The sequence below is a fragment of the Botryllus schlosseri genome, chromosome 9 (assembly GCF_051294905.1).
Source record: "Botryllus schlosseri isolate E-star chromosome 9, Bs_hap1, whole genome shotgun sequence".
In the NCBI taxonomy this organism is placed as follows: Eukaryota; Metazoa; Chordata; class Ascidiacea; order Stolidobranchia; family Styelidae; genus Botryllus; species Botryllus schlosseri.
Window position 1 is genome coordinate 5,728,593 of NC_137244.1, and position 522,665 is coordinate 6,251,257.

The window sequence follows — 522,665 nt, forward strand, 5'->3', positions numbered from 1 at the left end:
ACAAATTGTTGGTTTTCGAATCACCGCCTGCGACGGTTCTGGGACAAACTAATTACCGAAATATTACCTTGTGAGCGGGCATGAGGGATTGCTAGCATTATCCGGTGAGTGGTCGTCGGATTTTAAAATTATATCACACCCTTTTGAATAAGCGTTCACTTCACAGAGGATTAGGGTTAGAGCGGAAATAAGTGACAATTTGTCGCTATTCAAGTTACCGACACTGGCGGTCTGTTATTCGTTACTTGTTAAATCTTACGAGTGAAATCAAGTTCCGTGCCAAACTATCAAAATATTACCTTGTGAGCGATTGGTATGTATGTAACATCAAGTCACGAATGATGGCTATGTCTGGGACATTATCTTGTGAGTGATCGTAGCATTTTACAAATATTTCACACCTTTTTTGAAGTGTTAGTTTGTGTGCACGGTTATTGTTGGTGTTGAAGTCGCCGTCTACGTCGGCTCTGTGACAAAATAATTACCAAAATATAATTCTGCGAGTGATGCTTACGAATATTTCACCGCGTGAGCGATCGATATGTCTGTAACACCAAGTCGCGAAAGATGGTTATGTCCGAGATATTATCTTGTCAGCGATCGCGGGGTTTTGCAAACTATTTCACACATTTTTGAAGTGTTAGTTTGTGAACGCGGTTATTGTTGATGTTCGAAACGCCGTCTACGCCGGCTCTGCGGTAAACTAATTACCAAAATATTACCTTGGAAGTGATTCCTTGTCAGCGATTGCGGGGTTTTGCAAACTATTTCACACCTTTTTTGCTGAAAGTACGACATACCGCCCGCAGTCTATACCGAAAGTACGAATCACGACCGCATCCATAAGACGCAATAGCCGCATGCGACCCCCGCCGTAAGAAATAAGAGCCGCATGCCAACACGAGTTTCCAATACGACATGCGAGAGATGCCTATACCCGAAAGTACGAATCACGACAGCGTCCATAAGAATCCATTACGAATCACGGGAAAGTACGAATCACGACCACGAGTTTTCATTACGATTCAGGAATAGTGTAATAATCGATAGTAGCGGCTGGACGGAAACAATTCAGCGCGCAGGTCATTCGAAATATAGGTCGCACTGCTTAATCCTCACAACAAGCCACGTTTCCGTTGTGCGGTTATTGTTGGTGACTCGTGCATATTCAACACCACGCGAGAGATGCCTGAAAGTGCGAATCACCGCCACGCCCGTAAGAATGCATGGTAAATCACCACAGAACCCGTAAGAATACACGACAGGCGAATCACCGCCACCGCCTATAGCAAAAAAGGTGAGTCACGACCACGAGTTTTCACGGCGAATCACGACCACACCCTATACCCAAAAGTGCGAATCACGACCGCATCCATAAGAACACATGGCGCATCACCGCCGAGAGGGGGGTCTAAAAAGGCGCATCACCACCACGAGTTTCCAGGCGCATCACCGCCGCACCCATAAGAACCCCATAGCCCGTCACGACCGATGTACTATACTACTAACGTGAGCAGAGAGGACTAGAAATTGATAGCAATATATATGCAATTCCCGATTATATTGACCAATTCAATCATGAATTATATACATTTTTCGCGCTGGTGCGATTATGCGACAAAAGCTGACTAAACGAACACCAATGTAGATGATAAATAGCGGTAAACAACGTCTAGCCTGAGGGGGATCTGGGAAAAAAGCCATATGGGGGCCTAAGACCAACGTTTTGGCGGGGGGGGGGGGCTGACGAAGTGCTGGTATGGCCCTGGGCATCAGCATATGTTATTTGCACTCTTTTTTTACACGCAACTGAGCTTGTGGTCAAGGAAAAACGCGTCTGGTCGACTATTTTGACTTGGGATTAATAAGGAAAACGTAGGCATCGATAGATACAAAATAGAAGACATACGCCTGGGTGCGACTGTAACACTATATTCGACGGCATCGCATAGTCTTCAGCATTACGCCATCTTGTCGGCATAGAGGGTTGAATCTCATTCTCAGCCCCTGTTTTCAGGTTATCATCCTACTATTTCTTATATAACAGATAAACCGTTAACGAAAGACGGTAAAGTGTTGCTGGATACCTCAAAACCACTTGGGACAGGCTACAGAGTTTATGAAGGATACGTGAAATCTGCCGGACAAAGTTTTGATAAAGTGGCGGTGAAATTGATAGCCAATCTTGATGATAGCGATATTAATAACTTGAAAGAATTGGCTGAAAACGGTCATCAACACATTGTGTACTACAAAATGTCAGGTGACGTGCAGGATGCGATCGAAAAGACTACATTCTTCGTTATGGAACTATGCCACAGAGTTACTCTCCGGGTAATAGCACATAATTTTTTTTTCAAAAACGAATTGAAGAAAACTGCATTGCTACACATGATGCTGGGTTTGGATCATATCCACAAGAAAGGTTTTGTACATGGTAACCTAAAATTGGAGACCATCCATATAACATTGGATGGGAGATACTTCAAAATAGCTGATATCGGAATGAGCAAAAAAATTAGCGAAATGCAATTACAAACGGCTGGACCCAATCATGAAAGTTGGACAGACTACTGGGGTTATATTCAAAGTGGAGAGATACGGAAGGAGTTCGACATATTGTCAGCAGGATTGATATTTTGTTACGTCTTGTCTGGCGCTAATGCAGACGATATTTCATTGGATATGTGGAAAATTGTAAATACAGCTGGAAAACCTGTTGCGCTACCAACACTGGCATGTGAAGAGAAGGAGCTTGCCTCTAATCTGATCCTCAAAATGATGAAGTATGACACTGCGAATTCGAAGCAAGTCCTGACGCACCCATTTTTCTGGGATAATCTGAGAAAATTAGCATTCATAAGTCGAGTGAAAGAATTCCTAAAAACGAAAAGTAAAATTTCCGAAAAGCTCAATAAACAAATCAACATACAGGATTGGAGGACAACGATCGAACAATCAAAAAAGATAAGTGCTGATGTTGTGGACAAAATAGCAAAGGGTGATAAAAAAAATAATGTCAAACCAGGACTAAAGGTGGCGAACTACAATTTCGATCGAACTACGCATCTTCTTCGATTCATACGAAATACAGGAGAGCATTACCACGACTACGAGGAGCTGAGGAAACTTTTCAAGGGCTGCCGCGATAACGTCTGGCCCTGTTTTGCTAAAATATTTCCGTCACTTTTGCCGGAGCTCTACGATTTTATTCAACAACTAGATAATGATGATTTCTCAAATTTGAATGATTATTTTGAAACACCAGCTTCATCCAAACCAGTGGATCCGCCTATATCGTTCGACACCTACTATTATTATTATTATTATTGATGAAAAGACGAGTGACGCTTTTCGCCTGTGAGGTCAGGTGCGTCACGGACTAGACACCAACTAAACGGATTATATATGTATATAAACCTGTCCCCAGAGTATTACACAATAGCATGTCCGGCTTCTATACCTTCGTCATTCCATTCAATATTTATCTTGCTTCACAATTATCTCTGAGGCGTTTTTTTGACACGTCAAAAAATGCTAAAAATTTTTGCCAAGTCAACTTTTTTCTGCAACCTGCATTTCGTTTGTATCGTAGATTTTGCACTATTGGTGAACTCATCATTTGACATTTTACTGCTTGTAGCCTACTTTATAGGCCTACCGCTGTAGACGGTACATTGTCTGCTCATTATGAAACATAAACATTTAAATGAAACAAATAGGTTGACATAATATTCACCGCAATATCCTAACTGTAGCAAGACTCCGTGAGTATTGCATGGTTCTTATATCAAGAAGCGCAAGATGAAAAATTATGATGTAGACACCATTGTCAGAATGAAGCAGCACAGTGTGTCACCAGCAGTGTACGCACAACTTCATTGTTGTCAGCCAACAATTGCTGCTGTTGAACGTTCTTTCTCCACTATTGACAAGCTACTTAGTAAAGACAGACACTTTCTACCCGAGAATGTAGGAAAGTATCTTTCGTTCTGCTACAACAAATTTTAATTATTTCGTACCATAATACGTGATGTAAGTACTGGAATTCTTCATATGGCCAGATTCCGTAAAAATAAACTTTTTCATCTAAATATTTGTCAGTTTTTGAGTCAAAAAAGTTTTTCCAGGCCAAACAACTTCGTAAGAATAGACAGTTCCAACAAGAAAGGAAGATAAGTAGTACAATTGTAACTTTATGTGGGAAAATACCTAACATGCATACCTTAGGTCAAAATTCGGTCAAAATATAGTTTTTAGTTGGTCAAAAATGTCAAAATTTTCCTTTTTTTTAAGTAAAAAAACGCCCTACTAATCTGTCGTCTCAGAATGTGACTCATTATTAATACCTATTGCGCTTGCAACTTATCTCACCAATATATTAGAAATAGGCACAGACGTACTGGTGTTACCTTCGTGCGACGGTCAGGCTGTCGGGACTTAACGCCGGCATTGTTACATATCATCACGTAAAGTATACCCGGGAATATATAGAAGTATACAAGTATGAGTTCTCTGTATCCTGAGTATACCATATAAGTCTACCACCAAGAAAGAGCTCAGGCTCCTACTAATATCACAAGCAACCAGGTAATTTACGTTTATCCCTTCGGCCTATATTTTGACAGCCGTTTTGCAACTGCTCGAGATCACCACAATGTGCCTTTTCACATATATGTATTACATATATGTACATATGTATGTATTTGGTTGAGTAATATGCGGTCAGGGGAGGCGAGAGAGGCAGTGTCATGATGTGTAAAAGTAAATTGTGAAACCTCCAATGATTAAAACACCCATATTTATGGGTATTTTCTGTCGATGCTCTTGAATATCTAACTTTCAAACAACTTTACACCCAAAATCACACAATTTCTATATTTATTGATAAAAAATATAGCGCAAAACGAGAGGGGAGGCGAAGACGGACGAGGCCTCAACTGTCACAGCGAAATTCCTCATAAGTAGGACAAGTTCTGTTGCACTAATATCGCGAAAAAGTTGCACTTAATTTAAACAAAAGTTGCAGTAAAAAGTTGCATTTATAGTTTTTGTTGAATTATTAGGGTATGAGATACTCGAAAGTTTACGTTATATAACCTAGTTCCTGCAAAGCTGACAAATGTGTTACTTTGTCATTTCACGCCAAAAATTATATTTTTTCCCGGTTCACAGCAAGAAAATTACACAATGCGGAAATAATTTCCCCCAAAAAAGCCAAACAGCATAGCGATAACCTCCTTCCACTAAATCAAGTCAAATAACACACCCCAAACCCCCTAGGTCTGCAAACCTGACCCAAAGCATTGCAGGAAAAGCTCACTCTCGGCGACTTGATAACAAAATCAGTCGCCGGAAAAAGGTGACCCAGTGAAAATGTAATTTTGGGCGGTCGCGCCTAGGCGTTCGTTAAATGGGAAACTATCACAAATTTAAACGACAGAATTAATAAAGCTATCTATTTACATATTGTTCGGGCACGGTCGTGCTTGACAGAGGTAGTTGAACTTCTTGCTTGCGGCCAGACTTGTGGCATAGATAACAGTCAGATGCAGCTAACCCATCATAGTATATATAGCTCTTTGTCATGCAAATCAAAGAGAATAGAACCATACTAGAAATAGTTTATAGCATGTTTTTAAATCACTCCTTTACATTTTTACGCAATATTTGATAAAAGTTGAAATAAAAATTAGCATGAAAAACAGAGAAAAGTTGGAAAAAGCTGCACTATAAAATTCATCCAAACAGCTTAAAACATCATAGTACACAGATTCTGAGTATCTAGGAAGCTGTAGAAATAACAGTTGCAAAACTTGCCAAAACTTGCCTTAATCATAACTCATTCATTGCTGGCTCATGATCCGCAAATCGCAGCGCAGTGAAAATGATGCAAAGCTCTATCGACTTCGCAAACCGACAATGCAGTATGATTCGTGTAATTGTCGCGCCAAACATGTAGTACAGAGCAAAAACCACTCAGTTGCTATGTATTTTTCATCCACACCTACTTTCAAATGTGGATATATATATAAAATCTTCGGACGTAGCCAGCTTGTGAAAAGTTCTAACGCGATAAGAAACAATTATCCAATTGGATCATGTACCATTATGAGTGTGACTCTTTTCGAAAAGAGTGTGTATTCGCACCCAAAGGGCCGAAAGGGTGGTACACAAAAACAGAAGCTAACTCATAATTATATCGCGGTCAAATGTTGTACTCGATTTATACCGCGTTTTAAGTCTGAGATAGGTTCTTGTTGCGTTTGCCATGGGTGTATAATGTATATTCACACGCGTATATCAGGGGTAGTACAGGGGTGGAAAGACGCACTCATTTCGCAAAGAGTGTATTTATAAATCTGACTCGAAAGGGGTCGATGCCTCGTCACCAACCGATAAGCTCACCGCACACCACTAATTTGATTAGGCACCCCAACTATAGGGTTGCATTTAAAACAAAAATCAATTTAGAACAGACATGCTTAAAACCCGGTACTTGTTTAAAACATGTTTTTTGTTTGCTTGTTTTTTAGCCATGACGGCACGAATCTTTGAACTGTAACGTCACAGTGGATTGAAATTGACATGTCAAAATATAGGGTAAAATGTCTCCTTTCACGAAAGAGGCGTCCGACCCCTGTCATAAACGGACCAAAAATAACTTTAACCAAATCTACATCGATATGCATCATTCCGTACTATTGATCTATAATCCATATCTACTTGCAATAACTGTTGAACCGACGACTCTTTCGAGGGTTCCAACCATTCCATATCGTATAGATAAGCCTACGCCGATTATATCGAGTGCAAATCGTCCATAGGCTCATACTATACATGTTTTTTCGAAAGTATTTACAGATTTGTGGCATAATTATACAACATAAAAAAAACGAACCGAAGAATTGCTATGTCTTGATTAAAACAACCTTTACATTGGAAGATGATATATTAGTTATTTTTAACTTTATTAAAATTAACATATTTATTATCTCACAACTTGACGCTAGAGAAACAAAATAACGCCAGATTCTGTTTCAGCGATCCTAAATTAGGCAAAAATAACCCAAACGCAATCTGCTGCAAAAATAGCGTGAACCAGTGTAATAATCGCGAAAGGGGAATGGGAGATCTTGAAACTTGGAAGACAGCGGCGTTTCTATTACGGCCTAGTGAGCTGTAACAGGGACGCCACCGCACCTGCTATAGCCATAGTCACTATTGAAGAAGACTCTCTGTTTAACCCAGCTTCCGAGTAGGCTATTTGTTGCCAGTCATCCTAAAGAATAAAAACAACGCGACCTATTCATAAGGCTGATTCGTTGAATGATATTTTATCCTATAGGAAACAAAACCGTGTATTTACAATCTATCTTTCAACCTTTGCCCAGTTGTGGCACAGGGTAGAGCAATGAGTTAGTCAGGTAGTTCTCAACCTTTTTGACCTTGCAGCACCATTTGAAAATTAAAAAAATAGTCGCGACACACTAGCGAAGTGGTTTTACCACTTTTTCGCTTAGGGCACCTGCAAACTACCAGACACAGCAACCACACTCCACAGTCGTTGCAGCTATCCCGCTGTGATTAATCGCCCATTAATATTCCTTCACTATATCTAGCAGAAGAGAACTACTTCTTGTTGTGATTACTCGAGATTCGTATATAAGTGTCTGTAAGACGTGTTTAAGGATTATGAGACCCTATACAAGGGGTGTCAAACATACGGCCCACCAGACGATTTCATCCGGCCCGCGAAGCAATTTTCAGTAGATTGAAAATTTTCTATTTTTTCCATCGTATTTGGTACAAATGATGAGATATTTTGCAGCAAGGAAATACTTCCATGTTCATAGGCCCTATTGTAACCAGGGCTTTGGAGCCGGAGCCGGAGCAAGGAGCCGGAGCCCAGGAGCCGTGCATTTTCACCGGAGCTGAAGCCGGAGCTCTACATAAAATTTAGCCGGAGCCGGAGCCGGAGCTGGAGCCAGATATTTTGGCAGTAGCTCCGGCTCCGACGTATTTCATAAGATGCTATTATACAACAACCATGTGTGCTGATTTCACATAATTCAACAGCAGGCCTTCGCGAAATTAAGAATCTTTGCCTCTTTGGCGCTACCTTTTCTGACTAACCATGTTCATGGGGATTTAACAGCAGAGCAGTCATATGTTCAATGTTCAACATTCATACATGGGCGCCGAACCTCGGTATGCTAGGTATGCCTGTGAATATTGTGAGTATTCGGCATATACCCGAAATTTTGTCATCAGCACAACCTTGCTGGCCTATTGTACGGTTCGAAAATAATGATCACTATGTATTACGCCTGAGCCAACCTTTTCGGCTAAATGGCAACCTGCAATTGACGAACGAGTGCGCGGTCCATCAGCCGCGCCAAGCGCGTAAAATTTTCAAAGTTTATAAATGAACTATAGGTCAATAATATTATTACTTCAGTATGTTGCGGGTCTACTGCATACCACCCGCTGGGCTCAGTTTGCAAGGGCATGACTATTCGGCATCTCGAGATATCGATATCGAAGGTTTCCGCTAATATGCGACAATCATTTTGTGCCTACATTTCGTCGACGATCTTTCTGCGAGCGCAAACGCGAAAAGACTTTCTCTCGTAAGTGCGAATACAGTTAAACTCAATCGGGTAAATTAGGAGGCGTTTTTTCATTTTCTGGAGGGGATAGGCTGACTAGCAAGAAATCGTGTGACAGTTAGAAACGCGAAGCGTGAAGAAAAATGTTACTTCTGTTTTAATTTATAGTAATGTGCGACGATTTACTAGAAATGTGACTGGACCCTGGATCTGCCAATGCGTCGGAACTGAATTTTAGTCACCAACATCCCAATTGTCGCGGCCAGACTAATCAAATTTTTGGTTGGCCCTGCAAGATCACAATCTGAGCAATTCGTTTTCGATAATATAACAAATTTAGGAAATTACCTCGCGGGCCACATATAACCCGCGGATTAGCCAACCCTGATACAGACAGGCCCATTCGATAGTTTTCAGAGCCGGATCCGGAACTGGAGCCGGAGCAGTTGTAATAATGCAGCTCTGGAGCTGGAGCCGGAGCTAATGTATGATAGAAGAAAGCTCCGGAGCCGGAGCTGGAGCAATGCAATATTTCAGCTGCTCCATAGCCCTGATTATAACCACCCGACTACGGCGCCGTGGTTCCACTCTAGTTGCCGCTAGTAATAAGTCGGTGAAATTTACATCTCAATCTCAAGAAGGTCAAAAGTGCAGAGTTTTATACAAATATGGAGCGAAAACGCCAATGCGGAACCGTTATATGCAGTTTACTTTGAAAATATATTAATTGCGAAAATATATAATTTCGATATCTATGGTCGCACTGCTGTCGACCCAATAGACTCGCGGTTTAACAATAATAAACCAAATTCCAACGTCCGCGTTTCCAATTAAATATCTTGTATTCCTCATAACTAGGGCAATTTTTTTGACCTAAAAAACGGAAGATTTTGACCTAAAAAATCTAAATTTTGACCTTTTTTGACCTAAAAAAACTGAAATTTGACCAAATTTTGACCTCACGTATGCAAATTAGGTGTTTTCGCATATAATGTTAAAATTGTACTACTTATCTTCATTTCTGGTTGGAACTGTCTGTCCTTACAAAGTAGATTGGCCTGAAAAAACGTTTTTGGCTCAAAAACTGACAGATTTTTACATGAAAAACTAGTATTTTAACGAAATCTGGCCCTATGAAGAATTCCAGTAGTTACATTACGTATTCTGGTGGAAATAATTAAAATTTGTTGTAGTACAACGAAAGATCCTTTCCTACATTCTCGGGTAGAAAGTGTCTGTCCTTACTACGTAGCTTGCCAAGAACGAAGAAAGAACGTTCAACAGCAGCATTTGTTGACTGACAACACTCAAGTTGTGTGCAGGGCCGTAACAGCACTTCGTCAGCCCCCCCCCAAACTTTGGTCTTGGGCCCCCCATAGGGTTATAGACCTAACTTCTGGGGGGCGAAGCCCCCCAGACCCCCCTCCGGCGATACACTGTTTAACGCTATTTATCATATTTATTGGGAGTTTGTTGAGTGAATCAGATTTTGTCGCCTAAGCGCGCGAAGCGCGGAAAAATTTCTACAATTCATGATTGAATCGGTCCGTATGATCGGGAATTGCCTATATTGTTATCAATTTTTATCTGCTCTCTGCTCACGTAATCACATTTGCCGGTTTGAAAAGGTAGGACCACTCCATTAATAATTAAACATCTTCAAGCGTATACCCGTTGGCAGGAACGAAACAGCACCTCGTCAGGCCCCCAAAAACGTGGGTCTTGGGCTCCCATAGGGTGATAAAACGACCCCCCCCCATCACGTTGTTCGCGTTTGTCACGAAATCATCTGTACTGTATTATGAGCCAGCGCGAAGCGCGAAAATTTTCGATAATTTATGATAAAATCGGTCAATCAGATCGGCGATTGCATATATATTATGCTATCAATTTATTTTCCTCTCTACTCACGTAATTAGATTTACCGGTTGAGCTGAGTGAAGTGTCTTGAAAACGGGATGGCCCGCAAATAATAATTAAACATCTTCTGGCGGGCGGACCCGTTGATATGACTTCGTTACATGATGTTATTTCGTAACTTCCAGTCTGCTATATCAAAGCATATAGAATCGCCCAAACGTAAGCTTTTAAACTAAGAGACGCACACGATTTCAAATTGGTATTTCTTCACTGGCGTAAATTTTTTCCCAGCGGGATGGTATTTGTCTTGTGAGGTTCAGATTGCAAAGACAGGAACATTCGGCGTCAGTCATTTAGGCGCCTATGTACAATTAAACCTATGTGTATTTTATATATAGAACGCAGTCTTCGGTCAGCATAAGGGCATAGACCTTTTCGGCCAAGGTTTTCTCGCTGCCGATCGTTCTGGCACACTTATTGTAGTCGCATGTTATATTGCCTAAAACTTGATTGTAGGTCTTGGTGCGTCGTAGCGCGGTAATGGCCTAATACCCAATAATAAAGATAAATGGCTTCTTGCATTCGCGCGCAGCGCGAAAAAATTTTGAAAAATTGGCATAAATTTTCAAAAAATACTTTATTATTTATGCTAATTCACGAAATAATTTTGGGCCCCCTTTGAGCTCGGGCCCCCCCCATTTGGGGGGTTTGGGGTGCGGCAGTTACGGTGCTGGTTGTGTGCACACTGCTGGTGACGAACCGTGTTGCTTCATTCTGACAATGTTGTCTATATCACATTTTTTGCAGCTTGCGCTTCTTGATATAAGAACCATGCAATGTCCAAGCAGTCTTGCTTCAGCTAGGATATTGCAGTACGTTGACCATAAAACCATGTCACTATTTGTTTCATTTGACCATTTATGATTCACAATGAGCAGACGATGGTCCGTTTACAACGGTAGGCCTATAAAGTAGGCTACAAGCTGTAAAATATCAAATGATAAGTTCACCGACAGCGCAAAATCTACGATACAAACGAAATGCAGAGGTCAAAAAAGGTTTGACTTTGTAAACAATTTTGACAAATTTTGACCTAACGCTACAATTTTGACCTAATTTTGACTTTTTTTGAAATGTCAAAAAAAAATTGCCCTACTCATAACGCATATGCTATGCAGGGCTAACGCAAGATTACGACTAAATCAAATGGAGCATACAATATCCCAATAACGTATTGGAGCATAGAATATGCCAATAACTTATATATCATTGTAAACGCCACTGTTTTCGCGGTTCTTAACTGTCTTCAACCGGACAATCACCGTATTATTGCCACTTCCATTGTTCGCGAATAAAGATTTTGCGACTTTCTCCTTTTAAAACGCTATGATCCGTGTATCATGTATACATGCTTTTATAGTATTCAAGTAAAAAGCAAGAGCACGAGGTAACATTATGGAATCAGTTGACTGGTCTGGCCCGCGAGTGGTTTGAAGGCATGAATCCGGCCCGCGAAGCAATTTGAGTTTGACACCCCTGCTCTATACGTAACTACTGCAGCAACGTTTGAATAAACGGATTGTATTGAGTATATCTGTTACGAAGAACTTCACCACAAAGCAACAGGACTTCTCGAGTTGAGTATTCCAGTATAGCAGAAATCCCAAGATATTTGGTCAGCTATACTTCTAATACAAATCACCACAGGCACTTAGCCTTAGTTGCTGCATCGTACAGAGGTGGCCTCTGACAAAGTACTACAAAGTTTTTGGCGCGCTCAAGTACACTTTGCTCTGCTTCAAAGAAGAAATTAAGCTCATCCCCTATTATATGCGGACACATGTCACAAATATATCTTCAAATGGTATCATTTGACATTAGAATTGTTTTCAATTTTTCCGCTGCTTTGAATCCCAAACATTATTCTTACAATTCTAGTGCAAGCCGAAAGAATAACTTTTCACGCTTCCGTGTGAGGTTTTCAATTTTAGTTACGACCTCTGCTACCAAAAAACTGGCTTGCTGCGATCTATTTGAAACTTCGGGCTGCGCTTAGATACTATTTTATAATATTTGTTTAGCAATAACATAACTCTGCCGCTACCGTATTTTCGATGTAATTAACCAGCGAATCGAAGAGGCCAAGCACGATCGCCACTAACGAAAGCAAAGGCGTAGAGGCGGATACGTGGATGCAATGGGGATAGCAAGTAGCAACACCTCAATAGTTCTACTGGCAGTAACGCGCAGTTCAATTATAGCTCCAACAAACCAACAAACTCGAATAATAACCTCAGCGGCGAGGAAATTTGTTAACTGATATAATTTGATCAACTTAATCTCAATTCTCGAATCAGTCGCCTGTAACATAACGTTGCGCTACGAGCCTACATTTTAACGGCAGTGCCGGAACGATACCTAACAATCGTAATGTGGATAGCTGTGTTTGTAATTCGAATATGTAAGTTCATTTGTCGCTGGTGATTAGGAAGACGATAAGGATTTAAAAACTGCATTGTCGCACAACGCCGCCAGCTCTTCTCTGCAATGAATCAACGTATCGTGCAAAATTGAATTCAGCCTTCAAGGCAAGCGATATGTCGGGTAAAGCGAATTCGCACAGGATAATGATTGCGGCCATGAGAGCAACTTTGATTTGTCAATTGTACAAACTTCACAAGAGACAGAATAAGATTTCTTGATCATTTTCTATAGACTATAGAATTGTTTTGCACATAATTTCAAGATTTCGGAGAACTCTCTCGCGGCACCCCTGCGAGACGTAAATGTTGTCGTCTTGTCGACTCATATGACAACATGGTCAGGTGTATTGGAAGACGGAGGTCTACAGCGGACATCAGGATAATAGTTTTGTCACACAAAGCGCGCGATAGACAGCGTCATTAAGAAAGGAAAGAATATAGGCCTCTGTTAGATAAATATAAATCCAACGAATGTAAGTCCCTACTCCCTAGTGAAGCTACTATTAGTAATATTCATTCTATTGTGTACCAGCAGCGCTTTGCGGCGATCAGCGATTCCTTATCGGTTGGCTTGCTAGCGTCAGGATCGTTTGTATATGCTCGCTTGACAGTGGCGCGCGTAAGAAAAGCGTTTGACTTTTAGGTTTCGTTTGGTTCAGTGACGAGCGATGAGGTTCATGGCTGGTTTGGTACTGACCCCACATCACCCCCCGCGCGCACACACACACACACACATATATATATACATATACACACGTAAATTGCCTGATAAAGATACACAAAAATGTGAATAACAACAGAAGCAAGGGAAAGTGGGTAGGCGAGAGCGTTTTCTCTGCACCCTGTTGGCCGTTGCAATTCTACGATACAGATTTTAATTTTTTCTGTAGTGAAATATTCAGTTATTTAATGCAGATTATTCAACGATAACGATGGAAGGAAAAAAACAATTTTATTCGCAGATTTTGTATTCTCTAATGTCCTTTGCTCGTCCAATATTTTTTCACAAGTTTCAAATGGACACTGGATCAATAAAAGTGAATATATCACTCACTAACATCGAACTTAAATGATTGAAAACATCATTCAGACTGTGGAAACTGAGGGTTATATTCGTGATTGGGGATGCAGATTTCCTTTGAATAGGATTCGCAATATATGAAACCTACAAGGCTAGCTGATTGTGTTTGCGATCTGTTTGTTATCACACTAGTCATCTTTACACGCAGGCTATCTAGGCCGCTCCTCGCCATCTGGCCAGTGGCCATTCTAGCTTTGACAGCCAGGCGATTGCAGAGGCACAATTAAAAACGGCATAAATGACGCGAAACCTGTTGAATCTGGACATTCGAGCGGGTCTTTTGAGAGTCAACTTGGGAATTGACCTTCTTTTAGCAAACACAACAGTATTTACTTCAAAGATTATAAAATTACCCGTTTTATCGCCCGATAATATAAATTTTGTGTCCTCTTTTCCTTATCTCAAGATATCGTAACCCTAATGTAATGGGTCAAGTACAAATTTTTCTTGTGAGTCGCAATCATATTCACGAAAGAGTCTACGACAGGATTTTCGACCCTTTTCGTTCATTGTCCACTTGGTAAAACATGACGTTGGCTAGGGATACCATCAGCACCGTGACTGCCGCACCCCAAACCCCCCAATTGGGGGGGTCCGAGCTCGAAGGGGGCCAAAAATTATTTCGTGAATTAGCATAAATCATAGAGTATTTTTTGAAAATTTATGCAATTTTTTGAAATTTTTTTCGCGCTGCGCGCGAACTGATGTAGCCATTTGTCTTTTTTATTGGGTATTGGGCCATTACCGCGCCACGACCCACCAAGACATACAATCAAGTTTTGGGCCATATAACATGCGACTCCAAGAAGTGTGCCAGAACGATCGGCAGCGAGAAAACCTAGGCCGAAAAGGTCTATGCCCTTATGCTGACCGAAGACTTCGTTATATATACAAAATAACATATAGGCCTAATTGTCCAGAGGCGCCTAAATGACTGGCGCCGAATATTGCTGTCTTTGCAATCTGAACCTCACAAGACAAATACCATCCCGCTTGCAAAAATTTTATGCCAGTGAAGAAATACTAATTTGAAATCGTGTGCGTCTCTTAATTTAGGAGCTCACGTTTGGGCGATTCTATATTTTTTGTTATAGCAGACTGGAAGTCACGAAATAACATTATATAACGAAGTCATATCAACAGGTCCGCCCGCCGAAGATGTTTAATTATTATTTACGGGCCCTCCCGTTTCAAAACACTTCACTCGGCTCTACCAGTGAATCTAATTACGCGAGTAGAGAGGACAATAAATTGATAGCATAATATATATGCAATCGCCGATCTGATTGACCGATTTTATCATAAATTATCGAAAATTTTCGCGCTTCGCGCTGCCTCACAATACAGTACAGATGATTTCGTGACAAACGCGAACAACGTGATAGGGGGGGTCGTTTTACACCCTATGGGAGCCCAAGACCCACGTTTTTGGGGGCCTGACGAGGTACTGTTTCGTTCCTGCCAATGGGTACGCCCGAAGATGTTTAATTAATATTGAGTCGTCCTATACCTTTTCAAACACACCTCACTCAGCTCTACCGGTAAATCAGATTACGTGAGCTGAGAGAAGATAAAAATTGATAACAATATATATGCAATTTCCGATCATACTGACCGATTCAATCATGAATTCTAGAAATTTTCCGCGCTTCGCGCGCTTAGGCGACAAAAGCTGATTCACTAAACAAACTCCCAACAATATGAGAAATAGTGGTAAACAGGGTATCGCCGGGGGGGGGTCTGGGGGACGAACCCCCCAGAAGTTCGGCATATAACCCTATGGGGGGCCCAAGACCAAAGTTTTTGGGGGGGCTGACGAAATGCTGTTACGGCCCGGGATACCATATGTCCTCTTTTAAGAGTATTTATCCTCTTTTTTCAATTAAACTAAAATGTCCTCCGCGCCCTCCGATCTGCGTAACTATTGTGTTCTACACGAAGTCAGGAACGAAAGTGTGTCGTGCTATAAATTAGCGTATCAGAAATCCAAATAAGCAATATTAGTCAGGTATAAAATGACCACATTATGTCCAAATGCCACGGACGTTAAATGAGTGGCGAGATAGCGTAGTGGTATAATCCACAGCCACAACACCAATGGGTTGTGAGTTCGAGTCCAACCGAGCTCTACTCCAGAATTCCTACCTAAGTGTTGGAGGTTTATCTAGGCTCCTCCTCGCCATACCATTCGTGTAAGCGGTGTCTTATAAAAAGCCTAAAAGTGGGCCGTGCTACCAGTCGGCAGCTACGGAATAAGAATAAAGAAAATTGGTCTGGTGTGAATGTCCATAATAGTCGCCAAAGACCATGAAAACCACAAACAAACGTTAAATAACAATGAGTAGGCCACTCTGAGTGCAAGAGTTATGGTAGGATGATGATTAAAAAATGAAATGAGAATCATTTACGCCATGTCATTGTTTGGCCCGAGGTTCTGATGGTGGGCACTAGAAAAATGGTCAACACCTTCGGCCAGACCTCAACATCACTGCCCAATTGCCAAGGTGATGATCTTTTGTTTAGTTATCACGAGGGCAAGTTTTTGTTGCATTAAAATCTCGAAAAGGTGGCATTTAATTTTAACAAAAGTTGCAGCAAAAAGTGGCATTTATAATTTTTGTTGAACTGTAGGGTATGAGATTATTGATATATGGTCATTGTGCTGCGTCGTTGCGATTATTTAGAACAGTGGTTCCCAACCTTTTTCGACCCATCACTCCCTTTTCAAGCTCAACACCGATCATCGCCCCCCAGATTTTGTGTACCGAAAAATGGACATACCAACTGTAATCACCGGCGGGTTGACTAAAAAAGTCAACTTTTCGGATCGGTGTCGAATTTGACACTTTTTGCAACCAGATTTCCGTGGGTTGTATAAAAAAAAAGTTAACCTTTTTAACGCGTCATCGCCCCCTTTGTCCATTTTATCGCCCACGTTGGGGACCACTGGTTTAGAACAATGCCGATTTTCAGACTTTGAAGGCTATTTCGGGGTGGTTCCATTGCCTTGATCAGATTTTGATGCATATTATCAGAATCAGCTCGACTGTAGCTTTAAAATAAGATCAACTTTATTAAATTTGAGCGCTCGGGTCGTCAGGTCGTCGGCTCGGCTCGGGTCGTCGGGTCGTCCGTCTCGGATTAGCAATTACGTTGCCGTTTCATTATAGAATGTTTACATTCTATAGTTTCATGCTATGAAGCGACGACAAATCTGCGACTGTAGCATCACTCGACCGTGAATCACCTGATGCGCACCTATCCGTAGGTTAGTTATCTATAATGAGATACTCGAAAGGTTCCGTTGTATAACCTAGTTCCTGCAGAGCTGTCAAATTTGTTATTTTGCCATTTAACGCACGATCTCGGTCTGGCGAAACCGGCAAATACTACCATGTTTCCCGGCACACAGTAAGAAAATTACGCATTGCAGGGTTAATTTCCCCCAAAAAAGCCAAACAGCATAGCGATAACCCCTCCCCGTAGAACAAGTCAAATAACACACCGCAAACTCCCTAGGTCTGCAAACTTGACCCAAGGCATTGCAGAAAAACTCGCTCTCGGCGACTTTGACAAAATCAATAGCCTGAGAAAGGGGACCCAGTGAAAATGTAGTTTTCGGCGAACTCGCCTGGGCTCTTGTGAAATGGGAAACTATTTCAAATTTTAGTGACAGAATTAATAAAGCGATCTATTTACATGTTGTAAGGGTACGGTGGTGCTTGGCAAGGTTAGTTGAACTTAATCGCATTGTACATTTTGTGTCTTGAGCGGAATAATAATAGAACCGTCGATTATGCCGTACTCCGAATTTATGCTATACGTCAACCTTGTCTACCCAATTTTCTCGCGGTTACCCAGAGCAGTCCAATTTGCCAACTAGTGTGCCGTGGCACAACAATTGAGAAGAAACAAATCCGGCCAATTGGTGCGTTGACTGCTGTCGTCATCAGAGTTGGATCAATTACAATTACAATTACAATTACTCAATGCGAAAATATCAAATTACAATTACAAATACAATTACTTTTAAACAGGTAATTGTTTCAGTAAAGAGGTGTTTTTGACAACCGTAGCGACATAATTAGCAACAATATCAAGCTATAAATGTTTCATTCCTGATATGTAGAATACCCTTTAATTAAAACAAAACTCGAACGTATTCGAACTACTCCTAATCATGAGTATTGAAACTACAAGCACAGAAAAATGTTTCAAGCTACTGTTAAGAACCAAAGGTTTGGGCGACTAACAGCAAATAGGCTACAGGACAGTCAATGAAATGTAGTCAAACGATTAGGCTACTCAGAGCTGAGTCAGGATAATGAAATGTGATTGGTAAGGCGTCAGCGATAAGGATGATACCGATAAGATGCGTAAAATTGAATAAATGCAAAAGGAAAGAACCTCCTGATAACTAAGAATTACAATATTTTGGTTCGCGTTTACATTTTCACTTGCTCGGAAACTATTAGATTGCATTTGATGAACATAGGGTGCGAAAAGTTTCTGGCCCCAGTAAATTTGGCCAAGATTGGAGGTAAAATTGGGATAACATCTCTACAAATGCGTGATCAAGTTTTTGATGAAGCCTTAGTTGGAAACTTGAATTTCTTTTGCTATTGTTGCAAAAAGCCTCGGTACTGGTCAGAGATTTAAAAAAACTTTGACCGTGGTGTAGGAAATGCATGGTTCAGTACCGGTTTTAGAAGAGTTTATTTGCTGTTCATGCATTTTTGAAATATTGGGATTTAGTTTAGCCCACTGGTTCTCTAACTTTTTTAGACATGCACGCCCCCTTTATCAGGGCTTTGGAGCCGGAGCCGGAGCTCGGAGCCGGAGCCCCGGAGCCGTGCATTTTCACCGGAGCTGGAGCCGGAGCTCTACATAAAATTCAGCCGGAGCCGGAGCCGGAGCCCGTTATTTGAGGAGTAGCTCCGGCTCCGATTAAGATGCCATTATATATACATGCAACTATACCACATCTGCTGATTTATCATAATTGAACAGCAGACCTGAATTTTAATGCTGTGCACAGCAATGGCGTAGAGTAAAGTGCGTTCTAGTGCAACTATGATGTTGTCGACAATTGACAAGTATCCAGTATGACGTCACAAGCCGGCACGGCGGCACCTATATGTCTTCGTTGCTACATCGGATGTTACTGACGGCTGACAGACTCTAGATTACTATAGATAACTAACCTATGGGTAGATTAGTAATCTATAAAGACCAGGAATGGCCAACCTTTTCGGCTAAAGGGTCACATGTAATTGACGAACGAGTGTGCGGTCGACTAGCCGCGCCAAGCGGATAAAATTTTCCAAGTTTATAAATAAACTAGGTCAGTAATATTATTACTTGAGTATTGCGGGTCTATTGTATACCGCCCGCTAGGCTCAGTTGGCAAGGACACGACTATTCGGCGTCTGGTCACATCGATATCGAAGGTCTCCGATAATATGCGACGATAATGTTGTGCCTACATTTCACCGTCGACGATCTTTATTCGAGCGCAAACGCGAAAAGACTTTCTCGCGTAATTGCGAATACAGTTAGACTCAATCGGGTAAATTGGGCGTTTTTTTCATTGTCAGTAGGGGGTAGGCTACCAAGCAAGAGATCGTGTGACAATTTAACACGCGAAGCGTGAAGAAAAAAAATGTCGCTACTATTTTAGTTTATTGTACTGTACGACGATTTACTGAAAATGTGACTGGATCCTGGATCTGCCAATGCGTCGGAACTGATATTTTAGTCATCAACATCCCAAGTGTCGCAGCAAGAATTGTAATTTTTGGTTGGCATTGCAAGTTCACAATCTGAGCAATTCATTTTCGATGATATAATAGGAAATTACCTCGCGGGTCACGCAAAATCTCTCGCGGGCCACATGTGGCCTGTGGGTTGGCCACCCCTGATATAGATAGGCCCATTCGATAATTTCAGAGCCGGAGCCGGAGCTGGAGCCGGAGCAGTGGTATTAATGCGGCTCCGGAGCTGGAGCCGGAGCTAATGTATGATAGAAGAGAGCTCCGGAGCCGGAACTGGAGCAGTTTAAATTTACGGCTGCTCCGAAGCCCTGCCCTTTATGACAGTGAATATTTCGTACCCCCTCTCTTATCGTCATAGCACACAATAAACCAGAAAGTTAGCAATTCTTACATATAGTTTGATGGTATGGAAGGTTATGACTGTTGATGAGAGAATTCTCCAATACAAAATTCAGACTATACACCGAACAATAACCACAAAACGGAGGTGAATCGGGCCAAGCGCGGAAAAGATTTCAGTTCACTGGAGCGTCGCGCCACGTCCAGATGCTTTCACGCCACCCAAGGGGGCACGCCCCCAGTTTGAGAACCACTGGTTTAGCCTATTGCAATTCACAAAGTTTTCCGTTGCTACTGAAGTATGGGAAACAGTTTATAGCGTGACTGAATTATCTAGTTATAACGCAGCACGCATAGAACACCGATGTAAATAAGCCAATTATCACATGTGGTGACTGTTTACTAAGGCCATAAGGCCCCTCGTCGTCATCCTGGTTCGTACCGGATTTTCACTGGTGCGACGAATAAATGATTGATTAAATGATTATTTTATGTTGTGATTGTCATGTTTCCATGAAAATGTAATTGAGATTGTAATTGAGCAAAATTTTGATCAAATAACAATTACAATTACAATTACACAAAATAGAAATGCTTCAATTAAAATTACAATTACAATTACATGAAAAAATGTAGTTAATTACATTCAGCTCAATTACAAATTACAATTGATCCCACTCTGATCGGCACACAGCTTGTTTTGCGGTAATATATGTAGAAAGTAAAGAATCCGGTACACTCTGGTCAATTTCAATTTAGCAGTAATCTGCCGCCTTCAGAATACATTGTAACGGCTATCCTAGATCGCTAAGGAATGAGCTTATATTCCCCTGCCAGCCGTCGTCGGAATAGACACTTACGTGACCTTTGACACGGACCAATCAGGTTGCAGCAGGATGTAAACAAAGAACAAGGCCGGGCAATCTCACTATGAGCGTTTATGGAAAAGGGTTGAAAAATGAAGGTTTTTCGCAAAATTACATTTAATTGGGAATAGCTGGCTTTGGTGAATGGTAATAACGTAGAGCTAGTATGTATTTGCAGTGTTCTAACCTACAATAAACATGAATGGTGGGAAGCACTCATCAGCATGGTATGTCAAAATGAATGGATTTCTGACAACTTTTCGGATGAAGCAACTATTGCTGTATTATCCTTAGTCCTTAGTCGTACACAATGGGATTGCCGTATGTATTGGATTAATCTTGAGTCAGGATATGTGGGGTATTCAGTATCTGGGCTTGGCGTTATAAGCGTTCTATTTATGAAATCGTATAGTACAGTCTACAGTCTGCATCATTATCTAGCAAATTACTGTTACACTGGACACTTCTCTGCATATTCAATGATCATATTAATATGATATATGTTAGGCAACATGATCAGTTCCCAGCTGTAATCGTCATTTTTTGTTCTAGCTCATGGCTTGAATCAATCAGGACAAATGCCGGATAACCACTGCGCTAATAGCCTGTGTAACTTGGAGATGGCTACTCAGACCGTTCCTGGTGTGCGCTTGTACCTTTCCCAGAGCCAATAACATGCATGGAAGAATGTAAAATCTGGATAAAGGCATGTGGACTTCCTTGTAGTCATCTGAATTCTCATTTTATTAATAAAATGACATATCTATTATTGCACCAAATATATGGAATCGTGACATAATTTAGATGAAACAATTCTGTGTTTCAAAATGAGTCCAATCTGAAATGCAGTCACACTTGATGCCACAATCGACTTGGAGTGTGTCTCGTTTTATTCCACTCCAGTTTTGTTGCTTGATGGTGTGATTTGGATTGAAACTGGTGAGAGCAATATAATCAATAATGAGATGAATAGTTGAAATTGGTAGCACTGATACGTTGCATGAGTCGGACGAGTACGCCTTGATAGGTGCCTGCACAGCAGTGTTGTTCTGTAAAATAAACATATTATATATTTTGTGCAGGCTTGATGGATATCTTATATGAAGCTGCAGAAAGAGGAATTTGATGGATAAAACACAAGAAAATCAAATTTCTGGAAGAAGTAGAAGCACAAAACAGGAAACCCGTCCAGGAAAATTACAAATTGACGGACAATTATTGCTAGTGAAGTTTAGTTCTCAGAGGAGCATCATAATGTCAAAGGATGCGGAGAAGCTGAAATTTTATGCTAGACTACATTAAATTCTTTCTGAATTGGCCGACTTATCCTACTGACGTCAAATTTATAGTATAGCTGTAAGCATAGTATTAAACCATTGGGTCAACCGTATATAACTGCTTCATTAGATTTCGATTTGGCCATGTAGATATGTGGTTCTTAAAAAGGCACCATTTGCATTCATTCATGATTTCTCAAAACTAGAATGATTATTGACTGTCAATAAATCACATACAACTTTGAAAGGATTGATGGATTGTGGTGCACTTACTTTTGTGCAGGAACTGTTCACAGGGACCATTTCAGATGGAAATATTAGTGAAATATGTGGATTCGACAAGAAATGTGAGACAATGATGGAGTTCAGCTATGGTGAACCAGGAGATGCTATCATGGCAGAAAAGGGATTCAACATTGAGTCTGAAATCAAGAAATTGAATCTAGATTTAAATATTCCTGCACATGATTTGGCACACCGTTAAATGCCTGAGCCAGACTGTTCCACAACAAGAAAGATGGCGAGACAACATATTCATATTGAACAGCTGATCGGATGCAGCGTTACGTATCAACTATAACCAAATATGGACTAATTGCTTACTCTAATTCGAGATTGAAAATTAAAAATGAACGACGCAACATATTCGGCAATTGTGGAAATTCAGTTCCATTGTTAATACCGTAATGCCTAATAGCATGCTACGGATCGTAATTGTGTGGTGCCATGGTCAATGTGTACCAACAGTGCATGTCTATTCATACTATACTCCAGTGGTGTGCATTGAAGCTCATTTAGAGGCCCAATTTGTTGAATGAACAATTCTCCAGGTGAAAATGTACTAGGATTATTTGTGTTTGGTGGAATGTTATAAAACTGAAGACACCAGATACATCAAAATCTACCTTGAGGCAGGAGTTGATCGGTTGCGAGTACGGTCGAGAAATTGATTGTCAATCACGATCGAGCTCACTAAGGCTGATGCAAATCACAATGTAGTCCTTGTAGCTTCAGGTCCTGGATTGTTCTAATCAATGCATATATGCATGAGAGCATATATCAGAACCTAATGTGAAAATAAATCATGGTCACAACATCTATTGCAGGAATCTCTGAAAAAAATGTCTTTTGCTTTACTTACCCTGTCTTACAAGTGCAAGACGAATCAATAATGGATTTTCTGAGAATGTGTATTTCCATTGAGTATATCTCACTTTTCCGCAAGTTGCGATAACATTGGCTGTTCACTAGAATATTGCTTCCACAAAGAGTGGATTGTCTCCTCAATCTTTGTCCCTAAGTCGTGTACGTAGCGCTCCATGAAATATTTCGTAGCTTTCCCCGCGGAGTTAGAAGTAGATGCTGTTCCACTCAAATCCAGAAATTCGATAGAATCTCCATAGCTTTCAAGTTTCATAATCAATACACCAAAATTGTGATGTGTGGCAGCAGCTGTATTTTATAGCATATATTTCTGACCATGAGATATGCTTGAAAATTTCGCTCGAGACCGGCAGGCTATGAAATCGTCAAAATATGCATTACAACAATCCTATAGTATAGTATACAACAATCATCGCTTAATCCGAAAAGTTGTCAAAAAACCATGCATTTGGACACAGCACGCTGATGCGTACTTACCACCATTCATGTTCATCCTAGACTAAAAGCTGCAACTACATACTAGCTCTACGCTATTACTATTTATTAAGGCCAGTCATCGCCAATTCAACGTAAATTTGCTTAAAACCATCATTTTTCAACCATTTCCCATAAGAGCTCATAGTAAGCTTGCCCGGCCTTGTTCTTTGTTTACATTCTGCTGCAACCTGATTGGTTCGTGTCAAAGGTCACGTAAGTGTCTATTGTTTGCAAAGCGACGGGAGATATCGATTATATGGAAATATTACAGCATTTGATTGTTCCTGTTAATACATTTGGTGATGATAAAAAAGTACTTATACGTAGCCTACTTATACGTACTTGTATGCCACTTTAAAGCTTTCGTAATGCAGCCTGTGTCGTAGCTATATGTACAATGCAAATTGTAGGGTTGTGAGGTTATAGATGTATGTAGGGTCATACCAGATGGTATATGAGCCCGTACCCGATGGTTGTTATAACAACCTTGATTTAATGAGCGTGAAATATTTCCAATACTAATATCCCAACCCGAAAAAATCGACAGGACTTCGACCTCTCTGACCCATTGTTTTTTTACCACACAGTTCTTAAATGTGGGGTGGCGTCAGACCTAGGAAGTCTTTGAAAAGGGGCTCTGTAAGAAAAAAGGTGAAGAGTGACTGGTCTACACCCTCGAAACCTCGCTGTCAGATTCATTAGCCAAATATTTCTTCTCCGACTAGCAAACGTGGTCAAGGTAGTCCTCGGTGGTATTCACGTAGAAGTAAAGTCGTGAAAAAAATTGCTAATAAACCGAACTGAACTGATAGTAAAGTCACCACATTATAGGCATTTCGTTTATCAGTCCTTATATACTTGAAAATATAGGGCCAGAAACTGTTGAGACTGAGGAAAATTACTACATTGTGAATAGACCCATTCTATATCACTCGAGCAGAGTTGAAAAAAGTGAGTTGAACCGAAATGAACTGAAAACTGAACAGTGAACATAATGACTTGGACTCGAGTATAAACACTATGACTCGGATTCGACATTCTACTAGCTGACTTGGACTCGAACTTGACTCGGTGTTTAATTGAAAATGACTCGACTTGATTCGAGTCAAAACTATAAAAGCGAGATTGACTTTGTGACTCGGAACCTTGAGACTTGGATACACCCCTGTAGCCTAAAGTACTATGAGCGATGTGCGGATATTGCTTTCTGAGAATCCGAATCCGAAGATAGAATTGGCATTTTAGATGGTTGGGGCTTCGGTTTCGAACCCCATTCCTCTCCCTGCACACTTTTTACCCCCACAACAGTCGCAATTAGACTACTGATTAGCCTACAACCAATGCTAACCAAGACTGTTGGCGTATCATCCGAAATCATATATACGAGTTCAGTGTGTGTCTTGAACCTCCACGGAATCCATGAGACTGTCTCGTGGGAAACCTAGTGCTCATACCCCTAGTATCTATACAAGTACAGTAATCCGCAAAGAGCAAACAGAAATAGCCAATTTTACCAATGAAATAGTTTATTAACGTCAGTAACAAGAAAACAACTGAAATATTCAAAAGAAAACATTGAAATTTCAAAGTTTTAATAATTTAATAATTTATATAGATTGTTACGAAATTGCACATTGAATCAATACTTCGAGTTGTTACCGAAAATGGTTGACGAAAGATAAGTGAATACAAAACGAAAAAGTCACAATCAAGCTTTCGATTCGGTCGACGTGCCGAAAGTCGCGTACACAGAGGGATCGCTCCCGCTGCCGTCATCAAATAACGGATTGTCCATGCCTTTGCGCGATGATTCGTTGAAGTATCCGGGCGACGTGGGCGCGCCGAACGTTTGCATCGTGAAATCTGTGGACGCGCGTGCTGTTGTGCCGAACGTCGGGTTATCGAACGACTTATGAGCGTTTTTCTCGTCGTCTAAAATCCCTTGGAATCTAAACGGAAATGTTACACGCTGGCTGCTGGACATGGTTGTAATAACTCGGCTCAGTTTAGCTTAGTTTTAATTTTCTCAGATCAATACACCACAAGACTACGATACAATGAAAAGATAAAACGATGCCCTAACGACTTGGAGTAGTCTTTGAAATCAGACAATGACCTTGGCCTAGGCCTGTGTTACCCAAACATTTTTATACAACGTCCCCTAGACCACATACCAGATATCAAATTGTTGTAACCCCCTCCTACTTCCGACAAAAAAGTATTTTGTCCAGTCACTAAATTGGCACGTAGACTTTTATATTGCTGTAATTCATGGTTTCATCAAACTTTTCTAACTGCGAATATTCTACACCCAAAAACTCTCTCGCGCATCCCGCGGGGTATGTAGAAGCCGGTTCGAGAACTTGTGATCTAATTCATTAACTGCGCGCTATATGGCCGTAAGACTCACAACTTTGTAAGAATTTTAGAACACACACAATCAGTGAACCAATAGCGCGAAAGAATCTGTCTTACATATCATCGTACTTCGTTTTGGTGCGATACGCACTTAAAACTTCATCGTCGTCGTTTGAATGTGTGTTGATAACTTGAGCGCAATAAGTGTCGATGCATAATTAGTCGATTCGTTGCTTGTTGCAATGTTGCATAACAATAAACATCTGCTGAGTGCGTTGCTGACGCTTTTCGATGAAAGGCGCTTTATTTCATGGGGTTGACAGTAAAATTTGAAGTCTTTTCATCAATTTTTATAAAATAAATTCAAAATTTTGAAACTCCTGTGCTTCACATCTACAGGTTGGAATCGAACCAAATTAGGTATGAAGCGTTTTTATAGGTAACCTAACAATTTATTCAGTGAATCCATCGAATTCGTAAGTTTTGAACAACTCTGATGACCATATATTCATAAATGTAACTTTATTAAAGCCATCAATTAACGGATTTTCCCCAAACTGTTTTCTATAGTCCAGAGTGCACCCCCGCCCCTCTATCGCATAATTTGTTGATATCAGGTCCTGCTCCATTTTAACTCAGAACAATACCGGGACATTTGCTCGTAGATAAATCTGTCTCGATATATCTGTGTTAGACCTTACCGTGACAACCCTCGTCGATTAGCTGCGTAAAGAACTCCCAAGACAACCGCCACAACGAATACCAGAACACCAATAACAATTCCTGCTATGGCTCCTGCAAGAAAGCACACGCAATTAATACAAGAACATTGTAGGCCTACTTCAAACGATATTGCACTCACCACCACTCAGACCACCGTCTGGGGATACGGTTGGATTCACAGCCCTGAACGTTTGACATCTCATTCCAGTGTACCCGACTTTGCAATCACAGACAGGCCCAGATGTTCCAGTGAGCGTACAGGTACCACCGTCACCGCAGTAGTTAGCGGGACAGTAGCAAAGGCTTTCGTCGGACTGAAATGAAATCGACGCGTGTCAGATAATGTCAGGTCAAGTTATGCCTGCGGGTTGAAATTCGAATATAGAATAAAAATCTCGTAGAGTGATGAGCTGCAATGCCCATTGAGGTTTTGCGACTTGCACAAATCAAGGAGTGATATACATACTCCATTACTGCCATGACCAGTGACCACCTAAGCAGTATACCCTAATATAGGGTTACCATACGTCTTCTTTTAAAAGGATCTGTGTTGACTTTTTTGAAAGTGTCCTCGGAAGACGCCCAAATGTCCTCTTTTTTGAGAATTTGTCCTCCTTTTTGAAAATTTTGGTTAAATATAGGTTAAATTCGACTGCGATATAGGAAATCAGTACTCATTTAATGTTCCGGCGGGCATTTTGGTAGTTGAGCAGGAGAGTTGACCCTTTATTAACAAAGCCCGGGAAAAGTTTACCATTTTTACGGACTTTACTCCAGTATTGTCAGTCTGAAGATTTTTTAAAAAGTGTCCTCTTTTTAGATTTCCAAAATATGGCAACATTGCCCAAATACAGAGTTTTTACGGAAAAGCATCCCCAAAGAAAATACAACTGCAAGTTAAAATACATGGCTCAATCATTTTTAATTACCTTTCTCCATTCGTCAGACATACGACCAGAGGTGGTCAGTAATGAGTTGCCTTGTCATCTTACTCAAGTAGTGGTTATGTTATAGACTACATCAACTTTTCCATAAACAGTCTGTTGCGCAAAACCACTAACATTCACAGTTACAATTTGGAAAAGTAGAAGGTAGATTGGTGATGAGTGCACACTGTACATCACTATCTCAAAGGCGCCATCAATGTGTGTTTTCCAAAATTCTGGATATTGTGTCTATTCTTACGCGTATTAAGAATGACAAATTGCGCATTGTCTCACCTGAGTCGCACAATCCGTATTGCCGTCGCACAAAAGCGTAGATTGCAGGCACGTTTGCGTGGCGGAGCAATAAAACTGTCCGGCTTGACACTTGCTTGTGGCAGGACATCCGTTCTCGTCTTCTTCTGAAGCACAGTCTCCAACCCCGTCGCATCTGTACAGGCTTGGGATGCACGTGTCGTCTGAGCACCGGAACTGGAACAGAGAATATCATTGAAGTCATGGTTTGAAGAGGTTCTTGGAGGCACAAAACTTCAATATACAATTGAATAGTATATTGATATAAACTTGAATATTTTCGTCTGACACTCGCCAGGGGTAATCGTCAGTTAATTGAGAATTGAAAATAACATTGTATATCATCAATGATATCACAAAATATGTCGTCACCGGCATGAAATTTCAACTAATCGAGGCGAAAAGAGAGCTTAATCTTAATGAACTATTTTTAGATGGTACACGACCTCATTCTGCAGGCACGGACTTGGTGTATTTTGTTAAAAGTCGACTCCAAAGAACCCAAAGTAAGGTGTGAATTTGGGCTCATTTCAATATGAATATACTCTTCAATTGTATATTGCAGTTCTGTACGTCTAAAAAGTTCTTTAAAATTCAAAGTGTGAAAAATAGAACTGAAAGTCTGTAGATAAAATTTCTTAAGTATGCATCGCAACGCGAAACTCAATTGAATAGTCTGTAAAATCACGAGTACTTCACTAGTGACTACCATTGACAACTACCAACTACAACATTCTCTATTCAAGAAAACACTCCAAATTACAAATCATTTTCGATCATCGTACTTCATTTTCTTTGCACGATCCGACGTTTTGATCGGGCGTCGTTCCAGGTTTCGTAGTAACTGTGGGACACCCGAGCTCGTCCACTCCATTGTCACAATCCAGCCATCCGTCGCACGCGAATACATTTGAAATGCACACGTCTTGATCACGGACGGGACACGAGATCTGTCCCGGCGAGCAAGTTGTTGTCGTGTATTCTGTAAACGATGTACAATGTTTATAATAATTGTTGTATAAATAAATTTAAAAAAAACAATAGTTATAATTATTATAATGACAGATCAAATTGAGTTTCTGTGCCTATTCTTCGAGTATACGTCCTGATATACGAGACTAGAATCAAATAATATCGAATGTATCGGGTCATATGACTTGGTAGAGTCATGCGCAATGACTCGAGTACAAGTCGAGTCAATACACAATTTGAGTCGAGTCGATTTTTCTTAAAAATAGAAAATGACTCGAGTCAAGTTGACTCAACGAAATACTTCGAGTCAAGTCGTGACTCGGGTCATTACAACCCTGTACATCAGTAATAGCAAAGCACTGTTTTACCTCCGTAGCAAGAATCCGAGAATGTAATATCGTCCAATGCGACATATCCTCCAAGATCAGGAGCTCCGTTTCCGGCTTTGGCTTCAAACTGCACGCGATACGTGTTGGCGTTGCTGCCAATCGACACTCTGATGTATTGCCATTTGTTACCGCCGTTTCCTACGATGGAACTCACACGGTGTCTCGATCCGGAGGGTTCCAAGACATACACATTGAGAATAGTAGATGAAGTTGACCCTGCCGAAGAAAAAAAATTTGGTCAACGAAGGAAGACAAAGTTGTATCGAGATGAGGTGGCAATAAAATCAACATTTATCACAAAGTATGATGAAATACAAATCACAGAAGGATACTGTTTTAAACATTACAATCAGTTAGTACAGAATTGCTTCATCTTCTTCTCTGAAGTTCTTCTTTTCTGAGTGCTAAAGTTGTTTTGATCAACTTGCTATATTTACTCAAGCAGTCATGTTTTCACACTACTTCCAGTTCTACTTCATGGTTTTTCAAGCAAAACTAGTTACACTTAGGATTACGGAAAATATTAAGTAGTTTCGGGGAAAGATTTGAATTACTTATAGCATTTGTCATAACAACCAGATGGAATAACCCATTTAAATTATGACAATATATTAAAATTTTCACCTATTTGCAGTGTTTTAGTTGGATTTCAAAATGCATAATTCCATTCAAAAGTAGCCATCTATGACACGGGAACATCGATGAAATCCCTATTGTATTAATAATTTTCATATCTAAATTTACGGCAATACCTCTAATTCTAGTAGAGTATCAATGTTGACTTCTTTAACCAACTCAATTACAATGTATAGCGAATTGGAGAAACTAAAATGTATACACTAAAATATTAATGAAGCGTAGGGGAAAAGCTCTAAATTGTATCAATCGTCAGTGCAAAATCTCCGGGCGGCATCTAAGCACATTGAATGCCGGAGATGGAGAGATTTATTGCTTTGTCCATAAAGAAATACCAAATAAATGCAAATAACTTGATCATATCAACAGACTAGTCAGCAGTGACGGAACTGGTTTATCGTCAAGTCTTTCACAGCTCTATCATACATAGTAATGTTGGAGATTGAACGAATTAGAAAGAAGCATAAAACAACGACAAGTATCTATGTAACTGTGAAACTTGATATTAGAATTGACACAATAATATAGAATCTTAATACAGAATATGGGCAGTGGTGCTGTCAAACTCATAATAAAAACTATTGGTTAGTTTGTGGATAAAATAACAATATTACATCAACAAATAGAAATATTGACCAGAAGTCAGAGGTAGAAGCTTGAACATGATGAATGTATAATTGTATATATGTAAGTATATCATTACGAACCTGTTATGAAATACCAAAAGCGTAGTTTGCATTGATCGACGGATCCTGGGAAATCGGTGAGTGTCGTGAATCTGACCACGTTCCCAATATTCATGTTTTTGACATTAACATACGCGTACCGACCGGGTCCAGGCTGAGTATGATCGCTCACAGGTGGGACGTCTGTTAGAGATTGTACATCTGAAAAAGGAATTAAATATCAGGTAAGGAAATACTTTGTCTGCGCCAGTTGTAGTTGATGATCAACACTTTTGAAGCTAAGACGTTAGTACCAAGGCACCTTCACACCTGGGAGCATTCTAATTGGTGATTTTCATTCGGTGGTTCTCAAGTTAACACCATTTGGAAAACGATTGGCATATTCCAGAAATTTCTCTACAGTAGCCCAGTGGTAACTTGCTTTCCCCCGACAATAATCAGTCCAACTTTAATTAGCAATGGCCTTTATGTGATATTATTTCCACTTTGCTAATAGCTTGAACATGATATTCCTATGCAAACGTTTAATTGTTTTTTTTTTCAAATTTCTGCAGCTATGTGCTAAAAGTGTTAGGTCGGCTAGAAAAACGTCAAACGCCCAATTTGGTTCAATTCCAACTAGTAGTCTGAAGGAGTCTGAAAATTTTGACTCTATCATAAATAATTTCATTTAAAAAAAATATTACTGTCAACCCGAGGAAATTGTTAATTTGCCTGAAAAAACTATGCAAAATAATTTTTGCTCAATTCCAACCGGTAGAAGCGAAGTTATTGCAGTTGAAAGGTTTGGATTTATAAAAATAGCATTTACATAGGAAATCCCAGAATTATTACTGAGAAACTCAAGTAACTTCGCTTCTACGGGTTGGAATTGCGTCAAATCTGTCTTGCAACGTATTTATACAAAACTCATCAATTTCACAGGGTTGACAGTAGAATTTGAAAATATTGTTCGCACAGTAGAGTCGACACTTAAGTGCAGTGTTACAATATTGACGATACACACTTGATTGACCGGTCATAGTTTTCCAATCGCCGTTGTCATCGCTATTTTGCAGATAGAAGCAACCAGTAGAAGAACCGCCCGAAACAGTGGACCAGACCGGGTCCGAGTCGAAGGTGCAATCTCCTGGCAGTAACTCGCAAGAAATCTCATCCGACCCATCTGGGCAATCGCTTCTGTAATCGCAGACCTGTCGAGTACAAATGGTGGTACGGTTAGAGCCAGAACCAATTATCGATGTCACAACATGGTCGTAGGGAAATAGAACAATATGCTCTGAAGCTTTGGTAATGTGCCATATCTGTTGAACATCGACTGAACATATTGGGGTTATCGGTGAAGATACTAGCCATAGATTTTAGCGGTATAGGCTGAAAAATCCAATATTGGTATGGCTCTACCCACAAAACTTGATGCTCCATCTTTTACACTATCTCAATACAAGTCAAATATTTACAGGTGACTTCCGAATTACCTCATCCTTCAGCAGACACTTATTACCGCTTGCACAAGAGAAATGGCTCGAATCGCAAGATCCCGCTGTTGGTTCGCAGTTGCTGAATTGCACATCGTCTATAGCCACATAGCCAGAGCCGTCCACAGCGTTTTCGACCTCGAAAACGATACCAAAGTCCCTAGAAACACGGATTTCATGATTTACGCTTAGAGTTCATAATGGTCGCACACTAGGTCAACGGTGATAAAACAAGAACAAATGACAGCGATATTAAAGCAGTCACCTTTCATGCCCGAGATTTACATTAGCGATCTCCCAATCCGATATTCGACTTGATTCAAACAGCTGCACGGAAGCGCCAGAACCGGTTGTATACAATTTCCTGAGCACTCTCAAGGTACCGACGTTTGACTGAAATAAACGCAAGAATATTCATAAGACCAGCAAGTTTGCTACGATGTTAACAGTTGTGTCTTGCACGGTAACAGGCTGTACATGATATGTCAAGATTGTGTGTAGCAGGTATCATAGTTGACAATTTACAGCAGTACTATGTGCGAAAAACTCGAACGAGTCACAATTCAGCTTTGAAAACTCATTGATATGTTTGAAAAATTTCCATTTTCCGTCAAGGTAATTGGTGAAGGTCAACGCCCTGATCTAGAGGCATTGCATTCTTGAAATGCCAAGTTGATAGTAAAACACAGTGCTTCACATATGGACAAACTGAATACAAAATGAAATCTGATAAATTAATATACGCTTTGACTCTATTTTGTTGTTGGATTCATTGGTTAAGAACCTCTTATCTAGATAGGTATCAAGTAAGCTGCAATTTAAAGCATGAGCTATATATAAACATTACATAACTTACAGAAGCACTGCCTGCATAGTTGATGGTGTAGTAAAACGACATTGAGCAGGATGTTGCCGAATCATGGTAAATGTTGCTTGTCAAATGTGCTTTTGCGCCGCGTCCAGAGTATTCATCAGTGTGAACGACCATATAATATCCGTTTCCAGTACTGGAAGACAAACCATTCGATTGATTACTCTCCACTGACGAAATTTATCATTACGTGATGTTTATATTGCTAAGCATGCCCCTTACTGGCTACCATATACTCATTTAATAAAGTTCAGTTCTACCTTAGAGTATAGGTGATAAAGGACAATAGGAATTTGTAAACATTTAGAAAAGGAATATTTGAAGAGGCTATGTGCCCTGACAATCTTGGTGTCGGATAGATTTTCAGGAAAATAATAGGCCTATATATGAGATTCTACCAATATTGATCGCAAACATTTTATGTGACTAATGTGCCTAAATATATCAGTCTCTATACATCTCGAAAAATTATCATATCATTTGAATGATCACACCTACCTAACATCTATATGTTGAAGAGCAAAAACTATTTTTTTATTTATTTTTCTGAAATTGATTGAAAACTATCTGTAAGTGTATAAATAAATTAACACATACCTGGTGTGATCATCTGGCGGTCCCGTGACGCTTCCAGTGACCTCACTTCCCATTTGTCGCACCCAATCAAAGTCGTAACTCACACTGTTCGAGTTTACCCATCCACATTGGTCGTTCTCAAAGGTACAGCTTGTGCCTAAATTAGAAGATGATGATTAGAAGAACTAGGAAAATCAAAACTTGCTGGAATCATTCAATTGGGAAGTATCGAATCATGGAGAAGCAGACATGGGATGATTTCAATTATTAAGGAGGTAGTTTAATGAGTGGGACGGTAAAAAGGGTATATATTAGCTACCTCTAAGTATAAGGCGACTTTCAAAAATGAAAATGCATTTTTCACTTCAATGACAAAAAGTTATAAAAAAAACGTGGTTGCTCGGCATTGCATTCTTGCGGCCCGCGGTCTCAACAAAATTAGAAAAGTGGCCAGCGAGCCGTTTTGAGTTGGCGACCTCTGACTCATCTCTGTCACCCATATGAATAATGGAAAAACAATCCCACACTGTTGATACTTTGAGTTAAAAATTGTGGGATGAAGCACGAAGCAAATATGGAAAATGATAGAAAAACTAATTTGCTGCAAAACTTACCACACGATCTCTCATCCGAATTATCTCCACAGCTGTCGGTAAAGTCGCATCTCTCCGAGGATGAATAGCAATTTCCGTTGTCGCACAGGCTCTGTCCAGTCGTACATTGCGGGGGGTTCGTCACCGGCGGAGGTAATGTGCCACCGGGGACACCTCCAATGTCATAAAGACAATTCTCAGAAAAGCTGATGTCATCAATGGCGATTGATGGTTCGTAACCTCCGGATGAATGGACCGCTTCAAAAACAACTGAAACAGAATATTTAATGAATAATAAGTAAAGGAAATAAAGTAGGAAAGAGAGAGAGATGTAAAGATTTTGAAGTGCAATAAAATCGTGGTGTGATGTGGAAGATAAATAATAAAAATGTCTTTGTCAAATACTATACTTGCATATTTGACAGTTACGGATTTTGGGGTTTTGAAATGGAATCCATAATTTTCTCAAGAGGAATATCAATCCAAATTCTAAATTTCGAATTTTTGTTCGTTTCAACCCTTGAGTTTTATAAAACTTCAAAATTGACAGCAGCTGAATGAGATAGCCATCGTATTAATTACACAATCGATTTTCATTATGTAAACAGTCTTTTCTCAAGTTTCGATTCTAGTTGTATTTACTGGTTTGTATCCACAATTCCTGTCGTTCTATTCTATAGCAATCTTGCGATTTGAAATCATGAAATTATTACTAAAAGTTAACTTAACACTGCATAGATCTCTGCTACATATATCATTGTTGAAGCGGTTTTGATATCATCTCAATTTTACCGTACTTGATTTGACGTACGTTACAGATCAGTTAGTGTCAGTACAGTTAGCGCTAAATACAAGAGATTAAATCCATAATTGCCGTTCTACCGACCTTGAAAATCTTGGGCTGCATACAACACCGCCACACCACTTTGCCAGAAATCGCCAAACTTGTATCCCACACTTGTCCATATCTGATTGAGTCCATTCTCGGCGTTGCTACCCCACGCTGTTCTTGTGTAAACGTTCAACACGCCTGATTGATCGGTCATCAGGTTGTAGTAGAATCGTACTGTGCATTTTAATGTGCTTTCCATCGGATGGAATAAACCTGGGATTGTGTATCAGTACAAAATAAATGTCTTCAACGGAGAAAACAAAACATTATCAGCCTAATATTGAAATGAAGAAGATTTATGATCTCAAAGAAACGCACTGCATACCGCAGTATAAAATACCGGACTTCATGACATGTCAAATCAGTCGCATTATTAAATTTTACCTGGCACGCTTATCCTTGCGAAGCCATTATAGTCAAAATTGACACTTGTCATTGGGTCCGCGAATAGATATTGTCCCGTGGTCGAGTGTGACGTGTGATCTGTCGATGGTCCAGTGCTTCCGTCGACCATATATCCGCCGCTAGTTAATTGCCATTGAATTTCGGATTCACTTTCGCGTTGAAATCCGCAGAGATCATACTCAAAGTCACATCTATCATGAAGAGTAAGTATTTAGTATATGTTTGAAGACGGAAATCAAATATAGAGAATTCCCAAAATTTTGCCAATTAGCTGAAAACTGTTATCAAGACTATCAAATACAACAAACATACATTCAACAAGAAAGTACTCTGACGAGAAAAATTTGCGAAAAAATGTATTCCGAACCAAATTTTTAGTAATTTTCATCTATCGGTACGGCAACTATACGGTAGAACTAGTTGAATTAGAAATAACAGTGAAACTCAACTACCTTGGGGCACGTTGATAGCACAATGCAGATAGCTCATCTGACGAATCGCCGCAGTGATCGGCAAAATCACAACTCTGCGATACTGGAATACACACCTAAGACACGACAGTAAAATTAGCGTTGTGATTTGTATGCGTCTGATCAAATAATAAAAGCCTACCTTGTTGGCACAAGTGAACTCGTTAGATCCACAACTAAGATCGGATGATACCGGTGGTGCGCAGTCGACGAAACCTACATCGTCAATCGCGACGTCGGCTTCTGCACTATTTCCGCGTCTGGTTTCTATCACAACCTGCAAAACAACATGAAAGTAATAGATTGAGCTACGCCAAATTCGGTATATCTTGTGCAGGCCGGTAGGGGCTGCGACAGGGCATCAGTGATCCATATGATAGTTTGACTGATATTTTTATCCTTCCTCAGTCCATTCCCACGGAATTCGGATTGGCGCTGGAATGGATTTTGCCCGTGAGTGGCTGGCTTTTGGGATGACAGTTGCTGATGCGATTTGAACAAGGCATGCAGATTGCAAGACCATCATTCTTTACCATTGAGCTAACACAACTGTCTAGCCATGGGATGTGATCCATCAGTCATGAGTAGTTTGCTACGTTGCTGATCATCTTTAATATTATTGTCATATTGTTAACCAGCATTAGGTTTTGATTTCAGCTTCTTCGACAGCTAGTGTTTCAGAAGTGATTGTCATTTTCAAATACGTTATTAGTCATCTTTAATATCTACGTCTTGAATTGATTCCTGTTCATTCTATAATGTTTGTTGCAATATTGCGGTGTTTGGATGCATTAGGATCAGACAAGAAATTATAATAAGCATTTTTGAAGAGTGAGACGGTCGGTGTGAAATTTTACTATCAAAATAACGATATCAACGGTGTTTTCGGAGGTTCAAAATAAAAAAGGTTGGAAATTCCCGGCTAGCATTGAATATATTCTCTACGACATAATTGAAAAATGGGTTCTTCTTACGAAAATCTGTTCTTGCTATTTTAACCTACAGTGGCTACAATGTCTCTGGATCCGCAGATCTAAAACTTTTGAACTTGATAAAATTCCCAAAATAAATTTTGATAACCATTAGGACTTTGTGAAAACATGTTTTGTCAGAGTGTCAAAGAAGTAAAAAAGAGAAGGGTTACTCATAAGACAGGAGTTGTTAATCGTTAACAGTGAATGAAAACATCTAAAATATCGATTTTGAAGATTCATGTCTCAGTATAAAATCACTTACTTGGAAGCTATTTCGGCTGCCGATATACGCTTCCGCTAACACCCAGTCATTGCCTTGCTTCCCTGATTTTGCCCAGATTTCTTCCGGTTGATCGTCGCCATGTTTCAAAAACACCAGCAGAGCCCCGTGACTGACCTGCGTCATCCAAACGTAGAACTGCAACTTGCACTGCGGACCCGATTTGGATATGGTATTGGAAGTAATCGTGGCGGAATCGCCATAAATGGCATTCGAGCTGTCCGCGTACAAGTAAGAAGAGTCGCTGGAGGAGTCCGTGTGGTCCAGATTGGGCCTTGATCCCTGTTCGTCTGTGGTGATATCGGACCCGCGGCCGGACTGCCACACAAAGCTGCCTGCTCTTGTATTACTATCAAAGGTGGTTTGAGATGTCCACCCGCACAATTGTGGGTCTTCGAAATCGCAAGTGCCGTCAGCTGTGAAAATGCACCACTTGGATTTGTAATAAAAGTTGTTATTAAAGGGACATTGCACTCAAACTTAAGGTCAACTTAAATTAAAGTTGAAGGCATGAAAAACATTCTGGAAGAAGCCATTTTCCTCACAAAGCCACCGTATTCGAACTGAAGGAACAAGATTTTCCTGATAGGTACCATTCCGAGCTAGCTAACTCTGTGTTATCGAAGTCACATGTGTCGCTTCTTAACCGTTTACAAAATTTCTTGCACGCAACTTTTGTCCGGTATATTAGTGTGTGAAGTTAGTATTGGTATCAACCCTTTTTTAGTCATCATTGACATGTCGTCCGTTACACGCCAGCAGTTTATGCCTAATTCAAAAGCAGTTCTTAACCACGGTTTATGGAATCCCAGGGTTGTGCTGAACCCACTTTGATTTGAAGTAAATACTCATTATTTTGGTTGATTTGTTTGAAAATCATGTTTTGATAGTTTTGTTCATTTAACGCTGTTAATGATGCACAGTTCATTTTGTGTGCAAGTATGATATAGCAATATGCTGGATCAGCCTTTATCATGCTGATAAAGTGCGACCTTGAAGAAATGCACGCAAGAAAGTTCGCAACGGGTGAAGAAGTAATGGCACGTCACTTTGATACTACAGAGATAGCAAGATAGGAATGGTGTCTTTCTTGAAAAATCTTTTAGCTGCAGTGCGACAACAGTGGCTTTCTGAGGAAAATGGCTGCTGCAAAAATGTTTAAAACACATACACCTGCATTTCAAGACCACATCATATTTAGAGCGCATTGCCTTTGCTATCGTTTTGATTAAATCTTACTGCAATCGCTCTCGTCAGATTTATCGGCGCAGTCGTATCGGAAATCGCAGACTTTGTCTGTATCGATGCACGTTTGATAGTACGACCCGACTGAGGATCTACAGGCAAAGTGTGTTGACTCGTCACAAGAGGGAGGTGGTGTCATGTCTATCGGAGGTTCCGGTCCGTTGGGATCCGAAGGTAGAGGACCTGCAGCATAACATAATGTGAGTATTTATATCTGATAGAAATGGATCGCAACTAACCTTGTGCAAAACGACAGCTGTCGCTGAACGACACATCGTCTATGGCTATATCTCCCGCAACATTATTACCGACGACACCTTCGATGACAACCTAGAATAATAAAATAAAAATATAGTTTTTTTTGTGTTTTCGTTCAGAACTTTCATTAAAAAGTTTTCAGTACGAAGAACTTTTGACATATCTCTTATCAAGAGCTAACGGCACGATAAAAGAAATAAGACATTGTTACATTGAAAACCAAATACCAAAATATAGAGCAAGTACATCGGGGTGATAATTAGCATCAACAGAAAATGATATTGACAGGCTAACTTTGATAGGAGCTCATAAAATCTCAGATGATACAGAACTTGAATTTATATGATTGAACATGAACACCATTTCATTACACAACAGGCCAACATAGAATTTCTATTTCTACATTGCAATGTTGCAAAATATTCCAAAATATCTTGGATTACATAATTATTGTCACCTGGAAGCTGCTATCTCTTGAAAGCATGAGGGCCTCCTTTTGCCAGAGATATTTGTCATCCGGCTGTCCTATGTAATCCTTGACGTGGATGTAACCGCCGTTTGAATAGATGCGAGTGTATATTGTGAGTCGATAGACATCGGTGCCAAACATGTATCTCCAGAAACGAATCTGAAAACAGAAGTTTTAGGGTGGATATATGGATGAATATTATCATGTGGCTACCAAGAAAGTTGTAAAATGGGAAAAATTAACTGGAATCCTGCTGATATCAATATTTAAACTGATTTTGGTGATATTACCATGTCAGAAAATTTAATTGGCACTTCTTACACGTGACAGTGAACTGTAAAATATATCTCATATCGATATAATTAATTTACAATTGAACTCCAGATGAGCAAGAAACTACTACTTCCAATTACGACAGAAGTATGTGTAGTTACTGAGATATATATCGGCCGATCAGTGGCCAGTCCGTGGCCCAACGCCAAGTAGCCAGGCAAACACACTACAGATTTATATCTCAATTGCTAAATGCAAGAAATTGGACGTTTGTCAATTATTTCGAGAAATAAAATTTGAGATTGATTTATAAACTTGGAACACATTTATTTACATCATAATATAGAATTCACGGACACTTCAGACTTGGCGTGTGTCACAATTCAGCAATTATTGTGCAATACTGCATGAAAGTAGTCTACAATTCATTTTGGACCAGGTACATGTGAAATGATTATGGAGTTGGCAATAAAAATATTTCGTCTTGAGCACACTAGCTCATATAGACTCATCCAGAAAATATACAAGAGGAAGAAATGCGTGGGAACGTTACCTTGCATCCTTGCGCTGGTTGATTTGCAGACAGAACCGGACTGACAATCCAAGCTTTGTTGCCCGCAGTTTGCGGCGATGAAGCTTCTATGTAAGCAAAGATACCGGTTCGTAAAGCAGTGGTGTGATCACGCAATGGACCTGAAATTCATGTAAATTAGTGAATATTCGATGAGGAATAATGCAATTTGACTCATACCTGTATCTACAGTAGGCGTTGGTTCTCCAGTTGATAACATCCAGTCGAAGTTGTCATACCGCGATTCCTGCGTCCATGAGCAAATACCGTTCTCGAAGGTACACCATTTGCTTGAATCTATGACACATTTTATAGTTAACACCTAATGAACGCTAATTTCCAATGAAATGTTCATAAATAGCTCATGCTCGCTAGAAGAGCTTTGCTATTTTACACAGGTATAACATGTAGGCGTGCCTGTACAAGAAAAGTATAGCACTGACTAATCCTGAGCTGGTCAAATTCGTCATCGTTGGTAGGCCTACTTGTTGGTCGTTGGTCGCAGTTGGAGTAACGTCATATATTTATACTCAAATAGAAGTAGAACTAATGATTAACAAATAAATAATACTTTACACTTAGTTTTGCCTAGAAAACTGAAAACTGTAAAGTAGACGAAGAAGTACGCTAAAAACCTAATTCTTGAGGGAGCAGTGCAGGTAGGAAAAACATTCTTAAAGTATAAGTACAAGTTACTGACCAAATACGAGTAAATCTACAAGATTCTGGAATTCAGTTCTAACAAGGTCATCAAATAGTAAAATTTTTTCCCTATAGAAAGTTGTGGGTGGATTATGATTTCATTGAGATAGGACAAGAGGACATTAATATCGGGATGGTCTTTAAAACCAAACTTGGCAAAGTTATTAGCCGTTTCAATTACAAACACCCTATGTAAAATTTTGTTTAGGGTTGCGAAATATGTTTAGACGTGGCTCAATGGATGTGAAAATTCTCTCAAATAAGAATTAATGATCACGTAGTAAAACGAAAAAAAAAATTCAATCACCAATAGGCCACCAGCAAGTTGAATTAGGGATGAGCTTACCACATCCGCTCTCGTCCGAATTATCCCCGCAGTCATCCACACCGTCACAGTACGCATCGATTTTGCTGATGCAAGCCCCGGTAGTAGTGCATTGGAACTGGTCAGACGTGCAAGCTTGAGTGAACGTTGGTCGCGCGCAGTTGATCAACGATATATCGTCTATAGCCGTACGTCCGTTGTATTGGCCGTCGTCGACTTTACCGAATGAGATTTGGAAGGAGGTGGTACGCTTGCCTACATCTAGAATCATTCTCTTCCAGGACGTTCCTTGGTCGCCACGAATCACGGCCATAGGATGGTAGCGGCCAACGGTTATCATCGTCACCTCTGTATCGCGAACGTCACTTCCGCTTTGATAATACCAGAACTCAATCTGAAATACACGTTTTGTTCCGATATCAGAGGGGGAGAATATCTCTAAGGTATCTTTACAGAAATATCATAAAACTCATATTACAGCATACCTCCACAGCATGGTGGAGATTTTAGTCACAAATCATGATGTCCAATACTAGGATACCTATCCATACTTTGCTTAACAATATAAAACTATATAGGTTGCCTTGTGTAGATAAAATGAGCATTTATCATCGAAAGTGATGCAAATTGGATTTGCAGAGCTTTACCAGGCTATATCTTCACCTTCCTTGTCCAGCGCCATACGCATATCATGGACTGATGGTATGCATATGCACATATCGTATGTATGTGTAATAAGAGTCGGTGTATATGCCGCAAAAATCATCAAGGGCAACATATAATACGACCTTTATTTCTAATTCCAAACAAAATATGCATTAAATAAAAGCCTTGGCCAATTCTCATATCTAGTACAATACTAAATGCTAATCCTAGTCTTACATCTTGTGGGAAAAATCCAATCAAATCCAATTCTAATCTTATTTAAAGCTAAGCCTCCTTCCATCAGTAGTAGAAATCATTGACCAAAGTAACAGAACACCCTTCAAACTCTGTGTTAACACGCAAAAATGGAGTGACCATGATGTTTGATACAATAGTCAACATCAATATCAGGTTTACCATTACTTTCATCCACTCATGACATGTGACATGACATAATATGAAAATATAGGAGGATATCAAAACAACAACTAGTGATTTGTCAACCTAACAATCACATCAGGCTGCTGATATTATCGAGTCCAAAGAAAGAGAGTCCAGTCGTAGATGCAATGCGACTGCTTAGTACCATAATAATAATATTAATGATTAGCAGTTATATTATATTCATCCGCTCAAGACAGACAGTGTACAACACTATACACAAAGACGAAATAGAACAGAATGCACAGAAAGTGTCTTCCAGTACCTGACAAGTTGAGTGAGAGGATTCATACACAGGTCCGTCTAAAATAGCTGTATCTTCCGCGCTACCATCATATTTGACAATGTAAGTGTAGGCGCCGGTCGGTAATAAAGTAGTGTGATCTGTTGGTGGTCCAAACCTAAAAACGAGGATTTAAGTTCTGACTGTTCGTATCGTAGGAGACTAAAAATACGAAATCTTAAAAAATTCAGTCTACACAATGCGAATCAAAAATTCTACTCATCACAAGCCGCAGAACTGACCACATATATAAACATCATTTTTGGCTTTACACCAGTGCTTCTCTAACTTTAATAACGCAGTTTGCATTAAAAGCTGCGTTTATGTTACTAAATTATATATAGCCACAAAGTATATTGTCTAATAGAAAAATCATATGTATGAGACACATTGAAAACAAAACTGGCAGTGCCGAGCATATAACAAATATCGTAATTAAATGGGGTCATGTATAAAACTGTCTGCTAATATATGTGAGCATATGCAACAAATTTAACACAAACAGATTCACGGCTATCGGTTTCAGACCGCTGCTATAGTTGAACAAAATGATACTAATATGAAGGTTAAAACATAATATATTTAGAGCAATCATGGCAAAATACAAATATCGATGGTTGATCAAACATGTTCAATTGTAAACTGTTCAAACAGAAAATCCATTAAATCGATCAAAGACTAATTTTTTGATCGTACAACAATTGGACTTGAAGTTTTAACCTTCAGCAATAATTTAAATTAACGATGCACAGCACACAATATATTACACCAAATAAAGAAAAAATTTATGTCTTACTGTGAAAACGAATCTTGCGCAACAGAACGGTGCCAATTGAAGCCATCGAGGTCACTAGCAATTGACTCGGACCAACTGTATCGGATCTCAGTGGTGTCAAAATCGTAGGTAGCCGCTAAAAAGGTAACAAATTTTGCCTCAATATTCAACACGGCTGGAACAGAATGAACGAGACACCAGATTCACGTAGAAGTTGCTTCAGATGCAGGAATCAAACGCAACATGTTATATTCAAGTTCATTTCAATATGATCAATGATCATACTATTCAACTGTATATCGAGGATCTGTACCTCCAAGAAGCTTTTCAAATAGCTGTGTGTGGCTGTGTCACGGTAACAGAATATAGCATGAAGATTGTACCTATTTGTTATGCCATTAGTAGGGCTGGACAGAATGATTGGAGTACTCGAACATCAATCGAGTATCGATTCAAATGGTTCGAGTCGAGTATTAAAATGATTTTTTCGAGTAACGAAATTATACGCTCCATGTCACTAAGAGTAAATGATAAATGTTATATTTTCGCTAGTATTTTCCTATGTGGTAGCCTTGAAAACCAGATTGGCCGTGTCATAGCATAAAAAACATTATTTTTACAAACCTTTTTATAAATTACAATATTATTACAAAGCTACAAATTACCTGGTGTAACACATTCATTGAGGAAACATAAAAGGTACATATTTGAACTTTACACTTATTTCATATATCATGACTAATGCGATTTTTTTACCTAAAAAATGAAAAATTTTGACCTATAAAATTATAATTTTGACATTATTTGACCTTAAAAAACTTAATTTTGACTAAATTTTGACCCAACGTATGCAGATTAGGTGTTTTCCCACATAATGCTAGAATTGTACTACTTATCTTCATTTCTGGTTCGAGCTGTCTATCCTAACGAAGTAGTTTAGCCTGAAAAAACTTTTTTGACTAAAAAACTGACAAATTTTTACATGAAAAAACGTGATTTTATCGAAATCTGACCCTATGAAGAATTCCAGTAGTTACATCACATATTATGGTAAAATAATTAAAATTTATTGAAGTACAATGAATGATACTTTCCTACATTCGCGGGTAGAAAGTGTCTGTCCTTACTAAGTAGCTTGCCAAGAATGGAGAAATAACGTTCAACAGCAGCAGTTGTTGGCTGACGACACTGAAGTTGTGCGTACACTGCTGGTGACAAACCGTCTTGCTTCATTCTGACAATTGTGTCTACATAACAATTTTTCATCATGCGCTTCTTGCTATCAGAACCATGCAATGCCCACGAAGTCTTGCTTCAGTTAGGATATTCCGATACGTTGAGCATAACACTATGTCAACCCATTTGTTTCATTTGACCGTTTATGCTTCACAAGGAGCAGACAATGGGCCGTCTACAACGGTAGGCCTATAAAATAGGCTACAAGCTGTATAATGCTAAATGATAAGTTCACCGACAGTGCAAAATCTACGATACAAACGAAATGCAGGTTGCAAATAAATTTTGACTTTGTGATAAATTTTGACATTTTTTGACCTAACGCTACAATTTTGACAAAAATTTGACTTTTTTTGACATGTCAAAAAGAAATCGCCCTAATTATGACATTATAATGAGACTTTGGTAGCTATATATTTTCTGCTATCGGCGCAACAAAGCATTATAATGAGATTTACTTGAATACTCGATTCAGAATCGAATCACTCAGGTACTCAATTTTGCCTAGCCTTAGTCATTAGTCGTTTTCAACTGAGGAATCCATCTAGCTAAAACCCCACGATGTAATCATATCTACTTTGAAAATGATACTTACGGCACGTGCTTTCATCGTAGCCGTTAGGACAGTCGTAAGCAAAGTCACATTTTTGGGCGAGGCTGAAGCAAACCCCAGAAACCGAGCCGCATGTTACAGTGTAGGTAGAATCACACGCATGACCCGATCCGCCCGACACTGGTGGCTTTGTCGGTAGAGTCGTTTGCAGAGGAATCGGCGTGTTCGACGGACTTCGAAGGCAACCTAATGAAAAAAAAAACAATGCTCAAATGCGTCAAAGCTGCCCTAGGCTTCCAATGACGCTGATGTGGAATAATGTCGATAGTGGGAGCTTCAAATCTCTGTCAGCTGATTGATAAACGTCAGTACTGCCAACGTGTAGTTGGTCTACAGTCGTTCCAGGCCTTGTTCAGAGAGCAATGTACGGTCGAGCTGTTTGAAAGTAACTATTTCTTCTTCAAATTTTGCTGGCGGCTTGATAAAATTGTGAGGGCACACAAATTTTGGGTCAATTCCAACCTATAGAAACATTGCTTTATAAGAGAAAAAGTTTTGGAATTATTTATTCAAAACAATTTTTTTAAAATTCTATATGAGATTGTTAGGTGGTCTGAAAAAATGATACAAAACACCTTATTAACGTGCAGAAACGAAATTATTGATATTCTAAATTTAGGATTGCGAGTCGTAGTATTTACGGTGGGTAAATCTATCATAAATAAATAAAGAATTTGCCACCGTAAATATTATATTTTTCATATCCAAAATTTTTTACTCAAAGAACTTCACTTCAACTGGTTGGAATTGCACCAAATCTTGTGAATTTTGAAAAGTTTTATGTTCAGTTTTTATAAGATCAATCAAGATATCTTTTCTGATATAGCAATGTGTCTATAGGCTGGAATTGATGCAAAGTTTGTGTGCAGCGTATTTTTCAGGAAATCAGACAATTTTATCAAGTATCCAGCAAAATTGGTAAAAAAAGTTATTTTTAAACAGCCCTATGTACACAGCTTTGATAACATTTCGATAATTCGAAGAGATAAAGACCATCTAATTATAAAATTCTATGTTTATGGTAATGAAATTACCTTCAGAGAATGATATGTCATCGACAGCAATCACGCCTTGGGCATTCGATTTCAACACTCCCGTCAATATCACTTGGAAGGCGCCGAAAACCGGGTACAAATCCACTACATGCCGTCGCCAGACAGCCGTCCCGCTTTCAGGATAGAAACTTTCCATATCCACGATTCCATCATTGGTCAAAACCGATATTGTCAGTCGATCAGCGCCAGGTGAGGTCATATATTCATAGAATCTGGACAAGTACAAAAATGTAAAGATGCATTATTACCAGAATGTTTAAAAGCACTCGAATATTCTACTAAAGTAGAATTACCTCCTGCAATTTTGACTCGATTACAAGTAGCAGTAGCTGTTTTTAATACATGTGAAAACTACTTACAGTTAATGGTATAAAATTTGAATACCGCTTTCAAAAGTAAGCTCATAATAACTGTTTATTGAAACTTAAAGAACTCTTGCGCATCACTTATCAAGAGCTTCCGGAACGATAAAGGAAATAAAACTGAGTTGAATTCAAAACCAAATGGAGTATCATGATGCAATGATGTCGAATTTATAAATAACCACAGCCAGAGCATAGCAACAATGCGGCGTATATACTACTTACAGTGGAAGTAAACAATGAAAGATCCGAGAGGTTTCAAGTAATTAAATTTAAAAAGTAAAATTGACTGAGGTGCCCATACTTTTATCAGTTAATTCGAGGCAACTACATTAGAAATTACAAGGTTTTTATTCCCTACGAACGCAAAATGACTAATCACAGTACAGACGGTTGCAATCTTCACAAATATACCTTGTTACTGTGATACTGGAACTATTTCACGCAGCTCTTCCGTCAATTTCCCCCGTCAAAGTGATACAAACTAAACCTTAAACTATGTTCTACTTACAAAAATCCTAAGTGTAAAATAGATGTATTTTTGCCTAAAATACTATCAGAGTGGAAGTAGAAGTAAGCATAACCACTTCACTGAGTATACGAGTAAGAAAAAACAACTTGAGTACTCTTAAAAATTAAAAGTACTTCGTTACCAACCATCTCACAATATTATATGCGGTATAACGAAATTGAGAATCAACATTCGCTCTTGAGGAAAAATAATGTCGATTCGTCCACACCACATAAAGTTAATTCCAATCACCTGATTGAGCAGGATTGCTCCGGTTCGATGAACACAAAACTGTACAACGTAGACTCTGTCCCGCTTGGAGACATCAGAGAATCCAAGTACATGTAGCTGCCTTGTTGTGATGAGGTAGTGTGATCTACGGTCGGAACTCCCGAAGGCGTCCTACCCACGTTCCACTCCGAATTACCTGTAACACAAGCGCGTTTACATTGATTTTTTTGCTGTTGTACACGAAATGAATATATTATTCATTGTATATTGAAGTTCTTTACCTCCAAGAGTCTATTTGAAATGGCAAACGTTAAAATGATTAGTCATGGCAAGATATTTGTACTGATTTAGGCGAGTCGTGTCGTACTTCTCTCTTTTTTCCAATCGCAGAAATCTTTCTCAAATGAGCATCGCGAGTAGCTTGCGCATTCGAAAGCGTCTTCGTCCGATTGGTCGCAGCAGTCGTAGCTGAAGTCGCACCATTGTTCGTCGAGCACGCAATGTCCGCTGTCACACCTGAAAGTAGGGAGAATAGATTAACGGAATGTATTAAGCAACAAAAGGGCTGAAAACTTAGGGCCTATTTTGTCATGGGCAACAAAACCACAGCATTCATAGTTAAATATATTTACTGTCAGAATCGCTTATACAAAATCCTTGTGGGTTTTGCTAATATACTTGACGAATTAGGCCGACCTGTGTTCAAAATTGAGAGTCAAAACAGCGATTAGAAGAATAGCTAGTGTCGATTTTTATATTCTACTATGATTTCAATGACAGAGTAGGTTATTTCTACCAGCTCGTTTTATGAATATAGGATCATATTTTAATAGGTATATGCTCTGGTCGCTGAATATAAGAGAAGCATACGATAGAGCAATCCTGTGCACACTTGTAAAAAAATCTCGAAAGAGATTCAATCAAGTATAATTTAACCAAGTATACAGTATTTTAGGCAATGTATATTTCTATTGCAATTCCCGACACTGTCACACCTTGGTAAGGGTCCTGGTGAAATTATGTATAAGACTTACTGTTTTTTGCCAGTGGCACATACTCCTGGTGGAGGATCCGTGTATCCGCAGTCTTTAAATAGGATGTCATCAATTGCGATGGATCCTGCGACGCTTTGCTCAATGACAGCCTCGAATATGATCTGAGAAAGCCAAAATTATCTGATCTGCTTGAATGCACCAAGATCTCTTCACACGTTCTCCGCAAGTCAATATTGAAAGTTCGAAAGTTCAGGTGAATATTTATAATCATAGGCTCTCATATAGTTCAGTGGTTATGTTTCAATATCTTGAAAATCCTATTAATATAAATAACAACAATGAGTTTAAAGAAATGTTGGAAATTTGCAACTACAAAAGACTTTGCAATCTCTCAGCATATGACATAGGTCATGGTTTCTTAACGAAAGACTTGAGGACAAGAGAGATATGCCAGAGTGCGTTTTCAGGTTGAAAAGCTTAAACGGCGTTCCGATTTTCATAGAGAAAAAACAACAGAATTTTGAGCCTCATTGAAAGTCATGAAAGTCATTAATGACATTTCGAAACTATATAGTATCCATAATAATATTCTATTTCTATTGATAAACCATCAGAATATAGAATGTTATTGTAAAAACGCGAAAAAGAATGCGCATGCTTATGATAAATTGCCGGACCTGGAAATCAGCCAGGCATGATGGTACGGTCGTTTCCGCGCTCTTCCATGCACTCCCTTGGTTTCCGCTGATAGTCCAAAGCTCTTGTTCGGCATCTGAGGATTTAGCAAGAACCCGGAGAGTTCCAAGGTTGGAATTCATGTAGTAATAGAAGCTGGAAAGAACAAAGCATGCTCTAGATATCGAAACACGCACACCGCCTGGCTATGTAGTAATTATAATAATTCTCCGACAAGCATCAAGATGAGATAGGATAGTATAGAATACATCAGAGTGATCAGATGAGGTGCTAGTTATCGGTTCAATCAGTATCTGTTTAAAAATCCATTATCGGTTGGACTCTACTTCAGACACAATTACATGCACAAATGGCAACATATAGAAAAGTTGTCTCCCTACCTGAAAGTACACGTTTGTCCTGCCTGTCCGAATGTTACTCCTTCCAGACGAATTCTTTGCCCGACATTCCCAGCCTGGTTCTTGACCACCATGTAATGGCCTGAGCCCGACGGATAAGTGTGATCTTGACCAGGGCCTTGTCCGACGACGCCACTGCTGTCGGCGCTGTCTTGCAGAGTCCAAGTCACTAAATTTGAGGCGGCGTTCGTCCATTTGCAGGTGTCATCCTCAAAATCGCAACTGGATGGACAAGCCGCTTCGTCATCTCCACCGGCACAATCGATCTGTAGGTACAGATTTTCAGTAAGCACAATATTGAGATTCCATTTCGCAAAGGTGGTTCAAGTAGTCACCTTTGCTATTGAATTAGAAGATGTAAATTTCTAGTCAATCGCAGGCAAAAGTAAGGATTTCCAAGTGATCTCATCACTACTTCAATGGAAGTAGAAAAAAGGTATGTAAAGTCCTCCAGTAAGTAGTTGGGTGAGTATTTTAAGGGGTGAATTGAATGTGCCTATTTATGAAATTGCAGGGTCTATCTTGACAACCAACGCCGAATGACACTACAAATAGGTGTGATTTCAGAAAATATATTCCGTGACTCTGACACAGGGATTATTTCATGCAGTTCTTATGACAATTTTACTCATAAAAGTATGCAAACTTATCCAGAAACCACGTCGTAGTTTAAAATCTACTAAAGTGTAAAAAGTATGTAGTTTTGTCAGAAACTAGTTTAAGTAGTCTCTAAAACGATAAGTATTTTATCAGGTTGCAAAAGTAGACCGAATATAGTTGACAGCTCCGAAATAGTTGGAGTACTCGGCTACTGTCCACTTCTGTCTTATCATTACGAGGTAGAGCAGTCTCTGCGTTGCCCAGAATATTCTACTACACTACTTGAGTGGGTCGGCTTGACATTGACGAATAATTGGCTTTGTAAAAAGTTGAGCAATCAGGTTTTCTGTTCAAACCCGATTTTCCAAGTTAAAGAGCATTTTCCGTGTTCATTACTAGCACACAGGAATGACAGGATGCACATTGTAATGGGGAAAGTGAAATTGAAGAAGGATTGGTTATTTTTATATTGCTCCATCTTATCTTTGTCTTATCGCATAAACTACCGGTAATAACTTTATTTGAAGCAGATGCAATGCAAAGATATCTCAATAAGTTCTTACTATGAAATCACAGAACTTGCTGGAATCAATGCAGGTACCGTCGGCGCAAGACATTTGACCAGTCGGACAGCCCAAGATGGCGTCCGGATCGATACGGCAACTCGGCGAAAAGCTGATATCGTCAATTGATATGGAGCCGGTGGTCGAACCTAACCTAGCTATCTCCAGAACAACCTGTAAAATTCAATTTATAGCTTGGAAACTGCAGCATATTGAAGTCATATAGAATGGATATAGGATTATATGTTACCATTTATGATTTGTGAAGTGCAAACCATATAAATATGAGCCTTACGACAGTACCGTGTTCACAATTTATAGAAATCATTGAAGTGTGCACTATTTATGGATGTATTTCTCGTATACATGAAGACTTCAATAATTACAAATAATATAATAGGAAAGCACATATTGACACTTAAGATCTACACTTTAAATGTACATATGATAACTAAATTAGTTACAGTCACCTCAAAATAGTAAATGGAGCTGAATCCAATTTCTTCCATAACCCATTCATTTGCCGCATTAGTTCCAATGATGGGATACTCAAATGAAGGTCCAGTAGCCTTAAAAATATCTTGTTGTTATAGCATATAATATGCGTTATCAACGAGACTGCAAAATACCCCTGTACTGATGTAAACATTGACTCCTCCCACATTCGATCCGACGATATTTCTGTACAATCTCATCTTACAAGCATCGTTTTGAACCGGAGCAATCACGGGACTGATCAGCCGAGCCTATAAAGAAACGTAGTATTAATAATGATTGTTGTTAGTATTTCACCAGTGTGAAATTGAAATCATTCATAAAAAATCAGGCTACATAGATCGAGAAAATCTATTTAATTAATCACAATGCAGGACTAATGATGCAAAGAATTCATAAAGTTTAATATCAGAAATAGATTTAATAGAATCAAAAATGTGAATGAACCAACAGTAGCTGAAGTATCCAATTAAACATACATAGAATAGCTGTGAGCGTACCATTTTGTTGGTGTTAGTGGTATCAGCATTCACATAGAGATAGCCACCACTAGTTCCTGCTAGTAAACTCGATGGCGTGTGGTCTTGTGGTCCAGATGGATTTAAGCCCCGGTTGATAAGGAATTCGTTGTCAGGTGGCATGGCCCATTCGCAAATGTTAGCTGAAAACTCACATGCTCTAAAGGTAAAGAATGAAAAATTCGTTAAGTTTCCAGTAAACTTTATCGGTTATAACCTGGTACTAATGTTAAAATATGTTACTTCCAATAAAAATGTTACTTTTGTGGATGGATTTACCTTGGATTTTATGAGTGAAATTATTTTCATAAAGGTCAAGACTAGCCAAGATGCCGTTACTGATTAAAATCGCGTGGACTTTCTACCTTAATACTGTATATTTAGTAGGCTAGAAAATATGTTTCTTCTATTCCTGCTAATGTCTCATTTTATTGAATCTAATTTTGCTAGGGAAGATCAGCCATTAATCTCTCCAACTCAGGTTACTGGTGGATCAGCAAAGATATAGCGGAAATCATGCACTGCCTATTACACGTCATTAAGCTTTTCCAAAATACAAATGTGCTATTAAAATCAAGTATCCGAATCATATACACTGATAAACACAGATACAAGATAATTGATTAGAATATCTACAAGGTACTGGATACTCACTGATACGACGGACAGCTTGTCTCATCACTCAAATCCCCGCAGTCATCGGTGAAGTCACACAACGAATCAGAATCTATGCAATTTCCGTTGAGACAGCTGTACTGTCCGATGCTACATTGTCCTTGACCACCGGTAGAGACGGTGCAGTCACGTAGTTGAATGTCGTCAACACTGATTCCAACAGGACCTGAACCGAGTGGTATAGTTAAATTCGGTGCATATTCTATCAAAGTGACGCAGTACCATTTTCATTTCCATAATATGCTTCAAACATGATAAGGAATCCGTGGTCTTGTTGACCGATCACAATCTCTTCTGCATACCATGAGTTTCCTTGCGGCCCGTATTTGGACCACACAATCTGTAATTCGATCTCACAACATTACCACGAGTAACACAGTTTCATGTGAACTGATACAACATCAAGGAGTAGAACACATAAAAGATTCAAATTGAATAGTGTTCGATTGGTATTCTCAATGACTATGTTTCAACAATACAAGTATGACTCAAGACAGTGCCATAAAACTTGCAACTATGAATGATGTACTACAGAGAATATGATAAGCACCCAACGGTGTTATAACAGAGTCACATAGCACAGTCAAATTTGTTTTTTTGTCATAATGGTCGAATCAATTACAGATGTGTCGTCAAAATGAACATTGCAACACGAAAAAAACTACATGTATGAAGAATATCACACTTATATTCTTTGGTTTGGAACTGTATTATGCGAAAATATCTGAACAGGTGTTTGAACTAAATGCCATTCATTCGTAGGATTGCAAATACCTAACTACAATGTAGTAAATGGAACTTACATGTTGATTGTATTTTCAAAGACTGCATAATTAGGAATAGATATGAATATGTTGAAAGGGCCTTGTGAAATGCCATGTCCAGGCAGATCGGAACAGCATTAAACTACAGTATGTTTATAACCTATTGAAGCAGTCATATACACTGAGCAGGAAAATATATGAAGAAGAACAGTTTGATGCACAAGTTTGATGAAATCCATATGCTATAAACAAAATCTAGTTTGTAATTATGATAACGCATGCCAGTAATAAGAATTTGCTTTCAGATCAAGTTTGGAAACGTAGAACAATTTATATAGCTGTCGGTAACTTACTAACGCTGTCACGGACAAACGAGTGTACTTTTCAATCATCAATTATTCATGACGAGCTACGAATTACAACAACATACTTACCGTTGATTCTTCAGCTGTGATGAGAATGACTGCCATTCTTGCGTCTGAATTTGCGTTGGGCGAGTCGAGGAAATAATAGAACGAATAGATGCAGCTGGAACCAGATCTTGCCAGCGGCGGACTTATGAGATGCGCGTAGTTCATGAAAGTTCCGGTAGATGGCGCCAGATAAGCATAGTATCCTACAAAATCATTGTACATATTATACATATTATCAGGAGCAAATATAGGGCATGTACCATCACCAAATATGATAGCGTGTATAAACAAGTGATATATTATGCTAGCAAAGGGAGTAAAAGCTGAGAATGATAATAATCAACAATAATTTTCAATTGAATAGTGTATTCATATCTTTATATTAACCGAATATTTTCCATTGACACTCGTCAGGAGTTATCGTCAGCAACTAGTAGAGAACTGGAGTATATTATTCAATTGTATATTTAAGTTCTGTACCTCGAAGAAGGTCCTCAAATACGTACAATCGCATAATCATAATATTGCAGTTAACTTACTGTGAAATACACAAAAATATATCTTCCATGTCTGACATTAAATTCATGGCGCCGACCCAGCCAAATCATAATGAAATGAAGAACACAATTTTTGAATATTCTGGATCTAATTTTCATTGTTTGTGTAGTTGAAATGCTGCGATACAGCTAAGGCTATAAGTTGAGTATTTGTGAAAATATGATAGTACCGCTCTCAGATGGTAGAGTGTGATCGGAAGTTGGAGCGCCGGTCTCCTGGCTGGCTTGCGATGCTTGTCCTCTCTTCCAATAATAAAGTCCAGAGCTATCGTCCCTGTATCCGCACATATCGTCTTCGAATGTACAATCACCGCAGTATTGTTCGTCCCTTCCATCCGTACAATCAGTGACACCTGGAAGCATTTGTGATTTTTAGCTTGGCCAACAATTCTCGTTCTTAATGACAGGCTGCAAACTTTTGAAACAAACTAGTGTTGTTTAGCTAATTCAATTCATTTCGTGGCCACAATCTCGGGATTGGAACTGTGTCATTGGAGAGATGGGGAAAATCGAACATAACTTCAATTTCAGTTTCATTACAGGTTTCTGCAATACCATATTTCAGACTCTTGCCACAATACTATATCCGGATTGGATCCGTGCATTTTAGCATAACCAAGATTTTTTCTTGAAATTGGAAAATCTTTATTGTACATCATTTTACTAAAAATCTAACCTGTATTCAGATATATTTAGTTACCATAAACAGTTACACTCACTGTTCCATAATGGTAAACTGGTAATAATATGAAATGCAATATTCGCACCAGTAGTTAGCTATCAGCTTTTCAATAGTACTTTGACATCAAATGCAATCAATTTCCGAATCCATATTTGCGATCGTTCACAGTGAATAAATTTGGAACAGGAAGCAATTCTATTTTGTACCCCAATACAATAGCATTCGTAAATATACCATTGCAATATCGATCAAGATCCACACAGACTCCGTCTCCGCAATGGAACTGATTGCTTTCAGGACACGGTGCTATGGTAGTTGGCAGAATTGTAGTTCCGATTGGTAATGTCTCAGAAGTGTACACGCACTGTGGGCTGAACACCAAATCGTCGATGGCTATGTCACCGGCATCATCATCAGGAGAGTGACCTTCGATGATAACCTGAAATGAAGATAAGACCAACGGAAGGCTAAAATTAATATCATTTATGGAAATCACAATGATTTTAGTCATTACCAACCATGCCATTAATACACAACAATGACAAGTAAACAGATTCAGGACTGGTGTAAGACTATAGGAATATCTCATCAGTATTTTGTTGGTTTATTGGCCATTTATGCCTCATGCAATGACATAGTCAACATCATATCCTACATCTGCAAGAAATCAAATTGTGAGTATATCCATCACACCTGGAACACGTCTCCAGTGACAACCTTCAAATTCGCGTCGGCTCTTTCCCAGAATTCTCCCTGTGTTCCGTATTTCGACCAAATTTGCGTCAAAGGCCCGCCATTCTGCATTTGCGTATATATCCTGAGCGACCTGATATCCGAGCCGTACATGTGATAGTAGAGTCTCAAGCTACAGGTCTCGCTGGTGGCTTTCAAAACAGGACTCACTATTCGGGCAACCTCGTCTAAAAAGAATGTTGTGTGAATAATTAATTCATTTACATCATGGTTATGCAATACGCAGTGACAATTTGAGACAGACATGTTAGAATGACAATATCGCAAACACATGCATACATATGCCTATATGCCTGGTTTGACATAAAAATATAAAAAGTTTTGAGTGACACTTTGAATCATTACCACTCAAGTACTGCAAGTAGGCAAAACGTATTTCAGAACTCCAAAACGTAAAAGTACTTCATTCATGACCATTCAGTCCACACAATGGAAACACGTTGAAGTGAGAAGATACTGGATTTAAATTTAATATCTAATCAAACAGCACAAGATGATTGCCAATATCCTCCTACCCAAGTGTTGCTAACAACACAACAAAAGAGAACTGCTCTGCTGATAATTCAGCAATGCAATTCATATACAATGTTTAAAGACTTCTTACTGTCATTGTGTCGTGGGGAGTCGATCAGAAGGTAGAATCCGTCCCTGGTTCCTCTGGTGTGATCAAGGCAAGGCCCTGTTTCTGAGCGGCAACGGTATCCATTGATGTGAAGCCAATCGAAATCGTCAGTATCAGTCATCTGTTGCCAATCGCACAGCCCAGTTTCAAAGTCACATCGGCCAGCGTAAGATTGACAATCTGGTCACAAACGGAGAGCAAATTCAACGCAAGGAAAGAGATTATGACTTTCAATGCCGTGCATTGAAATTTCAGACTTATCGGGGATTTGACAATAGTCTCAAAATTTAAATGATTTTTCATAATTAAGATACACAACACCAATATTTGCACGAACATTTTGAAATAAAAGGTATACGTTCATGTTTGAACCATTCATTAACCATCACTGTACCTACTAAGAGATATAAATAAGATGTGAGGCAATGTCAATATCAATTCCGTATTACCTCCTATACTGAAAAAGCAGATATAGGGCCATCTAATTGTTCACAATCAGATCACAATCATTTACTAACAAATCTTCTCAGCAGTACAAAAACACAATACCTTGTTGTTCATCTGAGTAATCCCCGCAATCATCAGTGAAATCGCATTTTCTCGAGCCTGGCACGCAAGCGCCATTAGCGCAGCTGAAACCATTGCACTCGGTTTCGACTGGCGGCATTTCACAGTTCTGGAACTTGATATCGTCAATCGCAATATCTCCTAAAGCAGAATGAGCATGAGAAAAACCACTGACACAATATGGAGGAGGTGTCAATACCGAGTACACTATAACTTCTGGTAGCGCTGATTACGACTTTAAAAGGTCTTGCCACTCTTCCGATTCTGATGGTTGATTGGTACCAGTTATCGCCTTGAGAGTAAGTACGACTCCACAGCACGCTGTCTTCATTATCAATTCGCTTAGCAACCTAAAAGTAAGGAGACATAGTAGATGTAGAAATTAGCTTGAATCTATATCCAATTTCTAAGACACAGGCTATATTCTCCATACTTGATGATATAAATAACATTTGTTATGCTTAAGATAGACTCAAGCATCCATCAACGAGGATCTGAACCAAAGTATAAATATATCATACTTGCAGTATTCCGATATCTTCACCGTTCATGTGATGGTAGATTGTCATTTCACAGGTAGATGAAGATTGTTGTATCAGCCCACTTTCCATATGCGCCTGGGTACCTTGACTCCCACTTGATGCATCGACGTACATGTAGGTGCCACTACCGGTAGTGTGATCCCCAGTTGGCCCTTGTAAGTTACACAAAAGCCGTAACCTCAAAAAGTTACCAAAACATATTAGGAGAATTACCTGTATTGTCCGCTGATGACGCACCGGTTCCTGCGCTCCATTTGAATGCGCCAGCACTGACATCATTCCAAGAGCAGTCCTCTGTTTCAAAGTCGCAGTCAAATCTGAGTTTCAAAATATCCATAGATTAGGAGAGAATTCAATATTATTGCCTTTATCCGAGAGATTACTGGTCTTGAATAAAAGTAGTCATATCAAGTGTAAAAATCAAGTGTAAATTTCACCAGGTGTGTATGTAAATATTGCACCATACCCCTTGAGAAACAATTGATCAATTTATCGAGAGATTTTATATCCAAGACAGATATACAGTGCTCCCAGTAACAATCATGTGTCACATAACAAACACTACTATATTTTTGAATAGTATATTCATATCTAATTGAACCCCAACAGTTTGAACTGACACTTGTCATCGGTAATCGTCAGCAACTAGTGGGGAATTGGAAAGAACATTCTTTACTAGTTGCTGACGATTACCCCTGACGAGTGACAGCCAAAAATATTCGGCTTCATTTCAATATGAAAACAGTATTAGTTCTGTATTTCCGTGAGTCTCTACTAATACCAAATTTTTGTTGCAAAAGCTGCACCACCAGACAGTTTTTATTTTTAAAAAAGATTGGAATGTACCCAAATCCATCAATAAATTATAAAAAGTGACTTCACCTATTGTCTCAGAACGCAACACAGAAGATCCTCTAACACTTTTGTTGGAAGTAACATCTCAAAACGGACAACAGTGGAGAAAAGTGGCGAGAGGAATCCTTTATTACTAAACGTCTCAATTTATGGCCGTCATCTACTCTTACAGAGAGGAAAACTTGCTTTCCAATCCAATATCAGTCAATATATAATTGTACTATTGGTTCTCATTCTGGTTTGGTACATAGGGTTATAGTAGGATGTGGACAATCTCTGATTTCCACGAAGATTAAGACTATGGCCCAGCATTTAAATAATTGATATTCTTTTAAACCGCTTTTTCAGTAACAGTTTTCGCTTACCCACAACTGGATTCATCATCACCAAGCGGGCAATGAACCGTAAAGTCGCAGACTTGTTCCTTCGTTGTACAAGGGGCGAGAGACCCTTCACATTGATATCCACAAAATGGCGGAGGGGTCACTTCGTATGGGCAGTCGCCATCAAATATATAGAGGTCGTCGATGGCAATATCACCTGCAATGTACAAAAAAACACTTGTGATACCAACAAGGAGTAGTTGAAATTCATGAAACGTGGTAACCATACCAATTCATTGGTAGTGCTTTTTCATGATTTAAAAATATCACAAAATCGTCCCACTGAAACAACTTATTTACTATTGTGCACCCGGATTGGCTTGCTCAAGCGATTAAGTATATAGAATATGATTCCTAAAATATGAGAAGCAACACTAATATGATCAATTAACGTCTACTTGATATCATGCATGCGAAAGTTGTTTACATTGCATTCTTCAATCAAGAGCAAGATTTCCTCATTTTTCTGTGTTGCAATGCCTTTCGTATATGGCTGGGTATGAGCATAGCAGCCCAATGGATAATATTTACTTCTTCAATACTGTAGTGGATATAATTACCGTAAGCGCTCGGTCCTCTGTAAGCCTTAATTTGTACATTGTATTCCGGGTCATCGGTTATGTTGTTCGGTAAAGGAACCATAGCCTCGATCCATCTGTCTCCATAATTGGCCCCGTCTTGAAATTGAACGTAGTTTGTGTCGCTGTTCCAATACTGAACCACCTGAAGCGTGCCAATGCTGTCGTCCGCTGGTCCCTAGATGGAAATATTTTATACATTCTCTTACAATAAGCAATATATACCTTTCCAGATCTTAGCATAGTTTTGCTATATTGCCATGGAAATCAATTTCAGATTTCATAGCCTAAAACACAACATTTATGGGTTGAATAATCATGCCCTCTGTGGTTGTATCTTTAGCACAAATTTATTTTCCATGATGTGTTACTGCCAGTTTTGTTTCTATTGTCGTTAAGGATACGTTTTTCAACATTTCTGACAATTTTTACTGCTATAACATCATAATAGGAGACACTCCGATACTTCAAGCTTAATATTTAATTCAGATTCGAATAACCAAGGTGCTTGAATTTGTCCAGCCCCAACTATGTATGATCCATGATGAGAAATGCTTCGTGGTCTGCTGAAAATATATTGCGATCTTCTGGTAGATCGCTATAAACGTAACAAGTACCCTTGCAGCACTGCGTAAAATATAGATGTCAGTCCCATGTGACTGACTGTAGTAGTTGCACAACTATGCAAAAAATGAAATACACGTTACCTTCATGTGATAGTAAAATTGCATGCATCGCGGAACAGAACTGTCAAAACGTATCGAGAAAAGCTTTGCAAGATCGCCTTCCACTTGCGGTGTGGACGCCTCCATCAGAAGATAAACACCTGAAAATTATTAATTTCACATCAACTCTGTTTCTTATGAAACGATTGTTTCACAAACATTGGAAGCCGCACTCATATTCCAGTGTATTAAAGTAAGTATTATCTGATGAAATATATTGTAGTAGTATATGTAGAGCTACTCTATAATTTTGATGTACGTAAGTAGGCTAGTTTGCCAAAATGAGCTAAATTGTGCAGGAAAGTATATAGAAGTAGATATAAAACTATGCATGATTTCAGCATTATCATCTTAAAGACTATCAATAAAAAGCTTTCAAAAGTAGGCTACGTTCATAATAAAGGTTTATTGTCTTCCAGACTTTTCTTGTGCATCTTATCAAGAGTTACGTGCACCTGTGCAATACACGAAATAACACGGCGTTGAATTGAAAATCAAAAGGCTAATTATGAAGCCACATTGACAGGTTTAAAAAATAACAACAGAAAGCGAAAAGATGCATAAACAGTTAGCAATCACAGTACTGCAAAAAATCGAGCATGGAGTAATAACATGGATGGACAACCGCGTCACAACAGGAGCTAGTGTGAGATCTTGAAATTTTACAAGAATTCCCTCTGACAGCAAAGGTTCAGGTTGTTCAGTTTGATGCATGACGATTCCAAAGCTGATACGTGAAACATATATCTACAGTAGGGTAATACAGACAACATAACCTTGGAATATCTTCAAGCGCAAACGATTTATAAAAAAAATCATGAACTCGAAGCAGTAGCAATGCTGTTAGTCTATCTCACTTTGGCGCCGATGTAGGTCTGAAGTAACCTACAGAAGGTATTGTTAATATTAAGGAAAGACTACTTATAAAACTAACCATGTGGAGTTCCAAGCGTATGGTCAATTGAAGGCCCAGTGCCTCCGGACGCCGTTTCACCAGCAGCCCGTATCCAATCGAAATCGTCGGTGTTTTCCGAATTTTCCCAAGTGCAGTAGCTGTTTTCAAAGTTGCAAGATCCCAGCGGCTGACAGGCCCCGGGCAACAGCAGGATATCGTCGATGGCAATATCGCCTTCCTCCCCGATACTACGGATTCCCTCGAATGTTATCTACAATGATGTCACGATACAAGAGTGAGTAACAAATATATTGGATAATTTTATGTCGATGATCTTGCAGAGTCAAGCAAAAAACAAATTCATTTCGATCACGTAAATCAGTGATTCCCAAACTGTGTGCTACCACAGATTCTCAGTTGTGCCACGATTTTTGGAAAAGAGCTGTGTAAATATTGTTAAAATGCGTGGAAGACAAACACATGTGACTTTAAAGGCGATCCAAGCTTCTTCAACAACAGATAAATAAGCACATGTGACAATGAAACACACTATGGCAGGGGTTCTCAACCCGCGGCCCGCAGACGTTTATTTTGCGGCCCGCGACATCTTTCATTATGAGCGCAATTGCTGCTGACAAAGTATTATTACATATTAATTTAGCTACTTAGTTCTCTTACCGAACCGTCTCTGTTTCTCTTGATTAGTCATTCTTTGATATGTTCTGGTTTCATGAAATATGCTCAGTTTAGATTGTTATTGTTTTGAATCAGTATTCGGCTGGACTCTGGTTTAAGAGAATCCCGTTACGTAGTATATTATTTAAAGATTGTTTCACTCACCGCGAATGGTTTGAACAGAAACAAGAACAAGGAACGGGAAATTAAACAGCAACAACTGAATTTGTAACTCTGCGTGGAATAATGAATTTGCTTTCTCAGATATAAATGGAAAACCGATGAGTCATATTTGTCGAAGAACAGTTTTCGTATGTCGTAACGAAGCGCAAAAGCCTAAAATGACACCACGCCAATCTCTTCCGGAGTTGTACAATGTACATATATCACCTGATCTTAGAACAAACGTTGGTGGTTAGGTGTCAAGCCCGGCAATCCATATTTCGAGTCATTGTTGAAATAATTGCCGACGACGTTACAGACGCATCGTTCAAAATTGCTGGGAATAACGCTAAACCAAAGAAATCTGCTAGAAAAGGTGTGATTTCAATGAAACCTTGACATGGTGTGCGAATATTTATCACCTAACAAATTTCGAAGCTATAGTTGTCTGATTAAACCGTGAAGAGAAGAGTGACCAGCAATGTCAGTCGATCTATTATCGCACATTCTGAAACACGTTGTCGCGTAGACTACTTTATCCTAGCATTGGACGAATCCACCGACTCCACAGACATTGCATAGCTAATTATCGGGGTGCATGTTATCAGAGTGGACAATGGACGTATTTGCAGAGCAAATGCTGGCTGGGCAAACGTAGGGAAGGTGACTAGCGAAAAGCATCAACTTGACAAAGCTGACTTCTGTAGCTATTGGTGCAGGGCCCCCGTCATTGTAGGAAAGGAGAAGGGTAGATTGGTTTGCTCAGAAATGACCTCGAAGGCCAGACATCTCATATCACTGAGAGCTCAATATGATAATGGCCTCCGTGACGACAAAACGAGAAAGTTACTGTAATTTTATATTTGCTCGCTCACGCATTGAAACAGATAGTTCGCGGTTCTCTGGTGGAAGGGTTTGAAAGTACATATGCCGACCAGGTAGCGAATGTGATGCACGCTTCATGAAGGAATTCACTTTCGCCGTGGAAGATACATATTCTCACAGAAAGCAGCAGCTGCAAACTTACGAACGCTCTCCATTAATCCTTCATAATGCTGCAAAATGTACTAAATGCCCGTATACGACTGTCATTTAGGGCCACAGTCGCCTAAATTTAATAGTAGCCCACAAATACATGGTATTTATGTTCTGCGGCCCGCGCCGTCTTTTGCCGACAAAATGCGGCCCGTTATACAAGGAAAGTTGAGAACCCCTGCACTATGGCATCTTTCATTTATGAAAATGCTTATTTAATAAAAGATTTTTCTACAAAATAAATTGCACGCGTTTTGACTGTCTGCTTCCCATTCCTTTTCCATAATCGGTGCAAAATCAATGAAAATTGTGTTACTATTTGCATCCTCATGATGATGTCGACATGGCTATTCTTTTTTACTGAAAATGAAAGCTTTAAACGAGAGACACTGCTTGGAATTAATGACGAAATGCGGGTATGTGTGCCAACAGTGTAACCTTGTTTCCATGCAAATTTTCACATCCTAAGTGCGCCACAAGCAATTTATAATTTTTCCAGTGTACAACAAGCTAAAAAATGAGACCATGTAGAAAATGTATAGCTCTGGACAAGCATAGTTGCTAGAATATGGTACAGTTAATATGTGATGTAATACAAACAGATAATCGGATTTTGAAAAAATACGATTCTCACTTGGAATGGTGTTGCAGAAGATACCGTAAGCTGCATCGGTCGCCAATGATCATTCATATCCTGATCAACAAACCATAGCAAAGTACGTATCCCGCTCTGATCGCGTTTGTACACTTTCAGCGCACCTATAAGTCATTCCATTTAGGTAATATTTATCCAGGTAAAATGTGAAATATAACAACACTCACCAACATGATCTCCCGTGATGTGATAATAGAACGTCAAGCAGTCTGCGTCAGTGGCTGGAAATTGTGGGCTGTCAACGCGTGCGATACTGTTTTCAAACGTTACGTCAGAAGCGTCCATGTAGAGATAATGTCCAAACGATGTCAGGTAAGTGTGATCATAGTCAGGCCCAGTGCCGGCAGTCACAGTAGCACCAGATCCTATCTTCCAATCGAAATTGTCACCGGTGTCTTGTGTGAAACCGCACATTTTGTCGCCATTCTCGAAATCACATTCCGGCGACGGTGGGCAGAATCCAGAGAAGAACTTAACGTCGTCGATAGCGATGTCTCCAGACCATGATATCCCTCGGACAGCCTCGATTACAATCTGCAAGTCGTGTGACCGCTGGACGTGGACCTGACACAACACGAACGAATAGGAAACCAGTTAAAAGGAGGAGTTTTGGGCTTTTTAGAAATTCAAGTGCGGTCATGTAAAACCTATCAGTGATGAATTCATCAACAAAATACTTCCGATTTTTGGTAGGTTTTGCATACTTGTAGCACCTTCTCAATATTATGTTTTGAGACTAATTCCTCTTCTGGTGGAACGGATTTTAGGCAAATTACCTGCTTTTTACACTCTGCATTTTGAGAAGTAGAAAGTGGTCTCGGGAAATGTCATATGCAATCGGCCCAGGGGAATGTTTTGAGCTTTTAATAAACTTGTGTGTATTCATTTAAAATCTGAGGTGGTGAGTAGCAAAGTACTCCTGCTCTTTGGAGTTCGTTTTGCCTCCTTACCCTGTGTACTCCCATGAAGGTTGATTCAGAAAAGGCCAAGGCTATGAATTTTGCCATTGGCAAACATTTCTTGGATAATTCTGTTTGTGTGAGAAATTATTTCAGATTTTGACATGCCAAGAGAATTCGTTCATCCTTTCATTTGTGCGGCCGAGTTGTCATATATCAAAATATGCCAACCAAGTTTGCACCAACACACAGAGTTCGTTTACCAACTAAAAAGAGTACACTGAGCTTATTAAACGCTCTCTTGGCCCCGATTATTCAAAATTTCAGGAAGATGACGTCCTATTTTGTGATAGGATTGTTGATATACAATGTTCTTTCCAATTCTATACTATCTTCTGACGATAATCCCTGATGAGTGTCAGTCGGAAATATTCAGGCTCTCTAGACATGCATCCGAAAATCTTCAATATGATGTAAGTCATGGAATTAAAAAGACATTTCATACCTGGCCGTACATCCAATGCGGTCCGTGCGTACCGCGTTTAGTCCAAATCTTTTCCTTTGCCGACTGATCCTGCCAGTACAGATTCAATTCGCCAACGTCACGCCCATACATAAAGTAGTAGAATTCCATGCAAACACCGTTATGATCTGAAATGGGAAACATTGTAAATGAAATATTCACATGAACAATCAAATTCTTTCATTATTTATTATGGTACTGGCCACCCTAAATACTAATTTATTCAAATCCAAATTTTTCTACTGTAATAACTTTGCTTGCACTGGTTGGAATTGCACTAAATTTGGTGAGTATCGTTTCTCTAGACAGCCTAACATGGGGTGGATAAAAAAAATCGATATAATAAATCCATAACTTTCTTTTATAGCAATGCTGCTATAGATTGTAATTGAATAGTGTGCAGCGTTTTTTTAACCAACCTGAAAAGTGGGCAATGAAATTTGACAAAAACACAGTTATTTTTTAACGACTTTCTTTTCACAGTATGAATTTTCGGGATAGTTGATATCAATTTTATGTGTGAAATTGTCCTGAGAACTACTGGAAATTGTCCCTATATCACAGTAACTGAATATATTTTGGCAGATTGCGGCTTTTTAGAGTGTCATTAGTCACTTTGTAATACGTGCGAAAATGCTTATAGGAATTTCAAAAGTAGGCACTTACGATTACCTGCTGACCAAATCTTGCTTGATGCTTTTGCAAATACCGCTTTACTGGATTTTGCATATAGTTATACTGTATTACATTTGTATGAGTGTAAATTATTTCAAGAGTGTTATAACAGACCTAAGCAAATTTTATGCTTCTGTAGCAGACAGTTGCTAATTATAGTTTAGTAGCCTTATTCTACTATGTTGTCGCACGTTACCTGGAGTTAACATTTCCGTAATCAAGCGTGCTGCGTCTCCATCTGACCCGGTAGAAGCCTCAATATAGCAGTAATACCCCGCGGAATTTTGTAGGGTGTGATCTACACCAGGACCGGTACCACTTGAGTCAGTCTGCCCTGTGGTACGCAGCCATTGCAGTTCTGCGGTGGGATCGCGAACGTAATAGCAAAATCCGTTTTCAAAATCGCAGTCGTCCTTCGTTGGCAACTGGTCGGGATGAGTGAGCCAGGGCCGCAGTGTTGTGGTTGGCATTTCCGCGCATGGCGTCATGGTGATTTGAACGTCGTCGATAGCGATGTGACCTTTCGCGGATGATGTGGCAGCAGTGGCTGAATTGAATAGGAAAATATTGTATATTAGAGATTTTCAAATAAAACTTTTTTTATTCGAATTTCACTGGCTAGTATTTAAGGTGGAAAATTCCTCAATAATGAGCTGTAGAACTACCCATCGTAAATCCAAAATTTTGAACACCAGTAACTTCTCTTCTACCGGCATGAATTTTCCAAAATTTGCTATGCATTGTTTTTTTCAGTCAACTTGACAATTTGATGGGGTTGCCAGTAAAATTTCCAAAAAAATATTCCATTTTCTTTTCAATAAATTAATAATTTTCGAACTCCCATAGTTTACCTTCTACAGGTTGAACTTGAGCCAAATTTAGAGAGCCGCGTGTGCTTAGCCTACCTAACAATTCTATCAAATAGCTAGAAAAATTTGAATAATTTTTTTTGTACCACCCTATCGATTCGTTTCATTCTACCAAACCAAAAGCAATGTCAAAGTTTCAGCAAATTAGTTAGCAACAGTTGATTGGTTTGAAAAAAATTCATACCACTATATACTGAAACATCCACATAATGCATCACCACAAGACTAATGTTACAATTTTAATCTGGTGAGGATATGAAGAGAGCCCTGGTCATAAAAACTTTTGCGGGAATCTGATTCAAAACAGCAAGACCAATGGATAAATGGCAGTGATTGATGTTGGCGAATTTACCTTCAAAGACAATCCAGAAATTTTCATTCGCAGTGAACTCCTGCTGTTTGAGAATCCAGGCGTTTGCGTACGATCCCTCTACCGTGAATATGGGCACAGTAGACAGACCACCGGACATGGTAGCAGTGAATATGTTGAACTTTCCGACTCCAAATCCGTAGACGTTGTAATAGAATGACACACATCTATTGAAAAGAGTATTTCATCATGATATTGAGCTTTCTCGTTAAAAACTCAAAATTACCGTTTCGAAGTATCGGTTGGCGTGAAAATGTCAGATAAGAGGTATGCAAAATCATTTGCATTAGCTGATGACAACGTTGCGTATGCGTAATGGCCTTGAGATGTACCTGCAAAACATATCACAATAAACATCATGCATTCACAAGCATGAAGGCTTATCCGCAAAGGTAGTCCTTTGTTTAGTAATGAAGTGTGTGCTGCCCACTTGTGTAAGAGGAATACTTCCACATCTGCTTCAGCGGTTTTTATAGGGAAACTAATTCATTTTGTATTCCAGAATTGGCATAGTAAAAAGTAGTATTAAGATGGATTTCAATAGCTATTACATGGGAAATCAACATAACCACTGAGTGATGCAGCCCCTGTGTCATGTTGACAGAATACAATTTGGTAAAGTTCCCCTAATTGTGGCACAATTAGTCATTCTATAGCAGCGGTCGGGAACCTATGGCTCTTTTGGGTATAAGATATGGCTCTTTGCCAAATATTTATTTTTGTCCTGAATTGATCTATATTGCCGCGACTTGTTGGCAAATTTTCATCACAACCAGAATAGTTATTCCCATGACAGTATAAACATGGCTTTTAGAGGTAAAGGCAATGCTATCTTCAGGTTTAGGGGCTCGAACTCTTTTTGAAATCCTCAAATTTAGTTTACAGTCACGCCGGCGACGATCACTCCCAAATTCGATGTAGCCTACCCGACTCGAAATCTTGGATTGCGCGATACGTTGATTGATCAAAGAGAATAACAGACATGGCGACACCAATGACAACATAGTTTTCAAATACACATTTTCATCCTGATCTACGGCGCGAAATGAACTGCCGTGGACGACAATTACAAACTCGAATTACAAACAACGCCATAGCTATCCGCGTTCTTGATTGGCAAGTAGCTCTACCTGCGATAAAATAGGCATGTTATATGTTACCGCCGAATACTTTAAGAATTGAGCAGTCGATCAGTATTTAGATTTTAGATTTTCGGAATCAGTGCGACAGTTACATTGGATTAATACCAGTTATAATAAATTCCAAGCTATTTACGATGAATTGCATTATCAATGGTGAGGCTTGGCCCGTCTGTGCTTTACCTCTCGTTCAAGCTTTATTTTAGAACAATAAAATGCAAATTGTGTGAATTTGGGAGAAAAATGTTCAAAATCTAGTCATCCATGAGCATCACTAGAAAATACCAATAATAATTGAAGGTTTCAAAATATTCGTTAACAGCTTAGAGAGGGTAGGCCTATAAAGATTGCGGTAGTGACCAGCATGTTTGGCTCCACCTACGCATGTGATCATGGGTTCTCGCATTTCGAAGGATCACCACGGCGAACCTACGTTCTCGTAAGTCAAGTTTCGCATGCTCAAGTAAGGCAGCCAGCATGATTAGTTCGAGGTTTTACAGAGAAAATGTGGCGCACACGACGAATCCCATGTATAGTGAGTTCGAATTATAGTGCTACCATTAGGGTTACCATATTTTGAGCGGCGAAGAAGAGGACACTTTCGAAATATTGTGAAAGCCATAGTACCGGAAAAATGTTTTTCGAGTATTTTTTACGATACATCTGTGGTTTTGACTAAACAAAGTCATCTTACCGACTTGACTATCGAATTACCCACTTTTAATAAACAATTGGATAGTATATTCATATTGAAATGAACCCGAATATTTTTGGCTGACACTCATCAGGAGCAATCGTCAGCAACTAGTAGAGAATTGGAAAGTACATTGTATATCAACAATCGTATCACATAATATGAAGTCACCAGCATGAAATGAGATCTCAAATCGGAGAGCGTACAATGTACTATTTTAAGATGGCACACGAACTCCTTTTGTAGACAAAGCTTGAGCTGATGTATTTTGATAAAGGTCGACTCAAAGGCACACATATGAAAGTGTGAGCGGCCCCTCCCGATGACGCGAAATCTGCCGTCTCGATAATTTTTCGCACAAGCAAGATTATCCAACAGACGTTTCCCAATGACAGCCTTTGAACGCTGAGCATCAAGCTTGAGCGGATGAGACCTACTTTTACCGTATATTAGCGGTGTTGACTATAACAAATAAGGTCATATTTACCTAGGGTTGCCATATTTTGGAAATGTAAAAAGAGGATACTTTTTCAAAATTTTCAGACTTGCAATACCGGAGGAAAATCCCGAAAAAGTGATACATTTTTCGCACCTCGTCGTCGGTTGACTAAAAAAAAGGTCAACTTTTCAGCCCAGCTCCCGAAATAGCCGCCGGAGCGTTACAAGTGATTTACTGTATCTCAGTCGAATTTTGCCCGATATTTAACCAAAATTATCGAAAAAGAGGACAAAATCTCAAAAAGGAGGACATTTGGGCGTCCTCCCAGGACCCTTTCAAAAAAGAGGACAAATCCTCTTAAAAGAGGACGTATGGTAACCCTAGCTACCATGACGTCAGGAATTTTCAATTGTGACCCAACACCTGATTGACTTGTATGGCTCTTTAGGAGGTGAAATGGAAAAAATAAGTCCAACATGGCTCTTCGGACAAAAAAGGTTCCCGACCACTGTTCTATAGCAATCGGAAAGACGCATCTTGCCATTTTGAAGTTCATCAAAGCCGATTAACTAACAAAAGCCTGTGACATCGTCTTTTAATCTTGTTTTCACGACTCCTTACTAAAAGAGCTTTTTGGAAGTACAGAACTTCAATATACAATTGAATGGTATATTCAAATAGAAATGAACCCGAATATTTTTGGCTGATACTCGTCAAAGGTAATCATTAGTAACTAATAGAGAATTGGAAGGAACATTGCACATCAACAGTCGTATCTTAAAATATGAAGCCACAGGTATGAGATTTCGAATAATCGGGGCAAAGATAGCTCTTGCTTAATGTACTATTTTTAGAGGGTACACGAACTCCTTCTGTAGCAGGGGCGGGCAACTTCTCCAGTCGGCGGGCCGGATATAGGAAGATTAAGTACTTGGCGGGCCGGATTGCTGAATCGATACATTAACCGCCCATTTATCCACATATACAAGGAATAAATCGTATTTAATGAATGCATTTTAACGACAACAATGTCACTTCAAAGCCATTTCTCGCCGATAACGATGAAGACAATGTGGATTTGAGAATAGCATTGTCATTAGGGCTGGGCAAAATCGAGTACCTGAGTGATTCGATTCTGAATCACGTAATATGCTTCGAGTCGAGTCGAGTAATCGAGTATTACTCATTATGACGTCATAACAAAATGTAATACGTCAAAGTTCAAATATGTACCGTTTATGCCACGACAAAGAATGTAATGCCTGTTATCCATCTCATAAATGATACTTTAGTATTTTTTCGATCGTACCGATTTCATTCCACTTGGTGACAATGTTGTGGGACAATCATGACTTTGGAAATATGCTACGTCCAGTAACCTTCGTAGCTTTGAACTATATGTTTCGTATGCTACGATACAGCCAATCAAGGTTTCAAGGCTTCCACAGTGAAAATTAGTATCGAAACTATAATTCTCGTTAATAAATTAACTTTCAGTAACGATAAGCTTATAATTTCAGTACTCGAAAAAATCGTATTTTACTACTCGACTCGAATCATTAAAATTAATACTCGATTCAGATTCGAGTACTCGAATCATTGTGCGCAGCCCTAATTGTCATACAGGCGCCGGCATGTCTGCTTCTCCCTGATCAATCAACACACGGTGTAATCCTTAATTAAGATTTCAAGGCGTTCGATAAGCCCGGTACCCCAAATTTACCAAGATATCAATTCATTGGGGTTGAGTAGGTGATGGGATAGCGTCGTTGTTCAACTGTGTGGCCTAATTAATCTCGATATTGAATTCATGCGGCCGGTGTCCTCTACGAAATTTGAAAAGTGGCCCGCGACCCGTTTTGAGTTGGCGACTCCTGGCATAAGCGGTGCCTTACAAAAGCCTAGGAGTGTGCCGTGCTACGAAGCGGCGGTGACGGAATCAAAAATTAGAAATATCAGCCTGGTGTAAATGACCACTGTAGTCGACAAACACCATGATTACCACAAACGACATTAGGGTTGAGTACATCGTAAATGCCGATAATGCAAGTCTTCTCGCTTCGACGAACTTACGCGTAAGGTCCACTCTCGCACGCTGCGCAGTGCGCATACACGTACGTCGTACATAATAACATACAGTCACTAAAATATGGCGTAGTAAGCAAGTAGTGGGGAACCTCAGCAGACTGAGGCCGCGGGCCACATTATCATGTAAGATGGAAAACTGTCCACGGGCTGGACAAAATCCCTTCGCGGGCCGGATCCGGCCCGCGGGCCGTATGTTGCCCGCCCCTGTTCTGTAGGTTACACCTTTGGTTGACGTATTTTGCTAGAAGTCGACTCCAGGGCACCCAAATGAAATGCGAATGGCAAACGGTCTCCAGTAACAGCACGAAACCTAGATAATTTTTCACGAAAACAGGATTATTCAACAAATTTTCACCAATCGCAGAATTTATGGCTATACCTGTTTTGAATCAAGCTTTTAGAGTACTTGACAGAATGCGTGCTTTGAACTTTATGTAGTTTTGATAATTCATGAAAATTAGCACTCCAGCTTGCTGTAGAGTGGTGATTTATGGCTACTAGTACTTGATTGTCACAAATGACCACCGTTTCGAGTGTAATGTACAGACTCGGCATACCCGTTGTATGATCAGTAACAGGTTTATCGTAATCAGTTGGAGTTGCGGCTTTATCCCAGAGCCAGTCAAATTTGTCTTGCGTGTCGGGAGCGTTGCTGAATCCGCAGAATCCCTTTTCGAAATCGCACTCGCCTGGCACCGGACAACTTCCTTCGATTAGCAAGATGTCGTCGACCGCAACATAGTCTTGAACACTGGAACCTGAGAAATATAGGTCGGCAAACTGAATACGATGGAATGAATTTGCTTGCATTTTTATTACTGAGGGTGAGTTCTTGATTTTAATGCCCTTCGGTCTGACCCGACCGGGGATGGAATCCATATCCTACCGATCAAGAAACGTCCCACCATTACGCTATCTGTATGTCTTTTGTACACGATCTGTGGGGACAGTTAATCTAACTATAGCTGGGGCATGCGAATTCATGTGAAGCTAGTAATAATACGGGAGGATGTCAGTTGAATGTGAAACTTCATTGATCAAAATAGTTTTTCCTGGTGCAACTAATATTGAAATGTTGTAGTCATGGAGTAGATAGTCTTGGAATCAAATGGTAGTTCCTAAGATGATTTTCGGATCAGCATTTCTTCATTCTACGTCAGACGGATGTGGGAAGAAATGAGTAACATGCAGTCATGTTATGAGTACTGTTGACGAATTCAGATATAGACAAACAAAGTAGGATGGCGAATGAAGTATCAGTATCTCTAACACTTTAATCCTATTTCTATCAATACAAGATATTACAATACAAGATACAAGAATTTCCATGCAATGAAAATAAAGGAAGGAGTTGAAACGAACTGGTCTACAAAAACAATTCAATTACCAGATTCTGCTTCGAATTCGATAGTCCAGGTAATGTCGGTCGCAAACATTTCCGCATAGGCCACTCTCCAATACGGATCTTGTTGGATGGTATTCTGCCAAGCGAGTACTTTGCTGCGCACACCGTCTTCATTTTCAAGTGTTTGGTACACTCTCAACGCACCAGTGCTTTGAATGTCCACCTTGTGCCAGAAAGTGGCACAGTTACCACCTATGCAACAAAAGAATTATTTTTTAATTGATTATCGTAAGCTTGGCATTGCGTCTGGCGTTATTCTGTGGTTTAAACTGGGTAATTTAGCGTTGTCAAAAAAGACACACACTCCTGTAGTCACAATCAGTATCATTTTATTTTATTACCATTTTCATCAATTCAATATACCACAAGAATCCACGAGAAAGAAACAATCAAAAGATTTGGTGAAAAAGAATAAATTATCTACTACTTGAAATTCAAAATAAAACTACATATTCTCTCAAACGGAAGAAAAGCACATTTTCAAACCCAATATGTGAATTCATCATATTATCATATTATCATATCTAATGTGATCATTGCCTACAATATAAGCTGTGTCTTATGTAGTCTATCTCTTTCTAAACAACAGCTACACCATGTATCATAAAATAATAAGATCCAAACCTATGCAGTTGCCCCAGTATCCATTGTACTCCGCTGTGGTGGAACACCATGGTGCGTCATGATCATCTCTTATGCAAGTATTGTAACTGACTCCATTGTATGTAAATGGGAAAATACACTGCTGTCCATTTCCAGTGCCACCTTGTGTGTAAACCACTCCATTCTCGTAGCAGTTAATCCAGGAACCATCATAAATCGATGACGTCGCGCACCAGAGAACACCGTCGTTGTCAGCCGTAATGCATTCGTCATAAAGTGTGCCCTAATAGGCATTTTAAGAGTGAGATATGAATTTTCAAAAATAGATCATGAACGATAAAAAAGCTACAAATCTAATTATTGCAACACAACACAGCCCAGCGCAAAATATATGTTTTAATGTAGCACTAGATATCGCCTCAAACTTATGACATAAGTTTGGGATCTAATTTGGAGTGTCATAAATGGATTTACACAAGGCACTGACCTCATATTCGAAAGGAAACACGCAATGTTGAATGACACTAGTCGACAGTATTTCCGAATTGATTCGTGCAGTCGATCCGATAACGGGGGCATCTTTTGAGCGGGCGTACATCGAGAAACCAGCCGCTACTCCTGTGGTGTGGTCATAAGTAGGACCAACCCAGGATTCGTCTGAATAAAAAGCAGCAATGAAAGCTTCATCGGGGACGAAAAAACATAGCTGCCCAACTGGATATGTCCTTCAAGAGAAATCTAATATCTATGATATGATTTGCAAAACGGTTAGATAGGAAGTTATATGTGGTGGTATGCATCATCACATAAGGAATCAATGACGAGAAAAGCTGACACCTATTTTTGTGAGAATTTTCGCTCAACTACTCTACCTGACATTGACTACAAGAATAAAGCTGATATCAATTGAAATTTAATCAATGTCAGAATTAGTGAAATCAATTCATCTGTAAGTGATAGACATTCCGAAGACTTTCGTTCTTGAAATTTCCGTTGTTGTCTCAGATAGTAAACACGAAAGAAATTATATTTATAAAGGAAGCTGGTAATTGTTATTTCAAAGTTCAAGGAAAATATAACATTGGTTTCAGTACCAGTATAAACAGCTTTCCATTTCTCGCACTTTACACACATAAAGATCATGATACCGCGATCATGTGCAATAAATGATTGGATACAGTAAGAAATGATATAGCAACCACGGAGTAAATATACATTTACTCTCATTTCAAGAAACCGCAAGCATCATATCACCTGTTGGGTCATAATGTTGATACTGCCACATGTAATCGGCCGTATAATCGTTGATGTATCCGCAAGATCCACTTTCAAACGTGCAAGATCCAGAAGCCCCGGCCGGTTGTGTGCAAGGTGCCTCTTGGAAGTTGATATTGTCTAAGGCGATATCGCCAGACCATCCTTGCTTTCCATTTACTTCAAACGCGAGTGTGTAAGGCACATACATACGGAATCGGTGAGAATTATACAGCCACGAATTGACGGCGCTTGTTGATCTTTTCCAAATCTGGAGAAAAATTTTTAAATGCAATGGAATTCATCTTGTCAGGGAAGATCCTAGATACCCAAGAGTTACCAAGAATATTTCTTTGAAATGAATCGCACAAGAGTCTTGGAGGGACAGAACTTCAATAAACAGTTGAATAGTTCATTCATATTGAAATGAACTGGAATCTTTTAGGCTGACACTCGTCAGGTGTAATCTTCAGCAACTAGTAGAGAATTGGAAAGAACATCGTGTACCAACAATCGTATCACCAAATATGTCTTGACCGGCATGAAATTTTGAATATTTGTACTAAGAGTAAGCCGAGAATAGCAAAACAGCATCAGCTTCTACATAAGTTTCAGGTAGAGGCAGGGTTAAGATCCTTTAACTTAATGGTTTCAGCTGTTATTAATAACTATTTTCAGTAGCTGGGTGCAGTTCATTCTAGATTTCTATCTTAAATAGATTACATTTGTTGAATAAATGATGATTGAAAGACGTAATTCTTTTAGTTAACTGTATATAATCGAGTCATGGTGAATGTGATGTAGAAAGTGGCAATGACCAAGAACAACGTATTAAGGGGCCAACCTTCATCAGAGCAGCGCAATATGTAAAATGCACTCAAGATTACCGACGCTGACCTATAAACACATTTCTATATCAAGTGAGTCACAGATACTGTAGTAGCAATCTTTGGCAATACAAAGGCTCACACGACTAGCATAAAAGGGCAGTATTTACAAAATAAACAAAATTACATCATGTCTTATTCCGCTTGTTTCATCCATATAATAGAGCGTGATGTCTCCAACATTCGTTCCGTACATGTAGTAATTGTAACTCATGCAGAATCCAAAATAGGACGGCCGCGCATACACTTGATCTGTCACCAACACGGCTTTGCTACCATCGCTGCTCGTTTCTCCGTTGACGTACATGTAAAAACCTACAAGAAATGTAAAAAGACGGGAATTACTCATGCATAGTATGTGTCCTACACATTATCACTTGGGCTGGGACTTCTCCGGTCGGCGGGCCGGATATGGGAAAATGAAGTACTTGGCCGGCCGGATAACTGAATATAAACACTTATCGAGTATTTACCCAGCTATACAAGGAATAAATCGTATTTAATGTAAACTTTAAGATTAAATCATATAGAGACCAAAAACAGTATTGAATTAATTTATTAACAGTAGCTGTTGAAGTCAATCAGACATCTGTGGTCGGTCAAAGTTGTCAACAAGTTCTTTGAACTCTGGTTGCATGTCCTATGTAGAAACCCTTAGTAAAGACTGCACGTGACCATCAGTCAGATTGGAACGCAGCATTATCTTGTTAATGCTCATGCTCGAAAATATATGTACGCTACACCCGAACAGAGCAGATAGTTTTATGTTCCGCTATCTCAGGTTGGCAAATTTGGATTAATTCTGTGACGCATAAAATTTGTCGATACTTTCACTTTCAGGGTAGAAACTCTCTGCAGGCAGGTCAAAATTCCTTCGCAGGTAGGATCCGGCCCACGGGCCGTATGTTGCTCGTCCCTGATATAGTGTATGGAAAAAGTATGCTTGTAAACCATTCAGAGCGGTAAGATTTATTTTATACTATGACCAAGACTTTAATGTACCTACTGCCTGTTGGTAATCAACTGCAACAAGTCAAAACACAAACCAAATTCAGCGATTGTATCTTGAATGGCGGGTCCGCCAAACCGTGGCGAGTACGTACAGTTGACCCATTTCGGCAATGGAGACCCGGGCACGACCTTCTGAGTTACAAATGTCCACGAGTCACGGAGACCTTACAATTGAGAATATGCTTCAGACATGTATTCTATAAAATGTCATTTGACCCACCTAGTCGAACAGGGCATTGTTGACCACCGGCACCCAAGTCTTCCAAGTAACCGACATCGTCGTCACCAAACACTACGTCTCGACTAGAATCCTGAACCGCCATTGCTATGAGAACACCGTACGGGGCTGCGTCAATATCACTAATCATACGGTCCACCTAAAATAAATCGCAAAATTGTACAATTTTGCAATAAACAAACAACTCAACGAAATAACCAGTATTTCCTATTGCACTCGACCTTAACCCAACATTTATCAGATATATTCAGGCCAGTGGTTTATAACCAGGAGCCACACGAACCCCTCTACTGATTTACCACTAAAACTATGCAATTCCTCCGACCAAATCTTAATTCTAAAACTACAGATATGACTAATTTTCAATCAGTTTCTACATCTACTCGAAGAGATTTGGCATGTCTTGGAAACGGCTTCTTGTACTGGTACCCGAGTATAAATTTATGGTATTGCTGTAACTTCTACTAAGTAGCAATGCTGAATACTTTGACAACTCCTGATGTTGATGAAAAGGAATGAAAAGGAATAGGAATAGCATGTTTGTATTTTGCCCATGAAAAGTGGAATTATAATATGAATAAGAATAGGAATAGCATCTTCGTATTTTTAGCTGTGATTGTTTAGCAGCATAAACACCAACACATGATACACATACATACGATCTGAGATAATGCATACCGTTAGTGCATGATGTGCATAAATAGTCTTGTAAGACTTAAAATCTTACACCAACCCTCCATGCTATCCCTGGTGGGGAAGATGCAGATACCAGTATTACCGATCAGGTCTTTGGTCTAACCCCGTTCCATTTAACACGTGATCTACCGATCAATAATCCGGACACTCAATGAGCTGTCATTATCAAATGCTAAGCAATTAATATTAAATCGCCAGTGACTATTGACGCCTCACCCTGTGCTACATCTGCCTACCTCTTCAGCTCGATCGTATGTGTCGTACGTTACTGATGTGTACGTTTGCTTTTCCATATCCACAATAACAACATTATGTCCCCGGCCTCCCTGCTGATAATTCACTCCGTTGATGTTGATCTTGCAATAGTCTCCGTCGTCCCCACCGGCTGATTCCAGACGGAACACATACTTGGATATTGCAGCTGAACAAAGAATATAAATTTGAAAACGACCGTGCAGTTTTCCATTTACCGATTACAAATTAGAACTGGTGGTCCGTAGGTGTTAAAATTAGAAATATCGCTCTGCTCTAAATTCATCAGCCTGACCTAGGAAGTCTCCTGCCCTGCAATTTCCAATTCTTATAACGGTCTTCTGTAATCTTGAATCGATTTATGATAGTTCTTTCCAACTAGTGGGTTGCGAAGCATTTTTAAATGTTACAAGTTTGTATTCAATGTCATAGACGGCTGCTTTTGGTTGTTTTGGAAAGCCAGCAATCTTCTTATTGATGTGATATCAATTTTGAAGGTATAAATACCAACTATCAATATACTGACAATCTTATATTGGTCAGAAACAGGTGGACTTCAATTTTAGGCATTTCTGGATATTTTCCGTGTAGGAAAACCAAACCGATAAGTCCTGGAATTAAGATAATAGCGAATGAAATCTCAACTTTCGCAATACGAGTAAATTGGATGTGTAATTGTGTACCCGTTGTTCCTTTTCTCATCCACTTGTTTTTCATTCGTTTGGTCATATCTCATTGTAGGTCGCACAATAACACTCGCAATAAAAGAGGGCAGTGAGCTGAAAACGATTGTGAAACACTGATTTATGGGGACTTTAATAGTTTACATCATGGTATAAATTACAAAAGGTTGAGTTAAATGAACTGCAAGTACTAGTTTTGTACTCGGCTGAAGCTTTATTGTATTTGAATGGAAATTTTTACGGGATATATGTTTCAAATACCAGACACCAATTTCTAGCTCTAGTTCTAGTTGATATATGTCCAATTTCATTAACGCAGAAACCATCTGCTTCATCGGTGATATCTGTCGAGCTCTAGTTCAAAGTCTCTAGGTGAAAGACTGCGTCGTTGCCATTGTTTGTAGTCCGTTGCAGTTTTCAAAACGGTAAAAACAATCAATAAGACTGAAACAAAAGACTGCTAAAAAGTAACATAAAAAGTGCTACAAAAATGCAATTATTTAAAATCTACAATACTCAAGAGTCACAAACCGTATACCTTGCCATCTACTGGTTTATGATTATCATAACTTGATATTTGAAAAGACACTTGGAGGTACAGAACTTCAATATACAATTGAATAATATATTCATATCGAAATATACCCAAATATATATTTTGGCTTACAGTGTAGAGAATTGGATGGAACATGGTATATCAACAATGGTATCACTATATAAAGTCGCTGGCATGAAATTTCGAAAAATCGAGGTGAAGTAATCGCTTTCACTCGCCGTACTGTTAAAATAGTGTCAGCCCAAAATATTCGAGTTTATGTAAATACGAATACATTGCTTAATTGTATAAGTTGATATACGATTGAAAATTTCACGACTCACAATTCTGTGTACCAGCATCGAATCCCGGCCCTTTAACAGATTCCCTCGTCCAATCGAATTGTGATGTTGTTGAATTGATCCAACCACAGGTTTCAGTATCGAACGTACAGTTTCGTGGTACATCGCTGACCGACGGGTATGGATCATATGTCACTGGTGGCGCACTTGTCAGTGATTGACCTGCATGTGACGAGATGTTTGCTGGAAATTTACTTTCTGAATCTTACCCAAGACTTGGATTAAAGGTTAAATATGTTGTTGTTTACTCAGTGTGTTTACAGTAAAGGAGCAGAGCATTCAACGCACCTAAATTTGAAGCCAGTCTTGTCTTTATGTTTAATTCCGCATAATTGACCAATTCATCAGTAACAGAGTACTATTTCAGAGTACTTCTTGCAACACTTGGTTCAATTGTTCTCTATTTTTGACTACATCCTTATTTACTCCGTAGTTTTTAGGCAAAACTACTTAGACTTCTTATTTTGTTAGAGATCTGTGTTCCCGATCTGTTCCCATCACGTTTAGAAGAGAAATTGTTGTAAAAACTGAGTGAAATATCCTCAGTGTGAAAGTAACTGAATATATTTTCGAAAATTGCACCAACTTGTCGTTAACATGCACCCTATTAATTCGAAAGCAGGGACATTTGAATTTTCATTTTTAAGCTGCCATTTGAAGTAGCTTTGACATCACTACTATGACTTGAGTAAAATTGAGTAAAAGCTTATGTCGATACTTTCAATTCTACTGTGTAGCAAAGATAATTACATTGATTGTATTTGGTGGCGTACCTGGAAAGCTGTTTTGATAATGGAGATATTGGCGTTATTATGGAATTTCATGTAGAAAATTTTTGGCATCCAAATTATGTCTATGTTCATGTGGGTTATATGAGAAGTTTGCTGTATTATGTTGTATAGCTCCCAGAGTTAAATCAAGGTCATGTATTAGTTCGATTATGGCTAATGCCGTTTATGAGATATTGGTGTTATTATGGAATTTTATATATAAAAAATTTTCATCCAAGCTTTCCCTATGTTCCCGTGGGTTATGCGAGAACTTTTATGCATTACATTGTATTGCGTTTAGTTTAGTTGTGGCTAAAGTCGTTTCATATCAATAACACGTACCAGCACAACTGACACCAGCCACAAACATGATGTCATCAAGAGCCACATCCGATGGATCTACAACCGCACTTTTGATGACTTCGAACAGAATTCTGTATGGCTCATCCATTACGATGTCGATTTCTTGATAGTTCCAGGCAGTTCCCAAGTTTTGATTCGCAGCTAAACGAGCGCAACGTTACAAAGGCCGTGAATAGGTACGATAAAAGTGTTACTTACAAAACACTGTTGTGAGACGGCTCTCGCTTTGCAAAATCACGTTCAGAGTACCAGTGTTCGATCCGTACATGTGATACCAGAAGCTAAAGCAAGACCCTACTGTGGGTTCATAACTGAACAAAACATATGCTTTTAATCGCTGCTTACTTTAAAAAATCGGTTTGCATTACCTGCCGGATGAGAGCCAGGCCTTTTTACCCGCAAGACTCAAAGAAGTTGACTCGATGTAAACGTAATATCCAGTCTGGTTGTTGAATGTGTGATCTACAGAGGGGCCAGTATTGGCAGATGGTGTAGCTCCGTTGTTTCGAATCCAATCAAAATCGTCTCCTGAATGTTACAGATACAATGTGGGTTGGTGCAAATATGCACATTTACTATTGTAATTACTACTTCTACATCTACATCTAGATCGCTCATCTAAAAAGTCTGCATCAAAACTTTACAAGTACTTAAATTCCAACGCTGGCTTGGTATGAAACAGCCTCACGATAACATTTGCGATACCATAATTTATTCATCAGTAAGTGCTCAATGATTTAGAAGTCTTATTTCAACTCAAATTCGTTTAAATCTGAAAAGGGGTTGTTAGCCATTGGTCATGATCAATCCTAAAATGCAATGTGAGTTACTGTCAGCTATTTTTCCTTTCAAAAGTGCCAGTTCCAATTCATATGAGACATAATCATAGACACAGTCTTATTTCAATATGGACTAATATCTCACCTTTCTTTTTATTGCATCACCCTTCTTGTGGAAGATTGATTTGATGACAAATTTTAATAGAAAGGAATATATAATTTCAAAAAAAGCTAACAAGTAGTAATAATGATACTTAATGGAAAATTCAAAAGTTCAGAAGTTATCGAAAATGCCTCATTTCTAAAATGAATTACCTAAACCATGAGTGGGCAGACTACGGCCCGCTGGCCGCATGCGGCCCTCCACACCGTTCTGTGAGGCCCGCGAAAGTCCAAAGAAACTTTTCAAAGATATTGATAAAATGCGTACTAAAAATGGAATTAATGCAGGGACTTGATTAACTTTTTCTTAGTATATTTCACCATGATAATTCTAAGACAGTGGTTCTCAAACTGGTTGGCGCGCCACCCTTGGGGGCATGAAAGCATCTGAAGGGGGGCACGAATCTGAGCTCAACTGAAAAAAATTTTCGCGCCTGGCGCTATTTACATTCAATTCATAGTTATTGCTCCGTATTTAGTATGAATTACATATTTAAAAATCTATCATCCACAGTCGTTATCTTCCATGCCATCAAACTACCCATTAGGTTTGCTAGCATCCTGGTTGCGTTTTGTGACATGACGATAAGGGAGGCGAAATCTTTCACCATCATAAGGGGGGGGGGAGGCGTGTCATAAAAAGTTTGAGAGCCACTGTAAATACTTGATATCAGAGCGGGATAGCTGCAACGATATTGACATAATTTGGATCACGAGTCGGATTTCAGATTGACCACTCCATTTTCAATTGTTTCAGTGATGTGCTTATAAAAAACGATTTGGGCGTGTCTTAGGTAGATTCGTTGTCTGTATGCGTAGAATTGGTGTTTTTATATGTTACCTACACATAGTAGAAGCGTGTTTGAAGCTAACATGGTTATGATGCTGTCAGCATTGTGTGTCCTGGAACTGAACCAAAAGTGGAATTAGTAAATCTTTGAACAGATCGCTGCTCACAGATTTAAATTTCAATCCTGTTCTAAGAATAGGGCCCACCGACTTTCATCTCTATAGTTTTGACGAATTTGTTGTTGAGGTCCGCCAGCCTATGAAATCTCGCCACTATATGTTTCTGACGATGTACGATATCATCAAGCAATGTTTGGCTCGTTTTAAATAAGCATGTATATTATCTCCATGTCCTCACTATATAATCAAATGTCAATATTGCGTTTTGGTTTATAATCCTAATTTTATAGAGTGCTGCCAGCGAATGGATTCAGATGTTGAATGCGGCGCGAGCTCAAAAGTTTGCCCACCCCTGACCTAACTGCACATTAAATACATGACTAATTACATATTCCATATAATACTGTAATTTGTCATTAGGCCTTGGTTCTTAGGTTTAGAGCAGGGATCGCCAACTCAAAATGGGTCGCGGGCCACTTTTCAAATTTCGTAGCAACCGCGGGCCCCACGACGGCTACACAGCTTAGCAACCACGTTTTAAAACTTAATGTTAATACAACGCAGTGCTATCTTATATAGGCGATGGGCATAGTTACCATAAAAGGAATACAAATGCAACAAAAATCATGATGATCAATATCCTTTTATTTTGAACTGTGAGCTGTGCACGATATCTGCCAACGCTTGTCAGCGATTACGGAATCGATATTGGGACTGGCGAGTGACGTAACTAGATGAGAGACCATCTCCACGTAAAGCTTGATTTTATGGCGAAGCCCTAAGCCGTTTTCTAAGCATCTATCGGTCTTGGCAGTGTTTGGGCCATTGCACGCCAAGGCAATATGCCCAGCCCATTCACATCAGCTGATTTCCCTCGGTGGAATGCTGTTGCCAATAGTCGCCGTCGCTATGGCCGTTTTAGTTAGTGAGGAACAGTGTTGTTGGGCACAGGAGAACAGTCTATTTTGAAATAACAACAGCGACAATATGCTGAAACTGAAATCTCAAATCAAGTCGCGGGCCGCAAACTACGACCTCGTGGGCCGCATGCGGGCCGCGAAACACGTGTTGGTGACCCCTGGTTTAGAGCATTAAATGGTACAGGCACCCTGGTATTACCTTCTCCAATGGAATTATACCATTCGCAGAGGTCCGTTTCAAAGTCACAAAATCCCTTGGGCGGGCAAGCCCCACTGGATATCTTTACATCATCAATGCTGATTGATCTTGCTTCATCTGTAACGCCTATGATAGCTTCAAATATGACGGAGTACGACCCGGCGGAGCTGGAGACAGTTTCTCCAGCCAGCAACCAGCGAGACCCCTAAAATAAAAGAGATTTGAACCAGTTTAATCGCTTAATAAGCGATTAAAGACAAAAGTGTTTACGGTTTACTACAGCAATAATGTATTTTTACTCCAAACACTAGAGATCATTTCAAGGATTATCTGCATTTCGATTGCAGCTGACATTACGTTTATACCAGAGCCGAAAGTCAGCCTTCAAGTGAAAATATATAAATGTTCGAATCGAGACGCCAAATTGGCATTGCCTATTCTGAAATCTGTAAGAATCGATCGATTTAATCCTCTACTAGTTGCTGACGATCACCCCAAATGAGTGTTAGCCAAACATATTCGAGTTCATTTCAATAGGAATATACTATTCAAGTGATTTATTGACATTCTTTATTTAAAACGTTGTAATCGCTTGGTATGTGATTGTTTCATACAATTAGTGTCAATGGCACGAAGACTGTCTGGTCTGGTCAACTGTCACAGATCACAAGTCAATGACCACAATTCTTTTAGAGAAGGACTGTGGACTAGCATTGTTGCCAAGATGAACAACTGTTGCGGTTAGTAAACTGATATTGTGTCTATACTAATTAAGTGACCTTCGAGATTTGAACTATTTGTTTATGACATTTCCATAGATCTCATACGGCAAACTAATGTTCGGATTTGTCTTATACCTCTGGCTTGCGTCAGCAGTTCCGTATTGTGAGTTTATCAAGCTATGCAATAATGCATTGACCCAAAACCGTCAGTAAATCACAGCTTGTAACTGAATAAAAAATAACACCATGGCATTGACAACAAAAGCAATTGATTCCTGTCCTATTTTATCATAGGACACATGTTACAGCATTATGGTATACTGAATGGAAATCAATTAATTATATGCTATGTAAATCCTCATTTTCACATGGTGTTTTTCTCGACCTTGTCTGTGAGCTGTGAAACATGTTAGCACAACAGGTCGGATACTGTGTTTATAACGCAATAGCTTTCCAGCAGTCTGCAAAAGACTGACCAATCAGTATAATGGCCTCGCATTGGTAATACAGATTTATGAAGGGGGTTAAATAATATATTAACATTATGCATAATTAATATAGTTACCTGTCCGCCAGATTTCGTCCAAATACGATGTTCTCCAACCTCTCCGTCTCTCTGAACGTAGACGTTCAACGTTCCCGGATCGCCATCCCCTCCATACATGTGATACCAGAATTGCAAACAGTCGGCGTCCGACATTGGGAAGATATGCGTTTGGAATCGCGTGGTTTTTCCTAAAAATCAAGTAAATTAATTATTATAAGTCACACAAACGATTGCCATCAAATCTGCAAGAATGAAATTTTTGCAAGACATGGCCATGTTCAGAAATATCGTGAGATATAATCCAATCCTAGCCGAGTGCTTTAGCCTAAGGTTTTTCAACAGTTATAGTAATATACCTTTGGAGTTGCAAATAACTTCCAAGTGTGATATGCAAAGCAATATGCATATTCATACTCGAATAAGCATTGATGTATACATGACATTAACATTTTTCTAAGCAGTCGTCCGCAAATTTGGAGAACGTAAACTTAAGCCTGCGTAATAGCACGTCATCGCATTTAGATGTTTGGAATCAGTGAATAATACAAATGAAATAGTCAATATTTATCAATAAATTAACTCGGCTCTAAGCATCCCATCGCTCTGGTCACAGTAATGCCGTATACGACGACACTAAAAATTTCATGCTACGTTTAAAAGTTATATGCAAATACCACAGATTCGTTACATGATAAAGATTGTCTGGATTTGCGTGAATGAAAATATAAGCGACAAAAAACAGGCGTAAATGGTTATATACTTAACTTAACTTGAGCAATACTTACATCCTAATTGACAAACATAAAATGATCAGAACACTACTCGTCGGCCATATGTGACCAGTGCAGAGAGTAAAGTAAGCATACTGCAGTGACACAAAAATAGCTGCTCCAAACGGGAACACCTACCTGGTACATTATGACTATATGCATTGTTGGTCATGTAATATCCTGAAGGCGATTGCGTGGTGTGATCTTCCGCCGGCCTTGCAGTTCCAGCGCCATCAGCCAGCGCTCTCCACCAGTTGTAGTCATCGGTGTTGTCTTGATACCAGTTGCATAAATTACTCTCGAAGTCGCATTGGTCCGTCGGTTGCGGGCACGGTCCCGGGGTGATCTTGAAATCGTCGATCGCTATATCCCCGTCGAAACCCCCTCTGACGGCTTGGAATCGAATCTGCCACATAAAGTCTGTGGACCAGAAGAAGGTTTGTCCCAACATCCACCTATATAGATTGGGGCGTTTTCAAATTCTGATCCATACTGATCACTTGCTATGATTATACTTTTGCGCACAACAGGATAATAAACATGAGACAAATAAGCATGTATCACCGATACCTCCAGGGAATATATCTCTCCCCAAAAAATAATTTATCACGATTCGACAAGTCATAGGACCCATTTTACGGCATTAGGATAGAGCACAATGCATCAATTACAAACTGAATGCCACGGTAAGGTAATTACATATCTGAATACACGTAATGTTATATCAATGTACATAATGAATAAACCAAACCAAGTTAGTATTGAAAGGAAATATTATATATTAGAGAAGTGCAGCTACCTACATCTAGATACCAATCGTTTAATGTAGATATGATTTTGAAATTACCGTAAACGATGAATCGGCAGTAAACAAAAAACTTCCCTATTTGGTTGTATTAAGGTTTATCCACGACTAGGAAGACGCTGTTTTCAATTACTGAGATTTTACGCTTCGTGTCACTAAGAGCGCATACAGAATCATAGTTTTGACTTTATATTACACTATGGATGCCATAAGACCTCAACTGGTTGTATCTCAGCATATGGAAATATGTGTGAAGACGTGATCGATACACAGTATTGTAACAAAATGCAATGAAATACTGGTCGAAAAAAATTCCAAATTGCCTTTAATGTGATGTACCACAATAATTATGGTAACATAGAAGGTATTTATATTTTAACTTCGCACAAATTTCATGCTGTCAAGACATTATAATGAGTGATACTAGAACACTCAACTAGAAGCCTAAATACTCGATTCAGAATCGAATCGCTCATAGGCACTCGATGCCGCTCAACACCAGGGTTGTAACCGAGTCGCAAGTCAATTTGGCATTTCTACTTTTGACTCGAGACAAGTCGGGGCAGTTTCAATTCACTTCTGTGAAAAATAAAAATAAAATTTCAAATTTATTCCGAAGTCTGGGACGTACTTTGCATGGTGTCGCAATAGAGCAGTGATTCAGAAACTGTGTGCTGCGGCACATTAGTGTGTCGCCGCAAATTCTCAGATGTGCCACGAACATTTTTGGAAAAAAACTATAAGTATTTTGAAAAAGGCCTGAAACACGCGACTTACAGACGCTTCAACTTCTTCCACTGCTGACAAATAAGCGCAAGTGACAATGAAATCAGCTATGGCATTCAAATACATCAAGCAATCTTTCCGCAGAAGAGCAGCTAAATGATTGACGGAAATTTGAAGCTAATTCTTCCAATGAAATTTTGTTATGTTTATCAGTCCGCTAGCAAGACCTACCCCATGATCGGCGCAAAAACAACCAATATTGCGTTAAAATTTGCATCTTCATGGCTAGGTGGACAATGGACATGGCTTTTCTTTTTTGAGTGAATTTAAAAACTCTAAACAAGATACACTTGTTTGGAATCAATGAAAAAATGCGAGATGTTTTTGTTGATTATGTTTGTTTGGCGATTACAACACAAGTGTTTTTTCGCCATATCCCAATATTATTGTAATATCAAGGGATGTACGTTACAAAATGCGGGTAAGTTTTCGAACAAGTCAACCTCCTTTTTATTGCATATGTTCAGTTTATGTTCTTTTTCAAGGCATCTTTTCTCGCCCTAGTGTGCCCAGAGAGTTTTATACCTTTTCTAGTGTGCTACATGCCGAGAAAGCTTGGGAACCACTGAAATAAAGGGTTCGTGGTCGGCTTTAGGCATTCGTCAAAATAATACAAGTGTTAGACGAAACTGTCGAAACGTAGCCCACAATTCGTTTCTGACAAGTTTTATGTGAAAGCTACGAAGACATTTGAACAAACTTCAATCTTTGCAGTATGATAAGGCCTATCAAAGTCACATTTCTTCCAAAGGACACAGAACACTCATAATAAGTTACTTGACTTAAACAGGACTCCGCGAACTTCGCCTTGCATAAATTTCAATAAAACCACGCATCAATATTACTTGTATCAAAAAGGCACCATTAAATGATGTTTCCAATATTGCATTAAATGTTGATGTAATTGGATTTAACACGGTGAATTTACGTTTTTCAAGTTTTACCGGCCCGCGAGGTCAGAAAGGTTGAGAGCCACTGACACAGAAGGCTTCGGATTCATAACATGACCATTTTTTCACTATAAACATCTTTATCGAAATGGATAAAAGACAGTTTCATGGCCCATTTTTCAATTATCGGTCCTGATTCACTGGACTTGAATATGCCATATAGAATGTGTCGAGCCATATGAATTGGTCGACTCATCCGCAATGACTCCAGTAAAATTCGAGTCAATACAAAAATTTTCCATTTTCAAGGAGTTGAGTCGAGTCAAGTCGAGTCCTGACTCGCGTTATTACAACCCTGCGCAGCTCTATCAATAGAATAGTCACTGACTAAACAACATTTTCGATGTGATTTTGAAGAACGGACTGTATGCGGTTGTGTAGCTGTGACAGTCTCGGCACTGTATTTAAGAGCGTGTGCAATGCTCGGAAGAGAACCATACTCGTTCGATTGTGATCCTGTTCTCGACCAGACCGGGTGCCAGTCTCCCTCGTGGCCTTCCTTGCCGTGTTTGATCACGTACAGACCCAGGTTTCCGATGCTCGGTCCGAATATATGGTACCAGAACGACACGCAGATGCCCTGAGACACGGTTCCGGTTTGGTTGAGCGACGTCAAAATGGCTTTTGTGTCAGCTCTCAAGCGGGAACTGGCGTCGACTAGCATATAGTGGCCGTCTTCACCCGCGCCTGCAGTACAATCAATTACTATTAATTACGATTAGAACACATTAACCACGAATAATATGGAATTGGTTTGGTTTTGAGGTCTTACATGGAAGTTCGTAGTACTTTTTATCAATAATCGACCGCAAGTTAGGTAAATTCTGGTTGGTTGCTCTGAAAGGCAAACTTTCGCGATCATGAGACTATTACGCTTGAAAAGGTGCTAATACAAAAGCCATCACAGCACAAATTCAACGAAGCATATAATACGTTTTAATAGTACTTTCAATGAGGAAGAGAAAATAGTTAAAGCTACACAATCTAGAATTCTACAAAGAATCTGAGGTAATTCAGTGGTTATCCACAATTTGCTTTGATGTTTCGAGATATTTCAGCTGCTGTTGAAATGTAGGCTATATCAGCATACAGCTTGTCTACACCAATTCGATGGCTTAACCATCCACTTTCTATTGCTAACTGTGTATGCTATTTCGAAACGAAAACTGCTGATTTTCGGTCGGTTTTCGGATCCAATCCACAACATATCATGCGGAAAACATATCAGCTGATGAATATCAAGTTTCAAATGCACTTTACCAAGAGTATGGTCATAGGCGGGTCCCGTACTAGCCGCGACGTTGGCCGTATCCCCGTTCCAGCGTATCCAATCGAAGTCGTCATGTTTGTAGTTGAGCCAGCCGCAAGTTCCGCTCTCAAAGTCACAGTCGAGCTGCGATTGGTAAACATTAACGGATAAATGAAAATAATTACCTCTTAATGCTCGATTGAACAATAGGATTGTTCAAAAATAACTTAATTTTTTCATATTTTCGCGGCTATCAGCCAAAATTGTGAGGTTGCCTAAAAAAAGTTGCACATCAAATTTGTGTTTCAATTCCGATGAGTACAAACGAAGTTATTAAAATTTGAAAATTTTGGATTTTACTATAGCTAACCCATGAAATCATTAAGTTGTCAACAAAAACCATGCAAAACAAATTTAACTCAATTCCAAGCCGTAAAAGTGAAGTTATTCGAGTTTGTTACTACTATAATTCTTGGATTACCCACAGTATATACTATTTTTTCAAATCCAAGATTTCCACTCCAATAACTTCGCTTCTACCGGTTGGAATTAAGCCAAATTGGCTGTGTATCGTTTCATTAGATTACTTGACAACTTCATTGATAGGCAGTAAAATTCTGAAGAAATAGAATTCATTTTTTTTTTTCAAATTAATTTAAAATTTTGATACTCCGACAAATTCCTTTCTACCTGTCGGAATGGAGTCGAATTCGGTGTGCAAAGTTCTACTAGCCAGAGTAACAAATTTCAGCAATCATATAGAAGAGGTTTAAAACCAGCCACCTTCAAGGTAAAAGCGATATATGTACCCAAAACCGCCTGCTTCAGCGAATATGTCTTCAATTAAACGGTATTTGATTTGTATTTCAGTTTAAATCTTGAATTTTATTTGCCTGCTTACTATATATGAGTTGGATAACCATTTGTACGGTTTCTCTGCCTGGTGCCACACATTGATTTCCAAGTATCATTCAATTTCGATAATCGGACGAGAAAGCGCTCTAATCTACTGATTTGTATCAACTTAATCTTTATATCAGCTAAGTCCTACATTCCTAGGGAAAAGAGTGCGTATTCGCAATCGAAGGGCCGAAAAGGGTGGTACACGAGAACAGAACCTAACTGAGAATTATATCGCGGTTACAAATTCTACTTGCCTATACGTGCGTACATTCTTCGTTCCTACGTGCTAGCATAATTAAGATTAAATTGTTACACTCGATTTATACCGCGGTATAAGTCTGGGGTATGTTATGGTTTCGTGTGCCATGGGTGTATATTCACACCCGTATATCAGGGGTGGTACAAGGGGGAAATACACTCTGTTCTCGCTGAGAGTGTTCACTGTAAATCCATGGATGTTAAAATAGGTGAAGTGAGAAGATTTCCACCATAGCATGGGGTGTGAACCAGGTAAACACCATTTTCATGTACCAAATAGTGCTTTCATAGCCATTCATGGTCATGATCCATTCCAACGAAAGTAAATGAGCCAAACACACCAATCCTTATGGAGATATATCCCAAGCGCGCAGTGCGAGCGCGGTGCGTTTACCATGATTTTGGATTTCACCTGGGATATATCTCCACTGGAATTTGTGTATTTGACTCATTTACACCCGTTGGAAAGGGTGAGAATGCACAATCAGGTTGGCGAAGTTTACCTGTGTACACCCAATGCTATGGTGTAAATCTCAGTACACCTATTTCCCATCCTGGATTTACATAGCACCAGGACAATCGGAATTCGTCTTGGTAATGGGGTGTTTCGTTGTATTTAGTTTGATATGAAACCAACACTGAGGGTGGGTTTCAAATAGTCGACTTAGGCCCGTCGTCGGGCTTAAGCTACACGCCTCAGGCTGAAGTCGGTTTCAAAACTGTGACTTGAGGGGATTTCCCCTCCAGCGTGCGCTTTGTTAAGACAGATATCCAAGCCAGCTAGGGGGTAGGCTGAAGTCAACAGTGCTGATAACTGCTGTGCTGTTTGTTGAAGGATACTGGCCGTTCTTCTGATGTATAGCTTGGCAAATCAGATTAGATCATTTTATATTGATGTCAGGCAGTTTGGAACAATGTTTATATCACAAACGTGACAAGTTGGTATCATATACCGTTATAGTGGGATTTACAGTGGAATGCTGCAGGGGTCTTCGTATACTGAACGGATTTCAATTCAAATGGATAGCCAGAGCCCTGAGGCACACAGGACACATCAGCACTTCTTCCATAACCGCACCATATAGTATCAAGCAATGTTCCCCATGACCACCATAACCCGCGTTCGCTGGCTCCAATCGATTCGGTTACGAATATGATATGACTATGGTTACGAGACACGTGAAGTGATATTTGGGGTAAGGCGTAAAGGTGCCTAGCGTTGGACTTGCGAATCCCGCCCATTTTGGCAAAGAAAGGTCAGCGATAAGAATCCGCTACGGGTAATGATGCTGATCAGTGGTCATGGGGAACATCAGTTAATATAGCGCATGTATCGAAGAAGCCCCAAGATGAGATTTTAGGTTGCGGCAGATCAACAGATCCTTTATTGATAGCCTACATGCTACGTCAACTCATCATTATAGTTTTCTCGACTGGTTACGTCTTTTAACTTAGGCACGTTGACGTTTTGACAGTTTGGCTTTGCTGTGGTTATAGCCAAAAAGTGAACACATGACGCATCACCAGAAAATGGAAAATATGTATCATGCTCATTTTGTTGAGCCTAATCAATGTTGCACCACTTGCACGCAACTGTGATTGATTGCAGGGTTCCCCTCAACATCCATTTTCGCTCCACCCCTATGAGCATTGTCATAAATATGTTTAACTGCTACTTTCTAGAAATAGTGCCGACTACATGGAACTTTGATCAATATGTGTCTATTCAACCAGCATTGTATTGATATTCCGTTCACTGCACGCGCACCGAATTTCAGCATACTGGATAAAGATCCAGAAGTTTCGGAAAGAAAAATGACATGACTTTGCATGAAGTTGTTAGTGAATTGCTATAGATGTGAAGCAATGTTCCCTCTAATTTTTAACAAGTCTGTGCGTACACTCAAGAACTCACTACGCAGACCCTCGGAAAACAGTGCGTAACGACTAAAAAAGGGTCATGACTTCAGATTTTCTGTGTGCATAAACCGTGTCAGCACTGCGCATTTGCGCATGTATGCAGCTTAAAGGGGCCATTGATGTGAAGTGATATATGCCAATAATATTCAAAGTGCAGTAAATGCTAACGCTTCAGTAATCCAAATGTTTTGAGATATATGTCAATTCAACATTGATTTTCACAGATTTGCTACCCAGTCATAGTATCGACATAGCAGCATGATCAGTCCATGTAAAAATTATTATATAGCTGTGCAATGTGCCACCAGAGTGAGCTGCAGGCTGTGAAACAAATGATAGCACCATTCTTTTGGAACACAGAGAAAATCAAACGAGCAGTGATGTGCCAAGCCATCAAATAGGTATTTATCTATCTATCCGTATATGTGAGTGTGAATGCGCATACCAATATCCAGTTCCTTTTATATTAAGGTTTTTCTGAAAGCACTTTGCTCGAGCTTTATCCAGTTCCTCGCACCATGATACCAACACTGGGCTGTAAGTATGTCATTTCCATTCATATTCATACCATGCTTGATAATTTGTTTTGTGATAGATGCTGACCCATCTGATGTGCCAACTTATGGAGTAGCAGTTGGGAGCTGCATCTGCTAGTTGTTTGGGCAACATTTCCAACCAGATCAAGGTAAGTTTGCATTCATTACTAGGCCATCAATTGTCTGTTTGTTATCTCATTATTATTGCTATTAATTATTATCTCATTATTATTGCTATTAATTATTATCTCATTATTATTGCTATTAACATTCGTATAGTTTGCTGATGCTATGTATTACAATAGACTATTGAGTTTTGTATGGATAGCAACAGTATAAAATTTGAAAAATTCGTTCGAAATTTATTAGTTATATCTCTACCAACAGCTCACCGAAGTCCAGGCCCGAAGTCAACTATGAAGCCGAGAAGATTTGAAAATCAGTGATAAAGCAGAAGAGAATGAAACAAGTTGAGCATGGTCTCAACGTTAATAATTTAGAAGATGCTGAACAACATTAATTTGACGCTAGCCGAATCTAGAGTCAAAACATGTCTTTTGTACATTTGATTCAATTTTGTTCAGCCGTTCATGTTCGCCTGCTCCAGTTTTCCAAGCCCCTTGCAATAACTTCGCTATCTTGTGTCCAAATTTATGAACTTGAACTTACTTAAAGCCATAATGCACATTTTACCTCATTTTAACGTGTCACAAGAAATAAAGCACGAGTATGTATTGGAATGTAATCAAATGTATTGCAAAAATCTCTAGATCATGCGTTGTCGTGCAGATTTCTCTGTAGGAGTCGATACTGTGGGAGTGCGGTCAACGCTTCCAGTTGCAGTATGTCATCAAATTCAGCTCCGTCTGCCTTGTCAGCATTGCTATGATTGTAAAGGCAGAAGCAGGCTATTGTCATATCGATATTCTGAGGTTCTTCCATGAATATAGCCAATGCGCGAGATATTTTCTTCAACACAAAGCACTGCGCTCTGCCAGAGGGTAACAATATGCATGAAAACAATAGTGACTTTTTTCGGTCAAAGTTCTTGGGCATAATAGTGGCGTGAGTAATAAGTCCTCAGTGGATATTCAGCATCTCCAAGAGCATAATCCTCATCGATTAATATGCCAAAATGCTGGGCAGTTGTGTCTTCAAAAATCGGTATCACAGCCGCACTATTTCTTCGAATACTTTGCGATAACGTGCTGATCATTTGCCAGATACTTCCTCGGGGTTCCGTTCTGATCATCCGTCCGTAAATTTCAACAACTCAAGCAATTCCGTATTCCTTCACTGCATCGCTACCATACTATACGACATCAGCAAGCAACTCAAAACAATAACAACTGGCCTCGGTTCCGTGTTGAACTCGCTACAGCGACGAAGTAGACAGTAATTACTCGCAACTAACGGACTTGGCCGAGCGCGGCGCCAAATTGACATTTGAAACCGAATTAAGACCGCCGACGTCTGGCGTCTTGAGCAAGTCAATCACTGGCCTTAAGCCAGGTCTAAATTAAGACAACTTTTTGAAACCCACCCTGAAAGTTTCGTATGGTTGAGGCAGCTGAATTTGGCGATACTCAAGTATTCACTACTCATGTGACTATGATCATCGCGCCGAAACAACACAAACACCTTTTCACACTACAAATGACATTTCCATACGTATGCCGGATCATTTACTTTCCGGGTTCCTAGGAATGTGTACTCTTGAACTGAATCTGTTCAACGAATGTCAATCTTGCTGCAGCGCAAAAGGCCATAATAAGGCAGACACTGTCGTGGAAGTTCTTGCGCGATAAGTGAAGGATATGCGATGAGAAGATGCATTCGTCTCTCACGAGTAATAATTGACGTTCAACAAGCCGCATGAATCATTCAACTTTGAGTGAACTCGAATGATGTGTGATGTCACAATATGCGAATTGGCAAGCTCATTGTTCGATTTGGACACTTGGACAACTAGGTAATACTAGTAGTCAAATTAGACTGATTAAGCGAAATAACAGTAATCTGTAATTCTAATCTAATTCGTGCAATGGCGTTATGATCTAATTTGAGTTTTAATTTAATTTCTGGTTTTCCTGAAAATACTACAGAGAAACTGTATAGTAGGCCTACGAAGCGAACCAAGCTTGCTGTACATAAATTTGACGTTCTTGTGCTTTTGAGATAGAACTCCGACTTGATATGAAGTAAACTTCATTTAATGTCAAATTTCCATAAGTTCAGTAATTCTAATCTAATTTAGAAAGAGCTATATTTCTAATTCTAATCTAATTTCGAGAAGCTGAAAATTTTCTCATCCAACTCTGCATGCGTTCCAATACCGGTAAAATTAAAGAAACTCACGATGAAAATATTATGATATGACACTGGCGACTACGTATTACGCATTAGTCGGATGACACACGGCGTAATTTAATGTGTTTGAAAGCAGCGTCAAGATGTTATAATAATCAGCAACTTGAAAATTATAGTTCATCCCCAAAATATGTCAAGTTCATGACATTTCGAATGATCGGAGCGGAGAGAGCGCTTCAGCAACTAGTAGAGAATTGGAAAGAACATTGTATATCAACAATCGTATCACAAAATATGACGTCACCAGCATGAAATTTCGAATGAGAGAGCGTTCAATGTACTACATTCAGATGGTACACGAACTCCTTCTGACCATAAAGTACATAATTTCTTCTATTGGCAAACATTTGTTGGATAATCTTGTTTGCGCGAAAGATTATCGGACAGATTCCGTGTTGTCGGGAGAGGCCGTTCACACGTTCATTTGGGTGCCTTGGGGTCGACTTTTATCAAAGTACGCCAATCAAGCCTGTGCCTACGGAAGGACTGTGTGTACAACATCTACAAATACTACACTGAGTAATCATTCGAAATTTCATGCCGGTGACGTCATATTTTGTGATACGATTGTTGATATACAATGTTCTTTCCAATTATCTACTAGTCGTTGTTTCGATATGAATATACTATTCAATAATGTAAAATACCTTTTTATTGAACTTGTGGTGTGGGAAAAAAAGTAGTAGTTTTAGGGAACAACTGATCCATAAAGTGTAACAATTATACGGCGATGATGACATATTCCTAGTGAAAAGCGTCGCGTGAGCAACGTACGTTTAGGGCGGATATCATAAAGTTAGCTGATCCGGGAGAATGCTAATCGTGTGATTAGAAACTGCTAATGGCGACGCATAATCTTGGGAAAAGTTACGCGCGATAATTACTCGAGGTGTCCCGTGTGTTCAATTGAGATGTGTTATCTGTTGCATCATAATGCGAAAACGCAGTTTGGGCTGTCAGATGGCAATTTACTGAAGGAAACGGCAGGCTCTGATAAAGATACTGCGACTGTAATAGAATTATCATCATCACGAAATGAAAGTAGTGTGTAAAATCACTAATAAGTAATGTACAGCGAAGAAATGGATTATAGCCTACTGATATATATATCGCTCTGCAATGGGGGGGGGTACATAATTCGTTGATTATCTGATTGTTTAATGAAGCCATTGCCTAGGAGACAATCGTCACGGTCATTATCGGAAAGATTTGCGCATAAGAATGTTAACTATTATCTGTAATTTGTTACGGTTTGTTAAATCATGACAATAAACCAAACTTTATGCGCTGCGATCAACTGGTTTCATTAATCCTATGTTGTTAAATCATGATGAACATGACAATCGACTTTATCGATAATCCTATTTTATGATCTCCGCCCTTATATCGTAATCGAAAACACCAACCTGATCGGCGTTGGGTATCTGGTCATTGATGTTGCAGTACTGCAGCACGACGTTGTCCACCGAGATGTCGTTGCACTGGTTCACTCTCACGCAAGGCAGCGCAGAAAACCTCAACCTCCAGCCCTCGGATTGGTCACCTTTCGTACAGAGCAGACAGTTGAACACTGGGGCTGGGGGAAATCATGTTCCTGACTGATTACATTCGTAATCTAGTATAAGCTACGATCGAACGTTCTAATATGACTCAACACGACACCATAAAAAAGCACGAACGACGTGACAAGTTCAAATGTATACCTTTGATGCGACCACAAAGAATACAAAGCCATTTCTACATCACGATAAAGATAAAATTGTTCGACCATCTCATTGCACTTTGCAACAATGATGAGAGTTTATCGCGACTTCACATATATTTCATTTCCGCTAACGCACCTAGCTTTCTGCAACATATTGCGTATGCTACGATACGACAAATGGTGGTTAAAAGGCTTCCACAGGTGCAAAAAGTAGCGAGACTACAATTCTCGTTGATAAAGTAGCTCTTAAACACCATTTCAAAAGCGACCAGCCTAAACAAACATGAAACACACCGATTGTCACTGTGATGCGGTTCCACGAATTTAGATGTCCTCCGCGGGTAGCCCATATCGGATCGCCACCTCGCCCGATTATCGTGTCAAACGTACCGACCTGCGGACGGAAACATGATAGCATGTTGGTTGTGTTGTGCTGTGACGTCATAGTTTGCGTTGCGTACGGTCGTCCGTTGTGGACGCATGACCGCACGCGGCAACTGATTCCAATCGTACCAGCATACACAAGACTGCTGTTTCGTAGGCTTTTAATACCTGAAATCTCAGCATACATTATGAATGGCAATATTAGAAATCTCAGTCAGTAACAGTAGCATTTTCAATATGTAGTTCTAAACCGCTCTCGCGAGTTTTCTGCCGGTCTCAATTCCAAAATGCAAGAAGTTGGGTGCTTTACGTCCATCAATAGTGATATAATACATCGAATTTTGATTTAATTCTGAAGTCTGGAACGGATTCTTCTACATGGTGTCATGATATTGAGTTCCTAACTACATTGGGCGTACCTTACAATGGTACAAGTGTTGTACGAAACTGTTTAATTAAAACTAGCCTACAGCTCGTTTCTGACAAGTTATCTGGAAGCTATTGAGACTTTCAAACAAAAAATTCCGACAAGTATACAATCAAGCGAGCACTAGGCAGTATATTAAAGGCTACAGCAGTGATACCGGCAATCAAAATCAAGATAGTGGTGTTTAACAGGACTTTGCGAGCTTGGCCCTGCAGAAACTTCAATACAACCGCGTATGGATGTCTAATACAAAAAGACCGCAGTAAATGAAGTTTTCTTCAGTTGGATACACTTGTCGTGAATAAATTCAGGGTTAATTTTGGCTCTTGAATGTTCACCGCAAATGATTCGGAAGGCATGCCGAACCGTCAGGACTATAAGATGCATCCCAATTCCATAAGTTCGTAGTAACGTTTATGGGTCACGACGCCGGGTGACAATGAATCGTGACGCTTTGAAAACAGGGACGTGGAAAACCAATGCGTATTGGCAATCGTAAAGTGTTGTTGCGGGGAGAATGTTTCGAGCATGACTTGAGATATGTCGATTCCGCCGAACTACGTGGCGTGACGTCACCCAAATGGCGAGAAATTCTCCATGTGAAATTAGGCGTTCATGCTCAATAGTTGTAAACTGCATGATTAATGGCATGTACTCTGGTTTATAAATTATGCACACCCACATCTTGTTGCTTTGCGTGTGTGAGGCCTACACTAGAGATCGTCTAGATTTTAGTGTGTAGAAGAGCGAGTGTCAAAAACAGGGGTGGGCAATTACTTTTTTCGGCGGGCTAAATTCGCAATTCAATTCAATTCAATTTATTATTAACAATTTCGTCATTTCATAACACCACAAGACTGCGATACAATGGAAAGACAGGAAGGTGTCGAATTCAGACACCCCATCTTGCATAGGCAATGTAAAAAGGAGACATGCACACGGAATGAAAGCAGTGCAGAAGAAAAAATGTTGGCGGGCCGAGCTAAAAGTTCGAACAATATTCTGGGGCGAATCAATTCCATTTCTAAATTGAAAGCAGTTTGAACTGAATTGAAAATCTTTGAACTATCTTATGTGGAAAAATTGACTTGTGACTTTATCTGTTGCGACAAACTTTGTTATATTGGCTTTATTTTGAATCTGGATAACGCATACGACATACGTAGGCTATACGTGACAATGGTATATAAATGGACAGGCTTATAAGTAAAAGCGTTTCTGGTTCAGTTCATACAGCCGATATGGTTTTAGTCCACGCATTATGTTCAAAAGCAGGTTTTGTTGTATAAATTCCAAGCAATTTTTCGCGGGCTGGATCTGGCCCGCGGGCTGTAAAATGCTCAAATGTGGTCACAAATCACAGATTACGTTAGCCATGCGACTATGCACACCCAAATTTCAAAGCAGAACACCTCTATGCACTGTTGTATATTAAATTCAACCGTTGTTGTACGTTTCGCTTGAATGCAACGCTGAAACCGTATAGCGAACCCAGGAATGCAGACATACATTGGAGAAGCAAGTCTTCTTAATCAGAAGCTAAATCCAATCATCAAACCATACGAGCGCGTACCCAAAACTGTTTAAAACTTTAAATCCTATCTTTTCGAGTCCGCGGTATACGTGCCGCTGAATATACAAGCCGACCGAATCATAGATAATGAAGATTACGCTATCTCCTCAACATCTAGTCACGAGGGCCACTTTTGCAACTTTTGCAACTATTTTTACAGCTTCCTAGAGCTTCCTAACAAAGAGCTATCTGATTGATCTACAACCCCAGCCCTGCTAGACACTACCTGAACTGTATGTAAATAGATCGCTTGATTGATTCACTGTCGATTTAATTGGCGGTCCTTCCCCATTTAACGGACGCGCGGGCTTTTCAAGCGATCAACACTGAGTGTTGCGGCAAAACCTTGGGTCAAGTTTGCAGACCTAGGGGGTTTGGAGTAAGGTATTTGACTTGTTTTTTATGGATTATCGCTTTTTGTTTGGCTTTTCGCTGGAACTTATTTCCGCATTGCTTTATTTTCTTGTAGTGTACCGGAAAAAATGTAATTTTTGCGGCCGTCCGCGAAAAGGGAAAATTATAAATGCATCTTTTGTTAAAATGAAGCGCAACTTCCTCACGGTTTTAGTGCAACAAAAACTTGACCTACTGACCACTGTTTTAAATCCCTCGCGGGCCGTTATGGGCACGCGTTGACGTTGACCCAAGGTTAATTTTGAAACGACCCTTGAAAATGTCCGCACGATAAGATAACTATGAGAATCTAAACGACGCACAATATCCCGTGATTATCAAGAGTGCAATCGGCGGATACGATTTCACGTGCTCTAACGCGACGGATTGGGATATTGAGACATTGCGCATGATATTATGGTTATCTGCGATTAAAGTTGTGTAAGCTATGAAATTACAAGTGAGCCAGCTGTAGATCATAAGTGTTTTGAGTGGCCCCGATTGTCCATTTAGATAGCGAGGTAAGGTGAAACACAATTAGAAGTAGCAATATACAAGACATTAGGGATGGTGTGAACGTGAGGTTCACGTTCGCGTTCTGTGTGTGAACCTCAGAAATTTAGAGGTTCAGGTTCACAAACGAACCATGGTAGGTTCTGCACTGTGAACCTTTTTCATATATCTTACAATTTTCACTTCATTATAACATCTTTGGTTGAAATTTATTGCATTTCAATGGCGGGCCACTCTATGCATGGCGCTGGCAGCATAAAAAAAACAATCAACACCAAACGAGCATGCACCTTGCCAATCTCAAAAATTTTACTTGCTTTGTTATAAAAGTTTGCTGGAAAGATCTAGCTTTCCGTTTGTGAATATTTAGTGACTCTCTGCCGTGAGCTTGACCCGTAATCACAACATCAAGAGCGAAATACACTACATGTAGGACTGTAGGTAGTCACCGAATTGTGCTTATTCAACCAATCAATGAAATTGATATCGTTGTCTGATGTAAAAAGTCTAGAAGGCGCGCGGATTCAATCTGGATTTCATATAATTATATGTATCATAAAAACCAAATCAGTGCGATTGAGGTGTTGGCTATTACTTGATAATGGGGTAATGTCGGTAACAAGTGTAGTAACCCGTTTTACACTCTGCTCAATATCAAGGTAGCACTACTCAGACGCCGAATACATTGTCCGGTCTGGCCTAGACCGTTAAGACGTAAGCCTATATTCCTTTGCAAGTTATCGTCGAAATTGTTGACAAAGCGACGGAAGATATTGATTACAGAATTTTAATATATCATTTGATTACCCCAGGTGACGTTTAAACGTCAAATTGTGGCAATATGTGGCCAGAGTCATCGCTAGGTATCGTGTACATTAATATAGGCTATCACTACACTGAAATGTAGGCTTGAAATCAGCAATATGACGTCACGTGACGTCATGAGGTTCACGTTCGCGTTCACACAGAACCTTTCAAAAAGGTTCGCGTTCACACGAACCTGAACCTTTCAGAGGTTCACACCATCCCTACAAGACATGTCAAAACTACCTGAACGTACTCACCTAGGTATGTTAGTAATCGGAAGAGTACGTTTTATATTTTTGTTGTTAAAGTTTCGCGGCATATACGCCAACTCATGTTATACATACACACGATATGTGCATATGCTTACCATAAGTGCATGATGTATATGTGCCGTTGGACAAGGAAGGTGCAGCTATAGCTTTGTAAGGCTTTCTAATTCTTTCACCACCCCGTCACGCTACCCCGGAATTCTGAACGCCAAATCGGTGAAGCCAAAGATACCAGTTATACAGATCAGGTATTTGGTCTGACGCGACCGGGAATTGGAACCACGACCCCCCGATCAAGAAGCCAGACGCTCCGTGTAAAGTTTCAAAAATAGATTTGGTCGCGGGTCTCGCATACTTTCAGCAGTTTATCGGAAGTAGATATTTTCTGAATTGCAATTCGCGACTAAAGCAAAATGATAAATGGCACTAAAACAGTTGCAATTTTTCGAAAATATATTCAGTTACCGTGATACGTGAGATGTGGGATGAGATATCTAACACGGCCATCGCAGACTTCGTATCAACTCACCGACAAGCTCAAAGTTCCTTGATTCTGGCTTCCACCCATATAGAATGAAAAGCTAACTTGGCAACTTAGCGACGATTCGGGGTAGTTTGGAGAAAGCAATTGTGCCGTGGCCTGCAAGGTGCTGGTCGCTGAGTCGACGTGCATGAACCTGAACAATATATCGCGTTAGAGTCGTTTGGTGCGTTTTTCGACCATGAGAAATGTATGAGGATACAGTAAGATTCGCTATAGAAGTTAAAGAATGTAATCCGTTATCGACAAGGCCGTATCAAGGTTAACGTTCTGCTGGTGTGATCATCATCAGGCCAACTGCAAATACCACAAAATGCAACCATTCGCGCCGGTCTGCTTCTTGCTTGATATTCATGGAGCTTTGACTCCATTGGTCATTTTACACCAGGCCGATATTCATTTTTTTATTCCATATTTACGGACTTGCAGCACTGCCCACTGCTATAGGCTCATATAAAACACCGCTTACGCAGATCACATGGCGATGATGAGCCCAGGGTTACCATACATCCTCTGTGGTGCTCTCGAAAGACATTTGTTTCTGGTAAATGTGGGCGAGTCCGATATATTTCCACTATATCAACAATCCTGATGGGAGGTCAAGAAGAAACAGCACGGAACAAAGTGACTGATAACAATAGGCCCACCCGATGATCCATCATCATTTATAACTTGCCATAAATTTCCAAAACCCACCCCCTCTATCACCTCTACCGGTGAAACTGATCACATGGGCAGAGAAGGGATGAATGTTTGATAGTAATATGTAAAACTACTATTATTAATGACGAAATTCATTCGTGAATCTGAAATAAATTTGGCGCCAGACGCCACCGCAACTAATCCATATCATTCTTAATAACAGGCTTACTCGCGATTTCGGTGCGTATAATAATCCGATATGCATATATAGATTAGTCGGGAGTTCACCGGAAAAGGACATAGACAGTTTAAGGTGAATATTTGGTGTCCAGTTTGTTTACTACGACTATCCCCTGGAATGCGGCCGTAGGCCACATGAGTAGCGGCCGTGAATAACAAAAAGGCTGGCCGCCCGTGGATGCAAACAAATTATAGACGTACAGAATTATCGGCGTATACCTAGAACACACAAAGACTTCATGTTATGTGGGTAGAGTATGCAACAAATGATATCATCACTTCAAATCTGTGGCATAAACAACTTGGTGATAATTTGAAATTCCGCCTTCACTTCTGCTGTATCATTATAGATACCTGGTCACTGGGGCAGAGAAAATCATATTATGGCAATGTATGATTTCTCGGCTTAGTGGGTTGAAAGGTGAAGTTGAAACTCGATGCTTTTACGCCGGCATTACCTCATTTCTATACCGCTAACTATGTCAAAGTTTCCTTCGAAAGTTTACAATATACACCGCACAATACCACCTTTTCGGATACTTCATACGACTGTTGCAAACCCGTTGTATGTTACTACCCAAAGCAATATACGATGTATACAAAATAAATCACAGCCGCATATCATCACGATCCGATGGGCCAGAAAAGCCAGCTATACGAGTCGTGGCGAATCGTACCCGATTTGTTACGAGACGAAGCAGGACATGTTTTCAGGGGCTTGACCATCCTAGTTCTGATACCGCTCCGAAATGCATACACGTAATTCGCTATCGAAGCCGGTTGATCATCTTGAAACGATACCCCCGATACAAATTCATGCCGCTTCAATGGTCCAGGATCCGTTACTATTACATCAATTGCAGCGAAATGGCGGCAATCAAATTCTAATTTAATATGTGAAATGTTTCTTTGCTTTAACTCTAATTCTAATATAATTTGTGAAATGTGTCTATTATCTAATTGTATTTCTAATCTCATTTTTGATTATCCTGAAAATCCTACAGGAGAACTGTATAGTTCAAAACGAGCAACGTTCAACGAGCGAATTCAGTAATTCTAAGTATAATCTAATTTAAAAAACACAGTTAAAATTATAGTCTAATCTGCAATAAACTACATAGTTATGATGCTAATTCCAATATAATTTGGAAATGGAGTGTAAACGCGTGCATAGTTAAATGTCCCTATTTTTGTAAAAACAATATCGTGAGCGTATACGGTCTGCGATATTATATATAACTCCCACAAAAGACATATAGCATTATGTCGATTGCTATGATACATATAGGCCTATGCCTCCATGAGTAAATTATGTATGCCTACAGACGCAACTAAGATTAAACTTTGCAAAAGAAAATAGGACATTTCGGGCTGATAAATTTTCTTGAAGAATGATATAACATGCAGCTGTTGAAGCATAGTGGACATCAAGACTCGCAATGTTTAAATCCGAATTTTTGTTGTCGTAGGCGTCTGTCGGCCCATTGGCTACGACAATGTTCACACAATGAAAGAGTTTTGGAAAACAGTGGGTTAGGATACCACGAAAGATTTAATATTCATTGGACGGAATTCCTATCCTTTTCCCACCCAGAGTACAAGATATCGCCGACGCGTAAAACGCGAGACCGCCAGACCGGTCCGTATTCAATACGATTCAGTTGACTGTGAAAAATTGACTCGAAATAGGGCCAATAAATATAGTCTTCAAAGGCCTTTATTGAGATTGGTTATGATTTACCATTGAGCAGTACATTTGTTATATTTGATATAGCTCAGACTTCATGGGATATGGCACTTTTGAATTCAATTGTGAATACGACCAACGACAACCACAATTACGTGCCCTAGTATAGAATTATCGTACCCCCTTCCCATACAAAAGTCAAGCGTGATAAAGTACAACGTTTCCCAGCTCAGCTCTGGATACACAACTCAAATTGGTTCCAGACGAAAACACTACGTTACGGCAGAACTTTAAATACGGGAAAATTATGAAATATCGTCAACTAAATAGCATGAAACAAAGCGCTTTCGGAATATTTGAGTTACTTCGCAGAGTATGGCCACACGTCAACAATCGTTTGGTTTAATCAAAACATAAACTTTGACTATCAAAACATCGGGAAGTTTATTCAAACTTGACACGAGAGCAAGGGATATTATCGGATTTAATATTGCTACGCCGGTAAACTCCATGCTTGACCTTGCAAGAATAAAATTACAAAATATAATCTTGTAAATGTCGAAAAAAGGTTCAAAGATAAAACGACAAAAACATATACGTGCCAGAATTATAAGCATAAAAAGTGACAAGACAAGAGATCTTCAATATACAATGGAAAAGTATATTCATATTGAAATGAACCCGAATATTTTGTCTGACACTGGTCAGGGGTAATCGTCAGCAACATTGTACTACCCCTGACGAGTGTCAGTCGAAAATATTCGGATTCATTTCCATATGAATACACTTTTAATTGTATACATAAGTATTGGAAGGTTCAACATACAATGTATGTATCAATAAACCTATCACAAGCGTAGTCCGAGCATTGTTACTTTTTATAAAATAACACATTTCTGATCACGTCCATACCATCGCCCTTGTACGCACTTGCGGTGCATTTTGGCGGAAGTATGCCGCGTGAAACAAGAGGTCGCCACGATGTCAATAGGTGATATTTTCAAAGTATTGCCGTAGGATTTTGAGACATATACATATACAGTAGTATTGAAAATGTCAATCGCATTGCGTAATCAGCCAGGATCATTGCGTGGGCGGTATACTATTTATAAAGCACTTCCATCATGTTGGAGGGAGGACTACCATTCCACCATAACTGGTGGGGAAGGTGAATCACCTTCTATGGTTGAAAATTTTAGTTCATTTTCGAATATAGAAAAGTCGACCTTTGAGGAATGCGAACCCCCGACAAACAAGATATTAGATCAGCCGCAGCGTCATTTTAAGGCGCCACCTATTACAACGTAATAACCATGTCTGTCAACGACTTAGAGGATTAACTGGGTCGTTTGCAATTGTGCATACAAATCAGTCGGCGTTAATTTTTTCCTCCAGAAAAACTATATGTCAGCCGGTATATATGCGTTAACAGTGTACAACTATACAGCTGCATATGCCATACGCACATGCTCGGCGCGGCCGAATAACTCACATTATCGTGATCTGCATTTCATGGGAAGCAGGATTTCACGAAGCGTTTACTTGACTTCATGGATAGGACATAGATGGCAATCGTTCCATAAGACCTATATGTACATTGCTATAGTCTTGATAGGCGGGGATTCACGAATTCTTAACTGCATAATTACTTGGGCAAGTTTTTGAAACTTTTGCAACTGTTTTACAGCTTGCGGCAGCTTCCCAAACACTCAGAAGTTATGTAGTATAGTGTTTTAGGCTGTTTGTATAAATCTTATAGTGCACTTTTTTGCAACTTTTCTCAATTTTTTCATGAAACCTTTTGTCATATTTTTCGATTTATCATGCAAATTTTTGCAAGTTTTTTTGATTTTTTATGCAACCAACTTTAATATTTGGCGCTATATGTAAAAAATAACTTGATTATTATTTCACTGTCGTTTAAATTTGAGGTCCTTTCTGATTAGATGTACACTCAGGCTAGACTGCCGAAAATGATATTTTCACTGAATTTTCAGGCTATTGCTTTTGTTGAAGTCGCCAACACGGAGTTTTGCGACAGTGCCTTGGATAAGGATCGATTCTAGTATCTCATACCCTAATAATTTCAAGAAGCTTTTCCTAAATGCAACTTTTCAGTGCAACTTTCCACGGATTTGACTGCAACAAAAACTTGCCCTAATAATTACTATCACCGCACAGCTATAGTGTCCAGCTCGGCACATTGGCAGTGAGTAGGTTTGGGCGAAAGTGTTGACCCTTTTTCAGTAATCAGCACGCCAGATTGGGCGATGGATCGCGCAACGTCTTCAAATTAAAATTTGTTGTCGCTGCTTTTAGTCAACACCATAGAATTATCGTAAGAAGTGGGTAATTCGGGAGTCGAGTCAAAGTGATGACCTCTTTTTTAGTCAACACAGCAAGATTTCCGGTAAATATTTCAAAATCAGCCGTTTCAAATTTCGGTAAACTGACTTTCATGATTTGGTAAAAGCGTCCTAATTTCCCGATTCCAAAACATCTTAACCTTAAGTAAAAGGCAATAGGTGCGTTAATGAAAATGATAAATCAGTGAAGTTATCAACTCACGTCATTGACACAAAGTCCAATGAATATAGTTATGGTATAAAAAATACCAAATCAACTTTAATATGATGCAGAACAGTTGGTAACCCCTGATTTACAGTGTAATTTTGTATCGCCTGATACAGAATATCTGCGTTGTACACTCACATAAAACCACTTACATTCCGGACGGGTTTGAATCGGCGTCTCCTTGCGGCCCGTTCGGGTCGGTTACAGCGGCGGAGTCTTCTCTGCGCCATTTGAAAGCGCCCTCGCTCGCGTCTGTCCAGCCGCACGCGGAGTCCTCGAAATCGCATGTCCCGCATTGGGCCTCGTCGGAGCCATCGCCGCATTGCGGTTCGAAATCGCACCTGCGCGTAAAATGATTCCACAAATGTGACAATTTTCGACGCGACCAGTACTGAAATACAGTTACTTTTATTTCGACACCTAGCTGTACTGTACATATAGATGAAAATCAATACCAAACAACGATACACGAATCGGTTTTTCCAAGCGTGGCACTGAACGGAATAAACTTCCTGGGGATGTCAATCTAAAGTTACACTAGCGGTCCAAGTTAAGTCATTTCGGTTTTTACTTCCGGGATGTTTCAATCAGACGGGCTCAACTACAGATAATGTTAATCTTTTGACATAGCAGATATAGAGGTCACGAAATAACATAATGTAATGAAGTCAATATACCAACGGGTCCGCCTGAAAATGTTTAATACATATTTAAGGGTCCTACCTTTTCCAACACACCTCACTCAGCTCTACCGGTGAATCTGATTACGTCAGCAGAGAGGGGATCAAAAATGGATAGCAAAATATATGCAATTCCCGATCATATTCACCGAGTCAAACACGAACTATATAAATTTTTCGCACTTCGCGCGTTTAGTCCAAATATGGCGACTCACTGAACAGTATACCCAATGTAGCTGATGCGTAGCGGGAAAAGCGTACAGGCTCAGCGGGGCTTCTGGGGGGGCTTCGTCCGCAGAAGTTAGGTTTAACACCCTGTGGGGGCCCAAGATCTACGTTTTTGGTGGGTCTGACGAAGTGCTGTTTGTTACGGTCCTGGTGGGGAATGAAGGCTCGGATTAAATCTGAAGTGGGGAATGAAGACAAAAAGGTTGGGAACTATTGGCCTACAGTGCCCGATGTCACAGTTCTTCTCGGTGTTGATCCTTTAAAGCCGCGGCCCTTTCTAGTTCTTTCCATTCCTCGTGAGTGCTTTCTTTCGTCGGGTCTTTTTCTAGGCTTTTTTATCGCCGTAAGAACGGCGACGGCGGGGGAAGAGGACCCCAGATGAACCTACAAGGGGAATCGAACTAGGCCGCCCGATTCGTAGGCGCTTATCGTTACCCCTACGCTATCTCCCCCGCTAATATACGACGAAATAGCTTAAAATCAAGTCGCTACAGTAATTAAATTTTCCCTGCGCATTTTTAAAATATTTTTGTAACGTTTAAGGCTTTCGGGATCCGCACAGAATGTTGTCGTGGGCAGCACTGTGCCCGCATCTAATGTAGAACATAATAAAAGTACTTAATGAATTAGTAACACATTAGTCCGGTAGTTGTGAATCTTTGAACGATATTATTACTTCATTAGTCGATCAAATTAAACACAGTTCATAGATCACTCGCGACGGAAAATTCATCTGCGAACAATTTTTGAGTAGATCCCAATAAAGACTTTGATCTCACTGGAAATATGAAGGTATGCAGGTCGAGTCTTGGCAGGCGAATTGCCCGTCGGGGCAGGGGCTCGGCGTCGGCGCAGGCGTGGAGCCGGGCGGCAGTGTAGCATCAACCGCTACCGATATGCCGTCTTGGAACACGAGATCGTCGACGGTGATATCTCCGATGTTGCCGGCGCCGATTTCAGCCTCAATCACGATCTGCCATCTCTCCGCAATCAGATTATCGAAGTTGAGTTGAAATCTGTAACGAAAAACGGGATGCAATAACATGAGAGGAGACAGGCGAAGGCTTGTTAACTTGATACTTGCTCAAGCACTCAACGCAGAATTTGCGTATTATTTGTGTTCGGGAATAGACCATATACTTGCGAGTATCTTACAGTTGACATTGTGGCAATTGGGTTCATATAAACTTGGATCCAACGTACACACATCAGACCTTCTACGCCTCGCACAAACCGATAATGTTCCATGTGGGATTGCAGGATTTCGAGTTTTTATTATGGACCCGGGGACTATGACACAGGACTTGATATTTAAACTGTCAGGAAAATATGATTCGTCAATAAAACGAATATAAAATCTTGCGTTTATTGTACTTTCCACGTAGTCTTGTCAGTCAGTGTGTTTCTATTGCATCAACAGGGCAATCACCACCATAATGCTAACTTAATGCTCGACAAGTTATTATTTAATTAGAAATACATCTCGCTTTTATAAATGATACATTTCGTTTATTTTGGAGACATATCTCATGTATAGCGAAATCCATTCAATCACGTGTTACGGGTTTGAAAAACTCATGGATTTGGTTGTATTAATAACTAATCGAGATGAAATTATAGCCAACAAACCAATACGATTTATAGAGTCATACAGGCTCTGAGATTCTTCGATTACAAACTTTCGTGCAATCTATAACAGAGCACCTTAAACGCAACAGGTAACTTCGTTAGAAGGTAAATTAACGTCGCGATAGATAGATAAACGAAAAGTACCTCGTAATATAATGGTCACTCGTAATTGGCGGCGAGTGGGCACTATCTATAAGTGAATCGCGCACTCCTCGATAATCAAGCCGCCGACATTGAATAACCATCCATCTAACACCCTTTGCGTGAGGTATTCGTTTAAAATAGCTACTCGAGTCATACTATCTATCCACGTAATCCCAATAACGCATTCGACGCGTCGGGTAGGAGGGAATTGCGATCTAGACTTTACATGTGTGAATCGTAACGGGGGGATGATTCATACCGCTAATATTTTGCGGCAACGAGATTTACGTAGGAAATAACTGAAGAGTGAACGCTATCATCCATCCACGTTTCGAAAACGTATGCTCAATTGTTGGACGTTATCGAATCAAGTATTTGATGGTAGAAAAATTACTGCCTTCAGAGCCATCCCTGTCACTTTCATGCATTTGTTTCTCAGAATAAGAAAGTGATTTGACGAAATTACGCAATTGGTAAACCTTCTGGTCAGAGAGAGCGGACGGACGTTGACAATTCTTGGCAAATTTTAATGTCGGGACGTCGTTTACGTCATTGCCGCCCACATCTACATAGTCTGCAACGCGTTCGTATCAAAACACATATCTTTTACCAGCTGTGTAAATTCTTAAAACTAACTGTGGTAAATGCCGGACGCTGGATTTTAGTATTTTTGGGTTCGAGTATCAAAGTCCACAAACCCGCAGACATTGAATTTAACTTCCTAGTAACACACTGCGGTGCGAATGCCATGACTCGGTCGGGATTTTACTAAATTAGTAGTTGTCCCGAGAAAGACGCACGATTTCACGCGAATCCCTATAAGGCTGCGTCGAAAAATCAATGCACAAAGTTTATATTCTAGCCTGCGCTGTGTGCATTTCTAGGTCACCTTGTAAGGCATCATGGAATCACTTCTAATGTATACGCGCGTTTCGAAGGGCAAGCTCGAACTAGCGACCATGCAGCCAACCAGCCTATAGGACCAGTTTTAAATTCAAGCCGATGGCAATGTGCCATGCATCTCTACCGTTAGATGCGAAAGATGAACTGTCGTCATTAATATTTTCTGTTCGGCACTGCATTTGTGTTCTGGATGGTACGGACGACGAGTATTTTAGAGACATTGGTCGTTATTGTAATCGCTGATGCTACGTAGATGTAGCATTGGCTGATATAGTCATTCGCAAAGCACGATAAAATTATTTCGCGTGCGAGTGCAGATAAAGAAAGATTTCAAATACTCTTTTCGCTAAGCCGGTGTGCGGCGGTTATTGGAGTGATGAATGAGTAAAATTCCGAAAAACGGTGCTATGTACCATTCTTTGTAGACACATCGGAAAATTGACTTAGAAAATTCAGATATTACAAGTATCCCCGACTCACGTACGGACTGGACAGGTATTGCAAGTACATAAAATCAAAATACAAGGACTCCATTACCGATCGCTTGTTAGGACGTAAATGTTTCAAACCCACGTTTGAGTGTCCAAAAAACACGGACGATTCCTTTGTCAGTATATTATTTAGGCTCGGAGAAGGATCATTTTTTCACTGGCTTTCGGTTATCTTTGTGCATAATCGCCTTGCAATATCGCAATAATTCAAAACATAAATGTATATTCTAGTGCGAACAGATCAATTCTCCCGTCCGCGCTATGAGAAGGAGATCGGCAAAAATAGTTTTTATGGGTAATTGGGTACGTACATAAACGAGATGTGCTAGGACGTCTTCCTGTACGTAACAAATAGTTTCGGGTTACGAGATTCGGCATCCTGTACGCCGAAAACGTCATCGTGAGACAATAGATAACGGACGCCACGTAATGATCTCTCATAAACGCGATGCGGCAGCGTAAAAATGACCGCAGCATAAGGGGAGTCCAGGACGTAAAAGGCTTCAAAATATTTACAATCCGAGAGTACTTGTAAAGCTATAAAATCAGACTGCCTGCCAGTACCAAGTCACAACTTCGCCGCACAGTCAAGACAACGCACAAGAAAGGGATATTCGACATGGAAAACTATTGTAGCCCGGGAAAGCACGCTGGCAAGGTAGCCGTAATAACCGGCTCCACACAGGGTCTCGGATTCGCAATTGCAAAGCGACTAGCTACTGACGGCGCTCACGTAATAATCAGCAGCAGGCGACAGGAGAACGTAGACGAGGCCTTGAACAATCTGCACGACGAAGGGCTGTACAACTGCACCGGTTTAGTATGCCACGTCGGTAACAACGAGCAGAGACAAGAGCTGATACAGCACACTATCAAGCAACACGGGAAAATCGACTATCTCATCCTCAACGTAGCTGTAAACCCGGTCGGAGACAAAAAGATTATCGACACTAGCGAAGACCTATTCGAAAAAATCATGAACGTGAACGTTAAGTCAGGCTTTCTGATGGTAAAGGAAGTCCAGCCGCACATGAAAGAAAACGGCGGAGGATCGATCGTCTTTATATCGTCCGTATGCGGGCTGATACCGGAAGGCTGGCCGGGGATATACGCGGTCAGTAAAACCGCGCTGCTAGGCCTCACGAAAGCGCTCTCCTACGAACTGGTGGACGACAACATCCGTGTCAACAGCATAGCGGCGGGGATATTTCCGACCAAATTCGGCAGCGTGATCACGGAAGACGCCACGCTCCGAAAACTGATGCTACGGCGGATCGCGCAGCACAGATTCGGCGAGCCTAAAGAGTGCGCGTCGGTTGTGTCGTTCCTGCTGTCGTCCGACGCTTCATACATCACAGGCGAGAATATCCCGGTGACCGGCGGATTGCCAACGCGCTTGTAAGGGGATTCAAACTTCCTGCGCATGATATAATGAACGAGGTGTCGCTGCCGGCGGTGTGGTCTTCGCCAGGCGTCAAATCGGTATCCGATAAGGACATACCGTTAATATTATTTACTGTTGGACGCTGAATTCCAAGGGTTCGGTTGAGTGCGTGTCAATGTGTGATGAAAAATCGGAATATTCAGAGTGCTAGATATCGTGAGATTTATTTTAATGCTCGCTATATTGCGGCGAAGTCAAGCCTGGTGGAATGTGCATGCCTAATCCCCCTTCCTTACTGTAGTAGCGTGGATTCCGCTTATTTGCACTTTGCTGGTTTTGCGCTGATTTTGAACTATACGCATAGCGCCATAGACCCTCCACATCGCTTACAGCTGTGTGCGTTCAAAGTGTACGAAGCGGATTTGATGCTCCTATTGGAATACCGCTAATGCCAACGCGTGGAATATTGTAGGATGTAACGAACACGCGTAACTATTTACATCTGGTGCATTTTGAAGGTTGTAATATTCACTATAAATTGTATAAAGAGTTTTCCACCAGCAATCATCGGCATGCTCATTATTCCAGCAAGAGTTTCTTGCTTGCTAATGAGATTTTCGGTATTTATTTACCTTATACATGCGGTATCTTCACGAAAGAACAATTTGCATAACATGCAAAACCGAAAACACATAGCTCGCCAAGGTTTTGATTAAGGCATCATCGAAAACATTCCTAATTGCTTCAATTCGTAAATTAATACCGGTTATCTTCTGCAGTAACGGAATCAATCGATGAACTCATATTATGATGTAATGCACGCTGTAAAACATTGTTATTACTTCACAGCTGGTTAGGGAAAGGAATCGTCGATTCATACATTAGATATATCATAAATGGAACGTTGTGAAGCGGATTCACGATTGATTGGGTGCGGTGTGTCAATTTTCCTATGGCTCATGATAATGTGACAGATCAAATGCACAAGCTCTTCAAGTTATACTATTTTATTACAGTTTTTTTCAATACAGTTTCGTATAACGTAAAATATTTTTGATCTTTTGGAATAAAAAATCTACCGATTTCGATGTGCACTTTGTAGTAGAACCGGACGAATTTTATAAAGTTTCAGGAAGCCTACAGCGAGTTGCCACTTCCAAGCGAAGAGTCACAATGAAATGAAATTTTCGATGAGCTTTGTTGAGTAAATTCCAACCAGAGTTTTGTATATCTGGACATCGAAAAGCGACGGGCGTCCATTCGAGTGGTTCAGTGTAATTTTATTTCTGTTGTAAGTCGGCGCGAGCGTTTTATAATTTTTCTAGTGTGCCACTACAGTGCCACAGCGGAAAAGGTTGGGGAACCACCAGTTTATTGTTGACATTTGAAGGAAAAGTCTATATTGACAATGAGAAAAAGATCAGTACTCTTGGTGCTGTGAATGTGCGCTTCTCTGAACTTGAGCGGTATTGATCGTGGAAACAATGTTAAGATATAACAGCAAATTTCTAATCGCTGCGCTCCTGGTGTTGTCTATTTGCAGGGTAGAGTTGGCAAGTTAAAAGGTGCGATGTGATGCGATTCAACATAATTCCAGTGTATCCGCACTTTGTAAAACCTCAGAGAAGCGATTTTGTCTTGTAATGGCGCGAACTGGCAATCGTACGCGGGGAATCAACTGGAATATCCGAGTTTGGATTTCGGTTATGCATTAGCAGAGCTGAAAGGCAATTACTGGAAATTACATGTAGTTTCTGGAAAGAGCTGATAGTGCTTCTTAGTAAAATGCACAGCGTGCATGGAAATCTACTTTCGGGGCACATTACAGATTGCGCGAATCGTGGAACGCTAGTAAGTCTCGAAAGTAGCCTAGGCCTACATGATGCATGGAGAATTGGAGATTCTTAATTGCAGTAACTTACTGATATTACTTTACCGCACTTTGTTCCGCATGGTCCTGTCTAATCAATTAGAAATTTCCCATTTCATATCTAAATATCTACAAATTCGTGGATAAACTCTCCGGTTCATGTGACCACCGACGATATACTGGTCTAGGGACCATCAAATATCACACAATGAGATAAATGTCACACATCGTATAATTCGTATATAGATTTTACTTGACCATGTAGAATTTGAGATAACCTCTTGGAAATACCATAGATAAATAATAATTGCGTACCATTCACAATAATAAATACCTAAACACGTGCTTTACATCATAGGAAGGAATAGAAGGCTTGATCTGTATGTTGCTGTAGTAGACAGACGGCCCAAGTACGTGGACTAGCTATAATGAAATCTAACATAATATGAAAATAAAGGTACCGGGAATGTGATTTCGTACGGATTATGTATCCATGCGTTATGAAGCAGTAAGTTCTTCGTACTGACACCAAGAGCCAAAATAAAAGTAGAAAATGTTTATAAATGTTTTTACACTTTTCCCTTAGTATAATCCCATGACTTAATTATATACCTGCAGGAAGTTCATGACTGCGGTAGAGTGGCGGGATTACGGTCAGGCAGTGGAAAGAGTTCAGTTATTATGATAATTGAGCAAGCGGAACTTATTTCAATACATTGCCGGTATGTTTATTACGGCTCTTCAAAAATGACTTTTTTTCTCAAATCGTAGTGGCTACTTGATAAAATTGTTAGGTTACCTAATTTAAGCCTATTACACACAAAATTTGGTTCAATTCCAACCAGTAGTCGCATTGCTACAGGAGAAGAAAGTTTCTATTTATGATATAAAAATAAAGAACAAAAAATTTGAAAATTTTCTGTTCACCCCATGAAATTGTTAGGTTGTCTATAGCAACGATGTTCATCAAATTTGGTTCAATTTCAACCAGTGGAAACGGAGTCATTGCCGTCGAAAACTTTGGATCATGAATAAAATAGTATTTACGGAGACCAATTCTTTAATTATTTATTATAGTGGTGCCCACCGTAAATACTATTTTATTCAAATCCAAATTTTTCCGACGGCAATAACTCCGCTTCCACTGTTTGGAATCGAACCAAATTTGGTGAACATCGTTTCCATAGACCAGCTAACACTTTCATGGGGTGAACAGAAAATTTTCAGCTGCTTTATTCGGCCAAAACGCACGGGAATGGAACAAATGTAAAAACTGGACGTAAAAGACCCATGCTAATTCGGTCAACTCAACACATAGCTGCAATTCTTGTTGCTGTCGGCTATTGCTATCACAAAATATACAGTAATGTACTTCGTTCGATTTCACACAAGACGAGCGATTACGGGGGGACAAAGGCGAATTATGAAGCAACAATCGACAATGAACTCATGTAAGACCGTGCAAGCTGTTATTTTACCAAGCGAAAACATCGTTTCAGCCCTTGCTGCATATCGTGTATTTGAAGAATTACTGTACTATATGAACCATATATATGCCTGTGTGTCACATAGTAGTATAGTATACAGTGTTTGGTGAATCGTTTGATATCGAAATACGTACAATACAACTAACGTGTCGCACCAACACTTGGATGGATTTAAATGCAACATGCTTTCTATTCTGAAGAGAGCGTCAATTCTTATCCCCTGTGATTGTCTCATTTCTCCGATTTTCTGGACTACTAAGACATGCCTAAATTGATTGGAAGGAATATGCCACCATTTCCAAAACAAGATCACCAGCTGACGAGTCAATGACTATCTTCATGAGATGAAATTAAAAAATGTTCGTCATTGACCGTAAAAATGTAATACGTAGCGATTAGCACGTTCCATATGAATTGTATATCCTCCAGTACAACGCTAAGTGTGTTTGCAGCATTTGCAAGTTGGCTAAGCTAACACGATTATTCACGGCACCCGGTTCTTGAAATATTCGAAGATTCGCATAGTATGCATATTCTTAACCCAACAAAACACACGGACAAGCATCTGGTATGATGCAAATAGTACTTCGCATGCCCTCATGTTTTCAGTAAATATCATGCACCGCGGAAGGTTTACACGTATCCTACCTTCCATGATATCACGAGGAACTACAGTTTACATTTCATCCCCGGCTCCTGTATAATGGTATAATTGTGTAATAATGGGATAATAGCAGTATAGGTCACGCCGATGGCATTCCTTCGCAGTCTTGAGTAATTAATCAACTGCAGGTTGCGACATCGCAAAAGATCGTAGGCCTACGCGTAAAAGGTTTTATGAAACCCCCTTCAACCCCCGCAATATGAAGACATTTCAACTGCAGGCGTGCATCATAAAGCTTTTTAACGTACATTGTGCCGGGCATATCCATTCTTATGCCGGAGAAAATTCGAATGCACAAATTATGTACGATGTCGCATGTCTGCGTGAAATGTATAATATCTACAAACCGACCTGCTGTGGTGGCGATGCGCTCACTGTTCGTACAAGGAATGTGGAATTTCATGTTCAATTCACGACTGATGGCTATATGATTAGTATTGTGTATGTGTCATGTAATATTAGTGTTAAGATTGAAAATCCATTGTAGCAGATTTCGGACGATAAATTACACACCGGCGAAAAAGATAGCCACGATTTCAAACACGTCGCGTTGGTCCAGCACTCACTACAGAAACGAAACACAACAAAATGATGTAAGTTCTGTAATGTATAGTGAATAGCAAATGCGCACTTCGTGCAGAAAACGGAAAGTGAAATTAGGACCAATCAGGAAATGACAACCGGCATCTCGACATCATTAGCGGTGAAGATTGCCGAGAAATGTACATCGTACAAGCGCGGCATTAGACCTCCGACATTGCAGCGAAAGGAAATTTCTTTAAACCAGTCGCGATGAGAACCGCGAATCGAAGCGCGAGAATCGAATGCGTTTTCGCTGGTAGAGATTCTGTAAGTACGCTTCAAGTATTCAGTTCGTGGAAGCACGCAAATTCGCCGAATTTTAGGCGAAGCATTTCCGCCAATTAGCTATTACTACTATCGGGGCAATTTTTCAATGTTTCCTTGAAGCAACATAAACTATTGCGTAATGCAGCAATACTGCCAGTCACGTTTTCTCGTACACGATCTGCAGGTACGTCGGAAGAAACGCAACACACGTTCGCATTCGAAAAAGACGGATTAGTTTCCCATTTATCAGGATAATATATCAAGTGGATGACTGTTTATTGAGGGGCGAAACGTAGCCGTTCGTTTTACTTCGGGGAATTTCGCGGTTCTGAAGTATTGCTTATCGACATAACGGGTAAAGTCATGTGTGAATCATTTAGCAATGGACACAATAATGCATCCTTGGAAGAACTTCAATATACAATCGAATACATAATATACATATTTAAATCAATATATTCGGCCGACACACCCAAACAAGTGGCTGAAGATTACCTCTGACGAGTGTCAGTCGAAAATATTTGAGTTGATATAATTATCAATATATTATTCAATTGGATATATTACGAGTGACATCGGAGAAGACATTATTCCGTTGTATATTGAAGTTTTGTACCTCCAATAGCCCTAATATGTCCATTTCCAAATACTTTATATACGACTTTTAATCGTTATGCCGATACTTCATGTTTCAAAACCGCGAAATTCCCCGATGTAAAACGAACAGATAGTAACAGAGCAGTATTATTTTTCTTTTGGAATCCTGAGACAGTGCTTAAAGGCTAATTTGTTTAAAAAGTAGAAATGTAATGCTGGGTAATCCTGATATCCAGAGAGTCAACAATAATTTATCAGTTAATTGTCGAAATGCGACTTTAATCGTATATTCAGAACAGGTCCTCAACACTAAAAATCATATACGGTTGTTACAAGATAATCATATTCACGCAACATCAGGAATCGAGCATGGATCACTGAGTAAAATAGAAGTGCAATGATTCAATTTTGATTATTGTATAAGCTTGCTAACGCGGTAACTCGTGGAGTCACGTTTTCTGGCACGACGCCAAAAAGGTAATATACGTTCACGTTCAACAACGTAGGATTGCTTTCCCATTTATCAGAATGATAAAACAGGTGACGCAGTGTATATTGCGTAGAAAACGTAACTGATCCCTTTACATCACGGAATATCCCGGTTATGAAATACGGATTATCGACATTACGATTAAAAGTCTTTTGCAAAGTATTTAGCATTAAATGTATAAGGAGTTATATCAGCGGAGTCTATATGAGTTTTGCGAGTAGCATAGTCACCCAAATCACATAAGCAAAACAATAACCATACGCTTACTGACGATAATCCATATTTACGAGGGCGACCAGTATTACATGATATTGGCTGTAAAAAAATATTAGTGTAAATACGTAACGATGTTGCATTATCAGTTGTAGCCAGCGGTTGAAACCAGTTATCTTCACTCAACCTGAAACGGCGATAATCTACACTTACGAGGGCTACCAGTATTGCATGATATTGGTTATATAAAGGATTAGTTTAAAGTCTCATTACCATTCGAACCAGCCGTTTGAAGATTGAAGTTCGGAGATCGGGCAGACCCGGACAAATAGAAATTTTTCTAGAATTAAAATTCCAGCAATACATTTTTTTTTCAAACTTGACTAAAATTAGAATTACAGCTACACGTTTTTTCCGAATTAGATTCGAAATAGAATTCTAGCAATGCATTTTTTTCAAAATTTGACTAGTATTAGAACTACTGCTACACGTTTTTTCAAATTAGATTAAAATTAGAATTATATCTACATATTTTGGCAACTTAGAGTAGAATTAGAATTCTAGTGATACAGTTGTTTTCTAAATTTGAATAGAATTAGAATTATAGCCACATATATTTTCCAACTTACATTAGAATTATAGCAATACAATTTTCTTTTCCAAATTTGACTAGAATTAGAATTACAGCTACGCGTTCTCTCCAAATTAGATTAAAATTAGTGTCGTAGCTACAAATTTTTTTAAAAATGGGAATAGAATTAAAATTACAGCTGCAGGCTTTTCTTTCAAATTAGATTCGAATTAGAATTAAAGCTACATACATTTTCCAACTTATACTATAATCAGAATTCTAGCATTAGTTTTTTTCTAAATTCGCTCGTTTCAAACTGTACAGCAGTTCTCCTGGAGCAGTTACAGGAAATCCAAAAATTAGATTACATTAACGACATTTCTCTCTGATAAGTCTGGTATAGGGCCTATCCGTACTTTCGACCGGGTGCATCATCAATGATCACGGCAAACTGTTCGACGTCAGAATTGGTGCAAAATAAAAACCGCGCGTTTCTCGTCGTCAGGAATACCGCTCAGAAATCAATTTTGATGTGTGACTTTGAAAGCATAGCGGGCGGTCGGGACTTTCGGCAAGATGTAAAGGTTTTTCTTAGAAAAGTTCAACAGTACCGAATAATGTGGAGGAACTTTGAATATCCCACCATGACCAATACATTCATAGCTTCCTGATGGGTCGGAAAATTCGTTTACGCGTTCCATTAAGTCGTATGATTGTAACTGGTAAAAATATTCGCATTCGCCCTCGCTATGCTGAACCGACATAACCTAACTGTACAAGAAAGCCTCCCGTGCACCTGCCCGCACTTATTGTCTTAGCGGACAGGCCCGAATGATGATAAGTACCGCTACCGACAGCTCTGTTGATATCTAACAGCATTTATCCCCGTATAAGAGTTAAATTGCTAGACGAAAAACGGGTGTGATGGTATGAGTATTGAATTCTGATTCGTAGAAATTCGCGACCCAGATGCTTGTCGGCATATCAAACTTGGAACCAGTTTTATAGCAAAATCGACTGCGCGCGACGGATGTTGTTGTTTGTGGTGTCCGTCGTGCTTTCGACTACATTGCTCATTTACACCAGACCAATATTCTTTGTTGTGATTTAGTATTTGCCGACTTGTAGCACGGTCCACGTCGAGGCTTATTTCAGGAAACTGTTTGTCCGTTAGTGAGTGGTCAGTTATTCCTTGACAGCATGACACAAATTCCGATGATACAGCAGGGCGTCTCCAGCAACTTATTTCCGCGAGACATTTCCTCGCATTTGTATTCGAGTCGAAACTTGATAATTCTCACCTGACAAACGTCGGATCGGTCGCTTCAATTCTCTCGAACATCTGAGTCATCGGCCCGCCGATTGTCGTACGGTAATACACCCTAAATCCGCCTCTCGTCTGCTGTGACATGTGCAGGTAAAATATGAAGCCGCACCGACTGCGTCCTATTGTTGGTTCGAAAATGGGACTGTACATGACAGCTCGGTCACCTGCAAGTTTAGAATAGATACTGTGATCTTATAATCTTTTGTAATAGTACTCTTAGTATCGCATAAGTTGCCTCCGCTTACTTCGAACACCGGATAACCCGGGCAACCGTTTTATTTGGTTACAATGCTCAGGAACAGAAAAAAGTATAAATTGCACGGCAAAATCTACGTTTATTCAGGCACAGACTCGCAATTCCTATCGTTAGCTTATGCTGTTATGACACGATAAACAGTATTTCGGTCTTTTTACGGGCTGTTTCGAGTGGTTCAACTGCCCTGACAAGATTTTAATTTGTATTTTCGGAATGAGTGTGACACTAGCTTGCGATTAAAACCAGTTATACTCCCTTTCAGCGTTCGGGTCGCCAGCTATACCACTCCCAACTATGCCGCTTTGAGATTGCTTAGTAGTAAGAGACACTGCCCTCCCAAACGTAATGACTGGATTTGCCGAAGTTGCGTATATACCCGTAGGTTAGTATTCTGTAGTCTTAACACAAGATCAGTGATTATAGCGATACAATGACCATCCATGCAGTAACAATCGACAATGAAGTGATACAATGCCGTGCCAGCTTCATTGTCGCTTAATCGGGTGCGATTACGTGCGTATTGTTTAACAAATTAGTACCAAAAAGTTTAGCGGAAAAAACGAAACGGCTCACTAAAGTAAACGAAGAAAAAACGTAAAGACGCTTCCTTGACAGTTCGGCAGTTAGGTACGTTGGTGGGGATACCACAAAGTACTGCCAGAGCCCTATACGCGTGTGCTATGAAGCAATGCAATATACAATATTTGTTGAATGTTCTAGTATCTAAAATACTGCACAGTACAAATAACTTAATGTATAATTAATGTGTGTTTTATGTGATCTGTAGCAATTTTTACTGCAGTATAGCGCAGCTGCATTTCATTTATTACGCAATAGTACCGTGTTTTGAATGCGTTGTGTGCCTTCACCCACCAACGATCATGAAGCTAACACGGACGAAGACGTTTATCCGCATAATTCGGTCAAATTGAGCGGACTGGACTGTATTTACGCGTGCAGCGTCTGTCAATCGTGGATACTGGATATATTAGTAACAGGAATCGTTTGTATAGTGACTATTTTTCTCTTAGTAGACTTATCCATTGAATTCACAAGATTAGAATGAAACGTAGCGTATAGTCGTATAGCTAACCAAGAACGATCCCAGGATTCCCAGCTATGTCATATATAATCTCAACGATTATCACAGTGGCTTCATGCTCGTAAAATAAACAGACCAGTAAAACGAGTAGCAGCTTATGTTGCATAAAACTGACAATAACCTGTACTGGACTTGACTAATCCGCATATAACTCAACAGGGCAGACAGTAAGTTTATGATCAGCAAAGCGTATATTGGTACAGAATAATCGTCGGTGGTACCCTTGCGTATGTGTAACCGGAGATTAGCAGTGTTCTTCACGCCGTTAATCCCATGATGCCTGACACAGATGGATACCAACTTTGACCTTACAATAGGTTTTATATGATGAACAAACAGATATTACGAAGTGGGGTGAAAATATGACAAGTGCCGGTGAATGCACTGCTGAACTGAACCGACAAGGCGCTGTTCATCTCTTTGCAGCCAACTCTGCCGAACACTTACGTTAAACCGCAAAAGGTAGCGAAACCTTTTCGCTTAGTCATATAAACAAAAACCTACCATAATACACATAAAATAAATTACGAAAGATTACTGGTGCACGAATTGAACTGCGCATCAACCGAATGTTAAGTGAACAAACTATTCAAATTAGATTTTCACACAAACCGAAAACATTAGAATGAATATTGATTGAAAATCGACCTGACTATAATGCTGTTCTTTTTCAGATACCAGTTCAGAAACGCGAGGCTTCACCTGGAAATTGCTATACTATTGTTCGATCGAAAGGCAACAGAGTGATACCAATTGCTCTGCTGCAAATGGCCTTAAATATTATTGGAGCGAGGATGGGCATTTCATAAGGGTGAGGTTTCAAGATCGAGGAAACACTTACGACTGCCTCGAGGGACACCGGTTAATAACAGCTGTGGACTGGACACACGATGAATCGGAAATTAAGTAACTAAATCTGACACAAGCCCAACAAAGTGTATTATGCTGGCATTGAGCCCAGTATCTGAACACTGTGATAACTTATACTACCATAACAATGTGTAAAGTTGAGAACTTGAGAAAATCCATGGATAATAGAGGTCGCATGCACGAATGATGTCCTATTGACGCAGATTATTATTCCTTAAAAATACAACCCTAACTTAACTAGTATTATCAGATACCCTTCGTATATAGTCGGTGTTCGGTTCAACTATTCCGAAATCGGAGACAAAATAATTTGCTTTGTACGAAACAGGATCCGTTCCGGGTCTCGTGTTGTGGTTTTGATTTTAGAGTGTTGAGAGATCATATCGTAGTTTTACGTGATTTACGTATTGTCAAGTTGCGTCTAATTCACAATGGTATTCTCGATTAACGCAACGAACTTTGTGAATTATTTGATCTGATTATGATATTTTATATATTAAGCTCAATGTTCAAGGCAGATTTGGGCAAGTAGATAATTCAAGAAATTGTCTAGTTATAATAATTAGACCGAAATGCCGGCAATCTAATTGTCATTTATTTTGTGAAAAGTTTCTATGCTCCAATTTTAATCCTTATGTAATTTCTGGTTTTCCCGTATATGTTACATGAGACCGGTATATAGTTCGAAACGAGCCAAGCTAGCTGTACAGACATTTGCTATTCTGATGCTGATAAAATGAGCTATATGATTTGATAATAACGGAACTTGATTGGATATCAAAGTATTGACGAATTAAGTAATTATAATTCTAGTGTAATTTGGATAAAATGTGTAGATATAAATATAGAATTTATCTAATTTTGAAATAATTTCGTAGCTGTAATTCTAAATTATATCGAAACTGAAAAAAATGCGAAGCCAGGGATGTGGATGTCCCGATTACCGACACCACGTATACGAGCCTATCTCAATCACGAGAGCCATACCGTAGAACAGAGGTCTCAAACTCAAATGTGCTCGCGGGCCAGTTTTCCAGTTTTGACGCCGCCGCGGGCCGCAGCATTTATAGGGGTATTCTATGTCTTTCCAAGTATGCCTTATTTGGCGGGAATGAATTGTCCTATTGAAAGTGAGCCGATCCAGCAGACTATCACTAAACATACATCGTCAAAATGTGATTTACTCTGCTATAAATTTAGGCCTGGCAAGAAAAGAATCATCATATTTATAACTATTTGAATAGAATTGTTGTTGTACTTGATATATATTAATTATAACATATAGACACCATATGGGCGGACAAATGTATGATACCATCATTAAAGCTATCGGGTTATAATTTTGCAGCTACTATGAATGTTTTGAATTTAACAAATTGATAATAGAGACTGATCTGATATCAAAACATTTTTAGGTTGACCATTGTAATTCCAATCAGCCTGAGCAGGCTATTAATCTCATGGCCAAATATCTTCAAATATAGGAGCAAAAACAAATATAAATATAATATAACTATATTAATGAATGTGTCCTAGTGATTGAAATGTCGGAACGCCGAATGGCCCATTGTTGTTACATCGTTGGAGCGTACCACTACGGTACTCGGTACCTGTAAGTGGCCCTAGTAAGCTGGTTTAGCGACCAAAGATGTAACTGACAGATTGCCAATAGTTGCCATAACTACTTGCTTAGTTAGCGAAATACCAAGCTGCGACCTTCTGATCTATTACTATTACCCTGACACGTGATTTGTTTGTTGAGTCCATGATTCTAACAAATTCACGGCATTCCGAGTCACTCCCAGTCCACTCGAGTCATTTTCATTTTGCCATCGAGTTAGCCCGGGTCTGAGTAATTCTAAGAAACATCGCGTCCAAGTCCAACTCACAAATTTCAGTCACGAATCGTCTAAGGGTCAGCTTATGTCATCATGAATTGGAAATGTGGCGAAATAGTGAATCTTCCACTGCATGGTAGCGTTTGCAATTGATGTGATAGTGAAGTTTGATGAATAGTTTCAGGCTTTCGGGGCAATTTAAGAGGGGATTTTGACTTTATAACCTGAAAAGATATGTGATACTAAAATATTTTCAAATTATTAAAAATCTAAAATGTCGTCGCGGGCCGCACAAAATGCTCTGGCGGGCCGCGTGTTTGAGACCTCTGCCGTAGAATATCTTTACGTTCTACTCGGTGCGAAGAACAATACAACATGAACACCACGGATACCACAAACAACAACAAAATCATTTCATATTATCATATTTTTCTTCAAAAAATAAACATGTTCAACTTGAAAACCTGATAGAGCTCGTGCGATATAAGTTCGTTATTCAATATGGGGAGCGATGTCTACACACGCGCTTGGAAATGCAACAATACAGCAAGAAGATCGTGTCATGTGCCGTTCAAATAAGTAAGCTACTACTATCTACTTGAAATAATGCAAAATTCTACTAATGAAAATGTCCGAGACGGAATATGTTATGAAATCATACAATTTGTGGTGATAACGTTCAATGTCAGTAACGATTTCCGGCCTTTCTACTCTAGTTATCTCAGGCCAATAGGACATCTATCTAATGATTGTCACGTATCATTATACGCAAAAAGGAATTAGAGCGTATTCGTATCAATTGTTCACAGAGGCTTTTGCAGATCTGAATTAATTCCTATACGCGTTACCGGTTTTAAATCAACGGCGTGGCCCGTCCTTGATTTGAGATGGTAAATACCAATAAACGTCCGAGATGTGTGCGTTACGACATACAATTAGGGTTACATTTAAAACAAAAATATATTTAAAACAAACATGTTTAAAATAAAGCCTTTGTTTTTATTGTTTTTTAAGCCATGACCACACGAATATTCAATTGTGACGTCATAGTCGTTTCATATTACCAAGTGAAAATATAGGGTAAATATAGCTCCTTTGACGCAATAGGCTTCCAACCCCTGTCATATGCTGACCAAAAATATTTTTAACTAGGACTACATCGTCATGCAGCATTTTTACGGCGGTCACCATCATCAGAATATTCATTCCGTATCAATGATCTATACGTACTATAGCTGCTTGGCCGACTATTGTGAGGGTTCCAACCATTCGATATTGTATGCGTCGGTCATATCGAGTGTAAATCGTCCGTAGCCCCATACTAAATGTTTTTTGGAAAGTATTTTCACAATTATGGCATAATTATACAACTTAAAAAAAAACAATTTTTTAAAGGCTTTTGTTTAAAACACTGTATAAAATATTTGTTTTAAATGCAACCCAACATACAACCGTCCAAAAAATTAGCCTAGCTTAGGCTTGCAATCGCAAAGGCAAAAGTTTAGTTAGATTGAGGTTGCAAAAGTGATATTTGCGACTCGTCCAGGATTATAATAACTTCGTCTCGTCATTGTCACATTACATCGAACATTGATAGCACTGCTATGAGTGGCAAATCGAAAGTTGACTTATGTTTTTCCCCTATGATGTTCCCGAGTGCGTTCAGAACAACGACAGTAAGTTAATTGCTGTCGTTTTCACGGGATATGGGAAAAAGTGCATCGCCGCATTGTTTGGTGGAAGCATACTCAAGTTGCTTCTAATTGCGACGGAGCTATTATCAGGGTTGCCATCGACATGGACCGAAAACTAAGGACAGTCGAAAAATTAGATTAGCATGAAAAATCGTTTTGGTACATACTTTGTATTTATACGAGGCGTGGCATATCAAATTCCATACTTTTCGCCAGAAGTAATCTGCCCCAGCAACTCCGTGTAATTAGAATGTGCTTCATGAATCTCACGACAGCTCAGGTCTAGGTTTATCTTTACTCGGGGCCGAAACAACACTTCGTCAGTTATTCATCGACTGGCTCAAATTAATCATTTTGACACACTTCTTGTGTTTTGGGGTATCAACGTGAGTCGATATAGCGGACTTACCTATGGCCTCCAGGTTAATGTCACAATTGCAGAGATTGCAATGTGAGAAACACTCGCCCTTCAGGCTTCGTTAGATACCTTTGAATTCTCTCTCATAATCGCCACGAAAAACGTTTTTACGCCTGCTCATTTTAACTAATCAGATTTAGCCTTATTACGAGCTAAAACTATATGCGCAAGTGCAATATAAGTTAGAGAAATTTATCAATGAATTAGAGCTTTACTACTTTTTAACCAATGTGTCGACTGCACTGCGTATTTCTTCACTACGCAATATATGCCGCCTTCCCCACAGCTTGAGCTTATTCTGCTGTAAACAAAACAGCAGGAACCTGGTGCTGCTGTTTACTGCTAAAATGATGTCCGCTGCGGTAGCTCGGTACAGACGAAACTGCTATACCAGCCACTGCCCTAGCTATCTCACCACGTAGAAGTAAAATCTTATGGTGTGTACGTCACGAGAGTTCATTTCATTTAATTTGTAGTACAATCTTGACGCAAAAGGATAATTTTAGAATATCATGCAACACAGATATCAGAGGGATCCGATCGAATTCCAGTAGTGGTTGAAAATAAGGCAAAATAAGGACATTTCTTAGAAATAAGGACTGTTGAGTCTTCTAAGACGTGGCCATTTAATATCAGGACAAATCTTAGAAATAAGGACGGTATGGCAACCCTGGCTATTATGCTAAGAAATATTTATTAGTGCTTTATTTTGGATGCGAAAGGAAGGGGTTTCCGATTCTGCCTACGCCACTACCAGTAACTTAAATTATTTCAATCTTTTGTCAATGAGCCCGCCACTACAATAATAATAATATTTTTGTGGTAGTCAACAATAAACCTTTTTACTTTACAGACATAATCGAATTAGCGATTACCACAAGAAGGCATGGTTGATTTACGACGTCTTGGCGGGACAAGCTTTTTTGAGTCAGCAATACAGAGTCCTCGCATACAATCGAAAACGCAAAAACCCACGTATTCATGTCAGAAAGTGATGATTACAGCAGAACGAACCGATGTACGAGGTCGCCCATATCCCACGGGTCACCAACATGCCCAACTGTTTCGCCAACCTGCAACTGATTTCCCGGCGCCAGGCCACCAGCGTATAAAGCGCTTTTGAAGTCTAACGCTACATAATCACGCGTGGCAGATATGTTACAACATAAGTTAAACAATTTCAATCACGCTTCCCTTCATTGGCCGCGGGAGGTGGAAATGGAAACGCGGGGTGATAAAATCGAACAGTGCGTTGTTTGCTAAATGACCCGGCACACTCCCGTCGGACTGCCCGAAGTTTTCAGTTAATTACGTGCAAAAATGTGCGACCACTTGTAATACTTCGATCCAACATCCCTGTGGTCACACGCAATTGTAAATGATTGATTGTATTTTCGTAGGAAATGTGAAGTGAAACCCAAAGTATTGTCCCTTTTCCGTGTTACCACAGAGGTCGCCGCCATCAGCAGTGCCCATCTTACGATGCCGTTCACCCGAAACGAATCGAATAAGAACTGGGATTCTCAGATTCTAGCTCCTTCGACTGTGTACAATGTGGGTGTGCACATTGTACAATAGAGTTGTTAAAACTAACTTTCCTTCGGTATTCCTGGGATTCACTGCTTCAATTTCTAGGTGGCCTAAAAAAAAGCTGCACACCATATTCGGCTCGATTTCAACCGGTAAAAGCCGACGCAGTGCCGATTCAAATTTCTCAATTTGTTATAAAAAATTAAAAATTTAAATTTCAAATTTACTGTCAACCCCATAAAATTGTTAGGTTGCCTGAAAGATCGATGCATAAAAATTATTGCTAGTTTCCAAGCAGCAGAAGCGAAGTTATTGCTGTTGAAAGTTTTAAATTTGCAAAAATAGCATTGACGTTGGGAAACCCAGAATTATGAATGAAAAACTCAAATAACTTCGCTTCTACGAGTTAGAATTGCGTCAAATTTGATTTCCATCGTTTTTGTAGACAACTCTACAACTCAATTTCATGAGGTTTACAGTAAATTTCGAAAACAAAATGATTTTTTTTAATAATACATAAATTTCAATTGGCTCTGTGCAGGCTTCCACTAATAGGAATTCAGCTGCATTTGGTTTGTAGCGTTTATTTTAGGCAAACTAACAATTTAATCAGCGAATCCCCGAGATCCGGAAGAAAAGTTAAATTTTGTGCAAAGACGATGAGTTACACATTGTACAATGTACATGTACACCTTGATGCAATACTGCTTGCTATTTTGTGCGACGAAATCGAATGAATATTACTGCAGTTTGAAAACCTATATACCTACTATCTCCTGCCTGCACTGGTCAGTATAGATTATGATAAAACAACGATACATAAACAGCGCAACGATCGCAAATTCGCATGTTAACCGCTGAAAATACAACCATCCAAATAATTCTGGCTGTTTAATTAAAGCGAAACGTCGGTATCTAATTCTAATCTAATTTGTGAAATGGCTATATGCTTCAATTGTACTTCTAGTCTAATTTCTGGTTTCCGGAAAATGCCACTGGAGAACTATACAGTGCGAGACAAGCCACTCTTGGTGCACACGTACAGGCATTTGCCGTTCTCATGCTTATGTGAATTACCTCTGGTTTGATATGAACTGAACTTGAGTTGTGTTGTATATCTTTCCGATTCGGAAATTAATTCAATTTCCGAGTAGATGTGAATTCGGTAAATACTAATTATAATCTATTAATTTGGATGAACTGAATAGTTTCCAGTTTTCGAGCTCTGCTACAATCTAGACACGATAACGTCATGGTTCTGTGACGTCACAATTACGTACGTACGTTACGCAATCACCGAACACATCCTGGATTGAAGTACGAACCACCAGAACATGATGTCGATCTGAAACTGTTTGTGATAGTTGTCTGACTTCCGGTTTGTAATTAACACTTAGCAGCGGTTGATACACGCATATGAAACCTTACCCGCTGTATTGGGTCGGCTGTTGCTCACAGACAAGTAAAATCCGGCGTCAGAGTTGATGGTATGATCCCTGTTTGGACTTGTTTCGTCGGGGCTCAAGTTATTCGCCTCGGAAGCTTGTCTTCTCTGCCAATCTATGTCACCGGAGTCCTGCCAGAAGGATGTGAAATGTAAAATCCGACGAGGATCGAATATTTAATGTGTTTGTTACCTGCTCTTGAGTGAAAGAGCATAGGCTCAGTTCGAAGTCGCATCTCGTGTAGGCGTCGCAGGCAGCTTCGTCGGATCGATCTCCGCAGTCGTCAGTGAAGTCACAAATCTAAAGTAACATCACATATCAATGGAGTACGCTGTCTAATGTCTATACATCCTAAGGCACACAAGTCTTTCATTTATCTGTATTGAACATTATTAAGCGAAATATTCCAGATTTTTGCCGACGTGCGGACTTCCTTTACAGCAGGGCGTCAAACATTCGGCCCACGAGGCAATTTTGAGTAAATTTAAAATGCATGTAGTATCCAGCAAATTTCTAAAAAAACATTGAGAATTTTAGTGATAAATACTTCAATGAAATAATCAAATAATCCTTCAAGACCAGCAAATGCTGACCATGAGCATGTGTCACATTATAACCACTTGAGAGCAAGCCTTCGCGCCAAATTCCGAGAAGGCAGAAAAGGGCACGCCGAGTTCAGAGTTTTCGGAGAAATCGACCAAAAGTAATTATTCAAACGAGCGATAACACCAATGCGAAACCGATTGGTGATTTAGGAACTGCGAACCAAATTACAACGTCATCGTATACAGTTGAATCTCCTGTATTCCTCACAAGACATATGTGGGGCTAACGCCACATCTCGACTGAAATAGAGGGTGCATAGAAATATGCCAACTTATATCGCCCTTAGAGCCACTGTTTAGTGGTTTATAACTGTATTCAAAACGACCGATCATAGTATTTCGCGAATCCGGTTGCTTCCGAATGAAGGCATTGTCAGAATGATCCGTAATAATATGTAGTATAATATTATGTAGACCTATATGGTCATGATAATATCGCATTCAAATGAAAATCGACTGTATGGATTTGGAGGTAACATTTTGGAATCATGACTGACCCGGCCCACAAGAGATAGAAGTTTTGAATCTAAAAAGCGACACAAGTCAAGTTTGACACCCCTTCTCTACAGTATGAAAATAGTTCAATAATGTCTGCCCAACGTTTTAGCGTGTGGTGTATAATTCGATCAGTAACTTCATGTATGACTTCGGAAAACCTCAACTACACTAACTTTCGAGTACGCGAATCACGTACACCTATCATTCAGAAACATTGTCTCCATACAACATCCAACAGTAAAGATAAAGTGATGAAATTTTTGCAATATGTAAAATAGTGCGAAACGAAGAAACGCCGTTAACAGTTAGGAATATGGGCACGATGAATCGAGTGTTAATTGTAATGATTCGCGTCGAGTACCAACAGATTATTTTTTTCGAAAACTGAAATCAAACAACTTTGGCTAGTAGAACTATATTATCACCGTGAAAGCCTTTAAATATAGAGCGGTTGTAAAAGCTACGTACGTAGCGGGATTGACGTTTTTAAGAAATAGTGATTAATCCGCAACATTCTTATTATACGCAATGAGATATTACCTTTTCTTCAATACGGCATCTGACTGGAATTATTTTCATTGTTATTTCCATTTTCATTGTCATCGCTAAAAGGTAGATATTTGAACTTGTCGATTCACCCTTACTGTAATAACTAGGGCTATTTTTTACCGGAAAAACGGAACATTTTGACCGGAAAAAATCAAAATTTTGACATTTTTTGACCTTAAAAAACCTAATCTTGACAAAATGTTGAGCTCATGTATGTAAATTAGGTGTTTTCGCATATAATGTAGGAATTGTGCTACTTTTCGCCATTTCTGTTAAGGACTGTCTGTCTTTACGAAGTCGTTTGGCCTGAAATAACTTTTTTTACTTAAGAACTGACAAATTTTTACACGAATGAATTTTATTTCAACGAAATCTGAACCCATGAAGAATTTAAGTAGTTACATCACACGTTATGGTTGAAATATTTTTAAAAAAATTGTTGTACTACAACGAAAGCTACTTTCCTGCGTTCTCGGGTAGAAAGTGTCTGTCCTTAGTAAGTCGCTTGCCAAGAATGGGGAAAGAACGATCAACAGCTGCAGTTGTTGGCTGGCAACACTGAAGTTGTGCGTACTCTGCTGGTGACACACCGCGTCGCTTCATTCTGACGATGTTGTCTACATCACAATTTTTCAAAATGCGCTTCTTGATATAAGAACCAATGCCCACGCAGTCTTGCTTCGGTTAAGATATTGCGGCACGTTGGGCATAACACCATGTCAACCTATTTGTTTCATTTAACCGTTTATGATCCACAGTGAGAAGACCGTGGACCGCCTACAACGCTAGGCCTAAAAAGTAGGCCACAAGATGTAGAATGTCAAATCATAAGTTCACCGACAGTGCAAACATCTACGATACATACGAAATGCTGGTTGGAAAAATATTTTGACTTTGCAAACAATTTTGACAATTTTTTGACCTAACGCTACAATTTTGACAAAAAATCGCCATAGTAATAACGTAATAATGAGTATTAGTCGATCCAGATTCGAGTCACTAAGCTACTCGATTTTACCTAGCCCGACAGTAATGTTTCCGCCATTTTATCGATATGGGTATATTTCAGTTTATACAATATGCATTCAGGTAAGTGGCACCGGCTGCGATTTAGAGATCCCTGCGGATTCATTTCAAATAAACTTGCGAGGATGAGTATTGAAATTCAAGGAGGCGAAAATCATCTCAAAACACAATGCCGTATTGTGATGAAATTTGAGACCACTTGTTGCACTTGATTCCAAAGCAGTCGTGACGCTATTGACGCCGCCCGTGACGAAACGTAAGCCAGGAGCGAGGGCCGCTTTATGCGGTATTTACCGAGATTAACCCCAATACCTGCGCGCGACGCTGATTTCGCCGGTTCACATATATATGAGAATGTCTCGGGTAAAATAGGTGGGCGTTACACAGGCGTGTTCGTTGTCGGGCCGTTTAGGCGCGTTTCTCGATACCAGAAAGCTGATCATCATAAAAAAAATTAGACAATTAAAATATCTTCAGCTTCTGCGAATTAGATTGGACTTAAAATTTCAGCTACACACTTTTTTCCAATTAAGACTAGAATTAGATATACCACTACAGTTTTCTTCCCAAACTAGATGAGAATTATAATTATAGCTACACTATTTTATTCAAATTAGATTACAACTAGAATTACTGAATTCGCGAACATGTGAGCATTCATTGTTTTTCAGTTCACATCAAATTAGAGTTCACGCTCACGAGTACGAGAATAGAAAATGTCTGTGAAGTAAGCTTGGCTAGTTTTCGCACTATACAATTCTCCTGTAGCGTTTTCATGAAAACCAGAAATTAAATTAGAATTAAAATTAGAGCTTAGAAACATTCAAAAAATTACATTAGACATGGATTACAGACATTTTTTAACAAATTATCTAGTTTTCGGAGTCTGCATCACACGATAACACTCGTTAGCTAATTAAGGTATCAATAGTGAGGTGGTTTCGGCATATGAAATCATAATTGTGAATGTTCCATACAAATGTATATCATCGTATTAATTGTATTGATATGCCGTGCTGGAAGCCGGCAACTCATGAATTACAATATAAAACAGTGGTTGCCAAAGTGGGCACCAGCACCCCACTGGTGGCGTTTACGACTTCGACTGATGAACTCGCTACAAATTGGGCGATTCGGAGGCGCTGATACAAGAACTGTAGGGATGGTGTGAACCCCTGAAAGGTTCGGGTTCGTGTGAACGCGAACCTTTTTAAAAGGTTCTGTGTGAACACGAACGTGAACCTCATGACGTCACGTGACGTGATATTGCTAATTCCAACCCTATCTTTCAATGAAGTGATAGCCTATATTAATGTACACGATACCTAGCGACGACTTGGGCCACATAATGCAACAATTCTGAAGTACATATTTGTGTTTTAAACGTCGCTAAATGTATCAACTGAGGCAATCAAAGGATATAATGCTACCATAAAATCAATATCTTTCGTCGGTTTGCCAACAATTTCGACGAGGACTTACCAGGGAATATACGCTTATCCCTTATCGGTCTAGGCCAGACCGGACAATGTATTCAGTGTCTGAGTATTGCTACATTGATATTGATCAGAGTGTAAAATGGGTTTCTATATTTGCTACCGATATTACCTCATTAGGAAGTTATACAACAGTAGCCAACTCCTCAATCGCACAGATTTGGTTTTAATGATACAGTAAAGATATGAAGTCCAGAGTGACCCCATACGCCTTCTCGAATTTTTACATCAGAAAACGATATCAATCTTATTGATTGGTTGAATAAGTATCCTTCGCTGACTACGTATTTCGCTCGTGATGTTGTGTGATTGCGGGTCAAACTCACAGCAGAGAGTCACTAAATATTCACAAACGGAAAACTGGATAATTCGACCAAACTTTTGTAACAAAGCAAGTAAAACATTTGAGATTGTCAAGGTGCATGCTCGTTTCGTGTTGATTTTGAATGCTGCCAGCGCCATGCATGGAGTGGCCCGCAGTTGAAATGCAATAAATTTGAACCAATGATGTTATAATGAAGTGAAAATTGCAATATATGAAAAAGGTTCACAGTGCAGAACCTACCAAGGTTCTGTTGTGAACGCGAACCTCTAAATTTCCGAGGTTCACACACAGAACGCGAACGTGAACCTCAAGTTCACACCATCCCTAACAAGAAGGGGCGCTGTAAGTAAACGTGGGCGGTATCAACCACGGGAAACTGTTTGAGAAAATCCGTAAATTAATTGCTTTCTCTGTGTACCAAAGTCATATTTACGAATATGTCTTCACGTCGTCCGTGGTCGTACAAGATGCATTCAATCGAAAATCGCAGACAACGCCTTACGCATATGTTCTTTGTTATGCAACATTGAGTTCTCTAACCAACAAAACACCAATCAAACAACAAACAGACTAATTATTCATTGACATTTATTGTACGATTATTTTCGCTGATTGTGTCGGTCCGGGAATACTTACGAAAATCTGACTCTGACACAGCTTCTAATTAACGTTATTATAATTATCTCATAGATTAAACCCCATATAGTATCTGAAACGTTATACAGGAAGTGAAAACCCGATAGGACATGTGGTGTGATATACTATTTGTGTCATATGAAAAATCGATAGGAAGGAATACGTTCGAGATACATCGTGTACGAACTCGTGTTTCTACGATACAACGTACATTTGTGTGATACCTTATATAATATTTCAACATTACATTTCGGAAACGACTCTTATATCGTTGGTAAGACTGGGTCAATAAAATTACAAGTCTTGGAGACATGAACAAAGAAAGCTGTCCGCGTGATCTTGAAATACGTGTGAACAAGACAGAGACTCTGCGGTACGTCAGTCAACGAGCCGTTCACTACCATGGACGCCAGTCCGTCGAAAGGAAGCTATACGCAGCCAATTGTACAGGAAACCGTCTGGGGTCAGATTACACAAGCGTATTCGGGAATAGGAGAGGTTATATGGGGGGAAGATACCTGACTTGCGGTTCAGTGCGGCGTTGCTAGAAAAAAATTGATATAGAAGATTGGGCAGGTATAGAATGACCAGACAATAGATGTCGAAATCAAAACTATATATTCTCTACACTTTTTCCAGTTGAAAGTCGTTTTGGATAAGTTTCCTTAACTTCTGATTGTAATTATCAAAATAACTGGGCGAAATAGCCCCCGTATACCGTGAACTGAAAAGTTCGAAAATCGCGCTTATTTGTAACGTTAATAATCTTTTAGCGTCCGTCCTATTTCGAGAGTATAGCCTCCTCCCAATAACTGCTTAAATTATGCGATCGCCCGGTCCAATATAATGCTTTGAACTACTTGTTTGAGTATTTTATATCATTTTTTTACTTCCACTTGAAGCAGTTTGACATTTCTTGCAAATCTCTAGTTCTTACAGCGTTAATTCTAGATTTACTTGATTAACGAATCTGACCGCTTTTGGTAACCCACAGTTCAGTACTGAACGAACAACACGAGCATTCACCACCCACCATTCCACAAGCCCCATGTATAAGCGATAGTACGTACCTGATTGTTGGAGACGCATCCCCCGCGAGCGCATTTGAATTCGTTCGAGAGACAGGATACGATGTCACTGTCGGGTAGACCGCAGTTGAAGAAAACAATGTTGTCCACCGCTATGCTGCCTTCCGCATCGTTGGCCCTGTGACAAAATGTGTAGAAACAAAGCAGGCAAGGTGTGATCGCAAAAAGGTACGTGAACGGCAGTCTTGTATAAGCTACCAATCTAGTTAGTTGACCGTCAATTAACTACTGTTTTTTGACTAGTTCTAATTCTAGTTCTAGTTGCAGCTATGGAAGATTGATTAATTATAACTCTACCTCTCCTTGCAGATTCTGAAACGTGTGTACCGTAGTTTTAGTTGTATTACCAGTTGCGGATTTTGATAAATGAGTAGTTCTTGCTCTAGATCTAGTATAGAGAGATTTGAAAAGTGAGTACTTTTAGTACTAGTTCTAGTTGCGGCATTTGAAAAATGAAAAGTTCTAATTCTAGTTTTAGTTGCGGCTATTGAAAAGTGAGTAGTTCTAGTTCTAGGCCTAGTATAGCGAGATTTGAAAAGTGAGTAGTTTTAGTTCTAGTTCTAGATCTAATTGCGGCTATTGAAAAACGACCAGTTCTAGTTCTAGATCTAGTATGGCAAGATTGAAAAGTGAGTAGTTTTAGTTCTAGTTCTAGTTGCAGGCATTGAAAATTGAGTAGTTTTGGTTCTAGTTCTAGTTGCGGATATTGAAAAGTGAGTAGTTTTAGTTCTAGTTCTAGTTGCGGGCAATGAAAAGTGAGTAGTTTTGGTTCTAGTTCTAGTTGCGGATATTGAAAAGTGAGTAGTTTTAGTTCTAGTTCTAGTTGCAGGCATTGAAAAGTGAGTAGTTTTGGTTCTAGTTCTAGTTGCGGATATTGAAAAGTGAGTAGTTTTAGTTCTAGTTCTAGTTGCAGGCATTGAAAAGTGAGTAGTTTTGGTTCTAGTTCTAGTTGCGGATATTGAAAAGTGAGTAGTTTTAGTTCTAGTTCTAGTTGCGGGCAATGAAAAGTGAGTAGTTTTGGTTCTAGTTCTAGTTGCGGATATTGAAAAGTGAGTAGTTTTACTTCTAGTTCTAGTTGCGGGCAATGAAAAGTGAGTAGTTTTGGTTCTAGTTCTAGTTGCGGATATTGAAAAGTGAGTAGTTTTAGTTCTAGTTCTAATTGCAGGCATTGAAAAGTGAGTAGTTTTGGTTCTAGTTCTAGTTGCGGATATTGAAAAGTGAGTAGTTTTAGTTCTAGTTCTAATTGCAGGCATTGAAAAGTGAGTAGTTTTGGTTCTAGTTCTAGTTGCGGGTATTGAATAGTGAGTAGTTTTACTTCTAGTTTCAGTTGCGGGTATTGAAAAATTAGCAGAACAACTCCTAGTTCTACTAGTATGCGGCCCGCGACGCCATTCTGAGCGGCCCACCAACAAAGTTCCGTGGCATTCAGATTTTGAAATCTATTTATTACTGTTAATGCGTCGACAAAAACTATACGCTGTATAAACAGAACTGGAAATGCGTGTACTCTGAAGCCTGGTTTACTTATTCACCGTGATTACGTAACCTACGTACGTCGCATGAGTAATCCAGGTTCAAAATAATGCCAATAATACAAAGTATGGCCGTGGCAATTGAAGTTACAAGACACCGTTTCCAATTCAAGTTCCAACCTTGTTTGTTAACAGGTATGTGTTTTAAACTATTACGTGAGTAGTTCTATATAGTTCCACTTCTAGTAGGGAGGTTGAAAGTGAGTAGTTCTAGTTACGCAGTTTGAAAATCCAGCACTTGCAAGTGTATGGCGAATGGTCATAAATATCGTGAAAACCGCACACATCGTCACCCCATATACCATCCAGTTAACGGAAATGTTGCGTTTCCACGCATTTTAACCCGGTACATCTCCATTGTAAACTGCGGTAATGAAGTATGACACTACCTATTCTGAGATTAGGAACTTCACTATGGTTTTACATCACACCAAGTGCACTCACGGCGGTGTGGATGGACATAAAATTATTATAGATAATTGTGATATAGCACGCCTGTTTGAAGTCACTGTTCTGATCTATATATTTTGTTGGTCACGCTCGTGTATCATTTATTGTGCTTCGTTGATGGATACGTTCTCTGTTAACAGGTAGGAAGAAGAACATCAATCGCGAGAGATTTCAATGCGTCGCACCTGCCCAGGAGATAGCGGCAAAACTAATGGAGCTGTTTACAGGGTCGGAGTAGCGATGGTCATGGATCACCGAATTATGCTGCATGCATCTACGTTAATTGAAGAGCGTATACTTGAACATCACTCGGAACATATAGGTAGATTGACGGTGGATTAGTTTGTTTTCATGTACGTATTATGGTATTCCGGTAGCGAGAACTGAGTCCTTAATTGACAAAAACATATGCGCAATCGCTAAGATTACTAGACAATACTACGTCAAGCCTGAACCGCAAAACTCATTGGACAGGGAAGCAGCTTAATATCGGCACGGAAGCGAGCTAAATCCCGATTCCGCCATAACACCTTAGATATCGCAACATATCCCAAGTTTTATTAAATGCAACTCCTGAAAAAATGGTCGAAGCGATTTAAACAAGGTGTCTTATTGTCTGTATATCTTGTTTCACATTTCTGCATAATTCAACTCGAACTCATTTAGAACTGGATATGCTCCGGATATGTAATACATATGCTACTGGAAGCGAATTGGTTCAACAATAGTCTTTCGCCATATTGACCACGAGGTATGGATGGTTTATATCTTTGAATTGAAAAGATAAAATCAGACGTATTGCGCGTATTATCGCCTTTCATGTAGCGCATTCTTGTGGGATATTGAAATGACGACCTTGTTAGCAATAAATTGAATTGAATTGACTTATTTGAATGGCAGTATAGCAGTATATGAGAGGGTTCTTCTTCCGACATTGCAAGTTCAGTGAGAAAGGGGAAATGATTAACAACACTGCAAACAGGTTCATTTTTTTTTTAAAGAAATTCGGATACAGTGCTACAGAGGCTATTTCGGTCAGTCTCCATGACAATTTCACAAATAAAGACGATGAAAAAAATACGCCCAAAACTACCTCATACTTTACAAAATGAAAAGTGTTTGAACTAAGTAGCTTTCCATTAAAGACCGTTGAGTAGAAGTGTAAACAGTCTAAAAGCCCGACCACTTGAGTAATAAGTTCAGGTAGGCAGAACCTTCTTGAGAAAAGTAGACGCAGTTAGTTACTGACCGCCTGTGATACGGACACTGGGCATGGTCTCAAAGATCTCAACAACCGTAACGCTACCAATCACAATGGCAATCATGACTATGACAATTCATTTTCACAAAATATTTTTCTCCCTACCTCGTCGCGTAGAACAGCACCTCGAATTCCCCTTCCATCCTGTTAACAAACGCCCGCGCGAGGTGCCACCCGTTTCCGAAGTCTTCCTGCACCAGCTTCCATATCATGCTCTCCTGATTGCCTTGCCGTAGGAACACCGACAGCTCGCCGACGTCCTGATTGGCGTACGAGGTCGATCCGCCGGTCAGAGGGTCTCGTACGATGTGAGTGTCGTTGCGCGCGTGGACGGCGCTGTATTTAGAATCTGCGGAAAGACATCGCGGTTGATGGAGAGAGATGAATTTCCAGGTTTGATTTTCGGGAAACCTCATTTTTGTATTGCACAAATGCATTTCTTTGAACACTATATTCGACCGTTATGATAACCGCGTACCGTAATTTTCCATGTATAATGCGCAAAATGTCAGCGATTTTTTGCCCTAAAATAGGGGAATGCGTATTGTACATGGGTACAACAAGCCTTGAAAAAAATCTCCGTCGATAAAAAAAACTTGAAATCACACTTTTCTTCAGGTTCTAATCGCGCATCACTTTCAGCCAACTTGCCCAGTAATTCGTATTATCAGTTAAACGCGCTGCCAATTAGCGAGATGCATGTTGCCAATGAACGAGTGTCGTCTGCACAACACGCGGTCTCCAGCTGAGTTACTTTGCCGTTTGTACGCGGCGATATCAGGTCAATGATTGCTGCACAGGGGCGCGGCAATCCTCGCTAATTCATCGCGTCAACGACAGGCCTGAAAATCGCATATACAACAGACCATATGCGCAAGACATAATCGCTTGCGTAATCAGTCGCATCTACGAAAGGCTTGGTGAGCATGACATAACCGTTGACCTAAGGAAGCAATCGCATCTGTAATAGGGTTGGGACTTCGGGATCAAATTTGAAATCCCGGGATCGGGATTTCCCGGGATTTTCGCTCCTCAATCCCGGGATTCCCCGGGATTAGAAAAGTAGTAAAATAGACATACAAGTTACACAAATAACATTTAGTCCTTGTGATATTGAATTGACGCAAAACATAAGAGCATCAAGAGTATCATCGATTAGATCAGGGGTCCCAAACTCCAATTTTATCGCGGGCCAATTTCGTAGTTTTTGATGACGCGGCGTGCAGCAGCATCAAATAGGGGTATATTATGTATTTCCCAGTACGCCTTTTTGTCGGACCTTGCAGATTGGCATTCCATACACATTGTGAAAATGTAATACAGTATTGTAATATTCACGGTGGCCACGAAAAAGTCATATTTTTCAATATCATTTAGAAATATTGTTGTGCCTGGCATAATTTGGTGACATAAGGAGTTATATACACAGTCAGAAACCATGCGAGACGACAAATGCATCGTGTCATTGTAAAAGCTGTCGCATTATAATTTAATAGCTAGTGGACGTTTGATGTGTGATAGCGATTCAGGTTTTTGGAGTGGTTTCAGAATGAAATTTCAAGTTCTCAAATCCGAAATCTGAAATTTTCGAGTTTAATATTGTCGAATGCTTGAAAAGTCAAAACGCCGACGTGGGCCGCAAAAAAAGTTCTGGCGGGCCGCATGTTTGAGGCCACTGTTCTAGACAATCAGCCGAGTTTGTGACACTGCTTTATTACCAAAATAAGAGATATGGCGCTACATAAGCCCAGGTAGATGTTGTTTACAAATCCCGGGATTTCATCGGGACCAATCCCGGGATCGGGATTGCTTCAAATCCCGGGATCCCGGGATCGGGATTTCCCGGGGTCCCAACGCTAATCTGTAATACGCCTCGTGCGCAAGATGTCGTGTTTCTGGCCTGAACTATCGCGTCGCCGGCCTCGAAGGCTTTGGCTGCTATCTAACTACCGTTTAGAGCGGTAGTTCTCAACCTGGGGAGCGTGAAAGCATCTGAAGGGGGCGCGAAGAAGCGGTCAACTGAAAAGTTTTCTCGCGCTCTGCGCGATTTACCTCCAATTCACGCGTGTTTCTCTATATATAGACCGAATTTCATGTTTTTGAATTCTCTCATCAACAGTCATAACCTTCCATGCCATCAAACAATCTGTTGGGGTTGATAGCATCCCGGTTGGATTTTGTGATATGACGATAAGGGGGCGCGAAATTGTTCACTATCATAAAGGGGAGCGTGTCTAAAAAAAGGTTGAGAACCACTGGTTTAGAGACAATGCCGTTAATTGTATAATGATTAGCGATCGTTATGTCATCATTGTTCATCAGTGACATCGCAAAACAGAATGACATCGTAAACTAAAACACAACTATTCATGTACTGCGAATGCAGGGTGCGTACTTCGCACTCTTCATGGGTACAGGCTTTTCCCCAGAATTTACATGCCATTTCAAGAGTGCAAATTATACATGGGGGCGTACTATACTGTAAAATTACGGGTAATTTTTTGTAAACTAAACAACTAATCGTCTCCTGTTGTTGATTGTGATATTCATGGTGTTTGTCGACTGCTATGGTCAATTACACCAGGACAATTTTCTTCATTTTTATCCCGTAGCTGCAGACTTGCAGTACGTCCCGCTTCTAGGCTTTTAAAAGACACCGCTTACAGGGATGAGCGATGAGGAGCCTAGATCGTATCTAGTCGTAATATAAGTGAGTGTGAGCCAATTATAGAATCATTACAGATCGGTCCGTCACATCCTTCTCCATGTGACGCATGCGACGCATGTGTACCAATGATAGATGATATCATGACTGACTTCCTGTGGTTATAGCTACAGAGTTTCCATATCATGACTTTAAAAAACAGTGTATTCTGACCCCAAAACTATCACTGACGCATTTTTGAGTCGGCCCCTCACTCGTCCATCATTTATTCGTATATTTAAACTTTTAATGATTCGGAACATCACAAGAGAGCGATGAAATGAAAAGATAGGACGGTGTCGAAACCACTTGGTTTATCGATCAGACACCCGCCCATTAGATTAAATGACGTAACTTCTTCGGAATATGATGTCTCCGTGGGCGGTGGAGAAGGTGTCTCCGAGCTAGGTTTCAACTGACAAACTCTGATGAAATACGTGCCGTTTTACGGTACAGCGCATTGTATAGACCAGTGGTTCTTAACCTTGCTTCCAGCGCCCCCCAGGGGGCGCTAGCGATTTTGAAGGGGGGCGGAAACGCTCAGGGGGCGATATGGGGGGCGCTGGGCTCAGGGAGGCGGTATGGGGGGCGCTGGAGAAAAATGGCTTCGCAGTAGATGATGTGGTAGTAGGACATATCCTTAATGACTATATTCAGAGCGAATTAACACCGAAAACTTCGTTAGTTATAGCCTAGAAAAGACATATAGGTTTAATTTTCCATAGGCGCCTAAATGACTGGCACCGAATGTTCCTGTCTTGGCAATCTGAACCTCAGAAGACGAATTCCATCCGGAAGGGAAAAATAATATGCCAGTGAAGAAATACCAATTTGAAATCGTGTGCGTCTTTTAGTTTAGTACGATTGGACGACAGGGATATATAGAACTAGATATCCCCGTTGGGCGATATCCCTGTTGGGCGATTCTATATTTTTTGATATAGCAGACAGGAGGTCACGAAATAACATCATGCTACGAAGTCATATCAACGGGTCCGCCCGCCCGGCTATGTTTAATTATTACTTACGGGCCCTGCAGTTTCCAAGACACCTCACAATGTTCCCTCTACGTTTTGACGAGTCTGCGCACACTCACAAACTCACTGCGCAGACCCTTGCACAACAGTGCGTAACGACTAAAAAAGGTCATAACTTCGGATTTGTTTTGCGCAACGTAGATTTTCTGGGCGCAGAGACCGTGTCAGCACTGCGCACGTGCGCAGCTTAGAGGCAACATTGCACCTCACTCAGCTCTACCGGTAAATCTGGTAACGTGAGCAGAGAGGACAAGAAATTGTTAGCAATATATATGCTATTCCCGATCTTATTGACCGATTTTATCGTGAATTATGGAAAATTTTCGCGCTTCGCACTGTCTCGCTAAACAGTACAGCTGATTTCTTGGAAAAAGCGAACAACGTGATGGGGGGCGGTCGGTTTATCACCCTATGGAAGCCCAAGACCCAAGTTTTTTCGGCGGGCCTGACGAAGTGTCGTTTCGTTCCTGCCAACGGGTATACGCCCTAAGATGTATAATTATTATTGAGGGGTCCTACCCTTTCAATCACTCATCACTCAGCTCTACCGGTAAATCTGTTTACGTGAGCAGAGAAAGGATAAAAATTGATATTAATATATATGCACTTCCCGATCATATTGACCAATTCAATCAATAATTATTGAAATTTTTCGCGATTCGCGCGTCTAGGCGAGAATAGCTGGCTCAGTAAATGCACTCTCAATGTAGATGACCAGTATCAACAAATAGCGGATAGCTGAAGGGGGCTCTGGGAGCTTATCACCCTACGGGGGGGGGCCAAGACCAACGTTTTTTTAGGGGCTGACGAAGTGCTGTTACGGCCCTGGTAACAAATTAATTGTACCTACGGGCACGCCCGAATATGTTTATTATTAATTACGTGCCGTTTATTTTCCAATACAACATCTCAGTCAGCGCTACTGGTAAATCTGATTACGTGGGCTGAGAGGATAAAAAGTTTATAGCGACATATATATGTAATTACCACCTATTCATTCATGCATTATAGAATATTTTGGCACCTAAAGCGACCAGGCCTAGGCCACACAAACTTTGCTGACCATCGAAATCACGCTACAGGGTTCTTGGGGCGAAGCCCTCAGAAGTTTGGTTTATCACGCTATGGGTGCGCAAGGCAATCGTTTTTAGGGGGGTTGACGAAGTTCTGTTACGGCCCTCCCTCTTACTCATTGTCTTTGGTACATTCCTTACAATATGAGGTTGGGGGGCGCTGGAGCCCGATAATCTTTGAAAGGGGGCGCTGGAGGAAAAAAGGTTAAGAACCACTGGTATAGACTGTATAGGTATGTGAAGATACTGTTAGACATTCTAGGCTATATCAGAGTCAAATTGACCAGTTCTACCGGGTTAGCAAGATAGCAACGCTGAGTACCGTTACCTCCTGAAGTGCTTATGACCTTGCCATGTTTACACTGACACAGCAATTATGAATACAAACAACTACGAATTATTTCGATCACGTCCTGACACACGCAAGAGGCTTTGTTACGTCAACAGTCAAAAATGCCGCCTACTTTCCCTCGCAATATCTATTGCGAAAAACATAGCATTGTAAATGTATTCTATGTCAACATTTGCAACGCGTGGCCAAACGAAAAGGCAAAATCCATCAAAACGTGAGTATCGCACAAAACAAAAAGAATATAATGAGTATTTACTGCGAACCAGTGTGACTTCGGCTGCGGGGAAATAGTGTAGTGTAGTGGTTACGATAAGCGCCCACCAATCTGACGGACCGGGTCCGATTCCCGTCGGAGGTTCATCTGGGCTCCTCTTCCCCCGCCGTTGCCGTTCTTACGGCGACAAAAAAAGCCCAGTAAAACGACACGACGTAAGAAAGCACTCACAAGGAATGGAAAATACTAGTAGACAGGGCCGCGGCTTCAAAAAGAACAACATCGAAAAGAACTGTGACATCGGGCACTCTAGGCTGAGGTGGATGTTAGAGTAGAAGATCGCTACTGATGCGTGTCGTTCTACATCCTCCTATCTGTTCATGACATCGCATTGTGTCTTATCGCATTGTACATTGTGTGTGACTTGACCGATAAAAATATAACCCAACCATGTTATGTTATGTTATGTTATGTTATGTTATGTTATGAGCGGGTGTGTGTCTTGACCTCCAGTGAACTCCTGAGACTGACTCAGCGAACCCCGACCGATTTAATGAGTCATTATACCGAAGGCAGACCGTGACAAAGCAGTTACAGTAAACCATTGGACGCGTACATAGTCCGTTGCAATGTCAATTGTGCGCGCCGATTGAAATGGCCGCTGCATTTCCAAGGTCGAAAAACATTGGCGTTGGCCCGCAGACGCGTGTACGGAATAATTTTCCATATGTATTCCGAAATTAATCAACCATACAACACGGGTGAAATTCCTGAACGAATTTAACCGTAACCTATCTTACCGCTTTGTTTACATTGATCGCACCCGCGAGGAATATCTGATTCGAAGTGAATCGGCATAAGTGTTGTGCCCGATTCAATCTGATACACATCTTCAAATCGCTAATATATATCGATGCATCACGACACCAGCAGAACAGACGGAGTGCACAATTTTATATAGCAGAATATGGACTAGCTTAACAATATGCCAAGTAATATGAAAACCAGTAGGTCAGTAACCATGGCCCATTGCAACACAATACGAGTGTCGAATTCAGGACACGGCGGCATGCTGACAGGTGCCAGACTTGCTAAGTATGAAAAATAAATATCATGTGTACGTAAATAGATGCTAATAAATCAATCGATACGGTTTTAAATCACGGGCCGGCACAAAAAGAAGAAAATGTGGAAGGGAGAAAGGTTTCTTGGGAGCGATGTCATTGTGGCATAATGGCGTATTTTGTAAACGACATTCAATGCATGGCACAGGCGCGCCCCTACCGGTACACAGCTGTTTGAAATAGCACCAAATTAAACGCGACCCTGACGAGGGATGGCACATGGCAGCCTTCAAAATTAAGGTCGCGGCAAACCTGCGCTAAAACAGTTTCAACGCCACATGGGCGACTGTAAGCTCCCTATAGGCTTTACTATATGCATAGATATATTGAATCCGTCATGGCGTTCGAAAACCATTCCCCTGCATTCAAATATTCTATCCATATCAGTCGTTCTTGAACGTTTTGAGCCATTGACGATAGTAAAACTGCTCAACGTACCACACTATCTTCAAATCAAAAACATTAAAAAAGTATGGTTTCATGATATGGAACGACATAACTGTTTTGATATGCCAAGCAGTATATTCTCTATATATCTGGACCACATGTGCACTGAGCAGTGCATATAATTCTACTCTGCCACAGGAGGCCTTAAAACGAAAACATCATAATGCATTACGAAGAAAACATTCCGTATTATCTGCTTTAGTATGAATTGCAGATATTTACCATCACTTAGGAAATATAGTTTATGTATTTTAACCCGCTTGTTTACTTCTCTTTCACCGTGCGCAGATTTCAATATGGAAAATATTACATTAGCGAATTACATCACCATCGTTTTAACGTGGCTACCTCGACGAAGTGGACTAGTTTCCAGCAAATGAGCGTCGTAATATATGTAATTAATTATCGATATATTTATCCATACTCTACCACAGACACTGCTCAAGATGAAATCGCGCGAAAAGCATCACCCTGGAACATGATGTTTGGTCATGGCTAAGTGACGATACTTGCCACAGTAAATGCATTAATTTTGTAAGAATAGCGAAATTTCAAATAGAACCTGGGCCGCTGCTACTGGTGGGAATTGAGTCAAATTTGGCGTCCAGCGTTCATTTAGGGAGCCTGACAATTTGAACGATATTGAAAAGAGATCTGAAGAGAAAGATTCTTTACAGCCACACTGGTGGCGAGGCCTATCAATAAAAATCGATATCGGACTGCAGATACGAATTACCAATACATGGAGATGAGTCTCGCGAATCGCGAAAACGAAATTCTCAGATTATCGAATATTTTATCAGAAATATTCACATGTCGAGTCAGCATATACCTATTATATCGATTTCAGTGCTTTGGTGCGTTCTATTAGCACTCTTGCGCTTAACTGCAGCCTACACCCTGGTACGAGAAACCCACGCACCCCTGAAACGTCTTCGTGGACTATACATACACCCTTGCTGAATAGCCGATAACGCATTAATCGTAGGCTAGATTTGAGTATGTATTCGATCGATTCAGGATCGTTTACGTGTTCGGTGAAATGTTCATTCACTTGAATACTTTTGGCCTGGATGAAAATGCCATGCTTCATACCACTGAGAATATGAGTTGAGCATACCGGGAGGGCTACTTGAACGTTGTAGACAAATCCTTCTCCACGACGGCAACATTATCAACAAAGAATTTCATCAATCAGTCTTACCGCGTGACCCGTCAGGTGCGCACGGCTCCCAACATGGATAGCACGTCACGTCCAGCCAGTCGTAGCAGCACCCCATGGGCTGGCCCTGGCAAGTTCCGTCCAAGCACTCGGCCGGTGACCAGCCAGGACAATTCCAACCGATGTCCTTCTCCGCCATGTGGAAAAAGAACCTGATAATATTAGAGTGATCGTCAAAGATACTTGGAGTAGCCTATTATTTTCATACAATAAATTTTTCATCATTCATTAATATTTCAAGCATATTCAAGTATTAGGGTGGAGGCCGTCGTTCCATCAAGGGTGAATGAATTTGAAAACTGTAAAAATCCGATGGCACGTATTGCCTGCCAATTATACATACTTGAAGGTTGTGGTTATAAACGTAGGCCTAGATCTCGAGTTAGTTCTGCCAGACCCAGTGTTATCTTTTATGCGGAAGACTATACTTGATTACCACTATTAAAATCGTCAGTGCTTTGCTTATATATTGCATAAGCAGGCTGTAGTTTATGATATAGTTTACGCGTGTCCCCCCTCCAAAACACTGTACTCATGGAGTAGTGTCAAGCTCATCCACCGTAGTGAAATGATGTTTGAGAGTGTCAATACAGAACATTTTGTGTTTTGTCTTTCTTCTGTTATGTAACATTATATTTAAGGAAGTAAGGTATCATGCAAAGAGGGTAGGCCTATACGCAAGCAGTTAAAAAAAGTTTGAGAAACCCAGCTCTAGTGGAAGATGATGGTGCGGTTCGTATATAGTATGTACTCATGAGTGGATGACCTTCATTAAATCATATAAACGACATGCGGTTTATCTGGACTCCTCGTCGTCGAACTCACTACCACGGTGGTGCATTGAAAAGCCCAGACTGAAAGTGGGCCGTGCTATGAGTCGGCAGCAGAGACCACGATTGGGACGCATGGGAGCGAGAGAGAATGACGAATGACTGCGAGAGAGATTGAAAGACGTTCCCAAGAATACAAACAGCAAAGACCAATGAACTTTATGAAATTCATGTCGTGGAGCACAAGACCTAGAAAGGCGATAAGTTCCACTGTGCTGTGCCCATTAATACATACAGACATACATACATACATACATAAACGACATGCAAGCGTTTTCATATTCTTACGCCATTTCGCAAGTAGCTGCTGCATCGCGCAACACCGCAGTCTGTAGTCTTGCCGGCGAGTTTGCTGTTCCCGTGTTCGGCTCAACCGCAAAGTAATGCCCATTCTCAGACTGAGTGTCTGCATCAATTGAGGGACCGTTTCCGCCAGCGTCTTTTGCTGCATGCGACAAGTAACAATTTAAAATACAGCCACATCAGATGTATCGGGGTGGGATCCGTATATATTTCTATGGATATTTATTTAGATGCCCAAATATATGCCTGGGTGATGCGACCCCGACGCAGCTCGGAATAATTAATTCGTATGTCATATGAGGCGATATGTGGTAAGTGACAACATAGCTTAGTTTCATATCCGGTTACATTGGTCAAATCCAGGCTAGTCCGCACCTAAAACATTACTAGTGACATGTAAAAACTCCTTGCAGCTCAAAGCAAAGTGTCATAGAACATACAAGAGGTGTTCTACAAAATCCTATAACGGAATTGGGCTTTACTGCAAAACCCTAGATCAGGAATGAAAATCACGAATACCAGACCTGTGTCAAATCACCATGAACACTAAAACAACATGAACGTGTATATCACATAAAAATATATCTTGTCACAAACGACTAACAGTCGATGCGCAATCATGACACAAAAGAAATGAACTCAAGGAGAGCAAATGTAGTTTTATTCAATATTGCCACTGTTGCAACCTTGTCTTTTTTTTTAAAAAAGGCCTTTGTTTAAAACACTGTTTAAAACATGTTTTAGACAAAAAACCGTTAGTTTCAAATGCAACCCTAGCGCAATGTATATGAGATGATTGTTGTGTGGCGAATATGAATAAATATCAAACTCGGAAACGATATACTGTAATCCAAGACACCAATTTTGAGATGAAGGCCTATTCTCCTACCTGTTGTCAGAATCCATTTATATTGCCCGATACTGGAGTCGTAAAGTCCGCACGGCCCGTCCTCAAAGTCACAAGTTCCGCACTGGTCCTCGTCGCTTCCGTCGTTGCAATCTTTCAAGAAGTCGCATTTCTGGTCGATTGGAACCGTAACCGGATCTCCGGGCCCTGCCACCTCACACGTGAACGTTTGCGGAGGTGGGGTTGTGTCGGAGCACCTGTTGTAAAAGTGAGTTTTGTTCAGGGTATATATGTGGTATAGCATTTTCAATGTAGTTTTTTAGCATTTGAGGAAATTTAGAACTTCAGATGCTGCATGTCATGCGAGTACTTCCGTGTATTAGTGTTATGTGCACGATACTACAAATACTGTGGTGTCATACACAAGTACATTGTGTATGAAATAGAAATTTGCATACCAAAGTATTTGTGTATCGCTATATTAGCCCCTAAACGCAAATTTTCCAATAAAATCATTGTACGATTGAAAAGTCGTCCATTAACGGCCGGGTGGAAGTGACGAACAATGACGCTAAAAAATAATGCACATAACAATATATATATATATATGTCATATGATGTACAACATTCGATTTCAATCAAGCCTAAAATGACAATCATATTCTCGTAAACAATGTTTTCATATGTACTACATACCGTCCAGGGATGCTTTTGAAATCGTCAATCGCGTAAATGCCGAATTCGATTGAAGATCCTGGCTTCTCGCCTTGAATGATAACACTAAAAATGCCAGCGCCAGAAACATCCATTGCCGTGTACGACCAGTCGTTGGCTTAGAAATTAAATCCATGAATAAATATGAGTATAAAGTTTATCTGCATATAATTACGTACTGATAACTCCCAAGTTATGCCATATTTCGACAGTATTCCCCTGGGGATCGATAGTCCATACTGTCAAAAAGCCAAGGCTGGAGCCGCTAGTGTACCACCAAAATGAGATGCAATGTTCATTGACCAATCCTTCCGCCCGGAATACTTCTGATAACAGCCTGCAACAATCATATTATTGATGATATAGTAATTTACCACATTAGGACAAAATTTGGCAAAATTATAAGTGACAAGGCTCTGCTATGGTGGGAATAGCTCGTTGATTGTCTGATTGTTTAGTGAAGCCATTATCTTGGAGACAATCGTCACTGTCATTATCGGATATATTTGCGCGTAGGAATGTTATGCACTGTACGCAGTTTTTATATATAACTATTATTTATAGCTTGCTACGGTTTGTTAAATCATGAGATTAAAACAAACTTTATGCACTGCGATGTACCGGTGTCCTTAATCATGGGTTGTTAAAACCTGATTAACACGAAAATTGACTTTATCGATAACACTGCATGGTCAACAAAATGAAAAAAAAAAATGGGCTAAACATCTAGGAGCCGTTCCCGGAGTTTTGTAGGTTAAGGTTGCTGATTAAAAATATCACATTAGTTTTGCCAGATTGGACCTAAAAAGCCTAAAATAACTGTATTTACTCTCGAATATTTCTGTTAGCGCGCGCGTACGGCTTTGCATTGTCCCGTGAGATCTTGGTGTATTTAATCTAGTTGTCGCGTCTTTTGATCATCATTATCAGTCTCGTTTTCTCTCCTTATATATTCAATTGCTAAACTCGTTTTCGTTGGTTACTTTGCTGAACAGACGGTTGGAAGATTCTTGGGATAAAGCATCGTTGTAAATCCTACTTTTGTACCTACTTTATACCTTATATTTCTGCATACTCGTGCTGCCATTTGTGCCGTTTACGTTCTACTAAGCGTTAATTTGGATTAAAAGGTTGTTTGATTTACACCGGCCTTACATTATACCGCCGAGATTAGAGAGGCTTCTGCGCCTTAGTCGCCACACACTCATTTCGTGTGCCGCGCAGAAACAATTTCACTTGGTAGGAAGTAAATCTTCGATTTTTCTACTTTTATACTACGCATAAATAGATAATTGACTATGATGAACCCTCATGTCGTTCTCAGTCATTCCATCGATAATAGCATGGCCTGATGCGAGAACTTTGTTTGTTGAAAAAGCAGTTTGTCAAGCCTAAAAATTGTACTTTTGCACAACGGAAATATATTTTCACCTGTACCAACTGGTCATTCTACCAAGAGTTAAGAGTATAAAGCTACCAAATTTGTCCCTGGAAAGCTTTAACTACAATACTCATATGCGTCTCATCTCTTTTGACTTGTAACTGTATAATTTTCCGCTGAGCCAACAAAGTGGGTATACCTAGTATCCATATCAAACGGAAAGCTTAAATCTGGAATCTTTGATGGACCTCAGATTCGGATACGGATGAAGGATTCTAATTCAATATTAAGAGAGGTGCTCAGTGCATGGAATCTCTTATAGGATGTAGTAAATAAAAATTTTTGGAAGATCACAAAGCCCCCAGCTACAAACAGTTGGTCCGAGGATTGGTATCTGCATATGGAAACCTTGGAGCAAACGTTAGGATGAAATCTCGCTTCCTGTTCAGTCATCTTGATATATTTTCTGGTAATATTGTTGATTAGAGGGAATAGAAAGGTGAAAGGTTCCACCAATACATCAAAACACCAAAAGAAAGATATCAGTGCAGATTCGACGAACATATTATGGCAGACTATTGCCGAAACCTTTCGAAAAACTGCACAAAATTGCTTACAAGCAAAAATAGTACAAGAACCAATTTTGCTTTAAGTCAAGTTATTAATATTATATTCCAACTGATTATTTTGAATTTAAAATGGGTGGTTTACATAAAACTGATGCAATTAATGCAACGTTATCTGAGAATCTAGGTAAATACTTATATACATGATTGGAGTTTATTTATGTACATGATATCCGTGAAAGTCTCCAGCTATGATAAATCTAATCCCCCGAAATATAATTATGTTGGTGTATTTTGATTTAAAACTGTCTTTAGCGCGTAAAATTAACAAGTGGATTGAATTTCTGAACTTTATAGTACGACTGAGCTGATTTTTTATCTAGCCCATAAAGCGGAAATATGAGAATTTAGTCAAAATAGACCCATGGGTTATCTCCAAAACAAGAGCCAATTTGAAAAAACTAAGGCCATATTCGAAATCAATGTCCCTCAGAACCCCTAAAACCACTCTTACTTTGTCTGCCTAAAAATATGTGTCGACCAGTGTAATCAAACATTGTGGTCTCCGCTCTAAGGGTTAATTTATCAACGAAAATTACAGATTCGATAGTATTTTACCCTGTGGGATCCTTGTAACCTTGATTGGTCGTACCGCAGCATAAGAAACATGTAGTACAAAGCCAGTAGAAATCACATTTCTGGGAAGTCATGATCAACCCACACCATTGTCACGAAGTCTAATGAGACAGACATGGTCGGAAAAACACCAAATTATCATTAATGTGATCGAGAAGTGGCATTATGCTCTTTGTGGTAGCATAAAAGGAACATATTTGAACTTTGCCTTTTATACTGTTAAGGCGTCATGATGAGCGGTACTAGAATGGTGATACCTCATGCTCGGAATCAAATCCCCCATAAACACAATTTCGCCCTGATCTATTTATAACCCCCGTTTCATTGTGGCATAATAACCCCAAATAAAGTCAGCAAAGAGAAAATATCCCTTACGATCCAACTCCTTGTGATTGCCCAGTCACTTCCAATACCATAAAGTGACCTCTTCCCGATGTATGATCCCCGGTCGGTCCCTGACCAGAGTACGACCGCGACACCCAGACCCAATCCATTGCTTCAGCCTCGACCTAGGTACATCCACCATAGTTGCATTGCAATCACATAACTGCAACGTTTCGTTAATCACCTGAGTCCAGCCGCAAGTATCCAATTCAAAGTCGCAAGTTCCATACGTCGGACATTTACCAGGAAGGAATTCGATATCGTCGATAGCTTTATCGGCATACGCAGACGTGGACCGGACGCTCTCAAACACAAGCTGGTAATCCACTGCCGAATCAACCGTCGCACGGCCGAGCCTCCAGTCCTTACCAGTCTTAAGAAATTATTCAATGAAAACTTGTTGATGCTTGAAAAATTGGCTGGGCCTACCTGTTCTGACAAGGACCATATTTTAGACATAGTACCGGACTGCGTCCTCGTGTATAAATTCAAGTCGCCAAAGCCATTTTGATCCCCGTACATGTTATACCAGAATTGTACGCAAGTGTCGAAAGACGACGGATACATGGGACTCGAAATCCTGGCGATTTCACCGGGATCGTGCACTCCGACATCTGCAGCATTATTAAGTTATCATTCTCACACGCACAGGCATATTTTCTGAACTTTATGAACATATTCATTAGGAGAGACTGAATCGACATTTCCTAGATAAATTCAATGACATGAACTTTAAAAATATGGTCCGAGAACATATGAGCATGAGACAATATAGCATGCGACACTTCGGCATGCGACAATTGGGCATGCGGAAAATGAGCATGTGGGTTAAATTACGGGTTAGGGTTGGCTTCATGGCTGGGTTAGGGTAGGGCTTGGGGTTAGGATATATAGGGATTATTTTCAGGGTTATGTTTCGGGTCAGGGCGATTTTTGGGGATATAAAGTCACATGCTGAAGTTACGCATGCTAAAGTGTCCCATGCTCAACTGTCGTCTTCCATTGTGTCGAATGCTCATATGTCGTGCAACCCAAAAATATATCATCATCTACTCAGAAGTGTTCAGTTCTATAATACTGTTGATAGGCAAACTACAGTTTGTATTTTATAAACTAGAAAGCCGTTTTGGGATATGTTCGCCTCCCTGTTCTGAGTCAAATTTTCTCTACACCTTGGCAAAATCGCCCGCTGTGTCACGGTAACGATAGTAGCACCTGCTCGTAGTGTCATCGCTCATTTATATTCAGTCACAAAAATGTACCCAAAATAAGGCACCTCCGTTCCGCTGATAAAGGTATGCGACCTCACGACCAAACCTACTTTTTGAAAGTACTTAGTCGAGTACTTTCCATACCTTTGTTTTTCACTTCCACTTTACATAGTCTTGACATGTCTTGGAAATCACCACTACTGATATGGAGTGATTTACGGAGTCCCGTCTACTACGACCTGGGTACAAACACTGACTACTTTGAACACCTCTGTTTCGTTGTATTCTTGGGTAATGGGACTAGGTACTAGAAATTACTTTTCATATGTGATTTTAACTGCACTTCCAATGAGTGTATTTTGTGAAAATACTTTAGAGTCAAATGTCAACTTATATATGACACCTATGTGTAAGTGTCATACCTGCTAAGAAATAATGTCCGGCCGGTGTGCCATACGTGTGATCCCCCGACTGTGGACCAGTCGATGTGTCGCTGCTAATGCCAGTCTTATAAACCCAGTCCCTGTCATCAGAAACGTCATCTTGCGTATAGCCGCAGTTTCCACCTTCAAAATCGCACACGTCTGGCGTGCTCGGGCATGGTCCGGCCTGTTGCAAGTATACATGTATTGTTACACTCTCACTACATTAACATTCAGGTTGTTACGAAGGTTCATTTAAAATAATCACGATCATTTTATTGCATATTACACTCCTGCAGATTTCTTTTATACTTTTTCTTTTTATGGTTACACTTGTTTTTTCTGATGCTTCTAAGTTACAATACAGTTTCATTCTTATATGTTTATTTCTAATTCATCAGATATCCAATCCAATTGTAGCATAGAAATCAATGGCTTTTACTTTAAGTACTTATACTGGGGGAATGTTAATTGAATGTACTTGAATAACTCATTTTTACATGGTCATTTTTACATGTATTTCGGTAGAGTAGCAATATAATGATGCATAGTATGATCAATTTAGTGAAGGAATAAACAACTTAATGACTGTGGAGAAAACAGGAACCTACGAATGCGTCCTGTGCTGAAATTTTTCAAACAAACAAACATAACTTTACCGGGAAAATGATGTCATCAATAGCGATATCTCCGTACTGGCCATTTCCGCGCACCGCTTCAATTGTAGCAACGTATGATCCAGGAGTACCCATGAAAGCTTTCACCAAATACCATCTAAAAAGGCATTTATGAGTCCCGTAAAATCAACAAATAAAAACCGGTATGTAGTACTTCTGTCCCCTTGAAGTTCCGTAAGTCAAGATTTTCGTACCGACGCCAGATGCTGTCGATGTTCTTGAGTAGACATTCAATGCGCCAATATTTTCACCAAACATGTATGTGTAGAATTGAAGACATCGTCCTTCCGAGTCCACAGTAATAGTGGCACTCACCAATCTTTGTAAAAGGTAGCGTTAGTACTAACGGCATTCTTTGAAGCGCCCAAGTATACGGTACACATGTATATAGGCCTACTGAATTTATGATATGACAACACTAGTTACATGAAAACATGTTACATGAAAACTTTTAATCGATTTTTATGGTCATGATCACTAATCCTTTTAAGCTGCGCGCGGGCGCATACTGCTTTTAAAGTCGCCGCGCTCGAAAAAACGTGTGTCGCGCACAAGAAACCCGGAGTGATGACCTTTTTTTAAATAATATTAATAATAAAGTAACCAACACACTACATGGATGCTTACAATTGCCAAGACTACGTAGGCGTGATATTTTTAGAAAATCCACTCCAGCAGACCATTTCTTACAAACACAGCTGTCTTAACAACAATACTACAATGGAACGCACATAAATCCATACTCCCTACATCAAATAATACTAGGTGAGATTTAGATACCTTGCTGCTGCGTCTTGAGCGATATTGTTACTTTCCAAATATGCATAGTATCCTGTGTAACTGAGTAGCGTATGATCAGCTGGGGGTCCCGTACCAGGGGTCAGTGTTTCACCCTGTTGGATCGTATATGTAGCCCCTCCACTATTGTCGTTTGTCCAGGAACACACTGTACCGCTTTCGAAATTACAATCCCATTGTGTTGGTGCCTAATAAAGTAAAACATCACAATATTGCACTTCTAATTGCTGTACTTGTTATAAAAATCAATACTTGCTATTTATCAGAAATTACTCCAACACAAAAACATTCAAAACATATTTTTACGGAGGACGGAGTAGTGAAACGAAAAACACACTGGAGAACGCAGCAAGCAAATTTTGGCACTGGATTTCAGAAAGGAACACATTTATATATTTATATGACAAAGTTTTACAATGTTACACAGTTATAAAAAATCCGTTACTTCTGCATATAGGCTAAGACCGTGACAGGTAAAGTCACTTATCAGTAAGTAAATATGGTATACAGTTGCATTATAAGATTCTTATTGTGTTACGATGTAACTGTATGATTGCATACATTAAACTAAAAAATGGAATTTAGGAATGTAGGATACGTGTTAATACCAAGATAGAACATATTTATATAAGTATTTGCAAGACTATATGCAATCTTTGTAGTGATATCCCAATGAAATACTGAAAAAACAATCTAACCGCGGTGGTTGGAATTACAGCAGGTGTAGTGGTGGGTATCACGGTTCCATTGCAGGCTGCTGTCATGTCCAGGCTGATATCATCAAGAGCAATGCTGCCTAGATCCGCAGACGACTGCTTGAAAGCTTCGAACACAAGTCTGAAGAAATCAGTCAAAGTCAGAAATGGATCCATTACAATGATTGTCATAAATGTAGTTCCGAACAGGTCTGATCATTATAATTTCGAAATTTCAGAGTACCTAGGGTGTATTGTTTCAACTATCATATTCAACCAGTAGACTCAACTAGGAGATGTGTAGATAACAAAGGTCATTTTTTATGCTATCAAATGCTTGGACAAATGTGACAAACACGCACCAGCTTAACAAAACTTGCATTGCCAATGGAGATATAATCAGTTACACCAATCAATAAAATTTGATACACAGTTTGAAGCAAGAATCATAGTAAACAAGTACAGATTTTGGATTTTTAAAACGGAGTCGGAATAAGATTTTCATAAGTATAGGACAGACTTGGATCTTGGCTACCACAGTGATAAAAATACGATACTAATTCATGAAGATTAGTGGCGAAGTCTCAATTAACTACAAATTGATGTAAAACCACACCAGGTGAAACCAAAAACACATTTCAACCTCCATTGCTTGTCGAATTTGATGTCCAACGCCGAATTGAGCCAGTAATCGCCCTTATCTCCGAAATCGAAGAAAAGCATATTATCCGGGTCAATGTTTTGCAATTTCTGGTCCGCTTCCTGGATATAGACTTTCAGGGTTCCGACAGCCGGACCCGTCATGTGGTACCACCATCGGAAACAAGCAGCGTTGGTCGGTTCATGCGTTTCACTGGCTAAGTATGCGTAACTCGGAGTATTTACAACACCCGTCACGTAAGCAAAGTGGCCTGAAACAAACAAATTAACTCACAGCACAGGAATTCAAAGAGATTATTTAATTTCAATGTTGTAGCCTTACCTAAAATTTAACTACAAGCAAGTTTTATGATGGTTAGTGGACAATCATGAGGTAAACAAATCACTAGTATAATGATGTCACAATATATCGGTGGTAATTATGTAATGTGTATTGGGGGTGGCGCAAGACTTGGAAAACCGCACAAGGCTATCTCTACACCTTCCGTGGCCAGTGGTATATGCACATCATGCATTCATGGTATGCATATGAACAGATCGTGTGTATGTGTATCAAGTGTCGGTGTTAATGCCGCAAAAAGACATCAAGGACCAAAATATACTACGTTCTTTCCTTTATATCGAACAAGAAATGAAAATATTTGCATCATGTAGGTAACATGTTAACATGTCACACTGTTAACTATGGTAACCGTCCTTCACTAGTGTTGCTGTCTTTTATTTACTTTTGTTTATTTCGTTACTCTTTGCGGTGCTACTTGACTGAGAGAAAAAATTGATCCATATTATAATTAATACTGCCAATATGCTTGGGTGACTCCGGCCTAGAAGACTTCGGTCATATCGGGTCTCCCAGTCTATACCGTGCAAATTATAGTGAGGAAAAAATTTAAAAAATGTATACTATTGGTCGTGAATGTTTGTGGACATTGCCTTTACTATATTTCATGGTTGACGAATAAAAGAACTCTCTCTCTCTCTCTCTCTCTCACATGGTTATGAATAAGGCAAGACTGCCACACGACTTATCGTTTATGACTAGATATGATAGTTAGAAATCATGTAACAAATTACTGCGATGCGAATTCTGAAAAAGTGCTGCTGCAATACATTCAGCATTAGCGCTAAAATGAGCTGAAATTAAATGATATTGTCTGCTGCACACAAGTTCACACTGTCACCCGTCAGTGTTGCTTTGATTTCGTTTTTTCTGTTGATTACATTTCCTACTTACCTGAGGAAAGAAATTGATTATTACATTCAAATATGAAAGACTTGCACAGTCAAGTCATATTGGGTCTCTCGATCATTGCCATCTTAATGACAGTTCGGGAATTATAAATAACAAATTGTTTTGATAATTGCATAAAATTGCATAAATAATAGAAGTGCCTTCTTTATATCAAGGTTGATGAAATGAACGACTCCCAATCATTCTCTCCCTATCACAAATTTTGTGCGGATTATGAGGCATCAAAAAGAAAACCTAACTACACTATTACACCTCAGGGTTATGAAAGCATACAATACCTTGAGCAGAACCGGTCGTCTTATCGTTTGCTGGACCTGGGAATCTACTCGGTGTGTCACCACTCGACCAGATCCAGTCGATGTCATTTTGAGGTTCGTTCGCCCAGAAACACAGATCTTGCTCAAAATCGCAAAAACCTTTGGAAATAAAAGATTGATACTCGTCAGAGTCAAGCTACATTCTGCGAAATGATTGGTAACATTACCTGCAGGTGGGCATTCCCCTTCAAGTAAAACTACGTCGTCAATGGCCATATCACTTGTTGTCGTCGTGCCACGCACTGCCTCCCAGACAAGCTGAATCAAAAAAGGAATATGGAATACTGATGCGCAAGTGTTAGACAGACATACAGACAATCGCACCGGCACTTTATAGCTTTGTAAAATATAACCATGAATTTGACTGGGATTGGCGATAGGATCTCTTAAGCTCTTATTACTCGCAGTGACAAAACACAAATATAGGAAAGAAGAAATAGCAACTAAATTAAAATAACGGCAGTTGTGGCAATATATCAACAGTGAAAATATGAAATTGGAAGCAGTAAATAGATGATAAATGAAACATTAGATAATAGTAAGCATATGTCTCCAGTGCTCACTGAAACTGTGCCTAGAAAGACGACTATTTATTTGGAATCTGTTCAGGTCATTTAATGAAGTATGATGATATCGTATATTTTACTTGAATATGAAAATAAAATCAGCAAGTGGATCAATATGACAATTGAGCGAGGAAATTGTCAAACCCTTGACGCCATCAAATGTTTGGTGTATATGAGATGCGTTTATTACAATATGACAAAATAAATACCAAGACAAAAATAGTTAATACAAATGAAACTAAAATATATGAATTTGGTTCCTGGATGAAACCAATCTTCCAAAGAACCATTGCATGGCCCATGTTGGAAAGGGTAAGACATTTACATACAGGCGTAGAGGTGCGAGGGCATGTTTCAAAAGCTGTAATTTGTGCAATGATTCATTGCTGGAACATATGACTAATTTCACTAGTCACAAAACAATATGCCATACGTTCGGGTATTCATGGCCCAAACAACAATTTTCAAATCACGCCCTTGTATCTGTACATGACATTCTGCGTTATTCCCTGTTGGATCAAATTTTCAAAAGTCCATAGTCGGACCCGAACAAAATGTGCCAACTTTCTGCTCAAACAGGTAGTTTTTGAACATGTCATGTTCTACCTGTATTTGAATAAAATTTCACAACACACAGTAGTACTACTTGCACAACATCTATGACTTGATTTGCAAACCCCATACAACAGCATCGATGTAAACCTATGTTATCACCTTGAAACCGTATGCTGTCGGTGGTATTGTGACCTTGGCATGTCTCCAAACATCCCCTTCATTCCCGGTACGAGTCCAGATCAGAATTCTTGAAGGAATTTGCTCGTATTTCTGCGTGTAAACATTCATAGTTCCCATGCCAGCACCATACATATGATACCTAACAAGGGAAGGTAAATTAGAACATACGGGTAACGAGTACGAGTACGAGGGTAACAAGAGATATTTATGAAATTGAGTGCAAAAGTACAGCAGTAAAAGCATGTTATTCCACGTACCAGAAAGTAAGGCAATTGCTGGTAGTTGTCTCAGTATAGGTTTGGGTCCATTGAACGGCTGTCATCCCAGGTTCGAAATTATACATGTTAGCAAACATGTAAAACCCTTCTTCTGTCTGCCTGGTGTGGTCAGCGGACGGACCAGTGTTTGGATTCGGAGCTATACCTTTAGTCCTTACCCAATTGATACCGTCATCAGAGTTGGTCTGGAACAGAAGGTCAAACGTTGAAAAATGGAAGGCTATTATTCTTAACTGTTTCATGTTAGAATAATAGCGAATAGTTTTGATCTCGGGATGGGATATCGATAACTGTAGCATGAGACTGATAGAAATGGACTGGAATATTATAACTACGACTGGGTACAAATATTGGTGTATCGGAATTGTGTGTGACATGAACTTTTTGAGTACTGAAATCATAAGCTCCTTGCCACTAATAGGAAATTATTCAACGTAAATTATGGTTTCGATACCATTTTCCTCTGTAAAGGCTGTAGAACTGTCATTACATTTCTGTGGACACATAAAAGGTACATATCTTAACCTTCCACGTCATTCATACTGTAGTGACGTTATATTGAGGGGTGCTAGAATACTCGGCACGACTCGAAGCCATTTACCTGGATCCAGAATAAAGCCACTCAGTACTCGAATTTGCCCAGCTCTAATTACAGCCAGATGTGGTCAAAGTAGCCAGCATTGCTACTCGAGTAAATGTAAAAATATAGGCTAGCGTAAACTTCGGCTTAATTTCAACAAGAAATAGGGATGATCAAGATATTCCAAAACTACTTGAAGTACATGCAGAAAAAGAGTTGTCTCATGATCGCTCACATGAGTGACTTCAAAAAATAGACTAGGTTGAGGTGTCGCATACTTTTGGTAGATAGTCATAATTGACAGCTTTTGAAATCACACAATGTATTATCCCACACAAAATGATTATTGACAATGCATTTAATAAAAAAAAAAGCTGACTTCCCATGCTACAGGCTCATTTCATTCCATAGTCATTACAATTTCATTGGTAAAAGTGATGTAATCCCATCCCAAAACCCCTTTACTTTACCAAAGTAAGTAGTTTTGCTTTCAACACCGTTTAGTAGAAGCTGAAGTCGTCTAAAAGCATAGACACTTGTGTAGGTACTGCAAGTAGGCAAAGTCTAAATGATTCCTACGAAAAAGTCGAAGCACTTAGTTACTGAACACCTCTGATTATAGTCAAAGATAGGGCAGTGAGTAAGATTAAAAAAATACTCAGTTATGTAAAAGAAGTTCATATGAACAAGAGAATCTAGTTAATTTTGACACGAAGGGTTATGACGAAGAGAGTTCATGTTGAAACATCAGCCCGGGTATTTCATTATTAAGAATAGGACGATGTATATTTTTGTCCTTGAGGATTTTTGACGCATATACACTGACTCATGATGCTCATACACACGATTTGTGCATACGCAAACCATGAGTGCGTGATGAGCATGTGCCGCTGGACAAGGAAGGTACAGATATGGCCTTTTGAGGCTTTCTAAGTCTCGCATCATCTCTCCATGCTATCCTGGTAATGCTGAACGACAAGCAGGATGGATACCAGTGTCACAAATCAGGTCTTTAGTCTGGCCCGGCCGGGGACTGAACCAACGACCTACCGATCAAGAAGCCAGACGCTTCACCATTACGTTATCTTGTTGTCATTTATAGTAATTATTGCAAAACACGTACTTATTGGAATATTTGGTACCTTGTCTTCTACGCGAGTGAACACGTTTATACAAAATAATTTAATATCACGTAGAGGAATCATGCTAACTTGTGAAAAGTGGCACGAAATTTCAAAATCGCATCGGTTGTCCATTTGCGGACATTCGTCTTGCGTGATGCGGATATCGTCCAAGGCGATATCACCATCCAATCCACCGCGGATAGCTTCAAATGTAAGTGTGTACGCTTCAACGGTATCGAGGCTGAAGTACGCATACATCCATCTGTAATACAACGCATTTAATACAGATTTGATTCAGAAATAATAGTTTATATGCTACTTGTTTCCAGATGAGCCAGTTCTCGACCAAAATCTCCACTTTCTATTTCCGTTCGGTATCAATCGGTAAATGTTCAGCGTTCCGACGTTAGGACCAAACATGTGGTAGTAGAATTCGACACATATCTGCACAGATTAGAGATAATGTTGACAGAATAACATACGTGAGACAGCGATTTCATGAATATTCAGGACAGATATATCTTTACTCACAACAGAACCCACTTTTACAGAGATATATTTACATTTTCTACGACTGTTTGAACTGTAGCAAGAACAGTCACATGAATTTTGATTGGGATTGATCAAGTGTACCCAAGAAAAAATCATAGCCACAATCTGCCAAACAAGGGAAGGTTTCTCTTGGGTAACTACTGTTCGAAGTAGGTTGACGCGATAATCCATCAGACATGACAAAGTGTATACATCTTTAATTTCGAAGAATACCGGCCCTAAAGCTCTCAAGTGACCAAAATCCCCAGTCCAGTGAATCCAAATGTCTATATCAGCCCAAGTGCCTATAACGTCTGCAGATCCGATACTATACTAATTATATCATAGTGCCTACTTAAAATGCAGTAAAACTAGAAAATAAGCCCATATTTTCACATACTCGATTGGCGTCATCAGTTGATGGTGGTTGCAAATAGGTGACCAGCTGAGCCTTCGTATTAGCTGGAGCAGTTCTTGACGAGTCAAAATACACGAAATGTCCAGAGTTACCCGGTCCAAGAGTGTTATCGTAACCTACGAAATAGTAAATGAATTTAGTTCAAAATTTCTCCCGATTAAATTTAACATGTACCTGGCCCGCTGTGAACAATTATAGAGTCTACAGCCTCGCCGTAGCCCCAATCAAAATCGTCATCGTTCTGTTCTTGGTACCACCCACACAAGTCAGTTTCAAAGTCGCACGTTAGATTGTATTGGTTAGCGGGCACGTAATCCGGGCTGCAGTTTACGAATTCAATATCGTCCACTGCGATGTCGGTGGTGCCTACCGCCAGTGGAGACGGGACCCCGCGAAACTCAACCTTTAAACAGAAGGAACTGAATACAGTGGATCAGTTTAACACTAACTCAAGACTCTATCAATTCTTATTGTCCAATGGCGTAAAAATCAATAATAGTTGATTGTACAAGGTAAAAATTTGACCACAACAAGCTGGAATATCGTAATGAGGCTGATTACAGTATAATAGTATAACAGTATTACAAGCAGAGGCGTTCAAAGTAATCAGCGTTGCTACCAAAGTAGAATTAGGAGTAACATCTTAAATTTCTAGTCAATTGCAAGTAAAAGTAACGATATTTAAGATGTGTCAAAATTACTTCAAGTGGAAGCAGAAAATGAAAGGTGGTGAGTAATTTCAAAAAGTAAACTGATCAAGGGTCGCATATTTTTAGCAGTTTACCAGAACTGGTTACTTAAAGTGATGCAAACTTATCCAAAAAACTGTAGTCTACTTGTGAAAATTCATAGTGTCAGAAGTATGTAGTTTTGCCTGCAAAATTGTTACGTAGAAGAGGAAATGGTAAACAAACTTGACCATCTTAGTGAGTAGTGCAGGTACACCTCATTTCTGACCACCTCAGGTTACAACATACCTTGAAACCGGCTGGTCTTCTGCCAACGGGTGCATATTGTAGACTCCATTGTCTTCCCTCAGTGCCGACACGGAACCAAACGTCTCTATAGTTATTATCGTTATCTGCGTCAGGATACACGCGTACAAACACCTCACCGGCATCACCTGTGATCAAAGGTCAAGATACTCAGGTCTGAGAATTTGATCACCGATAAGTGACAGATGATTACCAGTCCCTGCGAGCCATAAGTAGAATTTCATCTGACAGGCCAAGCCTGTTTCGCCCATCGGCACGGTCTGCATGATTGCTTTAGCCAAAAACGAGGATTGAGTATTGTCGATACGCATCATATACCCTGATAACGAATTGAATCATATTATAACAATAATAATATCAATATTATAATTATAGTGTCGAATATAGCAATAGGTCACCGCTACACTAGGGTGCTGTACATAAAGGCAATAACACATAGAAAGTATAACTATATGTATAAAAATAGAGTGCATAGCTGTAGGGAAAGAATGAACACTGGACTTGGAATAGTTGGAATACAGGTACAAATAAAAAAGGGTTTTGATTTAATTGAAAGCATCTAGTAACTCCAAAACATGTAGTGAGTCAGATAAGTTGCTAAGGAATAGGAAGTTTTCTATTTCTGTCCTTGATATTTTTGCAGCATATACATCACCACATGATAAACATACCTGTAAATATTCATACCATGGGTAGAATATGTGCATATGCCGCTGGACAAGGATGGTGCACATATAGCGTTCTAAGGCTTTCTAAGTCTTCAACCACCCCTTCATGCTAACTCACAAATGCTTAGCGTCAAACGGGGAAGCTACAGACACCTGTTTTACTGATCACGTCTTCGGTCTGTCCCGGACAAGGATTGAAGCCATGACCTACCAATTAAGAAACCGGACGCTCCACTATTACACTCTTTTGTCGACAAAAGCTGGAACATTGTTCGACCGAATGGCAGCCATTTCATAAAGTTACGAGTGTTTGATAAATTTGATCGCAATACCTGATTGCAATCCTGTGGTGTGGTCTCCTTGTGGTCCGTTGGGATCGAGAATGTATTGTGCGGTCTCTCGCAACCAAGCCCAGGTTCCAGAGCTGATATCGGCCCATCCGCAAGTGTCGGTTTCAAAATCGCACGTTGCGCATATGTTCTCATCGCCCGCACCGGCAGGGCAGTTGTTCGTGTAATCGCAAACCTGTTCGCAGTCAATAAAGTCAGTCCATTCCAGCAGTTAAACATCACGACCTTCTATCCTAGGTTGGTGACTTGAAGTGATTTTGGAAAGGCCACAAACTGGTTTAACTTTTGCTCAGTGACTTAGTACTTCTACTATTGCTCATCCACTACATGCTCAACTGGTAATAATTTAGAGTTCTTCAACCTCTACTTCACAGTTTTATGTTTTTAGGCAAAACAAAACCTAGAATATTTTTACTTAATTGGAAGTCTCAACTCCTACTTGTACTTGCGTAGTAATTACGACATTACGTCTACTAGAGTACCGATGATGATTTATTTGAAACGTACGCTCTTCACTCATGCTGTATCTCATTCTTGGGTTCATCAACTACAGTCTTACAGAAAAAATTTTTCACATTTCCATGGTTTACGAAGCTTTTATTTCAAAATCCCTCGGTATTGTTACAACAGATAAATATTATAGGAAAAGATATCGATAGATGCGGATATTGTATTTTGACAGATACAATTTAGTTTCGAAAGTCATAACAAGTCGGATTTCATTCTGATTTCCACTACTGAATTGTATTCAACTAAATAAAAACTGATCAGAGAGACATACCTGCGACGTGCTTATGCAGGTAAAGCCGTCGTCACAGACAGTTTGACCGGTACTGCAAGGCGACGGCGTGGTAGGTGGCATAGTACCAGGTGGCAGGGATCCGTCATAGAACAGGCAACCTTCGCCGAACACAATATCATCGATTGCGATATCACCCTCATGACCGTCACCAACTATTCCTTCGATCATGACCTGAGGACAAACCACGCCAGTTGTATCAACATGCTACTCTACAACTTCTTGAGTAAAGGACACTCTCTTTTTAACTCATACGACTTCTTGATTTAAAAAAAGGGAACATCATGTACTTGAAACGAGTGAATTCAATTCTTTTAATTTGTATCAACCACCACAAATACTGTTGCATTATATACTGCTAAAAATATCGTTGAAATTCTGTATGCGCATTTTAGACTTTGAAAGTTATAGGTTTTTAAGGAGTGGTTAACTGAGTATGGGTCTAAACCCAAACATAGGTCACAGAGGGTAGAAATTTGGTTCGCTATAATTATTACAGTTGAACTAATATTTAAAAAATTTATAGGTTCTTGTGACCTCAACTACAGCCATCATATAGCTTTTCACGTTCTCTGCGTTGGCGTAAAATTTAAAGATTTAGTGATCTATGAGCGTGAAAATGACGAGAAAAAAGTTGGTGACCACTTTTGTATTTGACTCAATAAAACAGAAATGGGGATTGAGTATATTTTGAAGGATAAATTTCAGTGATGTGAACGGCACTGATATTTTTGCGATAAGTCATGCGCTTTATAGAACTGTGAAGAGTTCACCCTACAACGAACTGGTTAGCCACATCTATTCAGGCATGTCCAGAAAAAACAGAGGCAGTTAACATGAAACTAAATTCGATGAGTTAGACTTGGGTGTTCAGACAACTATAAAACTCAGTTTTGGGTCACACTCTAAAAATTTGTGAACCACTGGTTTAAAACGTCGCCCACCTGGAAGTCTTTAGCATCGGCAAGCGTCAGCTCACCCCTGGCAAAATAGTCTTGTTCCAAGGCATTACGTCTGTACCACACCAGGGTCCAGGGTCCGCCATCCTGAAGCATAGCTGATTACTCTAGGATACATTCTAAAACCATAATAAGTCATCTTACCGCAGTTCTCTTGTATATGTTGAGCTCTCCGACATGCCGACCGATCATGTGATAGTAAAAACGCATCGTACAATACGGCAGAGTAACAATGTTACGTAACGGTGGGAATGTGAAGATTGCGGTGTCACCGGGGAAGTTAGGCCGTGCCGCATTCATGTATAAGTAGAATCTAGACATGAATTTTGATATAATCACAATATATATATAACAAGGGGTGGTCAAAGCTGTTGATGCGCAACAGGGTTGTAACCAAGTCACAAGCCAATCTCACTTCTATGGTTTCGAATCGATTCAAGTAGAAATATAAGTATTCTAAAACCATAACCACTTGAGTACTCCAAAAAAGGTTAAAGTACGTCATTACTGACCACCTCTGTATATAACATATCCGTCTGTTAAGTGAAAATCTCCAGTTCAGATATATCAGTGCGAAATTAAATATGACCACCATAATTAGGAAGCAAAAGCTTGACAGAACTTGAAGAAACAGGATTGTTTGACCACCATCATGATTAGTCAGGTATAGCGTACACCAGGGGTGGGCAAACTTTTGAGCTCGCGGGCCGCATTCAACATCTGAATCCATTCGCGGGCCGCACTATGTAAAATTGGGATTATATACCAAAACGCAATATTGCTGGTATTTGATTATATTATAGTGAGGACATGGAGATAATATATATGCTTATTTAAAACAAACTAAACGTTGCTATGATGACATCGTACACGCGCCAGAAATAATGGCGAGATTTCATAGGCTGGTCGACCTCAATAACCAATTTGTCTAAACTATAGAGATGAAAGTATGTTTTCCCGATTCTTAGAACAGGATTGAAATTTAAATGTGTGAGCAGTGATCTGCTTAGATTTACTAATTCCACTTTTGGTTCAGTTCCAGGACAAACAATGCTGACAGCATCATAACCATGTTAGCTTCAAACACGCTTCTACTATTGTTGTAGATAAAATATATATACCCTAATTCTACGCATACAGAGAACGAATCTATTTAAGACACGCGCAAATCGTGTTTTATAAGCACATCACTGAAATAATTGAAACTGGAGTGGCCAATCTGAAATCACACTCGTGATCCGAATTACGTCTATCTCGTTTAGGATTTCTGTGATGTTTAACAGTTGAAACCTTTCAAACTGCGTGGGCCTTGAGATCGGGCTGTCGCACCAGAAATTAAACAGTAAAAATAATATAGGAAATACTTACCTTAGAAAAGTGGTTCTATAACTTTTTAAGACATGCCCCTCCCTTATGATGGTGAAAGATTTCGCGCCCCCTTATCGTCATATCACAAAACGTAACCAGTATGCTATAGCAAACCTAACGGATAGTTTGGTGGCATGGGAGGTTACGACTATTGATGAGAGATTTTTGAATATGAAATTCATACCAAATACAGAGCAATAATTATGAACTTGAAGTAAATCGCGCAGAGCGCGAAAAAAATTTTCAGTCGAGCTCAGCTTCGCGATCTCCTTCAGATGCTTTCACGACCCCAAGGGGCACGCGTCCCCCAGATTGAGAACCAATGCCTTAGAATTATCATGGTGAATTATACTAAAAAAAGTTTAATCAGGTCCCTGCACTAATTTGATTTTTAGTACGCATTTTATCAATATTTTTAATAAGTTTCTGTAGACTTTCGCGGGCCGCACAGAACGGTGTTGCGGGCCGCATGCGGCCCGCGGGCCGTAGTTTGCCCACCCCTGGCGTACACCGACGAAAACAAAATGCTGTCTTAGTTGTGGGAATTGACAAAATTTAAGTACTTAAAAGGTATAACATTCTATGTTGTAAAGAAACGAAAATCGATACGTATTGTACCTACAAATTAGACGATTCCCTTCCTGATAACGGATTACAACTTTGTAACAAATTTGATGGATATCTGATACAATGCCAATATTGTGGAATTCAAATAAACGGGAGTTTATATGAAATATTTTCATTGTCGTGTTCGGATATATCAAAAGCTAAGAAGACCTTAATCTTATGCAGAATTACTTCCAGCACTGTGTGTTTAGCAAAGAAATTGAGACTTCTAAAATCTCGTGGCAAGTTTTTGATACAAGATTCTCGTCAACAATAATCTTTTAAGAGACGATTTGAGGTACAAAACTTCAATATACAATTGAATGATATACTTATATTGAAATATCGACTATTTTTGAGCTGATGAGTACCATTGACGAGTGTGTCGGAAATATTCCGGTTTATATCAATATGAATTAATTATTCAGCTGTACGTATCGTGACATGTTATGCAGGAATGATTGATCCACTTACCCCGCGTCAGTGTTGGTGGTATGATCTCTCGTCGGTCCAGTCCCGGTGTTTGTCGGCGAGTCTGCACGTCTGCGCTCCCAATCGAAATCATCTTCCGCGGAGTTGTAACCATTGCATAAGTCGTCTTCGAAATCGCATTTAGTGTAAAGAACGCAAGACGCCTCGTCTGATGCATCGCCGCAGTTATCCGTCATATCACAAACAGTGTCGACCGAAACGCAAGCTCCATTGGCACACCTGAGAAATCAAGGTAATGTATCGATATCCGAATTTTACTATTAAATCATCCTTCCTTCGGGTTGAGCCATCCGACCTTCGTTGAATATGCAAGGAGTAACAAAAATCACATTTGCATTGTGTGTACTGTATATTGCATTGCACATTGTGTGTGTGTCTTGGCCAGATGCAAATATAATCTGACGATTGATTGATTGATCACTATGCCACTGGACTCACAAAATTCGAGCAGTTCCCCGTAATATACTTGTACTCACTGGTATTCATCGCCAGCACAGGAAGGCTCAGGCTGGGGAAGCGCACAAGCACTGTATTCAATGTCGTCCACCGCGAGATCGCTGGGTCCGGTCACACTTTTGAATGCAATAAAGGTGAGAAGGTATGGTTGGGAGATCCGTCCTGCAGAAATGGGAGTTATGATGTAAGGAAAACTGAAATGTAGCGAACAACAAGCAATACAACTTGTTTTGTTGAAACTAGCAACTTTATTTTGATTGTTCGGTTTCTTAGAAAACAACTGTGAATTGCTAGCCTCTATTATTTTGTCAAATGTCTCAAAAGTGTACTACTGGAATTTTGAGAATTTCCCTAAAAAGTAATCTTAGCCATAACATATAGCTTGTGTATTGAGCGAGTTGTAGGCTAATAGTCAGCCCTCGAGACTATCGGTCCCACAATCTGATATATCAACTTCACCCACTGACAAATGCCAAATTCATTTTCATGGCTTGTCCTTTTATTATCTTCGATTATTTTCACTCAATGTGCATGTGCATATCTCTTATTTACACGCTGAAGGCCAAAGTAGGTGTCTGATTAAAAGAATACTCCAAGTCCCTTTAAATAGGACACCCTCCTACCTTTTCATTATATTACAATCTTGCGGTGTTACTCAATGAATAAATATATCAATAAATGACTTACTGACTGGCTTTTAAAACAGTTTAGTACAGTGTTTCCCAACCGGGGAGGAATTCCCCCCTTGGGGGGAATTTTGCAATTTTTAGGGAGGAATTCCACTTTAGAATTATAACGGATTTCCCAAATTGTTCATGTCCGAACTGTCATGTAGTCAACCAGTTATATCAGAACGTATGCTCCTTATAGCTGTTTTTTTGCTGATAGTATGGTCAAATGCTATTTGAAATCTCTTTCTCACATACCAGTTCCCCCTTGTTTTTTTTAAACTAGTTCAGATGTGCTGCAGTTCGCAAGACAATTTTGTAGGCCAGAGACGGCCTCTCAATCAAATATATTCTAAGCGAGCAAATGTCCTGCCGAATCTATCACAACAAGGCCTCTAACGAAAGTATTTATCTTATATTTTCAAGTCAACATTTTCATAAAGTGACAAAATATTCCAACGCCATCGGTTCAAGTCAAAGTGATCGCTAGCCTGCCTTTATTTTTAGTGAACAGCTACTCGATCGAAAAAATGCATGAAAAACTTGGTGCAATGTTGCCGAAACAGAATGAGAGTCCTAAATTTCAATGAGCTCAAGCAGGATATCTGATCACGTGTATGTTATATATCAGGGCTGTAACCAAGTCACGAGGCTCCGAGTCAATCTCACTTTAATAGTTTTGACTCGAATCAAGTCGAGTCATTTTCAATTCACTATTGAGTCAAGTCCGACGGTCCAAGTCACCGAGCATAGGGTCGAGTCAGATTCATGGTACTATGACTCGAATCCGAGTCCAAGACATTGTGTTGACTGCTCAATTTCCAGCTGAAGTCTTGTTAGACTCACTTTTTATAACTCTGTTTGGTAATATTGAATGATTTTGATTTATAATATACTAATTTTCTTCACTTTGAGCAGTTTATTGTCGCATTTCCAAGTACCAGGACCAATAGACGAAATTCCAATAGGAAGGCCACTTTACTGTTCTTCGAAATTACAATGAAATGTCGGTCTTGGCCGTCTTATAGTCACGAGTCATATGGCTTGGTTCGAGTCATGTACAATGACTCCAAGTCGAGTCAATACACAGATTGTCTCTAGTCGAGTCTAGTCGTTTCCCAATTTTGTGAAAATGACTCGAGTCAAGTCGAGACATCAGAAAATGCTGACTCGAGTTCGACTCGAGTGTGGTCAATCCTGCTATATATGAAAGTACCAATATTATTGGCCAAATGCATACGCAAACTTGAGAAAAAAATCGCGAGACCAGTAAATCTATGCATACTGATTTTTCGCAGCAGTTATATTAGCGATTGGTCCATGATAAGGCAAAAACACAAAGGGAAATAGGAGGGTCTGTTGAGTCAAGTCTTCCAGAATTTATTTGATTGGGACCAATACCATTTGTTTTTGGAGGTCAACAAAGTGTTGTTACTGCCAGAAACAAACACGCTATACTACCCGTCTTATTCTTCGGTGATTGCGCGGTTAAAAATGACCTTTCTTAATCATTGGGCAGATTTCTCCTAAGGGGGGAATTTTGACTCAAATTTTGGCCAAGGGAGGCACGAGATGAAAAAGGTTGGGAACCACTGGTTTAGTACAACACTTTCAGTATTTTAAGTCCAAGCTAAACCAAGAGCCCTATATTATATGACCAAAGATGCGGAAAAAGACGTTCCAAGTTCTAAATCAATTCAATATACCTATATAGACATTTCCCTGCTTCCATTCGTTTCCTTCATCGTTACTACGTTCCCACACCAAGAAATTCCTTCCGGTGTTCAGCAAAGTAATATAGATCGCCAGTCTACCAGGGTTAGGATTTAGCAGCGTCTCAGTGAAGCCTCTGCCGGACATGTGATACCAAAACAGTAGCTAAAAGAAATATAAAAAGGTAAAAAGTAGTATGCGAAGGATGTATTTGAGAAATATATGTAATGCGAAAGATAGCTAAATCATTGGGAATAGATGAAATTGAGTATTGAGCTGAAAGTTGTATTTGAGAACTCAACTGATCCAATCACACTACAAATCAAATTATGAGCTTGCCACTTTGGGAAGGTAATACATATACAATGTAATATTGACATTGATTGTTGGCTGAAATAGAATTGATATCAACGTTTTTAACGATTTGTAATCAGATTTAGAGGCTGAGATTAACGATTAAAAGCTAGCTAATGCTGTAAGTCAAGTAATATTCTTTTTGATAGAATGTGCTTTCAGTGCTTGACGGAACAAAAAACATGTCCAGTCATCCTCAATTGTTTCATTCAATACTCAGTTTTAAGTACCATAAGTACTCAAGAATTAGATTGTTATCTAATTACATTCAAATGATTGAAAGCGATGCATCTGATAGATAGCAGCAGTGCAAATTCATTTTTTTCTTTATTTCAATTCAGTCACCACTAATTTCAAAGTAATATGTCTCATCGATAGGCACTAGCTCTTTTTAAACGGCAAAAAAGTCATTACATGCCACAGTTACATCTTGCTGAGGAAACTGATATCAATTGTATAATTACCTGGCAGGTATCGCTTGCTGGTCTCAATGTTTGTGTCACCATGATAGCTTGAGAGCCTCTATCTCCATCGCTACCCTCGACAGCCATGTAATAACCTAATAAAGATGGTAAAATAAGTAACAGTACCATCCCAATATACAAGTATATTCAAAATCAACATTAAACACAACCTACCTTCCGAGGACCCTAGGGTGTGGTCGATTGATGGTCCTGTTGCAATTCCAGAAGTGCCGCCGCGGTCTCGCTTCCATACAAAGCTACCGAGAGATAAATCGACCCATCCGCACGCGTCGTCTTCAAATGTACAAGCCCCGCAAGAGCCCTCGTCGTAATTGTTCGCACAGTCTGATAACAGCAATAGGTACCATCAGTGATCAATTAAATACGCCATTTCCTAGCATCGGATGAATCACCTCTAAATATGGTACAAGCTCAAGTGTTTTGATTATTCGTTCTTACACTTCAATGTATTTGATATTTTTACATTATTGTGTTGTAAAATTGTCAAGAACGACAAGCAGTATGGCCATAGCATCATGATCTAGGGTCGCATCTTGGGATTTAAAGGTCGAAATGAGTTACCAGCAAGAAAATATTTCACACGAGTAATTTCCAAACCGTTCATTTTATTTTTCTGTTTCAAATAGTTTCGACTTCCTTTAGAAGGCTGAGCTTTAAGTCGCAAATTTTAGTTAGAAAGCATCATTGGCAACATTGACCAGTGGTGAAGCAAAAGTGAGTCATCGGCAATTCTTTGTTTCGTATTTGGATACGTTGTAAGTGGTAGCAGTTGCATGACTCATTCTTGTCTGCTGTCTAGGTTGCACAGGTATGCAGTGTGTTCGTATGTCTTTATCAAATCAATATAACAATTAAAACAATATAACAATAAAACAATATAAATTAAACAATATAAATTAAACAATATAACAATTAAATCCAAACCGAACAAAAGTCATAGCATGATATACCATAGTATTGTATTCCTTGAAGTTTAATACCATCACTTTACTCAATTCATCAAATACAGATGCCATTTCACAGCTCTCTTAATGTATTTTTAATGGAAAATTGAGTGTGATATGACAAAAATAACCAGAAGTGTGTGATTTGACACAATAATTTGATAACCTGTTATCATTTATGCAAAATTTATGAGCAGCATTGAGTAGAGTACCTTGGATGTAGTCGCATATTTGAGTGGTCATTATCTGAGTGTCATCACCATTTCCACATTCATCCAAAGTAGGGGGTGGAGCAGTCGAGCAACTGCCTGGAATAAAAGAATGGCATAGATTTTCTTGTCATAAAATTTATCACAAATTCCAAAAGAATTCTCAGATAAGATTGAAACAACAGAAATTCGCAGTGTAAATAGTCGTGCTATTCCAGTAAAAAGTCAAGTGACATTCAATGTCTCGTGACTGAAATTCCCAATAAATATCACCTCGCCATATCACAATATCATCCAACGCAATGTCTCCTTGATCTCCCGCACCAATTTCTCCTTCAAATACCAGGAAAAACGTACCATACGTAATGATCTGGACCTGTCACAATATTGCAGTATATGAATATAATCAGAGCGGGAGTAAAAATACATCAAGCCACATAATAACGTTATTTTCATTTGCATTCAATATTAGAGTTATAACAGTGATATCTTATCATTTTACGCTACATTTTAATCTAGACGGGTCTGCCTCCGAATGTAGCATACAGAAAATCAGTTGCAATTTTAAAGATACTCTCTATATAAATTTTAAAGCATGTTTATGCCAATGGAATCTCCCTTGGGTAGAGAATGAAATTAAACCTGAAGTTATTCCTTATTAGTCAGAATTCGGCCAACTTGGTTTATATAGAATTGAAAAAGAAGAGACGCCAGTATTTTGTCTAAGAGTATGGAATCGACCGTACTTGCGCAAATTTCCATTCGCTCCCCTGATTTCCGCTGATCACCCATTTGTTCTCAACATCTCCCATATTATATCCGTACACCATCAACAACCTGAGAGTGCCGACGTCGGCGCCGTACATGTGATACCAGAAGTTGACGCAATGGTCGTCGGTCCAGGTTTCGCTCCAATGAATCAAATCCTCTCCCTCCAAACGAGCTGTGTCGCCCGGTTGTCGATTCGATGCTTCGATGTAAAGGTAACTCCCTGAAAAAAAAACGCCGATTTAAACAAAATCTGCGGTTCCAATATTTTCATCCGTTCAAGAAATACATATTATGATGTACACCACATAAGACAAAATGCAAGGTAATGAACAGAAATGAGGATTTCAAAATGACTATGTGCGACTTATCAATGTCGGATCATCATGTTCGGGCTGTATTTCATTGAACGATTCTCTTCAATGCATTTATCCTGCCCTAACTATTTCTCTTGGCATTTTTGTAATGACACTATAAGAAAAGTGCACACAGTAGACAGAGCCAAGGTTTACATCTAACACGTGAACATGTGCCACACCCTGGCCTTGAACTACAGTCGAAGTCTCTCGCTGGGTCAATTTTATATAACTACTTTCATTAACGCAAGATACCACAAGAATCGCGACACAGTGGAGAGAATAAAAAGAAGTCAAAACAAATTGGTGAAATCAGTCAATTAAACTGTCCACTTGCAACACCTAGAAATACAACAACAAAAACAGAAGAACGTGTTCAAACACACTTACACATTTGATATGATAGCATTATTATTGGGAATGAGCAGCAGGAAATTCAATGGCTGTCATTCTTGAAAAAAGATGCAGCATTCACAGCTCGTTATGATGGTTAGGTTCGAGCTCCATACACCCAGCGTAACGAATTCCACGGTGCAAACTATCAATTTATTGAAGGTATCTTCCAAGAGGGGGAAATATGATACTGTGCTCCAAATGACGTCATATTTTGTGTTACGATTGTTGATATACAATGTTCTTTTGAACTCACAACTAGTTGCTGACGCTTATCCCTGACGAGAGTCAGCCGAAAATATTCGGGTTCATTTCAATATGTTTAGTCTATTCAATTGTATATTGAAGTTCTGTACCTCCAAGAAGCTGTTCAAATGATATTTGAGAAGGAGCAGATCTCACTGAAATGGAGTACTTGCTCAATATTCAGAAAACAACTAAATCGGTAATTCGTGTTTACTCTTTACTGATGCGTTGACTGACGCTGATGACTGTTTAATTTTCAAGTCAAAAAAATGCTTGCTTGGGATTAGCAATTTAAATCCACCTTGTTTGCAGTGAATGTTAAATAAGTAAATATCCAAATATTTTGTTTCGATGCACGCGCTTGTCAATTGACAATTAACTATTACTCACCTTTTCCAGTATCATGGTCGCCTGAAGGCCCTGTCGCGGCAGTATCAGTGGCACCACTTCTCAAGATCCAATCAAATTGGTCATCACCGTACGAGTTGATCCACCCGCCCATATTGCTCTCGAAATCGGTGTTGCCTAGGGGGAAAAATATAAACATTGAGATCGGATATTCTCATCCGGCAAATCTCAGAAGTATTCCCAAACTACTATCCCTTGAAGAGAACGCATGTATAGTGCCATGAAGCCAGAAATTGAGTCAGGAATTTTTCTCAATGAATAATCTTCTCCTATACACTTTGCGCAGTTGACACATATTGTCAGCATTTTAGAAGAGACTGGACAATGGACATAATAGAATAGGCTTCATTTTTAGGACTTTGAAACTTTTTTGGAATTATTAACAAAATTTGTAAAACATAGTTTGCAACACTGTGTTGATTGATGCACCAAGAAATTAAAGATAAGCAGCAAAGACGTTGGCTCAAGTTGAACGCAAGTGCTTTCGTTATACAACTGAGTATTATTATTTGATTCTTTATTCGTTTTACAATCTAGCAAAGTATTCAATTAATCGATAGACCTCACTTCACGAGTGTAATGTGGACGCCTCAATAATAACTCCTACATCATATAGACGTCGGAATATGGTGTTAGGAAAATAGTTTATCTTGAAATTGCATCCTTGGCAGCACAATTATATGAGCAGAAGATATGACACAAGCAAATTTCGTTAAAATTTCCTGAAAATTTCCTGAAAACATATTTAGCTCAAAGTTATATGCATAAAAAATGTATTTATTTCACACGCAAATTTACAGCACCAACTCTATATCAACTTAAGGTATGTGTTATTGAGAATCCTCTGTTCCATTCTAAAACGAAAATAAGCGCCCACTGTCATTTTGCATTAGTAATGAAGATCCACCCAGGAATCCCAAAATAGCATACTCCGATTAACTGCTAAAAGTAAATGATCCCGGACTAAATATAGTTTACAACTACAGTATTTTTCTGACCTTCTTTTTTTCGATTTAGTTTGTTGAAATCATCATGTTTACTTGTAATCGAGTTGAAACTTTCAGTTTCACTTCTACTTCTGTTTCAGAACCAACTTTGGCAACTTTGACCACCCATGCCTATATTTAATACCTGGATAAAGGCATTCGGTATTCTCCGAGACCATGACATCATCCAACGCGATATCAGTGGTGCCATCGCCCATAGTAGCCTGGAATATGATCTGCCACGGTCCGGTAGTCACAATCTCGGCACTACCTCTCTTCCATTCCATGCTCTGGTTTCCGCTGACATGGAATCTCGATTTCTCGACGGTGTTTTCGCGGATTATGATCCTTAATTCGCCCATATTCTGTCCGTACAAATTGTACCTGAAACATTGTCACTTGTTACCTCAATACTATAATACCACAATTTTGATGGAAGAACGTACCAGAAATATAGGCAGGCGCCGTTTGGACTAGCTGGCCGGGTTGGACTTATGAGTCTCGCAACATCTCCGAAAGATTGCGACGTTGTTGAATCCGCATACATGTAATAGCCGAGGTCGGTTCGTGTAGTATGATCAACATCAGGTCCTGAGATGATGATAAATTTTCAAGACTAACAGCAATATGATTGCTGAGACTCTTGGAGGTACGGAATTTCAATATACAACTGAATAATATATTCCTATTGAAATAAACCCGCATATTTCGGATGACAATGACCAGGGTTAATCAGCGATTATTATCGGTTATCAACAATTATATGATTGCATGTATCACAGAAATGGAAACGTGACAGTCGAGATTGGTAGTTTTGGAGATCATTCGAAATTCGAGACTACACTTTGTTTGCTCTACCAAATAACAGCTATTGTTATCTTTCAATCTTTTAAGCTAATCTTTTTCTGGATAGTAAGGGGCTAGAAACTTGTTTCAAGTCTACATAAGGAGCTGTCACTGGAGGCAGGAGGCATGGCAAGACTATTTAGAGGTGCAGTTTCATTTGATATTTGTGCTTCTACGTGTGACATGTCAGATCTTTGGCGCTATCCTAATCTTTTGAAGTATTGATGAACTGCTCTTTTGGTGAATAACTAATCTAGAGAGAGAGAAAATTTATTCGTCAACCACCAAATACAAATTAGACCAAACCATAATATAGCCGAAATAAATTATTTCATGAACGGTATAGACCGTCATACCTGTGTCACGAAGGAGCTTGGATGTAACAGAATTATTTTAAATATAAATATATATCACAGGCATGCATCAAGATGATCACAGATAGAGAGGGTTGAGGATGACAACGACAAAAACCACGATACCTGTATCAAGCGCGGGTGTTGGGCCTTTGTTCCTCTGCCAGTTGAAATCATTGCCAGAATCACTTTCGTACCCGCAATTTCCATCTTCAAAGTCGCAAAGGGTAGACGCGGGACAGGCACCCGTGTAAAACTTCACGTCGTCCAAAGCGATTTCGCCTACGTTTCCCATCTTCCTGCTTGTTTCGAACACTACTCTGAAAGTCCCGGCGCGACGAATATGTACCTGGAACAGAGTGCATCTTTCGGCTTAAAGCAGAGTTCCCAAAGGAAGCAAATGGGTCGATTGTGGGGAAAAATGTAGGACTGTTCAATGAATAAATCGATAGATGAGCGACTCCATGCTTGACTCATTCCAGCATGGTAAAGGTGAAAAGAAAGAAAGAAAAAAGAACCACTGGTTTAAAGTATTACACATGTGTGGCATGTAGACTTTGATATGATTCGCTATCATAAGCATATTAAATTACATATCCAATGAACGTATGGGCAGAATAAAGACTGATATAGCGATCACCAGATCATGGTATTCTGATTTGGGTTTTTGGACTGCTGCATCTGTCATTTCCTTTTACTAAAATTATCCTACATGTGGTGTCATTGGAGGTGGTCAGTAACGAAGAATTTCCTCTTCTTGAGACTACTCAAAAAGGTTTTGCTTCCTCCCATTACTCACTCAACTGATTATGATTGTAGAATACTTCTACTTCACAGTTTCAGTTTTTTTAGGCAGAACTAGGACTACAATACTTGCTTTTTTACTAAATTGAAAATACCCACTTCTACTTGCACTCCAATGGAAATTTACATTACTTCAACTTCTACTTGAGTACCAACGATGAATACTATGACTACCGTACATAGAATAAATATAAACAAAAGCGGAAGTAAAGAAAAAGCTTCAGCGTGCTACACTGTATAATTACTGTAGTGTAGCAAGGCGATAATTGCGCTAACCAGTGTGGTAGTCAAGTACGCAATATTAATAAATATGACGCTAATTGGGTTCAAATAAAAAATTTATCAGAGAGCCATATAATATCATCAAAAGAGCATATGGTACTACATGGCTCGCCCAAGCCTGAGGTTTCCAACCTCTGTCAATGATATAGGGTTATAAAGTTAGTAATGAAGTATGATCTCTCATGTACCTGTCCGTGATGCCAAGTTTGATCTCTCGACATGGATCGGGTCCAGACAGTGCTTGTAACGGCGTCTCTTTGCTCGACGAAAATCCGCAATTGACTGACTTGCGAACCGTACATGTAGTACCAAAACGAGACGCACAGGCCTTCGCTGTCGTAAGCGGTCACATCCGGACTTCTGAACTTAGCCGGCCCTTCGTCATCGACAGAGCCAGTGATCTGATCGACGTACAGATCGGTGTACATGTAGTAGCCCTGCACAGTAATTCACATGTGAATGGAAAGACATGGTACTGTAAAGTGTGCCACAGTCACCTGAAAATTAATGGCGGGAATACAGTTACTGTTCCAAAGTTGTTTCTTTTTAATAACAAAGGGAATGGATAAATGAATTGGATACCAACTGACCGTTACCACTGTGGATATCTGTACATGCATCCAAACATATGTTTATCGGTTGGCCATTTCCATGTAGGTTTTTACTTCAATTCATGTATAAATGTGAAAAATTTTAAATTCTTGTTTGGTATACGAATACTTGAATCGGAATCAAGTGTTAATCCCCATTCTACTAATAGGTAATTTATTTTCGATTTTATTTTCCGTTAGTGGAATCCTTAAAATCTCGATTCGTCGTATCACAATATCTGAAACATGCTGTAGGCTACAATGCTTTGAACTATAACGGAAATGGCATCTCTGTGAATTCGTGTTGAAGCCACAGCATTGTCAGAGTGTACAACAAACTATGAATTTCTTTTCAGATCAGATAATCTTTAATGTGATGTAGAACTGGCGAGATTTTATTTGGGGTTGTAAAAAGTTACATATATGAACTTTTATCGTCATTCAACCATAATCAGTGACTGTTGGACTTGGTATATTTGATACATGTCTTATTGCTTACACCTGTGCCCAGTTGCAGCTGTTCTAGTTTATTTCACGCCAAAGCATAGCAGTGGCTGCAAAGCTGTTCAATTAGATTCTCTGGAGTTAGACAAGTGCACCTTGAGCTAGCTGTCATATCTTTTGAATGTCCGCTAAATGCATTGGGTTTATCAGTCAAGGTGCCAGTTGGGCTAAATTCCAATATGCGCATATCTGATTACCATGGTATTACACAGAATGCCAATAATTATCTCACCTCTGTGCTGAGCGTAGTGTGGTCAATGTGTACACTCCCTGATTGGCCTTTCGCTCTGGTCCAATTCATGGTGTTGTAGATATCGTTGGACCATCCGCACAGGTCCGAACTTTCGAAATCACAGTCCCAAGGTGTGGGCTCAGGCGTCGGTCCGTTGATGGGAGGAATTGTAGGTACTTCGGGTGCTACACATAGACTTTGAAGGACTTCGATATCGTCCAAAGCTATGTCACCTTTTGCAAAATGAATAGATTAAAATTCACTTTCAGCATGATTGTGTTTGAGAGGGGTTCGTTTCAGATAATATGAGATTGCAGCTAACTCCAGTATGGCAGACAAATATTATATCTCAAATATCTCAAAACAACTTAATTACCTGAAACTACGGGTGTGGTTTAGTGATAGTTTGACGGTGCTTGTAGCTGAAGTGCATCTAATCGAAATCCGGACGTTTCCAGCCCAAATCGAGCTGACAGTTGTCCGAGTACTTTACGATGTAGATTACACATAAAACCACACTGATGAGCTTGTGTCATATTTTGATATTGTTATAATTTCAAAAGACAGAATTGGGTCAACATGGCTTTTTAAGACCAAAGCATGAAGTCAGTGCAGTGTATATTTCACAATGAGCAGACAATTGGCCGTCTACAACGATAGACCTATAAAGTAGGCTACAAGCTGTAAAATGTCAAATGATAAGATCACCGACAGTGCAAACATTTACGATACAAACGAAATGCAGGTTGCAAAAGAATTTTGATTTTGTGAACATTTTTAACAAAATTTTGACAAAATTCTGGCCTTTTTTTGACATGTAAAAAAAATTGCCTTGGTAATGAACCAGTGGTTCCCAGCAAGTGTGGTATATGGATTGAGTAGCAGTGTGGTGAGCTATAGAGGTATTGCAGATCTGCAAGTAGGTTTTGTTGAGCTAAAATAGCATTTAACGCATCATTAGACAATCAACTGATTCTGCATTATTTAAAATCATTACTACAAATACCTTAATCATAGAAAAACACATCAGGTTCTAGGGAAAACGATTTATCTCTTCAATATGGTGCTATGACGTCAATAAGGTTTATAACCACTGCACTAGCTCATTCAAGAAGAAAATCTAGGTTTTTCATAGATTTCATGCATAGTGTGAGTGAAATACTGTACCATATTTACAATAAACATACCTGTGTAACCGCCTTCTCCAGTAATACCCTCAAACACCAACATGAACGATTGGTCGGAAGACACATTCACCGCTGCCGGAAGCCAATAGTCGCCTTTATCGCCACTCATTTTCCATATGGGACCTTTCAGTTCCAACGTGCTCTAAGAATAATCAAGTTGCGATGTGAGGCACACAGCGAATTCTTCAAGCATATATCGTTATCGCACCTGCTGATCGACTGCAATGTACACGCTGAGGTCTGCAACGCGCTCACCGAACATGTGGTAGAAGAAAGTTAAACACATTTCCTGTGTCGGTCTGAATACCTCGCTCATCAGCCAGGCTTTGTCGCCACCAACCGAATGCGTTGGGCTTGTTTCTATAGAAGGGTACAAAATTCAGTACAGAAGGCGCTAAATAGATCTTTTATATTGGCAGTAGGTGTAGGACCAAGCCTACAAAGGCCTTAGAATTCTTCAAGTATTCCAAATGAAACAACTGCAGAAACTCATTACTGTACCCACCCATTGAATGCGAACTTGGTTCAATGACACATACATTCAATGTAAAACTCTTCGAACTAAAGTGGGATTAGTTAATGTAAAGGGTGCTATCTCAAAAAGTTGTAGCAACGTCAATACCTAAACAACTTGAGGTGAATGTTAACTTGCAGAAGTTTACCATACTAGTGATGCACAATAGAGTTTAAGACACACAAGTATAGTGAGTGAGAAAATGCAAAAATAATTGTGTGAAATGCGGTTAAACGTTCATAAAGCTCAAGGACATATGTTGTAACAAGCCAAGTGAGTTGGTACAATCTTCACGGCAGCTACCTAATACCAGTAGTTAAATTCATGGAGTTTATAAGCAATAACAATTTGACACAAGCAATAAACAGTTCTGAAATAACAACAATATAATAGCAATAGTACCTAATCCCAAAAAATTAACTTCATTAAACTAAAATCTTATCGACACTGATCCACTATAAAGTATTATATGGAAGTGAGTATGGGAACACCAAAAAAATTCACTGACCTATATACAGATAATATCCTGTGTTCGATTGAGTGGTGTGATCCAGCAACGGCCCAGTACCGACGCTACCAGTTTTTCCCGTGTTCCGTAGCCAGTCGAAGTTATCGTAGTCTGCAATCCAAGGATTTGTAAGGATGTGATCGGAGTGGTGGGTGGTTAGTACTCATGTAGCAATGCTTCTATAGGTTGTAGTTGAGCCAAAATTGGTGTGCAGCGTTTATTTAGGAAACCAAACAATTTTATCAAATAGAATTGGAAAAAAAAGTTATTTATGAACAGCCCTATTGACCAACTATATCAATGAATAGAAGTTTCATGATGAGCTGATCCATTCAAACCTGGGTTCTCAATGTTAGTCCATGTGCAGAAGCCTTCTTCAAACGAGCAATATCCTTTCGGAGGACATTCGCCGACGTCAGTTCTCAAGTCATCGATGGTAATATCTCCAGTCCACGAAGATCCAACCTCTCCTTCTATCACAATCTGTGCATCGAAGCGTCACGTAATATCATGTCAATATCAATCAAGAAATTATGATCGATTTGCTTCCTCACAGGTTCGGTCATCATGATTATGCCTGTACAGAACAGTCTGCCTACTAAATAGACTTAGTGACTACATTTTTTGAAAAAATGTGTCATTGCAGAATGTATGTTAGGTAGGGTTACCATATGCTCTACTTTAGGAGGATTTGCATTTGATTTTTCAAGAAATCGAAAATGTCCTTCAAGGACGCCCAAATGTCCAGTAGTCGATTTGCAAAAATGAGCTTTTTAGTCAACATAACAGTATAACTGCGGAAGTCGATTTACCAAAATTGCCTTTTTAATCATTTTTGTAGTCAACAACTTTATTTCCAGTCAAAAATTTCTTTTCGATTTGTAAAAAGTGTCCACTTTTCCCGATCTCAAAATATGGTAACCCTAAATTGTTTGGGAATTCAGATAAAAGTATTAGGGATAAAAAAAGGTCATATATCATAAAAATATCTACATATCGTAATATAGATAATGCGAGTATCTTGAATTTGACTGCAGAGCAATCATTTATTATCTTAACATTGACCAGGCGTTCATATGTTAGCAAAAATAAACTAAAGGCATTCTTGAAAGTTCAACACAAAGTATTCTACCTACTTTTCAAATATGAGCATCAGCCTAAAAAAGTAGATTTAAAGACTATGGCCGGGATTTCAATTATTGATATTTTATAGGCTAGATATGGATTTGCAAATGAATAGTCTATTAAATATGCGTCGGTCAATATTCGTCAATATTCGTCAGCCGAAAATATTTGGGTTCATTTCAATATGAGTATACTACCGAATTGTATGTTGAAGTTCTGTACCTCCAAAAAGTTCTTCAGATATGGATTTGAAATTGAGAATGAAAATAAATCATAATTGGATTATAATTGACAAGTTTCAAATGGCTTCAATAAAATTAGGAAAATAGATTTGAATGCAGACATGATACAAAATGAAATCTGAAAATTTCTCCTACTTTCACACAATGGTTGTGGATTAAATCGTTGAATATTATCCGAATTTAATCAGCGGCGGCATTTCACCTGGAAATCTTCTTGAAGACTAAATCGAGCCGAAATCTGTCCGTATCGCCACAGATTACCCTGGTTGTTTGCCTTTTTCCAAGCCAGAAAAGCGATGGACAGGTCTTGTGACACAGGCTTGATGTAAACAGACAACGATCCAATGGTACTGCCGTACATATGATACCAAAATCCAAAGCAATGTCGAGACCCTGCAGGGTAGACTTCGCTGAATAGCCGAGCTTTTTGGCCTTGAACAGCAGGTCTGTAAAATATGGTCAAGAAGTACTTGAGCATCAGAGGCGCATTTAAACCACGTGAGATCTATCATCCGCAATTACCAGTGTGTGATTAATACCTCAATTGAAATTGTGTCATCACTTTAGTTTGAGATAAGAGTTTACTATAAAAGTAAGCATTCAAGTGCTTGTAGGAAGCACAGTAAACACTACACTTTAATAGAAGTATGTTTACTTTACTGCTATTTGTTATCTAGAAGTATGTTTACTTTACTGCTATATGTTATCTAGAATCAATATTATGTAGAGACAACGTACTTGTTTGATGAGGGTATGATCAGACTAGTTGACCTTGAAGGTCGTATCGATCATTCATATCCCATAGCCCAAAACTGTATTGTTTTTTTCTTTCTATGTGATTACTAGGGAAAGTTTTTGCTACTTTGCAACTTTTTTACAGCTTCCTAGATACTTGGAATCTATGTAGGTCTACTATGATGTTTGGAGGGATTTTATGGAGCAACTCTTTGCAACTTTTCTCTATTTTTTATACCCAATTTTTACTGCAACTTTTATCAAATATTGCGTAAAAACGTAAAGGAGTGATTTAAAAACATGCTATAAAGATAAACTATTTCTAGTACGGTTGTATTCTCTTTGATTTGCATAACAAAGAGCTATGTGATGGGTTAGCTGCATCTAACTATCCGTGACACAATGGCTTGCAAGCAAGAAGTTACTCCTGCTCCTGCCTCAACTACTCCTGCTAAGCACGACCGTGCCCTAACAATATGCTAATAGATCGTGCTATTAATTCTGTCGTTTAAATTTGAGATATTTTCCCATTTCACGATCGCCCAGGCGAGACTACTGAAAATAATATTTTCACTGGGTCACCTTTCTAAGGCTATTGATTTTGGTAAAGTCGCCTAGTGTGAGTTTTTCTGCAACGCCTTGGGTCAAGTACCTAAGGGGTTTGGGGTGTGTTACTTGACTTTTTTTAGTAGGAGGGGGTTATCGCCATGCTGTTTGACTTTTGGGGGGATATTATTCCCCATTGTGTAATTTTCTTGCTGTGTACCGGGAAAAAATGTAATTTTTGGGCGGTCTCGCTGGAATGTCGGTGAAATGGCAAAGTAACAAACTTGACAGCTCTGCAGGAACAAGGTTGAACAACGGAACCTTTCGGGTATCTCATACCCTGCTAATTAAACAAAAATTATAAATGCAACTTTTCACTGCAACTTTTGTCAAAATTAAGTGCAACTGTCTCGCGATTTTAGTGCAACAAAAACTTTCCCTAGTGATTACTGTTTCTTTATGTTTGTGATGTATTTCGATTGGGTGAAAGCAAAAGTCTCTATCATCAAAAACCAACTAATTTGACTCTTCAAATTATCAATACTATAACGTAGCCGACGACTTACACTGAGGTTTCGATGTAGGCGTAAAATCCAGTTTCAGTACCGCTGGTGTGATCATGTGCCGGGCCTGTGTTTGAAGAAGCTGTGCCGTTTCTGCCTCGATACCAATCCATATCATCTGTCTTATCTTGCGTCCAGTGGCAGAATCCTGAGTTGAAGTTGCACGTACCCTGAAGGCAAGAGAGAGAAAGAATCTTTATTTGCCAATAGCATAAATTTTACTAATGCAACTGGGTGAAATGTGATACACAGTTAACTAAGGTATAGATGGTAGACTTGATATACCAAAACCTTCAAAGCTAAGCCACACAGGCCAGAATCATCCTACTAAGAACTCATTACCGTTAAACCTTTAGATTAACTAACTATAATGCATGTTGAGTAGAAAAACAAAACGAAAAAGCAAAGCAAGAATTGCTAATCCAAATTAAAATCTGAAAAAAGAAATCACACTCACATCAGGATCACACAAGCCCGCGACCAAGCTGATGTCGTCCAAGGCTATATCGCCTGTCACTTTTTCTCCCACTATTCCTTCGAATATCAGCCTACTAGGGCTGAACGTTTCCAAGGACCTTGTCCCCTTTATCCATATATTAGCTTGTGGTCCGTGTCGGTTCCAGAGATGAATCATGTCCCCGGTGTTGTATTCCAGGTATACGTTGAGGTTGTCGATGGATTCGCCAAACATATGGTACCAGAATCTGAAAATGGCAGATATGCAAAATGTGAGGAAAACAGAAATTATCAACTGAGGAACAGCTCCTTGAGTGACGCATTTAAAAGTGCTGTTTGAATCGTTTGGCTGACAACTCATTGTGGTGAACGATATAAATTGTTTCGAGTCATGCATTGGTATTTTCTATTGGAATCAATTGTAACCCAAGCTTAATCTCATATAAACTCCTCACTTAATCTGAACCAGAACACATTATTGGCATTTGTCACTCATCATAATTGGCCCCCCAAATAAAGTTGAACCTAACCAAACTAGAATTTGTCGTCCCCCAGATAATCATGGTCGAAATTGTCAACAACGTGAAATATTGCTCGAAGGAAATGAATTGAAATCGAAATACATGTCACTAAAACAAACACTATTGTCATTTGTCAATGCTGTCAATCAAATGAGTTGTGACTCTGTTCGGCATTTACAGAGAACACATAATTTGTATTATTTTTGGTAGGATCCCATTGCTGCATATTTCAATGTATCACACTTTTGTGGTGTTTTGAAATGAACAAGTTATATGGGGTACAGAACTTCAGAATAACACGAAACAATAACTTCATTTAACATAATATACATAATATGAAGTTATTGTTTTGAAATGATGAAAATATTATTAAGCTGAAACTGATACTGAATGCTGTTCAGATATTTCGACACTTCATAGAATTGCAAGCTTTTAACTGGAGCTCGAGCAATTTTTGAGATAATAATTGTAAAACCAATAAATACCACCATCAACGATTACCCCGATACATTCGGCCGATATTCAAAAGATATAGCATCTAGCTTAAGGGGCATTTTCAAAACTTTACAGCATTTTTTTGAACAACTTTACATCCATTTCCATGCTTGAACATGAAATAACCTAGAAAGGTACCATCCGGACACCAGGAACCCCTTAACACTAGAACTACCAGAACTTCGAACTACCTAGAACTACATTGTGACTTTTTTGACGCATGTTAAATTTTCTTCGATTAAATGCAATCAACGGAGCTTAAATCAGCACAAATCTCAACAAATGGCATCAGAAACCATGGTTTATTGCGCTCACAGCTACTTGCCATATTTTAGACATACCTTAGTGCAATAATTATATAACAAATCGCCGTTTTTGGGTGTAACATATAACTGTTGTTCTGGTGCGCATTTGGTAATTGAGCACGCTCTTTAAAAATTTGGAGTAGGTTCCAGATCCACTTTAGCCACATCACCATTCTTGGTTATTGCTGGCATATCACAAAGCTTATCAGATAAGAATTGCATAATGCAAGCTCGCAACTAATCCTCGATTTGCATATTTCTATAGTATCGGCATTTTGCAAGTAGAAGATAAATCACAATCTAAGAAAACATGCAAGGACCATCGTCGACTTGTGGGTACCCTCATAGAATACTGCCTTGCAACCTGGCCAATTATATTTCCCTAGTTTTGTTTCGTTATAACATTTAACCGTCACTGGTTTCTTGTTTGTGTTGTTTCTGAAGGAAACAGTTACTTCCGGTTGGAGTGAACTCAATAAATATGTGTACAACTTCGATCTCTACACTGGCATCTCGCCGTTACGCTTATCAACAAGATGATAGCTTTGAAAAGTGTGGCTAAATGAAGCTGCCTGTGTTCCTTCTGGTCCTTGGTAGCTTCATGCAACTTTTGACAATAGTGTCAACTGGGACTTCGTTTGCTTCTCGAAGCATATACAGCCACATTCACGTAACATTGTTTCAAGATGGATTACATCGGACTCTTCACATTACTATGCTTGGTAAATGTATAGATTATAGATGAGTTGTCCTGTCCTATCTTCGCCTAAATATGAGACGCCCTGGTACAAATACTTAGTAGCAGCATCGTCCACCATCTGACATTTACCCCAATTATTTGCTGGCATTGCGACCATGTAATCAACGAAAACAATATTATCTTTATCGAGTCTACACCTTTTTTACTCCTTATGTCAATAGAAAGCTCATGACTTCCATAAACTTGTTCCTCGAGAGGGTCTTACTAAACATAATGCACTCATGCCCTAAGTCCTCATATGCATTCAATTTACAAAATCCAGCTCCCTCTCCCCCCGAAGATCCATCTCGTGGACCAGAGCAAAGGCCCTTTGCCCTTGCACAACCCTAGTATATTAGTATGGACAATACAGATGTCGGCTTGGTCTAATGGTACATTTCAAATGTCATGTCCTGTAACACGCTGAGCTTCAGAAATATAATATTACAGAGCTTTGGTAACTCGGAATGAGGAAGATCCAAAGCCTTCTATTACAAGGGATGTTGTTGCCAACACAGATAGACCAAGTTGATATTAACAAAGTTCTGTTGTTATAAACGACTTTTCTGCGTTTAGTAGATACATAACCACTTTCAATAATATGAAACTGCGATGCCTTGCGGTAGAAAAACCGTAATACGTCAAAAAGGCCACTCGGTATTTCTAGGTAGTTCTGTGTATAACTTTTTTACTTGTACTAGATGGGCGATGAAAATCATAGGTAAGGTGGCCTACATAAAATAAATAAAAGTCAAGAAGTTTCAGACGAACAGCTTAAGATATGACTGAATGCCAGCTCTTCAAAAATGAAAATGCGTCAAAAAAGCCACTTGATCGTTCTAGTGTTAAGCTATAGGAAATACATCAATAATAATTCACAAATATGGTGGTAACGTGGGAATTATTTTTACGGTTAAAGTCAAATTCATCAAGTAGTCAGTAAATAAATTTGTGAATTATTGACGTACGTAAGACACGCTCCTTCAGACATTGGGGGAAGCCATCCGGAATAGATGACGGCCGCTTCGCCTGGTAGTCTGGGGCTAGAAGCTTCGATATAGATATAATAATCGTCGCCCGTTGTGTGATCTCCAGATGGCCCAGAGTTGTCCGTCGACGTGGGCCCTTTCCTAAGAGTCCAATCGAATTGATCTGAAACAAGACACGAATAACTAACTATTACCGGAAAGTGCCTTTATCAGTTTAGCGCCAGGGCCAATAGTCCAAGTCACACTGAATTACATTAATCAAAATCATGCTTCAATGCTTTTTTGCTTTTAACACTGTCATTTCGTGCAACAGTATTCTATATAGTAATGTAATAGATGTGTTATGTGTAGGGTTACCATATTTTGAGATTGAAAAAGGAGCACACTTTTCTCAGACTCCAAAAGTTACTGAAGCTGAATAGGAAACCGTATTTTTTTCCGATATGACTACCGCGTAACCCGCTGTCTATCTTTTACGCCAAAATTTAACATCCATTGTGGTCTTTTTGAGCATTTTAGACTAAAAAGGAGGACATTCGGAAGGAGGATGGACATTTCTTCAAAAACGAGGACATATCCTACCAAATGAGGACGTACGGTAACCCTAGTGATGAGGGAGATTTTTGTTTTGTGACTAGGGGGAAATTTGGGGTTTGCGGACGGCTTGCAGATTTGCATAATGATTCAAATGATCCGACAAGATAGCGTAATGGTGAAGCGTCCGTCTTTTTGATCGGTAGGTCGTGGGTTCGATCCCCAGCCGGGTCAGACCAAAGACCTGATTAGTAACACTGGTATCCATGACTTCCATGCTTGGCGCTCATGCATTACTGGGTTAGCATGGACGGGTGGTGCATGACTTAGAAAGTCGTAAAGGCTATATCTGCACTTCCTTGTCAAGCGGCATATGCACATCATGCACTCATGGTATGCATATGCACAGATCGTATGTATGTGTATCATGAGTCGGTGTATATGCCGCAAAAAACATCAAGGACAAAAATAAACTACGGTACGTCCTTTCATTTCATCATGTTTTTAAGATTAAGAATTAATGCTTTAGGCCTATCAACATCACAGGCCTGAAATATCGTTGTACTCCATTATTGCACTGATTCCAGCGTAATCATATTCCTATTTTCAGAAGTGGCCAACCGAAATTGCTTTTCAATTAAATGGAAAACTAATTTCAAAACTAATTTCGAATTTACAATATAAAAAGAACTTCTTGGAGGTACAAAACTTCAATATACAATTGAATAGTATATTCATATTGAAATGAACCCGAATATTTTCAGCTGACACTCGTCAGGGGTAATCGTCAGCAACTAGTAGAGAAATGGAGAGAACATTGTATATCAACAATAGTATCACAAAATATGACGTCACCAGCATGAAATTTCGAATAAGAGAGCGTTAAATGTATTATATTTAGATGGTACACAAACTGCTGGTGTATTTCGATAAAAGTCGGCCCCAGCCGAAAATAATCGGGGTCATTTCAATATGAATATACTATTCAACATAACAAAAAGGTAAAAGTAATTCGTTTTGGTTAAAGACTTTAGTAAAAGTGGAAGCAGCCTGAGAACATATCCAATTGAGTAGGTAGTGCAAGTACGCAGTACCTACTTCAGTACTCTAAACAAGTAGAAGTAATTCGTTGCTGACCGCCGCTGGTCATAAACACAAAATTTTGACACAGTTGGAAAAAGTTATAAAACCATCAGTGACTACATTGACCACATCAGATTGTAATCAAAATCCAATGGTAAAATTACCTTCGTCACTTTGCATCCACGAACATATGCTACCCGAGTAAAATGAACAATCAGCAATACTGAGCTTGTACCCAGAAGGGTAGGAATCAGCAGGAGTCTGTTCACATCTTGCGTTATCCGTGTATCTGATGTCGTCAATAGCGATCATCCCACCAGCTGAATAGCTTGTTGAACCGCGGATAACAAAGTTGAACTCAACATTGCTCGATAACGTAACCTGTGTTCACGAAAAAAGAAAATTGCTACGAGTTTGCATACGAAAACCTCGATGCTCTAACGAGAATATTGTATCATTATAGATGAAGGTAAATTGAATTCAATGGAACAGTACTGCTTAGTGAACGTAAATATATTCGCAAGTAGTGGCGGCAAAGTAATTATAAGCAGGGTAATAAACCAGTGTAATAATACAATTGGAAATATATCCTGAAAGTACAACACTAGCACTAGCATAAAAGAATGGAAAAGCAATAACAGACATATAGTGCAAATGGGGTTTGTTGTCTGGAACACATAATATTTTTACAGCAGACGCAAAATCAAGAACTTAAGTAAAATCATGTTCCTAGGTATAAGTGTGTAATAACTTTGCTGAACAGGTTTTCAGAAAACACACATAAGGTAGTCAAGTTTGAAAATTTATTCTAAAACGGAAGCGATGCCGTTGTTTACTACCATATTCACCAAAATCAGTGTTTCTTTAATCAAGTCCTCTGTGCTTTAGGGGCTGGAACTCTCTACAAGTAGACCTCAGAGATCTGCCCGACCATCTATTTAAAAAACGTTATCGGAAATATATATTAGATGAGTATACTGACTAAATGCTGATAATGAAATGACTGTCTTGTGTTGTTAAGTACCATGAGATTTGCTACTGATGCAGACTCAGTTCTGCGCTGTGTTGTTTATATAGCTCGATGTATCCTTGTAAAAATTTATCTCTGCATTTCTTGCAGTTTTGTATATCTATTTTCATTTGTTATGCGCCGTTGATTGTAATGTGTTATACTCCTTCAGGTGGCGACTGTGTACTAAGGCCTTGCGGCCCCTCGTCGTCATCCTGGTCAGTACCGGGTTTTCGCTGGTATGACAAAATAAATGATTAATTGATTGATATATCAATATTTTTGGGCAATAGATACATCCTAGACAACTGGGCGTCTATTGAAAGAATATTTTATGCGGAAATGGCTTCAAATAAGTCGAGTACAGGAAGTATGGACAAACAAAGATGCCAGAAACTGTCACCTTTGTACATTATCTCACTTACATCATCAGACTAGCATTAGCATGTGCAATTGTACATACGTCTGGATGATCTTTGAATAATTATTTATAGGAATTTTGACGTGAACTGCTTAATGAGCAATACGAAAATCTCTGAAAGACGGCAATGTTCAATTAAAACAATTGATAACCACTGATCCCGTCAAAGAAATTTCCATGGTAAAGTAAGCTCTATTGAGATAACACATTGTTTCGACAAATTTTAATGATAGGAGTATAAAGAAAATGAGTAGGCTACTATGCCCTAATGAAGCTACCTGTCCATTTTCCCAACCGTTAGTTGGATTGTATCCTTGCTCCCAGAGTACGTAAGTCTCTGTCCCATCGTAAATATCATGAGTTCCTGGGATACCTTGAGACATCCAAACGCCTATATCCCCGGTGCTCGAACCGCCGAGATAGTACCAAAAACTGAGGCAGGCCGTTCCAAACGTAGGCACCATGTTGGTTGATAGTAAATTGGCTACTTCATGGTCACTAGCCCCCAATCGTTGTAGGTAGAGATAGTGTCCCTGAAATTGACCGAAACTTGGTGTCAACGGGATATATTTTCAATGACAAGCAGGTAAAGCTCTTGGTGTTCGTTTAGTTGCTTCAGCGCTTCAAATCCTGCAACGCTTGTGCACAGAACAGATCTCAAATTGATGATAAATGTAATGAAAAGAAGCTTCGCCTTAAAGATTACATATCAATATGATATAAACACAAACAAAACGATGAACCTATCGATTAATTTATTTGTACCAATTCGTTGGGAAACGGAATCTTATCAATGATATATACAATATATTAGGATTCTACTACTGAAATATAAAATGATTACTCCTGGGGTGTATAGCCTCTTTGCCTGCTAGTGTCATAAGGGCGTGAACAGAGTTGTGACATCGTTAGGAATTGGTAAATTTGGAGTCACACAATAATGCTTGAAGAGTTTCTCGGAGGTAAAAAACAATGGTATCACACAACAATCAAATTGAATGTCATTTACCTATTCAAAACGGCCGACTAAAATGGAGCAGTGCGTTGGTTTGAAATTACCATACTTTCGACAAGCTCGAAACACAGAATATATTTCGAAATATAATATATATAATACAACATCATTCATAACGTAGAGCGCAAAACTTGAAGGATGCACTGAAACAGTCGGATTTCTCAAATTGCACACTATCACCCGCGTCACTGGCAAAAGGCATGCAACTGTGACTTGGGTAATGGAGCCTCACGCTATTCAAAGTTGAAGTCCTAAACTCAGCTGTGTTCCATCATCAACACTCAAAATTCTATACTATCAACGTAAGATTGCTCTTACTTTGTCAGTCCCTAGAGTATTATCAATAGGCGGTGCAAGCAGTGGGTCAACAGCAGATCCAGAGCCGATTATCCAGTCAATGGAGTCCTGCTGCTTATCGTTTACGAACGTGCACAATCCCTAAAATTTAAAATGTTCACATTCGATGCAGTTTATGTCATGACATATTCGGATACCTTCTCAAAGTCGCAAGAGGCCACAGCCTCACAAGCTCCAGATGTGGTAATTATGACGTCGTCGATGGCAATGTCTCCGTAGTAGGTTTTGCCTATTTCTCCTTCAAATACCAACTGGTATGGCCCGGTGTTGATGTAGGTAACCTGAAAGGGGGTTCAATGACAATGTGTGCGTACAGACGGACAGTCAGTAGACATTTGATCAGGACAGATGTCACTTGAATGAAAAATACAAAAAACAAAAAGGGGAAAAAGGTGTTGAAACAAGTTCTTCCGAATTTACGTCAACTAATATATTCATGATAATCCCAGGCCACTAAAGTATGCTCTTCATGCAAAATTTCATATTTTTAGTGCTTATAAATCAAACGCGAAAACTACTTACATGTACAATGTGCTTACACACAAAAATGTTCAATTGAAATAGTTACATGACTGTAAGTAATTTTTGTATTAAACGAGTGGTACCCATAATTTTTCATTATGCAAGCTACTTGGAGTGCAGGGGTCGCCAACTCAAAACGGGTCGCGGGCCACTTATCAAATTTTGTAGCGGCCGCGGGCCGCATGAATTCAATATTGATATAAAATTGGCAACGTTTTAAAACTCTACGACAGTACAACGCTGTGCTACCTTACGTTGGCGATGGACATAGTGACCAGTGACCACATAAGAAGTAATATTTTATTGAACTAATACAAATACAACAAAAATTGTCATCATCAATTTCATTTTAATTGTGAACTCTGAGCTGTGCTCGATACATGGAAATGCTTTTCAGCGACTAAGGAATCGATATTGGGGTTAGTAAGATACGTTACTAGCGGAAAGACCATCTCCCGTAACGCTTGATCTTGTTGGGAAGCCCTAAGCCAGTGGTTTCCAAACTTTTTTAGACACGCCCCCAATTATGATACTGAAAATTTTTGAGATCTCTTTATAGTCATATCGCAAAATGCAACCAGAATGCTAGCAATCCAAACGGATAGTTTGATGGCATGGAAGGTTATGACTGTTGATAAGAGCATTATATGAAATGAACTTCGGACTATACACAGAGCAATGACTATGAATTTGAGGTGAAGCGCTCGGAGTGCGAAACAATTTCCAGTTGACTGCAATTCCGCACCCCTTCAAATCCTTTCACGCCCCCATACAGGGTCGTGCCCCCCAGTTTGAGAGTCACTGCCCTAAGCCTTTTTCTTAGCGACTCGGTCTTGGCATTGTTTGGGCCATTGTACGTCGAGGCAATATGCGCATTCATATCAGCTGATTCTCCCTCGGTAGAATACTGTTGCCATCTCCAAAGCCGTTTCAGCCAGCGAAGAATACTGATGTTGGACACAGAAAAATAGCTTATTTTGAAACAATCACAACCATATGTTGAAACTGTAGTCGATTTCAGCATTTCAGAATGGTTTTCTTATCTTTCTTCCGAAATCTCAAATTAAGTCATGGGCCGTGAGTTGGTGACTCCTGCTATAGTGAAAAGGTTCTACCTACAGTCCTACACAGGCAAATGATATGAGTAAAGAGTTTTTACCAAAACCCAAGCTAACCGGCAATTGGCACAGGTGCGTAGTAACCTAAATGAGAGAGTGTATTCAAAAGTCATTTGATTGGCCGTACTGTCTACTAATGATTATATCATAGGTAATAGGCAAATGTAGATATCTTTTGTGATCCAATCAGCTAATAATAGCTTAGCAATTGCCTGGTAGATTTGCGTGTTTGCCCCATTATGAATTAGAAGATATTATTTAATTATCGTATCAAATTCGAAGCTTTTATGCAATGAAATACCATCAAAACATTAGAATTCCACTTGAATCTGAATGCGTCTCATCACTATTACACGGAATTATCGATATTCAGTGGATCTTGTAGAAGTCAACATAGCAAGTGGTATTTAATCATTTAGTTTCAGTACCTCCATGTAATATTTTGAACACAGGTACAAAAGTACATGGCATGATATCCAATCTAACCTGAGCAATACGCCAACCGTTCCCTTGATCACCGGACTTCATCCATATAGGATCCGTCAGCGTGACCGTGTCACTTCCAGTAGGCATCCCAAACAATCGAAGATAGCCAACGTCTTGTCCATACATATGGTAGAAGAAGGTAATGCATTCGGTGCCGCCGCCCGTTGTAGAGTATTGGGTGAAGGAACGGCTTATGATACGAGATTTCTCCCCGACTACCCTGGGGCTTGACGCTTCGATGTACATGTATCTTCCGTACTCTGTTCCATATGTGTGATCGTAAAACGGTCCTGAATTCACAGTTCCGGTGCCTTTTGAAAGATTTTTGTGGTTATGATGGGGTTTCTCACACTCTCTTATAACATAAACACATTATTTTGTGATCAGTTTTATTTGCTTTCAATTCCTGTTCTGAGTCAAGTGTACCTGTTTGATGCTGGTGTGATCAGACTAGATGACCTTCACGGTCTTATCGATCATTCCTATCTAATACCGAATACTATGCACGCATATTTTCTGTACCACCATCACTGCCGTTTGTTATGTATTTTGGTTCGATGAAAATAAAGACTCTCTCTCTCTCTCTCAAATAACGAAAAATCTTCTATCTGAAAATGATTCTTCACAAACCACCATGGCATAGTTTTATTTGTCCAAACCTCCAAAGTTATTGTAATTTTTATACCTCCTGAATTCTGCAGCCAATTGAAGTCGTCAGTAGGATCTTGCGTGTAGCCGCAAGCTAAATCGTCTTCAAAGGTACAGTATAGGTCAGCGTCGTCTGGTGCTGGACAGAGTCCAGGCTTCATTTCAATATCATCAATGGATATGTCACCATAATAAGAGGCACCACGGACACCTTCGAAAACGATCTGTAAAATATGTACACGGTCAGAGATACTGTGCAATATCAAGGATTGCATCTTTACAAAGGGGTAGGATGGTTTTGACAGTTACCGTTACCTCTTCTACTACAACCTTTATAAGTAATGCCTGTATGGGATAGAGGAACACGAAGAGATTTTGTTGTTGTCGCCATTCACAGCTATTACGTTGCAACTTAGCAAGATATAACAAATATTTCAAAAGCTTCAAGGCTCATAAACATCTACGACTTTATGCGGCATACACTATGGGTTTAAAGAATAACACTAGTACAGAAAATTAGGGATTCCTTTTCTATATTTTTGATAAACTTCGAAATATCAATTTCAAAGTTTTAGCTTTCTAATGCATCAGTCTTATCATATATATCGTAAGTAATATTTACTCTGTTCTACTAATAGTTGAGGCATGAAAAAATTACTTGTGACTGATTCTTTATTGAATTGGAAATTAGCGTTTTGAGTATTTAATCATTGTGATGCCATGCATGGAAAAACACAAAACAATGCCGTCTCTTCTGTAAGATGAAAAATACATAATTCTTAAAATCCAAGAATATAGCACATTAGTCAACTGACGAACATGATGTTGATAACGGTGTTGCATATCACTCTCGACTTTACAGAAACTACGTTTTAAGGAAAACGCGCAATCTGTTGCATCATGTCAGACGCTACCAAGATACAGACCGGGCTTTAACAACTATTGTGTAGTGAAATTGTACTTATCTAAAAATATAACACTTCAGTATAGTCATTAGAAGACTGAAATGACTTTCATTGATACGCAACGTAGGAACCAGTACTCAAATTATTGTGTCCAGACAATCACGGGAGTGAAAAATAAGCTACTACAATACCCATGCCCATTATTGGTGAAACATTTACCAGTGGTGAATCAAAGCCAAAAAATTTTGGGTTACCTGATAATCGACGTCACTTATGATATCAATAATGGCCGGGAACCAAACATTGGCCAGCGATCCTTCATGAGACCAGATCACCGTTCCATTATTGGTGTCAGTTGTCTTCTTCAAATACACCGAAAGAGTATCAATTTGACTCCCGTACGCATGATACCTTAAAAAGGTATAGTGAAGAAGGTAAGCATGTCATACATCGAGTATAAGTTCAAAAAGATTCACCAAAAATGCAAGCAAGAGCCCCTAGTCGACGGTCCAATTGCACTTGTCAACCATGCGAAGTCACCAGCTTCGTTATCCGAAGCTTCTATGTACATGTAGTATCCGTTAGCATTGCCGAGGGTGTGATCAAACGAAGGACCGGTGCTTGAAGATGAAGTTCCTCCTTTGTGACGACTCCAATCGAATATGTCAAGTTTGGACTGAAAACAACAGGCAAAGATGCAGTAACCTGACCTAGGGCGTCAAAATTATTCACACATGAGACGCTTTCTTATTATGTTGCTTTTCCTACTGGGTGCGTGTATTATAGAATCGAATAGTGAATTTGACTATTCTCAATCAGCTGCGATCGATGTTGTGTATCAAGGATAAATCATTTTTTGTATGGCCTGATTCAAGGTTGGTGGAGTCGGGGTGTTTTAAGAGAATCAAAATACTGAAAATAGGCAGATATGTGGGTCACACACGATCGGCAACATATTGGCACATAAAATCATTCAAGTCTTTCTAACTTACATCAATCACTTGTGTAATTACGTATTTTCCCAGTTATTTCCTGTGTTGATAAGTGGGATTACAACCTCGAATAGTCAACTCGCACACATATACATACTCTGATGATATCTGTAGTGTCCTAACAACATGAAGGAATCCTTTTCATCAAGTTTACCAGCTATATTCCGAGGCTACAATCCAATTGGGTATTTATGTTGAGTATTAGAGGAAAACCATCTTTTCTATGAGTGGCTCAATTTGGTGTTGAAAGTTTAATGTCCAACAGAGAAGTGAAAACTCATGTGTGGGCCACATTCAATTGTATTATTGCAGTGGTCGAGAACCATATTTGGAATGTTCCCATGGTAGAGTGTCATGAACAGCTGTGTCAGAAATGTGTATTTGTTTGTTTGTTTTGGGGTATTCATGGTGTTTGTCGACTACTATGGTCATTTACACCAGGCCGACATTCCTCTTATTTTTCCGTAACTGCCGACTTATAGCACGGCCCACCTCTAAGCTTTTTGTAAGACACCGCTGACGCGGATGAGGTGGCGAGGAGGAGCCTAGGTAAACCTCCAACACTTAGGTATCGGAATTCGGAAGTCGACCTCGGTCGGACTCGAACCCGCACCCATTGGTGTTGCAGCCGCGGATTATACCACTGCGCTATGTGTATTTGTCACTCCTAACTGATTATATTTAATTAAAGATGGAATATAACTCTCTCTCACCTGTGTATACTGACAAATCCCACTTTCAAAGTCGCAATTGTACGGACCATCCGGAATGGGCGCTCTCGTCGTAGCTTTAGTGGTAGTAGGCGGAGTCGTGGTGTAAATACCTTCGCCGGCTTCCACGGGTTGAACCGAGCACACAAATTGCAGAAATTGAATGTCGTCGATCGCGACATGACCGGTATTTCCAGACGCCAAAACATACTCAAACACGATCTGTAAGAAAAATAATGAAGTATCCTTGCCTAATTTAAAGTATCACAAACCACACCTTATATGGATTGATCGAGCTGTACAATGGCAATGTGGCTTCCAGCCAGGTATCGCCTTGATCTCCGCTGAGGGTCCATCTCAAATCCAAGAGAATCAACGCGCCGGCGTGGGAACTGGCATACACGTTTAGTGTTCCTGTCACAAAAGTGTTAGCGGGTTGAATTTCCAATGTTTGCTGTAGCACGTTCCGAAGTGTCGTAGGTTAGTATGGGCTCCTCATTCCAGCAGATGACAAATGTCGGATATATAATGAAAGAACAATGAAGGGTCAAAAAATAGACAGCAGAATACTGTTATGTTAATAATATTATTACCACAGGTAATCTTAATATTAGATTAACGGACAGCACTCGGTCGTTTCGGCATCCTCCTATTTGTTCATTACACGGCATTGTGTATGTTTCTCATAGTGCATTATATACCCTGAGCTGATGAAAAGACTTATACTGTACTGTAAACGTGTAGTCTACTTATAAGCATTTTCCACAGCAAGTTAAATAAAGAAGTACAAACATTAGATATTTCAAATGTACTTTAGAATTGATGGATTGGTGATTAAATAGAAATGACAGCATATTTTCAATTCATGGAAAGAGTGACATTTTATCGTAGTTTAAATATTTTGGAAATAATTACAACCTCACAAAACATACCTGTACTGCTTCCAGCCATACTGTAATAGAATCTCAAACAATTGGCGTGATTCGCTGGTAACGTGGTGGAGTAGATTTGTGCTTTCTGACCAGCCGTATGACCGATGGAATCTCCCACGTACAAGTAGTGACCTATTACAAAACAAGCAGAAGATAATGAATGAGTGTAACCAATCGCGTACTATGGAAGAAATAGGCCAAAACAGGTTTGGTGAGAAAAACAGGTCTGTCTGAATAAGCTTAATACTTAGGTCAAGCTAAAGGTAAACTAAAGTATAGTACCCTTTGTAAGATTTCATAAATGAAAATATAGTAATAAATACATCTTTAGGAGATAGGTACCAAATGACAGACTTGGTACAGTATCATGGAAAAAGTATCAATTGCCAGTAAATATTCATATGAGATGAATTAATACAGTGTGATTTATAACGAAACAAATAATAAATAAAGGCAGGTTAGGACGATATATATTATGATTTATCAGTACTTACCCAGGTCAGATCCAAATGTGTGGTCCATGATCGGGGCATCAGTCTGGACAGGCTGCTTGCCCTGCCCAACAGTCCAATCAAAGTCAGCCGGTGCAATTCCGGATGCCGCCGATCCCTTTGCATTATTTTGCCACGTACACCTTCCATTTTCAAAGTCGCAATTTCCTTGCACCGGACAAGAGCCGTCTCGCACAAGAACGTCGTCAAACGCAATAATGTCCGGATTTGTAAAGCTTATAGCAGATCCAAGTATAGCTTCAAAGGTGACCTGAAATTGTACATATGAGTATTCTTGATCACAATATTCGCAACATAGCCACACAAAATTGGATGAGATTTGACCAAGTTCTAGGCTGCAACCAACGTACAGGCAATAAGCAAACAAAGCATATCGAATCTTTTGATATAAATTGGATTATATTTACCATGAATTCGATACGTATGTTGATAGTAAAGTGTTGATAAATTCCAGACTCCTATTATTGGCAAACCAATAAATATAATCATATCAGTGGACAAGGTTGCAACATTGGGACTTGTTAGTCACCAAGTAACGTCTAACATACCCAACTGAAAGACAGACCATAAAGTCATATACTGTTGAGGTGAGAATCACCCTCTTTCAATATCTTTCATGTTTTTATTGTAAAAAATTAATCATTCCTCCGACAAGTGTGTCTTAATACACCTCAAAAGACATTAACCAGGCACAAAAATCATAACCTATGTCACGGTAAGTCATAAAAGATTATGAAATATTTTTGGACAGCTGGAATAGTTAAAATTGTAACCGTGACCTGTGATTCTATTACAACTGACTCACCTCAAAATAACTGTTGCTCGAAATCGAAACTTGCGCCAGATTCCACAAGTCGCCCTGCTCGCCGATCATAGCCCAAATCGGGTTTCCGAGATTCAAATCACGTCTCAAATAAGTGTACAACGATCCCACATAGTCTCCATGCATGTAGTACCAGAATTCCAGACAACTCGCGGTGGTAGCGGGTGTCGATTGTAAGAAAAATCGTATCTTCTCTCCCAAACCATATCCTTGCAATGTCGGGACAAACATGAACTTTCCGTATTGTGTTTCGTAGGTGTGATCCGTTTTAGGGGCATTTGGATACACCGCCGTGTCGAGACCACTGCCGTGCAGCCAGTCGTGGAGGTTAGCCGGGTCATTTGTGCCGGAGCACACACCCTCGTCTTCAAAGTCACAGTGGTTGAGCTCGTGCGTCGTACATTCTCCGGGTCTCAAGTACACGTCGTCTATAGCGATATCACCTGCACAAATTAATATGTGAAAGAGATGGACAAAATTAGTACCAGTGGCAGAAGTAGATGTTGCGAGGACCAACTAATTATTTTAGTCATAGAGAGAGAGAGTCTTTATTTTCATCCAACCAAGATACATAAAAAGCAGACGGCAATGATAGTGGTACAGAAAATATGCATGCACAGTATTAGGTATCAGACAGGAATGATCGATACGACCGTGAATGTCAACTAGTCTGATCACACCCGCATCAAACTGGTACACTTGACTCTATACAGTCTGGCTGTAAAAAATGTTAGTTTAAAAAGTAAAATAAAAACGAAAAAGTAAACGATGGTAGCAAATGATCAATAAAGCAATGTCTGGACAAGGTAGGACAACAGTGTTAATATAACGTCAAGAGGTGATTAAGTAGGTCATTTTTGACTATAGGGCAATTCACGAATATCTTGTGGTAATTCATTCCAGGTGATAGGTCCGTAGCAGTCGATAGATCTCTTAGTTAGGTTGCTATTGGGTGGGTTAAAGTAGATATTTCCCTTTGATGACGATCTCATGTAATGGGAGTGGACATTTTTAGCAGGTATGAAAAAGTCATCAAACACATGAGGCAAACTATTGGAAAAATATTTGTGTATAACTTTTGATACTTCGCAGAGATATAGTTTTGTCAAAAGAATCTAAAAGTGGAAGTGCAGGTAATCAAGCATTCTAAAATCACAGACAAAGCCTACTTGAGTACTCCATAAAAGTAGAGTGACCTACTTCATTACTGGCCACCGGATATATGGTTATACTTGTCGTAGGTGGCAAAGTAGTGTAGGTACTATGGCACAACTAGTTATCATTAGCATTGCGTAAAATCGAGTTTTAGGGCTCGAGCTGAGTATTCGAGATGGTGTAGTGGTGAGCGTCGGCGCCATGTAAGAATAGATATGTCATTTTACTAATGTGGGTAGCTTTATACTACGTTTCGTAAACAGTCGTACGGCCAATCCAGGTTTACAGCCTTCTACAGTAAAAAATAGTATCAAACAATACTTCTGATCGATAAATTAACTCTTCGTGGGAATTGGCATCAAAATTCAGTACTCGAATCATCAATATTAATGCTCGATCTAGATTCAAATACTCACTGAATCACTGCGCCCAGCCCTAGTTATCATTTCATGAAGAACATAACGTGTCACATTATTGAGCCCTGATATTAGTTACACATACGCAACACATGATATGACGTCACTCGATCATTTGTGAAGCATAAAACGCACACAATTTCGAGAGAATCGATGAGACATCTGTGTTGAGTAATACCTATGGATTCAAGAAGTCGTATGCACAAGACAGGACTTGAATAGAAACTTACGGCTTAACTTCTACTTCTACTTGAGGTCGAACAATAACTACTTTGACAACCTCTAGCAGTCAGCAATGGAGAATACTCTTACCATACCGAAACCAAGATTTCTGTTTTTATTGGCTTAGACAGTTTTCTTGGACTACATCCTCATCTACTTGCTGCTTCTAGTTTCTACATCGCATGTGTGAAGGACTAATGACATCACGTGAATATATTTTGAAATATCTTTTATGTTCATTACTCCCACCAATAACCAATCCATTTGCACTAAATCAATCTAAAATACTTATTTTTTATTCATTCGGCACTAGACCCGACAAGAGGAATATGCACATCAAATTAGCCATCATTAATTGTTCGTACTTCAACAAATTCAGCACAGGACAATATTACAACTTTTATAGAGATCAGTCAATCTAGTTTGTGCCTACAGAAGAAGCTCTTGTATGAATAAAAATTTGTATGGTGAAGCTGCACGATATGTTTGCCTGGATAATTCGAATTTATATGTATGTGGCATCTTAATTGATGATAAATATGTTTATCTACAAAGTTTTTGGAAATTTCCAGTTGCTGAAAATTGCCCTGAAGTCACCTCGAAAGTATTTGGGTTCATTCCAAATATGAATATATGTTCAATAGTATAATACAAAATTTAACGACTTACCAAACACCTTCGCGTGGAATAAGAAGTACATCTGGCTCGTCTGAGGCGGGACAGTCACTTGCTGCCTGTACCAGCTTGTGTCTGGCACGTCGCTGTTCGTACGTACCCACAACGCTTGGCCACTCATAAGAGTGGGAGTCGGAGACATTCGAAGTGTCAAAGTATTGTCAGGCTAAAATACATTAAACCACATTACGGTCGGATATAGTCTCAATATGCACAAACTATAACTGGGGGTTGGAAAAATTCCAAATCGATCACAATGCATTGAGTCAAGATGAGTATTCTATTATCAACCAATGTGATGTCATAAGGTATGTTTGATATGTAAATTTCACATATGTACTGTTTATGTGACCGCAAAGTAATGGATGCTAGTTTTCCACACACTACACGTATTTCATTGCACTTTGCGGCAATGTTGCGGGTTGACTACCTCCAAGAAATGTTGTACAGCTTCATACTTATTCTTTGGATGCTGTGATAGGACCAATGAAGGGTAAAGAGATAGTTAACACACGCTTGTTCTCTTTGATGCCCGCAACTACACCAATAAAAAAGAGGAAGATTGCTTCAGAACGAACCAAGGAAAATATATTAGAAGATGAAGTGGAAATATATTTCGCAGCAAGGCTGCTGCTTGAGAACTCGTAAGTATAACTGCAACATTAGGTTCATTGAAAACAGTATACAGCCATGCAGAAGAACTGTATAGTGATAAGCGAGTCAAGCTCGGTGTACAAATATTAGCTATTTCCATGCATATAAGAATGAACTGTATTTTGTTGTATTTGTTTCTCATTCGGAATTTCATTGCCAACTTTTTGATAATTCAGTAATTTCAATTCTAATGTAATTTGGAATTAGCAGTGTAGTTATAATTCTAATGTAGTTAAGAAAAACTGAGTAGCTCTTATTCGAATCAAATTTAGAAGAGCTGAAAATTTTCTCGTTGTCCAGGTCTGGTTTCAAGACTTCCACGGTGTTAAAAGATTATAGTAACTGCTATTCTCATAAAGAATGGATTCTACTTTCATGACCCGAAAAAAATTGTCTCACATTACTAGATCCGAACCCTTACAATCACTACTGAGTTCTTGAATTTGTATACCAATCGCTAACAATAAGCAATACCTTACCTTTCCGTACATACGGAACCAGAATGATACGCAGTGCTCCTCTCCAGTCACATCGACCAAAGGACTGTCAATTTGCCCAGTAGCGCCATATAAATTTGACTCAGTGAAGATGTATAAATAGAATCCCAAATCTGCAAATGGCATTTTCAATCACAATAAAGCTTTCCGGCTTGCATTGAGACGGGAACAGAGGGGTCAAAGTAGTCAGCATTGCTACCCAGGTAGAAGTACAAGTAACCACTGAATTCCTACCTAATTACAAGTGCAAGACATGTTAAAACTGCTTCGATTGGGAGAAAATTGAAGGTATGAAGAGCACTCACATAACAAATTTAACAAAGCGGATATGATCGAATGCCTCTTATCGACCAATGCAAAATGACTAAAGAGTGGTAGTAGGTAGTACCAACCATTGTAGGTAGTACCAACCATTGCAAATAGCTACCTGTGCCAGTTGTAACGTCTATTTTCGGCGCTGTGTTGTAGGTACCATCGTTAGCCCCCACACGAGTCCACGTGATTGCCCCGGGCTGGTTTACATCCCATTGGCATAAATCATTCTCAAAAGTACAATCCATGGGTGACGAGTCTGAACCAAAATAGGATTTAAGAACGCTACTCAGCCAAAGTAAAGTCGGACATATCAAAAATGAAAAATTGTAGGATATAAAACAGGGGTTTCCTACCTCCTCACAACATGGCTCCCTATATTTTACAGCCTGATCAAAAATTGAGAAACGTTATTTTAGTAGAAAATGCCACATACAGTAAACATGATATTACATTGACATTCTGTTGTGTTTGCTATCACAATGTCATAATTGCTGGTTTGGTGGTGGAGAAAGAGAGACAAAGAGTCCTTATTTTCATCCAACGGAAAAAAGATCAAACGGATGGCAACAATGATACAGAAAAAATACGCATGCACAGTATTCGGTATCAGATAGAAATGGTCACACAACCTTGGAGATCAACTAGTCTGATCACACCCGCATCAAACAGGTACATTGCTTCTATGCAATTTGGCTAGAGCGAATGTTAGCTAAAAAACTACAGAAAAAGTAAATAGTAGCAAATTAACAGGGTTGCAACCAAGTCACAAGGCCCGAGACACAAGTCAATCTCGCTTTTATGGCTTTGACTCGAGTCAAGTCGAGTCATTTTCAATTCACAACTGAGTCAAGTCCAAGTCCAATTCAGCGAACAGAGGGTTGAGGTCGAGTCATGGTATCATGACTCGAGTCCAAGTCCAAGTCATTGTGTTGACTGCTCAGTTTACAGTTAAAGTCCTGTTAAACACAATTTTCAAAACTCTGTTTGGTGATATAGAATGGTTCGCATTTATACTATACTCATTTCCATAACTTTTAACGGTTTCTGGTTACATTTCAAGTACCAGTACCAATGGAGGAAATCCCATTAATGTGGTTACTTCACTATTCTTCGAAATTACAATGATATGTTGGTCTTGGCCGCCTGAGTCTCGAGTCATATGACTTGATAACTCGAGTCCAACTCGAGTGAATACACAGATTGAGAAAACGACTTAAGTCAAATCGAGTCATCAGAAAATTGTGACTCGAGTCATTACAACCCTGCAAATTAATGAAGCAGTATCCGGTTGAGGTAGAGCAAGAGTGTCAATATAATCAAGTAGGTGTTTTCTAAAACGAATATACGACAGTTCACGGAAACGTCATAGTAATGCATTACATATAATTGGTCATGACTATTCAGTAGATCTCTGAGAAAAGAAAGTGAACTCCAGATGTAGTATATTATTTCTTTTGTGGTAGCGGTACATATTTATATTTTCAAGGCCCTTACAAGTCTAGAATGAACAATATATATAAGGCCATAGCCCACTGGTGGAGAACTCCCAATATAAAATAATACAAACCTCCACCAGGCTGTGTTACGGGAGGTTGATTGGTGGGTGGTGGGCTCGGAGTAGGCTGTTCTGCCACAGGCGGCAGTACTGAGCATGATCCATCCGTAAAAGTAATGTCATCAATTGCTATGTCAGAGTATGACTGAACCCCTATTTCAGCTTCGAAAATGACCTGCAAAATATTATTTATGATTTTCTGATTCGATTGTTACCAGTACAGACCGACTGATATTGGATTTTTCAGCCAACATTGATAAGATATGGCATCTGCCCTCTTCCTAACATGCTGTGATGTCACTAAAACTGCCAATCTTTTTGTAACTCTAATGGCCGATACAGATACCTCTTTCAAGGTGTTATATCGACTAAATATTATTGGCAAACCGATAATATACGATCTATCTCTAGATACTAGTGTTCGATTGCCCCTTACTCTGTATTCTCTGTCGTAACTTCTGACATGAACTCGGCCCATAGTCCAACCAATGCCTTGATCTCCAGTCAGCTCCCAAAGTAACAGTTCGGAAAAGCTATTCAAGGTCAGTGGTGGCTGAAAATTACAAGACAGGTAATATTCAGGTGAGTTTGTCAAGTTCAGAACGCTGTTCTGGTGCCAAACGCTGAAATTGCCTGGTTAAACACAACCAAAATAGCTGTATTGGTAGTGAACAGCAATATCAATGATACATTTAAAGTATAATATCTAATATTCAACTGGATGTTGATGACAATTAAATATCGCATATCTCTTCTTCAAACATTTCTCCATCGTAAAGCTCACATAATAGGTACTAATGACAAGGGCTTGGCAAAAGCTATCACAATTACTAGGCATGATCCAATTTCCAGGTTCTAGTTGGAATTCATAGAAATTTCCTAGAAAATTTTGTTATTTCGCCTACTGACGCACCTGCTCCATATACACTCTCAGAGTTCCCATACCAGTTCCTTGCATGTGATAGTAGAAGCTCATACACCGACCGGCATATGCGGTTTCTGAGAACCATTCCGACGGCAAACGTGCCTTGTCTCCCGGGTTTCTCGGTGACATTGAATCAATGTACATGAATCGACCTGGAAAAAGAGCATCATCACAGAAATTTCAATCATTTGCAAAATATCCGCAATGGTGCTAGCTGACAATCTAGCAAATGCAACAATACTACATTTTTATCTGGGAAAGGCATTACATGACTTTCAAAATTTCAAAGTAACAACATTTTCCAACCATCTGAAGTTGGCCACTATATTGTGGTATCTCATGGTAAACATGAAAATAGCATCACTTTCATTGGGCAATGAGTATTATTGTGAAAGGAAGGTAAATTTCTGAAGAATACCGACCTTGTGAATCGCCGCTCGTATGGTCAGCAGTCGGCCCGCTGTCCCCAGTCGTTGAGCTCTTGACAGAGCCCTGGTACCACTGCATAGAATCACGTAATGCCGTATTGTGCCAGGTGCAGTACTGTGAGAAATCACAGTCCCCAGGAGAAGAGCACGGTTGCTCGACCATGAAAAAATCGTCGATAGCTATGTCTCCTGATTCTCCATCTCCCACAATTGCTTCAAACATGATCTAAGAGAGAGTTCAAGTATATCATATTTCTGAAAAGGGTATTTAGAAGTTCCGGTAGGTGACAAATGCAGATTATAAGACACTATTGGACTTCAATATTTATTGGAATGGTATGTTCATATTGAAATCACTGTGTACCCTCTACGCAGTGCTGACACAGTCTCTGCACACAGAAAATCCAAGCTGCCACAAGAAAGACAGACTGATGACTTTTTTTTATTTTTTAGTCGTTATGCACTGTTGTCCAAAGGACCGAGCAGAGAGTTGGTGAGTGTGCGCAGGAGTGGGAACATTAATTGGAATATTTTCGGCGGACATTCGTCAAGTGAGTCAGTGCATAGGCCGCAATAACATCAAAGACAGAAATATACAACATCCTTTTCCTACATCCTACAAGTATTCGTCAGCAACTAGTAAAGAATTTGAAAGAACATTTTATATCAACAATCATATCACCAAATATCAGCATGGAATTTACAATAATCTAGTAGAAGAGATCGCTCAGTACAAATATTGTCCAACCGCCTGTCCGTGGCAAGTTTCTAGTCGGTCCGCCATATATAATAGAGTTTTATATATCTCAATTCCAAAATGCAAGAAGTTTGACGGCTTTTCATTGATTAAAGAAATGAAACATTACATCTTAAATAGATTTGGAACATTTTAACTGTATGGTGTTGTGTTGGAAAATGCATGGTCTACTTTGGGCGCACGTCACAATGTGAAATTGTTGTGCCAAACTGTTGAAAAGATTCGGAAAAGTTACATGTGAAAGCGACAGACTGCCTTAAATTCTGACTGCGCAATCAAGCCTACTTGAAAGTATAATGGAGGTTATAGCAAACAGCAAAGTCACATTGCATTCAAAGGAAACCGAACAATCATGAACAACAAATCACAACCAACCGGACTTCGCGAGCTTAACACTATTTTCAACTGACACTCATCAGCCAAAAAAATTGAGTTTATTTAAATATGGATGTACTATTCAATTGGATATTGAAGTTCAGTACCTTCAAGAGTCTCTTTAGATAAATTATGTCTTTTTTGCAATTCCCAATTTTATGCATACCGAATGTAAAGGCCAAGCTATACAACATAATTATCGTCACCTGATATCTCTTTCCAAGTGGATTGACTGGGAATTGGGCGGGTATCCACTCCGAGCTTTTCTGAGCGGACCTCGTCCATGCCGGGTTAGTAACGGTACCGTCTTCGTCCTTTACATAAACATTCAACCTTCCCACAGTCGATCCGACCATGTGGTAGTGGAATCTGGCACACGCTTCACCGTCGTTAGTTGTGGGCGTGAAAAACGGGGATGAGAGCCTCGCTTTGTCGCCCGGCGTTTGACCCGTGGTTTCGATGTACATGTAGTAGCCTAAAATGAATTGCGGCACAAATTGAAAAGCTAACAATTTGCGTTTGGCGATATCAGTACCTTACATTGGGATAGGAGAGTTTTGTACAATTACGTGAAGGTTTATTGGGCCTAACCATTTGTAGTTAAGATTCAATTTTCATTTTGAATACCATCCGAAAAGCTTCTGGTGCATTTGTACCATTTGGCATCCCGGAATTATAACGTCTATTGTACTATGTACTAAAATACAGGCCTTCATAAGACATCGAAGTCATGGTTTTAATTGAGCGAAACAAAATAAAAGCACACAGAGGAACATTTCCAGTCTGAATTAAAATTTTGGATCTAAAATACTAAACAAATCACTAAAATGTTGCATTCCCCATTGAAGATACTATGGTTAGGCTAAGTACCATTGATGTTCCGCCTCAGTTCAGAGGCAATTGCATTTCGTGAAACACACTCTCACACACAGTTTGGCTGTGAAATGAAACGCTGGCAACATCCGTGGTTCATATCACAGTATCAACTGCAGATATCAACCCTTATCACATAATTATTGGTATCAAATTCATTGACAACGAAAACGTAATCGATGTTTTCATACCATATGTTGTTTGGTAGGTATTGTCCTTTGTTGGTCCGGTAGCAGTGTTGCCCAGAAGATTTTTGTACGATCTCGTCCAATCAAATTCGTCATCCGATTCTTGGGTAAACCCGCACATTGTGCTATCGTCAAACTGGCATACTCTCCAATAAGGAAGCTCATCTAAAACGGATCGTTAATTTTTCCACTGTTACTAACATATCATAAACACAAACACCCACATACCAACGCAATCAATAAGTAAACCACTGATAGCTCCACTCAAAGGTATCGCAACATCCGTAAAATTGCTACGTCCATAGCATTGTCCAGCAAAAGATGATACGGTATGCCTGAAAGAGACATACATCTTCACAATTCCACGCCAGCCATTTGGAAATGTGAAACATTTACGTTGTCATGTACAATGTCCACCACGTGCACCCATCTGCTTTCGAGCAGGCATCAGCGCAACGCACCACATCATCGCCGTACACGCCGAAATAGAAAGTATTTGGTCTGTCGTCGGTTTTCGGTGTTTGAATCAAACCATACACAGTGTTCAGATTGATGGTCGTTGTCCAACATACTGAATCTGAATGGAGAAACAAACCTCATATACATTGACCATCAACAATCACAAAATTGTAATACTATTGAAACTACTGAGCACTCTGATATATACGGTGACTGTGGATCATAGTGTACCTTAAGTCCACTCTAAATCAAGTTTTTGTATAATTTTCATTTTCTTTCGGCCATGTTTGAAACAATGTGACAGGCATAACCATATGCCTGAAAGTAAATGAAAATGATACAAAAACTTGACTTTGCCAAAATGTGAAAATGGACATAAGCTACTCTGACACCACCGCGTCGATACATAATTTACATCAATAACAATATATGATAAAAACATGTAGAATCAGTGATTTTGAAGGTTTGCTCAGGTCTGAAAATTACTCAAGTAAGTAGTTTGACGAATATATTGGGAATAGGTATCACAGCCTACCATTAGTCAATAGCTGGTAGCAACCTTTAAAATAGCTACATGTATCTTCGCTACTAGCACAGAACTATTGATGGTGAACCCAGTAGATGTAGCCTATAAATTATATTCTGTTACTGCGTTGTAGGCATTACATCACCCCACTGTTTAGGACAATTTGCCTTGTCAAAGTGATTCTAAGCTACCTAAAGACTATTTCTTACTTGAAAAAAGTAAGTTGCTTGACTTTCAGAAATTGCACGGATTTGGAAGAGCAGAAATGGAAGTAATATAAAAGTGTCAACCACTTGCAAGTCGACAGGCCTTACTAACGTAAAATTGTTTTTCTACTGACCACATCTGCATACATCCAACTTAGATGGTTTCTGGTTTATTAGCAAGATGATAACTAATGACAACAAGAATCATAATCTGTTTGCTTGTCTCGTAACCAGGCAGTTAAATTACCACTTCTAAGCGTTATCATAAAGTTTTCAAACTCATTTCTTATTGTGTCATACGTGGTATACAAGCCAGTCAGTTTCAATTGCAAAAAGATACTCACAATCGTCACAATTTCCAGGATGTAAATACACATCATCAATAGCAATCCCTGAATCGGTACCACGCAGGCTCAGCATTTCGAATTGAACTTGCTCGACATGTGAAGAGTGCACATCAGTGGGCAGGTTCACCCTAGCCTGAAATAACATAGATATCCATAATGAATAAATGCTTTTTTGTTTTAAAGTTTATTTTAACAAATCATATAAGATTTTGAAAGTGACTGAGATGTAGTTCATCAGTCGCTACGTTTGATAAGTGATCCCAATACGAACTGGTAAATGACAAGCGGCTAAAACATATTATTATTTAGTTACCAGTCACAGGAAGTTGATAGGCAGCATTGACAAGATTTGGCCATTGAAAAATAAAGAAATTTAATCCAAAATGAAGAATCGGCAACAGGTAGATTATTTTTAGATGCATCAACGTAGAATACAGACTTTCCTCATATAAACTATAGCTGCTTGGAAAAGAAAAATATTTATGATTTGATTTTGAAATTTCGAGAATCTCATTCAAAGTCAAAAAAATTGGTAGATTTTTCATTTGAAGTCTAGTGATTAAAGTGAATGAATGGATGTGTTTTTATGGACGTAATCATTGTACACAATATCACATTATGCGCTCTACAAGTATATTAAAAAGATAAACATACCAAATATTTCATATTTTATTTATAATGACAGGCAACTTCACAACTTCATCTAACAGTCTTCGTCTAACCTTATGCCAGTTAAGTCCCCGATCTCCAGCCCTGGTCCACGCCGTTGTTTTCTGACCATTTGAGACGTAATTCACCTTCAGATCATCGATATTAGCTCCGTGCATATTATATAAAAATTCCATGCATCTTTGCCCAAGACCAACGGTGGTGATAGTAGGACTGGTGACATAAGCCCTTCGGAATGTATCCTGCCCACTGGCAATTCCCCAAAGATATTTACCGGTACCTGATAAAAGAAAGTGTCAAAAAAATTGTTTTGTGCTGGTAATAGGGCTATTTCTAAGCACCTGTTGTGTAATCACTGTCGGGACCATTGCTGGTCAGTACACCAGCAGGCTTAACCACCCAGTCAAAGTTGTCATCATACTGATTACTCCATCCGCATGTGCCTTGATCGTTGTCAAAATCGCACGTGAATCCAGGTATATCGGGAACTTGTGGGGCTAACGTGGTAGGGGGAATGGTGGGTCCACTGGGTGATGCTTCCATTGGCCAGATAGATCCGTGCGAGCAACTATGGCCGATTGTGACTGTGAAATCATCCAAGGCGATGTCACTAAAAGTGCCCCCAACTATTCCTTCAATGATTATCTAAAAGCAATGACATACGTCAGAGGGATTGAGATTACGATTAAGCGCAAGTTGATTTCAGCAGGAACATAGAGAGCAAAATGAAACTTTAACTCAAATGAATCGTTTCTTGTGCTTTAATTCAAACCAGATTGATAAATAAGCATTAAATTTGATCAAAAAGTAAAAATGTATGTTCATCAGTCTTATTTTATATTTCGACGAATTTTAAGTCATGTTGTATTATTTCACACTAGTTGTATATAGAAAGACTGCAGTTTAATAACTGCTGTTTTCCATAGCGAATCTCAATTAGGTCTTACGGATCCTTCGTTGAATAATTGCTATTGTGTGAGTCAAGAACAAATCTATATTGTCACCTCATATTTTTCGTCAGAAAAAATTGAAATCTGTCCTTCACTCCACTGATTTCCTTGATTACCACTGAGAGACCAAACCAGCTTGTAACTACCAGACTCCATTCGAACGTACACTTTCAGGCCGCCAGTTTCAGAGCCATACATGTGATAGTAGAAGCTGAAGCAATCTAGAAGAAGAAATATAGATTATGATGCATGGAGATTTTGCTACTAGGCAGTATTTTTACTAATATATTTGGATTCAAAAGCATTCAAAGGCATTGGCCGCATTGGTCGCATTTGGATTGCCATCAAATTCAATTCATGCTGTTAGGGAACTGAATTTAGATTTTCACTTGAGTGTGATATGAAATGAATTCAACCTTGGATGACAACTTGGTTTTCAAACTGAGATCTGCAACAGGATATGGATTTGAAACAATAAATCAGAACTCAGTGTACAGCTGTGAAAATTGTACTTCTGACATGGTGGTGTGCCACTAGGAAGCTTCCGGTCGGTATTTTTGCTTATTAAAGATTGACTACGAGCTGGTACTTTGAAATAGTCTACATTCAGGATATACATATACAAAAAAGAAGAATTTTCTTCACACGTCACGCAGAAGACAATCTCTGCCTTAATAATTACCTGCTGATGTTGCATCGTATTTCTCGCTGAACAAAAGGGCAAAGTATCCAACAACTGCCGGCGTAGATCCTTCTAGATACAAGTAATAGTTGCGATCGCCCGACTGTGTGTGATCTTGGCTCGGCCCTGTGTTAGATGATGGTGTAGCACCCTGTAATCGATTCAAACAGTTGTGCAATACTGTAAGCTTGGCAAGGATTGGAAGAATTTTGAAAGAATTCTCCATACATACATAATAAAATATATACATATATACATCGATATGAAATAACTCAAGTACGCATAAATGATAGAAATATGAAGTGATATCACAAGTCCTGATTTGTAGAACATAGGTCCCTCATTTGAGATAGTGTTGTGATCGATGTTTCAAATAACTACACTATATTTTTTAAAAATGAATGGGTCTCAGACACAATTTTTCAGATGAAAAGTTATTGTACACGATATTGGCAGTAAACTATGCACTTACGCTATTCAGCAACCAATCCATTTCATCACCGGAAACTTGTCTCCAAGTACACAGTCCATAGTCAAACGAGCAAGATCCATCGATACTGCAAGCTCCGGCCCGGATTAAGACATCGTCAATGGCAATTTCAAAGCCAGTACCACTCAGTCTGGTTGCCCGAAACACAAGTTGGAATCGGCCGCTAACCGTGAAAGTACCTCTTCCAGCAAGCCACACATCACCTAACAGTAAATGTTTGGTGATAACCTAAATCTAAGCGTTACTTTCACTGGCATAAATATAAAATGTGGTGGAGTTGGGTAAGAATAATGTACAATTCGAAATTCGAGGTTTCGAATTAGAAGACGTCACCAATGCAAAATACCTACATACCTCCATATCAATGTCACACAAATAGTGATTAAAACATTCTTGAAAAGTGGAATGGTTGATAGATGAGAAATAAAGGAATAATTGCTTAAAATATGGGAAAACAGTCAAAACTAAGAGGCTGGGGTTGATATCAGCTGCAGCAAAATCGATATGTAACAGAGCTTTAACCAGAAATATTTAGGGCTTCTACGATTCAGTTAGCGCATACACACACACAACACGCAAACACACACTAGACACCTAAAAAAATACACACAAGAGTAGCACTGGCTTCAGTACAGCTGTAATATGATTGTTGACGTACCTTGATCTCCAGATTTTGACCAAATAACATTCCCAGAGCCGCTTGCTCCTTGTTCACGGTACAAAACTTCCAACAACGCATTATCAGTGCCGGTCATGTGGTAGAAAAATTCCACGCACACATTTGGATCAGTCACCGTATAATATTCGGAATATAAAACAGCGACATCACCCACTTGCTGGGTTGTGGAGCCAGGATAGAGGAAATAGTGACCTGCATGATAGAAATTTATTGGAGAAGCATGAGAATTTCCAGCATTGAAAATATGACAGTATCGTCATGATGTCCCATTGTTCCAAATCCGGAATCAGATATTTTCACCTGACACGACTGGAATTGAAATGTTTCTCCTTATTATTAGAATTGAAACAGATTTCCATAGTAAGTTCTCATATGTTTTTCCCATGAGTACTTCCATTTCAGCTTAAACAGATGTCCAAGACATTTACACGTTCAACGCTTCATATTTGTCAGGTGGTAAGTAGTTCATGGATACATATTCTCATCAACCATCAGGTATTATTGCTATCAGGGAAAATAGTTCGAAACAAAACCTTCACCGCGCACTGTAAACCACTCTGTGTTTGTACAGTGAATATGTGTTTGTACAGTGCATATGTGTTTGCAAACAAATGTGGGACACATCGCAGCCAACCTCATTTTCAAGTGTTGTACTAGAGGAATCTAGTGTCGCTCACTTCCCACTCTTACTTAAAGTAGCTTTGTCTTGTAAGCCTCTACTTGTCACTATTTTCGAGCATTACCTGTACTGCTATATCAGTAGGATGGGATGCTACTTTAACCACATCGGTTCAACCACCTTACCGGTCTGGTAGACTTCAGAACGTGTATTTTAATGATTACTTAATGATTTCTACATTTATTAGTAAACAATACGTTCATGTTGGCAAATTTATTCCACTTCTACCGTAACTGCGCGTTATTTACTGCTGTTTGCGACTCTGTGTACCTGTCATTATTACGTCACAATGACAATATTCTTTCTATATTTCGAACTATTTTAACCTCATTTACTGGCGTTCGCTCCTGATGAGAGCCAGTCGAAAAGCTTCGAGTGGAATCCATTTAGTAGTATGCGAGAACATGTTTATCACCAAATGCGCTATAGTGGTGTCACGCATAAGCTAGCTGCCAAAGAAGCATTTGTTCATAATGAAAATGCATTTTGCAGAAGACACTCAAATAGATTTAGAAGCGGAAATTTCCAAATCAGGCGAAAAATAATTGATGCTGGAAATAGATACCGGTACACAATAACAAGTCCTACCAAAGAAAGTGGTTTAGAATGAAGGCGCAAAGATACAAATTTGTTAGTAACCTGTCATAACTATAAAAAGATGAACCACTTTGCTTAACGCAGAATGGCTAATGTTGCTGAATATATGCAATACCGGATCTATACTCTGCGATTGTGACAGGACGACCATACTTCATACTGATGATGATAATTTTCGTGACGAATGCAAACCTACTTGCAAACCACTTTTATTCCACATAATTCCAGTGGATTTCGATGGTGAATAATTTGTTTTCAAGGACTTCTACAAAAGAAGTGGATGCAATCGTGTGACAAAGATACCGACATCGCTCAGGTAAGGAAAACCAACCACTTTACTGTTAATAGGAATATGCATTCTAATCTGTTATTGGGCAAATGAGATATCTACATTGTAACATAGAAACATATCGATCTTGAACGTACCAGCCTCTGTCCCATAGGTATGATCAGTAGTTGGTCCAAGATGACCCGAACTCTTGCCGCCCTGCTGGTAAGTCCAATCCATATTATCTGTCGCATGCTCATTCGTGTATCCGCAAACGCCAGTGTCTTCGAAGGCACAGAAATGTGTATCTGCAGATGGCGGCAGAGTGCATTCGCCAGCTTCGATGTTAATTTCGTCAATGGCAATGTCGCTGGCCCATGTAAGACCAACTACTCCTTCAAATACAACCTGAAATGTTTAGCATCGTTAACTTTAGTTTCATGGCCATGGGCTGATTAGAAAAGCAGTGTTTAAAAAGGTGGGCAGCAATGTAGCACTTCTGTGTGTCATAGTACCCAAGTATGTCTTGTTTACTTGCAGTACATACTTAACTGTCCATGTTTTAGAACAGCGATTCTTAAATCTCATTTTGTTCACAGACCCCTTCATATTTTATGGGCGGTAGCTCGTACCCCGAAAATTGGAGAAGCTGCTGAAAGGTAAGTCCTCACATCTACCTACTTTTTAGATTTCATCAAGTGGTAAGGAGTGTTGGGGAAAATTTGAATTACATTAAAGAATGACGTTTTCACCAAAATAACGCAATGGAGCCCCTGCATTATAATAAAAGGATGATTTCAAAAGTGATGGTATTATTAATCGTTCTGTGTGAGCTGTGATCTTAAAGCATACAATTTGAACAGTTTTTAAGGGCAATTGATCGAAAAAATATGTACCAGCTAGTTCAAAGCTAATTCTTAAAACTACTCAGTTAAGTCAAATTGATTCCTTACATCCTACTCTTATTTTGAATGATTCTGACATGTTGAGAATATCTACTTTAAAAACTCTTGGAGGTTTCGGAACTTCAATATAGAATTGAATTATATATTAATATTGATCCAAAGAAGATCCAAAACCGTTCACCAAGCTTTAGCGATTAAATCAATGCCAATCAGGCATTACTCCTGTGTACGCGATTGTATTTCGCGTACGGTATTTCACCTTGAATTGCTGGCTTGGATTCAAATTCACTTCTGCAAGTAACCAGTTATCGCCCTTGTTTCCTGTTCTTGTCCAATAAGGTGATGCCGGTAGTTCATCTCCATATTGTACGTAAACATTTAATGTACCCATGTCCACGCCATACATGTGGTAACGAAATGAGAGACATTGAGCCCCTGGAAAAAATTACATTTTTGCATTAGCAAGGGAATGTGACTTACAAATCATGGTAATTCAGAATTTGCAAAGGTCTCATAACTGTCACATGGCTTATGCATGTGAGGTTAACAATGTACGTCTTAAAATGATCATTACAATTGTATTATAACTGCAAAAACTTATATTCCATGGTAACACGATGACAATAAATAGATTCTGCCAATGACTAGAATTGCCAGCAGTAATGAAATACAGAATATGAATAAGGAACTGAAACTGTTTTCTCGGTTGTGGAGTATGTCAATATTGGATAACATGGACGTGAAATGTGTATAGAGAAGCCAAAAGAATTGAATGAAGAGTGCTTGTTTTCAACAATGTGGGAAGTATCGCTGCAACCATTACGCTCATGTTGCCAAATTTATTCCACTCGAAGCTTTTCGGCTGGCTCTCATCAGGAGCGAACACCAGTAAATGAGGTTAACCAAGTTCGAAATATAGAAAGTTTGGTCGTTGTGACGTAATAATGACAAGTACACAGAGTCGCGAACGGCAGTAAACAACGCACGCCAGAAGGAACATCTCTACACGCTGGGAATGTTTCATTAGTGTTGTTTTGTCATTCGGCTGATTTACAGCCAGTTTCGCGTATGTTGTACCGTTACTGTGCATTGTTTACTGCTGTTCGCGACTCTGTGTCATAAATTTGGTAACATGAACGTATTGTTAGCTGCAATATTAAAGTTCTGTAATTCCAAAAGCCTAATTTGGGAAGTAATGTCAATACTGTACGATATGAACCTGTGGATGAGTAATGAGTATACAGAATATGAACAAGGAACTGGAACTGATTTCTCGGTTGCGAAATATGTCAATATTGCTTAACATGGGCGTGAAATGTGTATAGAGAAGACAGAAGAAGTGGAAGAAGAGTGGTTGTTTTCGATAATTAACGCAAAGTCATGCCGACAGAGGATTTTTTCTCCAGTCAAACAAGTATAAATAAGGCTGGGTTGCAAGCCAGTATCATTTATTTCAAGAGGACTTGAATGAAGGAAGAATGGTCGACATGGAAAGCTGTACATCTCAGAACAGTGGGGGTGACAAAACCGCATTCAAATGGACAAAAACTCCAAACAAAAGACTATCTGGAAAGGCTCAATTGAGAGAGCTTGTTAACGAATATTGTAAAAATGAGAGCGTGATAGAAAATACTCCATTTATGCACGTAATTTGCAAAGTAGAATATGAAAAAATTGTCAAAAGCATGTTTCCACCACTCACAGACCAAGAATGTAGGTGTCTGTATGAGGGTGCAAAAAAGCCAGACCATATCCACTATATAGGTAAAAAAGGTAAAAAAGCCTGACGCATGCCAAAAGGGTGGGGTAGGCGCAGAGCAATTCGTGACGTAAAACACTTTTTCATGACTGTAAAGTATATTCAGTATACGAAAGGATCAAAGCCTTCCAGATATGGTGGAAAACTACATCATCACGTTCACCACACATATGGAGATCCTTTGCATAAATCCGTTTCAGCAGATGTGCTTTGTAAAATGATAACTTCTCAGAAGTTGAAAAAACAATTCAAACAGTGCATTAAAGCAGAACGAGAAAAAAGAGATTTGAGGTCACAGAGATTCCATGACAGGGAATTCTACAAAACTGGTGTTTGTCCTAGAAATCCAAAATTTAGAATTTGTAAATATTGTTGAGTCCATCACCTGGACGTGGAATAGGACTTTACTTCGATTTTTTTTATTCATATAATTTTACGTATATTGTATTTGTTGGACTGTAATGTTATAACAATTTAATTGCTGTAGGCTGTCTGTAGGCTCATCTTGATCACGATTACTTTAAAGCTCATGACATCAAGTTGCACAAATTTCTACATATCAGCAAACTACTACATACGGTGAGTATAACTTTGTCAAATTACCATTTTCCTCATAGAGGTATGCCATTTATTCCACACAAACTAACCTGTTACTGTTCTTTCAGCAAACATTCTAGCTGTGCTGCCTGATACCGCCGGGCTGGATGCTTCCATATAGATATAGTAGCCTGATCCAGAGTAATCACTTGATGGACCAGTACCGGTAGAAACGGTAGCCGTGTTCAAACGAGACCATGAGATGTCACTGGTCGGATCGTCAGTCCAGGCACATCGATCCTCATCAAAGTCACACTCAAATGTTGGTGGGGCTGTTAGACATAAATTAGAATGCAATAGAATAATCTCACACAGCTGGATTGCAAATTAAGTTCCGAAAGCAATGATATTATTAAATTTAGGTACTATAGCTCTAAAAAACATGACACATGAGAGGATGAATTCATTGAATTTTCAAGTTTATCGAATAGATCGAAACAAATGCTGACTGGTAGAGCACAGCCTATTCAAGAATGCATAGTAAGTATCAAAATTACATCTCAATAAATTGCCACAAAAGAATATCAAAAATGATATTTTTTCAAAAACGAAAATTTCAAAAGAAATCGGATGAAATTGTATTTCAAATGCAACTTGCTTCAAGACATCATGCATTCATAACACCATCATATAGAGAAGTCAATATGACAAAGAAACAACAGTAAACTTACGTGGTGTTGTTGGTGGAGGTGGTAGAGCATCTGCTGGTAAGATAGGGCAGTCACCACGTGTCCATGTGATATCGTCAATTGCAATGTCTCCCAAATTGTCAGAGCCAACTGTCGCTTGGATGGTTATCTGAAGGAGAAAATGGATTATAATAGCACGTGGTAACGACAGAAATTCTGACAGTAGTAAATGACTAGCCATAGAATATTTGATGAGCTTCTAGAAGGTACAGAACTTCAATACGCAATCGAGTAATACATTCATTAAGGAATAAACCCAAATATTTTCGTCTTACACTCGTCAGAGGCAATTGTCAGAAACAAGTAGAGAATACAATGTTCTTTACAAGTCTCTATCAGTTGCTGACGATTACATTTAACCAGCGGCAACTGAAAATATATAGGTTCATTTCAATACGAATATATTTTTCAATTGAATAATATATTTGCAAAAGGAATTGGCACAATGTATGTCCAGTTTCCTTACTGTCGAATTGTAGCTCATACCAGACGTTTATACGAAAGCAAAAATCGAAGAACAATAAATATCAATACAAAGATTTGCATGACAATAATCTGGATTATATTAATTGCAAATTAATGAGTGTGAATTCCTAACCTTAACATGGGAGGTCTTGAATATAATTGACCTTAAACAAAATTCAGATTTTAACAATTTCCCAACAAACGAAATGTCTGATAATTGAAGTGCAGGACTGAAGCCAACTAACTTTTTACAGTAAGTAAAGTAATTATAAAACAAGATTAAATTTTGATGGTACGCACTGAAAATACTTCCGCTGACGAAATCGGTACAGCGGCTTGTGTCCAGGTGCTGCCGAGATTTCTGGCATAGTACCACACTGTAAAATTGCTCGTCTTGTACACTTGAGAGACTTGTAGTTGACCCATGGAGGCTCCATTCATGTTGAACCAGAATCGGAAACAATACGTGCCATCCAGTGCGGGAACCTTCTGACTTGTGAGCCTGGCCCTGTCACCTTCTTCTTGGGGAAAACTTCCATCAGTGTAAACGTAATATCCTAAAATTTTGGCACCTTATAACATAAACATTCATATTGATCATGGCAATGTAATGAACTTGATGGTCCTTCCGTCGTCAGTTTATAGTAGGGTTACCATATTTCTGTGACCCAAATTCCGGACACTCTTCAGCGCCCACTAGTGGATTTCAAAATGAGTTATGACGTCTCAGTAGCAAAGCTTTGCACATAAACCAGAGGGGGTCACACGATCCGGTTCAGAAGTATGTGGCTGTGTGTTGTGTAACCGGGACCGGAACCACATTTTCAGCCCCTTTCCGTGAGAATAAACAATGATTTTGAGCCCACCATAGGGTAATCGCTGCAACTCCTGGGGGAAGCTTGCTCTATGAATATGGTTTCTATATGCATCTGGTCGTTAAATATTTTGAATGATGTCTGTCAATAATATTGGTTGTTCCATACATTACTATATTGTTACTACTCTCCGACCACATGATCTCAGAGTTAGCGGGAGGATGATGAGTTCGAAAATAAAGGGAGCGTCATTGAACATGTTGAGTCATGTTCATGTTCCACAGATAAGATTGTTTATCAGCCTTATGCCGGTGTGCACCACGGAGATTTATAAACACCCCACATCCAGTGGTTTCCAACCGTTTATGGTCGCGAGTCCATCTCCAATTTGAAAATGTTTCGTGGCCCGATCAATATTTGACGAGCTGATTAACTAAAAGAAGTCAGCACCTTTGCCCAGACCTACTCACGGGCCGAGTACGTTCAAAATATCCGCGAACCACAGAATAAAGGTAAACGACCCCCACGTTTGGAACCACTATCTTTGAGCATTTAAACGGCCTTAACGATATCTACGAGTATACCGTTCTCATATAATTGCGATTACGATGAGGCTTATTCCAGTAAATGAAGGGTGTTTTTATTTATATTTGTTTTCAGTTTTTGCGAGGGTGGTAGCCCCCATAACATAACCCATAAATGTGATTAGCAAATCGCGCGCAGCGCGAAGAAAAATATCATGCATCAGCACAAATATTCCCAAAAATAATGATTTTATGTTGATTTACGAAAAAATTGTTAGCCTACGTCAAGTCTTCGAAATTCCGGACATTTGGCATATTTTAGAAATTCCTCCCGGACTCTAGTTTGGACAGTTAAATTCCGGACATGTCCGGGAAATTCCGGACGTATGGCAACCCTAGTTTATAGTGCTATTTTGAACCAGATTACATTAGATGAATTTGAAATTTCAAACATTAATATTTATGACGGGATGGAGTCCAAGCCAAAATATGTTGATGGATAATATAATTATGTAATATGGGCAACATTAAACAAGTCTGACGGAAATGAAACATCCAGCATTCATTACCAGACCTTCCCTTAAGGTTAATTGAAAACAACCGGTAAAGTTCTTCCATTTCAATATGAAACGAGGCAATAAGTAGCTTTCTAAGATCATTATTCCCCATATGTGTAGTAACTTACCTACGGAGAGAACAATATCCAGCAAGCTTGTGCTTAACTTGCATTGCAGCAGAGGTGTTGCAATTAGGGAATGCCTTAATTGCTTTCAAGCAGCTAACACTACACAAAACTAATCTTTGAATATGGAGATGCAATGTCTATGTCATCACTCGCATAGAGTACATTGCAAAATATTGTAATGGTATTTGTAATCTTTGCCTTCAGTCAGTCTCTATGCTAACCTGTTCCAGATGTATGATCGCCGTTCGGTCCTGTATCAGGAGTTGGAGTTGATCCTTTGTTTTCAATCCAATCAAATTCATCCATTCCTTGTGCAGCATTTGACCAAGCACAGAGATCCCTTTCAAAGTCGCAATCGACTGCAATTCGAAAATTAAAATATAGCATAACGCACCTGACCATTCAAAATTTTTCGCCAGAATAAGCGACCAACTTAATTGTTATGACTACATTTTTTTCATGCTGGTAGCATATTGTGCAATGTTCAGGTATTTGGAACTTAGTCATAGTCATGGGAAGAAAACTATCACCGTCACCCAAATTAAATTTGTAGAAATATTAAAATCTCATTGCTAGCATTCATGACAGAATATTTTGAAGCTTATCAACACTTTCACTACACATAATTTATTGCATAATTTAATTCTTACATGGACTTGAACATTCAATGTCCAACATTGTTACATCATCCAACGATATATCTCCATAATAACTGGCCCCTCGAGTTGCCTCAAAAACAACACTGTAATCAGTGGCGGCAGTGATACCAACTCTGGCAGTCATCCATTGGTCTCCCTGGTCCCCGGACATTTTCCACAATTCTTCATCCGTGTCCTGGAACATCGGTAATACGACATATTCATCAGGTAGCCTTGGATTGAATGTTACTGGTTCGGTTGATAACATAGTGAGTGAGATATCGATTACATATATGAATTCATACATCAGATATGATTCGTTGCATAATTGCACTTTTCAATAGTAATATTCAATTGAATAGTATATTCATATTCGGGTTCATTTCAAAATGAATATACTATCCAATTGTACATTGAAGTTCTGTACCTCCACGAAGCTGTTCAAATAGCAATATTCCAGACACACATACATCGTCCTAAACTACTTTTTCAAGCTGTTACCTTCAGTATCACTCAAAGCACTGGAGATCTAACTTTACTAGAATTTATGGCAGGTATTAAAGTAACAAATTATAGCACTACTTTACCCTCTACTTCACCAGCACTGATTTCTACTGTGATCAATTTTATCGAAATTTCATGACTTTATCAAGTCAAAAATAGTAGCACATAAGCAGGGCTTCTTAAACTATAGTCTACATCCCATTCGGGGTTTCAGAATGTATCACATTCTCACTAACTTTAAAAAAAACTATATAATGGGCGAATGAAAATAACAATCATGACTAATGTTGCTAGCATCAAGTCGCTACTAATTGTCAGAGATAACTTTTCCACTCCATTCCTCTTTAGATAAATAGACATGAAGGTGGGCATGAAGTCACAATACAATTTCTTAAAAAGTTTTACAAGCCCTTAAGTCATGTCTAGCTAAATGAATAACTCTCCTTCTTGAATTACATAGATTTGGATTTGTGATTGTTATAGGTTCATTGTTTCATCGTCAAATATTCAACAAAATTTTACCGTGCGTTGGTATATAGTCAGGTTTTCTATATCCTGTCCATACATGTGATAGAAAAATTCCACACAGTGATATCCATTGCTCGCGGGTTGTACTGGACTAACCAGTTTCGCATTCCAACCACTACCTCCAGATGACGTCTCCAGATACATGTAATAACCTGCAAATATATCATGACGAGAAACGCACATGTCACATGAGCTTAGTGATTACACCTATGGTGTTGCCAATTACATGTCTCGGCTTGAATACCCTGTCCTATGATGGTCCCAAGCCGAGGCAAATAGATAAATAGGGTAGTTGCATTGAGGACATCATGTCTAAAATTCAACCAAATCATTGTGTGGTTCTCTTAGCAGTGGGCACTGCTGGCAATCGCACAGTTTAGTGAAGCCAAAAGGCTCTCTCTCTCTTTTTCTCTCTCTCTCTCTCTCTCTCTCTCAGTGGCTAGCGCACTGGTCTAACATACTGCATGGCCAGGTACAAATCGCTTGAGGATTCGCAGATATAACCATACACATATTCATGGAGAGTTTCAGTTTCAGTTTCGCCCTATTTAAAACTTGAAGATTAAAAATCTGTAACCCAGCCGTTTTCGAACTTTTTTCAGAAACTAATAAATACTGGTCTCTATCCTTTTTTTAAACAGTTTACAATCCGGAAAAAAATCAACGTAGTTAAACACAAAACAACACGTTGGTTTTTGTATTGTGGATGTGATGATAGGTTTACACCTGTATTTTGGGGAATAGTTTGTCTTAATTTTTTGGAAGGTCCCAGAAAATTGTCTCGAACTTCAAGTTTGAGAATGACCCCTCTAACCTTAAGGAAATTCACCGAATAGAACTTCTCTGAAGCCACTGCAATACCTTACTAATATAACCGGAAAACCTATTATTGTTACAGTTAGAATATCTCAACTCAAACAGGAATCATTTTCATTATAACATTTGACATAAAGTTGCCATAAAAGCCTCAACTCAGACTAGAAATCAGTATCAGAAAATATTTCTCTTCTGCTATGTTCATGAAAGTGAAATGGGTCGTTCAACAAAATAGTGATATAAATGTAGAGTGTATGTAAAAAAAATATTCACTGATACAAAAAATGTGAGGTGTATAACTGTACATACTACTAAGACATAAAAGCAACTTACCCTCGGCAGTCCTGTAGGTATGATCGGTCGGTGGTCCTGTGTTAAGAGATGCAGTAGAACCTCGAGTACGAGACCAGTCAGTGTTGTCATTTTTATCTTGTTGGTAATCGCAAATAGAAGAGTCTTGGAAGTCACACGTATGCAACACAGCCTCCACTGCAAATGTGCAAAAATTGAAAATACATATGTTTCAAAACGTATTTTAGCACACACCATCAACACTGACAATAAATGGCCTGAGACTAACAATATGGTGTCTAAATGTCTTAAACCTCATGAAAGGTGCACGAAACACAGAGAACTATAAACGGTAAATACTTCAGTAAGTCCTAACTTTCAAAACAGAAAAATCTTCACAACAAATAGCTTCATGGGTCTTCAGATATTGCCTAGAGACATTCTATGATTTAGGGTTGGATACTTACCTACTCTACTGTAGTGTGGAGACAAATATCGTTTTCAGATCATGATTCTACAGTCGAATTTTCGAAATATCAAGATATCATCATAATTGCGACACATGGAATGTATGGGAAATAGTCGAAGTACATGTGTATTATTTTGGGGTGTGAGCAATCCGAGAGACTTAACACCCTGGTGAATATTTTCATACTGTTCCAAATTTGATTGTTGGAGCCATATCATTTCCACTCCACACTGACCAACAAATATTACAAAGCTTGGTACGCGCTTAAAAGCATCCACACAAAAATAATGACATATATCGGCAATCAAAGCATCTACAATATGTCAGTTCTGTACTTACATTGCTCACAGTTCCCATCATACATTGTGATATCATCAATAGACACGTCGCCAGCAGTGCCGCTACCAACTTCCGCTTCGATAACAACCTGAATAAAAACCAATATTCTGGAAAATTTCAAACTAAAATGAGAAGTCTTTACATAATGATGATATTTACGTATTACGATAGCCAGTCGATATTCCACCACCGTGTTCCAGTAGGAAATCAATCAAATGATGCATATAGTATTATCAATCTATGATATAGGACTGTCATCTTGTCACAGAAACGTTTGAAATGAATATATACTGAATGATACAGAGACATCGAAAGTAGACACTTACATAATGGCAGGTATTCAACACAATGATTTAGCACTACATGTGGTTTAGGTATAGAAATAAGAGACCTTTATATTTTAATTTGGTTGTTGCACCAGACATATGGTCTGCCCGAGAATGGATTATGAGAAGGGAGATTTTTTTGACGTGTCAAAATAAGTCAAAATTTTGTCAATTTTGTAGAGTTAGGTCAAAAAATGGTCAAAATTGTTTACTAAGTAAAAAAAAATTTGCAAACTTCATTTCTTTCCTATAGTACATGTTTGCACTGTCGGTGAACTTGTTATCTGACATTTTACAGCTTTAAGCCTACTTTGTAGGCTTACCTTTGTAGACTGCCATTGTTTGCTCATTGTGAATCAGAAACGGTCAAATGAAACAAATAAGTTGACATGGTGTTATGCTCAACGTACCGCAATATCCTAACTGAAGCAAGACTATGTGTGCATCGTTCTTATATCAAGAAGAGTATGATAAAAAATTGAGATGTAGACATCATTGTCAGAATGAAGCAACACGGTGTGTCATCAGCAGTGTACGCACAGCTTCAGTGTTGCCAGCCAACAACTGCTGCTGTTGAACGTTCTTTCTCCATTCTTGACAAGCTACTTAGTAAGGACAGACACTTTCTACCCAAGAATGTAGGAAAGTATTTTTCGTATCTTTACTACAACAAATTGTAATTATTCTTACCATAATGCATGATGTAACTACTGTAATTCTTTATATGTCCAGATTTCGTTGAAATATAGTTTTTTCATGTAAATATTTGTCAGTTTTCAAGTCAAAAAAGGTTTTTCAGGTCAAACTACTTCGTGAGGACAGACCAGAAATGAATATAAGTAGTACAATTCTAACATTATGTGTGAAATATCCAATTTTCATACATGAGATCAAAATTCTGTCAAAATTAAGTTTTGCAAGGTCTAAAATGAAAAAAAAAATATTTTTCAGGTCATACTCTTTAGTTTTTTAGGTCAAAAAAATCGCCCCAATTATGAGTTATCACAAGCAGTACAATACTATTTATTAGAGACATTATTTCTGCTTTGGTAAATATAGTACCACAATCAACTTGCAAATATCCCTAGTAGTTTAGGTACCATACTAAGATTACAATGAAAGATGATTCTGTATCAGTAACCAACATGAAAAAAAGTATAATTCAGTAACCTGGTAGTCAATATCACCAACAAATTCAATCATTGCAATCTGCCACCGGTTGCTTTGATGACCAGCTCTGACGTAGGATGGATCACCAATAAACGGTCTGGTTTTCTGGTACACTCTTAAAGACCCCATATTCTTCCCGTACATGTGATACCAGAACGTAAAACATTTTACTGCAGTGACGCCTTCTGATTTGACGACGGGTCCAATAATCCTTGCTTTGTCACCTATAATGAGCACAGTTTAAGCGCAACGTTTATTTGACAGAGAAGGGTACAAAACTTTCCAAGCGAAAATTCAGGACTAGAACCTCAACAGAGGTTCTTCTGATTCTTCAGGAAATGGCTAAATTGAGTATCAATCAAATGATGAAGCATGGTCAGACCGTAGCTATGTTACCATGATGACTATGAAAATTCATACAATAATAGAACGAATATTTTCGCTTATTAAATAATAAAGGGAAGCGCATTATTTTACGGCGACAAAAAAGCCCTGAAAAAGACCCGACGAAAGAAAGCACTTACAAGGAATGGAAAGAACTAGTGGAAATGGCGGCGGCTTCAAAAAGATCAACATCGAAAAGGAACTGTGACATCGGGCACTCTAAGCCGAGCTGGATGTTAGATTAAAAGAATCGCTACTGATGCGTGTCGTTCGACATCCTCCTATCTGTTCATTGCATCGCATTGTGTCTTATCGCATTGTACATTGTGTGTGACTTGTTCAGATGAAAAATATAACTCAACGATTATTGGTATTATTATTATTATCGGGTGAGTTAGCGCAGCTTGTTAATAGCACTCCCACGATACCATGATTTGTTGGTTCAAGTTTTGGTTGTAGATGTTTCTAAGGGTTGGGGGTCTATCTAAATCACTTTTTATATGGCATCTTTACAAAAAGTAAAGAGAAAGATCCTATGAATGATGCACCAAAGGGCCTAAATTGCGTATCTTGAGTTACATTGTGTATGTTGAGTGGATGAAAATACTATTATCACTGGTTTACGGTCACAGCTCTCATGAAATTTCCAGTAGGTGTGCTAATTGTTTGTGAACTGGGAAAGTGAACGTTTTTGAACCTCTGACAGAACACAATTCAACATTTTCTGTTGGAATAAGTTATTGACTGGGATAGGACATGTGTTATCAACTTATTACTACATGTATGTTGAACTACGTCATAGGAATTGAAAGATAAATATTTACCTTGAACGCTTGGTGAGGTTGCTTCAAGGAATAAGTAGGTGCCAAAGCTGGAGTCAAAAGTGTGATCAGCAGTTGGCCCTGTACCACCTGTGGGAGTTTCGCCACTGTTTCTGTAAATATGAAAATACCGGTTGAGTGTTGATCCATTAATCTATTCTAAAAGCTCTGTCATACAGAACATTGTGCCAAGTCGCTTATCTTATTACTCCCTTCATGGCTGAATCATTCCTCTTGTGACATAACTAAGACGCAAAAGCTTGTTAATCACTGTATTCAAATCACCGTGATCTCACGATGGACAGGTTGCATTTTTCTGCGTAAATAACTAATTTATGCACACTTAATTTTATCCAATTGAATAATATATTCATCATATTGCAATAAACCCAAATATTTTCAATTGACACTCTGTTATTGGCCAACATTTGATGGATAATTCTATTTGTGCGAACAATTATCGAGATGATAGATTTCACGCCGTCGGTAGAGGGCATTCGCACTTTTATTTATGTGTCTTGGAGCTTACTTTATCCAAATATGTCAAACCTAGCTTGTGCCAACAACAGGAGTTTGTGTATCAGTACATTGAGCTTTAGCTATCTGCTCTGATCGATTATCCAAAATTCCATGTATTTGATGTCATATTTTGTGATGTGATTGTCAGTGTTCGGATCAAGTCACTACCTTCGAGTCACGAGTCATCTCGAGTCATTACACATTTTGACTCGAGTCAAGTCAAGTCACTCGATTTTCAAAAGTGACAATAGTCAAGTCAAGTCAAGTCTCGAGTCAAGTCACTAGTCGAGTCAAGTTGAAATTTTGAAGTACGAGATATGATTCGAAGGAGCGGGCAACTTCTGCAGTCAGCGGGCCGGATTTGGGAAAATGCAGTGCTTGTCGAATTCCTAAATCAATACATTAAACGCGTATTTATCCACCTAAAGGATAAATCGTAATTAATATAAACTTCAAGTTTGAAGCATAGATACCAAAACCGCGTTCAATGAATTGATTACCGTAATGTATTTCAATAGCTGTTGTAGTCAATGTGACATATGTGGTCGTTCAAAGTTGTGAACAGGTTCTTTGAACTCTGGCTGCATGTAGCACACAAAGCAAACAAAGAACTAAAGAATATAGTTATCAGTCACTATCATTTGTGTCCGACAAAAAGAAAGAATAACCTACAGTCAAAATAATTTGACGTATAGTGAGCAAGTAGTGGAAAATTACGACAGACTGTGGCTTCGGTCCATGTTATCATGCAAGACCGAAAACTGTCTGCAAGCCGCTCAAAACACCATTCGCCGACGGTATGTTGCGCGCTTCTGGTAAAATGCATTGCGTATGAGCGAGGGACGAGGGGTTTGCATTTTTTCAAATTTACCAAGATAACAATATATTAGTGTTGAGTTCATCCATAAATGCCAGTAATGCAAGTTTTGTCGTGTTGACGAACTTACACTTAAGACTTACTCTTGCACGTGAACGAACACACATATACGCGTAAGTATAAGTAGTGGGGGATTGAGGCAGACTGTGGCCGCGGGCCACATTATCATGTACGACCGGAAACTGTCTGCGGGCCGCTCAAAATCAAGTAGCGGGCCTTATGTTGCCCGCCCCTGATTCAAAGTCACAGCATCTGCTAACTGTTTTAAATACAGATTGAGTCCCCATTTATTCTGAATCGAGGAACGAAAAAGAGTTGATTAGACGCTCAAAAAAGCGCTGTTTCGCTCACCCAGACGCAAAACTTCGAAACTATATAGCCTATGGTTCAGGGTTGTAATGACTCGAGTCATGACTTGACTCGAGTCCGACTCGAGTCGCGATTTTCTGATGACTTGACTTGACTCGAGTCAATCTGTGTATTGACTCAACTTGGACTCGAGTCATTGTCATGACTCGAACCAAGTTATATGATTTGAGACTCAGACGGCTAGGACCTACATTTTGTTATAATTTCGAAGAATGGTCAAGTAGCCACACTATTGGGATTTGGTCTATTGATACTGGTACTTGAAAATGCGACCAGAAACTGCTATAAGTGAGGAAAATTAGTATATTATAAATACAAACCATTCGATATCACCGAACAGAGTTATAAAAGTGCGTTTAACAAGACTTTAACTGGAAAACTGAGCAGTCGACATAATGACTTGAACTCGGACTCCAGTCATATTACCATGACTCGGACTCAACCCTCTGCTTGATGACTTGGACTCGGACTTGACTCGGTGGTGAATTGAAAATAACTCGACTTGACTCGAGTCAAAACTAACAAAGTGAGATTTACTTGTGACTCGGAGCCTTGTGACTTGGTTATAACTCTGCTAGGGTTGGAAATCTGAAAAGAAGACACTTTTTCAGAATTTTCGGACTTGCAAATCCGGAGGAAAATCCTGAAGAAATGGAAAATTTTTTTCCACTTCGTGGTCGGTTGACTAGAAAAAAAAGGTCGACTTTCCGGCTCAGCTCCCAAAATACCCGCTGGAGCGTTACTATGGTGCTGATTTACGGCATCTCAGTCGAATTTGGCCATAAATTTGACCAAAATTCTCGAAAAGGAGGACAAAATCTCAAAATAGAGAACATTTGGGCGTCATCTGAGGACACTTTCAAAAAAGTCAAAAAAGAGGACAAATCCTCTTAAAAGAGGAAGTATGGTAACCCTAATATAGCCCCAGTCTACAATTATCAGCCAAAATACAGGATAAATACGAAACCTCGGAAAGCTGAAAAATGATATGGTGCAATACCCTACCTACCTACTCATCCATGATATTCAATGATAAATGTATGGACGATATTCGTTTGATTTAAATCATACAAGAGAGTTGGTTAAGGTGAGCACTGGGCACTGTGTGACCGGTTTAAAGAGCAGAGATGCATTGCTAGTATTACGTAATTACTAGCTTACGACAACGTAAGCTGTAAGTACTGATCACTGCGTTCGCGATCAATTTATTTGTGGTATAACAATGAAGGCTCGGTAAAATTCACAATGATTGAGTGATCGGTTGCTCTCACAGGTCACACCAGCGTATCGCTAACAATCCGAACTTATATAAGATATAGCGATCTAGTCGACATCAATTACTTGATGACTTGAAATTGACTCGCATTTCTGAAACGTCGAGTCAAGTCAAGTCAAGTCATTTTTGCAAAGTGACTCGAGTCAAGTCAAGTCATACGAAAAAGGTGACTCGAGTCATCCCAACACTGGTGATTGTTGACAAACAATGTCCTGCTTTATTTTAATATTAATATGCTATTCAATTTTTAATATTGAAGTTCTGTGCCATCAAGAGACACTAAATTTTGTCAGTTCAAAAGTACTTTTGGGATGTATTACTAATATTTCTGTGAAAGAATGAATCAGGACACCTCTAGCCATGAAGACTGAATTAAGCGAGGCGAAAATGCAATTTAACAGCTTGAAATTTAGCTAAGGGAAGACATATATGCTGATGTACATTAGGACAAGGGTACCATGGTGAAATTCAACCTTGATTCAGTCAAAATATCGTGTGAGGCACTAAAGACTTTTCAGGTGTCGTAAATTCTAATGAAAGATACCCATGTACGAGTTAGTCCTAAACAATATCTTACAACATCTTCGTATATGTAATGTGGGCAGTCAGTGACCAAAACGGCTGTATATTTGCAAATGGTGTAGCCTGTGTTAAATAACATCGATGTGTGTCATCAGTTACAACATGTTATTGAGCTGAATATTTAAAAAAAAAAAAACTTTCCGACCGTTCACCTGGCATGGTCCGTGATCCAGTATGAGGATACATAACACTATTTACCTGTTCCATTTCAACTCAGCTGAGCTGTCATCTTGCCAGTTGCAATTATCATCTTCAAAAGTACAGTTGGACGTGCCTTGAGTCAGAGGTAACGTTGTTGGTATTGGTTCTGGAGTTGTGGGTGCTTGCCCGGTTGGTGCTGCTGACTGTGGAATTACGGTGCACGATGTGGTGGTGAAGATAATGTCATCAACAGCAATAGAGCCTGAATAAAAACAACGAAGTTTTTAAGATTGAGGGTTCAGTAAATTGAGCATTAACAGAATGATTATCCAATCAATTATCTATTAATTGTCATCATTCTTGTAACACACATGCAAAAATGTCACAACTGCATAGTGCGTAAACAAGTAAGTAAGTTAACTGCAGAAAAACGGCAATGAATAAATATTACACATACTTGATGAAATTTTGTCTTTCATAAAATTAATTGAAAAAGGATGGTTCAATAGTAACAGTATCTTATAACTACACCAATGAACAGCATGAAAAGGGAATAAAATTACCTTTTTCACCCACTCCGATAGTGCCTTCAATAACAATACGCCGATGATTTGAGCCTCCGATAGGCACGGTTGCTTGGTACCAAGATGCTCCTTGGTCTCCAGATAACGTCCAATGATAATATCTGAATACAGGAAAAAGTTAGAGATTGCAACGATGTTCTATTCTCTGACCCACTGGATAAAATGCAATGCTGATAACATTGAATAATTATAACTCCAATTATTATCATTGTCTGCATGAGTACAAAGCTGGTAAAATGGGTATTTGTAATGGATAAGAGTTGAGCTTTGGAAAATATTGTTGTGATGAAAATACCTATTGATATTATGATGAATAGTATTCATCGCAGCTTGATATACATACATGTTCTCGAAAGATTTTTGCCGATTGCTATCTGATAAAGTATATTGTAACTGATGTCAAGAAAGATTATTATAAATATATACGTTCACAATCAAGTCCTAAAAGCGAATTTGGCTTTCCACACTGTTCATCAAAACATGAAAAAGATGATGGATGAAAATATTATGAAGAATATTGTTGTATTTATATTGATTTGAGTAGTGATTTCCAAGACACCTTCCATTGCACAGAATATATCAAAATCAACGGCATTCCAAATCGCGTTAACATACATGGATCCGGTGTTAACACTTTGCTCTAGGACTTTCAACGACCCCACATCGTCACCGGTCATATAATAGAAGAAAGTGAGACACTTCTGCGGACTTGAAGACGACAAAGTCTCACTGACCCACCAGGCAAATTCATTTTCAGTGCGACCAACCGGATCAAGGAAGAGAAAGTAACCTGAAACACAATACCGATATCATGCCTGAATCTATTTCTATTACACAGCACGTCATCAGTTCTGAATCATGGAATAGAGTCCGTAAGAACACCACAGTCCACTGGACTTACAGCAGTTCTTTGGCGTTCTCTCGAAGGCTTTGACGGGTGGCAATTTCGTCCCAGGCAATATAATAGGAGACCACACCCGTCATTACAACATAGACAAGGTTTTAAGCCACCAAGATGGCTTGAATATCTTTAGTCTGGTCAGAGCACGGGTTGAATCCATACTTACTTATCGCTGTAACCACCAGGTCATCAGATCAGTTATCATTTTACTTAACGCTTACTCTAAAAGCAAGGGAATTTTATGGGTGAATTTTATTCGAGTCCAAGTTTAACTATAGAAGCATGCCAAACGCAAAACATTGTATGTCCTGAGACTAGAGAACAATTTTTGACATTGAACAACAAATGCGTTACCTTTGTCCGTAGATGTAGTGCTGTCGACCAACGGTCCTAGCTCCTGATCCATTGTTTTTCCTCTAACATCGGCCCAGTCGAATACATCAAATGCGGCATCATTATACCACACACAAGGGTCCGGATGTTCAAAGTCACATATCTTAACAGAAACTCAACAGTTAGCGAAATTGTCTTTCACCGTTACCATTATGCCATAGTCCTATCATTTATTTATTTATCGTTTTTTACTGTATTGGAATCTTACAATTTAGCAATTTACGAGAACTAGCAATGTAAATGTAAATCATTCAAGGTTTTGATTCAGGCTGTTAAGAGGTGTAATTTTGCCTAATTACATGTATCCCTCGATACTAACCATATTGCATCCGTGGTCCAATATAATGATGTCATCTATAGCGATATCTCCATAGAAATTGGTGCCGACAACGCCTTCAAGTAAAATTCGATATGGATCATAAGGTCCCTCTAAATAAATTTCTGCTTGCGTGAATTGCCATTTGTTTCCTTGGTTGCCAGATCTTTGCCAAATTGCATTTCCTAATAAAATGAATTTTCAGTAAACTGAATGTTTCAAGGAAGGACAGATCCACTTACCGATAGTAAGGCCGTTTACAATATGAACAGACAGCTCTCCAATTGTGGAGCCATACATGTGATAGTAAAATTGCAGGCATCTTGATGTGGTTGACGATGAACCGGCGTATTCCGGAGAATACAAACGCGCGGTGTCTCCTACGACCTTTGGAGATAGATTCGAAAAATTTTATCAATAAAAGGGTCTTTGGCCCATGTAAAGTCTTGACTTTGTATAGCGTCAACAATAGCACAGCACTACGAGTTATGCTGGAAATTACTTCAGCAGTAACTGCGATAAAGTAGTATCGTTGAATAGAATTCATATAATGACTAGGCATAGGAAACTATATTCGACACTGTTTACTTCATAAAACATGCTTCACTGCTAGTCATTAAGAAAACGGCAAAATTACAATTGCAAGTCATCAAAAATTCACTTGACCTACCCTTGGGCTAGAACTTTCGATATACATATAATGACCAGCTGCAGTTTGAAGAGTGTGGTCAAATTCAGGGCCGGTTGAGAGGGACCCAGTGGTGGAAGATTTCCATGTCCATGGAAAGTCACCGCTGTCATCAGTCACCCATCCGCATAAGTCGCTCCTTTCAAAGTCACAAAACTGCGCATTCTATGAATAAGATAGAAAGAGATCAGTAATTCATTTTTACCACAAGGATCTGTAAAAAATGGCAAATTTAAATACGGAACTCGGTCATGCAGGATATGTCGCTAAATATTTCAGTCATCTGTAACTCGCTTTTGGTTCCATTCCACAAACTAACAACGATTTTGAAGTTTTAGAAAATAACGAGTAATAACATTACAGGAGATTATTAACAAAAAAGTCGCACTTTGCTTTTGCCTCTCTGCTTTGGCATAAACAAATACATTTTTTTGATGAAGCACAAATATTTCACTTTTCGAAGGCAGATTTTTTGACTCACGCGCACGTGACAAGGTGCCTTCCTTGAGTAAGTATGAGATTGCAATATAAGTGTGTCACAGCGTTATAACTGGGACAGAACTGTTGTGAAATGAGTCACAATTGCCAAAATTGTGAAAAAGAAATGGTAATGAGATAATTTTTCGAAAGCTTGAACAAAACTGTGAAAGAAAATCATCTTTAATAATTTTCAAAAATGAAGCCACTATAATATAACTGTGGCAAGACTACAAAATATCATCATTTTATAAAGATTTCTCCAAACACAGAAAAAAGGTACATCTAAAAATATAAACAATAAAATAGTGATGGTCAAATAATATGTAAAAACAAAACTTCACCTCCCCGCACAAGCCTTCCGTTTTTGAGATATCGTCAATGGCAATATCTGACAGATGATAGCCGCCCAACATTCCGCCAAATACTATGTTGAATTCTGACGATGTGTCAACATTAATCTGAAATTGAAAAGACAGAAGTAAGTCTGATCAGTAAATGCACTTAAACTGTGGTTCGCGACCCAAAGCATGTGGTATGCATGTGTGTGTGAATCATTTCCAGACTCCCTTATTGTAATATAAACCATGTGGCCTATGATTTCTGTGATAACTATATTTTGTGCAAGAAAATACCAAATGTCATCGGCATTCTTTTAATTGCAAGGTAGTTTCCCAGAAATTATTGACAAATTGCTTCCGTCACAAGACTTTGGAATATTTTTTTAGATCACGTCGAAATGTTTTTGAGAACCTCCGTATTATATTACCCAACCTAGTGTCAAATCCTAATTTTCTAGATAGCTATTTCTATCAAAATATTTTTATGGGGTAGTAGAGTAGACTGTGTGATAGATTTCATCACCAGTAGGTATAATACATCCATATTTAAAGTTTTATTTGAATATCTAAAGCAAGGGATTAGTGCTATAACATAAGAATACCAAAATATGCCACAAGAAATAGTCAGTCATTCACAAACAATTTGCTGACCAGAAGTGGAATAACGAGAAGATGTGATTTATGTAGGCCTACTTATGCTTCTGGTTAACCATCATTTCGCAAAAGAATATAAAGATTGCCTTGATCAAGACCACTTTCATCAACTTTTATAAATATTCAGCATTCAATATTTTTGAATATATACCCAAGCAGGTAGCCAATATCTTCCTTGAGAGCCATGTCGGCTCCAAACAGGATCCCGCAAAGTGTCTTCTGTCTTCACGTAAAGATTAAGTTCTCCCACATCCGCACCATGCATGAAGTACCAGAATTGTACACAAATTGGCGCTGAAATGGTGGGCACTTATATAACATAACATAACATAACATGGTTGGGTAATATTTTTATCTGAACAAGTCACACACAATGTACAATGCGATAAGACACAATGCGATGTCATGAACAGATAGGAGGATGTAGAACGACACGCATCAGTAGCGATCCTTTACTCTAACATCCACCTCGGACCTAGAGTGCCCGATGTCACAGTTCTTTTTCGATGTTGATCTGTTTGAAGCCGCGGCCCTTTCTACTAGTTCTTTTCCATTCATTGTGAGTGCTTTCTTTCGTCGGGTCTTTTTCTGGGCTTTTTTGTCGCCGTAAGAACGGCAACGGCAGGGGAAGAGGAGCCCAGATAAACCTCCGACGGGAATCGAACGCGGTTCGCCCTGCGTGCTGGGCGCTTATCGTAACCACTACACTATCTCCCCTGCTTTATATTGCTGATAACAATCCTTCATTTGTGCAAACTTACAAGCAATTCTCAACGACGGTCCGGAAAATAATGCGACGTCCCCGGGTATGTTTGGAGGTGAGCTTTCCATGTACATAAAGTGCCCGCCGATGCAGTCTACTTTGAAACCACTGAAGAAATTTTGCTGCGGAGACTGTACTTTGCTTGTGTTGGATCTGGCAATATAAGTATCTGGTTGTAGTCGACAGTAGATGAGAAAAGATTGCCAAATCATAGTTTGTGGTGGTTGGTGATAGTTAGTAATTTAGTACTTATCCTGGAAATGAGTCCACAAGTACGTCCACAAATTATTTTGAAATGACGGCGTTTTTTATTACAATTTCCAAAATACAATTGAATAGTATATACATATCGAATGGATTCTGAATATTTTCAGCTAACACTCGTCATGGGTACCTCTTACACTCGTGAGTGATGTCAGCCGAAAATATCCAGGTTCATTTCAATATGAATATACTATTCAGTTGTATATTGAAGTTCTGTACCTCCAAGAAGGTCTACAATTTCCGAAGTAATGCAATGGTTGTATCAGACCCAATGTCAGTTAGAGACAACTTTTTCTCAATTTGGAACTTCCCATACAAACAATCAAGGCAAAAACTCATCATTCGTACTTTAGGGTAATGCGGTTCTCAAGCCCTTATTGGTTGCACACCAAGAATTTTAAAATGATCCGATTTGGTCCAATTTACATACAAGAGGATTGGCCATTACGGTTATTACAAGTTCCACACAGTAAATTCCATAGAATCCACCACTTCTACCTCAGTAGAATTCACAGCATTGAAGTTACTTTTGGTTGTTGTGTTTTTACGAACGATAGACCAGTTGTACCATGGTTTTTGTCTGTTCATCACACTCAATCTACAATGTGACATGAAGGGCATATAGCTAAATGGCTGGTTACGTTAACTAACTTCATGAAAAAGTGGTTCTCGTTCAAAAGATCACAGCATATTCATGTTTCACAGATCACAAAAAAAAAGGATAGCTGTATTTCATAACAGCACACTTTGAGCGGCAGCACTGATATTTATCAGTAGTTCAGTAGTAGCTGACTTTGAAGTCTATTGGTCAAACACTGCTTGACCACAATTTCGCGAACAACTACTTTGCACCAAAAACATTCTTGAATTGATAAAGTTGTAACAAAATCACAGAATAGACATTATAAGTAAAATTATTACAGTTGAGTAACTTTATAAGAGAAATAAATTAAGTTGATGTGTATTCCCAAACATTGAAAATCAGAAAATACGCATACCTTCCTACACACATATTATCCCAAGAAGACCCGGTATTGAGTGCATAAGTGTATGCGGCACACAGCGGTTGCAGTCCACACTCGTAAGCACATTTCTCATCGTGCCCTTCGGTGAACCTTGATTCAAAATAATTTCGAGCAATGCCCTGTAACAGCACAAATTGTGGTACTTACATTCCAAAATTGAAGGTGTCAGGTGGCGAAGCCTCACTGGGACTATTGATTAATCCCACCACCGCATTTACACCTGGCTGTTTGTCGTAGCATACATCTTAAGAAAGGTTAGATTTGAACGGTAAACTTAATCATTCTCAAGCTTTATATGATATCACAAGAGCGGTTCCTGTAAGCCAGCGGTACTTTTTTTGAAGGAACTGAACCCCGCAATTACCATGCACAAATTCATCAAAACCTTCGCATTCAAAAAAATTTCTTCTTGGTAATCTGAAAGCTGCCTACCTAGTAAGGAAATGAATAAAATTGGCATTCTTTAAGCCATCTGTAAGCTTAATACTGAAAATGTAAATTTTCATCTATTCAGGGAACTGAAAACCCCTCAAAATCTCCCTAAGAGTATAATTGCACCAATATGAAACATTGAGGCATTGACACTAGCTAGCTGCTTTTAAGAAACAATTTTAGGATTGCACGATTCAACCAGTTAAATGCCAGTTTCATATCATTTTTACAACAAAGTCTGTTGCTTTTCTTCATTTTCTTATCTACCAGACTCTCATATGGCCGATTGCCCAGATTATGCTATGAGAAACGTTATGAATATCCCAAATGCTTGACCGCCGCCGAGCCCTGAGACTGGCTCACCAAATCGCTTGGGTTCGATCTAACCCAGACTAACAAGAGATTCGATCTATCAGTCTACAGTATAAGGTAGTTCAATACTTAGTATTGCCCAACCCAAAAAGGGAATAAACGATCCTCATGTAAATACTGAAGCAAACGAAACTTACTTCCAACAGTGTGGTCATGTTCAGGCCCAGAATACTCGGTACTGGTTGCTCCTAAATGTCTCGTCCAATCCATCGTGTCATCTCGTAGGTTTAACCAGCCACAAAGGCTCAACTCGAAATCACAATCGAATTCTCCGAGAACTGAAAAAATGGTTGTTTTGTCAACGGAAACATTTTAAAAACATTAAGTATTCCGGTATTATTGAAATCAATGACACAGCGGAAACCTATTTGAATTCCTTACCAGTTGATTCAATGAAGCTCGAATCTTGGTGTAACAGTTCTGTGTTGTCTTCTTGAGATATCATTAAACGGTATGAGTAATGTCGTATATAGTAACTCTGGAAGTTGTAAGACTCATACACCGTGTAACCCTGAATAAACGCATATAGTTTATGGCACAACCAAGAGATGAAAAGCTAAACACTTACATCATAAAACAAATCTGATCTAGGATAATACGTAGCATCCTCCAGATACAACGTATTGTCTTCATACTTATTCAGGTACAAATTCGAACTGCTGTGCCGAAGGAAGAATCCGGGACGTGTTTCTGATTCAAACGAGACGGTGCCTTCCACTCCATTGACACCGGGTGATGTGAGAAAGAAACGCGACAGAGTAGGATCTTGCGATATGTACGCCTCCGACTGATCGTTTGCGGCCATGAAGTATGTCGGGTAGTTGTATGAGTAGAAGAGATACGGTCCGCTACGAGTTAGGATTGCGGGGATCGGTAAACCTAAAATTAAATCATTCGTAAACCATTATAAATGGAAGCGCAAAGACAGATATGACAGGCATTGATAAAATTTGCGTGAACAGAATTAGTCAATTTATTTTAGAGAAAAAATACAACTTGCAATTTCGAAAGCTACCACATCCGTATTAATGATAAAAGTATGCAACGATTTGACCAAGTCTATATTTGAAACTACTGTAATTGTCATCAAGCATTTCGTTTCAACTTGAAGTACTTGTGAAATGTCTTCATAATTGCTACTTCTACTTGTAATTGAATAGAAATTGACATCATTACTTCTACTTCTATTTGAGGAACATAGCTGTCAACCTTGACCTTAATGACTAGGAATCAGTCTTGTACAAACTAATAATATATTTAGTTGAAGGTCAACTGACTACTGATATTTTAGTAGTTCTAGCTCTAGTTTTGCATTTTAAAAAGTGATTAGTTCTAGTTATGCATTTTAAAAATAATTTAGTTGTAGAAAAACTAGAAAACATGTGTCGTCATTTGGGGTGGGCGATACAGGTGCTTCATGCTATCCGTGGTTGCTGAGTGCCTAGCAGGATAGCTGCGGATACCAATTTCCGAGTCTTTGGTATGACCCGGCCGGGGATCGAACCCATGAACTACCGATCGAGAAGCCGGACTCGTCACCATTACACTATCTCGCTCGGTTAAGTTCTAGTCTAGAAAATCCAGTAATGTGTACAAGTGAACTAGGAATGGAATAACCATAAGGATTTGACATAGCCTATCGCCACAAAGTGCTTTTGATGCATAAAATCACTATACACTTCAAATTAAAAATGGGACCACGCCAATACTTCAAAAGGGTGATACAGTCCCCAAAATGAGTCTACAAGTAATATGAGAGTGGAAATAACACGTACCATCACATGATTCCATTGTCAGTTGAGTGTCATCAATAGCGATCGTGCCAACATCGCCAATACCAAGTATGGTCTCGATAACAATCTAGAAAATTAAAACTCAATATGCTCTGTGCTAGCGTTGTGTGCGAAATGTTGTTTTGTTACCCTGTATTGTCCAGAAGTGTGATTCACCGGTAACTGACCCAGCTTCCACGAGTCTCCTTGATCGCCAGTTAGAGTCCAAACGCGTGACCTTGTCAACGCTCTGTCTTCTGTCGCAACCACGAGCGCACCAATATTTTCTCCGCTCATGTAATACCTGAATCAGATAAATGATATACGGTTATGCGGGGACTTTGCTGTAACCCTTTAATTTTAAATGGGTTTTTAAGGTAAAATCTGATGTGCATACGTATACGCATACCATGAGTTCATGATGTGCATATGCCGCTGGACAAGGAAGGTGCAGAAATAGCCTTTTAAGGCTTTCTAAGTCTTGCACCATCCCTTCATGCTATCCCGGCAATGTTGAGCGCCAAGCTGGGAAGTCATGGATACCAGTGTCACAATTCAGGTCTTTGGTCTACCCGGCCGGAGATTAAACCCACGACCTACCAATCAAGAAGCCGGGCGCTTCACCATTACGCTATCTTGTCGGGTATATCATTATTTTCTTTCTGTAAGTTAAATTAACTGATTCTATATTGACACCAGGTGAGGACATGTAACAAGTGCCTCGAAATGGATCCCCAAATAGACAATCATCGCAACGTTACGCACTTAAGAACTATTACAATTTACAATTTACAAAATGAATAAAGGTATGGAAATGGTGCAAATGTTGTCGCTCCACATAAAACAAGGTATGAAACATAGAAGAATAATGTAATATATATACTATTTATCAGCATAATAATTTGATACCTGCTGCATAGGACACTCATATAAAACCTTAAAGGGAATTGTAATATTAATAGTAAATATAATAGTCTGAAAGAGTTCTTGTAGTAGCAATGTAATTTCTTATGCATAATAATCTTTGCATTTATATAGAAAAGCACACGTGTGTACGCCAATTCGTCATTCAAACATGACTCCAGTTCTACAATTGAGACGTGCTGGTTTAAAAACCTATCCCAATCTGAAGAATGAAGACAGGCTTAATTAAGGACTCACCAAAATTTGAAGCACATTTCTTCGGAGGTCGGAGGAAGAAGTGTGGAAATAATCCTCGCTGTGTCACCTTTCAACTTTCCAGATGGTGAGGCATACAGATAGAATCCTATAGGGGATGGAATGCAACAGTCGCTCGTCAGCACACAAATTAAATTTCAAGAATTTGCCCTCCTAGATTAGAAAATCGGTCACCTGTATTTTGTTGAGACGTGTGGTCTGTTGGTGGTCCGAGTCCCTGGGAATCTATTCCATTAGATTGGGTCCAATAAAAGTCAGCAGCGTCGTCGTTGGACCAGCCACAAATATATTCCTCGAAATCACAAGTGGCTGTAACAGACAACCATTCAATCCATAACAAAAATCGGAGACAAACTAATGCAGTGTTTTTATTGGTATATCTGCATAATTCAACAACATGAATGATATTTCTTAGATTTATGATACCATTGCAACCAAACCGGACAGAACAAGTGCAAAATAATTGCACTTACAAACTATTCCGACGTTAGGTCTCAAAAAGACAGCTAGGAAATTGATGATTATTCATAAACAAATGAATGAACTACAAACTACACAAACCTCTATTATCCATACTTGTAATCTGTGAACTGTTATTTACTTATTACAGAAGAGCAGTATGTAATAATGTGATCAGAAATGTAGCCGATATCTTGTAAATCAGAGGTCTGCCACAGGAGACTAGCAATATGATTGCAAAAGTATTTGTATTACCTGGTGGGTGGCATGCTTCCTCGATTACTGATACGTCATCAATGGCCATGTCACTTGTAAAACTAGACCCCACTACTCCTTCCACTATAATATAGTATGTATTGGATACGGTGACATCCAAACCAGCCGGCCACCAATTGTCTCCCCAATTGTCTGATATTGACCAGAGTAGCTTCTCCGCTTGATTTTCAACTTGATACACATTCAGTGTGCCTGTAATGAGAATGAAAATGTATCATTTCTATTGTCAGCATTTAAACATTGTTATTGCTTCGACATTCACAGTTGCCAAAACTAGACGGAAAAATGACTCAACTCGACTTGAGTCTATTTGTGTGTTGACAATGTGAGTCATTGCGCAAGAGACATTATGTATTATGTAATTCAAGTCTGCTGTATCCTAACCGCAATTGAACTCAATTTTCGCAATTTTATCTGTTTAAATAGACATGTTAAGAGTGAGAAAAATTAGTACATTATGAATGCAAGTATTTCACGGAAGTGATTTGAACCGGACTTGAACTCAATAATGGAGAGTGAACTCTATAACTTGCACTTGAAATCCAGTCTCAACACTATGACTCGGACTCAGCCTGTTGCTGCCTGACTCGGACTCAAACTTGACTTGGTGGTGTAATGAAAATGAGTCGAGTCAAAACTATAAAAGTAAAAATTGACTTGTGACTTGGTTACAACCCTGGACCTACATGACACCTGACTATTATTTGAATTGGTGACTAGTTGCAAGACTACAGATACAATGGACTTTGTTTTCCTTGAGATAAAAGTGACAGGTTTATCTAGTATGAACTATAATTTCAAATTAGATGCAGATTGATGTACATTGTTTTCTGGACATTTGGGATTTCACAATCGTTGTGCAAAACCAACTATTGCAGAATCAATAGCATGACACATTCGACCTAACGTCACCTATAATTTAGTTTGGTAATATTGTACAGTTATATTCATACCCATTGCGCTTCCATATGCATGATACCAGAATCGAAAGCAGTTTCCAACCAAAGATGCTGGATACGGTCCGAATTGCAGTCTGGCTATGGCGCCTGGTACTACAGTGGCGGTTACGGAGCTTTCGGTATACATATAATATCCTGAAATCACAAAATCATATTAACAGTAATAGCAAAATTTCGTGCAGGAAAATCGGAAATTAGTCAAATTACTGTATTCTATGTAGCATCAAAGTTCCAATTTCTTTGGAAATCATTCATTTTGTACGGAGATAACTCAGAGATTCAATCGACTCAAGATGGATAATATTGATTTAAAGATACATATATTAAAATTCATAGATCGATTTTAGTTTTATATATCCTGTCTTGGTTTTTCTCAGCATCTATTGATTTTTTATTTAACCTGCTATTTTGTCTAACCAACCCAACTTCAACTAGTCGCTCAAGTGACTTTTCCAGACTGCTTCCACACCCAGTTTTTAAGCCAAGTTACATTTTTGGATATTAATTCGTAGAATACATATTTCGAGGACGATTTGTATCACAATCGCAGTAAAGCCCGGTATCTGACTGCAGCAAGTAGCCGTATAGTTTACTAATGGACAATGTCCAAAAAGGCTGTTCAAATATCACTTTTATTCAAATTTTACCGGATACTTGATAAAATTGTCAAGTTATCTACTGCACACCAATTTTATCTCAATTCCAAAAAAAGTTTTGGAATATACATAAGAATTTTTGAAATTTCCCTGGCTACCCCATCAAATTGTTAGGTTGTTAGGTACAAAATTTTTACCGTAGCAAAATCTGTCAATAGTTATTATAGATCCACCCTACCGTAAATACTTTGATTTGAAATCCTACATTTAAATTTAAATTTATCAAATTCCATCGTTTTTCCAGCAATTTAACCATTTCATGGGGTAAAATTTGAAACAAATTCATAATTATTTTTATTAAATAAATCCAAAACTTTTTCTCTTACGGCAATGTCACTATAAGTGGGAATTGAGCCAAGATTGGTGTGCAGGTTTTTTTAGGTAACCAAACAATATTATCAAGTAGCCAGTAAAATTTGAGAAAAGAAATAGTTATTTTTGAATAGCTCTACTGTCCCATATTCGTTGTGGCGGAGCCAAATGTTCAAATGTTGTCAAATTGAATTGACATGCAAAAGTCTGAGATTTGCCTGGTAAAAATACTTTATAGAGCTACTTACCCAGGTCTTTAGATACCATTTGTTTCCTACATCTAACTGAAGCGGTTATGGAATTCGTACGTCCACTCAGAGGACGTAAAAGTAGTCAGGGTTGATACTTAAGTGGCAGTAGAAGTAATACCATAAATTTGTACTCAATTACAAGTAGAACTAGCGATTTTCATGACTGGTCAAAAGTACTTCACGTGGAAGTGGAAAAGTACAGGTTTGGAATGTACTGAATTAGTTTTAACAAGTAGATTAAGTCAAGTGTGCAATACTATTGTGTGCGTTGGTGACTACATTCGTGTTTGCAAGATGCATCTTGGTTGGGGCTGCGATACGTCCGCCTTGATTTGTCCTACTTCATCAGGAAGTTGAAAGTGTCCTCGGAGGACGCCTAAATGTCCTCCATTTTGGCAATTCGTCCTCCTTTACAGCTTTAACTGCTAATAGATAGGGTCAACTGAAAATCTGTATAAATGACGCGAAATAGGTCATTCAGGACTGGAATTATAATAATGAGTGTAATAACGCAGGGAATTAGGGAGCTGATTCTAAGTAAGTAATGACCTTTTTTTTATCAACACATTGAGATTTCCAGTAATTAAAATCAGCTGTTCACAGTTTCATTCCGGCAAACACACTTTAAGGATTTTCAAAAAGTGTCCTCTTTTCCGGTTTCCAAAATATGGTAACCCTAATCTTAGCGACTAATGCACAACGCTAACAACGGGTAGAATCTTCGAAAATATAGTCAGCATTTACTGGGATGGCTATTTCACGTCGTTCCTGAGAAGATTTCACACGTTAAAGCGATGCAAACATATGCCAAAACAAATGTTTACTGTGCAAAATCGAAATTGCAAGATTTAATAAGTTTTGCTTAAAAAACTGTTCAAACAGCACTGGAAGTATTCTAAAACCACAACACCTTGAGTAGTGCAATTAGAAAAAACATACTTGAGTACCTCAAAAAAGTGGAATTAGGGCGAAGCCAGGGGGTGTCGAAACTCCCTCTTTTTGAAACGCAAAACCCCGTCCTTTTGAAATGACCATTCCGACGCTAATATTCAGTTGCAATTCAACAAGTCGTATTATCAGTGTCACGCGGAGCCGCGACCAATTAGAGAGATTCGTCCGTGCACGCATATCGCATCGCACAATGTGACGTGACGCGATCTCCCGCTGAGATGATTACGAAATTAGGTCATTGATTGCCGCGGGCTTGGCATTCGTCGCTGGACAGAGCAGTAACGCGGCGCGGCAATTCTGGAACACGAAAGACAGACCAGAATTATGATCACAAACGCGCGCGGCCAATCAGTAGTTATCCCTTACCGCCAACACAATGGAATAATCGGATTAATATTATGGGCACTGCAATAAATTCCAACTAGCAGGCACACACAATAAAACACTGTTCAACATTGCGCTCCGAGAATATTTATCACAAAAATGGTTCACAAAATATTTTAAACGCGGCTTGAGGCCCTCATCGATGCAAATAATGCACTTTAATTTGTAGAAGGTGAACGTATATTCGGTCGTCAAATCGCGATAGGAGATGGTGTTTCTCACAGTGCGCGATGAAACCTACGTTTTTAACGTGTGGTCGAATTTGTACATCTAATAAGGATCGTTAGTTTCCTGAAATGAGCATCAGTACGCCGTGCGAAATACATAGTAGTGATCAATTTTATCGGACTGCACAATCGGCCGGCAAGGTTGCGCTGATAACGAAATTGCAGACATGCCGCAAACCTGAAATAATTACAATTACAGGGTGTCTTATCTAAATACCCAGATTCGGCAATGGCAACGAACAATTTGTTCAGACGCGAGCATAAGATTTCATCGAAAAGATACATAAACACAAACAATATTGCACTCAGAGATTGTTACTGTTTGGCGAAAGTGTTTCTGCGGACGGTAGCAGGCCTGCGTGCGGACGCGCTAAATCGAACCACCGCCGAGAGTGCACATGAGATATCGATGATCCATTTCGCATACAACTGGTTCTCGCTAATTTGCAGTACGCAGCATCGATAATACGTATTAGTGAATTGGCATTTCAAATGGACGATATTTCTAGTTATAAATGAGAAACTCTCTGGCTACGCTTCTGGGGTTTTAATGCCGACAAAGCGCTGTTTAATATCAACCCTGGGCCTACGTAAGCCCCGATCAGTCAGTCGAATTTGATCGTAAAATGGTGCGCTTTTAATTGTCCACGTGTTATTGCAGTAAGAGCAATATGGGCGCATGCCGCGACCTTATCAATAGAAATACATATCGCAAAGGTTTGAAAGTCGATCCGCGATATGGTTGGCTCGATAGAGTCCGTCCAGCAATGAACTTTAACCGTTCAAACTAATCGAATAAATTCAGAATTTGCGCCACCGAGAATCTCGTGTTGCATCAATATTTGGCAACGTAATTCAACGCCGTGCACTGCACAATGCGCAGTATAAATAATAAATCAAACACTGACAAGTGACACCGAGGGAATACGAGTGTACAAAGCAGACACGAATTAGTAGCCCACAGATGATATCAAACGGGAAATCGCGCATCTAATCAGTAATTCCTCAACTTGCGTACAGCACAATGGGGTCTCAAGTCTGACATCACGACGTTTGAGCTGAAAAAAGCTGAACAAAAGTTGTAAAAAGTTGCACTATAAGATTCCTTCAAACAGCTTAAAACAGAATTCTACATTATTTTCGAGTATTTATGAAGCTGCCAACAAAAGTTGCAAAAGTTGCAAAAACTTGCCCTACTAATTACGGATTACAATTTATTGTGGCGTTTTAAGCACTAGTTCGTCGTCGCCGACGAAGCTTCGTATTCAATTATTAGCGCGCGTATTGGTAAATGGTAAATAGTTGGCATTTACGCGCTATCACGGACTCACTGATTGGCAACGCTGATGTAGTCACTAATCATTAGTCACCGATCACCTCTACTTCGAATTGTGCTTGAGTAGTGATCGCAAGTACTTTGACCATATATAAACGAATGATTGGTCGTTAAGGTTAGGGTTACTACCTTACTAGGGTTGCATTTAAAACAAACGGTGTATTTGAACAAAGGCCTTTTAAAAAATGTGTTTTTTAAAGTTGTAAAATTATGCCATATTGTGTAAATCAGAGGTCTCAAACTCAAATGTTCTCGCGGGCCAATTTCTTACATTTTGATGGCTCCGCGGGCCGCAGCCCCAATAATAGGGGAATTCAATTAATTTACAAGTAGGCCTTATTGGACGGGACCTTGCAGACTGACATTCCACACGCATCGTAAAAATCTGATTTACTATTGTGAATTCATGCCTGGCACGAAAAAATAAGATTTTTAGATATTTGTTTAAAATTGTTGCTGCACTTGGCATAGTGTCAAAAATAATTAGTTGTAGACATCACGCGAGAGTACAAATGCATCAGGACATCGTAAAAGCTGTCACCTTGTAATTTTGCAGCTATAGCGGACATTTGACGTGCCGCAATTATAGGTCGAATCTTAGAATTTTACAAAGATTGATCTGATATCAGAGCATTGGAGCCTAATCCGGGTCTCGGGTATACTCCTGAAAACTAGGCTATCGATCATGTCATTAACAAGTCAGATTAAATAAGCATCATATTTAGCCTCGACTATTTGAACAGATCAATAACAACTTGAATATAATGATTACTGTGCCATAGAAATAGAAATGTCCAATCGCCCAAGAATCCATTTGTGTTACAGCTTTGAAACGTAGGCTACGACTACTTTATACTCGCAACATTTAATTTGAGATGGATAAAGATACCCAAGATGACACAGTATGTAACCAACTATACATCAAGGGGGCAACATAATGCCAGTGGTTGCCATACCGACCTGCCTAAATATATAAATAAGCTACGAAACAAGTAATGTCACGTAATAGGTAATCTTCCACTGAGTTTTAACTCTTGAAAGTGATGTAATAGCGAGGTTTTGATGAGTAGTATCTGGCTTCTGGAGTATTTTAGAGCGAATTGCATGGGCCTACGCACAATTACCACCCGATCTAGCCGACGTATAGCGATATGGGATGGCTGGAACCCTCAAAATAGTCGGTTCGTCAAAGGAGCTATATTTAGCCTATTTTTTCAATTGTCAATCACGTCAATCCACGATGACGTCACAATTGAATATCCGTGACGCCATGGCTTTAAAAAACATATTTTAAATTACGGCCTTGTTTTAAGCATGTTTCTTTTAAATTGATTTTTGTTTTAAATGAAACCTTGGGGGTTACCATACGTCCTACATTTTCAGGAAATCGAAAATGTCCTCCAAGGACGCCTACATTTCCTTCTTTTGGCAATTCGTAATCCTTTATAGCTTTGACAACCAGGTCACCGGACAGGCACAACTAAAAAACGCCATAAATGACGTGAAATCTTGAATTATCTGTTATTATTATAAAGCGTATCTTTCGGGAGTTTGAAAAATGACACAAGGGTATTTCTCGTAAAATCTTTCAAATCACCCGTTTTTAGTCCGGTAATCAAACTTTTGTGATTTGTAAAAGGTGTCCTCTTTTTCTGACCCCAAAATATGGTAACCGTATCGTTAACTGACCTGCGCCGGTACCAAGAGTGTGATCAATGGAAGGTCCGGTATCTACAGAGCTCGTAGGACCATTCTGTCTGTTCCAATCGAAATCGTCGGTCGTAAGTTGCGTGAAGCATACATCGACGCTATTCTCGAAATCACATATCGTTGTTTCTCCTGTTGAAAAAGGGGAAGATAGCAATAGATCTCAAAGAGCAATGATAAGTTCGTGTAACTTACTGGTACATGGGCCTGTGGTCATTCTGATGTCATCCAAACCAATATCCGAGTTTATGGGCTGGCCGATGACACCTTCGAATATTATCTGAAAGCAATAATGCGCGCATCATGTAAGTGAAAACCGTAGAATGAATTGACAAAAGTGGCGTCGTTGAAAGTCGAATCATTCGGGGAAATGTAACTGAAACACTTTCATAAGTTTGTATTGGTTTTAATTGCGATAACCATCACAGCGAAAACAACTGGTTAATTCATGCGTGGATACTACCAATTGTTGACATGGTTTGTTATTGCGAATGAAGTACACATTGACGACTTTAGCCCATTCGCTCATCATTTGCCATCATTCCTTTGATTTGATATATGAAGATAGCCAGACATTATGATAGAGTCCAAGCACCAATGTCAGATTTAGTTACATAACTAAATGCACGACTGCACGTCTTCTCGCTGGTGTTCAAGAGGTCGATAGAACAACGTAATCTGATCTGAGCTAGAACAAGCGCGCCCGTTGGATTACCGGCCAGTGGTCATTGTTCGGCTGTAGCTTAATTATTTCTCATACGAATAATGGAGAGTATGCTACAGAATATAGATCATAGTTTGCGTGAAAAAATAATAATGGAAACAGTCTAATAATGCAAATTGAAGTTAACTGCAATAGTCAGAAAACTGTAGCCTAGCCCATATTCAGCGACAAATATTCGTAAACGTAATAATCTTTGCATTATATTTTCATCTGCGTAAGACACACGAAGCGCAATGCGATACCCAAGACACTATGCAACATAATAAACAGGCGGGAGGATACCGAAACGACCAGTTACGGCTCGTTAACTGTAGCGTCCACCCCGGCCTATAGTGCCCGATGTAACAACGTTCGATCTTGAATTGATCAAATATTTTCGCTTAAGAATTTCTGAAATTCACCTGGAATTTCACTCTCGTTGTGATGTCCATATAGCCTCGTAACCATCTGTCTCCTTGTGCACCAGTCCTGGACCACTTTGGGTTCGTCAGCACCGACCCTTCGTTAATGTAAACGTTCAATGACCCCAACCCGCTGCCGTGCATATGGTACCTAGTGCAAACAGATACAAATGCGGCATTATTTGTATTCATGGCGTTCAAAATACGGCCTTCGTATCTCACCAGAATTCTAAGCAGCTGTCCGACGTCAAGGTCGTCGCGGGGCTTACCAGCCATGCTTTTTGGTTGGCACTTTGTGTGAGAGATTCCATCAATGCATATCCGCCTAGAACAGAGAATACAATGTATATACAGTTGTACATTGTACAACATCTGTTACCGAATTCATGACGGCAATTGCAGATATGCAGAGATCGCACTACGCGCATTCAGACAGCTGATAGTGTCTAAATAGGCCTGGCAATCTATTATGGCTACTTAATCTGTCTTACCAAGGCCAGTAGTATGATCTCCTGATGGGCCGGTACCGGCAGCCGACCCAGATCCTTTTCCTGTCGTGTATGTCCACTGGAAGTATACCGGGTCGGTCGATGTAGTGGGTGAATACGTGCAGAAATCCGACTCGAAATCGCAGTCAAGCTGTGTCTGTTGTGATCGCACGCCTGAAGATACATCATGAAGTTGAAGTATAGTATAACGTCAGCATACTAACATTAGTGACATGCACTATTCATATCAGTGGTTCTGAGGCTTTTAGTAAACCAGTCGTACCCTTGTAATCTGCAAGGCTTCGGCGAACTTCAGATTATGACAGATCGAGTCACAAAAGCAGAAACCTACCACACTATACACATATAACTATAGGCCTACGTCTAATACATTACCATAGATTACTGGTGTTCACAATAAACTAGGCATCAACAACAGTGCTAACGCAACAAAACGACAAGATTACGATGAATATTTACTGCATATCATTATGACTTCCTCCGTTTTCTTTCAGAGACCAATTCAGCAATGCGAGGCTTCGCCTTGCCAAATGACATCGTATTGTTCAGTCGGAACGCAACAGCGTAACATCAATTGCTAATGGGATAATGAATATTAAAGATATAATCGACATATCAAAAGGATTCGATTTCCAATCCAAACTGCACTATACACATAACGTACTGGTATCACAACAACAGTTAAAATTCGATTATTAATCATGACTAATTCCGTGCAGCCAATTATCGCCACGACTCGTCAAGACGAATCACATGCATCGGGTGTGTGTCTTGACCCGGAGAACCACCGAGATTGGCTCATCGAGCCCCTGGGGCTTGTTTTTACCCCGGTTTGAAGTACCGCTGGTTTAGATCTATCGCAGTTTCTGACTGACTGATCACAAGCCTAACCCTTTCTGCGATGGCCAAGTCGGCAGGTCGCAAAATTTCTATTAAACTATTACAATTATCACAGAATGTTATCTTATAATTTCTTGCAGATCAACCTTCCCACTCACTCTGTTGAATATCAAAATACCTGAAGTGGTGATACAATTTAGCAAAAGCCTCGGTAGATATAGCCCGTGACTGAAATTATTCACCAGGGTTGGTTCGTTCGTTTATCAATTCAAAACGCCCACAATTGCGATAAAATCAAAAGATTAGAAGGTGTCGAAACGATTTCGAGCAGTCTATTAAATTAAGCGTACATTTTGGTCAAGAATATGTATATAAGAGGCATGCACGATTGCACAAGATAACATGAAAAGGACAAGCGACGAATATGAAGTGAAGGACATGTGTCGCTATGCGAACTTGATAGTCAGATCGTAGCCCGGGAATCTCGAGCCCTGTCTAGTATTTAATTTGTAAAAACTGCATGTACTTCGACTTGAATGTGGACAACGGACGAGGACATACTGTTACACAGCTGAGGTCTATTATATACTTGAAATATCGATTTGTTGCCTCGTAATTTGTGATGAACATATGGAAGTTGGGAGACGAGGTCGCGAGTGTGTTGTGGTCCTACTTGCAGACTTCAGATTCTGAGGTGACGAAATCGTTGGATTTGCAGGGCACTGACCGCAATGGAACTGATACATAAACTTGGCGATTTCTAACCTCCTCGAAACTTGCCGATATGACACTGATGCGGTACTATTCGCTGACGCAATTAATTCTGTACAAATTAACAAATCCCCACGCCCAGCAACATTAATTTTGCGATCAATACTACTATTATATTATGGTTCATATATACAGTGTTTTATACGTTGAATCTTACCTGACGCTAGCAACAACGACGTTGCTAGTACATAGTACAGCATGGTTGTTATTCGTATGGATATCTCGTTATCGACTGAATAATCCACGTTGCATCTTATAAAACTTTATACTTATTTATGCAATATATATTATGTCGGAGCACTGTCGCAAGGAAGTATAACAAGCAGGTTTAAATGCAGGTATTCCTCATAGTCTCAGCGAATTCTTATTACTAATTTCCGAAACTGGCCCTGTTCTCTCGATATGCGATAATCCAGCAGAATGTAAATTTTCATGAGCGAACACACGATGATCAGAATCATTCCATAGTTTCAGCTATCGCTGACAATAGTACAGATTATGTTTCCAATTGACAGCACCTCTCACCGATATAATATGGGTCTATTGCCATATAATAAGCTAATATTGAGGGAGAGCTGTACCAGGAGATGTGTGGCGTTAATTAATAAATACATTCATCAAATAGTGCAACGCAGGTTCAATCGATGTACCCATGCCCGTAATATCGTCTCGCGTGTGTTGTTTGATCAGTGATTGCCTTGCATCGGAACATTCTTTTATTTGGCTTATATTCATCGGGTCGCTCCGGAAGAGTTCGGGGATAGCTTAACAAATCAACTCATTCTGGGTCTGGGGTAACGTACCGCTACGTTATATTATGCCTATCTCATACAGTACCTGCTGACAATGTGTAGATCTGGGGTGTCCGAAATACGACGCACGAGTCCGTTAGCTCATATCTATAATTCTGGGAATATAACTGAAAATGATACGAGCATGACAGCGGTCGAACTCTTTTGGTCCTCACCATTTCAATTCAAGACAGGATTATGGCAATCATTGAAACAAAATGCTCGATGCAGCCCAAATCAGGGTATTTGGCTGCAAGTCACCCTGGCACAACAGTAGCTGCCTCACCTCAAACTCACAGTTGAGCGAACCCAATCCCGCAAATCAACATAAAATATAGTACTTTATGGCAAATCTTTTCTACTTGAATTTTTTTCGTGTTTCGCGCGATTTGCCTACCCAACAATCTTGATTTTCTGAAGAGAAGGTTGTTCCTCCCCAGAAAAGCAATGGGTAATGGGCAAATTGTGGCCATCAGGGTGATTCAATTGATTACAAACAACCACGTTAACCAGAAACCACCGTAAGTCATTGGAAGTCGATCAATCGTTAATGTGCTTGTGCATTTTGCGCATGTAATTAACTACTATAAACTATCTGCGTATTCGTTTTCAGTAGGATATTCAAGGCATAGCATGTTATGGTGTGGCATGGTATGCTGGCATAGTATGGAACTGAAAATACCCCACTATGGTGTCCTAGACCAGTGGTTCTCAACCGCCGGTCCGCGACGACATTCCTGCCGGTCCGCCAGGTATATTACAATTTCATTCTTTAATTTCAAGATGCAATGTTTAACGCTGGTCCATTGATAAAATAAATAAAACATCAAATTTTAAACTGATTCATAACTTCGTGAGGTAACATTAGGGCTGGAAACATGTTCGATTTGACTTAAAGTTCAAGATGCTTCATTTGACGACATGCGAGCGACAAATACAGAACAGATACGAGCTCACTCATCGCTAAACAGCGCAGTTTGATCATTGGTTTTCGATTCATTCATTTTGTGCAGGAACGTATAACTGGGGGATCGTAAACCGCTTAATTGGAGAGGGGCCGAGCTTGAAAAAAGTCTAAAATTATTTCGCCAATGAACATAAATCAGCATATTTATTTGAAACTTTTTCCAGAATTTTTCAATTTCTTTTCGCGCTTTGCACGAATTAGTGTGCCTAAATGTCTTGCTTAATAGGCGACCTGATTTATAGGCATTTCGGCGTCAGCCATTACCGCGTCACGACGCACCAACCCATAATGAAGTTTAGGTTAACATGGGACTCCGAAATGTGGACCAAAAAATTCGGCCGCGAAAAACCGCTCCGGTTGTGAATGATCGAAAATTTTAGCCATTGGCGCGATCAGTTACGTAAACTATCTGCTTACGCTGAGTAGAATACATGTGATCACAAGTACAGGTGAAATATCCACCCAACTGTAGGGTCTGGGGGCGAATCCCGCGGAAGTTTGGCTTATCGCCCTGTAGGGGTCCCAAGACCAACGTCTTTGGAGGTGGGCTAAAGAAGGGCTTTTCGGTCCGGATTTGTGGATGGCCGGTATAGCTGCTGCAATATGTTTTCTTGCGGCACGCATTGTATTCGTAGTTGGCAGAGTAGCCTTCGTCTGGTGGCAGTGGGCATGAGCAAGGTAGCACGACAGGATGCTTGGTTCGACTCCGATACGCTTCTTCTCTCGATATTATCAAAGAGAAGAATATTATTGGAGTTGGCGTGGTCGCTTAATCTCACGGCCTTCGGCGCGAAAGACTGCGTAAACGAATATCGGCGGTAGCACGTTTATCTGGCAAGTCAATTTTACATCGACTCGGAAGACTCACTACCATAAAATCAAATGGATGCCATCGGGAATATAATTAACTACGATCAAAATCCTCTAAATGTCACTCTATAGCGCCATATAATTGCAAAAAACGGTTGCATACTTTCCATTTTGGCCTCGTATCAATTTTGAAAGTTCACCGGTCCGCCAGACATTTTTTGAAATTTTACCGGTCCGCGAGGCGAAAAAGGTTGAGAACCACTGTCCTAGACAATATTCACCACCACCCGTGTCAAATGGTGATGCTATATCTCGCTAATGGGAAAGGAATGTGTGCTTGTCACCCCTATGTGTGCGGCGGCGATTCATACGCTTCTTCCCCTAGACTAGATATTCGTATGGCGGAACCCAATACCAAAATTTGGGATGTGTGAAACAGCCCTGCACGAAAGGCTAAAGTAAATTTAGGTCCGCGGTCGCATTTGTTGTTATGGAAGTTGCTTGCTTACGACATTCGTGTATAAGTCACTCGCACTTTGAAATAACAGAGCAGACAAAACGCAAGATAGCAAGAAAGTGATAAATATATAAACGCAGAAACAGGCCAAAAAGTGATTTCTACGTCAATTTTACACTCGTGCGTTCTGAGTTACGTCTCGTGACTGTGGGAGTTTTTTTCGGCCCACACCCTGGAATTTTCACCCAGCAGACTACGACTAAGGTTATCCATACAGTATGCAAGTATATCAAATGTCACCCATGTGAGTGAGCTGGCCTTGGGCCCTTATTAAAAATAGTGGGACTTCCCTGGGCCGACTCGTAGATCCGCTACTGCAGCGCAATACAACATAGACACAATCACATACAATACATGCTGCGTGCATTGCACGTGTATCGTTACGGAGCAGAAGCATACGCAATGGGCATCAAACTGTTTACTTCATGTTGTTGGGGTTCACATGGTGGCTGGTTGTGACGAAAATTCTGTGTGTGTATGCGACGATGATTCAACGTTATCATGGAAATCAATCATTGACCTCGAATATGAGTATATATAGATCTAAGGCACGAATCGTGGATGAGGGTAATATTACAAAAGTCGTCTATAAATAATCACAACAGTTCTTATGTAACACACACACGACGTTTTATAACAGTGAAATTAACTCGGATTGCGCGAAAGTCAGTGTAAAGTTCGCGTTCGTATTCATTATGATTTCCTTCACGAAAGAATCCTGGTATGTTTTGGGCTGCGAACCCTTTCGAAGCCGTTGCAGAATGGAATTTCAATTCAATTCAAGTTATTGCTACAATTTTCATCATTGCAATACACCACAAGATTGCGATACAATGAAAGATAGGACGGTGTCGAAACGACTTGTGGTAGTCTTCGAAATAAGACACCCACCTAGGCCTAGATGGCTGGCAACCTGGCCTGGAATGAATTATTCACATTTTGCTTGAAGAAACACTGGCTTTCAGCCCCACATTGTCCGGTGCATAATTTCGAGAGCATCAAAACATACGAGACAGAAACAACTTTATTCATCCATATCATCGTTCATAGTTGGGTCCAGGCCATGGTAGGCCTATGGTATGGAAGTATGGAAAGAAATTTCGGTATGGAATATGGAAATGTGCAAGTAGGTATGGTATGGAAATTTTCCATGTATGGTATGGGATTTTTCCAAACTTTGACAGTTTTTGCCAGAACCATGACAATAATCCTACTTTCGATTGGTCAAATTGATTGCATACCTCGGAATATCGCTCACTGTCTTGTTCATACGTCAAATTGAAATTAATGATGCTGGTCGATAAAGCAATGCGCATATGAAGGATAATAATATTAATGATAATTATTCCAATCTAAATATCATAAAAACGAATGATATTCGACCGCTGTCGCGTTAGAACTTGCCCTTCGCTTATCGTAACTTCCACTCACTAAACTTCCAAGGTATAGTTTCAAACTCACAGACCCTGAGAATGTAGAAGTTACATATTGTTTTCAGTTTGTTAAACTTGGAAATAATTTTCTGCGCTTTGGCAGGATGATCATAATGCAATATCTATTTGGCATAGTCATCACTGTAATTCAAAAATATTCAGCCTGTCTTGGAGCGACGCTACAATATGCCGGCCTCCGAAACGCATTGTAACATGAAGTAATCTGGTTATCTCAGATAAAAGAATGCGCATCCTGATGTTGGCTATAAAGACGCTAACGACCCACATATTGGTGGGAAAAATGGACGTTTGATCTGCTGTCGCAAAATGATTGAAGCGATGTAAAATCAGGCTATATTTTAATGCAGTGGTTTTCAATCGGTGGGGAATTCTGGTTGGGAATATACTCACTGGTAAAATACTTCTTCACATTATTAACCTCGTTTAATAAACGTCTTTATGAAATGCCCATTGTATCTCTAATATTTTTTAGCTCATTTGCAATTGAGCAATTCGTATTATCAGTACGGTTGATCTCATCTGTGCCTCATCTATACGTACCGAATTATCGTCTTAAACCGTAAGCATCGAATTTTGCGAGTTGACGAACTATATCGCTTCGTAAGTATCAAAAGTTATACTCAAATATTTTCCAATAGTTTGTCTCATGTGTTTGATGACTTTTTCGTACTTGCTAAAAATGTCCAGTCCCATTACACGAGATCCTCATCAAAGGGAAATATCTACTCGCCCCACCCAATAGCAACCTAACTAAGAGATCTATCTACTACTCAGGACCTATATCATCTGGAATGCATTACCACAAGATATCCGTGAATTGCCTTACAGATTAAAAAAAGACCTACTTAATCACCTTTTTTCGTTATATTAACACTGTTGTCCTACCTCGCCCAGACATTGCTTCGTGGATCATTTGCTACCATAGTTTACTTTTTATTTTTATTTTTAAATCAACATTTTTTACAGCCTGACTGTAGAGTCAAGTGTACCCGTTTGATGCTGGTGTTATCAGGCTAGTTGACCTTCGCGGTCGTATCGATCATTTCTATCTGATACCGAATACTGTGGGCCTACATGCATGTTATCTGTACCACCATCATTGCCGTCTGTTTTTTAATGTATTTTGGTTGGATGAAAATAAAGACTCTCTCTCTCTCTCTCCAATTTGCGAGAATCGACTGGACCGATATGCGATCTTCTGTATATATGTTGTTATTCATTCGTACACGAAATGGTGTGATTGAAATCACCTGATTCGTTATAATAAGACTTCATACGTAGGCCTATATAAATATGTATTCACGGGAGATCGCGGACTCGGTAATCGACAGCATGGACGGACTCGTTACAAATGAAATGTAATATTTATTTATTTTCGAGTTATAGTAGCGTGCAAAAGCGTAGCTTATGGCGGCTTATTATATCTATATCTACTATACGCATAAGCTCGTCCACATCAGGAAGTTGATCTGACCCATGCATTATTTGGCATTTCTATATGTAAATTGATGCTATCTCGCTACATTTGGAAACATTTCAAACCTTTCCTGTATTCTGTCGGCTTACGTATACATTTTGTGGAGGCGCAACATTGCATTTACGGTCATTAATTTTATTGCGTACAGTTTAATTCTGGGGTTTCTAACTTTCATCAATAGCAAGTCTTTACAAAACAAAGTCTGACCAAATTTTACTGGAGGGAGCAATTTTAAAGAGTGCATCAAAATATAAATTTCAGGTTTTTGGGGAATGAAAAAAGGTCGGGAACCAATTTTCTCATTTAACAATACCTTTGTTTTATGTAATTACGTGAATGATGTTACTGCTAGCAGTGCGTTTACCACACTAGATTTACATGTTATGAGATTCTGTTGAGATTTTCAAATAATCCCGTGTGTAGGCTACTGTATAGTACTATAGTGTATAATATACACTGTAGATCAGGGGTCACCAACACGCGGCCCGCGAATTGATTTGAGATTTTGAAAGAAAGCTAAGAAAACCATTTTGAAATGATGAAGTTTACAACAGTTTCAACATATTGTTGTTGTTGTTGTTGTTTCAAAACAAGCTATTTTCCTGTGCCCAAACATCACTATTCGTCACTAGCTAAAACGGCTTCGGCGATGGAAACAGCATTCCAACGAGGGAGAATAATCAGCTGATATGAATGGGCTGGGCATATTGCCTTAACGTGCAATGGCCAAACACTGCCAAGACTGAGACGCTTGGAGAACGGCATATAGTGCAGTGGTTCTTAAAATGGCGGTGTGCACCTCTAGTAGCGTGAAATCATCTGAAAGGGGCACGGAGCTGCGATGAATTGGAAATTTTTCCGCGCTCGGCGTGAGTTACATGAAATTCATATTTTGTCTGTAGGCCTACGCCGGAATTCTTATTGCAGAATTCTCTCATCAACAGTCATAACTTTCCATGCCATCAAACTATCCTTTGAGGTTGCTAGCATTCTGGTTGCATTTTGTGATATGACGATACGGGGAGAGCGAAATTTTTCAATATCATAAAGAGGGGCGTGTCTAAAAAAGTTTGAGAAACACTGGCGTAGGGCTTCCCCACAAGATCGAGCTTTACGTCTTTCAGCTAGTAACGTATCTCGCTAGCCCTAATATCGATTCCTTAGTCGCTGAAAAGCGTTTTCATATATCGTGCACAGCTCAGAGTTCAAAATAAAATGAAATTGATGATGATAATTTTTTGTTGTATTTGTATTCCTTTAATAGAATATTACTTCTTTTGTGGTCACTATGCCCATTGCCTCTGTTAGGTAGTACGGCGTTGTACTGACGTAGAGTTTTGAAACGTGGTTGCCTGGTTTATATCGATATTGAATTCATGCGGCCCGCGGCCGCTACGAAATGTGAAAAGTGGCCCGCGACCCGTTTTGAGTTGGCGACCCCTGCTGTAGATGTTATACGATCCGTCTCCGATGATTAGGCTAACCTACATCGCTGACTAAATATGTTATAAAGAAACCGGGGATATCATTGGTGGATCAGGGCTGTTTCCATCCAAAATAATCAGAATATAAACGCCGGAAGATTTCCACACAACAAGAATAGAATATCACATGCGAGGTTGGGCTGGTTGCGAAAGTATGGAAAAGGTATCAAATCTGTTATGGAACAAGGTTGCTATATGGTATGGAAATCGTTAACTATGGTATGGAGCGATTGGGGCGGGTATGGAGTATGGAAAATTCCCATTCCATAACAAATAGGCATATACCATGCCCTGGTTGTACGTAGGCCTACATGTAAAGGACGCACGTGTAATGTGCATTTTAGTTTAGCTTAGTTTCGTAATAATCTCACCATTTCAAGACACCCGAAAGATTACGTTAAAATCAAAAGATAAGAGACATACCGTCTTGGAGTAGTCTTTCAAGCGAACATCCCGCCAACAACTTTGGCCTCAAGAACAGCAGGGTTCATCAACCTTTTTGATACTAAGGGCAACTTATTCTTGGGTAGGTTACCATACGTCTTTTCAAAGTGTCCTCGGAGGACACCCAAATGTCCTCTTTTTTGAGATTTTGTCCTCCTTTTTGGAGAAACTTGGTTAAATATAGGTAAAAATTCTGTGATACAGTGAATCAGCAATGAAGTAACGGTCCGGCGGCTATATTGGGAGCTGAGCGGGAAAGCTTTTTTTTAGTCAACCGACCACGAAGTGCAAAAAATTGACCCTTTTTTCAGGATTTTCCTCCGGTATTGCAAGTCGTAAAATTATGAAGAAGTGTCCTCTTTTCATATTTCCAAAATATGGTAACCCTATTTTTGGGTAGGCCAACTGATTAACATGAACGGCCGCCAGTTACTTCCGCCGTTTATCCGTGCTAGGTAGGATTTCTTCACTTAGATATTCAGAGCACTGGGCAGGGTTTCCGTTCCTTTAGAACGGAGAATTCTCTCCGGGACTCACACCAGCGTCTCCGAGTTCAGCTGCGTTGCCGCACTGGACGCCGAAGCTCCAATCTGCACCGAGGCTCGGGAATATCAACTAGAATCCCGATGAGCGTCCGAGAGGGCGAAGACAGGGAACGAACGCTGCGATTCAGAACTGCGTTCGCCTGTTCCTTAGGATAGAGTCGGTGGTTCTGTCAGACCAATCTATTCACTACCGTTGGTGAGAAAGGTTTATTGGTTGAAAAGTTGACGTTTTAGGTAAATGCGGCGTGAAACATAGTAGAAAAGCAAATATCTGTCAATAGAAAAGTCATTCAATTTATTAATAGTACTAGCAAGAAACAGGTAGTAAGAAAATAGTAATATCAATTAAACCAAGATAATAATATTAATATTGTGCTACCGAACCGGCACCAGTACCAGTACATCACCCCCACAAATATTCACTAAGATCGTGCAAGAAATCAAATGCAATTGACAGAAAGATTTCCCTTTGAAATCATAAGGCTTTTCTGCAAGCGAATATACTTTGTACTAATAGAAACTTGGCATATAACGCAACATTGCACAAAATACCGTGAAATTTGTGGACACATATAAAAATTTCAGATCAAACCATGGAGCCTAAACGTGATGAGCGAAGTATCAAACAGAATTGTCAACATAGCAAGAAAGGAAACTTGAAAAATCGTAAGAAATCATTTTCCTAATGCATTTTCAATATTGAGGTAAAAAAGATACCCGAGGTCATGAACACCGCGTTGATTTGTGTTCATAGAAGCTAGTAAGTCACCGAATACCATATCACCAAAGGGTCAGAATATAAATTATTATCGAAACAGCCGAAGACACAGAAAGCAGGTTACAAAAATTTAAGTCAGGCTGGCAATGGCAACTCTGGAGAACATATGCGGGCTGAGGAATCAATTGACTTATCTTCGTCCCTCGTATGCATTGAAGTATCACGACTGTATTACACTCAGAGCTTCACTAAGTAGTTAGCTTTGGCAGTCAAGTAGAAGTAACGTTGTCATTTTTAATGAATTACTAGTGAAGTAGCGATTCCCAAGACATTTAATCAGGTAAGTTGTTTCATAAGTAGATTTGTTCGAGGGGGAGCATAACTTTAGCCGTTGATGAGAGGTGGCAGTTTCCCAAATTGCTGCTTTTGAAAATATATTCGGTGACACAGGGGTTATTTTGCCAGATTTCGATGACAATTTCACTCGCACGAGTGATGCTAGAGTGTCCCAAAACTGCTATTCACTTAATAAAAGTCGCAGCTTTTCCTGAAATAACTGTCAGAAAACCGCAATTGGTCTACAAACATGTCCAAAAATAACCCACTTAAGTGCCCCAAAAAAGAGGAAATACTTCGTTTTATGACCACCTCTGAGTGCACATGAACGATACAGCGCGACATAATCAACTCATTGTTACGGCCGGTTTTCACTAAGGACGAGTGAATAAATATATAAAATTGAACTTCAAAAGGCGATCTTGATATACGGCCCCATATATCGATAGAAAAACTTACTTCCGCACCTATTAAGCCTCAAACTATCTTTCTAGCACAATAGATTATCAAGACACTGAAAAATCAGCTATATCTGGATTGTTTGGCGGAATTACACGGTGACTAGAGAATGCAAGCACCCGAAATAATGTCACCAAACTGACGGACCTTTTCAATGTCTCAACAATCTGGTCCCCATCCGTCTCAGTATTGACCTAATTTTTCAACAAAACCATTATCGCCGATTTGCAAACGAAGTGCCCAAAATGTCAATCCTCCCATTGAAACAGAACAATAAACACATTTAACTAATCGCTTTTGGCAATACCGCTTTACCGAACTCTGTAAATAATAATATTGTATTACATTTGCATGAGTGTAATTATTTCATGAGTTAGACCTAAGCCAAGATTAAACTTTTGCAGCTGGGCCTTTTTCTATGGTAGAAGTAGTTCATGACACATTGGGGCTATATATCAAGACCGCTTTTTTAACCCCACCCAAGTGTCCACAAACCCCCGTTAAATCCAATACTGGTTAGACTCCAAACCCGCGCCAGGCGGCAACGACAATTCCGGGGCATACGGCATTTTCGACAGCGACGCCGTCGACCTACTTGTAGAAATACCGTCCTGAACCTCATCGGTCCTACCAGCGGACCGGTGCAGTCCCGACGGCATACTACCCGCCATGGAGTTAGCCCCAGTGCGGGACACCGCATATTTCTCGTCCAGCATGGAAGGTATGCTTTCGTCGGAGGAATACAGCGCTAACACGTCAGGATCGATGAATTTATCGCTTTTGGCGTGGTAAAGTCTATGGTTCCCGTTTCTGTGCCCATGCGGACCGGGGTAGTACATGTCACTGTCAGGAAAATCGATAGACCCTACATCATCGTAACGATAAACTGTTGAAGGCGAATAAAGGGTTGATTGCTGCCCGTCACGAAACGAAGCAGGTTCATAATTGGAAGGAACGTAACTAGGCGCGTATTCTTCTCTGTCGAATATGGAAGGCAGCAAAGACTCTGTAGCGTCCGGCACTGAATTACTGTGTAACAAAGTCACAGTAACGCCGGGACACGCAGGACTATGTAAAGGCTTCCGCGACGTAATTGTGTGCTTTGGTTCTGTATTGTCGGTTTTTTGGAATTGAAAACTGTCTCGGTTGGTTAACGTGCTGTTTTCGTCGCAGTCTTTTGAAATGTTTCGTGATTTTCCATAACGTTTCTCTTGGGATCTGTACTTTTTTCTGTACAGTATCAGCATGGCTACGATTAAGATGATGATAAAAATGCCGGCGGCTATAGTGACTGGTATCCACCAACGTATTACCGCAGTTTTGACCTGGAAAAAAGAATGTTTCTGGTTTGAGACGCTTGAAACCAGGGTTATTATGACTCTAGTCGAAATTTTTTAGTGATTCGACTTGATTCTAATCATTTTCTTAAAAATTCGGAATATGACTTGACCCAGTCAATCTGTGTATTGACTCGACTTGCATTTGAGTCATTGCGCACGACTCAGACCAAGTCACGTGACTCGAGAATCGTACGGCAAAGACCGATATTTCATTGCTATTTGGAAGAATAGTAAAGTAACCACACTATTGGGATTTCGTCTATTAGTGCTTGTGCTTGAAAATTAGTATATAATGAATGCGAAGTCGTCGATATCAACGAGCAGAGTTGTTAACAGTGTGTATAACATGACATTAACTCGGAACTGAACAGTCAAAACTATAACTCGGACTCGACCCTCTGCTCGTCGACTTGGACTCGGACTTGACTCGGTGATGAATTAAAAATGAGTCGACTTGACTCGAATCAAAACTATAGAAGTGAGATTGACTTGTGACTCGGAACCTTGTGACTTACTTACAACCCTGCTTGAAACAGACTCGTGAGATCCTTTGAGCACTATGTAATTTGCACTATGTAATTTGTTGGCATTTTATCAAGGGGTTCTTCACCTGGGGTTCATGGACCCTTTGGAAGTCCGCGGACTAGTTTTAGGATTCCATCAAAGACCAACTGTAAAACTACAACTATAAGGCTACATAACCCTTACAGCATATATGTCCTTATTTTGTCTTATATTGAGCGCTCAGCACAGGTCATAAGCGAAAGACATACCGATACTGTCTGAGGTAAAACAACCTGAATTTCATTACGTTGCTGATTCACCATGCAGAACGCTGCGTTAAATGAATGTTAGAATAATTAGAATGGAGTACCTCTACATCTGCTTTGTCTGTGGTGGTCCTTGTCACTGCAGTGACGCTTTTACCAATCTTAGTACTGAGCTTGCTCGCAGCCGTCGTTTCATCGATCCTTTTTGAATCCCGTCCGTTCATGTTGACCCCAATGGTCGACGTTATAGCGGTGGAAGTATTGATTGTTCGAGAAGCTGTCGTTTTCACTGTTAATCAGAATGGAAATTGAAAATCAGGCATCAGCTTGCTAAGAGGCACAGTCACGATATATAGAGCCTCATCGATATCAGACATTCCTAAAACATAGACCCGGTCAGTATGCTGATATTGGCCACATCTAATGGCATCTTGTCTTACGCAGATCGGCCTATAGCCACTATATGCTGTCTTTAACCCTTCTTTAACCAAGCTTATGTGTACATTGTCGACTCACAGTGGCCGGATTCAGCCGGTGTGAACCGGTTCTACAGTCTCGCGAAATTTCAAGAGATCAGCATTATTGGTCGCATTACAATACAACAAGTAGCCCACACAGTTAGCCGAATGCATTGTGCAGGTATTCCGGATAGTTGGTGTTTTCTCGCAAAATACTTTACCGGCACAGATGTCATGTAGGCTAATCGAGCAACTCAAAATTATGCACATCGTATTACTTGCAGGTCAATGGCGGCAAAAAAATGCCTTAATGGACATCTCGCAGCTACCTGCTACGACACTTATTCAATTCTTCGCTCTTCACTGATACTTAGAGATTTTTACCCATCCTAGAAGGTGCCACGTCTAACTGTGCTATTACATCCAAAACGTTGACTTACTTGGACTGTCCTTATCCATTGCACAAAACAAAATAGGCACCCGCTAGAAATAGCAGCATATGGAGTGCTATAGTGAGTGACGCTATCCTCACGTCACCATTATATGCGAGGGAACGTTAACTATTGCTTGCGAACACAATGAAACCTTCCCGTTCAGGATAAAATTACAGAGACCTCACCATTAACAATCCAGAGTAAACAAAGAGATGTGTGTACACTGTACAGTACACTAAACAACATCCTGTAAGCGAGATTTGGGAATAGATAATCACAGACTAATAAAAGATTTACACTTTCTTACTCAGGGTGGCGAGCGGTAACGGCAATGTGTTAAATTGAGAGCAGATACCAATACAATCGAAAATTAGCGCTCTCACAGATAACGCGGTTACATTCAGCCAATAATGCAAAAGAAATCGCATCCGGCTTAAACCGCATTTACTAAAATTCAGATCATTTATTTGAACTGCTTTGTAGCCATTCTCACGCTTGGAAAATGGAGATGAGAAAAACTAGAAAGGCTGCATCCGAACACCCGTAAACTATAAATTATATACCAAAATTCCTAGTCTGGAGTTCGAAGATCATACTTCCATTTATACTCTCTCCCTGCAATTATGCTGCAATGTCACGAATATTGCTGATTTTTTTTATCTCCAATGGCCGATACTGATATTTGTGTTCAAAGAGCCATATCGTCTCAATATTGTCGGCAAACTGTCAATAATCACCATTATCAAAATCGTTGCGGTTCTAGTCATATTACCTTCAACCTGGGTGAGGAATCCTTTCAAAAATTCTGTGTAGTCTTCAGCTTGTACGCCACTCACGGCGTAATGTAAGTTCACGATAGCCGGTGGTACGGACTGATCACGCACGGACAGTCTGAAACAAAAGTTTATTGGGATCACGGGGAGTTAGCTACAAAGTATTGCTGCTTTCCGGGAATTGAAGAGGGTTTTGGCGACATATACTGCTGTCTCAAGCGGCTATATTTTAACTTCCAATTCAATTTTTAGGCACAACCACTACCTTTTCACAATCTGGATTTTGCAAAGTCGTAAGTAGTTTGAGGACATGCTGCCATCACTTTTATAATTAGAATTGTCGTGACAGATTGTGTAACGCGGTTACTGAATCTATTTTCAAAAAGTGCACCTATTCAGGGTGTCATCGGACATTTTATGTTAGTCGCGAAGATACATCCTCTGATTTACAGCCAAAAGTAGATCTGTAGAAGCAAAGTCATTTGAGTTTTTCATTCATAATTCTGCGATTACCCGATGTCCAGGCTCCTTTTGCAAATTTAAAATTTTCAACTGCTATAACTTCGCTTCTACTGGTTGGAAGTGGGCAAAAATTGGTAAGCATCATTCCTTTACACAACTTTACCGATTTCATGGGGGTTGACATTAAATTTGAACCAGCAGTTTGAGTTATGTAGCTCATGCGGTAACGTATGAACAGCGAGAATGCACAGTCGAATAACTACCGTACCGGAATTGCATGGTGTCCCCGTTCGAATCAGAAGAAGCATTCTCCATTCTGACAAAAACTCGACCGAGAGACACTTGCTTGTGAGTGAAATTTCGGGCATGAACCAGCACCGCCGGGACCTGGTCCAAGCTTCTCCTCGACCTAGTCGACCCTGCGTGTAACCATGCGTAAGATTCTTATTACACAGCAGTTGCTGAAGAAATTTGCGAGGTAATGTACTTGACACTGAAACAGCTTCGATGCAAATTTCGATCGAAAAAGCGATCGTATCAGAGATGGCAATTTCCACAGACAACTTCAATGGACAGGTGACAGCGGTCAATTTTTTTGATCATCAATCGACATTAACTCGGAATGTAATGGCAACAAATACTTGCAGCCGAAAGTAATTTTTGGAAATTTCAATTTGGGGGGAAAAATAACAGTTGCCTTTCGATATTCTACATGTAATACGTATTTTATAGAAGTTTCTGCAAAGCAAGGTCCTGCTAAAAACCAGTAACTTGATTTTGATTGTTATGTTTATTGAGGAGAACTGTTACTTTGCTGTCGGCTAGCCTACATTATAATGGCAATTGTCTCTAAATGGTACAGTATAAATGCAATGAATTTGTGGAAACAATCGTCTCAGCTTTCACGCGTAATTCGTCTTAAAATAGTTGCAGGCTACTTTTATAGTTGCTACATTCAAATTAAACCACGCACTCTTTATCACAAGATGAAGAAATAGTCCTACGTTCCAAGATTATGTTCTAAAATATCTGAACCAGGGGTGGACCACCTGCGGCCGTGCACACTAGGGTTGTCCAAAATTTGGAAAATCTTCCAAATCCTTCGTTGTAATGTCTTATTCCATAGATTATTGATAAAAAACGACACTGGGCTTAACCGTTTGGCACCGGCGTGTCTATTTTTCGACATGCCGATACGAGAGAAGGGTACCGTAAATGAAACCAAGATATATTACATATTAATCGTGCTAGGTCGTTGCTGTTCATTTCTGTGAATAGATATTGTTCGTACCAGTTCATAGATACCTTGTTATTTGATATTTATTATATTTAAGACGTCAAAATCGTATATCAAACACCGTAGATAAATATGGGGTAAAATACACTGTCTCGGTAATTCGCGCGTCATTGACTACTCTCAGATAACGTTCTGTATGTTTCGTTCTAGCCGGCTTAGGGCATAGTTGTTTCTCATGTGAATAGCTAGTGTTCATACAAGTCCACACATATCTACATATCTGATATTAGTTACATATAAGCTGTTCAAAAGCTATGTGATAGGCCGCGTGACAACAATATCCGCCGAAGCATCATTGCGCAGACGCGCGTTCCTCATACCCGTCATATATACTGTTGTACATTTGGTTTTAGTCGTCATAACCAGCTGTAGTTAGTTGCTATAAATAGGGGTTGTCAGCTTCTATTTTTTTTTAGCTAAAACAACCATACTAGTTAGTTCCACACCGCTCAAGGCTGCATTTGAAATCGGGAAGCTAATTCCCGCAGACTACCGTACCAGCTTCAAGCAGATGGATGAATACCCGTCACATAATGTGATATATATCGTGTTCTAATAGCCATAGACCTTCATATATTGCGTCTGTGGATTGTTACCTATATGATTCTAAACACCGGCTAATGGCGAAGTATAATTCGGAATACGCACAATATTACTACGCCAAAGCGTGCGTCTAGATATACAAAGAGCTGTCGTACATCGATATATATCTTACGTTGTAGTAATGATAAGCATTTGCGGTTTGTCTCATTCAATGAAACTAGTCAATCTCCACCTACAAGGCCAAAGTAAACAACATTAGTTATGAATAAGTCACCCCAAGGCCGCTTCTGAAAATCGCGAAGAGAATCGCTGCAGACTACCACGGTAGTGTCAAACGCAGGGACGAATATCCATAACATAAAGTGTTATGTCCTGAATTCTGTTTGTAATATACATTCTTAGATTGTTTCTGTGAAGGGTACATGCCCATAAGATTATATCTACATCAGACAACAGTTATTAGTCATGTATATATCGTAATAACTGCAATACTACTCGGTGTGCATTACCCGCAAAATGTTGTATATATTGGACGGAAGTGCTACCAAATAACATCATAAACTTTACGTTGCAGTAGTGATAAGCATTTGCAGTATATCATTGTGGTAAGGACTGTATAATCTCCGTCTAGGAAGACTAAAATGACTGATTTAGGTTCACAACAGTTTCAGTTATAAGCCTTCGAAGTTACTATACGCGCGCGCGTCACTCGCAGCATGACTCATTCTCTCGGGCGGCCTGCCGCGAGATGACTAAAACGGTCGGTAGTGTTTTGATTAGAAATCATCGCCTATTAGACGTAGAGTGTTGACTTAGGGCTCTCTAGAAGAATGAATACTGTGCCTATACAATACATAAGACTCTATCGTCATCGAATACCTATACTAAGGTTCATAAGGTCCGCAATTTAGCATTTCTGTTCCCAACCAACATTTTCTCGGCTTGCTCTTGATATAAGTAATCAGACATGCCGTCGGTGTCGATTTGAGTGACGCAATCAGTTGCGCGTTGACATTTTGAATCGAACGATACCTGGTTCACTGTGTTCGGGTCCCAGCAAGGTACCATTTTTCGATTTTGAAAAATGCAGTAAAATTTTTCGAAAATGGCAGCCGTTGCCAATCGGTTAAAAGAAGCTCACAGGAAGGCCGTTAGGATTTCGTGCAAAGCGTTTGAAAGTAGCTGCCGAAGAATGGGCGTGCCACCGACCATAGAACGGCGAGAAAACTAGTAATCACGAAACCACGGCTTTTTATTGGCTAATCGGCTATGCTTCAATGATCACGACAGCAGCAGCTTGTTGATCAGGTGATCAAGAACTCTGCTACCGGCGGCGATTGTGAAAGCGCATTGTATGTAGGTTGACAGATTATGATTTAGGATTGATTAAGGGTATGTTGAGGTACTAAATACATGATGAACAAGCAACAGCTGCTTCACAAAACCCTCTAAAGCATGACCGCTTTACTGTGAAGGAAACCGCCGTAGCCTATATGCCTTGTCTTCAACGAGGGAAAGCATAGGCGCTTATACAAGTGGCGACGGATTCCTAGTTTCAAAATGGATATATCATTATTGAATACAAATATAAAGCTTAACAACGACACTATAATTTGTGTGATCTTATTGGGCTCAGGTTGTAGTACATAGTTGAAGTTTTGAATGCTCTAGGGATCGGCTGAATCAGCGGGTTTTGCTTGGCACTTATCAGATGCTTACATCAAATTGTATTCACATTGCAAGTGTTGTCAAAGTCCTTAATGATGACGCAGAAAAGAGGTGTAAAAGTAAGCACATACTATGCTGGATAGGATATGTCAATGATATGGCAAAGTCCCTAATAATTTCGCAGAAAAGGGGTGTAAAGGTAAGAGAAAATGCTGCATAGTGCATAGTATCCAGCATAGTTTGTATATCATATCAAGCATAGTCTATGCTTACATTTACACCTAGTTTCTGCGGCATCATTGGGGACTTTGAAAACACTTACAAGTGAATTCAATTTGCTGTAAACATCTGATAAGTGCCAAGCCTAACCGTCTGATTCAGCCGATCACTAGATCATTCAAAACTTCAACTATGTACTACAACTTGAGCCCAATAAGATCACACACATAATAGTGTCGTTGTTAAGCTTTATATTTGTATATCCTTTCTGAAACTAGGAATCCGTCACCACTTGTATAAGCGCCTATGCTTTCCCTCGTTGAAAACAAGGCATATAGGCTACGGCGGTTTCCTACACAATAAATAAGTCATGCTTTAGACGGTTTTGTGAAGCAGCTGTTGTTTGTTCATCATGTATTTCGTACCTCAACATACCCTGAATCAATCCTAAATCATTATCTGTCAACCTACATACAATGCGCTTTCACAATCGCCACCGGTGGCAGACTTCTTGATCACCCAATCAGCAAGCTGCTGCTGCCGTGGTCATTGAAGCATAGCCGATTAGCCAATCAAGAGCCGTGGTTTCGTGATTACTAGTCTTCTCGCCGTTCTATGGTCGGTGGCACGCCCATTCTTCGGCAGCTACTTTCAAACGCTTTGCACGAAATCTTAACGGCCTTCCTGTGAGCTTCTTACAGGCTCAGTGTCGTTTTTTATCAATAATCTATAGAATAAGACATTACAACGGAGGATTTGTAAGATTTTCCTAATTTTGGACAACCCTAGTGCACACGTAATTCAATTATTGTTGGTTGCTGTCGACATAAAAATTTAATTTAATTGACTCCTAGATTTTTGAGAGATTTAATTGATCTTGAAATTTTCTGCGCGCCCTGCGCGATTCATTGCGACTTCATTACTCGATCTTAATATAGTAGCGCCTTTTGCAATCTGAGCTCCAGAGTAAAGATGCGAACAGAGGAGGAAAATATTGCACCCCATATAGAAATATCAACTTGGAATCGTGTGCTCCTCACAAAATAAATTTGTTTCTGGTCCGTTTGGAAGATTCCAATCTCTTACCACTATACCGACAATCCTGTTGTGAGGTCAAGAAATGACAGCATGGAACTAAGTGCCTGATAACAATTGACCCACCAGAATATACATCAACATTTATAACTTGTCCTAAATTTTCGAAAACACCCCCTCCATCAACTCTACCGGTGAATCTGATCACATGGGCTGCGAAAGGATAAATGTTTGATAGTAATATGTGAAACTACTTGTATTCATGACGAAACTCGTTCGTAAATCTGAAATAACTCTCCCAAAACACTCCCAATAGCTATTCATTACACGACCCCTAGCGATATGACATAAGCAGATTAGACTGACTTTCGTCGGAAATGGGCGTGGACAGTTCAACATGGGCATTTGGTGTGCAGTTAGTTCAATACGACTGTCCTGGAATGCGGCCGTAGGCTATATAAGTAATCGAAATGAGACCTTGAATAGCAAAAAGGTTGCCCCCCCTGATCTAAACCAATATAAAATTTGATGTTTCATTTCTCAATTAACAGACAAGCGTCTGACTTGTTTTTGCAATTGACATATGGTGTTGCTGACGATTACCCCTGACGAGTGTCAGCCGAAAATATTCGGGTTCATGTCAATATGAATATAAGCTACTATTCAATAACATATGGTGTTGTAATGTAATCGGTGGACTGTGAGGAAACCACTGCATTTATGGGTAACACCAGCCATTATTAGCAGGATCAGAACATACTTTTCGACGAGACTTTCACCAGTTCCCCCGTTGTTGGCCCCTTGATCACAGAATAAATCGGCATGGAGCCGGCCTTTTCGTACAGCGTTGTCGCGTCCAAAACTTCCAAATCGACTCTAGTCAGACCATTCTCGCTCACAGAGAACAAATCTGCAGCCGAACGAGTGCAACGAATCAATGTGAATCAATTCATACACTCAGTATTCCGACATACCTGGTTTCCTGATGGAAGGCTCAATAATTATGTCGACCGAGATAGATTTAATAATGTGACTCGATTCTCTATGATACTTCACTTCCAGCTGGAGTGCGCCGCGCGGGGACTCGTTAGAGACCAGAGTAAACACGACTTGCTTGTTCAGGACGCTGTCGTAGGTAAAGTAATCAGTCTGGAAACAGATAATATTTGTCAGCAAGTTAAATCCGACATCATTTGCACAGTCTGCGGGTGGGAGGATAAAATTAATTTTCACGGGCAGTATATCACCAGAGGTGGTCAATAACTTTTAAGCACACGGGCAATACATGGCTCCAGTTGCATCCATGGCTGTCAACCTTTTATCTCTGCACACCATCCAAAATAAACTACAGCTCACGTTCATGGAGGTCACAGAAGGTTGCCCAGTAACGCAGTAGCGCATGTATTTCTATTACAGACATCAACCTGAATGTGGTGGTATAGTTTTTATCAGCGCTCATGACCACTATAATTTTGAACCTTCATATAACTTGCGAAACCATAATAACTTTTCGCAGACAGATAACAAATCCCTCGTAGGTTGCCCTCCACTGAGTTACACAACCGAACAGTGACATTATATCGACAAAACCGGCATCGTACCTGTTTACCATCGACAAGAACCAATCCTATGTCGGACATGCGAGTTACGTTGAAGGAAATCAGAGACACATTTCCGTTGGTAGTCACGTTCAAGATTTCGGTCGACACAACGGCAGAAAACGTTCCCTGTTGTAGCCGCAACGCTGCAGGTTGGCATTCAACGTAGACAGCATGAATCTGAAGCATATTACAGTGTTGATGTGTTTTCAATTCTGACGAAAATCTTAACGAAATCTCAATCGCTTTCACACAATCAACAGGTTGATTTCTTTCATCAATAGGAGCAATAGCTGTTTACTTAAATTCGCCCTAAGCCTGCCGGATTATCTGATGAGGATTGAGATATCGTCAGATAATCCAAATAAATCACTGTTGTAATCAGCATGTCGAATACCTATAAATCAGAATAACACAGCAGATTGTCATAAACCTTACCCTGATTTGAAATAAATTAAACGCCGGGCGTTGAATGCCATCCGTCACGCCAAAGTAAAACGCGTCCCGAACGGTTTCCCCACTCGTTAAATTGAGTTGGCTCGGAACAAAAAGCACCCTCTCTAAGGTTACATCTTCTTGCGTGAATTTGTTTACGGGCAATTCCGTGTCGCTCGCGTACACAATTCTACCCTTCGACGGCTGTCTTATTATCTCATATTGTATTTCAGCGGGACCGCTGTCGAGATCGCTAGAATTCATGTATTTGGTTGTAATAAGCTTTTCAAAGCCGTCGATAACCTGCAACAGTAGAGATAAGATATGTAAGTCTGTTAAAATCTGTACCAAGGAAATAAATAACTTCAGCTTACGTTCAATACTGTCCCCTTTGTTAACAGAACGGGTGCATTATCGTTTAACGGCACGATGGTGAAGTTGAAATAATCTTTGAATGAGGTATGGGGTACGACCCAGTACGAGCCCGTGCTAGACTTGAAACGCGTGTCCACCAAGTACATGTGTAAATACATTTGATCCTGAAAATGACAATGGTATTATGATCAGGCACATTTAAGCGGTCTGAAAAGGTTGTGAGCGTAGGTCAGGGTTGCTACTCCATCAAAACGAGCCAAGCTTGTCGTACAGCTAGTTGCTGACGATTACCCCTGACAAGTGTCAGCCGAAAATATTCGGGTTTATTTCAATATCAATATACTATTCAATTGTATGTTTGCTATTCTAATGCTTACGAGGGTGAACTATGATATGATACATACTGAACTACGTTCAATGTTTAGGATTTCCCGAATTCAGTAATCCCAATTCTAATCTAATTTCGAAAAAGCTGTGCTGCTGTAATTCTAATTCTAATTTTATTTGGAAAGAACTGTGTCATAGTAATTCTAATTCTATTCTTATTTGGGAAGAACTGTGTAGTTGTAATTCTAATTCAAGTCCAATTTGAAAGTGAGCAGCTATAATTGTAATTCTGACAATTTTTTAGTCGCCCAAGTTTGGTTGGAAGCATGATACGCAAAAACAGTGATGTCTTATTGTTGGATTAATATCTTCGAAATTTCAACTCGCAAATCGTAAACACATTATTTTATCAGAACATAAATTCGACTTGGAGACATCCCAAAAATTTGACAATTTAGCCGTCCATGAATAGCATATCACCGATTTGTAATACCTGTAAAGTATCAGAATGATCGTGACGATACCAAATCTTGTTGGTTTCGAGATCGGACTGCGTAAACGTGGTGTTAAGCTCGGTCACATTTCTGCCGGAAATTGATAAATTTCCATGAGATGGCAGCATCTCGATCGCATAGCTGAAACGGAGGTATATTAAAAAGCTGTCTCCGCGCACAAAACAAACTAAAATCTCACATCAGCCTGAACATACGCTTCTTCTTATGCGGCGGAATCTTCTTGAATAGGTTGCTGGCGTCTAGCACAGATGAGTTGACGGCCACATTACCGCCCTCGACAACAGTTTGTCCTAAAAACGAACGGCATGACTTCATATTTTGTGATACGGTCGTCGATCTACAATGTTCTCTCCAATTCTCTGCTAGTTGCTGACGATTACTCCTGACGAGTGTCAGCCGAAAATATTCTGGTTTATTTCAATATGCACAAAGAATTCTGTAATAGATAGTGTTATATGCTTGTCCAGCCTTTTTGGGTGTATTGTATAATCTGATTTTGTCTCGTTACCTTTGTTATGACTAATGGTACAGTTTACTTCATCTAGCGTTCTTTTTAATACTACATCTTTATGTGATGCCGTGCCGAGTTTCTTGTCTTTTTAATCTCTGTTTACATATTTCTTATTGTGCTGTTAACTCTTGATAAGGGGCACACGAAAAATCCTTTAGTTTATAAATTATGATACAAAGAATGTAAATGTAGTCCTGAAAGCGGATGAATGACTACCGAAGCAAATATCCAGTTAATCTCAACTAAACCCAGGGAAGTTTTGCTTTTATGCAAAGACAGATCTGAGCATATAAATAGTGGATAAGTTAATAAATCTTATGCTTACCGGCATTCAATTGGATAGGGCTTCGGCCAGGAATGGCGTTGTAAGTGACGTTGATCGAAACCTTGATATCATTCACAACTCGTGCCGGCGCAGATGAAGCGGAAACAACAAAGCTATCAGAGGCGCCCCACTTCTCCAACTCAACGTTCTGCAAAATTTAAGACAGACCATCGTCATTTAAGGCTGTAAAAATGTTGGTACTCAATTATTGACGGAGATAAGAAACTTTGACTACAAACATCCATAAAAGCCACAAATTATTGTGAAAAGACTTGAATTTCTCTATTGTAGACACAAGGTAAGGCTGGCAATTGGAAGCGAATAGATCATATAAAATCAAAATCAAAAGTTTTATTGACACAAGTTTGCTCATCTTAACATTATTCAAAATAAATTAGGGCAGTTAAATTACGGGGAACCCAAGGTGATCTTTATTCCGATCCCACTTTGAGAAGCGCTCAATTTATTGGCTTGGCTAGATTTGAATTTCAATATGTTTTCCTGTCGTAACAGTGACCAAATAGCAGTTTCATTAGTGCGCAAAATGAATATCCTCACGCTTCGCAGTAAATTATCACAGGATATTGCATTTCAATCAAACATAATTTGACAATTTCATTTTTAAGCAGGGACACCATGAATTTTGCGTGATTTGCAATTCATTGTTAACTTTTCAAAGGGCTTTTGGGAACCACTGATATAAACAAATTATTAATACATGATTACACTTTTGAAGAGATATACCCAGTATACTACTTCGAAACGTCACCAACCTGACTGTAGAAAATTAACCCTTCATCAATATCACGTTGTAGGAAAGAAGATATCCCGTTCTCATTATCATCAGACGCCGACGTAATCTGAACACACACAACAACAAATACAGCTCGTGTTTACACAGACCCCCAACAGAGAACAAAAGATTACCTTTCTGACCAGCCTGCCGATGGAAGGCGGATACGTAACCGTGTAGGTAATCGTTCGGTTGGGATGCTCCAAATCGTTTGTAGTAGACGAGAGTACGGTTACGCCCACTGGAGTCGAGACACCGGGAAACGCCTGTTGTGTTTCAATATTTTATATAATTTCATAAATGATAGGATTAGATTGGGATAGATATATGATGCGAGAAACTAGCCTGTATGACTCCATGTTTTTTCACGGTAATGATAAGAGGCCTGGCCGTTACGACAAAGATTGTCTTTCTGGTGGGCTCGTAACCATCGTCGCACTGAAAAGTGAAGCCTCCCGTACTGGCACCTGGGAAAACATGAACGCAATTTGATTACAAACGTGCAATTGGCATGGCTGAAAACTATTTCTCGCTTTTAGGCCTGACAATTTCATCGCTATAGCATGACGTTAATCAATGCGTTACTTTGAGCCATACAAAGGGTATAAGAAATTGTATCCTACATACATAAAACATATTACCGTATAGAATTTGTAGTGGATAACAACAAAAAAACAGAGTGTTCTTTGAAAGTACCAACCAATATTGTAGCTAGGTACAGTGTTATATTTCTTTTACTTTGCAAAATTCGAGAATTTCTTCGCATTTGACTTGATTATCTTTACAGTTATGAACAAGGTAGCAAGAAAATTGCTGGGTTTGGTATTGCATGTATGGGTGGTACTTTCAATGTTTGGCTCATAACCAAAGACAGATCACGCCGATTATTACTCCTACACACATCATGCATTCATATAATACTACTTTCATTTCCAAACAAATTGAAATAGGTTGACAATACTCTGTTACCAGCATGATACGATGATATTACAGCTCTACATAGTACATATCAATTGCTAAAATTCGCCATTGTAATATAAAATAGCGAAATTTAAACCACAGACGATTCAATAATCCTATCAGAATTACTTATTTGCGAGTGCTTACGCTTTTAAAATTCGAATTCAAATATCATGAACTTGGCCACAAATAAAAAGCAGTTCCCTGTATCCGCAAATAGACTTTCATTTCAAACCTTTTCACATGACCTTGCTTGAATACATAATAATTGAAGAGTGTTCAATGCTCACGACAAACTTAATGGGCAGGGTTTCTAGATGTGGGATACAATCTCATTACAAAATAAACGTTAAACGCAATCCAATAAAATCAATAGAGCTTTACGACCGGGGACATAAAACCGTCGTAAATTACGACTTACATAATCACCAGCACAGGCAAGGACATACGTAGCACGTGGGTTCAGATGAAAAGTCAACAGGTAGTCAACGTGTGAATGACTCGTAAAAATTTACTACATCTCCATTTCGAATAACGCAAACCATACCACGCCATGCCAATTTCAACAGATTACATCAACTGAACATTGACGCGTCATTGCAGTATGGCCGCAAATATTTAGATACCGAGCGAGTGCAAACATAACATGACGACAGGCGTGATTTCGCAATGCACAATTCTTTTAGATGTGCCGGTGCCTACGTGACACGTTTTCGCACCAACATGTAGTGATATAGTGCCAATTAGAAGGAAATTCCAACCAGCAGTCCTGTTTGCAGGAAAAAAAACATATGCCCTAAGGTGGTCTGTATCAAAGTATTCGTACATTTTCAGATTGTGCCCTCGAGTTTGGCTTTTATGTCTTGAGATTATCTTCATTCCTACTTTTTAGCCCAAACTACTGACTTTTCAAACTTTTGATATTCTTAAAATATCTTTTTCTCAAAATTTTGATTTTACACAAGGTATGAGTACCGGGAAACATTTTTGAGGATGAAAATATCGTCCGATCAACTCGAAAATTTGTAGGTTGACATATCTCGGGATGCCGAACAAGATGTTTGTTATTTTGGTATTAGTAAGTGGTTCATCCCTGTATGATCAGGACATATTTCTTCACAGTACCTTTATGGACAAAAACGACCTTTCCGTCGTCGATATACTCTTGCGTGAAGTTGAAAATAGGAACGGTTGGCTCTTGCGTTAACGCAAGGAACCCGTTGCTGGCGGGTAGCACTTGAAAACGGATTTCTGCAGCCGGGCTGTCGGCGTCGACGGCAGCCAGGTCAGAAGGCGAGATCACCGTGACTGAATTATTCCAAACCTGAAAAATTGATTTCAAAATACTGTTGGTGTTGCAATTCTACATAAAACGCATCGGGTCGGTGTCAAATGTCTTGTTGCAGTGTTTCTTTACCTTTTTCCTAATGCGATACCTAAAATTATTTGGTAGGTTGTGTGGATGCAGCCTAAACGTGATGTAGATGTAGCCTAAAAAGCTATCTCATGAGGGAAAAAATGAGACAGAAAAAGGACATAGGTCAAAGATATAAACAGATGTTGTTACGGCGATATAACTGACAATCTAGTTTTATAGCAGCAGTTTCAGTATTGGACATCTATGGACCCCTTACAACTAGTGCACAGCACAGAATGGTCACTTACACTGAGCTTTGTATTATTCACAATGACGGGTCTCTCGTCGTTTACCGGTATGATGTCGACGTGGCCAGTCACAAGGTCGCTGGTTCTCCGCCCATCCAACGTAAACGCTTGCAGAGTGAAGTTGTCCTGTGTACGATAAATATCGTACAATGACAACTCGTAACGTAGATTTACACCCCAGCTCTGTATCAGCTTAACCGGGCAATTTAGAACATTTACAAGGCGTTTTGTTCGCGATGGGCCAAATCAAATCACAACCAATTCGAATACCCACACCTTGCTTTGAATCGAATAGAACCAGATATTTGTAAATTATTTCCTACTTCTATTAGCGTGGTTAATCAGATTTCGCTGTATCTCACAAAGATCATTGCACGTGATTATGATTGAACAGTCGATTGATTACTCTGGATCTGGTTGACACGAATGTCGTCACGATTACATCACATGTACGAAGTACCAGACACTACCAACCTCAGCATTGTGCTGTGCTATTCTGCAAATATGCACGTTTACTTAATCGGTTCGTCTCTCTCTCTTTCTCTCTCCCTTATCCATAAAAAGGCCGTGCTATAATCAGATCCGATTTTATGAATCTACGTCATTCATCACTGACAGTGATCTGTCATAGCTGAAAGCGTAATATAGTCGTTCTCAACCTTTGGACAGTCACGGAACCCCTCAAGTTTTCGATCAAAGATAGCTCAATTATCATGCAACCGTCGCCTGTCTTGTGCAAATATTAACTGTAAGCTTCTCAGAAACAGCTACAAAATGACTTTTAGCAAAAATAACATCATACTTTATGTAGAAATTGGGTGGACTTTTATCATTTCGAAGCTAATTTTGCAGCTGTACTTATCGTCTTGAAAATATGCGTCTTCGATTTGGTATAAACCAGTGCCGAGCATGTTTCCAGGAAGATAGGCGCTGGCGAATGTAATATTAAAGCGTAACGTTTCTGACGACACCTTTTGGTGCGATCGCAACATATATGGCACCAAAATTGAGTTTTTAATTAACATATAACGTACAGCCTAGTCATTTCCATCTAGCATCTCATCTTCAATGGTTATGTATATCACAGGATAAAATATGGATATCTAGGTGAGGTTTCAATCCCTTCGTTGCGACAGATTAGGAAAGGAATTCAGGATTTTCTATTATAAACTATCCCAAGAAAACGTCTCTAACCACCAATATGTTTGTATTAGGGTGGAGTGAAAAAAAATTGAATTTCAAAAAGCGCCTTTGATATTTGGTCCCAAATCTCAAATGAATTACTTCTATCATCATCATCAGGAGCCTGCACCCTCTAGTGGCCGTGCAATTTCACCGAACGAGCCTAAAATAGCTAATTCTGCCATATCTCGATAACCGCTTATGCTGGAAAGCTAGTTCTGGGCTTAAAAGCAAGAAGCAACATGTTTCTATCCCACTCCGATAACACTTTGTCTTGAAAACGTACAGAAAAAAGTTAGAATCAAATTATTGATTTATAGACCGCCATTAAAAATGTCGGTTGGTTTTACCAAGTTTGCAATGCTAATTTGCATGTTACAATCTGTTAGATTGCTGCTTTAATAACAAAAAAATCTTTTTTGGCGGACTTATGGGTTGATTTTTATACCAACCTAACATAATTTTGATTAGTAGAGGAGAATGATTGAACTTTCGATATATTACATCGTCACAAACCTTTATGATATGAACTTGGTGAAAAAAAGTATCTTCCAGTTCAACTCTATTCAATTATTTGCTTGTAACTTTTTTACATTACATTTTCAAGACAAAGTTCTATGGAAGTGAGGTAGAAACAGGTTGCTTCCGCAGCTTTCAAGCCCAAAACTAGCTTTCTAGGATAAGCGGTTGTTGTTTCAGCTATAATCACTTGAAGTATGGGAAGCCGCGACCAAATCCACTTTACTTACGTGGGTGCCTAGCAGGCCTTTTATTTTTGACTTCACGTGAAGTAGCTTGAACATGTCTTGGAAATCGTTACTTCTAATTGTAATTGAGCAGGAATTTACAGCCTTGGTCCTACTTCTACATGAATTACATGACTCGAACAAAACTTCTAACTTACATGTAACGAGTCCGAGTCGTCGTGCGTGTAATACAAGAACTCTTCCACGGCCAGACGGTAGTTGAAACTTCTCAGGGCCACGTCATCCTGCTGGGCCGATTCGAAAATACCATGCACGGCCGGAGTCACGATACGTACTTCCACGTTGTCCACATCAAAGTGGTCACCCTCGATCCACAAAAAGTCGCGAATCATCGCTTTTGACTTGCCTTCGCGTACCGAGAAATTTCCGACTCTGTGAAAGTAAAAAATATTCAAAGATTTCCAAGACATATATATAGTATATGTGTAAGATTTTCAAGCTCATACCGATAACTAGCACCAAATCACTCAGGTACTTAATGCTACCCAGCACAAGACGTACCGTAATGGAATCTTATCCGGGTTGATATCAAAAAGGAATTTTTGATCGTGCAGCTTCATCAGACCGTTTGAAACGTTGAAGAAAAACCAATCCAGCAGAACACCGTCGACAAAGTCGACATTGTCGTATTGAAACGATCCATTTTGTGCGTACTGTATCCTGCCTTGATTAATGTCAGCTTGAGTGAAATCTGAATGCAAGAATTCGTCGCGTTACAAAATAGATGGGCTCAAATAAGCAGAAAAAAACTCTTTCACGGCATAGATCATTTTTAAAGAGCTTCTTGGAGGTAGAGAACTTCAACACACAATTGAATAGTATATTCATATTGAATATACAAGATCATATATGGTGAATTTAGTTGAACGAGATCAACGCATATAATTTTATTCATCATTGACAGCGACCCCTCCCAAGATATGTGATTGTAACAGCTCAGTGTCATACAACATGCGGAAAAACCTGATGGACGCCAGTGAATTTGGCATTGAAAATGAAATAACCACCATTATTACAAAATCGATACAGGAATATTGCATTAAAAAATTCGGAATTGAATATTTCAATGAATATGATAGTGAATTGTGGCATATGGGACTTGGTATGCATGTCTTTATGTATTCAGGTCAGCATTCAGGGTTAGGTTAGCCTTGAAGTTAGATGCTATGGTAGGGTAAGGATTAGGGACCACCAAGTGCCTCTGGTCACCAACCAGCATTTGAAAACCTGATTAATTACGATCACATGCCATCAGTTACGAAGTACTTCTACTTTATCGGAGCACTCAAGTTTCATCTACTTGAACAACTTATTCAAGTGGTCACATTTGGTACTACTCCTACTTCTAATTAACATTTATCAAGACAAAACTACCTAGTTTTTAGCAGGGTTGTAATGACTCGAGTCATGACTCGACTCGAGTCAATCTGTCAATCTGAACCAAGTCAAATGACTCGAAAGTCAAACGGCCAAGACCGACATTTCATTGTAATTTCGAAGAGTAGTAAAGTAACCACCCTATCGGCATTTTGTCTATTGGTATCCGCACTTGAAAATGCGGCCAACAACTGCTACAAGTTTTGAAAATTAGTATATTATTAATGTGAACCATTCGATATCATCAAACAGAGTTATAAAAATTGAGTTTAACAAGGCTTTAACTGGAAACTGAGCAGTAAACACAATGACTTGGACTCGACCCTCTGCTCGATGACTTGGGCTCGGACTTGACTCGGTTGTGAATTGAAGATGACTCGACTTGACTCGAGTCAAAACTAGAAAAGTGAGATTGACTTGCGACTTGGTTATGACCGGGGTTTTTAGACTTCGAATTTTGTAGCAGAATAGGAATGCTTGTACGCACCGGTCACTTTATGCGTGTTGAATTCTGGATTGTCCACTTCGGACAGGAACACCAGCTGTCCAAAGTGCGGCGATCGGACGACGGTAAACTTGATTTCAGCGGCTCTCACGTCAGGGTGGACAACTCTATACCAAGTATTTTTAATATCAATGCAAAACAAGCATTTTGTAGAGCATTGCCAGGTAAACGCGCTGCATTACTGAACACCGTACCGCAGAAAAGCCTGTCAAACAGGTTTCACAATCCAGCATAAAATTTTTACGATTCCACGACTTAAAATTTATTCCGCAATTGAAACGAGTGATATTTCACATAATTAAGCACTCGATCCCAAGAGCTTGGCAAGCATTCCCACCCTCTGAGACGCTCCTACCTCAAGTTTTGTTTGCGTAGATAGACCTTTTCGCCTTGTCTCACAGTGATGGTACGATTCTTTTGCACGGACGGAGGCTTGGCTTGACTCTCCAACTGAACTTTGATGGATATCTGTACATTAAATGCCATTACCCTGAGTAGAAAATCAACACAGATGGATGTGGGTGTAGTGACATTACCAACATAGGTGAAGTCTCTCAAGATTTGGAGAGTGTTAACAAATAAACCTTATTATCTTCGTAAACATAAAGTTTCCTTAACAATAACTGGATGTTAACAATAAAAAAGCAGAGAACTGGCATTTCGGTGATAGTGTATCTCAAAACTACCACTCATATGGAAATTATCAAATAAAATGATCTTTGAAGAAACGTATGCACAAATACCATGATGAGCTGATTTTTACGATGTACATCGCTGCTGCATCACCAATTATGACTTAATATCCTACATTGCCACTAGTCGATAATGATCCAGCGTGCACGGTGAATAGAATTTCGTCGTTCCAAGTCGGAGTGTCACGGTGTCCATATACGATCTGACGGTGAATCAGTGCTGCTTGAGTAAACTCTGAGACTGGATTTTTTTCAATGCTTGAAGAATTGACGTAAAGGAGTCCATTGCTCGGCCCCGCGGTGACCCTAAACACGGAGGCACCATTTGACGTGACGTACTGTAAAACCGAGACGGAACCATGTCCGCGCTCGAAAGCATCTTTTGAATGTTACAAATATACAACACAAGGTTTTTGGGCAGATTTGCACAAACTCGTGGATTTTTCAAAATGCGGAACTACAAGTGGACCTACTCAAAAAACGGTAGTTAACCAACCTGATTGATAGTTTATAGTAGGCATAATCTGCTGGTGCACTCCAAAAAAGTAGAAACACTTACTCACAGATCAACTGTAACGCCATATACAAGCATCAAGTGTCGAGTATGAGCCGCGTCAATTCACACATGACCTAAATTCCCAAACACCAAATCGGATCTAACGATAGAATTGCGTACCTGTAAAGGATATCATTCGACGAGCCTTTCACATTCGTTGCATAAGCCAGATTGGAAGCCGTTATCAAGACTTCATCACCCTTCACGACGGTAACGACAGAAGAATTTTCCCTGCGCAGATAAGGCTGCGCCGCCGATATTGTAATAAGCCCTGTTGAATAAATCGGAATGCAAAATCCGTGGAAGAAAAACGATAAATGGCGCTTACCCGGCATGTGATGTTTACCGTCCTGCACAAAAAACACGAAACGTCCGTCGTCGCTGCCACGATGCCGAAATAAAACTTCACCGTTAGCGACCTGCCTTTGAGTAAACACGCTGATCTGTGCAATTCAACGTACAGTACTATTTAGCAAACGTGATCAGGGTAGTCAGATCCGATGCTCCAATAGAAACAGAAGTTAAAGCTGTATATTCACAACGGATTGCAGTCAGAAGCTAAGTGTCTAAGCGGTCAGCGTTGTTCAAATGGAAATACAGGCAAAGCCGTAAGTTTCCACTCAATTATGGGTAGAAGTGGCCAAGACATGTCATGATTTGTCATAATTGCTGCGTCAGGTCAAAAAACTGTCAAAATTGTTCACAAGGTCAAAATTTTTTTTCAACCTGCATTTCGTTTGCATCGTAGATTTTGCACTGTCGGTGATCTAATCATTTGACATTTTACAGTTTGCTGTCTACTTTAAAGTTGTCTGCTCATTGTGTATCATAAACGGTCAAATGATAGGTTGACATGGTGTTATGCTCAACATACCGCAATATCCTAACTGAAGCAAGACTGCGTGGGCATTGGTTCTTATATCAAGAAGCACATGATGAAAAACTGTGTGATGTAGACAACATTGTCAGAATGAAGCAACACGGTGTGTCACCAACAGAGTACGCCCAATTTCAGTGTTGCCAGCCAACAACTGCTGCTGTTGAACGTTCTTTCTCCATTCTCGACAAGCTAATAGTAAGGACAAACACTTTCTACCCGAGAATGTAGGAATGTATCTTTCTTTCATTGTACGACAACAGATTCTAATTATTTATGCCATACTACAGGAATTCTTCATAGGTCCAGATTTCGTTTTGTTTTTTCAAGTTAAAAATGTCAAAATTGTTATATTTTAGGTCAATGTCTTCTGTTTTTATGTAATTAAAATTGCCCTAGTCATGACAGATACTAAAAATGCCACTCACTCTTTGGTGGCTTCTGCTGGTGGCGTTGAGAATGTCGCCGTTTGTGATTCCGCGCTTCGTGATCACCAGGTCCAATTCGTCAAAGTCAGAGTCTTCGTCTTTGTAATAAAGGTCGTCTGTCGTGAGGAGTCTTTCGCCATTTCTAATCGTCCGAAACACGCGCTTGGAGACCCAAACCGGTCTTTGGTCATTCACTGGAAGGAATTTGGCGACATAGATAACGGTAATCTCACAATATAGCAGCCGTAAGCCCTAAGGTGTGTGAGAAACATCCTCTGTTAGCTACTGGTATAATAGGCACATAGGCACATAACATGCATGGATTAAAAACCTTGAAATAGCAGTAAAATAAACCCTGACAAAATATACCAGGGTACCCCATTGAATCGAATTAGCCTGGCATTACTGACCTGGCGTGATACGGATGGAAAGGTTGGCGACCAGCGACACATTGGACAGTTTGGCCACGGTCTCTGGCAGGCGTCCTTCCAAAACAGGGGTGACGCGGAAAGTGAACAAATCATTCAGAGATTCAGAGTCGTCATGCCTGCAATATGGATTACAAAGTATGGAAACAAGGCTAATACATACCGGTACTCAAAATAAACTTTTTCACAAATTTCACCGAGCTTTCAGAATTTCATATAAAACTGTCAAGTTTCCTAAAAAACGCTGCTTATCAAGTTTGGCTCAATTATCATCCATAAAAGCAAAGTTCTTGAAGAAAAGTTTGGAATTCGTCAAAAAAAATCATATCTTTCAAAGGACCCCATGAAATTGTTGGTTCGTTTACGCAGCAAAAATAAATCCAACAAAGTGAAGTTTATCGGTATAAAATTTTGCTTTTGAAAAAAACAAATATGTAACGTGTGAAATTATAATTTTAATACTCCCACACAGAATATAAATAAATTCAACCATGTAAACGGACATGCTTTAAATTTGCTTTTGAAATTTGTAGAGCTCATTTTATACTACTTCAAAAAGGATGAATCTGCACGAAGCAGAACCTTACGACATTAATTCTGCTACTACTCAGGTATATGGAGGTTGGCAAAGTACTCATATAGCAGTAAAAGTAACGCCGTAAATTTTCACTCAAGGACAAGTACAATGAGTGATCTCCAGTTAAGAAAGTATTCTAGGTCTAGTGTCGCCTGAGAACGCTGAAAAGTGTAAGTAGAAATCACCTGAAATCATAATCAATCGAGCAAGCTGTGGAACTAAGCAGAAGGAGTAATCTCCTCTGCTCGAGTAGCTACTCTAGAGCACAAGAACAGTATCAAACCTACTCGTATAAAAGAGCGTTGTTCTCCAAGTCGGTAGACCAGAATTCCGATATGTTACTTTGAATCACCTAAAAAAAAATTACAAGACTCCAACAAAACAGATTTCAAGCAACAAAAACTCCGACCTACCGTAGAAGGTACAGCTTTTCTGTTCAAAACGCCGTGTTCGGGATATTTGACGATTTCGAATCGGAATATCTTGATTCTGGAATTTGTCGGGCTGGTCGGCAGGGAGGCTTTCAGATCTCGGATTCCGATCGCTGTCTCTCTTCCTTCGTCTACCCGAACGACTTTTGTTAAGATCTGAAGACATTACACAATCATAAACAGTACGAAAACGCAGTGCTGCATTCAAAATTCAAGGCCGAGTCCATTTAAAAATCTTGAATTGTTTTGAAAAACTCAAATTTGTTACAACAGTACTTCCCGAAATGGGGGTTACACTATTACGGTGTAATATGAGAAATAGCAGGGATAGGAGACATGACTATTACGGCATAAAAAGAGAAATAATGACATTGTCAGAATGAAGCAACACGGTTGGTCACCAGCAGTGCACGCACAGCTTCAGTGTTGTCAGCCCACAACTGCTGCTGTAGAACGTTCTTTCTCCATTCTTGGCAAGCTACTTAGTAAGGACGGACACTTTCTACCCGCTACCCGAGATGTGGGAAAGTATCTTTCGTTGTACTACAACAAATGCTAATTATTTCTACCACAATGCGCGATGTAACTACTGGGATTCTTCATAGGTCCAGATTTCGTTACAATAAAGTTTTTTCATGTAAAAATTTGTCAGTATTTACGTCAAAAAAGTTCTTTCAGGCCAAACTACTTCGCGAGGACAGACAGTTCCAACCAGAAATGAAGATAAGTAGCACAATTCCAACATGTTGGAAAACACCTAATTTACATACACAAGGTCAAAATTTGGTCAAAATTAAGTTTTTTAGGTCAAAAAATGTCAAAATTTTGATTTTTAGGTTAGAATCTACCGTTTTTAGGTAAAAAAAATCGCCCTACTTTATAAGGAAATATCTTATTTCTCCATAACTCACATTGATCCTGTCCAAATCGGGAACATAGGTGACGTTCATCATTTTTAAAGGGGAGATGTAAAGATCGTTCACGGCTGCGTCCATTTGGATCAGTTCTTGTAAGCCTCGAGCCGTATACCTGGTCTTCACGCGTACGCTGATTCTTCCTTGCAACAGCTCGCGATACGTAAAAGAGTCGGTGGGCTGCAGAACTAAATTCCTGTCACTGTAAAGAAAAGTGGAAGCATTGAAGACTTTTAGTCTAAAATATCGATTTCATATGTGAAAAATATCAACACTCAACAGGACACCAGTCTGCAGTATGTTAATTGAGTGGAACGTTAACATCAAAAAACTCTCCAGGAGCAGTGATTTCCAAGCTTTACAAGCTCAACATATCTTTATAATGCATAATAGGCAGGGATGTATTGACTCGAACTTTTGGTGACTCGACTTGACTCGAGTTATTTTTTCGAAATGTGTAAAATGACTCGACCTGATTCTGATTTGACTCGACTTGTACTCGAGTCATCGTGCATGACTCGAATCAAGTCATATGACTCGACACTAGGACTGCCAAGACAGACATTTCATTGTAACTTCAAAGAATAGCAAAGTCACCACATGATTGGTATTTCGTCTATCAGTCCTGATAATAGGAAGATCGGCCGGAAACTGTTGAAACTGAGGGAAATTACGAAATTACGAATGCGAGCCGTTTTATATCAAGTGAGCAGAGTTAAAAAAAGTGGGTTGAAACGGATTGAACTCCAAACTGACCAGCAAACACAATGATTTGGACTCGGAATCAAGTCACAACACTATGACTTGGACTCGAGTCACAACACTATGACTCGACCCTCTACCTACTGACTTGGACTCGGACTTGACTCGGTAGTGAATTGACGACTCGACCTGACTCGAGTCAAAACTATAAAATTGAGATTGACTTGTTACTAGGGACCTCGTGACTTGGTTACAACCCTGATAATAGGTATCTTCCAGAGATTCTTTCAAATCAAATATAGATGTAGCCAATTTGTGATAACAGTTTTTGAAATCAAAATAGAATTAATTTATCTTACAAAAGCGACCAACTGACGAGCTTATATTTAATTTCAATGCACAGAATTTTACTTTAAACAAGTCAAAACTTTCCATTTTGTATATTTCAAATTACTCCAATAGAGGCCAACACAAAATAAGTTTGAGTCAAGTTAGAAGCCACAAAACAAAGCGTAGACATGATGTAATAACGTAAGACTCACTTGTAAAATAATTCAACGTGCTTCGTTGCCGCTTTCAGCCGAATTTGTATACGATCATTGTCCAAGACTATATCGTTAGCAGTAATGTTCACGTCGTCGGAAGACATCATGACTTCCTGCACCCCTTGCTTGAGAACAATAGTCGCCAGCGACAATGAAAGGTTGACCTTTTTGATGGAAATTTCCTGATAAGTGCGTGAACGCGCTCCAGCCGCTGATAGTGAGAAAGCAAAACTGAAACGGAAGAAAACCAGATTGCTTTTTGCAAGATTGCAACATCCCTTCTACTTGGCATACTTGCCAAGCAAACTTTTTCTATCAGCGAATAAATATAGGCCTAGGCCTACTACTAAGTTGATGCCCGGGTATGCACTGGTCACTAGGTTTGCTCAAAAATAACTTGTTTTCCCGGATTCCGGGGATTCACTGATCAAATTGTTTGGTCGCCTAAAAAGGCTGCACTCCAAGTTTGGCTCGATTCCAACCAGCAGGAGCCGAAGCAGATCCAATTGAAATTTTTGAATTTATTGAAAAAATCAAGTAAAAAAGCTTCAAATTTTTCTGTCGGCCCCACGAAACTGTGATCTACAAAAACTGACGTAATTCCAACCCGTAGAAGCGAAGTTATTAGAGTTTTTCATGAAGAATTCTTGGGATTGCTCACCATTTATTGCATTCAATGCTATTTTTGCGAATCCAAACCTTTCAACTGCAATATCTTCGCTTCTACCGGTCGGAAGGGAGCAAAAATGGGTACGCATCGTTCTTTTAGGCAACTTAACAATTTCAAGGGGTTGACAGAAAAATTTGAAAATTTTATTTTATTAAAAATTTTGAACAACCCTACTGCTCACCTATCTTGATCAATCTCATTCGGCAATTTGGTCCTGTTCGTGTTCCTGTACCGCACAGCACCCCGCGAAACGTCTTCCATTGTGAAATTGTCAGTCTCTGCCCACACGTTTCCGACACCATGAAGCTGAAAGCGGAGATGAAAAATAGTTTTGAATGTTTTTAACTAAGAGCCATCGGCTGCATCACAGAGATATCACAGACTACTTTCTATTTTAGGAGATCTAAAGTAAAAGCAGTTTTGCTTAAAAACTGACCGAGTAGAACTAGAAGTAATCTGAGGACATAGTTACTTGAGTAAGTACACCAACGAGCTAAATTTACTTTGGCCTACTCCGAAAAGAAGAAGTATACTGTTACTGCATGGTTGTAATCAAGTAACAAGGCTCCGAATCGCAAGTCAATCTCAATTTTATAGTTTTGACTTGAGTTAAGTTGAGTCATTTTCAATTCACCACAGAGTCAAGTCCGAGTCCAAGTCAGCGAGCGGAGGGTCGAGTCCGAGTCTAAATCACTGTGTTGACTGCTCAGTTTCCAGTTAAAGTCTTGTTAAACCCACCGTTACTGACAAACTTGGCGTGTCGCTAACTGATGCACAGAAGTCATAAAAGTGCAACTTCCGATTTTGAAATCTTGAGATCGGAAAACAAAACTATTAGAAATGGCATGCAAGCTAGGCCACCCTCGGAACATTAATTTTTTCTATTAATGCGATTACATGTGTCTGTTTCTCTACTACCACTACTACTTTCACCATGCCTATATGACGCAAAAATGTAAATTAGTTACCTCTAAAACCCCGAGTGCCGGCGCAGTCTCAATCTTGACAGCGTAACGAACAGAATTAGGTTCCGCGTTCGATGTGACTCGAATGGAGTCATCAGAAATGATAATGGCGGATTTTTCAATGAGGTTCAACCTCTCCGTGGTCGCTGTGAATGAAATGAATTGAAAAAATCAGATCACGAGTTACGGTAATGTCGGAGATAGGTAATGAATAATATTTTCTAGAACAGTATGAAATTGGGTCCGATATTCTGAGCCAGAACAGGGGCTCTCAAACTTTGGGTGGTCAAGTTTTAGGGCTTCATGAAGTCGAAACTACAACTGTAAAACTACATTGTCCATATTTATAAGATTTATCTTTACTTTTGACAGATTTCTAGTGGTCACTACAGGTCACAATAGCCAGAAGGACTGTGGACCACGGGCAATACGTGCTTTCCTTATAGGTATTAGGTAGCTTTTAAGGCGTCAACTGGACCAGATGGCTTTGAGGCCTCATTTTTTTGTCATGATCTTCAAAAGTTTGCGGTTTACGGGCCCACGTAACAACCCAAATATTCTCAAGGGTGAATAAACCGGGATCTAGAAGGATATAATCAAAGATGTTACACAAACTTGATATATCAGGTGCGAAATCAGCAACATTGCGCATGAAAGCTACAAATCTTGCAATATTTTCATCAATACAGTGTCGACTGTTCCATGTTCACATCCTTCCTCAAAAATCATGAATGTTATTAATAGCACTCGGCCGCAATGTTACAAAGTTAAAATTCACAAAATTGATACTGTATAGTGTTCGTATACGGCAGCTTTTGCAGTCAATATAGCACACCCAGATTTTCCCTATGTTGATCCACATACCAAAAAGATAAAGGACATGAGTTTTATTCTAGACCTATTCAGCAATTTTAATTGCCCCCTTTGGTTTTAGCGCCCAAATATTGATAAGAACCACGTGTGTTCTCGTCGGAAGCCAACAGCTTTCGACTTGTTGATCAGTGTAATCTAATCAGTGAGGCAGTTAATTTCGTCAAACCTAATCGAACTGAAAACTATCGAACCAAACAGTACACGGGATAAATTTGTACCTGTAATATTCAGAGGTTGCGCCGCGATCCTCAAAACGAGCGACTTGTGTTCCCCAGACGCGTAGCCCCCGTCAGGGGAGGGGTTGAACAGCCGGAGAATCAGCCTCGTATTGTCCCTGGCACTATTGTAAGTGAAAGTGACTTTACCGTGGTCTAAATCAGCTTGCGTAAAATCAGTGATAAAACGTCGTGGATAATCTGTGTTCTCGACAGAAAATTCATCGTTATCCGCCTCTCCCAGTATGGAATAAAATATATCGCTTCGGCCGCTGTCACTATCAGTGGCGTTAAGCACGCGACTCGGAAAATGAGTCGGTACGTTTTTGATAGGACGAAACACATAATCACGAGGTATGGTAAGCGAAGGCGCATCATCGACCGGAGATATATCGATTTCGAGTCGGATTCCAGCAGAACCTAGCACAAGGCCGGTACTGACAAATCTCGCATCATTTACATCGATATTTTTGATGATATAATCCCTCTGGGCTTGAGTCTTATCTTTCAAATCCCAAACGGTCGTGAAATTTGCGAAATCTGAAACAGTGTCTGTCCCATCGTGGCAATACACCAGCGATCTGGACACAATATCACTCAGTCTGAATTCGGTAACGCCAGAGTTATCACTAGAGCATGATGCCCCTCTCAAGATACTACCGTGTCGCGTTTCGATGTCTGTTACAAGCAGTATATCTGTCTCTGAAACGTTGCCATTGTAAGATGATAATTTCCATGATAAATGCTGCCGCGTCAGCGTTACAAAACCGCCTTCTGAAACCTCGATCGGATGAGAGAATAACTCGATTTCGGGAAGCTTAAATTCAGGAGCAGCAGTCGTGATAACTCCTGTCGACGTTGTGACTTCGTAAATAGGTGTTGTGGCGATGGGTCGCTGCGAAAACGTGCCGTACAGCTCAGACATGAACTTGTCGGCCTCCCAAAAATCCATCCCGGGAGAAATCAAGTTTGTGAAAGGTTTTAACGAGCAACCAGACGTCACGCCATAGGTCTCGACAAAATCGCTAATTCCCTTTCTCCTGAAAAATGCACAATTCGGTAAGAACGAACGAACATCCTCACATACAAAGACGGCCATGTTTTCTATGTCACATACGATAAAGAATAGATGGACATATATAGATAGATACTGCAAATCAGAAGTTCGGTAACAAAGTAAGGGTCGCACTTTACAATCCGTGTCCACTAGGGCTGTTCAAATTGGAATTGGAATTGAGCCAAAGTTAGTGTACAGCGTTGTTTTTTTAATCAACCTAACAATTTCATCAAGTAGCCAGTGTAATCTGAAGAAAAAGTTTTTTTTGAACAGCCCTAGTGTCCACATTCAAGTCGGAATACAAACAATTTCTAATAAATGAATACTAGTCAGCCAGCAACATTTACCGGACCACGGCCCGACATATCGATCTCGTCTTCCGTCACATGCCACCTGATCTTGTCGCTCGCCATTTTCTAATATCTTCTTTCCCTTTCATTCAGTGTGCATGATTACTCTTTACATCGCCTAGGCCCAGGTGGGTGTCTGATCACAAAGACTACTGTCGTTTCGGCATCTTCTTATTTTTAATTGTATCGCAGTCTCGTGACGTTTTGAAACGACGGCAACGGAACTACACCGAAATAGTCCTCAAAGTTTGAAAATCGGCAATGGTCAATTGCGTCAAGCGATTGTTCGGGCCGATTTTCAAACTTTAAGGGGTATTTCGGGGTAGTTCCGTTGCCGTCATTCCTGGCCGGCTTTTAACTTGGAAATGCAAGATCAATCGCATATTGAAGTCTTATGATACCCAACAACCAGTAGGCAGTAGACAAAAAAATCTTCCAACCTTTGATTCACTTTGATATTCTTGATGCACCCAGGAAAAGCGCCACCCACAGAAGCCACCCCGTCCACGATACGAAGCGATAGCAAGCTCTGCGGTATAGACCCGGTACTCAGCAAATGTTCCGGCACCCCGCCAACATACAAATATCCAACTAGATCGAGATCAACGCGTTGACCAGTACCGACGTCTGCGAAGTTTTTCTGCTCGAAAAACGCTTTAGTTTTGTTGCCATCCACTCGAATATCCAGGTATGAGGAGCTGAAGCTGAATCTACATGCAAGAACGTATTTCAGAAATCGCGGTTCGATATTTAATGACACTAGGGTTGTTTAAAAGTAGGTCCTATTCTGTTAACAGATTATATCACCATTGTTTTCACTACGTTTATTCAATGAAATAGACAAATTTCAAGATAAACAGCGACCACGACCAGCGTCATCATTTTAATTAATTAGCAATGTTTTTATCAAAACTCTTTGACTCTCCATTCAGACACGCCTGCAACACGATGTTTGGTCATGGCGAAGTGACACAGTTTGTCCCCGTAAATACTGCCTTGAGAGACTCTTGGGAGGTACTGAACTTCAATATACAACTGAATAATATAATCTTATTGAAATCAACCAGAGAATTATCGGCTGACACTCGTCAGGGGTGATCGTCAGCAACTAGTGGGCAATTAGTAGAGAATAGTTACTTTGAGTTTTCTACTAGTTTCTGACAAGTGGCAGCCGAAAACATTCAGGTTGGTTTCAATACGAATATATTATTCAGTAGGAATTACCGTTTGTTTCAAAAATGGTAGAGATTTCAAATTTGGATTGCACGGCTTCGACTGCTCGGAAGTGAGCCAAATTTGGTACGTAGCGTTTCTCAAGAAACCTAACAACCTAATTACTATAGATGTGAAATTTGGAAAAAGATATATGTGGTATATTTCAACAGCCTTAACCAACACCGCCCGACTTACTTGATTGTGTGCCAACCTCCGTCGTTGATCGGAATTGTAGAACGTAAACTCAGGACGCCTCCACCTTTATTTACAGACGCCCCGATAATGCCGTCGACCATCTCTAGTACGATAAATTCACCGCTGCCAACGTAGAATTAAAAGCAAATTGAAAACCGTAATTGGAAATAATAAAACCTTTGGAGACAATTGGACTGTCGATTTTCCTGAATTTCTAACCTTATGGAGTGGTCACTTGAGGATAGAGGTGCTTCAATCACTTATAGTAGGTGCTCAAGGACAAGTGGACGTAATACCATTCAATAATTTCAAAAAAATTATCAATTTCTGTGATACATGCATGCATCGCGCAGTTGTAATTTCAGTCATGAAAGTAATGCACGTATGTATATATGAATGAATATAAATGCCTACTTTTACTATATGAGATTTGAAGCATAAAAAGTTTTCCAAGTCAATTGAAATTTGGAGTAATCTCATCATAAACGAGTTAAAAAGAGCTTTCTAGCCAGATTTTTTCACACCAATATTTCGCAACCAACTCCTGTACAGAGCTCTTCATGCAAACTCCGCAATACTATATTAATATATCCTCACCAGGATGAATTGGTCATTTATTAAAATCACATCTCACGAGTCTATTCAACAGATCCACTGTTTCTTTACGAACTAAATTATTCGACTTTTGACCATCTGCGGTCAACAGCTTCCAATGGTTTGTGCCAAACGGGCGCACAGTCGCAGTTGAGAAACCCTAACAACTTATAATGACCGATACAGTGAGATAAAGTGACATTGCAAAATATTCGATAAACGGATCACTCAAGACGCTCGCAAGTAAGCAATGTAGAATGGACATTAGGATTGTACAACATTTGGAACTTATTATAAATGCTGCGTTGTGTGTCTGGATTATAGATAAAGAAACATCAATGAGCCTGCAAGAAGCTCACAGGAAAGCCATCAAGATTCCGTTTGAAAATAACTCGCGATCATTAAAGCATAGCTGATTAGCGAATCAAGATTTTGTGATTGCGAATCTTCTCGCCATTGTATATTCGTATGCGCTCGCACACCCACTCTTCGGTGGTTACTTTCAAACGGTTTCGCGGAATCTTAATGAATTTCCTGTAAGGTTCTTGCAGGCTCATTGATGTTTTTTTTATCAATAATCTATACAATTCGATATTACGACGTGGTATTTTTAAAATTTTGAACAACCCTAATGGACATGGAATTTGCCATAGCCTTCCATTTTCACAGAAGTTTTAAATGAATTTGTGTCATTACGTGATTAGGACTCGGGTCTTGACATGATATTAAAAGAATTCGGGATTTAGATTAAAAAGATATGGAACCAGCCGATTCCCGACGCAAACACATCTGACATCGCCTCACCTCACACTACCCGAATGATACAAGATGACTCCGTTGCGCTTCACAGTTTTGAGCGCGCATTCAAAGCTCGCTTCACCGAGCACCAGCCAGCGGTCCAGCGCAATGTAAGATGACGGCGATGTAAAAGCAAGTGGGGTGTATTGGGGGGCACTGAAAATCCGAGGACAGCCTGTAAAAAGAATCTACGTCAGTTATCTTGGAGACGAGGTATATTACAGTTAGTCACTCGACATGACAAAAATTAGTCTTGCAAGCTCCTGATATATATTGATTTTCGAAATTAGTTCCACTCAATGCCAATAGTATAATAGGCCTACCTGTATTAAATCTTTCCATTAAAATTTTCAGCTTTTTCAAATTACATTACAATTTGAATTATAGCTACAGTTTTTTTTCCAAATTAGATTAAAATTAGAATTGAAGGTACACAGTTTTTTTTTCAAATTCGATTACAACTAGAATTATAGCTACACAGTTTTTTTTTTCGATTAGATTAAAATTAGAATTAGAGCTACACAGGTTTTTTTCAAATTAGATTACAAATAGAATTATAGCTACACAGTTTTTTTCAGATTAGATTACAATTAGAATTAGAGCTCCAGTTTTTTTTCCAAATTAGATTACAAATAGAATAATAGCTACACATTTTTTTCAAAATTATTTTAAAATTAGAATGATAGCTACACAGCTTTTGTTCAGATTAGATTAAAATTAGAATTAGAGCTACACGGGTGTTTTTTTAAATTGGATTACAATTAGAATTAGAGCTCCAGTTTTTTTTCCAAATTAGATTACAAATAGAATGATAGCTACACATTTTTTTCAAAATTATTTTAAAATTAGAATTAGAGCTACACAGTTGTTTTTTCAAATTGGATTACAATTAGAATTATAGCTAAACAGTTGTTTTTTTCAGATTAGATCAAAATTAGAATTAAAGCTACACGTTTTTTTTCAAATTAGAATATAATAATAATTTTAGTTAGTTTTTTTCAAAATTAGATTAGAATTAGAATTTCTGAATCCGCAAATATTGAATCGAGTTCAGTCCGTGTCAAATCATAGTTCATTGTCATGAGCACGAGAATAGCAAATGTCTGAATGCATACAGCAAGCTTGGCTTGTTTCGCACTATACAATTCTCCCGTGGCATTTACAGGAAAAACAGAGATTAGATTAGAATTGATATTCAGCAAAGAAGCCTTTCACAAATTAGATTGGAATTAGGTCGGCGGTATTTTGCTCTAATTAGGCCTAGTCTGATTACACAATTAGAATTATCTAGCGTCCAAGTATGCTCTGCATAAAATCGTTTTCCACAACACAACTCAATGCAGAAACCAGTATGCTCTTTAAATACTTCCATTTAGCATTCTGTAACATGACACATCGCAACTTTTTATAGTGTACAAAAAACAGGTCCTTGAGCTGGATTATGGCCCATCGATCAAGAGACGTGATGCCACCTCCGACGATGCAGAAAAGTCCTGATTTTATTTCCAATAAGAATCGATATAATATAATCAACTCAATAATATTGGAAGACAGAAGAATGGGTCAGTGACAATAACATTGTTTTTTGTAATTTTGCTCAAAAAACAATGACTTACCCGAGAAAACGTTTGACAAAATTCTATCACGTCCTTGATTTCGCAATGGAGTCAGCAAATTTTTCCCGTTGAATTTTGCTTCCAAAACGCATCCCTTGAAAAACTCGTTCTGTACGTCGTCTGTCAGAGTTACGTTTCCTCCTGAAATAAAATCTCACTTTGAGCACCTTCAAATGGTATATCGTACGATCAAACTGAATGATATTTGAACAAGGTTGTCGTAAAATTCTAAAAAATAACTTTGAATGTACTTTTGACCGGGAACGTATGCAATTACCTATTCAAGTACTCAATTTGATAACAGTAAGTCCTTATGAAATGTTACTATAACACTCATCAACATACCAATGCCGCCCACAAAAACGCCGAAACTTGGATCGAACGTAGGCCTGCTGTTCCTCGGTGAAGCGACCTCAACAGTGTTGTCATCCTTGCCGTTCAAACTCAACTTGACGTTGCTACCGGACCGAATCAATTTGAATCTGTGCCATATCAAGTTGTTGACAGGCTTGTCTTGCGAAAAGCTGAGCACATCCTCGCCATGTCCCAAATTGATTTTCACCTGAAAAAGTTACCGAATTTAAATGACAGCGTTCTACAGTGTAAATATTCAATATCTCCATCATTTAGGAGCGAGAGATGGACCAGAGGTGAGACACCACAGAGCTTTGTTGGCTGCCATCTCAAAAAAATAGAATCACTAGACTAGATCAATTATTACGTATGGCCTTGATGAAGAAAAAACCTGCCTGGCTCGAGGCTTTCATAAATATAAACTGTGGAATTTGAAGCCACGCGGCCCCATAATTCATAGAGTTTAGAGAATATTCAATAACACAAACGTCTGTGATTTCAAATCTTCTTAGATAAATCTTATACCTTTATCAGACATCTGATATAAACTTATATTGTATATCCTTCGGACAAGTACAAGATAGGCTACAACTAACGAGCTGTCAAAGGGATATTAATATCACACAGTCTATTCAGGCTTGTTAGGAAATAATTCAGGAAGTTATCACCATTGACAGATCGTACAAACTAGACAGCTGTATATAATTGTTATAGCAAAATATTTCCGACCCAGCTCCAAACAAATTCTGGCAATATTTCTGTAAACGTGCCATGGGAGGGACGGGAGACAGAAGGGTCATTTTACAAATAGAAACAATTTGTTGTTAATGACAAATTTATTAATGGGGTAATTAGACGAACAATAATAAACTTTACATCAAATTTATAATTTCACGTATTTCTCTATAGGTTATGATTTTTATATCACTTCGCAGAAGCCCGGTCATCATTTTTTCAGTATTTATCTTTTCATTATGTCTCCTATTTATTATAATAAGATAGGGAAATCTTAAATTTTGAACATGTATAACTTCGCTTCTACTGGTTGGAATTGAGCCTAATTTGTTGTGCATCGTGTTTTTCAGAGAACGTAACAATTTCATGGGGTAGCCAGTAGACTAAAATTCAAAAAATTCACGAAAAAAGTTTGTGAAAAAGTCATTTTTGAACAGCCCTACTGTACAGTAATTGGTGATGGATATACCAGGGATATCTAGAAGTTCCGAGAGTTCTAGATATCCCTGGATAATGTGGATGATATACATTACAATAAAAACTCACTAGAAGCCTTCCATGTACTATTGCGACGTGCAGATACTGAGAGCTCCCACTGGCGTGAAGCAGTAATCCATCTGGTGAGCTTGTGTAAAACTGCAGTTGCACTAGCGTGGAATCCTTTCTTGTCGACTCAATGGATTGAAATATGAAGCTTTGCCCATAGAATGATACTGGAAGAGTAGGTAAATTCGCATTCAATATTTCAAAAGAATACAAACCGAATTCATTACTGTTGAATTCCGAGAAGAAACTTAATAGGAGAATGCATCAAGGGGCCTATCCCAGCCACAAAACGCATGCAGTGATCATGGTGACATAAACAGGATAGGTTGGGCTAATCTGCTGAGTAATCTGGAGTAATTAGGGAATTTGCTATTGAGTGTATACAGAGTAGTAGTTGCCTAGTGGCTAGTATTACATCTGTAATGGGCCAATACCAAGTTATCCTTTTTGAGGGCAAGTCATATAAATAGGTTTAGGTTAGCTCTACTAGAAAATTAACAGTCCGAGATTTTGTCCGTAATACGGTAATCAAACTAAAAATCAAGTTGACTACAGTATTGCGGTACTGTTAACCAAAATATATAATGGCAAGATACATTCATCAAGTTCTTACATGCAGTTCTAACCAAAATCTACCCTACAATAACCTACCGGTATACATACACTGGTGACTGGATTCATGGGATCAATCCAAGTACTCAATCATTTGTCTTCAAATGGAAGGATTGTCAATTTCTCTAAGTTGGCTATATCTATATGAATTTTTTCCCGGATGGTATTCACTTTGGTATGCTCTCTAGTACGAGTGTACGACACCGAACGGGGCGAACGCGCCTACACCCCGATCTCGTCATCATCATCACGGCATGACTTTGTAATCATATGGTTATTAATTGCTTCTGGCTCAACGCTACTTACCAATGGATAATACGCCGTTGATCCCAAAATGAGCCGCTAGCAGAATTGTTATGATTCGAATCATAACTGCCGTGCCCAGGGAACGTTCCCTTCGCCTAAACTCAAACAAACTAGCATAACACAGCTGTGAGACAACCGCGAAAAGGATTAACGCAGCGAAATCACAACTGAGAAATTTTCTTCGATAATCCAAATACAAGCTTATGATTCCGGAAACCAGACTCCGGACATTGTTATCCGGGTATAAATGAACATATCTAACTTGGGCAGAAGAGAGCAGAGAAGAGACGTCGTTTTATTCGTCAAACCCACTGAGCTATATAAATACAAGCCTGCCAATCAGCATTTAAAAATCACAATGAAAATGTATTCAACACCGTGCAGACTCGAGAACTAGATTCATCAATGACCATGAGCATTAAAGATCGGGAACTCGGGGGAGCTTGTTGCAGATATTTGCTAGTAGGTCGCCTGTGGCATTGGCACTGCTGGAGTTTATTTATGTACGTGATATCCGTGAAAGTCTATGATAGTCTATGCTAATTATAATGTATGGTTACCATATTTTGGAATCGGGAAAGAACGACACTTTGTCAAAATTTTCAAACTTAGAATACCGGAGGAAAATCCTGAAAAATTGGTCAATTTCGTAGTCGGTTGACTAAAAAAAGGTCAACTTTCTCGCTCAGCGCCCAAAATACTATTTTTACCTTCACTTTATCAGGTGGTTGACTAAAAAAGGTTAACTTTCGCTCAGCTCCCGAATTACCCACCTGTTCAGTGCTATTTTATGGTATCTCTTTAGATTACTAACCTACGGATAGGTACGCAAGTATCGTCGTTACGCTCCGGCATACTTTGAGGGATGTTTTGACGTTGTTCCATTTTCCTGACAAGATTTTAATTTGTATTCTCAGAATCAGTGCGACAGTAGCTCTCGATTTAATTAAATATCACCCCTCGAGTCACCACTGCTGCTTTTAGATTGCTCCCTGCTTGCCGGAGCGTAACGACAGGGCTTGCGTATCTATCAGTGATGAGCGGATAGAGCTTTTCGAGACTCCGAATCCCTCCGACAACTTTAGTGTCTGAGAAAAACTCCCTCCGACTCCGAAGAGCTCATTCCCAGACTCCGAGATACTCCGATGAATCTCGTCAAGTATCCGAAACAGTGGCAAGCATGGTACATGGTACACATGGTACAACATGATACATGTGATACTATGGTTGGCCTCATAGTATTGTTTACTCTCCAGTCCCCAATTGCAGTGCACATGGCTGATTTTTATGCACTTGGCAATACATATTACAACTTCACAAGTTGTCAACTGTCTGTGTTTTGGTTTGTAATCGTAATCGATAGTGTATTGTGGTCAGAGCTATCCAAAGATATCGGAGACAAAAGTTACAATACTCCGAATTTCTCCGAAAATAAATCTTTAGTAAACTCCGACTCCGCTCCGACTGTCGCAAAATCGGCAAAACTCCGCTCCGAATCCACTCCGACTCCGCTCCGATGCTCATCACTGGTATCTATCACAGGTGAGCGGATTTGAAATTTCTATGTCCTAATCCAATCCAAATCCGAACCTTCAAATCCAAATCCAAATCGTAATACATAACTTTTTCATATTCAAGTCCATGTCCAATCCTAATCCGATTACAACTGGAAATTCAGGAAAAAACTAATTTATGCAATGAAGGGGTGCCTTTATTTTGTGCTAGGAAACTTATGAAAATTATGGAAACTTATGAAACTTATGAAAACTTATGAAACTTATGAAAACTTATGAAAACTTATGAAACTTATGAAAACTTATGAAACTTATGAAACTTATGAAACTTATGAAACTTATGAAACTTATGAAAACTTATGAAACTTATGAAACTTATGAAAACTTATGAAAACTTATGAAACGTATGAAAACTTATGAAACTTATGAAACTTATGAAAACTTATGAAACTTATGAAACTTATGAATTATGAAACTTATGAAACTTATGAAACTTATGAAAACTTATGAAAACTTATGAAACTTATGAAACTTATGAAAACTTATGAAACTTATGAAAACTTATGAAACTTATGAAAACTTATAGAAACTTATGAATCTTATGGGAAATTATGAAACTTATAAAACATGAGGTAAATTAATTCAGATTCGAAGTTTATTGTGAGACCATTGCCTCGGTATTCGATACCAAATAGGGATTTTTAAATCATGATTGCAATAATGGCAATCAAGATTTACATAGACCAGTGGTTGCCAAAATCTTCAACCTCGCGGCACCCTCTGTAAATGGAAAATAGTCAGCGGCACCCTAGCATTATTGACCTTTTTTGGCTAGCAGCACACTGTAAACTACCGGAACATTTTACAGCGCCGATGTTCGATAGACACACGGAGGTGATCTCTGACGAAGCTATTTTACCTATTCGGTGACCGCGAGTAGGCATTGCCTTCTTGTAATATACTTAAAACCATGCGGTAACTAAGTGCCAGCACGCCTAATAAGAGAATGCTGGGGACTGTTCTGATTGCAATATGAATTTATAAACTTGAACATTGACGACGCTTCATTTCTTGGTGGTTATTAGGAAGGCAATGAGGTTTTGAAAACCGCATTGTCTCACAGGCGCCAGTATGTCTGCGATCAATCAACGCATCGTACAAAACTGGATTAACCCTTCTCGGCACGCGATACGTCTGGTAAACCGAGTTCGCGTGGATATTGGTTGTCGGCATGACAGAAATAATATTTTTACAAATAAACTTCACATCGAGACCGACGGATTATAATTTAGATCAGTGGTTCCCAAAGTTTTTCGGTGTCAGGGCCAAATTTAGAATTGCAGAGCACGGTCGGGGCCGCACGAATACCAGGGCAATTAAACGGACCCAGAATGTCATCAAAATATGATGATTGGTCGATGTGCGGTGATTCTATCTACAATTCTACATATAATTTTTAAAATCATAATCATTGGGAACGATAAGTAGCAACATGTTCATACGTCACATATGAGTGTATCACGACTAGGGGTGGGCAAAATCGAGTATCTGAGTGACTCGATTCTGAATCACGTAAAATGTTTCGAGTCGAGTCGAGTATTCGAGTATCACTCATTATGACGTCATAACAAAATGTAGGATGTCAAAGATCAAATGAGTACCCTTTATACCACCACAAAGAATATATAATGCCTGTTATCCATCTCATTAAAGATAGTTTGGAATTTTTTCGACCATACGGGTTAATTGCACTTTGTGACAATGTTGTGGAATGATCATGACTTCGTAAATGTGTTATTTTCAGTAACGTTCGTATAGCTTTGTACTGTCTGGGATGCTGCGATACGGCCATTCAAGGCTTCCACAGGCGAAAATGGTATCGAAACTATAGTTGTCGTTGATAAATTACCTTGCAGTGGCGAGGAGTGTATAATTTTAGTACTCAAAAAAATCGACTTCTACTACTCGACTCGAATCATTGAAATTATTACTCGATTCAGATTCGAAAACTCGAATCATTATGCCCAGCCCTAATCACGACTTCGCGAGTATCTTCAATAATATCGCGAACCGAAAAGGCTGTCTTAAAGCATAGTTTAAGTTTATCTAAATACTTGAGTGGCATTGACGTCGACTATTATTTCCAAAGATACCAATTCAGCGTCAATCAGAAAACGCGACTGTGTCGCAATCTTCATATGCTAAATTGCTAACGCGTGACCCAATTTGATTGCCGCGCGGGGAAAGTTCAAGATTGCGCAATGTGCACAATATCTCAGATGCGCTGGTAGACGTCTCATTGTTTTGATGTACTGTTCTTCACAACAGATTAAATAAAAATGCTAACTCTCTGGACGAAGCTTTAATTCTTCCACAATTACGAACAATGTTTATGTAAATTGCATCGTTAATTTAGGAGAATACCAGATACCCTGATTCCGACATAATTGTCTACTTAGAGCGAAATGCTGATAATCTCTAATTTATTTCTGATATTTTTCAATGCTTTACAATTTTGAATCTAATCTACTTCTGGTTTTCCGGAAAATAGTACTGAACTGTATAGTCCGGAACGAACCGAGGTTGTTGTACAGACATTTGCCATTCTCGTGCTTATAACAAAGAGCTCTGACTTAATTGTTATGAACTGAATTTATCTCAATTTCCACAACTGGTCGTGAAAATTATCCGAGTTATCCAACTTCACACTGACAACGCCCACGGTTTTCACTTGGCATTCGAAATAAATTTAAGCAAAGTAAAGGTGAATGAGTCCAGTATAATTCACGGTAATAAATTTTTTCTTTCCAATCAGGTTTATAATATAGGATGAAGCGGGTGCGGACGGTTTCAACTAAAATTGATTGATTTTTTGGCTTGTATTCATTTTATCATTGCGATTGTTGCTTTACAATGTTTTTTTTAAAATTCTCTACTAGCTACTGACGATTACCCCTAACGTGTTTCAGCCGAAAATAATCGGGTTCATTTCAATAGGAAGATATTCTTAAATTGTATATTGAACGGCTCTTCATCCAAGAGCCATTTATCTTCATAAGTTTCCATAAGTTTCATAAGTTTTCGTAAGTCTCATAAGTTTCCATAAGTCTCATAAGGTTTCATAAGTTTTCATAAGTTTCATAAGTTTTCATAAATTTCATAAGTTTCATAAGTTTTCATAAGTTTTCATAAGTTTCATAAGTTTCATAAGTTTCCATAAGTCTCATAAGGTTTCATAAGTTTTCATAAGTTTCATAAGTTTCATAAGTTTCATAAGTTTTCATAAGTTTTCATAAGTTTCATAAGTTTCATAAGTTTTCATAAGTTTCATAAGTTTTCATAAGTTTCATAAGTTTTCATAAGTTTCATAAGTTTCCATAATTTTCATAAGTTTCCTAGCACAAAATAAAGGCACCCCAATGAAGGGATTCGAAAATTTTCTTTCACAACCAACGATTCACTTGATTCAAGATAACCTAGTAACATTAATACATACATACAATACATTAATAACTGATCTGAATAAAGTTTGTCGCCATTCGCCACACGACATTTCAATCTCCCAGAAAATAGGTAAATCCAATCCAAATCCTAATCCGTTCCTAAAAAATGTATAATCCAAATCCAATCCAAATCCGACAAAATTTCACAAATCCTGTTTTTTCAAAACCTAATCGTAATCCATGCTCATCTCTGGTATCTATTGGATTGGAAGTGCGGAATGCGGAACCCGCACCCATTGGCGTTGCAGCCGCGGATTATACCACTGCGCTATCTCGCCACGACGTAGCCGTAGGTTAGTAATCTATAGTATCTCGGTCGAATTTTGCCCGGTGTTTAACCAAAGTTGTGAAAAAAAGAGGACAAAACCTCAAAAAGGAGGACATTTTCAAAAAACCCGAAAAGGGAGGACAAATCCTCCTAAAGGAGGACGTATGGTAACCCTATATAGGCTAATACCCATAAATATAGGGCTGTTGCTGTATTTAGATTTGAAATTGTCTTCTGTGTGTAAAATGAACAATAGATTGAATTTCTAAACTTCATAGTACGACTGAGCCGATTTTCTATCCAGCCATTACAGCGAAAACGGGAGATTTTGGTCAAAATAGCAGTGGCGGCTCGGCATTGCCCCAACTAAAATTCTGTTCAATAAAAATCATTATAACCATTTATAGACGCACAGCAATCAATATATACCGAAATCACTGCGAAAATCGCATTCTTCTTGTGCTTGCGCTTGCAAATGCCCATATATATATAGCGAAATCTGCGAAAATCGAATCCCTTCTGTGTTTTCGCTTTGTAAATTCGTAGCCGGGGCATGCTCGGGTAGCGCTCATAACAAGCTCTCACAGTGTATATGTTCTCTCAAAGCCGCTCACTATAAAGAAACGGTGTTCTACTCTCTCCTATTCACTAAATTACAGAGGAAGCGGGGCAACTAGGCAAAGTTGCCCCTACAGTGTGATAACAATCGGATCTACATCTGAACTATGTTATAGTCCTATGCGTTGAGTCGACCGTTGCTGGTATAGGTCGATTTTGACGGTGTTTCGCACCATGATAATTCTTGAAACTTTGGTAGCCTATATCTCAGTGGTTCTCAACCGGGGGTCCGCGAAGCCTCAAAATAGTTGACAACATCATTTTTATTCTTTCACATTCGGAAAATCACGAGGCATTTTCGCTTCATTGCTAGTAAAACTCCAGAGCTCACATCAACAGAATGACCGTATGAAATGAAATGTTCTATACTGTGCCGACTCATTTTAATTGCTAAATTGCCAATAGCATACTGATACAAACATTTGCTGTTTATATATGTTTTGTTGGAGATTGTGGAACAAAGTTGGATAAGTAAGGTCAATCACGGTGACTGCGAAATGTTTAGAAAAATCCATTTTCTCCTGTGATATAAAAACCATAATGCATAATAACATCAAGATAACCTGATGGAGAGAATAAATGACCAGACTAGACGTCATGTTCATTAAATAAAAATTGTTTGTCAAATTTGGGACCATAGGCCTATTTGTTGCGATGATACCCAAATGTGTCGATGGAAGTGTTACGCGCTATCATTTCATTAGCCACCATCTGTATTTGTGGAAATAGATATTCGGCACTCGTTAATATCAAATCGACCACGAAACACGACCACGAATTTCAACAAATGCCGTTGCAGAATTGACTTTGAAATATTAGAAGTCAACCCAATTTCTATATGAATAGTATGATTTTATTTCCAGGAAAATTCATGTTGTTGCTGTTTATCACTAAGCCTTACAGCTATCACGTGCACAAGAAATATGATGATTGCACGACAGAGAGAGAGAGAGAATCTTTATTCGTATACAATTGAGCTAAATTTGATAAACAAATTCGTGGGGGGTCTGTGACGGTCCGAAAGGGGTCCGAGACGACGAAAAGGTCGAGAACCACTGCTATATGTGATGCAGTGAGGTTAATGGATGGTGAGGCCAGTGGCGGCTCGTCCTATAGGGCAACTGGGGCATTGCCCCACCTAAAATTCTGTTCAATAACAATTTAACCATTTATAGACGCACAGCAATCAATATATACCGAGATCACAGCGAAACCCGCGTTCTTCTTGTGCTTTCGCTTGCAAACGCCCATACATAGCGAAGTCTCTGCGAAAATCGAATTCTCTTCTGTGTTTTCGCTTTGTGAATGCCTAGCAGGGGCTTGCCCCGGTAGCGCTCATAACAAGCTTTCACTATCTATTCTCTCAAAGCCGCGCACAATAAAGAAACGGTGATTTACTCTCTCCTATTCGTAAAATGGCCGAGCAACCGGGGCAAATATGCTTGCTCGCCCCTAAGGTGTGATGTAACAATCGTATCTATATCTGAACTCGGTTACCGTAATATGCGTTGAGTCGACCTTTGCTGGAATAGGTCGATTTTGACGGTGTTTCGCACCATGATATTTCTTGAAACTTGGTATGATATGTCGTGAAGGTAGTATTTAACACTGCTCCAAGTTTCAGGCTTGCTACTTAAAGATAATGGTTGTAATTCCGTTTCCGAAGTTCAGTGTGTGCTGATCTATCATGTACATAGTAAAGCAAACAGATTTTACTCAAAAGCCGGTATTGGTCTCCATTGATTTTGACGATGTTCTATACCGAGATCGGTCATGACATTTGGCACGATAAGTGTTAGTATCGACCGCTGTAACAAGTTTTAAGTTTGTCACTGAACTATGTGGGTGGTAATTTCGTTTCCAAAGTCGAGTAAGAGCTGACTCTTCATTTATCGCCAACAAATTTACGCAAAAGCCGTTGTTGGTCTCTATTGATTTCAACGATGTTCCATACCTAGATCTGTCATGAGCTTTCGCACGGTATGTCTGGATTTTAGTATCGAACACGGTGCCAAGTCTTAAAGTTGACACTCAATGATTGAGGCAGTTATTTCGTTTTCGAGGTCGAGTATGGTAGAGATGCGCGCTGATCTGATACTTAGCCTACCTACGTCATTGCGGATCTCACGCAATAGCCGGTGTCGGTCTGTGCTAATCTATAGTCTGCGTTCCATAACGAGATCGGTGATGATATTTCCAATGGTATATCTCGATGATCGCATGAAACAGCTGACCAAGATTCTCGGTTTGCATTCAAGTATTCACATAATTTTATGTTCGCCAATGTCCATTTCACTGTGAAATTGTGGCCTTCAAACCATTTGCTTACAATCCCCTGTCAAATGCGATAGCTATTTCATTTTCGATGTCGGCTAACAGCTGATCATTCGATCAGCCTATTCCTCGATCTATTTTACTCAAAGTTCGGTGTTCGTCTGTTTGTATTGATTTTGACAGTGTACCATACCGGAATGGGTTATGAGATTGCGTATGCTACTTCTCGATGATTTCTTGTAACAGTATACTAAGTTACGGCTTTTATTCATGTATTTATTGATTAGTATATTTTCCAACGGCGATTTCGCAGCAGACTTATAGACTGTAAGCCGTATGTGTTGTGTCACAGTCTCCAGTTTCAAGGCCAAAATGTCCTATGATGTTCCCAGACCGAAGTTCCGAGGCTGCTGTCCTCAGTTCTTTAAAGACCATTCAAATTGATGTTCTGGATTCAATATGACAGGCCCAATCTATGAGATAACAATTGCGTATGTGTCCGAACTCGTTGACCTTTCCAGTTAGGCTTACGCAATCTCTCGAGTTCTAGTCATTGGAATGAGTCAGGTCAAGTCAAGTGCGAACATGAATCGTATTGAATCTTTGCTCCGTACGTAGTTTACGCAGTTGTCTTTAGAGCGAAAATGAGAGGTCTAGAAGTTGTCCAGTCTATTGATCCAATCGTACGCCGGGTGCCTACGTTTTGGTTGCCTATTATCACCTGGTCGTAACCAGAGATGGCCACAGTCCGGTTCAGGAGCCGGAGCAGGATTTCAATGTTTTTTTACCTGGCCGGACTGGATCCGGATTTTGAATTTGGGGTGACGGTCGGATTTTAGCCGGATTTTTTTGCTGTGATATGATTAATTAGCATTGTTCTGGCAGGATTTTTTCGGATTCCGAACTGGACATTCACCAGCCGGATTTCTTTGGACTATGAATTTCCAATTGCCAGCCGGATCCGGATAGATTCGGATCCCGAAATTTTGGAATCCGCCTATCTCTGGTCGTAACCACCAGCTCAGTGGTCGTAACACACCAGGATCGTGTACGAAACACTTTCGGACGGGCTTAGAAAAATTAGGGTCTATCGATTTGCGTAATCTATAACTATACCATGAAATCATAACGCATGCTACTAAGGATGACCTGATACTTGATTCGTGGCATAGGGACGATTCTTAGTTCACGTACATTTTGTAAAATAATCCTTTGTTAAAAAATAAATGAATAAAACATTTGTTACCACACTTCAAGTCACGGCTCACCGGCAAACCTCTCGCGGCACCTACGTTAAAATCACTGTTGTCGGGAAATTCATGTGAGCATCATAAAGTTACTTTTTTACGTTGGAAAACGCCATTGTGACGTCATGTTGATAAAAGTCGCTCGCAGCCCTTGCCCCACCACCCGATATTGTCACGAGCCGCCACTGGGTGAGGCACGAATCCCCCTCCCCCCACACACAAAACCACGCACGCACGTAAAGTACCTGATAAAGAGACCCAAACTGTGAGTAACAACAGCAACGGGAATAGAGAGCATTTTCTTTGCACACTGATAGCGGTTGCAATTCCACATTCTACAATACATGTAGGACTAGTCGCTATTGTGCTAAATAGGCAAGTTTAGTCGGATAATAATTACTATCTCTTCAAGTACCGCGGTATATATTATTCGAAGCACATGAAAATAGCATCCTCATCTACAAATATATTTTCAGTAAAAAAATACCAGGTTTGTCGAATTTTGAAAGAAAATACACTAGGACACTAGGTCAAGTCAAAATCCATTAGATCTAGTGTAAAAACAGTAGGAGTGACACCACTGACCAAAAACAACGACAACACAGGATATGTAAGTATAGCTATCAATCACATACCACAATTAAGGGTTATAGGTATTGCAGTTGAACACAGCATAAAGACCACGAACAACGACAATGCAGCCTATTCAAGTATAGCTATCACATAGGCTACCACAATTTACCGCATCTATGGATGGAAAATACATAACAGCTACATAAGTAAGGGAATGTATTTGCCCAAAATTACGTGTTGGCCGTCGCTATAAATATTATATAATTTCTACAAGACTGTTGTATTCCGAAATCGATAGCGCGTTTCACTGTGCTGCGATTGTCTAATTGTTAGCGAATAGTGCGTGAGGCAGATTCGTTTGTGCCTTACTTGGCTATTGTTTCTCTGCGATGGCATTTTCTGTCATAAAGCTGAATGTCACCGTCCTTGGCGATTTTGGGAGGGTTCTGGTGCTCTGACACCGTTAATATTTGGATTTTCGGAATCAGTGTGACGATAGCATTTGATTGATACCAGTTATTATGAATTCCGAGCTATTTATGATGAACTGCATTGTCGCAGGTGAGGCACGACCCACCCGTGCCTCACCTGTGCCTCACCACTCCTTTCGCGCTGTATTTTTGAATAATAATAATGCAAATCGATGATGTTGGGTGAAAAAATGTTCAAATTTAGTTATTTGTGGGCATCGATGTAAAATATCAATAATCCTCGACTCAAGGAGGGTTTTCACAATTTTCACTTACTCACCCTGACGACAGGTGAAGCACTGCCTCACCTGCCTCATTGGACCGCATGTCACTGATGTGATGTCGTGATGGTGGTATTTAACACTGCTCCAAGTTTCAGGGTTGCTACTTAAAGATTAGGATAGTAATTTCGTCTCCGAGGTTCAGTGTGTGTTGATCTGTCATGCATCGCAAACATATTTTACTAAAAAGCCGGTATTGATCTCCCTTGAATTTGAAGATGTTCCATATCGTGATGGGTCATGACTAGAGAAATTTTTTATCTAAAAATATAAAGATTTCGATCTTCAAAATCAAAATTTTGACCTAAACAATGCAAATTAGGTGTTTTCCCGTATAATGTTACAATTGTACTACTTATCTTTATTTCTGGTTCGACTGTCCGTCCTTACGAAGTAGTTTGGCCTTAAAAAACTTTTTTGACTCACAAACTGACAAATTTTTGAATGAAAAAGCTTTGTTTTGATGAAATCTAACGGATCCTGCCCGCCACGAGATTTTGAGCAGCCCGCAGACCGGGATCGGTATTCCATTACAATATCGCCCGAGGTCACAGCCTGCCGCAAAATTCTACTACTTTTCCACTATAGGCCTACCACTCAGATTATCGTGACCGGACACAAATTAAAACAAAGAACTAAAGAATAACTAACGATCACTATATTATATGTGTCCGAAAATAAGAATGAACAATCTAAAGTGATCGTTAGTTATTCTTTAGTTCTTTGTTTTAATTTGTGTCCGGTCCGCCAAGTATTTCTTTTTCCCATATCCGGCCCGCCGACTGGAGAAGTTGCCCGCCCCTGCCCTACGGGGATCAGACGGCAAGGCGAAGCCTTGATGAACCTCCCACACTTAGGTAGTAATTCTGGAGTCGGACTCGAACTCGTAACCCATTGTTGTTGGGGCTGGCTGTGGTAGGCCTACGTACCACCGCAATATATCACCACGAATCCCATAGTGAACTTCGATTTCGTGTCACCACGACGTCACGATTTTTCAACATCACTGCCGGCTCTTTGGGAATTACAATTGAAAATATATGACCAGTATGACTCCATTCAGGGCATGGTGTGGTATGGTATATCGAGTATGGAAATATGCAAGATTTTATGGAATGGAAATTTCCAAGTATGGTAAGGAAATTTTCCGCAGGCCAACTTCCATACTTTGGCGGTTTTGTTAGAACTATGACAAATATCCTACTTTCGATTAGTCAAATCGATTGCATCTGAGAAAATCGTTCACTATGGCGTTCCAGCGTTACCTATCGCTCATGGTATCTTCCACTCCGCAAACTAACAACAAAATTATTAAAATAGTAACAAATTGATAACTACCAAGAGTAGTCATCAAAATCGTAGACTCTCAAAATGTAGCAGTTACGAATAATAATAATAATCACCCCATATAGATTCTGAAAAATTCACAGAGGTGGTCAAAGTAGCCAAGAAAGTTACTCAAGTAGAAGTAGAAGTAGCGACGGAAAAATCTATTGAAGTACGAGTAGAAGTACTTCTTCCATAAGCAACCTAAAACTACTTGAAGTAGAAGTAGAATTTACTGACTTTAAATCTACTCAAGGAAGTAAGTAGTTGTGAAAACGATCGTAATTCGTTCGCAGGGATTGTCAAAAGGTACAAATTGGGCTATGCGAAAATTGCAGAGCTTGATTCATATCGAAGCATACCAGGAGGTATTCAATTTTCGAGAGCATATAAGCATTCGTCCACATCATGGGATGAGAATGATAGTACTGATACGGAAATGCGATACTAATCCTCTGTTTAGTCGAACAGCACGTTTTAGAAAATTTCATGGTATGGCGCACTCCCCCATATTACAAGGCCTGTAGTGTAGACGAATAGCAATACGGAGACGTTTTATAGGATACGGTGTAAACACTTGCGCGATTAGTAAACGCGAATAAAAAATATGATGGGTCGTAAAAATGCCATATTGTGTAGCTTTATTTCCGGAAATTAAAGGCGTTGCTAGACTCTTTACTCAACTTTTATGAAAATTAAATGTTGAGACTCCTTGAAAACAGCCCCGAAATTCCTCAGGCTATCTTTCTGACTGGAGGATTAACCATACTTCTACTTAACAAACTTAAAATAGCGAAAAGTAAGCAAGTAGATCACGAAATATTACGAAGTAGAAGTAGAAGTAGCGAAAATCAGATCTACTTGAGTAAGTATCAGAAGTAGAGGGAAACTACTTGAGCACTTCGAAAAAGTAGAAGTACTTCGTCACAGGCCATCTCTGAAAATTCATCAATATAATTCACAAAGGTAGCTTCTCGAAGCCATGTTACGACGTGTTGGCCTCCGACATGCGACACGCATTGTAACTTCATTAAATCTGATTCTTTCTGATCAAACGATGGATACCGCTGGTGCTGGCTAATGAGCCTATTGAGTAGAAAACACGCATGGGCGGGGGCATTTCGGACATTTGATCCGCTATCGCAACATCTATAATGGCTAAGTAGCGACGAAAGTTGTATTGTGAAATGTTTTCTATTTATTCTATATTCTATATATATGCGATAATACCTTTGTTTTATGTAATTCTGTCGATGGTATCTCCATATTACTGCTGGCAGTGTGTTCGCATATACGGGTTTTACATGTCATTATAGTCTTGTCATCTCGCTTATGTTGTGATTACCACCGAATTTTGTATATGCTTTACGTTCTGTCTGCGATGATTAAGTAATTCACATCGCCTGCATATGCCACAAATCGGGATTGGAATTGATGCATCTGGAATGTTTGTATGCATAATTTGGTCGTAAATATTTGGAATGTAAGCGCCGGGGAATTTCCCCACATCAAAAATAGAATATTATCTGAGATATTGGGCAACTATGAGAAAGTATGGAAAATGTATCCAATATAATATGATATGGAAGAATGATGCTATGGTACGGCAAATTGTAAGTACGCTATGGAACGAGTGAGGTGGGGATGGAATATGGAACTTTCCCGTCCCATACCATACCATACTATATGCCCTGGCACTACTGAATAAAAAGGTTCCCAATCCCTGCTCCGCCACGCTACCATAGTTTCCAATGACCTTAAGACTTAATAGCTTGCCTATGTTGTTAAAATTCTTCCCTAATAATAGAATCCCTGATCACGATACGTAATTGCTGACTCGCTCATACAATTGAACTGTCGCACATCGTGCATCCATATAAAATGCTACTTTTGTATAATTGAAGTGGTAGAGATACTGACTTTATTTTTTTATCAGTTTTCGTTCTACATATAAAAATAGGAGTGCCATAATTTAGCGAAATAAATGAAGCATGAAGTGTACGACCACAAAAACGAGCCACCAGTTTCATGTATAAATTCGTGCCGCTTGTGTGGCGAAGATAAATTCTCAATATTTGTCAGTACATGTCAATAGGGTGCATAAATGGAAAATTTAACACTGGGAATTTATAATCTCTCAAAATGGCTTTGATGTCTTGACTCAAATGAAGACACAACCTCCCTTTTTCGTAATGGCTTGACGTGACAGGGGTTTAATCCAAGACGTCTATGATGAGCGGAGTGATGAATTCGGAATGCCGTATTCCCATCGAAAACTGCGGGGCTTTGGACTTATTCATGTAAACCTTTTCCGGTGAGTGCGCGCCTGGTCCCGGTTTCCTTGTGTTATCCCCTGGCATTTCGTTCCTTCCGAGCATTGAATAAAGTGGCTGCTTCTGCTTAGTTGTGTTTGGATGGATAACATTGTATTTCGCTGGTCCTGGCGTTCTCGCAAGATCCTCGTCAAAGCTGTTGATTTTCGAGCGACCCGTCATAGAATAGGCGGCGGCCGCCTTCTTGTTGATTATTTTCGGGCCTTGCAACTGCGGCAAGGTGTAAGCGTTGGCGGCGGGATTAGCGTCTCTTTTTCGGAACCGCGTTCTGATGGCCATTGAATATTTCGGAGCGTGGCGTTCGCCTTGTGGGTGAACTCTTTCATTGTTGTACGTTCCCGGTCCGGGAGTCTTAAATCCGGCTGTGATTGTAAGAGTAAATGTGAATCAAAGTTGTAATGAAATCGGCGAACGCCAACTGTCTTGGATGTTGTAAATGTTTATTTCTGTATTACTAGACAACGTTATGTTAAACTGTTGTAGATATGTTATTGCGATGCTCGAATATTCGTTTTAAGCTTGGTTCGACACCGTAAGCGGCTCCCTTCTGGGTACGAGACATTCGCTCGATGTATGAACAGTGGGCAGGTTCGACGTAATACTATTAGGGTTGCATTTAAAACAAATTGTGTTTTAAAACACTTCGATTAAAACATGTTTTAAACAGTGTTTTAGACAAAGACCTTCTAAAAAAATTGTGTTTTTTTAAGTAGTAAAATTATGCCATAATTGTGCAAATACTTTCCAAAAAACATGTTGTATGAGCCTACGGACAATTATCACCCGACATAGCCAACTAATATCGATATGGGATGGTTGGAGCTCTCAAAATAGTCGGTTCAACATTAACAGTATAGATATTTCGTCAAAGGAGCTATATTTACCCTATATTTTCAATTGTTAATGTCAATCCGCCATGAAGTCACAATTGAATATTCGTGACGTCATGGTTAAAAAAAAACATATTTTAAATTAGGGCCTTGTTTAAAACATGTTTGTTTTAATTATATTTATGTTTTAAATGCAACCCTAAATACTGTGCTGTATGAATTAAACTGATAATAACAAGTATAAAAACGTATCTCAATACATTGGTACAGATTTGAAGGTTCATCAAAAGTTAAGCTAATATCAGAGTTTATTTATTTTTTCAACCATGAAATACAGAAGGCAAAGTTAATAACCATGCACGTCATGAAATGAGATAAATTTGCCAAATTGCCAAGCTGACAGGTGATATTAACAGGGATACCGGATATGACTGTAAATCTAGTATCCGCGGTTTCCAAACTACAACGGCGTTCGGCACCCCAAGATTGCATGAAGAGTGGTGTTAACTCGATAGCCTTGCTTTCGCATTGCATCTCGATCGTCAAGGTACCCCTGACCATGATGGCCCGCTACGTGCCCGTCTATTATGGTGTGGACTGCTACGCATGGCGCATATTTGTAAAATTAATTTGCGAGAAATGCCCGGTTGCGTGATATTGGTAATCACTATACAACCGGGGCCATTAAATCAACCGTGAATTCACGCCAGTTTGTGTTGACAATATATCGCACCTCCGTTAATCATCGATGATCTTGCTTCTACCTCACAATTCTAGTGAGCTTACTAATCATTGCCGCTAACAATTTATTGCAATCTACGAAAATTATGCTCATGAATCTCGAAAATTAACGATTAAATTAATTTGAGTTATTCCTGTTCGAAAACATGAAATCCTTTCTTATCAACATCGTGTGATCAATATCGAATAAACCCACTATTGTGCTCCGTCACATTAAAACAAAATAGTAGATTCAAATGAGTAGATGCTAATCTATTAACTCACCCAGTTCCGGTTGCCGTGCGAGCATCGAATATTTCGGCTCGCCTTCAGGCCCGCTTCTTGTGTATCGAGCATCGATCAAGTACTTCGGACCCGGACTGACGTCTTTTGAGAACACTATTCGATAAAAACAAAGTTAAATTACTATCGCTGCTTACAAGCTCTTGACAGAAGCTGTTCGCGCGACTCGATTATTGAATTATGCTCCGCGCCATGACTCGATCTCTCGATCAACTAACACCGAGTATATCTTGAGTTACTACAAGCTGCGAAACCAATTCCGGGCCTTGAAACATAAGCTAATCGCTTCAAAGTTCAACATAGCGTTGAGAGAGCAATGAGAAAAATACATGTTATTTGCAGCGCAACTGGACGAAACTTTCGCTATACCTGTAGCGATGTAAGGGCTTCTTTATTATTATTTTTATTATGTTTGCATACTAAGATATATCTCTGTTAGATTACGATTGATAATAACTAGTTAGCGTTAATCACCTATAATTTTACGCGTGTTAACTGTTTACTTACTTGAGTTATCCAAACGCATTCCGAACGAATATGCTGGTTTCTCGTGCTTCGTGAAATCATGACCTTTAAACCCAACCGTGCTCGGCAAGCCATAACGACCGGGACCGGGACCTGTGGCATAAAATATTTGCATCAAACGAAATGGTATATTTTGAACGTGCCACAAAATATTATGTGTGGCTGAAGAAAACTACACTTGTCGGTCGCGAGGAATCACATGTATCTTCAGTGTGGCCTTATGCAGGCATATTTGCAAACTATAAGAAGTACATTATGTCTAAATGATATATACATTACGAACTGTTCCACATACACGACGTGACGGGTGAATAAATCACACACGGCACATGTACCTTTAAGGTGGGGCCCATATGTGATTAGTGCATAGTTGGTTTTGTTAAAGCGAAAACATATAGACATATGTAGTTTCTTATGCTTACAGACAAAGTGCAGTCGATACTTACCTCGCTCCCTAGCCGCAATCATCGTTTTCTTCCTATCGCCGTCCTCCATTTTTGGCAAAGCTTCCTCTACCCCTCGATCGCCCTGCAATGATGTACGATGAATTGCTCACATTTTCTATAGCACTAGTTACCCTGACGCCGATCGCCTAGCAACAGATCTCTCGAATGTCTGGCGAGTCTATTTGTACATTGTACAATAGGTCTCTCGCGTACAGGTCTTCGTGTTGTCGTAAGATCAGTCCCATAAAAGAGTAAATGTTTACCCTTTGTTCCCGGCATTAAGCGAGCATACTAGGAAAATATCAATCTCTTTTATAGCAGGCCTACAGTGCCGTCGATCATGAATCGAATCTCGCTTCGGGCATAGCAGTATCCATATAACTGGTTACTGAACATCCTATCATACCACGGTGAGAATTATATTGATTCTCTCACCAACAACTAAGTAGCTCCAGGACGACACAATGTATCATCGCACGCACTACAGTTGTAATAATTTGCGACCAAATTTTTCGAGCAATCGGATCGTGCATCCACTAAATATCTTTGGCCTTGCAGACAGAATATATAATACAACCTTGCTTCATGATATTGTCGTCATCTCGTGGATTGGGGGCTTTAGAATCTGCAGGAGCCCCATCCTTCTCCTGTTCTCCACAAATATACTATTTCGTTTATCACTATTCTTCGTACAATGACTACTGTTTATACATCCGAATAGGCGTTACCAAAGCTATGTAAGATAATTATTGGTACACAATGTGAATGATTTTGAGTATATTTCATCCGTTATTAAGATCTTGGTAGGTTTCACACCTTATCTTACGTCCACTCGTAAAGTAATAATATTATTTTTTATTAGTTAACTGTATCTTTATAACTAGACGATTATAAAGGTTTATAAAGCTACCAAGATCTTAATTATATCTACAGCGTCCTATCGGCTCAACGGGGTATTCATACGATAATCAATCAAAAAGTTACCATTTCAACGCTACGTCATTGCCAAATGTCGAAAACGCCCACATCGGGGTACAATAACAATAAAAACGAAATTAGAGAAAAAATTCCTGAAGCCATAGGCCAATAGATCTATTTGTTTGATTTTTGCTGCGGGTCGCCTCTGTATACCGATGGGCTCATTTGGCAAGGGCCGGATTATTCGGCGCTTGGACTTATCGATGTGGCAGATTTCGGATAACATGCGTCTATCATTTTGCGCAAAGGTTTCATAGCCGACGATCTTTCCTCGAGGGCAGACGCGAAGTCAAATATTGGACGACACCTTCTCTCGTAATTGCAATTTGCGAATATAGTTAAAAGTTATACTCAACTCTGTAAATTAATTGTATTTTTTTATTTTTACTGATACTAAAAGAAAGAAATCACGTGTCAATAAATCACGCGAAGTGCTAACAAAAATACCAAGTCAAATAAATCTGCCACGAAATATTCTACTTTATGGTCTTGTACGAAGATCTACGAAAATGTGATTGGCGCCTAGCTACGCCAATATGTCGGAACTTGCATTTTAGTCATCAACATCCCACATTTCGCGGTCAGGCTAATCAAATATTCGATTGACCTTGCAACTTCACAAAAAATTACATGAGTAATTTATTATTTTGATATTATAACTAACCTCGAGAATTACCTCGCGGGCAATGTTCCCTCTAATTTATTATGAATCTGCGCACACTCACCAACTCACTGCGCAGACCCTTGGACATCAGTGCGTAACGACTAAAAAAAGGGTTATCACTTCAGATTTTTTTGTGCACAACCTAGATTTTCTGTTAGCAGAGACCGTGTCACTACTGCATATTTGCGCACGTGCGCAGCTTAGAGGGAACATTGCTCGCGGGCCACGGGTTTCCCGCTACTGGAGTACAGGTATTAAGTTAGTTCAATTCAATATATCGCTGACAATTTCATCATCAGGTGTCGAAATGACTTAGAATACTCTTCGGAAGCAGCGATCCACCTGGTCTAGGAGATCTAAAAAAGGAGGCATGCACACTGAATGTAAAGTAAAAGAAGATAATATGAAAGCACAGGCGACAAATAGATGTGTCGGAACGCCCACGATCCGGTCCAGGACTGCTGTAGGACCAAAGACTATATCGATTGGTGATGTAGCCGGACTGGGTCCGGATTTTGAAATTTGTTTGAATGTCGGATTTTAGCAGGATTTTCCCCGTGAAATATGACAAACTGGCTTGGTTTTACGGGGGATTATAGTTTGGACTCTGAATTGGAAATTGACCTGCCGGATTTTTTCAGACTCTGAATTTCGAATTGCCGATTCGGATTCCGAAAATTAGAAATCTGGCCATCTTCGGTCGGAAGGCGGGCTCGATATTAGATCGTTTTTGCCTGGCCACACTAATGCTCATCGAGTCTACCATTCCGACTCTGGCCATGATATCAAAACTACGACTCCGGCTCCGATCAGGGTCTAGCCAAAATCATTAAAATCTAGCATTCTCCAATGTGTCACTGGATCAAGGTTCCGCACTAATAGTGGATATAATACGTACCGACCAGACTTGGACAACTAGAAAATTCTAGTTCTCTAATTTCAAAAAATTTCGAAAGATTAGAACGAAATGCTAGTAATCTAATTCTAATCTAATTTGAGAAATGTTTCTCTGCTCTAATTCTAATTCTGATCTAATTTGCGATTTGTTCTTGTGCTCTAATTCTACTTCTAATCTAATTTGTGAAATGTTCCCATGCTCTAATTCTAATCTAATTTGTGAAATGTTCCTATGCTCTAATTCTAATCTAATTTGTCAAATGTATCTGTGCTCTAATTTTCGTTCTAATCTAATTTATTGTTTTCCTGAAAATGCTTTTTTTTTGTCTGCGGCATTTTGCAGCGAGTTAACAAGAATATCCCTCTCACACAGCGAAATCCAGTGCCAAGCAGCCATCGCATTACTTATATACACCGTATAGTCATAGTAGCTATTGCGACGATTGTGGCATAGTAGCTTGTAGTCTGCGAACAACATTCTAGTCTCGATCACAAACAGAACAGCAGCGAAGAAAAAGAGATAGTTAACACAAGCTTGTTCACTTTCATGCCCTTAACTACATCAGGAAAAAAGAGGATGATTGCTTTAGATCTAACAGAAGAAAATATATTAGAGAATGAAGTGGAGAGAGATCGGAGCAGAGCGTGAGAACATGGACTGCGATGTCTTGAGATACTGGAAAAGAGAAAACCGTTTTCCTCATCTGTTCGGCATCTGCTCAAGAACTCGTAGGCATCACTGCAACATTAGCTCCACCGGAACGAATTTTCAGCCACGCAGGAGAACTGCAGGGGTCGCCAACTCAAAACGGGTGGCAGGCCAATTTTCAAATTTCGTAGACGCCGCGGGTCGCAATCATGCACGATACCTGACGAGGCTTTTCAGTGACTAACGAATCGTTATTAGGGATAGGCAGACATGTTACTAGCTGAAAGTCCATTTCATCCTAACGATTGATCTTATAGGAAATCCCTAGGCCGTTTTAAGCGTCTCGGTCTTGGTATAGTGTCTGGGCCATTGTACGTCAAGGCAATGCTCATATAATTTTACTCTCCGTCGATGTTTCCATGGCCAAAGTCTTTTCAGCTAGTGAGGAATAGTGTTGTTGGGTACAGGCGAATAGCTTATTTTGAAACAACTGCACTAATTTGATGCTGAAATTGATTTCAGCATTTCAAAATGCTTTATCGCGTTCTTCCAAAATAAGAAACCAGATCGTCGGCCGCATGTTGGTGATCCCTGGTATAGTGCAAAACGATAAAAGCTTGATGTACAGACGTTAACCATTCCCGTGCTTATAGGAATGCACTGTGACTTGATATGAACTTGGCTTGATTTTTGATGTATTGATTTTTCATTCACAAATTCATTCAAATTCCAAGTTTTTGCAAATTCAGAAATTATGAATATAATTCTAATCTAATTTGGAAAAAACTGTGTAGCTCTAATTTTAATTCTAATCTGATTTGGAAAAATTGTGTAGCTCTAATTATAATGCAATCTAATTTGGAAAAGCTGGAAATTTTCTAGTTGTCCAAGTCTGGCACCTACACAACAGCCACTAATGCGGCTACTGATTATGCCGAATCACTTGCAGCCAATTAGGGTTTTCTCAAGTCATATGAGTCGTATATTTGTCTTGAACAGGACCGTAACTGCCGCACTGCGCACAACAACCCCCTCCAATTGGAGGGGGTGAGTTCGAAGGGGGCCCAAAATTATTTCGCGAATTAACATAAATTATAGAGTTTTTTTGAAAATTACTGCAACTTTTTCAAAATTTTAACGTTGCGAAGTATTTGGATTATTGGGTACCCTTCCCGCAAGAAAAATACGCATGAATTATAGAAATGGGCATTTCGCCGTCAGTCATATTACCGAATCGCGACGCACCAAGACATATGAAGATTTAGCCCATGTAATATCGACTTCGAGAAGTGTGCCAGACGATCGGCAGCGATAAACCCTTGGCCAAAAATGACTGACCTTATGCTGACTGAAAAATTCAATGTATATTTAATTGTCCAAATGTTCCTGTCCTGGCAATCTGAACCCCCAAGACAAACGAAATCCCACTAGAGAAACGATATTTGCCAGTGAAGAAATGCCAATTTGAAATCGTGTGCGTCTTTTAGTTTAGGGGCTAGATCATTGGCACCCAACGTGGATGAGTCCGCGAGCACAGGGATTTTAGGTGGCTCAATCGGCACACACATTGACAAATTGTCAATCTGGCATTTCCTTGTGTGTTTTCAATGCATAGACGCTAAAGGCTAGACTCATAGTGAATGTGTTATTTCAGGGGATTAATATTGATAAAACATTGAGAAAGGATCATCGATCAAAATTTGGAGGTCTGTTTTCTACCGCGGACTTAGTTTTAGCTTCAGCAAGTCGAAAATCTATGGTAATGTCGAAATTTTCAATGTTTTCGTCCATTTTCGGATGATGATTCCAGAATATATGTCATTGACGAACTAGCGGGGCTCGTGCACTTTCGAACCAAACTCACTATACATCCTTACGTAGAAAATAGCTTTTGGTCCGAAAGTGCTTGAGCAACGTACTGGTCCGGTTTCTTTAAAATTAGATTTGAGAATTAGGCTTCTGATGTGATGCGTCATTCGCAAAATACCACTTTTGAAATGTTAGTCCTTAATAGCTGTCATATAAAACATAAAGATACCTCAAATATGTGGCTGGCGGTACTGAACAGTGAATACGTATAGTGCTTTCAGAACTACATTCATTGCAGTGGTGCCACTTCAAGTGTTTTAACACTAGATCTAGTGTTTTTTCGATCGTCCTAGTGTTCTAGTTTTTTTTCGCACAATTTTGCTAATCTAGCGTTTTTCTGCAATTGTGCGAACAATGAATATTCTAACTTAAGACTACTAAATTATACGCTAAATTTATCGCCAATAAGTCGATTTGGCGTCTCTGGCTGTGTTTGTTTTCAATAATTCTATGTGGTGGTGCAGAAACAAGCGATTTTACGTAGCAAGACGCGCTGTGAATCCGTACTTATGAGCGAAAGTCTCGGAAAAATGAAGAGCGATTTCGCTCTGATGCTCTGTCGTTGCGTTGCACTCACTTTGTAGATTCGGGCAAGATTTTCATTTGCCGAGGACAGTATACTTTCGTACTTAAGAGTATTGAAACCGTTAACAGCCTTATCAACCCAAAGAAAAGTGAAATCAATCATCCTCTAGCTGTGTAATTTCCCTCTGTGATATTATTTGATGAACTTGATGATTTGTCGGAAGAATGGGCTGCTGCTTTGACAAATTCGCAAAATGAGCTGCGTTTCAGTCAAAGGAATTTCGGCAAAAATTGAAATCTGTGCACAATGGATTCGGTGAATCAAAATTCCCTTTATTCGGGAAGCTCATGACGAATCTCTTGGCATTGCCACATTCCACTGCATGCGTGGAAATGAAGTAGGTCTATGTTGCACAGTGCACAATCCATAGGCGCTGAACTCTAATTTTCCCTAGGTATGCGGGATTGATGACGTCACAAAGGGCTGACGTCATAGTGCGTCAGAATTGACAAATGAGCTGACTCTCAAGCGTTCAATATCACCTGTCACTTGTATATGATGCCAAAATAACGATAGTATTAAGTAGGCGCGCAGCCAGCCGGCCGCTTGCTGAATTGATTGAATTCATTTCAAATTTACCAAGGTAGCATCAGTTTATTATGGTTGAGTACATGCACCAATGCCGATAATACATCGATCGGATCAGCATCATTGTGTAACGGACTCGCACGTAGTACTCGACACTACTACGACACATCACGCTACTTTAAGATTACTAGCAAGTCCGACTATGCAGTCAATTAGCGAGTTCGCAATCTCCCGCAACATATTCGCCAACACGCGCGCCGATAATCAGGAGATTTCAATCACTCGCCTCGAGAACAAACGATTACGCATCTTTGGCAACGGCTAATCAACTAAAGTTACAGGAATTATTCTCACAAATGGAAAGTCTGTGCTGGACTCTATTCATTAGTCACTCTGATTTCAGAGGAGTCAGAAGTTTCGATATCAAGAGCCTGCAATACATTTTCTGATCGTTCTGTTTAGTATTAGCGTTAATCAAAATCAATTACGCCGCTGTCTGTTCACAATCAGTATGTATTTCAATCAATTCCGTCCATGTTCAATGTCTGAGCCAGTCTTACATCACAATCACAGAAAACGCGATAGTTCCGGCCGGCGCTCAGATATCATATTCCGACCCCGCAGGAGATGACAATCGCCGCATTGCGCTCAATAGAAATTGACATCTTTAGTAACTCAAACCTTGAGACACATCTTCTGATGGTTATGTTTAAGTATTAGCTGAAATCAAGTACGCATGTACGCACCGTCGCACATGCTTGCGGACATTCGAAGTCAATCTTTCCACAATCCAAAGAGCCAAAGCATTCTAGGCACGAGACGCGATCGTTAGGCTAGCGATGTTATATTTCGTAACGGGCCTAGTGCACACGCAATTGTGTAGGCCAACGATGGTATCTTGCGCAGGCCAGCGATGGTATAGTGCGCACCGGGCCTAATCCAGATGCGATTCATCAAGTCAGCGGAACTAGGCTTGATGGAGGCGCCATAACTCAGGCCAGCGACGATTGCAGAGCGCGCGGCAATTAACGACTTCGCAATCATCTCAGCGCGAGATCGCGTTGCGTTACATTGTGCACAAACAATTCTCGCTAATTGGACACAAGCCTCTCGTTAATTGACGGTGGCCGCGCACAACACCGATAAAATACGACGACTTACTGAATTGCAACTGAATATTGGCGTCAGAATGGTCATTTCAAAAGGACTGGATTTTGCTATGCGCCTGATTGCATTGCTACTGATTTGCTGAAGTGTTCAGCAGCAGTACGAAATACATTGCTTAATTTTAAAGCGATCAATTCACCAGCCAGTTAGTTACAGGCCTAGCCGAATTCTGGGTATGCCGCATACCCAAAAAAATTTCTAGGTATGCGCGGCATACCTAGCATACCTGAGTTCAGCGCCTATGGCACAATCTGCACATGGACACGTCATCCCAATTGTTAGGTTGAAGATGTACGGTCGTAAGCAAGATGCCACACGAAAGATTCTTATGTTTAATGGATGGTGTACAATCGAAAGATAATTTTTATGATGCCGTACAATTCGAAAGCGACATTAGGCTATTTGATTTATTCTTACTTTGTTGAATTCGTTTCATTAATTTTCGTTGAATAATCATGCAGTATATCATACATATGTGTCGAATTCACATGTGGAACACTTCTTATCTATGGATTTGTACCTTGGTCATCATGATTACTTGGCAACGGCAATTTCTTCTTGTAATTTACTAATCTAGTGTTTTTTTTCGGCAATAATCTAGTGTTTTTTCACGACATAAGCTTGTGTTTTTCCAGGAACCTAGAGTGGCAACACTGATTCCATAGAATGTTAACATGGAATGGCAACGACCGATTTTGCAGCTTCGTTCCGTTTCGCTGAGGCAGGAGTGGAGAATTGTTTTGCGTAAGAGATTGTAGGATTTCTGGCAATCCAAAAGTTATCTTCCAGGGAGCAGAAATTACTGAATCTGGTCTTGATCGAAAGCTATTGTCGCACTGATTCCAAAAATATGAATACTGTTACGAAAATATAAATTTTATTCTAATCATGGTCCTGGAACCCCCAAAATCTGCCTCGAATTTTGCATTGTGATCTACTTTTGTGATTGTGACGCAACAAAGCAGTCTGGCTGTCTTTTCTTAGCTTCACCCTCGTTTTGTCAGACAAAAATTGTTGGGTCACGATCTCAAAACTCGATCACAATGCGAAATTCGAGGCAGGTTTTGGGGGGCTCCAGGAATATGATTAGAATAAAAGTTATATTTTTGCAATTGGTAGAGCAGCAGCTTTTCATTGATATGTCCTTACTAGCCTACACCATGTAGGCTCACTGCGAGGCCATTTTTCTTCAGCGCCCCCCATTTCGACCCCGAGCGTTTCCGCCTCCTTCAAAATCCAAATCCCATTTTCACTCGAATCTATCCATTATCTTAGCTCGAATCTGAATCGTGTATTAATTTTAATGATTCGAGTCGAGTAGTGCCGCCCTATTTCTTGTCGCTTCCTTTTTCTATACTATCTTCTTTACTTTCATTCAGTGTGCATGCCTCCTTTTTACATCGCCTAGGCCAAGGTGGGTGTCCGATTCCATAGACAACTCCTAGTCGCTTCGACATCTTCCTTTCTTTTCATTGTATCGCATTTTTGTGGTGTATTGAACTGATAAAATTGCTAATAAACCAATGATGATGATGATGATAGTGAAAGATCATTTTTTCGAGTACTGAAATTATACGCTTCTCGCCACTGAAAGTTTATTTATTAACCGGAATTATAGTTTCGATACTCATTTTCACTGTTGAAGCCTTGGAACCTTGATTGGCGGTATCGTAGCACCGCTGATGTCAGTGCACAATCCTTCGACGCGTTGACTGAGAAGTTGTCTACACACTTCAAGGACTCAATTCATGTGCAAGCAGCCAGGTACGAATTTTACAACTGTAAAATGCAACCGGGACAATCGTACGCCGATTGGATCGCTACTCTACGCGGAATCTCCAAAGATTGCAACTTCATATGCTCAAGAGATGGCTGTGATCAGAGCTACGTTGATGAGCTAATGCGCGATCTCATCATTAAAGAAACGCCGCACGCGGATGTGAGACGGCATTGTCTAACACAAACCAATCCATCCCTTGACGACGTTCTCAAAGTAGCCGCAACATACGTGAGAACGCTGGAAACTGATAGGGTTATCCAGGGCGAGAGTAGCAGTAAAGACACTTCTATCGTCAACAAGATGACGGGAAGTTACCAGAAGGGGAAAAAACCTTCCAAATCCAACCAAGGCAACTTCCCAGAAAGGCTGAAATCCTGCAGCCGCTGTTTCATCGATCACCAGAGAAAAGACTGTCAATATCGACATTCAGTATGTCATAAATGTGGTCGTAAAGGTCATATAAAACCTGTGTGCATGTCTACCAAACCTAGTATCACGCAACAGGTCACATCCGTCAATTTCTGCTCAGTGCCGCTCCTCTCCTTCGACATCGATCAACTATATCGACGCGTAGGAAACCAGCTCTGGATCAACTCCAGCATCAACGGCATTCCGTTGCCGACACAGTGGGACACTGGTGCACCCTCCGCCATGGTGGGATTGACTGGGTACAAAACTTTGGGCTCTCCGAAACTCTCAGCATACCATTGCTCTTTCGTAGCGTATGGCGATAAGCCACTGAAAGTGAAAGGTATTTGCACTGTAAGCGTGCAGGTGGGTTCTGAAGTTCGAGTTGGCTTAAAATTGGTGGTTCTCGACGAACACCGTGGGCAAAACATTTTTGGTCTCGATTGGAGCGATGCTTTCTCCATGACCGCTAAGGGAACGTCTGCTTTGGATGCAATTTCCTCGCAGATGGTCAAGTCGCAGTCATGTAATACTATTGACATTTGTGATTCGAACGACAAATTGGTATCTTTTCAGTCCAAATTTCCCTCCGTTTTCTCTAATGTATTAGGACGATGCACCAAGACAAAGGTGACAATTCACTTGAAACCTAATGCCAAGCCCGTATTTAACAAGCCACGTCCTTTGCCTTTCGCAAGGCAAATCGCTGTTCAAACCGAATTGTATAGATTAGTCAATCAAGGTATTCTCGAACCAATCAATTACAGTGATTGGGCAGCACCAATTGTTGCCGTCACTAAATCAAATGGATCAGTACGCATTTGCGGTGACTTCAAAGCATTGAATCAACAAATTCAGATAGATCAACATCCCCTGCCCTCCTTGGATGAAATTCTTCACAAGTTACAGGGTGGTTGTATATTCACGAAAATTGATCTTGCCGATGCTTATTTTCAGCTAGAATTAGATGATGATGCGAAGAATTTGTGTGTCATCAACACGCAATTCGGTCTATTCCGTTATCGACGCATGTGTTTCGGAGTCGCATCTAGTCCCGCAAATTTTCAACGCTGTATTGATGCCATGATCGCCGGCTTACCCGGTGTTGCTAGTTTTCATGATGACATAATCGTTACTGGCATTGATGAACGCGATCATTTTCGCAACTTATCGCTACTCTTTGAGCGCCTCACCGAATACGGTTTCACCGTCAACTTCGCTAAATGTGAATTTTTCAAAAGTAGTATCGAGTATCTTGGTCACATAATTGACAAGGACGGCAAACGCCCGTCTCACAAATCCGTTGAAGCAATCAAACAGTTGCCTAAACCTCAGGATGTTCGCCAGCTACAGGCATTCCTGGGCAAAGTCAATTATTATCGCGCGTTTATTCCTAATTTCACGAATAAAGCCGCTTCGTTGTACCGTATTCTTCAAAAAGACGCGGAATTCATTTGGAATACGGACTGTGACGCAGCTTTTCGCTTTCTCAAAAACGACGTAATCGACGCTACGCAGTTAGCTCATTATGATGTAAACAAGCAGCTCATTATGTCAACGGATGCTTCTCAATATGGAATCGGCGCTGTCCTCTCAATCGAGCACAATGGCGAAGAGAGACCGATCGCACACGCATCGAAAACACTTTCCGATTCGCAAAAATCCTACTCTCAAATCGAGAAGGAAGCTCTGTCAATCATTTACGGAGTCACTAAATTTCGTCAATTCTTGTATGGTAGAAAATTTACGCTCGTTACGGACCACAAACCGCTTTTAGCTATTTTCTCGCCAGACAAGAAAATTCCCGTGATTACAGCGCAACGCTTACAGCGATGGGCACTAACGCTCATGGCTTACCAATACGATATTCGCTATAAACCGACTAATCAGCACGGAAACGCAGATGGTTTATCTCGCCTACCAAAGGGTCCAGACCCTGAGTTTGACGAACTGGAAATTCGTGAAAACGCGGAGATCGTTCACGCTATTAATATGGCATTCGATGGCTTACCGTTAACTCGCAATGAAATTCGGGACGCGACGCTGAAGGACAAAACCATGAAACTAGTGCAATTATCCGTCACTCATGGTAATTGGAATCCAAAGACGCACATTGATGATTTTTCTTGGTTTTCGACTCGCAAACATTCGCTCTCTTTGCACGAAGACATAGTCATGCTCAATATTGATGGTTTTCAGCGGGTAGTAATTCCGCAGTCACTTCGATCGCGAGTCTTATCATTGTTGCACGAAGGACATTGGGGTATCGCGAAAATGAAGCAGATGGCTCGACGCTACATCGCATGGCCTTCCATTAATCGCGACATTGAAAATCTCGTGAAGAGTTGCGACGCTTGCCGTAAAGTAATGAAAGCGCCTGATCGTCAGTATCGCGAATGGCCCAAAACTTCTGAAAGCTTTGAACGAATTCACTTGGATTTCGCAGGTCCAATAAACAATAAAATGTTTCTTGTCATCGTCGATGCGCATTCGAAATATCCTTTCGTTAAAGTAATGAATGTCGGTTCTACCACAACCTTGTGTGTGGTCAACGCTTTGCGGGAAGTCTTCTCTATTGAAGGCTTGCCCGTAACAATCGTCACGGATGGCGGACCGCAATTCACATCGAATGAATTCGATACGTTTTGCTCTAATTTGGCAATCAGCCATATCGTATCACCATAGTGTCCTATATGGTGTCGACACAAGCAAATCGCACGGTTCAATGAAATTGTATCACGTCACAGTTCCCATTTGGCTACAGGCAATTTGACGGTGATTTTTGACCGACTTGCCGAGCATCAAATTTGATAAAACGGGTATCAATCGAAAGCTGCCGCCGTACTGATTACGAAAATATAAATTTTATTCCGCTCGCGGCCCTGGAACCCCCACAATCAGCCTCTAATTTTTCATTGTTATGGAGATTGGCATTGGGACGCAACAATGCTGTCTGGCGAAACGACAGACGCAACAATACTGTCTGGCTCCCTTTTTCTCGAGCACCTGTCTCGTTTCGCTAGACAGCATTGTTGCGTCCCAATGCCAATCTCCATAACAATGAAAAATTCGAGGCTGATTGTGGGGATTCCAGGGCCGCGAGCGGAATAAAATTTATATTTTCGTAATCAGTACGGCGGCAGCTTTCGATTGATACCCGTTTTATCAAATTTGATGCTCGGCAAGTCGGTCAAAAATCACCGTCAAATTGCCTGTAGCCAAATGGAAACTGTGACGTGATACAATTTCATTGAACCGTGCGATTTGCTTGTGTCGACACCATATAGGACACTATGGTATCACCGTCTTTTCACCCTGCCTCGAACGGGGAAGCGGAGCGTTTCGTCCAGACTTTGAAAGCTGGATTAATAAAAAATTGCGACGGGGGAAAAGATCTCAACTTCGCGCTCCAAACACTTCTCGCTACTTACCGATGTGCACCGCACCCGGGCATAGACTGGAAAACGCCTGCCGAGATTTTACATGGTCGACAGCCGCGCAATTTGTTAAGTTTGTGCTCGCCCTTCGATAAATCGAAACCCGTTACGCCTAGACAATCAGTCACTCATTTCGAGATTGGTTCCTCGGTTTACGCTCGAAGTTACCGAAGCGGACCAAAGTGGGTTGCTGGCGTGGTGACGGAAATACTGGGGCGTGTTGTGTACATTATAAAAACGGATCATGGGTATTGGAGGAGGCACAAAAACCAACTCCAACCACGCTTGATTTCAGCTGGCCATAATAATACAGCCACACAGGAAGTTGCTCAGCCTCCGCAGTCGCAAGCTGAGCAACCATTGGTTAGGAACAGGGCACAAGATCCTGCAGCTAGTCCTGCTCGTACGTCGGGTAGACGTTACCCCGTTAGAAATAGAAAACAAACAGATTTCTATCGGCCGACGTGAATCCCCTTGTACCCTTCAACTTACAGGGGAGGACTGTTATGTTCGTGTATTTACGTTGGTATCGTTTCACTCTATTTTGTATAGGACTAGTAATTAGCGCCAATCATTATTTCCTCGTGTGCCTTGCGTTGTATTTATACCCTGTGTTCTGTTGTCTCGGGTCTTTTCATTTAACTGAACTCTGGATCGTGTCGCCTGTCTTAAAGTTATTCTGTTGATAATATACTGATTCTATATTGCAATCTCGTCGTATTGAGTTATTGTTCAAACAAGATCAAGAACATAACAATAGTAGCTGCGGAGGTTACTGGACGTAGCACATTTTTGAAGTCATGATCATCCCACAACATTGTCACCATAAGTGGATGAAGTCGGTATGGTCGAAAAAGCTCGCCCCCTCCAATTGGTGGGGTTTGGGGTGCGGCAGTTATGGTCTTGTGCGATAACACACAATGCGATGTAATTAACGGAGGATGCACAACAACCAGTTGCATTCTCTTAAACTGGCATTCACCTCGGCATAGTGCCTTTCTTCGATGTTAGTCGCTATTCCGAGGCTCCTTCTAGCTCTTTCCATTCTTTGTGAGTGCGCCCTTTCATCGAGTCTTTTTCTGGGCGTTTTGTCGCCGTAGGAACAGCGACGTGGGGAACGAGGAGCCCAGAGTAACCTCCGACGCGGAATCGAACTCGTGCCGCCTGAGAGGTAAGCGGTTTTCGTCACCATTACGCTACCTCCACCGCAATTTTAGGATATGTGAAGCTTTATATGCAGTGGCGGCTCGTGACAATATCGGGTGGTGGGGCAAGGGCTGCGAGCGACTTTTATCAACAAGACGTCACAATGGCGTTTTCCAACGTAAAAAAGTAACTTTATGATGGTCACATGAATTTCCCGACAACAGTGATTTTAACGTAGGTGCCGCGAGAGGTTTGCCGGTGAGCCGTGACTTGAAGTGTGGTAACAAATGTTTTATTCATTTATTTTTAATCAAAGGATTATTTTACAAAATGTACGTGAACTAAGAATCGTCCCTATGCCACGAATCAAGTATCAGGTCATCCTTAGTAGCATGCGTTTTGATTTCATGGTAGAGTTATAGATTACGCAAATCGATAGACCCTAAAATCCGACCGTCACCCCAAATTCGAAATCCGGATCCAGTCCGGCCAGGTAAAAAAACATTGAAATCCTGCTCCTGCTCCTGAACCGGACTGTGGCCATCTCTGGTTACGACCAGGTGATAATAGGCAACCAAAGCGGAGGCACCCGGCGTACGATTGGATCAATAGACTGGACAACTTCTAGACCTCTCATTTTCGCTCTAAAGGCAACTGCGTAAACTACGTACGGAATAAAGATTCAATACGATTCATGTTCGCACTTGACTTGACCTGACTAATTCCAATGACTAGAACTCGAGAGATTGCGTAAGCCTAACTGGAAAGGTCAACGAGTTCGGACACATACGCAATTGTTATCTCATACATTGGGCCTGTCATATTGAATCCAGAACATCAATTTGAATGGTCTTTGAAGAACTAAGGACAGCAGCCTCGGAACTTCGGTCTCGGAACAACGTAGGACATTTTGGCCTTGAAACTGGAGACTGTGACACAACACATACGGCTTACTGTCTATAAGTCTGCTGCGAAATCGCCGTTGGAAAATATATTAATATATAAATACATGAATAAAAGCCGTAACTTAGTATACTGTTACAAGAAATCATCGAGAAGTAGCATACGCAATCTCATAACCCATTCCGGTATGGTACACTGTCAAAATCAATGCAAACAGACGAACACCGAACTTTGAGTAAAATAGATCGAGGAATAGGCTGATCGAATGATCAGCTGTTAGCCGACATCGAAAATGAAATAGCTATCGCAATTGACAGGGGATTGTAAGCAAATGGTTTGAAGGCCACAATTTCACAGTGAAATGGACATTGGCGAACGTAAAATTATGCGAATACTTGAATAGCTTCTTGGAGGTACAGAACTTCAATATACAATTAAATAGTATATTCATATTGAAATGAACCCGAATATTTTCGGCTGACACTCGTCAGGGGTAATCGTCAGCAACTAGTAGAGAATTGGAAAGAACATTGTATATCAACAATCGTATCACAAAATATGACGTCACCAGCATGAAATTTCGAATGAGAGAGCGTTCAATGTACTATTTTTAGGTGATACACGAACTCCACGAACTAGTCTTTTTACGAACGTTCCGCTGCATGAGACTATTGATATTTGTGCCAACGCGCTGTACGGTGGTAAGTTACCGCCACCATCAATCCCGCGTAACGTCTTTGTTGAACTTTTACAAGCGGCAACTTGCTGCGTGGAATTTAGCTTTAACGAGGTCATGTTTCGCCAAATAGACGGCTTAGCCATGGGAAGTCCCCTGGGACCTATTTTGGCCAACATTTTCGTAGGGTATTACGAGGGCGAGCTTCTGTCCCAGCGTGAGTCCGCCAAACCACTATTGTACCGCCGATACGTAGATGATACATTTGTCATTTTCAGGAATGAATCGGAGTGTGACCAATTTCTCATTCGCTTAAACTCGCTTCACCCGGCCTTGCAATTCACAATAGAAAAAGAACGCAATAACTCATTATCATTTCTGGACGTATTAGTTGAAAAGCGCAATACCAACAAATTTGAAACGTCTGTTTTCAGAAAACCGACATTCACAGGCCAATACCTTCGCTGGAATTCATTTAGTCCTCGGCGCAGAAAAATTAACCTCATAGGCACACTCGTGCATAGAGCGTTGATGATATGTTCGGGTAACAAACTGAGTTTAGAACTTGACTACATCCGAAAAATCTTACTTGATAACGGTTACCCTGAACACGTCATCAGCCGCGGCATGGAGAGGAAATTAACGCAATTCAACGCAGAAAAACGAACAGAGCCCACCGCACGAACAATAAAAGATGTTTATATCCATCTACCTTGGATTGGCCCCATTTCCACCCGCTTTGAAAAACAATTGATTTCTGCTGTCGGTAAATGTTACGATACAGTCAAAACCAATGTGATTTTTACAACAACACAACTGCTCCCTTCAACACGCAAAGACGTGCTTCCTGCACTTCAACAAAGTAATGTAGTGTACGAATATAGGTGCCACTGTGATTGTGGCTACGTGGGAAGAACGTCAAGACGTCTGCAGGACCGCATAAACCAACATGTCCCCAGATTTATCAGAACACGTGCGTCACGCGATGTGAAAAGCTCACCCTTAACTCATCCACTTAAGATTGATGCTGATCGATCAAAGGCAATTAATTCTGCCATCGGCAAACATCTGTTGGATAATCCGATTTGTGCGAATAATTATCGAGACGACCGATTTCGAATCGTAGGTCGAGGCCGTTCACAATTCCATTTGTGTGCCTTGGAATCAACTTTTATCAAAATACACCAACCAAAACTCTGTCAACAAAAGGAGTTCGTGTATCACCTAAAAATAGTACATTGAACGCTCTCTCATTCGAAATTTCATGCTGGTGACGTCATATTTTGTGATACGATTGTTGATATACAATGTTCTTTCCAATTCTCTACTAGTTGCTGACGATTACCCCTGACGAGTGTCAGCCGAAAATATTCGGGTTCATTTCAATATGAATATACTATTTAATTGAATACTTGAATGCAAACCGAGAATCTTGGTTAGCTGTTTCATGCGATCATCGAGATATACCATTGGAAATATCATCACCGATCTCGTTATGGAACGCAGACTATAGATTAGCACAGACCGACACCGGCTTTTGCGTGAGATCCGCAATGACGTAGGTAGGCTAAGTATCAGATCAGCGCGCATCTCTACCATACTCGACCTCGAAAACGAAATAACTGCCTCAATCATTGAGTGTCAACTTTAAGACTTGGCACCGCGTTCGATACTAAAATCAAGACATACCGTGTGAAAGCTCATGACAGATCTAGGTATGGAACATCGTTAAAATCAATAGAGACCAACAACGGCTTTTGCGTAAATTTGTTGGCGATAAATGAAGAGTCAGCTCTTACTCGACTTTGGAAACGAAATTACCACCCACATAGTTCAGTGACAAACTTAAAACTTGTTACATCGGTCGATACTAACACTTACCGTGCCAAATGTCATGACCCATCTCGGTATAGAACATCGTCAAAATCAATGGAGACCAATACCGGCTTTTGAGTAAAATCTGTTTGCTGTACTATGTACATGATAGATCAGCACACACTGAACTTCGGAAACGGAATTACTACCATTATCTTTAAGCAGCAAGCCTGAAACTTGGAGCAGTGTTAAATACTACCTTCACGACATATCATACCAAGTTTCAAGAATTATCATGGTGCGAAACACCGTCAAAATCGACCTATACCAGCAAAGGTCGACTCAACGCATATTACGGTAACCGAGTTCAGATATAGATACGATTGTTACATCACACCTTAGGGGCGAGTAGGCATATTTGCCCCGGTTGCTCGGCCATTTTACGAATAGGAGAGAGTAAATCACCGTTTCTTTATTGTGCGCGGCTTTGAGAGAATAGATAGTGAAAGCTTGTTATGAGCGCTACCGGGGCAAGCCCCGGCTAGGCATTCACAAAGCGAAAACACAGAAGAAAATTCGATTTTCGCAGAGACTTCGCTATGTATGGGCGTTTGCAAGCGAAAGCACAAGAAGAACGCGGGTTTCGCTGTGATCTCGGTATATATTGATTGCTGTGCGTCTATAAATGGTTAAATTGTTATTGAACAGAATTTTAGGTGGGGCAATGCCCCAGTTGCCCTATAGGACGAGCCGCCACTGTTTATATGTATGATCATTTCAGGTTCCTGTCTAGTTTCGAGTCCTCTTACTTCCATACTAAATTATGTCAAATATTACCAGACTTTTCGTAGATGCTGGCTCAGTAATTGGAATCCGGAATCGGAGGTCGCAACATTCTGGATGTCGACAAGTATAAATAAATAAACGGAAGTACCTGAGGATTTCTACCCCGCTAGGTGACACTAGTGTATTGTGTATTTAGTAGGTTGAAAATAGCGACAAAATCATTTCGCCAGCATTGCAACACAAGAAAAGAAAACATCTACTGAGCCGCAAACTCGCAATCTCAAACGGTAGAATAGGGCCCCGTCTGTCAAGTACGGCTATGATACGCGATATTGACTGTAAGTGCTGAGAATGTGACAGCAAGGGATTCGACGATACTGAATGGTTTTCGTAAACCAAACCTAGGAAGTGCGGAAGTGGGTCTGTTTCGATTATGTGCGTTGCAAAGCCACCGTTTGCCTCCTTGCGTGCTGATTCAGAAGTTGTCAGACATTTTTTGCTGACCAATAATTTAGTTTAGGCCGTTGAGTGAGTCATTTTTGAACTGGGGTGCGCGAACTAGTTTTAGGGGGTCCCGGAAAGGGCAAATACGTCATCAAGAAATTGCAATTACAGATTATCCCTTTGAAAATGATGTCTTCAGTTTGACTGTAATTACCATGTCGAGTCCTCGGTTATCTTAATTTGAGCAGGACATAGCCTGTAGAGTTAGGCACTTAATATCCTGTGTTGGGTAGATTTTAGTAGCCTGTATACCGTAATACCTTATTGAATGCTTCAAATACCTTATTGGAAGGAAATTATAACGCTAAAATGGTTGTGCTGGAACCTAAAATCGTTGATTTCGTGGTTGTTTTTGAGTCAACGGCCAATATGGTTGCTCACTGGGACACTATAAAGAAGAACTATATACAGCCCGCCTTGGAATATTTCAATGGGAAGGCAGCAACAGCCATGGACTATATGGGGAATGTGAGTGAAAATCTTGTTTCGTTTAGGCCTGCCATCGTAGCAAAAAGTGTAAAATCAAGCTTGCTAGGGCAGAAATATGACAAGCCTATACAACGTCCTATTCCTATGGGGCCCTTTGGATATTGATGATGAATTATATCACTTCACTAGAGATGTGAAATCTCCACAAAATGTGTGAGTGCATTGCGCTGCGGTATATAATATAATGTTATATCCCACTGACGAGTCGATAATCATGTTGAGTTGAAACTAATGCAAATATGCTCACACACTGTACCAAACTATATAAGTTGAAATGGAATGCATATATTTGTAATAAACTGGCTCAAGTCATATAATTAGCATTAAATGCTACCCTGAATTCTGTGCATGAACATTGATGTCAAAAAAATAAATCTTGATAACACTCGTTAATTATTTATGGTTTTTTAGACCTCTGATTCACTGTGACACTAGGTAATAGGGATACCGGTACTGTACTGAAATAGGTCTAGGATACCAGTTGGCGTAGTTAATCTCGTGTTTGTAACAGACGAGATCCATAACCTTGCTGTTTGCTAAGCTAAGGACATCTAATTCTATTTGGAAACTCTGTTTCTCAAATCTGTCTAGAGGTCCTAATTCACTGGATAAAGGGTTGTAACTAAGTCACAATGTTCCGAGTCACGAGTCAATTTGAGTTTTGTAGTTTTGACTCTAGTCAAGTCGAGTCATTTTCAATTCATCACCGAGTCAAGCTCAAGTCAGGTTCAACTACTTCTGTGACTCCAGGGTGATATCGAATATAAGGCCTACTCATTTTTCTCATTCTAAATGTGTTTATTCAAACAGATAAAAGACAGTTTCTAGGCCAATTTTCGAATTAATGGTCCTGATATTCGAACCTCGAGTAAGTGATATAGATTGAGTGCAAGTCGAGACGATACACAAATTGACTCGAGTTGAGTCATTTTCCATTTTTAAGAAAATGACTCGAGTCAAGTCGAGTCAACGAAAAATTGTGACTCTAGTCGAGTCACGACTCCAGTCATTACAACCCTAACTGGATACCTACATTTTGATGACCCTTCGATCTTTAATTATAAATTCAATAATTCGCTTTTAATTACAGAATGGAAATAGTCACTATGGGTACGTTTTGGTTCGATCTGGCGACCCCGGTTTGGAGCCGTTGACAACATCTGCAGTCATCCAAAGTCCGTCTCTGTTCCTCCGCAAACTTGATACTATTGGATTCAGTGGGGGTGGCTCGGAGAAACATTGCCTCGTTGCGGAAGGCTTGGGCCGTGCATTGAAAGTGTTTGATGATATTGCGAGTAAACGGGGCCAAAGGTATGATTTCCAACGTACCTTTACAGTTTATGGGTTATTGATCACGTCATTTTGTATTTAGAGATTCTACAAAAGTCTGTATTTTAGTTTGCAACTCGCCTCCTTATGATTTTCCTTGCCTCGAGACAATTGAGCATTCTGGGTACGTATATTTTTATGTTTCTATGTCTTCAATCTTTAAAGTAAATTCCGCTACTCAAAACTATCATCTACTGGCATATTTGATAAAAGACATACCGGTAATATGAAAGTGGTGTTTTGAAATTAGATCTCAATTACCTAGTATATAGACTTACAGTGTCGATACATTCGAGAAGCCTGAGTGATCCCAAGAAATATTCCGAAATTTATAAATATACCTTGGCTGATGTGATATATTAAAACATAGAAAAGCCGACTTGTGTGTCTTCATTAACCATCTTTAGTACCTTGAAATATTTACAGTATTTTATAGTAATCGGCCTATCATTAGATCCATATTCAAGTTAGAATGATCGTCTGTTGGGAATACCGTAGTAGGCTATAACATAATACTTAGTATTCAGTCACTTTATTTGACTTTCGATATGAAATCTTAAAGAGAGGTATTTAAAATCTAGGCTTTGTGCAAGCAGTTATCTGTTGAAGTTGGTTATTGTCTGTTACTAGTGAGTCCTTGAAATCCTATGACGAAAATTACTACGAATGCAATTTACTCGGAATGGTGTAAACTGCTGTATCATACAGCTTCCTGTCTTCACTTGTAAAAAGTAACAAGCTCAATTACGATCGATCAAGTTTCTGGTATGAAAACGCAACGCTATTGGGACATTGCGTTCCTACACAGAACACTTGCCGAGCTGTGGTGTGGCAGGCTCCTATTTTGAAAGGCATATAAATGATGCCTGTCTTACTCCATTTCGTTCCTTTACCAAAGGAGGACTTACGAAGACATCGCCAGAACGATGAGCAGCAAAAGTATTCACCTCTCCGTCATGTCCTCCCATCACATCAGACAGATGAAAGAGATTTATCGTATTGCGAACCAACCGAAATCAATTATGAATTACGCCCAGGACCAACGACATCTTGTACTCATAAGTGGATTTGATCTCCCTACAGGTAATCAACATTTTAGAAAAAAATCTCATTCATCTTTAGTGAATTAAGGTAGGTTCTAGGTTGGTAGCCGCATTATAGCACAGCGTTTTAAAACATGTTTTTTAGCAATATATGTACCAGTAATAATGGGCTTGATGGCTTATAAATTTGCTGCTGAAAGTTATTAAGTGTGAAACCGATTTGCTTGAGTATGAGATATTAACCCAGCCATTTATAGAACAACCTGTACTTGAACGGGACTTTACAACAGTATTTGCTAATTTGTTAATTGGTTTGCTCGTAAGCGAGGAGAATTACTTCACCCAGCTGGAATAATGTCCACAAGTGAGCATGCGCTATGGAACTTATATTGTAAAATGATGGTCATCTGAATTCACACATAAATTTCTGACATCTTGATATAAGAAACAGCACTAAAATCAACCCACGCTAACTACAACAGCACCACAGCCGAAAGTACAAAGTCCATCCATTCTATTCTCTCGTGCAACAATAATATCCCATAAATTTGCTAGGTTTGCTGCAGCCAAATTATCAATCATACTTATTTAGCTGGTGTCGTGAGCGCCAGATGGTAGGCTACAGCTTGAGATGGGATTTTCGGAAAGTAAACGAGGTGGTTTTTGTTGAAACTGGGTGAATTTGTGTAATGTGTATGCATAGGCGCCGAACGCTAATTTTCCTTAGGCATGCGAGTTCGATGACGTCACAAAGGAATGACGTCATGATCCGACGGAATTGATAATTAGGGAAAATATAGCATCAATTCATGAGGGTTAAGTGCCTGCATAAATGCCGATTATGCAATATCTGCGTGTTAACACACTTGCGCGTATGATAAGCTTGTCAACGAGTCTGGAAGTGCTGTCAATTAGCGAGTCCCTGATCGCTAGCGAACAATTAAATACGCCGCTTATCAACGCGTATTACGTAACCTCGGCGACGATTTGCGCAAGGCAAAATGTCAGAGTTGTTATGGAATCTGTTCTATAATGGCACCGATTTCAGGTTGTTAAAACCTTTCTCGTCTTTTACAACTCAAGCCTTGACAGTTGACACATATCTTCTGATGGTTATGTTTCGGTATTAGCGGGATTCACTTACGCATGCACGGCGCACTCACAATCGCACATGTCTGCGGACATTCGATGTCATTCAGGTCAGCGATGTCGCTCTTTAATTACAATCGCTAACCAACAAACACCTAACGGCATTGTCACCAAGCCATCGAAAGATTGGAGCTATAACGCATGCTAGGCTCGAGAGATGGGAGCCAACGCATGCTCGGCTCTAGACGCGATAGTTGGCCAGCGATGATATCTTTCGTACCAGGCCTGTTGCAGATGCGATTGTGTAGGCAAGCGATAATATCGTGTGCGCCAATGCAGATGCGAATGTGCAGGCAGTGATGGCACCGGGCCTACTGCTGATGTGATTGTTCATCATGCTCAAGCGAGTGAAACTAGGCTTGTAGGAGACGCGATAAAGCAGGCAAGCGACCCAAGCGATGATTGCCGAACGCACGGCAATCAATGACACAATTTCGCGATCATCTCAGCGGGAGATCGTGTCGCGTTACATTGTGCACAGACAAATCTCGTTAATTGGCAACGCGCTTGTAGCTAATTGGCAGCGCGCAACGGGTTACCTCGCTCACATAAGCGGTAGCAGGTAATGTCGTAAACGGAAATACATTGCGATTCGTTCTAAATAACACAATCGGGGATTATGCCGATTCACGCCAAACCGAATTCTAGGCATGCCGCATGCCTAAAAAAATGTCTAGGTATGCCTGGCATGCCTTGCATGCCCAGGTTCGGCGCCTATGCGTGTATGTATATTGGATGCATATTTCGTTTACGATACACTGACATGCAAGAAATGAGAACACATGCTTTGTAGAGACTTGGACAAATGAAATTAGATTAGAATTAGAATCGTAGCTACAAAGGTTTTTCCATTAGAATCAGCCAATAATTAGTAAATTTGCGAAAGCTTGGAAATGGAATCAATTTCAATTTATAAAAAAGCATAGTTCGTTCCCCTAAGCATGACGATGGAAAATGTCTGCACATCAAGCTTGGCTCGTTTCGCACTATACAGGTCTCCTGTAGGATTTTCAGGAAAACCAGTTTATGAATTAACCTGAGAGGGTAGAAACATTTCACAAATTACAGCAAAGAAACATTACCAATCTGATGATGTTGATAAAATGGTTAAAATCATATCCCAACCTTTCTCAATTGGCTGGTCATGGTTTAAAAAATAATACACGCCTTGGGAATTTAGTCGGTTGACATACTGGACATACTATCCACTATGCAGTAATAGCGCACATTAAAATCCATTTCTGATTTCCGCCAATTACCTCCAATAACCAGTTCCTCACCCGTTAAGGCTACATTGTACTTGTTGATCATGGAGACTGTTGGGTTTTCCCCCTCTTCTCATGATTCATACACTGAACTAAGGGGATCAGACGTTTGTTTATGCAAAGTGGCAGCTTGAAGTAGATCGCCAGCCTTTGTGTTGGATATGTTGTGAATTGGGAATAGCGGTAACAAAGACTTACAGAATGTGCTGTGAAAGTTACAATTACACGATGTGTAGCTGTTTTAGAACATTTCATGATCGAGGTTTGAAATGAGGAAGTGAAAAGAAAATTTAGGTTGATCTGTTACCTGGGTATGTACCTTATCCGTCATGATAAAACAATGCGCTGTGCGCCAGAGAAAAATATAATTGTGCAACAGTTAGATTGATTGACGATATCTTCACTGTCTCGCTGTGGTAGGCGCAATGGCGAAAATTCAGAGTATAATATAATATAATATATTATAGTAGTTACAATGTGCGAGGCTTCTGTGTTGAGGCGCTCACTGGAATTTTTGTTGTTATTCCTTATATTCTCGCTAAACAAAGCTTGGAACTTGCTTCAATATTTCTTTGAATTTAGCTTGCATTCCTTTAGCTGCAGGCTATTCGGGAATTTTATGAGGCCTAACCAGACGAGATATTTTTTGAATCGATGATTAGGATGCGTTAATCGGTATGGGAAGGTCAAGGACAATTCAGAGTCGAGTAATATATTGTCTGGACTTGCGATACGAGATGAAGTTCATATTTAGTCACTGAAGGGTGCAATGTTTTTAGTTATCAGATCTATTGTACTTTGATTGCGTGTATAATAATGAGAGTGCCGCGTGATCCACACTGGAATCTATCTGGTTCAAATTCAGAGCAATCGCCAGTCAAGGTGGAGCCTAATGACGAGAAGAAGCCGGAAGTTATCCGACCGTTGAATGTTGTAACGTCTTCAGTTTCTAGTGAGTGCATTCTTTATTGGACAATCGTAATATCATGTTTCCTGTGAAGTTTTAACAGCAAATTCGCAGTAGATTGAAATTATGGAAACAAGTATGGCGTGTAAATAGATTTTGGGGCACTGTTGAACTATTCGTAGTTATGTTAAATCATGTTGCCTCTAGAGTAATAGAACTTTTTAAGTACTTACTGCGTTTACTCTTACAACAACATGTTTTGTGTTTTTTTCTCATGTGAAGAACTTGTGTCTTTGTGGTATGCTGTTGAAACTGCGTTGTTTCCTCTGGTAGATTTTTGTAACCTATATCAAGATTAACGCAGCCTGACAATGACTTTTAAAAATTTACCGAATTTGGTCTCTTTTGCCATCCTTAGATTCATAGTCGTTATGGACTCGATAGCATCCTGTATTAACATAAAATATATTCCGTTTGTTGGAATTGCAGCAAGTAAATAGCCTGTAAAAAGCCATCTTGTAATAATCTAAGTGCTTAAATCTTGTGACGTACCAGAGGAAATCTTGCATTTACAACCCATGACACGTGAGTCATTGATTGTGTAGGCGTTAATCGTGCGCGTTTTTTTGCTGCAAGCACGTTGCCGGTGCAGGCAATCATTCTGGAATTGCAGCAGCACAAACGCTACCTATTAGTTAGGAATTTGGAGCATCTAATTTCTTTCGAGTGTGTGAATATCGTGCTTTAAATGACAGTAGTGACTATTAGCAATTTAGCGTCAACCATATGTTGCGAGGACACTAATCTTTTATTGACTGCTCTTCAGGTCCTGCCTCGCAGGCGTCAAATCCAGTCTCTACATTCAACAATCCACAGCCGCCGCCACAATCTGTAAGTGATCCTAATTTTCGGTTGTAATGTAAATCATTGTAGGGGCATAAACCTCGCGTGTGCCACCTCGAGGTCCAAACCATCAAATTAACAGAAAACTCAGCTTTAATCGAAATATATATAGACCTAGGAATATTAATAGGTCAGACCTGGAATTTCGAAGCAAATGCGACCCACAAGCTAATCCATCCCTGATTATTATTAATAATCCACACTACCAAGGCATAATTAATGTCTTGGTTGCTATTGTTCCGTCTCCACAAACTGATCAAGCTTTTCCAAATGAGATTATAATTCGAATTACTGAATTTGCGAAAACTTGGAAATTCATTCATATTAGCATGACATATAACAAATTAGATTAGAATTGGAGCAAAGAAACATTGAACTAATTAGATGACCATCGTTTCGCTCCGATTAGTGTAAAATCTAGTGTCCCGAGTATGCTAGTTATTGGGTGCAACTGAGCCAAATGACGCTTCAAATATTCTTCTATGCATTCGTCGAAGATATTCCTTGCATTAGAGATAATTACTAGGGCAAGTTTTTGTTACAGTCAAATCCGTCGAAAGTTGCATTTATTTATCACAAAAGTTGCACTAAAAGACCATCTTTTTGGTCGGTTGACTAAGATAAAAATTAAAACCCAGTTCCACTCCCGGAATACAGTTTTCGATCCACATCCTTCGTTGGTTGACTAAAAAAAAGGTCAACTTTCCGGCTCAGCTCCCGAAATACCCGTTAGTAGAACGTTACTTCAGTGCTGATTTACGGTGTTTCAGTCGACTAATCAAGCGATCTATTTACATATACTGCCAAATGTTTCCAGTAAAAAGTTGGTTGCATGGAAAATCGAAAAAACTTGCAAAATGTTTCATGAAAAATCGAAAAAGTTGCATGAAAAACAATGGACAAAAGTTGCAAAAAGATGCAACATAAGATTCCTTCAAACAGCTTAAAACACCAATCTACATAACTTCTGACTATTTAGGAAGCTGCCGTAAGCTGTAAAAAAAAGTTGCAAAAGTCACAAAAACTTGCCCTAATAATTACGTTACCTATTTGTGAAAAGTGTGATTATGCTTGAAAAGAAATGCATTACTGGCTTTACTGCGGACCACCCAAAATGACTTCGCGTACCACGGGTTGGGAACCACTGTTTTCGTTAACGCAGAAATATGAATTATGCCTCATAAAATTATGCAAATATTCTCTTCCAGCACCCCTACCAGGTGAATCCCGTCAGCGCTCCGACCACGACGCTTAGCCAATCGAGTTTCCCAGTGCCGGCCAGCAATCAGAAAATGACCGCGAATAATCAGGGCGGCCCGCAACTATTGAACACAGTTACCGGGGCTAATCTTTTTTCACACCCGAGCGTCACAAACACGCCAGTGTCCATCATGAATTCTAACGGTATGTTACGAGGGATTTTGTGATTACGGGTCGTTTTGCTTCACGTTTTAGTATCACTTTCAGAACCAGCACCAAACAACCATTCCATCAACCAGCCGCGGAATATGAATATGGTAACTATTAATTTTTTCTTTTATTACTAGCCTTAAATAGTTAATTTGTTAAAATAACGGCAATAAGCAATCAAAACGTAGTAATTTTCGGGTTATATTGTGTTGTAGGCTAACTTTGTGTTAAACAAGATATTGATATCGAAATAAAACCTAATATTTTCGGCTGACACTCGTCAGGAGTAATCGTCAGCAACTAGTAGAGAATTTAAAAATACACAGTATATCAACAATCGTATCACTACACATGTGTCTGTTTACCACCTTGAATATGGTGAATATATTGATTATCCATTTATTACTGGTACCTCAAAATATGTGTGTGTTGCGCACCTTGTTGTGTTGTGTTTTTCCGCCTTGTTGCTTTTATCTAATTTCAGTGTCCGCTGGTCTCTTTTCTGCAGCCCTCGATGAACCAACAACAACAGCCGATAAGCCTGTCGCAGCCAATGAACCAGCCAACGCAGCAGCAGATTAACCAGTCACAAATGAACTCGACCCCGCAAATGGGCCAGCCGACCCAACAAATGGGCCAGCCGACCCAACAAATGGGCCAGCCGACCCAACAAATGGGCCAGCCGACCCAACAAATGGGCCAGCCGACCCAACAAATGGGCCAACAGACCCAACAAATGGGCCAACAGACCCCGCAAATGGGCCAACAGACCCAACAAATGGGCCAACCGACCAATCCTCAGTACCAGACGTACCCTCAGCAGCCTCAACGTGAGTCTCAAGGTGTTTGCATCGCTATTCCATTTAACAAATTTGCAGTTGACGGCATGTCTATAATGAATTTGAGCATTGTCTACCTACGATGACCGTTGAACCCCAAAGGGCCGATTATTATTCTGTATGTATCAAATTATGTTTTGATTCAAGAAACGAACAGCTCAGTCCAGATGACATCTTTAATTGTGTTGCAGCTCTACCCGCTGTTTATCAAAAACTGTTTCACTAACGTACCTCATTTGTGTCTCGGCATCAAATTTAATCGAGTGGGCTTTTCGATGTTTTAATTTACGTTGATGGGAAATTCTGTTTCATTTTATCGGCTATGTGTGTGGGAAATGCGCAGTAGACGCTTACGCTGGTTATTGTGGACAGGATTCGTGACTTAATCCTTTTATTTTCAGCGTCCCAGAGACCGGTATGGGTTGGAATGCTCGAGTGGACTGAGGTTAGAGAGGTTGATTTTTATTAATTCGTTTATTAGGGCTGTTCAATAATAACATGTTCTTTTCAAATTTGACTGGCTACTTGACAAAATTGTTAGGCTGCCTGAAAAAACGCTGCTCACCAATTTTGGGTCAATTCCAATCTATAGAAGCATTGCTATGAGAGAAAAAAGAAAATTTTTCAGATTTTACCCCATGAAATTTCAGGCTGTCTCAAAAAGGCGATTCACAACCAATACAAGCAAAGTTATTGATGTTCAACATTTAGGATTTCAATTCATAGCATTTGCGGGGGGTGGATCTATAATAAATGATAAGTTGTTTCGGCCGAGAGGACATATGCTTTTAGCAGTTGATCGGATATGGCTGTTTTCGGAATGGCAGGGTTGCATTTAACACGTAATGACGAATGATGCTGAATATAACTGGAATTTTCCGAAATACATTAGGTTGCTGTCACACGCGGGGTTGTTCCTCCCAAATTGACGCCAGCATCCAAGAACTGTTATATTTTCTGAAATCTGATGTAGAGTTGCACACCAGAGTTGGCTCGGTTGCGACTAGTCGATGTGAACGCGCAGAATTGAGGTTATTGCAGTTGCAACTTGTGACAAACAACCGGGCGGTATAAATCACAGAATTATTAATGAATAACTTCGCTTCTGCGAGTTAGGGTTGCATCAAATTTATTTCGCTTCGTTCCTGTAGACACCCTGATGGTTTTGTGGGGTTGACAGTGAAATTTGATAAGTTTTTGAAAAAAATCTCAATTATAAATTCAAAATTTTTGGACTCATGTGTGTTCACAGCTACCAGTTGAAATCGAGCCAAATGTTGTGTACAGCTTTTTTTCAGGTAACATTACAATTTAATCAGTTACTCCCCGGAATCCAAAAAGAAGAGATACTTTTTGAACAACTCTAATATCTGTTATGCTCTTGTGACGATGCAATCACCACTCCTTTTTGGTTGTCGTTTTATGACGGGGTCGCTGTGCAACAGAAAACAAAGTCTCATCCTGCCTGTTCGTCTCGTTTCAGAAAAGGGCCGTCGCGACTGGCGAGGAACGCACCGTGCATCGGTTGAATTGCGAAATGGTGTTGTCCCACGCAAACGTGTCGGAAGACGGCATGTTGGCCAATTACTGGCCAAAGTCGTTGAATATGCAGCTTGTGCCCAGGATTATTTTGGTGAGTTTGAGGCTTCCACAGTGGAGAATAGTATCGAAACTGTTATTGTCGTTGATAAATGACATCTTGGGGGCAAGGAGCGTAAAATTTTAGTACTTGAAAACAATCATCTCTCTCGACTCGAATTGTTAGAATTAACACTTGATTCAGATTTGTGTACCGTAATTTTCCGTTATCATGCCCAAAATTTTCCCGTTTTTTTTTCCTGAAATCGGGGGTGCGTGTTATGCATGGGTACGACAAGCCCTGAAAAAAATCACCTTCGAAATGAAACATGAAATCACGCCTTTCTTCATGGTTGTTTTAGTCGTGCATCACATTCAACCATGATGCCCCGTAATTCGTATTATCAGTGTTACGTGCCGCCAATTAGCGAGAAGCGTGTTGCCAATTAGCGTCTGCGCTGCACAACAGCAAGAGATCTCCTGCCGAGTTGGTTTGGCGTTTGTACGTAACCTGAAGTAGGTCATTGATTGCTGCATCAACGACAGGCCTGAACAGTCGCATATACAACACGCCACATGCGCGAGATGTAATCGCTGGCCTAAACACTATAATCGCATTTCGCATCTCCAACAGGCCCGGTGAGCACGACATAACCGTTGGCCTGAGCGATCGCATCTGTAATAGGCCTCGTGCGCAAGATATCGCTGGCCTTGAACTGTCGCGTCGCGGGCCTCGCAGGCTTTGGCTGCTATCTACTATCGTTCAGAGACGATGCCTTCAAGTGTATAATGATTAGCGATGGTTATGTCATGGTTGTTCAACGGTGACATCGCAAAACAGAATGACGTCGAATACTGAATACTATACATGGGCACAGGCTTTTTCCCGGAATTTACACGCCATTTTAAGGGTGCATATTATACATAGGGGCGTACTATATTTGGAAAATGACGGTAGGCCTACTGCGCAAGCCACCGGGTGGGATTGACTCGCTGGGTACAGACTTGTTTGGTATCTCAATGCAAACAGTATTCATCCGGATCAACACCTGGTCATATTTACGTAACTCGATGGAGATTCTCGGTACGGGGTCTGCGTGTGTAAATAGATTCGCTGAAAAAGCTTGATTTTTTCGAAATCATTCCGTGTCATGATGACGCCGTAAGGGTATAAAAGACATAGCAAGTTCAAATATGTACCTATTACCCTCAACGGAGAATATATCGGCGGTTTCACGTGTCAGTAAAGCAGGGTTGTAACCAAGCCGCAGGGTTCCGAGTCACAAGTCAATCCCACTTTTATAGTTTTGACATGAGTCAAGTCGAGTCGTTTTCAATTCACCAACGAATAAAGTCTGAGTCAGCTGGTGGCGCGGTAGTTCCCAAACCCTTTCGGCTTGCGGCACACTAGAAAATTTATAAAACTCTCGCAGCACACTGGCGCCAAGAAAAGATGCTTTAAAAAAGATCAATGTTATTTTATCACACGAACATATGCAATAGAAAGGAGGTTGAATTGTTCTCAAACTTACCCGCATTTTGTCATTAGTTCCAAGCAGTGTCTCTCGTTTACGGCTTTTAATTTCATTCTAAAAGGAAAAGCCATGTCCTGTCCAGCTAGCCATGAAGACTCAAATTTAAACACAATATCGTTTTTTGTTTTTTGCATTGACTATGGAGTAGGATTTGCCAGCAGACAGCTGAATATGCTCCAATTTTTATTTTTTAAAAAGCTTTGAATTTGAAATGGACAGTTTTGTAAAACAATGATCTGCTCTTCTGCGGAAAGATTGCTCGATTTAATAGGATGCAATAACTGATTTCACGCTCGCTTGTGCTTATTTATCAGCTATTGAAGGAGTTATAGCGTCCGTATGCCGCATATGCTAGTTATCGGGCCTTTCTCAAGATATTTATCAAGTTCGTTTTCAAAACTACGAAAATGTCCGCGGCATACGCTTTGGAATCACTTTAGTAGTGGGTCGGGTCTGCGTCATAGTGTTTTTATGTTCAGTTTTCAGTTCAATCCGCTTCTTCCAATTATTTCAACTCTACTAAGGTGATATGAATAACTTGCATTTATGATGTAGTAATTTTCCTCGATCTCCACAGTTTCTCGCCCTATTTTCCAAGTATCAGGACTGACGGACGAAATACCGATAATGTGGTGACTTTACTATTCTTCGAAGCTACAATGAAATGTCTGTCTTCGCCGTCCTCGTCACACGACTTGGCTCGAGTCGAGTCATTTTACGCATTTGAAAAAGTGATACCCGTGTGCATTGATTGTACGTCAATCCACGGTGTAATTTTTGTTTCAGTCCGACGGACGGGTCAAGAGTTTTCTGAGGCAAATGCCGATCGTTAACATCAAGTTATCGCCGCACGATCAAAGCCTTCAACTTTGCAAGCTCATGACACAGAGATGGGTGTGTGTGTCTTATGCTCGATTTACGTGTCAGGCAGAGAAGTAGGTTTGGTCCGAACTGATAAACTGACCGGGGCAAGATCTGCCAGTCGGGAGACGCTGATTTGTAGATGCACTTTCGATTTGGTCCTCTCGTTAGTCGGCTATAAGTGGATGTGTAGCATCTGCCATAACATGTGCATTAGGTCTGGTCAGATTCATGGTAGGAGTGCAGACGCAAGAGTTTTAAGATTATAGTCCAAACATTTAGTCCAAAAATTGTCTGGAAGAACAACGGTTAACAATTTTCGCCCACTACCAACCGGTAAAATCGAAGGTATTGCAGTTGACTATCGGTGATCCCAGAATTAATAGTGAAAAATTTGAATAACTTCGCTTTTACGGGTTGGAATTGTGTCTACGGGTTGGAATTGTGTCAAATTTGTTTTGCATCGTTTTTGTGGACAACTCAACTATTTCATGGGGTTAACAGTAAAATTTCAAAATTATTATTCAACTTGTTTTAACATAAATTCAACTCCTGTCGTTCACATCTACCTGTTGGAATCGAGCCAAATTTGGTGTGCGGCGTTTTTCAAGCAACCAGACAATGCAATCAGTAAATCCCCGGAATCCAAAATGTTGTTTTTGAACAACCCTACTTGAGCCCCTATGAATATGATCAACTTCGGAGATTGTTATGTCCAAGTGATCTAAAACCAGAGGTGGTCAAAGTAATCAAGAAAGCTACTCAAGTAGAAGTAGCGACAAAAGAATCTACTCAAGTACGAGTAGAAGTACTTCTTCCATGAGCAACCTAAAACTACTTGAAGTAGAAGTAGGATTGAGTGACTTTAAATCTACTCAAGTAAGTAAGTAGTTTTGAAAACAGTGTTAATTCGTTCGCATGGACTGTCAAAAGGTGCAGAGAGCTTGATTCCCATTGATGCATACCAGGAGGTATCAATTTTCGACGGAATAAGCGTTCTTTCGCATCATGGGATGCAAATTATAATATTGATATGAAAATGTGATACTAACCCATCGATTACTAGAAGATCCCTTTTTCGAGAATATCATGGCATGGCGCCCTACCCCATATGATAAGGCCCCAAGTTTAGGCGAAGAGCAATACGGAGAAGTTGTGTTGGATGCGGTTTCAACATTTTGCTTGATTAGTATACATTAATAACAAATATTGTGGATCGTAAAAGTTATATTTAGTGTAGCTTCATTTTCGGAAAATATCACGCTTGTTTTTATGTTTCAGCACGTATGTTCTGCAGTCAAAATAACTGAAAGTAATTAGAACTCAAAGTATGATGGGGGATTAAACTACTTCTACTTGACAAACTGAAAATATCAAAAAGTAAGTAAGTAGATCACAAAAAATATGAAGTAGAAGTAGACAAAATCAGGTCTACTTGAGTAAGTACCAGAAGTAGAGGAAAACTACTTGACTACTTCCGAAAAGTAGAAGTATTTCGTTACTGACCACCTCTGTTTAAAACCACAACTACTTCTAGCCATTCTTTCCATGAAATGACTCTACGAGTTACAGAACTTCAATATATAACTGAATAGCATATTCGTATCGAAATGGACCCGAATATTTTCTGCTGACACTCATTAATGGCTAGTAGCGAATTGAATTGAACTTGGTATGTCAACGGTCGTATCACTCTTTCCCTTCAGATGGGCGTGATCAACATTCCCGTTCAGAACGGGATGCAGCCTCCGGAATCGCGGGTCATCCTGGTCATTCACAGTACGAGTCGGTCCTGTTGCGGTTTTTCGTCTATCTGCGTTTTAACACTGTCGCGTTGCCCTTTTTCCTCGCAGAGAACGGCGGTCAGATGGTGGGCCTGGTGTCGCGAGAATCGCAGCAGCTTATCGGCGCGATCAAGCAGTCGATAAAGATGCGCAACACGAGTGAGTGTCGCTAATCGTTTTCCGACGCGATTGTCACATTGTCTAAAACAGTGGTTCTCAACCGGGAGGGGGGGGCGCGAGAAATTGACAAAGTCAGTATAAATTCTGAGATAATGATTGTTGAAGATGAAACATATTTCGTATTAAAGAAAGCTTGCCAAATACAAACTCCAGCAGTTGCGCTGAACGGAGTATAGGCTGATGTCAACTTCAGTTGCGCAAATTTTTGATTTTCTTTGAATATTTAGAGCAATTCCCACGTGTAAGTCATTCGTTACTTCATAGCTTTGGCAGTAGCCTAAAGCTCGGTGCGCTGAGTAGCTGCCTAAGACAGACTTGGATGCAATATAGGATGTCCGGTTTCGCCCTCAATTTGGCTGCCCTAAATCAACAATTCAATTCCAAAACTGATCAAATTTAGCATGGCGGGGCAGAACGACGCCGTACTCTGTGCAGTCACTACCAGCATTAGGATTAGTCTCAGTGCAACATGCCTTGGAATAAATTGATGTCCTGTTCAATGTTTTTTGCTATCTTCAAACACGTTTGGGGGATATTTGTCAGAAATGTAAAAGACACAACAACTGGAACGCGGATTCAAACTTGGCGTAAGATACACCATATGTATACTATTAGATGATGTGCTCTTTTTGACATGACGATAAGTGCAGGAGGGCACAATTTTTTTGATCATCGCATGTGTCAAAAAGGTTGAGAACCGCTGGTCTAAAAGAACGATATTGATTCACAAAAATAACCTGGACGGTGGGTAATCCCAGAAATATTTATATAAAACTCAAATGATTACGCATCCGTGGGTTGGAATCTCGTCAAATTTGTTTCGCTTCCTGCGCGAACTTGCAATTGCCTGGTGAGACTAACGCAATCTTTTTGCAGCTTCAGTTTCCGCTCAGCAACCCCAACAGCCCGCCGGGCACGAGGCTGTCTACACGCCAGACAGAAGAGTGCAGCCTAATGTGATCAACCCAATTAGGGTGAGACGATTTTGCTGTTCTAATGGGAGGCATTTCAACCTTGAATATGCGTGAATTTATGTTTTTCCCACTCTTTGATAATGAAGAGCTTCTTGTAGGTACAGTTCTTCAGTATACAATTGAATAGTGTATTCATATTGAAATGAACCTGAATATTTTCGGCTGACATTCGTCATTGATCGTCAGCAACTAGTAGAGAATTGGAAAGAACATTGTACGGTATATCAACATTTTCTTATCACAAAATATGACGTCACCGGCATGAAAATTTGAATAATCGAGGTAGACATATAGCTCAAACTAAATGTACTATAGTAGGCTTACATTGTGCTGATTTTGGTTTGATGATAACACAATTTCGTAGCGGCCCGCATGAATTCAATATCGATATATATTAGGCCATACAGCTTAGCAACCACGTTTTAAAATTCACGTCAATACAACGCTGTGCTGTCTAACATAGGCGATGGACATAGTTACCACAAAAGAAGTAATATTTTATCAACGGAATACAAATGCAACAAAAATCATGATCATCAAATTCAGTTTATTCTGACCACTGAGCTGTGAAAGATACCTGGGAACACTTTTCAGCGACTAAGGTATCGGGGCTAGCGAGAGACGTAACTAGCTGAAAGACCATCTCGTAAAGCTTGATTTTGTGGCGAAGCCCTAAGCCGTTTTCTAAGAGTCTATCAGTCTTGGCAGTGTTTGGGCCATTGCACGTCAAGGCAATATGCACATGCCCAATGCCCATTCATATCTGCTGCTTCTCCCTTGATGGAATGCTGTTGCCATGGCCAATAGTGATGTTGGGCACAGGATAATAGTTTATTTTGAAACAACAATAACAACATGTTGAAACTGATACCAATTTCAGCATTTGAAAATGCTTTTCTTTGCACTCTTCCAAAATCTCTAATCAAGTTGCGGGCCGCAAAATATGACCTTGCGGGCCGCATGCGTGTTGGTGTCCCCTGTCTTATCAACAGACCAGTTATCACTATTATTTACTGTCAATTACCTTTTATAACGGAACCGGCTGAAACTTCTGAACCCTGCTACTGTATTAAACCAATTCAGCCAATCACGTACTTATTGTGTCAAACAAACACATGAGACAACATGATATCAATCCCAATCACTTCACTAGATGACATGGGTGTAAAGTAGGGCTGTTCAAAAATAACCTTTTTCAAATTTTTCTTCCAACCCCATGAAATTGTCGCGCTGTCTTCAAAAACGATGCAGAACAAATTTGACTCGATTGCAAGCTGTAGAAGCGGAGTTATTCAAGTATTTCTATGATAATTCTGGGATGATCCACCGATCAAGGATAATCCCGGATTATCGAAGAAAAAATGAAATAACTCCACTTCTACGGCTTGGAATTGAGTCAAATTTGTTTTGCATTGTTTTTGAAGACAGTGCAACAACTTCATGGGGTTGGAAGGAAAATTTGAAAAAAAAAATTTTTTTTGCATTTGTAGGCGAATTCAAAATTTTCAATCTATACGAAACCCGCGAATATTGGTTGGAATGAATTCAAATTTGGCATGTGTCGTTTTTTAAGGCAACCTAACGATTTAATCACGTAGCCAGCAGTATTCAGGAAAAAAGGTTATTTTTGAACAGCTGTAGTGTAAAGTGTACTGACACTATACACTGCATCAAGGCAATGCTAACGTACAGGTACATTTTGAAATGCGTTCCGAATTCCCTTTCATTTTCAGACAAATCCGACGAGAATGACTAGCGTGCAAATGCAAAATGGTACGTACAGTAGTTCTGTAACATATAGTTGTGCGTTTTGACGTTTTTAAACTTACTTACATTTTGTATTTTGAAAAGTAAAATTGGAATTAGTTTTGTTGCGAGTTTGCATCACTCGATTTTGCCAATCCGTGCAGGCATGATGACGAATCAACCAAGGCAACAGATGGAATACGCCACCCAGCAGCAGCAGCAAATGGTTCACAAAAACAACATGCCCAACACGACGACGATGCAGCAGCAGCAGCAGCAGTCCGCGATCAGACCGCAGCTGCCGCAGAACATAGGTGGCCAACAGCGTCAGTTTTCCAGCGCGAACATGGCCACGCAGCGCATTATGCGGCCTGTGATGAACCAATCCACGCAACCCCACGCCGGCATGAGATTCACACACCAGCAAGCCCCAAGGCAGATGCCGTTGAACAGGGTGAGCAATAACCGGAGGCTCTCGGTATCGAGCAGGGTTGTAACCAAGTCACAAATCAACACTTTTATAGTTTTGACTCGAGTCAAGTCGAGTCATTTTCAATCCACCAACGAGTCAAGTAGAGGTCCGAGTCATAGTGTTCACTGTTCAGTTTCGAGTTCAACCCAGTCCAATACACTTCTCGAGTGATATTGAATATCGTACATTTACCTCAGTTTTACCAGTTTCTGGCCCTATTTTCTAAGTATCAGGTCTGACAGAGAAAAGACCAATAATGTGGTGACTTAACTACTCTTCGAAGTTGCAATGAAACGTCTGCCTTGGCCGTCCTAGTCTCGATTCATGCGCGATGACTTGAGTACAGGTCGAGTCAATACACAAATCGAGTCGAGTCGTTTTACGCGTTCGAAAAATGACTCGATTCAAGTCAAGTTACCAAAAAACCGTGCTGCTTTCACTACTGAAAATTTTTTTAGTCAAAATCGCTTATTTTTTTGTCGCTTCTACTTTTGTTTCAAGTTTTTCAATTTTTTAGGCAGAACTAGCCCTAGCTGCCTAGCATACCCACTTTTTCCACTTCAAAATCGTTGCTTCTGCTGGCCAAGCAATGACTAGCGGACATGCCCAGCTCCATGGTTAATAATATTCAGACGTCGACAGCAATTAAGTAATCTCGTAAATATTGCTTTCTTGTGCTACATACTCAGCGAGCTGTTTTACTTCAGCTTACGATCACAAAACAGAAAAATAGCTATTAGTAATGAAAAGTTGTAATCTAAAAATTAGCTATGATCTGTGCTCTCCATAGAAATGTAACTTCGCTTGTACGTTTCCCTGAACGTTTGACTAAAAGATGAGTACCGACATGCAAGTGACTTGATTATGATATCTCTTCATTTGCTGCCACGTTGGGTTTGGTAAAATGTATAGAAAGTATATGAATATGCCGCAATTATATCTTTGTAACATCAAAATACTGCCTTCAGAATGGACCATTTAGATTATCCCTATTTTTTTTCAGGCGACGCACAACGAGAGTTCCATACAAAGTCTTCTGTCGGGTGAGTTTATAGAGTTTGCGTCAGACAAGCCACACATTCGATCAGCAGATCTGGTTTGAGAAACTTGAAGCTCCTGCATTAATTCGTTTTTTCAGCTGGGGCTCTCAATCCTGGAGTATAGCAACTTACTTTCACGCTCATTGTCTAGGTCCGCCAAGGCCTGGCGATATAGTTGTCTCCTTTTTGCAACCTTCCATGGAAACTTGGATAAATTAAATATGTGGTTATATGTAATCACGTTTCACGTATTAAAATGCCGTGAATATTTTTTGTGCTTCATTTTAACAAAAAAAATCTTATTCCAAACCACTCATCCTAATTTGAACTTGACGTTTCAAAATTTAGCAAACTTTGAGGAAAACACTTGACTTCTTTCTTATAATGTCATGTATTTGCACGTTTGAGGGCTTCCTCTATCTTCCTTCCTGTTATCTCAACCATACGTAATGTGGATATAAATTTTTCTCTCACGAAGTGAAGCGGTGTTTCAAATGTTTGCAAACTGCAATGAAAATGAAGCGCCCGAACCATTTATGTATTGTTGATACAGGAAACAATGTGAATCAGTCGATGAACCAGCCCCAGCAACGTCCTGGCATGATCGTTCCCGCGATGAACCAACAACAGGGCATCGGTTTCATGCAAAATCAACAGGTATACCGCTTTACAGCATCCTCGTTTGTGAATAGTATGTGATTTTAAAACTGTGGAACATTTTAGATGCGTCACCAGATGAATCCGCACGTAATGAATATGAATCAGCAGCGTTTCGGTATGCAGTAGTTTCCAACTTGCTCTCATGCAATCATGTCCTCGAACTGCCAGGGTTGCGTCATTTCGTACGCACCCATCCAACTGTTGACTTCGAAGTCTCTATTTCTGCAAATCTTGTATTTTGCGCTGTCCTCGTAAAAGTTATCATGCGAAATAAATAAATTATATACATTTGTAGTGTTGCTTTGTGTTGATTTTTATGTGAAGCTTGTCGTCTCTTCAGCTTTGTTCGTGAGAGTTACTTATACCGGCTTTAAGTGAATGGGATGGTTAGTTCATCTAGAAGCAAATCTAACTGAGTCTGTAGGCTGCAGTATAGGTCATGACTAGAGTTGCTGTCCTAAAATTACTTGACATGGCTCGGACTCTATGTATGAGAAATATGGAATGTCTCGTGGCTAGGAGACAAGTTTCCGAGTCCTCAAAAATATTCTACTTTCGAAGCATTCTGAACCACTCGGTCCCACTGTTATTGCCAACATTGTGCCACGTTCTCTGCAACATTTGGGCCTTTTGACACGCGAGGATCTGGCGCAAGTGCGAACTTAAACAGACTGCAACAATTCAAGGTTAATTATGTTCCTAGTAGTAGAAGTATAGCTAGCCAAAGTATTATAGGTCTAGCTGGCTGACTACTTGACCTGGAATCCTGTATCCTGGTGGGATCTTCTTAAGACGCAGATATTACACAAGACATACGAAGATATTTCAGATGTTTATACCAGTAGGTTTAGCAAATGAGTCTGGCTGATTCTCTCGAATCAAGGTTTTATACTAGAGGCAAATTACTCTAGGACAAGATGTCTCTCGGTTGCCAGAGTACGGCACTATAATATACAAGATATACATTTCATGGTTGGAAGATAACAGGGATCGCCTGCACTATCTTTTAATTTGAAAAGGAAACCTAATTATTTAAATTAAGTGGAAAAGTCAATCACACAACCATGAAACTACAGCATCAATTTAGGATGTCGAGTCCTATAAGAATACGGAAAGGGTCATACAAACCAGGTATCTCCACCGTCCCTAATAGCAGACACTTGAATAGGCAGATTTAAGAGTCTTGGCAAATGATTCAACGACCCTTGCAGTGACTTAACATAATGACACGGAATATTCAAACGATTTGAAAATAGGAATATAAGCCTAAAATTTGATTATACAAAAGCGTAATGCCCAAATGAAGTTTTCTGCACCTTTTCTAATGTACAAGTAAAGTTAGCCTAACGAAAACACAACACAAGTTTGTAGCCTCTAAACATAACTAGACAATTCTAGCCTAACAAATTCCAAGACTAACTGACTGCAAGACCTATTAGTTGGATCAGTTTCGAGCATCTTGACGATTGTACCAAGAACTCGTTAAAAATGATCATTTCTTATTGGCAAAAGTCGAAAGGAACCGCAAGGTATTCATGGGCTAAATCTGAAAAAAAAAATATTTGTTGTTTTTGGGTCTGTTCTTGCATGGCCTACTAAGGCCACACAGACCACATGGTTCTTGGAACTTTTGCCTGCAACTACCAATAACATATAAAACATCATCAAACTCAATCGTAACATTTCTGCTTCGTTGTTCTCGCCAGCAAAAAATGTTCTCTTTTTGGCGCTGAAAATATGGTAAGCGTATTGTATACAGACGCTAAGTCCCGAGCACTCCAGAGAAACATCATTGAAACAGTAACTCTTAACTGAGGCTATGCAATTATATATACTTACGTAGTTTAGCAGTTCGTCTACGTACGTCAGAGATATAGCGTTTTCTTGCATGTATATTTAACTCTATATTCGCTAATCGGTTCAAAATCAATGATCACTCAATCTGTATTTCAGACAGCTAGCAAAATGCAATGACGTAAGCATGCCACACTTCGAAAAGGCACCAACTTGACTTGAAACGTGACTTGTCTCGTGACTTGACTTGACTCGAGTCACCTCAAAAATCAAGTGACTTGACTTGACTCGAGTCACATTCGAAAATCGATTAACTTGACTTGACTCGAGTCAAAATGTGCAAGGACTCGAAATGACTCGTGAGTCGTGACTCGAAGGTATAGTGACTTGATCCCAACATATCCCTGGTTTCGATACTAATTTTAACTGTGGAAGCCTTGAAACCTTGATTGGCGGTATCGTAGCATACGAAACAGATAGTATAAAGCTACTAAGGTTACTGGACAGATAGCACATTTCCTAAGTCATGATTTTCCCACAACATTATTGTTACCAAGTGGAATGAAATCGTTATGGTCGAAAAAATAACAAACTGTGATTTATGAGATGGATAGCAGGAATTATATTATTTGTGGGTGGTGGCATAAACGCACTGAGCTTCGTCGCATAAACGGCACATGTTTGAACTTTGACGTTTACATTCTGTTATGACGTCATCACGAGGGATACTCGATTACTTGACTCGACTCGAAGCATTACATAATATGATTCAGAATCGAATCACTCAGGTACTCGATTTTGCCAAGCCCCAATTGTGAGTATTCTCGCTATATTCCATTTCAGACACCCACATGGGCCTATGAGATGAAAAGAAGACACTTTTTCCAAATTTTCGGGAAATATAGACATTTTTCCCCGACTTTGTGGTTGGCTGACTATAAAAGGCAATTTTCCGGTTCAACTCGCGAAATTGCCGCCGGAGCGTTACTTGAGTACTGTTTTACTGTATTTCAGTCAAATTTTACCCGCAATTCTCAAAAAAGAGGACATTTGGGCGTCCTCCAAGGGCACTTTAAAAAAAAAGAGGACAAATCCTCTTGAAAGAGGACGTATGGTTAAACCTTAATATTACTCTATAATAAGGATGTACACTGGGTGGAAATAAATATGTGATAAGATAAAACGACTATGTAAAACGCACTGAGCTATATAAACGTTAAAAATTTGGAAACGTAAAATGTTACTGGATGAAAATTAATACTCTCTCTCTCTCTCGTTTCGAAGTGTGTTTCCGTGGTTCGTTTGGGCCGCGGTTTCGTTCGGTCCGCCGTTTAGTGTTGCCAGTTCGCCCAAATGAGAAATGCTCGGAAAGTATATAAAGTGCAGGCTTAAATTAGGTAACCTAACAATTTTATCAAGTAGCCAGTGTGATTTGAGAGAAAAACTCATTTTTGAAGAGCCCTACTGTACAAACATTCACCACCATCCTTTCGCTTATAATGCAAACTGAACTTGATTTAATTTTGAAGTTTTTGCGCATTCTGCAATTTTAATTCTAGTGCAATTTGGGAGAAGAGAGAGAGAGAGATATGATATTCTTTTTCGCCTGCATATCGAAATGCTTTGACGACGGAGTTGCGATACGGCCCCATGAGGTCATCTAGTCTGCGCCCCCGTTTTTTTTCTCTCCTCCATGCTATCCGTGATTGCTGAGCGCCCAGCAGGATATAGCTGCGGATACCAATTTTTGAGTCTTTGGTATGACCCGACCGGGGGTCGAACCCACGACCTACCGCTCGAAAAGCCGGACGCACAACCATTACGCTATCTCGCTCGGAGAAAAACTGATATGCTATGATGAATGATTCTAATATGAGTCAACTCTCAACTGTAGATATAAATGATAATTCTAATCTGATAGTGATTTGGAAAACCTTAAATTCTCTAGTTATCCAACTCATATGTCAAAAGTCCTATTGGTATATAATGTGGAGTAACATTACGCAAGAATTGCCACGTTGCTCTTGGATATTCCACGTCACTTTCTCCGTAAGATACGTTCGCGAAAAAACACCATTGGACTACTACAACATTCAAAATTTCATTACATTGTGTGGTCTACAATTGAATAGTATAGGGTAAGTCCATGTCAAATCAACCACTCTTGTCACCACTGGGTCCTCAGATTGCAATGAAAATGGAGGGGTAAATCTGGTATCCAGTTCTGACTGCAGCAAACTTAATTTTGTCAAAATTGGTCAACCGATCACAAAGTCATCGCATTTTTAAAAATGGCCATTCTGTGCTCACCCAACCATGAAGTTCAATCAGTTTTACATTACCTGTTACAGTAACGTTTATAAACCAGCATAGTCAAGTACTTGAGAGTGGATTATGGTGTCTAATGATAGAATAGAAGAAGCTCTTGCTATTGAAGGGAAAATTGTCACTTAATCAAATGGGGTCAAGGGTTAAAACCCACCTCATAAACCGACATTTTTCAAAATCGTTCATGCGTAACATGAACTTCAATTATATCTAGTGTAATTCTGTCTACACGAAAATTGGAAAGTAACATGTCATAATATGAAAACTTGTTTGGAGAGGAACATGGCTGACATGTTTTGCTAACTAATATTTGACTGATAGTACCTCTAAATTAACTTTACATAAATACTTCTGAATCCATGGGGTAATTCAATTTGAGATTAATCAAAAGAGGGATTCGGTATCTCTCAAGTTTCAGATTTCTCTGAAATTTCGCTCAAAACACCATGAAGTACATCTAAGTAAATATCAATTTATTTTAAATGAATTACATAAGTAGTTTTCAAGTTATTGCATGATAAAATCAAGCTTTTTATGCTCATCCAACCGCGAAAATCAAGTAATTTTTTAGGCTGATTTGAAATTTTCTGTAAATAAGCTATTTTGACAATTAGAGACTTGTTCTATTTGTTATGTTGTATAAATTAATCTATTCTATCATACAGGACAAAAATTACTGATTTTTGGTTGACATCCCAAAATGAATGGTTGAATGGGCATGAAAAGCATGTTTTTCATCATGCGATAACTGTAAAATTACTCAAGTACTTCATTTCAAATCAACTGTGATTTAGGCAGATATACTTTATGATGCTTTGAGCTAAATTTCAGCAAAATCTGAAACTATGGTGGTGACCAAGTTCATTTTTTTGGTTGATCTGATATGGACTTACCCTATATTCATATTGAAATGAACCCGAATATTTTCGGCTGACACTCGTCAGGGGTAATCGTCAGCAACTAGTAGAGAATTCGGGTTCATTTCAATATGAATATACTATGCAATTGTATATTGAAGTTCTGTACCTCAAAGAAGCTATTATGTGATCTGTTTGTGACCTATCCAAGGGTGCCTTTAATTTCTACATGTCACCAATGTCGACGTGTCTATTTTGTCAATGACGCCAATGTCACAAGAGAGTAATTCCTTCTCAACATGCAAACGCCCATCTCCACACCATTTCAGATCAAATTGAAAATTTTCACATCGATCAGGCATTAAATTTGGTGCATAACAAACTTTGTTTCAAGAAAATCGGACAATTCGTTACAGAGTTATTGCAATTTGAAAAATGACATTTTGTGCTCACTCGGCCGTGACGCTATACCGCTTGGAACCTGTGTCTAATTATAATTAACATTATAGTGATCAAATTGCTGCAGGGCAGACTTAAATTTCTGTAGTAAGATAATTTGGTATATGCTTATTGTGATAGACCTAAATTTACAACTTTACTAACGGGGGTTAGGGGTCAAATGTCAATTCAAAGTCATCATGTTTTCAAAATCAGTCATGCGTAACAAATATGCAACTCTGCCTAGCGTAATTCTATTTAAACCGATTTTTTCGAGGAAGGTGTCAAATGGGAGCTTGGAAAGAGTAGAACGTTGCTGAATTGGTATTGCATGTGATATTTGACTGCCACTTGTCTAAAACTTAATTGAAAAGATGCGCTCTAAATAGTGCATGACCTGTTCTGCATAAAGTGTCAAAGTATATTTTTAACCGTGTTCCTGTCTTATATTCAATTCATAACCAATTCTGATGGATTCTAATTGGTAACAGCTTTCACATGACACCTTACTTATGAATTTTGAGTTAGATAGAGTCGTGCCAGAGAGTTCAGAAATATCGTCACGCATCACTGATTTTAACATACTGGTATGTCAATTTTCAAATCAAGATTTGAACCTTGATTCTGTAATGCGGAGGGGAATTCCTAGTGAGTGAAGAACATGTACCACCAATCATTGCTTACCAGCATTACTACCTGCAGCCTGTATAAGTAATGATTTCAGCAGTTATAATTATACGCAAATTTCATGGTTGAGTAAGCACGAAATCCTCATTCTTCATACTGCAATTGCTCAAGAACCGATCAAAAAGTTATATTAATTAAATTCTATTCTACTCAGAATTGGGTACTTTAGTTGTACATGATATTGCAGAGAAATGTGAGAGGGTGTGAAGACGAATTGAAATATTATTTGGATGTTGACTCGAATTACTGATAGTCGGTAAACCCAGAAGCACCCTTGCAAGCATAATGCACATGCAATAAATAAAAGTACTCTCTGGACATGGCAATAATTATCTACTGAAACACATTATCATATAAGGAGTAGAATAATGGCAAAATCAGATAATCACTGAATTAATATAATTAAAATTAATTAAAAAATGACCTATTTTGCATTATGCACCATATTATATTTTTAACCATGTTGCTGTCAAATATCAATAATAAAACTAAGTTTCGTGCATTCTAGTTGGAAACAGCTTTCAAATGACACCTTGCTTGTGAATTTTGGTTTAAATAGAATTGCACCAGATGAGTTGAAAAATATCGTTATGCATCACCGATTTTAACATATGCCAATTTTGAAATCGCGTTTTGAACCTTGACCCAATACTGTGGAGCGGGGAAATTCGTGGTAAGTGAAGCACATCTACCAACAATTATTGCTAAATAACATTCAAACCTTTACTCTACGTAACCTCTGAGCTATATCAGTTACAATCATACACAGGTTTTGTGTTGCCAAATTTCATGGTTGAGTAATCACAAAATCATCATTTTTCAAACTGCAATTACTCGAGAGCTGTTCAACGAAATTGTCCGAAATAAATTTCGTTGTACACAGAACTAGATACTTTAGTTGTATATAAATTTAGAGAAAAATCTGAGAGGGTGTGGAGACGGATTTAAAAAATATTTGCATGTTGACAGGGAATTACTCAAGACTCAGTTAGGTATACTTGCAGCTTGCAAGACCTGATCCCGCAAGGCACATAGCCTATTTTATTAAGAGATGGTGCCTGTAAACATCTCAAAATGATTTTAGAATGAGCACTGTGTACAGTTGAAATTATATCTAACTACAGAACTCTTTTATTTTGGTGCAGTTTATAGTGAAATCACGGTCGTTATGGAAGTTGATAAACCCAGTCCAATGGCTACAAGCGTCCTGTCGGAGATGACCGCAATTTACAAACCCTATGTTGACAAGATCTACAGTTGCGAATTAACAAAAATACTGGAAGGTATCAAAGACATTAAAGACCTGGTGATCGGAAACAACAAACGAAAAGCCAATTTTATTGTGTTGAACGCGCCGAGAAGGTTGATCTATCTCATTCAGGACGCTGACACCTCGATGTCAGTCAAGATACAAGCTACAATTGTTCTCGGCAGTCTCGCAAAAGGCATTGATACAAATATACAGAGTTTACTTGACGAAAGCATTGTTGAAACGGTGTGTGATAGCTTATCGACTGACGATCTCGAACTTTACGAGGCTTCTATACGCTGCCTAAGAACCATCGTCGTATCCACAGAGAATGCATCGATTACCCGAAATTTCGATTATACATCAGTGATATCGGTCTTGTTGCGAAACATCAACCTGTCAACTTGTACGCAGGAATGCACGTGCGAGATTTTGCGGCATTACTGCAGGTCGCGTGAGCATCAGGATCATCTTTTGGGGTTAGATATCATGCCTACACTCGCAAATCTGTTAGAGGTGTCGCACGGGAGAGTGAAAATTAAAGCTTTGATCGCTCTGACTGTGATATGTTGCAAAAATAATTCCGCGTGCGAAAAATGCAGGGTTGTAATATGCGAGAAGTCCGGTAAGGTAGTTGTTGAAATTTTGATTGAATTGCTAGCCCAAAGACAGACGAATGAGGTACAAATGTATTCGGCGAGATGTCTAACATATATGTTTCGTATTGGTGCCTTGTCGACCAACTCGTGGAATAATGTCATCGCTAAAAAAGTTGTACCGTGCTTAGTAAGAATGTGCGATCCCGCATGCTCCTTCCCGGAAAGAGTAATCGGCGCTGAAACCTTGGCTTACCTAACGGAGGAAGATCCTAATCTGCAAAGACTCTCGAACATCTGCGAGCAGTACCCGAGCAAGCTAGAAGAGTACTTCAAGCATCCCGTGATAAGAGACATCAAAAATCCGGCCGAAATGAGCAAGTTCAAGGACGCCATGAAATACGAGCAGAGCCTCGCGAACGCTGGCTTTTTAGCTTACGCTTCGTTGCTGTCGAATGATGAAGATATCCGCAAAAAAGTAGTCACCGAAACGCTTGTCAGTAATGTAACGGAAGCGATTTTATCCCCAATACCAGCGACTCGAATCGCGGCATTAAAATGTCTGTTGAGTTTATCAAGATCAGTACGGCTTTTACGAACTACACTTGATGATGCAGGCGTATGGAAAATGGTTTTGAAGCTCATCCAAGAGCCTAGAAACGATATGGAAGAAGATAAAGTCCTCAGTAGCATTCTGTGCAACATGACGCTTGAGTTCAACCCTAGCAAAAACGAATTTCGCTCGGCCGGACTGCTCAATGTGTTGGAGAAATGGATGAATATCGAAGACCTGAAATTAAACGCCGTGTGGTGTCTTATGAACATGTGTTTTCAAGGGGATCCCTCTCTGAAATCAGAAATCCTTGACAAACTAGGATTTGATATAATCCGCAATCTTGCCACCGACAGAGACACTACAATCATAGTGAGGACCTTGGCGCTTTTGCGGAATATATGCTGTAGCGCCGACGAGAAACTTATGTCCTGTCACGGCATCGACATCATTCAGACGTGCAAACACGTATTGACGACGTTTGCATCTGCTGGGATCGGAGACCCCGTCATGTCCGTGCGATATGAAAAAATCCGAGCACACACTGTTTGCGTCCTTTGCTGCTTGATGAGCGGCAATGAGCATAGCTTTGTCGAAGAGTATCTTCAAAGTGAGTCCGAATTGCTCCGGCAAGTGATAGAATTCCTTTTGCATTTCGACACGGACCTACAACTGGCTGCTGTCACCTTCCTGAACAATTTTCTTATCAACGAAGCGCCCGCGACAAACGTGAGATTAACTTTATTGCTTGAAAATGGCGCTCTCGCCGGGCTGAGACAACTACACTCGACCAATGACGGTACGTTATATGAGAAAGTTGAAGACACTCTGCAGAGACTGCATATTAAGCAATGATCGTATATTGAAGATTTAAAATTGATGCCCGATGCTCTCGAAACACTCTGGAGATGCTGCATATAAAGCAGTGATGATATATTGAAGATTTGCAACTCAATAACATTGTCTATGCGCGCTGTGCTATTAAGGTAGCCAGTTGCTCCCGATGGGATACGGCAACGGACAGGTCTCTCATTGATAGCAAGTCGCTCATGGAATAAAGTTCTTCGTCACGAAAGGTATCGGGATCCCCCAGAAATCTTCTAGTCTGAAATCAAATTGTTTTTTATATAAAACAAAGTGGATTGTTTCAATAATAAATTGTTACCAAGTCGAACGATTCATCCATTGATTTTGCTGCTGGAAAGATCTTTGCCGTCCATAGACTTAGCGTTGGTGATTGCACAGAGCTAATTAACCGTTTTAATGGCATACCAAAATGGCATATTTTTTCTAAAGCTTCGTCACGCGGGAGTGCTTTTTTCATGTTCGCCTTCGTTTCGAATGCTACCGTGACGTAGAACTTTGTGCCGTTGACGTTTATCGGAATAGTGTGATGAAACGAATTGTCAGGGACCGTGCTTTTTTTCGGAATCTTACACCCGCTTATCACGCAATCCTTGCCTATAGCTGCGTCAACGCCAATGACAGAGTACTCTACGATAGATCCGCTACCAATGGTCACGCCTGGTTTGATGAGTGATTTCATAATGCTTGGGGTGCTACAAGGCAGTTGCACGATGTCGCAAGCTAGTAAACCATTTTCGGCGGTCAGAATACGACTTGTCTTGTCGTTACAACCTTCGCTTTCAAATCTGTACGGTATACCATAGCAGGATGACAAGGTCTGCACCCCAAACACTTTCCTAAACACTTGATCGTGGCAGAAGTTTTCAACGAATTCAGGCATCGTTCCGATGTGGTAAAATATCGATGTCGCTTGCGATTCGGGCTGTTTACTCTCGTAAAAGTATGGATATGGCGCTAAAAGCAGTGCATAAAGAGGCGTGCCTTTAAGAAGGTTGAAAATACTCTTGCGCGTTTCGACCAACGACCCTGCTTCGTAACAAACGTTTTCCACGTTCCCCGCGTAATCAGGGGTAGAATTGTCTCCCGATGCCTGTAACGAAACAAAAGTTAGCAAACATCCCCAAGTGACATTAATTCCACATTTACTTGCAAAAAATCCCCGTAAGCATCTATTTCGCAAGTGAGAGGGGCGTTGTTTTGATAATATTCCAACAACACTTTCATAACGTTTGGGCTTATGAAAAATGCGCTGTCAGTCATGACCCACATATCATCGTTTTCCTTGCGGACGACGCAATGGTCGGTTTTTTTCATCAAGTCAATACTCGGCTTGTGTAGGAACTTTGAGGATCGCCACAGCAATTCACAGTCGCGGGTGGGCTCTTTTAGTATGTAAACTCCGTGCGTTCTCCCAATTGATACGTGGGATAAGTGCGCTAACCCTGTAAAACCTGTCAAGAGAAAAATAATTCGTGTGGGGCATACGTGGTGCTGGTGATATGATGCTGTAATAACGGTGTACCTAAAACCTGACGGTCGGGATGAAATTTTTTGGAATGTCACATTAAATATAAATTGTGAATAGGCTAGCATGTCTATGAAATTGTTCATATCAACCAAAAAGATTCTAAAACACACTCATGTTGAAGAATGTAGGTGTAGTACTCTGATGTCACGCAAAAGACTGGATAGCAGCATGAAGATTAATATGATGACTACATGACTAGGGCGATTTTTTTACCTAAAACAGAAGATTTTGACCTAAAAGAGAATTTTTACATTTTTTGACCTTAAAAAACTTCATTTTGACCTAATGTATGCAAATTAGGTGTTTTCCCTTCTTAACTCAAAAATTGACAAATTTTTACATGAAAAACATGAAAAATTTCAGTAGTTGCATCATGTATTATGGTAGAAATAACAAAAACTTATTGCGGTACAACGAAAGATACTCTCCTACATTCTCGGGTAGAAAGTATCTGTCAGTACTAAGTAGCTTGTCAAGAATGGATGAAGAACGTTCAACAGCAGCAGTTGTTGGCTGGCAACCCCGCTGGTGACAAACCGTGTCGCTTCATTCTTGACAATGTTGTTTACATCAGTGGTTCTCAACCGCCGGTCCATGAACATCAGGGTTTTATCCAAGTCAGAAGGTTCCGAGTCACAAGTCGATCTCACTATTTTAGTTTTGACTCGAGTCAAGTCGAGTCATTTTCAATTCACCACCGAGTCAAGTCCGAGTTCAAGTCACTGAGTAGACTGTTGAGTCCGAGTCATAGTGTTTTGACTCGAGTCCAAGTCATTGTGTGGACTTTTCAGTTTCGAGTTAATGTCATGTGAGACCCACTTTTCACAACTCTACTCGGTGATATCGAATGCTTCTCATTCATAATATTCTCATTTTCGTCACTTTTAACAGTTTCATGTAGCATTTTCAAATAGGCCCTACTAGTATTGATAGACGAAATAATATCAGCGTGATAACTTTACTATTCTTCGAAATTGCAATGAAATGCCTGTCTTGGTAGACCCAGTCTCGAGTCCTATTACTTGGTCCGAGTCATGTGCAATGACTCGAGTACAAGTCGAGTCAATACACAAATTGACTCGAGTCATTACAACCATGATGACCATAAATCATAGCGTATTTATTTGAAACTTTTTCCAACATTTTTTTATTTTTTTTCGCTCTTTGCGCGATTTAGTGTCACTAAATGTCCTGCATATTACGTGCCCGCCTCCGAGAAATACGCATGATTTATAGAAAGAGGCATTTGGGCGTCAGCCATTACCACGCCATGACGTACCAACACATAATAATGAAGATTAGGCTAACATGGGACTCCGAAAGGCGTGCCAAAAATACGGCAGTGACAAAACCGATTCAGTCATGAATGGTGGAAAATTTTCGCTATTGACGCGATTAAGCTACTCAAACTCTTTGCTTACACTGAGTAGAATGAATGTACTAACAAGTACAGGTGAAAACATCCTCCCAACTGTGGCTTTATCGACCTGTGGGGCACAAGATTAACGCTTCTGGAGGTGGGCTGACGAAGTGCTTTTTCGGCACGGATTGCCGGTATAGTTACTGTAAGATGTTTTCTTGCGTCACGCATTGTATTCGTAGTTGCCAGAGTAGCCTACGCGTCCGGTGGCAGTGGGCAATGAGCAAGGTAGCACGACAAGGTGCTTGGTTCGACTCCGAAACACTTCTTGTATCAATATTGTCAAAGACAAGAATATTATTCGAGTTGGCGTGGTCGGTTAAACCCACGGCCTTCGGCACAAAAGACTGTAAACGACTGTCGGCGGTAGCACGTTTATCTGGATAAGGCAATTTTACATCGACTCATCAGACTGACTACCATAATATCACATGGATGCCATCGTGAAGATAATTAATCACGATCAAAACCCTCCAAATGCCACTCTCTAGCATCATATAACTGCAAAAAACAGCTGCATGCTTTACATTTTGGCTTAATTCAATTTTGAAAGTTCACCGGTCCGCCAGTCATTTTTTAAAAATTTTACCGGTCCGCGAGGTGCAAAAGGTTGAGAACCACCGGTTTACATTACAATTTTTTCACCATGCGCTTCCTGATATAATAACCATGCAATGCCCACGCAGTCTTGGTTCACTTAAGATATTCTGGTACGTTGAGCATAACACCATGTCAACCTATTTGTTCCATTTTAATGTTGATGATTCACAATGAGCAGACAATGGGCTGTCTCTACAACGGTAGGCTTATAAAGTATTCTACAAGCTGTGAAATGTCAAATGATAAGTTCACCGACAGTGCAAAATTTACGATACAAACGAAATGCAGGTTGCAAAAAAATCTTGACTTTGTAAACAATTTTGACCTAACGCCACAATTTTGACTTTTTTTGACCTGTCAAATGATGACTCTTATAATTGTGAAAAGCTGGTCATTGATTTCGTGGAAAGATTGCCGAATAACGCTCGATGTCGTTGGTTTGTGATTGAAAAATTTCATCATTTGATCCCACGTGAGTGGAGACAAGAATATTCACCTTCGGTGTGGAATCTCCATGGTATGTTACGATCATCGTAAACCTCAAAAGTGTCGGCTGAACACACAAATATTCCACCGCCGGATATCTTTGACGGAAAATCGATGTATGTGGCCAATTTAAGATCGAGGCTCTGATACATAGGCTCTCCAATGGGTACTCCAACGAATATCTGGAAATGTCGATGTTGATAGACTAACGACACTACATATACATGCAATTTTCGAAAATATATATATTCGGTTACTGTGATACAGGCTTTGGTGGGATTCAGAAGTGATATTTACACCCAGTTCTGTTGTAAAAAGTCATTGACAGTTACCAGTAATGCCAACCGGTTTGCTGATCTCATAAAATTTCGAGAAACAGTTCTATTGAACTGACCACTGGACATGGGAGGGTATCTTGAGGATTATGACATTTTCACACATGCAGATGCAGGTGATGCAAACATGCCCCAAAACTATGTTCTAGTTGACAAAATTGATAGCGTAAGCAGCAAAAAGTTTTGCTGTAAATATGATCAAGTAGAATTGTAAGTCAGGATTGTAATGACTCGACTCGAGTCTCGATTTATTGGTGACTCGACTTGACTCGAGTCATTTTCTCAAAATATGGAATATGACTAGACTCGACTTGAGTCAATAGCTATAGACTCGAATTGTAATCGAGTCATTGCACAATGCGCATGACACTATCAGTACTGGACAGGGTCGTAACTAAGTCACAAGGCTCCGAGTCACAAGTCAATCTAATTTTTATAGTTTTGACTCAAGTCGAGTCATTTTCAATTGACCGACGAGTCAAGTCTGAGTCACGGTATTATGACTTGAGTCCTAGTCCAAGTCATTGTGTTGACTGCTTAGTTTCCAGTTAAAGTCTTGTTAAACCCAGTTTTTATAACTCTGTATGGTGATATCGAATGGTTCGCATTTATATTGTACCAATTTTCCCCACTTTTAACAGTTTCTGGTCGCATTTTCAATTACCAGTACCAAAAGACGAAATCCCAATAGTGTGGTTACTTTACTATTCTTCGAAATTTCAATGAAACGTCGGTATTGGCCGTCTAGGTCTCGAGTCATGTTCAATGACTCGAGTGCAAGTCGAGTCAATGCACAGATTGACTCGAGTCGAGTCATGACAACCCTGGTACTGGAACTAGAAACGACGACCCGAAACTTCTAGATGTCCGGTAAATTAGGGATGCCAAGCACCAACAAGACTTCAACTCCAAACTGAACAGGTCAATACAATGACTTGGACTCCCACTCGAGTCTCAACACTATGACTCGGTGGTGAATTGAAAATGACGTGACTGCAATCGAGTCAAAACTATAACAGTGAGATTGACTGGTGATTCGGGACCTTGCAACTTGGTTTCAACCCCGTTTTAAGTAGTCTCAAAAACATTCACAAATCCAGCAGCAAGGAAGCATGATGTGAACGAGGCAATGTTTCGGCTTACCGGGAGTTCCAATGTGGCAGTAAAGTCAAATCAACCTGCATAATTACAGATTTCAATTTGTGTGGGTCCAAATTTATGGTGAAAGGCTGCCGAAAATGTTGTATTCACAATAGGCCTGTATTCCGGAATACCTTTCCCAAAATGCTGGCGCTGGGCAAACGTTGACTAAATCCTCCCCCATGGACTATGATGACTGTTTTCCGATACACAGCGTCGCCAAATCTCTTGTGCAGTTCACTGATGACATGCAGTGTAGATCCACCATTGCCTTTGAAAATATTTTGTGTCATAACAAGTTATTCACGATGGTCAATCCATTCACAATCATAACAAACAGACCCACATAAAGGCAGAGATGATCAGTAAGAAAGCAGTTCTGATTTTTCAGGGTATTGAAGTAGGTTTTCCGTAGTTGCACTGCTCAAGTGGTTGTTTTTGGACTACTTCGGGCAAAACGTTTTCATTTTTACACTTTGTATTTTGAATATTATATTCATATTGATATGAGCCTGAATATTTTCGGCTGACACTCGTCATGGGTAATCGTCAGCAACAAGTAGAGAAATGGAAAGAATATTGTATATCAACAATCGTATCACAAAATATGACGTCACCAGCATGAAATTTCGAAGAAGAGAGCGTTCAATGTACTATTTCAAGATGGCACACGAAGTGCTTTTGTTTACACAGCCTTGGCTGGTGTATTTTGATTAAAGTCTATTCCAAGGCACACTAATGAAAGTGTGAATCAAAAGCTAGTAGAGAATTTCATTTGTGTGCGTTGGAGTCTACTTTTATATCAAAATACACACCGGTCAAGACTGCGTCAACATAAGTAGTTCGTTTTTCCATCTAAAAATACTACATTGAACGTTCTCTTATTCAACATTTCATGCTCGTAATGTCATATTTTGGATAGGATTGGTGATATGCAATGCTCTTTCCAATTCTCTACTAGTTGCTGTCGAGTGTCAGCTGAAAATACTTGGGTTTATTTCAATATACTATTCAATTGTATATTGAAGTTGACATGTCTTGGAAATTGATACTTCTACTTGTAATTGAGTTAAGATTTAATGTTGCTTCTACTTCTAATTCACTACCAACAACTACTTTGACCAATGACAACGTCTGCATACAGCGCACAGAACGAGGAGTGCATTCACACTTGTCATCGAAAGTGCGAAATATCAAATGATCTAAATTTACTGCTCTTGAGTAAGGCGTCTTCGAGACAAGTTTGAATGAAAAGCTGCTGTACTAAATACAATTATGAAAAGATGATAAAAACAATTATGGCCTGTGGGCTGTTCCAGTGGTTGAATGGACGCATCAATTATTTATTAGAATGTTTACCTACCAATTTTCGGGCCTGGCGGATCAGCAATAACAATGTATTGTGCAGAAGCCGGTAATTCATTAAATGATAGCTTGCTGTCCAATTGCAATTCATAAGCTCTCTTCTGTTCTTCGTCAATCGCAGTCAAAATGACAAAATCCCAGAACTCACCCGAATCATGAGATTTACCTGGAAAAGATTAAACACAATTTCATTTGAAGAAATCAAAGATCTAATCTGACTGTGAATTATAAAGTGAGTTTCTTACACAGCAATAGTTGTAACAGTGGGGGTAATTCACAACACCTCTATTTGATATTTTTGCCATTGTAAACGCTACAAGATTCCAACAAGTGAGAATTGGAATGATGAAACCGAAATGACATCGTCAAATCTTACCAAACGAAAATGCACGTTGTCCTGCAGAAATTGCAGGAGCATGCAACGGAGTTGGAAAACACACATGTATAGTTTGAACATCATATTTGGAGGTGCTTCAGTTTTATATCATGAATGAATTACACAATGCTACATAAAAACATACAAATGCATTTTTGACATGCACATTGCCCAGAATTATTGTTGGTTTACTCGATTTTTATTGCGAGTGGAAAATATTTTACGCAGCCTCAATCTTATCATTTGTTTCTACATCTTACCGCGCATTTTGCTGTAACGCATCCATCGTTCTTGTGTTTCATCTGCTAAACGGTCTACGTTATCTTGGGAAATCATGACTGTGAAGCACATTTGTAATTTGTTATCCATGCGGAGTGGCAGAGTATTTTAAAGACAATGTATGAACGTAGCAATGTTGGTGTGGAGTAGTTAGGGAATTATCTACACAACAGCAGTGGGCAGTGGCTATGAGTTCGCTGTTCACAGTCTTCATTCAGTAACGAATCTTGCACACCCCGCCACACCGAAGCTCGAGGACTTCAGAAAGACTTATTCTTGGTTTTAGTCGGGACCACCTAATTCTCTCAACTCTGATTTTCAAATAACTTTTGACTCGATGCAACAAAATTTCCAAAGACTTAAAGTGACTTGTGTCTAAAAGGTCAGTCCCAACGCGACCACTATGCCAGATGTTGAATATCAAAATTCAATGAGGGCATGAGGCAGTGAGGCATACACACCGAAAAGGAAGCATCGCAGCAAACGATGCATTCATATTGCGATGTATTGAACAGTAGGAGAATTTAGGCGCAGCAAAGTAAGGTCTATCAATGTCACGTCCACATGCGCTTCAAGATCGTTCGAAAATAGCTTCATAGTAAACACTGCCCAGTGCCCATATCTGCAGCCAAAGCCAACTACGGGAAAACATTACCTCTCGACTCTAGTGGTGAGAGCCGATCTTGCAGACCAGGACCAATATCTAGAAAAGCTGCGACTATAGAATGTAAACGTAAATGTACATTCTATACTGCGACTGTGGCTAGTTTGGATATTTATAGTTGGAAAACAAGAATTTATCGCCTTTTAGAAATAAAAAAGTACTATTTACTGCTCATAAATCCAATCTCTCAAGTAAAATAGCGTCGACTGATTCGGTTTCAGTTTCAGGTCCGAGTACTGTGTAAAAATTGTAACATCATATTTTTGCGTCGGACGGATCTCGATACACTCGTCGTAGTCACGTGATCATTGCACTGCACAGCTGATCCCAGACAAAACAAAGTGCAACCGGTCTTTGCGACTTTTTCGGGCTGACCTCTTGACTGTTAGGCGAAAGGAGGGTGTTGGACCATTAGGATTTGGCATATCATCCCAACTCTGCCCAGATGAAGTGATGATATGCGGTTATACAGATTTTATTGCTTGACTAACCGTAACATTAACAACAATCAAATTGAATTCTGTACGTAAAAACATGGAACACATGATTAATAATAATAATAATGATGAGAGTGTAACTATCTGTTTAATGGTACAGAGAGGTGCCGGCGATGTGATCCTCCAGATATTCGTGTCAGGCTGTTCCTCTGGAGATTGTAAGCAAATATATGCACAAATATGCAGTGGCATAACTAGTTTACTACGATGGATGCAAAACGTGCAACCTGACACGCTATATCAAGAATCTTACAGCCATAATGCAGAATTGATATTATTGTATACAATTAATATTTGCTGAAAATAAATAACTTTGCCTTCAATGAAGAAAAACTCGTAATTCTGGACACCATTTTATATACCATACATCAATTCCAGCACTTGTCAAGGGAGGAAGGTTTTGATGAAGTTTACATGAATAAGTTTGTATTCTGAACATATCGCAATTTACAATGTACAAGTACAGCTATTATGTTGTCAATTGCTATGGTATGAGTACCGCAGTTGTGTATAGATGAATGCTGTATTGAAATTGATTATTATACGAAACTAGAGCTTGTTGGTTAAACTTAAAGCTAAACTTATAATTGAAATGTATACCATATATATATTCCCAATCTTGAGAATGCAAAAAACTACTATTGTACATTTAGGGCTACGTAGCCCTTTGTACAGTATGTGTGGAATATTTACGTACCTTATTGGAGAATTTTACAATTTTAGCTGTTAAATCAATCGATTGTATTTACAATTAAGTGAACTGTTGTGTTTATTATAAGTAGTCGTAATTTGAAAGGGTTTACATATGACTTGGCATTAACTGTAATACATTTTTTATTCTTTTCAGTCAGTAGTAAGTATGGGTGGTGCTGTGAGTGCAGGAGAAAACAATGAAGATCTTGTTTTAAACCTTATGGGTGCAGAATACATAAGAACGAAACCGGTAATTCGTTTTACTGTAGTTTTTGTGTTATTATGCTGTAGCATAGTTGTAGCTATAATTGTACATTTAATTTTGCGTTGTTTGATGTATATATAACTTACAAGTAAGGCCATCCTACATCAAGCATGACCTCAATTTCTAATCTCAGGTTGCCGATGTTTTCCGCACTGTGGATAGAGCCCATTATTACCTGGAGGGGCAAAGAAACTCGGCATATTAGTGAGTCAACTGTGTGTCACCACCGAATATACTTCTTTATACAATCCTCAACATTGACATTTCAGTGATATAGCATGGAAACACGATAATTTGCATCTATCGGCTCCATGCATATACTCGGAAGTAATGGAGCAGCTCGATTTGCGGCCTGGACAATCTTTTTTAAACCTTGGGAGTGGAACCGGCTACCTCAGCACGATGGCTGGATTGTTGTTAGGTAAGTACGCTGAATGAATAGACTGGTACATTTGGATTTGTATATTTTTCTCTTAAGCCAATGTAATAATCCTATTTATGAATGTGTTAATACCGTAGTCTAGGACAAAAATTGATACATATCTATAGTTCAGATGTAGATATCAAGAGTTACGAATTAAGTATTACTTACTGCCATCAACAAATTTCAAATATTAGGCCTATTCACTGTATCAGAATCACCACTTGTGATGAGTTGATGTGGGAATTATACATTTATACCAATATTATATTAAGACTAGATCTTTCAAGACTATGAATGATTCTAATGTGTTGATGCTGATATATCCCAATAGAAGAGTTTGTTGCTAACCAGTAGGGTTGTAATGACTCGAGTCATGACTCGACTCGAGTTCGACTCGAGTCACGATTTTCTGATGACTCGACTTGACTCGAGTCATTTTTGCAAAATACGGAAATGACTCGACTCAACTCAAGTCAATCTGTGTATTTACTCGACTTGGACTCGAGTCTGTTGCGCATGACTCGAACCAAGTCATTGACTCAAGACTCAGACGGCCTAGACCGACATTTCATTGTAATTCCGAAGCCAACACACTATTGGGATTTCGTTTGTTGGCACTGGTACTGGAGAATGCGACCAGAAACTGCTAAGAGTGAGGAAAATTGATATATTTTAAATGCGAACCGTTCGATATCACCAAACAGAGTTATAAAAAGTGGGTTTACCAAGACTTTAACTGGAAACTGAGCAGTGAACACAATGACTTGGACTCGGACTCGAGTCATAATTCCATGACTCGGACTCGACCCTCTGCTCGCTGACTTGGACTCGGACTTGACTCGGTGATGAATTGTAATGACTCGACTTGACTCGAGTCTAAAGTATAAAAGTGAGTTTGACTTGTGACTCGGAGCCTTGTGACTTGGGTACAACCCTGCTAACTAGCTCTAATAAATGGACCGACACTGTTCTAGGAAATTATAATCATGCCTCTCCATAATCAAGGTTAAATATCATGTAGCAACTTGTTTTGTGATGACTTCTAGTCAATTTTGATCCAAAACTATTTACATTTTAGAATTTCACAAGTTTTTCATGAGTCAGTCAGTCAGTATGCTTTTATTCATCTCACCAACAAACACAACATGTAACTTGGTATGGATTGGGAGACGACGGGGGACCGGAAGGTCTTAGATTCAGTCGCCACCCAGCGAGGTTATAAATGAGTAAATATGGCAAGATGTAAGTCTATCAATACTAACGATTATGGCGGTTAACCAGTGGTCATAGAAATAAAAAAAGATAAAAATGATGGAAAATCAGCAGTAAACATCCAAGGATAGTACCGGTATACAATACACCAGACATGGGGTAATCGCGATTAGTAATCGTAATCGATTACGACGATTACAGCATTTTGAAGTAATCGTAATCGCAATCGATTACATCCGAAAAAAATCCGAAGTAATCGTAATCGTAATCGACTACTTCCCATATCTAATCGATTTTTTTTGTGAAAGAACGATTACTTTTTGTTTGTACAAGGACTATGACATAAACTGAATATTCGTGAACAAGAATGAGATAATATACCACGTTAGCGAAAGCTCAAACGTCTTTTTTTCAAACGCCACTACTCATTGTTACGTCAGAAGTATTAGCTCCGCTCGTCATTGCGAAAGAAGTATCCACACATAGTAAACAGACATGCGATGGACATTGTAGTGTGATTATAGGAACACCCCCGTGGTGTATATCAGGTTATCAATACACTACAGAAGCCCCTACCTCGCTGCAGGATATTGATCACCACTCTGCCTATACTATAGGCCCTATAGTTTCAAATAGTAACTTATGTATTGATGTTTGGTTGTGCTTAAACGCAATTTACCGTTGCTGCTTGGCGAGCAGGAGGCCTACGTACGCACGTGCAGTCGTGCACCTGACGAAGATTCGGAATTTTGTACTCGTCGACAAAAACATTGCAGTCTCTACAACGAAGCATTGCAACTAAACAGCTGCTGATATATATCATAACCGAGCCGTGCTTAGCCGTTTCTGGTAACTGCAGCTCGCAGTATATGTATTAAGTTGAAGGCAGAATTTTTATGTTCACTATATCTCATGCTCATATAACTACTGGAAACGGGCGTCAATCGTTATTTCACAGTTCGTTACTCAGCATTTGCACCTGCCGCCATAACCATCCGCTTATATAGCCTGACATGTTAGCGTGGGTTGTAGCTAGAATGAGAACCAAAACAGCAATTCATCCCCCAGTCCAACCGTTGGTCAATTTTCAAAACTGAATTTCCTCAATAATATTGGTAATTGCATTATATTACTATTCATTTATAACCTCTCTCAGCCCCGAGTGTCAGATTTACCTGTAGATCTGGGGCACGTAGTTCATAATTATAGCATCTGGTATGTTGTTTTAATTACTTTAATGTATGTTGTTAATTCGCGACCTCCAGTCTGTTGTATAATCAAAAGATATTGTACTCGCCCAAACGTAGCAAACTAAAAGAATATCTTTCGTGAGACGCACACACAAATTGTCATGGCTTTATTCCTTTGTGGATGCGCAGGATGGCATTTGCATTGTGGGCACAGACCGGAAGGACAGGAGTTATTAGTCACGCCCACCCAGCGCGGCTATTAACAATGGACGAATACCCTAAGTTTCGGCCAAGGTATTTCTTTGGTATCGCATCCCATGGAGTTGTGTGTTGGCCGAAACTGCATATGTCTTTTGGTGTGTTGTGGGATCGTGGCGCGGTAATGACCGGCTCCGAAATGACTGTTCCCATAAAATGGCCTATGCATGTTTTTTCTTGGGGGAAGAGGTATGCATTTCAAACCCAACTATCTACTGGAGCAGGGGTCACCAACCGTTTTGAAACAAAAAGCTACTTCTTGTGTAGTGTCTTCTGATTATTGCGACGACCGACGGGTTACCACTTACTCCCGCCGTTTATCCGTGTTCAGTTGGATTTCTTCACTTAGAGTATGACAATCAGAGCACTGGGCCGGGTTTCCGTCCCTTACCAAGAACAAAAAACGCTCACTCGCCGGGACTCACACCAGCTCCTCCGGGCTCAGTTGCGTTACTGCAGTGCGCGCCGAAGCGCCAATCTCCGCGTCGGACTCGGGAATATTAACTATAGATTCCCGTTGAGCTGCCGCGTAGGCGAAGACGAGCAATGCCCCGAGCGACTGCGTTCGTATGTTCCTTGGGGTCGGCCGACCCATGTTCAACTGCTGCTCATATGAAACCAGCTTCAACTTTCAAATCTCTCATTTGGATATTTGCTACAGCAACCGCGGGCGACTCATTTGGTCCGCGTTGGTGACCCCTGTACTAGAGACATTTGAATCGCAAAGCTCGAAGAACATTTTCAAGAAATAATTAAATTCTCTAAAATACTCTATAATTTATGTTGGTTCACAAAATACTTTTGAGTCTCCTTCGAGCACGCTCCCCACCCTATTAAGGAATTTGGGTGCGGCAGGTAAAGACCTGGCAATAATGCAAATCGTTGGGTGCGATCATCCCCTATAAAGTTGGGCAATTGGTATATTATGACGTAATAAGCAAATGACGCATGATGTATGAAGAGATTTGATATCTCGTTAAGCCTTTTCATCGCAATCTTTGTATTGTCTTACAATATATCATTTAAGATTATAGTCCTAAGATGCAAAACAATTGTAATCGTGGGTAATCGTGATTACTTTTCCAATGTAATCGTAATCGTAATCGACTACTTCCTGATTTTGCTGTAATCGTAATCGTAATCGTAATCGCGTGATTCTGAAGTAATCGTAATCGCAATCGATTACATTCATGAAGTAATCACCCCATGTCTGCAATACACAGTGTATACAGTGTACACAGCAAAAATATGCATCATAGCAAGAACAATGAAGACTGACCAAGTTGAACAGTATTACATCACAGTCATTGCAAATCATGAACAATGACAGTATATTTCAACAACAACAACAGAGGAAGGTGCAGCATGAACTAGTCTCATAGCCCTTCACTTGAAGAGCAAATAGGACAGATTTGATGCAACCAAATCCACACTAGCGTTAATTAGAGCTCATTTTTCAACTTAATTACAAATTTTCAGCCTAAATTCCGATTGCATCTTGTTTCATCGCGATATTACATTGTAATGTCTATTTCGATCATTTCCGCGATGAATTACATTTTCCAACCATCAGGTCCGTATGGAGTCAATCACGGCATCGAATTACACCAAGACGTTGTGGAGTACGCACTGAAACGACTTGAAGAGTTTGTCGCAAAATGCCCCTACTTTGACAAGTAAGCCGCGTTTTTTAGATGATCCAACTATCTCATTGTTTGACAACCAAAGTAGGTCAGCGTTTGCTCCCACATGTTTGCATCACTTATGATTAAGGCGATTTTTTTTACCTAAAAATGGAAGATTTTTACCTAAAAAATCATAATGTTGACATTTTATGACCTTAATTTAAAAAAATTTATGACCTTAAAAAACTTAATTTTGACCGAATTTCGACCGAACGTGTCCATGTGCAAGTTAGGTGTTTTCCCACATAGCGTTAAAATTGTACTACTTATCTTCATTTCTGGTCAGAACAGTCTGTCATTACGAAGTAGTTCGGCCTGAAAAAACTTCTGACTCAAAAACTGACAAATTTTTACATGAAAAGACTTCGTTTTAACACTGAAGAATCCCAGTAGGTATATCATGTACTATGGTAGAAATAATTAAAGTTTGATGTAGTACAACGAAAGATACATTCCTACATTCTCGGGTAGAAAGTGTCTGTCCTTACTCAGTAGCTTGCCAAGAATGGATAAATAACGTTCAACAGCAGCAGTTATTGGTTGACACACCGTGTTGCTTCATTCTGGCAATGGTGTCTACATCACAATTTCTCATCATGCGCTTCTTGATATAAAAACTATGCTATGCCCATGCCCACGCAGTCTTGCTTCAGTTAGGATATTGCATTACGTTGAGCATAACACCATGTCAACCTATTTGTTTCATTTGAATGTTTATGATTCACAAGGAGCAGACAATGGGCCGTCTGCAACGGTAGGCCTATAAAGAAGGCTACAAGGTGTAAAATGTCAAATGACAATTTCACCGAGAGTGCAAAATCTACGATCCAAGCGAAATGCAGGTTGCATAAAATTTTTGACTTTGTGAACAATTTTTACATTTTTTGACCTAACGCTACAATTTTGACTTTTTTGACGCCCTACTTACGAGTGAAATTATCACAGTCGTGTCAGGTTCGCATGATGAAAGAGTATGATTACAACCATGTTACTTCAACTTCCTATTCGGTGATACAACTGTTGGGTGTTTATTTACAAAGTTCTCGTGAATTCTCGACTGGTTGCTAACAATTACCCCTTATGACTGTCGGCCGAATATCATCGGGTTTATTTCAATATGTATAAATTATTCAAATGTATATTATGATCATGTTACATAACGAATATTTCCCTAATATATACTTACTCTCTTCTTTGATATCGTTTCTTACTCTCTTCTTTGATATCGTTTCTTCTAGGTTTGTAGGATGTAGGTGACTCTGATGGTCATATTATCAACCAGATCGTACTGCTAATTGTAGGTGGCATTAGTTCAACAGATCATAATAATTAAATTCGACATGAAAGAATTGAGAATTTATTGGCCAAATTTTGTCCACGAAGAAAGGGTTACAAACAGTCAATATTCATTACTCTGGGCATCTCAATGGTAGTTATCGTTGTCAAATTGTGCAAGGTCACATATTCTCATCGTCACATATAGCGGTATATAAAATTCATTGGACACTTGGTCAGACCTTGTATTACAGTGCTGGAATAACATGATATACTGAGCTAATGTCTAAATGTAATAGTTTCCTTTGTCATTTGACTTTTCCCATTTAGTGGTAGCTACAGTGGATCAGTGATGTCCACTATAGATTTTTCTGAATGGGTGCTGGAATGGACTTCACTCTTCAGCGGCTGACTTTAGGGTGACATTCGTTGATGCGATTTGATCCTGCAGCCTGCAAGACCACACTGGCTTTCCCGTTAATTGCAAGACCAGTCCTCTACCCAATGACTTTTCTGTGAATGTATTAGTGAAAGGCTGCCTAATCTATACACTATGCTGCATAGGAACATGGCCATTGTGCATGTCAAGTCAAAATCAATCGTGTAATGTGGTGACATAGTTTTATTGAATCTGACCTCATTAAAATGCATACTGTAAGTTGGGTCCTGCTATCATTTCCTGGATATTCTCGAGCTTGCGTTAGTTGTAGAGACCATGATGCTTCCACACTGTGTGCATTGTCCGTTTATCAACTCCGTGATACTTATTTGTTTTAGATATGAATTTTGCCATCCTTTATTTCGAGTCGGAAACTGCCTCTTCCTTCAACCAGGTTTGTAAGGTTTTGTCTGTAAAACGAATTAAATTGGACGAATTTGCTTCATTTATACTTTCAAGGTCATTCATGTGTAAATCTCTATTTTTGTCATGTTTTGTGCTTAAAATTCACAACATGTGCCATGAGCTGTTCTTGTTATGACTGGTTATCATAACACCAATCGGCAGATACTTTCCAGACACTTGCCCATCCTGTCATGAAACCAATTTTGAGCATTAGTTACCGATTTGTCATCCATCTATCTACTGAACTTTCGTTTGAAACTAGGCCATCTTATTTCCATTACTCTTGACCAGCAGTATTATTCAATGTTGATAAAATGAAGAATTTTAGATTGTACATTATTATGTGTGTAGGTCTGCTCAATCGGCAGTTTAAATCTCTATAAAAGTATGCATGTTGAACCACGAGCAGCCACGTTGGTTGCTGCAGACGTACAATACCGGCATCAGTAGCCTACATAATCATTAGTATGAAGCTTATGTCTTTTTGACGTTTGAATTTTCCCATACATTGCATTGTCAATTGTATTCATACCCATACCATAGAAACTGAAAAGTTAGTTAAAATCATGGTACCGGTACTTTATTACATGGCTATGAAATTTATGTAATTTGTGATTTTAAATTATATTTAGACATTCCTGGGTACGACAGAATTTATTGCGGTGGTGCTTGTCCTCCCGAATATGAAGACAATCTTAAAAAGCTGCTTAATATTGACGGAAAGCTTGTGCTGCCTATTAACGGTCAGGTGAGGATTGCATTGTGTTGACGGTATTTACATACAGGAATAATTCACATGATTTTGATTAGGCAATGTTGGTATTCCGTATAAGTACATTGCAGGTTGTCTATCAAAATCAATTCCACTTAATTGTATGTGCAGATACGGGATAGTATGCATTAGTGGTTCTCAACCACCGGTCCGTGGACTGGTACCGGCCCGCATCGACATTTTGGACAGTTTGCCAAATATATTGCAGTTTTTTTCTCAGCTGCAAAATATAAGAAAAAAAATAGAAGGCTTGCCCAGTAATTAGAAATATAAGACACCAAATTTATGCTCATTGAGAAATTTAGAATTTGATTTGGAATCCATTATTACGTGATATAGAGTTCGTCAATCTATTGAAATGTTTGCACTTGTCTACATAGTATTACTCCGATTTCAAGGTTTATTTTCATTTGCGCATTTGATGTCTTTCAGCTTAACGTCTATAGACGCCTTAATGAAACCGAATGGGACTATAGCACTGTTCTTGCTGTATCGTTTGCGCAGCTAGTCATTCCGGATCCACAAGACGGCCGCATTGAACCAACAGTTGCTCGTAAGTGTGTTGATCAGCATGGATCGAACCATGCAGTATTAGATATTACTTTTTCTGGACTCTTAGGGAATGGCCTATTTTATCTGGGTGGTAGTAACTCGGTGATGATTTTATTGGGATTATCAAGAGATTGGTTATCGCTGGGGCGATTTTTTTTGACATGTCAAAATAGGTCAGAATTTTGTCAAAATTGTAGCGTTAGGTAAAAAATTGTCAACACGGTCGGTGTGTCAACAGCAGTGTTGCCAGCCAACAACTGCTGCTGTTAAACGTTCTTTCTATATTCTTGGCAAGCTACTTAGTAAGAACGGATGCTGTCTACCCGAGAATGTAGGAAAGTATCTTTCCTTGTACTACAACAAATTTTAATTATTTCTACCATAATGCGTGATGTAACTACTGGAATTCTTCGCCAGGACAGACATTTCCAACCAGAAATTGTGATATTTTGTGGGTCTACAATTCTAACATTATATGCGAAAATACCTGATCTGCATACATGTGGTCAAAATTTTGTCAAAATTAAGTTTTTCAAGGTAAAAAAATGTTGGAATTTTGATTTTTCAGATCAAAATCTCTCGATTTTTAGGTAAAAAATATCGCCCTAGTTATTGTGATTGCCGTTGCAGTAATGTAAGTTGAAAGTTATGTAAAATATTACTGCCAGACCGAGACCGATATCTGATTTTAATCGATACCGATATATTCAGCCAATAAAAAAAAGATATGGCTTCCAGCTTAAGGCACATTTCCATGATAATTTGAACAGCATCACAGACAGCCATTACTTTGTTTAGGCATGAAATAAACTAGAACGCCTGTACCTGGACAAATGTAAACTATAAAAATTCAATGTTCCCTGTATTGCATGGCAGATTATAGCTCTCCGTGTTTCTGCTGCTACTATGTTGTAATGTTCCCGCAATTGCTGATTTTATGATACCTTTACTGACGATACCGATATTTCTTTCAAAGTATGATATTGACTCTATAATATCGATGAATATTATAATCGGTCTGGCTCCAATCATCCCTCTACCAGTCGAAAAATGAGTGCCGGTTGAAAGGTTCTCGAAGTCGATCGATGGCTTTTAGCTGCTTTATTTTGCTTACAGCCAAAAGAAACGTGTTGCAGTTGAAAGAACTTTGTCGCTTTTGCATTCGTCGCGTTATTCGGAGACGTCATAAATGCCCGCAACACCCGAAATTCGGTCTAGCGAGGAGAAAGTTACAAAATGGTACGTTATTTGCAGTAACAGTAAATCTGTAAATCGGCCATCGAAACAAGACTTGTATCAACTACTGGAGTTTCAAAATGTGAGATTAGAACTAGAACCGGAACTGGTCACTTTTCAAAACTCGTAACTAGAACTATACCTAGAACTAATCACTTTCCCAGGTCCGCAACTACCGTAATTTTCCAAGTATAGTACGCCCCCATGTATAATACGCACCCCTAAAATAGCATGCAAATTCTGGGAAAAACCCTGTACCCATGTATAGTACGCACCCTGCATTTCAGTACATGAATAGTTCCGATTTAGTACACGATGTCATTCTGCTTTGCGATGTCACTGTTGAACAGTCATGACATAACGATCGCAAATCATTATACAATTAACGGGATTGTCTTTAAACGATAGTAGATAGCAGCCAAAGCCTGCGAGGCCGACGGCGCGATAGTTCAGGCCAACGACACGACATCTTGAGCACGAGACCTATTACAGATGCGATTGCTAATAATCATCATACAATTAACGGCATCGTCTCTAAACGATAGTAGAGAGCAGCCAAAGCCTGCGAGGCCGACGGCGCGATAGTTCAGGCCAACGACACGACATCTTGAGCACGAGACCTATTACAGATGCGATTGCTAATAATCATCATACAATTAACGGCATCGTCTCTAAACGATAGTAGAGAGCAGCCAAAGCCTGTGAGGCCGGCGGCAAGATGGTTTAGGCCAACGAACCGACATCTTGCGCAAGACGATATTACAGATGCGAGGGCTAACGGTTTTGTCGTGCGCACCAGGTCTGTTGGAGATGCGACTGATTACGCAAGCGATTATATCTTGCGCACATGGCCTCTGGTATACGTATATGCGATTGTTTGGGCCTGTGGTTGACGCGATTAATGAGCGAGAATTGCCGCGCGTTAGTGCCTATTACTGACCTAATTTCGCTCGCGTACAAACGGCAAACCAACTCAGCGGGAGATCGTGTGCTTGTGCTAACTACTCTCGTTAATTGGCAATCACGCTTTCCGCTAATTGGCAGCGCGTTACACTCTATAATACGAATTACTGTGCGCGATGGCTGAAAGTGATGCGCGGTTGGAAACAAACATGAAGAAAAGTGTGATTTCAAGTTTTTTATCGAGGGAGATTTTTTTCAAGGCTTGTTGCACCCATGTACAATACGCACCCCCCCCCCTATTTTAGGGCAAAAAATCGTGAAAATTTTGCAGATTATACACGGAAAATTACGGTAAAACTAATCACTTTTCAATACTCGCAACAAGAACTAGAACTAATCAGTTTTAAAAACTAGCATCTAGAACTAGAAGTACATCTAACGACCTTTAAAAATCTAAAACTAACTAAGTACAACATAACTAAGCAATTGACTAATTTCCATTTTATTGGAATCGGATTCGTTTTCCACATGAGCATCAATGGTACAAGTTCGAAATGAAAGGAGTTTCGTCCTGTAAACCCCCATGCGCTACCTCAGTTAGTAGTGATGACTGTGAGCTAGGAATGCAGAACATCATTATCACTAATTGTCTGGCAGTCAAATCATAGAAATGTGCAACTTGAAACCTCTCACTTTTCAAAATACGATACTAGTCATTCGATACTAGACTCCAAAAACCATTAGTTAGTGGACCGTCCACTAACTAGGTGGTTAGTTTGTACAAGTGTGATCGAAACGCGTTGCTTTCAGACACAAACACTTTTGGTGTACCCACTTCTTCAAGGCGCAGACCAGTCGATGCGGAGACGTCAGCCAGGACCAGAAGAAGACGCACAAACACTGCCGGTGACAGTGATGTCACAAGCAACCCTGACATTGATCAAAACGCCGAAGGTGAGCCGTGTCTAAAATAGCGTTATGTAAAGAAATTCTTTCTAAAAGCTGAAATCAGTGTATGTCATGGGCAATGTTCCCTCTAAGCTGCGCACGTGCGCAAATGCGCAGTGCTGACACAGTCTCTGCGCACAGAAAATCCAAGTTGCGCACAAAAAATCCGAATGGATGACCTATTTTTTAGTCGTTGCGCACTGTTGTCCAAGGGTCTTCGCAGTGAGTTGGTAAGTGTGCACAGACCCGTCAAAAATTAGAGGGAACATTGGTCATGGTTTCAATCCCTGGCTGGGTCGGACCAAAGACTGAAACAATAAAACTGTTTCAATCTCTTCAATGTTACTTGAAGTGTATGTATAATTGCATTACGACCTACAGTAATTTCAGGAATGCAACCTATTGTATCATGAGCTGATCTTCCATTCACTAAGTCCTTTTCCAGCAATTCGAAGTTTTGTTATTTTTCGAATACAAAACTGGGTAGAAGAAATGAATTTGCAGAACCCTGTTAGAATCTTACTACAATGATAAAGGTTAAAGTTCATTTGTTTTATTAGTATTCTCATCAGTAGCCTGTTTTGAACTGGACTAGAAAATCTCACCGCACATTTCCACAGTGCTCAGCATTAAGTTTTTTGTTGTTGACATAACGCATCATCGCATTCACGCATTCCGTATAACGCAGGTGATACTGGCCGAAGTCATGAAGATGAAGCTCTTGGGCGAATTGAATCGAATGAATCGGCCAACAGCGCAGCAGATCAAACTTCTTTACGTCCGGAAAATAGCGGAAATGAGATTCATCGTGCTGATCTAAATGGTGTGTTAGCTGATTTATTGTGCGGAGCAGAACATAATGTAATTAAAAATAAGTCATGTTTTTCGAGCATCGAAATTATTCGCCTCTTTCGTAAAACCACTATTTTATCGGCGGTAATTACTGTTTTAACAATTTCTCCCCATTGTTGAAACCTCCAAAATTCAATTGATGCTATCATATAGCATCCTCAACATGTAGCATGTCGTTACGGATATTCACGGAGCCTAAGTGATGTCACAGTTACGCTTTGTCATTATGAAACTAGGCTATGTATATTGCTAAGCGAAACTGATAATATTTCTTTGCAACGGTGTGAATTGTGCTTTTTTGGTCTTCACATTTCTTACTACACTATTTAGGTATTCGAATACTCGCTTATCTCTAGTTTAATTCTCTACTCAGGATCAAATCGGTGAGATATTCTAATACTGTGGCCTTTAACCCTTACGAGGTGGGGCCATATTTTGCAGAATTGACCTTCACTTTTCAAATTCTCCCTGTGACCCCATCAGGTCTTGAATCTGGGCCGTTCCAGTTTAAAAGTGGGCGGAGTATAGCCCTCTACCGATTCCACCCTTGATCGACACCCCATGACATGTCTGAGGTTTTTTAATAAGTTTAAATAAACAAGATTTTCCCACAAAAAAATCTCGCTCTCTCTCAATTTTCAAGACTGACCCTCAGGATGGCGTCAGAGAGAGGAATATGATGCTTCAGTGCGTAGCCACTGTTGCCTGGTTTCAAACAAGCCGTCAACCATGGTTGTAAACCGCGCGGTTCGTCAGATATGGAAAAATGGAAAATACATATAAAATTTACAAATGGGCGTGGTCAGTGAGTGGTCATCAAGGTCAAGTTCATGATCAAGACTCAATCGGCCCCTACAGTCCGGTTTATGGCATAAAACAACGCGATATGCTTTCTTTTGTCATATCCAACCATTTGCAGGCATAGTAAACCTGTTTATGACTCATATGCCAACTGAATTTGCACTTGAACTTGACCTAGATCTTGAAAATCACTGAAGCGTGACCAAAATTTACAAATCCTCCTCAAAAAACTCTCCAGAAACCGTTTTGATGTTTGAAACGGTGAAAATTTACACAAAAAACCGTACATGTCGACTTCTGATGTTCTGGCAGATTTTCCGACAATATTTCCCACTTGGAAAATATCCGGAAGTTTAAGGTGATAACCATATTTTATTTTATTTTTAATTTGTTGTTTATTTTTACAAACCAAAATTTTTGAGCAAGGTACCAAATACATCGGAAAAGTCTCAGCTTTTCAAAAAACGTAGTACCCGATGTCTAGGGCGTGTCAACATGGAGAAATCGGTGTCGGAGACATGCCATATCATATTTGATACGCCCACCTCGTAAGGGTTAAATGGGCCACGGTTCCGAACTACTACTGTAAAGCCAGTTTCAGTTACCGTACTGCTCATTTTTTCATGTCTTGAGATAGGTTGCACGGCTGTGAGCAAGTCACAAGACTCCGAGTCACAAGTCAATTTGACTTGTATAGTTTTTACTCGAGTCATTTTCAATTCACCACCAAGTCAAGTCCGAGTCCAAGTCGTGGTGTGTACTGTTCAGTTTGGAGCTCAAGTCAGATTCAACTGACTTTGGCGAAACTCTTGGGTGATATCGAAGGCATTGGATTCATGATTCACTAATTTTCCTCACTCTAAACCTGTTTATTCATACAGGTAAAGGACAGTTTCTGGGCCTATTTCCCAATCATCGCTCCTGATGAACGAGACTTGAATAACTCGTATAGAATGTGTCGGATCAAGTCGAGTCGATACATATGTTGACTTGAGTCTTTACAACTTCAATATTCTGCGCGATTAGGACATAAGCTCGGTCTGAGAACTAATAAAAACTGTCTTAAACTAACCTTGACATTTTTAATTGGTGCAGGTGTCGCTCCAGATGGAAGCAAGTCTAACAGCTCCAGTGAATCTTCGAGGGGTAATGCATGAGATCCATTGTGTTGTGTAGCGTTTTATGTTGATATATACTTGAAGTTACAGGTGGTGATCCAGTCGAAGGCAGGCCGACGCACCGAATTCGCTTAGGGCACACTTCATCGCATAATAATGACAGGCCCAGAAATACGAATCGAAGGTTTGTAGCCTGACCTTGCGAGTTGAGTGTTACCAAGGTCAATTATTTGTAGAAAGTTCCACTGAAGATGCAGTTTTTTCTGATGTTTTAAGATTTTGATTGGAGTTGAACTGGTATGAAATTGAATATACTGCACATAACTTGAGTGCGCCTTGGGATAAATTCCTGAATCTAGTATTGGAAAAAATGACATGATGGAATGATGGTGTCATGGTGCCTTATCGATCGGTAGGTCGTGGCGGGCAGGTACAAAGCAGGGTTCTAACGAAGTCGCAAGGTTCCAGGTCGCAAGTCAATCTCAATTTTATAGTTTTGACTCGAGTCATTTTCGATTCACCACCGAGTCAAGTCCAAGTCGGCTAGTAGAGGGTCAAGTCTGAGTCATAGTGTTTTGACGCCAGTCCAATTCATTATGGTCACAGTTCCGTTTTCAGTTCAATCGGGTTCAACCCACCTTTTTTAACTCTGCTCGAGTGATATGGAACGGCTCGCATTCATAATATCGTGATTTTCTTCAGCGTTAGCGGTTTCTGGCCCTATTTTCCAAGGATCAGGACTAATCCAGACGAAATACCAATAATGTGGGGACTTTACTATTCTTACAATTAAATTACAAGTTACAATAAAATGTCTGTCTTGGCGATCCTAGTCTCAAGTCGAGTCACCAAAAAATCGCGACTCGCGTCATTACAACCCTGGTTCAAAGTAGTTCAAACCCCGTCGGGGTCAGGCAATAGACTTCCCTGTAAAACTGATATTTTGTCATCCTCACTAGGCACTGTACAATACAACTACTGCAGTTTAGCACAGATGCAATTCATTCACGACGCAGCATCAGTATTTTCAATGCGCAATTAGTTTTCCGCTGAATTTGACTGTACTTCGTCAGTGCCTGTGGTACATTTGTATCTCATCGTCATTTTTTCGATTAAATGCGCGAGTTTTCAATTCAGGTCGCATGGCAGAAACGACGGACTGCTTGACAGACGCGCACCGGTACCCCTTGCCTTCGAAGGTAAAAATCGTTCGCCTGTGCGGCTGTGAGATCAAGTTCTCGTTTGACAATGTGTTTTTGTAGATGCCGGCCGTTATCTGGGCTTCCTTGACATGCGCCAAAGACGGGGGTTGCTCGATGATTTTCTCGACCATTTCGATGGCGATGTCTCAGAACTAGAAGTGAGTGAGGCTATTTGAACGTTTTAGAGCGAGATTCGTGATTAGTACACATTTGAATGGTGGAATCTTCGTACAGTCTCTTTTCGGAAGATATCCCATCCGTTGGTCTTGTAACATGGGTTGTGGGTTGGACTTGGCTGGGAGAACCTGAGTAATTCGAATGTGAAGAAAGTATTAGCTTCGAGTCGACTATGCGAGTGTCATTCGTTGGTCAAAGTAGATCTCCATGGTACCAGAGTAAAAAGTTGAAGTAACATTGTAAATGTTGACTTTAGTACAAGTAAGAGTAGAGATTTCCTACTTCAGCACACCAAAAAAGTAGAAGTACTTCTTTTTAGAGACAACCTCTGATGAAGAAGAGTAAAAATTGTAGCCGTAGAGCAGTGGTTCTCAACCTTTTTGTCATCACGGACACCCGAGGTTTAGTTCAAATTTAGCCCTATTATCGTACAAATATTAACTGTAGGTTAGTGATAAACCGCAACAATATGAGCTTTATTGAAAGTAACATTATGCTATTTATGTAGAGATTGGGAATACTCTTATTATTTTAAAGCGAATTCTTTAGCTGCATTTCTGGAAATATGCTGCAGTATCTTGATATTCCGCACCGTCAATTTGGTATGAACGAGTGAGGAAAATCCATTTCCACAAATGTAAGTGAGGGCGAATGTAATAATGATGGCACCTTTGGGTATCATCGCAACATATGACGCCAATATAACATCCAGCCTAGTCATTTCTATCTAGCAGCTCCTCTTGAAGCTATATTACAGGAGAAAATGGATTTTGCAAACAATTTTATTCCAAAACATCATCCAACAAAACATCTCAAAACAACAATAAGTTTGTATCAGTAGGCTATTGGAAATTAAAATGACTTTGCACGGTAGAATATATCATCTCAGACTGCCATTCTGTTCATGCGTGTGCTGAAGTTTTAGCAGTCATGAAGCCAAAGTGCTTTGTGAGTTCTCTAATTTAAAAAAGACGCCAAGCAGGTTATAAACCTTTGTGCAAATTCGAAAGTTTCGCAAATCCCCTGAAAATGCTTCGCGGACCGCTGGTTGAGAACCACTGCTGTAGAGTTGTGGCACAGTAATCTAAGATCGAAGCGGTTCATATAAGCGGAGATGGTGAAAGTATTCATCGTTGGTACTCAGGTAGAAGTTACAATGTGGATTTCTGTTGAAGTAGGCTACAATTAAAAAAAAGCAATTTCCAAGTAAATGTAAAGTACGTTTTCGAAGCCTTTAACGCTAACTGTTAAGCGCGAATCTGAGAACCACGCCCAATCTTGTACGTTGAGTATTATTTTGTCCCAAACTTTTTCTTTGTAGTCAATCGATTCTGATGAAGGCTGTGAACATCTCGACAGCGACGAAGAATATGAATTTGAATTCCCCCCGCTCACAGAGACTGATTTTGTCGTTGCGATGCGTAAACTGCCGCTTCCAGCGAGGCTGATTTCTTATCTGATGTACCACAGGCAATAGAAATCGATCCGTTCCGTTCTCGGTGCCAACTGTCAGTATTTACGGCAAAAGGGACAATACACTGTTTGCACGCTCATCATTTTGCTGACTTTGCGAATTACCTGCACCCTTGCCTATTTCTTGTCTGGTAATTGGACCGATTGTATCCCAAAATCTAGTCCATCGTCTGTGCAAACAGCCGTAGAAGTAGAACTTCAGAGACACTTCACAAGTAATTGTATAGGAAGAAATTCAGTAGACTTTTAGCTGATACCAATAAAACCAATAACTAGCCTCTTCACCGATAGCACCCCCCCCCCCCCCCCCCCCGATCTATTAAGCCGATATTCAAGAGATATGGCATCTATGGTGCAAAGTGGGATATTGACTCAATATAATCAGTCTGGCTCTAGCTTAGAGTGGTCCATGAAATAGCAAGATGCAATCTCTCCCTGATTATTCGTTTAAAACCACTGGTGGGTTCCAAACTCTGAGATGTATCTTTGCTGTGAACGCAGAGCTGTTGTGAGCGCTACATAAAGTTGCAATTCAAACTAATTTTCCGTGATCATAATTCTGGGATGTGGTAATTTCACGCTGGGAATCTATCCATAAAATACTTTGCATATTTTTACTTCTGAACTTATTTTCTTGCTTCTTGTGTTTAACTTTCTTGTGACTACACACACGTTCTTGTCGAGTTATATTTCGTTCTTCCGCATAGGCAACTATTAGTTGAAGAATTTTATCATCATGAAACAGTAGTATTATGATTGTACAATGTACATAGGTCTATACAACTTTTTCCATTTGATTGAAAGACGCATTAATATTTCCCTTCGTGTATTTTGATTTTGTTCAGCAATCCAAGTCATTTAATCAGCCGAGATATTTTAATTGTTATGGTATTGGTCTGCAATGCTTCTAAGTTCTGTTTCAAGCCATGTCATTTCTGTCACATTATAATCTCAGGTAATACAATCCTATATATTGTAATGCTGATTTGATATTTGATGACATTTAAGATTTATTGAACACATTCTGGATGTTTTCAAGCCAAACACGAACTTGAATTTTGAGACGAGAAGAGTGGAATATAGAAATTGAAACTTTTGTTTAAAAAAGTGGATTGCTGCTGTTGAATACATGTGGAACTTGTCTTGAATAGGCTCGATACGGTTTGCATTTTCTGAACAGAAGATGGAAAATTTGACGGATTAGTAACGAGTCTCATTTTCCAACCGTAATTTTCTCAAGACATAGGGCGAACAGCAAGCCGTACAGACCTTCCTTTCCAATTCTGTTGAATCCGATGATGAAAATGTAAGGGCATAGGTACACAGGGATAGTTGAAACTAGCATGTAACTTGCGATCTACACACTTGCTCTGACAGCTAGTTATCCCCAGTCAAGCATAAAGGAGGTGGAGTCTGTCTGCTATAAAAATGATTTGCAGAATAATCTAAGCACTAATATATAAGTCTCCCCAGTAACATCTGTCTTGCAAACATGCCACTTCCACCGTCATATCTGCAGTTTGTGAAAAGAAATCGATCGGAAAATAATGTGCACAGTCTTTCAGGTACCTAACCAGCTTACTGGGCTAGAGATTTCTTTCCATCATGACTGAATAGCCCCCCAGTTGACATTAAAAGGACCTACACCACGCCGATACGCATATACAAAAATACAAATGTGTATTATTACTGCATTATCAATTGAAAAAGTATCCAGCGACACAATCGTGTGTCTTTGGTATGAATGTGTAATTCGTAATTACTGTGATTAAAAATTAGAGCTAGCTTTAAAAGAGATCTGAAAGGGAAGACCGTTTCTTGTTCGCCGACCTGGGACGCGATGACGACAAGCGACGTATCCCTCGATCTGCAGCTCTCGACACTTCACAAGTAACAGACCACTGATCCGTTTCATCTACCGCCATAAAGTGGTCGATCAGTTTCGACGAATTCGGAACTAGCGTGCATTGGTGGCTTTCCTTGCCGTTGGAAGGCGTGCAGTTGATCAAGTCGGAATATTTGATTGAGATGTCTGTGGTTGCGCCGGTGCTGTTGTAAAGCACAAAACTAATTCTTCCATCATCGCGGTAAACGTACCAATCCAATCCAGGCAGACCTGGTACATTACGTTTCTCCCCTAACTGCATAACACTAGACATAATTTTCTTCTCTGTTTCAGCATACTGAAACTCTGGCTTCAAATCGAAACTAGCCGACAATTCAGGAGCGCAACTAGACGCATGCACGGTAATCTCAAACGGAGCGGCTTGATCTAAATCCAATGCTTTATTATACCCCATGCACATGAGCGTATCCAAAAATTCCTCGACCGGGTCGGCGTTTTCCTCGCGCGCCTGCATAAGGTGAAGCTGCTCAAACCCGGCGCGCGTCAATTCCCCGTTTTTCATCTGGAAATTAGCTTCCACTATCTGCCAAGCCTCGTCATCCACCTCCTCTTCGCTAGTGAGTAATTGGAACCAATTAAATTCGTCACGACTCAAAAGACCGTTACTATCCAAGTCACACATTTCAAACATATCGTGAAGTGTTTCCGTGAAAGCCTTTGATAATTGTGCAAGGCCCGTTTGGTCCTTCCTTATCAATTCTACGCTATCTTTAGGCTCGGTTTTCCTCCTAGACAGCCTGCACTGTGTCGTAAACGGTATCAGTAAGTACGAACCAGCACGCATGTCACTTTTCCAGCAATACTGGAAGTTTTCTCGGAGGTTAGCCAAACCCACGAATTCCAATCTGGAAGCTTTACGGAAAATCAGAACCGATGCGTCAACTGGGGTTTTTGGAACATCTCCGATATGCGAAAGGTGGTAAGGTTTCACGGATATCCATACTTCTGAAGTGGTCGGAATCCACAAAGTATACTGATGAGTTAGGATCGAGCCGTTTTCATTGTCTAAGTAAAAGCATCCTTTGCTGGAAGACTTTTTCCAAGACTTCAGAGATTTGGGAGCAGATGTTTTCTTCGAAACTGACTCACATTTAAAAGTAACCGAATTACCATTCGATTCTGTCGGTTCGGTGAATTTAGTTGCGGAAGATGTTTGAGAGATATACCTCGGTAATGGACGAACGCTCGCAGATTTCGATGAAGATGGTCGACTAGATTTGGATGAGGAAGGTCGCGTAAATTTTGACGAAGAAGGGCGCGCCGGCTTTTTCGAGTTTGTTGCAGCTAGTCGTTTGATGTTGTTTTGCTGACATTTTTGACTCGTGGAAAGTATCACGGTGCAGAATTCCGAATAGTCGAGCTTTCCGTCATTGTTTGTGTCTGCGTCGCCGAAAATCTTATCAACTTCGCGCTCGGACATTTTTTCTCCTTGCGACGTCAGGACTGTTTTAAGTTCTGCATGGGAAATATACCCATCGCCGTTGAGGTCAAAGGTTTTGAAAACTTTTAGCAATTCATCCCGGGCCGGTGTACGTAGCTTTTTCAAAATTGCACAATAGTCTTTGTAGTTTATTATGCTCGAATGAGCTTCCCATAATTCATCGGTTAATTTCTCTGACGGATTTCGACCAGCTTGTTGTAACGCCTTTTTGAAATACTTTTTTGAGTCAATCGGTCTATCCAGGCTACTGGATACGCTGAGATAAGACGCTTTGCATTCTATGTTCCTCACGTCGTCTTCAAGATCGGTGGAAAAAGTGTTGGGTATACTTCGTGGCATGCTTTTACTGGTGAGATTACTGCATGATGCACATTACGAAAGTTGCAGTAAGAGAAATTCTAATGTAGATTAAAATAGTTGAAGTAAGCACCAAAAATTGAACATATATGGATATATCAGCATTCACTCAGAAATCTAGTGCTGTTGCTCAATGAATTATCACACTCCATCAATGGCTATTTTGTCAGATCATTGGTATAGAAAGTATTTGCTGAGACTTGAGTTTGGTAGAATTAATATTGGACACAGCATTGAAAAAACACGCTAGCTATTCCTAGACCTCAACAAAACTGCTAAAACAGTTGAAAGAATACATGTGTTTTAAAGGTTATGCTCAAGATTCCCTGGCAAATTCAATGAATGAATTTCACCAGGCACATTCAAGTCATGCAATCTGTTGATTGGTATACACGCAGGTCGAAAGTAAATATGGCGGGGGTCACTTCGATCTACATATTTCGTCATTGAGACCACAACGACTTTGGGTTGCGTGTTAATACCATTTCCAAGATTTTGTTTGCAATCACACACTGTCCACTCGTCGTATATGGCCTGTATCATTGATACAATTACCCCCCTCATAAATGAGGCCAAACAAGATCCCAGCTAATGAATCCAGTGACGTGCACGAATTCATACTGTTGAACAGCTTTCCAAGAAGAACGTGCATGCTATGTGTAAATGACTACCGTCATTCACTAACAGACGTGGCTCTGTTAGAAATATACGGTAGTAAATAGTTTTCGCCTTAGGTACGATACATTCTCATTCTTCAAAAAACACGGCGCTACAGCCACAGCCTGTACTGAAGTGAATAGTATAGACAAGTAAATATCTATTCTCATTTATTTCTATCAGCTAAACTTTTCGTGTGCGTGAATATCACCTCAATATTTTGAAATTATGTGCCAATTTTCGTAAACAAACTCATAACGGCGTACCGTACCTGACAACACCTTGCGCAATCAACCATTACGAACGGTTTTAAAAAATCTGAAATACTTATCGGTAGAGGGCTAGCTCAGTGGGCCAGATAGGCTGATATGAGCAGAAACCCGCCAAAAAGTCAGAAGATTTCATATTCCATATCGGTTATTCAATAGAATCCAAATTTAGTATATCGAGTATTTTTTTTGTTTCATGTAACAACTTATCCGTAAACGTAACCGGTGGCATAACCGAATAGACACCAAGAACTGCCCAGAACATGAACGAGAAAGATTTCGACGTTTCAGGAATCGCACCGTGCATCTCATTTCCAAGGCAAAAGCAAAGTACAATGAGAGATTTTTCAACAGACACATAAAGGACACTCGAAAAACATGGTCAGGACTTAACTCTCTCCTACATCGAAAAAAAGGCCATAAGTCTGTTTCGGAAATTGTGAATTCGGATACCGGAAACAAACTTTCAGACCCGGCGGCCATCGCGAATCACTTCAATGAATATTTTTGTAACGTAGGCCCAAATATTGCTTCTTCTATTACAAAACCTGTGTCGGCCAGGTCAGAGGTGAGATCGTTATCCCAGTCAATTGTGCTTGAACCTACGACCAAATACGAAGTAGAAGTAGCCATCCACAAACTGAAATCGCACAAGGCCGACGGCTATGACCAAATCCCATCATGGTTTTTAAAAATGATAAGCCTGCATATCGGTCAATATATGGCCCATTTTTTCAACTTCATGATAGAAAATGGAGTCTACCCAAGCTATCTAAAAAAAGCCAGAGTAGTCCCTGTACACAAAGCTGGGGATAGAACTAATGTCACCAACTACCGTCCGATATCTGTTCTCCCATGCATCGGGATTGTATTCGAAAAGTTGCTCCTCTCCCGCCTGTCCTCATTCCTCGCCAAAATGTCTGTCATTTCCCCTCAACAATTTGGCTTCCGAAACAAACACCAAACCGCTCATGCCCTCCTAACAGTGGCCGAACAGTACTATGATATCTCAGAGAAGCGAAATGTGGGATGTAGCATTTTTCTCGACCTAAAAAAAGCGTTTGACTGCGTAGATCATAAAATTCTCATCTCGAAATTGGCGCGTTACGGACTTCGGGGCCCACAACTTGAGCTCATGAAAAGTTACCTCACTGGACGCCAACAAATGGTTGCGATCTCAGACACCCTGTCCTCTCCTCACCCGGTGACCTGTGGTGTGCCCCAGGGCTCAGTACTTGGACCGGTCCTTTTCACCTTATATGTCAACGACATTTTTGAAACCTCCTCATTGAACACCACACTGTTCGCTGATGATACTCACCTCCTCTCTTCCGCATCTTCGACGGCAGAGCTGGATGCCCTGACTGGTGACCAAATGCCCAAAGTCCATGAGTGGACGGCCCAGAACAACCTTTGCATAAACGCCTCGAAATCGCAATTGCTGACAGTCAATTCAAAAAATAACCTAACCGTTAATATCGCTGGTCAGCCCGTTTCCAACACAGATAATGCCAAATATCTCGGAGTTTTACTGGACTCGAACATGTCCTGGAAGAGTCATATTCAGTCCCTAGAAACTAAATTATCACCGAAGTGCGGCCTGTTCTACAGCCTTGGGCGCTTCATGCCAGCATGGGTTCTCCTGATACTCTTTAAATCCTTAATCCAATCGAAGTTACATTATGGCATCCTCTGTTGGGGGGCTGCCAGTAAAACTGCACTCAAGCCACTGCAGAAACTACAGCATAAAGTGCTCCGAATCATAGCTAGGGCCCCAAAGGGGCCTGGCTGCCCATCCAATAAGTCGCTGCTGAAGAGATTCGGCGTCCTAAACATAGAAGATATGCGGAAATTAGAAATCGCCAAGTTTATGTATCAGTTTCACTGCGGTCGTTGCCCCGAATATTTCAATGACTTCTTTACCTCTGAATCAAAAGCGCACAAGTAGGCCTACAACACACGCGCGTCCACGTCGTCCAAATATCATATGATCGACCGAAAAGATCATCGCTCCATCAAATATGCCGGACCTGATGTGTGGAACAGTATCCCGCCGGCCATCCGACAGTCGACGAGCATGTCCACATTCAAGTCGAAATACAAGCAATTACTACTAAATAAATACAGTCCATCCTCAAGATTACCGGACCACGACTGACCTATCGATCTCGCTTCCCATGACATGCCGCCCTATTTCTTGTCGCTTTCTTTTTCTATACTGTATTCTTTACTTTCATTCAGTGTGCATGCCTCCTCTTTACTACGCCTAGGCCAAGGTGGGTGTCCGATTCCATTGACAAATCCAAGTCGCTTCGACATCTTCCTGTCTATTCAGTGTATCGCATTTTTTGTGGTGTATTGAAGTGATAAAATTGCTAATAAACCAATGATGATGATGAATACTTGCAGCCAACAAGTTTACCGAACTACGACCGGACATCCATCTCGCCTCTCGACACATGCCACCTCTTTTTGTCGCAATGTCCTTTTTATGCAATCTTCTTTTACTTAAGCTTACCATACGTCCTCTTTTTTGACTTTATTGAAAGTGTCCTCGGAGGACGCCCTTTTGTCCTCTTTTTTGAGATTTTGTCCTCTTTTTTAAAAATTTAGGTCAGATCTGGAGCAAATTGCGAGTGACATGCCGCAAATTAGCACAGAAGTGACGCTCCGGCGGGTATTTCGGAGTGAAAAACGGTGATTTTAGCTCTGAGCGAAAAGAAGACCTTTTTTCCCCCGGCAATGCGGAGAGAAAACGGTATTTTGAGCTCTGAGCGAGATAATGTAATGGTTATGCGTCCGGCTTCTCGAGCGGTAGTGTAGCTATCCAACTGTGATCACTCGTCCATGATATTCCGCTATGTCTCGAATAAGAAACTACTTCTTGTTGTGATGTCTTGACACTCTATATAAGTGTATGTAACACGTGTTAGAAACTACTTTACTATGATTATGAGACTCTATACGCAAACTACTGTTTAACGTTCTGAATAAACCATTGTATTGAGTATATATCTGTTACGAAGAACTTCACCCAAGGAACAGCTTCTCGAGTTAAGTATTCAAGTATAGCCGAAATCCCAAGATATTATGGTTAGCTACGCTTCTAATACAGCTCACCAGAGACAATAAGCTCTAAATCCCGCAGTAGGTCGTGGGTTCGATCCCCGGCCGGGTCATACCAAAGACTCGAAAATTAGTATCCGCAGCTATCCTGCTAGGCGCTCAGCAATTACGGATAGCATGGAGGAGAAAAAAAAACGGGGGCGCAGACTAGATGACCTCATGGGGCCGTATCGCAACTCCGTCGTCAAAGCACCTCGATGGTGCAGGTGAAAAAGAATATCATATCTCTCTCTCTCTCTCTCTCTCTCCGAGCGAAAAGCATCATCATCATTGGTTTATTAGCAATTTTATCACTTCAATACACCACAAAAAATGCGATACAATGAAAGAAAGGAAGATGTCGAAGCGACTAGGTTGTCTATGGAATCTGACACCCACCTTGGCCTATAGGCGATGTAAAGAGGAGGCATGCACACTGAATGAAGTAAAGAAGATAGTATAGAAAAGAAAGCGACAAGAAATAGGGCGGCATGTCATGGGAAGCGAGATCGATAGGTCAGTCGTGGTCCGGTAATCTTGAGGATGGGCTGTATTTATTTAGTAGTAATTGCTTGTATTTCGACTTTAATGTGGACATGCTCGTCGACTGTCGGATGGCCGACGGGATACTGTTCCACACATCAGGTCCGGCATATTTGATAGAGCGATGATCTTTTCGGTCGATCATATGATATTTGGACGACGTGGACGCGCGTGTGTTGTACTTGTGCGCTTTTGATTCCGAGGTAAAGAAGTCATTGAAATATTCGGGGCAACGACCGCAGTGAAACTGACGACCTTTTTTTTTTTTTTAGTCAACCGATCGCAAAGTGGGAAAAATTCACCGGTTTTTGAGAATTCTTCTCCGGTTTTGCAAGTCTGAAGTTTCTGAAAAAGTGTCCTCTTTTTAGAGTTCCAAAATATGGTAGGCCTACTTTTACTTCTCATTCAGTGTGCATGCCGGTAGCAGGGTTGTAACCAAGTCACATGGTTCCGAGTCACGAGTCAATCTTACTTTTGTGGTATTGACTCGAGTCAAGTCGAGTCATTTTCAATTCATCACCGAGTCGAGTCCGAGTCCAAGTCACCGTTTAAAGGGTCAAGTCCGAGTCATATAGTGTTATGACTCGAGTCCGAGTCCAAGTCACTGCATTGAAGTCATGTTCAACTCATGTTTTCAATCCTGAATTAGCTTATAGCTTATAGAGAATCAACGAATTCTGGTCTTCATACTATCTGATATAGAACCATGCAACGAAGTCACGTCTAGATACCAGCTGATAGAGAATCAACAGATGCATGCTTATGTAGAGGTACAGTTTTTCTTTCACATTATCAGGTGGTTGACTAAAAAAAGGTCACCTGCTCAGCTCCCGAAATAGCCGCCGGAACGTTAATACTATGAGAGAAAATTTTGGATTTATTACAAATGGCGATTTTCGAATTTTACCGGCTACCTCATGATAGGCTAATTGTTATATAGTGTAAAAATATGATTCATAGCAAAATTGGCTCCATATTCCACCTAGAAAAAGCGAATTTATTAGAGTAGAATATTTTGGATATGAAAAAATAGTCGGCTTACTACTAGTATGGAATTATATTATATGAAATAATTTTTCACTAAAAACACTCCATTTATTTTCAAAAATAAAATTTTCTCCTCTCATATCATTAAGCCAGATTAAGTGTTCTTTTTATGCAACATAACAATTTTATCCCACCCAGTAAAATAAAAAAGAAGTTATTTTTGAACAGCCCTATTGTACAAACATCACACATCATTAGCCATTCATTATTACTCACGTGCACACTGCACACACACAACAAAACGTCAAATGGACGGAGGGTATTGTGTGATTTCACAGACAGCAGATCAAATCATTGAGTTACACTTCAAAAATACTAAAGTGGAAAGGAGATCCTCATATATGTTATAGCGGCATGGCCTTGGAATAAATCCACATCTACTGAATTCACGTTCCGCTGATGCAAGATACAGGAATTCACAAGCATTTTTGAACCACATTGAAGAGCATATGGATACTTATTCTTTCTAGTCGCCCAAAATGCAAAGAATCACCACCTCAAATCTACACATGATGAGCTTATCAGTCTCATCCAAGTACTTGACCATCTGAGTCATTTCATTGGCTCTAATCGAACTTTGCTTCGATTGTTTGTATAATTGAAAAGTCTTGAGTACTTTGATTGCGGAGGATCTCTTACCTCTTCATCACAGGATGATTTTGTACAATGCATTGCTACTAGGCTATGTACCATTGTCTGCTGTTTTTACGGATGTATATCTGATATCAGACGAGTGCAACGAAAGCAGTTGCGACAAATAGCGATGTCGGCAGATTTCGTCAGATGCGTTAATCTAGCCCAGGGATATATCCCTGATCTAGCCATTACGATTCGCAAATTTCTTCATCTTCAAGTCATAGAAAATAAGCCAAGTCAATGACTTGGGTCGAGTCATGCGTAATGACTCGAGTACAAGTCGAGTCAATCCAAATATTGACTCGAGTCGAGTCGAGTCATTTTCCCATTTAAAGAAAATGACTCGAGCCAAGTCGAGTCACAAAAAAATCGTGACTCGAGTCTGACTCGAGTCGAGTCATGACTCGAGTCATTACAACCCTGCCTGGTAGACCAGGTAGTTGTATGCAGTGGTGGCTTTTGGGGTGGGCGAGGTGGGTGGTCACCCCCCTGGTCGAAGGTCGAAGGCCCTTCGTCTAAAGGAAACGTCTACTTACCCCAACCCAATAGCAACCTAACTAAGAGATCTATCGACTACTCGGGACCTATCATATCTGGAATGCATTACCATCACATATCCGTGAATTGCCTTATAATAGATTCAAAAAAGCCCTACTTGATCACCTCTTGTCGTTACACTAACACTGTTGCCCTACCTCGCCCAGACATTGCTTCATTGATCATTTGCTACCATTGTTTGATTTTTTTTCTATTTTCCTTTCGTAACTAAACATTTTTTACAGCCAGACTGTTCTGAGTCAAGTGTACCTGTTTGATGCTGGTGTGATCATTCCTATCTAATACCGAATACTTTGCACGCATATTTTCTGTACCACCATCACTGCCGTTTGTTATGTATTTTGGTTCGATGAAAATAAAGACTCTCTCTCTCTCTCTCTCTCTCTCCCTATTTGGATTATGCGCTTTTTCAAGGATAATAACGAATAAACATGGAAATCCGTGTACCAAGCAGGAATATGATTCCGTACAGATGTGTCAATCATCATCAAATCTCTGCATTTGTTAGAAAAGTCCCGTATCCCGATAATCATCACGTCTCTGCATGCGGTAGAATTACTTAGTTTTGATGTAGTCTATATATCCTTGCACACATGCAAAATAGACATGGCCGAATCCAGCACCTGGCCAAACCTAGTCGTGGTGAACGATAATAATACCAGATGCAAAAGGTGGTCTGGGGGGTGGAGCCCCCCATAAGTTACGGATAGATACTTATGGGCCCCCCCGGTAAGTCTCGCCCAGGACCCCCCCCCCGTTCGTATAGGGCCACCAATGGTTGTATGGTAGGAGTCTGATTTCAGAGACTACTCCAGGTCATTTCGACATATTCCTATCTTTCATTGTAGATCGCAATCTTACGGTGCATTGAAATGATGAAATTGTTACTAATGAATTGAAATTGAATTTGGGCATGAATGTCGTTTAATTCAACATGTCATTATTATGCAATACATCGTTGCATTGTCTGCATATTTGACAGTCACACCCTGACCATTGACGACAAGAATGATACTGCCGTGGGGATCAAGGATTTCCCGCGCAGATGAATGGATTCAAAACTCTCTGCGATCAGCAATGGGTGTCGCTTTGTTCCTGTAAATTCTACAGATTTCATCATCTAATGTTACATTGGATAGTTTCAGCTAAAATCCAGTATTCTTCCTGGCCAAAATCTCAATATAATTTTTTGATTATATATTACATTATACTATACTATAAATAACTAACCTACGGGGGTAGGTTATTGGTTAGTTAGTTACTCAATTCAATTTAATTCATTGATTGCTAGTAATTTCATCAAATGTTTCAATACACCACATTATATTAAAAATAACCCACTGAATGAGAAAGCCAGTGCTCTATGAGCCATCTGTGGGCGTTCAATCAATTCGTTTTGAAGCCATACAGCGAATTTATTGCAATATCAATTTTGGTATTATTTTGAATGTCAACTGTGGTGAAATAACATCTTCACCCGCGATCATGGCTCGTCGGAGGAAAGCGGGAATCCGTCCACGTTTTTGTAAATTCGTACTGGCTGCTGCGAGACTAATGTCTAGGGAAAAAGGCGTTTCAGTCATTGTCCGCTTTCCAGAACGGCACTTCTTCAGCTTTGTCGCGCTTCTGTTTCCCACTTGCGTTGCCATAAATCTTCGCGGACCTCTCGCATCTTCTTCATATATTCATCTGCGTACGAAGTTTGCGGAAATCGAGGATCATCGCTGCTGCAGGTAAGTGAGGAATGAGTTTATGACGTGCCTTATCGCCATTCATTTAGTGTGTCAAGTTGTTCGCCATTACTAATTTAGGTGTGGTGAGGTTACAGACTTTATACCGGTATATCTTGACCTGAATGACGCGTTGATGTCATGTCATTGCGAAAAATTCATTTTGTATACTTCGTATATTGTTTGTATTCCATATTGATATCTACTTGAGGTACCAGGGAGCCGTGATGTAGAACTATTCCAAGCTTACTAGGTCACGTCCTCCATTGTTTCTGATTTATATTGAAGTGCAAACTGGTGCATCACATGCTAAATTAGTTTTGACTCGAACAAAAACTTGGTTCAGACATTTTATTTAATGCTTATATAGGGACAGAATGGCGAGAATGTGGCCATACAATGTTCGTTTGGTGACCAGTTTTCGTTCTCAGCCCTCGGGCATTGCGACATATCTCTGTTCGTTGTGTTAGTTATAATTGTAGATTCAGTAGCCTACCGTAGTATTTCCCGTTATTATGCTTCTGTTTGGTTTCTGACTCTGACTGCATCATTGTGGTGTTGGTCCTTCCGAATCATGTGATTATTACTGTTAATGTCAATTGCCTATATACAGTCACAGTGGAATCAGAGTGACTTATTTCACTTAACATTTTAGGAAAATCGAGATTTTGTTTCATCAATATCTTGAAATATATCTTGGCATATATAAGCTACTGATTCTATACTTAGTTGTGACGACATTGGGTTTTATTGTGCATTGCGTTCAGTCTTGCTCAATTTATAAGGAACAAATATTGTAGTAATGCAATTGTCATATGCTCATGACTCATCATACTCCTATAAAACTGGTTACCAAATTCAAGCAAAATTAACATGGGATTTGAAGTTTAACTTTGTTGTCACTTTTAATTCTGCAGCTTAGGTATTTATTCTCTGTATCATAACTCTTTCTACTAGTCAATATGTCTGAGGGGGATGAAGTTGGAAAGATATTCGTCGGTGGACTGACACGGGAAACGACCGATGACATGCTGAGGCAGCACTTCTCCAATTACGGCGAAATCGTCGAGTGCATCGTCATGCGGGACAAACTGACCCAGATGTCTCGCGGATTCGGTTTCGTCAAGTACGCCGACGCCGGGGCTGTCGCGGAGGTGTTGAAAAACCGTCCGCACACGCTCGACAACAAGAAAATCGACCCCAAGCCGTGCACACCAAAGACGATCCAGCAGCAGAAGAAAAACGCTCAAATCGAGCACACCCAAACACACAAAATTTTCATCGGAGGTCTGGCTCAGAACGCGACGGAAGAGGAAGTGAAGGCGTACTTCAGCCAGTATGGTTCAGTGACGGAGGTCGTTTTCGTAATTAACAAAGAAGAAAATCGCCACAAAGGTTTTGGATTTGTGACGTTCGAAAGCGAATCCGCCGTTGATCAAGCCGTCGGCAAACATTTCCATGAAATATGCGGAAAACGAGTAGAAGCAAAAAGGGCCACACCAAGAGAAACGATGAGACGCAATCAAAACGATGGAAATGATGGTTACAGCGGAGGTGGCGGCGGAGGAGGATACGGTTACGGTTACCCTAATTCAGGTGGTGGTGGTGGTGGCTGGATGGGCCAGGGTGGCAATGGAGGTATGATGGGTGGATTCGGATACCCTCCGTACGGCCAAAGTGGATACGGCGGAAATTATCCATATGGACAAACAGCTCAATACTACGGTTACAACTACAACGCAGCTCCAGGGATGATGTACGGAGGGCAAGGAGCGCCGCCTAACAAAGGAGATGCATCTGGTGGCTATGGCGGTATGGGAAGTTATCAACAGCAGACGCCAGGGGGTTATGGACCGACCCGGGGGCAGTCTTACAGTGACTACGGAAATGGCTACGGACGGGGAGGGGACTCGTCTGGTGGTGGTGGCCGTGGCTCAGGACAAGGCTATCACCCGTACAAGAGATGAAGCTGGTAACTTAGGCCCAGCGTGGTATCGCTCCGTTGAATGTACATAAATTTGCGTTTTGGTAACAATATGAACACGACCGGGCTTTGGAATGAGGCCTTGTACATGCCGAGTACGGCCGGCCCCCCCTGTGACGTAATGTTGTACATCAGTCAATATTTTTACCGATTTGTTTTCATTCCATTGAACTGGATGTCTGTCACATTTATTGTAGATTTGACATAAACCTACCGATGTGCATTCTTTTAACTACGTCGATTACTATAGAATAGCTTAGAGATCAGTTGCATCCATGCGTACTCTTCTTAGGTTAGTCAGTAGCATACGATAGACCAGGATGACACATTTCATGGCTTTAGGCCTCTGTATTTCAGGAGGCGAAAAGTGACCAAGGTCCGGAGACATGCCCTCGTCTCAAAACACGCCTCTCCTGTAAGTGGGAATAATCTAGAAGTTGGTTAAGAATTCCTATTCGAGCAATTGATAGCATAAGTTAGCGTTAGCAGTACGGTACATGATAAGCGTTAAGTTAGTTTGAATTTAGGCTGTGTAGTAGTGTTTAGGCGTGTCGAAAGTGATGGTGTCGTCTGAAAATGGTTGATGTCACATATAAAAATGTGGCTGTTTTTCTAGTGTTGTAGAACACTTGATTTCACCATCGCTTTTGCACATGAAGCTAGCGATAGTTTTGGAACAGTAGAGAATTAGGCCTTGGGTATTAGGTCTTCAAGAATAAACCAGTCACTCACATGAAGATATGTGCTTGCAGTGACCCTCTGGAAACCTGCCTCACACACTGAAATACGACTGACCACTTGCTCGTCTGACTGGCTACGTCTTGGTGAGTACATAGCCGATGAGAGAGCAGCCATTTTACACTCTAGGTAATTCGTGACCGGCTGCTTAGGGGTTTGCTCAAATACACGGTGTTGCACTCAAAAATGTGGTGATGATTTTGTACTAGCCGGGTGTTGGGCTGTGGGGAGTGTTGAGTGACGTTAGCTGGTTCTGCAAGGTGCAATGACAGTTGTTTCAGGCCAGCTGGTCACGAAGCAGCTTGCAAATATCTCTAAACAGGCTTTGACCTGTAGAGGCTGGTCAAAGTTCGCAAGTCGGCGAGTTGTTTTTGGACGTATTGAAGGCATTCATGCAGCTGAAAGCTCGGACACTTCGAGTAGTGTCCACTGAGCTAGTTGCGACAAAATGGTAGGGTTTCAATTACAAGCATTTTCATGATCTCCATACATTGCAAGACTGCGATATATGAGAGATACGAAGGGGTCGAAACGATAGGTGATCTTCGAGATCGGACATCCACCTGGCCTAGGCGATGCAATGGAAAGCAACAGATAATGCATAAGGACAGGTGCCATATGTTGGAAGGTGAGATCGAAATATCCGGTGAACTAGTGTTGATTCAGTAGAAATTGTTAGTATTTCGACTTGAATGTGGACAGGATATGCTAGATGACAGTCGCGTAGCCGGCGAGATGCTGTTGCTGTCGAGCATTTTAATGAATACTCAGCCTACGGCTGGTAACATAGATAGACCGCGTGGAAAGTGTTCGTGTGCCTGGGACATTGATCGTTAGGGTTGAATTTATTGTTGAGCCTGTGGTTAAAATGTCACTTGCTTAAACGCCGAGAAGAGGCCAGGCGGGTGTATGATTTCGAAGACTGCCGGTACTCCCAGCACTGTTTCCTCTAAGCTGCGCTATAGACACGGTCTCTACGCACAGAAAATCTTTGCTGAGGATAAAAAATTCGACGTGATGACTATTTTTTAGTCGTCACGCACTGTTTTGTCCAAGGGACCGCGCAGTGAGTTGATGAGTGCGCGTAACCGACTCGTCCAAAATTAGAGGGAACATTGACTCCAAATCGTTTCGACATATTCCATTGTACTGCAGTCTTGTGGTACATTAAAATGATGATTTAGTTAGCAATAAATTGAACGGTATGCGAAGCAATTGTCCACGGGTCTGGTTTTTTTCTGCAATTCGCGCTGGATTAGGGGAATGTAAGGAACTAGGACGCCATTTTGTTCGGCTCCCGTGTGCCACCCAACGGTTCCTAATATTGTAACAATGTCGTTAGGGATTGATAACCGATTTGTCATTTTGTCAGAGCGGCATTATCCAACTTGCTGATCGGTGACAATTAGTGGGGAGCTATATACACGTGCTATGTCTTGTATCGCCAAGTAACTACTACCCGGTCATATATGTCTCTTAGCGAATTTATGCGTTTTTTTCCTTTAAATAACTGCACGAGATTGCGATACAATGAAAAGAAAGTAAGGTTTCAAAACGACTCTGAGTAGGCTTTCAGATCAGACTCCCACCTGGGCCTAGTCTAGACGAGAGAGAGAGATACAGTTTTATTGAGTAAAAATTACATTCAAAAATATAATACAGGTTGCAGCGATACGATCCTTAGGGATTATCCAGCCAGTTGTGTCGATGGAGAGCATTTATTTTCATCCAACCAAAATACGTAAAAAAACAGACGGGAATGATGGTGGTACAGAAAATATGCAAGCACAGTATTCGGTATCAGATAAGAATGATCGGTACGACCGTGGAGGTCAACCAGTCTGATCACACCAGCATCAAACATGGAGTGCAGATTCGTGTTTCAATACGAGTCTCGCGTCAAGAATAAATTTAAAACAGGTCAAAAGATGGTAAAAGTTGGAACAACAACAGAGTAACAGGCAACAATAATAAAAAAGTAACGAAAGAATTAAATACAATGAAGACACGCGGCCCGTCAGAACATTGTGTGCGGCACGCGTGAAAATTTTGGATTATCAAGTATTTTGCACTATTGAAGAGCCGCATATCTTTTTCCAGGGTTGTAATGACTCGAGTCATGACTCGACTCGAGTCACGATTTTCTGATGACTCGACTTGACTCGAGTCATTTTCTCAAAATACGGAAATGACTCGACTCGACTCGATCGAGTCAGTCTGTGTATTGACTCGACTTGGACTCGAGTCATTGCGCATGACTCGAACCAAGTCATATGACTCGAGACTCAGACGGCCATGACCAACATTTCATTGTAATTTCGAAGAATAGTTAAGTTACCACACTATTGGGATTTCGTCTATCGGTACTGGTAATTGAAAATGCGACCATAAACTACTAAAAGTGAGGAAAATTAGTAAATTATTGGTGCAAACTATTCGATATCACCAAGCAGAGTTATAAAAAGTGGACTTTAACCGGAAACTGAGCAGTCAACACAGTGACTTGGACTCGGACTCGAGTCATAATACCATGACTCGGACTCGACACTCTGCTCGGTGACTTGGACTCCGACTTGACTCGGTGGTCAATTCAAAATGACTCGACTTGACTCGGGTCAAAGCTATAAAATTGAGATTGACTTGTGACTCGGAGCCTTGTGACTTGGTTACAACCCTGTCTTTTTCTGATTTGAAGAGCAAAAGTTCACTTTAAGATTGCTCCAAAAACCTGAAACTACTCATCAAACTTCACTATCACATCACTTTCAAACGTTGCCATGAGGTGGAAGATCTGCTATTACGTCACATTCAGTGTTGGGATGACTCGAGTCATGACAGTCCATCCTCAAGATTACCAGACCACGACTGACCTATCGATCTCGCTTCCCATGACATGCCGCCCTATTTCTTGACGCTTTCTTTTTCTATACTATCTTCTTTACTTTCATTCAGTGTGCATGCCTCCTCTTTACATCGCCTAGGCCAGTGGTTCTTAACCTCGCCTCCAGCGCCTCCCAAGGGGCGCTGGCGATTTTGGAGGGGGAGGTAACGCTCAGGGGGCGATATGGGGGCACTGGCCACAGGGGGCGCTAAAGAAAAATGGCTTCGTAGTAGATGATGTGGTAGTAAGACATATCCTTAATGAGTATTCTGAGCAAATTAACATCCCACAGAACATGTCAAATCCCGAAATTTTTGGTCGCGTTACGCGACGATGTTTGCTACATATCTATTTCTAAATGTAGTGGCTTCTATAATTCACGTGAAACGAATTGTGCGTACTTTTAGAGTCCGCTTGTACATAAAATAAGTTTTGAAGCTTTGTGCAGTCGAATTGTCGAATGTCCTCGAGCGCGATTAAGCGCGAAGTAATTCCAATACCAAAGTCTCGAAAAGACCGACAGGATTTTGACCTCTTACCAGAACCGAAACTGCTGCAACCCAAACCCCCAATCGGTGATCTCGAAGGGGGCCCTAGAATATTTCGGTGAATGAACATAAATTAGACTACACATCATGTTTTGACAACTCCCCCACAGAAGAATACGCGTAATTATAGAAAATAGAAATAGGCATTTTGGCGTCGGCCATTACCACGCCACGATTCACGAAGACATATGAAGATCGGGTCAATATGGGACTCCGAACAGTGTGTCAAAAAGATCGTCAGCGAGAAAATCTTAGCCAAAGAGGAATGCCCTTATGTTGATCGTAAACTTCTATGTATATAAGTCTAATTGTCCATCGGTGCCTAAATCGCTCGTGCCGAATTATCATGTCGGCGCAATCTGCACCTCCCAGGACAAATAAGATCCATCAGAGAAAATTATTTGCCAGTGAAGAAATACCAATTTTGAATCGTGTGCTTACTTTAGTTTAATTAGAGATAGTTTATTCTATAGTTTAACACGTTTATGCGTTTCAATTTTTTGTGACTATATAACGGACGGACAAGGGGTAACAAAATAACAACATGTAACGAATTAATTGTTCAAACGGGCACGCGCGAATATATTCAATTTTTAATTACGTGGCCTTCATTTTCGAATACAAAAGCCCACTCATCAGTACTGGTAAATCTGATTACGTGGGCTGAGAGGATAAAAAGTTCATAGCGACTATATATGCAATTATCACCTTTCCATTCATGCATTATAGAACGATTAAAACACTGTCGATTAAAACACTGTATCTTGTGTATGTACGGATTGTTCGAGATACGCCGGTGTCACTTGTGAGAGCAACCATAGTCATTCACTGATTGTACGTTACACTGATCCTCCATTTACAAATCAATTGACCGCAAACGAAACGATCACAGCGTACGTTGGCATACTTGCAGTAGATTAATCTAATAGCGCTGTGTCTATTTCTTAGACGGCTCAATGCTGACGTTGCGCAGTGCTCACCTTTTCCAACCCTTTTGTATGATTTAAATCGAACAAATATAGTATGTGCATTTATATTCTTACGGACGTATAAATGAGTAGTGTATGGTAGACTATTGTACCATGTCAATTTGTTTCAACTTCTCGGGGCTTCGTATTCGGTGCAATAGTTTTGCTGATAACAACTGTAGCAGGTAACTGAACAGCAGCTACTCATGTATTTTAATAGCATGTGTGCGTGAGCGATACAACGTCTTTTTGCATGTTTATTTAACTTTATATTCGTTATTTGACTCAAGATAAATGGCCAATTATTCTGTCTTTCACACAGCTAGCAAAATGTAATGACTTTAAATAATCACTCATAGCTTCGAAAATTCAATTTGACTTGAATTGTGACTTATTGACTTGACTCGATTCACCTCCAAAAAGCGGTTGACTTATTGACGCGAATCACCTTCGAAAATCCATTGACTTGGCTTGACTCGAGTCAAAATGTACTCGTGACTCGAAGGTAGTGACTTGATCCCAATACTGCGTCACATTGCCTATTGATGTTAGTTAAATCATGAATCGTAAGACGTGAATCGTCATTGGAAATTGTGACTTGAACTTGGATTCGCCCTTTCGTAGAATTACTCAAACTCGGACTGAGTCGGTGACAAATCAAAGCGACTTATTGCGTCAAACTTGAAATTAGAAAAAGAGTTGTAACGCGGAACGCCGTAACTTAGTTACCACCATGGACGCAACAATCTTTTCTAAAATGTTGTGTTATGGCACGTCAGATATCTGCTAGGTGCAAAATTATTATGCAGCAGCTTTTATGATGACATTATATCGAGTCTAAATAACTAAACATGTTTACATTCGATAATGGCGTGATGCATTTGTCATCTCGCACGATGCGCATGTCTCATAATTGCCACTGCAATTTTATTCAAATGCGCTTTCTTTTCGTGCCAGGTGTAAATTGCCACTATAGTAAATCGCATATTCTTGAAGTGTGTGGAATGTCATCTGCAAGACCGGCTCACTTCCAATTGCATGGGCAATTGGACATTCATTGAATAGTGATGCTGCGACGCGCTGCGTCATCTAAAACTACGCACATTTGAGTTCGAGGCCCCTGCTTGCGGACCGATGAATCTTCAAAAACTAATTAGGACAACTCAAGTGTAATATTGGAAACTCAATTTATTGATGCGTTTATGCCTTTGTGTGTGTTTGGTTCTATGGTTCTATTGAAGTTTTTGCAAGGCGCAGTTCACGAAGTCCTATTAAAGACCATTATAACTTGATTGTGATCGTTCGGTGTCCTTCGAAAGAAACGCGACCATTGCTGTTTGCTGAAGGCTATTATACTGTTAGGAGTTGCTTAATTTAAGTTTGATTAAAAGTATCCGTAGATTACACATATATAACACATTGCCCGAAACGAGTTGCAGGCTGCTTTTCGACAGTTTTTTTTATAACATACCAAAACTAGCACTATTGAAGGCTTTTTACATTACACTCCGATCTGGGATAACGATACGCGATGCAATCATGCGTCGGCCATGCATTTTGTCTTGTTGGAAATCATTGCCGAATGAAAATTTATAAACCATGTATTACCCGCTAATCTGTTATAAACTCTGTCATCGAATTTTGTCTCGAATTCGCAATCAAAACATCCACGTTAAAATATCCCTAACTGGTCTGTGTATATCTTCGCATAGGATACCCGTACCCGTACCCCTGTACGATACGCGCTGATAGCCTATGGCTAGACTAATAGCAAAGACTGGGCTTGTAGCACGTAATATAATGTGCGAGGTGCGTATTCATTGTTGTTGATGTCATGTACGCATTGTATATTATGTATAATATGCATTATGCATGCTTCAAGCCAATCCTAGACATCCCGATGGTAAGAAATAGGATGAGTAGTCGCTCTTTATCGTTAGGTACCTACACTACACAAAACACTCTTCCAGCAACCTGGCAGTAAATGGAGTTCTGTATCCGTAACGAAATTTATTGCGTTTTCAAGTATAATTCCATTTGCTCGTAGAGACGATCCGTAGACGTCAACACATCGCTATACTCCTGACAGCCATCACCCTCTAAATTTTAAGCTTCAATCGGATGTAGGAGAAAACCACACCCAACTCAGGCAAACGCCAGACGAAGTAGAGGACACAGGAGCAGATTATGACTTCACCGGCCACAAGTGTTAGCAAAGCAACTACCATGACGAATGTTGCCGTCTGGAAAACGTAAGGGTAAGTTGAAATCATAGGTTGCGATACCATATCACATATCCATAAGTCTCGTAACCACTGCACGCCATGACATATGTATACCAGTGTTTTCAATTAGTGGTGGAGTTAGAAATCCCACCGGTTTCGGGTTCACCACCATTATTCCTCGGTCACAGTAAATAATTATATAATGTTATGAAATGTCCATACAGCATTCGTCAGTGTTCAAACCTACTACCTACAACCGATGTTCCGTCTATTTTCTCACGAGACTGCGCGCACTCACAAACTCACTGCGCGGGCCCTTGGACAACAGTGCGTGACGACTGAAAAGGCTCATATCACTTCGGCTTCTTTGCGCGCCGCACAAATTTTTCTGTGCGCGGCGACTTAAGGGAACACTGCCTACAGCTATCGCTAATTTGTCTGACGTGAAACACTAACCATATGAGATTTTACCATGACCGGCCCGCGATTAGAGAGAGAGAATCTTTATTCGTATACATTACATATCAACATAATACTACACAAATGTAACAGTGAAATGTGACATGCAAGGTAGACGGGAGGCTCGATATGACATAGTCTTCAGAGCCGAGTCACCCGGGACAGGAGCAATTTTCACAGTCGATAACTAATGAATAAAAACATAAAACCTTTTGAAGGCTATATAGGCCATGTCAATTTGAAGAACGTGTTACGTTATGTCTTCGTAGTACCGTACACTCTAAACCAGTGGTTCCCAACCTTTTTCGACTCATCGCCCCTTTTTCAATTTCAACACCGATCATGGCCCCCCAAATTTTGTAAACCGAGAAATGGGCATACGAACTGGAATCACCGGCGGGTTGACTAAAAAAAAGGTCAAATTTTCGGCTGGATGTCGAATTTTACACTTTTGCAACCAAATTTTGGTGGTTTGACTAAAAAAAGGTCATTTCTCCGCCTTGACTCCAATATAGCCGTTTTAACGCGTCATCTCCCCCTTCGCTATTTTCGCCCCCTGTCGCCCCCTTTGTCCATTTTCGCCCCCCTATCGTAACAACTCACATTTGGAATCATAGTCGTGGGCTAACTTCGGATGAAGCATCCAAGTTTGAGCGCCCTGCTGTGGAGCATTCATTTATAGTTATAGACAACTAAACCTACGGATAGACGCCAAACACGATACTGGCACTGGCTTGGTAAATAGCTGAGGTATTGATAATTAGGATAGGCTTACCATATTTTGGAAATCTAAAAAGAGGACACATTTTCAGAAATTTGAGACTTGCAAAACCGGTCCGCTCAGAGCTCAAAATACCGTTTTTCTCTCCACATCGAAAAAAAAGGTCATTCTTTCGCTCAGAGCTAAATTCACCGTTTTTCACTCCGAAATACCCGCCGGAGCGTCACTTCTGTGCTAATTTACGGCATATCACTCGCAATTTCCTCTAAATCTGACCGAAATTTTCAAAAAAGAGGACAAAATCTCAAAAAAGAGGACAAAAGGGCGTCCTCCGAGGACACTTTCAAAAAAGTCAAAAAAGAGGACAAATCCTCTTAAAAGAGGACGTATGGTAACCCTAAATTAGGCTATAGCGAGTGACTCGAGCGCAACAATTAACTGACATTTGCATTAAACGAAAACTATTACATCAAATCCGCTCATCTCCGGTAGGTATACATACAGTTCAAAGAATACCTATTATTTTCTATAACAGGTGCGGGGTCGGTCAACATTAAAATTGCAATATATAATCATCACTATTTACTCACTCCATATCCGCCGTCACGTCCCATAAATAGGTCAGCTTGTCTCAGGCTGAAAGGTATCGCAACACCAATCAACGCCAACTGGTAAAGGATGTCGGTCACGGTGAGGATAAATACCACCGCGGCCTGCAAGAACACGGGACTGTAGTGTAGATATTTCGGAATTGATCTTGGTGACATTATAGCAAGATGATGCATTCAATGCGATTTAAATTCGTGATATGCACGATCGACGGTATTACTAACCATGATGATTTCCCTTTTATACGTCGACTGCCGTATGCAAGCTGCAATGACTCCAGTGATGATACTCTGAAGAACATACCACGCATTTCATTGAAATTCGTTACGAGCGATATGCACTCTTACAAGAACTGATCCTGCGATCGCAGTGAACATGATAACGTTCATATCATGTATCTTGGCAGAGCTCAAGATTGTATAAGTCATCGATATGCCCAGCGTCATACCGCCAAAAACGAGCAGCAAGATCTGTACCGAACAATAGGAGTTTTTCGTCATGCCGACTAACTGTGCCATTAGCATTTTAGCACATAGATAGAATAATTCCCACAATGCAAGCACAGATCTCATCCCTTACCCCGCAGATTTTGATTTTTCTCTTTTGTTCATCCTGTGAGCTAGTTAATACTCCTAACCCTTCCTGAGCAAGCTCCCATAGCTCCTCAAACATCGTGCCCGGTGTTATTCGGTGTTGATATCTTCGTACACAATACCGGTATAAGGGCTGAAAACAAATAATGTATACGCCTTACTTACGGCGTATGCGACGACTGTTGCGAAGCTGAGGAATGAGAAAGACAGAATTTCGGAGAAGTTCGCCGCGTAGAAGCAATGCAACAAGCGCATTGCCCCAGAATAGCGAGAGTAAGTACTGAGTATAGTCGAAACGCGCTGCAGATTGAGCATCGTTTCTGGGTCATCGCCGCTTCAAGTCTCGGCGATTTTCAATTAGAGATGGAAGGCTTTGTCAAAATTTTGAAGGTGCTGACCTTTTCTAGTAATCAGGCATGAATTATATACATACATTGAATGCTACCAATGCAGGTTGCATGAGTTCGTCTACACCAGGGGTGGAAGGAAATTTGTGCGGCCGTGACACGTAATCTAATTAGTACGTGTTGGTGGCCGTCGACAGGCAAATTGAATTTACGAATTGACTCCCGAATGATAGATTTTAATCAATCTTGAAATTTTCTTCGCGCTACCGACGATTCAATGCTCTAATCCTTCATTTTTCGATTTTAATATAGTTGCGCGCCCTTTGCAATCCGAGCCCCACAGTACAGGGGCGAACAGCGTAGGAAAATTATGCGCCCCATATAGAAATACCAACTTGGAATCGTGTGCTCCTCACGAAAGAAATTTGTTTCTGGTACGTTTAGGCGATTCCTTTCCACTACCAAGTCTACCAACAATCCTGATGGGAGGTCAAGAAATAACAACATGCCACAAAGTGAATCTATATAAGACCAATTGGTCCAACCGAAGACGCGTCATCATATGTGCACTTTGCCATAAATTTCCTAAGAATCTGATCACATGGGCTGATAAAGGATAAATAATAAAATAATTAGTAGATTCACATATTACCATTTGAAGAAATTCATTTGTGAATCTGGAAAATGTAGGATAGTCCGGAGTTCACCAGAAATGGACCTGGGCAGTTTAACATGGGTATTTGGCACCCGCAGTTAGTTCATTACGGCTTAGGTACTGGAATGCGGCAGTAGGCTACATAGGTGATCCAAATGCGGCAGTGAATAGGAAAAAGGTTACCAACCTCTGGTCTAGACTCTAGTCCAGACTGCTTTAGGGGTCATGGCACTAAAAAAGGTTGCACCATTTTCTGCAACTGCGCCACAAATAGAAGAAGTCTGGCCAATAAACTCGATGTGACGAATACAGATCAAGGCTATAAATCATTTTAAAACGCACAACTGGATGCCTCTGGGCAAACGTTTGCTAGTATACTAAACCAAAACACGCTGTCTCGGCACCGTGCCTGATAATATGCTTCATTATACGCTATCAAAGCTAACCTTACTGTAACAGTTACAACAGGAGTCCAAGAGTGTCACTATTGTCAAATGCCGCATGCCACCTGCAGTAATGCAAGTGCCAAAGTAACATGGTTTTGACCCTTGCTATCTTACATTATCCTTGCTCTGTCGATACATATCAATGCATGAAAGTGATGTGATTTTTTCTTTTTGTAAACATTGGTATTAATATCAAGTCATGAATTATATATGAATGCCGCACCTACCCCGAACAAGAATTTCTCGACCGATCTAACGCAACAGAAAACGAATCTTCGCCTCAGTAAGTATATCGAGCTTCTCCTTCGTAGTTTATCGGATGACAGTATTGAAGTACAACGGGTGAAACGTCGATATCTACTCCATACATCTAGCTACACAGTACACATTCCCACGCAAGAACTGTCCGCTGCTGTAACTAGCAACTCAAACTACTCCAACGAAAACGTGCGAAATTAGACAGGGTTCGAAATAACAATTACGAGTAATCATGAATATAACACCTGATGAATTCATTAAACTCCGGAATCGCTTGGCAATCCATACGCACCAGACACTAGACTTTGTACAGCAAACTACTGGATTTTCAAAAAGCGCAACTAGAACTAGAACTAGATCTACTCAATTTTTAAAACTAGCAACTATAACTAGAACTGCCCGGTATTCAAAATCCGCAACTAGAACTAAAACTACTGAATTTTCAAAATCTGCAACAAGAACTAGCTACAACTATACTCAATTTTTCAAAATCCCCAACTAGAACTAGAAGTAGAATGACTCAAAAAACCGCTAGTTAGTTGACCATCAAATAACTAAATGGGTAGTTTGTACAAGTCTGATACGCACCAATTCTCAAGGTGACGTTTTCCCCAGAGAATGCAAAATGATACTGCGAAACGTCTGAAAGTTTTGGACGTGTCTCATATAATTTCTTCAGTTGAGTCGAAATCACAGGGAACATGTAGCTAACTTTACATGTATCATCATTTAGCATCAGATGTTGTCCGACATTACTCCTCCATTTATTAAAATTTAGATGCCTTTCTGAAATTTTGATGTTGACATCCGGAAAGAAACGCTCAGCACGCACAAATCATGCATATAGGATAGATCCGATATAGTGTGAATAGGCAATAGGCATTGGCTTACGCATGAGTCAGATACCACAGATGTTGTTGGTATGCCTAATCCAACGGCGCCAGGCTGGGATATGAACTATAACTCCCCCATTTATATAGACTACCGGAATACGAGCTCGGCTCGTCCGAGTAGGCCCTAATTCCTAATTCCTGCAGCCCGTGCAATAGCTTATCTCTCGCTACAGTTATATATCTGGTTTGTTGGGTAAATAGATTTATTCTGCCTCTATTATCTCAAAAGTTGACCTATCCCTGCAGGCTATATCGCTATAATTGGCTGCGAGACGTCATTCTACCCTACAACATTTAACTTAGCTGCATGCTCATGCTCATTGCTCATGCTCAGTCGACGGCGCAATGATTATTGAAACAAAATGGACATGTTTTAGCTTTAACACCAAGTTGCCAGCAATTGCCATGTGTTATGGATTTCACTTGCTTTCGACGCGCACTTGCGCAGCAGTGACTCTATGCTACACATATGCAACTCGAGAATGATTGAAATTGATTGTCGTGTTACGCAGAGTTAAACTGTACAACAGCGTAGGCCCTACATCACCATCATGCAAAACATAAAACAGAGTGATTGACTGTTGTTTCCTGATCGAATGCAATTACTTTCAAATTGACTATTACTAATGGCTGTCAATAACGACGATTAAGGTGCTGAGCTGATGCTGGAGCCTGTATTATCGTACCAATATGCGACAGTCGTAATCTGACTTCATTGCAGTGTTTTAGCAAGGAAGCAACATCCATTGTCAAATCCGTAAAGCTAATGCCGACAACACATATTCGCAGGCATAGTATACTCGGTTTCAGTTGGCTAATTTGAATAATTAGAGCCAAATACCGGCTAAATCTAATCTAATTTGTGATATTTTTTTTTGCTCTAATTATTCAAATGTCATTTTTGAAATGTTTCTATGCTCTAATTTGATTTCTATTCTGATTTCTGGTTTTCCTGTAAGTGCTACAGGATAACTTTATATTGCGAAACGGGCCAAGTTTACTGTACCGACATTTGCTATTTTAATGCATGCGCATTGCGCAATCGTGCATGAGAATGAACACTGAACAGTGAACAATGATAATGAGCTGAACTTGATTCAATGTCCCTTGTCCACGTTTTTTGCGAATTCAGTAATTCTAAATCTAATGTAATTTGAAAAAGACAGATAGCTTAAATTTTTATTTTAATGTAATTTGAAAAACTACTGTGTAGCTATAATTCTAATTCTAACATTATTTGGGAAAGCTTCTTCTCGTTGTTCAAGTCTTCTATAGATAGGCTACGTCGAAAAGTCCTGGAAAAGGCAATGCGCTGAGTTTAGCTGGGCTCCCTCGGTATAATTGCATACATGAAAATGGACCTAGCATCGGGTGCAATGATCCAATTAAAGACGCGTGAATAAGAGAGAAAGAGAGAGACTGATATATGCGGAAAAGACGGAGTCAGCAAAATGCATTCAAATGTTGAAAAATATCTGTGCCGGGTTCACAACGCCTGAAAAACTATAAGTGCAACTGTATAATAGTATCATGAAATAATAATAATGACAGCTCCCAATTTTCAGTAACCCTATTATTTCGACGTGTCTGTTGACAACACTGTGCAACGCGCATCCGGTTCTTATTGTATGATGGTTTCAACTTTCGCGTAAGAAAACCCTCGGCAGGGAAGTTGTAACGAAGTGAATTCAGATGTATTCCTGGGCGCAGCCATATAGTGTGAAAATTAAGGAGTATTGAAGCGACTGCTGTCTGGTGTCTACTGTCTATGGTGTCTATACCGGCAGTCGCGACCTGCATGCACAATATATCGATTGTATAATTACTCATACTCATTACTTATATACTCACATCTCCGGGTTCAAAAATGTGCACTGTGCGCAGCAAAACGCGCAAGCAGCAAATCTTGACAAATATTCTTATTTTGTTTCTTGTCATCATTCATATTACATAAGCAAATCCACCTTCATGTCCAACGTGTATATTAAATTACGTCGGAGTCGCACTAATATCACCACCCACCTGTATGATTAGGGTTACTACAACCCAGCGATGGGCAAACTACGGCCCGCAACAACGTTTTGTGCGGCCCACGAAGGCATCGAGAAACCTGATATGAATATTTATAATAATTTACCGTGAAGAATCAAATTACTAGAGCAAATTGTTAATCTTTTTCTTATAAGTCATAAACTCGGTATTGCATTTTCTGATTTTATTGTTAGCACAGTAGCCCGACCTCGGGGACAACACATTTTGAAACGCTTTGGTTGCTAAATATCCGAGAGAATTGAAACGGAAATGAGTTAGCTCGGATCACAATTGTGATTTTAGAACATTCATTGTTTTCAGTGTTGCACTTGTAAAAACCGATTGGTGCGTGTTTTGGTAGATTCGCCCTCTATGCAAAGTTAGTTGCAAATCATTTAAAACTTACGTCTTAACTCATTTATAACGAGTTGTCCTAAATGATACAAATAGCGGAAAGTTGAAGATGAATTCTACGAATGTTGCGATCAATAAAGAATTAACTGATTGATAGGCCTACTTCTGTTCCGGCGTAGATGGTAAGGCAATATCGATTACTCGTCATAATATGGCATTATTATAATGAATTTGTTGCTGCAATTCAAATCGCCATTTAAATCTAAACATCCAAATTAGGCACAATTTATCAAATTATGGGTTGCAAATTAAATCAACCTAATTGTCCCCACAAAATAACGTGAAATAGGCAAGTTTAATACAGTCCGCCCTTTGTTGAAACGCATTTAAAGGTAACATGCTGGATTGCTGGTGTCAGCATTGTGTATTCTGAAACTTGACCAAACGCGAAATCAACATATGGAATCAATATATTTATAAGCCAAACTTTATGCACACATTCAAATTTCATATCTCAAGAATCAGTACAACCTACTTTCATCCCTTATTTTGGCGAATTGATTCTTGATGGCCAATATTAAAAATCTCGGTAATGTTTCTGACGCATGTGCGTTATCATCAAATCAACATTTAAATTGTTTTAATCTACATAATATACGGTTACTTTATATCAGGGGTTCAGAAAGTATGGGTCGTAAAGGGTATAATTTTTGGTCGCAATGGCATCAAAGCGATCTTTTGAGTATGAAATATTTGTTGAGCTTCGACAAAAATTCTTCGCGCGTGGCCCGATTTCCGATGTATCGTTTGTTGTTGTTATTTATTAAACATAAAGGTTTGGCACTTATCGCCTGATGGCATTTAGCACCACGGCCAAGGACATTGTAAACAAAAAGAGAAGGCCGCATAAACGTATGGATCGTTTGTAGATGTCCGAGGACACAGTCGGCCAATAAGCGAGACACTTGAAAAAGTCATTACAACAACTTGACTTGATCATAAAAATGTGCTGACCTTTGTATTACATAAATTGGTTTCAATTCACGAGATGATTTATTGTGCGACCTTGTAATCCCTGAAAAAAAAAAACGCTGTCGGGCACCGATTGGATTCTTTAGTGTAGGCGTGTGCAATGATCTATAGTGCGGGACTATGAGAGAGTGGACTTACGAGGCGAACCCCTTGCGCGCCAGGACACATGAAGGCATTAAGTTTTAGGCAACATATCAACGGATACAGTGTGGTGCCAAAAAGATTGGCGGCGATAAAACCCTGGCCAGAAATGACCGTCGCTGGCTGACAAATACCACAGAAAGCGCATTCATACAAAATCGGATGTGGCGATACTGACCTATGCGACCATTGTACAGTCCCTGGAACAGTCGAGCAGTTTTTGCTTCACTGTCATCGATATGATTTTCATCGAAACTTTTTATTCGAGAAGGCGCGCGAGCTCAAAATCGCTGCAACACTCGAAAATCTACTGTTCATCCCCGAAATGTTATCTCATGTTGCAGAGTTCGTCCTATCATGCGGTACATACTTGTAAATCGGTTCTTGCCCACATATTGGTGTATCGACCGCACATTCTAGAATCACCGCTTTCGATAATCGAATAGAAGCATCCGTTTTAGTTTATAAATGCGGATTTACCATAGTGCGGCCCGCGAAAGTAATCAGATGTTGAATGCGACCGGCGAGAGCTGAAAAGTTTGCCCACCCCTGCTATAACCTAACGGAGGATAGTACTCTCGGTGCTAGAGTTCCCCGATATGCATACACCAGCTTAGCCAAATAAAATACAGGAAATATCAATATAGCTATATATTGCCTGTTGAGATCAACTGAAAGTCCGATCGCAAGCTTTGGGCTTGACAGACTTGAAGGCGAAGCTCGTGCGTACTTTTCAATTTGACAGGAGTCTAATATCTGCCTATCGTTTGAATTGAAAAAGACACAGCTCTACATCTAATTACGAAACTCTTTCTCGCGTTGATATATTTCTTCTCGAATTTGATGAGTCGTAAATAGGGCTCGGCACAATGATTTGAGTACTCGGATCTGAATCGAGTATTATTTATAATGATTCGTGTCGAGTAGTAAAAGACGTTTTTTTTTCGAGTACTGAAATTATACGCTCCTCGCAACTGAAAGTTAACCAACGAGAATTATAGTTTTGATACTATTTTCCACTGAGGAAGCCCTTGAATCCTTGATTGGTCATCTCGCAGCATACGAGACATAGTACAAAGGTACGAACGTTACTGGAATTACCACATTTCCGAAGACATCCCACAACATTAACAACAAGTGCAATGAAATTGGTATGGTCGTGAAAATACCCAAGTATCTATAAGGTGACGGGATAAGGAGCGTTATATTTTTGTGGTGGCATAAAAGGTACATATTTGAACTTTTACATAGTACATACTGCTGTGACGTCTTAATAAGTGATACTCGAATACTCGACTCGACTCGAAGCATATTACGTAATTCAGAATCGAATCACTCAGGTACCCTATTTTGCCCAGCTCTAGTCGTAAGCCGTAATGTGTTTAAACATGCAAGATATGAGGATTGAGGACGCCAAAGAAATGGTCACCGATTGCGGTCGCGCTACCCCGCAAAATTCAATGACATCTTCTCTTCGGAATCAAAAGCGCAAAAGTACCAGCCCGTGTTCTCGCCGTTCAATTACCATATGTAGAGGTCGACTGCAGAATCCCTACCTAAGTGTTGGAGGTTTATCAAAGCTCCTCCTCGTCATCTCATCCGCGTCTCGCATCTCATCCGCGGCATCGGGACGCAACAATGCTGTCTGGTGAAACGAGAGAGTAGCTCAAGAGAAAAAGAGCCTGACAGCATTGTTCAGCATTGTTGCGTCCCAATGCCAATCTGAAGAGCTTCTTGGAGGTACAGAACTTCAATATACAATTAAATAGTATATTCATATTGAAATGTCAGCCGAAAATATTCGGGTTCATTTCAATATGAATATACTATTCAATGCCAATCTCCATAACAATGAAAAATTCGAGGCTGATTGTGGGAGTTCCAGAGCCACGAGCGGAATGAAATTTATATTTTCGTAATCAGTGCAGTGTCAGCTTTCGATTGATACCCGTTTTACCAAATTTAATGCTTGGCAAGCCGGTCAAAAATGACCGTCAAATTGCCTATGTAGCCAAATGAAAATCGTGACGTGATACAATTTCACTGAGGCGTGAGATTTGTCTGTATCGACACCATATAGGACACTATATTCTTCCACAGTGAAAATTAGTATAGAATCTATAATTCTCGTTGATAAATTAGTTTTCAGTGGCGAGAGTCGTAATATCAGTAGCCTACTCGGAAATGTCGTATTTTACTACTCGACTCAAATCATTAGAATTAATACTCGATTCAGGTTCGAGTACTCGAATCATTGTGCCCAGCCCCACAAAGCACGCGATATGTCGGGTAAAGCGAATTAGCGGGGGGAGTTGATTGCGTGTATGACAGCACTTTTGATTTGTGAAATGTACAAACCTCACATCGAGCCCGATTTAAATTATTGATCGTTTGCTGTACACTCCAAGTCGTTTCGACACCTTCCTATCTTTTCATGGCAGATGCATTTTTGTGGTTTATGGAACTGGTAAAGATTGCGAATAAACCGAACTGATCTGAACTAGGATTATTCTCGAAGAAATATCTTGCGGCACCCTTGCGAGATGTAAATGGCACACCTGTTGAAAACCGCTTTCTCGCCATCTCAACCGTCCAAGCCAGGGGCGGCCAACCCGTGGCCCGCGAGAAGGTTCTGTGTGGCCCGCGAAGTAATTCACGAAATTAGTTATAACATCAGGCAAAATTGCAAGTCCAAACAAAATTGCTGCGAAATTTGATGATGACTAAAACATCAGTTCCGACGCATCAGCGTATCAAGGGACCAGTCACATTTATCGCAGATCTTCGTATATGACCACAAAGTAGAGTATATAATAGATTTATTTAACTTTAAATTTCTCTTAGCACGTCGCATGATTTATTGTCACTTGATTTTTCGCATTTAGTATTTGAACCCCCTCCTGAAAATTATGAATACGCGTAATCTAGAGAATTCAGTCTAACTATATTCGCAATTAGGAGACTTCGCCAGTGCACTCGCAGCGAGATTGTCGACATAAACTTTTTTTAACAGTGGCTATTTTGCATAGTTCTTATCATAATCTATTTAATTCAAGTAATTCAAAGATATCCCAAAACTACTTTCTACTTTACAAGATAAAGAGGGAAGTAGTTTTGCCTTAAGTAGTCTGAAAATATGACCAACAATCCAAGTAAGCAAAACCGACCCTAAAAAACTGGAAGTAATTCGTTACAAAAATAATGTATTTTACAAATTCCGGGGATTCACTAATTAAATTATTACGTTGCCTAAAAAACGCTGCACACCAGATTTGGCTAAATTCCAACCAGTCGAAGCGGCCGCAGAGCCAATTGAAATTTTTGAAATTTAGTGTCGGAAAATCGAAATAAAATATTCAAATTTACTGTCAACCCTGTACTAACAGTGTTTTAAAAAGGCCCAGAAACACAGCAAGCCACGCTGCAAAAAGTCGGCGTACCAGACCCGAAGTTGAACGTATGGGAGAGTGAATTGAAGAGTGAAGAGTGAAATGAAAGTGAACGGTTACGAAGCACTTGAAGAAAAGCAGAATGTCAACGATACTGAAAAAGACAATGACATTGAACTGTACAATATCCATGTCGTGGTGCTCAAGGCCTAAAAAGGCTATGAGCGCCACTGAAATGGCTTGAATTGATAATAATAATTGATTGAGCTAGTTGTTCTTCGTTGACGCGCGTGCGTAGTACTTGTGCGTATTTGACTCCGAGGTGAAGTAGTCGTTGAAATTTGAACACTGACCGCAATGGAACTGATAACGTAATAACCAATAACCATTGGTGCCGTCACCGACGTGACGTTGTCGCTTCCCCAACGGGTCACATGTTTTGAATTGACACAAAACTGTGTCAAAATTGTAACAAAACTGCTACTGATACTGATCAATGCGTAGGCTACAATAGCCGCCCCGGTTGTGAATGTTGAAATTTGAAATGTTCCCGATTATTTAGGGATTGGGATTTTCCCTGTAGTCCCTGAGAGAGCGATTTAACACGAGAGACATTGCGTCACGGCGTAAGAAAAAGGAAAAATTGCCAACGAAGAGATGAATTCCAAGTCAGTTGCTCAAGACACTTTCGATTGACTTATTTATGCAGTAGCCTGCAATAGTGTGTTGAGTTTTATCAGGGATGCCCCGGAGTTTTATGGGTAATTTGCTAATACGATTGGACAGCATCTATATATTAGTTGTTATTTTCATACTGTTCAGATTGATTGACTAGTCGAAACATCATCAATTAACTTGGGTTTCAAAGCCTATCCAATCCAAATCGTCATATTATGAGTGATGCCGCAATTCAGTTCAGTTTATGATTAACAATTCAGTCAGATAATAAATACACCACAATAGTGCGATACAATCAGTGCGATACAAATCAGACACCCAACTGGGCAGTGGGCATAGGCGTTGTAAAAGGAGACGTGTACGTACAACTGTACAGTGCACACTGAATAAAAATCAATGGAATATAACATAAAATGTCAGCTTGAGCTATGTGTTGTTTACAGACTATAGTGTTAGAGTCGTAAACGAAGAGCATTCATTTCAAGATGTTAAATCTTGACGCAACCTTAATCATAATTCACGGCCTCCACAGTTCGAAACCCTTCAATGCACATTGCACAGTTTGCACACTGCTCAGTGCTCACTCAATATAGTCCTTGTCAGGGCCCGAGTATCGCTACGCTTCGCTCATTCCGCAATCTCGATTTCGCGGTGCGCGCGTATGCGTGGAATAGTAGTACGGAAACAAATACAATTGCAATAGAACGTATCGGAGTTTTCGAAGGCCACGCCGTTGGCAGTAGTGAGGATACCGAGCTAGCAGTGTCTGCAAGAATACCATACAACATAACACCAGTATCACGTTTCAAGTTAAACGACATGCGTTTTCCAGTTGGTCGGCTCCGATATCTGTTCCAAACTGTGCCTGTGCAACTAGATCTTGAATAAGAACTACTCGCATTTCAAAATCTACAACTAGTACTAGAGAACTAGAACTACTAAAAACTAGAGATGGTGTGAACGTGAGGTCCACGTTCGCGTTCTGTGTGTGAACCTCGGAAATTTAGAGGTTCACGTTCACAAACGAACCTTGGTAGGTTCTGCACTGTGAACCTTTTTCATCTATTACAATTTCCACTTCATTATAACATTTTTGGTTGAAATTTATTGCATTTCAACTGCGGGCCACTCTATGCATGTGGCTGGCAGCATAAAAATCGACACTAAACGAGCATGCACCCTGACAATCTCAAAAATTTTACCTGCTTTGTTACGAAAGTTTGCTCGAAATAGCCAGCTTTCAGTTCGTGAATATTTAGTGCCTCGCTGCTGTGAGCTTCACCCGCAATCCCACAACATCAAGAACGAAATACACTACATGTAGGTAGTAAGCGAATATTGCTTATTCAACCAATCAATGAAATTGATATCATTGTCCGATGTAAATAATAATATAGTAGGCGTACGGGGTCAATCTCGATTTCAGATGTTTATTGTATCATAAAAACCAAATCCGTGCGATTGGGGTGTTGGCTACTGCTGTATAACTTGTTATTGTATTATCCGTAGCAAGTACAGAAACCCGTTTTACACTCTGCTCAATAACAACGTAGCAATACCCACACGCCGAATACATTGTTCGGTCTGGCCTATACCGTTAAGGCGTGAGCTTATATTCACTTGGAAGTATCCTCGTTGAAATTGCTGGTAAAGCGACGAAAGATATTATTTTATGGGATTATTAACGGTATTATTCGTTACGTCAAGTGTTGGATATTCAGGTTTCGGACAGGTTCACAAATATGGCACAGCTGTCGTTCTGGGGAGAGAACATATTTTGAGAGAGAGAGGGTCTTCTTTTCATCCAACCGAAATACAGATCAAACGGGCGGTGACAATGATACAGAAATAGACGCATGTAAGCTACACTATTCGGTGTCAGGTAGGAGTGATCGATATGACCTTGGAGGTCAACTAGTCTGATTACACCCACACCGCATCAAACAGGGGCATTGACTCTGCATAATCTGACTGTAACGAATGTTAGTTTGAAAAGAAAGTAAAAGCAAAAAGAAAGTTGCAAATCAATAGAACAGCGCCAGGGCGAGGTATAGAGCAACAGCAGTGTCAACATGACGATAAGAGGTAATCAAGTAGGTCCTTTTTAAAACGGCAACTCACGTATACGTTGTGGTAATGCATTCCATATGATATAGGCTCCAAGTAGTGGATAGATCTTTTAGCCAGGTCGTTATCCCTTTGACGAGGATCTTGCATTACGGGTGTTAAAATGTTTTAGGGGGTATGTGAAAAAGTCATTGAATACATTGGGAAAACTATTGAGAAGTACTTGTCGATAGTATTTGATATTGAGTCGGAATCGAAAGCGATCTATCACAATCCCGTGATTATTCAGCAGTGTTTCACCTACAATTCTCGTTCGATACGAATGCATGTTACTGAGTCAGTCAGTTGAACATGTTTTGAGTTTTGTTTGAAAGTGCGTAGTCGGACGAAAAACTAATTTTCGGCAATTGTTTATATCATAACATACAAAAACGTGTATATCTTGCATACGAGTCGGGAACATCACTGTGCGGCATCAGTATACGGTATAATAAATTGCGATCCTATGGAATAAACTGAAATGTTCAATGCTCCATATCAGTTCTTTCCAACTTGTGGTACGCGAAGTCACTTTAAATAAAATTATAGTTTTCAAAAATCCTAAACGATTTTTTTCTAATGCAAGAAATGTCTTCATCGGAAGCCCAATTAAATAGTTATATGCGTCATTCTACTCAGTTGCACCCCACCTAGACCAGCTTGGGGAGAGGAAACAATTGCCATCATCAAATTAAATGTTGCCTTGTTAATGTGATGGGGCGGATTAGCTAGTCGGTCGCATTTGTTTCGAAATTTCCGGGCGGACTTATTCCCTAATCCGTCCATGTTAATAATCTGATATCCATTTGTAGTCAAGTCGAGTCATCAGAAATTGGTGACTCGAGTCATTACAACCCTGCTGGTTATTCAGTTCAATGCGTTTTATTTGGCTAGACCACGATACAATGGCCCACGTACCCACTCATAAATTGAGGGGTACCCGCTCCGCTCCCTATATCAGAGAGATTATTACTGTAATGTATCTATGCCTACTTGAAAAGAGCAGTCATATCGTTTGCAATTGATTGATACTCGCGCAGTCAGTCGTTCTTACATTTTTTTGGCCGCGACCCAAATCCGCATTTGGTGGCATCGCGCGACCCAAACCTCGCACATAAAAGAGAATATCGATATGATACGTTTTACGCCCATCGTATGACATATAATGAACTTGTACCCAATTGTAATGCAATTTTCCTTTGCGAGTGGCATTGGTATACTGCTTTCGTACTACTGTCTACTAAGATTGCAAGGACGGGACTATTCGGCTGATCAATTCGGCAACCGGACATATCAATATCGAAGGTTTCGGCCAACCTGCGACGGTCCTTTTTTATCAAAGGTTTTTTCGATCCCTTTGGCACCAGACATTGAAAAGCAATATGCTGGCCAGAACTTCATGTCTTCATCTGTCCCGGCGCAGAAGCGGTTGACCTCTAAATTTCTCATTACAGCAGCCTCCGGCGGCGTTTTCCAGAGAAACCAATGTCGGACAAATCTTATCATGAATTCAAACCAATTTGTCTAATACAAAGGTCAACATATATGTTCATGATAGTCACTCTGTAGTAACTTTTCTGCGTGTCTCGCTTATTGGATATAGTGCCCAACCTTGGATATTGTACATTGTACAAACCATCTACAGGAATGCACGCGAATCTCGAATAATTTTTTGTTGCGAGAAATTCAACAAATATCACATACAATTAAAAGATCGCTCTAGTGCCGTCGCGACCCAAAGTTATTCCCCTCGCGACCCGTGTTTGGGTCGCCACACATACTTTATGAACTCCTGCTGCATATCATAAGTAGGACAAGTTTTTGCTGCAGTCAAATCCGTGGAAAGTTGCATTCATTTTTCCCAAATGTTGCAGTAAAAAGTTGCATATATTATTCCCAAAAGTTGCACTAAAAGTTGCATTTATGAACAAGTTCCTTGATATTATTAGGGTATATGAGATATGCTACTCGAATCGATCCGTATCCAAGACACTGTAGCAAAACTCAGTGTTGTCGACATCAACAAAATCAATAGCCGGAAAATTGATTCAGGGAAAATATAATTTTAGGCGGTCTAGCCCGAATGTTTGTCAAATCAGAATTAAATTCAAACGACAGTGAAATAATCCAGCGTTCCATTTACATATGGTGCCAAATATATCCTGACAAAAGTTAGTTGCATGAAAAATCGGAAAAAGTTGCATGAAAAAACGAAAAAAGTTGCAAGACGTTGCTATATAAGGCTCCTCCAAACAACCTAAAACACCATACTACATAACATCTTAGTATTTAGGAAGCTGCCGGAAGCTGTGAAAAAGTTGCAAAAAGTTGCACTAATAATCATCAGTGTTGTGTGTATGTACCGAAAAAGCGACGATGTTGATATATATTTCTTTGATATAGGTACCGTAATCTACAGTTTTTAATGAATGAAAAAGTCTTATACTCGCGCTTCGATTTACGCCTTGCTGTTCCTGTTATCCATGATCACAACCGTGGGATGGCTGGCCTTTGGAAAGGACGATATTACACCGGCGACAGGTGGCGGTAAAATCCAAATCGTATTTTACAACAAGGTTCCCAAGAGCGGAAGTTCCTCCCTACTGTCCGTAATCAAATATTTATCAAGAAACTTGAGTGCCAATTACACGTTGTATCAACACCCCGGCGCTCTGGCATACGATAATATGAAAAAAAGAATGCCCAAGGAATTAGTCCGAAAAGAAGCTACTGTCGTCACGAGCCTACCGAGACCGGCTGTATATTCGCGGCACGTCTATTTTATAAACTTCACTGAGTTCGGTTTGGAGAAGCCGATGTACATCAACCTTGTCAGAGATCCCGTCGACAGATTTGTGTCTAATTACTTTTATGAGAAATTTGGTAACGTGGGTCAAAATCGATCACGAACTGAACAAATCGTAGATATCAACGAATGTATCATGAAAATGCATCCTCGCTGTTCGTCCAGGTATTATTTGAGTCTGTATTTGACGAAATTCTTCTGCGGGCAGAGTGTGCTGTGTGGCGAAAATGCAGGCCGGGCCATTGATATCGCGAAGCGCAACATAAAGAGCGAATACGTCTTCGTTGGGCTCATTGAAGAATTTGAAAGTTCGTTGCTATTGCTCGAAAGGATCCTACCAGCGTGGTTCGCTGGAGCATTGCAAGCTTGGCGGGTCTTGGAAGAAAGCAAACGTCATCAATTTACGACAGTGAACAAGCATGAAATAAGCGCGGAAGCCCACGATGTGCTACGGAAGGAAATGTGGGCCGATTACGAAATATATAATTTCATAACGAAACGATTTCGGAGGGCCAAAGCTGCGCATTCCGTGACGTAATTTAAAAGGCTTTCTATTCTGCAACTATATTAGAATTGCTTCAGTTGAAAACAAAATTTGAGATTGGTGACGAGACCAGAAGTTACCAGTTTTATAATGTGCCTCGACAGTTCCTGTGTCTTCAGTTATATGCCTCTACTGCATATGCTACTATGTTGCAATATTATTTGTAATACAAGTCCCTTTCATTTCATGAGATTCCCACGATATTCGTAGGCCCCGAGTCTACAGTCATTTTTACTGATACCTAATTAAGTAACCGTCTTGCCTGCCATGCATGCTTATCCGCTTTGATTTTTGTCAATATTTTATACCTCTGAATGAACGATTAGTGTAGCCGAAGAAATTCTACTTGCATGTTTTACAATAAAATGTTGTAGTTTTGACGGGTGATATCAACATTATCTGTGACGTGACTGTGACGTCTAGAAATATTGAATATAGCTCAGTGTTGGGATGACTCGAGTCACATTTGTCGTATGACTTGACATGACTCGAGTCACTTTGCAAAAATGACTTACTCGGCGTATCAGAAATATGGATTAACTCGTGACTCGGAGCAAAATTTACGAGTCAATTCCAAGTCATCAAGTAATCGATGTCGATAACAATCACTGTGACTTTCATATATATGTTCGAATTGTTCTCGATGCGCAGGTGTGACCTGTTAGAACGACAAATCATCCAATGACCGTGCGCTTCACTGAGTCTCCATTGCTCTATCACAAACAAATTGACCGCAAACGAAGTGATTGGAGCTTACGTTGTCGTAAACTAGTAAAGTAATCTATGACGAAATATCTATCTCTGTTATAGACTGCTCACTGTGCTCGGTTTTCACCTTAACCAAAAGTCTTGTTTGATTTAAATAGAATTCGAATGTAGTTTATCATATGAGTCAATTTAGCGCAGGCTTCAATCATCTCATGGATGTGTAGGTGCGGGTAGCTTATTGCATCATATCAATTCGTTTCTACTTTCAAGGATTTCGTATTCTATTCTCCATTTTGGCTTATAATTATAGACTGAGGCTGTAGAGTTACTTACGTAGTTAAGCAGCTATACGTATATGTGAGCGATACAGTGCCTTTTAGCATGTAGGCTATATTTAATTCTATATTCGTTCCTATACTTAAAATAAATGGCCACTCCCTCTGTATTTCAAATAGCTAGTAAAATGCAATGACGTGATCATACTTCAAAGAGACAACTTGACTTGAATTATGACTTGACTCGAATCAAAATGTGCAATGACTCGACATGACTTGTGACTAGAAGGTATAGTGACTTGTTCCCAACACTATATAGCTTGATGTTAATATTGCATATCTCATGAGGAACGTAGTGATCTACGGCAGTGGCGGCTCGTGACAATATCGTGTGGTGGGGCAAGGGGTGTACGCGATTTTAATTGTCTAAATGACGTCACAATAGTGTATTGCGACGTGAAAATGTGACTTCGTGATGGTCACACACAATTTGTATGGGGTATAGACATTAGGCATGGCATGGCATGGCATGGCCATGGGCATGGCTAACAAAGATTACGCATTTCAAATTATTCGAGAGAAAATATGAAGTACAGTAGTTCATACCTGCACATTTTAATGTTTGTATCAGTAGGCCTATTGCGCGCGACGTGATTTCATAGTTGAAAAATGTTCAACGACGAGTTCATTGAAATCTGGAATACCCAGAATGAGAGCGTAAGAATCGTGAGCACATCTAACGCATCGAGCCTAATCACTGCAGCAAAGTTGATAAAAAGCGATTTTTCATAGGAATTTTACAAGTTCACTAGTGGTTACTACTAGGGCTGGGCAAAATCGAGTACCTGAGTGATTCGATTCTGAATCACGTTAAATGCTTCGAGTCGAGTCGAGTTTTCGAGTATCTTTCATTATGACGTCACCACACAATATAATATGTCAAAGTTCAAATTTGTACCTTTTATGCCACCACAAAGAACATAATGCTTGTTATCCGTCACATTAAAAACACTTTGGTATTTTTTCGACCATACCGATTTCATTGCACTTCTTGACAAGTTGTGAGATAAAGATGACTGCGGAAATGTGTTATTTCCAGTACCGCTCGTAGCTTTGTATTATGTCTCGTAGGCTGCGACACGGCCAATCAAGGTTTCAAGGCTTCCCCAGCGGAAAATACTATCAAAACTATAATTCTCGTTAGTAAATTAACCTTAAGTTGCGAGGAGCGCATAATTTCAGTACTCGAAAAAAAGCTTCTTTTACTACTCGACTCGAATCATCAAAATTAACACTCGATTCAGATTCGAGTACTCGAATCATTGTGCCCAGCCCTAGTTACTACTACGGAAAAAGGTGTATTGGAATATAAACCAGTCAAATCGAGTTGAGCAATGTCGAACATCGGGTAATATCGAGACACCGTTTGCAGTAGCCCGCATGGTTCAGATCACGTTACCGAATTTCGGTCGCACTAGAGACACTGTCTCCTGGCACCAGCAGCGTAAAAGTGTATTTGTATAACAAGGCGTCCTTATCCTCGCTTATACGTCAGCCTTTCATTTTTTTATCGAAGTACGTTGGGAAAAGGATAAGAGTACGCTTTCCTTCCGTGTACGGTTAGATCAATGGATAATTTCCAGGCTGATAAGGGCCGCCGAGTCTTGTGTAAAAACACCGAATTTAGCGTAAAATATATTAAGGTATAGACTGATCAAGCGATCAGCTGTTAGCCGTCATCGAAAACGAACTATAGCTAACGCGCTTGACATTGGGATGTCAGCAAATGGCTTGAAGGCCACAATTTCACGGTAAAATTGACATTGGAGAATATAAAATAAAGTAAAGATTTGAATGCAAACCGCGAATCTTAGTAACCTCATTTATGAGATCATCATCTCTTCACCTATCTCAGTATGAAACACAGTTCAAATTAGCATAGACCAACACAGGCTTTTGCGTGAAATCCGCAATGCGGTAGTTAGCATTAGGCCATGTGTCAGATCAGCACCCATCTCTACTACACTTGATCTCGATAACGAAATTAGTGTCCAAATCATTGAGTGTCAACCTCGAGACTTGGCACAACGTTTGATATTGAAATCAAGACATACCGTCCAAAAGCTCAAGACCGATCTAGGTATGGAGCATCGTTAAAATCGATAGAGACCAATACCGGTTTTGCGTAAAATCTGTTAGTGATAAATGTCGAGTCAGCTCTCACTCGACTCAGGAGACGAAATGACCACCCACATAGTTCCGTGATAAACTTAAAACTTGGTGCGGCGTTCGATACTAACACTATGACTAACTATGCCAAATGTCATGACCGATCTGGGCATGAAACATCGTCAAAATCAATGGAGACCAATACCCGCTTTTAAGTAAAATCTGTTTGCGATACATGACGGATTAGCACCCTGTCAACGTTGGAAACGAAATTACTGCCCTACACTTTAATTAGCAACCCTGAAACTTGGAGCGGTGTTAAATACCACCTTCACGACATCACATACCAAGTTTCAAGAATTATCGATGTGTGAAACATCGCAAAAATCGTCCAATACCAGCTAAGGTCGAGTCAACGCATGTGCCGGTAACCGAGTTGAGATATAGATACGATTGTTACATCACACCTTAAGGGCAACCAGGTAAGTTGCCCTACTTGCTCGGTAATTTTATGAATAGGAGAGAGTAAATCACCGTTTCTTTATTGTGCGCGGATTTTAGAGAATAGATTGTGAAAGCTTGTTATGAGCGCTACCGGTGCAAGCCCCGGCTAGGCATTCACAAAGCGAAAACACAGAAGAGAATTCGATTTTCGCATAGACTACGCTAGGTATGGGCATTGCCTACTTGCCATTGCCTACTTACAAGCGAAAGCACAAGAAGAATGCGGGTTTCGCTGTGATATCGGTATATATTGGTTGCTGTGCGTCTATAAATGGTAAATGATTGTTATTGAACAGCATTTTAGGTGGGGCAATGCCCCAGTTGCCCTATAGGACGAGCCGCCACTGATCTACGGTGGAAAAGATATTGCAAATATGATGAAATGGAATTCATTTGTGAAACTCTGAAAATACGGGTACTTGTAGTTCTCCAACTTAAAAATAACCATGCCCTTGCCATGTAATTTGTCCAGTCACACAGCTCAGCTGAACATCGAAGTTTGACGCAAGTAGTAGTTATGATCGCTCGTGACCTGCCATTGTGGCTTATGGGCGGGGTGGCGAGCGGCTGGAAAACCGGGGGTGGCGAGCGGCTCTTATTTCTTATGGCGGGGGTGGCGAGCGGCTATTGCGTCTTATGGCGGGGGTGGCGAGCGGCTCTTATTTCTTACGGCGGGGGTGGCGAGCGGCTGGGAAACCGGGGGTGGCGAGCGGCTTTTTTGTCTTATGGCGGGGGTGGCGAGCGGCTCTTATTTCTTATGGTGGGGGTCGCAAGCGGCTGGGAAACCCGGGGTGGCAAGCGGCTCTTTTGTCTTATGGCGGGTGTGGCAAGCGGCTATTGTGTCTTGTGGTCACACGGTAACCCTTTTCAGCATAGGGATCGGTCGCAAGCGGCTCTTATGTCTTATCGTGGAGGTGGCATACGGCTATTGCGTCTTATGGCGGGGGTGGCATGCGGCTATTGTGTCTTATGGGTGCGGCCGTGAATCGTACATTCGGGTATAGGCATCTCTCGACCGGTGCCTCGAAACTCGTGTTGAACCGGTAACCCTTTTCGGTATATGAATCGCTCAACCGGTGCTAATAAGTTTGTCACAGAGCCGTCGCACAATAACCGCGTTCACAAACTAAACACTCCAAAAAGGTGTGAAATATTGGTAAAATCCCGCGATCGCTCACAAGATAATACCTAAGACATAACCATGGCATTCGAGTTAATCCCAACGTTTGCGGTGAATGCGACTTCGATATATCGTTATTCTTATGGGTGCGGCGATGATTCGTACTTTCGTTGATAGAATGCTAGCGGCATGTCGTACTTTCACCAAAAAGGGTGTGAAATAGTTTGCTAAATCTAGGAATCAGTCGCTTGGTAATTAGTTTACCACGGAACCGGCGTAGACGGTTATACAAACAATAACCGCGTTCACATATTAACACTCCAAGTAGGTGTGAAATAGTTTGCAAACCCTGCGTTCGCTGACAAGATAATGTCTCAGACATATGCGACTTGATGTTACAGGCATATCGATCGCTCACGCGGTGAAATTTTCGTAAGCAGTTTGGCACAGAGCTTGATTTCACTCGTACGATTTAATAAGTAACGAATAACAGACCGCCAGTGTCGGTAACTTGAATAGCGACAAATTGTCACTTATTTCCGCTCTAACCCTAATCCTTTGTGAAGTGAACGCTTATTCAAAAGGGTGTGATATCATTTTAAAATCCTACGACACTCACAGGGTAATGCTTCAGACAAAGCGATCCCTCATACCCGCTCACAATATAATATTTCCGTAATTAGTTTGTCACAGACGTTGATTCGTAAACCAACAATTTGACACTTTCTGGTATGGTCGCTATATGTTTTTGACACTTTGTCCGTGTTTGACTTTAGTTGTATGATAAGAATCATGCGAATATTCAAGCAATGTATCAATTGAATGAAATGAAACTTACTACACAGCTCAAGTTGATTCGTATTTGAATGTGTTGATCCGGTACAATTCTAATTAATTTGAGAAATCTTTTTAACGTGATCTTTTGATTCGACCGTAACCTGAATATTACTGACGCCGACTTTCAGTCACATTGAATTATTCACACATTCCACGCCGCTGTTTTAACAGTTATAGAATCAATACCAACTATCTCTAACCCGATAATATTCAATCATTTTGGTAATTTACCAACTTTAAATCCATTCGCGGATGTACTAAAGGTAAATCCAAATAATCCAAAATGAAATATTTGGACTTTGACATAGTCTGAATTGAAATAGATTGACAAACATGACTACCAACTTTCCCGCAGTCCCATTTCGATATTATATGCACATTGATTTGAAACAAGTAATGAAACATTACAACTCTATTCGCGATCCCGCTTTCCGTTTGTCAAAGAGATATTTTAACATCTTACCATACTCAAAAGAATTCTTCACAACATTAACAATTGTTAAAAATCTAGTTTTCACTTACTTGATTATATCACTACAACTCACAAACTTGAATTAATTCATCCTGGCTGTATTCGTATGATCGGTCTTTTTTATTCGATTGTAAAGGTCGTTACTATTCTGAAGACAAAGTATTTACTAATCGGTACATATACGACTTGACTTGGACATATTATATTTTGAGTATACGAGATTTGAATGTCCGAACAATAACTGAGAATTAATTTATCACAATTAAATCCGTATATTACAGCGTAAAAGATATCGGGGGGTCAGCAACTCTGTACGGTCGTAGTTACAACCACATTAACTAATCTCCCCAGGCAACTCGTCATGATCATTCCTGAAATCAACACAAACACGACCACTGACTTGAGTTAACCGCGAAACAGCATCAAGTTTTAAATCCGCTTGCAGCTGACGGATTATTCGAATGCATCGATGGAGAATATTATTGAACTCGTCGGTATTGTTACTTCAACAAATTACACCGACTGCGAAAGTTAATATCGAATGGTAAGACTTGATCACATATTTGTTGATCACAGACATGACAAAAAAAAAACATTACCGAGATTTTATAAACTAGTCATATTACTCTACACATCTATCAATATCAAAATGCGAGTCATCCAATTTTTCTACTAAAGTAACATTGCACTTTCGGATTCGGTATAGTCATACAAATTGTATTAAATCCAACATCAAAACAAAAGGATTTTTTTTTTTAGTTTATTGAAATCAAATCATTCGTCTTCGACTTGTGCTTTTCTAGATTGCACGCAATAATTCGTTACGAACGAGCTGTAACCAAAGTTAAGAATTCTTTGTGTCCACAGATATAGAAGATGAATATAGCTAACACAATCGCGAATCGATGTTTCAGAGTATTTCAAGGATGTAATAAACTTGTTAGTGTCGCTTATCTAAAAGTATGCATGCGTTCGATTTCCATACCGACTGTTGCGATGTTTAGGGTTCGTTTACAATGACCAAGAGTGAGGATTTAACATCAATGTCGTTACTGGAGGTATTCACAACAGAGAATCGAAACATTACACAGTGTGAAAATATATCTTTGATATCAAAGCAATATCCCAAGTACACGATTAATACTCAACTCCGTTCACACTTTCTATAGAACGTGCTAAATGTAAAATATCACGAGGTTGCACTCTAAGACTTTGATCATTACAAAAGTAAATTTAATATGTTTGCTCGACGCATTCAATTCAACTAGAAATGTCTAGTGCACAACAATCGTAATATTAAGGAAGTACTTGCTACACTGTAATTCACTAAACGTGTTTTGCATTGTTGTTCATTTGTAGCATTGATTGAAATTGAACCCTCAAATAATAATTCCCGACACGAAACCAAACCGCTGAAAGTCGTTACCAACGCAAAGAAACACTTTGTACGATGTTTGCCAAATGTACCCTATGGCTAGGTGTACTAGAATTATTTGTGTAACACATACACCGACAATGTAATCGAAAATTTTTCCGTTGTCATTCGCTAAAGTATATGTCATCACAATACTCTGTCACTAAAGATCTTACTTGTATCTGATTGAATCACCGATAATTAACTCGCTAAATCAAACCATAAGGACATTTCACTCACTCATCAGATATGAAACAGCGTCGCTTAATCGGTGTAGATCGTTTTTCTAAATGCAAATCATACCTGACCAACAGAAAACAATTTTCACTCACCTTGTAATGAAACCAAGTGGTGGACCTTGTTTGTGTCAAATGCTTTACAATAAACACAGCGGAGTGGTCGAGCTTTACATCAGCAGACTGTAATCTGTAAATCAAGCTTACATCCGACTTGTAACTGTATCGTTTACCTAACCGAGTTGTATGCACAGTTTGATATTTTTTGTTATTTGGTAATTGCTGAATATACAACTTCGAAATACCCCCTTGAACGTAATTTCCATCATCGTAATAATCGAAGTACATTTGTGTCGAATTCGTAACAGCCGACTATGACATGATAAATTTTTGACAAGTTATGCTTGGAAGATTGGATGTATATCACGAAAAATAATTACCGCTCATATTGATACTGTTATCCATTGTTCGGTATTTTCAAACGAGTAAAATTTATTACTTGAGTAACTCCGCTTAATGCAAATGTAAACACAACCGTCTTTCAACATCGCAAAGACATCGATACAAAGTATACATTATACAATCAAACGCAACAAGTTTTACTTTTGTAGGTTGTGTATGGTTATCCTGCATAACTCATTTCTTACCAAAGCCATATGAAATATATTCATGTTACACGAAAATATTCACTCATGCTACAAACCTGTACAATGATTGGTGGTGCTTTCAAACTGTTTCGATACCTCAAGAACTTTATTGTCTGAATGGTTGTTCATGTTTCGTAATAATCAAGTAGTTCAACACAGAACTAGTATTAACAGAAACACCAGAGTTGTTTACACAAAAGTTTGTATGTGTACAGTATACGAATACCATGTGTAAGTCCAGCACAATTGTGGTATCCATACGATTTTAGTTAACACAATTTACGACACCGAGGTAGCGTCATCTTTCGTAAGACAACAAACCAAGGCCTCAGGATATGTCCATGTCATAGCAATGAATCGGCTACTCCAACAACAGAGTGCATATGTTTTCTAGTTACGGTGCTTACATCTTACACACAAATCAATCTATACTTTGCTAACGAAAAGTGGTGAGTCATCATATGGTTATCCTCACTAGTAAAACATACTATCATCCAAAATGATCGTTATAGTTTGCACACCAACGGTACATCGTACAAGTAACAAGTCTCGAGAATCCAGTTATTCAAAAAACGTGAAAGTATTTCTACACCAAGTCGTTATGTTGACGAAAGCGTATATTGTAATATCATGATCGATTTGCATTCGTTGGTCACAAACTGTCACTACTCTAAATAATTCTTTTTCACTCAAACACAAACGCATACTTATCACCATTCGTTTTCATCAAGTACGAGTTCAAGAAACTTACTACGACATGAATTTTTATTTTTATGTTGTGTAAATAGGTAATAATTAATTCAAGTAACACTATATCAACATCATCGAGTTGTGCTAATAGATTTACATGTGGTCTTGTGGTTTTCATCGGGACATACAGCACAAACTAACTGTAGACTCCTCTCTGTTGTACAGCTACTCGGTAATCGAAATGCATTAACATGTAAACAACGCTCTTGTTTCGTCACACCAAAAATATGTTCACTGTCGCGATACTCCGCACAAGACGTGCATAGCCTTTTCACACTCGTAATAGTATACCAACGTCAAGCGATAACGTTTAACAAGACCAACGACACTGAACCCACGACGTATACCTATGTAAAATTACCACTTTCACTTGTCAGTCCATCGTTTACCTGACTAAACATATTATTTTCCTTTGGAGATCTGATGTTTACCCAGAGTAAGAAACCTTTTTCACTTGGAAATCTATTTTTTCCTTGGCTAACAAACCTTTTTTCACTTGTAAATATGTTTTTTCCTTGGCTAACAAACCTTTTTTCACTTGGAAATCTATTTTTTCTCTGGTTAACAAACCTTTTTCCCGGGTAACAAACCTTTTTCCCTGAGCAACAAGCCATTTTCACTTGGTGGTCCGTCGTTTACCTGAGTAAAAATATCATTTTCCTTTGGGGATCTGGCGTTTACCCGGTGTAACAATACATTTTCGCTTGGAAAAATACTTTTACCTAGAGTAACTAATCATTTTCTCCTGGGTAACAATCCCTTTTCGTCTGGAAACTATCATTTAACTGAGTACCAATACCGTTTTCACTTGGAAATACATTTTTTCCCTGGGTAACAATACCATTTTCGTTTTGAAAACTGACAACCACACCGGTCAATTTGATATTTTTGTATATTGTTACAACGAACAGTGACGGAAATATACACAGACTACCGGTTTCAGAGTACACCCCATCGGTCGTATCACGTCAATATCATCGGTTAACCACTTACGATATACTCTTGTACACCGAAATGCACGCTTTGGAAAATTGGACAATAGGCTGCGATAGTTCTGTGATGTCCGGGTTCGTGCTTTAGATTTTCCAGAGTCAAAATGTCTGAATAAAACACCTCCTCGACGACGGTTGGTATGTGGATAACGGTGTTCGGAAAACGGTTGGATTTATGTCGCCCATCGCGATAACAATTCCTGGTCGAGTTTTCCTCCGGCATGTTTGCTATATTGTGTCTTTATTGGTCAATGTATGTCTCGATATTCAGTTTGAAATCGGAAATGATAAAGTATGTAACCGGATCCGGATATCAACTCTGAATCGATAAACCAATGAACAATATTCAAAGTAAACATGTCACACCCTGTGTTTCCACGAAAAAATACCATCCAGACATACGTCGCGCTTGTTTGCCCACATCAGTATACGCGCAAATGGAGGTGTGTGACATTGCATGCAATGTGTTGGTATACAAACATCGATCCACAGACATTATCATAGCCGGTAGTTTTGATGTAGATCGAATGTTACCCGATAACAATGCCAATAAGCCACATTGCAATGACTCTGAGTCCGCGCTATTACATCGATATTTCGATACCGTTCGCTGATTTACTCGATGGTGTTATCGTGTTGTTACATTGCAAGATAGTCATGACCCTATCTCCGGACAGATCACCCAGACCAATTGGATACATCGGTCGATATCCGTCGTGTTGTCGACACCGAAGTTTTCTGCTGAGACTGCAGCGTTTGACCAATGTGAACTATCGAAGTACGGTGCTCGAAATGATTGCGACCAGTCTTTCAGTCACGATGCATGGATGTCGCTACTCCCACATAACGACTCCAGATAAATATCGTGCAAATCTCGGACTGATACTGTGATCCAATAAGGTGTGTCTCTGTGAAGACTGCAATCGTACACCACAATAGAACACTACCTCGTGATTTCACACGCAATCAAAAAACACATCATCGTAAGGGTCCATTTCGCCCGGTGCCATTTCGAAACGGTCATCGCCACAAGAGATCGGTAACATTTTGAAACTATCATCACCACAAGGCTATCGACGTCGTATCAGTTGGTCATGTCAATCCGTTTTACAAAATACCGTTTTTCGAGTCCCTGCCCCATAGTGTTACGACACAGGCAAGATGCATCGGTGGAAATAATAAAACACAGAAGGCACACTTTGGTGTTATTTGACATAGGTTTTACACCTGAAGAACCTTACATTCGAGCGATGCATTGGAACGACGCTTGTATTATTGACGTCGAAGGAACAGAAATGTATCGATTTATCGGTTTCGTACATACCCAGCAAAAATCTGGTTATATGATTGTACACGGTGAATGTCTGTGAACGCTCTATTGGTATATTCTGTGCAGTTCACTTTCACCGTCGTGCGAATAACCCATGTTACGGTTCCATGTTTGTGTGTCTGTATGTCATGCTCAGACGGACTCAGAGTCATTGCAATGTGGCTTATTGGTATTGTTATCGGGTAACATTCGATCTACATCAAAACTACCGGCTATGATAATGTCTGTGGATCGATGTTTGTATACCAACACATTGCATGCAATGTCACACACCTCCATTTGCGCGTATACTGATGTGGGCAAACAAGCGCGACGTATGTCTGGATGGTATTTTTTCGTGGAAACACAGGGTGTGACATGTTTACTTTGAATATTGTTCATTGGTTTATCGATTCAGAGTTGATATCCGGATCCGGTTACATACTTTATCATTTCCGATTTCAAACTGAATATCGAGACATACATTGACCAATAAAGACACAATATAGCAAACATGCCGGAGGAAAACTCGACCAGGAATTGTTATCGCGATGGGCGACATAAATCCAACCGTTTTCCGAACACCGTTATCCACATACCAACCGTCGTCGAGGAGGTGTTTTATTCAGACATTTTGACTCTGGAAAATCTAAAGCACGAACCCGGACATCACAGAACTATCGCAGCCTATTGTCCAATTTTCCAAAGCGTGCATTTCGGTGTACAAGAGTATATCGTAAGTGGTTAACCGATGATATTGACGTGATACGACCGATGGGGTGTACTCTGAAACCGGTAGTCTGTGTATATTTCCGTCACTGTTCGTTGTAACAATATACAAAAATATCAAATTGACCGGTGTGGTTGTCAGTTTTCAAAACGAAAATGGTATTGTTACCCAGGGAAAAAATGTATTTCCAAGTGAAAACGGTATTGGTACTCAGTTAAATGATAGTTTCCAGACGAAAAGGGATTGTTACCCAGGAGAAAATGATTAGTTACTCTAGGTAAAAGTATTTTTCCAAGCGAAAATGTATTGTTACACCGGGTAAACGCCAGATCCCCAAAGGAAAATGATATTTTTACTCAGGTAAACGACGGACCACCAAGTGAAAATGGCTTGTTGCTCAGGGAAAAAGGTTTGTTACCCGGGAAAAAGGTTTGTTAACCAGAGAAAAAATAGATTTCCAAGTGAAAAAAGGTTTGTTAGCCAAGGAAAAAACATATTTACAAGTGAAAAAAGGTTTGTTAGCCAAGGAAAAAATAGATTTCCAAGTGAAAAAGGTTTCTTACTCTGGGTAAACATCAGATCTCCAAAGGAAAATAATATGTTTAGTCAGGTAAACGATGGACTGACAAGTGAAAGTGGTAATTTTACATAGGTATACGTCGTGGGTTCAGTGTCGTTGGTCTTGTTAAACGTTATCGCTTGACGTTGGTATACTATTACGAGTGTGAAAAGGCTATGCACGTCTTGTGCGGAGTATCGCGACAGTGAACATATTTTTGGTGTGACGAAACAAGAGCGTTGTTTACATGTTAATGCATTTCGATTACCGAGTAGCTGTACAACAGAGAGGAGTCTACAGTTAGTTTGTGCTGTATGTCCCGATGAAAACCACAAGACCACATGTAAATCTATTAGCACAACTCGATGATGTTGATATAGTGTTACTTGAATTAATTATTACCTATTTACACAACATAAAAATAAAAATTCATGTCGTAGTAAGTTTCTTGAACTCGTACTTGATGAAAACGAATGGTGATAAGTATGCGTTTGTGTTTGAGTGAAAAAGAATTATTTAGAGTAGTGACAGTTTGTGACCAACGAATGCAAATCGATCATGATATTACAATATACGCTTTCGTCAACATAACGACTTGGTGTAGAAATACTTTCACGTTTTTTGAATAACTGGATTCTCGAGACTTGTTACTTGTACGATGTACCGTTGGTGTGCAAACTATAACGATCATTTTGGATGATAGTATGTTTTACTAGTGAGGATAACCATATGATGACTCACCACTTTTCGTTAGCAAAGTATAGATTGATTTGTGTGTAAGATGTAAGCACCGTAACTAGAAAACATATGCACTCTGTTGTTGGAGTAGCCGATTCATTGCTATGACATGGACATATCCTGAGGCCTTGGTTTGTTGTCTTACGAAAGATGACGCTACCTCGGTGTCGTAAATTGTGTTAACTAAAATCGTATGGATACCACAATTGTGCTGGACTTACACATGGTATTCGTATACTGTACACATACAAACTTTTGTGTAAACAACTCTGGTGTTTCTGTTAATACTAGTTCTGTGTTGAACTACTTGATTATTACGAAACATGAACAACCATTCAGACAATAAAGTTCTTGAGGTATCGAAACAGTTTGAAAGCACCACCAATCATTGTACAGGTTTGTAGCATGAGTGAATATTTTCGTGTAACATGAATATATTTCATATGGCTTTGGTAAGAAATGAGTTATGCAGGATAACCATACACAACCTACAAAAGTAAAACTTGTTGCGTTTGATTGTATAATGTATACTTTGTATCGATGTCTTTGCGATGTTGAAAGACGGTTGTGTTTACATTTGCATTAAGCGGAGTTACTCAAGTAATAAATTTTACTCGTTTGAAAATACCGAACAATGGATAACAGTATCAATATGAGCGGTAATTATTTTTCGTGATATACATCCAATCTTCCAAGCATAACTTGTCAAAAATTTATCATGTCATAGTCGGCTGTTACGAATTCGACACAAATGTACTTCGATTATTACGATGATGGAAATTACGTTCAAGGGGGTATTTCGAAGTTGTATATTCAGCAATTACCAAATAACAAAAAATATCAAACTGTGCATACAACTCGGTTAGGTAAACGATACAGTTACAAGTCGGATGTAAGCTTGATTTACAGATTACAGTCTGCTGATGTAAAGCTCGACCACTCCGCTGTGTTTATTGTAAAGCATTTGACACAAACAAGGTCCACCACTTGGTTTCATTACAAGGTGAGTGAAAATTGTTTTCTGTTGGTCAGGTATGATTTGCATTTAGAAAAACGATCTACACCGATTAAGCGACGCTGTTTCATATCTGATGAGTGAGTGAAATGTCCTTATGGTTTGATTTAGCGAGTTAATTATCGGTGATTCAATCAGATACAAGTAAGATCTTTAGTGACAGAGTATTGTGATGACATATACTTTAGCGAATGACAACGGAAAAATTTTCGATTACATTGTCGGTGTATGTGTTACACAAATAATTCTAGTACACCTAGCCATAGGGTACATTTGGCAAACATCGTACAAAGTGTTTCTTTGCGTTGGTAACGACTTTCAGCGGTTTGGTTTCGTGTCGGGAATTATTATTTGAGGGTTCAATTTCAATCAATGCTACAAATGAACAACAATGCAAAACACGTTTAGTGAATTACAGTGTAGCAAGTACTTCCTTAATATTACGATTGTTGTGCACTAGACATTTCTAGTTGAATTGAATGCGTCGAGCAAACATATTAAATTTACTTTTGTAATGATCAAAGTCTTAGAGTGCAACCTCGTGATATTTTACATTTAGCACGTTCTATAGAAAGTGTGAACGGAGTTGAGTATTAATCGTGTACTTGGGATATTGCTTTGATATCAAAGATATATTTTCACACTGTGTAATGTTTCGATTCTCTGTTGTGAATACCTCCAGTAACGACATTGATGTTAAATCCTCACTCTTGGTCATTGTAAACGAACCCTAAACATCGCAACAGTCGGTATGGAAATCGAACGCATGCATACTTTTAGATAAGCGACACTAACAAGTTTATTACATCCTTGAAATACTCTGAAACATCGATTCGCGATTGTGTTAGCTATATTCATCTTCTATATCTGTGGACACAAAGAATTCTTAACTTTGGTTACAGCTCGTTCGTAACGAATTATTGCGTGCAATCTAGAAAAGCACAAGTCGAAGACGAATGATTTGATTTCAATAAACTAAAAAAAAAAATCCTTTTGTTTTGATGTTGGATTTAATACAATTTGTATGACTATACCGAATCCGAAAGTGCAATGTTACTTTAGTAGAAAAATTGGATGACTCGCATTTTGATATTGATAGATGTGTAGAGTAATATGACTAGTTTATAAAATCTCGGTAATGTTTTTTTTTTTTGTCATGTCTGTGATCAACAAATATGTGATCAAGTCTTACCATTCGATATTAACTTTCGCAGTCGGTGTAATTTGTTGAAGTAACAATACCGACGAGTTCAATAATATTCTCCATCGATGCATTCGAATAATCCGTCAGCTGCAAGCGGATTTAAAACTTGATGCTGTTTCGCGGTTAACTCAAGTCAGTGGTCGTGTTTGTGTTGATTTCAGGAATGATCATGACGAGTTGCCTGGGGAGATTAGTTAATGTGGTTGTAACTACGACCGTACAGAGTTGCTGACCCCCCGATATCTTTTACGCTGTAATATACGGATTTAATTGTGATAAATTAATTCTCAGTTATTGTTCGGACATTCAAATCTCGTATACTCAAAATATAATATGTCCAAGTCAAGTCGTATATGTACCGATTAGTAAATACTTTGTCTTCAGAATAGTAACGACCTTTACAATCGAATAAAAAAGACCGATCATACGAATACAGCCAGGATGAATTAATTCAAGTTTGTGAGTTGTAGTGATATAATCAAGTAAGTGAAAACTAGATTTTTAACAATTGTTAATGTTGTGAAGAATTCTTTTGAGTATGGTAAGATGTTAAAATATCTCTTTGACAAACGGAAAGCGGGATCGCGAATAGAGTTGTAATGTTTCATTACTTGTTTCAAATCAATGTGCATATAATATCGAAATGGGACTGCGGGAAAGTTGGTAGTCATGTTTGTCAATCTATTTCAATTCAGACTATGTCAAAGTCCAAATATTTCATTTTGGATTATTTGGATTTACCTTTAGTACATCCGCGAATGGATTTAAAGTTGGTAAATTACCAAAATGATTGAATATTATCGGGTTAGAGATAGTTGGTATTGATTCTATAACTGTTAAAACAGCGGCGTGGAATGTGTGAATAATTCAATGTGACTGAAAGTCGGCGTCAGTAATATTCAGGTTACGGTCGAATCAAAAGATCACGTTAAAAAGATTTCTCAAATTAATTAGAATTGTACCGGATCAACACATTCAAATACGAATCAACTTGAGCTGTGTAGTAAGTTTCATTTCATTCAATTGATACATTGCTTGAATATTCGCATGATTCTTATCATACAACTAAAGTCAAACACGGACAAAGTGTCAAAAACATATAGCGACCATACCAGAAAGTGTCAAATTGTTGGTTTACGAATCACCGTCTGTGACAAACTAATTACGGAAATATTACCTTGTGAGCGGGCATGAGGGATCGCTTTGTCTGAAGCATTACCCTGTGAGTGTCGTAGGATTTTAAAATGATATCACACCCTTTTGAATAAGCGTTCACTTCACAAAGGATTAGGGTTAGAGCGGAAATAAGTGACAATTTGTCGCTATTCAAGTTACCGACACTGGCGGTCTGTTATTCGTTACTTATTAAATCGTACGAGTGAAATCAAGCTCTGTGCCAAACTGCTTACGAAAATTTCACCGCGTGAGCGATCGATATGCCTGTAACATCAAGTCGCATATGTCTGAGACATTATCTTGTCAGCGAACGCAGGGTTTGCAAACTATTTCACACCTACTTGGAGTGTTAATATGTGAACGCGGTTATTGTTTGTATAACCGTCTACGCCGGTTCCGTGGTAAACTAATTACCAAGCGACTGATTCCTAGATTTAGCAAACTATTTCACACCCTTTTTGGTGAAAGTACGACATGCCGCTAGCATTCTATCAACGAAAGTACGAATCATCGCCGCACCCATAAGAATAACGATATATCGAAGTCGCATTCACCGCAAACGTTGGGATTAACTCGAATGCCATGGTTATGTCTTAGGTATTATCTTGTGAGCGATCGCGGGATTTTACCAATATTTCACACCTTTTTGGAGTGTTTAGTTTGTGAACGCGGTTATTGTGCGACGGCTCTGTGACAAACTTATTAGCACCGGTTGAGCGATTCATATACCGAAAAGGGTTACCGGTTCAACACGAGTTTCGAGGCACCGGTCGAGAGATGCCTATACCCGAATGTACGATTCACGGCCGCACCCATAAGACACAATAGCCGCATGCCACCCCCGCCATAAGACGCAATAGCCGTATGCCACCTCCACGATAAGACATAAGAGCCGCTTGCGACCGATCCCTATGCTGAAAAGGGTTACCGTGTGACCACAAGACACAATAGCCGCTTGCCACACCCGCCATAAGACAAAAGAGCCGCTTGCCACCCCGGGTTTCCCAGCCGCTTGCGACCCCCACCATAAGAAATAAGAGCCGCTCGCCACCCCCGCCATAAGACAAAAAAGCCGCTCGCCACCCCCGGTTTCCCAGCCGCTCGCCACCCCCGCCGTAAGAAATAAGAGCCGCTCGCCACCCCCGCCATAAGACGCAATAGCCGCTCGCCACCCCCGCCATAAGAAATAAGAGCCGCTCGCCACCCCCGGTTTTCCAGCCGCTCGCCACCCCGCCCATAAGCCACAATGGCAGGTCACGAGCGATCATAACTACTACTGACGCAATATCAACAAGTCCTTCATCCAATGCGCAAATATAACGATAGTATCGCTAATGTAAATATCTTATGCGAACGCTAATTAACATGCTGGTGCCATCACACAATTGGGTCATTCGTGAATTAAGTGCGTGAACAAGTCGCGAGACATCACGGAGACTTGAGATGACTTGCTAAGTCAGTTCGGGCCAATAAATAAAGAAAATATCTACGTCTGTGTGATTGTAACCTATCACTGCGTAACACTAAAATGCACACAACGCACAATAATCTACTATTTAATCTGTCTTTTCTAGGGTTACTATATTTTAAGATCTGAAAATGTTACAAAAAGTGAAATAAAAATGGGACATCTGTACAAATAGAATACTGCCGCTCAACCGGTAGGTTGACTAAAGAAGGGTCAACTATCGCGTCGGTAGCGGCTTTACAAGGACAGTTTCCGTTGGGTTGATCTTTTTTTCGTCAACCTCAGTGGCAGTTCTAGAAAAACCGGTGTTCACGTGTACTTTGGGCCAATGGACCTCTTTTAGTCGTCTTTTTATAGCAGGGTTGTAATGGCCCGAGTCGTGACTGGACTCGAGTCACGATTTCTTGGCGACTCGACTTGACTCGAGTCAATTTTTCAAATATGGTAAATGACTCGACTCGACTCGAGTCATGGTATCCCAATATTTCATCTACGTCACCAAATAACCCTTCCAAATGCAATGTTACCATTATAATATTAAATCCCTTACCTTTTAGTTGTTCTTCAACTTTGAATTGATATCCATATGTTTTATTCGGCAACAGGATTACGGTGCATTGTCGTCAATGGAACGACCAGATTTCAACCACCATTTCGTTGACGGCTATTTAAAACCCAGATGAGTATTTGCCATTGTGCTGACATTATACATTCTAACCAGGGGTCGCCAACCTTTTTGACATCAAGAGCTACTTCTTGGGTACTGAATAATGCGAGGGCTAACAGCTACTCCCCCGCAGTTTACCCGTGCCCAGTTGGATTTCTTCACTTTGACATTCAGATCCCTGGCAGGGATTTCGCCCCTCACCAAGTACAGAAAACTCTCACTCATCGGGACTCACACCAGCGTCTCCGAGCTCAGTTCTGGAGCAAAATCCAACTACATCGCATTTATGTGTAGGCTTATATTTGAGAAGGACATCCTAACCACACGCAATATGCCATATAAACAATGGTGAGATCTGGTACCATTGATTCTATGTTCGTTTCCATTGTCCATTGAACCTGCTTAGAATTCGTCTTATATGAGATCACCGCTTCAACTCGTGTGTCTTCTGTATTGCACATTGTACGAGTCTGGAGCGGATGATAATAAAAACAATAAACCCATCCGGAAAATTTAACACGGAACTCGACCTCTTCAGCATTTGACGCCACACAGCATCAACGTTACTTCAGTATTCAGCACAAAAAGGTATTTCATCAATCATGTCATTGTGATTTATGAGTATTGAATATCAATTATATATTATGATTATAGGGCAAGTTTTTGTTGTAATTAAATCCGTGGAAAGTTGCATTTATTATTCGCAAAAGTTGCAGTAAAAAGTTGCATTCATTTTTCACAAAATTGCACTAAAAAGTTGCATTTATGGACAATTTCCTTGAAATTATTAGATTATGAGATGCTCGAATCGATCCGTATCCAAGGCAAAGCAAAGCAAAGCAAAGCTCAGTGTTAGCAACTTCAACAAAATCAATAGCCTGAAAAAATTGACCCAGTGAAAATATAACTTTCGTCGGTCGCTAGCTTGAATGTAGGCTACGTCATTTTCGTCAGCTAACAGCTATTTGATATCCATATGGATGATTTATAAGCCTATTGATATGAATACTTTCACCATCGTCGTTGTACGCCAAGAGACGAAATTGGGTCTATGTTTAGTCCATTCCCATAGTAAAGCATATAAAAACAAAACAGACTTGGGTCGAGTTACCTTTGTCGCTTCCACGTGTTCAAAATGAAGTGGAACAACCCCATTCAATCGACAGTGACATAATCAAGCGATCTATTTACAATTACATATATAGTGCCAAATATTTCCAGTAACAAGTTAGTGGCATGAAAATCGAAAAAATCTTGTAAAAAGTTTTGTGAAAAATCGAAAGAAGTTGCAAAAAGTTTCATGAAAAATCGAGAAAAGTGGAGAAAAGTTGCACTATAACAGGAGCGGGCAACTTCTTCAGCCGGCGGGCCGGACATGGGAAAATGAAGTAGGCCTACTTGGCGGGATGAATTCCTGAATCGAAACATTAATCGCGTATTTACCAACGTATAGAAGGAATCGTATTCAATGTAAGCATCAAGGTTAAAGCATGGAGTCCGAAAACAGTATTTAAAGAATTTATTAACGTAATATATTCGAGGCTACTTCAATAGCTGTTGGATTCAATGAGACATCTGTGATCCATCAAAATTTTCAACAAGTTGTTTGAACTCTAGCTGCTTGACGGACGTAGAAACTCTTAGTCTGAATAATGTTGCTGGTTAGATTTGAACGCAGCTTTTGTCTTGTTAATGTTGATAGTCGAAAATGTTCACTTGCAAATGTATGTGGACCCGCGATCCACATTATCATGTAAGACCAGAATCTGACTGCGGGCCGCTAAAAATCCCGTCGCGGGCCGGATCCGGCAAGTGGGCCGTATGTTGCCCGCTTCTGCCCTATAACACTCCTTCAAACAGCTTAAAACATAACTTCCTAGTATTTAGGAAGTTGTCGTAAGCTATAAAAAAAGTTCCAAAAGTTGCAAATACTTGCCCTTATCATATCATTGCTGAATATGAAACAGACTTGGACATTGGACAACTACAAAATTTTCAGATTTTCCAAATTTGATTGTACAGTTCTCCCCAAATAAGATTAGTTAGAATTACTGAATTCGCGAAAACTTGGGCATTAAAAAAGTTCATTTCCTATCAAATATGAGCGCATCCTCACAAGCAAATGTGACATAGATCTGACATTTCTATAACCACGCCTTTTGAGACATGCGTCATTCATTTACATTAGCATGCAGTCGTTTTATGTTATTCCTTATTATTTCCACCCAGTGTCCATGCTTCCGCATAGGCTCAGGGGGTATCTGATATTAAAGGCTACTCCGAGTTGTTTCGACAACTTCCTATCTTTTCATTGTATCGCAGTATTGTGATGTTTAAAAACGATGAAAATATTAATAAACCTGATTGATTGATGCTCATTTTCACTCGATTCTATCCACTATCTTAGCTCCTAAAAGCTGTAAAGGAGGACGAATTCCCAAAAAAGAGGACATTTAGGCGTCCTCGGAGGAATATTTTCAAAAACTGAAAAATGAGGACAAATACTCCTAAAGGAGGACGCATTATGGTAACGCGACCATAAAGTATATTAGAAATATAAATGGAAGGATGGACGCACGAGGGAGCTTACGTTGTCATCATCAGAGATGAGCATGGATTAGGATAGGTTTTGAAAAAACAGGATTTGTGAAATTTGTGTCGGATTTGGATTGGATTAGGATAAGAGATTTTTTTCTGAACGGATTAGGATTTGGATTGGATTTACCGATTTTCTGGGAGATTAATATGTCGTGTGGCGAATGGCGATAAACTTTATTCAGATCATTTATTGATGTACTTATAGGCTTACCATATTTTGGAAATCTAAAAAGAGGACACTTTTTCAGAAATTTGAGAATTGCAAAGCCGGAGAAGAATTCTCAAAAATCGGTGAATTTTTCCCACTTTGTGATCGGTTGACTAAAAAAAAGGTCAACTTTTCGCTCAGAGCTTAGATTACCGTTTTTGACGGAGCTTCACTTCTGTGCTAATTTACGGCATATCACTCGCATTTTGCTCTAAATGTCACCTAAATTTTCAAAAAAGAGGACAAAATCTCAAAAAAGAGGACAAAGAAGGGCGTCCTCCGAGGACACTTTCAACAAAGTCAAAAAAGAGGACAAATCCTCTCAAAAGAGGACGTATGGTAACCCTATATACTTATATTACACTACACTATGGCTCGCTCGGTGCAAATGAAGTCCATCCTCAAGATTACCGGATCACGACTGACCTATCGATCTCGCTTCCCATGACATGCCGCCCTATTACTTGTCGCTTTCTTTTTCTATACTATCTTCTTTACTTCATTCAGTGTGCATGCCTCCTCTTTACATCGCCTAGGCCAAGGTGGGTGTCAGATTCCATAGACAACCTAGTCGCTTCGACACCTTCCTTTCTTTCATTGTATTGCATTTTTTGTGGTGTATTGAACTGATAAAATTGCTAATAAACCAATGATGATAATGATGAACATGAGAGGTGCAGCCCTATGCTAAGTTATTTTAAATCAGAGAATCGTTGGTTGTGAAAGTAAATTTCCCAGTCCCATTTTTTCTGAATGTGAAATTGGAATCGGATTAGGATTGGACATGGACTATGAAAAAGTTATGGATTAGGTTTGGAATTTGGATTTGAAGTTTCGGATTTGGATTGGATTGGGACATAGAAATTCCAAATCCGCTCATCTCTGGTCATCATCCCATGCATGAATTGCGTAATCAATGATGCCTCTCTTGTAAAAATATTCAATTCAAGCATGACATGGAGTCCTCAGTCCTGCGCAGGGTCCTACGTTATTGCTTGGTTAGCCGTTAGCGTATAGATTTCTAACCTAAACAACGTAATAGGTATGGATGGAGGGACTGAGGACACAGCAAATGTCGCATAGTCGCATAGTAGGAATATTACGATTCAGCTTCGCGCACCTCTTCATTATTGAGGTATTGACGACCGACGAACTAACGATTGACTATTGGTACACTGCAGGCTACTTGCTTTGCCTTGTTGTGTAGGGTTTTATTTAACGTCCTTCTTTTTCAGGTTTTTGAAAATGTCCTCCGAAGACGCCTAAATGTCCTCCTTTACCGCTTTTTGAGCTAAGAAAATGGAGAGATTCGAGTAAAAATGGGCATGAATGACTCTAAATAGGAAATTCGTGATTCGATCGAAAGTGGACCTTTTTTTTAGCCAACGCACTATAATTTTAAGTAAAAGGTGTGTAAACACCAATGATTCTACTGAGAACCGTCTTGGCACACCAAATGTATTACGCTAAACGTACCGGGGGGCGGGATACCAATCCAGCCTATAGCTGTATAGCCTACTTTTTACCTAAATAATCACTATCCTTCAATTGTAACACTTTACTTTATTTCATATTTAACATCGATAGAAAATTTTAGAAAAGTGTTAAATACAATTGTCACTATATATCCTCCATTTTTTCATGATGGAGGAATTCGTGCCAAATAGCAATGGGGTGGGAACCATTCTATGCTGCGACTGTGGGATCCCTATTGCGCCCAACCCGAGCAACAGTTGTGCCGATTGTCTGAGATCCCGTGTCGATATAACCGAAGGCATTCCAAAGTCGGGGAATTTGCTGATGTGCAAAAAATGCGAAAGGTATCTCTCTCCGCCCAGCGCGTGGATTAAGGCTACGTTGGAGTCCCGCGAGCTGCTTGCGGTTTGCTTGAAACGATTGAAATCCACTCTGACGAAGGTACGTCTTGTCGACGCATCTTTCATATGGACCGAGCCGCATTCACGCAGAGTCAAGGTCAAGATCACTGTCCAGAAAGAAGTGGAAGGAGGCACTTTTTTGCAACAAACCTTTGTTGTCGAGTTTGTCGTCAACAATCATATGTGCAACGATTGCCATCGCGTGGAGGCTAAGGATTTTTGGAACTCCGTGGTGCAAGTTAGGCAGAAGACCGCCCACAAGAAAACCTTTTATTACCTGGAACAGTTAATCCTGAAACACAAAATGCATACGAACTGCACGAAGATCACAGAGTTGCCGAACGGACTTGACTTTTTCTACTCGTCCAAGCAAGACGCTAGGAAATTTACCAATTTTCTCATGAGCGTCATGCCGTCTCGGTACCAATCCGACCAGCAGCTGATATCTCACGACATTCACAACAACATTTACAACTACAAAACTACTTTCTCCGTCGAAATACCGCCCGTGTGTAAGAACGACGTGGTCTGTTTCCCCAAGAAGTTATCGCAACAGCTCGGAAATATGAGTCAGCTTGCTCTTTGCCTCCGCGTCACTAATTCTATCCACTTGATCGATTTCAAGACTCTGCAGATTTGTGAGGTTTCCGGCACTGCGTATTGGAGATGTCCATTTTTTTCGTGCACTTCACCAAAGAACTTGGTGACTTATATTGTAATGGAAGTGGAACCAATTCGTAATCGAGTACATAAGTCAGGAGAAGGTGCTATCTCGCACAAGCACCTGTTAGCGGACTGTTGGGTAGTTAAATCCGAAGAGTTGGGTATCAATGACGATTACGTGCACACTGTTACGCACATCGGGCATTTGTTGAGCCCTGGAGACATGGTGCTGGGGTATGACTTGCGGAATTCCAACCACAGCAACACAGAGTTGGAAAAAATCGATCAAGATCACGTCCCGGATGTTGTGCTTGTCAAGAAGGTGTTCGGCGATAAGATGAGACGTCGCAAAAGACGCGATTGGAAGCTGAAACGACTTGCCACGAATCCAGCGTCTGACGATGAATCTTACGCGGGATTCATGGAGGATCTTGAAGAAGACCATGAGTACCGTAAAAACGTCAATATCTACGTCGATAAGTCACACGTACCGACTGACACAGATGACGAAGGCGCTCCACGGGTGACCTTGCAAGAAATGCTGGATGATCTCACGATCAGTGACGACGTGGAAATGGAAGGCGATGAAAACTGAAGCGTTATTCTCATGAGGTCTGTCTCGATTGCGGACAAAAGGATATCGTGTTGATAATCTGGATAATCGTGCTTTGTCTTTGGCAATGTTCAATGTTTTTTGAACCAACACTTCATTGCTGAGAGGTTGATTAACAAAATTGCATCTAATATTACCAAGCTAGTCAATGTAGTCGTGTGTGAGGTAATTTTAATTACCTATGACAGAAATTTTCCCATGTACTGAATTTTCTGTCTATCCTGTCCAAAATATTTCAAATGCGATCGGTAGTGAATAAATCGTGTTGAAGTTTGATGTGCTGTCTCCTACTCAGTCCTGTGATATCATGCGGCAAAATGTTTGAATTACAGACTGGTAGATGGGTATAATTCCTCTTGCCAGCGATAAGCTACAAACTGCAATAAGTACGTTGTCCTTCAGGACTGTGGTGGAGTTGATATAAATAGGGTGATGGTGAATAGGGAAAAGTTATGAAGTCATCGACTAGCGATGGTTGCTCAAATGATATATGCTATTGTGAAGACTCTTCTGCATGAATAATATACACTATTTTAACGTACTATTTACTTTGCTTGGAGTTCTAGGGTACATGTGTAGTTGTGTACTGTTCAGTGACAATGGCTCCAGTTTGCTCTGCTGGCACAAATCTATCCTTTGATTGAATTTTGGAACACAGTAACCTGATGTAATCTGATTATGTTACAATATAAAAATTCAAGTGCCTACATGCTTTAGTATGATTGAAATGTGAATCGCAGTTTGCAAAAATCTACAGAAGCGTTGTTATAGAATTCATTAAAATATTGACTATTGACTGTCATGCATTTGTCCAGGTGTCTTAAGATTAGCGTTGAATAAAGTAAAGCTGAATGAACTGCAATGTCCACACCGCAAACAACGGAAAAAGCTCCTGAACCAGAACAAGATCTTCCTGTATTCACATGTTCCCTCTGCTGTCTACACGCCCCTTACAAATACTATGGAGATATACCGAAAGGACCGAAAAAACTATATTTCAAGGAAGAGGTTTACGTGATGGATAATCCGTTCTCTCAAAACCGAGAAATTCTGGTTATCGGCGGCCATTGTTCTATTTGCAATTGCTGCGTGTGCGTCGATGAAACATGCAGTTTGTTCCACGGAAAAAGGTTCTGCACGAGTTGCATCGAGAGAGACAGTGGTTTCATCCCAGAAGAGATACGTAATATAGCTGTCTGACATCTAGAAACCTGTACTGCTCTAAAACACGTTTCAATCCTCATGAAATAATAGATTGTTATTGTCCGCATCCTCGGTGTGAAGGTCGTTTGTTTAATCCCGGTTGGGTCAGACAAAAAAGGGTCGCTCGTAAAAATGGTATCCATGGCTGCCCTGCTGGGCGTCAAGCACTCGGGGACAGTGTTGAAAATATGTTGTTGCTGGCTCAATAACTGTGCGGTTCCTTCGATTGTGCAAACACCTTGGTGGTGCAGACGAAAATGAGCTCTCACTAATTTAGTTACAACACGATTTATAAACCTTACACTCATCAGCAATCATATTAAGGAATATTGGCCAGCTGTAAAATGACCATGTAGCACCATGATCTTTGTACAGATCTTTGTCTTGGCCAACCTGCAATGTTTTTTTTCACTGTTTAATGTTTATAGATGTATATCATTCATATTTTATCAGATTTGTTTACTTGTGTTTATCTAAGATGAGCATTCAAAAATTTCGTGATGCGATCGAGAATCATACGATATTTCATCAACTGGAGTGGAACAATGCAGACGACAGTGTTTCCGACAAGCCTCAACAATTGATGCACATTCATGACGGCTCGCTCTATGTCTGGGACAATCAGAATTCGTGCCTCAACGTTGTCAGCTTAGCCAAGGCTCAGGACCATCAAGACGATGATATTCAGGTAACTGGGATTCAATAATTCCTTGAAGAGTATGTGGAGTAGTAGATTTCAATAACCAAATGTATGTAATTTAACTGGATAGGCTACTGGTCTAAATCATTTCACTTATATACCCACTAGGCAGAAATTTGAGTGCAGAGCTTATTGGAGGTACAGAACTTCAATGGACATTTGAATAGTAAGTTCATATTGAAATAAACCATAATATTTTTGGCTGACTCTCGTCAGGGGTAATTGTCAGCAACTAGTAAAGAATTAGAAAGAACATGTGTATCAGCATTCAGCAATCTTATTCTCCAAATATGATGAACATACATGAAATTTCGAATAATCGAGGCAAAGGGATCGCTTCAATTTGAACGCAGTTTTTAGATGGTTCACAAACCCATTCTGTTGCCACAAACAAGGTTGGTGTATTTTGATAAAAGTCGACTCCAAGGTGCACAAATGAAAGTGTGAACGGCCCAGACAATGCTTAATCTGTCGATCTCTTTGCCTTGATTATCAAATTTTCAGACCGTTATATTTGGTTATAGGATTGTTGATATAGGCCTACAATGTAATTTTTAAATGAATGCCAGTTGCTGACGATTACCCCTGACGAGTTTCAGTCGAAAATATTCGGGTAAATTTCAATATGAATATAGGCCTACTGTTCAATTAGAAATTTAAGTGGAGTTCACAACCTCTGAATCAGTGCAATCGATTCGTGCATCATTGTAAAATGGATTTATTAAGCTAGGTACACACCGTGGCATTTTGGCAAAGGTCCCTTGGTTGGCACTTTCTATTTAAGTAGCTTTTAACGATTTTGTTTCCACATACCATGTATATTTTGAGATACGATTGTTGATATACAATGTTTTTTCCAATTTTCTACTAACTGCTGACGAGTGTCAGCCGAAAGTATTCGGGTTCATTCCAATAAGAATATGCTATTCAATACCATAGATAAAGTAGCTTTGGTCTGTCATGAAAATTGTTACTTCAGTTGTGTGACCCAGCATCAATGTAGCATGATTAATGAGTGGCTCACTAAAAATATCTGAAACAGCCACGTGTATGCAACAGAAACTAAAATGCTCCCCACCGCCAACATTTGATGTGAAAAGGATCATCTTCAATTCGTCAGGCACGAGGGTAGCCCTGGTAGGAGACAAATGTGCCGCAGTTTTGGTACTACCTGAGCGGTGGCGTCAATCCAAACAGGGGAGTCACACATATTGCAAGTAAGCTAAATTTTTATGTTTGTTTTATTTATTCCGATCAATGTACCGTCTCTTTGCAGTGGTATTCTTGAAATTTTTCGCTTGATATGTTCACCATTTAATTTTGCACGCCAGTGTGCAAAAACTGTTTTATTGATGACCCATCTCGCAAGTCTTTAACAATGATTGTGAACAATCAATCTTCTTAATATGCGTTCCTGATAAACTTAAGGCTTATTGTGTGGTTGAGGGTGGTATCATTTTGGATATGGTGTAATCAAATATATTTTTGATAAACTTGTTAATTGTGTAGACTGCAGTTTTTTAAGTGAATGCATACTTCTGCCACATTTAATTCCTCAGACCCGAGGGCCATCAATCAGAGGAACGACAATATATCTTTGCCATAACATAATTAGGTTTTATCGTGAAACATTTTCTCTAATACCCTAGCAATGGTACAAAATGCATTCAACAGTCACTTGCTGTTCGCAGATGCTTGCCCGTTGCCGAAAGATATTTCCGAACTTCCGTTTCTGTGAAGGTACTGGAAGCGGCGTGGCATCCGGGCTCTCCAGGCGACAACCATTTGTGCCTCTTGCTGTCTGATAACACGCTGCGGGTGTTTCAGACCGGCGCCGATCTTCAAAGCCCGGTGCAGCTTCACAAGCTCGGGCAACAGTCCGCCAGCGTGTCACGTTTCTCATTGTCATCCTCGAGGTAAGAACTTGGAAGAAGAAATGGGAATTCATTGTGTCAATATAGTTATGTAGTCTAGCTGAACCTAGTATCGGATATGCACCAAATCTTCGTTCCTTTTTTCAATCAGCTTTGTTTCTAGTTAGGTTTTGTCTGAACGGCCCAGTTCCACGACTCAAGGAAATTGTTAACAATGATACATATATGGCTAGTACTCGAATCAAAGTCAAGTAGTGAAAATCGATCTTTTCAACTGATAAAAATATATGCGTTTTACACTGAAGAATTTTTTTATCCACATTGCAGTTACTTTACTATTCTTCGAAATGACAGTGAAATGCCGGTCTTGGCCGTGTGAGACTCGAGTCATATGAATTGGTCCGAGTCCAAGTCGAGTCAATACGCAGATTGAGTCGAGTCATTTCCTTATTTTGAGAAAATGACATGAGTCAAGTCGAGTCATCAGAAAATCATGACTTGGGTCATTACAACCCTGTGGCACAGCATTATGAAATAGTGGAAGGGTTAAAAAATACAAAATTAGATTTATTGATGTTCAGCTAGCTTTATTTTCCTTGTGGCCGCAAAAAATTTGAACTTTCAAAGTGTTTACCGGTATCCCTGTTATGACATCATAGCAGGTGGGTGGCAATCGTATATTCATATCGTTTACCTATATGTTTTTGTAATAATCTCTCTTGTAATTGTGCGGTGGTCGGGAGATGACGAATTTCCCATTTAGGCGAATGCCTGTAGCAAATCATCAGGAATATATCAGCCATGGCATGCTTTGGGTACGTCCTTCAATGTTGAACCTCGTCACTCATGTTGCGTGTTGTTGACAGGTTCTCGATAAATTCTGTGACCGGTGAAGTAGTCGTGTCGTTTGCATTTGCCCGGCCGGTAATCGTTCAAGAGAAGAGCAAGACAAAGTTACGTCGTCAGAAAACAGGCGATGCTACTTCGGCGCAGTTATACCCGATATACTTGTTACAAGGAAACGGAGATATCCTGCTGCTCTTGACTTCATGCTCAGATAGCCGGTGTGGATTACTGAATTCTATTAGGAATCTTGTGCTCTGGTTTTTATTGAACATTTTATTATGTCTGCTTTACTTACATTTACTCCCGGGGCAGAGATGTGATCGATTGTTATTCAGCTTTAATAAATCAAGTATAAATAGAGGTAATGTCATAAATTCCCGCTCTAGTCACGAGGAAGTAGCAATTGCTATGACGTCAAAACTGCTTCATGGTAGTAGAAAATGAAGGTCTCGAAGTTGCTCAAGCAAGTAGTTTCCAAAGTTAGATGAGAAATGCATCTTCGCGACTTACGCAAATGAAATAATGAAATTAAAAATAGGTATGAAAGTAAATTACTGTTACAGTTACTGTGATATACGGACTTCGTCCATAATGGTGTCGAGATTGCATTCGTTTTATCGAGGTTGAATTTCGCAGCAATATTTGTTCTCGAGTATCATCTGTAGCATCACTTTTATCTTTCTCGGCGCATGGTTTACAGTTTGCCGCAATTTGTAGGTATAGGAGAGGCATTCTTCAGGGACCGTTGATAATGAAACCGCCGGCCGAAGATAATTATGGAGTCGACGCGTGTTCCATTCTTGTCCTGGACTGCACCCCGACTGTCTTGGCTATAGCGACTTCATCGGGCAGGGTTCATCATTGCGTGGCTCTTGCGAGCGACGACGATTACGATTCTGAAGACGACATCAGTGAATCGCAGGCGAGATTGCGGCTGATATGCTTGATATTTTATTCAAAGTATTGTCAAATTTTATGTCAAAATGTCAAAATCGATCGAACAGCTATCTCATTGTCGTGAGCAAGCTCAGAACTGGTAAAAGTAGTCGTTATTGGCACTGTAGTAGCAGAAACATTGAAAATTTCTACTCAAGTTTGAGTAGAAGTAACGATTTCTAAGATTGGCAATAGCACTTTGAGTGGAAGTGGGTATGCAGTTCTAACAAGTAGAAGCATTTAATCAGTAGTGACTGTTATTGTAAATTGCAGGATGCATATTGGCGACCAACGCAATATGATCAAGGACGCAATAGAAATAGGTGCAATTTCAAAAATATATTCAGTTAGCAATACCTTGATACAGTGAGCTATATGAACCGGTCGCTATGACAACTGTTACAAGTTAGTGTGGCTATTTCGTGGAAGTCAATCAAGTAATCAACACACATCAAAACTACTTCGTAAAATAGAGCATAATTGTTACTAGAAAACGAAGCGATAGTACTCTAAGACATAACCAATGGAGAAATTTGTTCAAGTAGGCAATCGTACTTGAGTACTCCAGACAAATAGAGGTACTTCGTTACTTACCACCACTGAGTTAAGCGACTATGCGTGGTTCAGTGTGCCAATTTCGTGAACCGGTAATGCTGTTTTTCTATTGATTTAATCATGGTGTGATTAATTTTCTCTTACTGTTACCATTGTAAGTGGAGATGACTGCAATTCTGATGTTGGGAAGATTTTTCTGCTCGGATGTGTAGACGTAGCTGGATTTTTGGTGGATTGATGTGTTGGATTCGTACACAGAAATTTGAGAATGCGGCAGTCTCTAATGATGGGGTATTTGCGGTATGAACTAGTGCTGGCTAGAATTCTTTGCCGTACTAGTGTTTACTAGCAAATGTCGACAAAGAAGTTGCTCACGTCACCAAAACAGAAGTACTAAGTAACCTTGGGCAATAAGCAGGTTTTGAAATCTTAATTCGCTGCCTACTGGATACTGTTGATTGAACTGAAACCCTAAAAAGTCACCATTTTCTCGTTCATTTCAGTCGACACGCTCTTGGCCCGCGTCTGTATTGTCTGTCAAAAGCAAAGGCGCCGCCACAGAATTCATCGCGCCAACCCTGTACGTTTACGAAACCGTGGAGCTTGGCTCGGAGATCAACCGGGACGAAGAAGACCGAAATTACGTGGACGTCTCTGTTGCGTTATACCGAGGTAGGGACAATGCAAGATATGATAGCCTCAGACTTATATGAAGTTGCTGGGTAAAAGCGAATCTTCCTAAATCAATGTATCTGTTATGCGCGGACCGACCGATCAAAATAAGTTCGACACCCTGCCACAAACACGGGTAACATCAACATTTTATAGTTCATAGTGTTGAGCATGTCACTTCAATCCGCTGGTATGTACTGATAGCGTATGTCAAATGTCACTCATTGACTGTGGTTACCAACCTTTTTATGGCCGTAACCCAATTTCCTATTTAAAAATGTTTCGTGACTGTAAATTTGGAAAGGTGATCACTAGGGCAAGTTTTTGTTGCAGTCAAATCCGTGGAAAGTTGCATTTATTTTTCACAAAAGTTGCAGTAAAAATGAGCATTTAGTTTTATTGAGGGTTGCACTAAAAATTGCATTTATGGACAAGTTCCTCGAAATTATTGGGGTATGAGTTACTACAATCGATTTGAATCCAAGGCACTGTAACAAAACTGAGTGTTGGCGACATCAACGAACTCAATAGCATGAAAAAATATAATTTTTGGCGGTCTAGCCTGAAAGCACGTCAAATCAGAAAGGACGTCAAATTTAAACGACAGTGAAATAATCAGGCGATCTATTTACATGTACGGTAGGGCCGAATATTTACAGTACAAAGTTGATTGCATGAAAAATCGGAAAAAAACCTAGCGACTATTTGCATGAAAAGTTGATAAGTTGCAAAAAGTTGCAATATAAGAATCCTCCAAACAGCTTGATACACCATGCTACATAACTTCTGCGTATTTAGGAAGCTGATGAAAGCTGTTTAAAAAAAGTTGCAAAAGCTGCAAAAACTTGCCCTAGTGATCTCTAAGAAAAAGACCAGCATCTTCACAACCCCTGGTTGAAAGGCACTGCCAGTAAATCTCTGGCCCATTGGAAACAACGTCATGGCATATGGTTTGAATGAAAACTTACATTTCAAGAAATACCACGGATTTGATTTCTGTTTGTGGACTATGCTTTGTGATGTCACAATGTAGACCAGGATCAAGTGTAGCACACAAGACAGGGTTGCAGGTCAGTTCAGAGTCAGGTCAGTCAGGATGGGCAGGGATCTGCAATCGGCCATGGCCGTGGTTAAGCCTTACGGTACTTCGGACATGACCTTTTTCAGCAGACACTTGAAGTCCGCCAGGGTCGTGAAACGAAAGAACAGGGAAGTGCACGAGATGCTCAAGGACTACGAGGATTCCAAAATAAGCCAGGCGTACTTGAAGAATAATTTTGCGTTGTCCAACGGCGACAGCGACGCGGGATCTTTACTCTCCGGGACTAGCATTATGAAGTTTTGCTCCAAAGTCTCGAACCGGTTGCGTCTGAAGGAGTTTCCGCGGCAACCAGGGCAGCCTCATGCGGATTCACACAACCGGGTCGAATATCACCCTCCGCCGCCCCATAATTCCTTCATCGAAGACCCCAGTAGTAAATGGGAGCCGTCCTTGACGGAATCCGTAAACCCCACGTTCAAAGACGCGGTGAGCGCGAACGTGTCTCGCGTCGAACAGTGGCAGTCTACGTCGATGAGCGATCTTGATAAAGTGTGCAAGATGGTGCCGCATCTTCCGAACCCGGTGTCGAGGCTTTTGTACGACGAAATGACGAGCAGGAAGATAAAGGTTGGGCACAGTCACGCACTGGAATAAAAAATAGTTGACCTCTCCTGCAGCACTGTAAATCCATGGGTGGAAAATATATACATTAATCGAATTTCCACCATAGCGCAGTGGTTCTCAAACTTTTTAAGACACACCCTCCTTTACGATAGTGAAAAGTTTTGTGCCCCATTATCGCCATATCACAAAATGTAACCAGTATGCTAGCAATCTCAACTGTTGTTGATGAGAGAACTCTCAAATTCCAACTTTACACAGAGCAATAACCATGAAACAGTGGTCCGCATGACTTGAATTTTCAGTTGACAGCAGCTTCTCGCCCCCAGTTTGAGAAGGCGTGTCGAAAATACTTGATGTCGAAGTATAAATGTAAGGTCTGAAGGGTACTCAAGTATGTTGTTTCGAACAGTGGATTTAGCTGTTAACCGGAGGTGATCATTTTGACTACGAGTTTGTGCAATTTTCTAAAATGTATTTGGTTACTGGCTCTTTCTCTCGGTTATGGTTGCGATTTCATTTATAAACGTGATGGAACCATATCCCTAAAACTACTCTCTACTTTAGAAAATCTAAAGTGGGAAAAGTAGTTTACCCCTAAAAAACTGTTGAGTGCAAGTAGAAGTAGTCACAGCATTCATTACCGCTTGGGTAAGTAATGCAAGAAGGCAAAGTGGTTACTGACCACCACAGGGTCAAGGTGTCCGTCTATTCGCGCTGCAAATTGTAACTTTTCGCTGACAGAAATCCGAGTTAAAGCAGTTGCGGAAAATGCCGTGCTACAGCGAGCATATCAGGCACCGCGAACCGCCGTGTGTTACCTACTTCAGTCCCAAGCCGAGCCAGTTGCTGCTTCGCAGATCAGGTATCGCGAGGTTGTTTCCAGGATGTCTTGATTTACCCTGAGAACATGTTGGCCATTGAAATCATTACACCGGTGTTCGGCGCTTAACTGTTTTGAGTAATGTGTTGTTCAGGTAAAGGCACTCGTGAAAAACAAGGAGAGGTGGTCGATAACAGTAATTTTTAAAGTGTTCAAATAAGTTTCTCTGGCACTAGTTAGTAGAGTTGTTTTGACTTTATACTCCTTTTGTCTTGATGTGTTAATTTTTCAATTAAACTGCAGTCAAGTTTGTCTACCTCATTTTCAAGAGTAATATTACTAGGCTCTTGTAGTAACAGTTGAGGTGTGTAGATCTGAATTCATAGTCAGTTGTGGTACAATCGCAACTCTTTAAAATTATTTATCTTTAAGTCTGCTTTTGTAAGTTTAAATGATTCTAACTTGAATAACAGCTACTACTTGCACTCCGGTAACATTTCAAAACATTTATTGAGTACTGCTGCATTGTCCACCTGATTTATTTAGTGGACTCGCAGTGTAAGAATGTTTAAGAACATTAACTTATGCTTGGTTTTGATATTTTGCTCTTTCCTTCTCAAAAGTGGACCAATTGGAAAAGGATGTCGACGAATTAAGGAGAAAAAACTCAACGTCGCAAGCCCCACTGTCTACAGTCGAGGTTTTGCGGAATAGACATCCCATCGCTGGCATAGTACTTAGACCGGGATATGTTCAGAACAGGTGTTTTGCAAGTTATCTTCGTGCTACAGTGTGACGGACTTGATTCTTCTGCTCCTGCAATTTGGCGATATCGAAAAAATGAACAGAGAAAACGAGAGATTATATCGAGTTGTGTACAGGTAGCGTAAATGCCCAAGGATGTCACCTGTGTTTATGTCAATGAGTTTCTCTGTACAGGAATTTGATGGGAGCTTGCAGGGCTGTCGATGGGTTAAAGGACGACATGAACGTGTTCTGCGGTTGGTATCACCGGCAGTTGGAACAGAAGAAGTTCATACAGATGGGCAAAGATCCTTTGAAAGTCCTTATTTACAAATTATGAATTTATGTTTTTCTTTCTTTCTGTTCATGAAATAATTGTTTGTATTTGCAGTGTCACGGTAATAAAGTCATTTGTATCACAGCATCAAAAAATGTTGTGTTCGCTGAACGGATTTGATTTTGGATGAGAAAATTCCAAAGTGTTTAGAGAGTTCTGTGAATTATAGCTTGCTGGTCAAAGTGAAAGTAAAGTGACTATGTGTTCTATAAGTTGAAATTGAAAGTAATCAACAACTAGGTATTAACAATGTGTCTAAAGCCTCTTATTTCCCTGTTGCAGCCCCAACTTGAAAATTTGTGAGACGCATTTCCATGGTAAACGCAGGATAGCTATTTCTACGAATATGGGCAGTTTGAGTATGAGTTTGATGATAATTTCATCATTTCAAAACACCACAAGACTGTGATAGAGTGAAAAGATAGGAAAATGTTTAAACGGCTTGGATTCGGACTCCTACCTGGGCCTAGGCTATGTAAACAGGAGTTTCAAAAGCATATGCTTCTGTGCAAGTGGAAGTAGGCTTGCAGCAAAGCCACTTGAAATAACAGGGCAAGCAGAGTGCTTAGTTAGCTGATCTTAATCTGTTTCTCAAACTGGGGTATGTGAAAGCATCTGAGGGAAGGCGCAAAGATGCCTGAGAGAAATGATGTTTCTTGAACTCGGAATAAGTTTTATTTGTGCTGAAACTTCCAAGTTTCGACAATGGAAATAATCCTAATTACCGTATATTATGCTTTAATGTCATATTTGTGTCATACCATCCACATACTGATGCTCGATTTTGACTGATGCTGAACCTTGCACCAATCAGATGATGTCCCTGAATGAAGTGTAACCATTGGTTTTTGATTGAGCTTATGGTCAGGTACGTTTGAGCTAAGCTCAAGCGGGGTAATAGACGGGATTAGGCACCAAAATCGCTAAAATATCGATGTGATACGAGCTACCATTGCACATGATTATGTTAAAGAAATAATTCATCTATAAACTTTTTCGAAATTTCCCCACTCATCAAGGGGGGTGTGTCACTGGTAAAGAATGTAATGTACCGTACTGTATATAATGAATAGACTCCTGTACATTCTACAATTCTAGATTGTAGTACGAGTGTGGTATGGACTGTTCAACACCTTCCTAGCATTTTCATGCAGTGTGGTGAGACATTCTTAGTCAATCACAATCTCTCGATTGCCAGATCCGTTGCTGTACTGCCGTTATCACAGCTGCTCGAAATTTGGAATTCAAGCCGTCGTATTGCCGTGGATGGACAAGATCGCCTCCTATTTTGAAGCAGATGACGATGATAAAGATGTCCTAAACGACTTATCGCAGGTAAGATCGACGTGCATTTTCATCGTTTCTGATTGATGATTTGACAATTGCTTATTTCCAGGCAAGACCATGCGCTGTTGAGCATATCATCTGCACAAAACCGTCTTCAACGAATCGTGAATCTGCGATTAAAGGGGTTGCTTTCGCTACGAACCCGCTTTTTGGGCCATCCATGCTTTGCCTGACAGCTGATAAAAGATGTACCGTTCTTGCCTTGTTGTAAGTCATTCTTATGACAGAGTTGTAAATAATAATATGTTTTCCTGGTCGGAAGATTCACTGATTAAATTGTTAGGTTGCATAAAAATAGCTACACACCAAATTTGGCTCGATTCCAGCTGTTAGATTTGAACGTCAGATTTGTTCTGCATCTTTTTTAGATACCTCGACAATTTCATGGGGTTTACTGTACGATTTGATAATTTTTTAATAAAAATTGAAAATTATCAAACCCATATGCGTTCATATCTACTAGTTTAATTGAGCCAAATGTGGTGTGCAGTGTTTTTTTTAGGCAACCTAGCTATGTGATCAGTGAGTCCCTGGAATCCGGAAGAGAAGTTATTTTTGAACGACCCTACCAACCAGTGATCTACTATGAATACTACTGTTTCTTATGCTTGAGTATCTCACCTTTGTATCACACTAAATAGACTAGGTGAAGCATTTTGGTTAATTGACCTGTAGGCATCTCGCAAGGGTCACACTAATCTTTCTATTCGCTTTACCTCGCAGAACTGTTCTCAAACCCGTTTCCGCACCTCTGCCATTGGAAGAAATTTCTTCAGAACAGACTTCGGTAGAGTCGGCAATGTCTCGTAGTTTGAACTCGTGGGATTTCGAAGAACACGTTCGATCCATCCTGCAGAGGGATTACACTCAACCGTTGCTCAGGTAATGTAAGCGGTCTGCGGATATTAGGCTTATTCAAAAGTCTCTTTTTTGATTTCATATTCCCTGACAAGTTGATGATATTGTTAGGTTGACTAAAACAACGCTGCATATCAAATTTTGCTTAATTCCAACCTGTAGAAGGGAAGATATTCGAGTTAGAAAGTTTTGAACTTTATGAAAAAAGCTCTAATGTTAATGGCTATTTTATGAAGTCGTTAAGCCAACCTGACAATTTTATCAACTAGGTAGGAAAATTTGAAAGAAAAAGTTTTTTAACAACCCTTGTGGATATATATTGAGTATGCAACATAATAGCATGCTACCATCGAGCAAGTGACACTTCAGCATGTAAGCTGGGTTAGGTTTTGGTTAGGCTTAAGTTGAGGGTTAGGTTAGGGTTTTGGTTGTGGTTAGGATATATTATAGAACGTTTAAATTCATGGTTAGTGTTCGGGTTATGGTTAATTTTGGGTTTATCAAGTCGCATGCCACTGGAGTCACTCTGCACTTTCATGTTTAAGATCTCGTAATTCGGAAATGTGATCTCGTATCAGAATCTTTTTGCTTGTCGAATAGCAATCACCAATCACTGCTATCTGAAAAATATTTTTGGCTTACACACGTCTGGTGAGGTCATATTTTGTGATACGATTGTTCTATCCAATTCTCTTCTAGTTGCTGGCGATTACCCCTGACGAGTGTCAGCCGAGAACATTTGGGTTTATTTCAATATGAGTATACTATTCAATCAACATTACGAAAAACGGTGGACTTTAGGTTTTCATGGCAATGGTAAAGGTCATTGTTTGTAATGATATCATAATTCAAGTCCACAAATAACCTATTGGTAGAAGCAATATCAGTTTTATGTGTCTATGAGGTAGGCTACATCATTAGATCATGCTGAGGCCCATGCCCCCGTTAAATTCGACTCGCGTGCCCATCCCCCGGTTGGGAACCACTGTTTTAAAACGTTGTTGTCGTCTGTAGGTACGACGCATCGATGGGCGACACACTGATAGATTCGGAAGCCTGTCGACTGATTACAAGAGTGACTCAAATCATCCGTAACGAGTACATCTTGAAACAGACGCTTGCGAATCACGCGATTATGAAAAGGTTGGACTTCTTGAAGCAACAAGAAGTAAAGCAGCGAAATGACTTGAGAGCACTTATGGACAGCAAGTGAGAAATAAACTTGTATTTGTGGGGTTTCTCCACTGGTTATAATGTTTTTATATTGCAAATCATACTTTATAGAATCTTAAAAAGTATGTTTGGATGCCTTACTAGCATTTCTATGTATAGGCCATGAAAATGAACAGTCTTTTCGGCCTACTCCTCTGACAATTTCAAAAACAAAAATGCACACCCAACAGCCTCCTTGTAACCATCAATTTGAACGCAGTTTCGACCTATAGTAAGGTATATACGCTACTTCTCATTAACTTTTCCGTGATATAAATATGTAAAAGTTCTATGTTTTACCTTTTTTGGATTAATTAGCCTATGTCCAATGTTGCCCTACTGGAGGCTCCAGCAAACATTAAGCTTGTTGCGGTGATTTATCGCTCATTTCGAATATTTTGCTGATCTATGGAATATGCAATTTGGATGGATATATACGTCATAGTTTGTAGTATGTGATAAAATTTCACAATAACCTCCATCAGTGTATGATCTCTCGGCTTACTGCTTCTCAATTTTTTCATTCCTTAGCCAACTCTCAATCCAATAGGCCTACCCTTTTCTTTCCGTTTTGAAATCCAACTAGGCTAGTTAGTCGTTGATTGAAGATGTGCTTCGACGCAGGTAAAGGAGCCATATTTTATAAGCTTAAAAATAACATTCTCCGCTGTTGAAAATTAACCCGTTCTAATAAAATATCAGAGGGTCTCTTTGAAATGACGTTTTCACATATCGATCGAAGGGGGAGCCAATGGAGATTTTTACAGTAAACAGAACTAGAAGGTTACTATTGACAACTTTTGAATTTATGGATCATATGCCATAAAGTTTCCGTCGACGCTCAATTTTATTGAAACCCCAATGGTTTGGCAGTGATATTAGTTCACCTTATCTTGCGGCCAGTAAAAATGTACTTTTGACTTCTGAAAATGATTTGGACCCACAGCAGCAATACCTTTCCGATTAAAAAAATTTAAATGTTTTAATCAGGAAGCGTCCAATGCAACCCTGCATCTCAGCATGCATACTTGTTGATCAGGCAATAATGATACTCGTTTGGCAATCCTGACTTTCAGCATACTGCTGGCAATGGCATTACTAGAGAAGAATTTCCTGACGAACTTCATTAATAGCTTGCTTATATCTCCTCAGATTCAATCTAATGGACACAGCTGGAGACCTAGCTGAGAAATACGAGGAATGCTGCGATCGCAGGGAAATTTTATCGAAGAGGTTAGAGGTCGTGATGAAGCACGCACAATCAAAAGCTACGGTTCTGTCCAAAGTGAGTTTATGCGTGATATTTTCGTGGATGGCTAGTTATCTCTTCGATAGGTATACCAGTAGGAGTAATTCCCTCTCAACATACAAACGCCCGTCTCCACTACACTTTAGATCTAATTGAAAATTTTCCATAGATCAGGTATCAAATTTGGAGCATAACGAACTTTGTTTCAAGAAAATCGGACGATTCGCTGCAGAGTTATTGCAATTTTAAAAATGACATTTTGTGCTCACTCGGCCGTGACGCTATACAGCAGTGGTCGGGAACCTATGGCTCGCGAGCCATATATGGCTCTTTTGGGCATAAAGTATGGCTCTTTGCGAAAATTTGATTTTTGTTTATAATTTATCAATATTGCAGCAACTTGTTTTTATATCTTCAGCATGACCAGATAATTATTCTTGTGGCAGTATAAACATGTCTTTGAGAGGTTAATACAGTGGCTTATTCACGGTTAGGGGCTCGGACCCCCTTTTCAAAATTCTCAAATTTAAGTTGTCTCGCCTGCGACCAATACACTACCGAATTTCAATGTACCCGACACGAAATCTCGGATTGCACGATACGTCGATTGATCAATGAGAATAGCAGACAACGCGACGCCTGTATGACAATGCAGTTTTCAAATACACATTGTCATCCTGTTCTACGGCGAGAAATGAACTGCCGTGGAAGTGACATTCACAATTACAAATTCAAATCACAAACAACGTCATAGTTATCCACGTTCTCTATTGACAACGTAGCTTTGTAGTTGCTGGCACAACGTTGTCTCACCGCCGAATACTTTGAGAATTGAGAATTGAGAAGTCGAATCGAAATCGGTGCGACAATTACATTCGATTATTACACTGGTCTATAAGATGAAAAAAAAATGGGCAGTACATCTGAGAGCCGTTTCTGGGGGTTTTCGAGGTTGCTGAATACGAATATCACATAGTTTCGCCAGATTGGCTCTTGTTCAGAAGATACTTATACCCCTAAGAAAGTTCAAAATTACGGCATTTACCATTGAATATTTCACTTGGTAAGAAAAAAAATCGTAGTTTTCATCTAATTTCATTCTGTACATCAATAGATAATTGACTATGAAAAACCCTCATGTCATCCCCATGGGTTATATTCAAAATAGGAGCCAATTTGAAAAACTAAGGTCATATTTGGAATCAGTGCCCTTCAGATCCCCCAAAACCACTCTTACTTGGTCTGGCTAAAAATAATATGTGATGACCAGTGCTATCAGATATTACAAATTCTACGATATTTACGATGATTTGCGCTATTCTAATCCCGACCGTGCCTCACCTATATGCCTTACCTCTCTTTTCACGATATATTTTCGGACAATAAATAGGCGAGTTGCGTGATTTTCATAGTATAAATGTTCAAAATCTAGTAGACAGGTAAGGCACGTGTCTTCCCTGAATGCTGCTGTGTAGTGACCATGTTTTGCTCCGCCTACGTATGTCATCATGGGTCCTCGCATTTAACAATATCATCAAGACGAACCTACGATCTCGTATAACCGACGCAAGTCTCAATTTTGTATGATGCTTAACCGAACTAATCAGACTACAAAGCCACCACGAATACCACAGATCACCAAAAGACGCATTACCTGTAAAAAGCGTTTAAAAAGTAGTTTCATACGTTTGCTGTTGTCTACGTCTGCTGGAAATCTAAATGTTAATTATCTTAAACTTAGAAAAATATCATTTGCCTCTCAGTGCAATACAATTAGGAATATATAACTTGCGAAAGATCTATGCGACTCAAGTTTTGCATAATCATTACTCAAATAAAGCAACCAGCATGATTAGTACGAGTTTTTACGTATAAAATACGGTGCAAACGATGAAGCCCATGTATAGTGAATTCGAATTTTGCGCTAACATGACGTCACGATTTTTCAATTGTGACGTAGTAGTTGATTTAAATATATGGCTCTTTGGGAGTTAAGATGGAAAATATAGGGTCAATATGGCTCTTCGGACAAAAAAGGTTCCCGACCACTGCTATACAGCTTGGTACCTGTGTCGAATTGCAATTGACATTATAGTCATCAAATTGCAGCCAGGCAGACTTAAATTTATGTAGTTAGATATTTTGGTATATGTTTATTGGGATAGACCCAACTTTTTACCTTTACTACCGGGGGTTAGAGGTCAAATGTCAACTCAAAGTCATCATGTTTTCAAAATCAGCCATGCGTAACAAATATGCAACTCTGCCTAGCGTAATTCTATTTAAACCGATTTTTTCGTGGAAGGTGTCAAATGAAAGCTTGGAAAGAATAGAACGTTGCTGAATTGAAAATATGCATTCTAACTAGCTCATGACCTATTCCGCATATAGTGTCAAATCATATTTTCAAGTGTGTTCCTGACATATATTCAAATCATAACCAATTCTGATGTATTCTAATTGGTAACAGCTTTCATATGACACCTTACTTATGAATATTGAGTTAAATAGAGTCGTGCCATGAGAGTTTAGAAATATCGTTACGCATCACTGATTTCAACATACTGGTATGTCTATTTTCAAATCAAGATTTGAACCTTAATTCTATAATGTGGAGGGGAATGCCTAGTCAATGAAGAACATTTACCATCAATTATTGCTCACCAGCCTGTATGGAATCGTTGTCCTGTGTTCTGTTTTATTTTTTAATTTTTTTATTATTATTTAATAAATTATTTCAACTTGGAGAATCATCGCTGCTGACATGTTATATTATGCAAAACGTACCGAGATTCCAGTAGGGCTTACCAGCATTACAATCTGCAGCCCGTATAAGTAATGATTTTAGCAGTTATAATCATACACAGGTTTCCACTCATCAAACTTCATGGTTGAGTAAGCACGAAATCCTCATTCTTCAAACTGCAATTGCTCAAGAACCGATCAATAAAAGATATAGTAATTAGATTCTATTCTACTCGGAATTGGGTACTTTAGTTGTACATGATATTGAAGAGAAATCGAGAGGGTGTGAAGACGAATTGAAATATCATTTGGATGTTGACTCGAACTACTGATAGTCAGTATACCCAGAAGCACCCTTGCAAGCATTATGCACATGCAATAAATAAAAGTACTTTCTGAGCATGGCAATGATTAACTACTGAAACACATTATCATATAAGAAGTATAATAATAGCAAAATCAGATAATCACTGAATAAAATTAATTAAAATTAATTAAAAAATGGCCTATTTTGCATTATGCACCATATTACATTTTTAACCATGTTGCTGTCAAATATCTATAATAAAACTAAGTTTCGTGCATTCTAGTTGGAAACAGCTTTAATATGACACCTTACATGTAAATTTTGGTTTAAATAGAATTGCACCAGATGAGTTGAAAAATATCATTATGCATCACTGATTTTAACATATACCAATTTTGAAATCGCGTTTTGAACCTTGACCCAATACTGTGGAGCGGGGAAATTCATGGAAAGTGAAGAAGATGTACCAACAATTATTGCTAAATCACATTCAGACCTTTACTCTACATAACTTCTGAGCTATATCGGTTACAATCATACACAGGTTTTATGTTGCCAAATTTCATGGTCGAGTAACCACTAAATCATCATTTTTCAAACTGCAATAACTCGAGAGCCGTTCAACGAAACTGTCCGAAATAAATTTCGTTGTACTCAGAACTAGATACTTTAGTTGTATATAAATTTAGAGAAAAATCTGAGAGGGTGTGGAGATGGATTTAAAAAATATTTGCATGTTGACAGGGAATTACTCTGGTAATTAACGACAAACGGACCATGACAAGTTGACATTTGAGTGGAGCATTTCAGTCAGATGTATTTCTTATATATATCTAACATATTTTACATAATACTCCTCGCCACCTCATCCGCGTCAGCGGTGTCTTACAAAAGCCTAGAGGTTGGCCGTGCACCATGCTATAAGTCGGCAGTTACGGAAAATAAGAAGGATATCGGCATGGTGTAAATGACCATGGTAGTCGACAAACACCATGAATACCCCCAAAACACACTCACACATAATACTGGTATGTGATCGCATACTAACCTATGCAGAGGTGGTCAGTAACGCATCACTACGTTTTTTGGGTACTAGAGTAGATTTTGCCGACATTTGCTACTTGTGGGGTAATGTTTTTAGACAAATTCCTCTTCTTGAACAGCTTTTCAGCCAAAAATGCTTACTTTCTGCACTTTGAACATTGAAATATTTTACCTTAAATTTGCACCACTTTTATGAGTAAAGTTGGCACAAAAACCGTGCGAAATAGTCCCTGTATCATGAGACCTAAATACCGAATGGCGATTGAACCATGAATAAAATTATAACGTCATTGTTTACACTTGAATCTTTTGCATTCATCACAAGGACTATAAACATTCCCGTGAAAAAGAAAGGTGACATTTTATAAATATTTGACTGGTCTGGCCCGCAATGGATCAAAAGGTTTGAATCTGACCCGCTACCAAAGTCGAGTTTTACACCTCTGGTTTTATGCTTGCTATTGTGCTATTGAATCTTGAAAAGGGGCCGATGACAAGTCTTTTGGCCGAATAAATTATATTACAATGAATGTAATCCTGAAAGCGCGATTAAAATATTACAGGCAGAGGAGAAGATGGAAAGAGACCTGAAAAAGATGGATGATAAAATGAGATATCTGAAAAACAGAGTGGAGCAAGTCCGTGCGAAGTACGATTACCAAGTGAAAGAATCACGTCCCGCAAACGCACTTTCGTCGCCGACAAAAGCCGCTAATCCAAATCTTGTGCAAAATTTCAAAGATATTTTATCGGAAGAGTAAGATTAGCATTCGGTTTGGGGTGAAAATTACTCAATACTCCTTTTTGTAATTGTCAGGGGTCAAAAGATTGAAGATCTTGTGAAAAAATTGAATCAGATGAAGGTGGCCATCGACTCGTGAACAGGTGAACACCCTTGCCGGCAACTACTGAAATCAAGCAATGAAGCAACACGCTTGCCGTGATAGCGAGACGCTTGCGAAAAGCTGTTTTGCAAGGCTCAACTTCATTTCGCTGCTATAGTTAGAATCCGTTTGCTGGGCCATGTACGGATATGTACTGACTAGATAAAGACTTCCGAGAGAATGGAAATGACGACATTCCACTTCTCTTGATGGCGTTAATGGAACTAAATCTTGTATGAAGTGACTTTTATGACTATTACGTTTCTCTTTTGTAAAATATTCCATTTCTACTTCACTTTTGCTGCCGTAACAAGATTGTTTCTGTTCTAAAAGCTGGTGTCATCCTTTTGATCACGATTTGCTCAGCTATCGCTGGTTCAGTTAGAAGGAATGTTGACCAGAGTTCTTTGATACGCTGACCTGGAATGTGGGGTTGTACTTTGGATAGCGATTTCCACTATCAATACAAAGAATGTCAAGTAGGAGAATTCGAGAATACGTATCTTTTGCTGATGATCGACAAACCATTATTTGGCACAAACCAAATTTGTAGAAAATGCGACTCCATGTGAAACTATCTTGTTGTGAACGGTGCTGCTCCTACTGTTCTACATGATTCTTCAAAAAACATGATTCTTCAAAAAACAGACATGCCCGTAGTGATATTATAACGTGAAACTATCTTGGTGTGAACGGTGCTGCTCCTACTGTTTTACATGATTCTTCAAAAAACATGATTCTTCAAAAAACAGACATGCCCGTAGTGATATTATAACGGAAATTTGAAAAATCATTTTCACCCCTCTGCGACCTCATAAGCTGAACTACACCATGCTACAAGTCAAAAGGACTATCCCAACATCACACCAAAAAATATTTCAGCCATCGGAACACAGTAGGGGACTTAGCAGAATCCTATGAAAATGGATCATTTTTCAGGAAACAGACATGCCCGTAGTGATATTATAACGGAAATTTGAAAAATCATTTTCACCCCTCTGCGACCTCATAAGCTGAACTACACCATGCTACAAGTCAAAAGCACTATCCCAACATCACACCAAAAAATATTTCAGCCTTCGGAACACAGTAGGGGACTGAGCAGAATCCTATGAAAATGGATCATTTTTCAGGAAACAGACATGCCCATAGTGATATTATAACGGAAATTTAAAAAATCATTTTCACCCCTCTGCGACCTCATAAGCTGAACTACACCTTGCTACAAGTCGAGAAGACTATTTCAACATCACACCAAAAAATATTTCAGCCTTCGGAACACAGTAGGGGACTCAGCAGAATCCTATGAAAATGGATCATTTTTCAGGAAACAGACATGCCCGTAGTGATATTATAACGGAAATTTGAAAAATCATTTTCACCCGTACCCTATTGTTGTTATAACTATCTTGATTTGACCCTGAATATACCACATAACAAATATTATATGGTTTATTATAGTCGAGTAGTCCTCGAGCGCGATTAGAGCGCGAAATATTTCCAATACTAAAGTCTCGATAAGACCGACTAGACTTTGACCAATCGGGAGTGGGTGAGCTCGAAGGGTAAATATCCCGGTGAATGAACATAAATTACTCGTAATGTGTTGACGACTCCACCACGAAAAAATACGCATAATTATAGAAAATAGAAATGGGCATTACGGCGAGTTATCATGCCGTAGCAACTGCACCCAAAGGTCAAATAACATCCATCAGATAAAAATTATTAGCCAGTGAAGAAATACCAATTTTGAATCGTGTGCTTACTTTAGTTTGATACATGTATGCGTTTCAATATCTTTTGACTTTATAGCGGACAAGTGGTAAAAAAATAACAGGAGGTAAGTAAGTAATTGTACCAACGTTTAATTTTTAATTACGTGGCCTTCATTTTCCAAGACAACAGCTCACTAAGCGCTACTGGTAAATATGATTACGTCGACTGACAGGATATAAATTTTATAGCGACAAATATATATATGCAATTTCCACCTATTCATTCATGCATTATTGGAAATTCTGGCGCCTAGGGCGACCAGGCCACACATATACTTTGCTGACCATCGAAATCACGCGACGGCGAAGCCCCTGAAAGTTTGGTTTATCCCGCCATGGGTCGTTTTTTAGGGGGCTGACTAGCTGCTGTTATGGCTTCTCCCTCTTCAAAAAGTGTGTCAATTCGACTGTCACTGTGCACGCGTACTCAGCACCATGTATCACGAATGTGTTCAATCCATCGGTCATCAAAAAAGATTGTGAACTGATGAAAGTCTTGGAGCCCGATTTTCGTGCAGATGATTACTTCAGACACGTTATACTGAAAGAGGTCTGCATTAAATATGTAATGCACACACGCAACCTCAGCTACATTGCAGCTAAAGAGATGATGGACGCGTAATATGATATTTTTTGTATTTATACTATTAAGCTTACCATATTTCGGAAATGAAAAAAGAGGACACTTTTTCAGAAATTTCAGACATGCAAAACTGGAGAAGAATTCTCAAAAACCGGTAAATTTTTCCCACTTCATGATCGGTTGACTAAAAAAAAAAAAAAAGGTCATCACTTCCGCTCAGAGCTCAAAAACACGTTTTTCACTCCACATTGCTAGGTGGATGACTAAAAAAAAAAAAAAAAAAAGGTCTTCATTTCGCTCAGACCTGAAATCACCGCTTTTCCCTCCGAAATACCCGCCGGAGCTTCACTTCTGCGCTAATTTGCGGCATATCACTCGCAATTTCCTCTATATCTGACCTAAATTTTCAAAAAAGAGGACAAAATCTCAAAAAAGAGGACAAAAGGGCGTCCTCCGAGGACACTTTCAAAAAAGTCAAAAAAGAGGACAAATCCTCTTAAAAGAGGACGTATGGTAAGCCTATATACTATGAACGAATATTGATTCCGAATGAAACTGCTTTCATATTTTGGATCGATCGCCAATTTACTGTGTTCCGAAGGCTGAAATATTTTTTGGTGTGATGTTGGGATAGTCCTTTTGACTTGTAGCATGGTGCAGTTCAGCTTATGAGGTCGCAGAGGGGTGAAAATGATTTTCCAAATTTCCGTTATAATATCACTACGGGCATGTCTGTTTCCTGAAAAATGATCCATTTTCATAGGATTCTGCTGAGTTCCCTGCTGTGTTCCGAAGGCCTAAATATTTTTTGGTGTGATGTTGAGATAGTTTTCTCGACTTGTAGCAAGGTGTAGTTCAGCTTATGAGGTCGCAGAGGGGTGAAAATGATTTTTCAAATTTCCGTTATAATATCACTACGGGCATGTCTGTTTCCTGAAAAATGATCCATTTTCATAGGATTCTGCTGAGTCCCCTACTGTGTTCCGAAGGCTGAAATATTTTTTAGTGTGATGTTGGGATAGTCCTTCGGACTTGTAGCATGGTGTAGTTCAGCTTATGAGGTTGCAGAGGGGTGAAAATGATTTTTCAAATTTCCGTTATAATATCAGTACCGGCATGTATGTTTCTTGAAAAATGATCCATTTTCATAGGATTCTGCTAAGTCCCCTACTGTGTTCCGATGGCTGAAATATTTTTTGTTGTGATGTTAAGATAGTTTTCTCGACTTGTAGCAAGGTGTAGTTCAGCTTATGAGGTCGCAGAGGGGTGAAAATGATTTTTCAAATTTCCGTTATAATATCACTACGGGCATGTCTGTTTCCTGAAAAATGATCCATTTTCATAGGATTCTGCTGAGTCCCCTACTGTGTTCCGAAGGCTGAAATATTTTTTGGTGTGATGTTGGGATAGTCCTTTGGACTTGTAGCAAGGTGTAGTTCAGCTTACGAGGTCGCAGAGGGGTGAAAATGATTTTTCAAATTTTCGTTATAATATCACTACGGGCATGTCTGTTTCCTGAAAAATGATCCATTTTCATAGGATTCTGCTGAGTCCCCTACTGTGTTCCAAAGGCTGAAATATTTTTTGGTGTGATGTTGGGATAGTCCTTTGGACTTGTAGCATGGTGCAGTTCAGCTTATGAGGTCGCAGAGGGGTGAAAATGATTTTCCAAATTTCCGTTATAATATCACTACGGGCATGTCTGTTTCCTGAAAAATGATCCATTTTCATAGGATTCTGCTGAGTTCCCTGCTGTGTTCCGAAGGCCTAAATATTTTTTGGTGTGATGTTGAGATAGTTTTCTCGACTTGTAGCAAGGTGTAGTTCAGCTTATGAGGTCGCAGAGGGGTGAAAATGATTTTTCAAATTTCCGTTATAATATCACTACGGGCATGTCTGTTTCCTGAAAAATGATCCATTTTCATAGGATTCTGCTGAGTCCCCTACTGTGTTCCGAAGGCTGAAATATTTTTTAGTGTGATGTTGGGATAGTCCTTCGGACTTGTAGCATGGTGTAGTTCAGCTTATGAGGTTGCAGAGGGGTGAAAATGATTTTTCAAATTTCCGTTATAATATCAGTACCGGCATGTATGTTTCTTGAAAAATGATCCATTTTCATAGGATTCTGCTAAGTCCCCTACTGTGTTCCGATGGCTGAAATATTTTTTGTTGTGATGTTAAGATAGTTTTCTCGACTTGTAGCAAGGTGTAGTTCAGCTTATGAGGTCGCAGAGGGGTGAAAATGATTTTTCAAATTTCCGTTATAATATCACTACGGGCATGTCTGTTTCCTGAAAAATGATCCATTTTCATAGGATTCTGCTGAGTCCCCTACTGTGTTCCGAAGGCTGAAATATTTTTTGGTGTGATGTTGGGATAGTCCTTTGGACTTGTAGCAAGGTGTAGTTCAGCTTACGAGGTCGCAGAGGGGTGAAAATGATTTTTCAAATTTTCGTTATAATATCACTACGGGCATGTCTGTTTCCTGAAAAATGATCCATTTTCATAGGATTCTGCTGAGTCCCCTACTGTGTTCCAAAGGCTGAAATATTTTTTGGTGTGATGTTGGGATAGTCCTTTGGACTTGTAGCATGGTGTAGTTCAGCTTATGAGGTCGCAGAGGGGTGAAAATGATTTTTCAAATTTCCGTTATAATATCATTACGGGCATGTACTGTATGTTTCCTGAAAAATGATCCATTTTCATAGGATTCTGCTAAGTCCCCTACTGTGTTCCGATGGCTGAAATATTTTTTGGTGTGATGTTGGGATAGTCCTTTGGACTTGTAGCATGGTGTAGTTCAGCTTATGAGGTCGCAGAGGGGTGAAAATGATTTTTCAAATTTCCGTCATAATATCACTACGGGCATGTCTGTTTCCTGAAAAATGATCCATTTTCATAGGATTCTGCTGAGTCCCCTACTGTGTTCCGAAGGCTAAAATATTTTTTGGTGTGATGTTGAGATAATCTTCTCGACTTGTAGCAAGGTGTAGTTCAGCTTATGAGGTCGCAGAGGGGTGAAAATGATTTTTCAAATTTCCGTTATAATATCACTACGGGCATGTCTGTTTCCTGAAAAATGATCCATTTTCATAGGATTCTGCTGAGTCCCCTACTGTGTTCCGAAGGCTGAAATATTTTTTGGTGTGATGTTGGGATAGTTTTTTTGACTTGTAGCATGGTGTAGTTCAGCTTATGAGGTCACAGAGGGGTGAAAATGATTTTTCAAATTTCCGTTATAATATCAGTACGGGCATGTATGTTTCCTGAAAAATGATCCATTTTCATTGGATTCTGCTGAGTCCCCTACTGTCATCATCATCATCATTGGTTTATTAGCAATTTTATCAGTTCAATACACCACAAAAAATGCGATACAATGAATAGACAGGAAGATGTCGAAGCGACTTGGATTTGTCAATGGAATCGGACACCCACCTTGGCCTAGGCGTAGTAAAAAGGAGGCATGCACACTGAATGAAAGTAAAGAATACAGTATAGAAAAAGAAAGCGACAAGAAATAGGGCGGCATGTCATGGGAAGCGAGATCGATAGGTCAGTCGTGGTCCGGTAATCTTGAGGATGGACTGTATTTATTTAGTGTGCTCCGAAAGCTGAAATATTTTTTGGTGTGATGTTGGGATAGTCTTTTCGACTTGTAGCATGGTGTAGTTCAGCTTATGAGGTCGCAGAGGGATGAAAATGATTTTTCAAATTTCCGTTATAATATCACTACGGGCATGTCTGTTTCCTGAAAAATGATCCATTTTCATAGGATTCTGCTGAGTCCCCTACTGTGTTCCGAAGGCTAAAATATTTTTTGGTGTGATGTTGAGATAATCTTCTCGACTTGTAGCAAGGTGTAGTTCAGCTTATGAGGTCGCAGAGGGGTGAAAATGATTTTTCAAATTTCCGTTATAATAATATCACTACGGGCATGTCTGTTTCCTGAAAAATGATCCATTTTCATAGGATTCTGCTGAGTCCCCTACTGTGTTCCGAAGGCTGAAATATTTTTTGGTGTGATGTTGGGATAGTCCTTTTGACTTGTAGCATGGTGTAGTTCAGCTTATGAGGTCACAGAGGGGTGAAAATGATTTTTCAAATTTCCGTTATAATATCAGTACGGGCATGTATGTTTCCTGAAAAATGATCCATTTTCATTGGATTCTGCTGAGTCCCCTACTGTGCTCCGAAAGCTGAAATATTTTTTGGTGTGATGTTGGGATAGTCTTTTCGACTTGTAGCATGGTGTAGTTCAGCTTATGAGGTCGCAGAGGGGTGAAAATGATTTTTCAAATTTCCGTTATAATATCAGTACGGGCATGTATGTTTCCTGAAAAATGATCCATTTTCATAGGATTCTGCTGAGTCCCCTACTGTGTTCCCAAGGCTGAAATATTTTTTGATGTCATTTGGGATTGTTATTTTAACTTGTAGCAAGTAGTGGACCTGCCCTTGGGGTCGCAGAAGGGTGAATATGATATTTGGATTTCATCATTAAAATGTAGGCATTTGAATGTCTATTTGCCGGAGCAGGATCTTTATTGTTGACCACCTCTAAATATTAAGATCTGGCAATCGGTTTTTCTGAGAATTTTGAAATCTGGCAACACATATCATAGTTATTTCTAAATTTTATAGGCCGAAAAAAATCATGTTATCCCCGTACATTGACAATGATTCACCCGGTCATCATATTTCTGCGGATGTGCTATTAGCATCACAGTGGTGTTAGTTATATCTATAATGTCTCATGTGTCAATGCGCTTCGTACAATTAAGCAGTTTGTATGTTGTGTTATGTATGCTCTCATACTGTAAGATTCTCTTATTTCAGTAAGTCAGATGCAGATTTCAGTTGATGAATTAAGATGCATAGCATAACCCAAGAGACTGTAACGTACTTTCAGTTGTTGATTTAGCCACGACCAGGCGCGTAGCCAGCCGAAAAATAAGGGGGGAGGTTTGAAATAAAAGGGGGGGGTTTCGATTTTTTCCGAATTTAGTACCGTAGCATTGACTCATTAGGGTTAAGTACATGCGATGCGTAAATAACGATTATACAACATCCCCGTGTTGGCGATCATACAACATCCCCGTGTTGGCGATTATAGGCGTATGATAAGCTTGTCGACGAGTCCGGAAGTGCTGTTAATTAGCGACTCCCTGATCTGTCGTGAACAATGAAATACGCACGCGTCGAACATTTGAATACGCGCGCGCTTATCAACGCGCTGAACTATTAAATTCGCGCGCTTGTCGAAGCGTCCAACAATTAAATACGCCCGCTCATCAATGCGTCTTGCGTGGCCTCGGCGACGATTTCGGCAAGTAAAAATGTACGAGTTTTTATGGAATATGTGCTATAATGACGCCGATTTCAGGTGGTTCAAACCTTTACCTCTTATAACTCAAGCCTACTGGACTATAACTGAAGACTAGTGGAAATCAATTACGCATGTACGCACGCGTCGAACATGATTGCGGACATTCGATGTCATTCAGTTACGAGATGTCACTCTTTAATCACAATCGCTAATCAGCATATACTTAATAGCATTTTATCTAAGCCATCGAGAAATAGGAGCAAAAGCATGGTAGGCCCAAGACGCGGTAGTTAGGCTACCGATATCTTTAGTTCTAGGTTTATTCCAGATGCGATTGTGTAGGCCTACGAAGATATCGTGCACACCAAGTCAATGCAGATGTGATTGTGAAGGCCAGTGACGATATCGTGCACCGCGGGCCTAATGCAGATGTGATTGTTCAAGCCAGCGGAATTAGGCTTGTTGGAGACGCGGTAAATCAGGCTAGTAATGATTGCCGAACGCGCGACAATGAATGACCTGATTTTGCCAATCATCTCAGCGGGAGATCGTGTCGCGTTACATTGTGCAGTGCAATGCGCACAGACGAATCTCGCTAATTAGCAACACGTCTTTCGTTAATTGGGCGCGCCTTTCGTTAATTCGCCACGCGCAATACTGATAATAGGCCCCGTGGACATAGGCGCCGACTTACGCGGTTACGAGGTGGCGCAGCCACCTCGTGACCATATTTACGAGGTGGCGGCCACCTCGTACAAAATGCTCAAACGCCTAAGTGATTTGTGACCAGTAATTAGTAATCAGGCGCATCGACGCGACCTCGTTAGAGACGTCTTCGATTTCGATACGCGCGTGTGCCAGGCTCGTAGCCACGGGGGTTTCGGGGGTCGAAATTCCCTATTTGAAACGCGATGTTTCGCGCGGCTGATTTGCGAGAAACGTGTTGTCAATTAGGGAGAAAAGTCTGTGATGATCTCCCGCTGAGATGGTCGCTAAATTAGGTCATTTATTCTCGTGCACGTGGCAATCGTCGCTAGCCTGAATTATTGCGTATCGAGCTAGCCTGGTTCCGCATGCTTGAACAATCGCATCTGCAATAGGCCCAGTTCACACTATATCATCGCTTTCCTGCGCAATCGCATCTGCATTGGCGGCTTCGCCCTGATGTACACGATATCATCGCTGGCCTACACAATAGCATCTGCAATAGGCCTGGTGCGAAAACTATCATTGCTGGCCTAACTATTGCGTCTCGGATATAACATGATTTGGCTTTTATCTTTCGCTGGTTTGGAGACAATGCGGTCACGTTTACGCTATAATTAGTGATTGTTTTATGTCATATTCATTAAAAAGCGACATCGCGAAACTGAGTAACATCGAATCGCTGCAAACAGACTTTAACGTGCGTAATTGATTCCCGCTAATACTTGAACGTAACGATCAGAAAATGTGTATCATGGCTCGAGTTCTGAAAGACGACTAAGGTTTGAAAGCGGTGCCATCAAGTTCAGATTTCCGAAAACTGTCGCCGAGACTGCGTAATACGCGCGCGTTTTTAATTGTTCACCAGATATCAGGGACTCGCTATTTGACAGCACTCCCGGACTCTTTGGCAAACTTATCATACGCCTATAATCGTCAATACGAAGAGAATATATGATCGCCATTTACACATGTACTTGACCCGAATTGAATTGATGTCATATTGGTAAATTTGAAAAAATCCAAGTCCCCCTAATTTTTCGACTGGCTACGGGCCTAGCGTGTACTGAGAAGCACCATCCTAGATCTCCTATCCCGACCAGGCTCCCAAACAGACGTTCTGCTTTTCTGAAATCTAAATTATGTGCGCCCATATTCATTTACAAAACCATTAATGAGCTAGCTAGCTTCTTAATAGTCTTGGTAATCGGAGCGCGAAATTGGAAGGTGTGTGCCTGCAAATTGGAATTCATGATTCTGATTAGAATACATGCTTTCTCATTCGTCATCATCCGATTATCCATATTACTTGTTATCGACAGGATACGTTCGCACTCCGAAGTTGTCGCACAAAGTCATTTTTCAGTGTTCCTTTCATTATTAACGTGCAGTAGGCCATGCCATGCCATTGTCAAATATTGATGCATCACAAGATTCTGGGTGGCACAAATTCTTATTTTATTCGATTCGTTTGAACGACGATCAACTTTATTGCTGGATGTACCGGTACTCTTACCGAGAACAACAATATCGAATATTAAACTATTAGGCATTAGGCCAGTGGTTCCCAAACGGTGGGGAATTCCCCACTGGTGGGGAATTTAATGATTTCTGGTGGGGAATAGACGCATTTGTTCGAAATTATATACAGCACAGTCTACATATTCACAGAGACACATACGCAATTACCGTTACCAGTTAACTGCTCTGGAATCTATGTATCAAAAATTATATTACGTGTTGTTCAAAAACCTCATTTTAAACTCTGGATGGCCAATCATGCCGTCACAAACGCACCCAGCACGACTGGTTTGACGTGAAATAACGCTTTCGCGAAATATTGAGCGTTACTGGTACCGGTTCAAAATACGTTTTATATTGCAGTTAAAGACGATTGGCTTGCGTACTGGTGTGGTTGTGTCTTCTGTAGTAAAACCAGCAGATAGCTGCTCGGTGATGACAAAATTTCTGGGTAGCGGGGAGCAGGATCGTAACTGCCGCGCGTGGGGGGGGGGAGGGGGCGAGCACGAAGAGGCCCAAAAATATTTCGTGAATTAACATAAATTTAAGTATTTTTTGGGTAATTTATGCCACTTTATCAAATTTTTTTCGCGCTAGGCGATTTAATATTGCCGAATATCTAATTATTCGGTAGCCTTCCCCCACGAAAATACGTAGAATTTATAGAAATGGAGACTTCGGGGTCGGCCATTACTGCGCCACGACGCACCAAGGCTATGTAACATGCAACTCCGAGAAGTGTGCCAGAACAATCAGCAGCGAGAAGACCTAGGCCAAGAAGACCATGGCCGAGAAGGAATGGCCTTGTGGTGACCGAAAACTTCGATATATATACAATATACATATATGCTTAATTGTCCACAGGCGGCTAAATGGCTGACGCCGAATGCTCCTGTCCTGGCAATCTGAACCCCACAGGGAAAAATTATTTGCCAGTAAAGCAATACCATTTTGAAATCGTGTGTGCCTTTTAGTTTGGGGGATTTCCATATCTTTTGACATAGCAGATATAGAAGGTCACGAAATAGCATAATGTAATGAAGTCAATATACCAACGGTCCGCCTGAAAATGTTTAATTCATATTTAGGGGTCCTACCTTTTCCAACACACCTCACTCAGCTCTACCGGTAAATCCAATTACGTGAGCAGAGAAGGGATAAAAATTTGATAACAAAATGTATGCAATTCCCGGTCATATTTACCGATTTAAACACGAACTATATACATTTTTCGCCCTTCGCCGCCCAGAAGTTATGTTTATCACCCTGTGGAGGCCCAAGATCAACGTTGTTATTGGCGGGGCTGACGAAGTGCTGTTACGGTCCTGGTGGGGAATGAAGGCTCGGAATAAATCTGAAGTGGGGAATGAAGACAAAAAGGTTGGGAACCACTGCATTAGGCAGACAGCGGATTTCTATTGATAAGATCGCGGCATGCGCCCGAAAGTGGAATTAATTCTAGCCCAGGGGTGGCCAACCTGCGGCCGTAGAAGCAAATTTATGCAGCTATCGTATCAACACGTAATTTAATTTGTATGTGTTGGCGGCCTTCGACACACAAATTGAATTTGCGAATTGGCCAATGTACTCCCGAAATGCTTCACGAACGTATATCGGGAAATGCACCAATGCCGCCCAGTTCGCTGTTTTAATCAGCAAACAATTGCCGAGATGCGAGTTGGTCGACGCGAAGCAAGAAACCGCAATAGACAATTACTGATTGGCTGCGCGATTTCGCGTTTGCAATCATCATTATTGTCTGCTTGAAATATTCGACAGTTGTCGTATGTTACTTGGCAGGCCAGTGCGTAGTGTATTTCGTTACTCACGCGGCGCTTTGCGCGTGAATAACATTGATGCAATTCCAGATTCTCAGTGACGTAAATTCTGATTTTTGTTCGCAGCGCAGGCCGCAGTTACACTTTCGAATGATCGTACTGTTTTAAGATTCCATTTAATAACTCGACTGCATAGTTTGAGATATTAATGAGTGCAGGCTGCAGGGCCGATATTAAAACGACACGCGAATGGTTTAATGCTGCGCGTATACCAGCGGCATGTATTAAAGTGCGTTTAGTGCGACGATGACGTCATCGACATGGAACAATTATGATGTCACAACACTTCGCCACCTCGTAAAAAAATAAAAGTCGGCGCCTATGCCCGTGGATATACTCAGATATCGCAGATATCGCAGGTATCGCAGATATCGCAGATATCACTATTGTGGATATACTCAGATATCGCAGATATCATTGTGGATATACTCAGATATCGCAGATATCACCAAAAACCGCAGACATCGAGGTTATATAAAGGTGACGCTTCGTTTAGAGCGCAGATATCACGTCTTAAGCATGTCTAGGTCGATTCAGTGCGCAGATATCAGGTATGGACCATGTCTGGGGGAATTTTGTGCGCAGATATCAGCTCCGGAGCATGTCCGAATAAAAATAGTGCGCAGATATCAGGTATGGACCATACCTGGATTCTTTTGGTGCGCAGATATCAGGTCCGGACCATACCTGGATTCTTTTGGTGCGCAGATATCAGCTCCGGAGCATGTCCGAATACAAACAGTGCGCAGATATCAGGTCTGGACCATACCTGGATTCTTTTGGTGCGCAAATATCAGCTCCGGAGCATGTCCGAATACAAATAGTGCACAGATATCAGGTCTGGACCATACCTGGATTCTTTGGTGCGCAGATATCAGCTCCGGAGCATGTCCGAATACAAATAGTGCGCAGATATCAGGTCTGGACCATACCTGGATTCTTCTGGTGCGCAGATATCAGGTCCGGAGCATGCCTGGGGGAATTTTGTGCGCAGATATAGTGCTCCAGAGCATGTCCGGATACAAATAGTGCGCAGATATCAGGTCTGGACCATACCTGGGCTCTTTTGGTGCGCAGGTATCAGCTCCGAAGCATGTCCGAATACAAATAGTGCGCAGATATCAGGTCTGGACCATACCTGGATTCTTTTGGTGCGCAGATATCAGGTTTGGACCATACCATGGATTCTTCTGGTGCACAGATATCAGCTCCGGAGCATGTCCGAATACAAATAGTGCGCAGATATCAGGTCTAGACCATACCTGGCGCTGTTTCCTGCATAGATATCAGGTCCGCAGCATGTCTGACGCCAAGCGATACGCAGATGTCAGACCCGGAGTATGTCTGGATACAAATATTGCGCAGATGTCAGGTTTGGACCATGCCTGAGCGTATTTCGTTGGTCGATATCAACTCCACATCATGTCTGGATGGAAATGGTCAGGCCTGGTCACTGGTCAGAGCTGACCAGTAACAAACCACTTACAGTTATTTTGGAGTCCTCAGGCAGATTTTGCCTGCTTGCATCACTTAGGCTACTCTAGTGCAGGGGTGTCAAACTCAAGTTGTTTCGCGGGCCGCATTCAAACCTTCAGAACATAGGGGATTAGGGGTTCTATTCAAGCGACACGTTTATTCGCAAACAATGGAATTCGTGTATCATCTAAAAATGGAGTTCGTGTATCATCTAAAAATAGTACATTGAACGCTCTCGTATTCGACATTTCGTGCTGGTGACGTCATATTTTGTGCTACGATTGTTGATATACGCTGTTCTTTCGAATTCTCTACTAGTTGCTGACGATTACCCCTGACGAGTGTCAGCCGAAAATATTCGGGTTCATTTTAATATGAATATGCTATTCAATTGTATATTGAAGTTCTGTACCTCAAAGAAGCTGTACAATGGAATTTGCAAAAATACAAATATTGACTGGTTAAATATAGTTACAAACCGCTAAAACAGGGGCTCTTACGACGATATCAGCATATTTCTATGATCCCCTTGTTTCAGTCGTAATCTGGCGTTAACTCTGCGTATGCGTTGGGAGGAATACAAGAGATTTAACTGTAGACGTGGCCGTTGGAATTCGGTTCATTTGAATCGCGATTCGTTTTCCTTTGGTGGTCGGGAACCTTTTCAGTCAGAAGTGATACAGTAGTGCGAACGCAGATATTTGAATTACATTTTTGTAACTACTATATTCTCCATATATTCATGCATGCAACGATTTCACATTGGCGTTTTCGCTTCTTCTAGGTCAATTCTAGGTCAATTTTTCCATAAAACTCTGAACTCAGTGTTCTCCATTTCGGCTTCCCGGAATTGTGTGTCAATGTCACCGAATTTTTGCTAATACTGCTAGAGTGAAACCACAAAATAATAGTTAAAATGTGGCCTATGCACATATTTTACCTTTGCTGCATTGAGGGATTATTTAATAGAAGTTTCACGGACTAAAAATCTCAACATTTGTTGGAAATATGCAGGATAATACAAGCATTTCTCCATCAAATCGAAATTTTTTCGCGGGTCGGATATAATCGTCCGGTCGTATGTTTCACACCCCTGCTCTAGTGGTTATATATCTTTGTGCTACATCCAATTCTACTTGAAAAATTTTTAAGGAAATAATAATACTTTTTTACACTTTGTATTTTGTAAAGTAGAGAGTAGCATTGGCACATGTTTCTATCACGTTTATAAGAATAATTGTCATGATAAATGTTCAAATAGTCTCACACTCCTTGCGAAAAGAGTGTGTATTCACACCCGAAGGGTGGAGAAGAGTGGTACAAGAAAACATATACTAACTAAGAATTATATAGCGGTCATAAATCCTACGTGCCTATACGTGCATACCATTCTACGTTACTACGAGCATGCAAAATTTGGATTAAAATGTTGTAGGCTAGGCTACTGTATTTATACCGCGGTTTAAATCTGAGGTACTTTCAGGTTTTGTGTGTCATGAGTACAGTGTCGTTCAAAAATAACTTTTTTTCCGGATTTCAGCCATTCACTGATTAAATTGTCAGGTTACCCTAAAAACCGTTGCACGCCAAATTTGGTTCAATTCTAACAAGTATATAAGCCACCGCATAGCGAATTTAAATTTTTGATTTATTAGAAAAAACGTTTTAAAAATTTCAAATTTTCCTGTCAACCCCCCGAAATTGTTGAATTTTCTTCAAAGACGATGCAAACAGATTTGAATCAATTCCAACTAGTAGAAGCGGAGTTATTTGATTTTTTCGTTGATAATTCTCGGATTAACTACCAATATACACCATTCCCGAAGAATCCGACACGGCTCGGATTTCGTGCTAATGCGTGAGCCGAACAAAGCGCAGATGGTCGGAGTTTCTCATTTAGCTGTTTAAACAGTATTTACCATGTTTGTCGACTAGCCCTACCTGCGTATTCGATTAAGTTGACTGTCGCAACGCTCTATTTGTATCCGGACATGCTCCAAAGCTAACATCTGCGCATGAAAAAGACGCCAAACCTGATATCTGCGCACTGGTTAGGGCATTATATGTTCAATGCTCATATAGGTGCTGATATCTGCTCACCATTTGTATCCGGACATGCTCTGGAGCTGATATTTGCGCACCAAAAGAGCCCAGGTATGGTCCAGACCTGATATCTGCGCACTATTTGTATTCGGACATGCTCCGGAGCTGACATTTACGCACCAAAAGAGCCCAGGTATGGTCCAGACCTGATATCTGCGCACTATTTGTATTCGGACATGCTCCGGGGCTGATATCTGCGTACCAAAAGAGCTATGGTATGGTCCAGACCTGATATCTGCGCACTATTCGTATTCGGAGATGCTCCGAAGCTGATATCTGCGCACCAAAAGAGCCCAGGTATGGTCCAGACCTGATATCTGCGCACTATTGTATTCGGACATGCTCCGGAGCTGATATCTGCGCACCAAAAGAATCCAGGTATGGTCCAGACCTGATATCTGCACCCTATTTGTATTCGGACATGCTCCGGAGCTGATATCTGCGCACCAAAAGAATCCAGGTATGGTCCAGACCTGATATCTGCACCCTATTTGTATTCGGACATGCTCCGGAGCTGATAGCTGCGCACGAAAAGAGCCCAGGTATGGTCCAGACCTGATATCTGCGCACTATTTGTATTCGGACATGCTCCGGAGCTGATATCTGCGCACAAAATTCCCCCAGGCATGGTCCGGACCTGATATCTGCGCACTGAATCGACCTAGACATGCTTAAGACGTGATATCTGCACTCTAAACGAAGCGTGACCTTTATATGACCTCGATGTCTGCGGTTTTTGGTGATATCTGCGATATCTGAGTATATCCACAATGATATCTGCGATATCTGAGTATATCCACAGTAGTGATATCTGCAATATCTGCGATACCTGCGATATCTGAGTATATCCACGGGGCCCTGATAATATGACTTATTGAATTGCAAACGAGTATTAGCGTCCGAGCGGTCATTTAAAAAGAGCAATGTTTTGCGTTAAAGGAGGGGGTTTCGCGTTTCTGAAGGAGGGGGTTTCGACCCCCGAAACCCCCCCCTGGCTACGCGCCTGGCCACGACCAATGTTCCCTCTAGAGTCTGCGCAAACACGCCGACTCACTGCGCAGGCCCTCGGATCACAGTGCGCAACCACCCTTCAATAGGGTGATAAAATTAACTACTGGGCTCTAGGCTCTAGGCTTCTTCCGGCACTTATCATGTACGCCGCGTGCCCATTTAGTAGTAGCGCCCCTAAACGCGCGAAGCGCGAAAAAAATCTCTAATTCATGATTGCATCGGCCAATATGATCGAGAATTGCATATATATTGCTATCAATTTTTATCCTCTCCCTGCTCACATAATCAGATTTACCGGTAGAGCTGATCCAGTGAGGTGTGTTGGAATAGATAGGCCTTCTAAATAATAATAAAACATCTTCAGGCGTACCCGTTGATATAATGACTTCGTTACATGATGCTATTTCGTGACCCCCTATCTGCTATGTTAAAAGATATTGAAATCGCCAAAACGTACTAAAGTAAAAGACGTACACGATTTCTAATTGGTACTTCTTAACTGGAAAATAATGTTCCCTCGATATGGCATTTGTCTTGTTGTGGGACTCGGATCGCCAGGGCATGAACATTCGGCGCCCATTTGTATCGAAGTTTTCGGTCAGCACCGGGGCAGTCTTTTTCGCCCAAGGTTTTCTCGCTGCAGATCGTTCTGGCGCACTTCTTGGATTCGCATGTTACACAGCCTTTAACTTCATATGTCTTGGCGCGTCATGGTGCGGTAATGGCCGGCGCCCAACTGTCCATTCCTATAAATCATGCCTAATTTTTGTTGGGAAAGGGTACCAAATAATCGGATATCTTACAAAAAAATCCCGAAAAATTTCAAAAAATACACCATGATTTATGTTAATTCTCGAAGTAATTTTGGACCCCCTTCGAGCTCGGCCCCTCCAATTGGGGGTTTGGGGTGCGAAATTACGGTCCTGAGTAAATCTTACGCAATGTTCATGCCACGCGGAGAAGACTATCATTCGTTAGTTTCTCGCAGATTAACTTCGAGTTAGCCCATTGTTATTTATAACTTCATGTTAAACCATGTTATTTCGCCATTCCCAGAAAATAATGCGCTATTGAAATGATATCAGTATCGCTCACGTGTACGAGGCCATACTAAAAAAATATCTTCCGTATGGCGCAGGTGATTGTGAACTCTCATGTCTTCACGGAGCGCAACAGTTACCTTTGCGGGGCGCACCAGTACCTCGGTTTCAGACTTCAGTGATAACACTACACTACAAAAAAAAATTAGACAAGTTTGGTCTCAAATCGATTTTTTAGCAGAAAAAGTCTTAAAGGCAAATTAGTCTTACCAAGTAATTTCTGTCTCAAATCGATTTTTTAGCAAAAAAAGTCTTAAAGACAAATTAGTCTTACCAAGTACTTTCTGTCTTAAAAGTAAGACCGGAATTGATCGAAAATAGTAGGGGTGCTTTGGGGGCATCCTTTTCAATGTTAGGGTCTGAGCGAAGGGCAGAAGCATGAGAGAGACCAGAATTTGCAGTGTTGGGATGATACTGTACTAAGGAGTTTACAAGATATTCACCAGATATAGTTATCAAGGTACATGCCACTTACAACTCACGTGTACTATTCAGATCAATATATATATGGTTGTCTGAGTCGAAAATAGCATTTATGGTGAGTGGGTAAATTGAGACCAAAAATACTGCACAATTTGTCTTAAAAACAAGACCAAAAAAACTGAAGCATTAAAAATTATCTCGATAAACTAGCTGTGTCTGTGAAGTCCTTAGATAAGTATTGTCCCATGGTCTCTCTCACCCTCCCCCTTCACTCGCAACCTAACATTGAAAAGGATGCCTCCAAAGCAGTGCTTCTATTATCTATCAAGTTGGGTCTTACCTTTGAGACGGAAAGTACTTGGTAACACTAATTGGTCTTCAAGACTTTTTTTGCTAAAAACCGATTTAAGACAGAATGTAGGCCTACTTGGTAAGACTAATTGGTTTTGAGACTTCTTTTTTCTAAAAAATCGATTTGAGACCAAATTTGTCTAATTTTATGCTCTTGGCCTATGTCAACTTTCCGGTCTCATTTTCAAGACCACAAACCATGTTGTTTCTTGATTAGCAAAATCTGACTTAAAAACAAGACCAAAAATACTGACACATCAAAAACTGTCTCAAAAAGCCAGTTATGTCTTATGCTCTTGGCCCATGTCAACTTTCAGGTCTCATTTTTAAGACCACAAATCATGTCATTTCTTGATTAGTGAAATTTGTCTTAGAAACAAGACATAAAATACTGACACATCAAAAATTGTCTCAATAAGCTTGTTATGTCTTAGAGCTCCTGACCCATGTCAACTTTCCGGTCTCATTTTTAAGACCACAATTCATGTTGTTACTTGATTAGCGAAATCTGTCTTAAAAACAAGACCAAAAATACTGACAAATCAAAAACAAGTCTCATTAAGCTAGTTATGTCTTAGAGCTCCTGACCCATGTCAACTTTCCGGTCTCATTTTTAAGACCACAGATCATGTCGTTTCTTGATTAGCGAAATTTGTCTTAAAAAAAGACCAAAAATACTAACACATCAAAAACTGTCTTAATAAGCACAATATGTCTCATTTTTAAGACCAAATAATTGTGACAATTATATATTGTCTTAAACAGCTGAATCAGTCTCAATTTTAAGACCTCAATTCATCAGTGAGACTGAAATTGCTGAAAATGAGACCAAATCATCCTCATTTCTTAAATTTGAGACCAAATTTGTCTAATTTTTTTTGTAGTGTATAGGCCTATGGCCCTGGCAATGTTCCATCTTAATTTTCACGAATCTGCGCGCCTGCGTGGTCCATTGGACAACAGTGCTCAACAACTATAAAAGAAAACATCATTTCTGATTTTTTGTGCGCAGCGTAGATTTTCTGTGCGCAGAGACCGTTTCAGCACTGCGCATTTGCGCACGTGCGCAGCTTAGAGATAACATTGGCCACGACCTTATGTTAAAAGGCATAGGCCTTAGACCCTGCCAAAATATAAATTGTGAAACATTTTCGTGGTTTACAGATAAGAGTACCAACACTCCACCTTTTACAAGGGCGTAGCCAGAAAAAATATTTGGGAGGGGCGAAAAATTCGATGAATTGAATGAACCCCCCCCCATAAAGTTCAGGAAAAATAGGTAAAAAACGATGATCTTGGGCCCTTATTGGATGATTACCACAACATCTGGGGCGATCGTTATACATATATTTCGCTCACTGGTATAAAGTGATTTGTAATATTATGATTGTGAAAAACTCGGGCGTAAAACTTTCGCGGTTATAATAAACGGAATTGGTTCATTATATTATTATATTGCAAATACGTTTTCAGTGTCAGATCTACCGGAAGGGCTGATAGAAGTGGTGTCATCGAAGTGGTGTCATTCAGGGGCACTTAATTGTACAGCTTGAACTGTATGTTCATTGTTCATACGACACGGCAAGACTATTTATGAATTTCTATAGAGTGGGCGCCAGGCGGGACAGTTGTCGTTTATTGCTGTTACTTCATGGCGTGCGGAGAAAGCTGTCACCATTCAGAAGATCACTCACATGCAAGGTCATAACCACGTAGCCAGAAAAACGATTTTTTTTATAGGGGGCTAATTATTTTTGAGTAACTCCCCCGTGGGAACACCTCACAGAACCGTTAATCCTCCCATGGGTATTGGGCAATTTCATCACTACCTTTTTATGCATGCGAGGATTCTTAGACGCACACACACATCCCCTATGGTAGGCCTACCATAAAGAGGACACTTTTTCAGAAATTTGAGACTTGCAAAACCAGAGAAGAAATCTAAAAAATCGGTGAATTTTTCCCACTTTGTGATCGGTTCGCTAGGTGGTTGGCTTAAAAAAAAAGGTCAACTTTTCGCTCAGAGCTCCATCACAGTTTTTTACTCCAAAATACCCGCCGGAGCCACACTTCTGTGCTAATTTACGGCATATCACTCGCATTTTGCTCTACATGTCACCTAAATTTTCAAAAAAGAGGACAAAACGGCGTCTTCTGAGGACACTTTCAAAAAAGTCAAAAAAGAGGACAAATCCTCTTGAAAGAGGACATATGGTAACCCTACCCTGTGGAAGCTTACAGTTGCCAACTATAGTCTAGCTTGTATTCGGCGATCGTTTCACGGATGAACCTAGTCGCGCGGAGCGCAAAGTTTTTTCGAATAAATGAAAGAATTTGATTATTAATGTTGGCGTGTGTATATGAGTGGTGTCCATTCTTATTATGATTACTTCGTTGAAGCACGGTTATTTAGTAACCTCTGGTAAAGATTGACGCCACTTTGAAGATTGGAATCGCTAATACATACCAGACCCAATTGAAAAAAACGCATTTATGAAGGAGGCGTCTGATTGCAGGGACAAGAACATTAGGCGCCAGCCATTTAAGCAACCGAAAATCTATATCGAAGGAGGCTTCGGAATACATGCGTCGGTTTTATGGGCGTCAATTATTTTGGGAGTGCACTTTGCGGAGTCGCGTGTAGCCTACTCTATTATGTCTTCGTGTGTCCTGGAACGGAAATTGCCAGAACTAACAGTCCTCAATCCCCATACTGAACTGACACCCCTAGACTCAATCAACTCAACGACCTTGGCTACTCTACAGAATTTATCTATTCTGGTACTGTGCATTCTCATAATTGAGAATGCAGCGAAATTCAACTGTGGGTATTTGCTGAAGAATGTTTTTTCGGAATACCTATAATAAAATAAACACATGTTCGGCCACTAAATCGCGCGAGGCGCAAAGAAACTTTTCAGGTTGCATACATCTGCCCAAAAATACTGTAATATTTATTGATTTTACGAAGATTTTCCCAAAATTTGGGGGGAGCGACCGCCCCTTTCGCCCCTCTCTGGCTGCGCCAGTGCACCTTTACCCCTCACCTCAGAAATCAAGCACTCCCGTAGTGTGGTACGGCACCTACTGTGACCCGAGTAAGCAAGGGAGGGGAGCCAATGCCTCACCTGTCGTCATAGAAAATTGTGAATCCTTCAATGATTAAAATACCCATATTCTTGTGTATCCACATGTCAATTTGCCTCACTCGTTGTTAGCCGACAATCGCAGCGCAGTGATACAATGGGGTATCCACCTCGCAAACAGATGGCGTATAATGAATCGTCTGGTGGCGACAGTCATCGTTTAGTGCAGGGCAAATTCATTTATTTTCTGACGTAGCTGTTACGCATTTTCCATCCATACCTAACTACACCTTCAATTGTAGATATGTATATAGTAGTAGAAACTCTTACGTAGCCTGTGTGTGAAGAGTGCTAATAATTAGGGCTGGGCAAAATCGAGTACCTGAGTGATTCGATTCTGATCACATACGCTGCTGCCACAATTCGAGGGTTTGTGTTCTGGTGCATGGGTACAATACAAACTATACCGTTCGACCACAAACTAGGTGAACTAAGTCACATTCCCTTGTAAGCAAATCATCAACAGGACACTGGAAGTTCATGTCTGAATCATGACGACGAAACAGTAGTACTGGCAGACTACTGGACAAGTTACTATTCTGCGCTCGAAATTATTGGACCACGATGTCTATATCCTCCACGTACTAAGATATGCCACTAATTTTCATCTTTTTTTATTTTATCTTATGTTAGTTTTATGCAATTGGTTCATCATGACCATTTTACATGTTGGGTGGATTTAGGCCTACGTGTTCAATGTCAAAGCGTGTTGTTTGACTGAAAGACCGCTACAAGTCATCTCGGCTCATTCCTACCGAGTCATTTATCGCAATCTTGTGATTATTATGAAATTATTACACAAAGTAAGCCAAAAACGTCATTGCGATCGCTTTGCCCACCTAGTTCGGCCAAGTCACGGTCGGATTACGCCTGGTCATGGAAACACGGCCGACATGTACAACGCATGCGTCATGGCCTTTCGGCCGACCGTCGGCCGAGCATGGAAACGAAGTAATAGTGTCTTATGTACACGGAGCAGGCATCATCGTCTACTGTGACCAGTGTCACAACTAGTTGATGATATGTCTGTTATTGTATGGTATGATTATGGACATCTCATTTCATCGTGAAAATTTCCTAGTTGCGCCTCTGATTGCATAATAAACCACAATAGTATTCTAAAGAAAGATATATAGTGAGTATAGTGTGGTAGGCTACCTGTACAGAATAATGAATTACATGTGCGATTTTCTATGGTATGTGATACATTGGATCTGTATTTGATTTTGGACAGTTTGAAAGAGTTGTTTCAGTGTTCTCGTTGTTTAAAATTGTATCGTTAGCGATTTGGAAGTGTGATCAAGGTTTGGATAAGGTGTGTGAGATAAAGGCTATGATTGAAATTGCTTGCTTCCATTGTGGCAACACTGACATGTTAGTAAATTGCCGGAACAGTGGAACACCCGTTTCACTATACGGCAAATGGTAATTCCATGTCAGATCAACCAAAAAATATGATTTTGTCTTCACATAGCGTCAGATTTTGCTGAAAGTTGGCTCAAAACATCATGAAGTATATCTGACTAAATCACAATATCTTTGAAATGAATTACTTCAGTAGTTTTCAAGGTATCACATGATGAAAAACATGCTTTTCATGCTCATTCAACCGTGAAATTGAAGGGCTGTTTTCAAGTATATTTGGAATTGTCTGTAAATAAGCTACTTTGATCTTAGAATGGGGTTCATTTTGTTATGTTGTATAAATTGATCTATTCTATCATTCAAGTGCGAAATTAATGATTTTTGATGCACTGTCCAGAATTTAGACCAGGTGTGGGCAAACTTTTGAGCTCGCGGGCCGCATTCAACATCTGAATGCATTTGCGGGCCGCACTACCGTAAACCGGGGTAACTTTGGACTTTAGGGTAACTTTGGACACTAAGCAGTAAAAGATTTAAATGGTTATTGATGAAAAAGGGTTGCCGCTGGATGTCCAATTCTTTTTCATGAGGCAACAGTACTACAAGTAGTCTCTATAAAAGGTGGATTCATTTCACTACCAGATAAACTTGACCCAACATCGATAAATTGATGGAGGGGGTCAATTTCGTCAAAATTGATGGCTAATAAACTTCTTACAGCCAAACATAGATAGCATGTGATTCACAGATTCAAAACTTGGCAGCAGATACCTCTAAGTAGTCTTAATCCGTGGCCAAAATCTCAGTGGGCTCACCCTCAGATCAATACAAGAAAATGTGATGTCCAAAGTTACCCCGTCAAATTTTATCAGAACGGGGCAACTTTGAACAGTGAAAAATGTGATATTTAGAGCTCTGGAAAGTGGCTGCTTCATCTGTGTCAAAGGGTATCGTCAACTATATTCCTTATAACCGGCCTGATGGCTTCTTAAAATGGAATGAGAAGGTTAATAAATTAAGAGTTTTCCAAAATATGAAAAAATGGGTAGGCAATGAGCTGAGAGATTGTAATCGGGTGTAAGCTACTTGAAAAACTTGTCACATACTCCTAAAGATGCGCCTGCTGAATATGGGATATCGTTAATTACAACAAATTTATCCATCAGAGGACATAGGAAAGGGAAAATATATCTTTTCTAGAACAGTAATATATTCGAAATCGGCAATAAATCACGCTAACATACTTAATGTTTACTGTCGATTGCTGACACTGCGTCAGTGGGATACCCCATTGTCACCATACGTTATTATAAGTCATAATTGGTGAAGGAATGAGGGAAAATTGAGTAAAGGGATGAATAAGGGGGCATTACCCTTCATAAACTACCTATTTTTTTTGGGTGGGGGGGGGGGGGGGATTAGGTAAAAATCATGCAATTAGCCAGACATATACTATTTTGTTTCAGTTTTAGTCACTGCTCTCATCAACTCTTACCAAATAAGCCTCATTTACGAGGTTTCATAAACAATAGAGGGTAAAGGCATACAAAAAACTGCATTGTCCGAAGTTACCCCACATGCACGGGTAACTTTGGACACGGATAATTTACAAAAATAAGGTACTTATTTATGACCATGAAGATTTTGGATTAGTTAATTCTAATCTTTGCTCCATGACTCCAAAAAAACACAAAACTTGCCTCCCCTACACCCTAGCATTTCCAAGATACAAAGGTGAATTGTTGAGAATTGTCCAATGTTACCCCGGTTTACGGTATGTAAAATTGGGATTATAAACCAAAACGCAATATTGGTATTTGATTATATAGTGATGACATGAAGATAATATATATGCTTATTTGAAACAAACTAAACATTGCTTTGATGATATCGTACACGCGTTAGAAACAGTGGCGAGATTTCATAGGCTGGTCGACCTCTACAACGAATTTGTGAAAACTATAGAGATGAAAGTCGGTTGTCGGTTCCCAATTCTTAGAACAGGATTGGAATCTAAATCGGTGAGCAGCAATTTGTTCATAGATTTGCCAATTCTACATTAGGTACAGTTCCAGGGCTCACAATGCTGACAGCATCGCAACCATGTTAGCTTCAAACACGCTTCTACTATTAGGGTGGAGTGAAAATGTTGGATTTCAAAACGGACACTTGATATGTGGTGCCAAATTTGAAAAAAAAAATGTAAAATAATTTTGGGCTCGTGCACCCTCTAGTGGTCGTGCAATTGCACCGAACGAGCCAAAAATAGCTAATTTCGCTATATATTGATTACCGCTTATGCTAGAAAGCTAGTTTTGGGCTTAAAAGATGCGGAAGCAACAAGTTTATATCTCACTTCCACAGAAATTTTGTCTTAAAAATGAACAGAAAAAAAGTTACAAGCAAATTATTGATTTTTAGGCTGTTTTCAGGTAAAATTAGGCACTGAAGCAGTGGCTATGATGCCAAAATCTTGTAGTGATTGATCTTATGACTGACAACTCCATATTAAAAGCACATAATTGCAAATCCATATTGAAAACACAAAAACATCAATTCTATATTGAAAAAAGATATATTTCGAATATGGATTCACTACCAGAGTATTAGTATGCACAAACTTTGAAATCTTGTTTCGTAATAAAGGATTTCATCTGCTTTCGAGATTTCAGTCTTTGTGTGATGAGGCCATCGCTACATTCAAATCCCGACCCATGAGCAATGGGCATATGCTTCGGTCACCACTTTAACGTCTCTTTCCACTGCCTGGTTGTGCCAAGGATGATTAATCCTTAATGGTGATGACCTTAGATTTTTCAGCTCAAGATATGAAAAGCTTTCGATTGCTGGTGGATGTTCTGCATCTTTTAGATGCAAGTTGACAATTTGGTGGTATGACTTGGCCTTGATGTTTATAATTGGGATTTTGAACAATCTGATTCTAGTGTCAACGCTGTTTTTAGGTTTCGGTTCATTAACATATCCTCCTTCTAAGTCGCCGATTGGAATCTGATATTCTGTTTGATCTGCTCATAGTTATAGACTTGCAAGTATTATGAGGCCTTCATCATCATCACCGAGCATTCCCAGATGTGCAAAACATGCCTTTTGTTGTAGCAAAGATAGTGCAAGGTTACGAATTGTGTATCAGAAAGCTTTTGTAACATGGGAAACTGTTGCAGAAGTTTTTAGCACCATCAACAATGGAATTGTGCCTTTTTATTTTAAACCATGACGGAAAATAAACCTCCATGCAGAATTGAGTAAGATAGTTCAGATTTCCTGATTTTTGAGGTTCTATACATAGCATACCTGTGCGACAGAGTCATCCATCAAGCAATCTGAACTATCTTGCTTAATTCTGCATTGAGTTTTATTTTCCGTCATGGTTTGAAATAAAAAGGCACAATTCCATTGTTGATGGCTGCTAAAAACTTCTGCAACATAGTTTCCCATATTACAAAGCTTTCTGATACACGAATTCGCAACCTTGCACTACCTTTGCTGCAAGGAAAAGCATATTTTGCACATCCGGATAATGTATTTTGGGAATGCTCGGTGATGATGATGAAGGCCTCGGAAGACTTGCAAGATTAGAATACCAGATTCCAATTAATGACTTTAAAGGAGGATATGTTAATGAAACGAAACCTAAAATCAACTTTGACACTAGAATCAGATTGTTTAAAATCCCAATTATAAACATCAAGGCCAAATCATACCACTAAATTGTCAACTTGAATCTAAAAGATATGGAACAGCCATCAGCAATCAAAAACTCACCATATCTCGAGATGGAAAATCTAAGGTCATCTCCTCAAACATCCTTGGTACAACTAGGCAGTGGAAAGAGACGTTAAAGTGGTGACCAAAGCATCTGCCCATGTGTCGGGATTTAAACGTAGAGAAGTCTCAAAAACCGATGAAATCTTTTGATACAAAGTTCGTGCAGACTAATACTCTGGTAGTGAAATCATCTTCGAAATATATCTTTTTCAATATGGAATTGATGGTTTTGTGTTTTCACTATGAATTAACAATTTATGTGTTTCCAATATGGAGTTGTCAGTCATAAGATCGATCACTACACGCTTTTGGCCTCGTACCCTGCTTCAGTGCCTAATTTTACCGAAAAATGGTCTAAAAATCAATAATTTGCTCGTAACTTTTTTTCTGTTCATTTTTAAGACAAAGTTCTGTGGAAGTGAGATAAAAAATTGTTGCTTCCGCATCTTTTGAGCCCAAAATCAGCTTTCTAGAGGAAGCGGTCATCAATATATAGCGAAATTAGCTATTTTTGGCTCGCTCGGTGCAATTGCACGACCACTAGAGGGTGCATGAGCCCAAAATTATTATAGAAATTATTTTTTTTCAAATTTGGCACCACATCAAGTGTCCGTTTTAAAATTCAAAATTTTCCATTTTTCACTCCACCCTATTCTACTATGTGTAGATAAAATATAAATACCGTAAACCGGGGTAACTTTGGACAATTTTCAACAATTCCGCTCTGTATCTTGGAAATGCTGGGGTGTAGGGGAGGCAAGTTTTGTGTTTTTCATGGGTCATGGAGCAAAGATTAGAATTACCTAATCCAAAATCTTCATGGTCATAAATAAGTACCTTATTTTCGTAAATCATCCGTGTCCAAAGCTACCCCTGCATGTGGGGTAACTTTGGACGATGTAGTTTTTTGTATGCCTTTACACTCTATTGTTTATGAAACCTCGTAAATGAGGCTTATTTGGCAAGAGTTGATGAGAGCAGTGGCTAAAACTGAAACAAAATAGTTTATGTCTGGCCTATTGCATGATTTTTACCTAATCCACCCCCCCCCAAAAAATAGGTAGTTTATGAAGGGTAATGCCCCCTTATTCATCCCTTATCTCAATTTTCCCTCATGCTTTCACCAATTGGGACTTATAAATAACATATCTATGGTGATGCGGGGTATCCCACTGGCAGTGTCAGCAACCGACAGCAAACATTAAGCATGTTACCGTGAATTATTGTCGATTTCAAAGATGTTACTGTTCTTTAAAAGAATCACTTTTCCTTTCTTATGTCCTCTGATGGATATATTTGTCATACTTTACGATATCCCATATTCAGCATGCACATCTTTAGGAGTATGTGATAAGTTTTTGAAGTAGCTTACGCCCGATTACAATCTCTCAGCTCTTTGCCTACCCATTTTTCATATTTTGGCAAACTCTTAATTTGTTGACCTTCTCATTTCATTTTAAAAAGCCATCAGGCCGGTCATAATGACTATAGTTTGACACTGATGAAGCAGCCACTTTCTAGAGCTCTCAATATCACATTTTCCACTGTCCAAAGTTGCCATATTCTGATAAAATTTGATGGGGCAACTTTGGACATCACATTTTCTTGTATTGATCTAAGAGTGAGCCCACTGAGATTTTTGCCATGGATTAAGACTACTTAGAGGTATCTGCTGCCAAGTTTTGAATCTATGAATCACATGCTATCTATGTTTGGTTGTAAGAAGTTTAATGGCCATCAATTTTGATGAAATTGACCCCCGCCATTAATTTATCAATGTTGGGTCAAGTTTAACTGGTAGTGAAATGAACCCATCTTTTATTGAAACTACTTGTGGTACTCTTGCCTCATGAAAAAGAATTGGACATCCAGCGGCCACCATTTTCCATCAACAACCATTTAAATCTTTTACTGCTTAGTGTCCAAAGTTACCCTTGAGTCCAAAGTTACCCCGGTTTACGGTACCCTAATTCTATGCATACAGAGAACGAATCTACCTAAGACACGCGCGAATCGTTTTTATAAGCACGTCACTGAAATAATTAAAACTGGAGTGGCCAATCTGAAATCACGCCTGTGATCTGTGATCCGAATTATGTCAATCTCGATTAGGATTTCTGTGATGTTTAGCAGTTGAAACCTTCCAAACTGCGAGGGCCTTGAGATCGGGCTTTCGCGCAAGAAGTTGAACATGAAAAGTAAAATAAGTAGTATTTACCTTAGAACAGTGGTTCTCAAACTTTTTAAGACATGTCCCCCTTATGATGGTGAAAGATCCCCCCCCTTATCGTCATATCACAAAACGCAACCAGGATGCTAGCTAACCTAACGGATAGTTTGATGGCAAGGTTACAACTGTGGATGAGAGATTTCCAAATATGAAATTCAGAGTAAATACCGCGCGACAAAAAAAAATTCAGTTGAGCTCAGTTTCACGCCCCCCAAGGAGGGCACGCCCCTGCGCTTGACAACCACTGACTTGATAATATCATGGTGAAGAGCTTCTTGGAGGTACAGAACTTCAATATACAATTAAATAGTATATTCATATTGAAATGAACCCAAATATTTTCGGCTGACACTCGTCAGGGGTAATCGTCAGCAACTAGTAGAGAATTGGAAAGAACATTGTATACGATTACCCCTGACGAGTGTCAGCCGAAAATATTCGGGTTCATTTCAATATGAATATACTATTTAATTATCATGGTGAAATATACTACGAAAAAGTTTAATCAAGTCCCTGCATTAATTCAATTTTCAGTAAGCATTTGTCAATAATTTTAATAAGTTTCATTAGACTCTCGCGGGCCGCACAGAACGGTGTTGAGGGCCGCATGCGGCCCGCGGGCCGTAGTTTGCCCACCCCTGATGTAGTCTGTGCCTCAGGAGTCTCCCTCTCATTTCTGTCTACTTGAAAAAAGTTATGAAGGGTGGCAAATGAAAGCTGTTGTAATATATATTCCTTAGAAAATAAGTTTTTATGTAATATTTACTTACAAAGTTTTGAAGAGTGTGTTTCAGGACATGAAACTAGTGATTTTCCTAAAAAATTAGGTTTGATATTCTGATTTCTCGGGCTATTCGTCCGGCACTGTGTGTCATAATAATCCATTGGTGGCAATGTGACGCTTTATACAGACCTTGGTTCATTGTCATTTATTCACGACCCTGGTCAGTGGTTACTGATCTGATCCGTAAAGGGTCAGTACATTTCAGGTGCTTCATGCCAAATTCCCACCTTCTTGAAACGTCATGAAAATTGGCATGCTTACAGAGCTTTGTTTTTTGATTTCAGAAATCCTAATTTCATCAAAAAAGGTCGACTAGAACCGAAGATATGACCGTCCAAAAATTGCCATTTTTGTGATCGCTCAGGCGGAAAAAATGGCAGAAATATATACATGTAACCTAAATTTGCCATAATTCGATCAAATTAAGGCTGGTGAGGGCGAAACTTTCACACTTAGTCATTTACAGCACACTTAATGCATTTTCACCGTCTTTATGACACCTGGGCCTGCCTAGTTTGACCTTTGAACCCATGCTTTTATTTATAACTTTTGAAGGCACTCATGCATGACATCAGTTTTAATTGTAGATATCTCATGGCTAACAGGTGGTATCATCAAGTGTAAGATATCATTGGAAAGCTCTTGGAAAGCAATTTCAAAATCAACAATAATATTAGTGGATATTTCATCTTCAAATTTAAAAAAAATTGTCGTAAACAAGTGTTGAAAAAATTGTTGAATTTCGAAATATCGAATATCCAGTAATATTATTGTTGAATTTGATAGTCCTTGTCAAGAGCTTTCCAATGACACCTTACACTTGATGACACCACCTCTTAGCCAAAATATATTTGCAATTAAAAATGACCTCACGCGTGAGCGATTTTTGAAGACATGAACAGAATCATGAGGTTGAAGGTCAGACTATGCAACCCCAGGTGTCGAAGAAGGGGACGAAGTATCAAGTAGGATGTATATCAACAAGTGTGAAAGGGTCACCCTCAACGACCCTAATTTGACCAAAATATAGCAAATTTAAATTGCATGTGTAAATTTCTGACGTTTTTTCCGTTTGAGCGAGCACAAAAACCACAATTTTTGAACGTCCACATCTTTGGCTGTACTTGATCGATTTTTATAAAATTTGTTTTTCTGATATCAGAAAGAAAAGTTTTCCAGGCTGACCAATTTTCATGAAAATCTGAGATTGTGGGGGCACATTTGAAATTTTTCTAGAGCACCTGACATAATCTTACCCTAAAATCAGTTGTCGTGTCTGGTGTTCAACCGCTAGTCACCAATCACCTAATAACTAGTGCCCCCTGGGCCCCTGCAATACCACTCCTTAGTACAGTGGTTCCCAACCTGTGGTAAGCGTACCACTAGTGGTACGCGAAGGTCTTCCAGGTGGTACGCAACTAGATTCTCCTTTTCTTTTCTACCGAAGGAAGTTATTAGTTCAGGTGGCGTTGATTTTGAATTTTTTCGACTAATGGTGAAAAAACAATTCCATGCATATCATCAACCCGGGCTGATAATGCCTAGTTTAATAGAATTTGTTATTACTAGGGCGATTTTTTTCACAAAATTGAAGCGTCAAGTAAAAAAATTGGCAAAATTGTTTTAGAAAATTTTTGACACCTCTATGTAGTTGGTATCGTAGATTTTGATATTTTTCAACTTGTAGCCTACTTTATATGCCTACCGTTGTAGACGGCCCATTGTCTGCTGATCATGAACTGTCAAACGAAACAATTAGGTTGACAATTGATATGGTGTTATGGTCAACGTACCACAATATCCTAACTGAAGCAAGACTGCTTGGGCATTGCATGGTTCTTTGATCAAGAAGCGCACGATGAAAAATTGTGATGTATGACAACATCGTCAGAATGAAGCAACATGGTGTGTCACCAGCAGTGTACGCAAAACTTCTGTGTTGTCAGCCAACAACTAGTGCTGTGGAACGGCCTTTCTCAATTCTTGGCATGCTAACTAAGTAAGGACAGACACTGTCTACCCGAGAATGTGGGAAGGTATCTTTCGTTGTACTACAACAAATTTTAGTTAACTCCACCATAATACGTGGTGTAACTACTGGGCCAGATTTGGTAAAATAAAGTTTTTTCATGTCAAAATTTGTCAGTTTTCAAGTCAAAAACGCTTTTTCAGGCCAAACAGTCCCAACCAGAAATGAAAATAAGTACCGGTGGTACAATTTCAACATTATGTACGAAAGCACCTAATTTGCGAACGTGAGGTCAAAATTTGGTCAAAATTAGGTTTTTTAGGTCAAAATCCTCAGATTTTAGGCAAAAAAATCGCCCTAGGTATTACACCCTACTTGGGTCAAATAATGATTATGAGGTCATAAATGGTGAAAACATTTTTGACCGCTTAAGGCGTGCGTAAATTATGTAGGTGATACGCGAGCACTGCATAAAACCTCGAAGTGGTACGTGGGTGGAAAAGGGTACGGAACCTAAAAGCATCCAGGGGGGGGGGGGTGAAGCCACCGGAGAGAAATGTTGTTTCTCGAACTCGGAATGAGTTTAATTTGTGCTGAAACTTCAGAGTTTTAAAAATTGCAATAATCCTGATTAATGAATTAAATAAACTAATCCTTATTAACCGTGCGTTATTTACTGCCATTCGCGACTCTGTGTGTACTTGTCATTATTATGTCACTACGACAAAATTCTTTCTATATTTCGAACTTGGTTAACGTCATTTACTGGCGGTCATTCCTGAAGATGGCCAGTGGAAAAGCTAAGTGGAATAAATTTGTAATATGAACGTATGGTTGCTGTACCCTAATTATATTGCCATTTTATATGTTGTACTGTAATTTTCCCTGTATAATATGGATGTTGTGGATTCTAGGAAAATCCTGTGCCGGTGTATAGTAGCCTACATAGTCCACACACCCTGTACGAGCCGTACATGTGCAGTGGTTCTCAAACTTCTTTGACACGCCCCCTTGAAGATTGAGAAAAAATTGAAGCCCCCGAATTTCCGAGCACTCATGAAACGTGGTTCACTATGCCATTCGGACACTGAAAGACTCGACCTGATGCGTGGCGCAGCTGTAGCATCAATAAGAACTACCATTCTGTCCCAATCAAATACACAGTCAGAAAGATGACGTAGGTCTCTGTCGTGGAATAGGTTTACAGGAGCTTTCATAGTCAAAAAATTAGATGAATCATCACATGAATTTTGTGCAAATTCGAAATCACTGCTATGGGAGCTGCCAGCTGCCTGTGGAGAGGATATAGATGTGCTCTAGCTGTAAGTTGCCCTACGTTAATTCATGCTGGTGCAGGCTGTCTTCTAGTTCAGCCTTTTTTCTTGTCTAATTTCAACTTTAAACACTTTATATTTGCCGCCAGCAATTGTTCCTAATCTGAGACCTCCCCAATCGTGGTAGGAGGTTGTTTTTTTAGTTCTCGAATCATCTCAAATGAGCATTTTTGTATCAATTCTTGAAATATCTTCACAGATTCTTTTCCTATGTCCAGGCCGTGTTATTTTTGGCATTTCAGAAACCAGATGCCAAAACTGCCAAAAATAAAAATGCCAAAAATAAGCAATTTTTGGCTTATGCCAAAAATAACACGGCCTGCCGAATAGTTTATTTCGTTCATGGTGTTGTGTTAACAGGACTGCGTTACAAGCGAGAAGAGCGTTTGTGAAAGGCAGGTTTCTTAATCTGGGTCCAGCCCACCCATTAGGGGAGAAAGCATGGTGTCCTAAATGGTGTGGACACATCGAGATTGAACAGCTGACTGCATTTGGTTTACGTCATACTTTCCATTTGTCCAAAGGCAATTTTACGACCATTTTTGACCGGCTTGTCGAGCACTAAATTTGATAAAACGGGTATCAATGAGAAGCTGTCGCAGTACTGATTAATAAAATATATTTAATATTTACATTATATTATGCTCATGGAACTGGAACCCCCAAAAGCAACCACCATTTTTGCATTGTGATCGAGTTGAACATTGTGACTCAACAAACTGTCCGGTGTCCGGCTATTTCTGAGCTGCATAGTCTCGTTTTGCCAGACAGTCTTGTTGCGTCAATGTTCTTAAACAAACTAACCTTCCAAGGACTCTTCCATGCAAGTTGGTAATATTAAAGCCACCTGAAGTGACAAAAGTCATCCGAAAATATATCGGTAGACTGAAGGAGAAATGATAGTCGGGCTACTAAATAGAATGTGTTGAGAGACAACACAGGAAACTCCTGGAAAAGGATCGGGAAGAAAATTCTTTCCGCGATTAGATCGATGGCACTGGCGAAGTGATCTCTTTTCATGATGCATGGAAGCCGGTTCGGCCCTCCAAAGAATTTGAAGCTTTGAAAACCTTTTGTGGATGACTGGCAACATTTTTCCTCAACGGCTACTGTTGAAGCCGATATTTCCCAGATTCGCTGGGCGAGAAATGAATTTAGGAGAAACTTAGCTGACCAGAGTTTGGAAGCACTGTTACAGTGCAAACGATTTGAGTCCATTACAGCTGTAACAATCAGCTGTTGAGCGTGTTTGTTAGGCTTTTTTTTTTTTTTTTGCTTATTGGCACCGATTCCGATGGATACTGCACATTTTGTGGTTTCGCTTGATATTATTAATCTATGAAATCGTTAGGTTTTTTCTTCTTATTGTTTGTTGGCACTGATTATACGTGGATGCTGCACATTTTGTGGTGTCTTTACCAAACTAGCCCAAATAAAGCGCTTTTGTGACTAATTCGAGGCTGAAACTATCTATTTAGAGGACGATGCCAAAACTGCCAAAAATAAAAATCGAAAAATGCCAAAAATAAGTTATTTTTGGCAGTTTTGGCATATGCCAAAAATAACACGGCCTGCCTATGTCCCATAGCTTGCACAGAACAGCTACAAAGTGCCCTTGTGATGCCTTTGTGATGTTTTGAAAGTCGACAAATTCTGAACAACCCTAGCGTCCACCCTAATCATTTTTATATGTGGTTATGTGTTTTGTCGATCACAAGGGGAAATGGATTCCGTGGCTAGATTTCAATCCCTATATTTGTATGGATTAGGAAAATGACTTCATTAATTTTTATTTCAAACGACTGTGCACTAATTTTCTGTGACTGACAACGTCAAATGCAAAATTTATTGCAATGATTTCAAAGTCAGCCTAGCCTGATTGACCTTGCTACCCCAAATTTTTATTTGCTTAACAAACCCCAACAAAACATTTCTAAACCGCGATAGGTTTGTTTCAGCAGGCTATTGGCAATTTGGCAATTGAAATAAATAGGATAATTCATCCCAGTAGGATAATTCATCCCAGACGGCCATTCTGTTGAAGTGACCCCTGAAGTTTCAGCAGTCATCACTAGTTACTCATATTCCGGAGACATCTTTTGATCGGTGCAAGGCTTGTATCAGTTACAATATAGCATCGCTGTATGGCTGGTACGATGCAATTATGATATATAAAGTGCTAATATAATTAGGATTATTGCAGTTGTTAATACTTGCAAATTAAAGTCATTCTAAGTTCAAGAAGCTTCATTTGTCGCAAGTGGCTTCACGCCCCCTGCAGATGCTTTCGCACCCCCAGTTTGAGAACCACTGATCTAACGTGATGAAACCGTGTCAAGTGGAACTGAGTAGTCTAAAATTACACCAATGAAACATGCTAGCCCTATATTACATGAAATATGGAATATGGTATAATGATTTCTGCGTTTGTGCATTCCTCAGTAAGATACCGATGAAGTTATGTAGGCCTATGTTTCGATACGCTGTACCAGCAAATGCGATATTGCGTGTTAGAAATTTTTTCATGTCATGAATAAATTTATATTGATCCCATGGTGTGTCACTATAGAGGTTGTAGGATGGAGTGGCGACTGATTTAAATGCCCAATTGATATTCATCCGCGACGTATTTGTTGTGATTTTGCAGTACCTATCTTGTTAAAATGGATATTTATGGTATTATTACCAGTGTTGGGATGACTCGAGTCATGACTTGACTCGAGTCACTTTGCTAAAATGACTTGACTTGACTTGACTCGGCGTATCAGAAATGAGGATTGACTCGTGACTCGGAGCAAAATTCACGAGTCAATTTCAAGTCATCAAGTTACCGGTGTCGATAAAAATCATTGTATCTTGCATATGTTCGGATTGTTCGCGAAACGCTGGTGAACTGGTGAAAGCAACCAATTATTCAATGATCATAGGTTTCACTGAGCAACCATTGTTCTCTCACAAATAAATTGACCGCAAGCGAAGTGATCGAAGTTTACAGCTTACGTTGTCGTAAATAGTAAAGTAATTTAACAGCAAAATGTATATTTCTGTTCTCCGTTCATACCTTAACAAAAACTCTTGTTTTATTGAAATCGAATATAGCTTATGTAGACCTCAACCATTGGCGCAGCTCGAATTGCATCATATTAATTTGTATATGTGTAATGTATGGCATCTTATCAATTCGTTTCGCTATTCTCTATTTTGGCTGGTAACTATAAACTGAGACTATGCAATTGCTTACGTAGTTTAGCAGTTCTACGTATATGTGAGCGATACAGCGTCTTCTTGCGTGTACATTTAACTTTATATTCGTTCATCGGTTCAAAATCAATAACCAGTCAATCTGTATTTTAGACAGCTAGCAGAATGCAATGACGTAACCATGCCTCATACTTCGAAAAGGCAACTTGACTTGAATTGTGACTTGACTCGTGACTTTACTTGACTTGACTCGAGTCACCTCCAAAAATCGATTGACTTGACTTGACTCGAGTCACCTTCGAAAATCGATTGACTTGACTTGACTCGAGTCAAAATGTGCAATGACTCGAAATGACTCGTGACTCGAAGGTGGTGACTTGATCCCAACACTGATTATTACAGGTATTACTTTTAATATTTGACATTGTAATAGTATTAGTGCATATTCACACAGAAATACTCATAATAATTAAACTGCACTATTTTCAACTCCCTTTAGATCGTTCACGCTCCGCTTTGCGTAGTGAACAACCCATTGTTACGAGCACGACTATCAATACCTTGTGGAATTCAGATGGTGAAAGTTGAAGAAGTTTGTCGATGGAATGGGTCGGAATATAGGAGGTTGAATAGTTATAAAGGAATGTCATACAAATTCGATGTCTTAATATGGTCGTATAAGTGTAGGCTGATCTTGGATACTTGCGTGAAGGACTTGCGTTTAATCTCGTGAATCTTTCATGTATTTTAACTTGTCGACGAGAAAAAATAAGTCATTATTACCGCATTCAATTTTGTTGATCCTATAGGCTAGCTAGCTGTTGCCTCGTTCGATTGTGTCTGCTAGCGGACATTGCTGTGATATTATCTAGAAACAGTTAGCCATTTTCTTGTACCGATCCGGTATTGTAATTATTATTTGAGTAGCGCAACGGAAATAAAGTTCTGAATGTTATGCTTGTACAGAAGTTTTGATTCCTTTTTAACATATATCAAACGTGATAGTTATGGCCGAATAATCATAGTGGAAGTATTGGGAATCAATCGACCAGGAGGAATTTCCCAATGCTTTGAAGGAATGGATGAGTGAAGTGGAATCAGTTGTGGCGTATGTGGCATATTCCCCACCGTGAGGGAACTCAAGAAGCATGGGAAATTGCAGAAACTCCCGTCACCAACTGAGCAAATTGACATCGACCGAGTAATTGACATTTTGAAGATTGCTTACCACAATCATCATTCTATTTCCAAGTTTGGGCCACGGCTTGAGGAATTGGTTTTAAATCTTGTTATTCTACTTGTCAGGCGCTTGAATGCTGTGTTCTGTGACATGGTGACATGTTTGTGCCTCTCTGTCACTGGCAACTCTTTTCTGGGAAAACGGATCTTCCTTTCTTTTTATATGAATAAACCAGGGATATATAGAACTCCGGGATGGCTGACTGCGTCAATTGCGTCATCGCGGCATTACCTAAGTAGGTCCGGATACACGCATTCAGTTTTGATGCACGTTCCAGTCAGCCGCTACATCTGTGTGTAATTTCAAGTTTTTGAGAGCGGTAGGGGCATATAATATTCATGTTTATGTTCTTATATAAAGCTATAGGTTAACTAGGTTATGAGATGTTCAGGCAGTCTGAAACTTTGCGGTATTAGCCCTATTCCTTCAGCAGCAATTTAACGGTATGCCGGTACGCCGGGTTGGAATCCCGGTACGTTTAGCGTAATATCTTTGGTGTACCGGTCATTTACTCGGCTTCGGAATATCTCTGCTTCTGTAGTATCTTATGTAACATGTTTTGCTGCGCTGATAATCGTGAGAAAATAACAAAATGTAGAATAATTAACGTTAACATTGATATCCGCAGTATGATTTAGATTACGCCTTGCGGTATGTTTTTCATTTACCGGTATGTTATGCGAATGTATGTCACCATACCATCCAAGGCTGTACATTGTACAATAGGGTTGTCCATAATTTGGAAAATCTTACAAATCCTCGGTTGTAATGTCTTATTCGATAGATTATTGATAAAAAACGACACTGAGCCTGAAAGAAGCTCACAAAAAGGCCGTTAAGATTTCGTGCAAAGCGTTTGAAAGTAGCTGCCGAAGAATGGGCGTGCCACCGACCATAGAACGGCGAGAAGACTAGTAATCAAGAAACCACGGCTCTTGATTGGATAATCGGCTATGCTTCAATGACCACGTCAGCAGCAGCTTGCTGATTAGGTGAACAAGGAGTCTGCTACTATGGCGGCGATTCTGAAAGCGCATTGTATGTAGGTTGACAGATAATGATTTAGGATTGATTAAGGGTATGTTGAGGTACGAAATACATGATGAACAAACAACAGCTGCTTCACAAAAACGTCTAAAGCATGACTGCTTTATTGTGAAAGAAACCGCCGTAGCCTATATGCCTTATTTTCAACGAGGGAAAGCATAGGCGCTTATGCAAGTGGCAACGGATTCCTAGTTTCAGAAATAATATATCATTATTGAATACAAAGTTAAAGCTTAACAATGACACTATAGTTTGTGTGATCTCATTGGGTTCAGGTTGTAGTACATAGTAGAAGTTTTGAAAGCTCTTAGGGTCGGCTGAATCAGCGGGTTATGCTTGGCACTTGTCAGATGCTTGCATCAAACTGTATTCACTTGCAAGTGTTGTCAGAGACCTTGATGATGTCGCAGAAAAGAGGCGTAAAAGTAAGCACATGATATGCTGGATATGATATGTCAAATTCCTTAATAATCGCGCAGAAAAGGGGTGTAAAGGTAAACACAGACAATGCTGCATAGTGCATAGTATCCAGCATAGTTTGCATATCATATCAAGCAGGGCCTGTGCTTGCATTTAAACCTCGTTTCTGCGACATCATTAGGGACTTTGAAAATATTTACAAGTGAATTCAATTTGCTGCGAACATCTGATGAGTGCTAAGCCTAACCGTCCGATTCAGCCGATCGCTAGAGCATTCAAAACTTCAACTATGTACTGCAACCTGAGCCCAATAAGATCACCTAACTTATAGTGTCATTGTTAAGCTTTATCTTTGTATTCAATAATGATATATTATTTCTGAAACTAGGAATCCGTCGCCACTTGCATAAGCGCCTATGCTTTCCCTCGTTGAAAACAAGGCATATAGGCTACGGCGGTTTCCTTCACAATGAAGCGGTCATGCTTTAGACGTTTTTGTGAAGCAGATGTTGTTTGTACATCATGTATTTCGTACCGCAAGATACCTTGAATCAATCCTAAATCATTATCTGTCAACCTACATACAATGCGCTTTCAGAATCGCCGCCAGTAGCAGACTCCTTGTTCACCTAATCAGCAAGCTGCTGCTGACGTGGTCATTGAAGCATAGCCGATTATCCAATCAAGAGCCGTGGTTTCTTGATTACTAGTCTTCTCGCCGTTCTATGGTCGGTGGCACGCCCATTCTTCGGCAGCTACTTTCAAACGCTTTGCACGAAATCTTAACGGCCTTTCTGTGAGCTTCTTTCAAGCTCAGTGTCGTTTTTTATCAATAATCTATCGAATAAGACATTACAACCGAGGATTTGTAAGATTTTTCAAATTATGGACAACCCTATTGTACAAGTACAAGTGTACGTTTACACTGTGCCGTGTGAGCTATTAAGGCGACCGTTAGGAGGGATCTTCGTCAGGTAAGATCTTGTGCTATAGATTAATATGTGAATATGCAGGTAGTGCTGGTAGCCTATTGCAGGCTTACTGGTATTCCAGATCATTGCTTGATTATTCTTAGTAAGAATTGGAGCCACTGAGTACACTACCGATGTGCAAGATTCAAGAGGCATTTCAATTAAGGATAACCAAACATTTGAATCTAATACAAACACAACACGTCAAGGTCGTTGCAGTTGTAAGTGTCCATAACAACTTTTGAATCCAATCTCTTGTTACAGATACTATTCATCAGTTACATGTCTAGTAAATCAAGACAGTTATATGTTTGTTAATGAATGGCACCTTAATGCTACAGTACTGGAATTATACTTCAACAGAAATGCACTGTTGTGAACTGCCAATGGCTGACTTCCAGTACAGTATATGGCCACAACATTTTTTGACCATTTGCTCTTACTGAAGCCATGAAGATGCCCACTCCCTTGAATGGATAAGCCAACACAATCGTCAGGACACGATACGACCCTGAGATACGGCCTGTCTTTACCATATAAACACTTATAGCCTATAGGCTATAGGCCTGTACGATGAAGGAAGAGAAAACTCTGAGGATTGCTTTCAATTTGCAAGGTTTCTTCAAATCGTCGCAATAATGCATTGGAGCTCTCCTCGGTAGGCCAAAGGTAAGTTAGGCTGATTCTAGTAATACGTTATTAAATGAGCGATTTACATTAATCCTGATGTGGTTAAAGTAGTCTGCGTTGCTACTCAAGTAATAGTTGAATTCCCGGGCGTACTGGTATTTAAACTTCCTCAAGTAGCTGTAGAAAGTGAAATGCATGCAAGGTACTTGAGTTTGGAGATGGCTGCTTCAAATTTACAAGATTTATCTTCGAAAATAGGCAACACCTACTTGAGTACTACAATGAAGTAGAAGTTCTTCACTATAGAACAACTCTGCATACATCTATATATATATTCTTAAGGTTAATTTGTGTCTCTGAATACATCATTTGTTCATTTTTGTTGCAGATTCCGGAAAAACAAACGCGATGTTCCAGCATTTGCATCACGTCAACAGTGGATATCCTAATATATTATACTGGGCACATCCCATTGAAATCTTGGCAAGGGTGGCCACAATCTGAATATTTGGATCTCGTGCCTCCTCACCGAGATGTTTTTTTTGACATGGAATCATCTATCGCTCTATCGGAAAATCTGCAAGACAATGATACTGAATATTTCTTAACTGATAAATGGCATGAAATGCTTCAGGACGCCCATTCGTGATGTACCGTTAAGCCATGGTTGTAATTTCTTCACTGCGGTCATGAATCTATTGCTCGGTGAACAAAATATCAGCTGAATTCAACAACTGGGTCTACCGAATGCTTCTCAAATTGATAATGATATGTACCAAACTTCTACCCCCAGGCTGCATTTGAACCTGAAGAGAAGTATCAATTGTGTGTTGATTTCTTGATCAACTTTCATTGAGTGACATAGAAGATGACAATGCTGCTATCACAATTTCGAGTCCTTACAGGCCGTGCTATCTTTTCGTTATTGGAAATGCTCCATGGTAGGGGTGCATTTAAAATAAACTGTGTTAGAAACACAATGTTTAAAACATGCTTTAAACAGTGTTTTAAACAAAGGCCTTTTGAAAAAAATTCTTTTTAAGTTGTAAAATTATGCCATAATTGTGTAAATACTTTCCAAAACATGTGTTGTATGAGCCTACGGACGATTACCACCCGATATAGCCGACTAATATCAATATGGAATGGCTGGAACCCTCAAAATAGTTGGTTCAACAGCAATAGCACATATATTTCGTCAAAGGAGCTATATTCACACTATATTTTCAATTGTCAATGTCAATCCAATATGACGTCACTGTTGAATATTCTTGACGTCATCGCTTAAAAAAAGTATGTTTTATACAAGGGCCTGGTTTTAAACATGTTTGTTTTAAATGCAACCCTATACTTCATGGTAATTGTCGATTAACGCTAATTGAAATGGTTGATTTAATCAATCCTATTACCGCCCCCCCCCCCCCCCCAGCTGCATGGTTTCAGACAATGGCTTGTAAATAGGTAGAAGACGCTGATATTATTCGTTATTCACTCTGTTATTTATGGCCTGATGCAGATTATATGATGTGTAGAAATTAAACACATTCATGATTTACTGAAATTCAGAGTTGTCATAGTTTACTTGGTTGGCTATACAGCAGTGTCATACTTTACTAGGTTGGCTATACAGCAGTAAGGTTGTGATATGGGAAGAATGTCTAGCTTACTCACTAACTATTCTGCAAAAGGGTGAGGATCATTATTCTAGAAACAGCTGTATCGCTAGCTTGCAGAAAAGTGGATATTTCGAGGCAGATTGCAGGTAACTTTCTGGACCTACTTAGGTAACGGCCAAAATGAAGTCAGCCATCCCGGAGTTCTATATATCCCTGGAATAAACATATCAATTGGAATCGTTTGGTGCGTTGGTTTCCTCATCTGAGTGAGAGATACCCTGCACGCATACCTTTATGAATATGCTACATCTTTCAGGCAATAAATTTAGCTTAGGCAGAGCTCCCATTTTGAGTTGCTTTTTGGTTTTCAACTGAATGATATCAGACTTCTCAAAATGATTCTCATAGATCTCGGCTCTATTGTAAATTGCTCTAGCTGTTAATTCGGTTGAAGTTGAGACAGCTACTGCTAGCTTACGTCTCCAGCGACGTATTGATACGCGGATTATTCACATATAGCTACATCCAGGGATAACGCAGTTGTTGACCATAATTGCAGGGGCGGTTCTATTATTTTTATCTGCGTAAGACGCGAAATGTACAACGGGATATAAGGCAATGCGATGTAGCCTAGTGAACAGAAAGGAAGATGTTAAAACGAATAAGTACAATCTTCCAATGTTACATCCACCCCGGCCTAATGCCCGATGAAACAGTGTACGATATTGATCTTTAGGAAGTGATAATTTTTTCTTTGCTCATTTTCATTCGCATTCCGTGGGTAGGCTATCCGTTTTTTCATCGTTTGCGTATGCACAGAAAATAGTTTGGGCAGTTCTGTACCGGTATCATCGGCTGTCAACGGCCACTCAATTATTACCGCATAAAGCCTTATCAATTATAGCATTGTCTACGTGTTTACGGGATTCGAACATAGTCGGCCGCGGAGAACTTATCGCTGAATAAGGCATTGCGGGGAATTGATTTCAGACCTGTTCTGGGTTGAGAAAAGTTGTGAAATATTTTTAGTGAGAACATATTGATGCTTCCTCGTAACTGCAAAATTTGAAACGTCTACCTCAAATATTTCCACCCTTTTTCGGCAGTCAAATTCGTCCATGTATTTCCGAAATTGCCTATACTTTTACATGTAAAATAGGACAATCGGACTTTCGTGAACGGAATTTTACTACGCAAAGTCAAGCGTGACGGATCTAAACTGAGAACAATGAGTCGTCGCTCCATCCTACAATCTCTATAGTGTCACATTAGATACCAGTCGCTCTATTACTTTTCGAATATGCATTCACATGTTATTTTTAGTTTTTTATCCAAAATAATTTACCAACTTCGGTAATATTCTATCCACAGTGCTGGCAATCAGACATGAGCGATTACTACTGTTACAATGTAGTCGATTACGATTGCGATCATACCGAAGAAGTAATCACGATAACTGCCCATGTCATTGATTTTTCTTTCTTAAAATTAATCCTTGATATATTCGAAGTCGAAGACGATATAAATTTTAGCGATTGATATTATTATATGTGATATGAAATTTGTGACGTGATTTGCTCTTTATGTCACTATATTATCAGATCGGAAATGCTTGTGAATAAGCCAGTGACACTACTGCATTGCACTGCAGTTTGAAACTAGATTAGTTATTCCGTCTGTAGACTTGTCAGTCGGTTAATTTAGCTATATTATCGTAACTGGTTAACTATGCACTGTTATCTCTGTGTAATGTG

At 39.8% G+C, this 522,665-nt stretch overlaps 11 protein-coding genes, 4 long non-coding RNA genes and 1 pseudogene across 27 annotated transcripts in view; 8 read left to right on the forward strand and 8 right to left on the reverse strand.

Annotated features, from left to right (window-relative positions):
- LOC145446656 (serine/threonine-protein kinase/endoribonuclease IRE1-like) overlaps nt 1-3,333 on the forward strand; it is a 22,860-nt gene extending 19,527 nt beyond the window's left edge. Inside the window, exon 3 of the mRNA XM_080325006.1 lies at nt 2,048-3,333. Coding sequence (XP_080181132.1) covers nt 2,048-3,333 — 1,286 coding nt within the window. The remainder of the gene's footprint in view (nt 1-2,047) is intronic.
- A 17,668-nt stretch (nt 3,334-21,001) lies between these two features.
- LOC145447301 (uncharacterized) lies at nt 21,002-22,092 on the forward strand. Its single transcript, XR_013917518.1, has 2 exons — nt 21,002-21,162; nt 21,568-22,092. It is a non-coding gene; the product is annotated as an uncharacterized LOC145447301 (long non-coding RNA).
- Nucleotides 21,744-24,154, reverse strand: LOC145447302 (uncharacterized). Its single transcript, XR_013917519.1, has 3 exons — nt 23,434-24,154; nt 23,198-23,358; nt 21,744-22,064 (listed from the first exon to the last, which is right to left on the reverse strand). It is a non-coding gene; the product is annotated as an uncharacterized LOC145447302 (long non-coding RNA).
- A 1,287-nt stretch (nt 24,155-25,441) lies between these two features.
- LOC145446927 (MAM and LDL-receptor class A domain-containing protein 2-like) lies at nt 25,442-254,957 on the reverse strand. Of its 2 annotated transcripts, none has more exons than XM_080325301.1 (206): nt 254,795-254,957; nt 253,009-253,179; nt 252,740-252,842; nt 252,518-252,668; nt 251,588-251,672; nt 251,375-251,524; nt 245,563-245,703; nt 244,589-244,801; nt 244,049-244,183; nt 243,857-243,962; nt 242,846-242,999; nt 242,699-242,783; nt 241,492-241,802; nt 241,305-241,434; nt 241,061-241,201; nt 240,267-240,363; nt 240,093-240,209; nt 238,829-238,983; nt 238,219-238,361; nt 237,417-237,533; nt 236,578-236,760; nt 236,150-236,294; nt 235,911-236,092; nt 235,553-235,694; nt 234,913-235,087; nt 234,277-234,398; nt 233,771-233,975; nt 229,953-230,062; nt 228,745-228,968; nt 227,249-227,336; nt 226,483-226,638; nt 225,328-225,485; nt 224,314-224,497; nt 223,885-224,022; nt 221,940-222,196; nt 221,157-221,283; nt 220,536-220,757; nt 218,389-218,564; nt 217,383-217,632; nt 215,660-215,872; nt 214,984-215,204; nt 214,512-214,662; nt 213,884-214,050; nt 213,221-213,524; nt 212,933-213,159; nt 212,208-212,343; nt 211,069-211,249; nt 210,901-211,007; nt 210,676-210,837; nt 209,818-210,086; nt 208,474-208,705; nt 208,040-208,203; nt 207,563-207,679; nt 207,139-207,301; nt 205,684-205,827; nt 205,239-205,369; nt 204,100-204,271; nt 201,620-202,080; nt 200,797-201,064; nt 200,303-200,434; nt 199,648-199,784; nt 199,374-199,592; nt 198,145-198,344; nt 197,923-198,079; nt 196,801-196,987; nt 196,116-196,426; nt 194,127-194,270; nt 193,951-194,070; nt 192,896-193,150; nt 191,352-191,568; nt 189,550-189,733; nt 186,523-186,769; nt 186,069-186,235; nt 184,424-184,667; nt 183,193-183,337; nt 182,855-182,965; nt 182,041-182,192; nt 181,833-181,974; nt 180,646-180,878; nt 179,508-179,756; nt 178,360-178,582; nt 177,481-177,625; nt 177,180-177,418; nt 176,031-176,165; nt 174,624-174,868; nt 174,151-174,253; nt 173,881-173,976; nt 172,878-173,048; nt 172,704-172,798; nt 171,879-172,050; nt 169,525-169,666; nt 169,031-169,267; nt 166,727-166,895; nt 166,568-166,669; nt 165,606-165,797; nt 164,807-164,999; nt 164,000-164,125; nt 163,789-163,934; nt 162,986-163,214; nt 162,794-162,927; nt 162,182-162,306; nt 161,950-162,124; nt 160,138-160,343; nt 159,860-160,019; nt 158,747-158,837; nt 158,541-158,678; nt 156,994-157,261; nt 156,354-156,492; nt 155,638-155,843; nt 155,012-155,176; nt 154,840-154,954; nt 154,181-154,367; nt 152,977-153,161; nt 152,732-152,920; nt 152,539-152,672; nt 149,760-149,917; nt 149,563-149,698; nt 148,909-149,123; nt 148,005-148,161; nt 146,869-147,038; nt 138,819-139,062; nt 135,453-135,588; nt 129,440-129,547; nt 129,231-129,378; nt 120,069-120,258; nt 108,255-108,491; nt 106,720-106,908; nt 101,413-101,560; nt 96,812-96,911; nt 96,219-96,355; nt 88,837-88,969; nt 88,017-88,263; nt 85,174-85,490; nt 84,284-84,453; nt 82,997-83,201; nt 80,396-80,555; nt 80,226-80,338; nt 80,007-80,168; nt 78,877-79,056; nt 77,299-77,483; nt 76,349-76,505; nt 76,164-76,292; nt 75,245-75,432; nt 74,231-74,501; nt 73,464-73,633; nt 72,998-73,259; nt 72,356-72,565; nt 71,526-71,726; nt 66,835-66,940; nt 66,591-66,775; nt 65,566-65,916; nt 64,677-64,822; nt 63,440-63,836; nt 63,252-63,376; nt 60,785-61,016; nt 59,833-59,951; nt 59,108-59,303; nt 58,530-58,704; nt 57,523-57,626; nt 57,289-57,461; nt 56,967-57,117; nt 56,750-56,908; nt 56,183-56,380; nt 55,519-55,745; nt 55,060-55,264; nt 54,314-54,496; nt 53,608-53,789; nt 52,632-52,749; nt 52,389-52,575; nt 51,717-51,894; nt 51,351-51,467; nt 51,192-51,290; nt 50,722-50,895; nt 49,541-49,824; nt 49,142-49,295; nt 48,504-48,625; nt 47,837-47,985; nt 47,491-47,665; nt 46,345-46,577; nt 45,293-45,496; nt 43,483-43,597; nt 42,669-42,804; nt 41,339-41,711; nt 40,471-40,587; nt 40,273-40,412; nt 39,435-39,605; nt 38,959-39,049; nt 38,714-38,902; nt 37,457-37,890; nt 36,363-36,497; nt 36,203-36,297; nt 35,730-35,941; nt 35,340-35,558; nt 34,475-34,723; nt 33,882-34,017; nt 33,270-33,420; nt 32,679-32,806; nt 32,414-32,573; nt 31,942-32,128; nt 30,957-31,136; nt 29,593-29,829; nt 29,038-29,234; nt 28,235-28,429; nt 27,157-27,328; nt 26,993-27,086; nt 25,442-25,882 (listed from the first exon to the last, which is right to left on the reverse strand). In XM_080325301.1, exons 1-206 carry the CDS (start codon nt 254,835-254,837, stop codon nt 25,642-25,644), a joined length of 36,207 nt encoding a protein of 12,068 aa, XP_080181427.1. In that variant the 5' UTR covers nt 254,838-254,957; the 3' UTR covers nt 25,442-25,641. The 2 variants fall into 2 exon arrangements, with proteins under 2 accessions (XP_080181427.1, XP_080181426.1); XM_080325300.1 differs by having other exon boundaries at nt 27,154-27,328.
- LOC145446931 (armadillo repeat-containing protein 8-like) lies at nt 85,921-479,286 on the forward strand. Of its 7 annotated transcripts, none has more exons than XM_080325313.1 (22): nt 85,921-85,936; nt 338,541-338,716; nt 339,828-340,048; nt 340,110-340,190; nt 340,965-341,149; nt 344,389-344,475; nt 345,257-345,321; nt 346,542-346,737; nt 346,801-346,850; nt 347,252-347,455; nt 347,498-347,585; nt 347,984-348,027; nt 349,066-349,215; nt 351,482-351,589; nt 353,263-353,341; nt 353,410-353,499; nt 354,397-354,494; nt 356,228-356,267; nt 356,405-356,694; nt 357,716-357,755; nt 358,306-358,409; nt 358,476-358,698. In XM_080325313.1, exons 2-22 carry the CDS (start codon nt 338,558-338,560, stop codon nt 358,536-358,538), a joined length of 2,442 nt encoding a protein of 813 aa, XP_080181439.1. In that variant the 5' UTR covers nt 85,921-85,936; nt 338,541-338,557; the 3' UTR covers nt 358,539-358,698. The 7 variants fall into 7 exon arrangements, with proteins under 7 accessions (XP_080181439.1, XP_080181440.1, XP_080181435.1 ...); XM_080325314.1 differs by having other exon boundaries at nt 347,498-347,573; XM_080325309.1 differs by having other exon boundaries at nt 347,252-347,585.
- Nucleotides 111,093-113,109, forward strand: LOC145446947 (dehydrogenase/reductase SDR family member 4 pseudogene; annotated as a pseudogene).
- Nucleotides 263,310-302,418, reverse strand: LOC145445926 (chondroitin sulfate proteoglycan 4-like). The gene is made up of 40 exons (XM_080324082.1): nt 302,225-302,418; nt 301,307-301,473; nt 300,017-300,233; nt 299,672-299,812; nt 298,062-298,230; nt 296,664-296,786; nt 295,694-295,963; nt 293,850-294,886; nt 292,762-292,904; nt 291,975-292,099; nt 291,121-291,354; nt 289,874-290,078; nt 288,945-289,118; nt 288,819-288,883; nt 287,937-288,073; nt 287,527-287,720; nt 286,550-286,664; nt 286,342-286,492; nt 285,782-285,971; nt 285,329-285,441; nt 284,956-285,080; nt 283,593-283,782; nt 283,229-283,463; nt 281,143-281,268; nt 280,603-280,801; nt 278,863-278,984; nt 278,652-278,783; nt 278,498-278,584; nt 277,725-277,872; nt 277,067-277,178; nt 276,867-277,008; nt 276,046-276,210; nt 275,675-275,974; nt 275,240-275,416; nt 274,613-274,787; nt 274,399-274,548; nt 269,145-269,295; nt 268,414-268,532; nt 266,854-267,038; nt 263,310-265,964 (listed from the first exon to the last, which is right to left on the reverse strand). The coding sequence occupies exons 1-40, from the start codon at nt 302,286-302,288 to the stop codon at nt 265,140-265,142; spliced, it is 7,899 nt and encodes a 2,632-aa protein (XP_080180208.1). The 5' UTR covers nt 302,289-302,418; the 3' UTR covers nt 263,310-265,139.
- On the forward strand, nt 302,860-305,970 carry LOC145447042 (uncharacterized). Its single transcript, XR_013917424.1, has 2 exons — nt 302,860-304,812; nt 305,253-305,970. It is a non-coding gene; the product is annotated as an uncharacterized LOC145447042 (long non-coding RNA).
- LOC145446877 (ciliary microtubule associated protein 1A-like) lies at nt 316,187-319,616 on the reverse strand. Its single transcript, XM_080325248.1, has 4 exons — nt 319,456-319,616; nt 318,992-319,102; nt 318,467-318,580; nt 316,187-316,993 (listed from the first exon to the last, which is right to left on the reverse strand). The coding sequence occupies exons 1-4, from the start codon at nt 319,502-319,504 to the stop codon at nt 316,512-316,514; spliced, it is 756 nt and encodes a 251-aa protein (XP_080181374.1). The 5' UTR covers nt 319,505-319,616; the 3' UTR covers nt 316,187-316,511.
- LOC145446934 (fucose-1-phosphate guanylyltransferase-like) lies at nt 367,640-375,938 on the reverse strand. Its single transcript, XM_080325319.1, has 7 exons — nt 375,292-375,938; nt 374,654-374,821; nt 373,425-373,561; nt 371,826-371,997; nt 368,928-369,232; nt 368,080-368,871; nt 367,640-368,019 (listed from the first exon to the last, which is right to left on the reverse strand). The coding sequence occupies exons 1-7, from the start codon at nt 375,398-375,400 to the stop codon at nt 367,879-367,881; spliced, it is 1,824 nt and encodes a 607-aa protein (XP_080181445.1). The 5' UTR covers nt 375,401-375,938; the 3' UTR covers nt 367,640-367,878.
- Nucleotides 376,339-395,415, forward strand: LOC145446936 (uncharacterized). Of its 3 annotated transcripts, XM_080325324.1 has the most exons (16): nt 376,339-376,893; nt 377,319-377,414; nt 377,563-377,633; nt 377,699-377,850; nt 382,087-382,189; nt 384,251-384,306; nt 384,950-385,065; nt 385,522-385,642; nt 386,758-386,880; nt 388,591-388,734; nt 389,417-389,551; nt 391,477-391,527; nt 391,584-391,683; nt 392,637-392,698; nt 392,762-392,859; nt 394,200-395,415. In XM_080325324.1, the coding sequence occupies exons 2-16, from the start codon at nt 377,331-377,333 to the stop codon at nt 394,353-394,355; spliced, it is 1,572 nt and encodes a 523-aa protein (XP_080181450.1). In that variant the 5' UTR covers nt 376,339-376,893; nt 377,319-377,330; the 3' UTR covers nt 394,356-395,415. The 3 variants fall into 3 exon arrangements, with proteins under 3 accessions (XP_080181450.1, XP_080181449.1, XP_080181451.1); XM_080325323.1 differs by having other exon boundaries at nt 376,339-377,414; XM_080325325.1 differs by having other exon boundaries at nt 376,339-377,414; nt 391,590-391,683.
- Nucleotides 396,015-398,941, reverse strand: LOC145446933 (EF-hand calcium-binding domain-containing protein 7-like). Its single transcript, XM_080325318.1, has one exon. It carries the CDS (start codon nt 398,035-398,037, stop codon nt 396,139-396,141), a length of 1,899 nt encoding a protein of 632 aa, XP_080181444.1. The 5' UTR covers nt 398,038-398,941; the 3' UTR covers nt 396,015-396,138.
- Nucleotides 406,450-408,816, forward strand: LOC145446940 (DAZ-associated protein 1-like). Of its 2 annotated transcripts, none has more exons than XM_080325332.1 (2): nt 406,450-406,603; nt 407,518-408,816. In XM_080325332.1, exon 2 carries the CDS (start codon nt 407,563-407,565, stop codon nt 408,565-408,567), a length of 1,005 nt encoding a protein of 334 aa, XP_080181458.1. In that variant the 5' UTR covers nt 406,450-406,603; nt 407,518-407,562; the 3' UTR covers nt 408,568-408,816. The 2 variants fall into 2 exon arrangements, with proteins under 2 accessions (XP_080181458.1, XP_080181459.1); XM_080325333.1 differs by having other exon boundaries at nt 406,455-406,603; nt 407,558-408,816.
- LOC145446952 (uncharacterized) lies at nt 415,710-420,276 on the reverse strand. Its single transcript, XM_080325353.1, has 6 exons — nt 420,002-420,276; nt 418,313-418,459; nt 418,081-418,203; nt 417,958-418,023; nt 417,715-417,837; nt 415,710-415,962 (listed from the first exon to the last, which is right to left on the reverse strand). The coding sequence occupies exons 2-6, from the start codon at nt 418,403-418,405 to the stop codon at nt 415,819-415,821; spliced, it is 549 nt and encodes a 182-aa protein (XP_080181479.1). The 5' UTR covers nt 418,406-418,459; nt 420,002-420,276; the 3' UTR covers nt 415,710-415,818.
- On the reverse strand, nt 439,498-444,121 carry LOC145446964 (uncharacterized). Its single transcript, XR_013917408.1, has 2 exons — nt 440,675-444,121; nt 439,498-440,613 (listed from the first exon to the last, which is right to left on the reverse strand). It is a non-coding gene; the product is annotated as an uncharacterized LOC145446964 (long non-coding RNA).
- LOC145446938 (uncharacterized) lies at nt 465,768-469,403 on the forward strand. 3 transcript variants are annotated; one of them, XM_080325329.1, is made up of 5 exons: nt 465,771-467,410; nt 468,149-468,269; nt 468,851-468,927; nt 468,990-469,108; nt 469,167-469,403. In XM_080325329.1, the coding sequence occupies exons 1-5, from the start codon at nt 466,838-466,840 to the stop codon at nt 469,309-469,311; spliced, it is 1,035 nt and encodes a 344-aa protein (XP_080181455.1). In that variant the 5' UTR covers nt 465,771-466,837; the 3' UTR covers nt 469,312-469,403. The 3 variants fall into 3 exon arrangements, with proteins under 3 accessions (XP_080181456.1, XP_080181457.1, XP_080181455.1); XM_080325330.1 differs by lacking the exon at nt 468,851-468,927 and having other exon boundaries at nt 465,768-467,410; XM_080325331.1 differs by lacking the exon at nt 468,851-468,927 and having other exon boundaries at nt 465,769-467,410; nt 468,985-469,108.
- Nucleotides 479,287-522,665: the final 43,379 nt, after the last annotated feature.

What these genes read in the sequence shown, in the direction of transcription:
- LOC145446927 (XM_080325300.1), bottom strand. Translation starts at nt 254,837, where the DNA reads ATGCTGTACTATGTACTAGCAACGTCGTTGTTGCTAGCGTCAG. An exon ending in GTGCTGTTCTACGCGACGAG is followed by an intron (nt 135,589 to 138,818) that starts GTAGGGAGAAAA and finishes ATTTTGTCACAG; the next exon opens with GGCCAACGATGCGGAAGGCA. An exon ending in AACCAGCGCAAGGATGCAAG is followed by an intron (nt 39,606 to 40,272) that starts GTAACGTTCCCA and finishes TTCTGTTTTCAG; the next exon opens with ATTCGTTTCTGGAGATACAT.
- LOC145445926 (XM_080324082.1), bottom strand. Translation starts at nt 302,288, where the DNA reads ATGATTCGAATCATAACAATTCTGCTAGCGGCTCATTTTGGGATCAAC. An exon ending in CCAGCAGAAGCCACCAAAGA is followed by an intron (nt 286,665 to 287,526) that starts GTGAGTGGCATT and finishes TGAATTGCACAG; the next exon opens with ATCAGCGTGTTTACTCAAAG. An exon ending in GGTCGTTTTTGTCCATAAAG is followed by an intron (nt 278,985 to 280,602) that starts GTACTGTGAAGA and finishes ATGTTTTCCCAG; the next exon opens with GTGCCAGTACGGGAGGCTTC.
- LOC145446877 (XM_080325248.1), bottom strand. Translation starts at nt 319,504, where the DNA reads ATGGAGGACGGCGATAGGAAGAAAACGATGATTGCGGCTAGGGAGCGA. An exon ending in AATGCGTTTGGATAACTCAA is followed by an intron (nt 318,581 to 318,991) that starts GTAAGTAAACAG and finishes TTTATCGAATAG; the next exon opens with TGTTCTCAAAAGACGTCAGT. An exon ending in CGCACGGCAACCGGAACTGG is followed by an intron (nt 316,994 to 318,466) that starts GTGAGTTAATAG and finishes TTACAATCACAG; the next exon opens with CCGGATTTAAGACTCCCGGA.
- LOC145446931 (XM_080325309.1), top strand. Translation starts at nt 338,558, where the DNA reads ATGGTTGTGCTGGAACCTAAAATCGTTGATTTCGTGGTTGTTTTTGAG. An exon ending in GTCCATCATGAATTCTAACG is followed by an intron (nt 346,738 to 346,800) that starts GTATGTTACGAG and finishes TATCACTTTCAG; the next exon opens with AACCAGCACCAAACAACCAT. An exon ending in GAATGCTCGAGTGGACTGAG is followed by an intron (nt 348,028 to 349,065) that starts GTTAGAGAGGTT and finishes GTCTCGTTTCAG; the next exon opens with AAAAGGGCCGTCGCGACTGG.
- LOC145446934 (XM_080325319.1), bottom strand. Translation starts at nt 375,400, where the DNA reads ATGGATAACAAATTACAAATGTGCTTCACAGTCATGATTTCCCAAGAT. An exon ending in GCGTTACAGCAAAATGCGCG is followed by an intron (nt 374,822 to 375,291) that starts GTAAGATGTAGA and finishes AATCTTTTCCAG; the next exon opens with GTAAATCTCATGATTCGGGT. An exon ending in CTTACGGGGATTTTTTGCAA is followed by an intron (nt 368,872 to 368,927) that starts GTAAATGTGGAA and finishes GTTTCGTTACAG; the next exon opens with GCATCGGGAGACAATTCTAC.
- LOC145446936 (XM_080325323.1), top strand. Translation starts at nt 377,331, where the DNA reads ATGGGTGGTGCTGTGAGTGCAGGAGAAAACAATGAAGATCTTGTTTTA. An exon ending in CAAAGAAACTCGGCATATTA is followed by an intron (nt 377,634 to 377,698) that starts GTGAGTCAACTG and finishes TTGACATTTCAG; the next exon opens with TGATATAGCATGGAAACACG. An exon ending in GAGGAGAAAGTTACAAAATG is followed by an intron (nt 386,881 to 388,590) that starts GTACGTTATTTG and finishes CGTTGCTTTCAG; the next exon opens with ACACAAACACTTTTGGTGTA.
- LOC145446933 (XM_080325318.1), bottom strand. Translation starts at nt 398,037, where the DNA reads ATGCCACGAAGTATACCCAACACTTTTTCCACCGATCTTGAAGACGAC.
- LOC145446940 (XM_080325332.1), top strand. Translation starts at nt 407,563, where the DNA reads ATGTCTGAGGGGGATGAAGTTGGAAAGATATTCGTCGGTGGACTGACA.
- LOC145446952 (XM_080325353.1), bottom strand. Translation starts at nt 418,405, where the DNA reads ATGTTTGAGGAGCTATGGGAGCTTGCTCAGGAAGGGTTAGGAGTATTA. An exon ending in GAAAAATCAAAATCTGCGGG is followed by an intron (nt 418,204 to 418,312) that starts GTAAGGGATGAG and finishes TGTTCGGTACAG; the next exon opens with ATCTTGCTGCTCGTTTTTGG. An exon ending in GACGTGACGGCGGATATGGA is followed by an intron (nt 415,963 to 417,714) that starts GTGAGTAAATAG and finishes TACGTTTTCCAG; the next exon opens with ACGGCAACATTCGTCATGGT.
- LOC145446938 (XM_080325329.1), top strand. Translation starts at nt 466,838, where the DNA reads ATGGGCAGGGATCTGCAATCGGCCATGGCCGTGGTTAAGCCTTACGGT. An exon ending in GTTGCTGCTTCGCAGATCAG is followed by an intron (nt 468,270 to 468,850) that starts GTATCGCGAGGT and finishes CCTTCTCAAAAG; the next exon opens with TGGACCAATTGGAAAAGGAT. An exon ending in CCCCACTGTCTACAGTCGAG is followed by an intron (nt 468,928 to 468,989) that starts GTTTTGCGGAAT and finishes TGTTCAGAACAG; the next exon opens with GTGTTTTGCAAGTTATCTTC.